Here is a 569,824-nt window from a genome sequence, read left to right on the forward strand (position 1 = left end):
GCTCTGAGACCCAGGGCAGAACAGTAATTTGAAAGGAACCTGGGTCAGACCCACCTGCTGATCTTGGAGAGCCTCCCGGAGAGGCAGGAGGAAACTGGAGCTCAACCTGAGGACAAAGACACAGGCAGTAGCCATTTTGGGGAGTTTGTTCTACCATGAGGACCCTGGCGCTGGTAAGTGCCACTTTGGAGTCCTCCCTCTAGCCTATTAGGGCTGGGACCCAAACCTGCCCACCAGCCCGTGGGACCCAGTACCGGGATGCCTTAGGCCATGTAACTAGCTGGGCAGAGTCTCAGCCCCACCCACCAGCAGGCCTGCTGCCTTAAGACTCCTTGAGCCCATAGCGGCCCTGGAACCTGGGCCTGTGCAACAGAGGGCCCAGGACCCAGCACCACACACCAGTTCACTGGCACTAGCCCCGGAGCCTGTAGGGTCCTGCAGCCAGGACACAGCTCTGCCCACCAGTGGGCCAGCACCAGCCCCAGGACCTGGCCTCACTCATCAATGGGCAGGCACCAGCCCTGGGATCCCACGGACCCTGACCCCACCTGCCAACAGCAGAAACCAGCCCTAGGACTACCATAGCCTTGCAACCTCCCAAACCAGGACACAGCCCACCCACGAGCAAGCTAGCACCAACTCCAGGACCCCCTGGGCCCCAGCCCCACCCACCAGTAGGCCCATACCAGCTCCAAGACACCTTGGACCCCTCATCCAGCTGTCCCAGGATCCAGCCCCACTCACCAGCAGGCCAACACCCCAGACCCTGCAGCCAGCCACGTCAGGAACTGGCCCTTCCCACCAGCAGGTTGACACTAGATCTGGGACCCTCAAACTCACAACCAGCCACTGCAGAACCCAGCTCTACCCACCACTGGGCCAGCACTAGCCCCAGGATCCTTCAGGGCCCTGTAGCCAGCACCCCTGTGACTCAGCCCTGGCAACCAACCAGACCAGGGGCCAGCCATGCCTACCAGACTGCCCACAGTAGTTAGCCTGCCACCAGAGGAGGCAGCCCAAATATAGGGCACCCCTATGCAGCCCAAATATAGGGCACCCCTAGAACATATAGCTCTGATGATCACAAGGGAGAGCACTGCTGGAACGTATAGGATCTTCAAAAGGCCATTTCTCCAAGGTTGGGAAATGTAACCAACCCACCAGTTACATAGAAATAAAAATAGCAAATTAGGCAAAATGAGGTGACAGGAATATCTTCCAAATGAAAGAACAAGGTAAAATCCCAGAAGAAGAACTAAGTGAAGTGGAAATAGGCAATCTACTCAATAGAGAGTTTGAGGTAATGACTGCAAAGATGTTCAAAGAACTTGGGAGAAGAATGGATGAACAGAGTGAGAAGTTAGAAGTTTTTAACTGAGTTAGAAAATATAAAGAAGAACCAAACAGAGATGAAGAATACAATAAATGAAATTTAAAATACACTAAAAGGAATCAACAGTAGATTAAATGATACAGAGGAACAGATCAGCAAGCTGGAAGACACAGTAAGTGGAAATCACTGAAGCTGAACAGGAAAATGAAAGAAAGGAATAAAAAGAAATGAGGACAGTTTAGGAGGCCTCTGGGACAATATCATGCACACTAATATTCACATTACAGAGGTCCCAGAAGGAGAAGAGAGGAAGAAAGGGACAGAGAGCATATCTGAAGACATAATAGCTGAAAACTTCCCTAATCTGGGAAATGAAACATCCAGGTCCAGGAAGCACAGAGTGTCCCAAATAGGATCAGCCCAAAGAGGACCACACCAAGACACATTGTAATTAAAAATGAAAAAAAAAAAAATTAAAGATAAAGAGAGGATATTGAAAGTGGCAAGAGAAAAGCAACAAGTTACATACAAGGGGGGCTATCAGATGACTTTTCAGCAGAATCCCTGCAGGTCAGAAGGGGGTGGCAGGATACAGGTCAGAAGTGGGTGGTAGGGTACAGGTCAGAAGGGGGTGGTAGGATGCATTTAAAGTGATGAAAGGGAAAACCTACAACCAAGAATGGTCTACTGGGCAGGACTTTCATTCAGATTTGATGGAGAGATCAAAAGTTTTACAGACAAGCAAAAGCTAAAAGAGTTCAGCACCACCAAATCAGCTTCACAAGAAATGTTAAAGGGACCTCTCTAACCAAAAAAGAAAAGGCCATGAGAAACATGAAAGTTACAAATGGAACAATCTCATTGGTAAAGGCTAACATACCGTAAAGGTAGTATAAATCAGTCATGTATAAAGCTAGTAGGAAGGTTAAAAGACAAAAACAGTAAAATCAGCTATATCCACAATAAGTAGTTAAGGGATATACAAAACAAAAAGATGTAAAATATCATGTCAAAAACATTAAATGTGATGGGGGTGGGAGGAGTAAAAATGGAGGGTTGTTAAAGTGTGTTTGAATTTAAGAGATCAGCAACTTAAAATAATCATATATATATATATTGCTATGTACAGTGTGGGGAATATAGTACATAACTATGTATTACCTTTGTTATAGTGACATATCGTAACTAGACTTATCATGGTGATAATTTTGAAATGTATAGAAATACTAAATCACTATGCTATATTGTGTTACAGGAACTAACATAGTGTTGAAGGTCAATTATACTTCAAAAAAAAAAGGCCAGGGCAGAGGGATAAATTGGGAGATTGGGATTGACATATATACACTACTATATATAAAATAGATAACTAGTAAGAACCTACTATATAGCACAGGCAACACGACTCAATATTCTGCAATGACCTATAAGGGAAAAGAATCTAAAAAAAGAATGGGTATATGTATATGTATAACTGATTCAGTTTGCTGTACACCTGAATCTAACACAACATTGTAAATAAACTATACTCCAATAAAAATTTTTTTAAAAAGCAAACAAATTCATAGAAAAAGAGAACAGATTTGTGGTTACCAGAGGCAGGGGTGGCTGGAGGGGGAATTGGATGAAAGTGGTCAAATGGTGCGAACTTCCACTTATAAGACAAATAAGTACGAGGGATATAATATACAGCATGATAAATACAACCCACACTGCTGTATGTTATATATGAAATTCTTGAGAGTAAATCCTAAGAGTTCTCATCACAAGAAAAAACAATTTTTTGTTTCTTTAATTTTGTATCTATATGAGATGATGGATGTTCAATAAATTTTGTGGTAATCATTTCATGACATATGTAAGTCAAATCATTATGCTGTACACCGTAAACTTATAAGTGCTGTATGTCAATTGTATCTCAATAAAACCGGAAGGAAAAAAAAAGTAATAGGAGTTTTTACTGAGAAACCTATCCAGCCCCGTGCTGGGAGAACTACTTTAGATATTAGGAGGCAACTTCAAGGAATCTTCTGGAAGGATGTAACAATTATCCTTTGATAGTTTAGAATTATACAGGATTATGACTCAATTTATTTATTTTAAGGACTTAAGACAGAAAGGAGTGGCGATGAAGGGTATTATGGACTGAATGTTTGTGTCCCCCCAGAACACACATGTTGAAGCTCTAACCCCCCAGTGTGATTTGGATGTGAGACCTTTGGGAGGTAATTAGGTCTAGATGAGTTCATGAGGGTAGGCCTCCATGATGGGAATTAGTGTTCTTATAAGAAGAGGAAGAGAAGAGAGATGAAAGCTCTCTCTCTTCACCAAGTACAAATACAGGGAGAAGTCAGCAGCTTACAGGCCAGGAAGAGAGTTCTCATCAGGAATTCAATCGGCTGGCACCTAGATCTTGGACTTCTAGCCTCCAGAATTGTGAGGAATGAATTTCTGTTGTTTAGGCCACCCAGTCTACAGCATCTTGTTACAGTAGCCTGAGCAGACAAATACAAGGGTTTACTGTCACTTGATTGGGTAGAAGCAAGACTAAATTCACAGTGTTAGGATTCTACTGAGCTTTCAGCGGTGGAAGAACCTGCAGGCTTTCACAGCAGCCTCTGTTTGCAGAGGCGCCGGGCTGATGGCAGGGAGCTCCAACAGTTTGAGAAGTAACTGGAAGTGTGACTGGGGAGCATGAAAGTAACCATTTTCAGGGCCAGCTTGGAGTTCTAAGTCAACAATAGAAAATTTGGAGAGGAATCACATTGCTGGTGGAGGGGTGGGGTCAGTATGGTCATGGTGTAGATTCCTTTGATGAAAGATAGTTTTTAACAGAATAGGTTCTTCTGTTTGCATAGTTTTTTCATGAAAAGGATTTTTAAAGTGGGAACAAGAGCTAAGACCTAGCTTACTTTTCCAGGACTCAAGAAAACAGGACACAGCGAGGAGGCTTGTACAGTCATGAAATGTGGCAGCTCATCCACCCTCATGCACCCTGGTGACAAGGAAAGGTTCTCTTTCTTGCCTACAGGAGCAACCCAGCAGGGATATATCTAACTCTTCTCTGAAACTTCTCAGAAGGACATGATTCCAGGCTCACCTCAAAAGAAGGGAAAGTTTTGGAGGAGACCTACATGCTAAAGAGAACCGATTCAGCTACTGTAACAAAGGCCAGTGTCATAGTGTCTCGGTTTATTAGTCTCTCCTGTAATTTTCCAAAAATAAGCTGTACAGAGCTTCATGGGGGCTCTGTAGTATCAGAGACCCAGACTCCTTTTTTAATGCCCCATCTCATGGTCTGAGATACCTAGTACAGCTCCTGCCACCATAAGGGAGAAAGAATGGGCAGATTACTTCCTTTCTTGTTAAGGACACGACCAGAGAGTTGCATGTATTACTTTGTGTAGGTCCTATAGGGCAGCACCAGGAAGTTGTATTATCACTTCTGCTTAGGTCCTATAGGGCAGAACCTAGGCACGTGGCCATGTTTAGCTGCAAGGGAGACTAGGAAATGCAGCCTTTTGATTGGCAGTCAGTTTCTCAGCAAAAACTTGTATTATTCTAGAAGAGAAAAACATCTTGTGGGAAAACTAGCAGTCTCTGACACAATAACCTCTTTTAATCTTGCATGGAAGGAGGGCAAATCAGATTAGTCATAGGTAAAGATACTTTTATTAGACTATAAACTTTATGATGGCAAGGAGACTAGCTCTTTTTGCTCTTCACTTTGTCATCATCGCCTAGCACACAGTTCATGCACATAGTAGGTTCTCAATATTTATCAAATACATGAACGAATGAGAGACAGCTAAGATGTAAGGATTTCAGAAGACCCTCCACTGTGCCTCTTCCCAAGGACTTTCGTTGCAAGGATCCAGAGAACTTGGTTTCTTGTCAAAATTAAACCTGAGGAGTTATGCTGGGATTCCTTCCCGAAGCGAAATTCCTACCCACCACAGCCACCCTTACAAATAGTGTGGTTTCTTTACAGCCTTGGTCTAACATCTAGTGATGGTTAAGTGTTAGATGATGCAGTGCACATGGAGCAGTCTGATGGCATATGATGTGAGAAAGCTAGGCTCTTCCAACAGTTCTAATGTGCTATTACTATAAGCAAACGTGATATCTTCCGGGGAGAACTTTATCCCAAGGTGTCTTATATTACACAGATTAATTCCCATAGATGGGAGGAGCCAGCTTTGGAGCAAACTGGGCATCTATTGGGAATTGCTGGGAGGGTCAGCTCAAGGAGGTACAGCCTCCAGCCTCCTCAGCTTGGGGGCTGGGTTAGCATCCCAGCTCTCCCCTGAGGGCTGTGTTTCCAGCCTCGGCATTTAATAAGCTGAGAGAATTGAAAACAGTAAAATATGGAAGATAATACAACAGTCAATAAAAAGATAAACTAAGAAGAAATAAAAAGATGGTAAGACCAGTTCTACAAAAAGGCAGCAGGCAAAGTGATAATATGAACTAAAAACAAACCAAATAAACTAAAAAGAAATTAAAAGATGGAACAAAGACACGGTCAGGCAAAGGTTAGAAATAGTAGATGGAAAATAAAAAGATAATACAATAACAATAAATCTAGAAGATAAGATGAAAGAGTATAAAATATCTAGAAGAAAGAAAAAACAGAGATTAAAAATGACTGAGATAAGTAAAATCATTAAAACCAGAAAAATAAAAGACTAAAGGGATTAAAAACAATAAAATGTATTAAACCGATACCAAAAGAAATAAAACATTTAAAAGACTGGTCTATGAGGGAAGAGAGTAATAGCTCAGTTTTGTTTCAAGTTAAAATAGTGCTGCAATGCAAGTGCAAAAGCCTTCCCCTTCATGCAGACACATTCTCTGAGTCCAGGCAGCCTCAAGGTTGTGCAGACCTCCCAACCCCTAAGCATCCATGGTTACTTGCTAGGGCTGGTCTAACAAAGTACCACAGAGTGGGTGGCTTAAACAGCAGAAGTTTATTTTCTCACAGTTCTGGAGCCTAGAAGTCCACAATCAAGGTGTTGGCAGAGTTGGTTCCTTCTGAGGGCCACAAGGGAAGGATCTGTCTCAGCTCTCTCTCCCTGGCTTGGAGGTGGCCATCTTCTCCTCGTCTTTCCTCTGTGTGTGTCTGCATGCAAATTTCCTCTTCTTATAAAGACAACAGTCCTATTGGCTTAGGGCTCACCCTAATTACTCCATTTTAACTTAATTGCCTCTGTAAAGACCCTGTCTCCAAATATGTCACATTCTGAAGTATTAAGGGCTAGGATATAGGAATCTGGGGAAGGGCCCATAATAGCATCCCTAATAGGAGTTCCTGGGAGGATACCCTCCAGGCAGAGAGATAAAAGCAGAGAGCAGAACCTTTGACTTTTTGCCTAGTTTGGGGCCTCTGACGGGGCTGAATTTTTTTCTCCTTGATTTGGATTTCTGATTAATAGTCTTCATTTCACTTGAACCCACAGGGCAGTAAGGCTGAGCCCAAGAAGGATAAGACTGTGGAGTCCCTGACCCATTTTGTCTCATGACATTAGGGCTGCTGGGAGCAAGAAATGTCCTGGCAGCCAGTCTCCCGTGCCTAACGGAGAGGCCCACCCACAAGGCTGGGCTGGTGTGCCTAGCTTCTCCTGCCAAGACACTTCTGCTCTGGCTACAAACACCTTGTGATATCGAAGGTGCCTTCTAATTCCCTGCAAACCCACAGCAATGATCTCCAGCTGGGTTTTGGCACTTGTACATGATTGTCTTCTGCCTTTTCCAAGCAGGGGAGCCTTGGAGAGCTGGGCACTGGAACACCCCACTCTTAGGAATGAGTGTTCTGTACTTGGTTTCTCTCTGAGGTGGAGCTCAGAACTGTGTGCAGTGGAGAGAAGCCTGGAAAGTCCTTCCCCTGGGGAAGAGGAAGCCCTGACTCACAGATGACCTAGCCCAGATCACCTAGTTCAATCTCCTCCTTAATGGATGAGGAAATAGAAATCCAGGAAGGAAAGACTTGCTCCAGAGTGTTCGCTCCCTCCCCCCTCAACACGCACATTCACTGGGCAGGCAGGCAGAGCCCAGCCCCCAGGCTGCCTTCTGACAGGGCCAGCTTCCAGGGCCTTCAACCTGTGCAGCCATACATGCCCTGCGCTTGATTTAATGCTGCTATCGCCATCTTGAATTCTTAATACTTTGAAACAAAGATGCCACGTGTCATTTTGCAGTGGGCCCTGTAATTTGTGGCGGCCAGTCCTGCCCCTCGCCCCACTTCCCACTGTGTTCTGATGAGGAAGTAAGCACAAGCCACCCAAGCTCTTTTTGGCCACGAGCTGTCGGGAACAGAGACTTTGGGTACAGTTCTTAGCACAAGATAAGCCCTTCAGAGAAGGAGGAGGAAGGAAGGACGCCTTTGCTTCAGGTCCAAGGCTGTCCCTCTGGCCTCGATTCCTCAGTGAGTCCTCAGCTGGGGCACGAGCCTCAGTCACCCACCTCGAACCTGCAGCCTGCAGACTTGGCCTGTCCTAGCCCTGTTCTCTTCAAAATCCCCTCAGTCTCCCCGGCAGAAACCCAAGGGGGCGGGAGAGGGGAGGGATGAAAGGAAAGTGAAAGTATCAGCCTCTCTGGATGGCCCTTCTCCTCCTCCTCCTTCCTCCTCCCCCCCCGTTGCCATGGAGACCAGAACAAAGCCTCTCTTTCCCCTCTTTTCTGGATTGTTAATTGTCTTTACTCCATGGTGCCTTTGTTAATTGTTGCCAGTCCCTCCCAGGATGAGGATCTAGGTCTCCTCAAGACAGGAAAGAGAGTTAAAAAAAAAAGTTAGGGGGTGGGGGTGGGGCAGTATAAGCCCCGGGGTGGGGTGGAAGTGAAGAGGAGGAGGCTGCAGCAGGATTTTCTAAATTGCCCAGGCTTCTGGGAAGCGGACACCCTCTTTACCTCTTTCACTCCGTCCCTCAGTCAGCTGCCTTTTCAGGTGGGGCCCAATGGCCCTCCTCTGAAGGAAGGGATGGGAAAGAATACAGAGAAGAAAAAAACAACCATTGTGTGTACGTGCACGTGTGTGCGCATGCATGCGCGCGCGCGTGTGTGTGTGTGTGTGTGTGTGGCAGGTGCCCTCTCAGAGGGAGGTGGCTGTCCTTGCACTGCACCCATTCCAAGTTGACCATTGAGACATGTGGCCTGCTTTTTATCCCCAGCATTTAGGACTACTAGTAATTAAATTTACAGAGAGAATGCCTGCTAGTTCTGGAGGTGAGAATGACTACTCCAGCCCTCTTCCCCCTGCTCGATTCCCCATAGTAGCTACACATGTGAAGAATAGAGCAAAGATGTTTTAGAAGCATGCACGTGCGTGTGTGTGTGTGTGCATGTGTTTGTATATGTAAAGGACTCAAGTCATCAGCACTAGTGCACTCAAGAGCACATGCACCGAGTGGGGTCCCTGTGTGTGCACACGTGCAATTGTGTTGCGGGGGGTGGTATGGGTTGAGACCTCTGTCCTTCATTGGGAGAAAGTCCTCCACTTGGGGGACGGGAGGCTGACTGTCACGTAAGAAGCAAAGAGCTGTTTCTACTTCTAGGGTCTAAGCTAGAATCTAGGCTGTTAAATAATACTCAAGTGTTAGTTTGTATGGTTCAGAGTCTAAGGACCCCATAAGAAGTGAAGCAGGGTGGTATAGTAGAAAAAGCATGAATTTGAGGGCCAGAAACCTGGATTCAAATGTCAACTCTTGCCCCTTCATTATGTGGTCTTGGAAACTCCCCTTCCTCTCTCTGAGTGTTATTTTCCTCATCTGTAAAGTGGAACTGTTACCATCTTCACAGAGTTGTTGAGAGATTAAAGGAGATCACGCGGGACTTCCCTGGTGGTCCAGTGTCTAAGGCTCCACGCTTCCAACGCAGGGGCCCAGGTTCAAACCCTGGTCAGGAAACTAGATCCCATATGCATGCCACAACTAAGAGTTCTCATGCCACAACTGAAGATACCGCATGCCACAGTGAAGATCCCGCATGCTACAACTAAGACCTGGTGCAGCCAAATAAATAAATAAATAAAAATTAAAAAAAAAAAGGAGATCATACGTATAAAGTACCAGCCTTGGTACCTCTCCCTTCTGTGCACAAAGAGAGGACCGGAGGAGATGGTTCTGGGAGGCTGATTCCTTCCAGATCTTATATTCTCAGATTCCGATAGGCAAATGAAACATTCTATGAATCCACCTGTTATCTTCCTGATCAGCTTCCATACTAATCAATACTGAGGGCGACTCTCTGGAAAAACTTGGGTTAAACTGAGTTAGAGGCCCACCAGCGTCACCTGGAAGGGAGTGCCTTCTCTGAAAGCCGAGGCCCACCTGAGCGAATACTCCTGATTCACTCCTGACTCAAATGTCTGACTATAGGGACCTAGAAAGGCACTTCCTCGGTCAGTAGGAGGAAGAGCTGGTGCCCAGACAAGCTCTGCTAGGCTGGGCCTACCCTGACCTGACCCAAGCTACAAGCTCCCTCCTCTAGGCTGCACAGAGAAAATGGCCCGTGGAAGGTGCCGGTGGTCTTGCGGGGAAACAGGAAGGGCTTCAGGCAAAGCAGCCAGACAGGGATTTCCATGTGCTCTCAGCTCACTTCCTCTCCTGGAGCTTCTCTCCCAGGCCCTGCTCCTGTAACAGTGAGGAAAGCAATTCACAAGATTCTGTGAATTTAATCCTTTTATACTTCTCCAACATGCATTTGCATTTTACACTTTGTCTCTAACCTTGGAGGTTAAAGCAGTGTGGAGAACCTCAGCAACCCCGGACACTGCAGCCCCCACCAGTGTCTCAGGAGCATGTTTGCCACCACATGAAGTGGATTGGAGACCACACTCACTGAAGCCAGTCAAAGGCATTCCTTTAGCAAATTTATTTTGAGCATCTCCTATGGGCTCTGGGAATTAAATGGAAAGTAGAGCAGACAAGTTTCTTCCCTCACAGAGCCTACAGTCTAAAGTGGAAACAGAAAAGCACAAGAAAACAGAAAACCGATAAAATAAGTAAATATCAATTGTTGTAAGTGATATGAAGGAGGCAAATGGGGCCTAGAAGAATAAAGGTGGGAAATGGGGGTAGGGGATGATTGTAGGTGGGGAAGGAGGAAAGATGAAGGAAAGGACATTTGTGTTGAGAGCAGAGAATGAAATGGAGCCACTCTGGGAAGGGCAGGGTTTGGGGAGGCACTTTCCAGGTAAAGAGATATTTATAGGGTTTGAGGTCTGGTTTAAGGCTGATACTTTAATATGGGGATTGGGCAAATTTTGTGAGATAACCATTCAGGATTGAAGGACACAGCAAGGGGAGGGTCTTGAAAAATAAACAATTGTTTGATAAGCTAGTGGTTTGCCAGGTTAAACAAACTATTGTCCTGAGAAGGGGGCTGTTTGAGCAGTCTATTGTTCAGATAAATTGATTTTCAGGAAGTTCCTGAGGCAAATAATGAAGTTACTTACTGGTTTACAGTCTTATCTTCCCCGGGCAAGAAATTTCTGGAACAAATATTAAAGTCACATCAATGTAAGCAGCCTTAGTTAAATTATGTGGCTGCAAGTAGTCTCAGTTCTCAGAAGCAGCAAGGCTGTGGTAGTCTAGCTGAGAGATGACGATGGCCTCGGCTAGGGTGGGGACAGTGAAGACAGAGAAGTAGATGGATTGGAATATATTTTTGGAGACAGATCAGCAGCACTCACTAAGTAGATTAGATCAGAAAGAAGGAATCAAAGATGACTCCTAGGTTTTAGGTTCAAGCCACTGGGTAGGTGGTACGATTTGCTGAGATGGGAAAGATGGTACAGGGTATAAAACAGGCTTAGGGGGGTGGTTATAGGCTCAATTCTGAACATGTTAGGTTTAGGATGTCTGTGAGTCCTTGGGTAGAAATGTCAAGTGTATGGTTGGATACATGGAGTCCTGGAGACTTAAATAAAAAATTGGGAGAAACATCAGTGCCTCATTTGTATTTAAGGTTATGGAAACAGTTAAAATTTCACCCAGGGAGAGAAAGTAGAGAGAAAGGAAAATGGGGTACAGGAGAGCCCACAGGACACACCCACCTGGAGACAACGGTGGAGGAATAAATATAAACAAGGGAGGCTGAGAAAGGACAACCAGCGAGGTCAGAAGAAATTCAGGAGTGTGTGGAATCCTGAAGTGTTTTAAGGAGGGAGTGGTTAAATGTATACGTTTGATTGGTGTTCCCAGGAAATAGTGTTGTAGTATAGAAAGACCTAGAATCTTCAGAGTCAAATCACTTCCTCCCATCACTTACTGGCTATGACTCTGAGCTTCATTTTTCTTACCTAAATGGGGACAATGATACCACCCTCACAGAGTTGGGATAAGGTACAAATAGATGTTATATATGAAAATAGGGTACTGTGCCTAAGACACAGTAGGCAGGTACTATAAAGATCCCAATTCAAGTGGCAGTGATTGGGAAGGGTGGACACCAAGGAAGTAAGATATAGTGGGCGGGGATATTGGAGAGAGGAAAGCCCACTTCCCACCTCTCCTTTCTTCCTGTCTCAATTTGCCACAGCTAAGGATAGCTACAAGGAGGGATCCATAATGAGACTGCCCATTGAAGCTGATCAGGGGCCAGAGAAAACAGCCTGACATATGGAAAACACAGGTATGCTGGCTGGGAGGAGGAAAGGTTTGGTGGCACCTGGCTTCATAGTTTCTGAAAGGGCTTCATCCACAGTCGTCCAAAAGCCGGACTCTGAAGAGTTAATGTTGACTCCCCTCGCCTCCTTACCCTCACCTGTTTCCTCCTTTCCATCTTCCTTACCCCCAGCTCAGGCCCACATTATTTTTACCCTGGTTACCGCCATTGTCTGGTCACTGGCCTCCCTGCCTTCAGTTAGACTGATCTCATCGGAGGCCCTGCTTAGAATTCCTCAGTGACTGATTGATTCCCTTCAATCAACCAATCGATCGACAAATATTTATCAAGGATCTGCTCTTTGCCAGACCTGGCTAAACACAAGGGAGCCGGAGAGACACATCCCTTCCCTTGTGGTGCTTACTGGGGAGTCAGACAAATGAACAGTTACCATATACTATCTATGACTGGGGGGCTTCCCGAGCCCATACATAGGTGGGGTACCTGACGCAGATTTGGCCATCAAGAGAGGCTCTGGAAGAGTATAGATCTGGGCTGAGACCTAAAAGATGAATAAGACAACTTAGCCAAGGAAGGTGGTGGGGAATGATGAAATCCAAAGCCTCAGGAAGTCTTAGAGCCTGGCTGACCATCACCTGCTGAGATGCTGGCCCCCTGCACTGTGGGCACAGTGTTATTTGCAGATCCAGGATTGCCACGCCTTTAATCTGCTCTACTTTCCAAGATGCAGTTCAGATGACACCTCCCCCAAGAAGACTCTGATCTCTGTCCCAGACCCTAGTGCTCTCGATGGTCTCCGCGCCCCACGTGCCTGGCTGATCTCATCAGCACTCTCCCACTTCACTAATCACGTGTTCACTACCCGTCTCCTTCCAGAAAGGGCAGCGCATTTCTCATTCATCCTGGGCCAGGCATAGCCATTTAATAAATACATTGATTTAAAGGAATCCCACCCCCGCACCCCCTGCCATAACGAACAGGTCAGGGAAGAAAATAAAAGACCGGAGAGAGTGCAAAATGACAGGACTAGGGAGTGGTCTGACACATCAGGAAGCAGTCTAGCTGCAGGTGGGATCAGGTTCCTAAGGGAGGTTCTGAAACGGTTTTTAAGAAACCCTAAATCCAGGTTATCTGTCTGGAGGGGTTAGGAGACTGGGAGTTGGATTGACAACTTCTTGGGTCTTGCTCTAAGGAGCGAAGATCCTCTATAACGACCTCATACCTGGGCAGTGAGAGTGGGCAGAATCTACCTCTTTCTTCTATTCCTTCCATCCCCTCACTCCACTTCCACCCATCTCCGCCGCCCAGGAACCTCAGCTCTTTCCTTTCCAACAGAGGATTCCGGCTGTCGATGCCTGGAGGGACCTGGCTGCAGGGAGGAGGAGGGAGCTCTCTGTCCCTCCCTCCTTCTCCATCTCCCCACCCTTCCTCCCTCCTCCTCCCTCCTCCTCCCCCGGCCCGCTCTCTGTCTCCCTCCCTCTTTCTCCTCTGAGGCTGTGGAGTCGCCTCGCAGCAGCGAGCAACGAGCGCCCTGCACCCAGTCCCGGCTTGGAACTTAACTGTATGAGTGCGGGTCCTGGAACCCCGGCCCCGGAGCTGCGAGTCCGGGTCTGAACCTGGGGCGCAGCGGTCAGCCTCCGAGGCCCTGATTTGGGACCGAGCCGAGGCTCTGAGCGCGGAGCGGGAGAGCCGGGCGGGCCGGCGCAGCAACCGGCGAGTCAGGGAGCAGTACCGCGGAAGGCAGGGAGACGGCCGCGAGCTGAGGGCAGAGGGCAAAGTGCAGAGAGCGACCTGGCTCGGCGGAGGGCGCCGCCCGGCCGGAACCGAGCTCTTCGCCCCGGACGGCGGCCAGTAGTGGGGTGCGGACCCGGGGTCGCCACGAGTCCCGAGCGACTCCCCGGCCGACGGCTGGGGGCGTGCCTCCTCCCAGCCCAGCCGCCCCAGCCCAGCGCGCCCGTTCGTAGCGTCGCCGGGGCATGTGAGCGGGAAGCCCAGGCTGCCAGCCGCGAGGACCCGGACGGAGGAGTAGCAGGAGCGCGGAGCCGAGAGCCGCGAGCCCAGCGCCCGGCTGAGTAGTAAGTGCGCCCCCTCCGTGCCCAGAGCGCGCCGCCGCGCCCCCCTCTCCAGCCCTCCGAAGTTTTGACACTCGCGACCTCGCGTTTCTGGGCACACGCCGGCTCTCTTCTCTGCGAGTTTCCATCCTTTGCAAAGTTTTTTAAAAAGGAACGGACCCCCACCTACCCCTCACTACTCCGGCGGTGGCGTCTGTTCGCGGGCAGACCCGGCTCCTTGTGGAGAGAGGTGGCAGCCTGGTAAGGCCGTGGGTGTCTGTTTCTGTGTGCGCACCACAGGAGCCGGGCTTGGGGTGCCCCCACCCCCCCACGGCCGCTTCTCGCCCACCGGCCGGGGGCACTAGGTCTTTCTCACCAGCCCGTCTGTGCGCCCAGTTCAAGGATTTCCCAGCGGGAAGCCGAGGCGACCAGTGCGCGTCCGGCTTGGGGCTCCGGTGCCCGCACCGAGGCGCGGATCTACCCCCGCCCTGGTTGTGTGGGGTGCCGGGGGCCAGCCACGCAGCCCCTCTCACCCTTCCAGGTTCGTTTCCCAGCGGACCAGCCGGGCGCTGCATCCTGTTTGTTTTCTGCTCCGGCTGCTCCAGTTTCACCCCCCTCTCTCCTCCCACCCTAGCCTTCTTCTTACCACTCCTCCACCTCCTGCCTTTGGATGTCGGAGGTGAATCTTTTCATCCCTGTCTCTGTGCAAAAGCAAATGTGCCTGGGGGTAGGGAGGTACGGAGGTGGGAAGGGGGGCTAGTCGCCCTGTTACCAGCGGCTCGCCATTGTTTTCCCACCCCGCGCGTTCTGTGCGTAAACACACACACACGCACACGTACATGTACACACACACACACGTACATGTACACACACACGTGCGCGCCGGCTGCTTCCAGTCCCCAGACGCGCAGGGATCGCCCGCGGGATTCTCCCATCTGCCCGCCTGGTCTTCCAGTCTGGAAGTGCTCCATTACTTAACTGGAGCTGGGGAGGGCAAGAGACGTGGGGGTTCCCGGAGAGTCCCGGGCGGAGCCGCGAGCTGGGCCTGGGCGGGAAGTGAATTTTGAACTTCAGCCCTGGACCTTTCCGGGAGGACCCCGAGCGCACGAGCGGCGGCCTCCAGCCCTGGAGGGCCGACGGCAGCTGCAAGGACTCCAGCGGCGCTCTTGGCAGCCGCCTCCGTGACAAGGGCTAGGAGGAAGCCGAGGAGTTTTCCTGGGAAGTTTGCTTTGACTCTGGGAATTTCCGGGCAGGGCGCCTTGGCGCTGGCGCTTGAAGGGGTCTGGCGAAAGACAGCCAGAGAAGATGCTGCTGCTCTGGGCGGAGTTTCCAGAGACCCTGCTTTCTACTTGGGGAGTGGCGCTCGAGGTGCTGGGGTTCAGCATACTTTGGTCCTAATTTCCCATCTATGGACAGTGTGAGCTTGGGCGAGTCCCTTAACTTTTCCAGATTTTCCCCTATGCAAAATGGTCAGAGTTATGCACACATCTTTGAAACTGGCATCTAATGATCCGTTAAGGGATACTGGTTTGGAAGGTATGAATGCCAGGATGGTAGTTGGACCATTGCAAGCCTAGCTTAGAGGTTAAGAGACAGGGCTCTGGAGTTGGATCCCAGATACTGCCACTGGAGACATGGTCTTGAGAAGTTTAATCTTACTGCTCTGTATCTGCTTGCTCATCTGTAAAATGGGTTTAATATGAACAGTGCTCACTTCATGGGGTTGTCTTAATAAAGTGAAGCTCATACAACAGTACCTGGCACATAGTAAGTGCTGGAGAAATGTGACCTGTTATTGCCATTATTACTTAGCTGACTTTGTACAGACCCCAGAAGAGCATTTTGGGGTTGTGCTCATTTAATCAATTATAATAATTGTCCACTTTTGGGAAGGAAGAAACCTCACACTTCTTCCCACCCTTTCCTGATTTTAGCACCTCCCTACTCCTTGCATAGTTCCACCTTGTGAAGTCGTTTTTTTTTTTCTTTTTCTCCTTCCTCTCTTCTTCCCTCCCTCCCTCCCTTTACAACTTTTGTGAAAGGCATTTTATTCCCTCCTTTTCCTCATTCTTAAAAATAAATCTTGGCCCAACTGTAGTGTTCTCAGTGGAAATCAGGCCCCAGGAAGGAAGCATATCCCCAAGAGTGTCCTGACCTGGGCTGCTGGCTCAGGATTGGATGCGCATTTGTGTCTCTGGGGCTGAGAGGAGCCCCAGTGTCTGCAGCCCTGGGGAAGAATCGGGTGGGATGGGCTGAGGATGTTCCAGGGGGAGCTCTGCTCCCGAGGTGGCATCTGTGTTGCCTGCTGCCGGGGCTCACTTGGGAACCTGGAATATCGCAGCTGCCTGGGCAGACTGGATGTGGGATTTGGGGTAAGTAAGGGGCAAAAGTTTCACCTTCAACTTTCAACTTGCAGTTGGAGTGTTTACTAGGAATTTGGGTTTGCCATAAGCTTCTTGTCTGATTCTGGACCCTGCAAATGCACAACACAAGTAAGGGGTAAGCTGTGTGACAGTGAGGAAGAGCAGTTAGCTGCTGCCCACCCACACTGCCTTGGACAATGGACTCCTCTCTCTCTCTTCTCTGACCCTCTAACCCCATCACCAGTCATGGGAGAGGATGGCCAGGAGATTGGTTCTTGGAGCTTGGAGATCCTGCAAGTAGGCTCTCAGTGATGAGAACCAGCATTGCAGTCACCCTCATTCATCCCTTTAACAGAAATTTGTTGAGCTCCTATTATGTGCCAGGCCCTGTGCTAGGCCAGCAGGGCTTCAAGGGTGACCAAGACAGGTAGTGTGCCTGCCTTCAGAGAGCCTTCTTTCTAGAGGGAGGAGACCGGCAATAAATAACTTGAAATAAGTAACCAAGACAATATTAGATCCTATGTGATTTTCAGAAATATGACACGGTGATGTGATAGACAGTGTATGTGTGGGGACAGGCAGGGGAGGTCCTAGATGGTGAGGCCAGTGAAACCTGACCTGGAGAGAGACTAGCTCAGTCCAGGCCTGAAGGGTGAGAAGGAGACAGCTGCACAAAGACCTGAAGGAAGGGGATTCCAGACAGAGGGAACAGCAAAAGAAAAATCCCCGCAGCCAGAACAGGGTTGGCAGTAACAGTGGGGCTGGAGAGGGAGACTGGAGAAGCCAGGAGGGCCAGAGCCTGGTCACACGGGACCTAGTTAGGAGCCTGGATTTTACGGCCAGGGCCATGGGAAGCCATTGGAGAGTTTTAAGGAGGGGAGTGACATGATCTGCTTTATGATTTTAAAAGATTATTTGGTACACAAGAAAAAAACCCAGCTTATTTGGTAATCAGAGTTGCCCCAGGGGAGGGAAATGGTGGCTGAGGGATGGGATGAAGATGGTGTTTTCAGTGTAGATTCTTTTGTCCTTTCCAAATGTAGTACCATGTGCATGTATCAACTATGCAAAAAAAAAAAAAACCCCAAACCAGAAACCATAGTTAAAAAAGAATAGCTTAAGCCTGGAAAATGTATATAATAAAAAGTTTTTTAAAAAATCTAAAACTGTTATCATAGTACCAATTTTGTAAAGATAATGGTATGTACATGCACGTCCATCACGCACCTACATAGATGGAAGACTAGATGGCTGCCTCAGTGTTTACAGAGGTTAATTCTGGACACTGGACGTATGGGTGATTTTTATTTTCTCCTTTATCTTCTGTTGATTTTTCCAATCTTCTTCAATTGTCATGAATTACTTTTATAAGTGGGGAAAGATGTGAAAAAGAGACATTGCTCCGGCTACTACATAAAGCATAGTTTGAAGGGGAGCAGGAATGGAAGAAGAGAGGCTGGGCAGGAGGCTCATTTGAGTTGAGATGATGACTTGGATAAGGCGGGCCAATGGGAGATCATTCTGGAGGTAGAGCCAATGGGTCTCACTAGCACACCGTTGCCTAACACGATGCACTGCTCTTGCCTAGAGAGGGCATTCCACCCCCAGCTCAGATTTTGTAGTCAGGAATGCTGGGATCAGTAATGGTGACAGACAATTTCTAGTGCTGCCTTGGCTTTGGAAATGTCTTGAGTTTTATTCACATCCTTATTTCCATCTTTCCTCCTAATAGGGAGAGCCCCATCCTGAACATTTTGCTACTATGATAATTGGCAGATTCAGGGCAACATGATATATACAATACGAAGGATTTAGAGCCAGGAGAGATGTTCATCACATAACATCTCTGAGCCTCCATTTCCCCATCTATGAAATGGGGCAACAGCAATACTTACCTCTTAGAATTTGGGAGGCTCACGTCTGATTAAGTCTGCAGCAGTGCTCCATGAATGATAAGGGTCTGGGTTTGCTGTTGCCAGACAAGTGTTTGCTTGAGCGAGGCCTGCTCCTCCAGAGGATCTAGGTGTTCCTGTCCTTGAGGGCCTGACACCTGATTCTACACAGGTTTTCTCTTCTCTGGGGGTGCCTTTTGAGATTGGCCCTTATTGGGCAGCTCCCTGAGTAGGTCACCAGGAAGCTGATGCCACTGGAAAAAGTGGAATTCAAATGCAGCTGTGCCCGCACGCCCCCTTCCCCAGCCTTATTCAGGGGTGAAGCTGAGTGTTTGAAAAGGGCTCTGTGCTGGGAAGGCCTGGCCAGGCCCACAGTAAATCGTGCTTTGAATGGCAATTATTTTTGTGCTCTGTGTTTGCTTAAGAGGGCTCACTCCTGCCTGAACTCGCTGCAGTCCTCACCCTTTGCTAGTCCTCTTCCTGGAACCTGGATATGTTAGCCAGGAAGGCTGTAACAGTGCCTGTCACCACGCGGGGGACCAGGACCCATGGAGGGTTGCTTTCATATCTCCTGTCATCTCCCTATCTCCCCACTCCCAAGCAGGAAGGCATGCCCTGGATGGGGTTCTTTGGCTGGGTGACGAAGAACCCCTTATTTGGGTGACTGCCCCTTCCTTGGTCCTCCTTCCAGCTCCTTGGGAAGACTCAGTTAGGAGATTTGTTACAGGCCATCTCAGCAGGGCCACCTTCAGCCTCTGCCAGCTTCTCTGATCAGGAGTGACTCTGTTCTTTTTAAAAATTCAAATACTTTCTCTAAGAAGCAGTGATATGGTAATTCCCTCCTAAGAGAGGGGTGGAGTAGGGTGGATGGGGCATTCACTTCCGCTTGAGTGCCTGTTACATCCATGGGCCTAGCCAGAGACCCCTGAGACTGGACCTGCTCAAGCCTTATGATGGTGAAGGCCCTTGTGGCTCTCCTAGGAGCAGGTTTCTGTCCAGAGTGACAGTGGTCAGAACTCTGAGAGGCTGTGAGGTGAGGAGGAAGTGGCTGGGGTTTCCCCTGCCTGCTCCCAAGGTCATCAGTGGGTGAATCCAAGGCCTGGGCATGGCTCAGGATGTGGTATATGTGGCCCAGCATCTCAGAGTGTGCACATGAGGGCAAGACAGGAGAGCAGCAGGGACTGAGATTTGTACCCAAAGGTTGAAGATCCCAGCCAGGAGTGTTTTTATGGGGGAGGGGTGTGTTGGGGGGTAGAGGAGAGACAGGAAGAAGTGGGGACAGTATCTCTAGCTGCCACCGTTTTTCTTAAATAGCATGATTACCCAGGCTCATTTGGTCACTCAGGGAAGCCTGACACATGCCATCAAATCTCAATTCAGTTCTCTTGATACACACAACAGACTCCCCTCCCCTCATCAGTGGCCTTAGCATTTAAATGGCCTTGGCACAAAGCCCCATAAGCAGCCCTAGGGATTGTGGCCAGGTTGGGGGGGAGGGTTTAGTGTTACTCCCCATCTTGTCCCTCTGTGTCTTCTGGGGACATGTCCGAGGTACAGTGTCAGTGTTTTGGCTTGAAGGGAAGGGGCCACAGATGGGGCAGAAACACTCAGGCTCCCTTCTCCCCTGGTGGTTTGGGTCTGTAATCCCTGCCAGGCCTGGAGCTCCCTGGGGGATTCGCCCCAGAGGAGGCCAGACTGTTCTCCTCCCCTCAGCCTTACCTCCCCCAGTCCCCACCCCCTGCTTGACTCAGAATGGAATGTGCAGCCTGTGGAACAGGATGGGGTGGGAACTAGTTCCCAGAGGGCCTTGGTCCCCATCCCCTCCCCTCCCCCCACAAAGCGGGTAGGAGCCTCAGGGCTGGGTCCTGCTCCTTGGCAGGGCTGGAGGTGCCCCGCTCCAATCGCAGGCCCTGTGCTGAGTGAGGGCAGAGGCGGGTACCATGGGGACCCAGGTCCAGGCATTTGAAGGAGCAGCCAGGGTGGGGGGATTTCTTTACAAGTCCAAGACGTTGGTGGGTGGCCAGTTAGAGTCCAGGGGTATAGCAAGCCAAGCAGACCCATCCACAGCTCTAGTGGCTGGGGGTGGCCTACCCCAGACCTCCACCCTCTGTTGACTTCTGTTTTAATTGCGGCTTCTATTTTCTAATTCCTATTTTCTGTAGTTTCCAAAAGTAGTACAACAATGTGTATTACTTTTGTAATCAGGATGGAAGGGATTTAAAATATATGTAGAATTGCCAGACAGGGAAACAGACAAAGTAGTCAGTGTTTCTTCTCTGGAAGACTGGGAGTCAAGGCTTCACCAAACAGTAGAATATTCTGCAGAAAGAGGGGTCCCTGGCAGGAGGGGCAATAGTTGGAATATGATAAGAAGGCCTGTGACACTGGACCGATACCTTTTCAGGATGACCATTGAGTAAGGCCTGTGGATCCCCCCGGTGGGCTCTGGGAGTGGGGCTCTGGGCTGAGGTGGGCTGTCCAGGGACTGGGCCCAGAGGCCTCCTACATTGGCTCTGGCACCTGGGGGGAGGCAGGAAGGGGAGTGAGCTTTGGTTTAAGCTGCCCTCACGCTGACTCAAAACAATTAACTCCTGCCTGGCCACACAAGACAGGTCCGGTGCAGCCCAGAGTGGAGGGTGAGGAGTTTCCTGTCTCAGTGTGAGGTGTGAAGCTCTGGAAACCTTGCTCCTACTGAAACACAGCCCTACTGAAGGAGCCTAAAGTCATTCACCCATTCCTTTGAGGCTTTGGTTCCTGGCTTGTCCCTCGAAGGGTGGGGTGGGGTGGGGTGAGGAGGGATGGACGAATAAAAGGTTATTGGAGAGGGACTGGAAGGAAGCCTGTGTGCAGGTACAACCAGGCTGTCCGAGGCCAGTGGGGAGAGGAGAGTGGGGAGTGAATAGGGAGCTGTTGAAAGCAGAGGGGAGGGGCCCCTCCAGCCCCTGACATTTCTCTGGCTGCCTGGCTCCCCTCTCCGTGGCCGGTGGAGAGGGAGGGTATATGCGTGTAAGTGTGTGTAAGTGGCCAGGCGGGTCCTACACCCTGAAGACCTTGATCAACCCCTGCTGGACCCCAGGGGACAAGGCTGTGCCTCTAAGAGCCCCCAGGGGACAGTGGGGACATTAGACCAATGTCAGGAAGGCAAGGGGAGAGCGGACTGGGAGGCAGAGAGAGAGCCTGGCCGGGGCGCTGCTGGGGAGGCCCGCAGAGCAGAGCGAGGCCTCCTTTCATCCCTCCTCCCTGAGCTTCAGTTCTCCAGAGCCTCTGGTGCCTCACACAGATTGGGGGTTCAATTCCATTCCACCTGGTGAGGGCGGGGCAGTGGGTGATCACCCTCCACCCTCCTTTCCCTCTCTACAGAGATACAGTCTCCTCCCACTGTGTCATTGTGAGCATGGGACTGCAGTCACCCCGCCCCGCACCGAGCCGGGGTGAGGGTGGAGTGGGTCTGGGAAGAGCTCTGGAGACTCAGTGGGGTTCTCTAGCTGGGGCTGGTGGGGCAGGGAGAGGGAGGCCTCTCCTCTTAGTCCGGGTGAAGGGCTCAGCTGTCACAGGTACCAGAGCCAGGAAACAGGGCAGAGAACAGAGAAAGGGGATCTGTCACATCTTGCCTGAGGTAGAGGTAGGTAGCAGAAGAGCTTTCTCTTTGGCATTTGAGGAAGTCAAGGGATGGACGTGACTGTCAAGTTGAAATAAGTATACAAGTCTGGGTGAATGGGGTTCTTGGAGTTGTGCAGTGCACAGTCTGCACAGCTGTACATGCTGGCCCTTTTGGAACTGGTTCAGAGCATCAGGTCCCTGTGGTTTCCACAAAGTGAGTTCCTTTCTCTTCTACCAGCTCTGCCTGGCCTTAGGTCCATATTCCTCAGCATGAGACCCCCAATTTGGAGGTGATTTTTGGCTATTTGTTACCCCTTTCTAGGTGTTGATTGACCTGGATTTTGGGGAATCAGAACTGAGGAGCGGGCTTGTGTGTGAGCGAGGGTATGGGTGCATTGGGCAGTTTAGAGAGGGTCTGGAGAGTTTGACCACCCTCCTTGTGGAGTCAGAGCCCTGTTTGGATAACTGGCCACAGGCGCAGCGAACCTCCTGACTCCTGAGTGAAGGCTGGCTGGGTTTAGAAGTTCTCAGATGGGGCAGGCAGGTGCGGAGGAGGGCAGGGTCCTGCCTCCCCCGACGGTGACCCCTCCCCCAGGCACCTTTGCTGGCCTGCGACCCACTGGGTCTTCTTTATGTCCCTGCCTTCCTCTCTCCCCTTCCCATCATCACACTCACTCATCCCTTGTCCTTCAAGATCCTGCTCTTTGATCTCTGAAGAGGTGACCGGCTAATCGGATTTACCAATCTAAATTCATGTGCTGGTGGCAAGTTAACAGGTAACTCTTGAAGCTCTTTTAACTGGCCACCAGGCCTTATCAATCCAAGGGGGGACTGTCAAAGTGGGAACCTGGGGTGGAGGTGGGGTAGGTGTTTGGGCCTGAGGGGGCTGTTCCATTGCCCATCCACTCAGCAGGTAGGAGGGGAGCGCCTGCCTCCAAGCTGTGCCCTGTCCCCTGGGGCTGAGAGACCAGTGCAGCCCTTACACAGTTTTGAGGAAGATAAGGATTAGATATTCACTGACAAAAGTGAAGGTAGGGAGGTGTGGGGGAGGGCTGTGGAGCATCAAAGCATCAGGGAGGGGCACCACAACCGGATTTGGGCCATCAGGAGAGGCTCCCTGTAAGAGGAAACAAAATGACCTGGAGGGTGAGGAGGAGATAGCTTGTCAAGAGCGTGTCAGAGAGAAGAGAATGTTGTAAGGACAGATGCCCCCCATGTTTTCCAGGGCCCCCACCTGGGTCTCCAAGGGCATATCCAATGGTCCTGTCCCTCACCAAGGACCCTGGGGCATCATGACTTTGCGGGGGAGGGTGATTGGTGGGCACTCAAAGACAGGGTGGCTAGGGGCTCCTGACAGCCTTGTTCAACTATGAATTGTGTATGGCAGCATGGGGGAGCATGGGTTTTGGGGTGCACGAATAAACATGGGCTGTGCGGGGGCTGCCTGTGGTGTGTGGCCCAAGTGACCCAGGGATTGGAAGCCCAAACCTCTCCCAGGCAGCTGCGGTGGGAGTCGGGGGGCGGGGATGAGGTGCAGGATTGCTAGGGCCAACTGCAAATTAGCCAGGCTGGCGTTAAATGCCTTTGCTGCTTCTCTCCTCCCCTCCTGTCCCTCCCTGCCCTCCCGAAAATCAACAACTGTGTCAACAGCGGGGTAATTGTGCTTGGCTGGCAGCCTCTGGGGCTTCCAGGACCAGGCAGGTGCTGGCAGGGGCTGCCGAGCCCCACGCTGGGAGCAGTCTGGGTCTGGCTGCCAGGGCTGCAGGATAAACAAGGCCTCACACAGGCTGGCTCGGAGGGAGGGAGGCCGCAGGCAGGCAGGAGGGAGAACAGGTGTCTCAGGAGCATTGCAGAAACAAAGGGCCTCTTGTCTCCTCCTCCCCGGCCCCAGGGAGCAGCCCCCTCCCCCCTCTCTCAGGCCCTGCCTCGAGACCAGTGGCCAGGTCAGCCAGGGGGTGCTGGGAATGAGGGAAGGGCAGGTGCTGACCTCCAGACGCCCCTGCATCTCGGTGCTTATTTTTTCTTGCTTGAGGCAGAGGTAAAACCAGTCCTTACAAGGCACTAGCCCTGGAGGCAGGGTACCTGCCTCTGAACAGATCCACTGGCCATGAGGCCTTTGGGGGTCTCAGTTTCCCACCGGAAAGACAGAAAGACCCTCACCGCTGCTGGGGCACCCAAGGAAGAAATGGATGGGAGACAGGAAAAGGACCTGGAGCTTTTTAGAAGAAAGAAGTAGCAAATGTCAGGAGTGATGGAAGGTGGGGCAAGAAGTAGGGAGACCTGGGCCAAGGGATTCCAGGTGGGATTTGGGGTGGAGTTGGCTGGGGTGCAGCAACACCCTCTTCCCTCCATAGCCCTTAACGAAACAGACCTTTACTGAACACCTGCCATGTGCCAGGCACTGTACTAGGGATGGAGAGGCAAGGAAGAATAGCGTAGTACCCGCACAGACAGATGGACTGGAGCCAGACTGCCTGTATGGTCTTGGGCAGGTAACTTAACCCCCCGTGTCTCAGTTTCCTCGTCTGTAACATAGGGGTGATATTAGCCGCTGCCTCATGGGACTGTTATGTAGGTTAAATGTGTGAAGAGATGCCTCTTGTATATAGTAAGGGATACATAAGAGAAGGCCGTTATTGTTCCGTGATTGTCCTTGTCCCTGAGAGAGTATCAGGGACTCAAATCTTGCCAGAGTGCAGGAAGCAGACAGGTAAACAAATAATTGCAGTCCAGTCAAGTGCTAGAGACTAGGGATGTCAAGGGCTCTGCAATGCCCTGGAGGAACAATCAACTCTTCTAGGATTATTAGGGAGTGATTCATAAAGGAGGGGCAACATTTGAACTGGGCTTTGAGTGAGGTATAGGAGTTTTCTGATCAGGAATGTAGGAAGGGCCTTCCAGGCAGGGGCACCATGTGAGCTGCAGCCCTGAGGTGTGAAGGCGCCTGTTTGCACCTGCATTAGGGTCTGTGAGCCCGACAGCTGGAGGGTGACTGGGCTGGGCTGCAAAGGGCCTGAGCGGCAGGGGGTTTGGGCTCATCCCTAGTCTGTTCCAGGGTCAGGTGCCAACTTTGGTCGTCACTCGGTATCTTTCTTCCTCCTCCCCACACCAATACATTATGAATCACTCAGTCTAACGCTGGAATATTCTTCAGCTTATAGAGAAGCAGGATGGTTTGGTGAAAACACCATGGGGTCTTAGAGTCAGAAATTTCTGGATTCGAAGCTTTTGTATTTTGAATCTTGATGTTGGGCCATTTACCTAATTTCTTTGAGCTGCATAAATTGGGGTCATGGCTTCTCCCCTCTGGCAGAGTTATGGTTGGGATTGGAGGAAAGTTTCTAGATACATAGCATTTGCCCAGTAAACGGGAGCTGTTAGGATTACTCTCTGTGTTGTCTTGCCGATGCCATAAACCTTTCTGGGCCTTGGTCTCTATCTGTAAGGGGGAAACAGTGGTCTGTCTACTTCCTTCCATGATTTTCAAACTGGTAATGGGCCAGGCTGCCCATTTCCTGGGTAGATCAGTCAGGCCCAAGACCCAGGACCAAAAGGATCAGCTGGCAGCCTTCCCAGGGCACCAGCTGGTCCTGCTGGACTGAGTGGAGGGAGCTGACCTCCGGTGGTCCAGCCCAGGTGCTGCTCCCTCTGCAGCAGGCAGTGGGGCTCCACATCCTGCCTTTCCCACAGGGGTGAAGCCCTCCAGGGTTCCTCTAACAATTGCTGTGCTGGTATTTGAAGGGCCGATGGGCAGTAGAGGCCAGTGGGCACCAGAGGAGACCAAGGCCCTGGTCTGGACTGTGTGTGCTCAGGCCTGTCACTTCACCTCTTAGAACCTTGCTTTTCCCATCCGCAACTTGGGGAGGACCATTTGGACCCCTCCTGGGATAAAACAAGAATGCTGTGTTGCTGTGGCAGTAGAGTCAGATGAGGACGATGACAGCTACCCTAGTAATTTTTGTTGCAGTTTCAAAATCCAGATGTGGAGTCAGACACTTAGTCACACTCCCTCGTGTGTACCTGGTGGTGCCGTCCACAGTGCGCTTCCCTCCACGTAGCTCATCTCAGGGGTGCCTCGTGAAACCTTGTCAGAGGACAGAGAGTATCTAGCCCCCCCCTTTTTTTTTTTTTTTTTGCGGTACATGGGCCTCACTGTTGTGGCCTCTCCCGCTGCAGAGCACAGGCTCCGGACGCACAGACTCAGCGGCCATGGCTCACGGGCCCAGCCGCTCCGCGGCACGTGGGATCTTCCCGGACCAGGGAACGAACCCGTGTCCCCTGCATCGGCAGGCAGACTCTCAACCACTGCGCCACCAGGGAAGCCCCTAGCCCCCCATTTTGTGGATGAGGAAATTGAGATTTAGAGACAGGGTGGTGGGGCCTCGTAGCTCCACACTGACTGTGCGTCTGAAGGGATGAGGCTGATCCACATGACATGTCTGACCACGCAGCAGCACAGGAGGGAACCCACTCCAGGATCCTGCTGTAGGGTCCCCTGGTCTCCTGCCCTGGCATGCTGCCATTGGTTTTGAGGAACTGGTGATGGGACGGGCTAGGGGCATCGAGGAATGCCTGGAGTCCGTTGGGTCTCCTGACAGTTGCAGGGAGCCCATCCCGGGTCCAGACCTGGAAGGGTGTTTGCCTTGGCGGGGCCACCATCCTCCTCTCCTCCCTCATTTGCTACCTTGGCTGTGCCCATCGTGGGCATGACCCCATTTTCTCTTCTTCCTCTGTACTCACGTTTCTCCAGTGGCTTCAGGGTGAGGTGAGGTCAGGGAGAGAAGCTGATTCAGGAAGATGGGGCTGGGACAGTACTCTGGGGTCTCCTGGCCAGGTGGTCAGATAGCTTCCTAGGTAGCCCTGGAAACTACCTGAGTAAGACAGAGGCAGAAAGAGCAGCAGTGACACTTGGAATTTTCCAAGGGCCATGCACATGTTTACATATAATTTGCATATAACGAATACACTGAACACAATTTTGTAATCTATCCCTAAGCGGATTTGCCTTCTACTGTTGTTCTTTTCAAAGATGGCTGCTCCTGGCTTTTTATTCTTGTCTGGCCTCACCTCTATTCTGTTCTCCCCATCCCCCTCACAGAGGGCAGGTGATAGGGGCGGGGGGGGGGGGCGAGATGACACAGAGGGTCAGCTTTAGGTCAGCCCTGCTATTGATCACCCTCCCTGGGGTGAGCACAGAGGGTGGCCCCTGCCACTGAACACACAGGCCTGGCCTCCCTGCCGCTCCCCAGCGGCCCTCTCACCTATGAATGTGGCTCAGGGCACCTTCAAAGGCAGGTGCACAGAGCTTGGCACTTAGCAGGTGCTCAATAAATCTCAGGATAAATCGAGATTAGAGACAGGCAGGAACCTTGGAAAACAAAGACATAACCCTGTTCAGGCTCCTTGGTGCCCAGCTTTTGTGCCCGTGAAGGACGAGGTTGATGGGGAGAAGTGAGCCTCTGAGGAGTAGATTTCTCTCCTGACTGTGGCCAAAGGAGGCATTTCTTTCTCTTCTTGGCCTTGCAGGAAATAGTGGTGGGGATGAGAGGAGCAGAAAGAAAGGGCCAGGCCTTCTATTATTTTGTTTTTCAGATCGAGAGCCTGTTAATAGCAATTTATGTTGACCAGGTCTGCAGCCAAGCACATTCTGTTCTCCACTGTTGGGGGGAGACTCGCAGGGCCATGGCAAGAGGCTGGACAGGAAAGACAACCAGGTCAACACTTTTATGATCGACCGTTCGGTGCCTCGGCCTGTACCAGGGGCAGCTTTAGCACGGGGCCAGCTTGAGCCCAGTCCTGTGTGGGGATGGCGTGGCCTCCCCGTGTGAACCCAAATGGCTTCAGTAAGTGGGGTGAGCTCCCCTCCCACATCATGCTCACTGAGGCTTGGGCTGCAGATTGCTTTCTGTGAAATGGGGTCAGGGCAGTGACTCTCAGAGCAGAGTCACTGTAGAGTTTCTCAAGACGGCAGGGCTTGGGAAGAACCCTACAGAGAAAAGGAGAGCAGCTGTGTGGGAGAAGACCCCAGAAGAGGGGGAGTGGGCAAGATGACCACCCTTGTGGAAAGAATGGTGCACAAGCAAAACAACCCCCTCTCTGCAAAAGAGCTGAGCTGGTGGAATGTAGCTCGGCGGCTGTGGGATCGGGGCAGTAGATAGAGCTCTGCGGGCACCTGGGCTCTGTGTGTGCAGGTTGTTGTGTGGGGTCCCGGAAGACAATGGAGAGGACAGGAGCAGCACCCGTGGCGCCCCCTCCACCAGGCTGGCCTCCACGCTTCCCTGGACTCATCACCAGTCCCCATTCCTGGAAGCAAGCCCCCTTCCTCCATCCACTCCTCCTGTAAGTTGGTTTCATTCTTCCCTTGATTTCCCCTCATTCCCCTCCCAACTGTTTGGCTTTGACTGGAAGTAGCTACATTAGCCATTCTTCAAGGGGTCAGCGTCCCCCAGGGGGCCAAGGTGCCAAAGGGCAGAGAACTTTGGTCGGTGGAGGGCTTCTCAGGGTTAGGGGCGGTGGTGCCTGATCCCCGGGCCTCTGCTTCATGGCTGGGGGGAGCCCATGCTGCTTCGGGGAGAGCGAACCACTCAAGTGGCTGTTTCTCGCATCCCAGCTATGTCCCCAAGCTTGGTGCCGTTGGATGGTTGTTGAAGGGCAGACTCGCTGGAAGGATAAGAAGCTTTTGTGGGACTCTGGAAAGAGCCAGGGCAGAGAATGTAATGGGTTGGGTAGTGGGGGAGAGGGATGTTGGGCAGTGAGAGAATGGGCCTGGTTTCCAGCTGTGAGGATTGGACTATTATCTTATTATTATCCTCACACAGCTGACAGCCACTCAGTCCTGAGACGGGTTCCTTGTCCTCTGTTCTATGGGTTGACATCCTCTTGCCCGGCCAGCTCAAGGCTCTTGCCAGGAGTTCATGAAAGGATGAACTCTGAGATTTGATCTGGCATGGATAAGTTCATTAGGTGTGTATGGAGCATGTACTCTGGGCCCAGCACCAGACTCGGGGCCCCATTAGCAACCCCTGTGTCTTGCTAAGACAAATATTAGTAGGGCTTCTCTGTGCCAGGTGCTGTAAGGAACAACGGGGACTAAGCTACCAGCCGAGAGGCTAAGGAGCCCTGCTGCGGTAGAAAGGGGGGCGGGGGGCGTTAGCTTATAGTTCAGTTAGGAAGAGACCTCCAAAGTCAGAGGGAGCCTTGAATGCAGGCCAAGGAGCTAGGACTTTGTTGACAGCGAGGAACCAGAGAGTGTCTCAGAGAACTTTCAGAATGGGTGGCTCACTCATTCAGGCTGAAACTTCTGTCTCATTATTCTGCAACAAACTTCCAACAGAGCCCTGTGCTTTTTCTTTCCATTCAAAGACATTTTTGCTGCCGTCAGGTCGTGCTGAACCATCTGGTAATCAGACAACTTCCCTTCCCCTGCAGGGCTGCGGCTTCCCAGGGTGTGAGGCCAAGCCTGGCAGCCTGCGGAGGGGAGGTCCCTTTTCCTGGTCTGCCCTGACCCACACTCACCCCGGCTTTGGTCCCACAGGGGCTCAAGTGAGTGAGTGTGGCCAACTTTCCTGGGATGTGCCATTCCTCGATGAATGAGCAAACTTACTTTGTTCAGGATTGATCAATATTAATCTCTGGATGTCTTTTTTAAAGGCAGTGGTTTGATATATAGTTTTAAGAAATAAGGTATTCAGGGATGAATAAGCTCTACCAATTCCTTATTATGTGAAGGCACTGGGTGGTGGTGGTGGCGGGGAGGAGACCAGACCCTGCCCACAGGGAAGCTGTAATCTGTCTGGGGAGGTGAGACAGGATCACGGGAAATAGCTGCATTGTGGGAACAAGCCCTTTCAGCTGAGTTGGCCCGGGCACCAGGACTGCTGGAGTCGTTTCTGTCTCCATGGGCTTGGTTTCGGAGGCTAGGTACAAGGTGGAGTCAGACAGATCCCAGTTTGAGTCCTGGCTCTGCTGCTTCTGAGCTGTGAGATTTCTGGCAAATACTAGAACTTTCTTAGAGCCTAGTTTTTTCACCTACAAAGTGGGAAAAGGTTAATACCTACTTCCCAAGGTTAAAAGGATTCAGTGAAGTGATGCATATATTACAGTGCTTAGTTCGGGGCCTGCAGTATAGGAGACTCCAGTGAGTGGGAGCTGGTATTAGTATCGTGGCCACTGTGGTGGTGGCTGTTGGCCCTTGTGCTGGGGTGGGACAGTGCGGCTCTCCTGGGGCCTGTGTGGATGTGGGGCAGCTCCTCCCTTGGGTCATGAGCACGACCTCTGTGGATTTGGGAAAGGGGGAGGAGCACCTCTCCAGAGTGTGGTGGGTGCAGACTTTGTCGGCTATGACACCTCTCTCAGCCTCCCACTGTATTCTTCCTTCAGATGTGGCACACAAATGTGCTGTGTGACCCTGGCCAAGTTACTTAACTAATCTGTGCTTCAGCGTCCAGAACTGTAAAATGCTGCTGACAGTCATACCTGGTACTGAGAGGATTAAATAAAAAGGGTTATATGGAAAGTGTTCAGACAGTGTCTGGCACAGGGGGTGTGTCTTATCCAGGCATTGGCTGCTGTAATTATTGCTGTGGTTATTCTGTTACGGGAGTGACCCATGCACTCAAGGAAACAAGGGAATGAGCTGCTGCCCCAAGTGTTCCAGGAGCTTGGAGCAGGGGTGGGGGTGTGGGATGGAGGTGGGCCGGGGCGTGGACCCCAGTGTGTGGACGCCGCTCTGCTGGCGCTGGGGAGCGGCCCAGAAAAGGGGGTGAACTCTGTCACACACTAGCTGCAGGCAGGGTGTTGCCGGGTACAGAAGAAATGATATGGCTCAGAGTGCACTGCCTTTTGTCCTTTGCCCAGTGTTGTCCCTTAAACCGGTCACTAAGGGGACAGTTCTACATCAAGTAGAATGGATTTTTGCAAAACTGGTGAAATTCACGTATAAGTTGGGATCGCTTGGAAGCATGAAACCACCACATTCACCAAACCCAGCTGCTGGTGAATTTTAATAATTCATAGTAATAGACAGCCTTTAACTAACCTTTGGACTCTGGGCCCTTGGGAGCTGCCTGCAGGAACCCAGCAGGAAGTGGAGGCTGTCCCCCGGCACCCAGCTCCAAAGCCGAGAGGGCTAATTGGGTTGGAAGTGCCTGCGGGGAAGCAGCCTTTTCTCCAAGGTCCTTGTGCTGTGGTTTTGGACTTGGAGTCAGGTGGACCTTCAGTGGGATTTTGCTTCCACCCCTTAGCTTCAGATGCTTCAACTATAAAATGGGTTTTATTGCTGCCAAAAATACCTGTGAGGCGCTTAGCTTGTTGTGCTCGCTCGAAAAATGGCAGGTGCTGTCACGATCCTTCTGCTGATTTGGGCTGCAGCCTGAGGGTAGAAACCAGGGGCTTAGCAGCACTTATATTTTTGCAACATCAAAGACCTTGGAACCCCCCCCCCAGCTTAAAATTTTATCTCCGAGAGAAGAAGTAATAATTCATCCCATGTGCAAATGGAAAAACTGGGACCTTGCAAGGTTGGGTGGTGTGTCTCAGGCCCCACAGCGAGTTACAGGCGTCCAAATCCCTTATACTTATATGGGGCTTTCTAAACCATCAAGTGTATTAAGTGCTTTGACATTTAGAAAATCACTATGCTGAGGCTCCAAGCAATCTGGTGGGGTGTATTTTGACTCCCAATTTACAGATAGGAAAACTGAGGCTCAGAGAATTAAGACTTTCCCAGGATTGCACCTTGATTTTGTGGCAGAGGTAGGGCTCAAACTCAGACCTTCTGCCTCCAAATCCAGGGCTCACTTCCACTGTGCACTCAGAATTATCACGTGGGTCTGTGTGATCCTCTCTGCAATAACTTTTTCCCTCCATACCCGTAGATCTGCTAGGTGGATAGTCATGAGCCAGGAGGGAGAGGGTTAAATTCCTTCCTAAGCGAAGGAGCTGGTTTTGAGCTGGGCGCCTCCAGTGACCCCATCATTGACCCTCACCCCCTGGGTCAGGGCGACAGGCTGTGGGGGAAGGGAAGCAGAGCAGCTTTAATGGCCCTGTGCGGGCAGAGGGAGGGCCTAGGGAGGCAAGAGCAGGGGAGGGGACGCTCATCTCTCTTCTTCTTTGGACAAAGATGGACAGAGATGCCAGTGGCTTTTTTCAGTTTCCATAGAAAATCCCTAAGGTTCTCTTGCAGTAGAAGGCCATCAGCGTGGCCTGAACTCTTAATCAGGCCATGGAGCACAGACAGCTCTTAGATACTGGAAACGCTGGGATGTGTTCTTGGGTAAGTGGGAACTGGGATAGTTTTTACCGGTAAAGGTACCAGTAATAGAAAACGGAAATATCAAATGAACCTTAGGGCAGGATGGGACTTTGGTCCCAGCCTGTCATTCATTGAAGAGGAAAAGGATGATTCGAGTGGCCCACAGAAACCAGCACCTGTGCAATAAGTGGATGACTCTGGAAACTGGGAAGGCTTCTCCTTTCCCTCCTTCTCTCCCCAGGTGGCCCCACCCCAGTCACCCCCTCTGTTAGCTCAGACCTTATTCTTTTTTTTTTTTTTTTTTTTTTTTTTGCGGTACGCGGGCCTCTCACTGCTGTGGCCTCTCCCGTTGCGGAGCACAGGCTCCGGACGCGCAGGCTCAGCGGCCATGGCTCATGGACCCAGCCGCTCCGTGGCATGTGGGATCCTCCCGGACCGGGGCACGAAACCGCGTCCCCTGCATCGGCAGGCGGACTCTCAACCACTGCGCCACCAGGGAAGCCCCAGACCTTCTTCTTTAGACTATTTGTTTGGATTATCGTCCCTCTGTCCTCCCCAAATGGACCTCAAGGAGGTACAGAGCTGTAGAGGAACTGCCCAGTGTTGTTCAGCAAGTCGGGGGTGGGGAGGTGGGGAGAGAGCTGTTCTGGAAACCAGGCGTCAGCCCAGTGCTTTCCTTGAAACTGCCACCCTAAGAAGGACAATTGAGGCAAAGATTTCCGGGAAAGCCAAGGAACTGACTTAGAGGAAGTGAGCAAAATCTCTTCCTCTATCCGCATCTTCCTCCCCCCAGATCCCTTTCTCTCCCTGCTGAGGAATCCTGAATACACCTGTCTCTGCATGGCAGGTAAAAGCCTTTCATTGTTCCTAGAGGTGAGGGAGGCACTGAAAGGAAGGCCTAGCTGGTGGGGCGGGTCTGGCACTGTCTGGCTCTGGCCTTTTTAGACACTTCAATTAGTTACGTTAATTATGGCTTGGTGAGCAAGGGGTTCTCTAAAGGCAGCTAGCCTCCAGCCTGCGCGCTCCCTGACCCCTGGCCGGACATGAGTCCCCAGCCTGTGAGTCTGTGTTATGCTCTCACCTCTGCCTGTCTGCAAGATTAAAGGTGCCATGAAGGTGTAAATTATTAGCACTTTCATGTTCTCCATCTTCTTTTTTGTGGTAGCCTATACAATAATGAAATTTACCATTTTAATCATTTTTAATTGTACAGTTTGGAGGCATTAAGTACATTTACACTGTGCAACTGTCACCACTGTCCATCTCCAGAAGTTTGTGTCATCCCAAACTAAAACTCTGTATCCATTAAACAATAACTCCCCCTTTGCGCCTCTCCCCAGCCCCTAGTAACCTCTATTTTACTTTCTGTCTCTATAAATTGAACTGTTAAGTACCTCATATAAGCAGAATCAAGAAATATTAGTCTTTTGATTATTTCACTTAGGCTTACTTCACTTAGCGTAATGTTTTCAAGGTTCATCCATATTGTAGCGTGTGCCAGAATTTGCTTCCTCCTTAAGGCTGATAATATCCTGTTGTATATGTTTACCACATTTTATTTTATCCATTCATTCCTCCACAGGCACTGGGGTTGTTTCCACCTTTTGGCTATTGTGAATAATGCTGTATGAGCACGGGTGTGCAACATCCCTTCAAGGTCCTGCTTTCCCTCCTTTGGGTAACACCCAGAAGGGGAATTGCTGGATCATATGGTTATTCTATGTTTCAGTTTTTGAGAAACCACCATATTGTTTTCCACAGCAGCTATATCGTTTCACATTCCCACCAGCAATTGTCTGCATCCTTGCCAACACTTCTTTTTGCTTTTTCTTTTCTTAAAAGCAATAGCCATCATAATGGGTGTGAAGTGGCATCTTATTGTGGTTCTCCAACTTTTTATGGGGAAGTCAGGCCCCGAGAAACTCTGAGACGTGTCCTCCCCATTGCAGAAGCAGTCAGGCCCTGGGCCCACGCTTCCGGGCCTCTGTCACAGCCTCCATATTCCATCCTGTACTCCTTTTGCTACATACTTGTCCCATCAAGAGGAGGCAGGTGAGGGGAGGGGGTATAAATTAGGAGTTCGGATTAACATATACACACTACTAAATATAAAATAGATAACCAACAAGGACCTACTGTATAGCACAGAGAACTATACTCAATATTTTGTAATAACCTATAAGGGAAAAGAATCTAAAAAAGAATATATATATGTATAACTGAATCACTTTGCTGTACACCCGAAACTAACACAACATTGTAAATCAACTATACTTCGATTAAAAATTTAAAAAAAAAAAAAAAAGAGGCAGGTGAGGTCCTTCTGCTACCTTGCTCTGTCTGCTGTTTGTCAGGGCCCTTTCCTTCCCATCTGTCATAGGAGCAGAATGGCTCTGGCCCACCAGAAGTATCTGGAGGGTAGATGACCTTGTGGGTGAAGAGGAGGTTTCAGTAATATGAGATTTAAAGAGTTGGATTGTTTTAACCATGGGCATTGGATAAAGTAAATTATGGTACAGCCACTGAAGAGATGGGCAACCATTACAAATGACTTCATGAAGAATTTTCTTTTCTTTCTTTTTTTCTTTTTCTTTTTTTTGGCTGTGCGGCTTGTGGGATTTTAGTTCCCTGACCAGGGATCCAACCTGGGCCCTCGGCAGTGAGAGCGAGGAGCCCTGACCACTGGACCGCCAGGGAATTCCCTAAAGAATTTTAAATAATTTCCATTTTTTAGTAACATGAAAACTTCCCCTGATACACTATTAAGTGTGTGTGTGGGGGGGGAATAGTGCAAAAGCTTGCTTATGAGCTGAATGATGAAGAAGAAAACGACACACAGGAAAAATAATTGATGGAAAGAGGCCAAATTGTTATCAGTTACCACCTCTGGATTAATGGGAAGTGACTTTAATTTCTTTTTGTCTTCTTTATGTTATTCTAAATTTGCAGCTTTTCTACAATGAGTACACATTCCTTTCAGAGTCAGAAAAAAACTGATAAGAAAATAAGATGACTGCAATAATAGTTAGGCACATATGTTGGGGGTGTCTGTGAAGTGCACAGCTCTGCTCGCTGCTGTTGGTGAGAAGCTAAGGGAGAGGGAGTGGAGGTGTCGGGGTAGAGGCCAAGGAAGGATGGCCAGGAAACAAAGAAGAGGTGATAGCTTAGGGAGCTCAGGGACTGGGGCAGCCCTGCGCCCTCCAGTGCTGCCCTGAACTCACTTGGAGGATGCTATGTTAGGACCCTGGCGTTGAGTCATTTGATGTCTGCACGTGGCGTTTGCCTTTGACTTTTCTAACATCAACTGAGCTAGGACCTGCTTGGGTCCCTTGACCCCGCATCATGAGAGCAGCAGACGGCCAGCAGAGATTGGGGTTGAGGGGCAGGTGATTCAGGCTCCAGGTGATGATTTTCCATGGCTCTTGGGACCTCAAACAAGTGCAAGAGAAGCCAGTGTAATCCAGTGCTTGAAAGAAGGGACTCGACACCCAGTCTCTGGGTCAGTGTCCTGCTCACCACTCACTGGCAGTAGCTTAGCCTCCTTAAGCCTTTGTGTCCTCATCGGTAAAACAGGTAACAGTAACTATTTCACAGGGCCGGGGAAAGTATTACAAAGAGCTAATGCCTATCCGTACCCTTAGCTTATTGTGTGCCCGAGTCCTGATGTCTGGTTGAGAGGTGGATTCTGATGCTAGACGGCCCGGGCTCAGATCACCTCTGCGCCTCAGTTTCTCCATCTGTAAAATGGAGATCATAATATTGTCTACCTCAGATGGTTATGGTGAAGATCGATTAAAGTGACTCAAACAGTGCTCAGAAAATGTCAGCTATGATCAGAGGGGTGCACACCAGAGTGGCAACCAGTAGTGTGTGTCTGGCATCTGCCAGCTCATCTGATTGTCCCAAGAGTCCTATCTCACTGGTTAGTGCCCATCATTCAGTTGTTAAATACTTTGAATGTCACCATTGTTATTTTATTATTATTACCATTGGGGGCTCCAGATGTCAAGATTCCTCCCAGAATCATATCATATGCCACCCCTTCGTCAGATCTAGCTCTTTTCTGCCTCAGTTTCCAAAGGGTGCTGGTGCTGGAAGTTGGAGTCCCAGGCAGACTGGGGTGCAGGCTGGCTGCTTTGGGGATTGTTTGATGAGCATTTTAGATGAAATCAAAGACTATGAAACTGTTCTCCTCCCCTTGCTCTCCTGCCCTTTCGAAAAGGAGCCAAAGCCAAGAAAAAACAACCACTCATAAATAAAGGGGACCGTGAAAATAACAAAAAGAAAGAAGAAATCTTTTGTGGCAGGCTTGTGTGCCGATGTGGTAGATAATGGGAAAGGAAACATGGCCTTTGCAGAGAAACAGAACGGAACACTTTGTTCACTGGAAGAATGAATGCTGCTTGAGTAAGAGCTGCTCAACTGGGCTTTCCCATGAGTGAGCTTGTCTTGGGGGAGATGGTGGTGATTAGGTTTTCATAAGGCACAGGTGGCATCCCGCGCAGAAACCCTGGGTTGGGGGAAGGGGAGGCTATGGGGGAAGCAGCAGACCTGAGCAGGGTGCCCTAAGGTGAGGCTAATGCGTCCCAGTTCAGCCCACGGGCCCCGCCCGGTTCAACCCATGGGCCTCGGCCATGATGACTGCGGTGCTGCCAGCCACCTTGTTCCTCCATTGTCTGCCCAAGGTGGGGAACTGGATGCTCAAACCCCTCTGGAAGCCCCCAGACCTCTCCTCAAGGTGTATCTTTTATGGAGCCTTAGGGAGGCACATCCCAGGGAGGAGAAGGTGAGGCCAAGTGTATTTGCTGATTAATTGCGTGCTGAACTTCTGGGTCAGGACCGTGTCCTGTCAGCACTTGCCTGGTGGCCTTTCTTGGTGACTGGCATCTGTTGACTCCTCTTTCTTGTACCACTTACCCATCTTGATCGCTGCCCCATTTCCCCTGCCCCTGCAGTGGCTGGCTGAGGCAGGAAGAGGGAGAAGAAGTAGGGAAGGAACCAGATACTTTTCCTGAGCCCTCAGGGACCTGAGGATGTGGTGTGAAGGTGCCCACTTTGAGAGGGGGCTGTGGGCTTGCGGATGTGTGGAGGCTGGTATTTGAAATACCTTTAAGAAGGGCCTTCACAACGCTCACTGGCTTGGGGCAGAGTGCTCTGGCCGGCAGAAGTTCCCTGGAAGCACAATCATTCATTCATTCGATCATGATAACAACACTCTAAGTGCCAGTCTGCTTTGTGCCAGGCATTGCACTAGTATTGTATATTCAATACTTATTAACTCTCCAACGACCACGAGAAGTAGCTATTGTTGGTCCCCTTTGCAGATAAAGAATCTGAGGTGTTGTAGAGGTTAAGTCTCAAGTATTCACTGGGCTCCCTCTTGGAGGAGCGAGGAACTGGCTGACTCTCCACCTCTCAGCCGTCACCCCCAGCTCCAGATTACAATGGTTATGCCGGTTACAGCTGTTTAGCACGGCTGTGTTCAGGCACTGGCCTTTGCCTGTTATATTGTTTACTCCTCACAACCACACTAGTGGGTATATATTACTGATCACATTTATAAAGAAAGTAGTAGGTTTGGAGAGTTGAATAAGTCGGCCTGTCCATGCCACTAGTTAGAGGGCTGCTGGGGTTTGAACTGACTGTGCATGTCTCCAGAGCCTCCATGTCACCATAGACCCTGAGAGCCTACCTAGTCCACGTGGCTTGGACTTGTCACCAAGCAGAAGCCAAATGCTGCTCGGCCCACACAAGCCCCAACAAAAGGGATGTCTGCAAAGATGAGACTTTGTTCAGCCTGGTGTTTACAGGCCATTCCCACTTGTCCTTTCCCCCCTCTGCAGTCATTCTTCTAGTCTCCACCTTCCTGTCCCCTCCTGGGGTTGGCAGGGGTTAATGGAACAACACTTTACCCTCTAGCTCCGGCTCTGGAGGAGATGAGGGAGCTTGTGAAGGTCTGCAGAACTTCAGTGCTATCGGGAAGGGAAGGCACGGGAGGGTTGGTCAGGTAGGCCGTGGCACTGAGGATGTGAGTTTCCTGGGCAAATTCAGGTCCTTTCAGCCTGTCTGCGCTAAGCGTGGCCTGGGTGTCTGGCTCAGTGTAGGCACCGGCCAGGGGAGATTTCAGGGTGGTTGGGGACACCGACAGAACACGCAGACAACCTAAGCAGGGTAGTGAAACAGCGCCAAAGAGAGGGGGACCTACAGGGGACAGGTGGAGATGGAAGAAGATGACACTCCCAGTTGTCCTTTGGGTGTGGGTCTTCTGCGTGTTTGGCATGCAGGGGTGGGGGAGGCTTCCCCAAAAGGTGAATGAGAGGGTTCAGTGAGCAAACATTTTTTTTTGTTTTTTACAAACATCACATTCAGTCTTCTCAATAATTCTACGAGATATTATTTGTTCCATCTTAGTGATGGAGAAACTGAAACTTCCCCATAGTCACACAGTAGTATATGGTGGAGCCAGGCTTCAAACACAGGTCTGGGTGACAATAAAACCCAGTTCTTTTAGCCGTATCGGGATGACTCCCAGAGGGTCACACATGCCTGCCAGCCTCTGGAAAGCCAGGGACATTCAGGGATAGGTGTCTCACTCTGGGTGCTCTGGGGGTAGGGAGGGAAAGACGGCCTCCTTGCTTTAGGTCTCTCTTCGTCTCTCCTTCCCTGAACATATATTCTGTACCAGATTCTCCAAGCTTGTGATTACCTTCTAATCACAAAGTAGGTATTGGAATTTCCATTTTACAATGAAGAAGCTAAGGTTTTCAGAGGTTGAATCTTTCCCCCAAGTTTCCAAAGTGGCCTTGGTTTCTTTCGATTAATTCTTCCTTGGCCATGACTCAAGTCAAAAACAACTAGAATCCTGTAAGCAGCAAAGACAGTGGCAGATCAATCTTTGCTAGACCGGATCCTGTTATCTGGGGTAGAGGAAGAGCAGCCAGGGCACCAGCCGACAGATGAAAAGACATGGGTTTGGGCATCAGTGAGGCCTGAGTTCAGATGGCTCCACTGGGCCTTGGTTGGGTCGGAAAAATGAGTGGCGAGCTCCTCACCCAGTGCTCTCAGCCAAGTGGGTGTTCTGTCATTGCATGCTCTTTTTCGTCCTTTGCCTTTGGTTAATGTTCAGGGCTATCCCAGAAGGGAGGCCTTTGACAAGGCCAGTCGGCCTCGGCTGCACCACTTCTGCTGTGTGCCTGCTCTGGGCTGGGCGCTGCTCGTGTAAAAGGCCAGACACTCCCGAATCCAGGACATAGGCTTGGACCTGGCCACTGGGAGGTAAGGCCAGGACTTCGGCTGCTGATGGGGCTTGGGAGGGGCTGGAGACGGCATCAGGTGAAGGCAGGGGGGCCCCCAGAGAAGGGAATCCTGGAGACACAGTTTATCTCCTAAACTTTACCCAGGCCCGCGGGGCAGGCACTCATCCTGTTGGGAGCCTCAGCAGTCCTTCCACGCTGCCCTCTCTGTCTCTTCCTGGACTCTCCAGGAAGAGAAGACTCAGATGGGGCTGTGAATGGGAACAGCACGGCTAGTTTCTCCTCGGCTTCTTCAGTCCTTCGTGCCCTTGGGCTGGGGTCAGCTCAATCTTGGCAGCTGCCAAGGCTCTGTCTGGAGCTGGGCTTCTGGGCCAGAGGTGCGGGGGAGGCTGCCTCCTCTTGCTGACTGGGAGGACAGGAGCTCTTGGGGGTTCAGCAAGCCTCAGTCTGGCTGGTCTTAGCCACTTGATCAGCCCAGAAACAGCCCAGGAACGGGGGGTGTTGGCTGTGGCCTCGGCCTGAGCAGGGCTAGACCAGGCTGGGCCACGCCATGGATCTGATACCCCAAGGGCCCACAGAGGCCGGAGAGGGTGAGGGGGCCTCTCAGGAAAGCTTTGTTCCAAGCCTGCAGCCAGCCCAGCTCTCAGCTCTGAGTAAACAGCAGAGATAGGATCGGGCGGAGCCAGGAAGGGTGGCAGGGTGCGGCCTGGGAGAAGAATGGCAGGATGTGGCACCGGGGCACTGTTCTGGGCACCCACGCCTCAGGCTATTGTTTAGGGCTGCCTGAGGCTCTCAACTCTCTGGGGCTTTGAAAGGAAGTGACATTCCCCTGGGACTCAGGCCCTGCCCTTCTCTGCCACATGGTTCTCTCCCTGGCAGTGCCCCTCGGCACCACCTGCTCAGGGTCAGCTTGGGAGTGGGAGTCTCAGTAGAGAGGTTAGGTCTGTGCCCGGTGGAGAAGTGTTGTCATTGGCTCTCCTGGGAGGGTCTGCCTGTCTGTTCAGACTGTCTTCCTGTACCCCTCGGTCTGAGTCACCTGTCATGCTCCGATGACTAGAATTTATCTCTATCTTTATCTGTATCTAGATATTTATGGGGGGGGAAGGGCTGTCGTTGTGGAGGGAGAAAGGTCTGAGAGTAAGAAGTCCTTTGATTCCAGTCCAGCTGGGTTGTTGTTGGCTGATTGGAAGAGGAAGTGGCTGGTGATTTGTCTGGGGGAGAAAGGGGCTTGGTGTGTGTGCGCCTGGGGTGGGTGGGGGTCAGAGGAGCTGGGAGAGGGTTGGTTGTGGGGAGGAGAAAAAGGAGATCAGCACCTGTAGTCTGCTTTGTCGCATAAGAACCGTGCTTTGAGCCATTGGCCCTCTGTGGAGGGCAGGCATCTCTCTATGCCTTGTCCTAGGCACTGGATTTGGGGGCCCAGGGCCTCACAGACATCAGCTCAGAGACTCAAGACGCTGCGGCATGCAGGTTGAGGCTGGCCAGAGCCCTCTCTCCCTAGGGGCCTTCACCTCCTACAGATGCTCAGGTGAGGTAAGGCCAAGGAAAAGAAGACAGCAGAGGGTCTATGGGTTAGGTTCCCTGGATGGAAGGGAAGGCAGAGCAGGAATACTGTTCCATGTCCCAGCTGGTTGAAGGTCTTCTGACTCTGTATTCCTGAAACAGTACTGCCCAAACAAGCCACATGAACTTGACCTCTCTGGGCCTCAGTTTCCCCATTTATAACATATGAGTAAGGCTGGGTGAGAGGAAGGAGATTGGGTACATAGGAGCACTTCCACCCAAGTGAGAGTCCCACTGGAGAGTCCTGTGGGCTTGTGGCCTCTGACCAGGACCTGGGTGGGAACTGGTGGAGCCCAGTAATTCACATCTCCTGTGTACTAAAAGAGTCTTTGACTTCTGGGCGTCTGGGGAGAGGGGAGGATGTGGCTGCTGACCTTAAAACCTCCTGAAAAACCATGTGTATGATTGAAGCATGGAGCATGCTTTGTAGGGAAAGGGTAATAAGGGAATTTTTTTTTTAAGTCTCTGGAAGAGACTTAAGGGAAGACTCCAACAGGGTCTTTAAATTCAAAAGGTGGTGTGGAAAATGTTTCTTACCTGTCCCAAGGTAGGAACAAAGGGAAATGGACTTGCTTTGCTACTGGGAGATTTGGGTCACTCATGGGAAGAACTTAGACGCAAGGAAGATGCAGCTGAGGGTAAGTGGGTGTGGGAGGTGGAGATGTGAGAAATAAACCGCAGAGAGCAACATCTATCTAATAACGATGGTAGTAATAGCTGTCACTCACTATGCATTCAGGTCTGCCTTGTGCTGAGCTGCTGAACTGTATTAAATTCTCTGAGTGTTGTACAAGGATTTATTGAGCACCTGTATGTTCCAGGCACTGTGCTAGACTCTGGGGCTACAATGAAGAGCAAAGACAAGGACCTTTCCACAGTGTGAGGTTGGATGGGTTCTCAGGCTACAGGGCGAGTCAGAAATAAAACATGTGAAGGTATCATTACCAACTGTGAAAAGTACTTTGAAGGCCAAGTTTCAGGGTGCCAAGAGAATGTAAAACAGTCACATCTCATAGGGTCTGGAGTGTTAAATGGAAGGCTCATTCCTATATACAGGTTTTTTTTTTTTTTCCTCTGGCACGTGGGCCTCTCACTGTTGTGGCCTCTCCCGTTACGGAGCACAGGCTCCGGACGCGCAGGCTCAGCGGCCATGGCACACGGGCCCAGCCGCTCCGAGGCATGTGGGATCTTCCCGGACCGGGGCACGAACCCGCGTCCCCTGCATCGGCAGGCGGACTCTCAACGACTGCACCACCAGGGAAGCCCCATACAGGGGTTTTTTATTCCCATTTCACTGAGGAGGAAACTGGGGTTTAGAGAGGTTATGTCACGTGGCCACCGTTGCACAGCAATTAATTAATCAGAGTTGGGATTCAAGTGGACTCAGGTCTATCTGACCCCAGAGACTTTTCTCTCAACCGCCTGGCTCTAGAAGCATCCTGGGCTATATGACAACTTAATGGATGCTCACCCTGTATTATTAAATTTTCATGGACACCTGTGACATGGATTATTACACCCATTATATGGATTAGGAGATGGAGGCTCAGAGTTAACTTCCCAAGGTCACACAAGTCAGCTGGTGGCAAAGCATGGATTTGAATCCAGACTATTGAACCCAAAAGCCTGCACTCTGCATCAAGCCTGGGCTGTTGCTTCTCCATAAACCAATGGGTTCAGAGAGGGGACCAACGGAGAGCCAGTGCCAGTGCCTGAAGTAGAGCCAGGCACCTGTGGGAATGAAGGGCCCTTGTCTGGGCTGCTAGCAGGGTCTGGCAGGGTTATCTGGTGGGTACCATGCCCTGGTGAACAGACTGACACCTCCACGCTACCTTGGCTGGTCACCAGGAGCCATTTTCTTTGTTACCAGGTGCTGTGCCAGAAGCCAGGGTGAGCTGTTGGGAGCTCCAGGAGGTAGGCTTCCCAAATAAAGATAATCCCAGTACCCAGGTGGAAGTACTCTTGGGGGTTAAGTGTGGGTAGAAAAAGCCATCAAGCTCAAAGGGAGGAGATGTCTTAGTGCAGCACTGCTCCAACAGAAATATAATGTGAGCCACTTATATAATCTTTTTAAAGACTTTCTTTTAATGTGGACCAGTTTTAAAGCCTTTATTGAATTAGTTGCAATATTGCTTCCGTTTTATGTTTTGGTTTTTTTGGTCACAAGGCATGTGGGATCTTAGCTCCCCAACCAGGGATTGAACCCACACCCCCTGCACTGGAAGGCAGTCTTTAACCACTGGACCGCCAGGGAAGTCCTCACATATATACTTTTAATGTTTTCTCGTAGCTACAATAAGAAGTGCAAAAAGAAACAGGTGAAACGAATTTTAACAATGTATTCTATTTAACCCAACAGTATCCAAAGTGTAATTTCAACGTGTAATCAACAACCAGTTATTAATGAGCTGTTTTACATTCTGTTTTTGTACTAACCCTTCCAAAGTAGGGATGTAGTTTGTACTTAGCACGTTTGCATTGGGACCGGCCGTGGTACAGGTTGCTCAGCAGCCGCGTGGCAAGTGGCCACGGTCCTGAGCATTGCGGTCCTGGAGTTCATTAGGGCAGATCATCGTCTCCTCTGCCTCCGCCTTCAGCTGGGGGTTATGCACAGCGGGTCCGCAGCTCTGGGTGGGCGGCTGGCACTGGGGGCCCAGCCCGGTGTCCGACGCTCCCTTAACTGTGCGCCCTGCGGCTGCCTCCGGGGTCTCTGGGCTGCAGTGGGAAGAAAGGCTTTGAGGTAGGCGCTGGAAGGCCATGAAGTGGGGACCGCCGGGAGGAGAAAGCCCTCAGGACCCCAGTCCCGAGCTGAGGAGGCCACCCGGCGGCTTGGCGGGCGCAGTGGCGCGGTGGGTGTGGGCCCGCGGCGCGGAGGCGGCCGGGGATCAGAAGCCCACAGGCCCGCATTGTTCGCCTGTCACACTTCCTTTGGCTTTATTGCCTTTGTCCAACACCCTATTGTCTGGTTTCCTTTTGTCCCCATTTCAGCGCTGCTGTCTTTTATTTTCCAGCCAGCCTGGTTGTTTTCATTTCTTTTGTCTGAAGTTCCTGAGAGGAAGGTTTTATTTTCAGCGGTTTGATTAATTCACAGCTTGAGCCCCGGGTTTGTTTGTTATGTAATTGCTGCCCTCAGCTTCAGGATAATACCACTCCCCGACTTCCCCTCCCCCACGCCCAGCCCCCTGCTCGGGGCCTGGCTCTGCGCCCCTCCCTGTGCCCGGATGGGCCGAGCGCCTGCTTCCGGGCCGCTCTCCGGGTCCCTGGGTGGTGGGAGGGGACCCAGAGCTGCACCCTAAAGCCTCAGGGTGAGCTGGGCTGGGGTGTCTTCTCCTGGGCTGATGTATGTCTCTTCTGCTCATCCTGCAGTGCCCTGTCCTGAGTCCCACGTCAGCCCCCAGGGCACCCTGCCCTTTGAAAGTGGAGGGAGAGTTTAGTCTCGTCTGATCTGTAGGATGGCATCAAATCAGACACATTAAGTTATTTCATGTAAAATACTGTACATGTATTGTACACAGTGTATACATCTATTGTACATGGCACATTGCATCATTCGTTATACATTACAAGAAACATTTTATTATACAGTTGATGTAATATACAAATGTTATACTGCACCTGCAGTTTAATTTAAGGGATGTTTTACTATATATAATTTTTGCCTTACACTCCCCTCCTAAAAATTTAATGCCCATGTAAGCAAAGTTTTAAAACATTTTTATTTAACAGTGCTTTTCAAACTAGTATGTATCAGAATCACCTGGAGGGCTTGTGAAAACAGATCCATGCCCTCCTCACCCACAGAATTTCTGATTTTGGGTGACCCATGACTTTGTCTTTCAAACAAGCCTCCCACGCCCACCCCCCCAGCTATGTTGAGGCTGTTGTCCTTGTGCTGCATTCCACCCAGCAGTGCTTTAACAAAGGCTACTTCGGTGCTTACTAGTACAAAGCATTATTCTAAACACCTTGTAAATATCAATTCATAGCCCTCACACCACCCATTTTACAGATGAGGAAACAGGTGTGGAAAGGTCAAGTAACTTGCCCAAGGTCACTCAGCAGCTAGTGAAGTAGCTGAGGCAAGACCCATGCCTACTTGGGACCTGCTGTGTGTCCCCACCTGTCTTTTCTTGGTCACTTTGGAGGGTGAGCAAGTGAGCTCTGGGCAACTGCTACTCTGGCCTTGAGCTTGACATAACCACTGAAAACTACTCCCAGGATCCTGCTCATCTACGTAGTGATCCCACGCAGTGGGATGTCAGCAACAGGAGGCAGGGGATGCAGTCTCTGCGTATATTACACCAGGGACTGCAGAGGCCCACAGGGGCCAGACTCTAATTGAGAGACTCTCACATAAGAAAATATTTTTCTGAAAGCTACTCATCTCTCAGCTTACTTCATTCCTCACTTTTGGTAGATAGATACACGGATATAAGAAATTGTTCCAAATAGTTCACTTTTATCTTGTCTCTACTCTAAGGAAAACAAAGAGTAAGTGTATAGGGTAGTTGATGCTTGGTTTCCCTTTTGGGGAGTAGGAGGGAGTGGTGGAGAGTAGGGCAAACTGGCCTGTTCATAGAGAGTAACTGCTGCTCAATTCCAGCCACAGACCAACTTCAAGAGAAGTTCAAATCCAGATTTTTATGGGATATCTCTTGATTTTTAAATTTTGGTAACTAATTACAAGTACGTACATACACAGACACGTACTGTATGATCTTGGCTTTATTGGGCTCAGAAGGAGCCAGTTGACAATCTCTAGCCTTCTCAGGGAGACCCATCAGCCCACTAGTTCCAACACTGCAACAGGCAGGGCAGGCCAAATGTTGGCCCAGTCTTCTCTAGACCTTTCTGTTAAAAAAAAAAAAAAAAAAAAAAGGTGGGTGGGTGGGTAGACAAGAATCTTTTCCGGTTTGTCACAGTGAGTTCCAAATGGAAGCTTGCCTTTTGCATGAATGTACCTGTTTGGGGCTGGGGGAACAGTCACTGCCTCGGGGTTCAGGACTCGCCTCCCTCCCTCTGCCCCTCCTCCCTCAGGATGTCCATGAGAAGCCCCGGCTCTGCCCAGCTGGCCCTGGATGACGGTGGCACCATGGTGAACTGTACTGTCAAGTCAGAGGGGAAGAAGGAGCCCTGCCACGAGGCCCCCCAGGGCTTGGCCACCGCAGCTGAACCCCAGCCCGGAGATCCAGCCCGGGCCCCCCAGGATGGTGCTGACCCTCCAGCTCCAGCCCAGGTGCCCAGCACTCTCCTAGGGGCTCCTGGGTCAGTGTCCCCACCCTGCCTCTGTAGCTCCTATGCCTGTGCCCTTCCCCCTAGTGGGTGGAGCAGGCACCCACCAGCCTAGCTGGGCAGAGGGGCAGGCAGAAGCATTCTCCTCTGGGGCAAGACTTAGGTGGGTGGGTGGGTCGGGCTACCTGTCAGAGCGGGACATGAACTCACTTCTGCCCTCACTCACCTGATATGAACTGCTCACCTATGTGTGACCAGTCCTTACCCTTGAAGACTAGTTGAGAAATAGGACACACATGCTCACAGGCTGGCTTAAAGATAATCTACTAGCTTTTTCATATGAGTCGAGAAAAGCAGCCTTATTAACCGAACCAGAGTTAAATTGCTATTAAAGACAGTACAGTTCCTCATTCTCAGAATGAAGGGGCTGAACTACATGAGTGGTGAAGATTCTTGCAGCTCCTAAAAACTCCGTGATTCCATGCAAGAGATGTAAAAAGGGACTACCTAATCAAAAGCCAAATGAGTGAAAATGAGGAGAGTTTTAGGGCTCTGAGGAGGGATCCAGCCAGGAGGAGTATGTGAAAGGGGGCTAAGGGGTAGGGGTGGTGATCGAGGAAGACTTCCTGGATAAGTAGGGCTTTAAGCTGGGTCTTAAAGAATGGAGAGGACTCAGATGAGAAGAGGAGAGAGGGGACAATGTCTTAAAGAGGGTGGGGTGGGGGCCTTGAGAGTAACCTGCGGGGCTGGAGTGGTAGGTGCATACAAGGGAGGCTTTTGGCCTCTTTAGTCTGCAGTGGCAAACCTCATTCACATGCATTATCTCCCTTGATCCCAGCAACAATCGTCTATGGCAGGGGACGTATTAGTATTTCCATTTTCGGAAGACCGAGGTCAGGTTCAGAGAAGTTCAGGGACTCATGTGGGCTCAAGCACCTTGTGAATCACCGAGCCCAGGTCTCTTGTCTTTAAACCTTTTGTTCTTTTCACCAAATCTATCAAGCCAAGTCAGAGCAAAGGTTGGGAAGGTGGGAAGGGAGGGCCCTACTGGAGGGTGGGGCTGGGTAGATTCTGGAGTTCCCCTAGGATACACATCCCTGGGGCGCTCAGCCCCCCACACTGCAGTCTGCCCCCATTCCCTTGGGGGTGACAGTGATATTCAGTGTGTCTTACAGGACAGCAGCTCCCTGGAAAGCAACGGGTCCCCAGAACCCAAGAGACCAGGAGGCTCTGAGGCTGCTTCTGGAAGCCAGGAGAAGCTGGACTTCAACCGAAATTTAAAAGAAGGTAAGACGTCGTCTGCCCTAGTCAGGGACGGGGGCCTGGGTGGGGAGGTGTTAGGACAGTTACTCCTTAGCCCTTTGGTATCTTCCAGTCGTGCCGGCCATCGAGAAGCTGCTGTCCAGTGACTGGAAGGAGAGGTTTCTGGGAAGGAGCTGTGTGGAAACCAAAGATGTCAAAGGTGAAGGCCCATATGGGTGGGCAGAGGACAGATGTCTGAACCCCTTTCCCTTCTCCAGGCCTGGCCCTGCAGTCTAGGCCTGTAGGGCAATTTCTGGGGCTCTTGGTGCCCTCACACCTGGCCTGTGCCACTCTGGCTCCTGCCTGGTCCTAGGGGTGTGCACCATCCCTCACCCGGGGGGGGGGGGTCCAAGCACTAGGCTTATTCCCATGCAGCAGAGGGCCTGGTGGGAATCAAATCCCCTGGGACCCTTGAGACCTTGGGGATGTCTTAGCCACTTCTCAGATCTCACTATAAAATGAGCCGAACGTTCCCTTTCACTGCTGGAAATTAATTCTAGGCCACCAGGACCTCATTAAGTGAATTAAAGTGTTGCCTAGGTTCATCAGGGTGATAAGTTTCCCAGTGTGGTTAATCACACTCCCAGAGGAATCTTTAAAACCATGCAGGTCCCCAGGTTCCACCCCTGCCTACTGAATGAGAACCCCAGAGGATGGGGGCCTGGGCATCTGTATTTTTCAAAGGCTCCCCGAGTAATTCTGATGCACATGGTCTGCATCCTGGCACTTAGGAGTAACTGCTGCATCTGACATGAACTGGATTAGAGACAAGGAAGCACTGACATTGCTAGTTGAGGACCATGTGCCAGATTCGGGACTCAGCTTTACATTCAATACCTTCAACCCTCCCAGCAACCCTGTGAAGTGTCGATTGTTGTGCTCATTTATATATTCAAAAAACGAAAGTGCAGAGAAGTTGGTAGCTTGCCCAGCAGCTCCCAGGAGGGATGAGTTAAAAGGGGAATTTGAACCCAGATCTGTCTTGCTCCAAAGCCTAAGCGTGTCATTCTGGGCCCTCCAGTGGGTTAGTTATCCACCCTGACCCAGTGGCACTGGGCACTTGAGGACATCCCAGAGGTGGGCCAGGGCTGAGATGCCCCACCGTCAGCATTTCCAGGGCCTGGAATCGGTGAGTGATGGTGGGGACCTTCTAGAGCAGCTAGTTGTCAGGTGACAAGATGAGGAGGCCCCTCCAGGGCAAGGACTGTATCTCAGTCATCTCTGTGGTCCAGCCCCTGACGGGGCCCTGGGGCAGAGCGATTGCTCAGTGTCATATGGATGGACCTGTAACAGATGAACAAACAAAAGTTCTCAACGGTGGTTGCTTCACTGTGGAGCAGGGACCCAGGAGAGCCTGGCAGAGAAGGAGCTCCAGCTGCTGGTCATGATCCATCAGCTGTCCACCCTGCGGGACCAGCTCCTGACGGCCCACTCCGAGCAGAAGAACATGGCCGCTATGCTCTTTGAGAAGCAGCAGCAGCAGGTGGAGCTGGCCCGGCAGCAGCAGGAGCAGGTAGGCCCTGCTTGGTGTCTGGCTTTCTTTCCAGGGATGGGGGTCTGGTCCAGGGCCTAGAGCGGAGCATGGTGGGGGCAGGTGGGGAGGGGGGCCGTGGGCAGGGGCTGGGCATTCCCACCTCTGGCGGTTCATCAGCCCTTGTGAGGAGACAGGGCGTGGAGCGGCGCTGCGGGGCTCTGAGTAAAAGCAGCTGGCTGCTTCCTGCCTAACCTCCATCTTTGGTCTCCGAGGAAGGAAAATAAATCCTGAGGGTTGGCTGTTCGGCTTCTTGCCCTGTCCAGCTGTCCTCCATGTCCTTGCGCTAGGCACGGGAGGCAGGGTGTGGGTGGGGCCGCAAAGGCTTGTGGGAGGTGGGATCCTGGGGCCTAAGGTGCATGTTCCCATCACCTACTCTTTCCTTCTGCCAGATCGCCAAGCAGCAGCAACAGCTGATTCAGCAGCAGCATAAGATCAACCTCCTTCAGCAGCAGATCCAGGTGAAGGGGGGAGGGCTGGGTGCTGGGATCCAGGTGAAGGGGGGAGGGCTGGGTGCTGGGATCCAGGTGAAGGGGGGAGGGCTGGGTGCTGGGATCCAGGTGAAGGGGGGAGGGCTGGGTGCTGGGATCCAGGTGAAGGGGGGAGGGCTGGGTGCTGGGATCCAGGTGAAGGGGGGGAGGGCTGGGTGCTGGGATCCAGGTGAAGGGGGGGAGGGCTGGGTGCTGGGATCCAGGTGAAGGGGGGAGGGCTGGGTGCTGGGATCCAGGTGAAGGGGGGAGGGCTGGGTGCTGGGATCCAGGTGAAGGGGGGAGGGCTGGGTGCTGGGATCCAGGTGAAGGGGGGAGGGCTGGGTGCTGGGATCCAGGTGAAGGGGGGGAGGGCTGGGTGCTGGGATCCAGGTGAAGGGGGGGAGGGCTGGGTGCTGGGATCCAGGTGAAGGGGGGAGGGCTGGGTGCTGGGATCCAGGTGAAGGGGGGGAGGGCTGGGTGCTGGGATCCAGGTGAAGGCGGGGGGAGGGCTGGGCTCTGGGGGAGCAGGGGCTTGAGGGGTTGACACCAGTGTGGAGAGGTACTGGAGACAGGGAAAGGCAGGGAGTGTGGACTAAGCGGAACCACTCAGGCATGACCCTAAGGAGGGCGGTTCATTTCTGTTCGAGCCCCTCCCCTGTTTTTGTCGCCTATTTCAAGGGCAGGGCCCAGAGTATCTTCCTCCCAGCTGGGACCTGAGGGCAGGAAGACAGAGGCCCACAAAGGGGGCATAGGGTCAGATGGATCCTTTTGAAAACTGTCCCTGCCCCAGGCCTGCGTCTCTCATCCCTGGGTCCACCCTCTGTGTCCAGGGATGACCACAGCTGGGTAGCTGGTTGGGCCCCCCAGGGACTCACACAGGGTTTCTTTGCCCTCAGCAGATCAACATGCCTTACGTCATGATTCCAGCCTTCCCCCCAAGCCATCAGCCTCTGCCTGTCACCTCCGACTCCCAGCTGGCTTTGCCCATTCAGCCCATTCCCTGCAAGCCAGGTGAGTGTGGGAGGGGAGGGTTGACCTGAGGTCAGGGAAGGAGCCCAGGAACCACTCTCATCCATTAATGTGCAGTGTGGCCTTTCTGGGCCTCACTTTGGGATCTGTCTAGTCAAAGAATAATCCCTTCTTTCTGAATTTCACTGGGAGAATGAAAAGAAATAGCACACTGAAAACCATAAAGTGCTTTCCAGACATAAGAGGATGTTGCCTATCTAGGTCTAGCCCCCCAGTTCTGTGGGACATTTCCTGTACCAGAATATTAATGTTTTGAACGTTGACTGAGATTTATCCATCTCCCAAATTCATGCTGTTGCTCTGCCCTGACAGTGGCACTGCTGCCTTCTGCCCTGTCACTGAGGCTCAGTGACCACAGATAGAGCAGCAACAAGCGTCAGGTGCTGACTGGTTGTTGGGCAGCCACGAGGGTGATAAAATGTGGACTTTGAGCTCAAGGAATTTACGGTCTGGGGAGGGAGACAGAAGGATACCAACAGCCGGGGAATCTGGGAAGGCTTCTTAAGGAGGTGGTGCTCGCTTGGGTGCTGGGGGAGTAGACTTTTGTGAGGGTGAAGCTGGGAGCTGAGGGTGGAGGGAAGGGGCCTGGATCCTGAGGCAGAAAGCCCAAGGGGGTGTTGGAGTTGAGGGGAGCACATGGCAGCTAGTGGGATGTGCCTGGGGAGGGCAGTCGGGGCTGAGCACGGACTTTGGGATTTATTTTGTAGAATGTGGGATGCACGGGAACATTTCAGCAGAGGATGTGTTGTCACACTGGCTGTGGGTGGTGGGGAACAGAGGGGTACCAACTGGAGGTAAGACGGGGTAGGGGCTGCTGAGGGGATTCTAGAGATGGGGGATGACAGCCTGGACTAGGGCAGTGACCGTGGGATGGAGGCAGAGATGGAATTATTAGGCTACGATCATTGATTCCTTATGAGAGGTCCTGGGGACAGGGCAGAGATGCTGCCCATAATTGATCCAGGAGGGGAAAGGGTTTTAAGTGAACTCCTTTTGGTCAATGCTCCCTGTTCCATGTGAGAGAGAAGGCAGGGGAAATCTAGCTGGGTGAGTTCCTACGGGTCCACCAGCAAGGGCTTTGGGCCGTGGGCACAGTTCATGGGCCAGCACCACTGACTCCTGCGTGGAGGAAGGGAAAACACAAAGGACTGAGAAAGTCCGGCCCTACTTTGAAGGCAGTTTCTAATTTGGGGTGGAGGAGTGGGGACTGGGAATGGGGAGGGGTGAAGTGGGGGTACAGGTTGCACAAAACCATTGCACCTACAGGTGTCCATAGAGCCGAGCTGCAGGGGTGAGGAGGGCAGCGGCCTAGTTGCGGGGAGGGGGCCACACCCTTGCTGGACAAGGGGGGCAGGGGGCAGGAAATAAGTTGTGGAAGACCTGGACTGGCTAGGCTGCCCCCTGCTTTGTTTGCTTCTGAATCCTAGTAAGCAGGAAGCCTGTGGCTGCCAGATGCGCCACCACCTCCTCCCCCGCTAACACCCCCCCTCCCCCCGCCTGAGTATGAGTAACACCTCTCCCAGGTCACAAGCCTTAGGTGGTGCCCGGGTGCCTATAGCATAGGGTCCAAACTCCCAGGCTCAGCCTTCACAGGCCCCGAGCCCTGCTTGCCCATCGAGTGCCAGCCTCATTTCCCACCTCCTGCTTTCCCACCTGCCCGCCTGCCACGCCCGCTCACGCCTCCCCTCCCCCCAGTCACCCCAGCTGAACAGAGTTCTCTGGCATGCCACCCATGCAGCCCATATCACCACCAGCCATGTGGTCAGTGGTTTGTCTACATGGCTTATCTCTCCACCTCAATTGTCAAGTCAGGGATGCTGGTCCTCCTTGAGGGAGAATGAAGCCAGCTAGGTAGCAGAGAGAGAGTGCATGTAGAGGGGAAAGGTCTAGAGGATGCAGCTGGGTTCAGAGTTCAGATCTCAGATCTCAGTGCTCCCATTCATTAACTCTATGGGCACCCATGTAACTTCTCCCAGTTTTCATTATCCATACAATGGGATGATGTACTGAGTACCTATTGTATGCCACATACTAGGGATTACGTTGAGGTGATGCGCATGAGGCCGGCTACAAACCAGGCAGCTGCTTTTGTACCCTGCACGTAGTAGGTACAAAACACAAGTACCCGTAGAAAGAGTGGATGGTGTACCTGATGTCGCTTCACCGTCGGGTGGGAACTCCGCGGCCAGTGGGTTGGGAAGGGCAGGAACAGGATGAAGATGTTGATCAGCGTGCCGGGCAGTGGGGGACGAGGGCACAGGAGGTCCTCAGCAGTGCTTTGGGGCTGGGAGGGCAGTGGTTGGAAGCCAGCCGGGCCAGCTCCGAGCCTCTGCCCGCTCTGTGCTTCCGGGACCTCGTCAAGCAGGGCGTCTGCTGTTCTGTGCTCATCCAGGACTTTTCTCCTTGCCGCCTTTTCCGTAGTGGAGTATCCGCTGCAGCTGCTGCACAGCCCCGCCGCCCCCGTGGTGAAGAGGCCTGGGGCCTTGTCTGCCCACCACGCCCTACAGGTACTGCCCCGCCCACTGGCCGGGGGCTCCCGCCCTCACCTGTGGTGGCTGCCCGCCCGCCTAGGGGACCATGGGGTCCTTTGTTCTTGTTCTCCTGCTTCTGTCTTCCTTTCCTGTCTGCTTGTCTCCTCTGTCCCTCTGTCACCCTGTGTCCCCCCGGTCACTCCGTGGAGGTGTCCTTTGGTGTCTCAAACCCTCTGGGTTTCCCTCAGGAGCCCTCCCAACCCCTAAACCTCACGGCCAAGCCCAAGGCCCCCGAGCTGCCTAATGCCTCCAGCTCCCCGAGCCTGAAGATGAGCAACTGTGGACCCCGTCCTCCCAGCCATGGGGCCCCCACACGGGACCTGCAGGCCAGCCCCCCCAGCCTGCCTTTGGGTAAGCCGCCCCTACACCTTTCCCTTCAGCCCTCTTCTAGGAGAGAGCTAAGAGGGCAGGATATGACCCTGAGCGTGTCCCTTCCCCTCTGTGGGTTACAGTTTTTATAAAACAAGGGGTTAGACTTGCTCTCTTTGGCCCCTTTTAGTTCCAGCACTCAGTGTCCCGGAAGAAGATCCCCTTCCTGCTCTCCCCACTGTATCTGATTGGGCACCTGGATCAGGGATTCAGGCCATTCTCATTTCCAGTCTACTGTCACCAGGACTCCAGTGTAAATGGCGCCCCCTTGGGGATGTGCAGTGCAACAGAGGGGAAGAGGGAGCACCACCCCAGGGTGGCAAGACATGAACTGGGTGTACCTCCCTCAACAGCCCCTCCTTTCCCTTCCTTTCCTTCCCCTGTCCCATAGGCTTCCTTGGTGAAGGGGATGCTGTCACCAAAGCCATCCAGGATGCCAGACAGCTGCTGCACGGTCACAGTGGAGCCTTAGAAAGTCCCCCCAACACCTCCTTCCGTAAGGTATGGGCTCCCACTACCCTGCACCTGGGTGGGCAGGGGCGGAAGACACAGTGTCTGAGGCTCTACCAAAGGGAAGAGCAGGGGAGGGGAGCGGGGTGCTGCAGAGGGCGCTGATGTACAAGTTGCCCTCTCTACCTAGGACCTCATTAGCCTGGACACATCCCCAGCCAAGGAGCGGCTGGAGGAGAGCTGTGTGCACCCACTGGAAGAAGCCATGCTGGGCTGTGACGTGGACGGTGAGGGCTCTGGGTACTGGGCTGATGGGCAGGAGGGCCCACCTCTGCTTCCCACCAGGGCCAGGGTGGGTCAGGTTGTGTCTGTCTCCAATCCCTTCTCTCCCTTAGTCTGTCTGTGGAGTCCCCTTACGAATCTGTCCCTTGTCTGTCTCTGGGCCCCTGCTGCTCTCACTCCTGGCCATCCCTGGCCCTGTGGGAGCCTCCCGGCGCCCTCTGGTGGTCAAGTAGGGGATGTTTTTTTCTGCCAGCCCTGGAGGACTCTTTCTTACCCCACACTGGCTGCCCTGCCTGGCTGACTCCTCCCCTGCTTCCCAGGCTCCCGCCACTTCCCTGAGTCCCGGAACAGCAGCCACATCAAGAGGCCCATGAATGCCTTCATGGTGTGGGCCAAGGATGAGAGGAGGAAGATCCTCCAGGCCTTCCCAGACATGCACAATTCCAGCATCAGCAAGATCCTTGGTAAGGGCCAGTGGGCGGGGGGGGGGGGTGTCTCGGGGGGCTCTAGGAGCTCCAGGAGCCATAGTCTAGAAGGATCTAGTTGCAGGAGTCAGCTGGGTCTAACTGGGGCTTTCTGGGTGATGGTCCACGCCGTGGTGAACTCCAGTGGAATCTGATGGCGCGTGGGAGGCAGGCAGGATGTGGGACAGCTGGGTCCTGGAGTCCGGTACCATTGTAGGGCTCTTCTGATAGCACCTGCACCGAAGAACTCGGGTGGAAGAGAGTGTGTGTGTACGTTCTTTAGCTCCCCGACCCCATCTCTCCCTAACTTGTTCCCCTGTTTGCCCAGACCCTTGGAGCTGGCTCTGGCAGGAGACAGGAGAGACTGGTATTCTTGGGCTCTCAGTAGAAAGGTCTTTGAAATTATATGTCCTCTTTGGAGGCCAAGGAGAAATGTGGGGCAGGGCAGCTGGAGCTAGAAGAGGGCAATTGTTTTCAAACCTCAGCTCCTCCAGTTCAGGTCTCTTGTCAACTGAGACACCAGGTATTTTGTCCTCAGCAGGGAGCCTCTGGGGATTGTTGGGGGCCTGGGTGGCTACTCTTTTGTTTATGCAAAACATGCAGACCAGAGGCCTCCCAGAGTCGCTGTGTAGTTTGGTATGTGGGTGGGTGCTGTGTCTTAAGCTAGCAATTGGATATCCTTATACATGCCAACCTCATTCATTCGCTCAATATCTATGGAGCACCCACACTGGGCCAGGCCCTTGCTGTGTATAGGTGCTTGCACATATATCTGGGGACCAAAACCTTCTCGGGGCCTCCAGGATCTGCAGGGGGCTGGGGGTGTCAGCAGAGCCCAGCTGACTGCCTGCCCCTGGGGGCTGGGCCAGGCTCCCGCTGGAAGTCCATGACCAACCAGGAGAAGCAGCCTTACTACGAGGAGCAGGCAAGGCTGAGCCGGCAGCACCTGGAGAAGTACCCTGACTACAAGTACAAGCCACGGCCCAAGCGCACCTGCATCGTGGAGGGCAAGCGGCTGCGGGTGGGCGAGTACAAGGCTCTGATGAGGACCCGGCGCCAGGATGCCCGCCAGAGCTACACGACCCCGTGAGCAGGCCTCCCCAGCGCCTGAGACTGTGTGTGTGTGTGTGTGTGTGTGTGTGTGTGTGCGCGCACACACAGCTCTTGTGAGTGGCAGGGGTTAGCGTGTGGCCTTAGTGGGATTCCAGGGGAGCTGTGTGTGTGCACGCATGTGTGTGCATACGTTTGTGTGGGCATTATGTGTGTGTGACTGTAGTGGTGACTGTGACTATGGTGAGTCCCTGGTGGATCAGGATATAGATTTGTGACTGACAGGGGACTAGTGGGTATCTGGAGAAATGTATCCGTGGGTCCCCTTGACAAACTCAATAAAAATTCAGGGGTACTAAAAATCAAGGTACTAATAATCATACAGAGGATTCCGGAGTTGACCAAAACAAGCATCCTAGTGGATTTCTTTAAATAGGAAGCTCTCTGGGGCATATGAAATATACAGTTTCCCCAAACTGGATTTACACAGGATCCTCTGCGAATGTCTGGACCCGTGGCCCTGGGTTTGTAGCTGACAGTGAATTTGCCATCAGAAAGCAGCCAGGGAGCCGGGTGTATGTGTCTTGGAGCCAAAAGGGTGGGAGGTCGGAGGGCACGCCCTGCGGAGGACCGGAGGAGAGCAGGGTCGGGGTTGAAGTGCGGGTGCACCTGTAACCATGCCTTTCTTCTGGCCCGCAGCCCGCAGGCCAGCCAGGTGCAGATGAGCCCCTCAGATGTCCTGTACCCTCGGGTGGCAGGCGTGCCCCTGGCACAGCCCCTGGTGGAGCACTATGTGCCCCGCAGCCTGGACCCAAACATGCCTGTCATCGTCAACACCTGCAGCCTCAGGGAGGAGGGCGAGGGCACAGAGGACAGGCACTCGGTGGCTGATGGCGAGATGTACCGGTACAGCGAGGATGAGGACTCAGAGGCCGAGGAGAAGAGCGACGGGGAGCTGGTGGTACTCACAGACTGATCCCGGCTACGTGGGCCTGGCCCTCCTCCATGGGGAAGACCAGGCCCCACGCCAGCAGGCACAGCAACCCCACCCGGACTGCGTTGGTACTTGGACTTGCGCATGCCTGGGAGATGGGCACAGCTGTGCATTTGTAGATACATTCATGATGGGAGATGCCCCCTCCCCACCACACCTGTGGGCACACCTGAGGATCTGATGGCCCGAGTGGGTCCTGCATGGCGGTGATGGGCTGGGCTGGCTGAGCTCCGTGGTGGCCCTTGGGGCTCGTGGCCAGGGGACACTGTATGACCCTCCCCTCCTGCAGGTCTGCCCATCCCAGGGGTATGGCAGCTACAGACCTGTTCCCCTGGGGCCACATGCTTTGTTTGCATTCTTGTCCTGGCTGGACCAGCCACCACGGACCAGCACGCACCGCCCCACCACAGTACCCCAGATCGCTCCTCTACCACGAGGATCGCTTTGTACTTTGTGCAGAGAGGTCTGGCTCTCCTCCATGTCTCTATCTTCTGCCAAGCCTTTCGTGCCTCTGGCTGGTGTGTGTGTGTGTGTGTGTGTGTGTCTGTGTGTGTCTGTGTGTACCCATGTGCGCAAGTGCACATGTTTTCATCTGTTCTTTCATTGCACAAGGTATTTATTGAGTGCCAGGCACTGTCGCTGAGTTCCTGTGGGTGTGTCCCTTGATGCCATTCTTGCTTTTCCGGGGGGCTCTTTCTGTGCTTCTCTTTGTCCCCAAATTGCTACCTCTTTGTCAGTCTGGGTGTCTCAGGTTCTGTGTGTCCTTGGTGCATTTCTCTGTCCTTGTTTCTCTGCAGGGCCTTTTTTTGTGTCTCTCCCTTCTTCCGTGTCTGCCCTTGCCCCTTTAATGCCTGCTGGGTGTCTGTAAGCCCCTGGTCTGCCCTGGGCTCCCCAGCCATCCTAACCTCCCCTGCCTGCCCCTTCACTCCCTCCCTGACTCTGCATGTCAGTTCCCATGGAGCCATTTTTAGCTCCCAGCAGCATGGGAATGTGCTCAGCTTCCAAGGGGCTCTGTCATGATGCCCCAGCCCCTGGTCCCAACCTGAGTGCCAGGAGTGGGGGCAGGAGGACTGATGGTGCCCCCTTCTGTAAGTGACAGAAGCCCTGGAGAGGGGGCTCTTGTGCAGCTGGTCTCCACTCCTCTGTCCTGAGCAGGGGATGGGAGTTCCCCACCCCGACCCTGTCCTTGGAAGGCTTCATCCTCTCCCACCCAGCTCTGCCCCTACACCTGCCCGCTCCTCTCCCCTCCCCCACTCTACACCCGTAACTTGCCTCAGCTCCTGATCCCTTTCCCTAGGAAAATCAAATCCCGTTGGCACCTGACTCCAAAGATCCAGAACAGCCCTGGGGCAAGGTGGGAAGGGAACCCCAAATCCTAAAGGGACAGATGTGGAGTCTGTGTCCGCTCCCCCATCTTCTCCCCTTCTACTTCCCCAAGGCAGCTTCTCTCCAGGCTGTTTCTTTTTTATGACTGTAAACATAGTGCTTTATTTTGTTAATAATAAGATAATGATTAGTAACTTAACCAGCACATTTCTCCTGTTTACACTTGGGGGAATTTTTTTGTTTTCTGTTGACATAATAAAGACAGACCATTTCAGAATCTGGCCTTTGCTGGGACGGGATGGGGTGGTGAGGCTGGCCCAAGTCCAGAATTCCTAAATGTGCCACCAGCCCGGGCACCACTGCCCCCGGTGGCAGCTCCGTGGAACTTCAGGCATGGAGCCAGGGAGGAAACATCCTAGGCAAGGGAGGCCCAGGCCAGATGCCACCCCCAGAGCCAACACTTGAGTAAGACCCTGCCCCTGCTTCAAGGAGGTGAGCAGACCTCACCGCAAAGTGCCCCACCCAGGTCCTAAGAAAGAAGGCAGTGGTTAAGAGCACTGTAGTAAGAGTCAGGAAGCTCAGGTTCTCCCCAGAACTAGCCACGTGGCCGTGTGTGTGTGTGTGTGTGTGTGTGTGTCAAGTCTCCCCTTTGGGCCTCATTTTCCTCATCTGAAGACAAGGAGGTTATGCCTTAGCCATGGCTCTTATCTTCTTTTGGAGAAGGAGCCCTTTGAAAATCTAATGAAAGCTGTGGACCCTCATTCCAGAAAAGGGCTCACATGGACACCACGAGCCCATTTATAAGCCCCCCAGGATACTGATTAATGAAGCAGGGTCTCTATTTATGTACTTCAGGGCTCTGTGACCCTACGCTTTGAAATGAGATTTCAAAGACCTACGTGTCACACTAAGAGAAATAACCGTCCCATAGACCTAAAAGAGCTGGGTGACTGAAACTCAAAATGCAACAAGAGTTGATAAAAAGACCAACTCTTGTAGCTGAAAAATTAACCCCATTAATATGGAGTGGGGGCAACAAAGCTGAACAGTACCGTGTCAAAGAGTTGGACTTGGGTTGGATTAACAGAAGCGTGTGTTAACAACAAGCAAGGTGATGGGCCAGTGTACACCACACAGTCCTGGTCTCAGGTGCATCATGCCACTCCCAGGCCCCTCAATAGAAAAGGCCATTCTCACAATGGAGGGGCCCAGAGGCAGGCATCCTGTACAGAGGACTGGAGGGAGCCTAGTGGATGGACACGTCCTTCAAGGAATGGTTGAGAGGGCCAGGGATGTTTAGTCCAGAAAAAAGGAGACTAGGGTAGGGCAGAAAGGACAAGATTGCTTTCTTCAAAGCTGTCAAATGGGCAACACATAGATATTTGATGTAGCTCATGAGGTAGCACTAGGACTTGGCCTTTTGATGAAAGTCGCAAGGGTCAACATTTTTGGCTTAACATAAAAAACTTTTTGACAAAGATGGTCAAAAGTGGTAGTGAGCTTCCCAACACAGAAGTATTCAAGCAGAGGCTCTTGAATGCTGGAAAATGGATTTCTAAATTGGAGAGGATAGTGGTGAGAGAAGGTAGGTATGGTTGATTCCCGGGCCACAAACTTGGGAGTAAAGACACCCCAAGAATTAGGGTCCCGATCTTTTGATCTAGGGAGGATCCTGGCTGCTAGCCTTTGCTGGTTTCTCCTAGCCCAGCCTCCCAGAGCTTTGAGTTTCCTTTTCTTTGCCCTCCCCACCCCAGGTCACCGGCAGGGCAGTGGCAAGCCGCAGAGCCCAGCCTCTTGGGCCCCTTGCGGAAAAGATGAAGGTGCTCTTTGGGAAGAGGAGCTTGGCTGACTGTGGCGCCTGCCCCCTAGTGGTCACAGGGGAGAGTTGCTCATTTCAACTTCCCTGTCCATCTCCGCAACCCTCCAGTCCCCACCACCACCTCTCACTATGTTCCAGACCAAATCTGGGCAGTCTGGTCAGGACACTCCTGGCCAGGCTCACCCTCACCCCCTGCCAGTCCTGAGTTCCTCTCACTTCCCTATTCCCAGGTCCTCTGTGGCCTCAGGAGAGCCTGAGGCCACTACTGCCCACCTCCTACTCCCTCCAGCAACCCTTGTCCTGTCCTCATTCCAGCTGCTGAGAGAGAGTCACGTGCCCTGCATCCTTCTGGGGTGGGAAAAGCTCTGCCCGGAAACCTGTGGTTGGTGCCCTGGAGCCCCACCCCCCTGGACCCCGGAGAGGCGGGCGGAGTCAGATGGGTTGAAAGGCCAGGAACAGAGCGTCCTGGACATTACCATTATCGGGAAGGGTGGGGCACGAGCTTGTTCTCTGCCCTCTCTGTGCCTCTCCGGAGGTTAGGGGTGAGAGCCCAGCAGAGATGAAGAGTCCAGGAGTGCTTTGCCCGGAGAGCCTGCTAAGTGTCAAGAAGTGGCCTCAGGGAGTGGAGTCAAGGCCACCCTCGAGTTTCCAAGGCCTGGTGCTGAGCCCGGTGGGCAGGGGGGCTGGTTAGTGCGGGGTGGCAGTGAAAAGCGAGACGGTGGGCCTCCAGGCTTTGTGCGGGAGGGGTGTGCCTAAACTCCCCTGCCCCCACCTGCCCACTCCCCTGGAGAATTGGAGGAAAGGCGGTAGTGGGATGGTGCCTGCAGGTTAATTCCTTTGGTGCTGGTGGTGGCCGGGCCATAGGGGCACAAGATGATACCTGGGGGGCCCTGCTCACCGCTGTACCACCATCTCAGTGCTGTGACATCAAGGCCCCAGGAGGCTGGAAACCAAGCTGCCTTCACAGTGGTTTTCTGCCCTCAGCTCCAGAGGTGGATCTGAGAGGAACAAGGAGCGTGGGCACTGCCATACAGTCCTCAGGAAGGTGGTGCTCATGACCACCTGACCCCACAGATGACCTCCAGAGGCCCTACCTGCCCAGCCCTGGCACCCTCCCTATGCCGGGGCAGATCTCTCAGCCGTATCCTCCACTAGCACCCTTCCTAGATGTGATACTGCTACCCGTCAGGGGCCTGGCCACCCTGGATCACCATGACCTTGAGCAAGGCCCCAGCTGCCAGCTCCGGCTCAGCTCCAGTGGTTGCCATGGCACCCTGGTACTTCTGCAAAAGCCAAACAGGCAGAGTCCACCTGGAAGGCACCTGCTGCTGCTGCGGTTGCTACCACCAAGGGTACCAGGCGCCTTCTGGGGGCCCTGGGAGCGCAGCCTGGGAAGCTGGGAGGGTGCCCCACTCACCTTTGAGCTTCCGTTCTTCCTCCCTCTGGCTTTCTGAGAAAGTGACATATTGGGTCCAGAAATCACCCTTGCCTGCTCTCAGGCACAGCACAGCAACCTCCCGCTCAACTCAACCGCTTGGGGCCAGTGAGGACCAAGGAAGAAGTCCTGAGCACTTGCATTTGGAGTCTTACCGGTCCATCACCTGGATAGGCCAAGTTCTTGGAATCCACGGTTTAGTTCCCTCGAAGCTGTGCCCTCTCAGGGTCAACTTATTCTAGCAAGATGGTCAAAAGCAGAGGAGCTGTGAGACCACCAGCTCTGCCCAGGTCTACCCCAAATCAGGACCCCAGGCCTTGTGAGCCAGGTAAAGGCAGAGCATGGTGCAAAGTGTGCAGCCCAAAGGGACCCCAGAGAGGAGGGACTGGAGCGCCCTGCCACCCCGCCCCCCCCACCGCAGGAGAACTAGTCAAATCCTACCAGTGGCACTCAGACACAGAGTGGTCCATAAATGGCCGTTTTAATGCAGAAAACCATGATAATTTACAAATGAAAAATTTTATAGGCCAGAGCCAGAAAGGCCTGAGAGGCTGTGAGGGCAGAAAGGAGGTGGAGGCCATTGAGAGTCGGGGCAACAGCTCCTTCAGCACCTTCACGACCGACCCCACCCAGGCTCCTGCAGGCTGGGCAAGCCCCGGTGGTCCCTGGCCCCTGCCCTTAGACTCCCACTAGTCATTCCCCAGTGTGGAGACCGTGGGTCAACTTCAGGACAGAAGGTGGACATGGAGAGACTGTTCCTTGGAAGTGAGGGCCTGGAGGGCAAGGGAGGGAACAAGGCAGGAGCCTGCTGGCTATTGTCCGGCCACCCCACTCCTGGCTCTGTCCCCTCTGGCCAAGCCACAGCATGAAGCAGAGCCAGGCTTTGGTGGCCCATTCCCTTGCCTTCCCTCCCAGCAGGCGGCAGAGGTACAGAACACAAGCCTGGAGCAGAAAGGGCACTGGAGGAGAGCACACGTCCTCAGGCTGAGGTTCGGGGCGGGGTTGTTTGGTTGGATGTGGTTTGGAGAAAGGGAGTAATCTCAGATGAGGCGGCTGCTGGGGGAGCCATCAAACCCAATTCTAGACCCCCCCCCCAAGATATGTACATCCATCCGTCAGAGTCGGCAGGATGCTGGTCTGGGCTCAGCACCTCCCACATGGGGCATGCAGGGGTAAACAGGCTGGAGGCTCAGGGCCCTGGAGGTAGAAAGGAGCCCTCCCACCTTCCCCCTTCCCCAAGCCAGGAAGGTCAAAGACACATCTAAGGCAGCCCAGATGCCAGGATGGCCCAGGGCTGGGAATGCCAGCCTTTCCAGGGTGGCTGTGGTCTGAGCCCTGGCAGGCTGCAGGCACTCCCCACCACCCAGTCTGGCAAGGTGAAGAGGACCCCCAGAGCTGGGGCCTATCAGCCCCTCCAACCAAGAATGGTCACCAGAAGCATCACTGGGGGCTGGCGACAGGGGCAGAGCCTTCTGGGACACCCACCTGTCCCCTCGCCCACCTTGTCCAAAGGTGAAGACCCCAGAGCAGAATGGAGCCCTGGAGAACAGGTCTGGCCGGCAGATGGGAGGGGACGGATGGGAACGCTGGTCACTTTGGCATCTCCAAGGCCAACACTTGAGGCTTCACCTTGAAATACTGGTTGAATCGGATCACTGCATACCTGCCAGAAGACAGGAAAGGGAACTGGGGGTGAGAAGCGTAGCCAGGTGAGCCCTGCTGGGGGCACTCACACCATGAGGAAGGTTTCTCACCAGCTCAGCCCATCTAGGTCTGGGCAAATGGACCCTAGCCCAGGCTGGAGTTTTTTGTTTTGTTTTGTTTTCACTTCAACTATAATTTTATTTTTCTTCTTAGATTAGACTGGAGCAACCCCTCCCCAAACATATTGGTTTGTTTGTTGAGTCTTTACAGCTCAGTGTGGTCAGTACGTTCACCTTGTTGAGCAACAGATCTCCAGGACTTTTTCATTCTGTAAAACTGGACTCTTATCTCCCCCACACAGCAAGTGCCCAGCCCCCATCACCCATTATTCTACTTTCTGTTTCTATAGATTTGACTACTTTAGTTACCTTATCTAGGTGGGATCATATAGTATTTGTCTTTTTGTGACTGGCTTATTTCACTTAGTACAATGTCCTTAAGGTTCATCCGTGTTGTAGCATGTGACATAATTTCCTTCCTTTTCAAAGGAATAACATTCCCTTGTGTGTATAGACCACATTTTGTTTATCCATTCACCCATCAACGAACACTTGGGTTGCTTCCACCTCTTGGCTACTGTGAATAATGCTACTATGAATATGGTTGTGCAGATATCTGCTTGAGACCCTGCTTTCAATTCTCTGGGGTATATACCCAGCAGTGAGATTGCTGGATCGTACAGTAATTCTATGTTAACTCTTTGAGGAAACACCGTATCGTCTCCCACAGAAGTTACACCATTTCCCGTTCCCAACAGCAGTGCGCAAGGGTTCCCATTCCTCCACCTCCTCACCAACACTTGTTATTTTCTGTTTATTCAAAAGTAGCCATCCTAATGGGGGTGAGGCAGATGCGATTGTGGGTTTGACTTGCATTTCTCTAATTTTTGTGAACACTTTAAAGCCAGCATAGTGATTCCTTTCCAGCTGAGGGTGGGTGGGCAGGACAAAGACAAAGAGACTGGACCAGAATGGAAGACAAAATGATTCCTGGTTTTAGGGACATGTGTATCTCGCACGACAGGGCCGCCTAAGTAGTCAATACTCAAGTACAGTCTCGGTACAGCCCCTAGTATATCACTAGGGGCCACTAAAGGAGCAGTTGGGTCTGATACCCCATGCAGGGAGGCAGCATAGTCAGCTAAACCACCAAGGGACCTCAGCCGGTCATCCACCCCTCTGGAACTCTGGCCCCTCTGCTATAAAATGAGGTTTGGACTCATGATCTTTCAGACTAATTTCCAGCAATTCCCTTCAGCACCGGGCTCTGTGGGGAAGAGCCCTGGCAGAAGAGCCGGGCAGTGAAGCAGATAGCAGGCTATAATAGGGAAAGAGGAATCAGGAGGCAGGGTGCAAGGGTTTCTGACCACTTCCAGAGAGGGATTCTGGGCACACGTGCTTCCCCAGGCATCCCTGGAGCAGTGACCCGCCTCGCATGGGCTGGCTGGAATGGGGATGGTGAGCAGGGCAGAGGAATGGACCTGGACATTCTCTTTGGGGTGTCCTTTACCCCCACGTACTGGGTTCAAGGCTCTTCCTTTCCTCCACGCACCCCCCCCCCAACTGACTTTCAACTTGCTCCCTGCACTCACCTGAGGAAATTAAAGTCGATGGTGGAGAACTGGCTCTGGATGAGGGCCCAGAGTGCCCAGAAGAAGTGAGACGCCTGAAAACACATCAGAGAAGATCAGTGTAGTGAGCCCCCCAAACCTGTCATGGACCCCCATAGCTGGAGGGACACAGGCACTGTGGAAGACACAGAGCTAAGACGCTGGCAGAGACAAAGTGGGGTCTCCCCAGCACAGGTGGGGGATATTCTAGAGGTCAAGTCACTGGATGGTATCTGGGGACTCCACTCCTAGAAAAAGGCAAGCAGAGTAGGTTCTACTGCCCTCAGGCTTAAGCAGACTTTCAGCTTGTTCCCCAGCCTAAGCCGAACCTGAACTCCAGCCCTGGCCGCTCCCTACCCAGGAGAATCTTCAAGCCCAAGGTATCCAGGACAAGAGAAATCCCTAAGGCAGAGCTCAGGCCTGGTTGCCAGTGGAGGGGGTGGCACCCCATCTGCAGTTCCCTGGCCACGTGGGCATCAGAGGTCCAGTCGCTGGAAGACCTCTAAAGTGGCTTCTTTCACCCCTTCCCCCCCTCTTCTATCGCAAGGTGGGCGAGGTCAGACAATGAGTGCAGACATGAGCCGGGCTGCTGACCAAGGGTTCAGCTGCCTCCCCAGAGCCAGAACTCCCCCGGGGCCCAGACCACCCTACGTTCAAGAAGCTAGAGCGCCGTGGTTCCTGCTGCTCCAGCGACCCCAGGCCAGGGCCCCCACTCCTGTGGCTCTCCTGCCCCACCCCAAGTCCTGCTCACTCTAGGGTTGGCTCTGTAGCACCTCCCGCCATTTTATTCCCTTTTCACGACTTAAAAGGGGCAGAGATCAATTAGCAAGTGGGAATGGGTACTAAAAATTTAGCAAGATGAAGGCATAGGTGGAACAGTTAAGAGGAAGAACCTGAAAAAGAATCACTTGGTTGTACAGCAGAAATTAACATAACATTGTAAATCATCTACTTCAATAAATTTTTTTAAAAAAGGAAGAACCTGATAAGAATCAGTTTTATACCAATGAGGAAAATAGAATAGGCAATTTAAAATTACAGGTAATTAAAGATTTTATTTAAGTTCTCTGATATATTGTGAAATTCAGGGCAGCTGACTTGTCTTCTCGCTTATGCATGGCTGACATTAGTAAGACTAGTTAGCAATCCCCTTGGTGCATTCCAGTGGAGACCTGGCATGAACCATGTACCTTGGATAATTAGCACTCAAAATCAAGAACTGACAGCACAGTAATTTGAGAAGAAAGAGCCTGATGGGAAAGGCTTACATAGAGTTTTGAGTGAGTCAGTGGAGACAGTTAACAAGGAGGATTAGAACTGACATTCTTTATCTTCTCCAAAGACGAAAAAAAAAAACCCAACACAAAACTCAAGGGATGTATTTAACTGTGGCATGAAAGGCTAAGGTTAGACACTAGAAAGAACTTGTCCAAATGAGAGAATTGCTAAAATAGGAAGCTGGGCTCTTTCCTGGAAGTAGTTCTCTAGGAAGGAGAGGACCTGGACTTGATGGAAGGGGAGGAAAGCAGGGAATAGGGTGTCAGTATTAAGAGGATGCCCAAGATGGCTCTTCCCAGAGTCCCCCTCTAGGTTGGGGTTCAGGAGCATATGATGGGACTCCCCCAGGACCTCACCCCTGACCCTGGGCTCTGCTTCCTCCTCCACCACAAGGCTGTGAGAAGGTAGGAGCTGGGGGTGGGCCCTGAGTCCCTCCTCCCAGCTCTCCTTCCCCGACCCCTTCCAGTCACAAGCACTCACCAGGGCAAACTTGTTGACTTGCACATAGAGCCTCTCCACCTCCCTGGGGGTCACAGCCATCCCCTTCTGTGCCTGCAGGTAGTAGCGCAGCCACTGCAGCTGGGTCTCCCGCGCTGGGTACCAGCAGTAATCGACCTCATTCACACCTGATGGGGAGGCAGCCGCACAGAAGTTGCTGGGAGACGGGCCCACCTGGGGGTCTCCTCCAGCTCAGTAGGTGTTCCCTGATCCCCTCAAAACCTCCATCTCCTGTGTCCTGTGGGGCTGTGCAAAGAATGCAGCTTCTTTGACCACCAAACTCTAATGTGTGGAGGGTCGACCCCCATCCCAGCTGGGGGCACTGCTTTCAGTGGGCTGAGCTGGAGGAAAGCACACAGAGAGGCAGACTCGTTGAGGGGCAAGGCACAGTCCTGGAAGTGATGGGGACCCCCTAAGACAGCACCACTGTATCCCTGAGCCCTACACAGAACCACGGCACACTGGAGGCGCTGGGTCAAAGCCCCGAATCGGGAGGCTAGTTGTCTTAGATCTGACGCTAACCTCCAGTTAACTTCGGGCAAGCCCTTTCCTTTCACTGGCCAAAATCTCATTTGTAAAGCAAGGGCTGGACGTAATGCACCTCAAATACTGCTTCCTGAACCAGTGTTGAGCTGGTTAACCTAAAAGCATCGCCTGGAGTGCTTGGCGAAAATACAGATTGCCAGGCACCCACCCATGTCCAACTCTCCAGGTGATTCGGAAACACAGCCAGGCTTGGAACCCCTAAGCTAAATGGCCTGGACTCCTTCTAGTCCCACCCTTCCTTGAGTCCTCAGACTGCCAGCCCAGTACGCACCAGCCACATCTTGGGCATGATGGCAGAGAGCCTAGATTCAGAGCTGGTACAGAAAGAAACAGTTTATTAAAGACAGGACCAGGACTGGGCCACCTTGTCTGGTCTGTTCCTCCCTCTTCTTTTCTTCCTATCTTTCCCAAGCTTCCCTTATATCCCTGGAGAAACACACTCAGTCTTCTGGGCCCCCAAGAGTATGGCTGGAGAAGAAGGTCCTGGCACAGATGTAGACACTAAGGCCCAGGTGGAAGAAAGCTGTTCAATGTCACACAGCCAGTTACTAGAGGCTGGTTCTTAGCTCCCAGCACTGGGTCTCCCTGCTCCTGAGAACACAGGAGATGCCTCTCTCCTCTACTGCCCTCCTCCTCCCCCCATCCTAGGTTCCTCCTCCTTCATTCTCAACTTGGAAGCAGGATGCAGTCTGCCCCCTTGGAGAAATTCCAGCTGGACTTTGCTCCAAGCGCTGGGCGAGAAGGACTTAAAATGCTTAAAAATTATCCCTTTTGGAAAGGCCAGTGGGTCTGTCAGTTGAGCAATCACAGGCCCAGTGCCGTGCGGGTGCCAGCCTCTGCTCCAGGCCACACCCCACAGCTCAGCTGCTCTGCCCAGCTGAGGCCCCATCTGTCCCTTGGGTGCCTAGATGCAGCTGGTGGCCCCCCTGGGGAGTCATACCTTCAGGTACAAGCAGTGCTTGACAGCCCTGGTCACCTGGGGTTCCAGAAGGGGCAGGATTGGCCTGTATTGGCCTGGGGAGTGCCTCAGGCTGGCCCAGGTGCCGGCTCTACAGTTGGCCTGGGCGTGCCTCACCTATCCTAAGCCATACGGACTGGCCACATCACGCTGAGCACCCCGCACTGCTAGCCTGGGGATGTCCCTCCAGCCCCAGTGTCCACCTCCATCCACCAGTTGCCTCTTTAGCCCCATCGAATTGTTTAACAATTAAGCCCTCGAGCTGGAAAAACTTGCCCTGCTTCCTTTACACAAATGATTCTATTGTACACACCTACCTTTACGGAAGGACGGCCTATGCCAGGACACACCCCAAATCCAACCTCTTCCAGGACACACCCCAAATCCTACCTGTTCCATGGCTGCTCCAGCCTCCCTCGGAGGCAGAAAAGCTCCCCTGCCTGACATCAGCAGCAAATACCAACGTGGAGCTTAGTATGTGCCACACCGGTGTGTGTATCGCATATCAATACTATGAAGTAGGCACTATTATCATCTCCATTTTCCAGAGGCACAGAGAAGGTAAGTAACCTGCCCCAAGCGTCATGCAGCTAGTAAGCAATGAAGCCAGGATGTGAAGCAGGGGAGTCAAGTTGCAAAGTGCACACTGTTAACTAGTTGCACCATGATTAATCTCATCAGGTCACCAGGCAAATAGCTACTTGCAGCTCGTTCTGCCCCTTATCTGCCTGCAGGGCCCCTATGTACGACTGCACGGGTTGACTGGGCATAAAGGAGCTTGGACAGGGGGTGAGTGGAGGCTGACATCAAGCTGAGCTGGGCCAGCTGGCATGGGCTGTGTCTGCCCAGAGGAAGGACGGGGTCTCTTTAGAATTCACATGCCAAGCCGAATGTCCTCAGGGATCCCACAGAGGGCACATTTCCCTAATTTGTACCAAAGTGCCATATGGGCTAGCAGGGGCTTGCTCTGTGTATGTGGGTCTGCCTCGGCCCCCCACCCCACCCCCCTGCCCATGAGACCCGGTGCTTTCTCAAGGCAGGCTGTGCCTGGCCCCTCCCTCAAGCTGTGATATCTTGAGGACAGGGGTGTCCAGCCTCCATTCCCCATGCACAGAACCCCCTCCAACCCTTCCCCTGGACCTGGCCCTCCATCACCAGGAGGATATAGGCCAAAGAGTAATGCCCTTCTCACCTGCAAACTCATTGAAATGGTTGCCAATGTCAAAAGCTTGGTAGTTATAGCCGGCATATTCATAGTCAATGAACCGTACGTGACCTGTGAGGTAGAGGAAAGGCAGTGAGGGTTGGCCCCAGATCTGGACATAGGGCTTGGTCAAGCTTTCACAGACCTCAGGAATGCACCCACTGACTCTCACCGGCCTCTGCAGCCTCACCCAACTTCTCAGTGGCAACTTTCTTCTAAGTTGCTTCCTTCCATCTTTCCATCTGTCTGTCTGCCCTTTCCCCAGCTCCGGCTGTCCCTCTCACACAGCTGGGTCCTCAGACCCTCCCCAACTAAAGACATTTGTCCTCAGCATGGCTGAGGACCAGAAAATAAAGCCAAGTACTCCATGGGGGTGAAGCTATCATCAGGAACACAGGGAAGGCTCAGGGCAGCCAAGACGTCCTCGTTGTCAGGGGAATGGCTCCACAAACCATGATTTTGAGTTCTTTCTTGGCAAAGATTTTTCTAAGTGGGAATTTGTTTCTTTTTCATTTCTCTCCTACAAATTAACTTGAGACCTACACCAGAAGGTCTCACTTTGCTTGTCCAAGTACCAGGCTGAGGAGCAGAACCCCAACGCCAGCTGACCAAGCAGCCCGAGCCCTGCTGCTGCCTGGCCAGGGCCAGGGAAGCTGTACCTTTGGTGCTGTCGTAGATGATGTTCTTGCAGAGCAGGTCATTGTGGCAAAACACCACAGGGGAGTCCAACTGAGGCAGGTGCTCCTTCAGCCAGGCCAGCTCCCGTTCCAACACCTCGACCTTAGGGACATCTGCAGAAAGGCTGGACAGTGGCAAGAAAGGTGGTCGGTGGAGGGAGGGCTGATAGCAGACAGGCACATGCTTGGCCTCAAAAGCCCTGGGCTCTGGCCCCATCACTACCTCTTATTGCAGAGGGACCTTGGACAAACGGCTGACCTTTCAGACCCTCACTTTTGTCACTTGTAAAATGGCACTCACCTTTCCTGTCCTTCTGACTTCCTGTGGTTATTCTAAGAAGCTGATTAAAACATGGGCATAAAAGCATTTTGCAAAGTGTAAAAGTCCCTGACCGAACAGTGTCCTGATACTTCGTGAAAGGGAGAGGGAAATAAGGATGGAGGCACAAGGAGGTGTCAGGGGAGGGAGAGTGAATGTCCAAACTCAATTATTCCAGAAAGAACAAGGGCAGCAGGGGAGGGATGCAAACAGACCTGCTCTTGGGATGCTCGAAACAATTCCTAGGGGGAGGTGAAGCTCTCTAAAATAAGACCCCAGAGTTCCTCCAGTGGAAGAGTGACAGTGCCCTGGGAGTGGCGGCAGCAATGGCACCCTCTTGAGTAGACAGAGGGACGTTGCTGTGAGTCTCCCTCCTGCTCTGGTGGCTGGCGTCATGGTTGGAAAGGACTAGAGATCATCTAGACTGGCTTCCCATCGCACAGCGAGACCACTCAGGTCTACAGAAGAAAGCAAAAAAAAATTGCTTCTTGGGCCCACTCCTACAAGGCCAAGGGGATACGAGGGCTTTTCAATTGAAAAGCACTTGCTCTGCTGTGGCTCAATAACTCACCTCTTCCCCCTTGAACTATGGGTGTGTTTCCCTGCCCCGGCCCCCTGCTTGTGTAGGAACAAAGATGCATGAAGGCCACCTGTCCCTCAGCCCGCCCCATCCTGTGGCCCATGGCAGGCATTTTTGCTAAAAGTACATGTTGAGGAATGAATGAACAGGTCAGTCAATGATGTTCTCAGAGGTCACGGGGAAGTTGGTGAGGGTGCACTGCGCTCCCATGCTCTGAACTTTGCTCCCAGGAAGCACAGTTCTGTGTATACTGAAAAACCAAAGAGTTAGCAGAACCCTTAAAACCCTAGCCTCCTCCCCTCCACCCATTGGTGGTTCCGGGGTTTTATCTCCATTCACATGACTCCTGTTTGCTTTCTTGTCCAGGGCAGTGAGGGTACACGCGGGAGGATGTAAATGAGACACGTCCTCTCTGACCCTCCTCCAGGATGCCCCATTGCCCCTCACGCAGCCCAGAAGCCAGAATACAGGGAAGAGTAGTCAGCGACTAAGGCATCCCCATGTTCCCCTGGACACGGATGAGCTGCAGGCTCCCTCCAGGCTCTGAGAAGGTCAACGCTAAAGGGGATCTCAGGTCTCCTGTCTAACCCTACGGGGCATCTGAGGCTCAGGGGAGGGCAGAGACTTCCTCCCGCCTCCAGATGCGTCTTACACAGCTGGATACTCTACTCCCTCACCTGAGGAAAGCAGTCCTCAGCCTATCCAAGGATCCAAAATCAAGCTGAGCCTCTGAACTGAGGGGGCCTCAGTGCCCCTCAGGGGCTCTGCACAGGCCACTCTGAGTCTAGGGGTCTATTAGGGGTGGGATGGTGGAGGCCTCCCCTCACCCTCACTGGAATTTATCTGTGTTGACAGGTCTGCATAAGATACATTTTAATCTGGGCTCTTCTTAAGAAGCTACCTTTTCCTTTAAGATTCTTTTTTTCCCCCTTGGACCGAGACCATCCAAAGATAAGAATTAGGAGGCTTCCTTTGGTTTGCCCAGGTCTTAGCCTGAAAAACATGTCTTTGACATCCAAGATGCCTGCTGCCCAGGCCCTGACCTCTGTCTGATCCCTACCCTACCCACCCCAAGGCCACACAGCTGCTTACTGGCCTTCTACCTCCCTGTGCAGCCCTGCTTCCCTCCCCCGAGCGCTTGAAACGTCACCAGCTTTGCTACCTTCAGCCCTGACATCACTCGACTAGCTCAAGGCTGTGGGGATGGCAGACTAGTGCCCACCACTGCATCACAGAAACTTCCACACCCCAGGCAGAACAGCTCTGTCCCTCAGAGGAGTAGGAGGGGGTGAAGGGGCTGGGGGCCCTCCTCAGGGAAGCCTGGGGGTTCCCCTGAAGGGACTGCTGCCTGGCAAGTGTCCACTCAGCATTCAGGATCCGGGCGGGGAAGGGGGAGGAAGTATCTTCTCCCCACAGGGAAAGGACTTTCTAAGTGTTCAAACTTACTGACTCATCACGTTTTTTTTTTTTTGTGGTACGCGGGCCTCTCACTGTTGTGGCCTCTCCCTTTGTGGAGCACAGGCTCCGGACGCGCAGGCTCAGCGGCCATGGCTCACGGGCCCAGCCGCTCCGCGGCATGTGGGATCTTCCCGGACCGGGGCACGAACCCGTGTCCCCTGCATCGGCAGGCGGACTCTCAACCACTGCGCCACCAGGGAAGCCCCTGACTCATCACCTTTGCCCTCATACCAATCAACCCATCCAAAGCTCCTCTTGATGCCCCTTAAGCAGTTATCAACCCCACCTTCCCCAGCCACGCTGGGTTCCCCCATGTCCCACCCAACACCAAGACTATCAAATCTGTTTCCACAAGACCTGACTCATCCCCCTATTCTCCATCCCTCCATGAAGCTTCCCTAGGGCAACGTTCCTCAGAGCCTGGTTCCTTGATCACCTGCCTCAGAATCACCTGGAGAGCCGGTCAAAAGGCAGATTCCTAGGGTCTAATGCAAGACCTCCCAATCAATCTCCAGGGTTAGGCTCGAAATCTGTACTTAGCAAGCACCCAGGGGAATCTCATGCTCCAATTTGGGAACCCTAGTCCTAGATGTTGCCCACTGAATTACAAGACTCCCCCAGCTGGCCTCCCTGCCTCGAAGCCCCCAACTCCCACCCAAATCTGTCCTTTACAATGAACCCCTGGCTCCAACACCTTCACACTGACTCTCCACTGCCTGATAAATTAATCTGGGCTCCTTAACCTGGCACTGAAGGCCCCTCACAGTCTAGCTCCAACTCACCTCTGCAGCCCCATCTCCCACGACCCATCCCCAATCCCTCCTGAAGATCTGCTCCAGGGCTTCCCTGGTGGCGCAGTGGTTGAGAATTTGCCTGCTGATGCAGGGGACACGGGTTTGAGCCCTTGGTCTGGGAGGATCCCACATGCCGCAGAGCAACTGGGCCCGTGAGCCACAACTACTGAGCCTGCGCGTCTGGAGCCTGCGCTCTGCAACGAGAGGCCGCGATAGTGAGAGGCCCGCACACCGCGATGAAAAGTGGCCTCCGCTTGCCACAACTAGAGAAAGCCCTCGCACAGAAACGAAGACCCAACACAGCAAAAAGATAAAATAAATTAATTAATGAACTCCTACCCCCAACATCTTAAAAAAAAAATTAAAAAAAAAAAAAAAAAAAGATCTGCTCCAGCCAGGCCCTCATCTACTCAGCATCCACAAGCAAGCTGTGCTCATGCTGTCTCCTCCAGCCGGAGGCCTCCCTTTTCATCTCTGCCATACTACCTCTGCCAAGAAGACTTTCCCTGGCGCTCCCACCCCTGCATACATCACACACACTGCATAGCCAGGTCCTATTTACACGGAAGGTTTCTAAGCTCCTTGAGGGCAGGGCCCCTGTCACCTTCAAGTTTTTTGTTGTTTTAAATCCCAATCAATCAGTGTTTGTGAAATGAAGGACTGACTAAATCAGGGTTATTAGGCAACGACTGGAGCTCAAGTGCTTCACCCCATCCGAGTGATTGCTCATTGCTGCCCTGCTTGCGGCAGGTTAGACAGTTTAGGGCAGGCATCATCCCCTCAAGAGGCTCAATTTAAGCAAATTGATTTGCCTAAGGTCAAAGGTGAGACAAGAGAAAAGGAAGTTGGCCAGCTCTTCCTCAGGGCACACTCCCCTCCTAACAAGGTCACCCCCCGAGGCTACACAGTGACAGTACAGTCAGAAGAAGCTGCAGTAACAAGGGTCCTGCCCGAGCATTAGGCCTGGACTCTAGTCCTTGAATTGCCACGTATCAGTATAACCTTGGGCAAGTCCCATCCTTCCTCTGGGCCTCAGTTTTTCCATCTGTCAAACGAAAGTGGTGGGCTGGATGATCAGAGGGTCTTGCTCTCCATGTGCTGTTCTAGTCCTAAGGGGGAAAGCAGTCCTTGTCCCAGAGCCATCTGACATAGAAGGTCTGAACATAGGCTGTCCTAGACAAGTAGTCCCAAAGCGGTGCTTAATAATCTCTGACAGGGAGGATCTAGATAAAGTCATGTGTGCATGCATGTGACAGAGACACACGATCGGGATGGTTAATTATTACCATCTTAGAGGGAGAAGGAGATACCCTTCCTCCAAACCTCTTCTGTGCCCTGCTCCCACGAACATTTGGAGAAGAGTGATGTTCAGCCCCAGTGGCGAACATGGAGGGATCAGAGACCCACTATGGCCTTTTTTGCGGGGCGCAGGGATGACCTCAATCTTTTCTCCATGCCACCATCCTTTTCTCAGCACTCAAGGGTATGCTGGGGAGTCAGGCATCTGAAGGCCAGAAGGACTCTCAGGTTGCCGGTGAGAGCATAAGGATAGGTCCAGGGAACTGCGTCTTACCTGGGGAAAGGCAATGTCAGGATGGGTAGGGTGCGCCCCTCCCCGGGAAGAGCGGTGAGAAAGCAGCGAGCTGTCAGTTTGAACAAGGTGAGGAACCGGGGCCCCAGAGCCATGTGGGGACAAGAGGTGCCCAGGCAAGTAGCAGGAATCTTGAAGTCCAAGGGCTTGTCAGCTGACGAGCTGAGTTCTTCTGACTGCCTCTGAACTCAGCCCCACCCCATTCTCAAGAAGGTCGGTCCCTCCCTTCTCATTGCTCAGAAGCCAGCTCAGGTCGAAAGGGCCCTGTGTGGAAACAGAAGCCCTGCCTCTGACTAGCCCTGTGACACTGGGCAAAGCTTAGTCTCTGAGCTCAGTATCCTTCAAGTGAAATGGGGAGATGCTGACCCTATTCCCCGCCACAACCAGAAAACTGAAGGAGAAATAAGCACATAGATAGGGAGGGTGGGAGGGAGGGAGACACAAGAGGGAAGAGATATGGGAACATATGTATATGTATAACTGATTCACTTTGTTATAAAGCAGAAACTAACACACCATTGTAAAGCATTTATACTCCAATAAAGATGTAAAATAAATAAATAAATTTTAAAAATTCTAAAAAAAAAAAAAAGAAATAAGCACACAGGTATAAAACTGCGGAAACAAGTTCCTGAGGTTTCGTCAATCAGCCCAACTCTGCTTGGAGACAGGGGCTCAGGAATCAGCACTGAAGCCACTAAACCTTCTGTCGGGGCGGGCTGGGGAAGGGAGGTCATATTAAGGCAGCAGAGACAGTGATAGCCTTGAACCCTCTCAGATCTTTGTACCTGGGGTTGATCTCGTTCTTCACAAGGGTGAAGTAATTGTGCATCTTGTGCCAGAGGATGGGCTTGGGCAGGCTGCCGTTGGCGTGGATGGTGTGAATCTTTGCCATTTCTAAGGCAATCAGCCTACAGCAGAAAACAGGAGGAGTAGAGTATGAGTGTGGGGCAGGCCCTCCCCAGCTCAGCCACTCATGAGCATAAAGAAATGGCCCTGCAAGGTCCACTGGGGCCAAGTGTAGGCTATTACAAATCTGTTAGGAGCTCTTGGTCCTGCAGAAGGAAGGTCTCAGCAGAAGGCGTGAAAACGAGATTAGGCCTTCAGCTCAGCAGCTCCCCTTCCAGAACCAGAGCCGGGGGAGCTTCAGGGAGTGAAAGGGCAAAGCAGTGGGCCGTTGGCCACAGGTCAGTGACCCTGCCCCACCTCAAGGTTGAGTGCCTACAGCAACCCCTGAGGACAGAGGGGTCACCTGGGGAGGGGGGCGGAACCCCTCCCACCCCCCACCCCAGCCCAGCCCCCTTGGACTCAGACCCACGCCCTCAGGGGGAGGTAAATGCAGGGCACCAAGCAATCAGGGGGTGGTAATGCCAGGCAGGGAAGAAACGCTTGTCTCTTATCAGTCTGGCCAAGGTGGGGAGGGAAGCAGGCTGGCCCAGGGCAGCCCCTTCCTCTGCGGCAGGGAGTTGATGCTGGCGGCTGGGTGCCAAGGACGCAAAACAAACCAGCGTTCTATTTTCAAGTTCTCCTGTGGACATTATCCAAGGTCCCGGGAGAGAAGGAGGGGGCGGTGGGGAGAGGAGAAAGCAGAGCTGGGGAAGGTTGCTGGGAGAGGGCGGGGGTGGATAGAGGACTGACTGGGCAGAGAGGGAAGGCCTTGATAAGGACCCCAGCGTCTGAGGCCCTGTGTCCCAGCTGGGCTCCCCCAGTCCTCTGCCTGCTCTCCCTTCTGGAGCCCCACCCCCCACTCAGCTGCCAAGCCTCCAGCATTCAAGCTTCCTTCGCCTCTGCCTGTTGCTCGAATAATAATCACTGGGAAAGACAACAAAGGCATTGGCTGTCTGAAACCTTGTTGCCGAGCTGTTCCAGGGACACCTCCTCCCCTGGCCAGGTCCTTGGAAGGGACAGCCATCGCCCAACAGAATAGCAGGGCAGACTAGGGGCTCCTCCAGAAGCCCCCAAGGCTCCCACCTCCTAGAGGGTGGAGGGGGCAGGGGGCGTGGCAGCGACCGTGTGGGTGAGAGATGAAGGCTGTGCTTTCAGAGGCGAGAGGCCCTGGGGCAGGAGGGAGCCCGCCAGGGCTTGGGCAAGGCAGGGGAGCAGCCCCTGAGACCCGGGGTTCCCCTACCCAAAGGAAGATTCCGAAAAGAGCCTAAACAGAGTGTTTCCTTGAATATCAATAGGGCTGTTGTCTGGAATAGCAATGAAAGTAACCTCAACAGTCAGCGTTTTTATGCTGCAAAGCCTCGCAGGAGGCGGAGGTTGGGAGGTGAGGGTCCTCTTCCTCCCTGCCTTTCCCTCAGAGATCCACCTTCATCCCAGAAGGATAATGGTCTATCCTGGGAAACTCATCAAGGAAGGGTCTACCTCCCATACTTATCCCACTTTCTGGCTCTCCCCCAAATGTAAAGTTCTTCTTCTTATCAAACCTAAATCCATCTTCAATCTTCCTGACAATGGTAATTGTTTCCATGAAAGAATGAGTGACAGCATCAGATTCCCAGAGGTGGCGGGAGACTGGGAGTGGTGAGGACCTGACAATATCTGAGCTTTTTTTGCACAAGACTGAGGGAGAGCTGGGAGGGGTACTGTGGGAGAAGTCAGGACAGAGTTCCCCCGGCCCCGCTCTGACCTCACATCTCTAGCTGGGTGCATTTTGAACTACCACCTGGAGCCTGAGAAGACCCTCGCACAGGGCTGCATGTCCCCCACCCCCACCCCAGATACACACACGCACACACACGGCTACAACATACAACTCCACATGAATACCCTGAGGCTCAACCAGCCCGAGAGGCAGTGCTCTCAGGTTTCCTTCTTCTAAGTCCCTAGAGGGCCTGCTAGGGGTTCCCTGCAAATAGGGCCAGGCGCACTAGCTTGAGGTCAGCTGGGTAGCAGGTGACGGCTAAGAAGCTTCTGGGCCTACTCCCTGCCTGGGCTTTCCTGTTTCCCTTCAAGATTTGAAAGGCTCCTTCCCCTTAGGTGGGACAGGACAGATCCCAAGGGTCTCAAGCAGACCCCCACGCTGTTGTTCCCGGTGTCAGGGGTAAATTTTGGTCTGCCTCAAGCGTCACTACAGTCTGAGGGCCCTGCACATGGGCGTGGCATTGTGGGGAGGAAGAAGGATCCTGCCGGACATCCTTGCTCAGCATGGTCAGAGGAGAGCATAATATGGGCTCTTCTTTGGTTCTCCCCCTTCCAGACCCCCAACAGTGGCATCCACAGGGCTTAAAGGTTAAGTCCAGTTCCTGGGTCCTACACATCCAGGCATTTAATAGGAGCAGCTCCCTGGGGGCCATGGGTCCTTGTGAGCCTCTGGAAGGAAGCCTCAGCGGTTTCCTAAACCTGGGCTCCTACCTTGTCAGGAAGCCCAGAAGGAGCTCAGACTGGGGTGGGGAGGCATCTCTCTGGGTTGGTACAACCACACTCACCCTGGATAAGGCCCATTTTCCAGGAATGCCTGAGCCCTCGGCAGGAGGGGAGGCACAGGAAACCCTGAGCACTCTGGGGATTTCACTTCCAAGGCTCCGAGATGTTTCCAGGTCAGACTTGGGATGGGTGGAGGGCTGAGGCATGGGCCAGGAAGCAGATCCCCCTTTGGTCCCATGTTCACCAAAATTCTCACTTGCCTCCCCAAGAACACATCCTTTTAGCAGACCCCACTGAAAAGCTACACAGAACTATAGCTCCTCTCCGCAGAGCAAGGCACGTAAACACACACACATTTTTCATGCAATTTCAAGGAGTTCACAGATCTTAAGAGTCTCTTTCATGGATGCCACTCCACCAGGGAAGCTAGCCAACGATTTCAAAGCCCAAGGCCTGTGGAACCATGGAGATGAATGATACACTGGGCACCCTCCTCACCTGAAGAGCCGGGGCTCACGGATGTGCTCTGGCCCCAGGGCCATGCCCCTCATGTACTCGTAGCACAGCCCATTCTGGAAGGTGCAGTAGAGTTTGGGGGCGCAGCCATGTGCTCGCAGCAGCTGGAAGTTCCTGACCTCATTCTCCCGGTCCACCAGCAGCTCTGTCCGCTCCCCGTACACCCGGACCAGCACACAGTCCTGCATGTCCTCCTCCACGTAGCAGGCCACCAGCTTGTTGGTAATGCCATCAGTGAAGCGCTGGCATGGGGGAGAGGGATGTGTGGGGCAGGGACTCTGCTCTTGCCTCGTGGTGACCCAGCTCCAGCACAGGGTGCTCGTTTGAATGCTGAGCACAATTGCACAGAACCCCCGTCCTTTAGCCCTCTCACTTAGTAAAGAGCTCAGCACTGCTCCTAACCCTCCACCCTCTCCCAATGCTTGAGGTAGACCAGAGAGTTCAAGAAAAAAATGGCAGCTTGGGCTCAGCCCAGGCATGCTTCTCCTGGGTCTGCCTCTAGTGGATGGGATTTGGCGGTGGAGGAATTTTCACACCACTTACCTCCCCCCTCCACTTTTCACTCTCCCATCGGGCCCTGAAAGAAACCTCCATGGACCAGGATGCGGCAGACGGAGGGGAGTCACCTAGGACGCGTACAGCCTGACCCAACTTGCCTCTCACCACCTGCCAGGCAGAGGGCTCCTTGCGGTCCCTCTCGCCCCACGCAGCGGCAGGGGTAAAGGAGGGCACTGAGGTTGGCACCCACCCCAGGGCCAGGGGGTCAGAGCTCCTTAGGGCCAGAAGAGACAGAGACAGTAGATCCTGGGAAGGTTCTCTGGGTAGGGTGACAAGGAGGAATGAACCATGGAATTTATGGGGAACGGTGTGAGAGAGCTGGAAGGGGCCTTAGGGACATTCGAAGTAATAAAAGGTGGGGAAACTGAGGACCAGAGAGGGGAGGGACTGGAAGACATCATGTTAGGCCAGCGCTGGAATTAACCTCAGGCCTGCTTGATGCCCTGATGGTTTTACACTAAAGTTGTCTTTTATTCTGAAAATGTTACCCACTCACCCCTCCCCCAAAAGGGGTCTGTCAACCTTCACACATGGTCCTGAACCACGCCTTTCCCCACCCAGAAGGCCCACCAGCATGGAGTCCCTACCACTCCAGCATAAGCTGCAGGTGCCCACTCAGGGCAGCATCCTCCCAGAGGGAATGGGACAGCTGAAGACTCTTTACAGAGGAGGCAGGTCTGCTGGGAAGTCAGCCTGAGGCTCCTCAGGGGGAGCCTCTGCCCACGTCTGTGTCCCTGCCAGTGTGCCCAGCAGAGCGAGGAGGTGCCCTGTGTAGGGGGAGCTGAGGCAGAGCTAGGGGCGATGGTGAGGCTTTCCACGCAGCTCAGGGCTCGGGGCTAGCTGGAATTCCTCAGGGTGGCTCCTGGGACCAGCAGGAACAGCTCGGAGCCCGGAGGCTTTGCTCCCACTATGGGGTGTGTGAGTGTGGGGGGGTGCCCTTAAAAGTTCCTGCCTCCGCAGGTTTCAGAGCCGGATGGCTACTTGCTTCTGGGCAGCAAGGGGCACCGGCGCACACCGACAGGGGGTAGGGCCCGCACGCACAACGTGCTGACAGTGGGCAGGTGGATCTCCCGCGTGCCCGAGAGCCCCAGGAGGAGGGGTGTGTGTGGAGGGCCGAGGGAGGCGGGAGCCTAGCTTTGCTTAGGGACCAAAATAGATGGAGAAAGAAATACATACGCAAACCACCATTTCAGCCCTCTTCTGGGCAGCAGCCGCGCACCCCTGGGACCGACACCCGGAAGGATGCACGAACACACGTCCACGCATCCCCGTTCCAGCCCCGGCGGGGCCCCATCCCCTGCCCCGCGCCCGCTCTGCTACCTTGGTCCGAACTTGCTGGGGCTTCCAATGTGGCCGCAGCTCCCGGATGAGGCGCAGGGCGCCGGGGAGGATGTCGTCCTGGTCCACGGATATGCCGAAGCACGGGACGGCGGCGGCCCTCGGGGGGCCCGGCGGTTCCCGGCAGCCCGCGCCGGCCGCAGCCTTCTCCTCCATGCCCCATGAGCACTGCGGGCAAGGCGCCTGCCTCCTCAGGTAAAAGGGCGAGCACGGCAGGGGAGCCGAAGGGGGCACAGCCATTCCCTGCAGCCCCACCCCCTCGGAGCCGCCGCGCGGACGCTAGCCCCCGCGGGGGGGCCCGGCGCGGGAGTGGGAGTGGTAGAGGAGGGGCCTGGGGAAGTCCATGACTCAGGAGCCAGCGGCCCGCTTCAATCGCCGCCTCGCAGCCGGGCGCCCGAAGCCGAAGCCGACCCGGGAACGCCGGGGCCCGCCGCGATTGTGACATCACGGGCCGCGGGGCGGGGGCCGCGGGAACGCTCCCACCCCACCCCGCCCCGCCCCGCCCCGGCCCACTGGCCGGTGGGGGTGCGCTGCCTGACACCGCGGGCTGCTGCGGCCACAGTTACCTGGAGAGCCTGGCGGGGTGACGCCCCCGCAGAGGCCGTGACGCAGGGGGCGGGGCCCGGGTGGGGCCGGGGTGGGTGGGCCCGCCCCCACCCGGGTCTCAGGCCCGGTAGCCCCCGGTTCACTCCCCCCCACCCCACCCCCCGCCCCCCGCTTCCGTGGCAGCGAAGTGGCCTCCTCCTTCCCACCTCGGCTGGGGCCGCTCTCCCTGTGTAACCCGGGGCAGGGCCGGGGGAAGCCTCTTCCCGCCCCCCACTGCAACCTGGAGTGTGGAGATTCCGCTGCTCCCAAGAGGTCAGCTTAGGCTGGACCACCTGTCCGCCAGCTTCCTGCCCCCAATCCCTGGACTCCTGGAAGAGACTCCGTGGGAAGAGGCCTTTTCCGATGGCGAGGGGACTTTGGGGGACGCTTTTTGGGGGTGGGTGTGCCCATGGGGACCTCACTAGTCACCTGGCGGCGTGGGAGAGCTCTCACTGCACCACCCAGAAAAGTGCCTATTTCCCCACGTTGACCCTTTCACCTATTCAGGAACCTCTCAACCACAAGCTTCCTGTCCTGATTGCTGTGCAGAATCCAGCTCTGCCCAGTGGAACTTCTGCGATGATGGACATGTCCTATATCTGTTCTGTCCAGTGCAGTGGCCACCAGCCACATGTGACTATCCAGCAATTGAAATGCGGCTGGTGTGACATTTAATTTAATTTTATGTTTAATGTAAATAGCCATATATGGCTGTCTTATTGAACAGGGTAGGAGATGATTGGGGGGCCTGCCTACTTAAGGTCATGGAGCCCCAGTCTGTTGAGCTGGAAACGACACTGACTCCAACCCTTCCTGCAAACAGTGAGGAAATAAAGCTAAGCAGGCAAGAAAGTTCAGAGAATTGTGCTCTTGGCTCTGCACTGGGATGCTGGCAGGTGTGGGAGTGCTGCCCTAGAGAGGCCCTGGTGTTCTATACAATTCCAAGAGCCTGTAATTCTAGAGGTACGAGCTTTGCTGGGCCCTGGGTGGGCCACTCAGTGCCTCACCTTTTTCAGTCAAAAGAAGGGTGAGCAGCTGTCATGAAGAGGGACAGTGTCAGTGGCTTCATTCAGGTAGATGCTGCCTCTCATTCCCCAAGCTACACATCTCCTGCAGATCGTCCAAGGGGTCAGAGTGGGAGAAGACATCAGCCTGAGTCCCAAGTCTTGTGAGATGGAAGACAGCAGTGCATACATCTGTGTGCTTGTGCACCTGGCCCCATACCAGGGTGGGTGAAGCTCTGAACCTGTGAAGGTACAACTGTATGTGGCAAGGTGGGAAGCCCCCAGACCTGAGTCAGACGGGCAGCCTTCTAGTTTTGATTTTTCACACTTCACTGAGCACTCTTGGCCAAATGCTTTCATTCTCTGTGCCTCAGTTTCTCCACATGTAAAAAGGGAGCATCGGTCGGATCTCTGGTGTTCTACGTTTTTAGGTGTTGGTGCCTTAGACTGCATGGGTAAATGGCTATGTGGGGTGGGGGGTTGCAGTGCCCGAGCGCAGAGCCTGAGCTTGAGGCTGGCTTCCATGAGCTGGGACCATCTTTCTGGCCCACAGTCCACTGCCACAGTGTTAGCCCTGGTCCTCAAGGGGCTGGCTCTCTGCAAACTTCCCACCCAAGGTTGTGTAAACCTTCAACTCCACTCGAACCCTGCTGATGTCAGATGGATGGCATCAGCCCTGCACGCAGGAACCTGTGCTTGTGAGTGAACGTATAGTTTGTCATTCTGTCACGTTCCTGTCTGCACATGATCTCTTGGTTGTGCTTCCCTCTGTTTCAAACCCTAGTGAACCCAGGTACAGTGGGGTTGTGAACATGAAGTCTTTATTCTGTTTGTCCTCAAAGTAGGGAAGAGCTGGTGCTGGGGGCAGGGCGCACATCCAGGGGGTGGTCCATGCCCCTGAGTGAGGGCACAAGCACAGGCAGGGGTTGGAGAGTCCCAGAGAGTGCTCTAGCTCTGGGCTGGAGCTGAGGGCAGGACCTGCAGGGCAGCAGAGGGCCTCAGCGGGCCAGGGCAAAGCCAATGCGATTGTTACGCCGATCAAACTCCGTGTAGAACTTGCGGATGAAACAGGCACCCAGGACCCAGACTGGCCCCGTGGGCGGTGGGACGTCCAGACCATGGAGGGCCAGTGTACACAGATCATCACTATTGTAGGGGTCCTGGCAGGAAGCAAGAGGGTTTCCACACTGCCCAGCTGATAACCACGTTGCCTGACTCTAGCAGCCATCCTCAGCAACATCTCCCCACCAGTCCCCCATCCACACCGGGCCTCCATCACATCCTGGCCCTTTGAACCATCATGGATTGCACCCCTCCGAGATGCAGGCACTAAGCTGGATGCTGCTAACAATGCATCAGGCACAGCAGTGCCTTCAGGAGCTTACAGTCTGGCAGAGCTTCTGGTCCTAGACAAGGTATTTAACACCTCTAAACCCACTGAGCATAAAAAGCAGGTAAGAGTATAGGAGCATAACATTACTGGGGGCGTTGGATGAGAATGGAGATCAGGAGATGAGCACAGTGATCCTCAAATTTGGCTGCAAGTTGGAATCACCTGGGGAGTTTTGAAAACATTGATGCCCAGGTACCACCCCCAGAGGTATCAATAGGTATGGGATGTGGCTTATTACTGGGATTTTTAAAAGCTCCCAGGTGACCCTAATGTGCAGCCAAGTTTGAGAACAACTGGTCTAGCAGGTAATCTGTGCATAATGACTTGTCTCTTTTTGAGGGCCCCTGCCCACCCTTCCTCCCTGTTGCCGAGGGGCAGACTAGAGTCTCACCTGTAATACATAGTCCGCGCTGGTGAGCGTGTAGGCTCTGCCTCCGAGGTGGAAGGAGATGTCAGGGAGTGTGGGCACTTGGTTACAGTTCACGACATACTGGCGGTGGGGAGGGTCAAGGGAGCCCCTTTGAGTGTGGGAGGTCCCCCAGCAGACACAGCCCTGTGCTTGTGGCCTGGCCCTTCTCCTGGAGAGGGCTGGGCACAGTCCCCAAGTCCCCAGTCCCCTCTCCCAGGCACCAAGGATCAAGCCACACATGGGAAGAATGTGAGAGACAGGAGAGGAAGGCCTGAAATGGTCTCATTTGGGACCGAATGTTTCCTAGGGTCATTTGGGGGCCTGGACCAGGTGGTGCTCCCCCCACCCCTAGCGCCCTCCCCGCCAGCTCCTTACTTCATCTGTGCTCAGCTCCTTGGCCCCCAGGGTCTCCATGAGCAGCCTTAAGGAGCTGGTGGGACCCGAAATGTAAGATGCACCGGTATCCACCACTGCCATGCAGCCCTCCTCACAGAGCAAAGTGGTCGACCTCACAGACACCCTGGGGAAGGCCACACAGTCAGACAGACAGATGGACAGCAGGCCGGTGGGGCACCACCAGGCTGCATGGCTTTCCCGAGTGAGGGCAGGTGATGGGAGGGAGTGCTGGTGGCCCAGTGATTCAGTGAGGGAGGGGTAATGCACGAGCTGGAAGAAGAGAGGTGCTGCCCCCTCTCTCGGCGTGTGGCTTAGTGACCCTCCGCTTCCTCCCAGTAGGCCCCCTCCCCTCTGAACCATATGTCTCAGTGTTCCCCATCCCCGGACAAAGCAGGCAGAGAGCAAGTGTTGGCCAGACCTTAAGAAGCGGCTGCATTAGGAGAGAGGGCAGGATGGTAACCCTGCCCCTTCCAGACCCCACCCACGGCAGCAGCAGCATTTTTAGAGAGTGAGGAGGCTTGAGGATTCCTGACCCTTTCATTCTGATCTGCCAGGAGCCAGTCTTGCTGACGCTCACGTAGTGGAAATTCTCTTGGTAATACTGGGGGTCGCTGCCTCCCAGCACGATCTCTCCCCCCAGCAAGTGGGAATTCCTAAAGGGAAGATCAGAGGCTCTTGGAGACCCACAACCTGGAGACTCAGTAACCCCAGCAACAAGGCGAGTTGGGCACAGGTGCAGGGTGGGGCAGAGGAAGGCGGGGCGGATGGCAAGGCTAGGGAGCTGCAGACCATGCCGCTTCTCCGCCTTTCTTGCCCCTTCCCAAGCCCAGTCAGAGGTGGTTCCAGGAGAGTCCGGCTGCGCCCAGTAAAGCACCCCCAGAGAGGTCACAGAGAAGGAGCAGGCACGTGGACAGTGAGTAGAATGCAAACAAGACACAAATCAGCCCCGCCCTCACTTGGGTTCGGGTGGCTGTGTGCTGCGCAGGTGCACGGGACATGGGATGGGCCTCTGGGAGCTGTCGGGTGGGGGTGGGCAGGGACATGAGGAGAGCGGGAAGGTGGAGCAGAGAGCTTGGGCCCCCAGTGGAGCCTGGGTCTGCTGAGGTGAGTTTTGGGCAGGTGGCATGTGTGATTCTGGGCCAGGTGCTCTGGAGGGTCAGGGCCAAGTGGGGGGGTTTCCGTCTCCTTACTTGGAATTTCTGCAGAGAAGGAGACACAGCAGAAAGGAAGGCTTTGTTTCAGGTGAGCCCCGCCAGCCTGTTGTTTGGCAGGGTGGGTATTACGCACTCTTTTTACCCTACAGGCAATGGAGTCACCAGGAGGTGAAGTCACTTGCCTGAGTGGGGGACTGGAGCCAGGGCTCCTGGTGCCCAATCCGAAGCTGATGCCCCTTGCTTTCCTCTCCTCCAGGTGGCATGATGCCTCCCAAAGCTCAGGGCCTACCTTAGGGCTGGTTTCCTCTATGTGTGTGTGTGTGAGAGAGAGACAGAGACAGAGACAGAGAGACAGAGAGAGAGAGAGATGCGATTTTCCAGCATTCATAGTAGAAGGCAAGTGTGCATGCACATGGGTGCACAGCGTGTAGGTTGCACGTTATTGGTGCAAGTGCAATTAATTGCATTTTTATAAATCCAGTACATACGCATATGTGCTAGCACAATTTCCCTCTGCCTCTCTCCCCAAACTTCAAGATCTCTCTGGATGTTGCCTCCTTCTCATCCCAGTGTAAAGGAAGAGGCAGGCCCTCTCCGCAACAAGGCCCGCCTTCCTCCTGTTTGCTGGGATCCTACTCCCTTCCATGGCCTCCAGGCTCCTATACCCTCAGTTACCTCCTCCTTTTTCCCACATTTTCAACCTGTCACTTTCCACTGGCTTCTTCCTCCACCTGCAAGCGCACTCAGGCATCCTCCAGCATTTTAAAACACCCACCCTTCTTTTCCCTGCTTCTCTGTGCAGCTCCATCTGCACCCCACCTGGCGTTCCCTCCCCTGATGAATTTCTCAGGGCAGCCTACATCTGCCTTTGCCTTCCTGACACACATCCACCTCTTCACTGCTTGCCATCTGCCCTTGCCTGGCCTCTAAAACACCTCTTCCCAAGACTGCCCCTCACAGCCTGTTGGTGGCCTTTTCTCAATCCCTCCCTTTCTCTCATCAAACCAGACACTCCTTTTCATTTCATCTCTGTGATTTCTCTGGATACTGACCCTCCCCTCTGTCCTCGCTGCTACTGGCCTCCTGTTCGCACCCTCATGATCTCTTGTCTCCAGCTCATACCGAACAGCTGAGAGCAGATCACATTTCTGCTCAACAGCTGATAGCAGCTTCCCCAAGATTGGCTAAACTGCACATAAGCTCAGCCTAGTGTTGAAAGCATGGGGTTTCAGCCTCATGTCCCCTGTTGTTGCCCATCACGTTTTAATGTTTCTTGGCTTCCCTGCCGGACTGTAAGCTCTGTGAGGGCAGGGACTCTGTCTTGTACGCTGTGTTCATGGCTGTAACCCCAGAGCCTCGCACAACGCTTGTCATATCAGCGCCCAATGTTTGTTGAATCAGTGAATGAGCAGATAAATGAAGGGATTAATGAATGAATGAAGTCAGCTGTCTATGTGAGAGAAGCCAGGGCCCTTACAGGGAGGTCCGCCAGCCACGGCAATGCCTTACTTTCCATCACCCCCACGCTGCATTCTCCTCTTGTTCTAGAGCAGTGCTGAACTGCACAGAAAGTAAAAGAAGTTTCCACAAAGATGGAAATGTGCTACACCTGTACTATCCAAAGTGGTAGCCACTAGTCACTGTGGCTGCTGCGTACTTGAAATATGTAGCGTGACTAAGGATTTGAATGCCTAATTAATTTTAATTTAAGCATTGGCTTCCATACTGGATAGTATAGCTCTAGATATGGATTGAATACCACCTGATCCTGAATACATCAAAATCCTGGCCTAGAACTCTCTTCCTACCCTCCCAGCTTTCCTGCCTCCTTCCCTCTCCCCGCCTCTGCCCCTGGAGTCCAGGCCTACCTGCTGTAGTAGACAGAGAAGACGTCCTCCTTCAGCACCCTTTGGGAGAGGATGTGGTCAAAGACGGGGGTGACCCCCCCAATGGCCTGTGCAGGGAAGCCCATGCCCAGAACACCATCAAACTTGGCCAGCATGAAAGGTATCAGGGGCAGCTCGGTGACCTCTCCAAACGTCTGTGTGACTGTGATTCCACCCACCTGTTGGAGGAAGGACCAGAGGAGACCAAGCCCACAGCCTGTACCCTGGCCAGGGTCTGGTCTAGGCTTCCACACTGGGGTCTCGGGGCACACACAGGCCCCAGGGTGTGACAATCTGGAGTAAGACCATTTCATCAACACTACATGCATATCACCTCTCCTAATAAACACGTAGGCGGCAGAGTCCAGAGGGACTGGAAGGGGCAGAGGCTGAGAAGGTGGTATTGCCAAGCAATAGTAGTAGAAGAAAAGATGCCAGGAGCTCCCCAGTGGCCCAGCTTTCACATCGGCAGGACTGGGTTTTGGTCCCCTACCCCCATGATGGGCCGAGGATTTCTCCAGCACAGCCAGGCCTGCCCTTCATGATCCTTTTTCCCTAATTTCACAGACAAGGGGGAGTAAGGGCTCATACTGATTTCCTCTCAGTTCCATATGTACCCTTCCCGTAACTCTGTCAGAGCAGTAGCTGGAGAAACCCAGAAATGGAGGAGGGTCAGACACAGGCCAAGTGACAGTGAAAACCAGGACTGACCCTAATCCCAAACTCTGAACTCAACTATGACCTTAAAACCTAAGCCTGACTCCAAAAGTGATGCTGACCCTAAGGATGACAATACCCCTGACCCCTGACCCCGACTCTGACTCTGGATTTCAGTCTAGGGTCTAGTTAAGAGCCCAGTCAGAGCTGGGTGACCTCAGGCAGGTTACTTGACTGCAGGCTGTGGGGCTCAGGACAAACCCTATGAGTGCATTAGATGGAAAGGCCTCCACAGATCACCCAGGTTGAGCCAGGAGCTCAGGTCTGCTCTGCCCCAGGTGCTTTGCAGCTCTGGAGAGAAGTAGCAAAGGAGGGTGCTCTTCAGCTCTCTGGGCTCCAAGGTGGACGGGCCTGCACCTTCCCCAACCACAGGCCCTAGGGTGGCAGGAGACGTCTAGGGACAAGATGGACAGGAGGTCAGATGACCTGGGATGGCCTCACTTACAGTCACCAGGTCCTGGCTCAGGAAGCCTTTGACCTTCCCAGATCCATAGTGGATGGTGAATTCCGTCCCATTCTCCACATAGCTGGAGGATTCCGAGGAGTCGTAGAGGCTGTGAATCTCTGGCAGGGAGACATAGGCTCAGGGCCAAGGGAGGCCCAGGCAGGGGGCTCGGGGGCAGGCGCTGGCTATGGCCCATGTGTTGAGGCCTGAGTGCAGAGACAGGGTGGCCCTGAGCTTGGAGGCTTGGAAAATGTGTTTCATCAATCAAGGATTGTGTACCTCGGGCCCCTGTAATGTGCTCATGTCTCTGAGAATTTTGTCTCAAGTGAAGTATTTTAAAGTAATTGCTAACACTAGGGTGGGGAGAAGATTCTGGTCACAGTAAGCATTCAGTAAGTTCATGGAGGGTAAGGACGGCAGAGCCCAGGAGCCTGGGATGGGTCTGAGAATTCAGTCCTCTCCCAATCTCAGGAGGAGTGAGAAATGGCTTTCTGGGTGGGCTGGGGGCTCCTGGAGCCTGCCTTTTTTTTTTTTTTTTTTTTTTTTTTTACCTTGGTGGCCATATAAGAAAAATGGGGGACATTTTCTTCTTCTCTCTTCTCAGGGGCAGTGGGAGCAGAGGCGGAGAGGTAGCAGCTCAAGTGGTAGCAGGAGGGATTTAACTGGGTGTGAGGTGGGACTGCCCAAGCATGACAGGGCAGGGGCTTTGAGGAGGCACCCCGGGTCTCACCACAGGCCGTGTAGAGAGGGCTGCACTTGGTGGAGGGCACCCAGAGGTTGGCTGAGCCCGTGTCAAAGATGACTTTGAAGGTCTGTGGTGGGGTGCCAATGCCGATCTCGCCATAGTACTGGGTCTGCAGGGATGAAACGAAAGAGGTGGCTTGAGGGGCTCGGGGAGCCTTGGGGTCTTGCCTGATACCCCCTTGGCACTTGGGGCCAGATGAGGCAGATCATGCAGGCTCTCTGGGCTTCCATTTTCCAGCAGGGATGGGGTGGGAGGCTTAGCACTGTCTTATGAATTCCCAGGAAGTGGGAGGCTCGATGAGACAAGAGGGCAAAATAAAAGTGCTGCAAATGAAGCAGGAAGGTGCCCCAGGCCTTAAGGAACCACTGATGCAGTATGTAGTCAAGCTGCACTGAGCCTGGTCACAGAAACCTGCATCTGAGGTCATACACCCCTCCTGCCCACCCCTGGCACCTGGGCTTGGGGCCCAGAGCCTGGATTCCTAAGTTCCAAACCTGACCCTGCCTCTGGGCTCCTTCCTGCCCTCTGTGCCTCAGGCTTTCCAGCTGTGAAATGGGAATTTCGTGAGGTGCTCAAAAAGGGCAAAGAAAGCCTTAGGCCCAAGAGAAAAAGGAGAGGGCGGGTGGTGGGGGCCAAGGGACCGAGCTGGGCACTCACATCCAGGTAGTTGGTGAGCACCACGGGGGAGGTGCGGTTGCCAAAGGAGAGTGTCTTGGTGAGCTGGCTCCACTCAGCACCCAGCCTGGCCACGTCCACGCCTCGCTCCTTCAGGCTTTCCCAGACGGAGGGCATTTTCTTGAGGAAGATCCTGGCCCGTGACGCAGTAAGAAAAAGTAGAAGGGCTCTGTCCTGCCCCATAATAATTGTAGAGTTCCGGAAGCCTCTGATACAACTACCCCTAACCTTAGCCCAGGCACCTAAGAATCACTCTTGAGCCCTTAGGCCTCTAAGGGAGAATTTACAAACCTCCATGGTCACCTACACTGGTATTAAATAACCCTCAACTAACTCCTCCTGTTGTCTAATTTTGATCCTTATCACTGCAAGGCCATTTGTTCATTCATTCATTCCGTAATCACAGGTTGAACACCTACCTTGTGCCTGCACCGTGCTGGATACTAGGATATAAAGATCATCACTGCCTTCAAGGAGCTCCAGCAGGCCAGGAGACAGAGGAGGAAACAGCACTGACTTCCCCTCTAAGGAGATGAAGACTGGGAGTGCCCCTCTCAAGGCTGGGCAGGAGGGGGCAGTGCCACATGGGGCCTGCAGGTGGCAGCAGACACCCTCAGTGGCCTGTGGGGGCTGTGGGATGCTGCGGGCAGGCGCCCAGCCAGGACCGTGGGGTGGAGTGGACCGATTGAACTGGGTGCGGTGGGGGAGAGGTGGGCGTCTCCAGAGTGCCTGTGCAGCCTGTCCTTGGAAAGATGTGCCTTCTGAAGCCTAAGTCCCAGTCCCTCCGTTTCTTGTCCTGACACTTTCCTATCAGCTTTGGGAGGCAGAAGTAGACCTGGGAAACTCACTGAGCTGCCACCACATGAGTGCCAAACACTGTGCACGCCACCCCACCCATGTAAGCCTCATGACAACTCTGCAAGCTGGCTGTCGTTATCCTCACTTTATGATAAGGAGTGAGGTGCCTCAGAAGCGATGGAGCAGACATTTAAAGCGGCGTGATCGGCCCTGTTTCCCATACAGGGTCCCCTGGGCTCTGACATGAAGGCTGTGTGCCAGAGGCTGGGGGATGTCCTGAGCTGTTGGTGGGGGGTCCCAGGGTTGCAGCCCAGTGTCTGGAGTATCCCTCTTTCTTTTTCTGTACTTGGCACTATCCTTTCCTGCTCACACCCCGTGTATTCTGTGTACCCCATTATGCCCACAAACATGAAGGCAACTTTCACGCCTGTCGATATAATATTTTAACGGAAATGACTTGTCAAATTCATAACACAGTCTGCTCGTCAACAAAGTATTTTAACAATTATGATCTTCTTTGATTCTCAGCCATCTCATGAGCTGGGTAATTTTACTATTCTCATTTTACAGATGGGAAAATGGAGGGGCAGAGAAGGCTTGACCCCAAGGAGGGCTCATTTTCCACTATTTACTATGAACAACCTCAGCTCTGGACCTTTACTTTTACCTTTCTCCTTTTAGAAAGTCCCTTCCTTCTCCCCTTCCCCTTCCCTCCCCACACCCCAGCACGTTCATCCTTGGAAGCCTAGCATGCACCCCCGTCCCCGTCCTGGGAAGCTTGCTCCATGAACTCCCTCCACAATGGCCTCACCTTTGCTTGGGCTCCTGTTCTGTTTTCGCGGGGTGCTCACAGCCAGCACTGCACAGCCTGGTGCTGAGGGCATAGTGGTTGTGGGGACATGCTTGAATCTCTTCCTACCAGCGTGATTCTGAGCAATTTACCTAACCTCTCTGGGCCTTTTCTGAGCTCCCATTAACTCCTCTGTAACAATGGACTGAATGGTAGTACCTACCACGGAGAAGCACTTTGCAGATTAAGCAAGCTGCCCACTGCTCGGTAAGTAAAAGGCATTTGTGTATGTAAAAGGCAAGGACGCACCTTGAGAATGGGGTCTGCTGTTTGGATCTCTCAAAGAGCCTTGCATCATGCCCTGCACATGGCAGGTAGCAAAATTCCTGTAAGTATGTTTTAAAAGCCTGACTCCCTCTTCACCTTGGCCCAATTCCATTCTTCTTCTCTTGCTGAAGAGAACAAGGGAGAATGTTTCCACCTTTCCCTGCCTTTATCCTGGGGGTGGGGCCGCGCTCAGGCACACGCTGCCGCTGGGAAGCCCCCCGCTCTCTCACACCGTGCCCCCAACCCAGCGGCTACTCTCCATGAGCCTTGGAGCAGGGGAAACCAGCTTTGGAAACAAAAGGCCCAGTGCGTGCCCAGGCTCAGCCTCTTACTTGTGACCTCCGGGAGCCTCAGTGTCCCCAGCTGCAAAATGGGACTGCTGAGTTGTTTGGAGGATGATTTGAGATGAGATACGGGAAACGATCCTGTGAATTCCTCAGCATTTTACAGACTTAGCAACTATTACTGTTATTAAAACCTGCCCTCTTACCTTCAGGTCTTCTGGTCCCATCTGCACTCCCCAACCTGAAACCCTTTCTCCACAGGCCCCCCCACCCCCCCTGCCTCTCCCCTTCTGCAGCCTTGAAGAATTGCTTGTTCCCACAGGGCCTGGCACCAAACATGGATGTTAGGTCTCTCTCCTCCCACCTTTGGGCTGCCTTAAGCCTTTCTTTTACCAGTTGTGATAATCCACCCTGGAGTATGGTAACAGCTGGGTTTTTACAGCGTGCCTGCACCAGGCCGAGGGATCTACATGCAATATCTCATTCAACCTTCAAAGCAGCTCTGTAAAATAGGTGTTTAAAAATGGTAAACTGAGACCTGGAGAGGTTCACTGTCTTGCCCATGGTTCCAGAGCTAGTTGGCTCTGCTAGTGGAGCAGAATTTAAACCAAGACTACCCAATTCTGGAAGCCTTGCATTTAATCAGTGTTGTGCTGCTTCCCTGGTAGACTTAACTGTACTGCACCCCTCTTAGTAATTAGGCTGTGAGCTCCTGAGGGGCAGGGAGTATGTCTCAGTCATCCCTGGGTGCCCCCACTGCCTAGCGTGGTGATCTATGCAGGAAGTGAAAGCTCTGGTCAGGGATCAAAAGACACTGCTTCCAGGCTTAACTAGTGCCACTGCTGGCTGTGTGATATTGGGCGAGTCACCTGACCTCTCTGAATGGAACCATAAACCTTGCTGCCCTGCTGGTCGTGAGGACTGGGTGACATCACATATCTGAAAGCCTAGGTGTTAGGAAAATGAGGATCCCTTCTCCCCTGCCACCCTCTCTCCCAGTTACCGTCTGAAGGCGCCAGTGTCTGCCGGGAGACCGAAGGTGCAGGAGCCCCAGAGCACCAGCAGGAGTCCCCAGCGAGGCATTCTGCTCCACTGGTCCACGCTTCCCGTGGATCCACGCTTTGCCTGTGTCCCAGCTCTCTCTGGGATCCACTGAAGGACCCTTCTCCTTTTGTACGCTCCACACTTGGGATGCCTGCGATTCTGCTCTGCCCTAATTTATTACCGTGGGGGCAGATGACAGGGCAGCCAGTAATAAATCCCTCCGTGGGACTGAGCTAAGTGGGTGAAGGGTGATCAGGCTTCTGACGCGGAGCAGGGGGCCCAGAGGAAGGAAGGTTGTGGGAAAGCAAGGCTGTGCCCAGTGACGCCAGTAGCCCTGTCTCGGCCTGGCTCTGTGACCCCTCAGGGAAGACAGAGGCTGATGAGAAACAACACTGCTAGGGGACAAGGGCAGGGCTGGGACAAGCATGGAACCCAGGTTTCCCGTCCCTCAGCCAGTCTCCCTCACCCCTTGCCTTTGTAGCTCTGTCTTCTGGGTTAACCTTGGCTGTGCCCCTGCCTAGCTTCTCCTAGGCTGCATCTCAGTGTTCCCATCTGGAACATGGGTGACCCCTCCTGGCTCGTTCCCTGACAGCGAGAGCCAGGGGCCTCGATGCTGCTTCCCTCCAAGTCTCTGTTGGCAGTGGCTGTTTATGGGAAAGTGCAGCACAGCCCTTCCTCTGGAAGTGGGCACCTGGGGGCAGGGAGTGTGTGTCCATCCTCAGTTGACCTAGTATTGGTGGAAGGGAAGGCAGCCCTGGGGATGTGGGGAGGCTTCTGCCAAAGAGCGAGGTGGGGCAGCTGTTCTTCCAACCCCTCCTCCTCTTTCTGCTTGGCCTTAACTCCTTTCTGGGCTCTGTCTCTGCCCCCTTCCCTTTTTCTTGTAGCTTACAAGCAGCCAGGGGCAGCTCACCACACACTCGCCTGGCCCCTGAATCCCAGGGTGGGTGCTATTTATTCCACTTAGGATGTCCTCTCCTGGCGTCTCCCTGCTCACTCTTAGGGCCCACTTCCAGTATCACTATCTCCTCCGCGAAGCAGGCGCGGATTCAGCCTGGAATTGACTGTCTCTGCTGGGGGCTCCCACAGTGCAGACACGAGCCTTCTGTGAGAGCACAGACCTCAACTGTCCTGTCTCGGAATTATTTCTGTGTACATCTGCCTCTCGCCCAGAGTGGTGCTTAATACTCATCAAATGAGTGCCCAGTGAACCGTGATGAGCAGTGCGAGAAGCCCTGGCGTCGCTGTCAGGGACCCGGCTTCTAGTTCTGACTCTACCACCAACTTGCTGTGTGACGTGGGAACCCCTTCCCCTCTCTGGGCTTCAGTTCTCCGATCGGGAAGATGAAGCGGCTGCTGGGTGGCCCCAGGGCACCCTCCTGGGTAGACACTCTAGTATCCCAGTCCTGTGTGTTCAGGGCACTGCTCTCTGCACCGACTGTGGGCAGTAAGAACTTAACCAGAGGCGCTAATCTCTGTTACCAACGTGTTGTCTAATTAATGCATTTGGATCTCTGAAATTACAACACCCTTACCAAGTGATGGGAGAATTTGGTGTTTCTTGGTATAAACTCTCACTGGAGAATTCTCAGGCCCTGTGGTTGGCATTGGGGGAAGCATTTGAGGGCAGGGGAGAACTTTTAAGAACACCTCAAAGTGGGAACATCTCTCTTGTCAGATTGAATAAATATTTATTAAGCATCCCTGTAGGTCTCGGTGCTCTTTCATTTATTAGCAAGTACCCACTGAGCATTTCTTATATAGTAGACACTTTTCTAGATGCTGGAGTTACAAAGGTGACAGAAACGAACACCATTGCTTCTGCACAGCTCTGTGAAGTGGGGACCCTCTGCTCAGACAGGAAGCTGAGGCTTCAGAGAACTTAGGGAAGGACAAGCTGAGCGCTTTGCCTTGTGACTCCGGGCTCCTCTCTGGGGCCGTGTGTGTCACAGATGACCGGCAGAGCCAATGGGATGCGAAGGAGAGGGGTGCTGGGCTGTGGCTGAGTCTGCCAAGCCCACAGAGCTTTCTATGGGGGAGAGGGAGCCCTTTAAAGCCCCGTCCTCACTGCAGTTTAGATGCCCGGCACAGGGCAGCAGGACCCTCACCTGTATTTCAGGTCAGTACTCAGGACTCTTCTATGGCAAAGGCAGGGCTGGGGGTCCCAACAGCCGGCCAAGCCCTCTGTGGCCCCAGGCACTCTCCAACCAAAAATGCCCTTCCTGCCCACATCCCTGTCTCCTGCCAGTGGGTGCAGCACATGTGAGCACTGACCCTGGGACCAGCAGTGGGTACAAGTGTGAATAAGAAGAGTGAATAACTTCCCCAGGAAAGACACAACTGTCAAACTATAGACCAGAGTTGCAGGGACCAGAGGATGGTCTTCTCACGTGCTGCTCTCAGCCCACCCCCTCAACTCCTGTGGGGCTCAGATCCTGAGACCAGACACTGGGTATCACATCCCATCAAGACTGTGGCCTGGACTCACAGTGAGCAGGGATCCTGAAATCAAGCCGTGAAGGTTCATGGAGGGCAGCTCTGCAGAAGCTTAGCTGGGAGAGAGAAGCCCCAGGGATCATAAAGCCCTTGAAGGTTCTTCCACAGAAATTGGAGTCAGACCCGTTTGTACAGCCTCATTGTACAGAGCTGAGGCCCTTAAAGGGTGGCAGGGAGAAAGAATCCGGTTTTAGTTCCGTTCTAAGGAAGAACTGTCGAGCAGTCAGCACCCAGTGAGGGCGAATGCCCTGTGTGCGGTCACCTCCGACCCTGGGACAGTCCGCTCCAGTATTTTTTAGGATTCTGTGTGTCCTGACTCCCTGCCAGGTGGCCCAGCCTGTTACTACCCATTTTCCCTGTCGGGTGAGGACGATTGGAAGGCGGGTGGAACTCCATGAGAATCTCCCTCTGAACCTGGGCCTGCCGGTGCCCTGGGCTGTGGGAGGGAAGGCGCGTGGGTAGGGACCTTTCCCGGGTTATCTCGCAGGCCCCATCAGCCCAGGGGTCCAGTGGTCCTCACAGAAGCCCCCCAGGATCCCACGTCGAGGCCCCAGGCTACGTCACCTGAGGTCGGGGAAGCAGAGCTGGAGGCAAAGGGAAGGGCTGGGCCACACCTGCCCTTTCCCCTGGGGCAGACCCATGACGTGAGAACCAGTCCCGAGAAGCATAAATCCCGCCTGGGTCCCGTCCTCTCCTCTCTCTTCAGATCCCACGCTGGGTGTGCAGAGTGGGGGGCAGGGTCATTCAGAGGGGTGGTGGGGCTCTGGGAATCTCTCAGGAGACAAGTGGTGCTCAGGGTTTCTCTAAAAATGCCCCCAAATCCCACTTTGCTCCAGGATAATGATCCCAAGGAGATTTGGGATTGTGACCAGGACTGGGAGGGACCAACGGAGGTGAAGTGTGGAGGGAGAGAAGGCTGTGTGGTACCAAGAGGCTGATTTTTGCTACTTTGAAAGGAGCATGGAATTTTTTCCACCAGCATTAGTTTAGTGGAAAGTTCTTGCCATGGCCACTGCCCTGGGGAAGGTGGCAAAGAGATCAGACTCACTGAGGCTTGGAATTGGGGAGCTAAATATCTCTGGGCTGATACTGCTTCTGTTCATAGAAAGCAAACGGGAAAGCAGGAAAAAAGATAAAAATGGACACGTCTTTTCTTCACCTGTATTCCTCCCTGTGTCACGCTTAACTCCCCAACCCCGGAGGGCCCAGCTGCTTCCTGGGAGGAATTTTTCAATCAGATGGGAGCACTGAGCTTGCAGAGATGAGCAGCTGGGGCCTTGAGAGGAAAAAACAGACCCGGAACGGAGTTTAATAACCAGCCGGGGCTGCCTTGTGTGGGTGGACCCTCCAGAGGGAATAATTACTTGGAAGGCATTGGGGCTGGGACCGGGAGCGTCTTGGAGCTGCGGGGTGGAGCTGCAGGGAACCAAGTGTCCTTAGCTGGTTGTTCCGGGGGCCTTGGAGGAACAGGAATTCAGCCACAGGGTTGGGGTGATCCCAACCTGAGTCCTGCTCAAGTGGTGGCCCAGGAAAATTGAAGGCAGGTCACCCGGGTCTTGGGAGCTACAAGCACCTGGGGGGAGGACAGGATTGGCAAGGGGGTGGGGGGCTGGTGGGAGAGCTTGGTCAAAGGAGTACTCCTGAAATGAGATGCACCCGATGTAGTGGGACCAGACAGCATAGCCTGAGGCATGAAAGCTAGAAACATAATAAACTGCTTTTCCCCAAATGGCACTGGTGGTCTGTTTCATTATCGAACAAAGCTTAAACTGGAAGGTCCCTTTTCCAGAGGAGGGGTCACGGTGGGGCAGCTCAGTGGAGGATGTGTGTGTCTGTGCTGTGTGGGAGGTGGTGATGCAGGGGCAGTGGTTCTGATGGGAGAGTGCTAGGGGTTTGTGCGCTAGAGTGTCACCAGCAGAAGTATAGGGAAGTGGTTGTATCCCGAGAACATTTCCTAGAAAATGGACCCCTTTCTTCTCGCTTTCCTTTTTTATCAGAAAAAAATAAATACTCTCGGGTTTTTTTAAAATTAAAAAAAATTTTTTTTTTTTATACAGCAGGTTCTTATTAGTTATCCATTTTATACATATTAGTGTATGTATGTGGTGGTGGTGTGATGAATTGGGAGATTGGGATTGACATATATAAATACTCTAGTTTTAAAATCCAATAGAACTCAGAGACTTTTAAGGATAACCAGCATCTCCAATCCTGCTCTACAGAGGTGATGCCTTTCAGCTCTCTCAGCTATTTTGCTATTGATGGCTGTCCATATTCCTAAAGGTTATGGTTAAACTGTCATTTCTTAATTTTTCAGTTTTATTCATTATTTCTTCTTCTTTTATGGTAATTAAGGATTTCTCTCTCTTATGCTCCGTCCCTCCAACTTTGGCAAAATCAAAAGCCAGTACTTAGATTATTATAATTAAATTTACATTCATGGTGTATTACACTGACATTTCTTTGTGTAATTTTTTGCTTTTCATTAAGTTCATCATTGGTCCTGCCCCTTTCCCACTCCTTGTTTTTCTGTGCCCAGCTGTTCCACACCCCCTTCCGCCTGGTGTGATGCCCAGGTAATGCACCAGTGGGATTTTCTCCTGGGGGCTCGGTGCTCCTGGGGGATCTCTTTGCTGCTCTCCTCTGTGGCTTCCTATGTCCAGGTTCTGGGGTTTTCCTCTTTCTCAGGTGACACTTGTATTTAGGTGGAAGATGTGTTCCGAAGCTTGCTGAGAAAGGGTGCAGGAGAAGTAAACACTTGGAGTCCTGGCAGGTCTAGAAATGTTTCCATTCAACCCTTACCCTTTAGAGTTTGGATGTGAATAGAATGCTAGGTTGACACTTATTTCCCCTCTGAAATTAGAAGTTGTTTTTCCAATATCTTCTGATTTTAACAAGTCTGGTGCAACTCTGATTCCAGGCTCTTCTGTGGTTTGATCTCTAGTGGGTTTCACCACCTTTCCTTACCCCTGGCATGGGTCTTCTTCCATTCATGTGCTTCATCCACTTAATGGATGCCCTCAACCTGGAAATTCGTGTCCTTCCGTTCTGGGAAATCGTCCCGCATTAATTCTTTGGTCATTTCTTCCCTTCCATTTTCTCTTTTTCTCCCTTCAGGAGCTCATACTAGTAGGATATTACAACTTCTGTTTGTTTTCTAAGTTTCTTATATTTTATCTCCTGATTTTTTTGTTGTTGTTGTTCTACCTTCTATGAGATTTCTTTAACTTGACGTTCCGACTCTTTTATTTCTTAAAAAAAAATTCTCCTGTAATTTTAACCTCTGAAGGCCCTTTCTTATTCTTTGATTATTCCTATGTTTATTGCAACCACTACTTGGTTTTTTGTTTGTTTGTTTTTTAATTTATTTATTTTTATTTTTGGCGTGTGGGTCTTCGTTTCTGTGCGAGGGCTTTCTCTAGTTGCGGCGAGCGGGAGCCACTCTCCATCGCGGTGCGCGGGCCTCTCACTATAGCGGCCTCTCTTGTTGCGGAGCACAGGCTCCTGACGCGCAGGCTCAGTAGTTGTGGCTCACGGGCCTAGCTGCTCCGCGGCATGTGGGATCTTCCCAGACCAGGGCACGAACCCGTGTCCCCTGCATTGGCAGGCAGATTCTCAACCACTGCGCCACCAGGGAAGCCCCCACTACTTGTTTTATGAGTGCAAAATGTTCTCTTATGCCCTCTGAGGATTTTTTTTTTTAATTTTTTTTTCCCTCTGAGGATATTAATTACAGACTAATTTTTTTCTTGGTGTCTCTGGTTTCTCTGTGTTGTTTGCTTTGGTCTTCTCTTCCAAACTAGAGGTTTTATTCAAGCTCCTGGGACAACTTGGCTCTCCATTCAGGGCTAAGACAGACAGGTGGAGGGGCCTAGAAACTCGGTATGCAGGGGCAAGGCTCACAGCTGGTGTACCCCACTCTAGATGGGGGCTTTGAGCAGATTTTCCCTGGAGCACTGCCATAAAATGAATGTTTGTGCCCCCCAAAATCATATGTTGAAATCCTAACCTTCCATGTGATGATATTAGGAAGTGGGGGGCCTTCATGGGTGATTAGGTCATGAGGGTGGAGCCCTCATGAATAGGATTAGTAGCCCTTATAAAAGAGACCCCTGAGAGCTCCCTGCTCCTTTCTGCCATGTGAGGATACAACAAAAGCATAGTCATCTATGAACCAGAAAGCGGGCCCTCACCAGGCACTGAATCCGGGGTCCCTTGATTTTGGAACTCCCAGCCTCCAGAACTGTGAGAAATAAATTTCTGTTGTTTATAAGCCACCCAGTATGTGGTACTTAGTTAAAGCAGCCCAAACGGACAAATGTAGGTACCCTTCAATGTCAGTATCTGTCGGTCTTTTCTTTGGGGCGTTCTCTCTCCCATTTGGGGAGGTGGTCCTTGTGCCCTGCATTCTGGGAAGAAACTGGGAAAGGGCTCACCCAGGCAGACTTTCACACAGTTTACTCTCTTTTTCCCCTCTTTTCAGACGCTCTCTTTATCCCCATCCTTATTGTGCTTGTGACCCCCTCTGACTAGAGGTCTCTACTGAATCCTCGAGAAAGCCTCTAGCTTCTTCCTCATGGGGGAGCAGGGTAGCCAGGCTGTGTTAACTGGAGATAGGGGACTCAGGAAGTCTAACTTCTCCATGTAGAGATTTCCAGCCAGTCCCCTGTTTCAGTCTAGAATTCGTCCCAGGTAGCTCCAAGTACCGAGACTTGGTCCTTGGGGTGAATCAGTTATGGCCCTTCAGTAGACCTTTTTGCTGGCTTTGAGGTTGTAGCTTCCTTCATTCTGCCAAGCCCTCCATCTAATTTCCATCTTCAATATCTGGTTGTCATTTCTCATCTGCTGTGGTTTCCTTTCCCTTCTCTTTGTCCGTGGGAGTTTATTCCTTTCTTGTTCTTTTGCTATCTTTTAAGGAGCTTAGGGTGTGAGCAGACATGACTGTGTCAGAAGTGGTACCTTTAAACATTTTGTGAAGGTAACATGCGGATGAGACTGTTGTTAAGACTCTATTGGACAGATAATAGAGAAAATATAGGTAAGCAAAACCCGAGAAGAGGATGAAACTGGGGGCTCTTTGTTTTGCTCTGGCTTTCCCAGCAAACAAAACCAGTCCTGCTGGCCTCCAGGCTCCCTGCTCTGAGCTGAGTACGGAAGCCTGTTGGGCTCTGATGTTTTAAAATGGAAGAAGGGCGAGGAAGGGCATACTAACTCCCCTGGGACTTGACATCTTTTGCCTCCCTATGACCAAGTCTGGACCTGGGGAAGCTGCTTCCAGAGAAAGGAGACAGACAGGGGCAAAAGTCAGATGCCTGACCCCAAACAGGAGGTTTGAGGGGAGGAGACCTGCTCTGGGGATTGGTAACCTCACCTGTGTTGTCATTAAAGAAGTTGGAGAGGCATCGGGATAGAGTTACATTGGCTGCCAGAGACCTGCTACCCAAGACAAATCATTCAGGAAGAGGGCTGGCTCTGCCACACAGCAGGGACAGAGAAAAAGGAAAGACTGTAGCGTGTAGGAAGATTATGATACGTGGAATTAGAATGTGAGAGTCTCACTCTGGGCTCTCTAACTTGCCAGCCGGCCTTGGGCGCACCACTTGACTTCTCCAAGAATACTGCCCACCTCTTGCAGTTGTTGTGAGGTTGGAATGGAGTAGCCCTGTGCTTGGCACACTACAGGACTAAAAAATTGCTTGTTAATATGTTACTAGTGATACTAGAGGCAGAAATCCCCCTGCATCCCTCCCACCCCCGCCCTCCATATTCCTTTGCTTAGGGGCATGAGGCCACTTCCCTACTAGTGCAACAGACTTACCAAAATGGAAGGAATATGGAAAGAGATGCTCCTACCTCCCATTCCCCAGGGAAGGATGCCCAGGTCCTCCTGGTTTCTTGCCCCTTGGGGACTGTCTAGAGTTCCCAGGAAGGACTGGGTTTGAGAGACCCTAGGCAGCCCTACCTCCAAGTCTTTGGGCTCTGGTGCCCTAGCTCTCTGAGCCCACCCAGAAGTCTTGGGAGGTAGATGGGAGTCCCTGGGGCCCCTCACAGCCTGTACCTTCCCTCCAATCAATTCAGAGTCAGGCTGGGAGCCTCATGAAACCAAAAACCCCTTCACCCCATGGAGATCCCCATCCCTTCACAGCACATGGGATCAAGAACTGCAAAGCCTGGAGTCTCACAGGCACAGTCCTGGGCAGGAAGACCAGGACAGGTGGATCCAGCTCTTCTGCTACCCACTGAAGCAGCTAGAACAGAGATCCTGGAGAGCACTTGGGTTGCAGTGGGAGCTAGTAAGGCCTGAAATGTAGTTAGAGGGGCCACACCACACGCAGCGTCACACAGACACATGTATGTTTCTCACATTTACCCCTCTTACACATACCTTCTCACACACAGGCCTGCTTCTTATACCAGAGAACACATTTCACTCTCCTGTCCCTGAAGCAACATACACACACACACACACACACCCCTGCCTCCTATCTGCCTAAACTTGAGGTCACGAGGAGAAGTTAGGGGAGATCACAGGAAATTTTGTAAAATTAGGTTGGCTAAGAGCAGATTTTAGAGATCCATTAGCTTCTTCCTACGCATAGACTTCATCAGAGAAAGGATTGGTCCAGGGAATAGGAGAATAACTCACTTAACAAAATAGCTGTTGAGTTTATGATTCCTCTCCCAGAGGTACAGGGACACACCCCCCAGGCCATTTGGGGGATGAAATATCAACAACATCACCCTGTCGTGCATGCTAGGACATGAGCTCACAGCAGTACCAATAATTTGAGAGATCCTGGAGGACGGTTTCAGAGTAGAGATGGGGGTAGGGCAGGTTGTCGTGTTCCCATAGCAGCCTATCTCATTGCCATAGCAACAAGATTCTGCCTCCATTCTATGGAGTCCTGGTTTCTGTAATGGGTGGAACACTGGTGTTTCATGGAGTGGTGGTGGACCACACAATCCTTCTAGGAAAGAACATTTCCATTCTCAACCAAGCAAGGTAGGGACTTCCCTGGTGGTCCAGGGGCTAAGAATCTGCCTTCCAATGCAGGGGACATGGGTCCGATCCCTGGCTGGGGAACTAAGTTCCCAATGCCCCAGGGCAACTAAGCATGTGCACTGCAACTAGAGAGAAGCCCGTGCTGCAACAAAGAGCCTGCGCACCGCAATGAAGACCCAGCTCAGCCAAAACCAAGCAGGGTACGCGTAGCGTGAGGCTGTCAAATAGGGCTGGGTTTTCTTGTGGGCTTAGAAGCCTAGAATTCCTGGAGTTTCCCAACTGACAAGCTCTACTCCTTCCTACAGCAGTTTAAACTCCCCAGCTATTGGGGGCCCCCAGGAATGTCCCCACAAGGCAGGTTGACCATTCCTGATGTTCACCACAGCTGACTCAGATGGAAACCCTGCCACGTCAGAGAGGTGTGACAGTGCAATGGGGAAGCCAGGAGCCTGAAATGGCTTGCCACTCATTGGCTGTGTGCCTTGAGTGAGATGTTTATCTTTCTGAACCTCAGGATTCTCACTTGTGAAAATGGGGTTAACACATGCTCAGCCCCCCGGGTGGTTCAAATGACGTAGAGAAGTGATGAACATAAAGCACTGGACCCATCCAGGGTTTCCGGGGTGGGGGGGTGGGCGGGGAGGGGGTGATTGGCAGATAGATGGCCCAGTGCACTGCTGACACTCCTTGCGCATGGAGTGGGGCTTCAGTGTGGTTGTGGCCAAGCACCCCAGTGGAGGTCTGACTGTGGAGCTAAGGTGTTATTTAAACCTCAGTGGATGGGGCAGTGGTTGGTATCATCTTCCAGATCAGGCTGTCCGACTGGCTAAAAACTTCCCTGGGAAAGGGGAAGGTACTTAAGCCATCTGCCTTCCCCTGGCCTAGATCAGTGCTACTCAAAGTGTGGGTGTCGGCTCATGGCCCTCTGAAAAATGTTGGTTACCCATCTGCAGTGACATAGGTCTAGGAATTAAGCGAACATCTTCAGAAATTTTTATAGCTATTTGATATTGCAGTAACACCACCCAAGCAGCATCCAATTTGAGCTTCTTTTTAGTTATTTTTAAAAGTCTTATAGAGATTCAGCGTGTGTGTGTGTGTGTGTGTGTGTTGTGTGTGTGTGTGTGTGTGTGTGTGTGTGTTTAAAAGTACCGATCGGCCCCGAATTGGGGGAAAAAACAACTTGGTCCTTTACCTCTAGTTTTAAAATCACTGACCTTGATAACACTAAAGCCTTCTTAAAACCAGCTGAAGATCCAACTGAGAGAGAAGGGGAACAATCTCATCCGCGCCGCTTGCAAAAATTAGCCACGGATCACAAGCAGGTGAGACGGCAGCATTTCCTTTATTGCTTCAGGAAAAAAGCTGCAGGCCCCTCCCACTGCCCCGCCCCCAGCCCCGGCCCCGATTTGGAAGGTCTAAGGCCGCACCTCCGCGCTCAGCCCCGCCCGGCGCCTTGGCCGCGGCTGCCGGGCGGCGCAGCCTGCCGCTTTCCGTAACGTAGGCCGAAGGAGTTCCAGTTGTAGGCGGACAGGTCCTTCTCCCGCTGCACCAGCACCGCGCCGCGCGGGGCGGGGATCAGGCGACTGCGGGGGGCGCACAGGCCCGGCAGCTGGGGCCCAGCGGAGCTCTCGGGTGGAGGGCACGGCGAGGCCCCCCGAGGGCTCGGCCCGGCAGCGGCGGGCTTCCTCTCCGCGCACCGCGGGCTCTGCGCCCCGGAGGCCAGGAGCGCCGGGGGTCTGAGCCGCGGGCCTAGGACAGAGCCACAGGGAGAGGCTGACGTGAGGCCGGGGCCCGGGAAAGACGGCTTTGGAACACCTACTCACATCCCCAACCTCTGCTTCCCTTTTGTTCCTTGACCCCTAGGAAGCTCAGAGCTCCAAGCTCAGCAGCATCTTAGCTTGGGTGGTTAGGCCATTTGCTCCTCCTTCCTTCAGTATAGCTTTGATTTCACATGTTTTACAGAATTGTCTTGAATGTCTTTTATATTGATTACTTTTTTTTTTTTTTAGGAAGCAAGCAGGGTAGAGCTTGGAAATAAAGAAAACTCAAGTATTTGCTGGACACCCAGCTTTGCTCCTCTTCGTGGCCCTCTGGCTGGCCCGCCTGTGCATCAGGCTCCCACTAGACCGAGCTCCTAGGGCGGTTGGGGCCATGTTCATTCATCTCTGAGTCTCTCAGAGTCTTGAAAACAGTGCCTTGCACATACTAGGGCCTCAAAAATGCTTGTTAAATATATAAAAGCTAATGAAAGGCTTGTAGTTACAGAAATGAAGCAAGTGAAGCTAAGACCATTGTGCCTCCACACCCCCAACAAGTGTGACCCCTAAAAGGCTATATAAGGACTTCAACAAAGAAGGGAAATTATCTGGGTCACCTCAACCAGCTCACCTCCCCCACTCCAGGTATAATCTTTCCCCTTCATACTGAGGGTTAAGGAGGCTAATTTGGAAGGCACTTCACATGCAAGGCTCATTAAGTGCACTATACCTTTTAGCAGTAAAGTAGCGCAACTAGCTCTCAGGAGACAATGACCCCAGCAAATTGTGGCAGGAGATCAGTGGAAATGAGGTCTGGGGTGTGAGTGGGTGTGTGTTGGGTGGAGGGTAGTTGGCTTTGAGCCCTGCTCTTCAGTGCCCTGGCGTACTCTGGAGAAGAGCGGGCATGGTCCAGAGTTAGTTATAATCTTCCTAGGAGGGTCCTGGGCCTGGCTGAGATGGGAGAGACAATGACTTCCTTTCTAGCTACAGCCACCATCCCAGCAGGAGGATCACCGCTTAGGCTATTGTTTTTAGCATCACCTAAGCTTTTGCCAGAAAGAGCTAAGAGCTCAATGTCCCCAGGGCAGTGATGATGTTATACTCTGGGGGATCCTCCCTCACCCAGAAAGAACACCCGATCCCAGGAGACAAGACACACTTGGCAAGGGACACCCAGGGCCATGTTCTCTTTGCTTTGGGATAGCTTATGGGCACAGTGATATCTTGTGTATAGAGAGAATGCTGCAAGTTCTACAGCTAGAGGAACTGAGGTCCCCAGAGGCCAAGCTGACCACCCAGCAGTGTTAAACCCCGCTCCTGACTTGGGGATGAGCACCGTCCTGGCTCATGCCCTGTAGAGGGCACTCTTGGGGAGCTCAGTGCCTGCTGGGTTTCTGCAGCATTGGATTGAGTGACTTCGGGAACGTTTCTTTACCTCTCTGGGCCTCAGTTTCTCCAGCTCATCAGTTTCACAATGAACTCATAATGTTGACAGATATTAAGGATCTGTCCTTTTGTGTAGGCTATTTTTTTTTTTTTTCAAATTTCCCATAAAGGAACTGAGGTCACTGGTAAGACAAACTTGCATACTAAATTCCTTCCTAGCAGATCTGCACAGAGAGGTGGTTGGCGGAGAGCAGAGAAGACCATGCAGGAGCTCTGTGGTTAACAAAGCACCTGAACCTGGGTGAGCCTCCTGATGTCCGTAACAGTGGCAAGACACTCCTGCTTGCAAGGTTAGCGAGGCCCCTAAATGTGTTGCATGTATCAGTCTTAGGTTTCCATTAAATGCAGTTTTAAATTCACGTCACGGGACTTGCCATATCTGAAGAATGTGGTAACTCTCATTTTGCAACAACTCACTTGCTCCCTCCCACCCTTCTTCCCAGACAACACATACCTGTGGCTCTAGGATTCTCCATGGGCGTCGCCTTTTCTAATGTCTCCCTGAAGGAGATGGCACAAAGGAAAACCATCAGCTGCCAAGAAAGCAGGGAGCTCATCGTGGTCCTGGAAGTGTCCGGAGACCAAGACAGAGAGAGGGAGGAGGCACTAGGTTAGGCACGCCCTCTGGGCTGGGTGATGGGGCAGATCCCAGCAGGGAGTGGGACCCTTGGAAGGGAGGAGACAGCCCCTGCCCTTGGAGGCCCTCAGTGGAGGGATGAGGCTGAACAGACACAGCACGGAAACGGGACTGAGACCACTTGCACCGTATCGTCCAAGCTGAAATCATGCTAGGTGAGAATCATAGGGAGGGCTTCCTGCAGGGGAGGCCAGTAAGGTTAGGAAGGAAGGAGAGAAGGAAAGAAGGGAGGGAGGGAGGGAGGGAGGAAGGATCCATATCAGTGGAAGGGGCAGGACTGCTTGGGTTGGAAAATGGCCAGGATTCTGAATCTCAGGTTTGCTTGAGAGGAATGTTGGAGAAACAAGGAATGAGATGCAGTGTGGCAGTGAGCAGGGAAAGGTGAAGTGAAGTGGGGCAAGGAGTTCCACTGAATGGAGGACGCTGAGGTCCCAACCTGCTCTCTGGAGCCTGGGAGCTGGCACTTCTTCCCTCCATGCTGGGCTCTGCATAAATGACAACTTTCTGTGCTCCACTCTCCCCGCTAGAATGTGCCTTCCCGAACCTGGCCCAGTTCCCTCCTGCTGTAATGGGAACTTAATTCCTTTCCTTTTTCAAGAAAAATGAAGAAAGAGGCAATCATCTTGCTTGCTCTCATAACCCTTCATAGCCTTGAAAACCGTCATTAAATTGTCTTATTGCCTGTAATTCAGGAAAGAGAAAAAAACTTTCCCTGATTTATCAGGTCAACTGTCTCCATATTCTATTCCCCGTGGTCTCTGAGAGGATATGAATATAATTGACTTCATGATTTTGGCTGTTGAGGTGGGAGCTGTGTGCTCTGACCCCCTCTTCATCCCCTTTCCCCTCTCATCCCCACCCCCACCCCCCAGCTCTTCCAGCTCCCAAGTCTGATTTCTCTTTGAAAAAGTCACCAGGCATTTTGAGACTGTCCGAACATGATTAAAGACAAATTGGTGGAGAGCCAGGCAGCACTGCAGGCTGAGCAGAAGGGAGTGGGTGCCAGATCTAAAGGCTCGAGCCTCCCTCTGTGGTCGAGCGGTAAAGTGGGCAGCGTGGGGGGGACTATCATTTGTGCCCGTCAGCTCCTAACGGTGGCTCAGCCCCATCCATCCCTCTGTTGTTGCCCCCACTCCCCTTTCCTCTCCCTGCTCCAACCGGGACGCAGGCATGGGGTAGAGTAAGAGTGGGATTAGGAGGGCTCAGATCTATAGCCACAGCTCCACCCTCCCTCCCTGTGAGACAAGAGCAAGTCACCTCCCATCTCTAGACGTTACTGCTCCGTGTATAAAATAAGAGCATTGAGTCAGACTGGCCACCGACTGTCCCCTCAGATGGTCACTTATCCTTGCAGACTTTGACTCTGTGACACCCTGAAACCCAGACCATGGCTTTCTGCACCTGCCTTAAGGCCTGGGGCAGGGCATGGAGTAGAGAGAGGATCAGTCCACTAGAGAGAACAGTGTAAAACCATTTCTTTTATGGCTTCAGACCATGGATGCACAGGGTCCCGGTTAGTTCAGAAATCATTCCTGATCGCAGCACCTGGTTGGTGCTATGGGTGCACAGGTATGCTAAGACACAGGGTTGCTTCCCCAAGGCCCTCCCCTGAGATCTAGCACAAGAAATTGAGTCGTAATCAGAATCATCTCAAAATAACATGGTAAATGATAGGCTGGAGGCACATGAGTACATGAGTACAGGGTGGGTGGGGAGGCCTGGGGGTGTGTCAGAGCCCATGGGAGCCTGATGTGGAGGGTCCAGGCAGGCTTTCTGCAGGGGCTGGCACCTGAGCTGAGTTTCTGAGCACTGAAGGCAGTCCCAGCAAGGGAGCTGGAGCTGGGTGTGGAGGGAAGCGCAGGCCCTCCGGCCTGCCAGGAGGGTGAAACTTTGCTGGAGAGAGAGTGAGTGATGAGGCTGGGGAAGGGGCCACCAGGGGCTTTATCCCCAGGCGGTGTGAGCCAGAGGGGAATGTGTGTAGATTAGCGCGTTTCACATGGAGCATTCCGGCTGCTCTTCAGAAGCAGGGCGGTGAGTGGGGAAGGAGGCAGAGGGCAGGCTGTGTGGTTAGAAGGTAGTGTTCCTTCTTCATGCTCCTCTCACCTGTATTGCACCCTCCCCATCCCATCATAGGTAGCACTTACCATGAGAACTTTGGGTTTCCCCCACTACCTGTCCCCAATGCACACCTACACCCCTCCCCCAACTCTTGGTTCACTGCCCAGCACAGGGGCTTTTAACACATGTGGTAGAATTGAGTTGTTTGGAAAAGAACCATCAGCTTCCAGGGGGCCACGAGTGGCTGTCCTGCTGTGGGCATTTTTGTGGTCTCCCTGTCCCAGGGGTTTTGTGCCTAGAGAGTAACAGGAATTCCAGGCTTGGTTGGAAAGCTTTTGGGGTGGGGCAGCTCCCTTCTGCGGTGATCCCACCTCTTAGTGCCAGGGCTGGCAGGGTACACGGGGGCTCTTTGTTTAGGTCTGTGTTTGCCATCCACACATCAGGGAACTGCCCAGAGGAGTCCTATTGAGCCTGTGAGCCCCAGGAGTTCCCCAGCTCCCTCCAAAAGCTTCTGTGGCCTCTCATCCCAGCCAGAGAGTTCATTCACTGTATTCATTCTTTCTACAGAAAAGAATCCCCAAGGTCCTGGTTTCATAAAGTGCAAGTTAACATCATTTACCCAGACATCCCAGAATAAATCTGGCCAGCCGAGTAATCAGGGAAGATCGGCACCCCCTTGGCCTGCCTGGGACACCTCTGTCAGTCTTGGAACTGAATTCCTGCTCCCAGCTTGGGAGCCTCCCTGAGTCCGGCCAGAGCCTTCCCCTGTGTGGGTGCTGCAGCGCACCTACCTTGCCTTGGCTCCGTCCTGAGGGGTCTCCGAGGTGATGACACTGCTTGGCTGAGTGAACACCTGGAGGGAGGGGAGATGGGCTCCTGGGCTCGCTGTCACCGGCTCCCTGGTCACGTCCCTTTTATAAAGCCCATGGTGACGTCTCCAGGCATAGGCCCACCTCTGCCTCCCCCTCCCTCCTCCTCAGACCCCCTCAGAGAGCACGGCGCTCCGAGCCGATGACGGCTGACTCCCGCCTCCTGGTTCTCATGACTGAAATCAGCCTTGTTCTGCCCCTCCAGAAGCCTTCCAAGACTGGCTTTCTGATTGCCGCTAGTTCTTTCCAGCCTTCTCACCGCTTCTCCCCGACCCACTCCAAGACCCATTCTGCCCCAAACAACATGGAAATGGACTGTTTGGCGGGGGGGCGGAGCGTCAGCGGGCAATGTTCCCCCTCCAGACAAGTGAGTAGGATGCAGGGGGGGAAGGGGGAGGAGGTGGCACAGTCTGCCCCGGGGGCTCCTTGCTCCCCGTGTGCTCCCGGCTCTGGCAGCTCAGTTGGGGTCTCAGACCAGAAGGCGGCTCCTGGGCTGGGATCTGGGATCTGAGACTGGGTGGGGGGATTGTCTCTTCCTTCCTTCCTCCCTTCTTTCCCCAAGCAATTCCTGAGCACGGGCTCAGCACAGGGTTTGGAGATGAACATGCCGAGGTCCGATGGGCGAGACAGGTATGTGAGCAGCTGGCTAAGAAAGCAGCACCTTTGCAGCTCTAGAAGGTGGGCGTACCTGAGAAGCACTAAGGGAACTCGGAGGAGTGCCTTCCAGCTGCAGTGTGTCCGGAGGTGCTGCTCCTGGAGCCCCACAGTCACGTCCTGTGGCACCTCGGTCACACCGTTTTGGAATTGCTGTGAGCCTCGCTTTGAAGTGGGGCAGGTCTCCTTCCCTTTGCACCCTCAGCACCCGCCCCTTTGCTCTGTACAGACACAGGGGCCCTCACAGAGACTTATTAAATGTACGCATTGCGGGGGACTCCTGTCTCTTTCTTGGGCCTGCAAGGATGCGCTTTACCCTTGAATAAAGTGCTTCCCAGGACAGAGACTGGGGCCCTTGGAAGGTAGGGGCTATGTCTCTACCTCAGCACAGAGGCTACCTGGTGGGTGAGCTGTGCAGACATCCACCTAATTAATGGTTGAGAAGCACTTCCCACCATGATGGGGATTAATACCCAACACTTGTTTAATACCTCCTGCTAACAGGGGCTTGCAAACATATTATCTCACTCATTAGGACTAGTAGACACGAGGGTAAGAATGATAGGTCATGAGAGCAGGCCTGCTTCTCGCCGTGTGTGTGGGCCTGCCCTGAGTCAGAGAATGGACTTAATGGGCTACAGACACTGACTTTGAGTCTCAGGCACATTTACAGCTTGGGGATTTAATCTTTGCTTTTCCTCTGATAAATACAGGGTGGGGTGTGATCCCCGTTCAATCTCCACGGGACCTGGATCTCTGCTCCCAACAGTCCTGACAGCTTCTTGCATTGACTTGGGGATTTGAGGTCAGTCACTCGGCTCCATCCTTCCTTCTGGACTTGGAGAGGTCCGGGTATGATGGGGAGATGAGTCAGTGTGGGGTGGGGGCCTGAGGGGGTGGCCCCCATTTCCTTTCCAGCCCCCTCAACCAATGATCCAAGTTCAAGCAGCTTATCTCTGCTGTTCAGACCATTGAGCTGGTGCCTTGAAGCCTCCGGAACAGCTGTGGGAGCCAAGAATCATTACTCCAGACAAAGAGCGCGGAGCAGACTCAATATCTAGGTTATTACGAAGCTGGCCTTGAGAGCTGGGAGCAGTGCCAGGCGCAGATATGGAGAGGGGACAGCGGGGGTGTGTTCATGGGGCGGGCATGTCAAGGTGCTGGCTTAGAGCCTCTCTGAGCTTCTCAGAGAGCTTGTATTCTGTCCGGTGCTTCAGAGAAAGGGAGGGGCAGGGGCTAGGGACCACTGCCCCATGCCTGCCCCAGGGAGAGGACAGAATCTGCCACCTGATTTTCCTGTTGTCACTGGCTGTCACACATCCTCTCTCTGCCTGGGGCCCAGACTCAGCCCTCTCTCCGGAAGTCTGGCCCTTTCTGGCTGGGTCACCTAGACTCCCTAAGGCTCCGTTTCTTTGGCGGTAATAGGGAGCTACTGACAAACACCGTTCTCTACACCCACACCTTTGGCACAACAGCTCACACCCGTCATCTCTTCTGCTGTTGTCAAATGGAGAAGGTACAGGGAGGGGAAGAGGAGCTGAGGCTGGCCCGCCTGGGGAAGGGGCTTCGGGGGGAGATGGGGAAGTGTCCACTGCGCCTGGGGCTGTTGCTCTACTAAGTCCGCGTGCTTCGCCCACCCCAAGCACCGCCGCCAAGCCACACGCATAATGCACTTACCGTGCTCGGGAAGGGGACGTTGGAGGTGCTGCCCAAGAAGTCAAAGGCGACAGAGAAAAAGCCCCTAGGAGCAGAGAGGCGGAGGGAGTGGTCAGTGATGGCCCCAGAGGGGAGGATGAGGGCAGCGAGGCTAAGGTCCCCCCTAAGGCTCCAGCTTTGGCTCCCAAGAGAATGGGCCCCTGGGCACTGGGGACGGGCATGCTTCTGCACCCCTGTTTTTTTGAGAGGCAGCCAAGTGGAGTAGTTAAGAATGAAGGCCCTGAGGTCAGACTCCCTGGGTTCAAATCTTGGCTCTACCACTCACTGGCGCTGTATAAACTTAGGCAAATTTCTTCACTTCTCTGAATCTATTTCCAGCTGTAAAATGGGGTTAATAATAATCGTATCTACATCATAGGGCCTTACACAGAGAAATGCTTGGGAAATGTTAATTTTTATTATTGTTACTGTCTTCTCCTCCCTAGACTGGGTGTGTACCGCCTGCCGCATGTTTCCTGGGCTCCAGGCATGGATCGCTATTGGAGGCTGCGCTCACTATTCTCCCCCACGCCTCGGCGCCCCATTCTTACCACACACCCCCTGGCATGGATGGGTGATCCCTCAAAGGGCTTGGAGGCACGGGGGTTGGTGTGGGAAGGGGAGCAGAAATCTGAGTTCTGGCTGAGCTACTTCCTTTCCCTGGGCCTCAGGTCCCTGAGGTTCGCTTGGGTCTCCTATAGCTCTGAGTTGTTTTTTTGTTTGCTTTTTGTTTTTTTGGCCCCTTCCATGCTGCTGCAAGGTGTCTTTCTCGAGGTTTAATTTTGGTTAGAACTGCTGAGTCTGCAGTGGCCCTACTCACACTTCCACGCCCTCAATAAATGGTAACTATTGTCAGAGTTAGTCTTCTTCACTAAATTGCAAGTTCCGCAGGAAGTTTCTCCTCGTTTAGCGCCATATCCCCACACCTAGCCCTGTATTTGGCACGTAGTAGGTACTTTTTATATATCTGACTATTTGAATGAATGACTGTTTGAATAATGACATCGTTGAAAAATAATGGATGGCAGAACACATGTGGGAGAATTTCATTTCCTGCAACCACACTACATGACGTCTCTGAAGCCAGGGCATCGGGCCGATCAGGTGTTCTCAAGGCTACACTGAGTAAGCTGATGGTTCCGGTTCCTGGTCCACAGCTCCTTCCCATGAGTCCACAAGCCATGATTCTTCTAGCCCACATCATCCCCATCCCACCCCTGTTCTCTCCACAGTGCCCCAGAGATGGTCTTCCTCAGTATCCTTTTCTTTCTTCTCCTTAAGGACCCTTCAGTCTTCTCTGAGACCCAACCCACCCCTCAAGGCCTGTCTCAGGTTCTGCTTCCTCTGGGACACCTCCCTGGCCCTGATGGAGGCCACACACCTTCGCTGAGTTCCACCATGTCTTTCACCAGGCCCGGGCTGACACTGGACGGGCCGAAGCCACAGACAACTGGGTCAAGTTCAGATCCTTTGCATACTACTTGTGAGAGCTCGGGCAGGGCTCTGAGCATTGGTTTCCTTATTTGCAAGTAGAGGACAATCCTACAATGGGTTGTGGAGATGACAAAATGAGAGGTTGCTTGTGAGCATGCTTGGTGCATGTGAGGGGCTTAGTAGATTTTAGTTCACTGCTCTTCCTCCCTATCTGGATTGCCAGACTTGAGGGCAGGTCCTGTGTCTCCTCCCTGGTGACAGGCACAGTGATGGGGACACAGCAGGTACTCCATGTTTACTGATGGATGGGCTGATTCCTCCAACTTGTCCTTCAGCCTATGGTTGGTGCCCACCTGATGCTCCTCCCCATTTTCAACCCTTCCGAGGCTCCCGTCTCTTGCAGGATAAAGTCCAGCTTCTGTATGCACTGCTGGTCATGCTGCCCAAACCTGACCTCAGCCGTTCAGAGGCCCTGGTGGGCCCATCCAGGGGAAGGGGACCTGCACTCACTTGAAGAGGTTAAAGAAGCCATAGGTTTCCAGGAACATGCCCAGGAGGGGCCAGCGCAGGAGCACGATGACCACGCCCCCCAGGAAGAAGCTGGTCCCCTTGAGCTTGTGCCTCTGGAAGAAGAAGGAAAACGTCTTCCTCAGGCCAATGATGAGGGAGAGGCCAGTCAGGAACAGCAGCTGTGGGAGAGGGAGGGGGTGGGTGTGAGAACAAACACCCTGGCTCCCTCTGCTCCCCCGGGAGTCAGGGGCCAGGCCTGGAGCTGCGCATCAGGCCTGCGGCAGGACTTGCTCACTCTTCAAGGAGGGATAACGTTGGAGAGGGTGAGTAATGTGAACTGCTTAGGAACAGAGGTGCGCAGAGGCAGGGTGCACCAGGAGACCTTTGAAGGTCTCTAGCTTGTCACCCAGTTCGACCCAATTTCTTGGATCCCAAGCACTTCTTCTTCTATGATATCATTTCTCATCACACCTCCTAAGTAAGATGGGAAAGATAGTGAGATTCTCTCCATTTTACAAAGGTGAAGGCTGAAGCCTAAATAGGTTGGGCAGCCACACCCAGAGTCACAGGGCAGTGTCAGGGCTCCAGCCTGTGGCCCTCCAGGCCCTCCACTCTATGGCCCTGTCACCACCTTCAGCTTGCCTCCCAACGATCCCTTAAGAGTGCCTGGCCTCCTGTCAAACCTAACTCTCTGGCTTTCTTCCAGCACGTTCCATGCTTTCCCTCCCCTTCTCCATACCTCTTCTCTTGTTGTTCCATCCACCTGGAAGTGCTTTATCCTCCCCACACTCACTTATTTTTCTAAATTGTTTTTCATCCTTCTCCCACAGGGCGCGCTCTCTTTTCTCCAAGCACCTTGTTTCATATTAGATGTGTTTATCTTACAGTGACTTTACCACTGCCCCTGTCTTCCTCCCCAGTCGTGTATGTTGATGTGACATTCCTGTCCCCAGGTGGTGGGATTCTGACGGGGCGTCTGATTCATCTTGGTACCCTCAGGACCTTGCCCAGAGCTTGGCATGAGAATCCAGGTCCTTAGATTCTCTGTGCCCCATAGGCCTCAGCATCCATCCCCAGCCACCCCTTGCCTGCCTGCGCTTGGTGGTGCCCAGCGCCTGGATGGGCTCGATCTGAATAAACTCAGGGCTGACCCTCCCGGCAACGGAGACCTCAGGTAGGTTCACAGGGCTTGGGGACTCACGTTTCCGAAGGCCAGGAGCACCGAATCAAAGTACAGGAGCATTCCAAAGAGGATAAAGAAGATGCCGAAGCCGGTGGTGCCCACACCAATCTCTGCAATGGGCAAGGAGGTTGTGGTGGGGTGGGCTTTGGGGAGCAGCTTGGGATGCTGGAACTTCCCCCCATTGCCGCTGGCCAGGTGCCCTCTGGGGGGCAGGGGATGGCGTGGCTCCATTGCCATCCAGGAATCTTGGCCTCTGTGCTCTCAGGGAATGACAGGAGGGGAAGGGAAGGATGGGCACGAATCTATGTTTAGCACCTGGAAACTGCTGGTCAGTTCTATATACTCTGGCGTCCTGTCCTCACAACATCTCTATGAGGTAGCTAGGGATACTCTCACCACTTTCTATTTTCAGTTTCCTCATGTCTTCAAATGCCACGTCACCTAGATCATTATCAGGGTTGGGTCTCTGGCTGAACACAGCCCTCTGCCTACTCTGTTCCTGGCCTCTTGCTTTTGGGAGCCACTTTATGCCCAACTCACACCAGGGCCGAAGGGTACCACTGAAAACTCACAGTCATATCCCCAGAGTGTCTCACAACTGCCCAGCTGGCCTGCCCTATTTCAGGAGGCTTGCCCTCCTGAACAGTTCTTTACAGTGTCTCCTTCCTTCTCTAAACCGCCCCGCTTCCCAGCCTTCTGATGACGACCTCTCACACTTGACTGGGAAAGAGAAGTCATTGACCAGAAATGTGCTCATCACCTCGGAGTCTACGCCACAGCCAGCACCGTGGCTGCCCTGCTACACACTCCTCGGAACCCTAACTTCAGCCACAGGTGGGCCCCAGCAGCAGCATGTCTTTTGCTTTGTGTCTCCTCGTTCTTGGAACTACAGGAGTTGCCTCAGAGCCAGGGAGCCCAGCACAGATAGGCTAGTTACGATATGAAGTCCCCTTTCTCTTAAACCCCCTCCATCACACAGAATTGTTAATTTTACTTTATCTGTGCTGCTGTGGTAGTCAACAAATGACAGTTCATTGTGTTGCTTCGTTTTTAAATTGAATCAAGTTGAAAATTTTATCTTAAATTACAATAAAATACAAGTAAAATTGATCATCTTAACCATTTTTAGGTATACAGTTCAGTGGTACTACGTACATTCACCTTGTTGTGCTATCACCGCCACCCACATCCAGAACTCTTTTCATCTTGCAAAACTGAAACTCTGTACCCTCTAAACAACTCCCCGTTCCCCGCTCTCTCTGGCAACCACCATTCTACTTCCTATGGTTCTAACTAGTCTAGGTACCTCATATGATTGGAATCGTACAGTACGTGTCTCTGTGTGACTGCCTTATTTCACCCAGCATAATGTCTTCAAGGTTTATCCGTGTTGTAGCATGTGTCAGCATTTCCTTCCTTTTTAAGGCTGAATAATATTCCATTGTATGCATATACTACATTTTGTTTATCTAGTCATCTGTGGATGGACGTGGGTTGCTTCCACCTTTTGGCTATTGTAAATAATGCTACTGTGAGCACGGGTGAGCAAATATCTCTCCGAGACTCTACTTTCACTTCTTTTGGGTATATACCCGGAAGTGGAATTGCTGGGCCATATGGTAGTTCTATTTTGAAGTTTTTGAGAAACCACCATACTGCTTCCCACAGAAGTTACACCATTTTACATTCCCGGTAGTGGTGTACAAGGGGTTCTAACTTCTCTATATCCTCACCAACACTTGTTACTTTCTGTTTTTTCGCTTTGTTTTGTTTTTGATAGCATCTATCCTAAGGGGTGTGAGGTGGTATCTCACTGAGGTTTTGATTTGCATTTCCTTGATGATTAGTGGTGTTGAGTATCTTTCATGTGCTTGTTGGTCATTTGTATATCTTCTTTGGAGAAGTGTCTATTCAAGTCCTTTGCCCATTTTTAAAACAGGTTGTTTGGGGTTTTCTGTTGTTCAGTTATAGGAGTTCTTTGTATATTCTGCATAGTAACCCCTTATCAGATACAAGATTTGCCAATATTTTCTCCTATTCTGTAGGTTGCCTTTTCACTCTGTTGATTGTGTCCTTTGATGCACAGAAGTTTTAAATTTTCATATAGTCCAGTGTATCTATTTTTTTCTTTAGTTTCCTGTGCTTTTGGTATCACACCCAAGAAATAATGGTCAAATTCAGCATCATGAAGCTTTTCTCCTATGTTTTCTTCTAAGAGTTTGTTTTAGATCTTACTTAGAGCTAAAATGAACTTTGAGTTAATTTTTACATATGGTGTAAGGTATGGGTCCGATTTCATTCTTTTGCCTGTGAATATCCAGTTTTCCCAACATCATTTGTTGAAAAGACTGTCCTTTCTCCATTGAACGGTCTTGGCACCCATGTTGAAAACCATGGGGCCATATGTGCCAGGGTTTATTTCTGGGCTCTCTTTTATATTCCATTGGTCTCTATGTCTGTCTTTATGCCAGTCCCACACTGTTTTGATTACTGTAGGTTTGTAATAAGTTTTGAAATCAGGAAGTTTGAAACCTCCAACTTTGTTCTTCTTTTTCAAGATTGCTTTGGCTATTCAAGATCCCTTGAGATTCCATGTGAATTTTAGGATGGATTTTTCTATTTCTGCAAAAAATGCCATTGGGATTTTGATAGATTATTGCATTGAATCTGTAGACTGCCTTCTGTAGTATTGACATCTGAACAATATTAAGTCTTCCAATCCATGAATATGGGCCTTTCTACCTATTTGTGTCTTTTAAAATTTCTTTCAGCAACATTTTGTAGTTTCCAGGGTACAAGCCTTTTGCCTCCTTAGTTAGGTTTATTCTTAAGATTAGGTTTACTGGCTAAGTTATATTTACAACTGAAAGAAAATGAAACACAATCGTCTTTCAGGTAGGTAGTTAATCTTTCCTAATCTGTTACCATACAGACCTTAAGAGGATTAGGATCAGTTCCAGTATAGAAATAAGGCCAAAGGACTTTAAAAGATCTTTAAAAATACAGAGATGAGATTTATTGTTCAAATTATGGATTGAAACCTCGTTCAACTCATATTCTAGAAAAATGCCAGTCTAATTGGGTCTCCATTTTGGCAGAGCTGGATCTGCTAGGAACGAGTACAACATCACTTCTCTCAGCATATCCCCCCCCCGCCCAGAATCCAACTGCTACTAATGGCAATTCCTCCTGTTTCTGACAAATCTCCGTAATCTATTTAAGTTTGTTTCCTGTTTCCATGTCCTAGAATGCCTGCCTGAATTAAATCTCTTAGAGCCCAAGACACTGGGTAGAGTACAACCCCCTTGGTCATTATGAAGTTTGTGTTCTGTCTTTCCATGTTGCATGATTTTTCTACCCTCAGAGACAGTGAGTTGAGGATCTAGAAGTACATCTATCTTGTCATGATAATTTTACACGGGCCAGGGTACTGTGGAGGAAGACCACAACCATATTTCTTTAATCTGAATGACAAAGGTATTTTAAGTTTTTATGCCCGTTATAAAAATCTCTTATTAGCTTACACTCACCATAGAAGTAGGTCAGTTCTGACAATACACCCTTCCGGTCTATCTCCCTTAGTAGATATTTTTGTGTGGAAACATAACATGGGCATTTTATTGCGTTTTCATTTTGTTTTGTTAGAATATCCACATGCCCATGCTGTAAACACTTAAGTACAGCCTCTTACTCATTTTGTAGAAATCATACATTTCTCAAATTCATATTTCATGTCTTCTATATTATACTTCTTTCTGCAACAGTGATTTGCTGGCTTGTATGGTTATTACTTTTCCGACTTGTTCCACACTGGCCTTCAAGGGCTGGTGCATTTCCACAATTTTTCTGCAATGGAGGCAGCCTTCTTTATGGGCCACAATTAGTGCTTCCAGCGTTCAGCGGAGAAACTGCACCGTGAACACAAAACCCCACAGAAAAGGGTCAGAAACTGTTTTTCTCACACACAAGCCTCAGACCTTGCTCTGCCTCTCACCTGTGGAGTAGCTGAGGGATTTCAGTCAAATTACCAGCCAGGGGCTGCTCCTGAAGTTCTTCTTGGGGCAGAAAGCATGGCAGAGAGGGTGCGGGATGGGACACATCACCAGGAGTGACAGCAGTGCCTGCAGCCCTCCGTCCTCAGGATGCAGACAGTTGGGGCAGCGCACCCCTTGCTGGAGGTCACCCAGTCTCCAGGCTCTGGGGGCAGAGAACAGCTGGGAGACTGACGGAACTCTCCAGAGAGGCCTGGCTCTCCAGGGCGCCACCTGGTGAGAAGTGGGGCCCTCCCCAGACCCGCAGAGAACCACCGGGCTGATGGCTGCTCCAAAGTCCTGTTTAGACCCCGCCCTGCAGCACTAACTGAAGCCAGGTTCAATGTTTTTCTTGCTTCCAGAAAGCAGCTACAGCTCCAAGGAAAACAATATCCCCTGGAGCAGGCGGATGGGTCCCTCTGATCTGAGGCTGTGCAAGGGAGCCTCAGACACCATTCACTTTCTCTCTCCCTCTCTCTCTCTTTTCCTTTTTTTTTTTTTTTAAATTTATGTATTTATTTATTTGGCTGTGTTGGGTCTTCATTGCTGCTCACGGGCTTTCTCTAGTTGTGGCAAGCAGGGGCTACTCTTCGTTGCGGTGTGCGGGCTTCTCATTGTGGTGGCTTCTCTTGTTGCAGAGCAGGGCTCTAGGCGTACGGGCTTCAGTAGTTGTGGCACACAGGTTCAGTAGTTGTGGCTTTCAGACTCTAGAGTGCAGGCTCAGTAGTTGTGGCGCACGGGCTTAGTTGCTCCGCAGCATGTAGGATCTTCTCCGAACATGGCTCAAACCCGCATCTCCTGCATTGGCAGGTGGATTCTTAACCACTGCGCCACCAGGGAAGCCCAGCAGGCGGAGTCTTAACCACCGCTAGGGAAGTCCCTCTCCCTCTTTCTTTAAAATCAATATCAAATGGACATAAAAGTTGCGAGTACAGTACAAAGAATTTTTGTCCTGAACCATTTGAAAGCAGTTGCCACCGGCTATCTCATCGCCCCTGAATACTTGGCTGTGGTTTCCTTTATTCTCCTATACAGCCAGGACACAACGTCAAAGTCAGGAGATTAACACTGATACATTACTACCATCCAACCCTCAGACCCCATTCAGGTTTCATCAGTTGTCCCAGTCATATCATTCACGGCAAGAAGATCCAGTTCAGAATCACATGTGGCATGTGGTTGCCATGTCTCTTCAGGCTGTTTTGTCTGAAACAGTTCCTCAGTCTCTCCTTGACATGACCTTGACACTTATGAAGATTTGGGCCAGTTATCCTGCAGCTGTCCCTCTGTTTGGGTTTGTCTGATGTTTCCTCATGACTAGATTCAGGTTATGCAGAGATATCAACAAGAGGTGATGCTGTGTTCTTCTCACTACATCTATTAGGTGATGCACAGTTCCAATTTGACCTGTTACTGAATGATGTTTCTTTAAGCACTTCATCAAGGCGGAGTCTGCAGGCCCCTCCACCATAAAGTTACTCTCCAGTTTCCACCCCAACCGTTCCAGGATGCCCCCCTCCCCCTGGCCTGGCACCAGTGTGAACCCGCCAGCCCGGCGAGGACCCTGACACCCGCCCTGGGCACCGCCCCCCTGCTACCTCATGGCTTTAAGACTGAATTGTTCAGGAAGAGGAAGGAGGCAAAGGGGAAGAGAAAGAAGCTTGTTTCTCTTTTCAAAATTAACAACAGTGATTAATAGTAATAATTGTTAACACTAATGAACATATGGTACCAGGCAGTCTAAGCACTTTATGTGTATTAAGTCGTTGAATTTTCATAACTGCCTATGAGGTAGGTGTGCTTTAGCCCCATTTCACAAACAGAACGGAAACACTGAGCGGTCTTAACCTGTGCCCAGGGGGTGCACAGCCAGCAGCTGGCAGAACCAGGGTGTGAACCCAGCAGACTGGCTCTAGAAAAAGTGCCTTTCACCAACCCTGTCCGGTCCACTTCTGCCCCCACCCCCTCTACAGAGAGGCTCTTGCTTGGGCCTTCCATGACGTCCATGTTCCCAAATCCAAAGGAGAGGGGTCGGTCCTCATCTGTCAGCAGTTGGCCACTCCCTTCTTGAAATGTCCTGTGGTGGGTTCCGTGACACCATATTCTTGATTTCTTTCCTGCTGTCTGGCCACTCTTTCCCAGGCTTCTTCACCAGCTCCCACTTCTTTCTCTTCTCTTGGGGTTTGAATTGCTCAGGGCTTCAGCTCCAGCTCATTTCTCTTCTCATTCTAGTTTCACACGAATTTACACATCTTTAAGTATCTCTTGTGTGCTGACAATGTTGATATTTATCTTTCTAGTCCATGCCTCCTTTGAGCTTCCAAACTCCTATCCAGCTGCTTACTTGGCATATCTGCATGTTTTTCTCTCTCCAAGGCATCTTGAACTCAACAGGTCCAAACTGAGCTATTGATTTTCCTTCCTTCAAGCTGCACCTGGCAGTTTTCCCCAAATGAATGAAATGTCATCACCACCCACTCAGCAGCTCGAGGCAGAAGCCCAAGATCCATCACTGAGTCTCCCTCACTGTTCCTACCACCCCTCCTCCATTCAATCCACAGCTAAGTTTTATTGCTTCTTCCTCCTAAATGTATCTTGAAAGCTGTCCATTTCTCTCCACTCTTACCACTTAATTCTAAGCCACCATTATCTCTTTCCTGGACTCCTGCGACATCCCCCAGTTAGTCTCCTGCTTCATTCCTGCCACCCTTTTATCCCTTCTCCACACAGCAGTCAGGGGCCTTGGAAAACATATTAGCACAGCGTACAATCCGTCATGGCTTCCCACTGGCTTAGAATGCAACAGAGTCCTCCCACCCATGCCTTGGCTTACAGGCCCTGCATGATGGGGCCTAGGCTTGCTTGTCCAACTTCATCTTCTGCCCTTGCCTGCCACACTCCAAACACATCATTGTTTCCATGACGAGCCTTCCTGCGTCGGGGCCTTGGTACATGCGGTTTCTCCCCACTCGCTATCTGCCCAACACGTACTCCTTCAGGTCTCAACGCACATGGCGGTTTCTCAGGGAAACCTGGTCCACTATTTGTTCCTGACTTAGTCTGGTTCCCTCATATTTTTTCTCTTCGTAGGACTCACTTAGCACATTCTTCATAGAACTTAGCCCATTTTGATTTAATGTTGGCTTGCCCCTGGGCTCAGGCCTCAGCCCTCTTCTATTTTTTCCCCTAAGTCAGTGTTTCTCAACTTGGGGTGGAAGGTGGGGCTGATGGGTAGGTTGGCAATTTTGTTCCCCTGGGGACATTTGGTAACATAAGAAGACATTTTGATGGTCACAAGTGGGAGTGAGAGTGTGCTACTGCCATCTAGTGGGTAGAGGCCAGGGATGCTGCTAAAATCCTACAATGGACAGGACAGATCCCCCTCCCCCCACAACAAAGAACTACTCTGCCCCCAAATGTCAGTAGTGGGGAGGCTGAGAAACTGTGCCCAGGCGACCTCATGGTTTTACACACCATCCCTACGCTGGCAACTCCCAAATTTCTCTCCGTTGCAGACTAATATACCTGACTACCTACTTGACATGGAACTCGACATGTCTAAAACCCAAATCCTGCCTTCCCCCGCTACTCAACCCTTCTAATTGCTCAGGCTGAAAATATCGGAGGCATTCTTGAATTCTTTCTCTCACAACCCACATCCAGGCCATCAGCAAATCCTTTCAGAAATTTCCTCAGCGCAGATCCAGCACTGACTACTCCCCACCAGTTTGCTGCTACCACCCTGGTCTCCTCCACTGTCTCTCACCTCAGAACCAGTCTCCGCCATCTCTCACCTCAGAACTGGTCTCCTCCATCACCTCTCACCTCGGAACTGGTCCCCTTCACCATCTCTTGCCTCAAAACTGGTCTCTCTGTTGCTGACCCCACCCCTCCACAGTCTGTCTATTCTCAATCCAGCACCCAGAGTGATCTTTTAAAAATATAAGCAGATTATGTCACTCCTCTGCACAAAACCTTCTAATTGTTTCCCATCTTATGGAGATAAAACCAAAATTCTTACACAGCCTGGCCTCTGAGTGACCTCCCTGACTATCCTCCTATTGCTCTCCCCTCTCCTCACTTTGTTCCACCCACACCAGCCTCCTTGTTTTTCAAACACACCAAAATATGCTAATGCCTCAGGGCCTTTGCACTGGCGGTCCCCTCTTCCTAGAACATTCCCCCCCCCCCCGACAGCTGCGTGGCTTTGCTCCCTCACTTCCTATGGGTCTCTGTATAAAAGTACCTTCCCAGGTAAGCTTAGTGACCACTCTATACAAAACAGTCACCCCTCCTACCCCGCACTCCGAAGCTTCTTTACCCTGTTTTATTTTTGTCCAGAGGGAGGTATCACCATTTGACATACTACATACTGACTTCATCTGCTAATTACCTGTTTCCTCATTCTGGAACATAAGCAGGGAATATGTCTGTTCCATTCACTGTTGCATACCCTGTGCCCAAAACAGTGCTTGGTACATAAAGGAGACAAATTTGTTCAGTGAATGAATGAATATTATCTCCAGTTCACAGATAAGACACTGGCTTTAAGTAACTCACCCAAATGAAACTTATAGAGCCACAGTTTTCACCACTTCTCCTGGACCTTGGGACTACCTCCCTGAATAAAGGGGAAAGATATTTAGGAGTGAGGACAGAGTGATTTGGGGAGGGGATTTGAGTTTAGTTTCTGATAAGAAGGAGCCAGGGCCACAGGATACCCTAAGAGTTTGTGGGGGAAAGATGTCTCAATAGGCAGAGGCCTTCTAGGTCCACCCTTGTAGTATCCCATGTTTAAGAATCCTGAATGGGGAAGGGACCAGCCTGAGTGGTGAACTTGCCAGTTCCTCCAGGCACCAGCCTCTGGCTACCTGGGGGCCCTGGGCAACCCCCCAACCCCTGGAAGGCAGGGAGCCACACCCGGCCCTGGCCGTGCTGCCTGAAGGATGCCAACAGGGCAGCTCCCAGCCACTAGCTCCAGAGGTCGCCTTGCAGGTTCCCCAGAGAAAGATCCCGGCTGGGAAGGGCTGCATCTTGACCCACCCTAGCCGGTCCAGCCAGCCCCCTCGACAGCACCGGCCCCTCGCACTCACTCTGCCATTCGGTGATGGAGATCATGCTGCGGGCTGCCTGGGGGACCTTCCGGGTGGAAGCTGGCAAGGGGTGAGGAGCCCAGAGGACCGAACTTGTACATGCCCAAGGGAAGCTGACCCTTGGTAAGTTGTGAAATGAGCCTCTGGTAAATCATTAACTCCCCCTAGACAGACGCACGCGCGCCCCCCCCCCCCCCCCACACGCACGCGCGCGGCTGCTTAAAGTCAGGAGTCTCCCTCCGGGTTCTTCCCAGAGGGCACTGCTCCCACCCACGCGCTCCGCCCACTCGGAGAAGGCCACTCCCATCGGACCCCTGTATTCCCCACCACCCCATGCCCTGAGGCTGAGTTCAGCTGTTTCCATCTCTTTTGCAAAATTTGGACTCTTTATGGAAGAATTGGGATTTAGGAAGTACCTGGATTCCTTACTGGCTTGGTGGAAGGTGTGGGAAGAGTTGGGATCTGTTTCTCTCTGGAAAAGTACTAAATTCATCTTGTAAGTAGTTTGCTCGCTTTGTGCCAGTACCCACGCTAGACACTAGGGGCGACAAACAACCGAGTAAAACCTGTTGCTGGCAGCCTTAGGAGAGCGCCAGATTCGGTTGAATCTAGGGCAAAAATGTCCCAAGGGAGTTAGACACGGAGGGCTTCGACCTCCTTTCCTCCAGCAGTGCCCAACTTTGGACTGTGAAGTTGAGCTATGGAAAATGAAAGATGAATTTAGGCTTAGGGTAGGGCTGGACAACGATTCAGGAAGCCTGGTTCTAATCCACCCACCAGTTGTGTAGATGTGGCTGTATCCTTTCCACCCTCTGTGGGCCTGAAAAAAAGAGAGGCTGGACAGTTCCTAACATCCTTTCTCTCGTTGTAGAGCAGTGGTTCTCAATCCCATTAGAGCCAGCATTCCCTCTGTAATGTCCCCTCTATCCTGCTGTGCAATTCATAGATGATATGACCAGTCTACACACATCATTAAAAAAACCCTCAAAGCTAATTATAATAAAGAAGAAAAAATTATAATAAAACACAATGTCTCTCAGTATATGTGTTCAGGCAAGACTTAACAGAAGACGTAAGTAGGCAGATTGCTTGCACCTACTTGTAATAAGTTTGAACTTAAGAGAAATAGACCACCATTATATACCACCACCTCTCCAAAAAACCCAAATAACCCCTCTCTCCATAAAAGAAAATGAAAGAACAGTAGGGAGTGAATACTAGAATAAAAACTAATGTTAGCTAAGTAAAAACAGACCAGAGGTCCTTGCATATAAAAAAAGAGGGAAATAAACTTCACTGAAGTAGAGATAACATAGCAAAGCAAGTTATAGATGGCAAGGTGGAGACATTGAGGAAACGCCATGTGACTGCAAACAAACTGAGTTTGAGGGAGTTCAGGGCTTTCACTGCCATGGCCCGGATTCAATCCCTGGTCAGGGAACTGAGATCCCGCCAGCCGTGCTGCGCAGCCAAAAAACAAACCAACCAACCAAAAACTGCGTTTGTTGTGCGTGTCGTTTAAATAGCTCCCCATGTTACCACATGGGGTGGGGTAGTGGCGACATGTCACAGACACATAGATCTGTGTTTTGAAACGCCATCATGTGTTGAGGCAAAATTCAGTCTGTGCGACCTTAAAAGGCCTTGGAGATCATATATTTCCAATAGGCAATGGGGAAGAGTGGATGGATTGGAAAGAGAAGTGGTGATATAAGCCGTTTAGCATAATTGAATGTGGACCCCTGGGACAGTGTCAGAGAAAAATAGAAAAACAACAGGCAATTCCCCAAAACATTTCCACATATAATTGTTACAATGTAGGTGTTCGTCTTTGGGCTGTAAAAAAACTTTAAAAATATAAAGGAGGCAATAATATGAAATAATTTCTAAAAACATTTCTTGAGGAGATCCAAGGAGACCCCTTGCATTTCAAGTATCTTTGCTCTAATGAGGTTCTCTCAGAGATCCTCTGTCAACTGTTTTCAGTCAGCCTCTTTGCTTATTCAGTAAGACCCTGCTGCATTGGAACCAAATATACAGTAGTTGCAATGTTAGAATACATTGTGTAGACAACGCGTGGAGTAGATTATTCAACAATTTTGAGGCAATGTCTTTATTCAACTTAAGAGCCTTCTCCATAATAACCATCTCTTAACTTACTGAGTTATTCATAGAACTTATTTTTTAAAAAAAACTTAGCTTATAAAAACTTGTTAGGACTATCATGAATTCCAGTATGACTGACATACTGGTAGTGGGTTTAGTCCGTTTGTACATTTTAAAGTTGTGCAGGACAGAAAGCAATTATATATTTTGGAAACCTGCCCTGTGCATTGCAGGCCACCAAATGCCAGTAAGAGTTTTGCCCCCTTAGCCCTGAGACAACTTAAGCTCCCCTGAAAATTTCCAAAATCACCCCTAGGGGGCGGTATCATCCCCATTGAAACTGGTAGGTTAAGAGCTCAGGCTATAAAATCAGAGCGCCCTGGGCTTCATCCTAGCTCCATGAGACAGGTATTTTATTCACCCTTTCTGTGCCTCAGTTCCTTTGATGATAATAGTACCTATCACGTAAAGATATAATGAGAATTAGTGAGTAAACGCATGTGAACTGCATAGAACCAGGTGCCTGGCTCATAGTAAATAACGAGCCATTGTTCTTATTATTCTAGTATAGTTATAATAATTACTGTTATTAATATTACTATTATTCTTACACTGTTAAATGCTGTTATGTGAAAGACTTCTGATCTCCTCTTAATTGTGGTTTTAAACTGCTCCCACAGGAGTATAAAATAGCAACTAACAATACCTCCCCTAACAATGGAGCCCACCTGTAAGCTCAGAACTGAACCCTCCTGAATCTGGGCCCTCTTCATCTGACTCTCAGATTACAGCACTGGGCACCAGAGTTGGGCCCCAAGGGGTTTGTCTATAGCCCATCGTCCTGGAGAGGGGCCCCCTTCATGGGGGGCAACCCCAGGGAGGAGGACGTAGGCCCTGGAAAGCCTGTCCTGATCAACGTGGGGAAGGGCTGGGATGGTGCAGCTACTCCCTGGGGCTGGAGGAATAGAAGTGGGCAGGGGGAGGACACCTCAGATGGCTGAACAACAGGGCCCCTGCTGACGTCCTCCAGCGAAGGCTACGGAGCCAGCAAAGGGGAGACCTTGGGAAACATTTTCCCTCCTCCCTCATCATGTCCCTAAAGGCAGCCAAGGGGCCAACACAGTGTCACCACCATCTCCTCTCATTTGTAAATGAATTTGAGTTTTCAAAGGGTTTTTCATCCATTTTTTCATTTGACTTTCTTGAGAGCTCCATAAGATGGCAGTTAATATCCCCATTTCACAGATGAGGAAACTGAGACTCAAGAATTTTTAGTGACTTGTCCAAATCTTCATGCAGCTAGCAAGGAGCGGGGCCAGGAGTTGAGCACGGCATCTCCTTTCCTCCATCAATCTCAGCAATGGGGCGAGCCAGTTCTGCACTGGAGGCTTAGAGATAAGGGGGCATGTGGCATGGCCCCCGTTCCCTGTCAGCAGCAGGGTCTGAAGCCTGGCTGCCGCCTGACCCTAGCATGCTTCTCTTCAAGAATAAATATACGACCACACGGTTACAGAGCACTACTCCTTAAAGGGCATTCTGCTAGTTGCTTTTTCATTTATAGTTCCTGACTACTGCCCCCTTTTGCAACCCCAGCCTGGCTTGATAGGGGGGCTGATCTGGGCCAGAGGGTGGAGCGGCCAGGGACCTGTGAGCATCATGCTTGGAAAGAGGAGCGCAGCGGTGCCCTGTGCTCTCACATTCCGCCTCCTCTCCAAGTCAATGGCTTTGGCCTAGAGGGGGAACTGCAGACAGAGAGCCAGGTCCTGGAAATTGACAATTTCTGCAGTATACCTCCTCCGGCGCTAAAGGTCTGTCTTGAGCCTGTATCTGGTCCCAATTCTCCCTGCTTCACAAAGGACATCAAGGTTTATAGCTCTCCCAGGGATGTTACAAAATCCAAAATCCAGTCATTTAACTTATTTTTAAAAGTATAGATAGATAGATGATAGATACAAAATACATACTCCACTAGCCTTTTAGGGATGAGGAGAGGTGTCCAGAATTGAAAATCAGCCATTAGAACCAGACTGAGGCTAATCAAGAATTACAAGAAGCTTGCCTTCCTATATCCTCTTTCTTGAACCATTAATGCCTCCTCCTCTCCCCAGACATCCTGCAGAAGCCCAGGGAAGCCTGCCGCTGTCCTGGGCTCACGTCCTCTCTCCACAGCCCGGCCCATAGAATTCACAGGGCTTCTTGACTCTCACTCCTCACAAACATTTCAAATTGAGCAGCTCTGGTAAAGTCCTTCACACTGAGTGTCAGTAAGGGATAACCACTGAGCACCTGCCAAGAGAAATGATCCAAAAACACTGAGGCTAGATGAAAAGAATTTGGGCAACCTTTCTGATACCACCTCCCTGCCCCCACCTTCAGTGGAAGCTTCCAGGGCCTGAAGAATCTGATATTTCCATTGTACAGGACCTTGGGACAAACCTTGATCTGGGGTCACCCGGATCAAAAAGATGACAGTGGTGTCGACAACAAACCATCATTCCCTAGTTCATGGGGAGGTGGCACGCTTCTGAGAACTCCAGGATCCCTGCCTGGGGAGGCTGAGATGTACAGCCCAAGGCATGGGGGGAACGGGTGGTGCATATGCTCTGAACGCAGTTCTCTTAGTCAGGGAAGGATGGCCCCAGATACCCCTCCCCTTTTCTGCCAAGCACGTAAACACTCAGGGACCCCAAGGCCAGCCACAGGCAGACACGGACACAGAGTGCCAGAGACACACCACTTGTACAAACCATTTATTCCCTGCATTGGGTTTATACAGACTTGCAAGATACAAATGCAGAACTCACTGGGTGCTTCAGTACCTATATCTAAAAAGAATGCTGCTGAGAGGGAAGCAAGCTCTCACCTGTCAGTCAGGATGGCCCCTCCCTGGGGAGGGGCTCATTGGCTAGAAAGATGCTAAGGGGCTGGTACGGCTGTTTGGTCCCCTGACAGAGATGCCCTCTGTTTATCTAATCTTAACTCTTCTTCTAAGGTCACTTTTATACTAAATAAAGACACTGAGTCATAAATTTCCTTGTATGGTTTATTGTCTAATACTAGCAAATCAAATTGGCCCCAATATGTGCATAAATAGATATATGTGTATATATATATGTATATTTCATATTTTCCTTAGTTTTAAGAGCTGCCAGGTTGTTAGGGGGTACCTAAAGGGAAAGGAATTAATTCTGTCTTGCTATAGTCAGCCCTGCTCCAAGAGGATCCCTCTCACCAAGGAAGGCGAGCAAGTGCGCACAGCTTGCAACCTCAGAAAAACTCTAAAGTGACAGTATTAGTATTTGATTACAGCTTCTTGGTTATCGATGAGGGAGGTAATGTGCTAATTGGGAAGGCCCTAGTTTAGTAACCAGGGCTGTCACCAGGTCGGTTACTTCCCCCTGGGCCTCCATCTAGGCCCCCTTCATTCACAGCAAGCTGCTTTAGGCTGGGAATAGGGTGCCAGCAAATGTCAAAGTGGGAAGCCAGGCTTCACATGCTGGCCAGGAGCTCTGTGCTAGATTCCAAAACCCTTGATTCCAGATCTGGACAAAAGACATCCATTCTGCCCAAATTCTTGCAAGGCGAGAGCCCCTTGCCCACTTCAATAGTCGATAAGCAGTCTGGAAGGCTGAGCTGGCTTAGCTCAGGGCCCCAGCAGCAAGAAAGTCCTTGGCAAGTCTGAGATGTACCTTGTCCGTGGGACCCTCCGGGCTGACTTCGCAGTCTGGATGCCAGACTGGGGTACCATCCCCTTAACAATGGCCCCCAGAAGAAAGGTCACAGAGGGAGACAGATGCCATAGGTGTCACCCAGACCAGTGAGGGATCAAGTGAAAAGGAGTGTGAGAAGTCCAAGGAACTTGAATGTATCTGCCCCGAAGGACCCGTGATGCCAACCCGTTTCCTTTGGCTGTTGCACCACATTCTAGGTCCATCAAAGAATAGACTGACATTCTCAGTGCTGTTTGGTGTAGGCTGCCCTTTCCAGCAGGGTGATAAAGGAGGTGGTCCAGGAGCACATCTGGGGTGTGTGTGCCTGCAAGGCTGTACTTTTGTGCACACAACTGTAAACATTTCCTCGAAGAGGGTTCACACCCAATAACCCTAGAGGGTCATCAAAAGTTGACAGTGTAATCAAATCCTTAGACCAGGACTTGCAAGAGAATGTCCTGCCCTGGCAAGATCCTCTCCGGGTGAGCTCTGGGGACCAGCCCTTTGCAGACTGGGGAATGGGAGGAAGGAAGCTGCCGAGGAGGAGGGAAGGGTGGAGGGTTGGACCTAGAGGCAGCCGTCCCAGTCTCCTCGTATCATTTGCCAATTCCATTCAGACATTGCACATTTTGAAAATAGATTTGCTTTTATAACAAAAGCGTAAAATAGATCTGTCTTAAAATAAGTCTTTCCTCTCCCCTTCTTTGGATCAAAAGGCATGGGGTATGGCCGCAGTATGCTAGGAATGATGTGGAAAGTAAAGGAGAGAAAATGGGCCTGGGCAGGAGTTCTAGTAAAGGATCAGACATCCAAACAAATATATATATATATATATTACATATACATCTATAATATGTATAATCTTCATAAAACATATATTAAGGCATGTAAAGCAACATAAAGAGCCAGCTTTATGAAATAAGAGGTGAGAGAGAGGTGGCAGAGGGGCAGACATTAACCCTTGGTATTTTACATGTATTTCTAAAAATATCACTTAAAAAAAAAGGAGACACAGACAAAGAAAGGGGAAGGCATGGAAGGCCCCGAAAAATCTGTTTCTTATGGATGGATAAGGTGTGGGAGAAGATGGAGAAGGGAGAGACGGTTACCTGGGAGCCAATCCCACCTGCCAGTCTGTGGCGGGGGAGGACAGGTTTGGGGTGCTTGAGCTGTGCTGAAGATGGGAACTGCAGCCAAGGGTCATGTTCAGAAAACCTGCTAGAAGTGAAGGTGAGTGGAATCCCGTCTGTAAACCCTCAGAAGCATGAGAATATCCTAAGCACCTGGAACAGTGCCTGGTACATAAAAGGTGCTCAATAAATATTTGTTGAGTGAATTGTCAACTTTACTTGCATATGAGCCATAACTGTCCCAGCCATGAAGGAGTGGAGAGGAATTGTTGGAAGATGAAGTAATCATTCCTGGGGCCGCTGGAGGTCAGAATGAAGTCTCTGGGCAGCAACTCTGGCAAAGAGAAGGCCTAGGGGCCAAGGTTTTTCAGCTTCACTCTCTCTCCTCCATCCTCTCTGGCTACATTCATCTGAAGGTGGGTGGAGCATAGGGAGAATGGGCTTTGCTTCTGTCTCTCCACTACTGGCTCCCTGGGTAGGTGGGTTGTGAGTGAGCCAAGTTAGAAGGGAGACCTTCCATACAACCTCAGCTTGTCCTCATCTGGGATGCCTGGAATGCCTGGGATGCAGCGTAGGGCCCCAGAATCTGGCCTACCAGATTAAGGCCACATTCCCTCTTTCCAGGGCACACGCTCAGCTGGCCCACAGCACATTTCAGGGGGAAGGGAGACAAGATAATGTCACAGAAATGTTTAGGAAAGGCCCCAAGGCTGACCACACCCTCCGTAAGACAGGTCCTTCTCTCTGCTCCTGACCCCAGAACCAGGCCCAGACCTAGAAGGAGCCATCTCCCAGGCTGCTGCTGCCCGGGCCCTCAGCTCACACCTCCATGCCCACAGCAGTGTGCTCCACGGCAGGTCCTCGGTCTGGCAGCCCCGCTGATCCTGGGGACGAGGTGGGAGAAGCAGAGCCAACAGCTGGCACTGTACTTGGCACTAACCTAAGGTTCCACCCTGGGGAAACCAATCCCTTACCCCTTCTCATCTCCGTCCTCCTCCTCCTACTTGCGCATGAGTCCTGCTGCTTCCCTTTCCTCCCACTGTCCTGAGACCTCTCCCTCTCTCTCTGCTACCCTTCTCAACCTGCCCTCAGACACTGCACAGACCTGCTTCTCTCTATCCACAGCCAGCACTGTCTTCTGGGAGCCGAGGAGCCTCTCCCCATCTCTCATCATCTTGCCTTTGGCTCAGGCAGGGTGGTCAGTCTCCACTGGACCCCAAAGGAGTACCCATAAGCAGAGGTGTGCCAAGACCCTGGGCACAGCTGGGGCAGGACGGCGGGGTTGATGGGGGAAGGGGGTGATGGTGGGTGCTGTTCTCGGTGTCAAGAGAGGAGTCCTAACCTAAGATAGCCCAGGGCGCATTCCCCACCAGGGCATCTTCTCCATCAGGGAGTGTTCCAGTAGGGCCATCACAACCCCAGTTAGAGCCAGACCTAGGCTCCCTGTGCCGTGGGCATCAGATAGGATGGCGCTCCTCGCCCCACCATCTCACGCCCTGGCCTAGGACCACCGTCTGAGCAGCAAGGACTTCAGGGCCGGGCGCCGTGGGTATGTGGACACCGAGGCATCTGTGCTCCTCTCGGCAGAAGCCTGGCCCCCAGCCTGGCTCTCTGTGGCATTCCCATGGGAGCACAGGGGCGGGGGGCCAGGGGGCCAGGATGGGCAGAGGCAGGCTTCAGAACGTGGTTCTGTGGAGCTTCACGGCATTGGCCTCAGCCAGGGCTTGCACTGGAGGAGAGAGACACGGGTGAGAAAAGCGCTGCACAGAGGGGCAGACCCTCCAGCCCACCCTTCCCAGAGAGAAGTCTTGCCTTGCAAAAACCTGTGGAAACCCGCCCACCCCCTCAACCCTGAGAGAGGGAAACAAACGAGTAGAAGTCAATTCTTGCGCACTTGCCTGATCCTGAGCAGCTGCGTGCTAGGGGGAAAGAAGGGACACAGCCTTTGCCTAGAATCGTCCAGGGCTATTTTAATTTACAGTAAGATCTGGGAGTGATCTGGGAGAAATAAGATCTGGGACAAGCAGCTTCTGAGGCAGGACTGCTGTGTATCTCAAAAGATGACCAGCTTCTTGGCCGACAGGAAGTGCAGGGGTGGGAGTCAGGGCAGTCCCTCAGACAGCGGACAGGAGAGGCCTCAGCTCTGTTCCCGTCTGCTTCTGGAGAAGCAAAGCCACTGGCACTGCAGCATCCAAGAAGCGGCCCTGCCAGCCGGCTCTAGCCCGGCACTGCGCTGGGGACGCTTGCGGGCTCAAGCAGATGGATGGAAGGGAAAGAGCGACAAGGGGCACTGGGGTGAGGGGAGAAGCAGTGCCGGATGGAACAAGACGGTGCAGATGGCTCAGTGGGGGTGAGGGGAGGGGTCCCCGTTCCCTGGGCTGGATGAAATACAGTAGAAAAGTGCTTACGTCAGAGCTCAGACCCGCATGGCATGGCTGCTTTCGGCGCCCCGTGGGGATTCAGACGATAGGGGGTTGGCTGGTGGAGCCGGGGAGGCAGGGGAGGTGGGAGGGCTTGGGGTGGCACATTGCACTGGAAACAGAAATGAACAGGGAAGTGAATAGGGGCGGCCGGGGGTGGGAGGAGGGAGGTTGGGCGCCCAGAGCAAGCGAGGCCCCCCTCCATGCGGTGCGGGGAGCAAAAGGCAGGAGGCAAGCAGGACAGCTGAGTTTGGGAACTTGTTCAAGCTGAGGCAGAGCTGGCCTGGTTCCAGGGGCGCCATGGAGGAGAGCATGGGGCCCCAGAGGAGCCCTGGCCCAGTCCAGGCTCTGCTGAGAGCCAGTGTGACTGTGGGCGAGGCCCAGCCCCTCTGAGCCCAGGGCTCCGCTTCCGTCCCTGCAACCGGGAGAGACACACGTACCTTTCCACGACTGTGGAACAGAACGGGGGATGGCACCTCACAGGCAGTGACATCGCTAGTGACCATGATTCATAGTGCAGTAAAATCACACTAGTACAGATCATCAGACCCTCATCCAGTGACTCAGTCCAAGTGATCACCGTGTTTACCAACTCCATGCAAACAGGTTTCCGACAGGCTTCAAGCCAGTCGGTTAACTTAGGCTGGAGGGTTCAGAAACGATTCCCCACAGTCACTTAATAGCTCTTTTCATCAATCCAGGAAAGGCAAATTCCAATCCACCCCTAAACAGATCATTAAAGGCCTTAAAGTGCTGACATTAGAATTAATGAGATTTTACTGTATTATCATTATTATTTCACGTTGAGAACAGCAAAATGAAGGACAAGGAAAGGGGAGTCGTATTGTTAGGAACAAGCTCTGCACCGTCTCCGGACCCTTGTGCACCCTTGGTGCAGCTGTGAGAGAACATCCTCACTCAGGCTCAGAGAAGAACCAGACCTCAGCCAGGGTCACACTGTGTTTCCCCCAAGAGAGGGATCCTGGCATTGAACTTCCCAGTCTCTTGCTCCCACCCTACCCTGGACCTCATCACCTTCCCTGGCCTCTGCACAAGAGAAAGGGCCAATGCAGCCCCACACATATCTACACACGCCCACATACATACATAAGACACGCAGGGCTCTCCCCAACAGGAAGTGATCCACAGTCCGTGCATGGGATCCAGCAATACGAAACCTTTCTACTCAGCACACGTAACTCAGATGTGTGTGTATGGGCACTTCTGAACCTGTGCCTTGCACATGACCCAACACACTTGTAACTTGCCATACAAATACATACACAAATGCTTTCAAAACACACATTCGTGTGCATGTCCGTATCACAGATAATGGTTAGTTGCCTGGCAACTTCAACTTTTAAAAGAGTCAAAAAATCAAAACCTAAGCAAGGAAGATCTCAAGGAAGCCAAATAGATGTTACAATGTACATGCAGTGAAGCTCTTACAATTTATTCATTGAAGAGCTCCTTGGAGTCCAGTTACTCTTATTTATACACCATTCTGATATATGTTGACTTGCTGAGATTCTAGCCCATGAGAGATTAGAAACAGGAAAATCAGGAGAGAGAGAGAGGAATTGAGAGGCCCACTGACATCTATATAAGGCACAACTGAAGAGAGAAAATCTTCTGTAAAAAGTAGACAAAATAACTTTAAAACATTTCTCCAAAGAAGACATACAGATGGCCAAGAGGCACATGAAAAGATGCTCAACATCACTAATTATTAGACAAATGCAAATCAAAACTACAATGAGGGGGCTTCCCTGGTGGCGCAGTGGTTAAGAATCCACCTGCCAATCCAGGGGACACGGGTTCAAGCCCTGGTCCGGGAAGATCCCACATGCCGCGGAGCAACTAAGTCCGTGCACCACAACTACTGAAGCCCACGCGCCTAGAGCCCATGCTCTGCAACAAGAGAAGCCACAGCAACGAGAAGCCCACGCACCGCAACAAAGAGCAGCCGCTGCTCACAGTAACTGGAGAAAGCCCATGCGCAGCAACGGAGACCCAACGCAGCCAAAAATAAATAAATAAAATAAATAAATTTATTAAAAAAAAACAAACTACAATGAGGTATCACCTCACACTGGTCAGGATGGCCATCATCAAAAAATCTAGAAACAATAAATGCTGGAAAGGGTGTGGTGAAAAGGGAACCCTCCTGCACTGTTGGTGGGAATGTAAATCGATACAGCCACTATGGAGAACAGTATGGAGGTTCCTTAAAAAACTAAAAATAGAATTACCATATGATCCAGCAATCCCTCTACTGGGCATATACCCTGAGTAAAACATAATTCAAAAAGAGTCATGTACCACAATGTTCACTGCAGCTCTATTTACAATAGCCAGGACATGGAAGCAACCTAAGTGTCCATCAACAGACAAATGGATAAAGAAGATGTGGCACATATATACAGTGGAATATTAGCCATAAAAAGAAATTAAATTGAGTCATTTGTAATGAGGTGGATGGACCTAGAGTCTGTCATACAGAGTGAAGACAGAAAGAGAAAACCAAATACCGTACGCTAACGCATATAAATGAAATCTAAAAAACAAAAACTGGTACTGACGAAACTAGTGGCAGGGCAGGAATAAAGACATAGACATAGAGAACGGACTTGAGGACACGGGGTGGGAGGGGGAAGCTGGGGCGAAGTGAGAGAGTGGCATGGACATATATACACTACCAAACGTAAGGTAGATAGCTAGTGGGAAGCAGCCGCATAGCACAGGGAGATCAGCTCGGTGCTTTGTGACCGCCTGGAGGGGTGGGATAGGGAGGGTGGGAGGGAGGCTCAAGAGGGAGGGGATATGGGGACATGTGTATGCGTATGGCTGATTCCCTTTGTTGTGCAACACAAATTAACACAGTACTGTGAAGCAATTATACTCCAATAAAGATCTATTACCAAAAAAATGTGTAACAGTTTGGTAGCATTTAGCAGGGCTACAAACAGATCTGTATGGATTACGGCCCCCAAGTGCATCCCTTCCACAGAGGTCAGCAAAATAAGGACGTTTATAATGATACTAAATGAGTGACAGCAAGAAAGATTGATTGCTAAATACAACCTCTTTAAGAAGTCAGAAAAATACTAAACACATTAGGAATATATCCCTCAAAATAAATTCACATATGCAGTGGATAGGCATTGGACAGATGTGCTATTACAGTTGTGTGTTCACAAGTGCTACCACATCTGCAGGCATAATCGGTCATATGTACTCACACTCATGAGGCTGTGCTCTCTCCATCCTGCACACACAGGTGTGTGTTCACAAATGTGCAGTACATACACTGTGCGCGACATATACACAAATACTCTTTATCATTCCTCATACTGCACAGAAAGTCTATCACACGTACATGTGTGCGTTCATAAGCACTACCTCCACCCGTGTATTGTACACTCACGTCAACAGCTTCCCAAACGTCATCTGTACTCATAAATAATGGGTCTCCGCTCAACACCCATAGACATTTTGCACACACAGACACACTCCTATATTTGTCCTCAAACTTTCCCTCCACCCACACATAACACACGTGTATATGCACCCATACGTATGTATCTACAACCATTACCCAATACAGACACTGCAATGACATCACGCCACACATACAAACTTAAAATTGCCGCATCTTCCCAGATACTGCACACCAGGTATACCGACAACTGCTACAAGCTCGCCACCGACCACAGCATCCAGGCCCCACACCCCCACTCAGGCACTAACTACATCCCTTGCCCGCTGCACTGTCCTCATGCCCCCTGTGCCCAGCACTCCCCCCCTACAGCGCCTGCTGTGCTTGGCAGAGCTGCAGCTCTGGGAATCTGGGCCATAGGCCAGGGGTGGTGGGGACAGTGGGCTAAGTCTGAGGTCTGGCCCTGCCACAGCCATTTTTTAAATAGTTGGGGTCTCGGCAAAAGCAAGGTGACCATTTGTTTTCAGCACACTGACCCTGAAATATAAGCCCATGGGTATCAAGGGGGAATCTGAAGAGCCAGGGTGGGTTTTGTTTTCGTGGCACCTTTGGCGCGGGAGCTATAGAAGAGAGAGCCAGGGGCTGGGACAGGGCAAGGGGCAGAGGGAAGTTTTAACAGTGCTGTATGCTCTAACCCTTGAAATAGGAAGTTGCCTTTTGCCCAGAGCATGTGGAATTTGATCTTTGGAAGCTTCGAGTTCATTTTGCAGGTAAACTACAGGGCGGTTGACAGAAGACTCCTTGTAGCCAAACTGGTTCTGCTGCCTTCGGTTCTGGCTGCAAGATGCGGCTCTCTGAAGCCCATCCCTTCTCTTGCCCTCAACTCCTGCCCACCTGAAAGCCTGTTTCTGAAGTATCTCCAAGGGCTTTCCCTGGCCACCCGTTCTAATGTCCATTTATATGCCAACTGCTAGTAGGTTCTTCCTTAAAGCTTACTTAAATCTCCTTTGCTGTAGCCTAAAACCCTCTGGTTTCTGAAAATATCCATATTTAAAATAGCTAGAAACCCCACAAAACATTCCTATTTCTACTTTAGCTATTGCTATTTCAACTAATACCAGCACAGCACCAGCACTACTGCTACTACAGCCGGCTAGCATTTATTGAGCAGTAACTGGGTGACAGACATGGTGCTAGATGCTTAGCTCACCTTGTTTTCATCCTCACACAGATTGAATTTTACAGATGAGGAAATCGAGCCTCAAAGAGCAAAAACTGAAACGCTCCAAGTCACCAACATGAAACGCCATTCCCTCCTCTGTGCGTCCAGCCACGATTCTAATCTGACACTTGCCCAGGCTACCATAACTCTGGCTGGCACAACCTGTCTCTGCCCACTCAACCAAAGTCATCACAAGCCTGGCATCCGTCCAGGGCATTCGTCTGGACTGGCCTTCAGAACCCCCCCCTCTTCCCTCTCCCTCCTAAGCACCTTTCGTGTTCAGGAGTGGGGAATATCGTCTCCCATGCTAATGACTTAACCACTGTCCTTCCTCCACCTCAAAGCCTCCCATTCATAGGGTCTCTTCTATTCTTCCCAATTACATTCTCCTCTATTCCGGGGTGCTTCTCCTCAAGCTGAGGGGAAGTGAGTCCTATTGGCTGCAACCCCATAGTGTCCACTAAGACCCACTAGCCTTTGTATCAGTGTGAAGTCAGTTCCCTGTACTCATCTTTTCTTAGCAGAAAAGTGGGTTTGGGTCAGTAGCCAAGGTGGTGACTGTATTGGCTGCTTGTACCATCTTCCCTTTCCATTCCTGCTATTTGCATGCAGCACGAATGGGAAGTCAGAGAATACCCTGGAATAGCTGGCCCTCGCTCCACCACTGGTACATACTTGCATCTTTTCCAATCAGGCTCAGTTATCGCCTCTTCTCTGGGCCTTTCCTGGACCTGCCCAGGTAGAATGGCTCCCTGTGCTCCCCGCATGGCCTCTGGCCATTTCTCTGTCCAGCAGCTAGGCGGGTCATCCTGGCTCTGAGCTCCCAGATGTCAGCAACTCTGGCCCCTTTGCACCCCCTGAGACTAGCACAGCCCCTGGCGCTCAATAAGCGCTCATTCTGACCTCAAGGAACATCGCCCTGTTCTGTCCCTGGCCCCCTGCCGCACTGCACTACCTCCCCTACGCCTGGTCAGCCGGTCTCCCTGGCGGAGCGAGGCCCAGCCCGTCTCACCAGACAGCATGCGGCCCCTGCGGGAGGCCTCGGTCGCCAGGGCACAGGAGATTTCAATCCGCTTCTCCTGCTCCTGCAGCTGGCTCTCTGAGTCCTGGGGCACGTCCACAAGGTCCCCCTCGCCGATGGGCACCACGTTCTGCATACTAAAGAGGCACAGACACACAGAGATGGAGGGGGGGACAGGATGGTCCGACTGGCTTGGGGGGCCTGGAGACTGAGGTTGGCAGGGATCCAGGGGCCTGTGAACGTGCAGGCTCCGGTTCCCAGCAAGCCTGTCCCCTGGGGTGAGTGGGACCCTAGCAAAACGCGTGTTGGGACCTGCACCATTTAGAAATGAACTAGAAGGGTCAAGTGAATATTTAGGGCAGGCCTGACAGGGAAAAGAAGTCACCGGAGGGCAACCCATCAGTTTGTCTTGATGACAGCGCGTGCACGAGCCCAGTAGGTCTTTCTGGCACCGGTGGCAGCGTCACCAGCCCTGCCACGTGCCTGGGACCGGTCCGCTGCCTGGAACCACTGCTTCCATTTGCTCTCTGCTGGGGAGGCTCAGGAACCCCAACCGCATGAGTCCGGGCACTGGATGCAGTGGCACTAGTGCCCCAGGTGCCCTAGGAGCCAGGGTGGGTAGAGGAAGTGGAGGTTCACCCCAAGGTCTGTTACCTGGACTTGGCAATGAGCGTCTTGATCCTCTCCACCTTCTTCTGTTTCTCCTTCAACTCCTCTGGGCTCAGGGGAGTGTCAGGCTCCAGGTCAATGTACCGCTCAGGGATGAGGACTTTGTCTGGGGTGGAGAGCTGTGGAGGGACCGAGGTCACCGCCTCTATTCCTTCCTGGGGTTCCCCCCGCCCGGCCCCTCCTGGACTCTGCTCACCTCCTTACTGATATCCACATCATAGTGCTGGGGCTCCAGCTCCATTTTGCGGAGCCGGGCAATCTCCTCCCGTGGTGTCTCGTAGGCCTGCCCACCAGGCTCCTCTGCTCGCAGAGCTGCCTCCAGGTTGGAGATGTCCACCTCATGGATGCTGCGGTGACGGCGCACCTAGGCGGCAGCACCGTCGTGACCACGCGGGGCCTCTGTCCCACTGCCAGCGGCACCTCCACTGCTACCCACGCCTCCAGGCAGCCCTAACCATGCCCGTGTCCTCACTGTCCCTGCCTAGCATGCCTGACCTGGCCACCCCCCACTGCTGAGCTATCCTTCTTCCATGCTGCTTGTCCAAAGCCTGCTCACCTACAAGGGCCCCAAGGCGAAGTCTCATTCCTGTCTTCTGTCCCCATCCTGCTGTACCTGTGCTCACATCCTGTACCATATATAATATCTTGGGCAACTGAATCGGTGTGTCTTATATCGATCTCTAATTTTTTCATATGCTAGAAGTTCTAGTCCACCAATTAGAATGTAAACTGTTTGAGGGCAGGACTCATGGGCCATAATTTTTCTTGTATTTCTGAAATTTAATGGAAAGAAAAATTAGGCCAATAGTTTGGGCTACTCCCAGCTCTGCACTTAATAGCTGTGTGGCCCAGAGATCCCTTAATTTCTCATGACTTTTTTTCCCTATCTCTAAAACGGGGGTAATACTTCCTAATCCAGCATCCTTGAAATGACTAAATGAAATAACATGAAAGGGATCGTGACTTGTACTGTGCCATGTGATGTTGAGCTATGATTACCTTCAGTAACCCCCAGCCCAATGTTAAGCACATAGGAAATGCTCTAGAAACAAGTGACGCCTACTTCTAGGTTGCAGGTTTTGTACTAACCTCTCTTAACTGAATTTTGTATAATTCATTTCAGCCAAAATAGTCAAGGCATTCCTTTCTCGTGAATTATTTTTCTTTAAACACACAAAAAAGGAAACCCTTGTTGTAGTATCTCCTCTGCCCAGTGGGGGACAAGCGTCCCCCAGGTCTCCCAGGCGCCCAGCTTGGGTCCTTCCTGGTCTCTCCCTGACTAAAACCTCCTCCCTCCCTGCAACCCCTCCAGGCCAGGCTGGTGGGGACCTGGGCGTGGGCAGTGTTGGCAGATGCCAGGCCATGCCTGTGGGGGCTGGGAGGACGTTACCACTTTGTAGGCGGGCCGGGCACTGGGGTCGGGGGCCGGGCTGGCCGGGAGTTGCAGGCTCCTCCGCTTATCCTTCATAGAGCCGCTCTGGTGCCGCCGCATACGGTCAATCTGCTCCTCCACGCTCATCTTGACCTTGCCCTCGCCAGGGAACACAGCACTCTTGGGGCGCTCCTGCTGTAGTGGGAGAATGGGGCTCTGACTGGTGCCTCACCCTCCCACCCAGATTTTTCATCTGCCCTAATCCCTTAAAATTTCCCTTCTCTGGGAAGCCTGCCTGTAATGGGTTGAAGAGTGGACCCCAAAAGATATATCCAAGTCCTAACCACAGTACCTGTGAATGTGACCTTATTTGGAAATAGGGTCTTTGCAGGTGTAGTCAAGTTAAGGAGCTCAAGATGAGATCATCTTCAATTAGGGTGAGCCCTAAACCGAATAATGGGTGTCCTTATAAGAAACAGAAAAAAAGAAGACACGTAGAGTAGAAGGTGATGTGAAGGTGGAGACAGCAGTTGGGGGGGGTGGTGCGGGTGCGTCTACAAGCCAAAGATTGCCAGCAACAGCCAGAGCCAGGAGAGAGGCATGGAATGAGGCTCCCTCAAGCCTCCAGAAGGAACCAACCCTGCGGATACCTTGATTCTGGACTGCTGGCCTCTGCAACGGTGAGGGAATAAGCTTCTATTGTCTTAAGTCACCAAGTTTGTGGTGTTTTGTTAACTTCCTAGCAACCCCAGGAAACTAACACGGTGCCTCTGGTCAGCACATTTGACTCTGACCACTGACTTTTGCGTTTGTATTTCATCACTGGCACATTACAATAATTTTGTTAAATATTCTTGTATCTTTATTATGTATAGCTTCCTTGTCCCGTGACGTCTCCCTGAAGGAGAACTCCTCCGCTTGCCTTCTTTCTTCTTGTTCTACCTTCCTCCTCTAGTCCTGGGTTTCTTGAACAGTGACAGATAGGTGGACACACGGAGGCCCCTGGGCTCCCAGCCCAGCTCAGGCCTGCACGAGCTCTCGGGGCCTGCGGGCGTGCACTCACCCGGGAGGAGAGTCCATTGGTGAGCCCGCTGGCACTCCTCTTCACCACCCTTGATGGGGTCACTTCTTCATCAGTGGGTGACTTTGTCCGAGGGGGCACAATGCCAACTGCAGGGAGACACAGTAGCCAGTGGGTCCCATAAAAAGGGACACAGGGCAGCCTGCTTCTCAGAGAGGCTCAGTCCCGCCCTCCATGGAGGCGAGAGGCCCAGGTGGGGAAGCACCTCCTTGGATGTGAGCGAGCACCAGTCTGGGCTCTTCTCTGACCCTTAGCCTCACTTCCAGGGGAGGATGGAACAGGAAGTACCTTTGTTGAGAGCTGCCTGCTTCTCTGCTTCCACCTCTTGCCTGGTGGGCACAAGGCTGACGTCTCTAGTGGTGTCCAGGGGTGAGGTCTGGTGGGGGTCTTTCTTGCTTTGCTCATAGCTTGCCATAGGCTAGGGAGAAGGGATGAGAAGATGGATGGATGGTGCTAGAGTGACCACCGAGAATTGGGTCCCTGGTGGTGTTTCTTTGTTTTGCAGTGGTGGGAGTGCAAACCTTTGAAAAAACATGGGGCAGGGAAACTGTGTGTGCCAGCTGGGAAGTGGGCAAGGATACACTGGAGGGCTCAGGGCCTCCAAGAGGGCCTCCGTTGAGGCCCATCAGAGAGATCCCTCAGCCCAACCAGTCCTCCTGGCAAACATGAAAAGCACAGACTTGCTGTGAGCCAGAGGACGAATGGTTGGAGGAGGGGGCTACAAGGCCAAGGCTATCTGTGGATTCTGTTGGGATCCCACCCAAGACTTGAGCACAAGAATAAGATGAGCTTTGTGGGAAGGAAAAGGGCATTTGGGTTGTGGTCTCACAGAATCATGTGACTAGAAAGGGACCTCAGACATCATCTGAGCCATCCCCTCCCACGGGGATGAAGAATTAAGTCTCAGTGAGGAGAGTGCAGAGAGACTAGACCAGAGGTCACAAACTCCAGCTCTGGCCCAACTACAGAGCATGGGTAAGTCCTATCACCTTTCTTTGTCCGTAAAACCGAGGCAATGATACCTGCTATGCCCACCTCACTAGGCAGACCCTCAAGTGTTGTGCATATTTCCAGTAAGCAGCTGAGCCTATTTGAGGAGTCTTTCTACTCACCATGCAACCTCTTCCAAGCCTAACTGCATATTTCTCCTGGATCTTGGCTAGGGATCCAGGTGAGAGAAGGAGCCAGAACAGGGGAGAAAAGGGTCTGTATCCTTACACTTCAGGGGCTGACGAGAGTCAGAGGACATAGACAAGGCAGAGACACAGGCAAGGGGAGAGGGAGAGCATGGGAGGATTGGGGTCTGAGGTGTACAATGGCAGGAAGGGGCTGGAATGGCACCAGTGGGGGCTGGGGGGTGTCACTGGATTTCCATCGTCTGGTCATGCTGGTAGGGAGGGGGGCAGAACCCACCACCTACAGCCACGGGCTGCCACGGGGTAGGGCGGAAACTCATGTTTTCATCGTCCACAGGAAGCAAAAAGGGGAAAGAGGACCAGTATGAGGGTCTCAGCCATCCCTTTGCTTATCCCAGAGTCTGACAGAGGGCCAGTAGAAACTGAGCTGTGGGAAAATTAATACTGGGATGGGAACAATGACTTGGCCTCCTGCCGGGCCCCGCTCCCTCCGTCCCTGCCCTCCAGGACCCAAGGGTGTTGGGTACCTGACCCCTGGCTGTCTCGCCACTGCGGTGCCAGGAAGGGGAGTTGGGGTATGGCCAGAGGCGGCTCTCACTAGGGAGTGGAGGCACGGTGGGAGGAGACTCCAGGGGGACGTAGGCTTTGGGGAGGGGAGGCCGCGGGGGGCCAGGCTCCTGAGGCAGAGAGAAGCCAGAGCATTAGGAGGAGCAAGAGCAGCCACTGTGAGAGCAGAAGAAAAGAGCATTAGCAGAGGCGGACGACAACATTGCTGGAGCCTGGGGCGGGGCCCTGGACCACCAAACTCCCACCCATCGCCTGGATGGAGTTCCACCTCCAGAGCTAACCCTGCCTGGCCTACAAGGCCCTCCTCTACTGAGCCCCCGCCTGTGCACTGGTCCCCCATTTTCTCTGAAGCTCTCTCCTTATTGTCTCCCCATCACATTGGGCACACCCCTCCCCTGTACCTTTGCTTCCGCCAGCTCTCCAGCCTGTAATGCCTTTCCCTTGTTCCTCTACCTGTCCCAATGCTTCATGGCCCAGTTTAAGTTCCACCCTCTCTTTGGAACATCAGAACATTTACAGTCTGAGCCACGTGGCTCAGTATTGAGACATATGCCACCACGTTACAGAGGAGGGCTGTTCACTGTGAATGGGTCTTGGTCCCCATTGGACGCTGGGTGGGTGAAGGCCCTCAGGCATCTTTCTGAGAGGGTCTCATACCGTCCCTTGCACAGAGTAGAGCCTCCGAAAACACCTGCTGATTGGCTGACTGGGCAAATGCCCCCCACACCAACCCTCAGCCCTCTCACCCGCAGAACAATCCTAGAGTTAAATTCTTATTAAGTGTCTGGTGTCTCTGCTAACCATCCTGGTGCTCAGGAAGACTTCCCTGAAAGGCAACTAAAGATGACAGTTGGAGATGAGAACAAGTAAAGGAGAAGTCTGGAGGGAGGGTCACCAAACTGGGTGTGAGAATGACTACCTTAGACAGAGATGAAGCTCTACGACTGGAGGCCTCTGGGGAAGAGATGGGCACAGAACTTGTACAATTTCAGGCAAATGGGGACCTAGTCCTCCCTCCCCCACCCACCTTCTTCTCCGTGATCTCAGCTTACCTCATTGGACCCGGGCTTAGTGGGGGACCCCTGAGAGCCAGACACCAATGAAAAAGGGCTCAGGGGGCTGGTGAGGCTCGTGGAGCTGAGAGGGCTGGCGGGGCTGTTGGAGCTGTAGGTGCCTGAGGGGCCAAGTCCTCCTTTGGGGAAACAGAAGAGGAGAGAGATGAGGGAAGGGGTAGGGGTGTGGCCTGGAGTGTGGCTGGGCTCTGTAGGTGGAGAAGGCAGGGGAGGATTTAGGGTCTCAGGGCCACCTGGGCCTGCTGAAGGGACTTATAACGGGCCGCCTCACAGGTTGGCTGTTGAGAGGCGAGCTGGGCAGGAAAAGATAATGGATGGAAATGACACCACTACCTCAAAGGTGTCACAGAAAGCCAGCCCAAGGTCCCTGGGCTGAAGGAAGACACTAAGGTAATGGTCTCAGATCACCAGTGGGCCCATGGGCTTAGGGGCTGGGAAGGCGCAGGTGCTCTTTGACCTGTTCTGGGGAGGAATCGAGATGCAACAGCATCTCTGATTGGTATATCTGGTCTATTCTGGGCAGAGGGAAATTTCTGGAGCCCTGAGAAGGCCCTGACTGGCTCTGAGCACAGTGTGAAGGCCTGGAGAGGTATGAGTTGGCAGGTGTGGGATGGAGACCGGAGACACTGGAGGTTTTTCTGGTGAGGCCAGGAGCCAGGAGGCTGGTGGAGAGAGCGCCTACCTCTGTGCTTGGCTGTGTCTGTGCCCCGGGATGGGTTATTCTTCCTCAGCCCCTCCATCACATCCTGGATCCTCCAGATCTCCTTCTGGATTTGTCGGTTGAGCACCTCATTCTGAAACAGCCAGAGAGCAGGTCAAAGGAGGTGGCTACCAAGGAGTGTCCCGGCGGGAGCTTTCACGTGCTCATGTGCACACGCACATCCCTCTAGCGCACTCATCTTTCTCATGGGCAGGCTTTGCCTCTTCGGCTTCCGGAATTGCGGGAGGAGAGGGCTCTGTCATCACAGCAAAGAGCACTTTTAGGTGAACATGTGGCCTCAGAACGAAGAGAGTGAGCACCTGTCCCTCTGATTCCGCCCCCCACCCAGGGGAGCTCAGGGTGGTCTTGGAGTGAGCGCCCCTGTAGGTGGACACCTGATGGTGGCCTGTTTTCCAGGGGCAAGAGCTTCTGGTTTACTGTCTTGTTTCACATACTGTGGGACTGTTTGATAGGCATGAATTCTACTCAATTACAGTGTCCACTCTTTGAAAAATAATAGCTACCTTTTATTTAACATTCCCCACCCCCCTGCCCGCCTATACCAGGCACTGTGCTGAGTGCTTTGCACACATGAACTCACTGCGGCTGCACAACACCTCTACGAAGCAAGGACAGCGGTTGTCTCCACTTCAGAGGCGAAGAGGCTCACGCCCAACACCATCTGTTAGTAAGCGGTGTGGCCACCATCTGAATCTGGTCTCAAGAGCTGGTGCCCTTGACCATGACGCTATCCTACCTCCCAAAATGTTTGCGTTGAAAGTGAGGCTTGCCCACAGAACATGGTGGCATTTGGGGCCTCTGGTCCAGGGGCTAACCTAACCTAACAAGCTGCAAGGTTGGGTGGTAAGTTTTGTTACCAGGAGGGAAACAGGAGGAAAATGGGGGAAACCAGGGTGTTAACTGCGTCAGAGAGACAGGGCCTGCAAAGCGAGCTAGAGAAGGGGCAGAGCCTGGGAAGAGAAAAGACAGAGGAAGGAAAAGAAGAAGAATGCCCCAGGAATGTCCATCCTCCTGCCTCCAAGCAGAGTGTTTTTGACCCATCCCAGAAAGAAAGGCCTCTTTCCCACCTAAAAATTCCCCGGTGGATGGCTCCCACACTGCGTACTCTTCTGATGTCATGAGAGAGATTTGTATTTATCACGATCTTGTTTACATTCATATATCTGTTAAAGTCTCCCATGCTTCAACTTTTGTTCTTCCCCCATGATCTGATGGAACTAAAGAACGATCCCACATTATCTTCACCCTGAAACTCAGAGTCTGTTTTAAGAGGCCCTGAACCTTGTCTTTCATCTCAGGACCAACTCCTGGTCATAAGTCTCTGAAATTTCTAAAGCAAGAAAGGAAGCCACCGTGGTCTCTTTCGGCCAAAATGACAAAGGAGGGCCTGAAGCACACAGCAGCCCCGCCTGCCTGTGGGCCTCTTCACCTGGAAGTCCAAGCTGAGCTGCTCCCAGAGCTCTTCGTGCAGGGCAGAGACCTCTGCCTCCAGGCCCTCGTACTCCATGGTGCTGTTCGACAGGGCCTGCAAGGGGAGGGCTTACTGAGAAGCTGCAATTGCCAATCCGCCCCTCCTCGTCCTGCCTCAGGGCCTGGGGCCCGGGTACCAGAGGGACGGGAGAGGGCCCTGGGCTGAGACATTCTGATGACAGCCAAACACTGGCCTTTTAGGAGGTGCAACAGCCCAGCCTACTGCATGCCCAAACAGAGAGAAAATGGAATCCTCTCTGGACGGCAGGCAGGCCAAAAGGGGCGAATCTCACTCTCACACCCCTCCTGCTCTCCCCAGATTGGGTGATAGAGAGTAGAGGGCAAAAAAGGAAAGAGCTGGGGGTGCCTGTTCTCTGGAGGTTAGAGACCTTCCTCCCCCTGGGCCACAACTTCCTGGGGCTTTTGCTGCTGCTCTCTGTGTCAGAGGGTCTGCCCTGTGCCTACTGGGAAGTAACCAGGGTGGCATGTTGCCGGTATCCTGGTTCTCCAGGGGAGTGGAAAAGGTGGGCAGCAAAGCTGTTAGAGCAGCCAAGGAAATAAGTGGCCCTCAACTTCACTTTGTCCTGAATGAATCCTGCTGCAGATACGGCTTGTGGGAAACAAGCCAGTCTCCCTGGTGGAGACTCAATGGGATGAGCAGGCTGGCACATTTGCTGCCTCTTTGCAAGGCAGTGTTAAGGTCTTTGTTTATGCCCCTCGCAGACAGCACCCTGCTCTCGCCGTCAGAGGAGAACAGGAATTAGACGAGCACAGCTGGGAGGGTGGCTCCCCCCTGCAGGTGCTGGCCAGGGTGGGAGCACACACCCAGCTCCCAGGTTACCGTGGTTGCCTGAGACAGCTCCACCCGGATGTGGATGAGCTGGTTCTGCAGCGACTCCTTCTTGTGTAGCAGCTTCTCTGGGTAGGCAGGCTGGTTTCCAAACATCTCCAGTTCCTGATGGGTCCCCATCAAGGCACTTTCCAGGCTCTCCTGAAGAAAGGCAGGGGAATGGCTATGAGCGGCCTTGATATCTCCTCTCCTGGGCTTTCAGCAGCAGAGGCCTGAGCCCTAGGGGTTCAACCAGGCAGCTTAGTGGAGGTTTCCCTCACACTGGCTAAGGTCCCCAGAAGAGCTTCAGCAGGTCTGATTAAGGGCAGGACAGAAGTTTAAGGAGGGGCAAATCTTCATCAGCTTAGTCAGGATGGAGATAGCAACCCACACCTTCTCTGGGCCAGCCCCCCGTCTGCCCCATTCAGGGCCACCCCATGGCTCTCACCTTCTCAGCTCGGAGCTGCTGCACCAGCCGTTCCTGCTCCCTCACCACCTTGTTCTGCTCACACAACTTGCCCAGCAGCTTCTGGGGGCCCCAAGGGGGGAAGGGAGGGAGAAAGAAGGGAGTGAAGAACACGGTTTGATAGGGACCTGGGAATTGGGTTGGCAGGGCCTGGCCTCTGGATACCACCTCCTCTTCCCTGCCAAGGAACCCTGGGCCTTCACCTTGACCTTGGAGGCTCCTGGGAACAGGAAGATGGTCTTCACCTTGGGGGACTCTCCAAAGACCCATTGGGAGGGGAGACAAATTTATTCTCTGAGGAAATGAGTCAGCTTGAGAGGGGAGAAGGCTGAGAGCCAAACGTTAAGCTTCTGCACTCCCACCCTCTTGGGGTTCCAATTCACAAGAGGTTCAGGAGGTAACACGGCCTCGCCTCCTAGGCCTCCAGGTGTGTATGAATTAGAGGCATAGGCCGGTTTCTGAGCAACAGTCTTAGCAAAACCGCTGGACAATGTAAACTGGTTCCCTAGTCCCACAGGACCCTGATCTCCCCTCCTCCTTCCAGAGTCTCAGGATGGCTGACGGTGGCTCCCTCTGAGGTCTGGTCCTTGCCTGTACAGAGCGTCTCCCCTGCCTGCTGGGCAGATCTGCTACCTAGGCAGGGCAGGTTAGGCCAAACTTGTCTTCTGGGAAGACCTGTGCTTTCCTGCGTCCACACCTTTATCCATGCCACTCCTCAAATACCCGCTTGGCTACTTTCTAGTGGGCCAAATCTTGTCCTCTGGGCCCTTTATTTCAAGGCCCAGCTCACGTGCCGCCTGTTTTGTCCCCGGCCTCCCCCAGCCCACGCGGTCCCCCTGCCCCGCACTCCTGCAGACCCTGTTACAGTCCGCTCAGCACATGGATCCTGTGCCTGCTGCTCCCTGGGCCTCCCACGGCCCATAAGCTCCCCGAGGGTGGAGCCAGGCCTCATTCTTCTTTCCAGGCACCTGGGGGCTACACGCTCTACCTCCTAACGAAGTCTGTGCTCCTGAAATAAGCAGAAGCCAGCGCTGCAGATACGAGGGCCTCGAACTCAGCGGAGAAACGCACACAGCCATGGTGGGAGGTAGGGGTGAGTGGTGAGAACGAGAGGAGGCCCAGGAAGAATGCTGTCTTTGCGGTGAGAGAGGACAGGAATGAAATGTATGAAGGGCCACAGGAGATGAGAGATGGACGGAGGAGAAGCCCCCACGGAGGACAGTGAGGATGAGAAGGGCAGCGGGAGAGCTGTTCTTACATCTGTGTCTTGCTCGTTTAGCTTGTAGGTGTGGAGGCTGTCCCGGAACACTTCTGGGTATGGAGGGACCTGCAGGAACAGGAGGCCGGTTACCACAGCAGAGGGCAGCCCGGGCAGGGCACGCAGGGACGGGAGCGCTGACAGTCTCGCTCCGTTCCTGCCACCAACCACAGTCCCATCGCCTCAGGCAGCATCTGTTCTGGGGACCTGGGCTGAGCTATAGTGCTCTGGCCCCCTGGCCGGAAAGCGTGGGACAGCCTGGCCTAAGCTCCGCCCCAACCGTCCTGGGCTGATTCTGGAGGTAGAGATGCTGCTCACTCGTGCTCTGTATCTCCTCTCCGCTAAGGTCGAAAATCTACTGCCAAGAGGGCCTCCAGGGCTGTGTAGCTCCCAAATGGCTTACTGGTAACAGCCATGAGAACAACAGTTAAGTCCTGGCTGTTTCTGATAAGGATAAGACCTGGGAGAACAGAACGAGCACTGGAAGAATTTGAGAACGACCACCCTACTAGATGGAACGCCAGCCCCAGGGCTTGTGCCTCAACCAGAAGTGTCTCTGAGTCCAGCAAAGGCGCCTGCCCTTGGTGACACATGCAGCAACAAGAGCACATTCTACACAACTCTGTCACTGGATGGTTCCATATCACACCCCTCATGTCCTTCACCCCAACAACTGTTAAGAAGATACCAAACATGAAAGAGAAGTCCTGAACGTTAAAAAGCAGCTTGCGATCCCTGGCATGGCATGAGATGTCAGTGCTGGCTATTTTGATGGCCTGGGAAGTGGGCCTGTGTTCACCCATGAACGTGAAGAATGGAGGCGACACAGTGAAAATAAAGGAGGGAGGCCAGGCTGAGCCTGGGAGATGAGGCCTGGCAGGTGGGCAGGCGGAGTGGACTCATCCCTGATGGGTGGACGCGACCATGCACAAGCAGCCGAAAAATGGTGTTGACAGGGACCGCGCTGCCAGGCAGAGGTCTTACTTGCAGGAAGAGCTGGGCCCTGGGGGAGGAGTTCTCCACCACGCGCTTCACCATACTGAGGAGAGCCTCACTCTCACTCGTCTGCGGCAGAGGAAGAACAGGCGATTCAAGCTCAGACCCACAGAGAGATGTCTCCCCACGCCCGCCTGCGCTTGCTTTCCAGGAAACAGGAAAGGACAGCTCCTCCTGAGGCCTCCAGCACCTTCTGCCTGGCCTTGCCCATCACTCAGCCCTCGTGAACTCCATCTCAGGACCCGCACGGAAGTTGCCCTTGAGGAAAGCCCACAGAAGGGACCTGGGAGGCCACTGTGCCCTCGCTTGTGGCTCTGAAGAGGCCCCAGCCCAGTGACACCTCCCCAGGGCGCCTGAGTGTGGTGGGTCTCATCCCATTGGGCCGGCTCTCATTTCTCACACTGGTTTGGTCAAAGACCACACAGGCAGTTAGAAAGTCCGATCTCCCAAAATCTGAACTGAATGAAACAACGTTAAAGAAAATGTGACCGGCTCTTTGGATGGGCCGTCACATTGGGAAGGCACAGGTCTCTCTTCCCAAACCCTGCCCACCTCTGCTCTAGAGTAGAAAGGATTGCTAAACACGGTTTCCAGAGCTGGGCTGGTAGCATCCATGCCAATCTGGGATGGCGCCAGGGAGCAAACAAGGAGGCCAAAGCAAGTAAGCCACGTTAAAGGGACACCAGAGACTGGAACACTGCTCTCCCAACACGTTATCCTTATGCTTCAAGGATCATCAGGAACATGGAGGGGGAAAGACTATTTGCCAGATGAAAACGAAAGAGAGAGAGGAAGGGTGAGGGAGAGGGACAGGGAGGGACGGAGGACGGACGAGCCAACCAAATCAACCCGGAATGCCATCATTTCCCCCACTGATTCCAGTGTGACAGCGTCAAATGTAAACATATTAGGGAGTGTCCTTGGCTATGTCCCTTTAACTCAATGGATCTCCAGGAGAAGGCAGCAGAAGACAGAGGGGAGTTGTGCAGGAAAAGCTTCTTGGGGAGGGGCAGTGAGTAAGGGACGGGACGGAGCCACCTTAGGGCAGATCTTCTCAGGTCACAGTTCAGGGAACCCCCACGTTTTTTGCCCTTGTCTTCCCAATCTTTGTTGGACCCACACATAGTTCCCTCTTGCCCTGTTTAGGCGGCAGCCCCAAAGCAGCCTTGCTTCTGCACGCTGTACAAGACAGGGTGAGGGGCACCCCTCCACCCCCATTCACAGGCTCTAGAGCATTTAAAAAGGCTTTCCTAGGATCTGATTTTGCTACTTCTTTAGCCCAGTTGGGAATTTTTTCTATGATATAACGTGTGATTTAAAAGGCTTTTAAAAGAGCAATTATAATATGAGGTTGAGTCTTTGCAAAATGGTTAAAAGTCAACAGTATATCAACCACATTTTCTGTAAGGATCTGAACTCAAGTCAGTGCTTATCTTCTTAGAGCCTGTGCACGCGCATGTGCGCAAGTGCGTGTGTGTGTGTGTGTGTGCGTGAATGAGATTGTGTTTGTTGTGTATGGGGTGTGCCGGTGTGGTGTATGTGTGATTGTATGTGGTATGTGTATGTTTATGTTGGCTGCCTGTGTGTCATACCTGTGTGTCCTGTGTGTGGTGTTTATGTGTGTAGGACAAGGCAGACCTACCAACACATCAGGCTTTGAGAGGGCAAGGGAGGCCCAGGCTCTTCTTGGTCACCCACAGATCTCATTCCTTCCCCAACCAGTAGATCTAAAACAATAGAGGAAGCAGGGGTCTTCTCACCCTGGCCTGCCCCCACACATGCTATGGCTTTCAGGATCATTCAGCCCACGTGGGCCTTGCCTCTAGGAGGATTCCTGTGTGCCACCTTCTGTCTCTCCGAAACGTTAGAGAAATTTCGTGAGAAAGCACCTAACCCAGTACCTTATACACAGCACTGGGGTCAAGGGTGGTCAATTAATATTTTTGAGTTTTGGAAGAAAAAGAACAATAAAATAATCATAGTAGCAATCACTAGCCCTCATCAATGCCTGCCAAAGTGCTCTCATATACGTTCTCACTCGACTCTCCCAATAACCTGTGAGGTAGAAAGGGCAGGTCCTACAATGTCCGTCTCATGATTGAGAAAACAAAGACCCAGAGAGACCAAGGTTTAAAAAAAAAAAAATCCCTGTAAATGGCACAGCTGGAACTAGAGTGCAGTGTCTGACTATGTTCTGGACTCTTCTTATCATACAAGACTGCCTTTTAAGAGTATTATCGTTTATCTAGGAAAGAGGTCCTCTGAAAGGTTATTTCTGAAGCCCCCAGCCCCTCTGTGAGGGAAGAAGCCCCCAGGAAGGGGCCCTGCCATCTGCACTGAATGCTTGGAAAGCCAGCAGTGTGGATGGGCTGCGGGGAGGAAGGCCTGCCGGGAGTCATCCCCACAGGGACAAGAATGCTTACGGTGTCAACACCACATGCTCCTTCTGGGACTAAAATCATCCTGATGAGGTTCAACCCCAGCTTCTTCACATGTCAGAGGCTTCCTCAGCTGTAAACCGAGTCAAAAGCTCAGAGTCATATCCAAGCTCTGCTGTTCACTGGTTGTGTGTCCTTGGCGTGTTATTTGATCTCCTGGGCTTTAGTTTCATCACATCCCCTACGAAACGGGGATAATAATACCTACCTTGCAGAGTTGTTATAAAGGTTAGGATCTGTGAAATGCTTAGAATGGTGCAGGGCATGGAGGAAGCATCCAATTACGGTAAGTGCTACCACTATTATTATTATTATTACTAACATTATTATTTCCACCACCCCAGGCCGCCTCCACCTGGATCTGGTACACATCCAGGTCCCCCATGATTTGTAGCACAGATCTGAATATGAGCATGCGCTCATATAAATTGCCCAGCATATTGACCCCTGGCCTGTCTAAACCCAGTATCACAGCCTCCTTAGTCTCAAAAGGCAAGGAAGCCAAAGGTGAGAGCCCAGGCAGCCGATTGCTTTCATCACATGGGGACACTCATTGCCTCTTCAGGGTGCTCATCTGTAACACTGGATTGAGGACACTCCCTCTGCCTACAGCACTGAGTTCTCAGGAAAACATGAGCCGTGCATACAAAAGAACTTTGCAGAGGAACTAACATATATACCGAATTACCATCATTTAAAAAATCAGTGGAGGGCAGGTCTGTGGTCCTTCGCTTACAAAATGTGGAGTTTAACCACAACCTGTGGAATAGGGTAGGCTAATTTCCCAGATTCAGGCTGAACTAAATCCTTAGCCTCTGAGGCCCCAGCACAGAGCTCCTCCCTGTCTCTGCAACTCTATCCAGCAAAAATGCAAATTCCCGCCTGCCCCCTGGGGGCAGTTCCATCTGGGTCGAACAAATAGGCGGTGACATTAATTATTCATGTGGTAATTTACAATTCTCCTTTCCCCAGGAAACTCCCGGCTGCCCTAAAGGGCTTTGCAGAGAAGGGGTGTGAAGGCGCAAACCAAAATATAAGCCACTTTGTTGTGTCCCGGTTTTTGCCAACAAAGGTTGTCAAATGGATGGGGGATGAGAAGGCGGGGAGGAGCAGGGAGACGTGAAGGGAGGGCAGGGGGATGGTAAGGGGCACCAGCTCTGCCTACCTGCTGATCCAAATACTCTAGGTTTCTTTGCAATTGAAGGTCTAAAAGTTCATCCTACCCGGAGCCCGAGGCCCAACGGCAACACAAACAAACAGGAACAGGACAAAAGAAAACAATAAAAAGGAAGCAAAGCAGTTAAGAGTTAGCTGGGCAGCGACAAACAGAGGCCTCTCTGGCCTTGGGGAGTCTAGGGAAGGGAGGGGGGAAGGGTGCGGGCAGCCACAGAGGTTGTCTGCTGGACAAGCCCGGCGAGAGAAGGGACACACTCCGAGGCTCCTGGGTCGGCCTGGCCCTGCCCTGGGAGAGGGGAGCACCACTGAAGCCATCTAGTCAGCACTTCCTGGAGCTTTTTCTGAGTTTTCTGGAAAATCCACTGTTTACGGATGGGTGCATTTGCTGTGTGTCTTGGCTATAGAGTTTGGACACCGGCAGAGAAGACTCAGAGAGAGGGGTCAGTGACAGGCCGCCGGAGACAAGGATTCTGCCTGTTGGTTCCAGTGGTTTTCCCCAGCTCCCCAGGCGGAGCATCGGCATCGAGTTCTCCAGGTGGAGACAAAAATCCTCAGGAGAACAAATTCCCGGAAGAGACACAAGTAGAAAGGGGAGAGAAAGTAGGAGGAGACACAGTATGGAAAATCTTTTCTTCCTCAATCTGACTTCTAGTCTCTTTCCCCCAAAGTGACATTCCAGGCAAGGACAAGCTTGAAGCAAGTACGCTTAGGGGTAAGAAGACTAGAAGATCATGCCTGTTTTGGGAGCTCTAGCTTAACTTTTCTTCCCAGCCCATAGCCTAAGCCCCCTGTCCAGGCCCCTCTGCATGCTGGAGAGGAGTTGTTCTGAGACTGAGAGAATGGGGACATTTCATGCTTCCAGATCTTGTCCCTGCTCCTCTGCCCTGTGTCACAGAGGAGGAGGGGTAACTGACACCACTCTCTATAGTGGTGTTAGAGTCCAGGCCGGAGGGAGGAGGTATCCAGAGGCTGCTAAAGACCAGACGGGCCAGGCACTGGGCACAGAGCATCCCTGCGTCTGCCCTAGTTTGGCCCCGCCCTGGGAGGAGAGGTCCTGAGGGGAAGTGGAGTGGGAGGAGAGGACGTACCATCTTATCGTGGACCGTGGGGGATGGTGGGTAGTTGTAGGGGAACAGTCCTGCAGGGACTGGCCGCCTGTCTCCCAGGTAATCATACTGGAAGAGAAAGGGGATTGGAGAGGTGAGGGGGTCCGGCTGGGATATGGACTTCCCCACCAACTGAAGTTCAAGGTTAGGGATGTCTGTAACCTGTCCCAGAGCAGATTTCAAACTAAAATGGACAGCCTTTAACCATTGCAATATCCTTGCAGTGAATCTGTCTAGGTCCTCAAGATTTGAAAAGATAGAACCCTCTCTGTCCTCTTATATAGAATTAGGGCTCCTGGTACAGCCTGGGGATGGGCACAGAGAGCAGTGTTTCTACTCAGGGGCAAGGCAAATCCCCCAAGGCAGCTCTCCTATGGACAGAACCGCAGGGCCAGTGGCTTCCCCTGGGCAGCATCCCTGGTCCTGCTGACACAGCCCGGTGACCCCATGTCCCCAGATGCCCTTGCATCCCCACCTCTTCTCAGCAGATCGTCTTAGGCTTCCGGGGGATCTCAGGGGCTGAGGAAGGAGGGGAAGGCTGGTGGCTCACCTTGGGGGAGCTGACGGATCGCCTCATCACATAGGCAGCAGGGTCAGCATAGATGTCCTCACTGCGAGGTGGCAGCCGCTCGAAACGGGCACTGGGTGAGCGGATGGGGGAGAAAATGCGGGCGCGGCTGTAGGACCCCTGGCTTGGCGAGCGGGGCACAGAGTGGGAACGGGGCTGCAAGGACAGGCGTCGCAGGGAGCCGGAGGCGGCATCCAGTTCATCATAATAGACAGGCTGCCGGGAGGGGCTGGGGATCCAGGTGGTGCCATCCTGCCGCCCATAGCCGGCAGGCTCCTTCCACTCACGCAGCTGGAAGGCGGGGCCGCCTCCATTCCGGAAGGAGTGCCGCTTGTCCTCCAGGGCCCAGGGTGGGCTGATCCGATCGTAGGCCGGCATGGAGCAGATGCTATCCGGCCGCACCCCTGGCGGGTAGTACTGGTAATCATCAGGGTACTGGGAGGAGTAGGGGCTGTAATACTCAGGGACCCTACGGGACACAGGGTAGAACCTAGAGGGACTGAGACAGAGAGGACTTTGTAAGGAAGCCAGACAAAATGGGCACGCCCCCAGCCACCTGCCCGTGCCCCAGCCCCTCCTCTTTGTCCTCCAGCCTAGAGTGGGGTCTGATGAGGTGAATGGTGCCCTAGGCTGACCTTGCGAGCATACGGGGGCGCCCACTGCCCAGGCACGGAGGCTTGTTTCCAGAAGTGCAAGGAAAGACCTGTCCTCAAAGCTCTCCCCCTCAACCAGTTCCCTGAGGCCAGAAATTTCACCATTCAGAGCTTCCATCTTTGTCTCTTTGTCTCCCTGGGGAGAAACTTTAAGCCTTATTAGCCATCTCTATCTCAGCATGAACCAATTTATCAGATTCTTTCCAGAGAGGCTGAGAGCAGAGAGAACACTAGAGTGTACCAGGCACCTGGAGGGGGACAACAGAGGAGGGACAAAGGGATGCCTTCGCTGATTTTATGACCCTGTCAAGGAGCCAACCAAGTCCGTTCCTGGGACTGAACCCTAGTGAGGCGCTCTCCCCAGGGCAGGGCAGTGAGCTGCCCTCCCAGACCCCCAGGGAAGGAGCGGCAGCCCCCCTTGCCCTGATGAACACAATCAGGTCCAATAAATGTCTTCAAATATTTGAGAGCCAGTCACTGGATAAAGAAGTAAATTGGTCTATTGGGAAGAACTAGGGCCAATGAGTGGCAACGGTTTTCTTTTTAAAAAACTGCTTGTAAATAATGGCTTGCAAACAGTTAGAGCTTCAAAGACGCAGTGAGTTGCCTTGGCAGTTCGTAAGTCTCACATTGGTAGAAACACTGGATGCTGTACAAGGGTGGGAAGCACGGACGGATGTCTGGCTGGAACAGCTTTAAAGGCCCCTCGCTGTGACTGCCTGCATGCTTCAGGCCGCCCAACGTCCTGTGAGAGGCACTGGGTGCTCTGTCCCTTCCTCTGAAGTAGGCAGAGACAGCAAGAATCAGGGGCAGGGGGCAAACGCTACAGAGGGAACCATGGGGTTAGTAAGCATCTGGGCAAGCAGGGAATCCTGGGGTTTTCTTGGTTTCCCAATTCAGCCTGGCTTCCAGAAGGTTTCCAACAGAGGGTGCCTCCATGTCACTCCCCCAGCCCCAGCCCCCAGCTGGAACGCCATCCCCACTCCACCCCACCCCACCAGGCCTCACCTCCGAAGATCTTCAGGAGGGGGCACCCCTCGGCGCAGGTTCACCCACTGCTGAAGCTGGTTCATGGAGCTCTTGCGCTGGGCGATTTTGTCGGGGTTGGCACGTGGGGGGAAGCTCCGCCGGTGCCCCCCACTTTCTGAGTCCTGAGGTGGGAAAGCTGTGCTCCCCGGCCGGCTTGGGGAGCTATACTGCCAGCCATTGGGCTGGGTGGGCCGCTCCCCACCTCCTGGGACCCTTGGGCCCTCAGGGTAAGGGCTGCCCGGGTCTGAGGCTGGTTCTGGTCCAGCGTGGACACCATTGGCTTTCACCAGAGGCTCGCTCTTGACGTCAGCCCTCTCAGGCCTCCTCTCCACCTTCTCGCAGCCTCGGCCATCACCCTCCCCTCGAGTCTTGGCCTCTGGTTCAGGCTTGGGAAGGCTGTTTTGGGGGGGTTGGTGGTGGTGTTTGCCGGGTGGGATGTTCTCAGAGTCTGGCTTCTCGTGGCTGTGGGATGCCAAGGGAGATGTTGTAAGGGACTCCAGCCCAGCGTGGAGTTCAGGTGGGGGGAAACTGGGAAGGAGAAAAGGAGTGGAGAAGGATGGACAGGAAGGCAGTGATGGAAACAGGGTTCAATGAATTCCAATTCTGTTTCCTAAATCCTACCATTTTATATACTTGCTCCAGCCTGGGCAATTATAAAGCGTAATCCAAGCTTGCCTGTGCATATGTGCTCATCTTGCCCTGCTGGTCCTCCTCATGTGTCACCCTCCACTCCCTTCTGCTGAAACTCCTTGAGTCCAGCCTCCTAGCTATGGCCGAGACTAACCTCACCCAGACTAGGTGTCTCCTGTAGTCTGTTCCTGATCCAGCCCCCGTCACTTGGTGTGCACTACACACTACACATAATCGGAACCATCCTTGATGTCTCAGCTACAGAGGTTTGTGACAGGTCAGCCCTCTCTCCTTTAGAAAGTTACTTAACTTCCACGAGTCTTGGGCTCCTCGTTGGCAGGGTGGGTAGGACTGTGTGAGATCAAACGTGGCAGGCGCACCAGGGGCTGAAGCTGTTGCCTCAAACTTCACAGGCATAGAGAGAAGCTAGTTCCCCTCTCCCAAACAAGCATCTTCTAGGACTTTCTATGAGAGTATAAGCTCCATGAGGTAGGAGCTTGTCAGACTTTTCCTACCTTGTTTTCCTAGCACCCTATACACATTTCTATTTACAGTAAATATTTATGAAAAGAATGAGTGAAGATCTGGAATTCCACCCCTTGGTGAAAGCAAAGATGGAATCTCATGACAATGTTTTCGCTACATCTTCCCCAATTCAACATAGTCAAGCATCCTTGTTGAGACACTGCTTGGTAAACGTTTTCAAGACAGGTACACGGACTTGGAGTCTATACTGTAAAACTTCCTTCTGCTGGATCCCTGCTAACATCTAACTTAAGACTTAATGCCCAGTTCAAGTAGAGACAGGGGCCGAGACTGCGGGTGGTGACGGGGTGAGGTGACAGGAGCAGTCACGTGCTGAGTGCTTGCTGCGTGTCAAGCATTTTACCCATCCTACTGAGTCCTCACAGCAACCCTATGAGGTAGGATTATAATTATTGTCTCTGAGGGTCAGGGGTTAAGTAACTTACACTTAGGTCACACAGTGGGCAAGCGTTCAAGTTGGGATTCAAACCTGAGTCCCACAAAGTCTGTATGCATAACAAAACGAGTGAATGACCCTGGTCTTTGGTTCCTGGCCAGGCCCGCATGGAACCTGGCTTCTCTCTTGGCCTCCACCAGCTCAGAGAGAAGAGGAGGAGCTGCCCAGGGGAAAAGAGACTACAGGCTCCGAATTCACTTAGCCAGCCTCCCTGCTGGGAGGCAAGGAGTTGGTTCACATGTTCTCAGAGGTTCAAGTCCACGTGCTGGGCTCAGCAAGGGCACGGAGATGGGCACCTCTTCACTCCTCCTCTCTCTCTCTAATAGCAGTCCTCATGCCTATGCCCGGTCCCCGGCACTCACTTGTGACATGCAGCTTGGGGCGCTGACTTCTGGGCTGGGGGGATCTGGACTCGGGCAGCCTCCCCCATGGCCTGGATCCAGGCCTCCTGCTCCTCGGGGCTCTCGGCACTGAAGAAGTAGGTGCGGACCCCGGCGTGCTCAGCCTGTGGGGAGAGGCAGTGCGTGGAACTGTCCCCAGCCTCGTCCACCCAGCACACAGTCACCTGTGGGGAGAAGACACCCACGCCCACAGGACAGGTGGTCAGGCAGGTCGTTCCCCTGACCTGCAGCTCTTTGCCCCATACGGAGCTCAGGGCAATGTGAGGAGGCCCCCAGCTGTCCCAAGTGCCCCAGCTGGCACCCACGTATCTGCCTCGACTAGCTCTCTGGACACCACTAGGCAGCCCAACAGGCAGGTAAGCTGACCTGCCCCACCTGAGGGACAATTACCTCGCCCGCTCTCCCATCAAATTCCATGCTTGCTTTGAAGGGCAGTTACCCCGTGCCCGGGAGAGATGCCCCCCTACCCCAACCACATGCCAGTCTCGGCCCCAGCTCAGCCTCTGAGAAGCTGGCACTCTCTTCCACGCAGCGGGACAGCGCGGGCACACGGGGGGCATGCACAGACGGTCAGAGCACGCTACCTAGTTGGCGGCTGCAAGCAGGCGCAGCAGGCGGTAACCCAGAAGCGAGCTCCTGTCCAGAGGAGGGGTCCTCACGCGGCCAGAAGGAGGAGAAGCAGAGAACAGGTCAACCGAACTCCAGAAGGAGAGACAGGAGACGTGACAGGAATGTTGAGGAACAGAGGGAAGTGGGGAGCTATTCAGACTAGCCCCCTCTACTCAGTGTCACCACTGGGACCACGGCACCCAGCAAGGCTCAGGTCAGCCCACCAGGAGTGGGGGTGGACAGCTTGCACCCGGCAAACCTGGGTTGCTCGAGGAGAGAAGGCAGGGCAGCCCAGTGCTGATCCTAGCTGTGTTCCCGACCAGCCCTGCAACTGCAAACAACTCGAGATTTTGCTCTGGCCTTAACTGATGCATCTGTTTGATGGGGAGGGTCCAAGAGGAAAAGACGCTCCAGTGCTAGATTCTTTCTGGGGTCTCAGAACACTTCCTAGGTGAGACCAATCTCCCAGAAAAAGCAGCTAGCCTTGTTCATGCCATTCAACATGAGAGATCCAAAAGTGTTTAAGAGTCTCAGACGTGAACTTCACTTTGGCCTATGACCCCTTGGGTGCTAAATCCTGGGTCTCTGGGGGTTGGAAGGAGAGAAGACAGGGCTCCTCTGACCAAGCCCCAGGGTTCTCCTAAGCAACAGTGTCAAATCCACACCCTTCAAGTGCTTTCCCAGCCGGACCTTCACTTTTCCTCAGCACCTTCCCCACATGATGTCTTTCCACAGGAGCCATTACCCAGTGAGGGGGCATCCTACTTCTCTAAGGACAGAGATGGGCCTCCTCCCTCTGGATCCGGCCAGTCCCCACCCTCCAGCAGGGCTGCCCAGCAGGTAGGCAGAGACAGGGAGGTGCTGACGAAAAGCCAGTGAAGTTGTAAAGAGGGATCTGGGGGCCGAAACTGCACAGGGAAATGGGGAGCAGGGGCCCAGGCAAGCCCTCTGGGGTGGAGAACACAGGGTTATTGTAGAGGAGAGAGACACACAGGTGGGATGAGTGGGTGTGTCCTGGGCTGGTAGGAGTGGCAGCAAATAATTACTTTGCTAAGCATCCAGCGAGCGTCCTGTGTGTGTGCAGAGCTCTGCTCCGGGCACCAGTCACAGGGAAAGCAAAGACATGCTCTTAGCACTTGAAGAGCTCACGGTCAAGCTGGAGGACAAAACATACCCATGGGGAAACAAGGAGAGAGCAAAGGCACGGGAACAACAGCTTGTGACAGGAGAAGGCAGAGGGCCTGGGAAAAGACAGGGTGATTGATGGGGAGCCAGGAGGGGGCACCAGCCTGGAAGCATGAAAGGGGACCAGAGAATTGAGGGAGGTGCCCCCATGGATGAGCCCACAGAGCCCCCACGGGGCTGTGCAGGGACAGAGGAAGGCCATTCAGCAGCAGGCTGGGTGGGAACAGTGCTGGCTCATTACTGGCCATCTGAGGGTTTCGCTTGGTGGCCGCAGCAGGACAAGCCTCCCATCTGTCTCATCTCCCCTCCCTTCCCTGGGGAAAGGCCACTGAATAGCCACAATCCCAACCTTTTGTGGGCCACTGAGCACAGCCCTCCGAGTTGGGTTTTAAAGAGGCAGTGCAATCCTCAGGGGAAAGGGAAGGAGGAGAGGGGCTGATGGGCACAGAGATCTGGGGTTTATGGAGGGGTGTGTCAGTCACCGGGACGCTGTTCTAACGGGGCTGCCGGCAGAGCTCCCGAGCTGGAGTGTGTGTGTGTGTGTGTGCGCGCGCGCGCGCACGCACGCAGGTCTGGAGGGGAAGGGTAAGACAGGCTGTCTGACTGTGTGGGGGTGTGTGCGTGTCTGTGTAGAGCAGGCCTGTTTGTTGTTGGTTAAACAGCCTGTTCCTATTTCCCCAGCTAAAATCCAGCTCCCTGGGGCCAGTGTTTTATTGATTATTCATTCTGCAGACAGGACCCTTGGAGGCTGGAAACTAATTATGTGCCTAAGAAGTCCCTCTTTGTTCCCCGGAGCAGCATCTATGTGTCTGCCCACCTCTCTGTGGCCAGGTGACCAGAGCTGAAGGACAGAAAGGGCAGAGTCTCTGGGGCCCCAGGAACTCAGATGCTGCCCTCGAGTAACCTGTGGGTTTTCAGGGTCTTGGACAGCAATTCTCAACTCGGGGAGAGAGGGCTTTGTACTAAGAAGATGCATGGTTGATATCATAATTTTATATTTGGAAAATGAAAAAGATCCTATGATCTTTGCATCACAAAATACAAAAAGGGCATGGAATTTTCATTGTTTTTAATGGGCCGTGAATTTTTAAATGTGGAAAAACACTGGCCTAGGATGAGACAGCTGCAGTCCCGTCTTTGATGGGTAGATCCCCCAGGGGTTCTGAGCAGTGGCGCTGAGCAAGCAGGTGAGGTCCATGTCCCTGGGCCCTTATTCCCTCAAACTGTGTCTCTGTGAGGTTTGTAGCTTTCAATTATAATGAAACTCAATTGCTAACTTTCTGCAAAGATTTTTTTTTTTTTTTAAATTAGAGCACGTCGTTTATGGAAACTAAAAAACACAGGCCTACAAAACCCATTTTACAAGGTGGCAAAAAGACTAGGGTGCTGGCCCATGACAAGGGCTGGAGAGGGGACAGGGTGCAGGCAGCAGGGCTGAAGGGCAAAGGGATAAAAAGGAAAGTGAGGACAAATGACAAATGGAGGGCCCTTACATGGGCCAGTGGGAACGTGCCGTACACTGAATAGTAGTGAACAACTTACATCTGAGACCCTTTGAGTAAGTTTGACTGGGGGTCTAGTTCCTTGGGCCCAAAGTGGGGAGGAAGACTTTCCAGAATGGATCTTAGAAACCCACCCGGCCACAGTTCCTGCCTCTGCTGTGAGGGATTTCCTAGGTGCCAGGCCACCGGGCAGAGGGTCCATGGCCTCAGCACATAACTAATTCTCCCCCAGGAAAGACTGTGGTACCACTGAAGCTCATCTCTATAGGCCCACCCTGGGGAGAGAAGAGGAAGGGGTCCCGGCACAGCCTCACAACAGCCTGCACTGAGCCCAGGGACCGCTGCCTGCTCCCCCCAGTACTACCACTTGGGGTTCCTGAGGAGGTGGCTCTTGATCCTGTTTCATTCTTATATGCTCTAGAAGAGCCGGCCTCCCGCCCCTACCTGACCTGGGAGAGGAAGGCCAACTGACCTTAAAGGTATGTTTTCGGCTGATGTTGTCTGAGGGCTGCACCGCAGCCACCCGGAAGCTCAGGAGGGGGATGCTGCCCAGGACGCTCTCCTCCTTCTCATCTGTCAAAGGAAATAGAGGCACAAGTGAGATGTATGTGTGCGGGGGGGAGGGGAGGGGAGTGTATCAGCCCTATTAGGATAAATACCAGCAAATGTCTGTTACTCGTCTACTATTTGTCAGGCGCTCGGGGCCACCACACAACCACACAGGGCGTGCTCTGCACAGCGAGAGGCACACTCCCTGGAGCTGGGGAGCGTGGCGGCCCTACAGGCACTGTTCTAGACTTGGGGACTGTAGAGATGAATGCGAGAGTAGTAGTGCCCACCCTTGGGGAGCTCACATTCCCGTATGGAAGCAAACAAGCACAGAAGAGCCAACATTTTGGAGCGCTTGCTATATGTCAGGCACTGTTCTAAGTTAAAGGCTTAATGGATTTAACCTGCCCAACAATCCTATGAACGGGCACTCATGATCTCCATTTTATAGGCAAGGAGGTTGAGACACAGAACGATTAAATAAGTTGTCCAAGGTTACTTAAGTAGAAAGTGGTGGATTAGTCTTTAACCCAAGAAGTCTGACTTTCGAGCTCTAGAATTCTTAACCTCCCTCCCATCCACAGCGCCTCTCCAAACAAGGTGATCCCAACAGTGACACACGGAACAGGATATAATGGGATGGGGCGCGGTAGAGGGGATGCTCGCATCTTCGGCTCGGGCTCTTCCGGGCAATTGTCTCTAAGGTTCTCCTAGGCACCTGGCAGCTTGCTTTGTCTTCTCCTGACTAGACCCCTCCCCTTTACAGTCCCCATGTCTGCACAGAAGACACGCCCCCCCCCCCCCCCCCCGCCCTCTGATCCCCAGAAGCAGGCGAGCAATCAGGCTGCTGTATAATTCATCCTGAATCTCCAAAGGAGCCTGGAGGATTAGCTAGTCAGGCCCCCAGCTATCAGCAGGAGACCGGAAGGGTAGGGGTGCTGTGTGGGAACCATGAGGCTGGGGCTAACGATGAGGCCATGCCAAGACCCTCCCCACTTCCCTGGGATAGCTCTTTATTCCTGGGTCTAGAGACCCTGTAAAACCCTCAGCTAGGGTTCAGAAGAAAGCTCACAGGGGTTACAGACTCCACGAGCTCCCCTTCTCCCCTTACTCGTCACTTGTACAAGGTCCAGTTTCCTGGACAGACCTTGGCATGGTACCCAGAGGATGGACTAAGCTAAAGGGACAGGAGGGCTGGGAGCCCAGAGCTTCTTCAGGAAGGCAGAGGCCATCATCCCCAGGAGGAGGTGGGCCCCCTGCCTGGCTGAGCCCAGGCCAGTGTCTAAGGGTCTCCTGAGAGCACCTCTCAGTGCATAGTGACCCTCCATCTCCATGCCCCTTGAGTTCAGAGCTTCTTAATGTTCTCCCCTTACACCAGGCCCAGAGTGTCTTCCCTGCAGAGACCCTGGCTTTCCCTCCAGCTTTTGTTATACTCTGGCTCCGGTGCGGCCCTACATCCAGGGGCCCAGCCTGAGCAGATTCTTCTCCCTCAATCTTGGGGTTTCCTCTGTGACTAGACCCTGGACGTGCATCCCCTTCCTGATCTCTCTCCTTGGGATTCAGGTGCCTCAGGGCACAGGGACAGCAGTGTTCTAAGGGCGGGGGCGGAGGGGGGGGCGGGTGGTCACTAGGTACAACCTTTGCCAAAGTTAATGATTCAGTGAATTGCTCCCAGGAGACCTGGAGGAATCAGAGCTCTGCCATTCCCAGGGCATGGAGGAAAAGGAAACAGCCACTCTTGCTGCTAGATCATTTTATCCTCTCCTCAGCGCCCAGGCCTCGTCGCACAGCATCAGTGTGACAGAACCGTCACTGTCATCAACCCTCACTAGTTCCTCCCTGCCCTCCTTGACATATCGTTGCTGTACATACTTTAAAAATAACTTCCTAGAGGCTGCTGCACCAAAGTTATAAGAGTTTTGCCCTCCTTTCTGTGGGGGAGGAAAGGGAGTGAGTGTTGGGGTAGGCAAAGAGGGCAGAAGCTGGGGGATAATCATTTACTCCACATTCACTGAGCACCTACTATGTGCCAGGTGCTGTCTTCAGTGCTGTGGATACAGCAGTGAACAAAACTGACCCAAAACTCCTGCCTACACAGATCGGATCATACATTCCAGTGGGATGGGGGAAGCTCAACATACAAGGTCCAATTAGCAGGTGACCTCTAGTGATGACCAGGGACCCTCGTCTTCTTCCTCCTTTTCTTTTCCCACCCACGCCCTCCCCCGGACTTCACCCTCTGTCATCTGACTGTCTTGTTCATCCATCACACCACCCACCAGGGCCTAGAACTCTGCCTGAAATCTAGTAGGCACTCAGTAAATATTGCCGAGTGTGAAATGAGTGAGTGAATGCGAGCTCTGTCTTTATCCCCTGTCACGTGCCACTGGTGCCGGAGACCACAGGGGGGATATGTGCCCCCCCACCCCCAACATCCATCAGAAACCGAGCCCTGTGACAGGGCAGAATGAGAAAGAGGGGGCCCTGGCTTCCCACAGCCCCTGCCAGTGCCAGGCGCAAGCTCACCTTTATAGTAGAAGAGGCAGCGATCCACCAGGACGAACCAGCGCTTATTCCACTGCTTAACCCCGGAGCTGGCCTGCAGGAGAAGTGGGGAATAGACAGGATAGTCTGTGACCTGGGCCTGGGGAGGTGGGTGTGTGCAGTGGAAAGAGTGCTGCACTCATTATAAGGACATCCTGCCTCTGTTTGCAGCTCTGCGACTAACAAGTGGCAGCAACCCCCAAGAGCCCTCAGAGGCAGGGAATGACATTACATTATTGCCTGTGACCTTCCACTTCCGTCATTCTGGGCCTCAGTGTCTCCCCCAGGGAAGAAAAACGGTGCAGCGATGAGCCAGAAAGGGTGAGCAGAAGGTCCGGCAGGGATAATGGCCAGGTCAACGAGGAGAGCTGGACCCCTAGACTTAGAGGAGACATCCCCCTCCCTTCATAGCAAGAGGGCCCTGCTGACTGAGCCACTGGGTTGCTCTGATAGGGTTGATGACAGCATATTTCAAAGTCATTGCATCTGCCCATCAGGAGACCTGGCTGAATTCCCAAATATAACACTAATTTCTCTGTGAGATTTTGGGAAGATACTCAACCTCTCTGAGCCTTTATTAAATTAGGAGATTTCGCAGAGATATACCAAAATAGAACCTGGAGGGATATAGCAAAATATACATGGGCTGTTATAACTACAGAGGAATTACAGCGCTATGAGGAGAAAGCAGGGATGCGGTGGGCAGAATGGAATAGGAGGCCTCACCTGCTTGAAAAGCCAGCCTGCCTTGGTGACAGGAGCACTGGGGTTCCGCTTCATGGAGTGCGAGCGCTTGCCGAAAGCGATGGCCTTGCGGGGCGTCCGGGTGGCCTAGGGATGCAGAGAGCAGCCAGCTTAACTCTTCCTCTCCTCCTTTCTGCTCCACCCGCCAAGAGGAGCTGCCCTTGGTGGGAGCTATCCCTCTCCAGGGCCCTGGCGGCCCTCATGTTAAGAGGCCCAGGTGAGAAGCTTGGATCTCTTACTAACTCAAGGGCACGGCCTTTCAATTCTTTGCTCTTTTTCTTATCTCTAAAATGGGGTTCAAAATTATAGTCCTACCTGTCTCACAGCGATGTGTGTTTTTTGCTTTTTCTTAAGGAGAAAATAAGACTTTTTATTTCACTCCTGGCCTATCCTTCTCTACTGGCCTTACTCCTTACCTCTTTCATAATGCTTTCTCAGACCCATTCAACTTCAAGTAAATTCCCTATGTCATCATATTCTCCAAGCCCAATTCATTCTTTTCTTTTTTCTTTTTTATAAATGTATTTATTTTATTTATTTATTTTTGGTTGTGTTGGGTCTTCGTTGCGGTGTGCGGGCTTCTCAGTGCAGTGGCTTCTCCTGTTGTGGAGCACAGGCTCTAGGCGTGCGTCAGTAGTTGTGGCACGTGGGCTCAGTAGTTGTGGCTCACGGGCTCTAGAGCGCAGGCTCAGGAGTTGTGGCGCAGGGACTTAGGTGCTCCGCAGCACATGGGATCTTCCCGGACCAGGGCTCGAATCCGTGTCCCCTGCATTTGGCAGGAGGATTCTTAATCACTGTGCCACCAGGGAAGCCCCCTATTCATTCTTGAATGTCCAACACACCACAGAGCAGGGAGGATGTATGGGTGTTCTCCTAGCTCCTTATTGCCACTGGGACTTCCCCACATTCTGGCAACAATCTCTCTTTCTCGAAGTATCAGTGATCTTTCACTGTTTAGCCCTTCTCACCACTATTAGCTTCTAGCTTCTTTTCTCAGAGTCTAAGGATTTTTTTTTTTTTTTTTTTGCGGTACGCGGGCCTCTCACTGTTGTGGCCTCTCCCGTTGCGGAGCACAGGCTCCGGACGTGCAGGCTTAGTGGCCATGGCTCACGGGCCAAGCCACCCCGCGGCATGTGGGATCTTCCCGGCCCGGGGCACGAACCCGTGTCCTTTGCATTGGCAGGAGGACTCTCTACCACTGCGCCACCAGGGAAGCCCGAGTCTAAGGATTTTGATATCAGTCATCCTCTCCATTCTAAATCTTGCCATCACTGTGGACAATTTCGTTGCTCCACAGTGAGAGGGAGGATGACCCATCCAGTGGCCTAACTTTAAACTACCTTGATGTCCTCAAGTCCAAAATCCTCCACTTCCAGCCCAGCCACTCACTCCCATGGCTGGCAACACCTTAGACTTGGCCAGCTCCCAAGCCCCTGTCAATTCTCATATCCCTATCTTCTGAGCACAGCATCCCATCCTCTGGGCTGTCTCACTCCATCCCTCAACGACACCAGCTTTTCTACTCCATTGAGATCCCCAGCTCCTCAATACTTGCCTTTTTTTCCTGGATCCATGAGCTACCTCCTGGTGTTAGTTGTTTCCCTACAAATACGCCCCCTGGTGGAATAGATCAACCACACTCTCCAACACCAACACCCTATCCAGTGCCTTTCCGCTTGATCTTCTCTGAAACTCTAAACCCCTGATTAATCAAATTATCCACCCTCCCTGCACTCAGCCAGACTGTAGTGCTGCTGGAGAACAATCACACCACAGTACAGATGAGGCCACCGTGACCCCTCAGTCCCCGGTGCTCCGCTGCACACCCTCACCTCTCTCCCGAGCCCAGCGACCTGCCCGCCACTGCCTTCCCCGCAGTGGCTTGGATCCGCCCCCACAGAGAAAATTGAGGTTGTCAGACACGCGCTTCCTCAATTTCACACCCTTTTATCCAGAAAATTACTGCCCTTACCACTCTCCTTGTCTCTCTTTCCCTTCAATGTCAGAAGAAGAGGTGTTTTCCTCCTTTCCAAGGCTATCGGGCCCAGCCTGCTGTCTCCTCTGAAACTTGCTTCATTGATAACCTCTCAAATCTGTCTTCATTTTTTCCTCCTCCACTGGCTGCTTCTCCTAAGCAAACATGCTCAGCTCTCTTCATCTTAAAGCATCCCTCTGTCTGTCTGTCTCTCTCTCACTGTCTGTCTCTGTCTCTCTCAGTCTTTCTCTCTCCTCCTTCTCACTGTCCCTCACGCACCCACACACACCTGACAGCCCCGTCCACCCTCCACCAGCTGTCCCCGTCAGGTAACACCTTCCCTCCCTTCCCTCTCTTTCTCCTCAGAGATAGGCTGCTGGGAAGAGTCCTGACTTCCTCTCCTCCCTTTACTCCTAAACCTCCTCCACTCCTTTCAGAAATGGTCCCTGCGATGTCAACTCAGGCCACTCAGTCCCTGACATTCTTAAGCACTGATAATGCGAACCTTTCTGTCCTTCCCGGAACTCTTCTTTTGGTTTCTGGGGCACTATTCCTTACTCTTCAATATTTACATCTGTGGCCAGTCCTTCTCAATCTCCACCTCCACTCTAAGTGTTGACAGACCTCAAACTTACGCTTTTAGTCTCATCATATATTGTGCCTGTGTAATGTCATCCATACCCATTGCCTCAGCTGCCAGCAATATGCCGAAAACTCCCTAATCTATATCTAGATTCATTTGCTAGAATGAATCTAGATATAGATTCATTTGTCCCAGTCCATTTGCTCACTAGTTGTCCAACTAGGATTAAATAAGCGCAGAACCAAACTCATCCTCTTTCTAACCAACTGGTTCTTCCGTAGTTCTCATCTCAGTGACTGGGCCACAATCTACCCAGTGGCCCAAACCAGAACTCTGAACAAGCTCACACCGTCCCCTCCTCCCTCCATTCCTCCACACCATCATTTACGCAGGGCTGACAAGTCTGTCTTCTTAATGGATCTCAAGCCTGTCCTTTCTTCTCCAATGCCGCTGTTGGTGCCTCACGGGTTGTCATCTCTTCTGCTTAGAATTTCTCACTACCTCTCGTCACTCAGGAGAGAATTCCAGTCCTCAGCACAGCATACAAGGACAGGCCTACGAGATCTGGCTGGGCCACCACCCACTTTCTGCCACTCCACCGGAAAGGCACCACCGCTGGTCATGCCAAACTCCGAGTGGTTCTCTCCCATCTCCCTAGGGCTTTGCTCACCATGGGAGGCGGGGGAACCCCACTCCCCTTGTCCACTACCACATCCCAACTCATCCTTCACAGCCTAGTGCAGGCCCCCCTAGTCCCCGAAACGCCCCTGTTCTCCCAGAGTAGCTGTTGTTCCCTCTTCTCAGAAACTTCCCATAGTCTAGAATCTGTCGCGCTGCAGCAGAGCTGTGGACTTTCTGTCTCCCGTACGAGACTGAGAGCTCTTTGTAGGGAGAAATTTTGTTTTGTTCATCTCTTTATTACCAGAGCCTAGCAAGGTGTCCAGCTATCAATAAGCACTTAGTAAATACTTGTAGAAGGAAGGAAAGAAGAAACTGGGGTTTATCATAAAGTACCTCCCGAAATGGAAAATGAAATTATTTTCTGTACTTTACTTGTAAAAACCCACATATAATGGCGGAGATCAGCCATCTGAAGAAGTCATCCACCACCCTCAGAATATGTAAATCTTTCCCTTTTCTCTCAGTCCGTCATCTGTCATAGTTTCACCTGCTCTCTGCAGCCTAAAAGCTGCTCCCTGCCACTTCAGCCATTCCCCTGCCAACCCCTCAGTAATACTCTAGCCTCCTTATCTTTCTGCCACAGCTTCCCAGCAACCCTCAACCTTAGGTCAATGCAACCATCTGCCAGGCCATAGCATTGCTGGAGAAAAACCACACACACCTGTGGATCAGAGCCACACAGATTCAGTCTATGACCTCAGGTGACCCTTCAGTATTATTGGGCAATATTCCAAATGTTCCTTGTTGACCACTGACCCTTGGGCTTATTCTGAAGCCCCCCACCCCCCAATGCCTCTCTATCAACCCCACTCTTCTCAGCAGAAAACCCTACCTCCTACTTCCCTGCAAAAGTTGAAAACAACAGGTGGGAGCGTCTTGAACTTCCTAGCCCCACCGCCACGTTTCATGTACCTATCTTACACAGCCTCAGGAAGAGGGCCCCTCCCCTATCCAGGCTGACAGCACCTTTGCACCTGGCTCCTGCCTCTACACAAACATGACTCATTGGCGATGCCCTTTCTCCTGAAACTACCTACTGGGTCATTCCCCTCCTGCCCTTAACACCTTGAAACAAAACAAAATGAACAAAGAAAAAACCTCCCTGCATCTTGCATATCTCCTAGCTGCTACCCTCCACCCCTCATTTCCCTTCACGGTCAAGTTTCTTTAAAAAATTTTTTTGGAAATATTTCAAACATTTCAGAAAAGTAGGGACTAAATCACCACTGCATGTTGTTTTCTTCCCCTAAAAAAACATGGCAAATAGAGCTGAAACTCCCTTTGAACCCCCTCCCCAATCTCATTACCTTTTCTTCCTTCCTAGAGGTGACCACTGACCACAAATTAGTATGCCTGTCCATGGTTATATGCTTGTACTGCAAGCTTATCTATAAAAACGCTGAATTACTTTTCATGTTTGTACATTTTACATAAATGATACCATGTTTTTCATATCCTACAACTTGCTTTTTCCTCAGCATTATGTTGTTAAGGTTCATCCTTGTTATACAGCTCGCTCCAGTCCATTTTTAATTTTTGGAGAGTCCTCCATTGTATGACTACACTCCCATTTACTATCTAGTTTCTTTCTTTCTTTCTTTTTTTTTTTTACGCGCAGGCTCAGCGGTCATGGCTCTCGGGCCCAGCCGCTCCGCGGCATGTGGGATCCTCCCAGACCGGGGCACGAACCCGTGTCCCCTGCATCGGCAGGCGGACTCTCAACCACTGCGCCACCAGGGAAGCCCTATCTAGTTTCATAGAAGAGCAGTTTTCTACTCTTCAGTGTCCTGTATCCGCCCTCCCATCTCCTCTTAAGCCCTCTCCAGCTTGTCTTTGTCTTCTGCGCTCCTCACACCACTGAACTGCTCTTATCAGGGTCTCCAATTACCACGATGTTGCTAAACGCCATGGATACTTTTAGCCCTTATCTTACTGGACCTCTTTGCAACATTCTTCTCTGATTACTTCCTCCTGATGGTCTCTTCCTTCCTCCTCCTTTCTGAGCACACAATTGTCATTCTTCATGAGTTATTCTTCTTTCGCTGTCCCCCTAGATCAGTGGTTCTCAGTGAGGGTGGGGCAATTTTGTCCCACAGGGGGCATTTGACAATGTCTGGAGACATTTTTGGTTGTCACAGGGCGGGGGCTACTGGCATCTAGTGGGTAGAGGCCAGGGCTGCTGCTCAACATGCTACAGAGAAAGAATGGTCCCACACTACAAAGAATTATCCAGCCCCCAATGCTAATAGTGCTAAGGCTGAGGACCCCTGGTCTAGATGTTGGTCTTCTGTATGGTTCTGGTCTGAGCCCTCTTTCCTCCCCACTCTCCACTTCCTGCATCACGTCACCTGCTCTTTGGAACCTGCAGAAAAAAGTAAGCAGCCTAATACGTTTCCTAGGATTCCTCCGCAGCAGCTTGCGTGGGGGACCAGACTTACCCGGACACTGGGCCGCTCTGGAGGGACCTCGGACACCATGTTGTGGTTGGATAGGTCACTGTTGGCGGTAGTTGGGCGTTTCCCACCTGTTTTATTGGACATGTCCAAGGTCGATCTGATTTCAAGTTGACCAAAAAAGAAGTGGCTAGTGAGACCAAGAGACAATGGGTGCCACCCATCCCTTTTCCCAACCCCGCCATTCACTGTTCCAGCCTTCAGCACAAATTAGGTCCCCTCAGTGGTCCCAAGGGGTCCTCTCAGCGGCTCCCGCTGCTTTTCCGAGATTATATGCCAGTAACCCTGGACAGTCTCCTCTTTTTCTCCTGCAAATTTATCTTAAAAACCTAGACCCTAGGACTCTGGAACTCGGACTATGAGAGTCATTTAATTATCTTTTTTTCCTTTCGTTTACCGAGCCAACATCAGAGGAATTAGCATTTGGCTCTCGTGGTCATAGCAGGTTCCCTCACCGCTCTCCTCAGAGGCCCCTGGTGATTGATATGCCAGCCTCAGACACGCCTCACTCCTTTAGCTCAGCCCGTGGGATGCACTAACCTGGGACCTGCAAGATTCCAGAAAAAGTGGTTGAGGGTATCAAGCCAGATGGGTCTCAGGAGTTTCCAGTCCTCAGAACCGAGGTGAGCGACCCTAAACCTCTCCTCCTCTCCTTTCTGACCCCCACACCCTTCCTCTTCCTAGCTACACAGAGGCAGCGGGATGATGGTGGTTAAGGACGGAAAGGCCAAACAGCAAGTAAGGGGTAAACGTACATTTTCAAGTCAAACTTTTTGTTTTCCTCTGGGACCTGGCCGGTCAGTGGGTGTAGAAATGTGTTCCGTCTTTCATTATGGCTGTGGAGGCAAAAGAGAGAGAGAAGCTGTGGTCAAGACGAAGAAGGCAGAGACACAGGCTAAAGGGTGGACAGGCCCTAGGCAGTGACAGGGATGGCGACCACACAGGAGCTCGTTGCTCTGTCCTCCAGTGGGACCGTAAGCCGCAAGACAGAGGGCTGGGCTGTAGAAGGTCATTTGGGGAGGGGAAGGGAGGGGAGGGGACGGGAGGGGGCGGAAGATGTCTTTCTGACAGTGTTAATTACTGACTAGAGATCCCCAGGCTGGAAAGAAACCCCACTTAACCCTTTCAGTGGCCATCCTGGGCATGTATGTGGGGGGCGGGGAGGGGCTCCAATAGTCAAGACTTGGTGTTTGGCTGGTTCCCTCCCAGGGACAACTCCTGCCAGGGCTCCACATAAAAACCGCTCACTCATTATTTGCTAAAAGAATTCTCTTGCAACCTTGGACTCCTTCCTCTCCTGCTCTATCTCTTTCTTCAAATGAAATGAGACATCCAGAAATTCCATCCTTGAGCTTGGGCTGGGCTCCACTCACACCCCAAGTCCAGGGCCTCCCCGTCTAGGGGCTACCTGACTAGCCGACACCTCAGGAGCTGTCCAGCATTGAGGTGAGTGCTGGCTCTCAGTCCGATCTAATTAAGGGATGCTGTGGCCGGGGAGGGTAGTGCGGACAGCCTGCCAGGAAGCAGGGGCGAACATGGGCCAGGGCCGGGGTCTGTGCAGAGGCAGATGGGAGGCTCCCTTGGGAGCTGTGGCCCTTCTGGCTGGCTGGCTTCCACGCTAGCTCCCGGTGGCTCTGCAGGGAGGTAAGGGAGGAAGGGCAGCGGACAGAGCTTAGGGAGGGGCTGGTGCAGAGGGTCTAAGCCATAAATGGCTTGAGACGGATTCTGAAAGCAGAGGGCCACCTGGCAAGAAAGCTGTGGGAGATTCAAGCGTGCAGCCAGCGGGGGGCTGGAACAATTTTAAGGTCCTCTTCACCTACCCCTCTTGGGAGATACTGTGAGAGCCCAGAGCATGCTCAGTCCACCCCCAGAAGCTGGTGCCCGCACAGAGCCTACCAAGGCTGCACGGCGGCTTGTGGGTCTTAATACCAGGCCACCACGCACTCCCACAGCAAAGGGCCAGCGCTCTGCTTGGCAAGTGGCAGGTTAGCTAGCACCAGGGGAAAACAGTGTGGTCCCTTCAGCTGCATGAGAGAAGTAAAACAACCTTTTGGAGAGCACCCTTCCATTGCCGAGGATGCTTCCCAGCCCTTAAGACGTCTGCTGAAGCTAAAGATCATATCGGAGGGTATTTTTTCAGCTTCCAAACCAGTCATGTTCAGATCGAATCCAAAGACATGTGGGAGACAGAAGCCCAGTGGGCAGTGGCCACAGCCTCTGTGGAAATCTGGTTTTGCAGCCAGGACCCTAAATCTGGCCAGTGTCTATTCGGCCTGGGTTCTAACTCTAGCACATTGATAACCCGCTCCCTGCTTCTCAAACTCTACTCCTCCCTTCTTCCCAGGTCCAATAAGGATGCTCTCCTCAACTTAACCACAGGGGATCTTTGCAAGGGACAGGAGCCGTTTCCAGTCACCCTCATCCCTGGCTCTGCCTCATCTAGGGGTGGGGGCAGGCAGTCTGTGACAGCTAAGATCCTTGAGGCACAAAGGTCTCTGCTGTTTCCCAGTGGCACAGATCACAGGGGGCACCCTGACACCCCTCCACCCATTCCGTCCCCTTTGGCCCATTCTGCTGTACACATTCCCTGTGCTAACTCTGCTGGAACCTTTCCTGCAGGCACTGGTACAGATGGACAGATGGACGGAGAGACAGACACACACAGAGGCACACACACAGTCTGCTGTCAGCTGGTACAAGTCTTTCAGAGGACACCAAATTCCTTCCTGCCCCAGACTCTCCTACCCAGTTACCCCTACAAATGACGTCCTCGCTCCATCCCGGCGCTACCAATTTCAAAACAGCTTCCCCTTCACAAACACTGCAATGCAGCAACCATTGACCTAACTGCTCTCCCTTCTCCAGGTCACACGGGGCAGGCCTCTCACTCTGACGCCCCCGGATCCAGTGACCTGCCCGCTCAGCTCTCACTTCACTTGACTCACAGCCCACTGAAGAAATCCCTACCTGACCCGTCGATCAGCTCGAAACTTCAACATCTTTTAGGCAGCTTTGTCCCCTGTTTGGCAGCCTCAGAGGACCCACCAGCCACCCTGCTCGTACCATCCCTCTGAGAAGTAAGTCCTCCGGTCCGGCTCGCCGTGCCGTGGCTGAGCTCCAGGTGCACGTGGCAGCGGCAGGCGCTGCTCTTTCCCCTCCTCCTGGCTCCAGCACCAGGAAGGGGGAGGGCCTCTCCCTGGGTGGTGGTAGGGGTGCCCAGGTGCCCTAGGGGGTCTGCAGCTTCCCAGCATTCAGACAGAACGCTGCCCGGCAGAGTGCCAGAGGCAGAATAAGTGAGCAGGAGATGACATCTTCTCAGGTCAGGTGCCCAAGGAGAAAATGCAAAAACGGAGAGACGGAGTACACGGAGCAGGTGTACAACTTCCAGGTAGTCTGACCTCACCGAGCTAAGGACGCAGAGTAGCTGGGCGGACGGAGGAGTCTGGGGCTGCATTCCCATCTGCACGGCAGAAACCCATGCCAGCCCAACCTGCAGGAAGACAGCCCTCCCTGCCTCCCCTCGCCCAGAACACAGGCCCTTGGGCTGAAATCCACTTGCTTCACAGAGACCCTTTTGACCCAGTGGGCACAAGGGTTAAGTGAGGCTCCAGGTTCACGTGCTGCTGTTATCGTTGCTGCCGATGCCGGGAAGCTCTCTCTCCTCCCAGCCTGCCCAGCCTTCCGTACGGACAGGAGCATAATGAACACGAAGCTTGTCTGCAGCATCCCCCTACACACTCCCTTCAGACACAGCCCCAGGTTGCTTGCCCTCCTCTTGGGGTGGCCCAGCAGATGAAGGGCAAGTGAGGCACATGGGCGTGGGTGTCATGGAGCCAGAGCTGGTGGCGAGGACTGGCTTCTCTGCTTGGGTGAAATGGAAGAAAAGCTTCTTCCCAAATCTTATGAGGAAGAGGGTAGCAAATGTGGCTCAGACGGGGTCACCATGTGTTTATTTTTGTAAATCTGCCCAGCTGCAATATAATACATTCCAGCTGGAAACTGTCAGATCTGCTCGGGGCAGGGAGGTTTGCATCGTCGTTAGCTACTCTGAACTCTCCAGAGATCGAAGATGGTCGCATCTCCCCTTTTCCTAATGTCCTCTGTGTCTTAGGGCCCTCCACGCAAGGGGCTTCTGAAGGTCATCTCTTCCAAGCCCCTGCCTCCAGGCAAGCCTGCTCTCCAATCAGTCTCAATAAGTGCTTTGTTTGTTTGTGAAGGATTCCAGGAAAGGAAGCTCCAGACCCACTGTTATCTTATACTGCCTAGATGTTCTTTTTTGATATCAAATTTCAGTTCCTCTGGCTTTTGATATCATTCCATTTTTATCTTTGGATGACAGAATCCTTTCTGACCAATGTGTGGTTCCTTTCAGCAGCACCAGGCATTCTGGTGACATCATAGTCTGTTGTTATGGCAATTTTGTGATGTCAACAGACACTGAAAGGGAGGAGCTAATCTAATTTTTTGGATTGAGGACAGAACTCAGTCAGAGAACAAAGCAATCAGTGAATGGAAAAGGACAACATAATTATTTAACCCGTGATGAGTCAAGCTGGGTGGATATAGCTGGGGTCAACAGCTGCTGGTACTCAAGCAACTAATCCTAAATCCAAAGGTCAATATATTCAGCCATCTGGTGGTACTTCTGCGAATGCTTTATCCTGATGACAAGTGGCTTCACTTTCCAGATCCCACCTCTCCCTGTCCCTAATCCAGTTACTGGAGCCCTGCTGTGGTTATGGAGAGCTGGGCCCTCTCCTGATGCCTGCTTGGGGTCTCTGCCTGTGCACAGTAGGTACCCAATAAATATTCGTTGAATGAATAAGTGAATGAATGAATGAACAAAAGAAACTCCATATGCTCTGATTTAATTTTTAGCCACCTGCATTTGGAATTTAACGTTCTATTACCAAGGGCTTCCCTATCTTTGCTCTCTCTTAAAATTAATTACTTCCTCTCCATGAGAGCAGCTCTGTTTTTGTCCCCTCACCCCTTCACTTAGCTCCCCTGCCTGGCTCCCCCTTGAATATATAGCTTGGCTTTGATCCATCTTCATTAGGAGGGGAAGAAAATTAAGCTCATCTGCACAGAAGGAGGGGTGGAGGTGCCTTGGGAAATGAGTTTTCTTCCTCTAGAAGGCAAAAATATCCCTTTCCCTTCAATTTGAGCTCAGGGGCCTCCCACAGCCTTCGCTTAACTTGCAAGTTAAATTACTTCTCCCATGCCCACTGAAGATAGCACAGGAGGAGGAAGGAAGGCTCAAGGGTTTCCCCTGCTTGTCGAGAGCTCTGAAATCCTCAGAATTAAGTGAGCACACAGAATGCCTGGCTGGAGTTTCTTTCCTTTGCCACTAAACTGCACAGATGACAGGTTTTCATTAGGTTAGACACCAGGAAGAACTTACCAGGTATGGAACATTAAAAAAGGGAAACAGGGACAGGTAATCAGTTTTTTTTTTCCCTCTCCTCTTCCCTTTCTTTTGGGATGTCAAAGGCCTCCATTTCTCAAGAACAAATGGTTATGAATCCATCTCCAAATGGACTCCTTGAATTCCACCCAAGGGAAGGGGGAATCTCAAGCAATGAAGGAGATTTTGCTATGAAGACAGGAGCAACCCTAAACTCCCGAGTTGCCCACTAGGTGTTCCCCTATCCACGGTACCTATGAAGGTGGCCCCAATGGCAGTGCCGTCAGTGAGAAGAGAATTGGCAACACCGGGCTTTCAGTCCAAGGTCCAACATGAGGGTGACTTGACTTCTTTGGCCCTTAGTTTTCTCACATGCAAATGAGGTACTTTCTAATTCTATGAAATAATAACTGGAAACTTTCAAAATGTGAAATATTTTATGCACAAGAGATAATGCCTATGATTATTCTGCTTAAAAACAAATCAAGAGGGACTTCCCTGGCGGCGCAGTCGATAAGACTCCACACTCCCAATGCAGGGAGGCTGGGTTAGGGAACTAGATCCCACATGCATGCTGCAACTAAGAGTTCACATGCCACAACTAAGGAGCCCATGTGCCGTAACTAAGGAGCCCACCTGCCACAACTGAGGCCTGCCACAACTAAGACCCAGCTCAACCAGATAAATAAATATATAGATAAATAAATAAATAAGTAAATATTTAAATATTAAAAAAAACAAATCAAGAAATATGCTAGGTACTGGAGCTAGAAAATGAAAAACACACAGTCTCAGGCTTAAGATGGCAGTGGATGGAGCAGGAGCTGGGAATGCGGGGACTGGCATTCCAGAAGTGCCAAAACCAATCAATTGCAAAGAAAAGAGGTAGATCCTCTCCATTTTCCAAGCGTTTGTCCTCCATCTAGTTTGGGCTTTTCTACAGTTCTACAGGCACCTGCAGCCTCTAATTGCAGGCGCTAGTGACAGCCTCACTACGAAGGTAACTGTGTACTGATTCATCTCCAAACATTCTCCCCAAGAATCGGTATCTATCTGGAGTAATACCTGGCACCATGCAGTCAAAAGCAGCAAAATCAACCCGGGTCTTCGTGACTCTTTGCAGACATGCATGTCTGCACATGTGTGCACACACACGCACCACACACTCAGGATGGACACCCAGAGGTCCCACCGTGATAAATACTGAATGACTAGAGAGATACATTCAACTCCTTCCACCCTGGGCCCCTCTTGGTTATCTGCAGGACACCAAGCTGCGGCATCCCCAGAGCTCCTGAGAATTAGCCCCGCCAGGCTTTCCCATCCAGACAAGGCTTTGGCTTCTGGCATTATCGCTCATTAGATAGAGGACTGTGAGGCGAGTGGGAAGGAGGGCTGCTATGGCCCGTTCCTCCCACTTCCTTCTCCCCCAGCTAGCAAATTCCAAGCTCAGACTGTCCACACACCAGGGAGGATTTCTGCAGCCGACAAAGGAGGCGAAGGTGGGGAGACTTTTGACTCCTGCTCTCCACGTCCCCTCTGGATCTCATCATCATTTTCAAGGAGCTTTATGTGTTCTACCTTTCTCTCCCAATGAAAAAACAACTTGGTTTACATTCTCAACCATCCTGATGTGCCTGATTCCTGAGACTCCCACCAACCCCCGTCATTCCTGGGAAAAAGTACACTTCCTAGCCAAGTTCTCCCCACCCAAATCCCTCTGCAGCCACACAAAGGGGACATCGAAAGGGGTCGGCCCTGGTGGCACCTCTAGGTATTTGCAAGTGGGAAAGGCCCCTCTACCTGACACTGTCTTTTTTCCAGATGCTGCCAACAGATCAAAATACCAGTCCTGCAGGCTCTAGGGACACAGCTGTCAGCCCTGTACTTGCATTTACTCTCTTCTCTCCTCCCTGCCCTCGCTCCAGCCCTCCTCCTGCGCCACAGTCATTTCCAAACTGGCAAGATTAGAGTGTCTTCTCCAAGTAAGCTTGGAACATCCAAAAATGCTGGCTACTGGGCTGAGTGCCTAGGAGATAAGGCCCAGGCTGCTCTCTTTCCTGCTAAACTCTGCCTGTCCTCACAGCCCCTTCCCTGCCCCAAAGGGTCAAAACACCTTTTCCTTCCCTGCTATGACCAATCATGGAACACTGGGGGAATTTCACCTGAGTTTGGCCCCTACCTCAGGTAGAAAGCAGAAAAGCTGGCTCAGTAGCCGAGGGATGGAAATTACAAATCAGGGATCCAGATCCAGGCTTCCTCCCTTCCATCCTAGGTGGACGTCCTTCTCTAGTCTCTCACTATATAATCGCCTGAGCCTGGACATTCAAGCTTACAACTGCAGGTAAGGGTATGGGGGCCTTGGGTACTCTTTAGTCAGGGCAATGCTTCGCTGTGTGTATGTGAGCGCGTGCGTGTGTGTTTATGCGTATGTGTGTGTGTCTGGTGAGGGGGAGAGTACAAATATCACTCAGGGGAAGTTCATGGGGAATCTTCATGCTGATCTACCCCAACTTGGATGATCTTATCTTCAAACTGAGTATTTTACTTTATGGAACTCCACTTGTCTTCTGAAAAATAAAGATAAACAGAGTGGGTATTCGGCATAACCATGCCAGTTACTAAAATGCTGAAGTTCTTCCATATTGGTTGGTAAAGGGCTACTCTTCCAATAAGGAAGAATTTCAATATTTTAATAACTGGCCCTCCCCTCCTCTATGTGATCCAGAGACACCTTGGGGCCCTCCAGGACTCCAGGCCAGTGTCCTTTCTGGTTGATAAATTACTGAGTGTCATTGCTGGGATGACCATTCCTTAACTATCTGAACACCGACGGCCCTTCCACGTGTTGAGAACTGTGATTCTGAGCACAGAAGTCATCTCAGGCAGCTCGAGAGGCATTTCCCCCCTCACACGCTGGCCCAACTTGGAAAACTGGGGCAACCCAGCTCCCTGGGGTTCCTCAGGCTCCTTGCCCTTGTGCCTCTGTGCTGTCCCTGCTCAGGGGAAAAGGAAATGAAAGGAGAAACAGGAGCTCTCTACGGCTCCAGCTCCACATTTTCCTTCTCTCATCCTTCCCCTGAGTGGCCCCCAGCTAAGCCAGATAGAAGTAGAGGGAAAAGGGCTCCAGTCCCCTCCCCTCAGCCTCCAAGCTGCTTTCTCCGACAGTCAGCAACTGGAAAGAGGCCCAAGAGGTAACGGGCAGAGCAATAATTAATTACCACCCCCCCCAACACACACACCCGCCAAGCTCTGAGCCAAATCCCAAACCCCTACCCTTCAGAGACTGAGGAAGCCCAGCTGTCTGCTTCTAGGCCTGTGGAAGGTCACTCGAGCCATCCTTCCTCATTCCTAGCTCAGCAGATTTGGTCCTGGTGTCCCACAGACAGCAGTCACCCCACCCACCCCCAGGGAACGAATTGTACAAAGTGAGTGTTTGGAGGGTAATGCAGCTGGGCTGGTGCCCCTCCTTCCACACCCTCAAAAGCTACAAATGCCTTCTTGGTTCCCAATCCAGCAATCTGTGGGCGTCAAGCTCTTCCATGGCTCAGTTTCCTCGTTTTAGGAATGAAACAGTAGTAATAAGTGGTGACCTGTTTAGAAGACAACACAAATTTCCTACCAGACTAGACAGCAGAGGAAGAAAGGTGATGATGCTCTGAAGGGGTAAACACAGGGAAACCATTAAACTCATGTGGTCTCTGGTCCTTGCACTGGGAAGAAGGCAAGGCCCATTCCAGAGTCAGGGGAGCCAAGAGTCACTGCCCCAGCTATAGTGACAAGAGAGACAAGACAAAGTTCCCGTCTCCTTGGTTGTCCCCAGGCCCTGCTACTTCTCCAACCTAAGCTCCTCATCTCTGGGAGAGAAGAGAGCCTTATGATTCAGGGGGGAGACTAGAGCTCCACAAGGCCCGCTGCAAGAACACAGGGGTGAAAGTCACAAACCCTCTTGCTGCTAACCCCCACGGGCTACAGGTCTGGGCACTGTGTGTGATGTAGGGTGGGAGGTACCCAAAAATGTTAGTCTGACCACACCTGCCTGGGTGCAGAGGTGTGGAGGGGCAGCCACACACAAACTGCTTACAACCTGGACCTTCTTTGTCACTGTGCCTGGCCGGCACCTCACACCCAGACACTGAATGGCTGTCTGGTGGAGTGGCTTAGAGGCAGGCCAGTGGTCTGACCACAGTGGGAGGAGGGAACATGTGCTGTACTGCTCTGGGATGTTGAATTGCTAGTGCGAGGCAGGAGAGCTCAGCCTTGAATCCTCTCACAAGGGAATCCAATGGGTGGGTTCCATCTGCTCCATGGCCCCTCCTCTCCCCTCTCACTTCCTACTGGCCAGCCAGACTCTGATAAGAGCCTACTGAACAGAGGCTTTGTCTGGGGAAGAAGAGAGCAATAAATCAACAGGAGCAGGAAGGCAGGAGCCTCGGCGACTGCTTTGGGAGGAGGAGGCCCCCACCTCGGAGGGCTGCATGGGGTGTGGATGCAAAGGCAGGTGGGATGGCAGCAAAGCTCTAGTGTGAGCACTGCTTCTCACCTGCCCCCTGGGAGGGCTCAGCTTCTTGTCTCTCCTAGATTGGGAGTAACGGGTGAGCAGGGATGCAGATGGATTGTGGGAAATTTTGAACGCCTCCTTCTGTAGGGAGTGAGGAATCTGGAACTTCCCATGTACTCAGGGAGCTTGCTAAGGGCTCAAAGGGCAGAGGAATCTCCCCGGATTGCTGTCTGCTGTAGAAAAGATCCAAAAGGAGCTGGGGGACAAGGGCCACCAGTGGAACCAGCCAGGAAATGACTGTGTCTGGAGAGAGACGTTGTTGTCTCCACCTCTGTGTGCTGAGAAAAGTCATTGTGAGCTCCCCTGACATCCCAGAGAGGGAAAGTGAGACCTGGAAGGGAAAGGACTTGGAGAACTTTTGAAGAGAGCTGTAACATGAAAACAAAGAATGGCTGGCACATGGCTGTGGCTGAGCAGTACTGACCTCTTTACTTTTCTGGGCCTCAGTTTCCCCATCTGTAACATGGAATGATACCACATTGCTGGGAGGATTAAGCAAGATCACATATTTAAAGCACCTAGGAGAATGCTTGGCACATAACAGTTGCTCAGTCAGTGGCTGATGTTATAATCATTTATAAGATAAAGGAGTGAAATGAAACAAGGAGCACTATTCCATCCAATTTAGTAGCTGCTAGTCATATGTGGCTATTTACATTTTCATTAATTAAAACTAAGTAAAATTAAAATTTCAGTTTCTCCGTCACGCTAGCCACAGCTCAAGAGCCACCATGCCTAGAGGCCACCTAACTGGCCAGGACAGTTGTAGCATGTTCCACCATTGTGGAGTATTCTATCGGATAGCACTGGGCTAGATGTTCCCTAAGCCACCTTCCAGTTCTAATCTTTTTGGACTCTATAAAACACGTAACTCCAAACCAGTCTGTCCTTCCTCCAGCTGATATGTGTTCAGTGTCCTCAGGAAATGCAAGTTCTCTTACAGTCCTCAGCTAAACCAAAAAAAAAAAAAAAAAAAAAGGAAATCTGCTACCAACAACAATAAAAAAGTTAAAAATCTAAAATCAAATGATACACTCCAAAGACCAATCAAAATTAATTTGGATAATACATCATTTTAAAATATATGCATTGGGCTTCCCTGGTGGCGCAGTGGTTGGGAGTCTGCCTGCTGATGCAGGGGACGCAGGTTCGTGCCCCGGTCCGGGAAGATCCCACATGCCGCGGAGCAGCTGGGCCCGTGAGCCATGGCCGCTGAGCCTGCGCGTCTGGAGCCCGTGCTCCACAACGGGAGAGGCCACAGCAGTGAGAGGCCTGCGTACCGCAAAAAAAAAAATAAATAAATAAAAAATAAATAAAATATATGCATTAAGACTCCCCTCCAGGGCTTGAAAATATTGTTACTACTAACAGCCCTACTGGGGGCAGGCCCTGGGGGAGGCAACTGGGAAAGGTTACAGAGAGGATCACGGAGGTTGGAAAAGGTGAAAGAACAAGGAATTGTCCCTCCTTCCTGCCTCATTTTCCTTCTTGGATTGGCCAACTTCTGGTGAGGCTGGAGGGAGGAAGAGCAGACAGGTCGGCTGCATGGTCTGCGGGGTCCTGTGGTCCACAGTGGGAGGAGCCAGCACAGAGGGGAAGAGAGGGAAGAGGACTGCCACCGAGGACAGCAGGCTCAGGAGTCTTCCTTCCCTTGCACTTCCCCTGTCCCCACCCCGGCCCCCACCCAGCCTGGAGCCTGTGGTAATCATAGGGATACAATCTGTTCCTAAACAAATAGCACATGAGGCTGGTGCCAGAGTGTGTCCATTGATAACCGTGGCTTAGAGAGGGGAGGGGAGACGATCTCAGAGGAATGGAAGAGGCACTCCCAGACCTAGACCCTGCCTGGAGCCCAGGTAATGGAAAGAAGAACTTGGGAAGAAAAGGAAAGTGGGGGGGGGGGGACCAGGTAAGGGACACTGCTGGCCCCTCCCCTGTCCCCATGCCATGCAGTAGCCTTGAAGGAAGACTAGGCAGGGTTGCTAAGACAAGAAGAAACAGACGCTTTGGGAGGAGGGTAGAGGGGAAGAAAGGAAAAGGGATGCTGTACTGGTCCCGGTCAGGACAGAAGCCAGTCTTGGTAAGTGACACCTGAGTAACAGGTGAGTCTGCCTATGCCTGTTGGAGCATATGAACACCATCCTGCTGCTGCCCCTTGTGGCTGGCCTGGGAATAGCTCTGGCTATATACTTGGCAGGGCCCAGAGCAAAATAAAAACTCAGGGCTCCTTGCTCACAACTTAAGAAGTTCAGGATGGTGACAGAAGGACATTAAACCAAACCCTTCTGAGGACACAGGGCAACTGCGTAGGTTGTATGCCCACGAAGCCCTGCCTGCCTGGGAATACCAATTCCTCTGGGCTGCTTCTCCTGGGAGTGTGAGGACAGAGGGTGGCTAGTCTTACGTGTGGCTAACTCTTAGTACGAGGCAGAACACAGAAAGTGGCCGGCTCCTCTCCCAGTCCCGACTTCCCCCTCTTTGTTGGCTCACATGCCCAGAAGCTTGGCATCTTTTGCTCCTGTCCCACTGGGTCTGGTGGCTGGCACCTCCCCCTTATTGTGCCTGGTTTCTGTCTGCCTGTGGGCAGCTTAGCCGGAGGAAGCACCACAGCTGAAAGCCACGGGGGTTGGGTTTGCCTTATCTCTCAAGACTGGCACAGGGAGCACGCTGTTCCTACCCAACAGACCCCTCCAGGGCTGCCTACCATTACCATTACCATTATGTCATGGAACCTTTTTCCTCCCAAGAAAGAGGCAAGGGGGACAAAAGGGTTCCTGGCTAAGAGGGGGTAAAGTCAACAGTTCTGCTTTGCAGACAAATCAGTCTTTCATTTTTTTGTGCACGCATGAGTACACACACACACACACACACACACACACACACACACAGAATCAGCTGAGAAAATTCCATCTTAGCACCTCCTCCAACGAAGCCAAGAAACTCTTGTCCACATTCCCTGCACAAGTCTGACTTGTCATGAGAAGGTGCCTGGGTCAAAGAGGCCTAATATTTGGAGGGAATGAGGGTCCTGAATGGGCAGTTGGGGGCAAGGGGACAAGAGACATCTAAACCCAAAAGACTGGTTCTCTCTCTTCCTGGATTTGTTTTGCTCCCAAATGACAAACTTTGTCTTCTAACACGTTGAGTCCCCGCCAACTCTCTGCTCCACCCCCACCCCTTGCATCCTGCCTCCCACCTCTCCACACCTGACTTGAAGTAAAAAGAATAAAAGGCAAAAGGCACAGCTATGCCCGTCTCCTTTGGCTGTGCCCTCCCTGCCTTCCTTCTGGGCTGGTCCCAGCAAACGGCTGTGAAGGGGCGGATGGTGCTTCTGCCCAGAGCTCCTGAGCCCCTCTCCGGAGACAATGGCTCAGGGAGAGGGGGAGAGCAGGGCTCCAGCTTTGTGTGCAAGGTGGCCACACCAAACCATTGTCTCTGCATCAGGACAGACAATGATGTGTATTTCTGGCTTCTGTACCAAGTAGTTCACACCCCTTAGACTAAGACAACCCTAAAGATTTCCTTCTAATAAATAGGAATGAAACCGAAATCTGGCCCCAAGCTGAGAATTTGTATCCAGTTGTAACAAAAGCCCACTCTAGCTGATGGAATGGGAATATTGGTGCTCTCTTACCTGCTCCAGAGCCACCCAGACGAATATACAGCAGACAGATAACCACTCACTCACCGGCTCTTCTCTGGGGTCCCCTCTGCTCTCGCCCTGACTCCTTTCACACTCAGGAACAGGGAAAAGGTTCTCCTTTAACACTCACCAGGTCCCTGGTGGGTAGCAATCATTAACAGCCACACATGCTGACTGGCCTTAACCCCTTCAGTGCCGGTCGCCTCCAGTTGGCTGATGGACAGCCCTGTCCCCTCTTCCCAGCTCTGAGAAAGTGGCAAGTCCCACCTTGATGCCATCCACCTGAGTAATGCTGCTGCCTCCCATGTGGAAAGCAGGAGCCCTCTAGTCCCACCCAGGCTGCCCCGCCTGATTGGCGCACGCTGGCAACCTGAGGTGCTGGGCTCTGGCATGATGCCCAATTGGATGAGCCCACATTATGAAATATTTGCCTAGCAGGCCAATAGAGGAGCCAGAATCGGGGGAGGGGATGATATTTTCATTTGTTCCTGGAGGAGGGAGAACAGACAAAGGTAGTCAGAGCATCCCGAGCCCTGGGCCAGGAAACAGTGGGAAGGTGGTCTTCAGGTCAATGTATGTGCCTCTAGCCTCTCTGTCTAGGTACAGGGCACAATCCTGGAAGGCTCCTAAGCAATTTTAGCTCCTGGCTGTTTAGCTACAGCGTTTCTTTGCCTTAATAATTCCCTGACTCACCCAGGAGTTTGGAGCTAGGAACTGTAATAGAAACGAAGATGGAAAATAACTTGACAGGCAAAGGATTGCTCGTAACTGCACAAACTGTGTGTCACAGGTGGTCTTTTTTATATTTCAAAGCTGCAGGAATAATTTTGCATCTTTGGAGGATGCAGAAGAAAGGTGAGCAGGAATGAGTAGAGTCAAATCACCTCTTTATCCCTTTAAAAATAGGCAAGTGATTTGGGGAAATCTAAATCCAGCATAGACGTATGTAGCTACATGTAGGACACATGCAAATCTATGCAGATATGTGCAAATGAGCAGCTCCAGACTTTTCAGAGTAATTCCTTGCCAGGATTCTTCTAGTTTGAGCAAGAAGTCAGGTAGTCTCCAAATCCAATAACAAAGCATCTCACGACAGCATAAGGATATCAGTAGAGGGAGCATATAGAGGTTTATAAACATATTTATGGAAAATTTACTGCATAGAAAGCCTTGAAGTGCAGTCTAGTAGTGTTTTTAAACCATGATCATAAACATGATAGGCTATACAGGAGAATGCAAGCGCCCTCTTTCTCCACAACCACAGTTAATACCCCCTTCTCCTTTCAGGCCCCAGTGGGTGGTCAGGCTGCTCCACTTCGTGCCAGTCTGAGTCTAGTAGCTGCACCTCCTCTCATCACCCCTGGTTCCTGTTTGTCAGTAGTCCAGTCACTGTGGCTCAAGACCCTGGCTTAAACCTGCCAGGGGGCCTTATCTTATCTCCTGGGCTGCCTTCCCAGCGGCCTGATAGCTGGTTGGCCCTGGTCTCTTAAAGGGGCTGCATGCATTCCCACCTGCTCCATTCACCCTCGAGAATACCCCAGAAATCTAGGACTGCACTGCCTGTGGAGGGTCAGGTTCACCATACCACTCCCTCCTCTCACATCTGGCTGCAGGGCTGCTACATATGATTTATTAACTTAAAATGGGAAAAGATGCTGATGTTTTTACATGCTTTTAAATGCTTATCATATCATGTAAAAGCCCTGCATCTCAGTATGTACAGGTTCCTGCTCTGTAAAATTGAGTTTTAAAGGGGGAGAGGGGCTCAGGATAAAAAGCCAATATAGAAAAATCAGTTGTATCTCTATATAGTGGCAGCAAACAATGAAAAATTGAACTTTTAAAAAGACTACTTATAATAGGGTAAAAAATATGAAATATTTAGGAATAAATTTGACAACAGATGTGCAAGACCTATATACTGAAAACTGTAAAACACTAGCAAGAGAAATTAAGTAAAATCTAAATAAAAGGAGAAATATACTGTTTGTATGGAAAAGGAGATTGTTAAAATATCAATTCTCCACTTATTTTCCTATAGAGTCAATACACTCTCAATAGGTTCTTTGTAAAAATTGACCAAGTGATTCTGAAATTCATATAGAAATGAAAAGGACCTATAGTACCCCCAAAAACTTTCAAAAAAGAGAATAAGGTTAGAAGAATAAAGAATAAAGTTAGAAGTCTTAGATTACCTGACTTCAAGATTATAAATCTACAGTAGTCAAGACAATGTGGTATCAGCATAAAGATACATGTACAGATAAATGTAACAGAATAGAGAGTCCAGGAATTGATCAATTGACCATGCATATATGGTCAGCTGGTTTTCCACAGAGGTATAAAGGCAATTCAATGTGGGAATGAGAGCCTTTTCAGTACATGGTGCTGGAAAACTAGAGGTCCATATACCAAAACAAAAAACAAAACCCCTTGACCCTACCATTAAAAATGAACTCAAAATGGACTAAGGCCTAAAATGTAAGCACTTAAACTATAAGATTTCTAGAAGAAAACACAGGAGAAAATCTTAGTGATTCTTGGTTTGGCAAACTTCTTAAATACGACACAAAACGCACCAGCTTTAAACAAAATATCAAGAAATCAAACTTCAGGGACTTCCCTGGTGGTGCAGTGGTTGGGAATCTTCCTGCCAATGCAGGGGACACAGGTTCAAGCCCTGGTCTGGGAAGCTCCCACATGCCGTGGAGCAACTAAGACAGTGCGCCACAACTACTGAGCTGGCTCTCTAGAGCCCATGAGCCACAACTACTGAAGCCCATGCACCTAGAGCCCATGCTCCGCAACAAGAGAAGCCACCACAATGAGAAGCCTGTGCACCGCAACGAAGAGTAACCCCTGCTCACCGCAACTAGAGAAAGCCCACGCACAGCAATGAAGACCCAACACAGCCAAAAAGAAAAAGAAATCGAACTTCATTGAAATAAAAAACTTTACTTTTCAAAGGATGCTGTTACAAAAATAAAAAGGTAAGCCATAAACTGGAGAAAATATTTGCAAAACGTGACATAAAACTTTCATCTAGAATATATAAAAAACTCTTACAACTAAATATTAAGACAGCAAACACAATAATAGAAAAAAGGTGGGCAAAAGATTTAAACCGACACTCCACCAAAGAGGATATACTATGTCAAATAAAGCACATGAAAACATGTTCAACATCACTAGTCATTAGGGAAATGCAAATTGAATCCATAATAACACTACACACAGCCACCAGAACTGCTAAAATTAGGACTAATCATACCAAATGTTGACAAAAATGTAAATGACCGGGAAGTCATACCCCGCTGATGAGACATTTTAAATGGTACGTCCACTTTGCTTAACTTTTTAACTGCCAAACTTTTCCATACAGTTGAACATACAACCCATTGATTCCTAGGGATTTACCTAAAAGAAACGTAAGCATATGTCCACACAAAGACTTGAGCAAAAATATTCATAGCAGCTCATTTGTAAGAGCCCCAAACTGCAAAAAACTCAAATGTCCATGAATAGGTGAACACAATATGTGTTACATCCATATGACTCAGCAATAAAAAGAAATGAATTATTGATATACATAACAACATGGATGCATCTCAAAATAATTGTGCTGAATGAAAGAAGCCAGACCCCTTCCCCCCAAATAAGAAGTGTATACCGTATGATTCCATTATACAAAACCCTTACAAACGTAAAACGAATTTATAGTGGCAGAAAGCAGATCGGAAGTTGCGTGGACATAGGGTAGAGGGAGGGATTTCAAAAAGGCGGGAAGAAACTTTGGGGAGTGATGGATATATGTGCATTATCTTAATTGTAGTTATGGTTTCAAAAACTGCATCAAATGTTACCCTTTAAATAGTTTATCATAAATCAATTATACCTCTATAAAGCTATAAAAAATAAAAAGTCTTCAGTTGAGACATCAAAAAAAAAAAAACCCAGCACCTACTCCTGGACCTCACCCATTATGGTTTTTTTTTTTTTTGCGGTACGTGGGCCTCTCACTGCTGTGGCCTCTCCCATTGCGGAGCACAGGCTCCGGACGCGCAGGCTCAGCGGCCATGGCTCACGGGCCCAGCCGCTCCGCGGCATGTGGGATCCTCCCGGACCGGGGCACGAAACCCTGTCCCCTGCATCGGCAGGCGGACTCTCAACCACTGCGCCACCAGGGAAGCCCCCATTATGTTTTATACTGTGATAAATGTGGGCAAGTGAAGGCGGGGTGGGCAGGGATTCCAGCTTTTCCTAGTGACCCACTTTAGTCTGCTGGTTAAAGACAGGGATGGACATGGCTTTGAATCAGCCTGGACTCCTCTCCTGGATTTAGGTCAAATAATGTGGCAGACCTGAATGTGGCCTTTATAAAAATAAAGAATTATTTGTTTTATGACAGAAGGGAAAATATCAGGTAAAACCCTGTACAGTTCACAAAGCCCTCTCATCACTATCTCACTTGATTCTTTTATGGTCTTGTAAGCAGAAAAATATTAACACTCTCATTTTACAAACAAACAAACAAACAAAACTGAGGCTCAAAGAGGTAAAGGGTCTTGACTAAGATAACCCACCTCCTACATGGGAGGCAAGGCTGAGCCCAGAGTCTCTTAATCTCAGTCTGGAGCTCTTTCCTGTTAACACGCGGTCTGCCCGCAGCCTGGCTGACACCCCCGCCTGTCCCTCAGCTCTGGCTCCGCTCCCAGAGCTGTGGAACATGAACCAGCATCGTGGTGCTCACCCCACACTGGGTGGATGCTTTTCTACAGCACGAGTGACAGACCCAGAAGGGGTCCCAGGATGGATGAAAACAGGGGCAGATCTAGGGTCAGAACAGGCTCAACTAAGGAGAACCATGCAGTGTTAAGACAGGGGAGACTGGGAGGGATGAGGCTATCTAAGGATCTAATCAGATCACAGATCTAATGAGAAAAGAGGGGGGAAAAGCCAACCAAACACCACTCCCAAGGCAGGAAGTCTGGTGGGTGTGGAAGCAGCTGGAAGCTGTTAGAGGGCTCCAGGCCTCTGCACCCCTCCTCTCCCTCCTCTTCTGTCCCCCACCCTCCCTCCTCCTCCACTCTGGCCAGGGCCAGGGCTGGCTGGGAGCCCCACTCCTCTCTCTCCCTAGTTCTGAGGACAGGATGACAGGAGGGAGGAAACCCACTCTGCAGGGCACGGGGGCACAAAATGTAAGAGGCATCTAAAAATTCAACGATCGAGATTGATAATATTTTAATGTAATATTTTTTGGAATAAAAATTAGTGTAAAAAATCCATGATGAATGAAATATCATTTTAAATAAAGACCAGATCAGTATTACTCAATTTCCCTTTCGCCTGAGACGCCAACATTGCTTGGAATGACACTGTTACTTATCCTGTTGTTATTGAAAATGTTGATATTTTTGTTCTTCATGAAATTTTTGCACTGATTTTGATTTTTGAAAATATTGCATTAAATGTTATTTATCTTGATTACTGAGGTTTTTGGCATCCTCTTAAATTGTGTGCCTAAGGAGAGTGCCTCAGTCACCTCACCCTAGTCAGCCCTGCTCAGGGATGAGACTGGGGGGACTGGGAGGGAAATGGGGAGACTGGACAAGGCCCAGAAAGGGCCAGAGAGAGGGCCTGCACCCTTCAAAAACCTCAGTGCGTGAGAAACAAAGAAAGGCTGAGGAATTATTCCAGATTAAAGAGGAGTAGAGACATACTCCTGGATTAGATTCCAATGACATTACTAGGGCAACTGGTGATTGTCTATTAGATAATAGTATTGTTTCAATGTTAAGTTTCCTGAATTTGTTGATTGTACTGTGTTTATGCAAGAGAATATCCTTGTTTTTAAAAGGAAGAAAAGATAATGAAGCAATAAGGGTCAGAGGGTGACAGCTGCCTGAGAGCTACATGAAGCCAAATGCCCCTCTCTCTCCAGCCTGTCTTTCCTCCAATTCCAGGCAGTCCCAAGAGGGACCAATGGTGATGGCAGGAAGTCTTGTCCAGAAGACCAGTTATTGGAGGGCTGGTTGGACATTTTCTTCCCGAAACAAGAATTAACCTTGACAACTGGCACAGAAAAGAAAGGAAATTAACACCTACCCAAGGCATGACACTAGCACATTCTCTGCTGAACCTCCCGAGATAGGTACTGCTGTCCTGTACCTATGGAGGAGGAACCTGAGAGGTCAGGTAAGCAGCCCAAGGCTACACGGTTCGGAAGTGGGAAAGCTGGGATTAGAGCCCAGGACACAGCCCAAAGCCAGGTCTTTTCCCACTTCAAGTTTGTTGTGCAACTTGAAATTCCCTTCTCGTGCATCATCCTACAAACTAATCCTTTAGTTTAGTTTTGCTGAGTTGAATCTGCATCGGCTCTGGAGTCAGACTGTCCCGGTTCCAATTCTGACTCCACCGGTTACTACCTAAGGGGCTTTGAGTGAGTGACTTAACCCCTCTGTGCTTTCATTCCCCCATCTGTAAACAGGGATAATATAAACTCCTACCTCAAGGGTCTGTCATGGGATTAAATGAGATTATACAAGCAGAGGATTCAAGAGAGATCCTGGCACCTAGTGATGTTCAGTAAATGCCAGTGATTATTATTAACTGTCGGCCTCTGTCTCGAATCATTCATTCACTCATGGGAACCAATGGCCTAATTTTCGACTACAAAACCCCTTAGCACTTTGGCGTGTGAAGATGAATGCTTAGGGCTTCCCTGGTGGCGCAGTGGTTGAGAGTCCGCCTGCCGATGCAGGGGACACGGGTTCGTGCCCCGGTCCGGGAGGATCCCGCATGCCGCGGAGCGGCTGGGCCCGTGGGCCATGGCGGCTGGGCCTGCGCGTCCGGAACCTGTGCTCCGCAGCGGGAGAGGCCACAGCGGTGAGAGGCCCGCGTACCGCAAAAAAAAAAAAAAAAGATGAATGCTTAATAATCGCTCCTAAAGAAGTTATTCGCCAGGATGGCACCTTAGATATCCCTCAATCTAGTTTGCAATGCCTTTAAGCCACCACCCACCCCAGATCACTTGTGATCATCTGAGGCCGACCCCTTACCCTTAGGAGCCAGAATAATCAACACCTAAGAATCTCAAAGAGGAGGGAGGTCTGCCCTATGATACTCTGAACTAGGAGGGAGATTTTGTTTTTCTGTGTCATGTCACACTCGGAAGTTAAAATGCAAGTCAGTTCTAGGGACTACATCACCGGGCTGAAGGAGTTGTCTGGGAAGACCCAAGTTCTAGTGCGTGTACTGTACCCATCCAGCTGTATAATGTGGGCAAGTGCTTGCCCCTTGGGGCCCACTGGGCCTGAGCAGGGAATTACCTTGCCCATAGAGTGAATGAGAGGACGAAAGAGGCTACCAAGTCCTGAGCACTTCAGGTTCCTTGAGAAAGCTCCTCTGGAGCTCTCTCCCTATTTTACAGTGTGGGACCAGCTGAGGAGGACCCACAGCATGAGAAGGAAAACAAACCAACAGATTATGCATCTAGGGAGCTGAAGAGGGGCAGACCAAGGGCAAGGTGCCCAAAGGTCAAGCAGCGGTCAGATTTAGCCAAGATGGTCCTTCTGTGACAAAGGCAGAGCTGGAGCAGGGCAATTTTCTAACTATAAACAGAAACTCAAGAAGCCCCAGGCCACACACAGGCATGTGTGAGGATGAGGGTAAAGCACGGAGGACACCGGGTACTGTATGTAGAGGAAAGGGCTTGTGAAGTGGCAGCAAGGGAAGGAAGGAGGGTGAGTGAATGTGGGTGCGTGAGGATGCAGGGGCAGAGCCAGGTCTGTGGGGCCTGAAGCTTACACAATTTGGGCAGTTCTTGGGAAGAAAAAGACTACAAGCACAAGTTAGAGGGAGCCTTGGAAGGGGCTGGTGCGAGCGGGAGGCTGAAGCTAAGCTGCATCGCTTCCCAGTAAACTCGCCCCCATGTCTGTCCGTCCGTACCTCTGAACGCAGGCACAGCTCACACACCTGTGTTTGTCTGAGCTTCCCAGCCCCTGCCTTGGCACTGTTTCTCCTTCCCATCTCACAGTGCTTTGCCTGACCTGATTTTTTTTCATGGCAGAGAGCACGAAATAGAGCCCCCATACCCTGGAATTAAATTTCTCCCCACCTCAGTGCAATGGGTATTTGGATTTTGTGCCACTCCCCAAACCCCCTTCCAATGCACTGCACCATCAGCATCGCCACCGGGGCCACATCTCTCCCCACCCCGCATACTTTGCTATGGGTAGCCCCACCTTCCCCACAGGGCCCCTCCAAGCTGCCAAGAGGGGTAAAACCGCAGCTCCCCCGGCCGCCTGGCCCCTGCATTCCAGCCCTGTGCCCAGAGTTTGACCTTCTCTGCGGCTGCTGCAGATGTGTTCTGTGTTCCAGAAATAGCTCAGCTCCTGGATCCCTGCAGGCCCTCCCTTTCCTCTGCCCAGAGACACTCCCACCTCACAGGCTCCAGGGGAGTCAGGCAAGAGCAGAGGGAAGGGCTCAGTTCTCCACTGCCCTCCCACGCCTCCCGGAGCAGAGCCAAGTGGGGCCTGCCCTTCTGGCCGTGTCTGCATTACAGTGGATGGAGGTGAGAGTTTGGGCAGAGGAAGGCATGAAGGAGGGACAGCTCCATGAAAGGCTTACACAACTTGACCCCTCGATGTGTTTCTCTTCTCTGGAGTTCATTTGGATGAAGGGCAGCAGCCAGCCAGAAATGGTTCGAAATCCCATATACCCTGGCCCAAATCCCTGTCTTCTCATGCAAGGGGATGATTTCATAGTCACTGATTCGATCCTAACCTAAACAAGATGGCGGGCATTGGTCCTCCTCACAAGTCCAAGATGGAATTGGGGACCGTGGACTCAGTAACATTATGAAAGACTGAATTTAGAAACAGTGGCGAGCTTTTAGGCCTGAGGCTTTTAGATCGTGACTCCCTAGTGTCTGACGGAACGATAAAATCTTTCCTGAAGGACTTTACTAAAAGGCTAGAGTGTTAACTCTGGGTGGGCTGGGGGCCTGAATGGCCTTCAAGATTCGGGTTCCATGCCTTTTCCACCCATGGGGAGCGGCAAGGACTCCGCAAGCATGCCCTGGCTCCTTCAGTCACACTGCCGTGCTACCTACTAGGCCTTGCTGGCCCCCATAGCCAGGCGGGAAAAGAGCTGAACAAAAGAGGCCAGGGGTGTGTAAACTCTCCAAGCCAAACTCCTCTAGGCTTGGAGGTCCAGGAAAGGCTAATGGTGATAGAAAGTACCCACCCCTTTCTAGAAACTGCCCCTCCGCCTTGATACCCACGTAGTTACGGTGGTAACAGCCATGCTGCTAAAACCTGACACTACTCTCTTGGTTATAGGTAGCCACCTGACCCCAGCTCAGCCAAAACACCTTTCCAGGGATGGGCATTGGGATTGAGAGACAAAAAAAGAGATCATTCCTTCTCCAGGTAACAGGTACATGAGGGAGCTGCTGGAAGCCATCTTTTCCACCCTGTAGGCTGACCACGGAGCCGGAACGGCTCTGCAGGGAGAAGAAACCGAAGCCAGCACACGGAGAGGAGCAAAGGGCAAGACCATACTTGCGGCATTTAGCTTCTTGGTCTAGTTTGTTCCTGGGGTCCAGCCATTTCTCTGGCCCTTACAATAAAATCCCCTTTGGGGCTTTGAGCAGTGCCAGTAACGTACTCAAAAGTCCTAACTAATACCAGGAAGAAGAACAAGATGACTTCTGGAGGACCCAACGTCTCAACTCTGCAGATGTGGCTGCCATGAGGAAGAAAAGGAAGGTGAAAGGAAGAGGAAGGAAAAGGACCAGGGAGTTTGCGCAAGGGCAGCAGAAAACGGTGCTGGAAGACCTTGACTGGCCTAGAAGTCAGGCTGTCTGAGAGGACACGGTGGAGGTAAGAGTCAGAGAAAGCAGATAAGTTCGCTACTACCCGGTTTAGAAACGCTCCCAGGATGTCTAGGGGGAGTGGGCAACAGAAGTGGGCACGGCCATATGGGTGAACTAAGATCCCTAACGAAGGTGGCAGACCAGCCCTGCTGATGGATGGGCCAGGGCGCTCGGAGCCCACAGGCTAACACAGCTTTGAGACACGTTCCTGGAGGACATCCGTTATTTGGGGGAGAAGAAAATCTTGTATCCTCTCTCCAGCACTTTCCAAAGCAAATGGGGGTCCTTTGCCACCTCAGAGGCTCACAGTTCTCTCAGGCCAAGGGTTCTGATCTGCCCCTCAGGTCTTCTTTAGAAAAACCTACTTTCCAGGCAGCAACTCCATGAGCTAATGGTCCCTTTAAGAAAATCTTCCCCCACTCTGTTCTCTAGCTGTCTGGAGCAGATGTTCCTTGTTCCTATGGCAACGAACCTACCACCCTTCCCAATGGGTAGAAGGACACACACAGCACAGGCCACTCCCCAACCAGAGCGGCTGGCCGAGTGCTGCTTTGACTTCCCTGACGGCAGGACAGCACAGGGCACTGTGGACTCCTGTGTGCCTGCATAGTAAGAGTTCAAACCTTAGCTGACCTACAGATGACCCAGAAATGGCAGCCACCATCTGACGGCACTTAGAAGGTAGGGGGAGGGGGTTACCTACGTCACTGCCCAGGCAACAGACCAACGTCCGTCTTTCCAATAAAGTGTTAAAAAGCATGTGGTGTATCTTCAACAAATTGAATTAGCTCTTCCTTTGACCTTTTTTTACATCACTAATGAAGACCAGTGAGACACCCCACCCCACCCCCCAGCTGAATTCTCCTTATTTCGAGCTGCACACCACCCTCACCCTCATCTGGAGTTTGTGACCCTCCCAGACAGTCCTTCTCTCAAGATGGGTCCCTACTCAAGGCGAGCCTTCTACAGCAGGTGGTGGGTGGGGAAGCAGGGAGCACTGTGCGTTCCATCGGTTCTGCACGGGGTTGTTTCCACTGCAGGTGATGCTTCTCTCACTAAATCCAACTTGACCCCATTTGTTCTTGGCTCTCACAGCCCCCACGGAGCCAGCTGGATTCTTCTTGTAAGCCACAAAGTTGACTGAACTTTAGCTTCCTCTCTTCTGAGATTTTAAGCTTACTGGGATCCCAGAAGTCAAGGTATGAACAAGAACAAGCCAGTAAATGATCCCTCTCAGATGTGCAGGAAGTGCCTTCCTAGTCAGGGAAGATGCCAGAGTCAGAGCTCCCCAGCCCCACCCTCAACTCTCCTTCAGTCACTCCTAAAGGTAAAGTGCATCATACCTCAGAGGAAAAAGCCTGGCTCCGAAGATGGACAGACCTGGATTGGAATCACAGCTCATCTCTGTGACTGGAATCCACTTACCAACCGAATGGCATTAGACAAGTTACTGATGCTCTCTGAGCCCTAGCTTCCCCACCTGTAAAATGGGAATGCTAATTCCACCTGGTAGGATTATGTGAGGCAGTATAGAACTGCGATGCCTTAACAGCAGTCCCAAATCCACAAATATCTGAAACTCAAAAGTTTTTTCCTAACTCAACAGAACCCAACCTGACCTGAACCTAGTTAGTAGCAAAGCATGACCTGAACTGGCATGAGACTCTTTTTCGCCTTTATTTATCCCACTTGTATGGCTTTTTAGATATATCTCGCTGCAGAAATATTAGTGTGTGTGATTTTCGAGCTGCTCCAGACCCTGCTGGAGGTTTTTATGTAACACACAGTGTGTGCGACATGTTACCGTTCTGAAATCCACAGGCCCCAAGGCATTCCAGACGATGAGTTGTAGAGCTGCCTGAGCTCTTCCTCCAGCCCCTGAAGTCAGGGGTTTCAGGAAGCCACTAGAGTTATTTAAACTAAAGATGTTGACAAACATTTAAAGCGTGTGCTTCATCACAACCTGAATCTCTCCTAGGCCCCTGGGTTCCTGAAGCCTGGAGCCAGCAACCTGAAACACAAGTTGGCATGGGGTAGGGGAGAGGATCCAAAGACCAGCCCATCAGCCTGTACAAATCTGCTGCTTTTCCACCCGAACAGAGCTAGCAGAGGCAGTGTGTTGTTATTTGATTGGACTTCAGGTATAGACATGCCTGAATATTCCAAACATGCCTCCAACTCACCACCTCACTGGGCTTCCAGCGCTCTCTCCACTCTACCGCCGTCCCACAGCTTCATCTCTGCTACCTACTGCCTAGAGGCATTCCCAGGGGAAGAAATGACAGCGCCTCGGGGAATGCTAAGGGGCAGAGGGGGCCAAAGTGTGTGGGGAATCGGGCTAAAGGAAGGAGAAGATGCTGAGTGAGGGACATGATGAAGATGGACACTCTGGATGAGAAACAAATATCTGACACACAGTGGAACAGGTTTGGCATGTTTCTCCTGATGCTGTTTCACGGCCCCAGGAGGCTTTGAAAATAGGAAGGCAGCCCTGGCCCATAGCTGTGAGCAATGTTGGGCAACTGTTATTCTCAGCTCCCTTGGCTCTAGCCGTCCATCACAGGACTTACTGATGACTGTGAAGGACTTGGCCTGTCCCAATGCACTGTCGTCCAAGTGGGCATCTCAGTTCTGACCCTGGATCTGCTGTCTTGAAAATACCCGTCTCATCCTGCTACCTCAAGCCACTTTTCCAACAGACATGCAATTGCTGGACAGCAGACCTGCAGCTCTGAGAAAGGCAGGAGACTCTCCTCTTGGAGTGATAAGGTCTACCTATTGGTCAAATGGAGAGTTGAGGCATGTAGAGTTGAATAGGATGGTGGCAATCAGATTCAACGCCCTCGCTTCACAGATGGGAAATCTGAGGCCCAGAGAGGGACTGAATTGCCCAAGATCATGCAGCCGATTGAAGACAAAGGTGGCCCTGGAGTCCGGATATTGCTTTCCATTGCCTCGCCGTGACAAGGATGGGAACATCTTTGAGGTCCCAATCATGCTCTCGTTGACCTTTACAGTCAGAAAAAGGTATGCTGAATGGTTCTCACCCTCTGCCCTTTCGTCTTGAACATCTCAGAAGAGATCCTAATTTCTAAGAATTTCACTGTACTCCTTGACTCTGTGTCCCAATCTACCCAAAGTTAGGACAAAATCCTTAGGAGAGCCCCCTTGGGGAAAGCCACTGTCGCTGGTGACCAGAGATGAGCTAAGAGAATCACTGCCTTGACACATGATTCACTTGTCCCAAACCTAGGGGGAGCCATCAGAGGGTCTGTGGAGGGAGCACCTGTGCCGGAGCACCTCGGGTGGTGGAGATCTTTCATCTGCACTTCTTGGATTCTTTTTCACTTTGTCTTTCCCCCTCCACTGGTTTGAATAAGTCTGTGGTATCTGCCATCATTCACGGGTTTAGGCTTTTCTGTAGCACTGTTCTTAGGGGTTGTGCTGCTCTACTGCCCCATCACCATCCAGAAACCTTTGGGAGAGGAGAATTTAATGCACCTAGGCTTGGTCTTCCAGCTCAGAGGCTAAGGCTCCCCTGTTGCCTTTAGTAGTTTGTCCTACTTCTCCCTCTGTCCCAGGAAAGCTTGAGGTAAGAGTCTGCTACTCACTCCCACAAACTCAACAGCCCAAGTAGGATCTCCACTGCTTTCCCAGACTAGGAGGGCTCTTGTTTCAGAACATAAAATTGGGGTGGAAAATCAGAAAATTCTCTCCTACTGAGAGGCTTCTAGACTTTCAGGAAAAAAGGGTCCTAGAACAAATCTCGAAAAGAGCATCTAGTTCAATTTCCAGGGTGATTTCAAACCGACTTTCCTCTAAACGCTTTCTCTCCTACAAGTCTGCACACATGTGCACACCCAACCACATGTCTCAGTCTGGCAGCTGGGGCTGCCTGGGGATTCCCACATATTTGTTGCTATTCCAGGCCTGACTCTCCAGAAGGTAGAAGACCCAGACACTCTAAGGCCTCCAGGAGCCTCCAGATTTAGAAAAGCTCCAGTCGATATTCTTGAGAGCTCAGGAAGGTCCACCATTTCAAAAACTGATGGCAAGAGCTTTTTAATACCTGTGTTTCCAAATGATTAACACTGGACGCCAAGACCTCAAATGTAAAATATACCTCATGCTTGTCCCATATTTCAAACTACAAATCCTCTCTGTCTTTTCCAAGCATAAGCGATGACCTCCATCATTTCCAAAAAATGACTATAGGAATAGGAAACAGCAAGGCCTGATCCCAGAGCCCCTCAGAGAAGGGAGAGTCTCAGACTTCCTGACAAAGAGGACGAGGAAGTGAGAACACATTCCTCTACCAGTGACCTTATCCTGGAGGCAGAAACCTCCCACAGTGTAAAAACGAGGAAATTGAGACTCGTGTGAGTTTATCATGGTCCAAGGACCCACAGGGAAAGAACAGTGGTGACAAGACCAGAATCCGGGTTTTCAGAAATCTGCCCCAAAGAGCCCTTATCAGGGAGATAGAGTCTCATCTGTTTGAAGAAGATCCTGCCTGGAGGCAAGAGTTTTTGATTTCATAGACCAGTTAAATTTCAAAAAACGAAATGTAAGGAACCACTGTAAAGTTGCCAACTCTTTATTTTGCCAAATAAGGACATTTAAAAAGCCTGGCTACCATCTACTCTCATCACCAGCTCATGAAAAGAATAAGCAAGCCACAGCCTCAGAATGAATATCTGAGTACATCTCCTGCCTCCAAAAGTGATCCTTTAAACTGAATACATTACGCTTCCCGGAAAAAAATTCAGTATGCTTTCCCTTTTTTTCTCATTTCATTTCGGACTGGTGAAAACTCTGTCACAGACCAAAATTTGATCATCACTGGGACAGATGACCTCTCTATGTCCCTTTTAGCTTAAGCCTAAAAATGAAGAGAACAATCCTAAACTCTGGTGATTCAGACCTTTCCAGGAATCCTGAGCTGGTAAACGTGGAAGGGAGAGGGAATTGACAAGCGTACTGTCCTTTGCTCACGTGAACACACTCCGTCCACTACAAAGAACTAAGCAATGCTCATTAGTTTATAAATCTAGTGTTCAGCGAGCATCCACCACCATGTGGAGCCTCCCAGGTTTCCGTGAGCCCCTGGATTTTACAGTCCCCTTATCTGTTCAGATAATCCAGGGAGAAGCAGGAGGAAGACAATCTGCCCCAAGTCAAGAATTATCTAAGAGATAAAGGCGGCCACTGCTGATTGGTAGAGAGCATCAGATCAGCAACTAACATAGATGCAGACCCACTGATGCCGTTTCAGTTGCACAAGTAGGAGCCCAGAGAGGACTGACTCCATTCCAGGGAGCAGTTTTTCCAGGCTGCCTTCCACAGATGATTGCTTCTTGCTCAACACTCTGATGGAGACAGTGTGGGGGGTGAAGAGGCGGAGGGAAGTCGAGACAGTACTGTGGTATAGGGGAGACACAAAAGAGCACTAGATTAGGAGTTGTATCTTGATCCCAATCCCTGTCCTTCTGCCGACCAACCATGAGTCCTTTAGCACCTTTTGGCTCCAGTTTCCTCATCTATATTGTGGGAATGATATTCTGTCTTCCTGACAGGACTGCAGTTAGACTGTGAGATCCTTGAGGGCAGAAACAGGTCTCATCTGTGTCTATATACCCAATCTCTAACACAGCACCTAGGAGAGAAGAGGGCTTGGTAAACATGTGCTGAATTGAGCCGATGTTTCAACATATTGAATCTGCAGAATAAGAGAGTGTCTCTGAAAGCACACTCCAAGCTGGAAAACCCTACACAACTGAATAAAGTGAAAGGTTATTATTATCCGTTGGCCAAACTGATGCATTGCACCATCTACCAAGTATACGAAGACACTGGAATGCTATTTGGAAGTAGCAGGTGATGCAAATAAAAATAATTTTTTTAAATGCCCATAGTTTCATAAGTGACCAGACTATACAACCTACTAATTATATTGCCTAATAAATAACTGTGTGATTGCCTCCCAGACTCTACTGCACTCTATAATTTCTCGGGCTGAAAATGTGTTTCTACTGTGCTTGCCCGGGCCACATCACCTCTCATCCATCTCTCTCATTATACTCAGAAGTCGGTAGGCAAGCCCTGGTTCTCTCACCTACTTCAGGTTGCACCTATGTTGACAGCTGAGGTCCCTGCTGCCTGCAGCCTGGGACTGTATCAGAACCTAAGACTCCCTGGTCCCCTCTCCTGGGTCCTTTCCATCCACTCCGTGTTCTGCCTCCAGCAGACTCCACCACACCCCTCTTCCAATGCTTACCGCACTGCCCCAAATCTGCTTCTCAAAAGCCGCCTCCAGGCCCTTGCCAAGTCACATTCAGCCTGGCCCATCCGCCATTCCTGCCGTATCCTGCCTCACCGCATGTGCTGCCCACTGGGCACGACTGCACAGACAGGTCTTGGCAGCGAGGCCGGGCTGCCCGCCCACCAGCCCTCGTACGAGGTAGGTCTCTGAACTTTGCTCCTGTCACTGAGAAACACCACACAAGCCCTGGGAAGACAGAACCATATTCAGCCAGCCTGACTCACCAATCACCACCCTACCCAAATTTGTGCTTTCAGGAAGGGCGCCAAGCCCCGACCCCGCGCCCACCCCAGGCATTGGCCTCCATCCTGCCCAATTCCGAGCCTCTGAGACGAAAGTGCTCCTGGCACTTGTCTCTCGTAGCTTTGATCTTGTTCAGCTGGTTCAAGCTAATTCCACATGGAGACCATGCTGGAATCTATACTGGTTACACCTTCCCACCACGCCGCAGACTTACAGTTAGCTTTACCGGGAGTGTTTCCAAATGCCTGCAAAAACCAGGGCTGGTTCTAGGGACATTAGTCCTCTGGACACATACCTCCATGTCACTAGGTTCCCTCTGCAGCCCCCTAACCCCAAATGAGGAAATATTCACATTCTAGAAGTCAGAAATTTTCTCTAATTTTATGATTGGAGACCCTCAAGGAAGATGGACGTTCTTGGGACATTCTTATTTGTGAGGAGATAAAGAGGGGATAAATAAAGAGAAAGTGTTAAAAGAAGATTTGCTTTCCAAATACAATAGCAAATGCTCCCAACACACACACACACACACACACACACACACTCTCTCTCTCTCTCTCTCTCTCTCTCTCTCTCTCTCCCTCCCTCCCCCCCCACAGACACACCTCCCTCCCTCCCTCCCTCCCTCCCTTTCTTTCTCCCTCTCTCTCTCTCATCCCTCTGATTGTGAATTATTCCTCTTTGCCCAGCATGTGCATCCTTCCCCCCGGTCCTCCCCACTGAAGTCTGGGTAGCCCCAGTTCTTCCTAGCCCAGGACCCCAGATATTACCTTCCATGCTGGAAGTCAGGTCCCAACTGGAAGACGCAGAATGATGATTGGGAAGGAATCCTAACAATACTTCAGACCCAAGAAAATTGCCAAGAGTGGCTGCTGCAGCTCCCGTGAGAAGGAAGGAGACAAGGAGAGGGCCCGGGAATCCAACGTTTCCCCAGCCTTCCAGGAAGGCTCTGGTGTCAGCTCGCTCCCTGCTCTAGCACTGACTGAAAACCAGGGGAAATTCTCCTGATAAAGCGGAGTCTGAAATCTGAAACTGCAGGTTGGCTGAGTCCTATATAAATACATTCACACCCCCGGCTCCTTGGGTCTGATGGCTTACCCGCCCTCGCACTCCCCTCCCTCCCCACCCAGGCTGCAACTTGGTAACATCAGACAGCCCTCTAGCTGCAGCTCCTCCAGAAAGCCCGAGAGGAGAGCAGAGTGGAGCCATGCAGGCCCAGAGAGAGACCTGTCAGGTGCTGTCCACGGTCTCTCCCAGCCCCAACCCCCTGCAGCTTTTCAAGTCCAGGTGCTTAAGTGACGCTCAGGGTCATGGCACTGAGGGTGATGGGTAAGTTCGGTTTAGGAGCAAAGATTTCTAGAGTCTTCCTCCATATCAAGGAATAATATTCTCCTAAGGATTAGTTTCCAGATAACTGGTCTGGCATATACTCATTGCTAACCACACCTTCCTCTCCTCTTCCAAGTTTCTGCATCCGGCTTTTGTAGCGCCACCCCTTCCTTTATGTTTCACCTGTAACAGAATCAGGCCAGGTGAGAGTGGGAAGGGAAATCTGATGACAGCTGGCTCATTTTGCAGATGAGGGAGCTGAGGCCAGGAAGATGAAACAGCTTGTCAAAGCTAGGCCGTGACTCCCAGCCAGATTTGGCATCTTGGGTAGTAGCGTGGAAAGAGAAGGCTTTAAAAGTCAGATGGAATATGCTTTAACACAACTAGGTTCTCACTTGAACCACTGATTGTGAGAAAAATCACTTAACCTCTCTGAGCCTCAATTTCCTCATTTGTAAAATGAGGCAAATGATTCTACAGGAGAGAGTGACAATTATCAATACATAGGTAACAGGCATAAAGCAGTAGGCACATAATAGGCATTCAGTAAAGATCCACTGTGCACCCCTCTGTCCACGACTGCAAACTAGCTTTTGTTGGCTGGCTTCTGACTCAAGAAGGTAACTCTAAATTGCCTTTAGTACTTACTGTTCCTCCAGGTGTTGGTTTAATGTTTCCAGTTCATTGTCTTTATGTCAACCTATTAGCATTCAGAGCTTAGTTTGAACAGTGCTCAGAATGCAACGCTTCATTTCTGTAAAGGAAAATCCTTGATCTACAGGCCAAGGTCATAGATTCGCATCGAAGCCCTCCTTGTAGATGTCCCTCACAACTCCGCCTCCAGGCTCCAAGCTTCAGTCCCCCGAGCCCAACCACACACTGAGCATTTCCCCAAGGGTTACTGTTCTTGGCCTTAAACTCACATATCTAAAATCAAATTAAGATTCACCACCCACTGACTAGCTCTACTATAGTATTGATATGGCACAGTCTCCAAGACATAGTAAATGCAGACAGTGAGGGGCAGAGCAATTCACTGCATAAGCTACCATTTGGGTTAAGAAAGGATTTGTAACTATCTCTCTATATTTGCCTAGAGCAGAGGTCAGCAAATTTTTATGTAAAGGGTTAGATGGTAAATATCAATATTTTCTGCTTCGTGGGCCTTATTGTCTCTGTTGCAGCTACTCAATTCCGCCTTTGTAGCACAAAAGCAGCCACAGAGAATATGCAAAGAAATGAGCATAAACAAATGACCATAGCTGTATCACAAGAAAACTGTACTTGTGGACACACTTAAATTTCATACAACTTTAATGCATCACATACCACTTTCTTCTTCTTCTTTTTTTAGCCCTTTAAACATAAACACAATTGCTGGCTCATACACTCAAATTAGGTGGGGGGCCAGATTTGACTCGTGGGTCATAGCCTAGACTGCCTTAGAGCATCTCAGGAAGGACAAACCAGACAATGGTAACAGTGATCACCTTCAAGGAGGGCGCTGAGGCTAAATCTGAGAGGGGGCAGGCGGGAAACTTTTCACTGAATACTATTCTGTACCATTTGAATACTGTAACCTATGCATGTTAAAAACCAGTCAATTATTAATGGGCTCCCCATCTAAGTTCCCTTACTTCTGTCAACGTCAACATTAACTGTCCCAGGCAACAAGGCTTATAACTACAAGATCAGCTTTGACTCTCTCCCACCCCTGTCTCTCACTCCAATCAGTGTCCAAAATCCATTGGCCCAGTTCACCAAGTGCCTCAGCCCAGAACTAGCTATCTACTTCTCTCACACACACCCCTACTATTGTCTTTACCACTCAGCTGTTGTTTCATACAGCCTTGTACCCTTAACCGACTTTTTACTTGTGTAAAGCTTATTTCCAAAAGAGAGACTGAAGCTTTTTAAGGACTGGGACAATTCCTTGCCGTCCCCCTTAGCTCCTACACCAGTGCCTTGCACCTAGTAGGAATGCCATAAATGGTTGCTTGATTGTTAATCTCCCATCCTGCTAGAGATGGTTTGGAATACAGGGAAAAGCCCCACCCAGAATAGAAGCTGGTTCTGGGACATGTGGCAAGGCAAGAGTGCACGCAAGCCTTTGATGGTAGTAAAGAACATATAGGGAGAGGAAAGATGTTAGAGTCAAGGCTTGATCCAAATGAGAGGGGCTGTGCTTTGGAGAAGGCAGTCAGGAAGCTCCAGGGAAAATTCTCCCTAATTCTGATCTCTCATGCATTTGCCTTGTAGTGTAGGGAAACCCCCTGTCCTCAACTGGGGAATTTTGGTGATCCCAGAATCAGAACCTCCCACATTTAGGAGAAGCAATCTCAGCACAAAGCAGTCTTCTCTCCCACCCAATGCAGGAAAAGCTCTCTCCAACACTTGGGAAGATGAAGGTGCCACGTGAACTCCCGCAAGGGCAAGACGCTCACTACTTTGAAGGTGGCCTATCCCACTATTGAAGGGTGCCATCATCACACTTTCTGCCTCCACCCATTGTTTCCAGTTCTGAACTAAACAGTTAAAGACTTCCTGAGTGGGTTACAAAAAGAAAACTAATGATAATTGCCAAATATAATAGAGTTTTCGAATATTTCTTCCTTCCAAGATGTTCAAAGGGTTTTTAAAGACATAAAATCATTGACTCTTTGGAACTGGAAATACCATTTGCTCAAAAATGTTTATGGGGGCTATCCCACTACTGGGCATATACCCTGAGAAAACCATAATTCAAAAAGAGTCACGTACCAAAATGTTCATTGCAGCTCTAGTTACAATACCCTGGAGATGGAAACAACCTAAGTGTCCATCATCGGATGAATGGATAAAGAAGCTGTGGCACATATATACAATGGAATATTACTCAGCCATAAAAAGAAACGAAATTGAGCTATTTGTAATGAGGTGGATAGACCTAGAGTCTGTCATACAGACTGAAGTAAGTCAGAAAGAGAGAGACAAATACCATATGCTAACACATATATATGGAATTTAAGAAAAAAAAATGTCATGAAGAACCTAGGGGTAAGACAGGAATAAAGACACAGACCTACTAGAGAATGGACTTGAGGATATGGGGAGGCGGAAGGGTAAGGTGTGACAAAGCGAGAGAGAGGCATGGACATATATACACTAACAAACGTAAGGTAGATAGCTAGTGGGAAGCAGCCCACAGGGAGATCAGCTCGGTGCTTTGTGACAGCCTGGAGGGGTGGGATAGGGAGGGTGGGAGGGAGGGAGACGCAAGAGGGAAGAGATATGGGAACATATGTATATATATAACTGATTCATTTTGTTGTAAAGCAGAAACTAACACACCATTGTAAAGCAATTATACTCAAATAAAGATGTTAAAAAAAATTAAAAGAAAAATGTTTATGGGGGCTTCCCTGGTGGCGCAGTGGTTGAGAGCCCGCCTGCCGATGCAGGGGACACGGGTTCGTGCCCCAGTCCGGGAAGATCCCACATGCCGCGGAGCGGCTGGGCCCGTGAGCCATGGCCGCTGAGCCTGCGCGTCGGAGCCTGTGCTCCGCAACGGGAGAGGCCACAGCAGTGAGAGGCCCGCGTACCGCAAAAAAAAAAAACACAGAAACTGTTTATGGGGCTTCCCTGGTGGTGCAGTGGTTAAGAATCCGCCTGCCAATGCAGGGGGCACGGGTTCGAGCCCTGGTCCGGGAAGATCCCACATGCCGTGGAACAACTAAGCCCGTGTGCCACAACTACTGAGCCTGCACTCTAGAGCCTGTGAGCCACAACTGCTGAAGCCTGCACACCTAGAGCCCACACTGCACAAGAGAAGCCACAGCAATGAGAAGCCCGCGCACCGCAACAAAGAGTAGCCCCCGCTCGCCGCAACTAGAGAAAGCCCGCGCCTAGCAACGAAGGCCCAACACAGCCAAAAATAAATACATAAAATAAAATAAATTTAAAAAATGTTTATGGAATGAAATTGAATATAATCCCTGCTTCCCAACAGGAAAGCATTCAGGGTTATGCTGTAGAATAGATTGCTTTATTTCATTATGGGAGGAATGATCACAATCACCCATGGCAATGTGGGTCCTGAAATCCCATTTTAGGCCACAGCAAACTCTGATTAGAGGAGTTAGTTAACTGGCCCCAAGACGCACAGCTAGTAAGCAGTAAGGCCAAAATTCAAAGCTAGGTCTGCCCAGCTTCAAAATTCAGTCTACCCTACAGTCCAAAGTTTCCATGACACTAGATCATCTCTGCTAACCCCACCCTGTCTTTGAAATGGGCAGAAATGATTACTTCCATCATGACCATCAGAAACATCCATCCATCCTGCAGTCCCTCAACGGATTCCATCCTCCTGAGACACTCGGGCCTTCCTGGGATGGAGGAAAGGAGACCAAAGACAATCCAATGCCAGGATGCCAACATCCCCGAGATACCCAGGAGCAGAATGGGAATGGCATCTCTCTATCTCACACATAGTGCACAGTCCCATGGTTCCCTACAGCCAGTCTTCACAGGGGCCTGGCTCAGGGAGCTGTGGCATTCGGGAGCCCATGAAGCATGGCATTGTTTGGGCAGTACAAACACAACATTTACCTGGATCCTGGCACCTTTCCTCTGCAGCCCTGCTTTTGGTAAATATTTGGCTGGCTCACCCAGGAGACGGCTGGGGCCTCTTTGTCCCACATCCCAACAACCACAGTTCTAGGAAGATGAGCTGGAGAGGGCTGAGGATAGGTAAGAAGAATCACACTTACATCCAGCCAGTCCCCCAGTCATCAGCAGATAATTACCAGCATCAGTTTGCCTCTAGCACACCCTCTGAGCAGCTCTGAAATATTTGCGGCTAAGCTCTTAGCCCATTATCAAAGCTCAGCTTCAGATCCCAGAATGGTTCCTAATTGTCCATTTGGAGTTCACAGCGCTGAGTGATGCCCTCCTCCAGGCAATCGTCAGAGCTCCCTACCCAGCTCTTTCCAACCTAACGTGCAGGTGCCTGGAAAAACACCGGTTTGTTCTGCACCTCAGAGCACCTACTTCCAGAAACATGCACCTTGGGCTCATCTGGCATCAGTGACTACCTGGACACTGGGGATGACCCTCCCCATTTCACAAGAGGGCAAACCACAGCCAGGAGTTTGGAGCCCGCACAGGATGTTAAGACTGGAGACAGAAACAGGCCCCGAGCCCTGCATCTCTCCTCAGTCCTTGGAGAGAAAGCACCCACTCTCTCTGATGCTCTATAGTCCATACTGGCCCAAGGAAATGCCAGGAGGTTCTACCTCCGTCGCCCCCATTCTCAGGTGGCTGTCCTCGGGACCTCCACCTGGCCTCTGAAGCCACCCACCCCTTTATCTATCATCTCCCTGGGAGACATGGTCATTAGCAGAGAGTACTATGTAGGTGTCTAATTAAGCAATCAGTGGCAAATGCAAAAACCTGTTTAAGTCACCCCACAGAACATCCAGCGGGGATCCTCTTACAGGCAACTCCCTCCCCCGAGCTTCCTGGAAGGTCCCTATTGTTTGCCTGAAGCAGAAAAGTGTCTGATCCTGCCCTCCTCCTTATCTGCTGGCACTGACTTCCCGGCCTTGGCACAGCTCGGGGGTGCCATTCACATGGAGCACAGTGTGAATGGTGCCCCCAGAACTGTGGGACACAGCAGCCCCAGGTGGGTGGGAAAGTACAGGTCCCCAGGTGCGAAGGACAGGGCCTTCTGAGAGGGTGTCTGCCTACCTGGCCTCTTTAGGTGTCCCAGAGCCATATCCTATTTTGGGGTCTGGGCTCAGGAAGCAAGGGGCCCTCCAGCAGTTGGGTAGGAAGGTGGCAGAGGTGGAGGTGGGCAGCGTGAGTGGCTCAGCTGCACCCCTCTCACCTGCCTCTGAGTCCTCTCTCTTTTCTGCACTGTATGCTCACCTGTTCCTGTTTCACCCTTTAAATGGAATGTTCCACTTGCCCTGGAAGCCCGGGGGGAGGGGGAAGGGTTGGAGTCCCTGTTCAGGAAAAGCTTTCTTTTTTAGAGATTGGCATCTCTGGGATTCCACCAGATACTGCTGCAGATGGCAGGTGGAGGAAGGGGGCGAGGGCAACAGCCGAGGAGGACCCTCGGAGGACAAGACAGGCTCAAACTCGAGCCCGCTCCCCTGAGCCTGGGGTTGGTTTAAGCTGGAGACTGGAGGGGGGCAGACACCGCAGCTTCCTCCCTCCTAGCAGAGCCTCTTCTCAGGTGTCCGATGGGCACCCCGACAAGCAGGGGTGAGACACCCCCCAACCTCTTCTCCTGTGCCCATCGCTGAATCATACCTTGTTCTTCTTCTATGCCTTTCTCTCCCGGCTGAGAGACCTTTATCAGCCTCATCTCTCTTACCTTCACAACGGAGCAGGAGGGTAGAGGGGCCTGTCTTGATGCCCGCAAGCTTTTCCAAGGGGCAGTGCGTATGCCGGTACTGGGGGTGGGGAGGCACAACAGCACCAAAGAGACAAATCCAGGGCTTCTAATCCCATGGGGGCTCTGATGACTCTAACCCACACCCCTGGAGGTGGGCACCTATATTAATGCTGGCCACAGTGCCCTCCCGTGCGCCGGGGCTCTGCCGGCTTGGCCCAGAACCCCGGCGCACATACTTGTTCCACCAAGATATGCGGGTTCTCTTCTGACAGAAATGGGAGAAGGACTTTTCTTTCTGTCCAGGTTTTTTCCAACTCCTAGGAGACAAACTGTACTTTGCATCAAGGAAGATTTAGGTTAGACACCAAGAAGCACTTGGAGTGAGTGACAAGAGGGCGTTTAGGACTCTGCCTTTGCGCTTTAAAAATACAGCCAATTTCCTCCCTGTAGGGTATGGTTTAATGCCTGTTTTCATCATGTTGCTCTCTGGCTCAGAAATTTCCAGTGGCTGCCCCCTCCCCTGCCTGCTACCTAAAGGCCTAACACCTTGTCTTGGCATCTAAGGCTCACCACAGTTCATCCCCGTTCACCTTTCAAACGTCCTATTCCACTGCTCCACGTAAAAAATTTCTAATCCAGCCAGAACGTCCCAATATTTCCCCCCAAAAGCCTTAGGGATCTCTGCTTTGGGCCACGCCCCACCTCCCACCAGGATGCCCCAGTCCTCTCCAGTCACCAGAGCAAGCCAACCTTTAAGGTAACGGATCTCAACCAAACTGATTGTTTGAGAACCTGAGGAATTTCTCTAAAAAACTGATTCCCAGGTTGCCTGTTGAATCCAAATCTCCCAGGGGAGGCAGGTGGACACTGCTTTAAGGCTGAGCCCCAACGCCACCGTTTCCAGAAAGCCTCTGCCAAGCACCCCCAGCCCACAGGAAGCCCCCTCCCCCGTGCAGATATGGCCATTCATGACATGGACATCCTGTGCACCCACAGTGCTAAAGACTAAGATGAGAGGGGGTCCCTGTGCTCAAGGAACGCCCAATCTAGTACTGGACACAGACAAACCAAACCCACCAAACGGCCCTCCCCTCAAAGACAGCCCGTGATGAGGGCAGTATGAAGGCAGAGTCGGGAGACGGTCAGGGAGGCATCCGCATGGAGACAACAGCTCCTGAGAGAGCCAGGGCGGGCATCCCAGAAAGAGAGCCACAGAAAAGAGGTGGGGGCAGACCGGCCCCTTGACTAGGTCAGGCGTCACCCTGGGAGGAAAGAATAACGATAGGAACTAACATGTATCGTCTTCACCATTGTGTCTACTGCTCCATATTCATGACCTCGTTTACCCCTCATAACTAACTGGAGCTGGGGGGAGTGTTGGCAGCCAGGCTGTGGATCCCACCAGGCACCAAGTGTCTCCTGATCAATAAATGTGTTCTTACTGATCGATAGATAAAATGAGCTTTGAAGGCTCACTCCCAGCAACAGGAAGCTGGGCTCCTTCAGGAGCAACCACAGCTCTGAAAAACATTTTCCTAACTTTTTAAACTACTGAAAGCACCACCGGGACAGATGAGGGGAGGCGAGGCGCTGGCTGGGTGAGAGCCTGGCTTTCCTGACACAGGGTGTGGGAGTGGGTGTGAGAGTGCAGTCCCCGCCAGAAACCCAAGCAAGGAGACAGCTGCCCCGAAAGACAGCTGTAGGGCGCTCAGAATAGGGACCTGGGAGAAAAGTTCCTGGCGGGCCCGCCTAGTGGTCCCAACCTCCCCAGCAGTCCCTTGTCCCTCATGCCAGTACCGGACCTGTGAGGCAGGGCTCCCCAGAGCGGGCAGGGCCTCCTGAGCTGATCTCGTCCTTCCTCCTGCTCCAGAGGGCAGTGGCTCTGCTGACCTGCTCCAGAGTGACGGAGGTCCCTTCTAAAAGGTCACAGCTTCCCCTGGCTTCCACCTTCTCTAGCCTCCCAGTCTTTGGGTTAACCTTTATCTGGCTGGCTGCGATTTAAGCCATCCCCCACTGGGGAAGTCAGTACAGACATCAAACTCACCCTGATAAGAATGACACCACGGGCAGACGCAAGCTGAGCATGGCCTATTCCTCGTGCCTCTGGCCTCCGCACTAGGGTACCCAAGGGCGGGGGCGCTCTGCTATATTTCACGGGGGGCAACTGGGGCTGAAGCACAGAGGAGCCAGGTGATGAACCCCAGATGGGTGAAACAGCCTCTGTGTATCCACTTCCTTAAACATCTCCATGATTGACACTCAATCACACCATCGACCGTATAACCTGCAGCTGAAATCACTGGAACCGGAAGCCCGAAGCCTGCATTCTAGGCTTCCCTGAGCCCTGGCGGAACCATTGAACAAACCTGAGGCCAAGAGAGAGGCTGAACCTGACTCTCTTCCTTCACCTGTGGAATGGAATGGAACCTACACTCAATTTAGCTCTTGTGAGCATAAAGTAACTTGATAAATATAAGAGTGTTTCAAAAGTTAAACCTAAAAGTAAAACACAGGGTACTGTTGGTAGAACACCAGTCGGCTCATGATGAGGCCCGGGCACCTCAAGCCCTCAGCAATCAGGCCCGCATCCTGGGCTCCAGGGCAAGGGCTCCAGGTTGGGATGCCTTTCCCTGATCTGCGTCTGGGAAGGGATAAGATAACAAGAGCAACATCCTGAGCCCTGCTCCAGCCACCTCCAAGGGTCGGAGCACATTCTCTTGAGAGCCCCCATCTGGGAGCCACAAGGTCCCTTCCCAGTCTCAGAGCCCCAGTGCTCCCAGCAAGAGCTCCACCACTTCTAGGAAAAGGCCACGCGAAGCTGCCGCGTCTTTGTCCTCCTTCCCCTCAGAAGTTTCCCCTCGTTACCCTCCTCTCTTTCTGAGTAGACTCTGTAGGACAGTGGCTTTCATGATGTAATTTTCAACTCATCGGCAGGTTGTGGAGTCAACTGAGTAAATCAAGGTCAGCACTTTTAAAATTCAATGGAACAGAATAGAAAATATCAGTGTGCACTTGGTAAGAGCATTATTTTGTGATACTTTTCAAACCCATAACACACACACACAGTGTTAGAGTATTGACTCAGTCACTTGTCCTTCTATGCTTCAGGGTCTTCATCTTTAAAATGAGGACCCTGACAGTGCCCACCTCATAAGGCTGCTGTGAGGATTACATTAGTTAATATACATAAAGCGTTTGGAAAGGTGTTTGACACAAGTGCTATATAAAAGTGTAATTTCTGTATTTGTACATACGTGTGCGTGTGTGTGTGTGTGTGCGTGCTTACATGGTAAATATCTTTCTGTAGTGTGGAGGGAAAGACTGAAATCCATTGCTGTGGGAAAAGCTAAGAAGTGTCTCTCCGAAGACAATACATGCTAAGAGTCAGATTCCCAAGTCTCATAGGTTTCATGAGTGTTTGTACACATAGCTTTAGGGAAAGAGGCTTAGGTAATTTGAGGAACGCGAGCCTGAGCAGGGTGAGTACAAGCGTCTGAGAGCACTACGCTAAGTGCTTTCCAGATTAACTCATTTAATTCAATACAATCTATGGGGTCGGTATTACCGCTCCCGTCTCACAAGTGAGGAAACAGCACAGAGAGGTTAACTTGCCCCACAGCTCATCAGTAGTGGAGCCAGGATTTGAGCTCTATCTCCCAAGTGTGGACTTTTACCCACTACACTACACTGTCTGCTTCACTCTGACGCCACCTTCTCACATGTGAAAGGGAAGCCAGACCTAAAAAGTTTCTGCCACCGAGGAGGTTGCCCTGTTCGTGAGAGGGGTGCTTCAGCTGCACTCACCTCAAGGCCAAGCAATTTAATTTTCTAATGGCTTGAGGTCAGGAAACAGTACCCCCAGGGTCCCATCGTAGAGTCCAGAGAGTTCTACTACAATAGTTGGGGGAAATGAAGTTGGTTAACAGGGCTCGTAACCATATGTGTTAAGTACTCAATCTGAGCAGTTTCTCTCTGGAACCAACCATGGGCTTCATCAAACCCAGCTGATACTTCCGGTGGGAAGAAAGAGGAGAGACAAAAGAAGACAACACGACTATAATTTTGAATGAAGCCTCTTCTTTCCCGGGGCCTGCCCACGGTCCTCCACAGAGCAAGAGGAGGAGCAGCCGCTTCTCTCCCACCAGCTTCACGGACCATTTCCTCTGAAATTCCCAGCATCCTTGTTCACCGTCCTCTCCAATGAGAATTGGCTAACATTGCCTCCTACTAGGCCAAACCCATGATTCTGTTTGTGTCTTTTCATTCTGTAGTAAGCCTCAAACACTCTAAAAAAAAAAAAAATATATATATATATATATATATATATATATATATATATGAAAACTGAGATCCAGAGATGTTAAGGGAATTGCTCCTGGTCACAGACTTTGTGAATATAAGTGAGGGCAGGTCCCAGCAAGGCCAGGCTCCTTTTGGAACTGGTAGGAACTGCTCTTCCTCCAGCAATCCCCCACTCCCACCCCAACAGGAGTGATTGCTCCCTCTCCTGCACAGGTGTTTCTGAGCCACGACATCGTCCCATATTGCGATGATCTGTTTATGTATCTGTCTCCCACAGTTCCTCGAGGGCAATGACCATGCCTTATTCATCTTCATATTCCTGGTATCTGGCATGTAGTGATTTCTCAGTAAACGTCTGGGGAAGAAAGGGCGGGAAGGCAGGGACAGTGGAATGGATAAAGAGGGAGGGGGGAGAAGAGAGAAACGGAAGGGGGAGGGAGGGCTGAGGAGGGAGAAAGGAAAGATGGGGGAGCAAGCAGGAAGGCAGGCGTGAGTGAGGGGGGAAGGATGGGTGAGCAGGTACCAGGAGATGATGTCTCCTCAAGCCAGTGGGACTGGACCATGGCACATGGCCCTCGGCTGATCTAAGTCTCACGGGGATGCACAGACACAGGCTGCACCCCCCAGAGCCTGTCCAGGACAGAATTAAGGAGCACTTATAAGGGGGTGGCCTTCAGCTGCCAGGGAGGCCCGGCAGTTTCCCAGGACGCCACTGTCCTTCCTTCTCTCCTTTCCCACCTCCAGAAAGTGAGAAGAGCCCGTTGCCGCTTCTTCTCGGAGGCTCCCACGCTGCACTGCCTCCCCTGCCTTGTCGTTCCCACCTGTTAAATGGAGGCTCATTCCTGTCCTGGTTGATGGGGATGGATTCAGAGGAATGGGGGCCTGCAACACAGGCTGGGGAGGCCCCTCCACAGGATGCCCAGCCCCAGAAGTGGGGTGAGCTTTTGGGGGTGCTCCCCAGGTGAGGAGCTGGTGCCACAGGAACCTGAGGAAGAAGCCACATTCCTCCGTCTGGATTCCCCACAAACACCCACCCCACCTCCCTGAGGCAGGAGGGAGGGGCGGCTGCTGTGGGAAGGGGGCTCCTGAAAAGGCTTGGCTTCTGCATATGACTCAGGAAAACAACTGGAAACCATAACTTAACAAGCTGGCTTATCTCTGGAATTTCCCTGGGGTGAGGAGATAAGGAGACTTTTTGCTCAGCCTGAGTCCCTGTGAGGCCCCCACTGCTCCTCCTCGTTTTCTGGAAAGTACCAGGTCCCCAACCCCTTCCCATGTGGTCCATTGCTCACTCCATATGTGTTTGTGCAGACCTCCTAGCTGCAAGGCACACTGGCCCTGAAGGCAAACTCTGGGGACTAGATCTCTAGAAGAGGTAGGGGCAGGTGAGGGCAGAAGGGGTTCTTGGCTTCCTCAAAAAAATCCTGAATAATGCCATCACGCTCTGCAAATCCTGCCCAATCTCTTTTGAAAAACAAGTCCTCAAGCCAAATCTGGCACATGCCAGGCAGCCAGGCACCTGGAAATGAAGCAGGAAGGTATTCCAGCGGATCTTGTGGCTTCTCCTTTGTGCCAGAGAGCTGGGCGGGGGAGGGAGGGCCAGGCTCAATCGCACAGGGCTCTCTGAATGGACAAGGCAGAATGTGGGGTAGTGTGAGCTGGAGGCCACGGCTGCCCTGATGGTCCTGGGGAGCATCCACAAGGACAGTCCACTCTATAAAGCAACAGTTAGTGGAAGCCAAGGCACTGAGCTCTCATTCTGACCCTACAGCTAATGTGCTGTGTGCTCTCAGGCAGGCCACAAGCCTCTCTGATCCTCAGGTAACTCATCTGTGCAGGGCCATAAGGACAGGGGCAAGGAGAAAAGAGGAAGCAAACTGTGATCCACGACTGCTCAAACCCTTAAAGGATTAAACCCACTGTCCTGGGTAGAGCTGTCAAAGCTCTTCACAAGCCACGTCACCTTCTGGCCTCCTACCCTGAGACTCCTGAAACGTTCTCTGTGCTTCAGCCCCGACCCTGCTGATATATTTCCAGTTCCCATGCTGCCTCGTGAATCTCAACCTCCAGGCGTGCTGTTCCTTCTGCCTGAGCTGCACCCCTTCCACCCACACACCCATACTTTAAGGTGGAGCCCAAACCTGCCCCCTTACAGCCACTCCTGACTTCCATTCAGGCAGTCTTCATTCCTCTGTGTTTGCAAAGCCCTCTGTGCATCGAGTCTTATTTTTCTCAATTCTTTGTTTATAAGTCTGTCTCCCCTGCTAGACTTTGAACTTTAAAGGACCATGTCAAATTCACCTTCCATCCAACAAACATTTAGTAAATGTCTGCCCTGTGCGAGGCACTGTGAGGTACCAGGATACAGAGGAGAGAAAGGCAGTCTCACGTCTGGGGTCCCCAGTGCATAGGACTGTGTGGGCACAGAGCCCAGCCTACAGCAGAGTCAGGAAAAGCAGGTGCCAGGAGCTGCCCCTGGGGCTCTGCAGTACCTGCTCTGCCTCCTCTCCCTTAGCAGGAGACGAAAGGATATTGGGAAGAAGACACTAAGAACGTAAACCATGACCACTTCCTGAGAACTTTACTACATACTACTATGTAGTAAAGCTCTCAGTACTTTAGACACACAATTTTTTATAATCTTCAAATTAACTCTCCGACAAAGGCCTTTGTAGATGAGAAAAGGGGTGCCCAGGGAGGCTGAGAAACCTGCTTGAGGTCACACAGCAGGCAGCAGAGCTTAGACAGGACCTCAGGTCGGTCTGACCATCCCTTGCTCTTAGTCTCATGCTGCCCAGTTTAAACATGCAAATAAATGAGCACCTGTGTGTGCCCAGACTTCGTTTTTGAAAGGAGGAAATAATGATGTATTAACTCCTAGCTCTAAACTGTATGACTTTAGTCCTAGCTGCCCAGGCAGCCTCCAAAATTCTCTATTCCCTTCCTTGCCCATTGCAACAGAAGTTCCCAAAACTAAAAAGCCAGGCCAGCTCCCCACTCTGCCTGGGAGAAGCCGGTGAAATTGCACGGCAGAGGGCTGCCCTCCAGCTTTTGCCATCTTCAGAGTGTCATTAGCAGCTGCTTGGCAGGTGGCCCCAGGCCCCTGCAGCCCCAACCACTGTCCCTGTTATCCAGAGCTATCGACCACTGGGATTCTGTCCTTAATGGGCAAACAGCAGATAACGGGCCTCCTGTGGTCTGCTCCCCCACCAGCCACAATCAACTTCTCAAACGTGCTCTTCCACATTCCCCTACCAAGCATTTTTCTCTCTCAAAACCTAGCTGTGGCTACTGCCTATGCAAACTCCTCTGCCTAGGCTTCAAGGGCTCTTCCCCAACACCCTTTTACAACACTCCTTTTACTCCTTTCTTCTGTGACCGACATCCCCCACCCCCACCCCCACCCCCCCGCCGCAACTCAAACCAAGCCAACTGGCCCTGGGGACTTTGCACATGCCCTTCCTGTCTCACGGAGTGTCATTTTACTGATGCAAGTTCTTCTCCTTCTTCCCATCCTAAATCTAAATCATCTCTTCCAGGATGGTCCCAATAGGTTGAAAAACCTGCTCAAGTCACACAGCAGGCAGCAGAGCTCAGACAGGACCTCAGGTCGGTCTGACCATCCCTTGCCCTTAGTCTCATGCTGCCCAGTTTAAACATGCAAATAAATGAGCACCTGTGTGTGCCCAGACTTCTTTTTTCTTTTAAGCAGTTAATAATGATGTATTAACTCAAGGCTCTAAATTGTGTGACTTTAGTCCTAGCATTGTCCTGACAGACCACGCCCAACGCGGACCTTGACCTCGCTTTGCATTTCCGCAGAACTTAATATCCTCCCTGCAGCTACGTTGGACAGAGCAATTCGTTATAGTCATTCATTTGACAAACATTTACTGAAGGCCTACAGCTATGTGCCAGGCATTTATTGTGTGTCTACTATGGGCCAAGCACTCTGCTAGGCACTGGACATTCAGTGCCCTCAAGGAGCTTCTGGCACTCATGTTAATTACCTTCAGGTCCTTTCCTGGGGGAGGCCCACCTCTGCACTTAGATTGGGAGTTCTCTGGAAACTGCTCCCTCTTCGTCATCCTCGCACCTGTCATTTACAAAGAACTTTACTTCTGCAAGGTGCTTTTGCATCCATTATCTCATTTTATCGGCACAGCACCCATACAAGGTAAGGCTGGAAGACATTATTATTCCATTTGAAAGATGGGGACACTGAGGCCCAGGAAGATGAAGTGACCTGTTCAAGGTCACTTGGATGATATGACCTGGTTACCAGCCAGGTCTTTAACAGAATTCAGGTCCTTTGACTCCCAAGGAGAGTGACCTATACACAAAACCCTGCCCCACATCATGCAGACTAGGGTCATCAGAGCTAGATGGGACCTGAGTGATGACCCATTTCTCAACCTCAGTTGCTGCCAATAGATCCTGAGGAAGAAAGAGGCTAAAGCAAAAATAGAGGGGCTTAGAAAATGCTTGTGTAACCGGAAACTTTGAAAAAGTTTATCCTTGTATTCCTGGTACATAATAGGCACTCAGTACATATTTGTCAAATGAATGAACAACTTGCTAGAGAGGCAAATGGCAGAGGGTATGAGCTAGCTAATAATAATAGCTATTTGAGGGCATACTTTGTGTCAGGCATAATCCTAAATGCAACTCGCTTCATCCTCACAGCAATCTTTTGAGATGGGCTATTATCATCTCCATTTTACAGATGAGACAAAATGAGGTTAAATACCCCGAGTGGCAGGACTTGGATGGAACCTGGGCAGACTAACTCCAGAGCTGTGCTCTTGATCACGTTAGCCAAGTGCAGGTCATATGCTCCTGCCGTCCATGATAATCACTCAGTTCCCATTACAAGCACACTGAATGAGCGTTCTGATGAGTGCTGAGTGAAGACTGAAGTCACACTTCTGCCCTGGGCCCCAAGGTTCTGCATGAGTCACCCCTGGCTGTAATGAAGTGTAATGAAAATCCAGCCCGGGGCAGGGGCGGGTGCGGGGAGGGGGGGTGTTTCAGCTGCACAAGGACTTCATGAGTCCTCTCCAGTGTCTACATTCCAGAGTCCTGCCGTGACCCGGGGGCCTGTCCCCAAAAAGCAGCTCTTCTCTCTGATTTGATTGTCAAACAGGCCTGGTAAGAGTCAGGGCTATGAATTGTGAAGAACAGAGGATAGAAAGAAATTTCTAGCATCTCAACCGAGGCTGAAGGAGAGGGCAGGGTTAAGGAGGGTAGAGTAGTGTCTGTCACTGGGACAAAGACATGCTGGAAAGATTTATAAATAGGATAAAGAGAGGGGCCTCAGTGAATAACCCCTTTATGGGAGGGGATGGGAAGGACGGGGCTAGGCAACTCCAGCTCTGCCTATTTTTGGCCCCCGTCAGAAAGGAGGCTGACACTTAGACAGGAAAAGTCTCACCACCAACAAGACAGGGACAGGGGCCAAAGAAAGAGAATGTAGAAATAATCTTCTCTGAGGCCGACTTTCTTTGACGAAATCTTAACTGGGAGGGATACGATTCAGAAGAACTGATCTGAAGCAGGAGAGACTACTCCAGAAATCACAAAAGCTGAAGATTTGTGCCTAAAGGTGCTGAATTATACGTTGATTCTGATCTTAGTGCTTCTGTGTGATCTTGGGCCAAAAGCTTATTAAACCTTCCATAGACTTCAGCATCTCCAGTTATTAAGAGGGTATTGTGTCACCTGTACATGTCTTCTTCACCCTTTGGCCTAGGGACCATGTTAGGGTACAGAAGACCAGGGACCAGAGGATGCTTGAAGTTATTTAGAGGAGAAGAGATGCAGAAACGTGAGATCTGGTCAGAGCTCTTGGCGACAGACAGGCAGGAGCCACCTCCAGGCCGTGCTTCAGTTGCTCCAATTGCAGAGAGAGGAGCAACTATTCTGATTGTCTTAAAGCTCCTGAGAAACGGGGATGAAGTGCCTCATGCACCTTGGGTAGGTGACATCTCTGCCCAGTTATCTGTGCCTTCAGATCTCTAGGATCAGCCCACAGAAGCTGAATGGCGGGAAGAAATGTGCCCCGTGATTGAAGCAATGCAGAGAAATGCAAACCGGGGTTAGGGGGCTGGCACAGAGAATCCCCAGGGATTGGTGGCCAACTGTTCCAGTTTGCCCAACAAAGAAGGGTTCCCAGAATGCAGGACTTTTGGTGCTAAAACATAGACATATTGGGACAACTGGTCACCCTAAAGAAGGGCTCACATGTTAAAAAAGCCTCTGGTTTGGCACCCCATGGAATCCTGATGCTCAGAAATATTGAGAGCTCGGGTCCCAGGGTTGCGAGGCCAAGTGCCCAGATGCCTCCCAGGGAGCCTCTGGGCACACGCTGGCCTCGCTGGGCCTTAGTTCCTGTAGAAGATCTGGGTAAGTTTGCCTTCTAAGCTTGAGGACAAAATCTGCTAGAAGATGACTAAGGTTGCTCAGGACCCTGAGCCCTGAAAAAGTTCCTTCTTGGTGATTTCTTAGGGTAGCCTGCAGGCAAACCCAGGAGGACGCCATAGAGCAGGACTGTGCTTCCTGGCTTTCCCCAGAGGTCACTTCATCCTACAAAGATCTCAGTGGCCAGGGCAAGCAAGGGATTCAAGAATGGGCACGGGGAGAGGCAGTAACAGCCATTTCCAGGCTGCCAATGCCAGGTACAGCTGAGCTGTCATTAACTTACAGGCTGGACAGAGCACAGAAAAGGGCAGTGCCCCCCGTTCCTCACCCTGCCCAGCGCCCTACCTAGTGAGTCCAGGGCTGTGAGCTGAGCTTCCCCTGGCTTGAATCCATCTAATTTTCTCCTGAGCCGCTTTGTAGGACAGGCTGCTGGGCACTCGACGTGTCCAGTCCTGCTGTAGCCGACTTTCTCTAGGGCCGAGGGCAGGCTCCAGTTCCATGCCCCTTCTGCCAGCTGAAACAGAGCCCAGGCTCAAACTGGACCCCTGAGTTCATGGAGACCAGAGGGCATGATTGGATACTCACCCCCCCTGTCCCTTAAAGGCAGTCTGCCCCATTATAAGGCCGGGAAGAAGGAACAGGGCCTAAGAAGTTAGGATGGAGAAGGCTTCTCCCTCCTGCCTCTGCCAACTTAGTATTTCTTTATTCAGCAAATGTCCTGTCAGTACCCACTAGGTGCAAAGCACTGGGAAAGAAACAGGCAATTGAGACCCAGACTCAGAACCCAAGGAGGGATGGAGGACTCAGGGAGCTGAAAGCTACAGATTTTTCCCAGCTCTCAATCTAAGGTTCTAAGTATGGCTGCCCCACTTTGTGTCCCCACGGACCCACCCAAGTCAGCACATGCGGAGACGTGGAGGTAAAAGGGAAAGAAGAAAGCCCAAATCCTGGTTAATTCACAAAGCAGTGCTCTGTGGGATAGATAATCAAGCTTTGCCCCGATTTACAACACATTTCCAACAACAACCGTTTTGAGACCTAAGTCCAAACCCTAAGGATCAAGCTAGAGAATTTTTAAAGGGTCTAAGGAGGAGTGTAGTCAAACCCCTTTTCCTTCTCTTTAACTGGTCCATTCATTCATTTATTCATCCATTCATTCACTCAATTCATACTTCATGAGTGCCTTCCGTGTGCCAGCACAGAGTTAGGCATTAGGACTCTGGAGGAAAGTTTAATCCGACCTCACTCAGTGTCCACTGGCTCCCAGCATCCTCATTCCAGCTGTATGATCCAAATGTTCATGGCTCTGTGCCCCTGAACTCTGCTTACTGCCCAGACCCTGGGGCCCTTAGAATTGGTCCAGGCAGAAGGCAGCTCCAAACAGCAGCCTCTGTAGTCTGAAGTTATGGACAAAGCAGCTACTTGGGTTTCTGCCTCGCCCCAGTCTCTCCCATCCCCCTTTCCCTTCTGCCTGGGATGGAAACTCTGCCACTCTCTGCTCACATGCTTGAGTCACAAGACTGAGCTCCCAGCGAAAGAACTAGCTCAAGGATATAATAGGCAGGAGGCAGTGAAACAGAAATGTAATAACTAATTTTGTTCATTAAGTTCCAGTCTTCCTTTTTTTGATGCCTAAGAAGGCAGTGCAATGCTCACTGTTTGCCCAGCCTTCCTACCTGTCCTTCCCATTGAGGCCTCACTTCCTATTCATCTCGGCTCCATTCCTTTCTCTGTCTCTCTCAAGGCCCACGAATGGTGTCCTATTGTCTACACTGCCCAGCACTTGAAGAGTTATAGGAACCAGCCAGTGATAAAGAGCTCATACAGAGCAAAGGAGCTTGGTGCCTGCCAGTCTCCTCTCTTTCCATGAGCCGCAGTGCCAGAGCCCTTCTGGGCCTGGAGTCTCTGGCCCACTTAGGCCAAGGAGAGCACTGGAAGTCCCGCACTTGATTGGCACCTCGTAAGTAGGCTTCCTCCTCTGCCCAGGCAGGTTGTTGTGTCTAATTGTCTAACTGCAGATTTCCATCTCTGATCTGCATGGGCAGATGGGCAAGCAGCTGTGCCAGGCCCCAGGGGACTGCAAGCTCCCGGGGAGGAGGAGCGTCTACCTGGCTCTCTAGGCCCAAGGCCTCAGGGGGCCTCCTCAAGGGCAAGAAACAGCCAGGCCTCCAAAAGGGAAAAATACAAGAGCAAGTCTAAGCCAAACCCCACGGCCTCCCACTCCCTCCCCGCTTGCTCCCATTCCTAAGGAAGGGACAGAGCAGGTATCAGGGAGCCAGGGTGGCCGGATTGCTTTCCCCATTCGAGGTACGTGTTTCTGAGAGCAAGGTCACTGATTTCTCTGGATACAACCTCATCATCCTTCAAATTTTGGCTGAAGCCCTGGGCCACTTTCTGATGACTCTGGCTAAGCTGAAAAGAAACGAAACTGCTATCAAATGCTGCTTGGACCTCCTTATCGGTGGCTCCTGGAACAGCTAGCATACAATCCTACGTCTGTGATATACGGCCAGCTTTCAGTTACCTGCTGCTGCTCTGTTCTCTACAGTGTCTGCAGATCTCACAGCTAGATGCTGGATTGCTCTGAGCAGATAATTCAAAATAACAATGGCTAACACTTACTGAGCACCTACTGTGTGTCGGGCACTGTGCTAAGCTCTTTGTTTACATTATCTCATTTAATATCCATAACTACCCTGTAAGGTAGGTGGAGACACTGATGCAGAGAGAAGTCAGCTAACTTGCCCAAGGCCAAGAAGTTAGAAAGTTGGATCAAAATCCACACTCAAGCAAGCTGACCTCAACGCCTCCATCTTGTGTGTGTGTGTGTGTGTGTGTGTGTGTGTGTGTGTGTGTGCTTTGCAAACTATCAACTATTATACAAATATAAAGAGTTATCAGGTCGGTGATAGTAGTAAGAGCCAGGGGGTGGGTATAGGAGATAGGGAAGGTTTGTGTCTGAGAATTAATCTGATTCAATATGGCTAAACTGTATATCAAAGCTAATTGGAAAAATTATTCGGAGTATTCCAGGCTTTCACTCCCTCCATCAACACAAAAACCTGAACTCTGACTGAACACTGTAGAGATGCAAAGGGCTCTTTCCAAGACTCCCAACCTGGCATTTATAAGACACCTGCCTTAACAATCCACAGAGACACCAGAACGAGTGGGAGTGGGCCAGCCTGTTGCCATGTGGCCTCAGCCTCCACAGCAACACCTCCCAAAGTAGGAGGCTTCTTTCCAAAGTAAGAGATCACTTACTGTGGGATGAAAGAAGCAACGTCTAATTAGAGAGGGTCATTAATAGGCAATTAGCCTGTAATGAATGAATGGATCTAGGCAATGATCATCAAGGCTGCTAATATCAAAAGAGGGGAGAGAACCAGACATTGTGTGTCTCCTGACAGACGTACACACCACAACCAAGGGATCCTTGCCCCTCCAATAAATAAATTAAAGGAACCTGAGTTTGACCAAGCCCTAACATGTTCCAAGTTTGGAACATGTTAAATGACATGACGAGGATGCAGACAGCCAAACTGAGAATGTGAGAAACTCTACAAGACCAATGAATGACCCAGTTTCTTCAGCAAAACATTGCAAGAGAAAGAAAAAGAATACCTATAGATTAAGAGTGACGTAAGAGCTGTAGCAATCAATCACAATACATGGACTTATTCGGAGCCAAATTAAAAAGAAAACTAGAGACTAAATTTTTACGATAATCAGAGAAATATGAATACTAACTGGATATTTCATTATATTAAGGAAGTGTTCATTTTGTTTAGGTAGTGATAATGATTTTTTTTAAAGAATCCCTATCTTTAGAGATGAAATGATAAGCTGTCTAGAATTCACTTCAAAATAATCAAAGGGTAGAAAGGATTGGGAGTGTACCTAAGACAAGATGGGCCATGAGATGACTTCAAAACTACTGAAGCTTGAGTGCATGAGGGCTACTACACTATTCTCTCTACTTTTGTCTATGTCTGCAGTTTTCTATGATAAAAAAGTTTTTTTTAAGTAAAAATCAGACTCTCCATGATCATCACTGCGGTGATATAAGCACAGTGCAATAAACTCCTCCAAACTGGCCAGGCCACTGGCTCTGGCCTCTGTTCTCCCACCCTTGACAACATGATGGGAGAGGACCCCCCAGACTGCCTTTCCGTTTCCAGTACTAGCACTGCAACAACTCATACCTCACTTTCTACAGCTGGATCCTCTCAGGCCTTTGACAGAGGTAGAGCTAGTGCCACGGAAGAGAAAGCAACCCTCCCAAGGTCCCACCACGAGGCAGCAGTGGAGCCATATTAAATCTTTGGAGGTGGAATGCCACACTCCGGCTTTTCCTCAGACCATCCTGACTCAGAGCTGAAAACGAAGAGCTTTCCCTGCTTTCCCAGTCCCATACTGAATTTAGCCTCTCACTACCCTGGCGGTTGAAAAAGAACTGGCATCCCGCAGAGGAGCATCTGCAGCGGCCGGATCAAATGCTGAGCTGCCTTTCTGCTTCCATTATGGGGAAGCAGAGGAGGGAGAAGGCAGAGGAGTGGGGAGGACAGGCCGCAGCAGAGCCTAGCGCCCAAGCCCACACTGTGGCCCAGCCCAGGGACCCAGGCTGTGGCCAACCCCACCCTGGGCAAACAGCTGGCACTGCCCAGGCTGGTCCTCCCCTACCACTTCCTGGTGCTGCAGCTCGCAGAGCTCCTGGGAGAGGAGACAAGACTGAGGGAGAGGGGACGCGGAATTCAGAAGGGAAAGGAACTGGACAGGTACGACAGGGTGTCTGCAGAAGCCTTTAGAAGGGAGGAAGTAGAGGGGTGAGCTCAGAACTGGCACATTCCAGAGCTCAGATCTGCCAAGGAAATAATTGAGTAAAAGGGAGAGAAGAGAATAAGAGAGCAAGGGAGAAATAAAGCACCGGTAAAGAGTGAGGCGAGAGAGATGGGGTGGGGAAGGTATCAGAGGCCCCCAGGACCACATAACCAGAGCCATGGGTCAGCCAATGGCCCACCCCACTCCCGCAGCCCTGGCCTCCAGGGTCCCAGCGGCCATTCCCAGCCCAGTTTGCTCAGAGAGAGCTCCCTGCCTCCCTGGCCCAGGACGGGCGTGCAGGAGCCAGCTGTCGGACACACCTCGTGGCCCCATGGTCCTCTCCTACCTCCCGGCAGCCTGCTCCTGCAGAGAGACAGCGGACTGACCCACCTGCCTCCTGAGGGGAGGAGTGCCAGGGGCCGGCTCCACCTCAGGCCAAGTGGCCAATCAAGGGAGTATGCCAGAGCCCGCCCTTTTGGGACACACTGCTGAAGGGGACACGGGATTAATTTAGTGTTCATCCAAGGTGCCTGTTCCATATTCATGCCCACGCTGGGCGGTCACAAGATGACTGCCTCCTACCTCCTCACTGACCTTCAGGGACCACAAGACCCAAGGTTACCTTGGAGTCAACCTGCACCAAAGCCAGGAGAGCAGGCATCCATCCTCACCCTTTAGGCCCTGAGCAACTGGACCACAAATCCCCCAACTGAGAGTCGAGGGACCTTGCAACTAACCCCAGAGGCAGTGCCGACTCTGAAATCCAAATCCTGGCTCTGCCACTTGCTGGCTAACCTAGGGCAAGTCACTGAACAGCTCCAAGGTTTCGTCATAAAGTTACCGTGATCCTTTTGCTCAGCCCGTGCCTGCAGAGCGATGGGAGCGTGCGCTGAAGGACAAGAGCTCTGGACTTCTAGAGGAAGCCACGCCCCATAAATGCGCCGTACCATTACCATAAACAAAGTTCTTGCCACACCTAGGAAGGAGGAAGTGGGTTTCTGTCAGGCCCTGCAACTCCATCCCAAAGAAGGATAAGGCAAATGGCAAACCAAGCCAGAGAACACTGAGGCCCCCAGGCCTCAGCACCTTACGCAGGAGAGCAGAGGTCCCCCAGCCCCATCAGAGGGAAAATGCAGACACAGGAGAGTCAGGAAGGATGGCAAGTAAGGGATGGGGGAGGGTAGCACGATCTGGCCCTGGGACTGGTATTTGTGGGTTGACCGGGGTTTCTCTAACCATCAGGCTTGAGCTAAAGCACAGTGGCTTGGAGGAGCAGGCAATTCACACCCCAAGGGTTGCTTCTCCTTTACTCCTCCAGGGAGAAATCTGTGGGCTGCAGAAACTTCCACGGGGAACGGGGGCTCAAACCCAGGACTCCAAGAGTTCTCTGCTTCTCCTAAGAATAATGCTATAAATAATAATCTCTGACGTTTGCACACTGCTCTTTATACACACAGACTGTTTCCCACTGCAGCTTCAGAGAACCCGAAGGAGGGAAGCCTTACGCTGTGATCCCTATTCCTCAGCTGATCAAACAGCTGGGGCTCAGAGGGGACAGTGAGTAATCCGAAGCTACACATCTTAGGGAAATGCCAAAGGCAGGACAGGAACCCCGCCTCCGTCTCTCAGAGCCTGTTTCTCTCCCCTCAGGCAGCCCAGGGCCTGGCCCTCAGGGGGCAGGATGAACACTAAATGTGGAGGACAGGTCCTGCTCTCTGGGTGGGGTCCCCCCTGGTGCCACTCTTCAGCCGCTCTGGGAAGAGCTCCCTTGAAGGGCTACCTCAACCAAGAGTTCAGGGGCCTCAGGGGTTAAACGCAGGCTGTTCTATGGCAAGTTCAGGGTTTCACTGGCAATAAATTCCCTTAAAAATTTAAGAAATGTCCACTCATCTTGCTCCTGATCGACAACAAATTCTTACTCAGCCAATTCAAATTACAAAGTCCTTCTGAGGTTTTGAGCTCTGAGAGGTCCAGCCTTGAGCCATTTCTCCCCAGGATTCGATCGTAAATGGGCAAGAGTAATACGATGCTGATCGTGGCAGGGGCGGAGGAAGACGAGAATCCCCTGTCTCTAGAGCCTCCCCTGGGAGCAGGCCTGGGATGGAGTGGAGCAGGCTCTATGGACTAGACATGCTTCAGCCCAGAAAAAGCTCTCAGGAGGCAATCAAGCATCTGGGCAGGGGAATAAGACAAACAGCATAGCTCCCCCCATCTCAGAGGGGGAAGCCAAGTGGGGGAGGCAGTAAGGTGAGCTGTAAGCAAAGTCCCCTTTGCATCCTGTTCAATGAAATCTTAAATCTTTGAGCGAAAAGAAAGAGTCAATAAAAGCTCCCGATCATCCAAACAACTTTTCTAATTACCCCTGAAATATATTTGCACTCCCCGTAAGGTCACCGTTGGAGGAAGGTTCTGGGCCTGCCATTCTAGACTTGGTTTGATGAGACCACACGTCTAGGAAACAGAGAGACACTTTCCTCCTGGACGCTTTCATTCCCCTTGGCCCCCAAAGGGTTAACCAACAGACAACCCCCACAACCCCCACCCCCTTCCCAGCCAGGCAGGGAAAGCAGGAAGGCTATGGAAGGCTGGGGCAGCTGGTGGGGCTGGGGGCGTGTTGAGCTTGGCCTCAGCCCAGCACTGCAGACAGCTCTACTCAACGTATCCACACCCAGGCTGGGCCCCTTGGACCAAGCTCCTCCCTTCCTTCCCCACCAAAGAAAGGCTCTAGAGAAGGCCCCTCTTGGGGGAGGAAGTGGGGAGAGGGAGGCTGTTTCTCAGGATTAGAGTCTGAAGGAGGATTCCATCTCTCAAATGCATCTTTGAGGCTGCAGTGGGCAGCTACACCCTTCTCTGCTCTCTGCCAGAGAAACCGGATTAAGGCAAGAAGACACTCAGGAAACACGGGGCAGCCCCAGTTCGAGGGATGGCAGTGCCAGAAAGATGGTGCCAGTTTTGATGAGCAGAGACAAAAGTGACCTTGGAAGAAAGCCGACAGACAAGGAATCATGTCACTTCCCCATTTCCCCTCTTCTGTGTGGGCAGGAAGGGGGGACGGAAGGGCCAGCTGTTCTTAGCCATGCAAGGGGAATGATGGTACATATGTGACGTGGGCATATCTGCACCTTCTTTTCAATCTCCCACACCCCCAAGCCACTGCTCTGCCACAGTCCCCTGTCACCTCACCTCAATTACTTTGATGGCCAGCAAACAATTCTGCTGGGTCACTTTAAGAGGTGCTTCTAAGGTGTTCCAGGGGGACACCTGATCCCTCCCCTGTGAGCTCACCTTTCCTGAGTCCTACTGTTCTAACAAAGGACTAGCACCCAGAGCACAGGGCAAAATCTCCTACACGTGGGGATGCAAACCTCTCTAGTGTCAGAGGAGCTTTCCAAGGGGTCCTGTACCTAATCTCCCATCTGGTCCCATATGCCCTAACCCTAACCTTAACCCTAACCCTCCTGCCTCCACTTACCAATTCAAATTTATCCTAAGACTTGGATTTCCAACCTCACCCCCTAAGCCCCTGAAATAGCTCTCGGTTTGTCATCAGAAACTTCCATCACCAACCAATCTTTCCTGTCCACGATGTGGTCTTTAAACTACAGACTTAAACATGACCCAGGAACCCACCTGAACTATGTAATCCCCAGTTCCATTGCCCTGGAGATGAAAGAGTGCTTCTGAATCTGGTCTCCCCCACTTCCATTCCCCACTCCCCCCCTTCCCCTCTTCAAATGATAATTCAGTCATGCCCTGGCTCATAAAACTTCAATGTATCTCTACTGACTACAGGATAGAAGCTAAACTTCTTAGCTTGAGATGCAAGGCCTTATATAATCCAGCCCCAATTTGTCCAATATGATCTTCTACTTCCACCCTACAACCAAAAGCATAAATTTCCTGTAAGTGTTACAAGTCACTGTGCCAGAGGAATTCAGTGGAAGAAGAGATCACTTCTGGCTAAGGCCATCAGGCCAGACTTCATGGAAAGTGTGTGTGTGTGTGTGTGTGTGTGTGTGTGTGTGTGTGTGGTGGGAAGTAGTATTCAGAATCATGCACTGGACCAGCTTGTAACTGGTCTGCCCTCCCCCTCCTTACTTCACCCTCCCATCATGAGTTTGTAAGCATAAAGGACATCCATGTGGATGCAGGAAATGCTTTTTTTGCACTTGAAGATCTGTCAAACTCCAGGCATCCAGGAACAGAATCAGACTGCAACAGAATCACAAAAGCTAGCAACTCCTGTGACAAGCTTCCTGCTACTGCTGGCCCAGGGTGATAAAAACAGCAGGGTCTAGAGAGGCCTCCTCCACGGCTCCTGCAGGGTGGTTTGCTAACAGGGCTTCCATTTCCCCTCTCCTGAGCCCTGCGGCCCTACCAAATACCTAGCATCCTGAGGAAAGAAGAACCTGAGGCACGGAGGAAAGAATTTTAAGTAACTCCCGTCTCTCTGTACTCCCAGCCTTTTCAGTCTGGATCTTTGGAGGGAAGGGTATGAGAAGAGTTAGGAAAAAAAAAAAAATCCAACCTTCTCTGCCACCTGCGATTCTGGCAACTCAATGCTGGGGAGTGGGAGATGAAACTGAGCTTGGAATGAAGGGACAGAAGACCAGAGCAGACTAGTGGACGCATAGACTAGCCAGCTCCTCCCTTCCCAGGCAGCATCGCCAGCCAGAGAATCCTTTCAAGTTTATATAATAATTCACCCAGTGAAACATCACCACTGTATAATCATCCTGAATGGGGTACTTGTATGTGATGAGACAGAGAGAGACCAAAAACTGGAAACAGGGCAGAGAGGTGAAGAGGACACCTGAGTATGGGGATAAGGAAAAAGAAAGAGAACTAATGAGCTCTTGTTGGAATTAATTTTCAAAGACCAAGCAAAAGCAATTAATGTGGAAGAGTGGAATCCCCAGGCTCAGCCGCTCTAGGGGAAGCCACCTGGGTGACTGGAGCCCCAGCTGTCGGCACTATGTTTACAAAGAAGGTGGGAGGGTGCACACCAGAGGAAAATCCAGGGGAAATGACTCCCAAGTGCTCCAGGGGGAGGGGAGGAGTAACTGGGAAGCATGTTCCAGAGCAGTCATGTGTGTGCTGGCGAACAATGCACACACACAAAGATGTTAACAGGGCAGCTGCATCAACTACACCGCTAGCCATAAAGGCATCCCAGATGTACAGAGCGCTTGTCAAACCCTCCCAAACAAGAAGTCATGTATGGCAGGCAACATGGAGTGAATGCCTACTCTACACCAAGCACTGGACATTTGGCACGTCTTATCTCCTTTCATCCAAACAACCCTATGAGGTAAGTGTTATCCTCCCTGTTTTATAGATAAGTTAAGGTTCCAAGAGGTTAAGTGTACAGGAGAGAACATTTGCCCCAAGTTCCCAAAGACCTAGGCTCTATAATTTTCTACCTCCGTGACCCAGTGATTGTCACCTTGGACGTATTATTTAACATATCTGAACCTCAGCTTTACCATCTGTAAAATAGGGATATCACTACATACTTCCCAGGTTGTTGTAAAAATTAAATAAGATAATTCATATAAAGCTCCGCATACTAAGTTCAGTAAATGTTTGTCCTCTTCCCCTACCCCTGCTTTCATTAAGATAAATCACTCATTCATTCAACAGACAATGGAGTGCCCAACGTACGAAAAGGGGGAAGGGAATGGGATTTTGGAAGCCCTTTTTCCGTGCCAGGCACTTTACTAGGTCTTTAGGGTAGGGTGTGGAGGTTAATAAGAAGAATGGAACAGGAGTTTACAACCTAACAAGCCAAGCCCATAAATAACTGAACGCTCTGATGTGTGATAAGAGCTGTGTAAGACAAGGGCAGACACAGATACAGAGCCTTGGGAGTTTGCAAAGGGAAGAGAGGAGGGACCAGGAAGACAGATCTGACGCCTTCGCCTTGGGGGCCACCAGGGAAGGCTCTGAGGAGAGATCACACGACTTCTAAGCCTGAGAAGGGGCCAGGTCTCTCGTACGGCCTTTCTGAAGGCAGAAGCTAACAGGATTCATAGGAACTAATCAGTACACGCTTTCCGTGTGTAAGCACAGAGATCAAAGATGGCTGCAAATTGAAGGCTAGAGTCGGCTCCACCTCCCCTTGCCTCTGGGTGCGCCCAGGACTCAGTCTGACCAATGGAAGGTAATAGAAGTGACGTTGTGTGACTTCTGAGGTTAGGGCATAAGAAGCCTTAAAGTTTCCACTTGGGTCTCTTGGAATACTCTGTCTTGAGACACTCCTTCTGGGAACCAACTACCACACTGAGGGAAGCCCAGGTCACGTGGAGAGGCCACACATAGGTACTCAGGTTGACAGCCCCAGCTGAGCTCCCAGAGGACAGCCATGTGAGGACGAGTCACCTTGGCTGTCTGGCCCAGCGCAGCCCTCAGATGACTGCAGGGACAGGAGACAACCCAAGCAAGCACCTAGCCGAGCCTGGGGCACCCAGAGAGCCCCGAGGGAGCAATCACTGTTGTGCTAAACCGCTACCCTTTGGGATGGTCTACCCTGCGGCGCTTCTTGCCAGAGCACTAAGTCCCCACGCCGCTAACCTGCGCTGTTGCTAGGGAAGCTGGAGCAAGAATCCTACTAGAGAGGGAGGGGAGGGATGTGCTCTCCCAGTAGCCTCCAGCTGCCCACTCCCCTCAACTCTTCCCAACATGATGCCAGATCAATGTAACTCGTGATTCAGTTTACCCCCTGGGAAATAACCAGGAGAAAAAATCAGTAACATATAAAGATGTTTATAGCAGAGCTATTCATAACAGCAACCAACTGGAAACAGCTCAGATTCCCAGTGATAAGAGAAAAGCAATACAGTAATGGAATAACATGACAGAATTATTTACAGCAATTTAAAATGAAAAATTTACAGACCGTCATCATACCTGGACGTGTTTGGATAAAATAACATTAAAAAAAATAACATTAAACAAAAACGTGCATGGCACAGCTACACACTAATTATAACTATGTAAAAATATTAACAAAGATCAGAAGGGCCCATGGAATAAAGCACATAGTTTAGTATTTACTTACCCTTGTTTTAGGCAAAGTTGATTAAGGTACTACTTTCTAAAAAGCACCAATTCAACCTTACAAATCCTAAAAATAGGGTCATGACTGCATGGGAATTAGGAAATGATATCTTGGAAGATGTTACCCAGGGGATGTGGGTAAAACCCTGGGGAAAGGGGTGGGGGCTAGATGACAGGAATGGAGCGAGTGGGATGGAGCTGTGGCATCTCTCCAGTAGGGGAGCTGAATGTTAGGAAACAAACCCTCCGTGTTTGCTGACACAGTGCAAGGAGAAGGACTCCCACAAAAGACACCCATTATCCCATAATTATTGTCTCTCTTGTGCCTGCAATTAACGGCTGTCTGAGAGGCGCTGCCGCTGCCGGGGTAAATAAATGTTCACCCGCATTAGAGTCAATCAGCCAGCTGAAGCGCCAATTAACAAGCCCACTGCAGAGACACTCCCTGTATCCAGCGGTGGTACACATCAGTGACCGTGGGGAGGAAGGGGATGGGACAAGATGACACAGACCTTGGGCACACTCCTACCCCAAAAGCAGTGAAGGGATGCTCAGAGCAACATTTTGAGCCCCAGGGTAGAGGCCAGTCTTGCCCCAAGCTAGGCAAGCCAGTGCTTTGACACCCAGTGCCAAGTCAGAGGAGTCTGCATGCATCCATGTGTTGCCAGCAAGATTCCCGGGAGCTGCCACAGCTCCAACGTGGGGCGGTTTTTGACCTGTGGGAACCCATCAAGGGAAAGACCTGTAAGAGAAGGCCTCAGAGGTGCTGTCACCTCCTGAGTTCCAGGGGGACATAAAGAGAGGACAAAGAGAGGAGTCAGACAGGGAGCCATCTTGTCCAGCTGATGCTGAAACTGACTTACACCGGCCTTTGGCTATTTTTCTTAAGCAGCAAAGCTCCGAAACACAGGAAAGTAGCTAACGTCAGAGAAGTCAGAGATAATTCTTTCGTCCAGAGGAGAAGGGCAGGGGAGCGAGTGGCTGATACGAGGCATCTCAAGTCCTCTCCCAGGGATTTGGGGAAGGCAAGGATACCCTACAGTTCTGCATGGCCTGCCCAGCACCTGACCACTGTGCTACACCAGCACACCAAGCCGTCTCTCCTATCACAGACCCAGCCAGTACTGCTCAGGCTGTGGGACCAGAGGCCCCAGAAGATGCCTATCAGGCTGCCAGGGAGCCTCTGAGATCGGAGCGGCAGATCGCACAGTCAGAGATATCTGGTCCAGGGGTTCTCAATACTGGCTTCACACGAGAATTACCTAGAGAGCTTTTTAAAAATACTAATACCTGGTACCACCACAGACCAACTGAATTAGGATCTCTGGGGGAGAGGGAAGGAGGCCCAGGCACATGCATTTCTTTAAGGCACCTCAGGGATCCTGATGACTACTCGAATTTCCTCAATTACAGATGAAGAAACGGGAGTCTGGGACGGTCATACCCCGCCAAAGGTGACAAAAGCAGCGGGGAGCAGAGCCAGAGCTCAAGCCAACCCATCGGAATGCAGGATGCAGCTCTTGCACTCAGTAAGGCTGGCTGAATGAATGAACCAGCGCTACAGGGGTCTGTTCAAGATCCTGCTGTGTTCCGCGGTTTCATCCACAATTTGCATAGAGACTCAGAAGGCAAGGCTACCAGATTTGCTCCTGACAAGGTCAGGAGGGATGGCTAACAAATTTATGGCAGAATCAAGATTCCACATACTGAAATACTGGCCTAACACTGACAAAAATGAAATATTGGGTTGGTCAAAAAGTGCCTTTGGTTTTTTTTTGTGCCTTTGGTTTTTAAGTCAAAATACAAGACACATTTTTCATTGTCACCAAGAACTTTATCGAACAACGTATTCACCCTCTTGTTCTACTACCTTCTGCCATTTTTCAGGCAACTTCATAATTCCATCTTCCCAAAACTTTTCATCTTTTTGAGCAAAGAACTCTTCCAGGTGCCTTTTACAGTCTTCCGGAGAATTGAAATTGTTTCCATTAAGAGAATTTTGTAAAGACAGAAATAAGTGGAAATCTGAAGGTGCAATGTCTGGCGAATACGGCAGACGAATCCGAACTTCCCAGCCAAGCTGTAACAGTTTTTGCCTGGTCATCAAAGAAACACGTGGTCTTGCGTTATCCTGATGGATGATTATGTGTTTTCTGTTGACTCATTCTGGATGCTTTTCGTCGAGTGCTGCTTTCAGTTGGTCTAACTGGAAGCAGTACTTGTTGGAATTAATCATTTGTTGTCCAGAAGGAGCTCATAACAGAGGACTCCCTTCCAATCCCACCATATACACAACATCACCTTCTTTGGATGAAGAACGGCCTTTGTTGTGGTTGGTGGTGGTTCATTTCGCTTGCCCCACGATCTCTTCCATTCCATATTATTGTACAGTATCCACTTTTCATTGCCTGTCACAATTTGTTTTAAAAAAAGGAACGTTTTCGTTACGTTTAAGTAGAGAGTCGCGTGTGGAACTACAGTCAAGAAGGTTTTTTTCACTTAACTTATGTGGAACCCAAACACCAAAGAGATGGACATAACCAAGCTGGTGCAAACGATTTTCAGTGCTTGATCTGGATATTCTGAGTATGTTGCTATATCTCCCATATGGCATAACGTTGATTGTTCTCAATTAATGTCTTGATTTGATCTCTATCAACTTCAACTGGTCTACCTGACCGTGGAACACCATCCCGCGAGAAATCTCCAGCACGAAACTTCGCAAACCACTTTTGACACGTTCCATCAGTCACAGCACCTTCTCCATACACCGCACAAATCTTTTTTTGCGTTTCAGTTGCGTTTTTACCTTTCTTGAAATAATAAAGCATAACATGCCAAAAATGTTGCTTTTTTCCTTCCATCTTCAATATTAAAATGGCTACACAAAAATTCACCAATTTTGGTAAGTCTTTTTTTACATGCACGCTGACATGACAGCTGTCACATACAACCTAACACATTGAAGTTAAAGACAACTAAGTGCTACTAGAGCCATCTTACGGAAATAACTGAATAAACCTTTTGGCCAACCCAATATATCATAAATGTAAAACACTTATCATTTAAAAGATTCCAATTGTACATATAATTCAAAGCTTTGAAATATGCTCAACAGCTTGTTACTAATAAAATGGGGAAACACAAATACGATCTATATATTTTTAAAAATGCATGAGTGTTTTATAAAAACCCTATTATTGGCAGTCCAAGAAGCAAACAGGGCATGTAGACAGTTAGTGATCAAATATCCTGGAAATAGTTTTATGCCTGTCCCTAGAAGCCTCGTCAGTAAGACTGATTTCAAGATCTTGGAAGACAGAATTCTCCCCACCTCACCCTCATTTCCACCCCAAGTTGAATAATGTAGAGCAGTACCTCTCAAATTTTAACGTGCATATGAAACTCCTAGGGGATCTTGTTAAATTCAGATTCTGACTGTGTAGGTCAGGAGTGAGGCCTGAGATTCTGTATTTCTAACAAGCTCCCAGATGATGTAGAGGCAGCCGGCCTATAAAGAGTAAGGATTTACAGGGCCTCAAAGGTTTACCTGTGAAACCAGGCACTCTGAATATGTTTGGGGCATCTGTGTCCCTTCCCCTATATCCCGGGAACCCTGAGAAGTGGCGGAGCTGAATTTGGAGGTTAGGAAGTTCCAACAGTACTTGCTCAGCTCAGCTCCCTTGATAAGCAAGTGTGCATCAGGTGAGCAGAGAAGAGTGAAAGAGACCCACTGAGAGAGAAAAGACCCACGGTGGGGGTGGGGGGGATTTTATTTCAGACCAGTGTGGGTCAAGGTATTTTCCAAATAGAACACCAGATATAGAGTAGCATTATAAAAACAACCAGACTGCATCAATGAGGGTTCATGTGTGTTTGGAACAAATGTGAAGGGACGCTCTGGGCTCCCCTTGACACTGGCCTTCCCTCTAAAGCAGATCACATCTTTTATGTAGAAGAGGGGAGATCTAAACCTAACAGCTGTCCACGGGAACATAACCTGAGGATTTCGGCACAATGAGCCCGATTTAAACACCGGTGATTTGCAAACTGAGTCTGATATAATAGAGAGAGATGGTCAAGCAGACGGCATCAGAGTCCCGCTGAACAGACCGCATCTGGAATACTCTGTTCCATTCTAAACAATTTATTTTAAGAGAAGATAAAAAGCTACCATGCACAGAGTGGCTTGTAGTTGCCAGGCCCTGTTCTAAGCCTTTTACGTGTGTTCATTCATTTAGCCCTCTCAACAGCTCTATGAGGTAAGTACCATCATTATCCACGTTTTACAGATGGATGAACTGAGGCTTGGAGAGGTTAGGATCATAACCAGGGTCACAGAGGTGATGAGTGTAAAGCCAGGCGCAAACTCAGGCAGATCAATCCTGGAGCCTATGTTTTCCCACTGTTTCATATTGTCTCTTAACACTGGTCTGACTCTTGAAATGATGACAGAAGTGAGCTCAGAAGAGAATGATCAGGATGGCCAGGATGCTGAACTAGAACCAAAGGGTGGATGGTAGGAAGAAAAGTTTGAGTTCAGCATCAAGGAAGGATGTGAGTTGAAGCTGTCCAACAATAGAAAAAGCTGCTTCACAGAGCAGCGCTCCTAGTTACCGGGGGTTCAAGCGGTGCTGGCTGACCACAAGTCTGGGGCGCCGCTATCTGGAGGAAGTTTGGACCAAATGAAAGGTTGCTTCCAAACCTGAGACTCTAGGTCCCTCTCCTGTCTTGGTCTCTCCACCTGGAAAAACAGGCTCTGACATCCGAGCACAGGGTTTATAATGAGGTACATTTAGCCCAGACTTGCCCACAGATTCCGGTGTATGTGATGGAGAGAAAGTGACAGCTATGCCCAGACTACAACTTGCCTAGGATGCCTGTAAACTGAGCCACAGGAAGGATTATGGCAAATATGCAAAGGAGCTCCTGCTGACACCTCCTTCCCCTGACCTGTTATCATCTCAGGAGGTTCTTTTGGGAGTGATAAACTCCTCTAAACTGGCTGAAAATAGCTCACTCCTTCTCAAAGAGATAATTAAGAATATAGAAAGTCATCATAAAAAGGATGAAAGAGGTCAGTGTTTCCTAACCCAAATTATACTCTGGGGCAGCACCTTATCTACGTTATCCAAGTACCCCAGAAGTGAGTGAAGAAGCCACGTCTCCAAGAGGAAAGGCAAAGAAGGACGGATGAAATACGACCAAACTCCACCCTGCAAATCCTTCAGCCAATGGCTGGCTCTAAACCAGAAGGAAGAGAAATCATGTGAAGTCTCAGCCCACACAAGGACCTGGGCTGACAGCATCTTCTTATCTTACCGTCTTGCATGTTGCCCCATCCCGAGGATAATGCCCAGGGAAGGTGGGGAGAGGTATGTATCAAGCACCTACTATTTCAAGACACTATGCTAATTACTGTGGGGAGATACAAATTTATCAGAAAGACATATGTGAAAGAAAATATTTCAGAGCAACTTCTATTTCCAACTGGCTGTTTCAGCCAATGAAAGGACACTTTTGAAAATATAACTTAATAAGTACACAAGTGTTGATGGCTTGCCCTTGGTTCTGACAACACCAGATTTGGAAGAGGCTGGGCCCAATCGGGATGTTTTCCGTTTCGATTCTAGGAAGTCCTTTCTGGGGTCTAGACACTCTCTGAGTCGCCACACTCTGCCACTCTGCCTCCAGAACAGCTGACCAGAGGCAGCCCATCAACACGTAACTGAGCCTGGCCCTGTCCATGCCGATCCAGGCTTCCTTTCTCAGGCCTCGGCCCCACTCCCGTCAAGGCTTCCCTCCACTGGCAACCTTCTCCACACTCCCCATCGCCACTGTGCCGGAGGTCTCAGTTTCTCCCTCTTCTGCCTGCTTTCTTCACATCTGGGATCTGCTGCCATGAGGCAGGTCTGTGGGATCTACATCTTGGTCCCCCTCAGAACCCATGTGCATGCTGCCCTGGGTATAGCCTCACCCACAGCACAAGTCCTAGAGAGCTGACGGACGTGGCTGGTGTGACAAGCATCACCCCGAACAGGACAGCAGCATCGACCATGATCCCTCCTGTCCCCTCTTCTCCCGTCCCATGCCCTGCTCCCTGCCCCTGCGGCAGGTTCCCTACACAAACCCTCCTTTCTGGGCTGAATCACTTGACCTTAATAGTGGGATCAGAGGCATTAGGAAAAGTAAGCTCACCCAACTTCCCCCATCTCTCTCCACACTCACATTTACACACACACACACACACACACACACACACACACACGGAAAGTAACTACAATGATGGGGATGTTGGGGAAGGGCAGAAACACCTGGGAGTGGAGTACAGGGGAAAGAAGAGAATGAGCTAAGCCCGCCCTGCCGGCTGCCACCAGAGGGTTAAGTTGGTTTAAATGAGGACATTGGTTTCTGGATTCAGAGAAGGCCCGCACTGCGAAAGGAGGCTAAGGCTCCTGGAGGAGCTGCTGCCTGGTTAGATAATGCCCTCCTCCAGCACTACGCGGGCCAAGGGAGCTGTAAGGACCGGCACCGCATATGGTCCCTGATTCCCCCTGCAGCTCAGCTCTGCCTTCAAGCCTTCTCCTCAGCATCTCTGTGACTTTCTTTCTACATGGTCTGAAGGGCTGCCGGCAACTGACAGCCCCTTTCTACATGCACATGAACCTGTAAGTAACACATGCACACACCCTCACTCCTCCAGAGGAAGCAGCATCTACCTCCTGCCCCTCCCAGGACACAGGGTCTGGGCACCTGGGGAAGGCCAGCGGGGCAGCCCTGAGAGGCCGAAAATGAGCCATGACTGTTGGGGGTGTCATAACAAAGTAGAGGAAAATAATCACATCTTCCCCCCTTCTCACTCCCATCTCCATTATCTCACTATCTCTGGCTAATATGCATGCATTCAAACTTGGGTCACATGAGGGGCAGAAAACCGTAAATCCCTATTCTGATTCCTCCCCCACTTCTCAACGTGGTCTTGGATGAGTAGCCCATCATCTCAGAAATAATATTAGATTCTTCATAAGTAAAAAGGGTTAATCAAGTCGCCCTGGACAAGCTAGTATAGAGCATACTGGGCATACACAGAATACACGGATGCAGAGATAAGGGGTCCCTACAAGACACATGTTCATCCAACTCCCACGTGAATCAGTTCATCTTCAAGCACTGAACACAGTCTCCTTATATGATCCCAAGGCATCAATTCTCCTGACTGGAAACCCAACATCTCTCAACCTCTATTCACCCAGCCTCACGCCCCCACTTGAGCCCCAGCAGAATTCCTAGTCACATACCCACTGCCCTGGCCCAAGGCCCTGAATCCAGCAGCCTGGCCATGAGGGGTTGGGGTCATGGATGCTCATCACTTTGGCCACCCAGGGCAGAGGCTTGAAGCCGGCCCTCTCCTCCCACAGCTGCAGCCCCACCGCTGCTCCCCAGGCCTCCATTCAACACCAGGCAGCCTGTGCAGGAGGGGCTGCATAGACACTGCAAAGGGAACACACCCAAACGGAAACGAAGCGCCTCAGCTGTGGGCACCTTGCTCTGCTGTTTGCAAAGGGCAAAGTCCACGCCGGAAGAGGAGGACTGGCCCACCTCCAGGATGGGAGACACAGGTCCTGGGACACGGAGAAACAGCCATGTTCTCAGCATAGCTGAAAACGGAACCGAGCCCTGTGAACTCCACACACTCTGATTCTTACTCTGGGCCTGATCGTGAATCTGTCACAAGTATTCACAGGGGCAGCCTTCTGCCCGGGGCGGTGCTCCTGGGGTTCAGCACTCCTCACCTCTGGGTACTAAGCGCTCCCCGACCTGAGCCCACTCTGTGGTCGAGGCTGTACCTGACCGGACTTCTGCTGTTACTTCCTTCGTCACGCTGGAGACGGACAATTAAAAACTGGCTTTTCCTGGGCCTCGCTTAAGGCTTTCCTATCAGAAAATCTCCCAGGAGCCTGGGCCTGTAGGCAGCCCCAGGACCCTGACACAGGCTCAACGCCCAGGAAAGCTCGTGGGGGGCGGCTTCAGTGCAGCCAGGCCCACACCCCTCCTCGCCCCTTCTCCCTCACAGACACAGAGGGAGCACCCAGGCCGCTTCAGGCTCAGCCTCATCTTTCACAGCACCCTCGGCATCCAGCAGACAAGAGGGACGGAGGCCTAGGCTCAGCTCTAGGCCCTGATTTGGGATCTTCAGAGCCTGGTTTCTCTGTTTGTAAGAATAATCCTCCAATTCCTCTTGCAGCAAGAATGAAAATGGGCAACAGATTCAGCACAAAGACCCCCTTTCAAGCCTTGCCTCTGCGACCCTGGGCCAATCAATCGTATGACCTCTGATCTGCGACCCTGGGTAGGTCATATGATCTCTGAGCCTCAGTTACCTCACAGATTGCAATTGTAAGGATCCAACCAGACAACCTCACACATGGAAGGTGGGAGAAGCCCGAGGTCCTATACATGCCTGAGGAGCTTTAATTAGGATTCTCTCACAGTGTTTCTCAAACTGAAGGTAGTGACCCAAAAGTGGGTATGAAATCCAGCCGAAGGGTCAAGGTATCTTTTTTTAAAACAAATAGACCAGACTAGACTCAAATATGACACGAAGCATGCACCACACACAGTAAAGGGTATCGCACACGTGTTTGCTGGGCTGTGATGAAAAATGTATTTCTGCTGGTGGCAGTCAAAATTTCGATTAGGTCCTACTTTGAAAACTTTCTTGCAAATGTTCCCACCTGTACAAACTTGCTTCCTGCCCTCAGAAGATTGGGATGGTAAACTCCTTGAGGCTGACAGCCATGTCTCTGGGTTCTCAAGAATTCCAACCCTCCCACCCCCTGCCCCCATTGTGCTGGGCTAGGACTAGGGTTGGCCTCCAATACAAGCTGTTCACAGGCTGGAAAGCATCCAATGAATAGAAAATCAGCGAGGAAGGTGAGGGGGGAACCATCATTGACAGTGCCAGGCACTGTCCCAAACAATGTCCCTGAAGGTCTGTGTTAACATTTTACAGATGGGGAAACTGGAGTTCAAAGAAGTTAAGTTGTTCGGGGGTGGGGTGACCAGGATGGAGACCTAGGTTTGGACAGTCCATGGCTCCCTCTCTGGGACTCGCTGCCTTTGTCACGGCCTGAGAGCTCCTGCACTGCCCTATCAAATCTTCCAAACGTCCTGCATTGCCCAAGATGACTCATACCACAAAATACACATACACACATGGCAGGAAACAACACAACATCCTTTCCTACCTGCCTTTCTCTGGCTTTCCCAGTCCCACGAGGGAGAGAGAAGAGGGCTATGCTGGGGGCATCTGGGATTTGTCTTCCTCTTGGTCCCACCCTTGTCCTTCTCTGCCTCTTTTGAGCCTGATTCCCCATAGCTCACCATCCCCCTCCCCCCGTACCAGCTAACTGGTTACCAGGGCAACCCAGCTGGGAGGCTGCCAGTTACCATGGCAACGCAGCATGGCCGCCAGGCTGCCTTGCTTAGGAAGGTCGGGGACCGGCCGGGCGACAGAGCCATTAGGATGTTGCCTGCGGGAATGGCCCAGACTGAGGGGCCTACGTGCCTGAGGGAATTAAGTTCCTGCTGTTAGGGGGCTACTTCTTAGTTTCCCATGAGACAGCCTCCCCCAGCTGGGGGCAAGAGCTATAACCAACCTACCCAATTCTCTCACTCAAGCCTGGTAGCCTCCAAACTTTTCAGCAGAATTCTGGTCACCTCACCTTGAGGAAGGTTTCTCAGAACGAGCAGCAACTGGCTATCACCCAGCCTAACCCTGGGCCCCCTCACCCTCCTCCCTTTCTGAGCATATCTGGGAATCAGCATGCATACAACATGTGTGTGTCAGCGTGCAGACGTAGTCTCTCCATGATATATGCTGGTAATAATAACAAGGAAGAGCTACTATTTTCTAGGACTTACTATGTGCCAAGCACGTTCCAGGTACCTTGCCTGAAGTCTCTCCATTGATCCAGATAACAAACTTGTTATCCCCACTTGGTAGACACAGCAACTGAGACTTGGAGAAGTTAAGGAACCTGTTCAAGGTCACACAGGTACTAACTTGCAGAGCTTCTGAAATGTCTTGAGCCCCTGGCTAGTGCCCCTCCTCCAAGTACCCAGCCCGGCTTCAAGAAAGCATTTTTAACATTTATTAAAAGATTATTTGGTGCCAGATGTCTTATTCATATTATTTTATTTCAATTCATCCTTACCTCCATAAACGAGGTTTTAGTCTCCTCACACAATAGCTTAGGAAACTGAGACTCAAGGATGTTAAGCAACTTTCCCAAAATGATGAGACCCAGCTTCAGGCCCTTCCTCAGGAATCCTTTCCTGACTCTCCAGGGAGAGTCTATCTGCTCTCTTCCTTGGCCACCAACAAATGCAACATATGTCTCTATCGTATACAGGACAATCATTTGCACACACGTCTGCTCCCTTACTGTGAATTTAAAAATTCATTTTCACAACCTAGTACCTGGTCCATAATGAGCATACAGTAAATGTTTGCCAGAAGAAAGTAATGGGGCTGGTATTCCAAGTCCTGTTCATCTGCCTTAATTCCATGCTCTCTCTACCACGTTACCCTGTCTCATTCATTCATTCAGTCAGTCAAAAAGCAGTTATCAAACAACTGCTATGTGCCTGGCTCTGTGTGGAACATCACAAAGGCAAAAACAAATAAGACTATCTCTTGCCTTGAAGCAGCCCAGTGGAGTGGAGTGGGGAGTGCCTGAGGAGGACAGGAAATAAATGCCCCCCACCACTGCCATCACAGGCTTTCTCATGACTGTTTCCCCACTGCCTATTCCTTGGACAAAACTCCTTCCCCTCCAAATCTTTACATAACCAACCAACATTTATCGAGCACCTGATATGTGCCAATGCCTTCAAATCACCCATGGTTTGGGGGACAGTGAACAAGATAAGAAGACAATGGAATCAGGAATTATGGAACATCATGAGAAGTGACCAGGAACTAGTGTCCAGGGACACTGGGACCATTTGTCTAATTCTAGAGAACTTCCACATTTGATGTGATAAAGCAATTTCATGTTGCTTTACATTCACACCCATTTCCTACATTAACTCATTTGAACCTCAGTGATGCAGGCAGGGCAGGAATTATTACTCCCATTTTAGAGATGGGGAAACTGAGGCTCAGAAGCAGAAGAACATTGGATTAGAATGAAGGAACCTGGGCTCTGGACCTCACTTGTGATTCCAACAAGGCTAACTATACTTCCATCAGGACACTCCCACCCCACCATCCCTCCTCACCAAAAGCAGATTTTTCCTTCCCTGCTGTGACCTCTTCAATTCCCCAGCTAGGCAGCTGCACTTTAGGAGAGGCAAGCGGGCTGGCCTGCAGTCTGTGGATAGCCCATTGATGCTAATGAGGACCCAGGAACCAAGCAAAATCAGAAGAATGACCTCACCGCCAGAGGCCAGGTTGAATTTAACAAGCTAATTGCAAGCATTAGGCTAATTAAAAGCAAATTGGCACCTGCAATTATAGACTTGGGTTCTCAGGTAATGATGAGCCAGACTGAGTGGACTTGGTGATGTCAGAGCTAGGGAGGGACCTCACCTCCCACAAAGAGGGGGTTCCCAAGCCCTGCAGGAGGAAAGCCTCAGCATCCATCCATGTTTGTCAGATCACTGTTGACTTGCCCAGCCCTATATCCTGGGTTCACACAATAAGGACCAGTCCTTTACAGAGACTAAATGACCTGGGAGGATTTGACAGTCACCCTGGATACCATCTGCCCTAAACATATTTCCTACTGACCCACCTCGGCATCTGTCTGACCTTTGAGTTAAAGCATTGCCTTCTGATATACATTGTTCAAATACCATGTCTAATAATAACTGACATTTGTGTAATTATTTGCAGCTTACAAATCACTTTCATATATATTACTTATCTAGCTAATAACTAGGTAAGCAGATAGCAATACTAACCCCATTCTTCAGACCAAGAAACAAAAGCTCAGAGAGATTAAGCAATTTGCTACAAATCATACAGTTGCTAATATGGACCAGGATTTGAATCCATGTCTTCAAATTCCAGCTGGGCATTCTCTCTACACCCCAGCGGGCAGTGCACTGACTCTCTCTTATTAACACATGGACCAGAATTGGTTTATCAGATCAGCTAGTGCTACTTTGGAAAGTGCAAAGAAGGCTCAAAGGAATGGGGAACAGTCTGGGTAGGTTTGCGGGGATCAAGAGAGGATGTGCACCTGGCAGCGTGTGAGGGGTTGGGCAGGGGGACTGGGCGGCTGGAGGAGGGGAGCCAGAAGACACCAGAGGAGCCAGACTCCCTTGTTCAGGCACCTGCTAGAAGAAGCTACAGAGTGTGACATTCCAGGTGATTATCCTGGGAATGGGGAGTGGCTGTCTCACTATGCTCTGTGCTGGTGAGACCAAACCTGGGGTGAAGCACCAGGAGGGTTTGAGGAAGGGGGTGGTGGTCACTGGAGGCATCTAGCCTCAAACACGGAGACTTGGGGGATTTGGGGGGAGGGGAATCATGATACTGGCTTCAGATATATATGTTTCTCATGCAAATCAACAATAGTAAGATAATAACAAACACATTTATCACTTACTCTGCTCAGCATGATTCTACGTGGTTTACATATGTGACCTCATTTACCTTCACAAGAAGTCTATGAGATAAGGTACATCATTATCTTCATTTTACAGATGTAGAAACTGAGGCACAGAGAGATTAAATGACGGTCAAGCCCATATCCCTGGTAAGTGGCAGAGCCCAGATTCAACCTGAGTTTGGCCCCATAACTGTGATCCAGACAACTGCACTAAATTGTTTTTTAAGAAAAGGCAAAGACTTGAACAAACAAATGACAACAGATGGACCCTTCATACTTTAAAACCTCTTTTAAAAATTTTAAAACTCACTACTAATCAAACAAATGGATTAAAACAATGAATTAAAACAGTGAAAAAGTTATAACTGTCAATGCTGATGCTCATGCAAAAAAAGGCATTCTTATACGCAGCTGCTGGGAATGGAAATTAGTACTTTCGAACAAGGAAGTGGCAAAATATGTCAAAATATTTTAAAACGTAGGAATTCCATTTCTGGAAATGTAACCTAAGGAAAAAAATCATTGATATGTGTAAAGATTCAGATATTTATATGTTCACTGTAGCATTGTTTATAAAAATGACAAACTGGAAACACATAGTTTAACATAGGGGCCAATTAAACAAACAAATAAATAGAATAGGTACATAATGAAATACCAGACAGTCACTTAAAATGATGTTGTAAGAGAATACTTAATGACGTGGAAAAATGCTTTTTATTTAAGTGAAAAAAATATATGCTTGGTCCAAAATTTTAACAGTATTTTGATAATAAATATAGTCACATGTCTGTGCATGAATTCATGAAAACATATATACACCAAAATGTTAAAATTATACACTAAATCTCTGAGAGAATTACACATAATTTTAATCTTTTCTTTATGTGTTTTTCTACATTTTTAATAACTATGTACTACTTTTATACTCACAGAATAGTAATTTTTTAAATGTATACCCTCCATCACATTAATTCTATGTCTTGGGATTTATTCTAAGGAAATAATCCAAAATACAGGAAAAGCCTCGTGCACAAAAATGACCATGTTGTGTTATTTGTAAAAGGAAAATAAGGGTAACCACCTAAATGTCCGATACGAATATGATTACATAAAATACATTACATCCAAAGGCTATTATACACTATTTTAAATATGAAGAAAACCATCTTTATCGCTGTGGGAAAGAGAGCTGACTTGCTCTGCGCTGCTTCAAAGAATCAAAACCAAAGGGTAGAACACAGAAGCGGGCAGATTTGAGTCCATATAGAATGTTCTAACCCTGGAGCAGGCAGCCTGGTGAGGTAATGAACTCCCCGTCACTGGAATTATCCAGGGGGGGATGGTGCTCCCCTCAGGGAGGCCACAGAGGGCTGGTCTGGGCTTGGAGGGTGTCTGGAGCTGTGGGCGCAGAGCAGGAGCCCATCTGGACCGAGTGATTGCCAAGGAAAGGGTCCCACTCGGCCTATCCTCAACACGCTTCCTCTCTGCTCACTGTTTATTTTAAATGTTTCCCAAAGTGTGTTCTTTCCTCACTAAATATGTGGGCTTTTTTTAAACTGGTTGGAGACTGGCCTGCCAAAGTCATCTCACTAATGCACTGATGTCCAAGCACCTCGGCCCAGAGCTCAGCACACCGTGGGAAACCTCTCAAAGCCAGGACCCACTGCTACGGCCGCAGCCCCCACTGCTCAGCAAGCTCTCCCCGACGCCCCGCTGCAAGCTCCCTCCTCCTGACCCTCCTCTGGGGGGCCCACAGGCTCAGTGCCAAGGCCTCAGGGGACCCACAGCAGGCCAGGGAGGAAGACAGAGGAAACGGGCTCAGGCCCATCAGGCCGTGTGTCAGCCCAGGCCACGCGGCTGCCTGCTCACTGACTTCCTCGGTAATTACTTCATTTCCACCGAGCAGGAAGAATCCAACTCAATAATCCAGGCAGACACGTTAAAAGTAATTATCTGTGTAATGCGTCCTGCACCATCACCTTTCTGTGAAGAAGGAAAAAAAGCCAAACCCGGCAAAAGAAAAAAAAAAGGCCCCCATTGTCTCGAGCCTGTGCAGCCGCAGCCAGGATTAATTACACAGCCGCGCTAACACATTTAGCACCTCGCCGCTGATTGGAAAGCCAAGGACTTTTAATAATTCATATCTGCAGCCTAGCACTCTGTGCCCTGGTGAGGACACAGAGAGAGCTTGTTTTCTGTCAGGCAGTGCCAGGCTCGCCCCTCGGCCGCCCCACCTGGAGATGGCTCCAGCCTCGGGCCACTGTCTGGCTCCTCCAGGGAGGCCTCGTCTGTGCGCGGGGAGGTGGGGGGAGGCTGGGCCTCTGTGGGGCCTCCCTCCCACCTGCGCTCTGCCAGCGGAATCTGCTCATCTCCTGCCCGAGCTGAGATGCAGCGCTCTGAGGTGGGAGCCCACAGGATCCCCCAAACTCCGTGCTCCTGCAGAGGTGCCTGGAAGCCAGAATTTAGGGGATTCGTAGGGCAGCTGCCGGCGATGTCCCTGTGGCCGTCTGGACAGCAGGCTCAGGCAGAGACAGTCCAACCAGGGCTCCCACCCCCACGTGCAGGAGACCCTCAGGGGAGCCAGACTGTGGGCGAGGGGACTATAGGGATTGGGAAGGAGCTGCCAAGCCTTGAAGGCCGTGACCCCCTTTGACTCTGAGTCCATCCTCGTCCCACCACCTTCCCCTCAGTCGCTCAGACCGCCCCAGCCCTGCGCCCTAGGGCTGGCTCCCTCGTTCCTGGCTCTCGCATCCCTGGCCCTCCCAGGTTCCAGCCCCCTCTCTTCCCTTCTGCCGCTTGCCTGTGGTTGCAAGAAGCATCTCCCCTATGGAGGTGCTTATAGCCTCTCCTCCCTTCTTCTCCCTCCATCGTTCCCGTCTAACTCTCACCCTCGGCGCCCCCACTCTACCTTTCAACACCCAACCCTGCCACTTCCTCAACCTTTGCCCAGAGCCTCACACAATAAGCCCGAGGCTCTGCTAGCTGCAGCCTGGCCCTACCGTTATAAAACCCATCCCCCCATGCTCACATATCCGGCTCCAGCTCCTTCAGGGCTAAACCCAAGACCCCAGAGGTCAGACGCCTCCTAGGAATTCAAGAGCCTCAGCAGTCCCAAGCCCCAACCTCTGACCCATAAAAGACACACCCTGACCCCTCCCACACTGAGGAGGTGGGTCCCTGGGGCTGACCTGAGCCTGACCCCCCAGGCCACACCCCCATCTCTCCTTCCTGCTGGCCTTAAACTCACTGTTCCGGCAAGATTAGAAGCAGGGTGGGGCTGGCCTCTTTGCTCTAGCCAGGCTGGGGGCCCCAGCTGAACCCTAGGAAGCTGGCAGCCCCAAAGCTGGCCTCACTCAGGAGATGCGGTTCAAATGTGATAAATTCAGACAACATTAGCCCTTACTGGGGGTTCTGGAGGTGGGGGTGGGGGCACAGAGAGGGCTATAATTAACATTCTCAGCATCCATGATCCCTAAGTATCACTGCCAAGAATGAGGGATGCGGAAGGCAGTGGCTCCGCAGTGCCAGCAACCCAGACTCACACGGCGGCGGGCGGGCTGCCAGCCCTGACCAGAGCCCAACCTTCCTCCTCCCACCTCATCTATATGATGCATCAAAACAGACTCACCGGCTTCTGAGGTGTGAGCCCGGCGCTGAGAAGCTGTAACTCTCCGAGCCCTCAGGCGCCCCTCCCCCCAGCTGAGGCCGGCTGGGGTCCTCCTCCCCCCCCCCGGGGCCCCCTTCTGAGGAGCGGGGCTCAGACCGGATGTGCTCTAATCAGTCACCTCTCCAGCTGGCGGGTCCCTGGCGCAGGGAGAGGACGCTGCTGTGGTGACCGCAGAGTCCAGCATCCTTCCCAGGCAGAGGCAGCTGGGCATGCTCCATCGTCTCCCGAGGGGATTTCAGGGCCACGTGACTCTCCCTCCCCGCGCTGTCACTTAGGATCAGGAGTAAATAGTCCCCAGAAAGCTTTAACTCCATCCACACCAGCGACAATCTGTTAACCACCCATGCTGCCTGCCTGGGTGAGAACAGAGTACCTCAGCACAGCCTTCCTGGCCTTCCACCACTGCGACGAGACTGCCCCCCAAAGGGCATCTGGGCCACCGTCTGTGTAAGCTGCATTTTGCAGTCCTCCCACCAGAGCACAGGGAGCCAGAAGTTGCCCAGGGGGCTGGCATCTGGGGCCTCACCAGGCCTGCCTGTGGTTGTCTTTTGTCTCCATGGCTGTCTACCCAAGAGATGGGTGTGTCTCTGGGTGTCAGGAGGCCTTGGCCAGAGCCCTAGTGCCCTCACATTCCCCCACCCCACACAGCGAATTTAAGGAAATCATGTTTGGAGCTGACTGGAGTCCGTTACAAGATGTCAGGACCTTCTAGGTCCTCAGCCCAAATTGGTCTCCAATGACCTTGGGCAAGGATGCTGGGGGTACCTGTGTTTTGCATTACTGAGGGTCAGAGGAAGAAAGGAGGGCTTCAGCTAATAGGATTTCAGCCCTGTTTCTGCTGTAGAAAAGCCCATGCCATTCAGAGATCTCTCTCTCTCCCTTCTTCTCTCCCTTCCCCCTGCCCCCTCTCTCTCTGCCTCAGTTTCCTTCTCTTCACATTTCTGTGGATGCTGGAAAGATTCTCTGTGGCAATAACTAAGTGCAGGAGAAACACTGAGTTTCATAGCCAGGATCAGAAAGATGGAAAGAAAATGGAGTATTCCCACGGGAACTTCCAGGCAGGCTCACCGGGTCTCAGTCCTACCTGCCCCTGAGACCCAGAAGCTGGAGACCCCAGTGAGTTCCTGGGGTCACTTCTGAACAAAGAAATATTTCAGTAAGCAGGGGCTGGATAAGGGCAGCTGCCAGCACCCACCCACACGATTATTAGATCTTTCCTGAATGTTTATTTGAATGAACTTGATTTTTAAAAAATAAGCCTCTCTTCACTTAAATACAACTATTCCCCTTCTCCATGGGTCTCTTTTAATGTGATCTGAGTGTAAGCTTCATTTTCACCAACTGAAGCCTTTATCTTTAAAAAGAATCTACTATGGAAGGTGCAGGAGCACAGAGTTCCTCCCAGGGTCCAGGAGGAGAGAGGGAAGGGGAGTGTTAAGGGGATCTGATCTACACCCCTCTCCCACACACCCCAGAGGGAGCTACTGGAATGACCATCCTTCCCACCCTAGAGCAGGCCAGGCTGGAGCTGGGGATTCCAGGTTAGAATAGCATGCACTTGCCTGCAGCTGTAGTGGGGAGGGGGATCCCTAGGTCACACCCCACCACGGCTGAGATGCTGAGTTCAACCCAGCTGAAGGGGCAGAGAAGTCCTGGATGCAGGCCCAGTGCAGGCAGCACCGATTAAGCCTAACCCACCTGCCCCGGCTCTCCAGGACTTGGCAAGGCTGCCCAGTACAGGCCGGGGGGAGAGCTGGCTCCCAGCCAGACAAAGATAAGGAGCTCTGGGGGAATCTCTGGCCTCGAAGACCCAATGGAGTGAAGTAAGGCTGGGGCAAGAGAGTACAGCATCCAGGAGGGGACAGAGAAGGCGGGAAAGGGGACAAGGACCCCAGCCTCCATCCCACAAAATCTTCAGACAGCTGGAGAGGGCAGGAGACGGGCCTACGGGGAGGGTTCTCTCTGGCAGACAGAGGCCACGGGCTGCAGAGGAGTCCCTTGGGTCCTTAAAGAGGCCAGAGCCAGAGGTGTTGATGCTTCTCAGAGATCTGGTGGCTGTGGGGGCATGAGAGGCCGAGGGAGGATGGCTGTGGGAGCAGAGCCTTCGCTTTGGGGAGCGAGGCGGGGGAGATGCTGCAGCAGGAGAGTCTTAGAGGTCCAACAAGGATGGGTGAGGTGAAGCTGAGAAAATAGTTGACCTTCGCCAAATCTAAATTCTCTTTCTGTTAACCCAGCAGAGGAGAAGTGAGACTTATCTGAAAGACTCAGGTGGGGAGGGTGTGAGGAGGGGGTGTGAGGGAGAATATTCCAAAGAAAGTGCCTCTGTGACTCTGTCCATTCTCTGCTCTGGAATCCATGGCCTCCAGCGCTTGGAAGAGAAAGTGCAAAACTCTCAGTCAGGGATTCACAGTCTCTAAACACTCGGGTCCTCCCTGCCTTTCAAGTGTCATCGCCACCCCTCACCACACAGTCTTGGTGGCCACTAAATTGATTGATTCGTTACCCCTCAAATATGCCCTGTCCTTTCCTCACTGGCCACGTCCAGATGGCTCTCTTCCTGCAAGAAGGTACCAATTGGGGAGCAGAAAAAGGAGCCCCATATGATGAGTTATCTTTCAGGACCTACCTGAGTTTGAGCCCTAGCTCCATCCTCAACCAGCTGAGGGAGTTTGAACAAGCTACCTGACTGCTGAGCCTCAGTTTTCCTCATCTGCAAATGGGGCTTCTCTACCCTGAGCCACATACCATGCACCACCTTTCTCTTCATCTGTCGCATACTTTACTGTTCTGGGATATTATTTGCCTTCCTGAAAGCAGAGCCAGTCGGGTCACTAATTAGCAGATTTACTGCCCTGGGACCTTTCTCCTTTGTCTTGTCTGCCCTTTGGAGACAACAGAACAGCTCTTGAAGCTCCACTGTACTTCCTGGGGACACTGCCTCCTTTCGGGTCCCATGGGTTGGGGTCTATATTGATGACTCACGGTGGCCCAGCCCTCGAGTCCTGGGGGCAGAGCCCTGGGCTCCTGCACGCCTGTCCCCCCACAGACCCTGGCAAAGCGCTGAGCCACTCCCGACTGAGTGGAGGCACAGGTGCAGAGAACCCATTCTGGCCCCTTCTTGGAGGAAGTATTCAGACGAGAACAAGGAAGTGACAGCGGCTGGGTGGGACTCCCTGAGATGGAGGAGGTGCCAGGCCAGGCTGGCATGGCCCATGGGGGCACCATACCAGTGGGGAGGAGCAGTGGGGCCCAGATTGGGAACAAGGGTTATCAGGGGTGTGCCTCTGCAGAAAGCGTCCCTGCCTTATCGCTCTCTTTGCCAACTGAAGAGAGACGCACTCTTGGAGACAGAATTGGCAAGCTCCATAGCTGGCTGCTTTAGCAGGAAGCAGGGGAAGGAGTCAGGGGCCAGAGAAAATCAGGGATGGGAGTTACATAGCCAGATCTTTAAGCGTCAGAAAGAAGTCTACCAGCCCCATAGTGGTTGAGATGTGGCCGAGAATGGTCAAGATGGCCCTATCAGCTCTGGAAGGACCCACCCAATCAGCCTGAGGAGTCACCACTGAGCCAACCCTTTAGAGGCCTTAGCAGGGCCGGTCATGTGTGCTTTGGTGTCCTCCAGTGGACATATGTGGTACATGCATACAGGCTTGCAATGGGTTTTACCCACATTTTAACCCCTTGCTTTTTCTCTTCTCCCTGCACCACCCTTTCTGGTAAATGACCCCTTTAAAACTGCAGGCAGGCTTGAGCAATGACATCAGCTGTGGAAACATGAGAATCACCTCCCAAGCACTATGAAGGAAAGAGTTTATTGACACACAATTATCATACTTGTCTGATCCCAGGCAAATATCAGTATTTGCTCATTGAAATTTGACTCAACCACACAAGAAGGAGAAGAAGAAGGAGAAAACCAGCTTCCCAAGTTATATATCTGACTTTTATTATTACCTCTTGGGATCCATGTCTGAGGTCCTCAGTTTCTAACTCACCCACCAACCGAATGTCATAAACCTTTGTAAGGAATTGATTGTGCAGGGAACTGTGAAAATAAGGAGAGTGGGCCAGAATCATTCATTCATTCACTCACTCACTCATTCAGTCAGGGGTTATTGATGCCTCCCTTGTCCAAGCAAGGCACCGAGGATGCTGGATGCAGCTGTGGCATTATGCTAAAGAGCCCAGCCTATGAAATCAGGCAGACGTGAGGCTGAATCCCAGCTTTGCTTTCTATAAGCTTCATGACATTGAACAAGCATTTACTCAGTTTTGGTTTTTTCCTTACTTTCTCAAACAGTTAGAGATGACAGTACCTCCTTCATAAAGCCGTTCGAGGATTGAATGAGTTGTAAATGTAGTAAAGCTCTCAGCTCTGGGAGTGGCCACAGCTGCTCCTGGTGTGCAGAGTGGCCACCAAATCTGGGAATGATGCGAATGCATGATAGGACAGCTGACATTTCATCACAATACAAAATGAAATCATATTGTCTATGTTTCCGGACCTTACAGCCACCTTACGTCCCCTCTGCCCTTGATGAGTTTTCATTCTAGACCAGTAGTTCTCAAAGTGTGGTCCCCAGGGCAGCAGCAGCAGCATAACCTGGGAACCTGTTAGAGGTGCAGAGTCTCAGACCCTCTGAATCAGAAACTCTACGGCTGGGGCCAAGCAATCTGTTTTGACAAGCCCTCTGGATGATTTGGATGCACACTCAAGTTTGTGAACCACTGATCTAGGGAAAATGACACGTGTAAACAAAGAATTACAATACAGGTGGGCTCTCCTGAACAAGTGACGCAATGAGCAGAGTCTTGAAGGAAGAGCAAGTGTTCACAGGTGGACACAAGCCATGTTGGAGGAGGGATTCCACTAAGAAAGGCTGGGGGCGTGGAACGAAGGTGTGTGCTAAGGGAACCACAAGCGATTTAGTCTATCAAAATGGGGTGTGGGGGGAGGCTGGAGAAGGTGGGCCGGAGCCAGATTACAAAACCCTTTCAAGTGCCTGAGAAAGGAATTTAGATTTTATCTTATAACTGATGGGAAGCATGAAAGGTGTCTAAAGGAGAATGATATGACCACATTTGCATTGTAGAAAAAAGCACTCTTGGGATTTCCCTGGTGGTCCAGTGGGTAAGACTTTGTGTTCTCGATGCAGGGTGCCTGGGTTTCATCCCTGGTCAGGGAACTAGATCCCTCATGCATGCCGAAACTAAGACCTGGTGCAGCCAAAATGAAAGAGAGAGAGAGAGACAGAGAGAGAGAGAGAGGGAGAGAGAGAGAGGGAGAGAGGGAGGGAGACAGAGTGGGGGGGGAGAGAGAGGAGAGAGAGAGAAAAAGAAAGAAAAAGAAAGAAGAAAAAAAGAAAAAAGCACTCTCGCAAGCAGTATGGCCTGGAGGCAGGAAGATGAGTTGGAAAGCTGCAGAATGATCCAGGTGAGAGCCCACGTGGGCATGAACTTGGGTGGTGGCCATGGGGATGATGAGAAGTGGGTGGGTTGAGAGATATTTAGGAGGAAAATTGACAGGACCTATGGGGGAGGGGCCTGAAGGTTCTACTTTGGTGGCACTTCTGACAAAGATGGAACCGGTGTTGGTGATGGGAAGGCAATGAGTTCAGGACTGCAAAGGCTGAATTGGGGGTGCTGAGGAGAATGCTCTGGGCTGGTAGAGAGGAATTAATTATGCCTCTATTGTTTCTCTCCCAACATTTTTCATTCATTCATTCATTGCACCAAATATTGGGTTCCTTTCTTGTGCCAGAAAGGTTCCAGGACAGAGTGGAACACAAGATAGCCAGAATCTGCTCTCAGGGTTGACACAGCAGTGGGGGACACCAACAATAAAATAAGTAACGGAATACATAAACAAGACCTTTCAGGTAGCGGTAGGTGCTATGAAGAAAAATAAGGGGGACTAAGGAGGAGCAGGAGGGAACTTCAGAGGGGTCATCAGGAAAGGTCCGCTGAGAACATGACACTTGAGCTCAATGTTAAGTAGGAGCCAGACGTACAAAATAGGAGGAAAGTGGGCTTCCCTGGTGGCGCAGTGGTTGAGAGTCCGCCTGCTGATGCAGGGGACACGGGTTCGTGCCCCGGTCCGGGAAGATCCCACATGCCGCGGAGCGGCTGGGCCCGTGAGCCACGGCCGCTGAGCCTGCGCGTCCGGAGCCTGTGCTCCGCAACGGGAGAGGCTGTAACAGTGAGAGGCCCGCGTACCGCAAAAAAAAAAAAAAAAAAAAAAAAAAAAAAAGGAGGAAAGTGCACCCAGGCAGAGGGAACAGCAAATGCAAAGGTCCTGAGGTAAAAGTGAGTTTGGCCTGATGGAGAAGATGAAAATCACCACAGCTGCCCAGTTGCGGGAGATGAGGGCAGTGAGGGGAACAAGGCCAGACCATAGTAGTTTTTAAAGACTGATGAGATGAGGTAATACACGTGAAAGTTCAGGACTTCCTGGCAGTCCAGTGGTTAAGACTCCATGCTTCCACTGCAGGGGGCATGGGTTCCATCCCTGGTCCGGGAATTAAGATCCTGCATGACATGCAGCCAAAAAAAATACATGTGAGAGTGCTTCATAAGGGACTTCCCTGTGGCGCAGTGGTTAAGAATCCGCCTGCCAATGCAGGGGACACGGGTTTGAGCCCTGGTCCAGGAAGATGCCACATGCCACAGAGCAACTAAGCCCATGCGCCACAACTACTGACCCTGTGCTCTAGAGCCTGCGAGCCACAACTACTGAAGCCCACGTGCAACAACTACTGAACTGCAATTACTGAAGCCCACGCGCCTAGAGCCCATGCTCTGCAACAAGAGAAGCCACCACAATGAGAAGCCCATGCACCGCAACGAAGTGTAGCCCCTGCTCACCACAGCTAGAGAAAGCCCACACGCAGCAACAAAGACCTAACACAGCCATAAATAAATAAATAAATAAATAAATAAATAAATAAGAAAGTGCTTCATAGATGATCTCAAGAACCAGGCACACATAAAGGAATACTAAGGTGGTATCTTCAAGGAGAAAAGAAGTAAGTCTTAACTGAAGCAAGGAGTTTGGCTCAATTTCAGGAAAAGCTCAGGCTATGAGAGCCATGTCATATCAAAACAACTTCCAAAATGGATCATTTGTCCATTTTTGTTGTTGTTTTTGTTTAAGAATATGGTTAACAGCCAAGTTGATGTAAGTGCTGGCTGGTCTTGAGGTGGGAGATGGAAAGAGGACCTCTCATAGCACAGACAAGGAAGGCGAGGAGGAAGGGAGGGCGGGAAGGAGGTTCTCCCTCGCCGGCTGGGTGAGGGCTCCCTCTGCGGGCGCCGGTGTTCGTGCAGCTGCTCTCCACCAGCCCTGCAGGCCTGAGCACGCCTGCCTCACCCGTTGGAACAAAGCCAAGACCCAGCACGGTTGGAGGGTGGAGAGACCCAGGCCAAGGCAGAGGGAAATGAGTCTAGCTGGGTAGATGTGGAGCTGTCTTCTGCTTCCACGGTTACATCCAGGCAGCTTTCCCAGGTGCACCTTAGGTTGCTGAGAACACGAGCTACCCCAGCCAACAGAGGGCTCTGACCAACCCCCGAGGGGAACACAGAGCCCAGACACACACCCGCCACCCCCAGGATGGCAAATGCCCCCATCCAGGAGGGCAAGAGTGACGTCGTCCACCTTGCCGCCACCTGACCTGCCGGGCTCACACCTTCCCTCCAACCAGCTCCACTTCCCACCTCTCATGACACACCGTGCTTCATCTCCTTCTAGAACAGCCTCTTTCTTCTACTCTGTCCCTCCCACCCACATAGCCCAGCCCAGAGCTCCACTCACCCCTCCCCACCCCATCTCAGAAAAATTCCCATGACTGACACTGGCTCTCTTGGACGAACATACACACAGACACACACACAGACACACACAGACGCACACACACACACACCCTGGGCTTTATCTGCAGTGCTCACTTGGAAGCTTTGACATCTCTTGGCCATTCACAGACCCAAGCAAGGCCTCCAGCAAGACCCTTTAACTATCTCCCTGCCCAAGGAGGCATCAGGTACAAAGACAAAGGTAGAACCAACAGCAAGACCAGAAAGAAACTCCATTTTACTCACTTGATGAAATACACAGCTCCTTCCTGGGTGGAATCCATCTCCCAGCCCTTGGGCAAACCTGTGAGGAAGCAAGATCACAAAATCACCCTCTCTTCCACAAGCCCAATCTGCACTCTGGAAGGATGGGGGCCAGGAGAACTAGGAAAATTCACAGATAAGCCAGTAGCGTTCAAACCAACAATTTCACCCTTTTCCGTCCACTATTTTTATCAGTCTGTGTTTCCAGCAAATAAGAGAGATGGCAGTGCAGGGGACATCCCCCATCAATGAGCAGTAAAGTGACCAAAGAGATCACTGCTTTGCAGGCTTTGCTCATTCATTCAACAAACTTTTTTTTTTTGCAGTACGCGGGCCTCTCATTGTTGTGGCCTCTCCCGTTGCGGAGCGCAGGCTCAGCGGCCATGGCTCACGGGCCCAGCTGCTCCGCGGCATGTGGGATCTTCCCGGACCGGGGCATGAACCCGTGTCCCCTGCATTGGCAGGCGGACTCTCAACCACTGCGCCACCAGGGAAGCCCCCCATTCAACAAACTTTTATTGAGCCTCTACTCTGTGCCAGGCCCTGTGCTGGCCCCCAGGGATATAGCAGTGAATGCATAGATGATTGCCCTGGAAGGGTCCTCAGGATCACCCCTGCTTATATCACAGAAACAGAAGCTGGTGCCAAGGGTGGGTCACTTGCCCCAGACCTTATGGATAATTAGCACCCAAGATTAGACCAGGACTCGAGTCTTCAAATCCCAGACCAGTGTTATTACCTCCAGATTCTGCTGCTTCTGGACAAGACACCAAGGACCAGAAAATCAGTCCCAGAAAAAATGAAGAGACTTAAAAAGTTTTTTTCTTAATACTACCTCCGAAAAAATTTATCCATGAAAATGCTCAGAATGGAGAATCACTGACTTGCAAAACAAGAGAGGACTGAATAGCCAAAGAAGCTGACCTTGGCTCGGAAGCGTCTAGGCAGTCCTCCAGGTGGGCGCAGCCCCTGCTGGACAGCTCCAGAGAGACACAGCCCCTCCTTCTCCAAAGAGCACTCTGTTAGCCTCCACCTCTGCCCACCCTCCCGAAACAGCCACCCTGGCAGAGTCCTGCCTCCCTGGCAAACCCAAGGCAGAGGAGGAGGGGTCTTCTGAGAAACCCGAGAGAATCCAGTGTCAGAGGTGGGGACAGGCAGGGTACTGGTAGAGATCGTTCCTTTGGGGGTGCAAAAGCCCTGTGGCGGACACATTACAAAACAGGTGCGGATTCTCTCAACAATCACTGCCACTTTTCTGATCAGTTCAAACGTTTACCTTGTGTACGAGGTTTCATAAAATACAGCGATCCACTGCTGGTCTGAATCTCTCCTGCCATGTTATCAGCTGCCCTAGGGTCCAAGCTGCTGGAATGCAGGGCTTGGGTTCCACAGAGTGGTGGGCCCAGTTTCCGTTCACTCATTTCACTCACCCCTATGTATCAAGGGTATGTATTTCCATACTTGCTGCTGCTGCTTCAGTGCAGCAGGGCAGCCAGCGGGCCCACCTCCCTCTCAGGACTCGGTCCAGAGAAATCATAACACCAGCTGCCACTTAGTGAGAGCTTCCTTCCTCTAAGGTACACATTTCACCACTACTAGCATATTTAATCTGCACAGCAACATTATACAATAGGCATCAGCCCAAACATTTTTACAGATGAGGAAACTGAGACCCAGAGAGGTCAATCAACTTGCTTAAGGTCACACAGGAAGTGTCTGGGCCAGGATGTGAGTCTGGTTTGCTGCCTCCAAAGCTCACATTCTCTCCTCTGTGCTGCCCCATAAATGCTACTTGTTCCCCTCTGTCCCTGTGCGAGGATGTTCCCATTCAGAAGGGCGTGGGTTGGCAGTCTCCCCAAATAGAGGGATCCCCACTGGGTCAGAACCATAAATAATCCTGCCAGTGTGATGTGCCTGGGAAAGAGGCCAGCGTGGATTATGTCCCCTGCCTTTTCCAGCAACTTCCCTCCACACTGCCCTCTCTGCCCGGGCAACACCAAGGGTGCTTATATTCCTGTCCAGGCGGAGTGCCCGCTAAGGCAGCTGCCCTCCCAGCAAGCTTCAGGGGCATCTTAACCCCTTCCCAGCCTTGGACAACCAGTTAGCTGCAGCCAAAAAAGAAAGAATTGGCTCACAGACTTGCATGCATCCTCTAGCCTTACCTAGGGTCACGGTGAGCTGGATGGACTCAAACTGCAAACAGCCAACACCAACCCAGAAGAAGAAAACAGCCCCAGCCCTGGGGTCAGGAAGCTTCACTTCAAGTCAAAAATACAATAGTGACAATAACAATAGCAGTCACCACTGTTGACAGTGACTCTGTTGCCTAATTTGTGCTACAACCTTTTGAGATTCATAACCGTGCCCCCATTTTATGGATGAAGAAGGTGAGTCCAGAATTAAACCACTTGCTCAAGACCACACTAATAGAAAGTTGAGCCAAGATTTGAGCTCAGGTCTCTCTGTCTCTAGAACTTAAGCATTTAACCCCAACGCTGCTTTGCTTATTAACAGAGTGGCCTTGAGCCAGGCACTTCCTCTCTGCTCTTCCATTTCCCTACCTTTAAAATGAAGCAGTCAGACTCCATGATCCCTGAAGTCCCTTCTGGCTCTAGAACCACAGTGAGTCTAGTCCTGAATCTAAAAGAAAGTAGGCTCTGGGCAAGTCAACACCTTGACCCAGCATGTCCATGAGTGACCGGGACTCTGTGTAGTTGGGCGAAGGGCTGGAAGGCCAGAGGGGTAGGGGGTTTCCAACGCTGTCGCTCCCACCCCTCCCCTTATTGGTCTACAGTGGCATCCCGAAGAGGAGGATGGATTGTTCACTTGAAGTACCCCAGGCCTTCTGACTCTTGGTGTCTCCACATCTTCAATTTAGAATGAAATCATCTTTGCCCGGAGGGGTCCTATCTTCCCCACTAGGCTGGGAGGTCCCTGAAGGCTTAGTAATGGAGTCTTCTCCATAGTAAGCAATCAGTGTTGGCCCTGTCCCCTTTTCTTTCATGTTCCCTTCAATGTGAAGCAGTTCCTGCTAGTCATGTGGGGTTATTTAAATTTAATTTAATTTAAATTAAAAATTCAGTTCCTAGGTCACACTAATCACATTTCAATTGCTCAGTAACCCCATGTGGCTCATGGTGGCTGTGCTGGGCAGCACAGAAAGAGAACATTTCCATCATGGCGTAAAGTTCTATGGTACCGCACTCGGGGCTAGGGTTCTGCCCAGTTCGGGAGCTCTCAGGATGGAAGGGATTTTCTGACTGGGCAGGGGGATGAGAGAGGAGTAAGCTCTTTCTCCTCAAAGGTCAGTCCCAGATACTAGTCACGGGGCTGGAAGTTTGAAAAGACCTCAAGGTGAGCGTCAACCCTCCTGCAAAATCCCCCACATGGTGGGTCAAATGCTCAGCTGAGTCTGTCCATGGAGAAAGGAAAAGTCGGAAGCAAAGTCAGGGTAGGGGGTTCCCACAGCCACCTCAAGCCATTGCCTCCTCATGGATTGCAAAGGCAGGGACAGATGAGATCCTTACCTGGGCTGGAGGAGTGTCCACTCTGGATGGGCGATTCCGTACCAGGGTGCACCCAGCTGGTTGACTTTTCTTCATCACTAGAGAAGACCAGAAAGAACATGTGAGATACAAAAGAGGCTTCTGTGAGGAGGACACCCATCTCCACATTCACATCAGTACTGACTGTCTGATCCCAGACACCTGACATGGGGGCACCCAGGCTGCCTTCATTCACTCACATTCACAGAGCATTTACTGAGCAGACTCTGGGGATTCAGAGATTTATAATCCTGGATCCCTGACCTCAAAGAACATCTAACTCACTGGGGAAGCAGACATGTAAAAAGATATTTGGAATATGATGTGATAGGAGCTATATAATCCCTACTATAGCTATGCTCTCTCTGCTGAGAGAGCATTTCACCATCAGAGAAGGGAGTACTCCCTGGATGGAGTTAAGGAAGGGGAACAGCATGGAGGCTTCAAGAAGGAGGTGACATTAAAGGTGAAAGGTGAAGCCATGTGGGACGTACACGGAAGGTCCTTAACTGGCAGCTTCTCAATGGATAAGAGAAGAGGAGGCTGGGTGAATTGACAGTCCCTGAGTGTCTGCAGGGCTGTATACCATCATTCACGATGGTCCCTCACATTAGGAATATTACAGATTATGAATCTGAGGTTCAGAGACGTTAAGTAATTTGCCCAAGTTCATACAATAAATAATTGATGAGGCCAGGATTCAGACCTAGATGCGCCCCCCCTTAAAACCCAAGCTCTTTTTAACATCTCACTCCCAGCAAGGTGGGCTCCCCAGCAGTGCAGATCCTCTGGGCTCTAGATGCCATGGTAGATAAGTCCATTGACCTTTCCCACCAACCAAGGACACCAATATTTCCTGAGCCCGATGTATGTGGAGGACAGGACTCCCAGATCACCTGTATCACCCAGGCTTTAGGCTGGGGCCTTGGGGTCCAGGACAGGACTCCACTCAATAATTAATACCTTAGCTAGTATAATAAACTCCACTAAGAAGGGTGCCACTAAATTTCTACTAAAGTAAGATATACAATAAACTGCACATATTAAAGTGTACAATTTAATAAGTTTTGAAGTAGTTGTACACCTGTGAAACTATCACCAAAATCAAGATGTGAACCCTCCAGATTTTCTTGGCGCTCCTTTGTAATTCCTGTCTCCTACCCTGCCGGCTCCTATCCTCCCCCACCCCCCCGCAGCAACAGGTCTGTTTCCTGTTACTATAAATTCGTTTGCATTTTCTGGAGTTCTTAGAGTTTCATATACGTGGAATCATACAAACTAGGCTTCTTTGTCTGACTTCTTTCCTTCTTGTCTTTCTTCCATGTGCTAGCGTGTGTTAGTAGTTCATTCCCTTGCAGGATATACCTCATGTGCTCATCCCCTCACCTGCTGATGGACATTTGGGTTGTTTCCAGTTTGGGCCACTACAAATAAAGCTGCTTTGAACACTCGGGTCCAAGTCTTTGCGTGGATTTATGCTTTCTTTTCCCTTGACTCCACTAATTTTCCTCTGAGTTTGAACACCTGCTGCAGGAAAAACGTTCCCAGATGACCCACCCCTCTGATGAAGAGAGAATAAACAAAGTTTATTAAACAAAGCTCTGGAGCCATGTGCACCATTGGAGATGACCTGTAGTCTGGGCTTTGGTCCTGGGAGGCAGGGGAAGAGGAAGCCAAGGAAGGGGGCACCTCCTTACACCTCCTCTTCAGCTGCCCTGAGATTTCTGGCCCTGACCCCTCCTTCCTCTCACACTATGGGCTCCTTCAGACGTCACATCTATCTCCACCCCACCTGGACATCACCGACAATCGCAGGGTCACAGAGGTGCGCACAACCCACCATTCCCTCAACTTCCTCTCCCCCGACCTTCCCCCACCCTCCAGTCGTCAGCCCCTGGTGAAAAACAATGCAGCCACAGACCGTCTCCACTCTAGCTTTGAGCCCAAAGCTGGTGGGGAAATTGTGGAACCAGGAGGACTGGGGTCATTGCAAATCCACCAGCTATAATCTTCTTCAGGGGCCCCAATCAGTTGCCATTTGCCAAGTGTTCTAAGGCTTTCCCACCAACCTCAGATCCCAAGCCTGCCTCTCCTCCCCTCCCTCTCACCCATTCTCAATGGATAATCTCATCTCTTAACTCAAGAGAAATAGAAACCATGAGGCAGGTTTCTACCCAGTACACTCAACCTCCCCCTCAAACGTATCCATATTTCCACCCATCCTTTAATGCTTGTCTCTACATTGGAGAAAAGGTGGCCTTCTCCCACTGAAGGCTAGTCCCTTTGCGTGGGTCACAGTCTCCATCATCTCCTGTCTTTTCTAGACCCTTTTCCTATTAAGCATCGCAGATTTGTATCTTCAACTTCTCTCTCCCTCTCGGGTCCATCACTTTAGCCCCCACTCCTGTTTGTGTGTTCCAGTCTGAACCCTCTCTCTCTCTCTCTTAATGCCGTCTCCCCTTCTAGCTTTCTTCTCGTGTTCCTCTTCTTACTGACCAAACATCCCTGTTAGAAACTAGTTCCTTCTAACTGTCCCCACTTCCTGGCCTCCCATTCGCCAATTCTCTGCAATCTGGTTTCTGTTCCCAGCCTTCCCCTGAAACCACTTTCCTAGAGGTCATTAAACACCCCCAGTTCCTAAATCCAGTAAACACTTTCCAGTCTTAAGCTCATTTGGCTTTTCCACGGTTGACCATCCCTTCCTTCTTAACATCTCTCTTCCTTCCCATCTGGGGGGCACGCTACCCTGGCCGTGGTGCTGCCCACCTCTGCATCCTGGGTCTCCTCCAGCCTGGCCTCTCTTCCTCTATCCTTTCCTTTAATGCAGTGCTGCCTGGGGACCCTCCTGTCTTCTCCCTCACACACTCCGGGGTGGTCCCAGCTCTACATGAAGACTCTCCAGCCCAGGCCTCTCTCTTCAACCTCTATCCTGTACACCCAGCCACCTGTGGGACATCACTTCCTGAATGTCCCATGGGGACCTCAAAATCAATATTTCCCGGCTGGACCTGTACTTTCCCTAAAGTCTGTTCCTCTTCCCATACTCCTGATTTCTATCAAACTCAAGTTAAAAATTTTAAGATTTATCTTCAGCTCTTCCCCCTCTCACCCCTCGTTCCTCAACATTCAGGGAGTAAATGGAAGCTCTCAATTCTACGCCTAAAGATTTCTCCCACCTCTCCCCGCCCTTCCCCTCTATTCTCATTGCTTTAATTCAAGTCTTTTGGACTTGGTGATTGCCTCCTAACTGCTTTCCATACCTCAAGTTTTTCCCCTTGCCTCCCTACTCAGCCCTCAAATCACCGTCCATGCAGCTGCCAGAGAGCTCCTTCTAAAACACAGGTCTAACTATGTCACTCCTCTGTTTAAAATCTCCTTTGGTTTCCCATCACCTACGGGATCAAGTTCAAACACCTTAGCCTAACACACAAGGCCTCTCCGAAGCTGCCCGCTTCCTACCTGTCTTGCCTCACCTTCTGCAGCACCCCAGCCACCTCCACTCCACCTCTGCTGAACCTCTCAGAGTGTTCTAGATAACCTGGGCTCCAGCAACCACTGGTGCCCTCCATCCCACAGGCCTCTGCCTCAAGGCCCCTTTCACTCTAGTCTCTCTCCTCCAGAAGCAGCTCAAATGTTTCCTCCTCTGGGAGGCCCCCCCCCCAACTCCTCAGAGCATTAGCTCTTTCTTCCTTATGTTCCTATAGCATCATGCAAATACCTCTGGAATGTATCTTATTATTTCATAAGTATTTATTTGCATTTTCTCTCTACCACCTTCAAGGAAAAACCTGTATCTTATTGTTTTTTATCCCAATACCTAACACTGCAGCAGACAAATAGCGGATACTCAATAAATGTCTGTGGAACGAACGACAAAAAGAAGCTGGAAGGCAAGCAAGAGCTTGAGAAGAAAGATGAGAAAAGCCAAATTAACCACTTCGTCAGAATGCCCGAGGAGCTTGTGGAAATCGAGATTCCAAGGCCCACCCAAGATCTTCTAACTCGGACAGAATCTTTGGAGGCAGGGCTAGGGAATCAGCCTTTTTAACTAAGTTCCTTGGGTGATTCTTAGGGATTCTAAAGTCTCAAACCACTGACCAAAGGGACTCCAGTTTAAATCCTGGAGACGTCCTGTTATTTAAGAATCTGACGTAGGGTCAAGAACTTTGGTGGACTTAATTTCTAAGATAGTATAATTACAACATCAATTTTGATCACAGTAATGATAACTACAGAAGAAAAGCCTACAGCAAATGTGGAAACAGTAACACCAACAAGAAACCACTGGCTGCCTGCACTCCTGCAAGGGCACTTTGGTACAGGGGGGAAAGCAATGCACTCAATTCAGCGGGGCCTGGGCTTGGTCGGAGCTCTGATTAACAAGTGGTTTTATCTCAGAAAAGTACTCTGAATCTCTGCAGACCTCGCTTCCCGTCTGAAACGTGAGGGGGTTGCATCCAAGCCTCCTTTCAGCTCTAATGTTCTGTGAGTGGCTATCTTGAGAAAGGGAAAACCCATTATGTGTGGGTAACAGTTCAAATGCTGTGCTTCTAGACTTGCTATATTATCGGGAAATTTCTATCGTGGCAAAAGAAGCCTATAGAAGTAGGCCAAACTAGCACCAGCGGAGCCACTCTGTTATAAAGAGATTATGCCAGAGCCATTTTGGTTTATGTAATTAATATAACAGTGCTAATATATTACTGAGAGTAGCAAAGCCTCCCTCGCTCTAAAGAATACCAAATGTACCGTGGGCATCTTCTTTCCCTTGACCACAGCCCCATAAAGATGCAGGAGGGAGAGGGGTTGCCATCTAGGGAACCCTGAGTCCTGGGGTGAGGGAATGCAGGGAAGCGGGCGGTAGAGGCAGAGTCTCCTGGTATGTTGTCCCTCAGCCCAAGTCTTCCCATAGGAAATGGTCGGGGAGTGGACACAAGAAAGAAAGGACTCACCCCTGTCCCTGTCAATGGCCAAAGCTGAAAGGAAGGAACTGCAGGCTGGGCAGCAGCTCTAGTCATCTTCCTCAGGGTTCCCATCCTGCCTGTGACCAGGGGAAAGGGGAAGGTCTGCACCTGCCCTGCCCTGCCTTTCCAGGTGCAGGGAATGCTGAGCCTCAGCTGGACTTTGACCCACTGGGGAAAAGACGGGAGACACATTCAAACAGGCATCGTGATAAACTTATTAGTTATGCCTGCTGTTCCAGCCATCGCTTACCCTGACCCTCTCCTGCCGGCCCCCAGCCCTGCTGCCTTTCAAGTCAGACAACTTTAAAGAAAAGAGAGAGAGGGAGAGAAGATGAAACAGAGACCCACATACTTGATGAAGAAGACTCTCCCCCCGCGGTCAACTCCGTAGGTCCACCGGCCGGGCAAGTCCAGCCAGTCGATCTCATCGGCCATCTCGGTGTCCCGCAGCCCCTCTCGCTCTCTGCCCACCCGGACGCCGGGCTGCGGGGCGGGGGCCTACCGCGCACCCCCCACTTTCTGCTCCTCCTCCAGGCGGTGATGGGGGAGGGGTCCGATGCGGTCCAGCCCGGCCCGCGGCGTACCTCCCGGGTGCCTGGCAGGGACTCTGGCCTCTCGCTGAAGGCAGCTGGCCGCCAGCCGGCCAGCAGCGAGCGGAAGACTTAACCCTGGCCGGGCTGAACGAGCTCGGCGTGCGCGGCGGAGCCGGCCCCAGACACCTCCTGCCTCTGGAGTCTGCGCTCCCCTTCGTCTCCTTAACTTAATGAGGGGCAATTAGCGCATGAGTAATTCTGCCGCTCCTCTCGCCGGGACTGCTAACGAGCAGCGCCGAGGGTTCAGTCCCCTCTGCTCCCCGCGGCCGGGCGGCTGGCGGGGCCGAGCGAGCGGGAGCGCGAGCCGGAGGATCCCTCCCCGAAGGGAGCAGGTTGCCGTGTGCGAGCGAGGGTGTTGCCTCCCGCTCCCAGCTCCGAGCCCGCTCCCAACCTCCGGCCGGGCGAGCGGAAGGCGGAGCCCAGCGGCCGCTCCGAGGGGACTTCACAGCCGCGGCCCGGGCGGGTCCCCGAGTCCTGACACCGGGCGCAGGGGAACCAGTTTGGCTGAAAGAGCTTTGAATCACGAACCTAAGGCACATGTCCAGCCACTGACCGAAAAAGGGGAAATGATCAAACCTGGTTCTACTTGGCGGGAGGTTAGTAGAGGTACACAGGTCAAATGCAGGGAAGAGTGCACGGGTGTGAGTAGCAAGGGGCCCCTTTTTGCTAAGATGTCAAACTAATTAGTCAAGCCAGTCCTTACCTTTCTTTCTGAGCACTTCCTCCAAGAAGCCTACCATGACTAAGTAGAATCAGAGTGAGATCTTAGAAACACACTCAGAAACCAACAGCTTTTATATCCCTTCCCCCTAATTTGCACCAGAAAAGGAAAGGAAAAGGGAAAAGAGAGACACAGAGAGAGAGGAGGGGATGTGTTCTGTGGTACAGGTTGCAAGCATTCAATACTAGCAGATCAAAAGTGGTATTCCTGAAGCCCACAGTTCTGCTGTCTCTGGTCTGAATCAAAGTTGGACTCCAGTCAGCTTTCCCAGCTTACTCAGGACCTGCCCCCTGGGGCTCCAATTAGATGCACACTGTCTTAATCCATGTGTCAGACCCAAGGGGATAATTAGACAATGGGAGAGACACCTGTCTTTAGAGGCCACAATGTGTCACATGGCAGCTGGCAAGTCTCTGTGGAGTGAGCATACTTACTGTGAGCATTCTAGGGATTGGACGCCTGTTGCACCTAGGTAATTCCTACTCATCCCTTTGGTGTCCACCCATGTGTCACCTCCTCCAGAAAGCCATTCTTGATTCCACCCCAGGCAGATTTATATGTCCATCCTCCATGTGTCATGGAGCCTTATTAATAACCCTGTAGTGGAGCTTATCATACTATAAGGCAATCCTCGGTACTTCCCTGTCTCCTTCATTAGGCTGTGTGCCCCTCGGGGCAGGGGCTCCATTTGATTCATCTTTATAGCCCCAGCACCTACCCGGGGCACCGGATTTATATCTGATGAACAACTGACACTGTCCTAACTAGAAATGGCTCTTAACTCTAACCACAATCCTGTACTTTTGGACCCTTTTTAGGAGCAGCACATCAGGCTGTGTGCGGGGAGAGCTTTCTGGAAAAAGGAACAACCAGTGAGCCTTCCCAGGAAACTCAAATGCTCAACCTAGGTGTAATGTGTATACATCTGACAGATACTGAAGGCAGCAGATGCCTCAGAGAACATCTCATCCAAGGCTCTTGTTTTAAATATGGGAAACAGAAGAGCGAAGAAGGGAAGGGAAGCTTCAGGTCACTGAGCAAGGATCTGCCCCCCAATGTCCAGGCCAAAGCTCTTCCCATTACATCATTCTATCTCCAACACTGGAAATTCACTCTGCCAACATATACAGGCTGATTCATGGTGCCAGGTTTAAGTTGAGTCCATTCTCCAGATGCAAAAAGGAGCGAAACCCCATAATACCCCACTCTTTTCTCCCTTCTCAGATCCTACATGTTTCCAGTAAAGAAAGCTGCATTGGACAGTAAGGCAGAGCTGCACCTGAGAAGCATAGATGAGGATCCGTGTCCCTTTGTAGCTCCTGAATTGGGGAGGGTGGGAGGGTCAAAGGGTCAGGTTCCTTACCAGTCCCCCCGTCCCCAGCCTTGTGAAACACCTGTAAGCCTCACCCCGCTGATAAAGCACAGAGCCACCTGCGCACCCCTGTGATATCAGAGGATCTGAACCACCGGAATTGCTGCCAAGATGCCTCCAGGGAAAATACCAGCAACCAGTGCATTCCCAGTCCAACCTGAGCAACCAGTAAGGGTGGCTTCTTGGGCTGAAGGTGGGTGGATATAGGGGACAAAATGACATATTTTTGAAAACATGTATTACACCGCTGTCTTCTTTGAGGAGTAAGGGCTCCTGCTGATTTCTTCACAAGATTTTTGTCTTGTTTATCTCTAATCTAGCCTGGGGCTCCTTGGAACATTTACCTAGACCAAAAAAAAACCAAAAAACAAAAAAGCGAGTGGTTGAGATTTTTTACGCATTTGAAATAAGAAAAGAAATCAAGTTTGAAAATACTTTTCTGACTGTGGTTTATTCTCGCCAGTGACTCTTTACATTCTAGTTCTTGTTTATCAATTATGATCAGGATTGATACTGCTAATAAAGACATTTTAGCAAAGAAACTAAAGACAATGCAGAAAGGGAGTAGAAAACTCAAATAAAAATAGCTATTGGTTCAACAGTTACCTGGAAGAGGGCAGGAGGGTGATATGTTGAAATGAAAACCTTACATGCTTTGCAATCAAGTCAGAAATTTAATTGTTTGTTCTTCCCTTACAGCAAATTTTATTTTATCTCTTTAAAAGGCAACAAAGCATGTGGATAAAATATATCAGCAAAAATTTAGAAATGATTCTGATTCTCTCATACGTTTTGAAAGTTTAAATCAGTCACTTGAATGTTATTATGCTTCTGGCTTGGTTCCAGTGGTAGGCTGAAAAACAGCCCCCCAAAAGCTGTCCATGTAAAATCCCTGGAGCCCATGAATGTGACCTAACTTGGATGTAATTAAGACAAGGATCTGGAGAGGAGGAGATTATCCTGGATTATTTGGGTGGGCCCTAAATTCAATGACACATGTATGTCCTTATAAGAGAAAGCAGGGGGAGACTTGAGACAGACAGAAAAGGAGGAAGCAATGTGACCCCAGAGGCAGAGGTTGAAGTGATGCCATCACAAATCAAGGAACGTCAACAGTCACCAGAAGGTAGAAGACGCGGAGAAGGAATTCTCCCCCAGAGCCTCCAGAGGGAGTGTGGCCCTGTCAACACCTCAGTTTCAGTCTTCTGGACTCCATAACTGTGAGAAAATAAATTTTTGTTGTTTCAAGCCAGCCAGTTTGAGGAAATTTGTTATAGCAACATGGGAAATTAACACAGTACCTATAAGAAAATCATAAGTTAATGAGGACTGAAACATATGTCCATTATTTTTACTTGTCCAATATTCAATCTCCATTCTTCTGTTAATAGCCCCCTGAGTTTCCTTTTGGCATCTACCCTTCTGCCACTGTCCGTCCACGTGGGTTGATGGGCTGCCTCCACCCCCACCCCAGCTCCATTGGTTCAGGAAAGGACACATGACTCAGCCCAGACCAATGAGATTCAGTTTTAAAAAGATCCCAGAATTCTTGGGAAGAAGCCCATTATCTCTTGGATTTGAAGCTGGCAGGTATCATTTTGGTGCTGCTGGGGTCTTTATGCAGGGAAAGCTTGCTGAAAGTGAAGCCAAAACAGGAGAAAGTGGAGTCAGAAGATGAAGACAGACTGGGTCCTCATATCCTATAAGCCCTAGGACCCAGCTTGCCAGAAGAGGCTCTACCCCTGGAATTTCAACTTGTAGGTGCCAATAAACACCTTTATTTGCTTCAGCCAGTTGGAGTTGGGTTTCTGACCCTAACAACTGAAAAAATCCTAACCAGTACAAAGGTCACAGTGTCTTGTGTCCCTGTTTCTTTGTTGTAACCAATGTTTCTTTGGGAAAGCCAGTGAGATAACCACCTGCATTTCTAGTGACTTGAGAATGCAGACTCTTCTCTGTCAATAGATGGTCTTAGGACCATCCAGCCAAAGCCCACACTTTCTCCCTAGAGGGTACTGGAGAACTCAGGAGAAGTACCCAGAGTTGTGGTGATTCCGCAGGAGAGTTAGGACCACAACTCAGGTCTCCTGAAAACCTGATCAGTAGAAAGCTGTATTTCAACGCATTTGCTTTATCATTTAAACATATTTGGCCAAGAGACTCACAATTACGAGAAGATTATAACCGATACCTCTACTCTACTAAAGAATAACCACAACAGTAATTTTTACTGAGTGCTGGTGTTTAATAGCTATGCTAACCAACAGGCTCGGTCACCAGCCACTGTTGATTATTTTACAGGAACTAGGAAGCAAAGGAAAAGAAGGCAAGGCCCTCTCTGTTGGGATTAGATATACGATTATGTAAACATGCAAGAGCCCAGACAAACTAGTTGCTTGATTAAAGTCATGATTTGATAAGGGTTTGAGAGAGGCGGCTTTTGTTATAAGAAACAAAACTGGCTCTGGTAACCAGAGGATTGTGGACTCCTGAAGTTTCCCTACAGCCAGTTGAACTGAATTACATTTGTTTCACAGATATTTATCAAGTACCTTCTGTGACCCCAGTATTCTTCTAGGTACAGGGGATCCAGGAGTGAGTAAAACAGAATGTCCTTGCTCCCGCAGAATTTACATTTAATAAATACATAGTCTCGGAGGACGATGAGTTTATGGAGAAAAATGGAAAGAGTAAAAGGATAGGAGAGCAGTGGATGCTGCTATCTTATATTCCATAGATTTCACATAGGGTTGGCAGGAAAGGCCTCATTAAGAAGAAGGACAGTTGAACAGAGGCTTGAAGGAAGTGAGGGAGCAAACCATGTGACATTGGGGAAACATGTTCTAGGCGAAGGAAGTAATAAGTGCAAAGGCCCTGAGGCAGGAATATCCTTGCAGTGTTTGTGAACTAAGGAGGCCAGCGCTGCTGAAGCGCAGTGAATGAGGGAAAGAGTAGTAGAAGAGGACTAGTGGGGGGTGGGGTGGGGGGGAGTGAGGAAAGCCAGATCATTCCAGGTCACTGTAAGAAGATCAGCTGTTATCTAAATGAGATGGGAAACTACTGGAGGTTTGAGTGTAGGAGCAATATGATCATTGTGACTTAAGGACTTTTTTAGAGGATCCTTCTGGCTGCTATTTGGACTAGGGTAGAAACAGATTCCAGTTAGGAAGCTACTGCAATAATCCAAGCAAGGCATGATGATGGCTTGGTTCATGGTGTTGGGGGGGTAGAAGTAGTGAGAAATTGTCAGATTCTGGGTATCTTTTAAAGGTAGAACTAATAGGATTTGCCTACAGATTGTAATTGGGCTATGAGAGAAAGAGGATGAAGCATGATTTGCACATTCCTTCTCCTCCTGAGTGATGAGAATATACTCAAGGCTGACTTCCAAGTCTCCCTAGTACCTGATTACAAGGTATTTGGCCTGAGCACCTGGAAAGACAGCGTTGCCACTGACTGAGATGGGAATAGGCTGCAGGAAGAGCAGGCGTGGCAGGGGAGAGTGGGGGAACCAGTTTAACCCTGAGCATGTTACGCTGGAGTTGCCTAAGAGATTCCCAAGCAGAGATGCCAAGGAGGTGACTGGGTATATGAGATTAGAGTCTGTCTCAGGAGTTAGAGATATTTGGTATTTTTTCAGCGATTAGATGGTATTAATGCCATGAAGCAGGTTGAGATAACAAAGGAAATGAGTGTAGGGAGGGAGGAGGCAGAGACCAAGGGCTGAGAACCAGGACCCTCTACCTTTTAGAGGTCGTGTTAATGAAAAGGAACCTGCACAGAAGACTGAATAACAAGTGACTAGTGAAGCAGGAGGAGAACAAGAGAGAATACTATCCTGGAAGTGAGCCTTGAGTGCATTCACATCACTCACAAGGAGGAGGAATGAGCAGATGGTACCTGTGTTCTAGAAGGGTTGAGGTTAGGGTGGGTTCTGTCTGAGCAGGAAAAGACTTGTACTCCTGTGTGCGAGGGTGGAGAGACGGCTCGGGCTACTTTTAAGTTGGTCTGAGAAGGGCCCTGGGAAGATGATCATTTCAGCTAACGAGCCCTTGCTTACCCTAGAGAGGAGCGCCTGAAATGTGCTTCCTTCAGCTGCATCTCTCATAGTCTCTGCGCTGGCTTCTCCTGGGAGTGAGGCCAGCCCAAGATGGCAGTCTGACTTCTCCTGCCAGGACTGTGTCATGGAGCAAAGAACTGGCACTGGCAGCTTCCCTGAGGGGGAGGGGTGGAATGAAATAGTCAATCAACAGCTCAAGGCAAGATATGCGGGCTGGGCGGAGCCTGGAGAGATGGTCCAGTAGTCATTGCTGATATTTCTTCTCTGGGTCTCTTCTTGAATCTACAGCTTAGGCAATGCTCTTTCTGTGCTGACTTTAATGTCTGATCTGGGGTTTTTCTAAAAAATGGCAGCTGTGCTGACTTTGGCATTTCCTGGAATTAACACAGCACTTTGGTTCAGTTTAGTCCAATAAACTTGTAAAGCACCATTATGCCTCTATCGCTGAATAGAGATACTGAAACTGTTCCAGCCGTTAGCCAACCAGTTTCTTCTCCTCCTGTCTCTGCCACCCACCAACCTGCTGGTCAGTCCCCTACATTGTTTTTGGTTCAGCATCATCCTCTCCATCCCTTATCTCCCTCTCACTTTGGGTAACTTCAGTGCTGATGTGAATAAACTATCCAATATCCTAACCTCACAGTACCTTAATCTCTGCAACTCCAGGGACATTCACCTCCTCTCCAGTAAGTTACTCACACCCAAGGCCGTTCCTTAGACTTTCTCACAACCCAGATTCACTCCAATTTGGAAAACATAAACTCTAATATCCTACTTTCTGACCACAGTTTTGGTCCTTTTAATACCCTCATTCCTTTCTTCCCTGTACACCTATTCTTTGCCTTCCTACTGTACCTTTATCCTCATGAGCTTCCTCTCAATCTACCAGTGAAAGCCTTTTTTTCACTTCCTGCACTGTTCAGCCCAAACTCATGGCCTGTCACTTCATCCCTTCACTAACCAGTATTCTAGTCCACGTGTCCTCAGCTGTACCCACACTGGAAACTCCACTCTGGATTAATCTGCCTACATTTTCTGCTCCAATGCCCAGAAAAATATCATATCAAGCTATTGTAGGAATTAAATAAATGGATGCCCCTATCATTCACACTCTCCAGCCTTCCACAGGTGTCTTGCTGTGTCTATAGTCACTCTCAGCCACAGACCATCACTATTCCAAGGGAAAATAAAGGCCATAAGAAAGGCACAGCCTTAACCTAGAACACCTTCACTGCAGTCTCCCTATGCCCACTGTTACAACCTTATCTATATTTCTACCCATCTGTCTCTCTTTCCTCCTATCCAAAGCTAAACTTCCATGTTCTCATTCTTACAAGTGTCCATCCCTTACCAGATCCTCAGAAATCTTACTCAACATCAGTTATCTCCTCTCTCCTACATTTTCAAGCTTCCCCCTCTTCCAATTCTTTCCAGAAAACCTATAACGAAGTTCAAGATTTCTACCATTAAAAAAAAAAACACAGGGGGCTTCCCTGGTGGTGCAGTGGTTAGGAATCTGCCTGCCGATGCAGGGGACACAGGTTTAATCCCTAGTCTGGGAGGATCCCACATGCCATGGAGCAACTAAGCCCGTGCACCACAACTACGGAGTCTGCACTCTAGAGCCCACAAGCCACAACTACTGAGCCCATGCACCACAACTGTTGAAGCCTGTGCACCTACAGCCTGTGCTCTGCAACAAAAGAAGCCACTGCAATGAGAAGCCCACACACTGCAACGAAGAGTAGCTCCTGCTTGCTGCAACTAGAGAAAGCCCACGCGCAGCAACAAAGACCCAACACAGCCAAAAAAAAAGAAAAAAACAAGAATAATGTTGCTGTTCCAAAGTGGGCAGCCTTTTAACCCATTAGATAAAGAGCAACCTTAAAAAAAAAAACAAAACATTGGTTCAAGATGGCAGAGTAGAAGGACATGCACTCACTCTCTCTTGCGAGAGCACCAGAATCACAACTACCTGCTGAACAATCATCAACGGGAAGACACTGGAACTCATCAAAAAAGATACCCCACATCCAAAGACAAAGGAGAAGCCTCAGTTAGATGGTAGGAGGGGAGCAATCACAATAAAATCAAATCCCATAGTGGCTGGGTGGGTGACTCACAAACTGGAGAACACTTATACCAGAGAAGTTCACCCACTGCAATGAAGGTTCTGAGCTCCAAGTCAGGCTTCCTAACCTGGGAGTCCAGCAACAGGAGGAAGAATTCCAAAAGAATCAGACTTTGAAGGCTATCAGGATTTGATTGCAGGACTTCGACAGGACTGGGGGAAACAGAGACTCCACTCCTGGAGGGCACACACAAAGTAGTGTGCACATCGGGACCCAGGGGAAGAAGCAGTGACCCCATAGGAGACTGAAACAGACCTACCTGCTAGTGTTGGAAGGTCCCCTGCAGAGACGGGGGGTGGCTGTGGCTCGCCTTGTGGACAAGGACACTGGCAGCAGAAGTTCTGGGAAGTACCACTTGGTGTGAGCCCTCCCAGAGTCTGCCATTAGCCCCACCAAAGAGCTGGGTAGGCTCCAGTGCTGGGTCGCCTCAGGCCAAACAACCAACAGGGAGGAAACCCAGCCCCACCCATCAGCAGACAAGTGGATTAAAGTTTTACTGAGCTCTGCCCACCAGGGCAACACCCAGATCTACCCACTACCAGTCCCTCCTATCAGGAAGCTTGCACAAGCCTCTTAGATAGCCTCATCCACCAGAGGGCAGACAGCAGAAGCAAGAAGAACTACAATTCTGCAGCCTGTGGAAAGAAAATCACATTCACAGAAAGACAGACAAAATGAAAAGGCAGAGGACGTTTTACCAGGTGAAAGAGCAAGATAAAACCTCAGAAAAACAAGTAAATGAAGTGGAGATAGGCAACCTTCCAGAAAATGAATTCAGAATAATGATAGTGAAGATGATCCAGGACCTCAGAAAAAGAATGGAGGCAAGGATCAAGGAGATGCAAGAAATGTTTAACAAAGACCTAGAAGGATTAAAGAAAAAACACTTGGGGGCTTCCCTGGTGGCGCAGTGGTTGAGAGTCCACCTGCCGATGCAGGGGATGTGGGTTCTTGCCCCGGTCCGGGAGGATCCCACATGCTGCGGAGCGGCTGGGCCCGTGAGCCATGGCTGCTGAGCCTGCGCGTCCAGAGCCTGTGCTCCACAACGGGAGAGGCCACAACAGTGAGAGGCCCGCGTACCGCAAAAAAAAAAAAAAACACTTAGAGGAATTAAAGAACAAACAAACAGAGTTGAACAATACAATAACTGAAATGAAAAATACACTAGAAGGAATCAATAGCAGAATAACTGAGGCAGAAGAACAGGTAAGTGACCTGGAAGACAGAATGGTGGAATTCACTGCCGCAGAACAGAATAAAGAAAAAAGAATGAAAAGAAATGAAGACAACCTAAGAGACCTCTGGGACAACATTAAACGCATCAACATTCGCATCATAGGGGTCCCAGAAGGGGAAGAGAGAGAGAAAGGACCTGAGAAAATATATGAAGATATTATAGTCGAAAACTTCCCTAATACGGGGAAGGAGATAGCCACCCAAGTCCAGGAAGCACAGAGAGTTGCAGGCAGGATAAACCCAAGGAGAAACATGCTGAGACACATAGGAATCAAACTGACAAAAATTAAAGACAAAGAAAAATTATTGAAAGCAGCTATGGAAAAATGACAAATAATATACAAGGGAACTCCCATAAGGCTAACAGCTGATTTCTCAGCAGAAACTCTACAAGCCAGAAGGGACTGGCATGATATACTTAAAGTGATGAAAGGGAAGAACATACAACCAAGATTACTCTACCTGGAAAGGATCTCATTGAGATTCAATGGAGAAATCAAAAGCTTTGCAGACAAGCAAAAGCCAACAGAATTCAGCACCGCCAAACCAGCCCTGCAAGAAATGCTAAAGGAACTTCTCTAAGTGGGAAACACAAGAGAAGAAAAGGACCTACAAAAACAAACCCATAACAATTAAGAAAATGGTAATAGGAACATACATATTGATAATTACCTTAAACATGAAAAGATTAAATGCTCCAACCAAAAGACACAGGCTCGCTGAATGGATACAAAAACAAGACGCATATATATGCTGTCTACAACAGACCCACTTCAGACCTAGGGACACATACAGACAGAAAGTGAGGGGATGGAAAAAGATATTCCATGCAAATGGAAATCAAAAGAAAGCTGGAGTAGCAATACTCATTTCAGATAAAATAGACTTCAGAATAAAGAATGTTACAAGAGACAAGGAAGGATACTATATAATGATCAAGGGGTTGATCCAAGAAGATATAACAATTATAAATGTATATGCACCCAACATCGGAGCACCTCAATACATAAGGCAACTGCTAACAACTATAAAAGAGGAAATCAACAGTGACACAATAACAGTGGGGGACTTTAACACCTCACTTACACCAATGGACAGATCACCCAAACAGAAAATTAATAAGGAAACACAAGCTTTAAATGACACAATAGACCAGATAGATTTAATTGATATTTATAGGACATTCCATCCAAAAACAGCAGATTACACTTTTTTCTCAAGTGCACACAGAACATTCTCCAAGATAGATCACATCTTGAGTCACAAATCAAGCCTTGGTAAATTTAAGAAAATTGAAATCATATCAAGCATCTTTTCCGAACACAGCGCTATGAGATTAGAAATCAATTACAGGGAAAAAAACAAACACATGGAGGCTAAATAATATGTTACTAAATAACCAAGAGATCACTGAAGAAATCAAAGAGGAAATCAAAAAATACCTAGAGACAACGAAAACATGATGATCCAAAACCTATGGGATACAGCAAAAGCAGTTCTAAGAGGGAAGTTTATAGCAATATGATCCTACCCCAAGAAACAAGCAAAATCTCAAATAAACACCTTATACCTAAAGGAACTAGAGAAAGAAGAACAAACAAAACCTAAAGTTAGTAGAAGGAAAGAAATCATAAAGATCAGAGCAGAAATAAATGAAATAGAAACAAAGAAAACAATAGCAAAGATCCATAAAAACCAAAAGCTCGTTCTTTGAGAAGATAAACAAAATTGATAAACCTTTAACCAGACTCATCAAGAAAGAGAGGGGGAGGACTCAAATCAATAAAATTAGAAATGAAGAAGTTACAATGGACACCGCAGAAATACAAAGCATCACGAGAGACTACTACAAGTAACTCTATGCCAATAAAATGGACAACCTGGAAGAAATGGACAAATTCTTAGAAAGGTATAACCTTCCAAGACTGAACCAGGAAGAAATAGAAAATATGAACAGACCAATCACAAGTAATAAAATTGAAACTGTGATTAAAATTCTTCCAAAAGGCTGAGGTCGAGATGACGGAGAAGTAAGACGTGGAGATCACTTTCCTCCACACAAATACATCTACGTGTGGAACAACTCCTGCAGAACACCTACCAAGCGGTGGCAGAAGACCTCAAACTTCCCAAAAGGCAAGAAACTCCCCATGTCCCTGGGTAGGGCAAAAGAAAAAAGAAAAAACAGAGACAAAAGAATAGGGAGGGGACCTGCACCTCTGGGAGGGAGCTGTGAAGGAGGAAAAGTTTCCACACACTAGGAAGTCCCTTCACTGGCAGAGATGGTGGGGGGAGGGGGGGAAGGGGGGAAGCTTCAGAGCCACGGAGAAGAGCGCAGCAACAGGGGTGCAGAGGGCAAAGTGGAAAGATTCTTGCACAGAGGATCGGTGCCAAGCAGCACTCATCAGCCCGAGAGGCTTATCTGCTCACCCGCTGGGGCTGGTGGGGGCTGGGAGCTGAGGCTCGGGCTTCAGAGGTCAGATCCCAGGGAGAGGACTGGGGTTGGCTGCGTGAGCACAGCCAGAAGGGGGATAGTGCACCACAGCTAGCCGGGATGGAGTCCGGGAAAAAGTCTGGAACTGCCGAAGAGGCAAGAGACAGCTGTTTCGGGTTGAGCGAAGAGAGGGGATTCAGAGCACCGCCTAAACAAGCTCCAGAGACGGGCGTGAGCCGAGGCTATCAGCGCGGACCCCAGAGACGGGCCTGAGACGCTAAGGCTGCTGCTGCAGCCACCAAGAAGCCTGTGTGCGAGCACAGGTCACTCTCCACACCTCCCTTCCGGGGAGCCTGTGCAGCCCGCCACTGCCAGGGTCCCGGGATCCAGGGACAACTCCCCCGGGAGAACGCACGGTGCACCTCAGGCTGGTGCAACGTCACGCCGGCCTCTGCCGCCGCAGGCTCGCCCCGCACTCCGTGCCCCTCCCTCCCCCCGGCCTGAGTGAGCCAGAGCCCCCGAAGCAGCTGCTCCTTTAACTCCGTCCTGTCTGAGCGAAGAACAGACGCGCTCAGGTAACCTACACGCTGAGGCGGGACCACATCCAAAGCTGAACCCCAAGAGCTGTGCGAACAAAGAAGAGAAAGGGAAATCTCTCCCAGCAGCCTCAGGAGCACCGGATTAAATCTCCACAGTCAACTTGATGTACCCAGAATCTGTGGAATACCTGAATAGACAACGAATCATCCCAAAACTGAGGTGGTGGACTTTGTGTGATTTTGTCGGTATAGCTTTGCTTTTACCATTTGTCCTAGGGTTCTGTCTGTCCGTTCTTTTTGGTTTTTTTGGTTGTTTTAGTATACTTTTTTAGCACTTGTTATCATTGGCAGATTTGTTTTTTGTTTGGTTTCTCTCTTCCTTCTTTCTTTTTTTATTACTTTTTAATTTTAATAATTAAAAAATAATTTTGTAATAACTTTTTTTTCTTTCTTTCTTTTTTTAATTCTCCATTTTCTTCTGAGCTGTGTGGCTGACAGGGTCTTGGTGCTCTGGCTGGGTGTCAGGCCTGTGCCTCTGAGGTGGTAGAGCCAAGTTCAGGACATTGGTCTGCCAGAGACCTCTCAGCTCCATGTAATATCAAATGGCGAAAGCTCTCCCAGAGGTCTTCATCTCAACACTAAGACCCAGCTCCACTCGACGACCAGCAAGCTACAGTGCTGGACACCCTATGCCAAACAACTAGCAAGACAGGAACACAACCCCACCCATTAGCAGAGAGGTTGCCTAAAATCATAAGAAGTTCACAGACACCCCAAAACACACCACCGGACACGGTTCTGCCCACCAGAAAGACAATATCCAGCCTCATCCACCAGAACACAGGCACCAGTCCTCTCCACGAGGAGGCCTACACAACCCACTGAAAAACCTTACCCACTGGGGCAGACACCAAAAACAATGGGAACTATGAACCAGTAGCCTGCAAAAAGGAGACACAAAACATAGTAAGTTAAGCAAAATGAGAAGACAGAGAAACATACAGCAGATGAAGGAGCAAGGTAAAAACCCACCAGACCAACAAACGAAGAGGAAATAGGCAGTCTATCTGAAAAAGAAATCAGAGTAATGTTAGTAAAGATGATCCAAAATCTTGGAAACAGAATGGAGAAAATACAAGAAACGTTTAACAAGGATCTAGAAGAACTAAAGAGCAAACAAACAATGATGAACGACACAATAAATGAAATTTAAAATTCTCTAGAAGGAATCAATAGCAGAGTAACTGAGGCAGAAGAACGGATAAGTGACCTGGAAGATAAAATAGTGGAAATAACTACCACAAAGCAGAATAAAGAAAAAAGAATGAAAAGAATTGAGAACAGTCTCAGAGACTTCTGGGGCAACATTAAACACACCAACATTCGAATTACAGGGGTCCCAGAAGAAGAAGAGAAAAAGAAAGGGACTGAGAAAATATTTGAAGGGATTATAGTTGAAAACTTCCCTAATATGGGAAATGAAATAGTCAAGTCCAGGAAGCACAGAGAGTCCCATACAGGATAAATCAAAGGAGAAACACGCCAAGACACATATTAATCAAACTATCAAAAGTTAAATAGAAAGAAAAAATATTAAAAGCAGCAAGGAAAGACAACAAATAACATACAAGGGAATCCCCATAAGGTTAAAAGCTGATCTTTCAGCAGAAACTGTGCAAGCCAGAAGGGAGTGGCAGGACATATTTAAAGTGATGAAAGGGAAAAACCTACAACCAAGATTACTCTACCCAGCAAGGATCTCATTCAGATTCGACGGAGAAATTAAAACCTTTACAGACAAGCAAAAGCTAAGAGAATGCAGCACCACCAAACCAGCTTTACAACAAATGCTAAAGGAACTTCTCTAGGCAGGAAACACAAGAGAAGGAAAAGACCTACAATAACAAACCCAAAACAGTTAAGAAAATGGTAATAGGAACATACATATCGATAACTACCTTAAATGTGAATGGATTAAATGCCCCAACCAAAAGACATAGACTGGCTGAATGGATACAAAAACAAGACCCATATATATGTTGTCTACAAGAGACCCACTTCAGACCTAGGGACACATACAGACTGAAAGTGAGGGGATGGAAAAAGATATTCCTTGCAAATGGAAATCAAAAGAAAGCTGGAGTAGCAACTCTCATATCAGACAAGTAGACTTTAAAATAAAGACTATTACAAGAGACAAAAAGGACACTACATAGTGATCAAGGGATCAATCCAAGAAGAAAATATAACAATTGTAAATCTTTATGCAGCCAACATAGGAGCACCTCAATACATAAGGCAAATACTAACAGCCATAAAAGGAGAAATCGACAGTAACACAATCATAGTAGGGGCCTTTAACACCTCACTTACACCAATGGACAGATCATCCAAAATGAAATTAAATAAGGAAACACAAGCTTTAAATGACACATTAAACAAGATGGACTTAATTGATATTTATAGGACATTCTATCCAAAAACAACAGAATACAGTTTCTTCTCAAGTGCTCATGGAACATTCTCCAGGATAGGTCATATCTTGGATCACAAATCAAGCCTTGGTAAATTTAAGAAAATTGAAATCGTATCAAGTATCTTTTCTGACCACAATGCTATGAGACTAGATATCAATTACAGGAAAAAATCTGTAAAAAATACAAACACATGGAGGCTAAACAGTACACTACTAAATAACCAAGAGATCACTGAAGAAATCAAAGGGGAAATCAAAAAATACCTAGAAACAAATGACAATGAAAACAAGATGACCCAGAACCTATGGGATGCAGCAAAAGCAGTTCTAAGAGGGAAGTTTATAGCAATACAATCCTACCTCAAGAAACAACAAACATCTCAAATAAACAACCTAACCTTACACCTAAAGCAATTAGAGAAAGAAGAACAAAAAAACCCCAAAGTTAGCAGAAGGAAAGAAATCATAAAGATCAGATCAGAAATAAATGAAAAAGAAATGAAGGAAACAATAGCAAAGATCAATAAAACTAAAAGCTGGTTCTTTGAGAAGATAAATAAAATTGATAAACCATTAGCCAGACTCATCAAGAAAAAAAAGAAGATGCAAATCAATAGAATTAGAAATGAAAAAGGAGAAGTAACAACTGACACTGCAGAAATACAAAGGATCATGAGAGATTACTACAAGCAACTATATGCCAATAACATGGACAACCTTGGAAAAATGGACAAATTCTTAGAAAAGCACAACCTTCCAAGATTGAGCCAGGAAGAAATGGAAAATATAAACAGACCAATCAAAAGCACTGAAATTGAGACTGTGATTAAAAGTCTTCCAACAAGTCTTCCCTGGTGGCACAGTGGTTGAGAGCCCGCCTGCCAATGCAGGGGACACGGGTTCGTGCCCCAGTCCGGGAGGATCCCACATGCCGCAGAGTGGCTGGCCTGTGAGCCATGGCCACTGAGCCTGCACGTCCGGAGCCTGTGCTCCTCAGTGGGAGAGGCCACAACACTGAGAGGCCCGCGTACCGCAAAAAAAAAAAAAAAAAAAAAGTCTTCCAACAAACAAAAGTCCAAGGCCAGATGGCATCCCAGGCAAATTCTATCAAACACTTAGAGAAGAGCTAACACCTATCCTTCTCAAACTCTTCCAAAATATAACAGAGGAAGGAACACTCCCCAACTCATTCTACGAGGCCACCATCACCCTGATACCAAAACCAGACAAAGAAGTCACAAAGAAAGAAAACTACAGGTCAATATCACTGATGAACTTAGAGGCAAAAAACCTCAACAAAATACTAGCAAACAGAATCCAACAGCACATTAAAAGGATCATACACCATGGTCAAGTGGGGTTTATCCCAGGAATGCAAGGATTCTTCAATATACGCAAATCAATCAACGTGATAAAACATATTAACAGACTGAAGGAGAAAAACAATATGATCATCTCAATAGATGCAGAAAAAGCTTTTGACAAAATTCAACACCCATTTATGATAAAAAACCTTCCAGAAAGTAGGCATAGAAGAAACTTACCTCAACATAATAAAGGCCATATATGACAAACCCACAGCTAACATTATTCTCAGTGGTGAAAAACTGAAAACATTTTCTCTAAGATCAGGAATAAGACAACGTTGTCCCTCTCACCACTATTATTCAACATAGTTTTGGAAGTTTTAGCCACAGCAATCAGAGAAGAAAAAGCAATAAAAGGAATACAAATTGGAAAAGAAGAAGTAAAACTGTCACCTTTTGCAGATGACATGATACTATACATAGAGAATCCTAAAGATGCTACCAGAAAACTACTATAGCTAATACAGGATAACAGCAGGATACAAAATTAATGCACAGAAATCTCTTACATTCCTATACACTAATGATGAAAACTCTGAAAGAGAAATTAAGGAAACAATCCCATTTACCATTGCAACAAAAAGAATAAAATGGGCTTCCCTGGTGGCACATTGGTTGAGAATCTGCCTGCCAATCCAGGGGACACGGGTTCAAGCCCTGGTCTGGGAAGATCCTACATGCCGCGGAGCAACTAGGCCCCTGAGCCACAACTACTGAGCCTGCGCGTCTGGAGCCTGTGCTCTGCAACAAGAGAGGCCGCGATAGTGAGAGGCCCATGCACCGCGATGAAGAGTGGCCCCCACTTGCCGCAACTAGCAAAAGCCCTCACACAGAAATGAAGACCCAACACAGCCAAAAATAAATAAATAAATAAATATGTTAAAAACAAGAATAAAATATCTGGGAATAAACCTACCTAAGGAGACAAAAGATTTGTATGCAGAAAACTATAAGACACTGATGAAAGAAATTAAAGATGATACAAACATATAGAGAGATATACCATGTTCTTGGATTGGAAGAATCAACATTGTGAAAATGACTATGCTACCCAAAGCAATCTACAGATTCAATTCAATCCCTATCAAACTATCAATGGCATTTTTCACAGAACTAGAACAAAAAAATTCACAATTTGTATGGGAACACAAAAGACCCCTAATAGCCAAAGCAATCTTGAGAAAGAAAAACGGAGCTGGAGGAATCAATCAGTCTCCCAGACTTCAGACTATATTACAAAACAACAGTAATCAAGACAGTATGGTACTGGCACAAAAACAAATATAGATCAATGGAACAGGATAGAAAGCCCAGAGATAAACCCACACACATATGATCAGCTTATTTTTAATAAAGGAGGCAAGAATATACAATGGAGAAAAGACAGTCTCTTCAATAAGTGGTGCTGGGAAAACTAGACAGCTACATATAAAATAATGAAATTAGAACACTCCCTAACACCATACACAAAAATAAACTCAAAATGGATTAGAGACCTAAATGTAAGACTGGACACTATAAAACTCTTAGAGGAAAACATAGGAAGAACACTCTTTTTTATTTTATTTTATTTTATTTTTGCGGTATGCAGGCCTCTCACTGTTGTGGCTTCTCCCGTTGCAGAGCACAGGCTCCAGACGCGCAGGCTCAGCGGCCATGGCTCATGGGCCCAGCTGTTCCGCGGCATGTGGGACCTTTCCGGACCGGGTCACGAACCCGTGTCCCCTGCATCAGCAGGCAGACTCTCAACCACTGTGCCACCAGGGAAGCCCAAAGAACACTCTTTGACATAAATCACAGCAAGTTCTTTTTAGATCCACCTCCCAGAGTAATGGAAATAAAAACAAAAAATAAACAAATGGGACCTAATGAAACTTAAAAGCTTTTGCAAAGCAAAGGAAACTACAAACAAGACAAAAAGACGACACTCAGAATGGGAGAAAATATTTGCAAATGAATCAAAGGACAAAGGATTATTCTCCAAAATATATAAACAGCTCATGCAGCTCAACATTAAAAAAAACAAACAACACAATCCAAAAATGGGCAGAAGACCTAAATAGACATTTCTCCAAAGAACACATACAGATGGCCAAGAAGCACATGAAAAGCTGCTCAACATCACTAATTATTAGAGAAATGCAAATCAAAACTACAATGAGGTATCACCTCACACCAGTTAGAATGGGCATCATCAGAAAATCTATAAACAACAAATGCTGGAGAGGGTGTGGAGAAAAGGGAACCCTCTTGCACTGTTGTTGGGAATGTACATTGATACAGCCACTATGGAGAACAGTATAAAGGTTCCTTAGAAAACCAAAAATAGAATTACCATATGACCCAGCAATCCCACTACTGGGCATATACACAGAGAAACCATGATTCAAAAAGACACATGTGCCCCAATGTTCATTGCAGCACTATTTACAATAAACAGGTCATGGAAGCAACCTAAATGCCCATTGACAGACGAATGGATAAAGAAGATGTGATACATATACACAATGGAATATTACTCAGCCATAAAAAGGAACGAAATTTGGTCATTTGTAGAGACGTGGATGGATCTACAGACTGTCATACAGAGTGAAGTAAGTCAGAAAGAGAAAAATATCGTATATTAATGCATACATGTGGAACCTAGAAAAATGGTACAGATCAGGCTTCCCTAGTGGCGCAGTGGTTGAGAGTTTGCCTGCCCATGCAGGGGACACGGGTTTGTGCCCCGGTCCAGGAAGATCCCACATGCCATGGAGCAGCTGGGCCCGTGAGCCATGGCCGCTGAGCCTGCGCGTCCGGAGCCTGTGCTCCGCAACAGGAGGGTCCACAACAGTGAGAGGCCCGCGTACCGCAAAAAAAAAAAAAAAAAAAAATGGTACAGATGAACCAGTTTGCAGGGCAGAAATAGAGACACAGATGTAGAGAACAAACATATGGACACCAAGGGGGGAAAGTTGTGGGGGTGTGGGTAGTGGTGGTGGGATGAATTGGGAGATTGGGATTGACATATATACACTAATACGTATAAAATAGGTAACTAATAAGAACCTGCTGTATAAAAAATAAATAAAATAAAATCCAAAACAAAAAGAGAAAACATACAGATGGCAAATAAGCACGTAAAAAGATGCTCCACATCATATGTCATCAGGGAAATGCAAGGTAAAACAACAATGAGACACCACTCCACACCTATTAGCATGGCCAAAACCCAGAGCACTGACAACATGAAAGGCTGGTGAGGATGTGGAGCAACAGGAACTCTCATCATTGCTGGCGGGAACGCAAAAATGGTGCAGCCACTTCGGAAGACATTTTGGTGCTTTCTTAAAAAACTAAACAGTTTTACCAGACGATCCAGCAATCACACTCCTTGGTATTTATCCAAAGGAAATGAAAACTTATGTTCACACAAAAACCTGCACAGAGATGTGTATAGCAGCTTTATTCATAATTGCCAAACAGAAGCAACCAAAAGATGTCTTTCAGTCCTTCAGTGATGAATAAATAAAATATGGTACATTCAGACAATGGAATATTATTCAAGGCCAAAAAGAAATGAGCTATCAAGCCATGAAAAAGATATGGAGAAACCTCAAATGCATATTACTAAGTCAAAGAAGCCAATCTGAAGAGGATTTCAACTGTAGGACATTCTGCAAAGGTAAAACTATGGAGAAAGTAAAAAGATCAGTGGTGCCAGAGCCTGGGGAAGGGGAGGGAGGGATGAATATGGGAGGTGGGTGCACAGAGGAGTTTTTAGGGCAGTGGAACTATTCTGTGTGATACTATTATGGTGGATTCATGTCATTTTACATTTGTCCAAACCCACAGAACGTACAATACTCAGAATGACACTGATGTAAACTGTGGGCTTTAAGTGATTATGACATGCCAGCGTAGGTTCATCATTTGTAACAAATGTCCACACTCTGGGGATGCTGATGCTGGGGGAGGCTGTGCATCTGGGGGGGGCAGGGGCAGGGGGCATATGGGAAATCTCTGTACCTTCCTCTCAATTTTGCTGTGAACTTTAAACTGTTCTAAAAAATTGTCTTAAAAAAATAATGACAGTAGTGAAGGCAGAAATAAAACAGTCAATTCAACAATTATAGTTGGTGATTTTGATACACCTCTCTCAATAATTGTTAAAACAACTAGATAGAAAATCAGTGAGTATATAGAGAACTTGAACAGCACTATCAACCAGCTTGACCTAACTGACACATAGAAAACATGTCACCCTGCAACATCAGAACACACACTGTAACACACTGGTGGTGCAGTGGTTAAGAATCCACCTGCCAGTGCAGGGAACATGAGTTCAAGCCCTGGTCCAGGAAGTTCCCACATGCCACAGAGCAAGTAAGCCCGTGCGCCACAACTACTGAGCCTGCACTCTAGAGCCCGTGAGCTACAGCTGCTGAAGCCGGCGCACCTAGAGCTCATGCTCTGCAACAAGAAAAGCCACTGTAATGAGAAGCCCACGCATCGCAATGAAGAGTAACCCCCACTCACCGCAACTAGAGAAAGCCTGTGTTCAGCAACAAAGACCCAACACAGGGACTGCTGTAGTGGCACAGTGGTTAGGAATCTGCCTGCCAGTGCAGGGGACATGGGTTCAAGCCCTGGTCCAGGAAGATCCCACATGCTGTGGAGCACCTAGGCCTGTGCACAACAACTACTGAGCCCGTGCTATAGAGCCCGCGAGCCACAACTACTGAGCCTGCATGCCACAACTACTGAAGCCCGCACACCTAGAGCCCATGCTCCTCAACAAGATAAGCCACCTCTTTGAGAGGCCAGCGCACCACAACAAAGAGTAGCCCCCACTCACCACAACTAGAGAAGGCCCGTGCTCAGCAGCGAGGACCCAATGCAGCCAAAAATAAATAAATTTATATAAAAAAAAAGACCCAACACAGCCAAAAATAAATTAATTTTTTTAAAAAGCTGGTTTATATATTTTTTTAAAATACCCTTTTTTGGTCAAATATATATGGAACATTCTATAGGATAGACACATGAATGGGCATAAAATGAGTGTTAATAAATGTAAAAGGATTAATATCAGATAAAGTATGTTCTCTATCCACAGTGCAATTAAATTAGAAATCAACAAGAAATTTTGGAAATTCCCAAATACTTGAAAGTTAACACACTTCAAACATGGTTCATAGAAGAAAGCACAAGGGAAATTTTAGAAAATATCTGGAACTGTATGAAAATAAAAACACAACGTGTAAACACATTTGAGAAGCAGCTAAAGCAGTGTTTATAGGGAAATTTATAGCATTGGGTACTTACATTAGAAGAAAAGAAAGATTTTGCATCAGTGGTTTAAGTTCCATCTTAAGAAATTAGAAAAAGACAATTAAATCAAACCCAAAGACTGTGAAAGAAGGAAAAAGACTACAAGTCAGAAATCAGTGGACCTGAACACAAAATAGAGCAAAGTAAAAAAAAAAAAAAAAAATAGAGAAAAAACATCAATGAAACCAAAAGCTGTTTGGTTTTTTTTGTGTGGTACGCGGGCCTCTCACTGTTGTGGCCTCTCCCGTTGCGGAGCACAGGCTCCGGACGCGCAGGCTCAGTGGCCATGGCTCACGGGCCCAGCCGCTCCATGGCATGTTGGATCTTCCCAGACCGGGGCACGAACCCATGTCCCTGCATCAGCAGGCAGACTCTCAACCACTGCGCCACCAGGGAAGCCCCAAAAGCTGTTTTTTTTAAGATCAGTAAGACTGATAAACCTCTTGACAGACTGATAAGAAAGAAAAAAGACATAAATTACCAACATTGAGAATGAAAGAGAAGACATCATCAGTCCTAATGATCAGGCAAGGATGTTTGCTCTCGCTGCTTCTATTCAAAAACGTACTAAAGGGACTTCCCTGGTGGCACCAGTGGTTAAGACTCCACGCTCCCAATTCAGGGGGCCCAGGTTAGATCCCTGGTCAAGGAACTAGATCCCACATGCATGCCGCAACTAAGAGTTCGCATGCCGCAAATAAAGAGACAGTGAGCCACAACTAAAGGAGCCCGCCTGCTGCAACTAAGACCCAATGCAGCCAAATAAATAAATAAATAAATATTAAAAAAATAGAAAACCTGAGGGAATTTTTTAAAATGTACTAAATATCCTAGCCAGTACAATAAGACAAGAAAAAAAGAAATAAAAGACATATACTGTTAATATTCTAAAATGTGATCATCTATGTAAAAAATTTGAAGATCACAGGATACAAGATCAATATACAAAAATAAATACATGTATTTCATATATTTCATAAGTGTATATGAAAATCTATGAAACATTGCTGATAGAAATATTTTAAAACCCAAATAAATGGAGAGATGTAGTGTGCTTATGGATCAGAAGACTCAATATTGCTAAGATGTCAACACTGTAAAGTCAGTCTATAAAGTCAGTGCAATCCCATTCAATAGCCTAGTAAGTTCGGGGTTTTTTTTGGTAGAATTAATAAGCTGCTTCTAAAATTCAAAGAGAAATGCAAAGGAGCAACAACAGCCAAAACTATTTTGAAAAAGAACAAAGTGATTTCAAGACTTATTATAATGTTAACAGTAATCAAGACAGTGTAGCATTTATGTAAGGACAGAGATACAGATCATTGAAATAGAATAGAGGGTCCAGAAATAGACTCAAGTATATTTTCAATTGATTTTTAACAACGGTGCCAAGGTTACCTTTCAACAATTTAATATCTGTGTGCAAAAACATGAGTCTCAACCCTTACTTCATACCATATACAAAAGTTAACTCAAAATGGATCATTGACTTAAATGTCAGAATTAAAAGCATAAAACTTCCAGAAAAAAAAACAAGCAAAAATATTTGTGACCTTGGGTTAGGGAAAGATTTATGAGATAGGGCAAAAATTCATGGACCATAGAGGAAAAAAATAGATAAATTGGACTTCGGCAAAATTAAAAATATTGCTCTTCAAATGACATTAAGAAAAGGCAAGCTACAGACTAAGAAAAAATATTTTACAGACACACACACAACTTGGTTTAAAAAATGGACGAAAGATTTGAACACATATTTTACCATATCATTAAACGTCAAGGAAATGAAAAGTTACACTAAAATGAGATGTCACTACAAACCCACTAGAATAACTAAACTTAAAAAGATTTACAACATCAAGTATTGGCAAGGGCATGGAACAACTGGATTCTCATACTGTGCTGACAAGTGGTACAGCCAGTTTGGAGAACTGGGAGTTTTCTTATGAAGTTAAACACATATATACTTACCATTTGATGCAGCAATATCATTCTTGAATTTATCCAAAAGGAATGAAAATGTATATCCACAGAAACACTTATATGCAAAGGTTCATAGCAGCCTTAATCACCACAGCCACAAACTGAAACAAATCAACTGTCCATCTACTAGTTATTGAATAAATAAATCGTGGCATAATCATACAATGGAATACTGCTCAGCAACAAAAAAGAATGGACTGCTGATATATTCAACAGCACAGATGAATATCAAAGCATTACATTGGATAAGAGAAGCCAGACACAAAAAGGTACGTGCTGTATGTATGACACCATTTTTACAAAATTCCAGAAAAGGTGAAACAGTGATAAAAAGCAGATCAATGGCTGCAAAAAGCTGGAGGTTGGGGAGGTGGTTGAATAGAAATGATCATGAGGGAACTTTCTGGAGTGATGGAAATGCTTTATATTTTTGCTGTGGTAGTGTTTACATGACTGTACACACTTCTCAAAACTCATTGAATTTTACACTTAAAATTGGTGAATTTTATTATATGTAAATTATACCTCAATAAGCTGATTGGAAAAAAAAGAAGTCCTTAACCAGCAAAATTGGATACGAATGATACCCTGCCTAATGAAGAAGTGCCTTTCATAACACTGATCTAATTTCAATAAGCCTCATGCTATCACTTGAAAGATCAGTAATGAAGACATAACATCAACTGATTTAAAACCTTAGGTGTAAAGTCATCACTAGCCATATTAGCTTCTCAAAAATATCTCAAGTACTAAAGATAAAAATGTTTACATTAGATTATATTACTTTTCACACATTTATTTGCTTCTTTGAAACAAAAGCAATTAAATTAATTTGAATTAATAAATTTCAACCGTTGTGTGGGGTAGGGAAACCTATTCATTGGGAGAAGGAGGCTCTGGAAATTGTCACTTGAGTTAAAGAAAAGCATACTGTGCACCTAAGACATTCTGGTCCCTGTGCTGAGGACCCCTCCACCAAAGAGGTGACAATCTACAGGAAGAAATGGAATTGCAAACACAATTACAATTCAATGTGATGAACAGTGATAAGAACATGTACAGGGCGCTGTAATACTGAAAAACACAATAATGAGCTCTGAGGATGTAGAGGTGGAGTCAGCAAGGAAGCCTTTAGAGGGTAGATGAAACCTGATGACAGAAGGTAAATATTCCCAAGGGACCCTGAGACGGTTCTATGCCAAATGAAAGGGGTAATAAGGGACACTGGAAAAAATGAAATCTTGCTATTTGTGACAACCTGGATGGACCTCTCGGGCACTGAGCTAAATGAAATAAGTCAGTATACTCTCTCTTATATGTGGAATCTAAAACAACAACAACAACTGGACAAAAAAAACAAGCTCAAAGATACAGATATAACTGATTGGTTTTTGCCAGAGACTAAGTGGGGGTGGGGGTGGGAGAAAAGGGTGAACCGTTGTTGTTGTTTTTGTTTAGTTTAAATAAATTTAATTTTTTAATGACTGAATGAGAGAAAGGGAAAAAGAAGGGACATTAGCTAATGTAACTGTCATCCCATCTGGAACAACCTGGGAAATTAATTGCAAGAATATGCACCTGCTTCAACCCTATGACTTCCCAGCAGGACTTTTCTTCTGTAATTCAATATTATTCTAAAAGTATTGCCATCTCTCAGGCAGTACTGGGTTACACCCCCCCAGGCCAACCAAGCTGTGACTTTCAGTAGGTTGTCCTGGGGAAGGGAATCTGTTCAGAGGTGAATATCTAGAAAAATATGGCAAACAGAAATAAAAACAAACAAAAAACTCCCATGCAAATTCCTGAAAGTACAAAAACACGCCTACCCTCCCTACTCAGAAACGAAAGGAAAAGCACCACAATAATACAGTTGAAAGGTGCCTCAGTCACTGCAGGCACAGGAAAATTGTATGCAAACATGTAATGGCCTCCATTCTGCACACCTGGAAGCGGATCGGAGCAGCCCCTTGGAGCTAATACCAAACCTACCAAAGAGCAGTCCTGGATATCCACCTGGCCTTGGCTACTAGCTCTAAGAGGGAAACAGGTAACACCAACACAAACCCCAGACCAATAGTTCTTGAGGCTCTTTTCCTCTTTCCACGCCAGTTGCATGTATAATTCTGTAATCAGGCACAGTGAGACCCCATGCTCCGAGCAATGTGGCACCCTCTCTCCTCTCGTTGAGAATGACTGCCCTGATGCACAGGAATGCAATAGAAAACTGAATGCTGAGCAAATAGTTAAGTGAGAGAAAACCCTAACTAGAAAAACCCTAATACAAAACCCCAGCAAATATCCATACATCAGCCTCCTATATCTCACCTCCAATCTCCTAAATCGTCATATTCATTTTATTATTCCTCCATGTGGATCAGGAAGAATCAATTCATTTATTTGTGTTCAAATACACTTCTTGGTTCTCCCATAAGGAACAGCCCCCATTGATGGGTAGTTACCACTAAAAGGTGGAGTCACAATGGGCCAGGCAGGCCTAGAATGGGCACAGCAGGGCAGTTGCCATCTTGTTTATACACCAAGGGAATGACCTCTAAGCAAGCAACAGCCATCAGATTAGTAATAAAAGGAATCTGTCAGGCACTCCGAGATGGCAAGTCACGCCATCTGGTGGAATCAACAGTGCATCTCTAGAAACTCAAAGCCAACCTGCCGAAAAAGGAGTAGAACTGAAATTTCTGGTGTGGTGGGAAAAATACTTTGGTACTCTAGTACAATACTTCGGTACTCTTTAATTCTGGAAAAGAAAGGTCTCAGCTGATTTGCTCACATAGTAACTTCATAAATTAACATGCACCTTGTTAATGACACTCAAATTAATTGATGCGGTATCCCTAAGCACAAAGTTCAATTACAATTGAAATTTGTAATTACATTCTACAAATTTAGAGCTTACTACAGCTTCTCCCTAAGGACCCTTCAGTTCTGTGATTCCGTATCATCTACGGCTGAGGCACATTGGATTCTAATCAGACATGGCTGTGCTGATGAACTCTCAGTAAAGGCTGTACGGGAACTCACTTTAGGAAAAGTTATTAACTCATTCAGCAAACATCTGTTGACTATCTATAATGTGCCAGCAACAGTCCTAGGCTGTGTGTATAACTTTAAAAGGTAAAGATAGTGGGAAAAAGGGGTTGGAGGGTAGGGTGGTCAGAGGTCTCTTGGAGATGATATTTGAGATCCAAACAGTCTTCTCATGATGAAATTTGTTTTTAAAAACAACCATTCCAGAACATATATCTAGATGAGCCTTTTTCAAAATCCTTTTGGGACTTCTCTCTGGTTTTTGCCTTCAAAGCCAGTGTGTGAAGCCCATTAGGAAAAACAGGCTTACCTCAAAGCAGCATCATCCAGCTTTAGTACCACCTCTTTCTTTGACCCTAAATATCTTTGGGATATTTCTTAAAGTTAATCCAGTCTCAGTGTATATAACCTAGCATTTTGGTGGGGAAATGTGCAATAAGTGTCTTCTTGATGGATAGTATCGCTAATGAACACACCTCTGGCAACTGTGCTGTTCTTTTGCTGTGAAAGTCCTCATCCCTCTTCTTCTAGGTAAGGATCTATGAAACAGTAGCAAAGGCAGGAGGAAAGTGGAAGAAAAGGATAGTACTGAGACAAAGGGAGGGGTAATGGATTAAAGAACAAAACCTGAAAAATCGCTCCAAAGCATCTTCATAGTTCAGCTTTCTAGACCTATGTTCCCATTAGATCTCCAGGGTATCCTCTCCGTGGGTCAAGCAACCCACTTTCCATAAATCTAGTTTCCCCTATCTTTCCCTGGTGAAATTAAGGAGTCGGCCAATGGTAAAACAATGATGTGACTCAAATTGTTACACAGTACTACCACCTCCAGTGTGTTCTCCATTCCACATGTAAAAATTATTTCTAACTTCCCTGATGTCAAAACTGTCACTAATATGTATTAATCCAAAGCATTATAGGTCTTGTATGAATCCTCAAAGTGAGCAGGGTTAGATCTATTTATCCTATTTATTACACCTATTTTTGCAGAGCTTGATATCATGCTTCCTTTGTATTTTAAAGTCATAATTAACCAATAAAAACTTAGTCTCAATGGAGCAAATCCAGGCAGAAAAAGACTTTTTTTGTATTGACCAAAGCATTCAACTAAGTCCATAAGAATCCTGAGAAACAATGTAGGTATATTCCAAATAGCCAACATTCGTGTCATAATCAGTTGAATGAAGAAATATCAAAACCTCTTCACGCACGTAAAAAGAAATGAAGTCTCTTAGCTCAAAGAGGCATGCTGAGCAACATACTTACTCTTTAGAATGTACCAGATGTCTTTATATCTCTGTATTACTTTTATAAATAACATGAGATAAAAATGAAGATATTTCCATTTTTATTTTTAAAAGGTACATAAAGGAGGGTCCAAAGGAAGTCTCCAAATGAGACCAACAAGCTCCCAAATCTGTGTGTAACTATCAAAATTTCTGAGGTCAGCAATTAAATATTTGCTTTAAACTTTCTATTAAAGTAGAACAAAAAAGAAACACAGCACAACTTCTATAGGGATATCGGGATAGTCATTAACAATAAATCTGGCTTGGTGTAAACATGACTATTATTATATTTCCTCCCCTTCCTGGGGAGACATAGCCAAAAATGCTTAAATTAGCCCCAAGATGGTAATAGAAGTATAACCCGGGCCATCAAGTCAATCTGTACTAAACATTGATTTATCTGCAACTAAATGTTAATTTCTTTCTAGTTCAGAAATACACCTTTAATAATTTTTCAATAGCTTGGAAGATCCAAATGCCTAAATTAAGAATGCTATTATGCCTTAGTCCATGAACAGGCTTGCTATAGCCCAAATGTCCTTTTTTTCAGGATAAGAAGTTTGTTTTTTCTGATGTTACCATCACATTTATTCAATATCATGAGGTAACATCATGACTTACAAATACCATGGTTATCATTAATAATAATGCACAAAACAAAGAAACCGAATTCCCTGATACTTAGTAGAAACACTATGCCATTCCCAGAATATGAATTTACTGCTTCTGTGAATACTGTTTATTTTACTGTTGTTTTTTTTAAAATAAATTTGTTTGTATTTTTGGCTGTATTGGGTCTTCATTGCGGTGCATGGGCTTCTCATTGCGGTGGCTTCTCTCATTGTGGAGCACGGGCTCTAGGTGGGAGGGCCTCAGTAGTTGTGGCGCACAGGCTCAGTTGCTCTGTGGCATGTGGGATCTTCCCGGCCCAGGGCTTGAACTCGTGTCCCCTGCATTCTTAACCACTGCACCACTAGGGAAGCCCACAATTTTACTGTTTTCTTTGCAGAAGAAATACATAGCTGGGGCCAATTTTAGAATCAAACCCCCATTCTCTAAGAAGGGCATTTCATACGCTAAGAACTAAATTCTTTTTTCTAATACCAAAATGTGGTTTACAATTATTTTTATCCCCTTACCATTCCTTCCGCTTCAGTTAGTTGTGGTGTAATTTCCATGTCACATAACCTTTTTTTTTTTTTTTGCGGTACGCGGGCCTCTCACTCCTGTGGCCTCTCCCGTTGCGGAGCGCAGGCTCAGCGGCCATGGCTCATGGGCCCAGCCGCTCCACGGCACCTGGGATCCTCCTGGACGGGGGCACGAACCCGCGCCCCCTGCATCGACAGGCGGACTCTCAACCACTGCGCCACCAGAGAAGCCCCACGTAACCTTTTTAAACCACATAAATTTGTGCAGCACCTTTAAAGTTTAAGTGCTTCTACAAAAACACCTGATTTAATTCTGGAAATCCTGCTCAGTAATACTGAAAATAATGTAAAATACAATATAAAATTGAACCAAAATATCTTGTAACATTTAAAAATTGCAAATATATTTATTACAATTTACAGATTAGCTAAGTTATATACACAAATATAATTTTAGCTATAAAGTCCCAACAAACTGGTTACATTTACATCATTCGATCTGTAGAAGCCAATTTAGATGTCTTCTAGTCCCCTAACTTCACCTTCCTTAAATTATAAAAAAATAAAATCTGATAGTTTTGATTTCAAGTTAAAGATGACGAGATGGTGTTATCACATTTGAACACTCAGAAAGGGAAATTTTACTTGTCTGTACAAAGCCTTTCATATGCTACATTGATACTTAAAGCACCATCGCAAGACTTTTAGGTGTGTAAAATGTTCAGTTAAAACTTCCAAGGATTTTAAGACTGAAGGTTTAACTTTGTTCTAACAACTAGAATCGGAATGAAACTGGTAAGAATTCTGTTTCTTCCCTTGTCCAACTTTAAAATGGTCCCTTTTGTCCTTATCACCGCCTGATCACTTCTTTTAAAGAAGGGTAGTAAATGGGAGAAATCTTCACCAAGCTTTTACGTATTTGGTAGTGAGGTTGGAATCTCAAGGGAATAATTCTCCAAAATCCAGTAAATGTAAAGATATCCCATTATTTTCATACATGCAGAGGTGCAAGATTTCAGAAACACAAAACACAACCTAAGTCTCTGAAAACAGTATACTTCAGTCTGGTTTTAAAAGAATGCCTACACATTTTCAAAGTTTTCTTTTCAAGGCAAGTGACACCTTCTTTCCAACCGACACAGCTGGTGTTTGAAACTTAGCTTATTTCCGTGTTGTTACACCAGACTCTATAAATGCATTCCCTGTGATTACCTAAAATGCAGGGGCACAAACCACATTGAAGAAGGGCTCTGCAAAAATCTGACTTTTACTTGTACTCTCAGTGTGTTTAAGTATGAATATATATATACACATATATATACATATTAACACTAGAGGCAGTTCTTAGAGCAACCCAAACAAATAAAATAATGACCAGGTAGATTATAAACTGAGGTAGTAACCCTGCAAGCACTTCTGATGAAAAATTTGTCCCCACTCTGAAACAAGTTCAAAATTAAGAGGTCATCTATTCTATTCATGTTTTCCATTACCTGTGACAGGAGGCACATGAAACAAAAATAGACCATTAAGGAGTTGGTTAACATTCCCTCAACCTAACAAATGCACACCATGTAGAACTAGCTAAATAAACCAAACACAATCAGTCACTGCAAAAACAGTTTGCTTTGGAAAATGAACATTGTCACTTTTGTTTATTAAGGATATCAGCTTTTTTCAAGTGGGAAAAAAAACAAAAGTAAACTTTGGGCTGAAGATATTAAGACTTTCTATTTGTTAAATCTATAGTTCTTTCCTGAAACTATAGGCCTTGCCATTACTTCTCTCACTATTAAAAAAGGAGAACACAATAAACTTGGATATTGACCGAAGTCTACATTTTACATTTCAAACTGGAAAATTAAGAACTGCCCATTTCCAAGTTCACAGTGCCATCCTGACAGGTTTTAAAAGTGACGGTGCTGAGGCATATTAATAACACTGGTTTTCTTTTGAGAGCACATACAACAAGACCAAATTGCTCTGAGATGTCTCCTATCTTCTTCCTAGGAAAATTCTAAGCTTTTAAATTTAAAAGCAACTATGATGCAATTATTGCTTCTGGAGTCTTTTACAACAATTTCTACCTATTGAAGACACAAAGAACCACCCAAGTGGGAACTATAATAACATATACAGAACCTTCTTCAAAAAAGAGTTTGCACAGAAATTAAGTATATCAGATGTTAAAATTTGGCAGAAATATGCAGCTTTCCCAAAGTAACAGAAAGTACTGCACATATAGGTTTTGTGGCAGTCCTTGGAAATATCCTAGGTAGAGCTTAATCTAGAAATAAAAACCCACCACCTATTTTCAACCAGTCATTTTTAGAAAGAAAGAAAAAAAACCACAATGACACAAGATAATGTACTTTAAGTTGGTAGTATATACAAGATTATTTTCTTAGCCTTGAAGTAGAAGGACCAAATTACTGAAACAAAAAGATATAGAGAAAACATAACAGCCCATTAATTTCAGAATGTTCAGAGGGAAAAAAGAGCCCAAAGTTTTTAGACAGGTACACGTAATTTAAATTAGAATGAAAAATGGGCTTCAAACCCTATAAATATTGTTTCCCAAGAAAATAAGTTTTCAAAGTGCAAAATTACACCTTAAGAGGTCCCCTTTTCACTTCAGCAAGCAAACAACATTCAAAAACAAATCCAACTAAACAAAAAAGGAGAATTGGAAATCACACCATCTCATCCTTCATTTTCAGGGCTTGGCTTCAAACCTGTACATTTCTGAGTGGGATATGTTGCAAAAAAAATATATTAAACTAGGTCACTGGATCCAAGTTGCATATACTCTAAGAAAAATGTCAAAGGACAGCTGCCAATTTTTGTTTTTAAAAGAAACCTCTCAAGTAAGAGGTAGTGTTTGCTAAGGCCAGAGGCTGTCACATCATCTTAACATTGCTCGAAAACATTAAGTCCTTTGAAGCACATTTCCTGGAGTCTATTAAACATTTTTTCTCTGTGCTCAAATGTCAAGCAGTATCCAATAGCGTCTTCTGTTTCTTGAATTCGTTTCTGGAACCTGCATCCATCCCGTGCAAATTCTTCCCATGGTCCTTTTCGATCCTCATCACCACTTATATAATACTCAGTAACTTCTTCAAGGAAGGTTACCTATAAAGATATAGACTAATTTTAATCTCAAATATAACAGAAGCACAAGGAAGGAATGAAGGGAGGAAGGAAGGGAGGGAGGGAGGAAAGAAGGAAGGGTTCTAACTGACTAGATGGCACCTGAATAAAACAGTGGGCACACACACACACACACACACACACACACACACAGTCCCATCCCGCATCCATTATCCGGTCAACCCCAGACTACCCCCTCCGGGTTTTGGTGTTAAAAATGAATCCAGATGGGTAAGTGAAATTCTCCTGATGTTATTAATCTTTATTTTTTTTTAATCTTTAGGGAAATCAATTCTGTGATACTCTTCCAAATGACAAATGTTTCCAAACAAAGTATTTCAGAAATATATTCCTGGAGTCAACGCTTTTATTACAACACAAAAGCTTTAACAAGATCATCACTTACTTCTATTCTTCCTTTTTCCAAAAAAATTTCACTTTTCAGTGCTTTCCAATTCTTGAATCATAAATATGTAGTATTATTCTTATATTATTACTTTTGTAATAAGAATACGGAAGAGAGTTACTTAATAAACAAACTGCAGCAAAATTAACGTATCTTTAAAGTTATGTTACTATAAGAGAGACTGTAAAGATAAAAACCCTCTTTGTATTCCTCCTCAATATGCTATCACTACATATACATGAAATTGAGAACATTACAATATACATGATCACATGGAGTGACAGTCCCTTTTAATCCCTACTTAATTTCTAATATAGAAGTTTTTCTTTTTTATCAAACACCAAAAGTAAAAACTTGTTTTAAAATACGTTCAATAGTTACATCAGCTAATCCCACTGTGACCTACTACTTTCATTCCCTTTACATCAGGCCAAGGAATGCCCCCGAGGACAACTAGTAGGTATGTAATACCTTAAAAGTTATTGCATTCTAGTGTTACTCATTGTGTCACCAAGATAAATAACAACAACAAACATTTATATAGTGGTTATCATATGCCAGGCTCTTTTCGAAGTACTTAGCAATTTTTATCTCACTTCATCATCATATCATCTCCATTGTACAGATAAGGAAATCAAGGTAGGTAGGTTAACTGACCTGTTCAAATCACACAGCTTCTATGGGTGCAATAAGGATTCAAACCCTGAGTCTGGCTCCACAATCTGCACGTTATGCCACGACACAAAGCATTTTAAACTCCCAGATCTGAAAGCCTCATTCTAAGAAGCAGGCACTATCCGTTATTCCCGTATCCCTAAAGAATGGCATCTAGTCAAAGGCTATAAATAATTTTACCATATCGCAGACATAATCCTTTGTAAATGTTGCTTCTAGTTCATAGTAACAGCTGAGACACATCTACTTGACTCATCTCAGTCTTATTCAATGAGCAAGCTAAAATGAGGCATGAGATTGGCCTGAGGTCCCGAACAAGAAAGAGCTACCATTTTAAAGTCAAGGCAACTAACTGTGAGTTTTAGCTACTCACCTCATTTAAACCGTGCAATAATTCATACAATAGTTATTATTATTATTATTACTTCCATAAGATAAATAAGTGAATCAAAGCCATGAGAGGTCAAGTTACTTCCTAGCTCTGGCTGTCTTCCCAAATCTCTTGGCCCTAACTACTCAGGAGTGGGGAACAAAGGTCTCCACGTGCCAAGTGCTCGTTCCATTGCCCCATTTCGCTTCTTATCTATTCACTAAATAGGTCATTTTGTCAGGGACCCTTTAAAAATATAGAGGAAAACTCTTTGATGACAGCATTTACAAAAGTGTAAACTGAAATTTAATTTTTAATATGCCTTATTCTGCTTCTACGGCTAAGACATAAGATTACCACCATTTAGGGACATTTTCTACCCCTGGAAGAGTTTCAAAGTATTAAGCTGGTCACTTGGAGCCAGTGGATGGTTCTTTCCACTTGAAACTTTGATGCTGCTGAATCTGAGGTCAATAATAATTTACCTACACCTTTCTCTTTCCAAATATAAGAAGAAACTTTCCCTTCACAATAAAAGGTACCCTGTTTGTCTGGGGGGATCACTCTCCAATTAATAACTTCAGTTGGATAAACAATAGAGAAAAAAAAAAAAAGCAATTCAAAAGACTCCCAAAATAAGGTTAACTTGACAACGTGTTGAAAGAGTAAAATAAAATGCTCCATGAAGTTTTAAGACTAGCCTGGGAATAGGAAGCAACTACTCAAGAAAACCAAATAAATGACCATCATTGTTACAAATGATTATTAACCTGTAGCTGGCCAATGATAACTAGTAATGCTTTCTCAAGAAAAGGCAACACTATTTCCTGTATTGTCTTTGACTGTCAATCAAAATCCCAAATGTCCAAAAGTTTTTAATACTGAAATTAGTATTTTCTTTCATGGCAAACAACCAGACAAATATGACTTGCTACTTGGTACCATCATCCCTTTGGGTTCTAACGGACAGGAATGAAGACACTGTTATCATGTACCTACAACACTAAGTGTCTGCAAACACCACATTTATTACCATTTAAAACTCTACGGCTATAATAAGACCGTCTCAATCTCTAGAATTAAATCGTGTACACACAAGGTTTAATTTTTCTGTTTCTTAAAAAAAAAGTGCAAAGTTTAAGCTTGGAGGAAAACAGCCCAGAGCTGCCAATCCAAAAGAAAACAGCACCTTCGAGCTAACATCTATACAATGGCACCTTCAATTCAGACAGGAACAACACTCTAATGAGGGAAGTGGGGGGGGGGGGTGGAGGAGGCTCATTTCTGAATCCAAGTATATGAGCTTGCAGTCCTTCCTCAAAAATATGCACTATTATGCCTCCAGGAAAGACATGCTGATATCCTTAATCACATCAGAACAGGCAATACAAATTATCAGGCATGTTAAAAGAAAGAAACAAACCTTTTTTCTCTGGATATGTGTGTGTCTTGCTCCAGAAAGAAGCCCACCCTGTACCAAGTCCGGACATTCACTTTTTCGGCTCCCTGACAGTTGCACCTTACAGGAAAGTAAGGTGTGACACTCAGAAATGGCCACAATAGACTCAGACGGCCTCTCTGAGTCTCGACAGCCTTTCCAATTTTTCCCTGATGTTTGAAAAGGAGCCTTAAAATTTAGAAGGTTGTAGGGGTCATCGGAATTACAGAAAGAGTTCCACAGTTTGAGACTCTCTGCTTCATCTGCACTAGACTCCCAGTCATCTTCTTCTCCAGAATTACGGTCAGGAGACTCAGGAAGGCTTGCAGTCCAGGGAGGATTTTCTAGATTAGACTTGTCAGACAAATCCGTCTCTGAGTCAGAAGGGTCTCTGGGAAGAATTCTGGCAGCAGTCTGAATTGTTGCTGTGAAGTTTTGGGGATTATAAGGATCGACACTATAGAAAGAGTTCCAAAGGTGGAGCCCTTCTGAGTCTTGTTCAAGGTCTGATTCTGAGAGTGAGCTATCGCTATCAAAACCATCATCCCCAGCGTCGCCATCCCACTCCTCACCTTCTGAATCAGAACCTGTTTCCAGGTCACTGGCTGCACCTCCCAAAATGTAATCTATCAATCTGTTGCTACAGGCTGGTCTGGCAGAAATGGGAAGGTCATAGTCTATGTCTGAGGAGTCAATTACACTTATTTGGTCCTCTCCAGGCTCCTGCTCCGTAGGAACCTCACAAGATAGACAGCCTTCCGAGGTGCCCTGTCTCTCCAAAGCAAGGGTAACCTCTTTAATCAACAATTCTACTTTCTCCTCAGTGGGTTCCTGAGCGGTGCCGGGAACGGCTCCAGCAGCGGGAACACACTGTGTTGCGCTATCTCTGCGGTGCTTCAGATCCATCCGGAGCAGGCTGTGCTCTTCCTCCAGGCTGTGGTAGCCATGATCTTGGTCAGGGGTGGGTAACGCTTGGCCCTTGCTGGCCTGCTGAAGGAATTCCAGCCGCTTCATGCGAAGATGGTGGATTTCGGGCAGCCCTTCTCTAGAGAGAGGCGCACATCCCTGCAAAGAGACGCAAGCCATCTCCGCGTTGAGTGGCTGGGGATGAGACGGGACCTCATCCAGGCAGCCGCTTTCTGGGCTCAGCGCCTGGAAATCGACCAGCTCGCCACTTCCAACGCTGCTCTGATAGCTCAGCTCTACCCGGGGCAGGCAGTCCAGATAGGAGGGGTTCAGCAAATAGGAGACGACGTCGACATTGCTTAAGCGCTGAACGTTGAGAGGCCCGGAGGGCAAAGGGCCAAGTTCCCGGCCGGAGAACAGATTGGCTTGGAGCTCCACTCCCCACAGCTGCTGCTCTAGGAGAAAAGCGTGGGCTGCGGAGTCCAAAGTTCCTCCCTTGGCTTTAAGTTCCAATTTTAGATCTGGGGACGAGCAGTGCCAGTGGATGCCCTCCTCTAGCCAATGGAGGGGAACGGCGGCCGCGTCAGCCGAGGGGTCTAGCCGCAGCGAGCTCAGAGATTTCGGCGCTGTGGGGGCGTCGGGTTCCTCCCGGGCCCTCAGGGCTCTCAGCACGCTGTAGCCTCCAGCAAAATCTAGCCATCTGGTCGGAATCATCCCACCGAAAAGCTGGCTCCAGATCAGCAGCTTCTGAAGCAAGCCGGGGAGCGGCGCAAAGAGTTGGGAAAGCAGCTGCATCCACGAGCTGCGCCGAGCCTCAGGCGGGGGACAAGAAGCCAGTTTGAGATCCCCGGAGTGTTCCGGGGCAGGAGGTGCGGGGAACTTGGAAGTGCCTGGTCGCGAGCGCCGAGGGAAGAAGAAGGGCAGCCGGAACCGGGAGTCCGCCCGCGGGGCGGCCCGTTCCCGCGATGCGTCTGCTGCCGGCTCCATCTCCGCGTTCTCGGCAAGTCTCTGAGGGAGGAACGTAAAGCTCAGCGGCGGGCGGCCGGGAGGGACTCCAAAAGGCCTACAGAGTCTCAGCCTTGCCCAGCGGCGGAGTTGATGCCCCAGGCCGATCCCCGGGCCAACAGAAGAGCCACAGAGGAGAGCGGCTTCGGCCGCGGGCGGCAGACCACAGTCCGGAACGGCGGGCACAGGACGCGGCGGCCGAGGCGACATCCATCCTTGCGGAAACGAGGTGTCCTAGTCCTCTCCAGCCCTCTCCACCATAGATAGAAACCCTTCCGCGGCGGCGGCGACTTGCCAGGAGAGACTGACCGTGGAAAAGCCCCTCAGCTAAGCGACCCCGGAAGGGCTGGGCCGGCTGGCTGGTGGAAGCGAAGCTCAAAATGGCCGCAGGGCCAGCGCCGAAGCAGGACGCCTCCAAGCAGCGGACGAGACGAAGGAGGGCGGACGGCTACGCCACCAGCTCAGGGCCGCCGAACGTCACTCGCAGGATCAGGTGGGCGGGCCTTTCCGCACTCTTCCTTGTGGCCGCTGATTGGCCTCGCTCAGGTCCCTGTCGGCTTCCTTACTCTCGGTAGACGCAGCTCGCGCGAGGGAGATTGCATCAGCCAGGCCCAGCACTACGCGTGCGCACTTGCGCACTTGCGCCACCAGGAAAGTCTATTTTCCTTTTTAACTCTCATCTTCTCATGAGTACATAGTGGACGTGTACCTTCTAGAGGACACATGATATGGGATCTGGTAACAGACTGAATGCAAAAGCAGATATGAGATCCTAGATGTCTTTTATAAAGGCAGATATTAAAGACATTTGTAAAAAAAAGTAAAACAATGCCACTCTTCTTGCTAGAGTTTTTTGTTTTGAAAAAAAATTTTTTCATTAAGAGTGTCATTTATGTTGGGGCTTCCCTGGTGGCGCAGTGGTTGAGAGTCCGCTTGCCGATGCAGGGGACACGGATTCGTGCCCCGGTCTGAGAAGATCCCACATGCCGCGGAGCGGCTGGGCCCGTGAGCCATGGCCGCTGAGCCTGCGTGTCCGGAGCCTGTGCTCCACAACGGGAGAGGCCACAACAGTGAGATGTACGCGTACCGCAAAAAAAAAAAAAAAAAAAAAAAAGTGTTATTTATGTTAACATGTAACGGGTTTGTTATTTTTAAATTAATAAATATTTTTTTAATTCTTCAGGTTTGAGTTCTAAAACAATAATTATCATAGATATAATTTACATATGCAAAAGTTCTTTGGGGTCCTCAACAATTCTTAAGAGTGTATAAAGGAAGGGGTCCTGAGACCAAAAAGTTTAGGAACCACTGACGTAGCATGTTGACTGGCACATAACAGGTGCCAGTTTGTTGAATGAATGGAAGGGTAATAATACTTTAAAATAACAGCATCTTCCTTATGGCCAAGACTTTTACATTCCACTCTCAAATTTATCACTAACACCATGAGCCTCCCCCCAAATATTCCTTAAAACATCTTGAATGGGTCTTTCCTTCCCCATCTAGTCATTGGATACATACTTTTTATCTTCCTTACCTTGGAAGTTGCTCTAAAGGGAAAAAACGCAATCATAAAGTACTGGAAAACTCTAAGAATATGTGACTTTGCCTTGTCAGTCTCTGCAGGAAACTAAAGTGGGAACCATCTCCTGCAGCCCGCTATCAACCAGGTGGCAGAGGGAGGGCAGCTCTGTTCGCAGAGATAGCGCTGTGTCGCCAGGGCTGTGTGCGTGCTGGTGAAGACAAGAAGTCTTTAGACAGTCCAGCTGACTGGCGCTTTGGCAGAAGATAATTTAAACCTCAGCTAATTATGTTTATTTTTAAAGATTTTGCAGGGCCTGAGGTAAAGGGTGTATACCTTTTCACTTCATTTTTCAGTCAGTACCACCTCCAAAATCTTTTTCCGAGTATCCCACACTCCGGAAACCACCTCCTATCTTTCCAGCTCGCTGCCTTGGAATCCCTATTCAGGTACTTATCACCGCCCCCCACCCCCCCCAACCTCCAAACCATTGCCATTACCACTTTTTTGTGATTCATCACCCTCCTTCACTTCCCTCCTTACCCAAGCATGAATTCCATGGTCCAGTATGAAAACTACCCCCTTGCAAAGACCCTTCATTCTTGTGCTCTACACCAATATTCTTCTCTGGCAAAACCCCAACCCTAGTGAAACCCAACTGTCCACTTATTCTGAGCCTACCCCCTTGCAGCTAGCCATTGCTGGAGAAAAGCACTCAGACATGCTGACTGACTCACTTCCTATTTGTAATGACAAATTTCATCCATGCCGGGCATTCCTGGATAGTTCCTTTTTTTTTTTGGCAGCACGGCATGTGGGATCTTAGTTCCCAGACCAGGCACCGAACCTGCACCTCCCTGCAGTGCAAGCGCAGAATCTTAACCACTGGATCACCAGGGAAGTCCCCCTAGATAGTTCCTTAGCAGCTTTGCATCTCCTACACTGAGACTGTTTCACAATGTTTATTCATTAAGCTGGTGGAACACTCACATTAACATGGGTTAATATCACCTATCTTAAAACAAACAAGCAAACAAACAAAAAACAAAAAAAAAGAAAACCTCTCCTGCACCTTTGAGTTTCTACACGACTACAGCAAAAATTTCTCAAGAGTTGTCTATTCTCACAGTCTCCACTTTCTCCACACCTATTCTGTCGTCAGCCTACTCCAATGTGGCTTTCATCCCCAACACTCATTAAAACAGCTCTTATCAAGATCACTAAGAACATTTTGCCAAATCCAGTTCTCTGACTTGTGGGTTGATGTGCACTCCCCTAAGATATTGAAGTCTTAATCCCCCAGTACCTACGAATGTGACCTTATTTAGAAATACGGTCTTTGTAAATTAAGATGAGGTCATTACGGTGGGCCCTAATCCAGCATGACTGTCTTAACACAAAGGGGAAATTTGGACACATGTGCACACATGGGGAGAACTCCGTGTGAACATGAAGGCAGAGACTGGGATGATGTACTTACAAGCCAAGGAATGCAAAAGATTGCCAGCAAACCACCAGAAGCTAGGAGAAGGCATGGAACAGATTCTCCTTCTCAACTCTCAGAAGGAACCAACCCTGCCGACACCTTGATCTTGGACTTCTGGCCTCCAGAACTGTGCGACTGTTGTTTAAGCCACCCAGTCTGTGGTCCTTTGTTACAGCAGCCCTAGGATATTGACAATATTTTGTTTCCATGTCTGCTTCCCTAGCTGGACTCTGAGTTCCTTGAGGATGCGATCCACACCTTTGTCATCTTAGTAGGCACAGTGCCTGGTACTCACTGGACCCAGAGAAGGCCATTAGTGTTGTGGACAGACACCTCAGACAAGTCCCCAGGCACCAGAATTACCTCCCAACTCAAAATGTTGCCTCGCTTTTGACCTTTCAAGTCCAGTCTAACCCTTAGCTCCCAAATCCTAACAAGTCCAGTTACTTCATTTTTACCACCTCTGTTTGAACGCAGAAAATCCAGTCTCCTGGGCTTGTTTCTCTTCTCCCTGGGCATCCCCTCTCCCCCAACTCCCCAGCTCTCTCATTCCCACTCCCTCTGGGTGGTTCAGATTTCTACCCCATTTGGCCAAGAAATTTCCTTAACTAAGACTCTTGCCGGTTTCAAGTTCTAACTTTTAAAAGGTCCGTTGGGACTTGCCCAGAACTGCAGTGACACCTCAAAACCACTTAGAAACACAGCAGGTAGGTTATCACTTACTACTGTTATTACTAAAAGTCCCTTGGAAGCCCCACAAAACTTCCCAGCATGAAATATGACTCCACACCGGAGAGCTTTGAAAACTTCTGGGTAAACTGCTTGAACAAGGGTCATGTCACCTCCAGCTTCCACTTGGGGTTCAGTTCTGGGCTACAGCTCTGCTCTAACAACGTAATCGTTGCATGGCATCTCAGGGGTTGTTCCTTCTCTTATGAAATGGGGTTAGTTAAATATCACTAGGCAGTAAACTTCTTAAATGCAGAGAACTATCTTAATTTATCTTTGTAACCCACAGCCGGTTACCTGGTACAGGGCCCAGGGCCCAGCTCCAAGGTCTGTATTCTTTATGAATGGAGGCACGCCACCAGGTAGCACTGGTAACACTGGTAAGCACAGTAAAAGTTTGTTGATAGAATTAACAAATGAGCCATGTCTACTTTCCAGGGTAGTTGCAATGAAAAATGACATCATGTATATTAAAACACTCAAGAGTCAAATAAACCTGGGTTCAAATTCTAGAGCCAAGGCCGACTGGCTATGTCCTTAAGCAAATTACTTAACCTCTCTGGGCTTCAGTTTCTTCATCTGTAAACTGGGGATGATAATACTCATCTGATCAAGTTGTTTTAAGGAAAGATTTAGCTGACACGTGTGAAATGCCTGGTGCACCACACCAGTGCATATAAAAGTTACCATGTGTAGAAACACTACTATCATTATTATCTTCATCTTGTACATCAGATGTTTTAATCTAGACATTTAAACATCAACAAATCTTGAGAATGATAGTTTTGTTTTTCTAAACATCATTTATTAGAAAATACAATTCCAGAGAAAGTAGGAGATAAAGGATGTCTGGGATGTGGGTACAGTACACAGACCTCTCTCTTTAACAGGGGCATAGAGGGTCAAAGTAAAATGAGCTACAGGCAAAAAGCCAGTAACACATCTCTGGTCCATTCATCTAGAGAAGTTCCACCTCTGTTCTCCACTCCCCTAACCCCTGCCCACAGCAGCCAGCTTTATCCTTGACATTTTAAATTTAAAAGTTTCAACTTCCTTGCTGCTCTGTGGCTTCAATGAATGGAGCTTCTTTCTCTAGTTATGGAATGAGTCAGCGAAAGGGGGAATTTCTGATCCTTGGAGCTGGGGAGGGACAGTCCACATCGTATCCCCACTGAACTCCATTCCCCAGTCACCGGGCACAACCAGCCAATTTAGAAAGTTAATATCAAATTCAAAGTCTCTCCTTTTTTCTAGGAAGACAACCTTTCGGAGTAAAGCGCACGAGTGAATTTCAAATCCATTTGGTAGGGAATGAAGAGTATTAAGAGATCAGAGACCCAGTCTCTCCCTTCCAGCTCAGCTCAATCCAGCCTCCTCACAACCAAAGAAAATCACTGGCAAAAACAACAGTTTTGATGGGATCCCCCACCCGCACCCCTTTTCTTCAGCTGGGGCATCCCTTTGGCTCCAGACAAAATAGGTTTATGGCCCCATAGAATGAGAGAAATTCTTATTAAAAAAATGTGACAGAAAAGGAGTTTGGGAGAGAAGCAGCAAAACAAAAGGAGTGGTGGATGACGAGGAAAGCTTCCCAGAAACCACCCAACAGCCAGCCACGTTGACGTCTGCAGCTTAGAGGCCCATTCCTAGGGCCAAGACACCCTGGGGTGAAACCAAACCTAAGGGCCGAGGCAGCAGCTTACCCCACCAGAGAAAAATGAAGGGAGAGACCTATGGGGGAGCACCCAGGCGTATTCACAGGGACCAGATGACCCCCGGAAGAGCTGAATGGAGGGGTAGAAGACAGTATTCAGGGCAAGTCCTAGCAAAATAGGGGAAGACGAGAGGAAAAACTCCCCCCAAAAGAGCCCAGGTCCCTGAACACAGGTCCTCTACAGACCTCCATACGGAAGGCCCTTCCTTACACATGTAGGTATTCACATCGCTCTCCTTTGGAGGCAAAATCAGAAAGGCCCAGTGGCGCAGGCCTCAGTCCAGCACACGCAGCCCTCCTTGTCCCTCCCGACCTGCCTCAGAGACGGAGGGCACTAACTGAGGGCCCACTGGGCCCCTCCCCAAATAATTCCTATAGATAGAAATGCAAAAACAACAAACAAACAAAATCCTAGGGAAAAGTCCAATAAGAACCTCAATCATACAAAAAGTCCAATTCCTCTTTTGCCTTCTGAGGCACATGTAAGTCCCTTCTCACAAGGCTTCCTGTCCAGTTAGGACAACGTTACTATTTCATTTTTTAAAAATAAAAATAAAGATATCCACCCACCCTCCCCCCAAATGCTACTTCTACAGCCCACCCCACACACCTCAAACCAGGCATTGCTCCCTTGACACAAGGTAAACTTAAAATTTTGCTGCACCCTCACAGCCTCCAAGGGGCTGCTCATCACAACCAACCCAAATGCAGTCTGCAGAGGAGCGGATAGCAGAGAGCATCTTTACTCTCCTTGCCTCCTACCACAGAGGCCCGATCCACCGGGACAGAGGGAAGCCCCACCAAGGGCCCTGCCCCTACACAAGGAAGAGACAAGTCAAGCAGGGAGAGTCCTCTCCCCCGGCTCTGCCATGAGCCTGGGGTCCTGGGCCACGGATCCGCTGGGCTCATAACGTCTCATGACTTCGAGACCCCAGTGCGAACCAGCCGGTCTTCTCCTGGGCCAGGTCCAGCTCTCGCAGGCGGATGTGCACCTCCCCCAGCAGAACGTTCTCCCAGAATCCTTGCTCACTCAGCACACTGAGCTGTAGCTCCCGCTGCTGCAGGTCTCCCTTGGGGATTCCATCATATACCAGCTGCAAATGCAAAATTGGGAAGAAAGGGAAGCAGTGAGAGAGGGAACATGGAAGGGGGAGATGCTTAAGTCTGTGGTGGCGTGATCTGATCTGGCTGAGACCACTTTACCTCCCCAACCAGACAGAGCCCGAGGGAATAGAGAAAGCATACAGAACCCAAGGGAAGCTTAAAGAACCCTGCTCTTGGGGGGACTTCCCTGGTGGCGCAGTGGATAAGACTCCACACTCCCAATGCAGGGGGCCCAGGTGTGACCCCTGGTCAGGGAACTAGATCCCACATGCAGGCTGCAACTGCAACTAAGACCTGGCACAGCCAAATAAATAAATAAAAAATAAATATAAATAAAGACCCCTGCTCTTAGCTCAGAGTTCAAGCAAATGAAGGCTTGTCATTGGGGCCACAGCTCATTATCAGCAGAGGACCAGCAGGCTCTTCCTCCCCACAGACCATGCCGCAGCTGTGGAATCCCTACCTTAAGTGTCAGCAAACTTTTTTACATAAAGGGCCAAATAGGAAGTATTTTAGGCTTTATAGGCCATACATTCTGATCTATGTCACGATGACTCAACCCAGCTGCTACAACATGAAAGCAGCCACAGACAAGACTTAAATGAATAGTAATGGCCACGTCCCAATACAACTTTATTTACAAACCGGCACAGTCGGCCAACCCCAGCCCCACCCAGCACCTTCCCCACATACCATCTCATTGTAGGTGGGGTTGCAGGTTTTCCGGGCCACTTTGGTTTTCTTCTTAGTGGTTTTCTGAGGGTCAGGAAGGAGGTAAATCTTGACATAGGGGTCGGGATCATTTCCATCCTGGAGCAGTTGCTACAAAGGGAATGAAAACCAAAAAAAAAAGATAAAGGTTTTTCTATCTGTCTCTCTATCACCATTCCTGTGATCACTCCCTGATCCAGACCCTCTTCTCCCACACCTAGCTTCTTGCAATGCACAATAATTTATGCTTCCCAGCCCACTGCATTCTGCTAGAAACACCTACCACGGTAACGTTAGGTGTCCTCCTAAAACATCCATCAGACTGCCTATGATATCCAGTCTATACTTTGTATACGAATGCTCAGGGCACGCCATAACTTGGTCTGTTCTGAATGAACCATCATGTCCCCAGATATCTCTGCCCAATATCTTTTGTCTATTTTGATCCAAGTAACCCCTAAGAGGTAGAGAAATGAGTCAGAGAGATTAAGTTGCTTGTTCAAGGTCAGCCAATTAGTGACTCACTCAGCCTGATCCTTTTAAAACTTAAGTCAGATCTTGTCACGCCTCTGCGCAAAACCCTCCAAGGGCTCCCATCTCACTCACGGAGAAGCCACACTCTTGACTGTGGGACCAAGGCTCTGGTCCGCCCTCTCCAACCTCACCATCTGCTATTCTCCCCTCTGCTGCAGGGGCTTCAGCCACACTGGCCTCCTCCTGCGGTTCCTGACATGCCCCAAGCAGGCTCCTGACTAGGGCTTTTGGGTTCAACTGCTCCCTCCGCCTGGAGCAATCCTCCCTCAGATGTATGTGCACGGCTCCCTCCCTCACCTCCTTCCACCTTTGCCCAAATACCTCCTCATCAATGAGGGTTTCCCTGGCCACTCTGCAAAATGGCTGCGAGCTTCATTCCACCCCGGTATTCCTTCTCTGCTTTATTTCTCGCCAGAGCACTTACCACTATCTGACTTGCCATATATTTAACTTAACTATTTGTCTGTCTGCCTCTTCCTACTAGAATGTAAGCTCCCTGAGGGCGGGGATTTTATTTTGTTTACCCTTGTATCCAGAGCTAATGTATCAGTGCCTGGCACACGGTAGACAGTTGATAAAGATTTGTTGAATAAAATGAATGAATGATTCTGTAAGAGTGAAACCCAGACCTCTCTGATTCCAAAGTTCATGTACCTCCTGCTACATACTAATGCCCCAACCTGCAAAAGTCCAGCACATTGTGGTATTCAATAAGAGTTCCCTTCCCCTTCCACTCACAAGGTTCTTAGAATCACACCAAAAATTTAGTGATTAGACTCTGCCTTGATTATGCTTGAAGGAAGTCACATGGCTGCCTTACCTCTATAACCAGGAAATAAGCCCCTTGGGCCTCTCCCTTATAATAATCACCATAATAATAATACAAGGCACTATGTCAAGTGCTCTTACATGCATTATCTCATTTAATCCCTATAACAACCCTATGAGATAGGTGCTAACATTATCCTCATTTTAACGAGGCTAAGAGTAATTGGGCTACTTGCCAAAGACCACAGGTAGTAAGAAGCTGTGTCTAGTATTGCTTGGTCATACCATAGGCCTAGCACGGTAGCAGGCCCATTGGGTATTCATTCAGTAATCCTTGTGGTTACTCTCACAAGAGGGGGGCAGAAAAGGTCTGACCAGTCAGAAAAGTACCAGAAGAAAGATAAAGATCCAAATGAGGACTGTGTATGCACTTACCAAGCCCCGAATATGCATCACCATGATGAAGAGTTTGTTGTTTTTGTAGGAGATGGACAGCTTCACCTCTCCCCCAACCTTCCCGACCGGCCGGGCCCATGTGCCATCTGTAGGGACAAAGGAAACTGAGAAAGGTCATGAGGTCAGCCCTGTCCCCATCTGGTGCCAGCAGACGTTTCTGTTTACTTCTGACCCCCCGCCAGTAACTCCACGTCAGAGTCCTGATACCCCATCGGGGATCTGCCAAGTGGCATCCGCGAACATGACTCAGAGTCGGGTTGGGGGCGTCTATCCAATTCCAGTGTGTAAGCATATCCAGTCCCTGGGGAATTGCTCAAGGAGCTGTGGACCCATAGCCTGAGTGGGAAACCAGATTCTCTAGCCAGTAAGCAAAGGAACAGAGACGAGTCAAGGAAAGAGAACTGGGAAGAGGCAGGGGCAGGAAAAATGACCTTTGGGAATGGTTCAGAGAGGTTGGCAGAAGTGTCACAGAGAAGGCACTGTACCTGAGGACTTGGGAGCCAGGCTGGTGCCCGCAGCCTTCTCATCCCGGGACAGGGGGTGGAAGAAGGTGTACACCAAATCACACTGGAATGGAATCAGAAAACAGGGTCATTCCTCAGTAAGACAATGGCCCAGTGAAAAAAGGAAAAGGACTGTTCCACATTAAAAGAGACCTATGAAATGTGACAATCAAATGTAATATGCAGTTCTTGTTTGGGTCACGGCTCAAACAAACCAACTGTTAAAAGAATTTTGGAGATGACAGGGACATTTTGAATATGGACTATGTTTGGGGTGATATAATGACAGTGTAGTTATGTAAGATTATGTCCTTGTTTTTTAGAGATGCATAGTAAGTACTTAGGGGTAGAAGTCACGATGTCTGTGATTTACTTTAAAATATTTCATAAAAAATAGATGACTCAAACATGTCAAAATAATAACTGTTTAAGTGATGGATATATAGGCATTCATTATACTGTTTCTCTATTTTCCTATATGTTTTGAAAGTTCTCATAATACAAAAGTTTAAAAAAAAGAAAAAAAATCAAATAAAAGTAGGTCACATCAGGTCAAAAGCAGTCTGTTCTTGGAATTCCCAGGCAGTCCAGCGGGTAGGACTTGGCATTTCACTGCTGGCAGGCCAGGGTTCAATCCCTGGTCGGGGAACTAATGCCTGACCCAGCCTTGGACAAAGACCATGAATCCTACTTTTGAGAATGTTTACTAAGCAATTAGGGAAAACAAAACCCAAAACTAAAATGTGTGAAAGTACCCACTCTAGCATTAAGAGTGAAAAAAGGGGGGAGGGGAATGATCTAAATATCTTTCAAGAAGCGAATGGTTAAAGAGATTATGGTATTGCAAGCTGGTGTATTAATTTGGTACACATATTTAAAGTTATGCTCACTATGAACACTTAAGAGAAAAAAGAACAGAATATAGCATCATATTTAAGCTATGACCACTATAAAACTACAAAAGTCACATTTATATATGGATAAATAGGAAGGAAACATGGAAACGGGGTTAGATGCTTTTTTAGGCTGATGGGACTCCGGATGACTGTATTTGTCTTTATGCCCATTATAGTACCATTTGTTGAAAGAAAAATCTAGGCGGATACACACACTCAACCTGCTCAAAACCTTCCATTTCCTCAGGCTCTTGCTCACTACAAGCACCTAACACGGACATGTCTCTCCGCGTGCCCAGCTGCATGTTTGTGTTTCACTGCATTTCTGTGCATAGTCCCGTGGGGCTGGAGCCACGACCCACCCACCTCTTTCTGCACACAGACCCAGAAAAGCCAAGTCCCCTCCATGATTGCCACCCGCTTCCGTCCGCATCCCCCACCCCCCACCAGCGCCAGGGAGAGCCAGGAACAGAGGCAGCCACCCACCTCGGCCACCTCAGGGGCTGCGTGGATCAAGTGCCAGATGTAGCCATTTAACTCCTCTCTCCGCCGCTCCGCCACCGCCTCTCCCCGTGAGCGGCCAATCACAAAGCGACTAGGGAAGCTGGACGGCAGGTGGGCAGTGGCGATGCAGGAGGGGGAAGATGGGGAAAGATAATGAAGAGGCAACAGGATTTAGTCACATTTCACTTGCATTTTCAGTCACCTGATCTGCATTTCTCACCAGCCTCCATTCCCAGGGACCTTTCCCCGACTCCATGCCTCCCCAAGCTCCCCAGGTCTGTGCCAAGGGCACACACGCAGCATCTCACACCAGACAGTTCCTAGGACACCGGATGAGAAAACCAAACTGTTGAGCAGAGTCCTACAGCTCTCCAGAAGTGCCTCAGCGGCTCTGGAGCCCCCAGTTTTCCCTATCAGGGTGAAAATTCATTTGAAAAATCGCTTTTATAAATTGTTGTGAAATACACATAACATAAAATTTACCATCTTAACCATTATTTTAATATACATATTTTTGATATGGACCATTTTTAAAGTCTTTATTGAATTTGTTACAATATTGCTTCTGTTTTATAGTTTTTTTTTTTTTGGTTTTTTGGCCTCGAGCCACGTGGGATCTTGGCTGCCCGACCAGGGATTGAACCCACAGCCCCTGTATTGGAAGGGGAAGTCTTAACCACTAGACGACCAGGGAAGTCCCCCGTCTTAACCATTTTTAAGTGTGCAGTTCAGAATTAAGTACACTTACATTGTTGTGCAACCATCACCGCCATCCATCTCCAGAACCCTTTTCATCTTGCAAAACTGAAACTACATACCCATTAAACAACTCCCCCTCCCTCCTGGCAACCACCATTCTACTTTCTGTTTCTATGAATTTGACTACTCTAAGTGCTTCATGTAAGTGGAATCGTACAGTAGAATAATATTCCATTTTGTATATACACTGCATTCTGTTTATCTATTTGAAACATACTTTTACTCTTTAGAAGATGAGAAACTTCGAAAAATCCTCAGATTCAGTCGATCCCCTGCCTTTAGACCCAGGTTGCTCTCCTGGCAGGTGGACCCAAGCTTATTTTCAAGGCTGGAGGAAGACCTCTTGAGAGCCCCAGAAGAGCATGACCAGCAGGGGGAGCACTTGTCATCAAACTCATTGCCAGGAGGAGAAAACCAAGGACATAGGTCTTTTCTCCAAAGGGCAGTATCTCACTCCTGCAGTCCTGCCCAGCCCCCATCCGCTCTCCCTCCCCAGTATCCCTCAGTGCAGAGAGTAAAGGCAACAGATACCTGGGCAGGAGGGAAGAAGGGAAGAGCAGCCGCAGCTTATTGTGTAACTCCTGGAACTCCTCAAATGTCCTCTGGATGTAAGCGGCCTCGTGAGCATTCTCTCGCATCACCTTTACCACATAAATCTGCAAAATCCAAATCTTAGAGAATACTCCCTGCCAAACCCTCTACACCCAGTGAAGGGGGTAGGTGAGGGGACAGAAGTGTGTGTGTGTGTGTGTGTGTTGGAGGAGTTACGCTTTCCAGAAGGAAGAGGATAAAAATGTCTCTAATGGAGACAAAGATAATATACATATGCAGTAAAATGAAAGCAAAGATTAACAAGAATCCTTGTTTCACAAGACCCTTGACTCAGAGGGAACAGCCATCCAACTCAGCTCCCTGATTGTAGGCAGGCCACTTGGGCAGTGGAGAAGGAAGGGGTGTGTGACTGCTCCCAGCACAGGATGCTCAGTCAACTCCAGCGCCCACAGTGTGGAAGGGAAGAAACAGTCAGAACCCCAACAAGCTGGGGCAGCGGGGAGCAAGGGAGGGTCAGATCGGAGAAAACACTTACGTAGCCTTTGTTGGGGTGGAAGATCTTCTCGTGGCGGCAGAGAAATACATCACTGATGCGGCCAGAGCTCTTGAGAGTGTGTGTTCGGGGAGCAAAGGAAAGGGTCAGCCGGTCGTCTGAGCCTGTGAACTTCATCTGAGCCAGGTTATGAATGAAAAAATTGAGCTTTGTGGCTACGCTGCCAAGGCTGGACTCAATCAACCTGCAGGAGGATGGGAAGAAAAGGATGTGAAAACGGACCCAAGTCCCCACTGTCTGGCAGAGCTATCTCGAGAAATATCCCCTAACACCTGAGACTTAATACTCAGCTCAGATCAGATCATTTTCCCTGTGTGATATCCTCATAGAGTACATGATTGCACACAATGATCCGCATACAGTTTATTTCTGTGAAACTTGGGGTCTTATCTCCCCCCACTGCCCACCTGACCCAAAGACAGTTAAACCAAGGTAGGAAGGAATTAGGGACGCCACCGTGGGCTCACCATGTAAATGTCTAAATACTGTTGTCAAACTGAGTTTCAAGGTTCAATATAATGGAACCTCACCAAACAAAGCTCAATCCAGAGATTTTAGTTCAAACGGAAAGGTACTATATCAGACCCAACAGAGAAAGTTTAGTTCGCTAAGTTCCAAAAAGGGTGCATAATAAAATGGACAAAACAGTAGACATTAGGGGCTTCCCTGGTGGCGCAGAGGTTGGGAGTCCACCTGCCGATGCAGGGGACACGGGTTCGTGCCCCGGTCCGGGAGGATCCCACATGCCATGAAGCGGCTGGGCCCGTGAGCCATGGCCGCTGAGCCTGCGCGTCCGGAGCCTGTGCTCCGCAGCGGGAGAGGCCACAGCAGTGAGAGGCCCACGTACCGCAAAATAAAAAACAAAAAACAGTAAATATTAGTATACAGACACTTTCCTGCTTTCACACAAAGTGTGTCTAAGAACGTCAAATATGGGAAAACAGAACCATGGAATTCCATGTTTTGACAAGGGGGAAGGTTCTGATCCAGAGAGCTAAAAACTAGTACAAATCCCTACTATACATTGCCCCATAGACAAAATCCTTGACCGAGACATGGTGAGAATGCACATAGGGGATCGCAGTACCTCCATATAAAGGTCAGCACCCAAGTGCAGATGGGAGACTGAGTCTGAGAGAAGTAAAATGATTTACCCAAGTCAAAGGCAAAGTTGGGACCACTGACCCATGTTGTCAACTCTAAGCTTTGCCACCGGAGCTAAGCCTCTCCCGTTTCCCTAGCCCTGTTCTTCCCAATCCAGCAGCCTGGAAATTAACTACCCAGAGTGGGCAGCACTGTTTCGTACGGAGAGTTTTACCTGGTGAAGTAGGTAGTGGCATTGGCCTCTGTGTCCTGAGGCCTCAGGGCATCATACACATACTTGAGGTCTTCCAGGTCTGAGAGCTCAGGGATCCCACAGGACAACATCTAGAAGAGCAAAGAAGAAGAGAGGGTGCCTGTAACAACCAGGAATTCTTGCTTCTTCCTTACCATAAGGCAAGATTTTCTACAGCTAGGCTCCCTAACCCTTCTAGAGGGTGGCAGGCAGATGCTGTAGTCAGTGGCTAGCAGTCCACAGGAACTGGGGGGGGCTGGAGCAGGAAGTCAGATACCTGCAGACACCACTGTCCCCAGGTGGTCTGAGCCCTGCCTTTACCTAGGGCTCAGAGAAGTAGATCTCCAGAAATCCTTTGAAGCAAGACAAGGGAGTCTTAAAGATGGTGCCAGATGATAAGAAGGAGGGGTTCAGAAAGGGATGGAGCTCCTCACCAGGCCCAGAAGGTTGAGGAAGAGGTGGGTGTGCTTGCGAATGAGGTTGTAGGCTTGGCAGCAAAGGTCAACAAAATCATGGAAGCGGCTGGAAGGCTTGTCACCCCCGTTGATGACATACGCCATGTCCGAGGTGAAGACAAAGGGGGCACGGTCCCTGGGCCAAGGGGAACATACAGGTAGAAGGTCAACATGAAGGAGGAAGCCCACTTTGTGGGCTGTGCCAGGGGATGGTTTTCCTCATCCCTCAACACCTGTGTGAAATGGATAGATGTGGCTCCTCTAACGTTTTCGTTTTTCTTTTCCTCCCTTACTCTTAAAAAATCCCCAAACACATCCTTCATTGGTTCCTTGCCTGTGAACTAGTGATATTTTCCCTGGATATCTAGTTGCATTCCCTTTTGCTGTGGCTTGGGCTCATTTCCCTTTGCTCAGTCCTCAGCAGGGAGGGCCAATGGCTGGTGCCTGCCCACTTCTGCAAGGCCCTGAAAGGACTTGACCTCCTTCTCAGTCTTCTCTTCTCCAAAGCTGCTCAGCCCAGGGACCACACTCTGCAGTGCGGGCCCTCCCATCACGGGCTCGTGTTCCAGCTCCGAACCATTTCCGCTGACCTCCCTGGACTACACGCGCATCCTGGCTTCAGGAGACCACTTACCGCTTGATGTTCCCGAACATCTGGGCGTGGCCCAGGAAACGGCCAAAATCTATGTGGAACATGTGGCCAGTCGTCTTCAGCATGATGTTGTCATTGTGACGGTCACAGATGCCCAAGACGTACGTGGCCACACAGCAGCCAGCACAAGAATAGATGAAGTTCTCTACGGCCTGGGAGAAGGAAGGCAGAGGCGAGGAGGGGACATGAAGCTGGTGTGGACGGACCCCAGGGGCACAGCCAGACTGAATTCAGCCAGCCCTGCCCCTCTCTCATGAGTCCAACAGCTCTCACATCCACCTGTTCAGCCTTTATCACATACGTACACACTGATGCACACAGAAACTTCTCTCATATCTTATGGGGCAAAAGGAGATGGAAGGCTTATAGGTATATCTCCACCACGTTATCTGCAATTCACCACCTTCTGCACCTTTCTTTCTCCTTGGGAAACTGGTTGGAAAGACAGTGCACTGATCCGGGAGCCCAGACTTGACCAGCCCATAATCAGGGAAGACTCTGACGTTTACAACTTTCCCAGCTGTTTGTGGTGACCTTAACTCAAGCACAGCACTGAGGCAACTGACTTAAGGGCCTCTTCCTGACCCTGCTCAGAATTCTTCTGTCCTTCTCCCTGCCCCCAGTATGACTCCCATTTCCACTGTTCTTGGTAACAGATGAATGCTAATCTAATTAAAGTCACTTCACTCCAAGGAAGAGCTGAGGCAGCTTCACACTTCTAGGGGATGTTTTACACTTGAAAATCAGACATCTCTAGTTGGTAAAATGTGTTAGAGCAATTTCTGAGTTTCAAGCAGGAGGGGAGGGAGTAAGGGGTTGGATCTACCTTATTTTATCTGGTCAACGTTTGCCCCCTTATCTGCCTTTCCAGTAAAAACGTATGGAATTAGTGAACAGACACCTTTCATCCTCTAAATCCTCTTTGTGAGTTTTCTGGAATTCCCAAGAACTCAAGAAAGACTCAACAGCAGAGGCAACAGTTGTCACAGCCAAGTAAGAATGGACAAAGCTGGGAATGAGAGAAATCTTCATAGAACGCATGCCCTTCCCACCTCCCTCTGCAAGCTTCCACCCAGCCTTCAAGGACCTTCCTTGAGTTCCACACCTTTCCCAGATCTTACCAGCCTGCACTGACTCCTCCCCATTGAGCCCCTACAGCCACCATTCACTCAGAACTTAGTATTCTCACTTTCCCAGGATCCAGGGATCTTATCTCCCAGCAGCCTCTTGGCTGTTCCACAGGCCTACTTCAAAACTAGCTACACACAGGGCTTCCCTGGTGGTGCAGTAGTTGAGAGTCCGCCTGCCGATGCAGGGGACGTGGGTTCGTGCCCCGGTCCGGGAAGATCCCACATGCCGCGGGGCAGCTGGGCCCGTGAGCCACGGCCCCTGAGCCTGCGCGTCCGGAGCCTGTGCTCCGCAACGGGAGAGGCCACAACAGTGAGAGGCCCGCGTACCACAAAAAAAAAACAAAACAAAAAAACCCCCAAAAAACTAGCTACACACAGAAATCCCCTGGCTACTTGTTAAATTAAACCAGCTGACTAATCGCTAGGAAGTTAAGAATAGAAAGTTTGTAAAGAAATCACAGAATGTACCTTCTGGAAGAAAGAGATGATTTCTATGATAGGGAAATATATAATTGAAAAGAAACCACTCAATAAGTATAACCCATCCACTCCCAGTCTTGACCATCTCCATCAACCTGTCTTCAAGTCACAGATGTTCCTTCTACCTGAAAGGCATCCTATTTTGACTGACACAGCAGCTATATGCCTGTACTCTGCCACAGAGTAAATAACTAAAGTCTCATCACCTAAGTTACGCAGGGTGTTGGCTGCTTACTGGCAGGAAGGCTCACAGATAAAGAGAGCTCTCCTGATTTAAGGGGTTTCACTTATAGGATGGAGGTACTCTGGTTTGCTGAGTAGGTGGCCAAGAGACAAGTATCTCTAGTTCTTTCCTCCTGGAAGGCACCATAAGAAACTACCAGCATCGTTCTAACAGAAAGACTAGAAGAGCTGAGAGCTATTTTTGAAAGACTGATATTAAACATTGAGACACTGAGTTAGTTTCTCTCTGTGTGTATTCTTTTTTTTTTTTTTTTTTTTGCGGTACGCGGGCCTCTCACTGTTGTGGCCTCTCCCGTTGCGGAGCACAGGCTCCGGACGCGCAGGCTCAGCGGCCGTGGCTCACGGGCCAAGCCTCTCCGCGGCATGTGGGATCTTCCCGGACCGGGGCACGAACCCGTGTCCCCTGCATCGGCAGGCGGACTCTCAACCGCTGCGCCACCAGGGAAGCCCTCTGTGTGTATTCTTGTTGTACAAGCTTTTATAATATTTATTATGACTCTTTATTATACTGGCAAGGAGTAATCATAATTCCAGCACCAAGCACAGTGCTTCCGTATGGTGGCTGCTTAATACCTGAAAAATACATGTTAGTATAAATAGTATATAGGGTTGAGGGAGGGAGGAAACAATATCACTCCTTTCCAAGGGTAGAGGACCTTAACATTTACAACATACAGAGGATGGGTTTTGAGGGATGGGAAAGGGAAGAAAGGGCTTTCCAGGCAAAGGAAATACTATCGTCTAAAGGTATTGAAATGCAAGTAGCTCCCTAAACTACAGCATAAATTATCGTAAGACGGGGAGGTACAGTGGATGAGACCGCAGGGGCAGGCAGGGCTGGATTACAAAAGGCCTTGCGGCAAGGTTGCGGATGACGGACTCATCTTTTAGGACACAGGGAGCCTCTGGAGAACTGAGAGCAAAGGAGTGACATGAGCAGTTTGCACCTTATTTTAAAAGACTCTGAAATCAAGCAGAGGATGGTAATGGAAGGAGGAGAGGCAGTCCAGTAGTTCAGGGGACAGAAAGCAAATGGCTGAAAGAAATGGTAAGAAGAGGACAGATGCAAGAGACATCGGGGGAACAGGGCTTGGTAAAGCAGAGGAGAGGCAGAAGGAAACATCAAGAAGACTCATGGCTCTGTCTTGGGTGACTGCACAGAGAGAGTCATACCCTCCAGGAAACACAAAAAGCAGGTTTCAAGAGGACAAGGAGAGACAGAAAGCTCGGTTTTTGCCTATACTGAGTTTGACGTACAGGTGAAACACAAGCGGAGAGGTCCAGCAATCGGGTGGTGAGAGAGGGGAGAGGGAATGGCTTTGGAAGTCATCAGCAAGTGGGTGGTAAAGTAATAAGAGATGATGAGCTGGCACGAGAAGAGTACAAAGAGCACAGCAGGCCAGGAATTAAACCCTGGGGAATGCAAACATTTAAGGCCTCGGAAGATCATCTAATTACATGTTCACTAAACAACATTCTGATTATAATTTGGCTGCCCACGTAGGTTCTCCTTCAGGGATAAAAGCCATTGATCAATATAAGTTAGTATATGGATCGCTTCTGGTTTATGGTCATTCTCTTATGAGCTTGGTTATTATGATTTATTCTCTCCTCTAAACTTAATTAACCCAGAGGCAAGAGCCATGAAGCTGTGGACCAGCCACAGAACACAGCAGGTCACCAAGGCCTTACCACCCAGTACAGCCCCGCCTGAGGAAGGTCAGCTACCTTTTCTATCATCTCTGTCTCATATCTATCCTCAATCCTGGCTTCCGGTTACATGCTTGTCACAAACCAGCTCCATAACTGGGAACAAATGAGTGGGTCTTAATTCACATCTATGAAAAGAAGAGTTGGATAAAATGATCTCTAAAGTCTCTTCCAACTCTTGTTCTGCAAAGCACCACTGGACTCCTCGCAGGACACAGGAGGACCTGAATAGGATCGTGACTAAGAGGGTCCCCTCCTCCAAACTCAATCTGCCAGAGGAACTCAGCGAAGGCTTCCCAGTTGGATACCAGAGGATGTTCTTGGTCAGCTTACAAAAGTCATTTGATCCACCTCTAGACATCTGGAGGCACCAGTCAACCAAGAGTGTTTCTTTCCTCCCAATAAAGCTGAGCTGTCTTCTCTGTGCATGTGTGGGCCTTGTGGGAACACAGTGTGCCAGAGTCACGCACATCCCACCCCAGCTTCACCCCCACGCTTCAATCCTACCTTCTCGTACTCGTCCTCCCCAGGGTTGTGCTTCTGCAACCAGTCGGCTAGGGGCCGGTCCTTGAAGGAGCCAGTCACCCCGTGCTCCACCTGGATCTTGCGCAGGGTCTCAGAGTTGGGGATCATCTCTACCATCCCTGTGAGGGGAGACATCAAGTCATTCTCCAGAGCAGAGAGAAGGCGTCTGTCAGGAGAGGACTCCAAGAGCTTTGCTGGATGCTTCCCTATAAATTAAGCTCTAGGGCATTTGGACAAAGTCTGATAATAAGGGGAAAGATCCTTCCCCTGGTTTCATACTCCATGCTGTGACTCTTTGGTCCCCCCAGCTCATAGCCATGATCCTTTTTTGTTTTAACTTTTACTATGGGATTTTCAAATACATATAAGAATAAAGAAATGGTATCATGAACTCACACAAAACCAGTTTCAAAAATTATCAACGCTTTGCTAATCTTGTTTCATCTATTTCACTGACCCAGCCCTGCTTCCCCCTCTTCTCTTCCCCCCTCCCCCTACACCATTCGTGGCTGGAGTATTTTTAAGTAAATCCCATACATGTCATTTCACTCATAAGTATTTCAAGTATAACTGGCAAGGACACAACCACCATGCCATTATCACATCCAAAAATTCAACGACCATTCTTTGATCTGATCTAACCCAGTCTACATGCAAGTTTCCCCCAACTGTGTCAAAAAGTATCTGTTTACAGATACTTTACAAAAAGTATCTGTTTGCAGATACAAAGTCTACATGGTATGCTTGGTTATGTCTCCAAGTCTGCTTTATTTTCTAATAGTCTCTCTCCTCTGCCTTCTTTTTTTAATGCCATTCCACAGCTTCTAATGGGATAATCTTGCCCTTTTCATGTTTCTGGAGAAGCACACAGTTCTCGTCAGGGAATGGCAAAAGGGCAGTAAGCAAGGATGCCCCTCACGCCAGCTGCCCAGTCAGCGCCCCGCCCACTCCCTACTGACCTCTCCCACGGCCAGTGGAGAAGCAGCGGAAGAGGACCATGCGCATGTCCAGCCCCTCCTGGACCCAGATCTTGCTCATGATGCGGATCATCTGTAGGGTCAGCATGTCCTGGCGAAGGTCGTCCCCACACTGGATGAAGGAAGACAGTGACCGGAACCACCTCCCCCGCTTCCGACAGCTCCCAGATCTCCCAGGAGGGCAAACTTGGCCCAGACTAGTGACCAGGGACTGGCTCAGTTCTCACACTCAGACCTGCTCACGCCAGGTCAAACACCAAAGAGGGGCCAGGAGCCACACTTTGCCCGTGTGGTGTTCCAGCTCTTCCCCCAACCCCACGTCCCCATTTGCACTGAAGTCAGGGTCCTCTTCTTCCTGACCATCAAAGTCTTAAAACTTGGATTTGGAACTTACACACAACAAACATATGTCACTAAGTCACGCACGCCTTTCATTTCCCCCACTGGATTGTCCGCTCTGAGACTATCCTTTATTCCTCAGAATCATGGATGTACCAATTAGAGGGACTAAGTCACTAAGTCACGCACGCCTTTCATTTCCCCCACTGGATTGTCCGCTCTGAGACTATCCTTTATTCCTCAGAATCATGGATGTACCAATTAGAGGGACCTTAAGATTCATCTAAGTCCAACCTGCACCTGATTTATGAAGTTCCTCTTCAGCACGCCTGCCATAGTCATTCAGCTTGAATACTCCAGGGACAGCCAGGTCAGCACCTTATCCATTCCACTGCTGAGGTAGCTCTGCCTTCTTGAAAGCGCTTCTGACACTGAGCTGTCAGTTACCTCCTTACACATCCCAACACTGTTCCTAGCCCTCTGGGGCCACACACAATTCATCTATTTCCTTTTTCACCCGATAGTCTTTCACGCACTAAAATGGCAGCATGAGTGTGGCCCAGCAGGAAGAGAATGGCCCCGAGGCTGCTTCTGCCACCCTTGGATTCCCACCTCTCCTTCTCTCTACCATCTATATCCCACCAGGCTTGAGAGAAGCGTCCTCACCTTGAAGATGACACGGATGTTCTCGCCCAGCGGATCCACATTTTGGAAGGAGAGCTTGAGGGGGACTGCATTGGAGTTGAAGTAGGAGCAGTCCTGCCACAGTATAGAGGGTAGTGATGAGGGTCGGGGTGGCCCAGGCCCAGGCCCAGGAAGGAAAACGGCCTCTCCAGCTCTCCACCAGCTGCTGCTCACTGTTTCTTCCAGATTTCTGCGGAGCCCACATTCCTCCCCTCCCTCCCTACCGCCATCACCCTGGTTCAGTTTGTTATGACTTCAGCTCCTGCACCTGGTCTCTCTCACCCCTTCAGTTCACTCCACACACAACTTACTAGTTGCGCGACTTCTGGCAAGTCGTGTGTCCCACCTATAACTCAGTTTACTCCTCTGTAAAATGGGGCTCACAACAGTACCGACTTCCTAAGAGTCGTGAGGATGAAATGTGATAACCAAAGGAAAGCACTTAGAACAGTGCCAGGCACAGAGCGCGTGCTCGATGAATGACAGGTGGGAGCATCACCTGCCTGGACTTCAACCCCGACACCATCAGCAGAGGCACTTACCCAGCCCCCAACCCAATTCCTCTACCCCGCAGAGCTGTCAGGTAAAAGTCCATACACGTTAGCGTTGGCAAGAGGCCCCACATATGCCTTTCTTCCTCATCTCTCTCAGTAACCAGGTCAGTGAGGACCTGGCTTCCACTGAGCCCTCCCCACTCCAAGAGCCCCAAACCCACCAGTCACTCACCCTGGGCACGATACCCTTAACCAGCAGACTGGGGCTAAGCGGCAGGCGGCAGGAGCCATTGAGGGCAAAAAACTGCCCCACCTCCTCCAGGCCCGTGCGGAGAATCCCCTGGTGGGGAAAGGAGAGCAGGGGTGAGGTGAGGGGCCCATAAGCTCCACTCAGAGCCAGGCCTCTCCCAGGGGCGGGTGCCAGTAGTGGTTGGCATGGAAACAGTCACCCGAGAGATGTGGACAACCTCCTGGAGACGGTGAAGAAGGAAGACTGCCCCACCCACACCACAGCCGGGGCCACAGCCCAAACACCTATAGAGACTGGGTGGATGACAGAACAGCGTAAAGCAGCCCACGGTGAACTGAGAGGGTGGGCTACAGGTCAAGGAGGAGTTGCCGCTTGGGCCGTTGCCAAAAAAGCCAATCATCTAGACTTCACAATCTCCCAATTTTTAAATGTTAGCAACCAGGATCACTAATACTGGACTAATACAACCCCTTTGTGCAAACAGATAAAGGTGCCCCCTCTGGGTGGTAGCAGCCCTGAGCCGTGGCTCACAGCACAGTGAACAAAGTATGACTGAATTTTAGCCCTCACTTGCCCCCTCTGGCTGGGTGCTCTTGTGCAGTGACCAACTTACACAACTGGGCTTAGCCTTTAAGGTAAACAGTTAAATAAAAATTTTAATACTTCGCAAGCCAAAGAGAACACATTCTGTGGGCTGTATCCAGCTTGCAGACTGTCAGTTTGTAGCCTGTAGGTTAGGGAGTCACCTCTTTCCAGCCCCTCACCAGAGATGGTCAAGTGCCATCCTGCTGGTCAGGATGCCTAAGAAGTTAATGACTGGCTGCAGAGGCCCAGAACCGGAAATGGGTAGAGGCAGCCTCACCCCACTCACCGGCCGTGCGGACGGGGCAGCCTCCCGGACCTGCTGGGCCAGCTTGGCCAGGGTACTGACAAGCCAGCACTGGCGGTTAAACTCCTCTCTCAGCCCCTTGCCACAGCAACACAGCAAGGCTGCCAGCAGATACTGGTAGCGGATACTGAACTGAGAGTCCTTGAGGCCGTCTTTCAGCAACCTGCCAGGCAAAGGGAGGGGGGAAGTCAGAACACTCAAAGGATAACAGGCAAGGGGGGGTGGGGAGCGGTCAGACCCAGCTCCAGCTCCCTGGAGAACCCACCCCAAACTTGGGAAGGAAAACAGGCTCTGGATGCAGAACGTATACAGAGGCGTTCAGCCACATCTCAGTCTGCCCATGCTGTCTTTAAATAGGGCTCAAAGCCCTTCTGCATCTGGTTTCTCCTTGTATTTCTGCCGTGCGTGGGTGCAGGGGAGGGCCAGGGATGATCCCCACTGCGCTTCCATGCGGGTGAGCTGAGAGCCCCCGAGGAAAAGGTGCTGGCCCAAGGCCACCTGGTAAGTCAGACACATACAGCAACCCAGATGGCTCAGCTCCCCACCCTTGCAGGCTTAGAGTAAAACACCCCCAAGTGAAGGAGGTGTGTCCATCTCTCCTCTTTCTGCACACAGTTTTACCAGAAGAAGTAGTGAGTCACTCTCAAGTCAGAGACAGCTCGTTTCAGGAGGAAGCGCACCAAGGGGCTGTCCAGGTAGCACTCATACTTTAAGGCCTGTGTAGGAGAGAGGGAACAGGAGGCTTTGTTGATTGCCTGTAATCTACACCAACTGCTATCCCTGCAGGATGCAGTCTGTCTTGGGGTCCTGGGGGTGGGACCATCAGAACTGGAGGGAAGGCCAGCTCACCCACCTGCACGAGCTGGGGCAAGTAGTCCAACAGCTCAGCATCAGAGAGGGAGCCAATCCACTGAACAGCCATACGACGCACCTCCTGGTCTGGGAACCTGCAAAATAGAGCCCAGGACACTGACAATCCAGCCACAGGGTCTAAGGCACAGGAGTGAGCAAGCACCCTCACACCTGGGCCTCAGAGCCATGGGTGAAGAAATGGCAATGACTCCCAGAATCTGCCAAAGCCACTAGAAGAGTCCTAAGCACCGTTGCTGGATTGCAACCCTTGAGAACGGCCCTGGCCCACGGTCAGAGTCAGGCTTGGGCCGTGGAAGCCACTCTCACTCCCTGTATGAGTTAAAGAAAATGGGACAAATTCCTCAACCCCACTCCCAAAGATCTCTTCCTTGACTCCCACTGTGCCAGAAATCCCATCATCAAAGAGCCCTCGTGAGGGTCAAAGCATTATCGTTTCTTGGTACCATCCTTTTAATGCAAAGCTTGCCAGGCAAATAACAAAGACCATGAAATTATATATAAGCCAGTACACCTAGCCAGAATTAGTTTAGCAGAGATTAGCAAAACCTTTGCCTCAAAGAGTCCTGAAGGCAAAATACATGGATCAGGTACATTTCAATTACTAAGAGTAGAAGAAAATAAACCATTCTAGGGGTTTGAGACTGGGAGCCTGTGTCCCCAGAGGAACGAAGGGAGAGAGGACTGTAAGAGCAGAACTAAGTGATAAGGTTTGGGTTACACAGGCGTGTGCATATGTCAAGTCTCGGCAAATGTACACATAAGGCTTGGGCATTTACTTATATGTAAATTTTGTCTCAAAAGAAAAAATCGTAAACAAACATTGAGCTCTAGTTAATGTTATGCTTGCTAAAGTATTTAGGAAGGAGTTATGATGTCTCAATTTACTTCAAAATGCATTAAAAAATAAGATGTATTGATGGACAGTATATACACAATAAAGCAAATATAACAAATGTGAATGGTTAGAATTTAGGTGGTGGGAATATGGATGTTCACTATTAAATTCTCAGTTTTGTTGTATGTTTGAAAAATGTTCATAATATAACATGGGGGGTGGGGGTGGAATAAAATAAAGAAAGGGAAAAGGAGAAGTGGAAAAGCCCTGAATTTCCACACCCACTTGACCATTCTCCCCAGGGCTGGCCAGGGCAGTGATGGGCAGTGCCAAGCCCTGGCTTCTGGAAGGACACGTGGTCAGGAAAGGTGGGTGTTACAACTCACGTGGCATGCAGGAGCCCCAGGGCATCCTGGTGGTTCATGTGGGTCCACTGCTTCAGGAGAGCGTAGATGTCGGGCAGGCAAGCCCACTCCCAGCTGGGGGCGCTAGCGAGCACCAGGGGGAGTGAGCTCACCTCCGAGTGGCAATAATACCGCTTCTCCCACAGGCTCTTTTTGTCAGCATCAGTGAGCCTGGGGGTGGAAGTGGTAGGGGGAGGTGAGAGAGACAGCAGAGTCAGCCAGAGGGTAAGGTACTCACGCTCCAAGAGAATGCGACACACTCCAGTTCAGTAGTTGCCAAACTTTGCTGCATGTTACAATCACCTGAGGAGCTTTATAAACGCCTCTTGTCCAGGCTACACCCAAAACCAATTAAGTCAGAATGTCTGGGGAAGGCAGCCATCGGTAATTTAAAAAATATCCCTAAGTGATTGCAATGTGTGAAGCAAACTCTGGGAGCCAGGGTCCAAATCGCATCTTTGATCCTTGACTCAGGGACATCTCACACCAAGGCAGCATGCAGGGGACAAGGGCACCGGATTCGCTACCCCTCCTGAGGATGCCCTTCGGACATCACTCCCAAGTAGAGCCACCAGAGGGCAGTGGTCCCCACTGCTCAGGGCCTGGGCAGCTGAGAGGCCTCCTGGGGCTTCCTGGGGCCAGCTGGAGGTTTTATAGGACCTGCAGCTAATTGGGCCTTGCCTGAGATCAGGTGTCTAATGGGAGAAGGGAGCTTAGGGGCTAATGAAGCAAGGGGTCAGCAGAGGAGTGGGGGCAGGGGAGGTCTGCAGTCACTCGGTGTGATTCTGGCTGCCCTGGGTGAGACACGAGGGAGAGAGATGAGCCCCATCTCTCTCATTTCCCCCAACCGCCACATGCAAGGGCCATGCAGGAGCCACAGAGGTATAGGAGAGAGCAGGCCGGGGAGGAGCCCAGATCCCACCAGCTCCTCCAGCCTCTTCAACCCTGGTGAGAGAGGTAGCCCCAAGGATGAGATCAGCTTGGACTCGCTTACCCCTGACAGCTGCCAGCTTGCCTTGACACCTGATCCTTTTTGGAAAGTGACAGGGCCAGAGAAATGCAAAGGCTGTGGGTGTGGAAGGGGCAGGAGGTGGGGGCAGGGTGGTAAGCATAACGGCCAGCTGCCCCAATGGACAGCAAATAGTACACAGCGTATCTGGGGGTGGGGCAAAGCTCTGGTCCTCTTGGCAAGCTGATTCTGGGCCAAGTCCCCATCGTGGGGATGGGTGTTCCCAGATCTAACATCCTGACTGTGAGCTCTCCACTTTGCCTAAGGTCAGCTCATGAAAAACGTCTGGGGGCCGCAGAGCCCTCTCTCCACCACTTCCTGCCTAGGCGGCAGTGCCCACCCTATCCCACCTCGACTCCCAAAGCAGGAGGACGGGGACCTGCTGCGAGGTAAGAGAAGGTCAGTTAGAACTCGAGAGACTTAGTGGAGGCCCGAGTCACACATGGGGGATGCCCTGGGCCTCACCAGTACAGGGACTCCTTCTGCATGATGTTTTTAAGCATGTGTTGGTCTTCCTCCCGGAGGCTGCCAAACTCATAGCGGGGGCTGAACTTGTCTCCAGCGGGGCTGGTGAACTTGATGTCGAAGGCTGAGGTGGGAAAGTCAATCTGGGAGATGACATCAGGGAAGTGAGGAGAGAGAACAGGAAGCTGGATGGGGCTGCCACCTACCTGGGTCTCCAGCTCTTCTTTTACCCACCAGCCTTCCTGCCTCCCTTCCTCCCTCCCTTACCCTCAGATTCTTTGTCTGTAAAATAACCTTGTTGGACTTGGTGATCGCTAAAGTCCCTTCCAGCTATAACTTCCAGCGAAAAATGAGAAGGAAACAAAGAGAGAGAAAGAAAAACGGTCAAGTGAGGAAGAGGTTGGGCTGAGATGCATCTAGGTGAGGGGACTGGCCCCAGGCCAAACTCTGAACAGAAGCGTCATTAGGCTGAGCCACCAGGAGCCTCGCACGCCGAGGTTGGGGAGCCTTCAGTGTGGTCTTGGAGGGCACTACTGCCTGATGGAAAGTGGGACCACATGCCAGGTGAGAGCTCTGTCAACTCTGAAGCCTGCAATGCTGGGTTCCCTTGCTCTCTGCTGCCATGTTCATCCTTCTAAAATGGATGTCAGAGCTCAGGGAGCCAGTCCTCAAAGGGAGTTCCACATCCTTTCATTCAAGAAATGTTTATTGAACCCTAATATGTACCGAGCATTGTTCTGGGCCCTGGGCACAGAGTAGTAAATAAGACAGATAAAAACGCCTGCCTCTTGGAGCTTTCATTCTGTATCCACTTTGATATTCCATATTCCGTACCAAAGCATCTCATGACCACAAGAAAAGGAACCAGAAACGGTAACTAGACCTTGGACCTGACCAGCTCCTCCTCCTGTCCCCAGAGAATGGGTCCACCCCACTAGAGCACTGAGTGGCTGTGGGGAGGGCTTCCCCATGGGCCCCAAGAGGGGATGGCTCAGATTAGTAATATTAGGGTTCAATATAAGGAACTCTGAAGAGCTGAGCCCTGGTTGGCAAGGGTCTCAGACCCTGCCTTCAGGCTCCTTGAAATCAGTTAACCTCAAGGAGATGGGACATAGCTTCCGCAGAACTTGCCCTCCCACTCCGGGTCTAACCATGTTCACCTACTTGCTTCAGTCTCATCGTCCCACGCGCAAAGCTCCGCACCTTCTCCTACTGCCCCAGCCCAAACCTCAAAGGGAAAACATGGAGCCAACTCCGGAGTGGTCCTGATGGGTCGGTGGGAGGGAGAGGCTGGGGTCTCACCTGCAGGATGACACTATCTGGCTGATGGAAATTAGGTGCACTCCAACGGGTACTGGGGCTTTCCTGTGTTGCTGGCCATAAGCCCAGAAGCTTCCGGCCACAGGTCAGGACTCTAAGGAGGATGGAAGGTGGGATAAGCCAACAAACCCAGTCGCTAAGGAGATGGTTCTCCTCCCGCTCTCCCTATCCAAAACTCTGCCTTTTCTGCTTGAAGCCACTGCCCAACTCCTCTCTCTCATTCTCCCCACAGACCACGGCCTTCTCTTTCTTCCAAGTCCTATAAACCGCCCCTCCCCCCAGGAAGCCTTCCTAAACTAACCACACCCTCCCTGGTCTGGGTGACCTGGTGGCAGGGATGCCTTCACGACGTAGAGAGCTGGACTGGATGACCTCTAAGGTCCTTCCAATGACAAGACCAGATGACGCTGCCTGAGCATGCATGTCCATGCCCCTTCCCACCAGTCCTGCCCAGTAGCTCTTGATTACATTAACTGTGCTGGCCATCAGTCCTGTGCCTTGGTTCTCTCCACCAGGGCTGGGACCCTCTGGACTCTGCCGGTGAGCCCCACCTGGCCAACCTGCCCAAGGGGCATTGGCCCATGCAGCGGCCAGGCCTCTCTCTCCCTATCCCCTCCTCCCTGCCAAGGCCAAGCTGTCCTGGGCCCACATACTGCCTGAAGTTGAAGAGCGGAGCAGTGACCCAGCCCAGGGCTTCGGGCACCCGCCGCTGCTTATTGGACTCCGAGGAACTCCCGGGTGGGGGGATGGGCAGAGCATAGAGAGTGGCACACAGCAGGGTCTCCCGAGGCAACCGGTTCACCTGCACAGGGAAGCAGATCCTAGGGAGGACAGGAAACCAAATCAGGAAGTGCCACCCCTGTGGCTTCCAGGGCCAGGTGGCCCAGGAAGTCAAGATGAGGCTGAGAACTTGGCCTCCCGATATGCTCCCTGGGTAATAAGCCTTCCTGCAGAACCAGGACAGATCCCAAACTGCAGGCAAAACCTCCACTCGATGCCTGCAGGAGCATAGTCTATATGTCTTTGCAGCCTCTTGGTAGAGTAAGACAAACACCCTCTGATTTTGAGGCTACCCACAGTGACCAGACAGAACTCACTTGGCCAGAGCCACCTAGGGTTCAGGTGTCTACATGCCCCATACCGTCAGCCACACTCCTTCCCTTGTTTTAGGATTTCTGCAGAGTCACCGAGAAGCTGCTCCTTTTGACAATCCTTCTCCATTGAACAATCCCCAACCCTCCCCCACCTCTTTCGGCTGAGAGCAGCCTGGAAGCAGCAGCATGATCTCCGCCTTCAGCGCACCCTCCCCCACGGCCCTCCCACCTGTCTGTCCTCCCGTGTCCCCTTCTTCTCCTAACCCACTGGACGCAAATAGTTTGTTCTCACCCCAAAACATTTTCAAAGCCAAAGGGATAAAAAGAAGGGGCTCCTCCAAGTCCCTGGGTGGTGAGAAAGCAAACTGGCGGGGCCCAAAGAACTGACACCGAAGCCCTTGCCAGTACCCAAGCCCAGATGGTCTCTCCCGTGCTCCCACGCCTGAATCACACCCGGCTACTCCCTCCAAGTTCAGGATAAGGACCGGGGGGTGGGGTGGGTGGAGAGGGGAGGGGAGCTGTGGGAAGAGGGAGGACCCACATTACCTTTCGGGGAAGCTGTCCCTGGGCTAAAGTCCATACTGTCACACCCTTCTGGCCAGCCCAGGGCCCAGCAGCTTTTATGCCAGAGGGCACAGAGGCGGGGCGGCCACCCCCAAGGTTAGCAGTTTCATGATCAAGCAGCCTCCCTCCACCGCTGCCCCTCACTCCTCCAGGGGAATCTCCACGTAAGTGAGGCACTCTCTCCTTCCCGCCAGGCTGGCAGGGCCCTGCTCTGTCCCGGCTGCCTCTACCATGGGGGCCCACAGCTATAATTAGGACCCCGCCAGCAGCCAGCGTACACGCCAGGCCAGGGCTTGGCTACAGTGGCAGAGCGAGGCTGCTGGGCCTATTTTGAGAGTTAGCTGACCCCATGCTGCTACAGTGAGGGAGACAATCAGCTGACCCGACAGCAAAGAGGAGACGGAGCTGGCCCTGATCCCTTTCTTTTCACCCAAGAAGAGGCTTCCAGCTGGGCATCCAGAGAAAAAGAGAGTGAGGAACCTTTCTAGCTGAAACCATAATGCCTAGAACCAACCAAGGGCCCCTTCTCCTCAGCCCTTGGGTATATCTGGTGTTCTAAAACCTCCCCCATGGACTTTCACCTGGGGTGAGTCAGGACAACCAGTAGGTTAGCTGTAGCCCTGAACTTCCTCCCTTCTGCAACCCATTCCTCAACAGTGCATCACAGGGGCTGACTCCTCCGGGCAGCATTCCTGGGATGTGCCGGTTCCAGTCCTGGTTCTGCCTCTCACAACCTTGGGCAACTACTCACACCTCTGTGCCTCAGCTTCCTCATCAGTGAAAAGGGGAACATGGCTTCACTTGTGTGATGTGTGTATATACTGGGTGCTTTTTGCTATGTGACACTGTGGTTACTGCACTGGAACGGAGCTATATACATTTAGTACTTTCATGCACAAACATCCCCATGTGTTAGTCACTGCGCCAGTCACTTGGAACAGAGAAACCAGAATTGAGAGAGCTCAGAACACAACGAAGATGATAAAGAAGAAAGCATTTATCATGTACTAGGTACTGTGCCAAGTACTTTACTTGCAGTGTCTCAACTGCTCTCAAACAACCCTATAGGGTAGGCCCTATTACCATGTCCATTTTGGGTTGAATGACCTGCCCAAGGTTGCACCTACGGTGAGAAGGAGAGGATGATGGCACCCAAAGCCTACACTGTACTGCCTCCTCCCACATGCCTTGGTCTTGACCATGAAGGTGCCACGGGGCATCTGGAGGGGCAGCGCTGACATGACACCCTCCACAAGGCTCTAGGAAGGACAGCAGCCCTATGGGATTTGAGGCAGAGATTCAGACAGGAAGCAGAATGAGACCACAGAGCAGGCAGCTTGAGGTGGGACATGCTGGGCTGCTTCCACACCTCTGATACTCCGTGGGGAAAGGGTCTAAGGCTCATTGTGAGGTCTGCCTGGGCTGGAGCGCTATAAAGCACGTAGTAATTGAGGCCAGAGAATCCCAAGGGGATGGCGAAATTCGGGAGCCGTTTAATGCAGCCATCCTCAGCCTCCAAGGAGTCTCTCCTGCTCTGGTGATTGTTTAATTAAAGGACTTTATTTATACCTTTATTGCTCTAAGAATCATAAACGTGTGAAGACAGGAGAAAAGGTCTGCCTCTCTCGTTGGCCGTCTGTAAAATGGCCCACCTCTCCCCAGATTTCCACAGACTCTCCATCCACCTATTTTGGAATCCTTGGCCTCCCCAAGGACCCTCCTCAGTCTCTTTAACCTGCACTCCAAATACTGAATTTGCAGCTCTGCTTTGCACATAAGGACTCAGAGATAAGTCAGTCTGGGAAAGTGAAGCTGCGGGGAGCAAACAAGGTGCTTCCTGACTGTCTGGAGGGAGGATGGAGCAGCACAGAAAAGGCACGAGGCACACACACTCCTGCAATGTCACCATCGAGGCACCCTGGCCTCCATTTCCTTCCTGTTCTGCTTGGCTGATGCCTACCTTCCGGACAGCAAATTACTGTTAATAAACGGTGGTTAATACTGTCTTGTGCTTGTGTTTTCATGTTTCTACTTATAACCTGTCTTACCTCATTTCCGTGCCACAACTGCCTCTGAGTTAAACAAATGTCCCCATTTTACAGTTTGAGAAACTGAGGCCCAAAGAGGCCAGAGACAACATATGACTAGAGACAGAGCTAGAAATAGAGCCTTATTCCTACAGCTCTAAGCCCATTAGTCTTCCCTCTAGGCAGTCTGCCCTTCCAGATCTATAAGGGAGAAAGCATGGTGCCGTCTCCCTCTTCCATGGGAATTTTAGGAAGAAGGGAGAAGATGAGACTCCCTCAGACTAGTTAAACCTTTTAAGGGAGACAAGATCAAAACAATGAATTATTATTAAAACTAATGTTTATATGGTCCTTCATGGTTTACAACAAGCCTTTATGGATACTTCTCATTGGAAACTCATAACAACTTGAGAGGTAGAAACTACACTTGTCCCCATTTAAGATAGGGAAGTGGAGTCTCAAGAGTCTGAATGGCTTGTTTGGTTAGGGTTCGTGACAGAGCCTGGTTTAATCTGGGCATTCAGGAGGCTGAGAGGGTGTGCAGTGGGCACTGGAGCCCGGCGGGAGGTCTTACTGCTGGTCCCAGATGATGAGGTGGAAGAGGTACTTGGAGAAGTGAACCCTTCGGGTCCGCAGGGGGCTGCACAGCTCCTTGCCGCCATGGCTGAGGGAGCAGGAGAGGTAGAACTCTTCATAGCTACAAGAGAAAGGGCGTAGGTCAGGACACTCAGCTCCCAGACCTCATCGCAGCCACCCGAACTATGCCAAACTCCATTTCCCCTGTAAAGACTCTTGATCTGTGGGACTGGAACGTGGGGTCAAGGGACAGGACAGCCAAATCGGATTTGCGGAAGTGTGCTCCGGGAAAAGCAACCCGATCTGGATCTCTCTGCCCAGTTTCAGGTTCCATGCTGAGCCCTCGGTTTTTCTCCCTTCTTTATTGGGAAGCAGCCATGCAGCCTCCTCCTTAGAACCAGCTCCAGCCCATGGGGTGTCCGGGGGCACGCCTGCGCACATGCGCATGCGCAGGTGAGAAGCGTGGGGGATGAAAAACGACATATGCTGAAATGAATGCCAACACATGGGAGTCCCTGCAGCTCGTGACAGGTGCCTGACAGAAGAGGTCAGAGAAGGCCCTGGTTTCCCAGGCTGCCTCCTTTGTTCTCCGCCAATCGCCCAGAGGAATACATTAAGTGAGGAACAAAGAGAGAAGGGGAAGGGAGGGGGAGGGGGTCTGGGAAGAGAGGGGCGGGGGGGTCGGGTGGAGCCAAAGGCCTATTCCCCCAGGCCTGGGATGCTGGGGGACCCTGAGAGGAGCTCAGGATTACCAAGTTAACGTCCTCCTCCACCCACCCTTGCAGGCCTAGGGAACTCCAGACAAAGGGTCATCTCCCACCTGCCCGCCCCTCCCATTGTGCATCTACAGGGGAGTGCAGTCATTGGCCGTGAGGCACGCACTCAGAGCTGGGAAGCGGCCATCTGTCGCAGCGTCTCCATCAGCTGGCCTTGGACGGGAGGGGGCAGGGAGGCCTGAGCAGCCATCACTGAGAGGGAGTGACAAGATCTGACCACTGCTGCCTTTCCTCTCTCCTCCGGGATGTCCCAGCCCACGTCAGTCTCCCTCTCAGTGGGCTCATCCCCTCAGCCACAGCGCACCATAATGCCACAGATCCTAAATTTAGGACAGTGGGGTCACATGCGGACAGGAAAAGCCACCTGAAGTCTAACTCAGCTTGCTCCCTATAGGCCATTCAGCCCAGTGCTCACCTGGTGGCCCAGATGATGGGGATGCGGTGGGTGGCATAGACCGTAAAGGCCAGGGGCCCAGAAAAATGGCAGGCCTCCTGGACCAGATCATGCTTGCGGCTCCCGTGCACTGCTGTCTGGAAGTCTGCATTGAACGTGTTGCAGTACAGCTCCACCAGGTCCAAGATGGCAGCTGTCAGGGCTTCCACAACCTTCTCTGTGAAAGGAAGGGGATAGAAGGAAGAATAGTGAGGCTTCAACAAGCCCCATCTTATTGTCATGGCACTGGCTAAGGTGGGATACCCTAGGACAGTAGTCCCCAAATGCCAGTCACCCATCTGTGATGAAGCAGGAGCACGTCACGAGCTTCTCATAAAATGACAGATACTCAGTTTTAAAATTGTCCTTATTTTTACGTATTGCTACTTATTTAGTGTAAAATGTCCTTTCTTTTAGGAAGTAGTGGGAATAATAGTTACCAGTTACTTAAAAGAAGTCATTGCTTAGTAAAATAAAAACTGATAATTCTATGTTGGCCCCCAAAATAATGCCTTTTGGTCCACGAAATCTGAAACATTGGGAATCACTGACCAAGAATCCTAGAGATACGAGCTCTGTAGGGCAACATTCTGCTTGCAAGACTTAAGGGGGAATCCTAGGGAAAAATTCTTTATCACCATCTCCCCAGGCCCCTTCAAAGTTGGAAACACAGGGGTTAGGAGCTCACAACCTACCCAAGTGAAAGTTTTTCCATCTGGAACCCAGGGCTAACTCTGCCCCACCACGCCTACCCTCACACTTACACCGCCTCATCACCATCTCCCAGGGACACCACAGGAATAACTAGTAAAAATAACTAGAAAACATTTTGTGGAAAGAAACGTGCTCTCCAGCTGCGTCCACACCTCATATAGGAAAACACATACACACACAGAGGCAGACCTGGACCCATAAATCAAAGGGGCCAGGGAGAAAAAGGAATCTGGGCAGAGACTGCAGTTTTCAGCTGCCCCTTCTGGATGAAGAAAAGCAGCTCCCTTACCTCGGTTTTCCCTCACAGCCAAGATGGTGGGATCCTATTGGGGAAAAAGGAGAGGGAGGGGAGCTTCAGGGCCGTGCCCTTTTCCGTCACAGCTGGAAGAAGGGCTTTTCACAGCTGTGCTCATCTGGACCAGACTGGACCGAAATTTGAGGAGCAGAGGTTCCCCAGGGAGGATAGAGTAACAGTTTGTACCAGATTCGTGTGATGGGACAGTGAACCAGACCAAGGATAAAATCACCGTGTCCACCCAAATGAAACACGCCAGCCCTCAGGCTACCCCACTACAGATCACGGCACCTATCATGCTGGCTGGCCCCGTCTGCACAGCACACAGCCCCCACTGCGGAGTCCCAAATCCCCGGCTCGGGGCAGATTTTGGTCTTGCACCCTGCTGGGTACGAAAACTGGCAGGCAGCGCCGCAGTGACTGTGAACAAAGCCTCTGATGGCCTGGGATCCCGGCAATCAGTCCCGGGGGGAGATCCTAGCCCACTCTCATCCTCAGGAAGAGGTGACAGACTTGGCATCTATCTCCCCAAAACTCTGTGACTGAATGTTCAAACATAAAAGATGGAGGTTGAGAGAAGAGACTTTTAGTAAGTGGACACCTAGTCACCTGGTTTCCGGGGAATTTTCCTCTCCTCCTTCCCCACGCTAGTGCTCTGGGCCCCGTTACCTTCTGAATTTTAGGCTTCATTCGGGAAGGGCAGGGGGGCAGCTGGTTGAGAGCGTTGGTGATCTCAGGGGTTTCCACAGCGGCTAGGGCGTTGCAGATGGCCTTGACGGACTGGACCACCCTGTCGGCCTTCAGTGGAAAGTCACCCTGTGGGAGGCGGCACAGTGAGGCTGGCAGGCTAGCACTCAGCCTCCAGCACCCACAGTGTTGAAGGAATGAGCCGGGAGGAGTAGCGGCTCATGACCCTCAGGAGTAACCAGTGGGATCCATGCTCTATTTTCAAACATCCAGCGTTAGTGAACCACACACAGCTCCTGCTGAATTAAAGGAGCCAAGCCCACGTTCCCCAGCGCTTTCAGCCATGCTGCCTGAACCTCCTCTTACTCCCAGCCTCCCTCTGTCCACTACGTCTGCTTATACTATACAAACACATGCAGGGTCTCCCCCAGAGACATGCAGTTTCAATAAAATCAATCCACAGGGACTGGCAGGGGGACCAAAGAGATCACACTGAGGGCCCACTTGCCCACGCAGCCTTATTTCTCCTACTACTGTCAAGAATGTCCAGATGGGTCTCATCTCAGACCATGGCCATGCCCTGCCCTCTGCACTTTGGCTCCTGCAGTTTTCTCATTTGGAATCCCCTTACCTGTCCTAACCTGATTACCTAAGTAAATGCAAATCACGGACCAGCTAAACTCCACCCTCCTTCCCCAAGCCTTCCCTGGACAGTCCCCCTCTCTATCACTCTCCAAGAGCCCCTGATTAACTCATTACCAACCTGTTCTGTCTACTAATAGCTTTACGTTACTATTCCATTTTTCTGGCAGGAACACAAGCTCCCTGAAGGCTAAGACAATTCTTAGGCTTCTCCATCCACAGTAGCCATTAAGAGAGGGCCAGACTAGTGCAAAAAAAGGTGTGCAGAGAACTCCCCTCTCATCACAGTAAATTTTCAAGCAGAGGCTGCTAGAGAAGGGATTCTGGTAGTCGGTGGAGGGCTGAGCTAGATACAAAGCTGAACTCTCCCAAAAGGATGTGACCACTATAACAGGATCAGTGAGACAGGGATTGTTTTTGAAGGTCACTGTCTGATTTTCTTCAACTTCACGACATGTGGAGCAAATGTTTATTCTCATGGTTTTGAGGCTTAAAACTCCATGTGAATCCACGTAAGGAGAGTCCTGGCCCTTGCCTACCTTTGGGACCCTCCACCTCCTGACGGTTTTCCACCTGTGACACCAGCACATCAGAACCTCTCAAATCAGAGGTTCCTGGGCCCTGCTCACAGGAGACACACTCCAGTGCACGCTCAAGTTCAGTGGCAGGGCGACAACTCTATGTCCCTTAGCTTTGAAGATGCCCTACTCCAGAGATAGGATCAGGGCACGGTTCCTTCTACAGAGGAGCACAACCCTTCTATACACACTTGCCGGCTGCCCGAGAGCTGGCAGTCGTGGTTTGCCCATGTGCTAGGGGAATGAAAAGAAGTGCTCTGCTAATAGATCTTCAGTATCTACTCCAGATCCCCAGTGTTAGCTGATCCCAGGAGGACTGGAGGAGAGGAAGGGAGGAGCGTTGGGCAGCTGGGCCAGCCCCAGAATTTGTACTCACATCAGCCAACAGGAAGGCATCCACCTCATTGTGGTAAGTGTCAAACAGAAGACTCAGGGCCTGCCTGGGGAGTTGGGGACAGGGAAAGGCATAGAAGATGTCAGAACAGACCCAGTGTACTGGAAGACCCATCCCCGCCCTCCTTCTCCACAGCTCAGGAATCAGACTCTGGCTTAAACGGGTTCCCACTCTTCCCTTAGGTCCCATGAAGACTGAAGGCCGGCAAGTCCTTTCTAGTTGGCTACCTTCTACCTGGAGAATGTGGCAAAGGACTAGAGGGAAGAGATGTAACATACCCTGAAGTGGGGATCTTCTCCTCTAAGACTCTTGGGCCCCAACACCTGCAAGAACCCCTGGCCCTGGCATAAAGGCAAGCAAGGGTATCTGCTAGGGTCCCCTCACGGTTCCTGCTTGGGCCACATCCAAGATGGTACCCACTCTCACCTGCTGATGGTCTGCTTGACTGGCCTCTCTTGCAGATGGATGAGGTAGTTCAAGGTGGAGGGGCTCTGGTCATCATTCACCTGTGTAAGAAGTGCCCTACTCAGAGAAGGGTGGTGCCTGTATCACAGCGCAGTGCTACTACCCCATGTCCGCCCAATGTATTCCATATCACCCTCTCTCTGCCCACTACCTCCCCATCCCTACGCAGCCGTCAGCCTCCCCACCACACACGAACCGTCCGGGCCAGGTCACCGCGTACAGCTTTCTGCTCCATCAGCTGTAGCCGAATGTCGATGTCAAACTTTCGACAGTATTGAATATACTCGTGGCTGCCCAGGGCGTGCTTGCTGGTGGGACAGGGGGACAAGGCCATTAGCATTCTGGGGACTCACTGGGACTTTCAAGGGAAATGCATACCTTAGCCTCAGGGAGAGACAAACAGGAGGAAGGGGGAGGAAAGGTGAAGGGGGAGTATACCTGTCATGTACCCCCACCTTAGCTCTTAGGAGATGTCATGGTAGAGCTTGGGGAAAGAAACAGAGGTCTGTCTAAAGAAATGCCACCTATTACATTTAGCCCTTGGTCTGTACAAACAATGACTTTCCTAGGTATTTATTACCATTATCACTGGTTCACTCTAGGGGTGGGAACTTCTGGAGGGAGGGGAGAACAAAGAGATTTCTCAGGGGCAGTGTTTAAACCCCATCCTCTTGGCTTTGGTACATAGGACGCAACAGAAGCCAGCCTGTGCTCAGGCTTGGGTGTGGAGCTCAATGGGTGACAATATCCCCCCAGCACTGTGATCCTAAGTCTCACATCCCCCACCATTACCAGCTGGGTGCTGAGACCAACCAACCAAACCCACCAAGATTCCAGGTCTATTATCCCTAACCCATCAAAGTTCTGCTCCTCACCTCCCTCTGTGGGTCCTGCGATTGTGAATAACAAGGTAAATCTCTACAGACTACCAGCATGCTATTCCCACTGCTCAGGTGAGACCCCTGCCCCACCCCCAAGTTTCAGAGAAGGGGGCTTAGGGAGTCCCTCGGTGATCCAGCCCCTTCCTCCCTCCAGATCACACCTTAGGCAGAAAGGAAGCTGAGGAGAAGGGGCAGGCTGAGTCCCACTTGCAGGCCAGCACTGCAGGCCTGGGCCATGTCCCAGCAGCTGGGTAACAGAAGCCGGAAAGGGACTTCCTTCCTCAGCAGAGCTGGGAATCTAGGCCAGAAATGGAGAGGAAAGGAGCAAAGCATAGGGCTCTGTGCAGAAGCCGACAGAGGTGCCTGGGCCGGAGGCCAGTCCAGTCCAGCTAGGACGTAAGTGGGTTTTCCACATCCGGAGGCGCCAAGCCTCTGATTTAGACCCCAACCTGCTAAGACTGAGCTGCAGCCAAAACCTGGGGGTGGGAGAGGCTGGACTGTGGGGTGGGGCTGGTGGGAGTGCCCCAGGAGGAAGGAAGAGTACGTCAGGGGTGGGGGAGGTGGCAGGAAACCCAACCCTCCCCGGGGACTGTCTCAAGGTTCTTATCTGAGAGCAGCCTGCATCCTGGACCCGCCACTCCCCCTCAGCGTCAGCCCCTTTTCTGAGCAAGAGTAGGAAACACAGGGCCTCCTTGGGAGCTAGCAGCTTTCTGGAACCCCCAGAGGGTCCTTTCCACCCCCACCCAAGGCAGCTATCTTGTGCTCAGGGGTCTGGGCTTTTCTGTTGCGTGGGAGGGAAGAGAAGAGCCTTGGCGGAGGAGGGGGCTCCTGGACCAAGAGTGATGGACACAGGTCCCCCAGGGACTTGCTTGCCCTTCTCTGTGGAAGGCCTTCCTCTGTGTGCATTCAAGTTAGAGTGGGAGAGGCATGACCCTAGGGCCAACAATCCTTCTCCACCTCGCCTGGAACACTCCACCTGGGTCTTGGCAAGATGTCAGAAGCTGACGGCTTATCTACCTCTGGACTTGGGGGCTCAAGGACTAGGGGGCTGCAAGGGAAATGACAGTATCTATCTAATCCGCATCCTCTCTTTGGACTGGTCCTTCCCTGGGAATATTTACTGATCGCTCATTGCGTGATCCTCGTATTTAACCCTCGCTACATTGTACAGAAGAAGCTGAGGGTCAGAGCTCCACAGCTAGCAAGTGGCAACTGGAACCCAAACCGGCTGTGTTGATGTGACCCATTATGCCCCTTGCTCCCTTACAACAGCGGCAGGTGCTCTTCGCCAGGAGCCCCTGAATCTGGGGCCCCCTCTGTTCCTCTAGGGGAGAGCGATACACATTTGAACTGTGCTCCCTGGAGGTGTGCCACGTAGGGCCCTGCCCCCTTCTTTTCTCTCAGTTTTCCAGTTGAGGGCACAGAGGCCAGGAAGGGCCCACAATATCCCTAAGGTTAAAGAAACCAGCCAAGAACTGCTCTAGCCATAGACCAACCATCCTTGCATCTAGACCTGCATATAAGAGAAAGAGCAAGTGGTGGCCCTCATCGCGCACTCCTCAGACCTGAGATACCGGCCTCTCCTTCCCCACTCCCAAGATCTGCTTCACCAAGTGGCCAGTAGTAGTGGGCAGTAGGCAACTGGAAGCTTAGAGAGGAAAGCAGCTCTCTTTATTTCCTTATCCGCTGGCCTCTGGCTGACTCTACAGCCTGCCACACAGCTGTACCACCTGAGGGGTCCAATCCGCCTTCCCACCACCCCAGCGCCCCAGAGTCCCAGGGCAGTGGAAAGGGGATTGCTGCCACTGGATGTAGAGGCGCTGGAGGCGAGCCTTTGGTAAGGAGCATAACCAGCTGCACATGCCAGTGGGGAAAGGCTTGTCGGCAGGGGAAGGGGGAGGAGAGAGCAACTGGGATTTTTACCGCTAGTTCCACAGGGTGCTTCTGCCCAGTCCTCCTCCAGCCCTTGGCCATAAAGACCCCACACATAATCTAGGGTGGGAGAAGCTACCCCACATAGTTCCCCCACCCCCATACACACATCCCTCCACACGCAGAAGTCTGCAAGCAGATACGACTTAGTCTTTGTCTAATCCCAGTTCCAAGCTCTTTCCACAGCAGATTTGGCCCAGGAAGCCAGCCAACCCCGCTGGAAGACTGAGCTCCTGGGGAAAGTACGACGTGGCTGACAGTATGCCCAGAAAGCAGGAGTCCTGACTGTGGGATTGGCAGGGAGCTGCCAGCCCCAGGCCTCGAGCCCAGCACCACCCCGGTGAAGCCCCCTCAGAAGCCTACTACCTAGAAGGCAGGTGCCACTTCCTGCCCGCTTGTCCCCACCAGTACACTCACTTCTGCAGGAATTCCTCCAGCCCACAGGGCTTTAGCACGAAGTCACCCACATCGACACCCCTCAGTTCATCATGGGTATAGCACAGGGTCTGGTAGATGAGCAAGTCTACAGTGGAGGAACCTGCAAGGGGCGAGGCAGGGGAAGCAATGGGGGGGGGGCACTGGGGCAGGCGGGGTTCATCCCGATCCCGTCCCCCAGAGCCATCAACAACCAGATAAAGCAGGCAAACACACAGTTTGGGGTTGGGAATCGACGGCAAAAGACCCCACACAGTCAAAACACCGTCACCCCTGCCCCACCTTTAGGGATGCTCACACCGACTCCCCACTAACTTACAGTTGCAGGTAAAAGTGAGTGGCTCCTGCAGGCTGTCACACAACACGGTCACCTTCAGGTTAACCTCATCCCCGAGGTGCTCTGGGCTTGGGGTGACAGTGCTCCAGACATACCCAGTGAGGGAGTAGTCTTGGACATCAGAGCCAGATCGGAGGCTGTGCAGGAAGAGAGGGAGAAGGACCGTCGCTGTGCCTTCAGGAGAGAATGGTCAACAAGAGGCCTGCTGGGACCTCCCGTCCTGAGGCCCAAGGACCCCTCCGTCCCCACTCAGCCCGTGGGTCTGTGGGCCAGGACGGGGGCAGTGGGGAAGCAGCTGGGGGAAACCCTGTTCTTGATACATCTGTTACAGTTGCAAAATGTTTCCCAAGCTGAGTTGAACATTAAGGATAGCTTTAAAACCACACAGCTTTCCACGGAAAAATTTTCCACTTCCTTTCTCTTTTAGCCCCAGATAAGATTACACTCTTATCTCCATCTGGGGTGTGTTTGCTCCTAAAGGCAACGGAGCCTGAAGTGATTGGAACAATTTGACTGTTAGATCGAGGTTTCCTGAATTTTGTCCAAAGTGTGGAACTTCTAAGATTCCAAAAAACCTGCAAATACCGGTTGCAGGAAGCATCCCATAGTTGTAAATTGAGATGTATTAAATATGGCTCTTCTTCCTCCCTAGAAAGTTCTGAAAGGGGTGACTCTCCTCCCCAGCGCCCACAACCCTTCCCAACCCCCCAGTCTTTAACTCTTACATATCCAGCATGTGGCAGAATGCAGCAACTTCTTCATCTCTCTCCTCTGAGACCTCAAACAACTCATGGCCATTGGCGATGGTGTGGGGCCGGGAGCCCACCTTTAAGAGAAGAGCAACTTACTCAGTGCCTTTTCCCTCATGCGATCCCCTTCCCGCAGGCTCCTAGGCCTAAACTCTTAAACTCTAGGTGTAAAGACTTTCCAGTGAAAGGGGCATAAAAAACATGTGGGAAATCCAGGAATATATTTATCTGCCGTCCTGGCAGACCAAGAGCCAAGGTGAAAGAGTACTTGATGCCTCAGCTGAGTCTGGAAACCTGGGTGGGATGGACATGAGTGTGGCCGAACCTCCTTCCCGAGAGGCCAGTGTCTAATAAGCTCAACCCTGCAGGTCAGGTGGTTCCCGGCAAGCTGGGCCGTGGGGCTGGCTTTCTGGGGGATGCTCCCAGAGGCGTGGAGGGGAGCTGAGCAGACAGCTGTTGTTCCCTGTCCCACCACTGAGGCCAGAGCAAGTGGGTTGCCCAAACCGTCCCCAGGGAAGCTGAGCCCTGGGCAAAGCTCCAACATCCACAGTAAGCCCCAGGGACCCAACTCAGAGAGAGACCGAGAGACCGTGAATGGAGGCAATGACTCAGACACATGTGCCTTCCCAGTAAGCACTACTTGAGGAAGAGAGCGTCAAAGCAGCTTTCTGGGCAGGAAAGAACCGGGAAGAAGGCTTAGCTCCTACTGGCTCTCAAGTCTTCTGGTCCCCAACAGCTGGAATGTCAGGAAGACTTCCTGGGCCCCACTTCCTGTCCAAGAACATGTGTGTGCTGGTGGGGATTCTCAGAGACAAGACCTCAAACTGTCTCCCACCACAGAGCTGTTTTCAGTCACCCATGAGGAGTTCTAAAGCAGCCCTCGAACAAGGCCTGCAGCACAGCCGCAGGGAGGAGCTGGTGCGTGGCAGGTTTCGGCCTGCCTGCCCAGAGCCACCAGGGAGGCCACTGCAAGGGAATGAGGTGACAGCTCTGACAGAGTGCCGGCCTGCATCCGGTAAAGGCGGATACTTCCGGGGAGCCAGTGTGCACACACGCAACGCCTCACCTCTCAGCCTCCCCCTGGCTATTCTCCTGTCCTCCCCGCCCCCTCGGGGCAGATGGCAGCAACTGAGCTCCTCATTTGAATATCCAGATTGTTTCCTCTGAGTGACCCTCTCTCATTGGCCTTGCTCCCCTGGGTGAGCATGGAGGGGGTGCAGAGAAGGGAGGGTAGCCGTGGGGGCAGTTGGCATGGGAGGCCCTGGCTCTGCCAAGTTCATGCCTGTGTCCCAGTCAAAACAATAGTACCACTGTCAGCAACTAACCCACAAAAGTGAGAGCGATAGAGAGAGCAACAGAGACAGACAGAGACAGAGAGACAGCAAGAGGAGGGGAAGGCAAGGAGGGTGGAGAACAGAGTGGCGACTGAAGGTCATTTTCATGCCTTTCAGTACCACTCACTGGCTCCATAAGAAAACAAAAGCCACTTACGTTTGCCCTGCTGGCAGGCCCTGATGGCATCGCCCGATGCTGGCTGGGGGGATCTGCAGGGCAGAGGCTGGCAGCAGGGGTACCAGGCTGGCATTTGGAGCCAACCATTTCCTTAGCTGGCTCCACAGGCCTGGGATAAGGTGGGTCCCTCCGGCTGGAAGCCCGGCGAAGGCGGGGCGGTGGTATGGGTCGAGAGCCCGAGGGGCCCCCCCTCCCAGTGGGATGAGCCCCTGCACCAAGCTGGGGTGGGGAAGACCAAGGCCGCATTTCCCCCTAAGAACTGGCGAGGGCTTTTTGCTTTGCCCTAGCTTCTTCAAGGAGACTCTGGACCAAGCTCCCTCCCAGAACTCTGATAACACACAGGGGATGGGGGAAGGGTGAGGGAGTGGGGGGGAAGCAGGAGAGCGAGCCACAGAGGTGACCACCTACCAGGGTGGCCTGCCGCTGCGCAAGCAGGCCCAGCTGTGCAGAACAGAATCTCCCTGTCCCTATAAATAGCAGGAACAGCCCCACCTCTCAGAGCAAGTCCTTTAAAAAGCCCTGCACTCTAGAGCTGTGACTTAACCCAGGAGCTGCCTCTGCTCTGGGGGACTCTCTTAGCCGAAGCACAGGAAGGAAGGACCACGTGGCTTTTCCAGAGTTGTGAAGGATCCCAACTGCTGGGACACAAGGTGGGAAAGCCCCAGTGTCCCTCAGACAATGGATAAGGAGGAAACAGGGAGGGAATGAGGTGGAAAGCTGTTAGGACAGAACTCATCAGCCACAGGGGTGCCTCTCGGCTCCCCTGGGGTCAGGGTTTCCAAGTGCAAAACACAAAGCAGGCTTCAGGTCCCGCCCATGGAGATGTTGCTGACACTTTTTAAACCAGAAAAAGATCAAAGCTGCCCTGGAACCTACGCCATGCTTCTGTGCAGACAGTTTTCTATTTTATACTATATACTGCTAAAGTGAAATAATTACCGTCATACTGCATACTTTTTTCTTAACATTTTCACTGTGAAAAGAGATGGATGATGGTGAGGATTGCACAACGGTGTGAATGCATTTAATGCCACTGAACTGTATACTTACAGTTGGTTAAGATAGTAAATTTTATGGTATGTGTATTTTATCACAATGAGAGAGATGTGCGGGGGGGCACACACACGAGCACAGGGAGGAGAGAGGCAGAGGGGGAGAGACAAAGGGAGGGAGGGAGCCAGAGGGAGTAACGCAGAGAGAGCCAGCGAGCTAGCGAGTGAGAACAATGGAGCCTTGGGATGAGACAGAGCACTGCGGATCATTAGGCAGGGTTGCTGAGGGGTCTTGACCGGGGTCTGGGACTTAGTGAGCACTAAAAATCGGTTAGTATCATGACGGAACCTCATCACCACGCAGCATTTTTGGCAGAGCAGAAAGTCAGAAAGCAGAAGGAACCCACCCCAGTGCACAAGGCCATTCGGCCATGCCGTCAACAGTGTATCCCCTCACCTCAGTTCTGTCCTTATATCACGAAGTGGGTATTCCAAAATGCCTGCCCCCAGAAGGACCATTTGGCCAAGATACACAAAACTGGCCCTGAAAAGGAGCCTTCTCTACTAGTGTCCCTCTTCCCTCCCCCACCACGGCCCGGGGGCCCAATGTCAGAAGCAGAGGGCAGGAGAGGACTGAAGGGGTGAGTGTGGAGCAGATTGTGGTTTGGACAGCAAAGAAGAAAGGGGGGACTCTATTTCTGAATGACAAGGGGAAAGGGGACAGAAGAAACATAATCAGGTCCTCACCGGAGCTGCAGAAATCTGGAGGTTCTTGCCAGATGTTCCATTTTTCCGGTTGGCGTAGCGGGAGGTGTAGGTGCGGGGGGGCACCTGAGGGGGCATGGTCTTGCTCCGGGCCACAGGTTTTCCAGGAGTGTCCTTGCCAAAGTTCAGGAGTCCCCGGCCCTCCTTCCAGCCCCTGGTGGCGTCCCGCAGTATCTCTGCATCATAGGTTGACTTCAAGTTGAGCCGTGTAATGGCATCATTGATACCGTCGTAGTCCATGGACCCCAGTAGGCGCCCTGGACCCCCACCTCCCAGCTCCTCTTCCTCTTCTAGGAGCTGATGCCCCAGCAGTTTGCCTGGAGGTTGTTCGACCAAAGAAAAAGTGTTGATGTCATTGGGCTGGGAGATCTTGGAGGATGAGGGGGACCCCTTTCTGGGAGGCAGGGGAGGAGTGTCCCAGATAGAGACTCGGGGAGGCAGAGGAGGTGGGGACAGTTTCTTCAAAGAGTCGTCTGTGTCCCCCAGTCCTGGGGACAAAGAGAGCCCCCCATCTGAACCATCAAAAATGTAGAGATAGTCTCCGGCCAGGGAGGCTTTGGGCCAGGGATCTGCGCCAGGCTGGGAGCCCTGGGAGGTAGAGTGGTTGGGCAGCCCTTCCTGTGGGGAGAGCGAGTTGTAATTGAGGGTAGGGTCAGAGCCAGAGAGACCACGTAAGAGTTTGAGGTCCTTCCGCCTTCCCGCTGGCTTGCTGTAGAAGTCTAGGACAGGCTCATCCCAGCTGATGAGAGAGGGGTCTGTGTTCTGCTTGGCTCTGCTTTCCTCCTTGTCGTGCCGAAGCCGGGACAGAGCATCATACTCCATCTGCAGGGCTTCGGCCATGGCCAGCTCTTTGCGGCTGATGCCCACAGACTCCAGTGACTTCCAATGATCCCCACTGCCCTGAGTCGAAGACATGGTGAGGATGGGGGACAGAGGAAACAAGGAAGTCTTCTACTTCCTGGCAATGTCAGTTCTGCAGGGTTGTGGCATGGTGTCTGGGCACCTGCAAGTGAGGAGGAAAAATATCAATCATTCAGTCACAAAAAGAGACGTGTCAATAATCTGATTGGGTGACATAATCTGGGCCACTGCCTGTTTCTTGAGTGCCTACAACAGATGGAAAGAAACAGAAAGATGGAGAAAAAAAGAGATACCAAGACAACTTTATTTATCTGTTACATCCATCTACCCTTCCATTCATCTATACACGTTTCCATTTCTGGTCCCTAAATCCCATCCTCATCTCGCTCACAGGTACCCCGAAGAAAGAAGGAGGCACCTTGTATCAGCTAAGAGGAAAAGATGGAGACGAGGGCTCTTCAGTCAATTTAAAGAGGACGGCTCTCCAACGTGGATGGACCTAGAGATTATCATACTAAGCGAAGTAAGTCAGACAGAGAAAGACAAATACCACGTGATGTCACTTATATGTGGAATCTAAAATATGACACAGAGGAACCTATCTATGAAACAGAAACAGACTCACAGGCATAGAAAACAGACTTGTGGTTGCCAAGGGGGGCGAGGGTCGGGGGAGGTTTGGGAGTTTGGGATTAGCAGATGCAAACTATTATATGTAGGATGGATAAACCACAAGGTCCTACGGTATAGCACAGGGAACAGTATTCAGTGTCCTGTGATAAACCATAAGGGAAAAGAATATGAGAAGGAATATATATATGTACACCTGAGTCACTTTGCTGTACAGCAGAAATTAACACATTGTAAATCAACTCTACCTCAACAAAAAAACGTTCTTAATAAAATAAATAAAGAGGACAGCTCTCACACACCGCTGGTGGGGAACGTTAACTGGTACAACCACTTTGGAAAATAGGCAGCTTCTTGAAAAGGTAAGCATCCACCTACCATATGACTCAAGTATTCCACTCCTAATTACTTACCCAAGAAAAATGAAAGCATATGTCCACACAAAGACTTGTATACGAATATCCACAGCAGTCTTATTTGTAACATCAAAAAACCGGAGACGCGATTCACTTTGTTATAAAGCAGAAACTAACACACCATTGTAAAGCAATTATACTCCAATAAAGATGTGAAAAAACAAAACAAACAGAACTGGAGACAACCTAATGTCCATCAGCAGGTGAATGGATGAAAAAAAATATGATACATCCACACAACTGAATACTGCTCAGCAACAAAAAGGAATGAATTACTGACATAGGCAATAACATGGACGAATGTCAAAATAACTGTGTTGAGTAAAAGAAGTCAGACAGAGTGTGAGCGCGTAGGATTCCGTTTATATAAAATTCTGGAAAATGAAAACTAATCTACAGTGACAGAAAACAGATGAGTGGCTCTCTGGGAAGGGGTGGAAAGAGGGTTACAAAGGAGCACAAGGACACTTTGGGGACAAGGAAAATGTTCACTGGCTTGATTGTGGTTTCACGGGTATATACATATGTCAAAATTGATCCAGTTGCACACTTTACATATGTACAGTTTATTATATGTCAACTATACCTCAATAAACCAATAAATGAAAAGTACAACAAAGCCCTATGAAACAGCTACTCAGACTGCACTAAGATCCTCCCAAAATGCACCGATATGAGTCAGTAAAACAAAGTCTGCCAACAGGTGAGACCCGGGCACCTGATGGAGTACAGGTGTGCCGAAATACTGATTTCCCTCAGCCCTTAGGAAGCCAGACAGGCAGAGAACACCCGCCACCTGCCAGCCAGCTGCCTCTGGCCACGAGCAGCCCCTTCATTCACTCCAGCGTTGGTACCCTTTTCCTTTAGAAGCCGTGACTGGAGGCACGGTTGCAATGACAAGGCGAGCTGGCCCAGTGGTTCTCAATCCTGGCTGCACATTCGAAACACTGGGGGAATTTTTTAAAAGTACTGAAGCCCAGGTACTCTCAAGAGATTCTGATTTAATTGGTCTGCAGTAGGGCAGTGGTATTTTTTAAAACTCCCCGGGAGATTCTAGTCTGTAGCCGAAGCTGAGAACCATGGACCTGTGTGTGTATGTGTTTCAGATTAGGTTGGGGCAGGCGATTGTTTAGTAAGTGGTTTCTGACCCTTCTCACCAGCAGCTGCGAAGTTCACGATTTCATAAAATTATCAAAAATCCTTCATTTTATTGTACTGTTACCCAGCAGGTAACAAACATGTGAAGCACGTCCTTCCTCATGACTAGAAAATTGAAAGCATCAATAGGAAAAAAGTTCAGACAGATTCGTGGGTGGTAAGTTCCATCAGACCCCAAAGGAGTTAGGACAAGAGTATCCCTCAACCTGAGGTGCCCTTCCAGGATCCTGGTGCATCCATCAGGCACAGGCTGGCTCAGGGAGTCTTAGAAAGTATTTTCCCCAAAATGGAATAGCCCAAGCCCAGCTTCAGGGCATAAAAAAGCTGCTCTCTGCTGATTTCTCTGCCTGTTGAGTTTCTCCGCGCTTCAACAGCTCCTTGTAGATTACTTTTTATCCACAGAGGGTAAGAGGGAGTCTTGCTATTTAAAATTGAAAGGAATTGGATGCACAGATGAAGATACCCAGAACTTGGCTGCCCAGAGTTGGGAAACTGGGCCCAGGGAAAGGAGGGCCTAGTACTTTCGATGGGAGACACAAGATACATGCTCAAAGGTGAACTGAGATTAAGCCTTTTAATCCAGAGAGCAACTGTATTTTCAGCCCCAAGCTGGGACAAGCAGAGTAGTAACGCTGGCCTTAGCCAGGCACCACCGTGAAGAGAAAGACCGAGGCCATTGGAAATAACCTCTCTCGCTTTCCTGCCTCTCTTCCCTACTAACTTAACCACACTTGCATTTGGCCTCCCTTCCCTTTTTCCTTTTTCCTTTATTTTATTTATTTTTTGGCTGCGCTGGGTCTTCATTGCCGTGCGCGCTCTCTCTAGTTGCGGCGAGCGGGGGCTCCTCTTGGTTGCAGTGCGCGGGCTTCTCATTGCAGTGGCTTCTCTTGTTGTGGAGCGCAGGCTCTAGGCGCGCGGGCTTCAGTAGTTGTGACGCATGGGCTCAGTAGTTGTGGCTCGCGGGCTCTAGAGCGCAGGCTCAGTAGTTGTGGCACATGGGCTTAGTTGCTCCGCGGCATGTGGGATCTTCCCGGATCAGGGCTCGAACCCGTGTCCCCTATATTGGTGGGTGGATTCTTAACCACTGTGCCCCCAGGGAAATTCCTGGCCTCCCCTTCTTCCTTTTGGTCTCAGGGAAAGCAGGTCTCCGCTTCCCACTGAGGTAGAAGCCTCCAGAGCCTCCAGGGCGCTTGCCCCACACACTGGATCTCCTCTAGGCTGATGCGCCACCAACTTCCCTTCCCCCTCCTGTACTTTCACCTCTTCTCCTTAACTGGGTCTCTCTCTTCAGCACATAAACATGATCAAGCTTCTTCTAGCCTTAAAAAGAAAAAGAAGAAGGAACAAAAACCAGAACCCTACACCCTAAGCACCCCCTCTTGCCTTTCTGTCCTTCAGCTCATACCCTCCCTGTTCTTCCTTCCCTTCCCAGTCAAGCTTCACAGAAGACACACGATGTTTCTCAATTCTCCCTTATTTACTCTTCAACTCACTGTAATCTGACTTCTGCCCCCAGCATTACACTAAAATGCCCCAACAACAATGCCCAGGCCACCCAGTTCCACAGGCATTTCTATCTGCCCAGACATTGCTGCTGCACTTGGCTCTCAGACCATTCCCTTCTTCCTTACATCCTCCACCCCCTGGCTTCCATGACACTACTTTCTCATGTTCTCCACCTCTGTCATTGTCCTCCTCTTCCTTTGTCCACCCCTGAAATATTGGTGTTGGCTCAGGACTCTATTCTCAGCCTCTGTTAATGTGACAACCCCACTGGGCAGTCTCATCTGTTCTCCCACTCACATCACGTGCGTGTTGATGATTCCAAATGTGTGTCTCCCCCGTCAAGTTGATATGCCCACCCATATCTCAAACCCCAGATGTCCAAAACTGAACTATCACCTTCTTATTTCCTTCCCACAACCTTCTCCTCCTTCCTGGTTCCCCATCTGGGTGAATGGCACCATCCAGTTACCCAAGCTAGGAACCCGGCAGTCATCCTGGATTCCTCCTTCCTTTTCACCCCATATCCAGTCCCAAGGCCTGCCAACTTTTCCTCTTAATGCTTCCCAAATCTAGTCCTTGCTTCTATGCTAACTGCTGCTGCCCTAATTAAAGGCGTATTTTCTCCCACTTGGGCTATTACAATAGCCTTCAAACAGTCCTTCCTCCTCCTAATCTTTCCTTCTCTAAAGCTCGCTCCCCAGGGCAGTCAGAGGGCTCTTTCTGAAGTGTAGATCTGATCGGCTCACTCTCTGCTTAAACCCTTTCAAAGGCTCTCTATTTGATTCCTTTACAAGGCCTTTATCACCAGCCCCCATCTCCCTCTCATCTCCAACCGTTCAGAATCACGCATCTGATACCTCCGTGATTTCGTGCAGTACCTTCCTGCTCCAGGGCACGCCCTTCCCAACTGCCGACGCTCTTTGCCTATGTGATTCTAACTGCTCAGACTTTGCTCTGACATCAAGTTCTTCAAGAAGCCCTCTCTGAGCCTCCAGGTTCAACAACGCGCCCCACCTTCATGCTCCCAATAGCAACCCGTATATACCTCAAATATCATCTCGAAACATTTTATTCAAAATTAAATGTGTATGGGGCTTTCCTGGTGGTGCAGTGGTTGAGAGTCCGCCTGCCGATGCAGGGGACACGGGTTCGTGCCCCGGTCCGGGAAGATCCCACGTGCCGCGGAGCGGCTGGGCCCGTGAGCCATGGCCGCTGAGCCTGCGCGTCCGGAGCCTGTGCTCCACAACGGGAGAGGCCACAGCAGCGAGAGGCCCGCGTACCGAAAAAAAAAAAAAAAATTAAATGTGTATGAATCTGTCATCTCCCACCAAGATCCTCAAGTTCCAAAGTCACCTCATTTCCACTGAGGAAAATGTACTTCAGCTGGGATATAAGGGTAGAGCTTTCTGGTGGTAAGAATTCTCAGACATAGAGATGTGTGATCAGGATGCAGGTGGGGTCCTTTCCTGGGGATCCTTCAAAGGTAGGACTGGGTTTCAACTAACAGGACCAGGTTTGGCATCTGTAAATGCAGGTGGGTAGATAGACAAGACCCCCACAGAAAGTGCCTTCCAGCCCTGGGATTCTTTGATTCTGACCTATTGATTCCCTTCAGTCACATTTCTCAGAGGACACCAAAGTTAGCCCTGGGAGGAAGGAGAAGAAAGGCCTGAGGGGGAATTCCCTGGTGGTCCAGTGGTTAGGACTCCACACTTTCACTGCTGAGGGCCTGGGTTCAATCCCTGATCTAGGAACTAAGATGCCACACGGCGCGGCTGAGGGGAAAAAAAAAAAAGACCCGAGGGAGATCCAGCAGGCCCAGCTCCTAAGGCTCTTCCCAGACTGGAATTCAAACACGGAAAGCTGAGCCACCCCTCTCTAACCACCGGTCCCGGCTCCCAGCCAGGACACCACCAGACTGTCTGTCAGCTGTGCAGAGGAGGCCCAGCCCATCTTGCACCCGGGGCTACACCGGCAGCTGCACCTTCCAAAAAGTGCAGTGCTCTGCTCGCTCTGATGCTGAGGGATCCATGGTGAGGAGGCAGGACAAGCAGCATCCCCCGCAGGACCAGGACACCAGGACCGGGAGAGCCAGCCCTGGTTCTGGGTTCAGGGCAGCAGCCAGGCACAGGGGAAATGCAGAGAGGGAAAGAGGAAAGGCAGGAGCAACCAGTCCCAACCACCGGCAGCTAAAGGGAGCCGGCTTCCGCCCGGAATTTCATCTTCCAGGAGGGGTGGGGATACACAAAGTATTTTAGGAATCAGAGCCTCCTGTTTCTTGCCTCCCCCATTCTCTTCCCCAGTTCAGCTCCCTCCCTGCCAGGCTCTGCTGGGTTGACAAATTCTCTATTCCCTGAGTCCTCAAGGGTTACTAGGGATTCTGTAAGAAAGCAAATATCCATGTAGGTCCCAGGAAAGAGTTGGGGTGGACGAGGGCCTGGGGTCTTTGCTACTCTGCAGCTCATCCAGGAAGAGAAGGCTGGGGCCAGTACCGCTCTGTCTCACAACTCCACGGAGCACCCACACACTGTACTCTACGTGAATGACACCCTCTACCACAACAAAGAGAATGGTGCCTGCTGGAGTTGTGCACCTTGGTGGCCCTAGCTGTGTTCTCTTCTAGTATCCATCTCTCAGAAAGTAGATGGAAACCATCTGAAAGACCATTTTCAGCCAGATTCCCTTCACCACCTGCATGCACTAATTGTTAACATTTCCCCACATTTGAGCACACTTTCTCCTTCTCTGCTTAACATTTTCAAATGTTAAGATGCAAACACTTCACTTCTAAATACTTCAGCCTGAATCTCTACAGAACTAGGACATTCTCTGATGTTAAACACAATGCCAGTTAGCATACCAGCTAAATTTAACGTTGACAGTACGTTAAATTGTAATTGTTATTATTTAACAATAATATTATCTAATATAGGGTCCACATTTGAATGGTTGTAATTATCATCTGGAAAGTTCTTCAAACATACAAATTCCTGGCCCCTCTCCTGGAGGGTTTGATTCAGTGGGGTGAGTCCCTGGACTCTGAACATTTCAAAGCCCCTCAGGCAATTCAGATGTGCAGCAAAGTTTGACACCAAAGACTAGGGTTTCAGAACTACCAGGAAGACAGGACGGAACTGGGGAAAGGAACCCCAAAGAGCACCAGGCAGTCAGCTGGTAAAGGAAGAGGGCATGCTTATGGCCAAGCAGGTCGGTGCCAGGGTCTAGGCGGCACCAAACTCAGCCCACACAGCTGCCAACAGATGGCTGGAGGTCACGGGGGGAGGAAGGGGGTCAGGGCAGAGCCACACAATGGCTCAGAGTCAGAGCATAGAGAGAAAGGAGAGGGCACTCCCTCAAGTGAGCTGGCTCTGTTCCATGCCTGTGCCAGAGAGGGAGGGGCCCCAGGGTCCAGCGATGACACGAGCTGTGGGTGGAGAGGGCTTCCTGTTGTCTTGCTGGACGGCACCGTATGAGAACTACCCTGCTTGGGACAGACTAATGGGTCTCGGTCATCTCCCCAAATCCTGAGCCACAGAGCTGGATTCTAACGGGCGGTGAGTACCGGCTACGTGCCAGGTACCATGCTAGACCCAGAAGTATTCAGATGACCATGGCACAATTCCAGGAAGCTTACAGTCTAACAAAGGTGACAGATGTATCATAAATAATTCAATCTCCCCTTTCGGGCACAAAGCAGGGAACCTTGCACGTCCTGACCCATCTTCACTGAGCAGGGGAAATGGAGAGCTATCGAGAAAGGTGGTGAAAAATATGGAGGGTCTCAAGCCCCCAGCCTGTTAGCAGTTTTTACTAAGGGAAGATGACTCATTTCTAGGACTGCCCTAGGAAGAGACCTTCAGTACCTCCTCTCAGGACAGAATGGTTCAAGGGGTTAAGGACTTAATCCCTTTGGCTCCCAGAGCTTTCTCTTCTGAGAGGACCCTGCCCCTATCTATCCCCAGCACCCACACTTACCCAGACCCCAAATCCCACTGGTTTTGCAGCCAGGTACACGTCCCCCACCCCTCACTCCGCACGCTGTCGCTCAGCTCCACCTCTCCCCTCCCACAGCCCCAGCTCCAACAGGGAAGTGTGCCAGGAATACGACCCCTCCAGCGGGAAGGTATAACAATAAGTCAAGTAGGTCAGCTCCCTGCCTCAAACAGATGTGCAGCTGATCCCTGCTTCCGTATTGAAAACCTACGGGTTTTATACAGCTCTACAAGCTTCTTTGATGTCAGGCCCATCACTGAGTCACACTCACCAACAAAGTCTTTCTCTTGTTTAACTATGTTCTCTCTGTGTGGTTCTCACTTAATCCAAATGTGAGGAGACTGAATATAACTGCTTGCATTTTCTTCCCACTCATACAGCCCCTCTCTAGCATCCTCTCAGCCAAATTAAAGCAGCCCCACGTGGTTCAGTTTTGCTACTGGAACTTACTTTCCGTTTCTCTCTTTCCTGGGCCTACCCTGGACTCTCCACCAATTGAAGCCAAAGTGGACACAAGAGTTAATAAAGGGCTCTCTGGGTCCTAAGAGAGCAGAGGGACAGGAGGCTGTGTGACACAGTTACATCACTTGGGTTTGCATTCAGAGTCCTGAGTCCCCGGTCCCAGGTCAGAAACCATTTGTGCAGCTGTTCTGCTCACACACCACACACACACACGGAATCCCTGGAGATCACAGTTCCTAGCACACACCCTGTAGATTTGGGATCTGGGTACGAAGAGAGTCAGTGATGGAAGAGGTGAGGCAGCTCGTGGCTCCTCACAAAACTTTCCTTCCTAGAGTTGGCGATTAAGATGGCAGGCACCAGGAACTGGCAATCAGCTGAATGGAACGTTTGGCAAAAAGGAAAGAAAGGTCTTGGCCAGGAACCATCCCAGGAGCCAGAACAGCCACATCTCCCCTCTGTCTGGTCCACACTTCCTGCTTTTTCCACCCCCTGTCCTCAGCCACCGCAGCCCCAAGATCCAGGCCTTCTAGTTCAGATCGGCCGGGTTTCCTCCAAGGAGCACGGTGGTTAAGAATTACTCTTCCAGTTTCCTCGACCCTCCAGAGAAAGCCGGTGGACAGGACAGCAGAGGGAAAGAGGAGCTCCCAGGATGACCTTCCCTTAATAATCTTGGCCTCCAGCTGAGAGGGCTCCTGAGGAAACTTCTTTACAGACAAAGTTCACACCAGCCCACCCACATGAGAAAAACAGCCTGCCATTTGCAAAGAGCAACATCTAGGAAGCCTTAGCCTCTCCGAGGGTCCTGTAGACTCCTGAAGCATAAAGGAAGCCCCTCTGGGAGGAGGATGTAAGGAAGTGGGTGGAGGAGGGCATGGGGACACGGCAGCCCTTCTCCGTGCCACTTGCTTGCTGCAAACCAAGGGCTCCTGAAAGGCTCGGACTGTCGCCTCTGTCACCTCCAGCTGAATCTCCAGTCCAGCTTCCCCAGCTCATGCCCTTCGGAATCCAGTTCTCCAGGATTCCTTCGTGGGCTGGGAAAACTCACTAGAGGAGGCCAGCCCATTAAGCAGAATCCAGAAAGCAGGTCACAGCTGTTCCCGTCCCGCCGGGGCACCAAAGCGAGGACCCAAAACGCCAGCAAGGCTCTGCTCTGCCTGGAGGACTCACCGGAGGCGAGAGATGAGAGGCAATGTCCTCCACCTCACGGCTCAGGTCCAGACTCCCCAGGTCCTCACAAGCTAGGTGGGGCTAACCCATCAGAGTCTGCAAGGAGGAAGGAGGCAGCCCTGAGCAGACTACAAATTACAGCCCAACCCCATGGCAAGGGGATGGGGCTGTGTCTCAGGGTAACTACAGAGGCATCAGACTAACCAGAGTCTACCGAAGAATGCCAGTGAGGCCATCCTCCAAAAGAATGACATCTTTGCTGGGAATCAACACTCTGATCTTTAGGGAGTGTCTCCAATTCATTCAATTATAACAATTCTTTGGTTATTTTCTGGTAGCACCTTTCTTAGACATATAAAAGGTAATCTCTCTTCTCCATCACAGGGTCCTACTATCTAGTAGAATGAGGCCCACAAAAGGTCAGCGACTTTGCCCTGGGTCTCACGGCGGAGCCACAGCAGAGTCGGGAAGGGCCCACAGGACCAATGTGGGGGGGCTACTTGGTGCTGGACCTCAGAAACAACCCTGGCCCCAGCCCCGCGCTCCATCCCATGAGGACACACTTGGCACTGAATGTGCCAGAGCCTGGGACGAGAAGGACCGAGGGACTTGGTCCCCAGAACAATTCTACAGAGTAGAGAAGGTGGGGCCAGCAGCCCCAGTGTAGTGGCACTGCCTGTGCCAGGGGGCAAGGACAGGCTGTGTGGGCAGCTGACAGCCACCTGCTTGGCTCGGAAGAGGGTAAAAGGCAGTCGAGCAGAAAAAGACTGAGCCAGTCATCCAAGGGAACCTCGGAGGAGCAAAGACCAGCCGCCACACCATGCCCAGGGCAAGCTCCTTCCTGCCCTCCTGGCAGGGAGGCTCTGCGCCACTGTCCACAAGTCCTGCCCACTGTCCCTCTGCCACCACAGTCCCTAAACTAGCGATCCTGACATGCTGTCTGATAATAGAGAATATCTGCAATCAGTGCTAACTCCCCAAATCGAGAAAATCCCTGATAGACTGCAGTCACTCCCAGGGACCCAGAGCCACAGTAATCACACAAACTGCACACCTTCCCGCACCCTCCGACTCACTCCCTCATTAGCTCCCTAAGGGCAGGAGAAGAAGCTGGCCTAGACACCACGAGGTGACAGCCTTAGTTAGCGCCACTGGCAAAGAAGCCTGAGAAAAGTAGACGGAAAATTGGGTTTTTTTTTTTAAGCAATGAAGTATTTTTTCTTTAAGCTTTTAAGTTCAGACGACAAATCTTATTCTATCTATAAACCTAATAATTTTTTCCCACAACTCACACACACACACTGTATTTTATTTTTACAAGAGATAAATAAACTGACACCAAGCATTGTAAATGGAGGACCGCAACAATGATTGCAATGACCAAACACGAAACACACTCACACTATGTCATGATATTGACCTTCAGTCCAGGAATCCTCCACTGCAACAGCTCCTTTACTTTGCAGTGAAAATTGATTTGTATATGTTTTGCCTCTGAGTAGAGGAAAGTTGAACCAGAAGAAAAAGGAAAACAGGACCTCTAAGCTCCAGGGGCAGCTCTGGGCCTTCCCTGTCCACATTCCAGCATTCGGGGACAGGTTGGGCCAGCGAGGAGAGCACCAGGGAGGGAAATGCCAGGGAAGGAGACTCCAGACACAAGAGCCCAGGAGGGCTTTTGTCCAAAGGTCACCTGGCTTCTGGACAGCCTCAGGGACAGGTGTTATTTCCTAGGTCAGGGCAAAGTGGAGAAGCCCTGGGGTCCTCACAAACCAGGGTGGGAAAAGAAAAGGGTGTCAGCTCTCAAGTAGCCCCCTTCTTTCAGACCAGAAAAACACACACACACACACACACACACACAAAAACAAAACACCACCAAACATCTGATACTAATTTACACAGGGGTGTTAGAGGTCAAAGTGTTAGTCCCTCCCAGGGACGTTTGCATTTAAAAAGCAGAGTCTAAGGAGAGGGGTGCTCAACCTAAGGGAATCTGGAAGTGGTAAAGGAAATTTCTAGTGGCACTGGGAGAAATGACCCTTTAAAAGGTAGGGGAGGGCTTCTCTGGTGGCGCAGTGGTTGAGAGTCCGCCTGCCGAGGCAGGGGACGCGGGTTCGTGTCCCGGTCCGGAAAGATCCCACATGCCGCGGAGCAGCTGGGCCCATGAGCCATGGCCGCTGAGCCTGCGCGTCCGGAGCCTATGCTCCGCTGACAGGAGAGGCCACAACAGTGAGAGGCCCGCCTACTGCAAAAAAAAAAAAAAAAAAAAAAGGTAGGGGAGGTGAATCTCTGGCATAGGCCTTGCCTGTCCATGGCCTCCCCTGGTCCCAGTTCCTGAGCCCCAGGAATCTCTTGCCCCTCTCCAGCACACAAGTCCCCCCAAGCGCTACCCACCAGGCAGCTTGTCCTTTTAAGTCACTGACCCCCCCAATACTTGGCCTTGGCTGCTGTTAGCCTGGCCTCACCCAGTAGCCATGCAGTTCCACTCCACTCTTCCTGGTAGCAGGCCGGAAGGATGTCCTGCTCCGGGTCAGCCAAGGACACTGAACCCTGGGGGAGACCACGGATTCTCTCTTACCAAGGTCAAAGGAGAAACCCCACTCAGGATGCAGGGCCCTAAGAGGGAACTGAGAAATGAGATCCTCTTTGAGATGGCCTCAGTGTCCAGAATCCCCAAACCACAGGGAAAGGGATACTGAGATGGGGGCACTGGGAAGCAGGCAGTGACCCTGACAGTGCTAGATCACTGGGGATCCCAGCCAGGGCTCCCCTCAACCTGGTCACTCCCTAGACCTGTCATAGTGGTAGTTCCAGTGCCCTGGTCTAGACTCCCCAGTCCTATTGCCCGCCCCACCTGACTCTTAGGGCCTGAAAAGCCATGGGTGCAGCTGGGGGCACTTTTCTCTTCCTCCTGCTTTCTCTCTCCTCTTTCCACCCCAACTCAAGATCCTCAAGAAACCTTCCCTGGTCAACCCTTTCAAACTGTCCTTTCTTCTTTTACTCTCTCAGTGTCTCCCAAACACTCTGATGCTGCGTGGGTGACATGACTGATTAAAATGGGGGTGCCGGTGTCTGGGGCACAAGAGCAACACGTTCGCCTTGGATGGTGTTAAAACAACTGTTCTGCATCTCTGCACGTGGAGGGGTTAAGAAGATTTATTTTCTAAATAGGAAGTGACCTAGGGGATGGGGGAGTAGACGAGGGGTCGTGTCAGTTTCTGTGTTGCCCTGTATATGCCCTAATGCCTTTCTCCCATTTCCTATGTCCCACTCGCACGGGAAGGACCCAAGGGAGACAGAGCCCAACTCTATACCCAGCATGGGGACACTCAGCAGAAGAGTGGACTAGCTGCCCACCTGGCTCAGTGTAGCACACTCACATCCCACCAGCCCCACCTTCATGGGGCCCTTGCCCATGTGACCCTCAGTCGGGGTCTACCAGGGTAGCAACAGTCAGAGGCCATTCTCAGCAGGGATTAGCTGCATGCCTGCAGCTGGATGAGAGCAGCCAGAATATGACTGAATGTGCAGGCATAACGGAACTAACCATCCTTAGCTACCTTGCTGAAATACCACTGCTATGTATGGAAACTCCATTACAAAGTCTGTCAAATTAATTCTACACGGATATGTCCACTGTCGTGCCTGGAGTCAGGGTATCACGCTTTGTTTTGGTGAAAAGAAAGAGAAGGTAGGTTGGTGGGGGGGGGGGGATGTTCAGAGAGGGAGGCTAAGTGAATACGAGCATCACAGAAAGAGGAGGAAGGAAACAGACCTCCCCCACCCACCCCAGCACTTTGTGCCAGGTATTGTCTTGTTTAATCCTCATGACAATCCTTAACTGTGCATATTATTATCCTTATTTTATGAAAACAGAAAAGGAATTGAGTAATTTGCCCAAGGTCACACAAGTAGTAAAAGATACTGAGTCAAACTGTTGTAAATCATCTACACTTCAATAAGCAAATAATAAAATAAATAACATTTAAAATTAGAATAAATAAATAAAAGTTAAACTGAATCTTGTTTGAGGCCAAAATTGTTTGAGGTCTTTTTCCTGTCCTGCCACGGAGACCCAGGCATACTGCATTTCATCAAATTTCAAGATATTGGTGACTATTCTGGTATACCCCCAAGCTCTCCCCAAACACCAACACACTGTGTCACTGTCTCAAGCCACTGAAAACAACAAGCAAATAAATAAATAAGCAATCAAGCAAACAAACCCTAAACACCAGACCCACAGTTTTGCAGATAAGAGAACCAAAGACCGCGGGGGGGGGGGGGGGGGGGTGGAATGACTTGCCTGAAGTCACACAGGTAGTCAGTGGCAGAAGTGGAACGGGAAGCAGGTCTCAGACCCCCACTCAAGTGCTCTTTCCAGACTGAACCACAACCAATCTTGTCCGTTCCCAAAATCCTCCAGGGAAGAAAGTCCCTCAGCCTTTCTGTTCTAACCTCTCTCAAATTGGTCCGTTCCTTTCCAAGATTCTGATTACTTTCATTAAGTGAAATAACCTATCGAAAGCACATCTTAAGCACCAAAAAATTATTATTCCTTTCTGTTACCTGACCATTAGAATAGCGTCCTAGCTAGCCTCTCTGCCTCCCCTGCCGACTCCTTGAGGTATCTGCACTCCAGTGCCAGGGAATCCTGCAGCGCAGCTCTGATCATGTCATTCTTCCAATGAAAAACTTTGTCTCTCCCCTTCCTTATCAGGTACTCAAGACCTCCCACACTGAGTCCCAGCCCAGTCCCCTGCATGCCCCCCAAAACGCTGATGGTTATTAACCATTCTCCAGTTTTGTTTTCCCACAAAACTTCACTCATGCTAGTGCCCTCTACAAATACCTGCTCTTACATTAGAGCCTTCTTTCATCTCCTACGACTGAAAGTGACTTTGCTCTCTTTCAGACATCTGTAAAATTTTTAATGCATCCCACTGCATTTATAGTGTTTTGTATTACCCCACTGGTGATTAGAATGAAAACAACCTATCCATGTAGGTACCTTATAGTTACAAAGCACTGTATAGATATAAGTCCACCAATTTTAAGAAAAAAATTACCTCCTATTTATCTTTGTCTTCCTCACGATGCTCAATACAATGTTTTACACATGGCACAGAGCTGTTAAATACTGTGTTCTGAGGGTGGTCTGACCAACCCAGAGGAGAGTTATCACTTCCCCGTTGTAGCATCAGAGATTCTGAAGCTGAATGAGGAAGGCAAAATTGTCATTGGTTTTTCCAGGTCGATACTCCATAGCATTTATTAGATTCTCAGAATTTAGAGACTCCCCAAATATTAAGCACTCCAGTCCTAGCTTCTATACCTTTATGAAATGCTGCCCAAGATTACACCAACTCTTGGGGCAGCCACAGGACAAGTGACTCATACTGAGCTTATAGAATTACCGCACTACGTAAAGAAACTCATCCGTTCACTTGCATCTCTTGGAGTACAATGTGGGTACCTCAAGGTCAGGGGCCATACTGAACTCAAGTTTGTATCCCTAGGGTTTAGCACAAACCTGCTATTGGAAGATGATAAAATAATTGTGGCCACCACCATTTACTGAGTCCTTCCCATGTACCACGCACTGTTCCAGGTAGTTCGTTTTGTCTGTCCTCTTCACTGCGGTGCACTGAGGAGAGCGTCAGGTTCACCATGTACATTCAATGCATAACGGGTGATGGATGGATGAATAAAAGGTAAGATGCAAACTCCTTCAATGCCTCTGGCCAAATTAAACTACTTTCCCTCCAACTCTTTCACCACTCGCTTCATCCCCCACCCCACCCCAATGCCTACTCATTGTTCAGATATCAGCTAACATTTCACTTCTTCCAGGAGGTCTGACCACCCTAAATGCCCCGCTTACAAGTTCTCAAAGCACCCCATACTACCCCACCCCCTACACCCAGCCTACTCACTTGTCTATGTTCCCAACCCAGCAATGTGTTCTGGAAGGCTGTGTGTCCTAGTCACTGAAAGCACCTGAACCCATAAGTAAGCACTCAAAAGACATCTGTTGAATGAACGGATGAGCTCTTTTCAAACATTATCTGACAGACTTTCATTACTCTTGTGATCATTTCTTCCACAGACGACTTTAAGAAGAACACTTGCTGCTGTCACCTGGCTCTTGGGGAAGTCCCATCTCATGCAGAACTTGGGCCTCATTGACATTTTTTCCTCACAGGTCCCTCCAGTGTAGCACAGAAGGGACACAGGTTCTAGAGGTATCCTGACCTACACTCCAACTTTGGCTCTTCTTTCATTAGTTGTATAATCTCAGCCATGTTTCTTAATCTTGGTTTGAATCCAAACCTAAGCTTAACCTCAGTTCTCCCATCTGCAAATGGGGATGAGACAATTTCATTATCATCCATTTCCTCCAAGGATTGGGGGCAGCGGTGTGGAATTAAGATAAAATTTGAAAAGCTATGGGTAGACAGACACTCAGTGCTGGTGGCTATTCTTCTTTATCACATGCTCTTGCCTTTCTCGGTAGTTGAACTTTTCCTCAAGTGGCTCCTTTTTGCCTTCCTTGTTGGGACCATCTACAACAGCATAATCAAAATTGTACTTCAGAGAATTGCCAACCCTTTGGAACCACTCTATCTTTCAAAGTCTCTTGTCAGGGAACTGTATCCATCTTTTCTCTTAATAGAAAGAAAGGAAGGAAGGAAGGAAGGAAGGAAGGAAGGAAGGAAGGAAGGAAGGAAGGAAGGGAGGGAGGGAGGGAGGGAGGGAGGGAGGGAGGGAGGAAGGGAGGAAGGGAGGGAGGAAGAAAAGAAAGAAAGAAAGAAAAAGAAAGAGAGAGGGAGGGAGGGAGGAAGGAAGAAATCTGCCTTCTTGAATTCTAAAGTGAAAATCTGACATCCTGGTTATAATATTTTGGGGAAAATATAGTTGCCTTCTCCTAGGTTCCCATAATATCCAATTTGCAAAAAATCTCTCCATTTTGGGTCAGAATTAAATGCGCTGTAATAGTGCTCCTAGTACTTTAACTTCTTTTACCCTTTGGAAGACACAACAGCATGGCAAGTCAGGAATGTGACAGACACTCTGGTTTCAGAAAAGTGTGGCTCTCAGAGATGTTTCAACAGTGGCAGGGCTCCATCATTACTCCTCTCTGGGTTCTAGGTTAATTTGGACCTGAGACGGGAAGAGCTCATATCTATTTCTTCGCCCTAGCAAAGCAAACTGTACTATTTCCTCAAAATGGAATCTCCTTGGCTCTCTAGTCTTTTCCCCTCACTCTGTGCCTTCTGGTTTGCTATCAAGGGTACCAAGTAGACTAAGATAGAAAGAGAGAAAAAACTTGGCAGGAGAGGTTGCCTCCATGCAAGCTTATTCCTGGTGGGCCTGGGGAACATGTGTGAACAGCTCTCATGCCTGGCACCCACCTCCACTGTGGGGAGGATACAGAAAGAGAAGCTAACCTGTAAGACAGGATCCACGGGCCAGAGACTTAGAAGGAGGCACAAAGCATCATGGGAAGAACTGCCAAGGAGAAAAGAAACCACTGCCCAGGAGATTAGTCTCGCAGTGACTAGGGATGGCTAGGGTTCAGAGAGAAAGGTCCAGGAGGAAGGGAGTTGAACAATGTTTTCGAGAAAGAAGAGTGGCAGGTGTGAAAGTTAAGGAGGAAGGAAAAGAGTTTCCAAAGGGGCAAATGATTTTTGGCTTCTCTCTGAAACACTATGAAGCCTCTGCTAGGTAAGACTACACCTACTACAGGAAGTTCTCAAGAAGAGGAAGGATGAATTGCTAAAGACCCCTTGTCATAGATTCTGTATTCTGCCTTAGGGCTATTGGGAGCCCCTCTCCTCTTCCTTCTCCATACCTCAAGAGCCTCTGCCCCAACACGGGTGTCCTGTGTCCTTAATCTGTTTAACAAAATCAAGATTTGAGGACAGTGAATTCCATCACCATGAGAGAAGAGAATTTCCCAACAATGATAGGGTCAACTGATAGGCCACTGATAGGTACATTCTAAAGTGCCAAAGGATAGATCCTTTCATTAGTAGTAAAGTGATCTGTGGGGCAAGTAATCATGTGACCTTGGGAGAGTCATTTCTTTGCAGGAAAATGACTTTCCAATTCTAAAGCTATATGTGATCATAGGAAATGCAAGAATTAAGGAGGAACTATGCTGGACCTGCTATGCTGGGTGGAGGAAATTTGTCCTCCAGGGCCTCTGTTATCTAAGGTATGTCCCAGTCTGGTGACATTTCACAAGCATTCAAATCAAGGAATCCCGTATGAATGAATTCTGTAACTCTGCTTCCCCTCTTTGTTCTCCCAAGACCCAATATCTCCCTGAGAGTGGCACCCAGGTTGTGAGCACAGGGTCTGGAGTGGGATTGCCTGCTTTGAATCTCTTCTCTGTCATTTACTAGCTGGCTGACATCAGTAAGTGTCAGCTATTATATTATTTGCCAACTCAGTACTACCCTGTCTATAGACAGTAGCCAACCTTTGGGGGTGTATGTCTCCCCCTGATTTCCTACAAATATCATTAAGCAGATTTCCCTTCTCTCCCAGTTCCCATTCTACCAACCCTTTAAAGAGAAATACCCAAAGAATAGTTACCTTGGCCTTGTCACATCACTCTTCCCTTAGTCAGAAAAGAAAGGTTCCGGAACATTCTCTATTTCATATCCCTTTCCTCCCACCCCTCGCCCCATCCCCACCAACTTTCCCTCCCTCATTATTGAGACTAAACTCATGATAAATAACCTACATTTGTATAGTACTCTGCAGTTTTCAGAGTGCTTTTGCATACATGATTTTATTCAGTTCATGGTAAGCAGTGTATTTCATCCTTAAAACAATCCTATGAGCCAAGGGTATATTTTTCACCATTTTACAGATATGCAAACTGAGCCTTAGGTTCACAAGTTGTCCATGCCCACACAGCTAGGAAGCCAGGCCTCCTGACGCTGAACCCATCCACTGTTTTCTCTACTATTTCGCATTATCATGTCCAAGTTCACATCCTGGGAACAGGAGGAGGCTGAAGTTTATGGCCAGTTACAAACCCCTAAAGGGAACAGAGATCCCTCATTTTTATTCCTGCTGGCTAGCAGGGCTGTCCAGGCTGAATGACCATACACATGAGATGCCTGCAAAGGGCCAGGCCTAGGTGGGGTGGGGCCACCACAGAGAGGAGACCAAAGGCCCACAAGGGTGTGGGGTATCTGCTAGAGCACCACTACATCATGTCCATGGAATACATAGGTATTCCAGGACAATCCCAAAGGAGAACCCCAGGGAAAAGCCTGAGGACCCAGATAAACTGAACCTTCCTCACCCCAGCACACCCTGTGGGCCTCCCTCACCAATGCTTCCAGGGAGAGGGAAATGGACAAGCTCCCTTCTGGCCAGGGCTGAGAGTCTGATCAGATTCAGACACACACACCCATGCACACTCAGCAGTAAATTCAGAGCCATGGAAATCAAACCTTGGCTCACCCAAAGGCCAAAGGAGAAGCAGCCACAGCTTCAGTCCAGGGTTCCGGCTCAGAGCCACCATCTCCTCAGATGCTGGCGGCCAGGCAGAGCTATAAACTGTGCCTCGACTTAATTTTTCCATGGACACAACCCCAGATGGGACCGCCAAGCTCTGAAGAAGCTTCAGTTCTGAAGCATCATAACCTCTCTGTTCTGGGATCCAAAGCTAGAACTGGGGAGGGAGGAGTATTTGGAGATCAGGTTTGCCACGCCCTGGACCATTTCTCTTCCAAAATCTTTCCAAGGCCTAGTGCAGCAATACAGTAAGTTTTCATTCAGCGACAGATATAGAGTTGGAATTCAGTGCAAATTACTTACATCTGCTTGGCCACAACCCAGACAGTCAGGTAGTTTAGAGAGAGAAGGAGGGGCATGTTGGCCCACTTCTGGGACCCTGGGTAGTTGTGTGCTAAGGAATCTGGGCCATGCTGGGTCCAGCCTGCACAGGGTACAAAATTCTCCAACAGAATTGAGAAAAAACATCAGGGCAGCCGAGACAATAGAGATTCCACCCCAGGCACGACTGGTGGGACTGGGGCAGGGAAGCCACAAAGACCCCACAAGGGGTTGGAGATGGAGAGAAAGGTTGGCCTGAAGGGGTACGAGCAATGGCAGATTCTTCACACACGCCCCTCAGCCAACTAGGGTGTGTGCACTAACCTCATACATTTGGTAACCTCTTCCCATGAACCAGGAACCTGCCAAGCCCCTGGGCTTCCCACCCTACCCCACCCCATCCCAGCTTGGCAGCCTCCCTTGGGCTTCCTGCTGCTGCGACTGCTCCCCAACATCAAAGCCACCGATGTCGGAGCTGAAAACGAGAGACAAGTACAGGCCAGGAGAGCAGCGCCTCCCCCAAGGCTCCGGAACTCAGGCCTGGGGGCCCCTCTCCCTCTCCCAAGCTTTCTCCTTTTGCTGCAGTATCCTTATAAGGGAGAAGCCAATTCTACTATCCATCTGGCTAAAAAAAATGTATATATTTCCCAGGCTAGATGCTGACTTTCCACCCACTTTAAGAGAAAGCACCCCACCACCACCCTCACTCCAGGGCAGGTTTTGCTTTTTATTTCTCATTTTAAACAAACAAACAAATACCAAAACCACTGGCTGGTTCAGGTCGCCTTGCAGCAGCTGGGAGCCAGGAAGTGTGTTTAGAAGAAAAGGGGTGGGGAAGAGTGTGCCCTGGGTCCGAGACGCCCCGAAACCTCTGGAGCGGGCAGGCAGTGGGGGCTGGCAACCTGCTTGGCGCCAGGGCTGGAGCTCCGTTCCCACCGCGTCTGCGTCCCGCCACCGGGAACCTTCGGTTCCTTCCATTGTTGCCCCTCGGCTGTTGCCATGTTGGAGGGAGAGCCCCTGACCTCCGCTCGCTCCACTCTGCGGGAAATCTGCAGACCCCGGGTCGGTGCTCCCAGATGGGTGCGCGTCTTACCTGTGCTCACTGCGGGTTTCCTGCAAAACCCGACGTGTCGTGTGCTCGGCGACCTGGGCTGCTGGCTCCACGGCTCCGGGCGGCTCCGGCACCCACGCGAGGCGGCCGCGCACCGCCTCCTCCCGGGCCGCTCCCCCTCCGGGCTGCACGCGGCGGGCGCCGGCCCCAGGGTTCCCGGGGCGGCAAAGAGACAGGACAGGTCGCGAGGACCAGCTCGCAGCGGCGGGGGGCGGGGGCGGGGAGTCCTCTAGGCCGAGAGCGTGAGCGAGCCCGCAATCAGGCAACCCCAGGTGAGACAATAGCGGGAGCAGCGGGCGAGAGGCGAGAAGCCATCTCCCGGAGACCTGGCGCACTGCACGGCGACGTGAGGCTCGGCCAGACCCGGCGCGGACAGGCAGCCGCCAGCCGCGGCTCCAGCCCGCAGCGCCCACTGCGCCGCGAGCGGGAGGATGGGGCGGGTCCTGGAACCCTGACCTCCCTCCCCTCCCTCCCCTCCCATCCCCTCCCCTCCCCTCCCGTCCCCTCCCTTCCCCTCCCCTCCCCTCCCCTCCCTCCCCTCTCCTCTCCTCCCCTCTCCTCTCCTCTCCTCTCCTTTCCTCCTCTCCCTCCCTCCCTCCTTCCTCCCTCCTCTTCCAGTACATGGGGGAAGAGAAAAGCGCTGGCGTCAAGTTGTGCTTCGGGAATCCAAGAGCCAAGATTTCCACTTCCCACTTGCGTGAGGGTTTTTGCAGATGGTCGTTACTTTTCCCTGCTGGGACCCCTTTGCTCTGTGTCAGATGAATGCCAAATCATTCTACTGGAAATGACAGAGTTTTGAGGTCCATTTATCGGTTTGCGGAATTTCCCCCCATCATTAAGATAGAGATGCCGGAAAGAACCCCTACCTTGAGGATGGAGGTGGCGGTGGGGGGAAGCTGTCTCGGCGCTTTGCACATTCAAACTCATTCGTTTTTCTATTCGCCCTAGTGGGTCTTCTGACCCGAGCCCCAGAAAATAGCAATCTACAACCTGAGGGGGGAGCAGCGGTAGTAGGTCCTTCAACCCAACTATCGCAGGGGAAAAAAATCTTTCATAGTGTGTTATATTTAAAATTTTGACTCAGTACCTTTGTTTGAGCAGTGGTCTCTAGAAGAATTTTCCTAAGGGCTCCACCCAAAGAAACAAATAATTGGCCAGATCCTCATTTGCATTTGGTTTGCATAAAAACTATGATCTCTGATCTCAAAGTACATTTTCCTCAAAACTTGAATCTTGTTCTCCCCCAGGGCCCTCCTTCTTTCTTTCTTGCCAGACTATGATCAACACCTGGTTCTCAGCCTCCCTCCCCTGCAGTCCCCTTCAGGTATCTAAGGCTCAAGACTCCCAGCCTCTGATCAGATACCCAGGACTCTGCAGCCAGGGTTCCCAGGGAAACATCTGCAAACCTGCCCCTTCTACAGCTTCTCTGCAAAGCTGCCCCTAGTAGCTTTTAAATATTTGTTAAAAGCTATTATTCCAGCCCGTTTTGGGTTCACTGGAGTTTTGTGGGTTTTTTCTTTTTTAAGGGTGTCGGAAAGGCCTTTTTAAAAAGATCAGGGGCCTTTTAAAATGTCCTCACTAATATGAGACTTCAACAAACCCAACACAAGTCTTAGATTCATAGACTTATAGAATTGGAAGAGACTCCAGAGCTCAAAGGAGGATAAATATTTGTAAGGAAGGGAATTTGAATAACCAGAGGAAGTCCTATGTAGGGGAAGAAAGCAATATAAAAAGTGAGTTCATTATTCAGAAGGATCTCTTGGGATAGATATTGTTCTGTTCTCATATAAGGTGAAATCTGGGCAAATGCAAAGGACCCTTAATTGCAGGCAACCTTGAATGAGGCAATGGGAGGAGAAGCTCATGAAAGGAGATGTGACAGAGGCTCCTGTTTCTTTTCTACCCACTGTGCCGTGACCTTGGGTAGTCCAATTCACCCTCTGAGCATCAATAGTTCCATCAGCTTCGCTTACCACTCAGGGCTGTTGTGAAGATCAAAGGAGAGAACGTAATGGACCATCTTGATGACCGCAGGCAGCATGCTCTGCATGTAGCATGATGTCTACATGATGCTATTCCTGATCCTCAAGAGCCACAGGGGATAAAAACATGCATTCATTCACTCACTCATTCACTGCTTGATCACAACACAACTATTTGTGACAGCTTACTGCGTGCCTGTCATCAGGCTAAGCTCAGAAGCCTAAGAGAACAGAGTAGCATAGAGCCACCAATGCTCCAAATTTGCTGGAGTGAAGAGTCTTCAGGGAAGAGCTAACAGGAAACAGGCCTGCCTGGGTCACTGGGGGATCATATTAAAGGCTTTATAAAGCATTTTGGTAGGGAGAAAAGTTTGTGTTGTAAGAGCAACCAAGGCATATCAAAAAGTTTAGGTTTGTCCTGTAGGCCACAGAGAACCCAGGGTGTAGACTGGGAGTGATGTGGTCAGTGACGTGCATATTACACAGGAGGACTTGGAAGACACACTGCATGTCTTTCTTCCTTTTGCCCCTGTAGATCCACTCTTGGCCCTCTGGCTTCCTAAAAGGGGTGGGCCAGTGGGGAGCCACCGCAGGAGAGTGGGAGGAGGGAGGTCAAAGAGGTCTGGATATTTCTTCCTCAGGATCCTTCTCTTTGGGTTCACTGTGGGCTGGCTGCCACCCTCAACCAAAGATCACAGCTTCCCTCCAGGTGCTTCCCCCTCCCTCTCAGCCCCTCTCCCTCCCTCTTCCTTTTCCTCTTCTCTCTTTAATTTACATAATCACTTACTCCCTTCCTTTGACTTTCAATCCAGGGAGTGGAAACTCCTTTTCCTGCTGGTCCCTGGGTACTGCACACTGTTCCTTGTGGTTGTGCCATACCCTGCCAGCCCTTTGTAAATTGTTTCTTCAAATTGGAGTATGCCATTGGCATCCTGCTAGGTTAGGAGTACTGGCTTGGAGCTCGACAGGGAGGCCCTGTCTACATTCAGAGTGCAAGATCAGAGAATCTCAAAGCTGGGGCAGGGGGGGTGAGAAGGAAAGGACAGATACAAGAGAGAGTCAGGAAGTCAAAAATCAATACTATTTGATAATGTATTGAACGTAGGGATCATCAGAGAGGGGGAGGAATGTAGAATTACTCCCCACTTGATGCCTTAGGAGTTGGTGGTAGGTGGTGCCATTTACTACGTGAGGGACTGTAGTAAGACAGGGCCCAGGTGTGGGGTGAGCAACCATGACTTTAATTTTGGACATGTTGGATTTGCAGTGTCTCTAGAATATTTAGGTGGGGATGTCTAGCTGACTTTGGATTTATGAAACTAAATTGAAAGTAAAGGTGTGGACAAGTGATATCAATTTTGGACTCTTCAGTTCACAGATGATCCATAAAGTTATGGGCATATATGAGATCACCCAGGTGGGCATATAGAAGAAGGAAGAGGCCTGCAAAAGAGATCATCAAGAAGAAACAGCCAGGTTGATAGCAGGAAGAAATGAGACCTCAGAGAGTCAGAAAGGAGGATAGAAGAAAGTGTCGGGAAAGAGGGATGGGGAAACAAGTGCAGCAGAGACATCCAGGAGGGCAGGGCTGAAAATGCCCTTTGGAATGACAAGGAAGTCAGTGTCTGAGCTCTCGGTGCTGTGCGAGATTCTTGAGTTGCTACCCTTGCTGTGTTCTCAGAGAGGACGGTAGTGGAAGAGAGCTTGGAAAGCCCACCAGAAACCCAGGCTGCTCTCAGTTTGGAGTTATTAGGCCAAAAACACAAAAGGAGACTTTTCAGAACAACTCCTCTGTACCACGCATCCTCCCAGTACCTTGTAATGGTCTCAAACTTCAAAGACTCTATACAGTGATGGTGAACGACTGGGTCTCTGAATAGGCAGTTACATTAGGCATTGGTTTGGGGACCCCTTTCTTCCTCCCTTTCCCAGCTCTGATACAGAGGTGCTGGCGATTTTCAAAGACCGTTGAGTCTGATGAGTAGGAGAGCAAAGAGCGTCGCTTTAAAAATTAGTGGGAGAAATTTAGCTTGCGGGGGGTGCGGGGTGGGGGGCGTGGTTCCGCAAATATAGAATCTGTGAGTTTAGACTGCCCTCTGGTGGGAGAATTAAGTTCAATAGTCAATGTGAACGAGAAGCTTGATGAAGCCCTCCGGGAAGATTTCATGCTAAAAAGGAACGAGGTAGCGCTACTTGGTGGCGTTTTGTAGTGCAACATAGCAAAAGCAGATTCAGTTCATGCTACCTCAGGTGGGACTTTACAAAGTTAACAAGTCAAATTTCAATTAGACTTTCAAACTTTGCCGTTGCCTATATGATAAAATTATTCTCTTTCGCCTGAAATAAACCCGTCAGCTGTCTCTAACCCCTCACTTCCTCTCTACCTCCCTCCATTCCAGCCAGACTAATTTATTCACCATTCCCTAAACACAATTTTCATTCATTTTCCTTCCAGACTTATTGTTTTCCTTCCCACTGTGTCTAGCTCACTGCTGTGGAAATAGGTACTCAATAAGCAATTCATGAGTTAATCTCAGTGTATTTAAACAAATGCTTTATTATCCTGGAGGAAAGGGAATATGATGTAACAAAGCCATTGGGCAGGAAAAAAACAACAACTTTATTTCTGCCCCTTTAGGACGCTGGACAGACACCATTTCCCTTTCTTAAAAAAAAGTTAGGTATAATACATTTCCACATCTCATTCAAACAAACGGAGCAAAAAGTTTTTCTGTATCTAACACATGAGGGCTCAAGAAATGTCTGAATAAATGTCTGTCTGGCTCATTACAATTTCCTCTGCATACCTCTGACAGTTACTTGTTGAAACTCAACTCCGATCCTGAAAACTTAAGGACCCCTGTCCTCATTTTATACCTACTGCCTTTCTGTCCATTCTCATCTCCTGCCACTTCCTGCACTTGAATTCTTATTACTGCATTTATTACTTTGTTAAAATTAGTTGCTTAAATGTCTGCCTTCTTGCCTAGACTGTGAACAGGATCCGTGTCCTATATATCTCTGACTCTAGAGCCAGCACAGAACCTAAGCCATAATAGATGATCAACAAATGTTTGTTCAATTAAATTGTTCTTTCCTGTTGCATTTTGAGTCTATTCCTTCTAATCTTATTCACAGTGGGAAAAGTAACAGAGTAGTAAAATTTTAGATTTAGAAGGTATCTTACAGGTCATCTAATCAATTTCCCTCATTTTATAGATGTGGAAACCCAGACCTGTTTAGGATCACACAGTTTGATAGTCTTTGTTCTAAAAGAATCAGACAATTGTAGGAAACAAACTCCTACAACTGAGGCTGGGCAATTTTGTTCATTGTGTTCAGAAGCCTCAAGTTCCCAGAAACAAAAATGAATTCCCTTATCAGTCTTGAAATTTCATAGTCCTGTGTTCCACACCCTATGCGTCAGGGTTGATGAAGTTGATTTTAGGAAAAACTAGGCTGATCTGGAGATTTTTATTCTTAATACTCCATGTTGCTGGTACACATGTACATGTTCCACTGGTACACTCTTATACTTCTTTAGAAGGATTCACCTTGTGAGTCTGACCTGAAAACTGCAACTTGTTGGGAAGAGGGAGAAAGGCAAAAATTGAATCAAAATCTAAATTAAAGGTCTAAACTCTCTTTCTCTCAATCTAAATTCACACCCACCTTTCCACAGTCACTTCTGTTTTCCTATATTAGCTCCTCTATTCATGAATCAAATGTATCTTTCCTTCTTTTGTGCTAAGGAATGCTTGTTTAACAGCTACATCACCTAGTGAAGGGAAATATATTGTTCATTAACAATATGGGAAAAATACTGTAATCTGGTTCAGTAGAATATAACTAAAATTAAGAAGTCCTATCAGGGAAGTAATATATGGCAGACAGAAGAATTGTAGTAAAAAGAGGTTGCAGCTGTCTGAATTTTTAATGTTCGTCTTGGTTGCCCATCTCTGTAATTTAGTACCGCTTGGTTTTAGAGAGCTTAGTAAATATTGGAAATTTACAAAACACGAACTATGAAAGAACTTGAAGAAAACATGTATTAAGTAAATGGAGAAAAATATAGAAAAGTGAATGTTTTTCTTCATCTTGCTGAAAAAAATACTAATTAAAACCTAAATTTAATCTATGTGAGAAGAAATTTATTAGAATACTATCAAGTAAAACGAAGAGAGAGAGTTTCAAGAAGGTGCCCGGATAGCTCAGTCGGTAGAGCATCAGACTTTTAATCTGAGGGTCCAGGGTTCAAGTCCCTGTTCGGGCGTTTATTCGTTTTCTTGTCCCTTTCTTAGCTTACTACAAATACGAAAGTCTCAATGCCACAGCGTACTTCTACCTTAAATAGAATTAATTTCATTTTTCACTGATTTCAGAGTATGCTAAATAAACATATTCTCACAGAAGAAAAAGAAGCGACTACCCCAAATCACTCAATTTCTTGGCGAGTATGGAGGTTTTGCATGATAGTTTCCCAGCGGGAAGGAATTTTTTTCCTTCAGGTTTCTAGTACTTGAGAAAAACAAAAAAACAAAAAACGATAAAACCGAAACGCCCGAACAGGGACTTGAACCCTGGACCCTCAGATTAAAAGTCTGATGCTCTACCGACTGAGCTATCCGGGCTCTCGTGAAAAGATATTCGTGCTACAGTATCTTACTTAAGAAGGAAGAACCTTGTGTAATCGATTCCTTCCGCCGGCATTTTGTGAAACTGTTTTAAACCCAATAAAGCTCTGTATTCATACGCCAAGAGAAACAAGAAGGCGTAAGTCATGCACCTTTCAACAGCCTTACCAGTTAACTCAAAATTGCGAGACACTTATGTGCCCAATAACCATTATTAGGTAGACTTCTTTGATTTGTAACCTCTCTAACAGGTCCAGGATTAACAGAACGGCGAGGTATGTCACTTTTGAAGACTTGTAGTGACACCAGATCTGTTATGCTATTGATAATAGGGTGGATATCAGTTCTAAAACCTACCCGACAATAACAACAAAAAATGAATCTCTCTAAGAGAGAATAGAGATGTGCTGTTCTGAAGTTATTGCATTGAACTGTGTAGTATAAAGTGGGAGAAAGGACCCTGCAGAGGGATAGCGGGATTGTCCTGTAGGTCCCTTAATGGAGTCCAAGTAATTTTACATGACGCAAACCCTGGAGTAGGTCACCCGCAATGGCCTTGAGGGCAGAAATCCTACTAAACCAGAGCGGAAAGCTGAACATGCCAGCAGAAAGACGTTTTATTGATCTTGGCATTGGAGGCTCTTCTGTTCCACAGCCACCAGTAATCTGAGCACTGCCCTTTGCTATGGGGTTGGCGCAGAGAATTACCCTCGGTGGGGCTTAGAGTGAGACATTAAAGTGTTTTCGTTAGCTGATGTTGCTTTGCCTTAATTCCATCTGCTTAACTCCAACTGCTTTAGAAGTGATTGCTCTGGTCCAGCAATTCCACTCATAGGAATTTTTCCTAAAGAAATAATCAGGGATGTGCAAAAAGACCTGATTACAAGAGAGAACGTCAAAGCATTTTAACTGGAAAAAATTGTAAATGACATAAATGGCTATATAAATTATGGTACAGCCTTAATAAGGAATGATATGCAGCCATTAATAATCATATATAAAATAACACAACTTGGGAGTAATTGTAAAATATTGTTAAGTTAGGAAATATTTCAAATAAAAAATTTAAGCAACAAGGATATATTGTACAGCACAGGAAATTATAGCCATTTTTTGGTAATAACTTTTAACAGAGTATAATCTCTAAAAACACTGAATCACTATGTCGTTCACCTGAAACTAATATAATATTGTATATCAACTATACTTCAATTTAAAAAATTTTAAAGTGTGCCTATATGTACACTGAAAAACTGAAAGGATAAATGCTCTACGTAAAGGCTGGGTTCTGAAGTTAGGTGCCCCTTTTTGAATCCTTATTGCCACTCTGTGATCTTGAGTAAGAGATTTCTCTGTCTCAGGACAATAAAATGATTGCAAGAATGAAATAAGATAGCTTACATAAATTGTTTAGAATAGTGTCTGACATGTAATAAGCATTCATGAAGTTACATAAAGAGTTAATAGCAAAGCTATAACAAGATCAGACTTCATGGATTCTGTTCTTTCTATCATTCTCTGACACTACCTAACCTTCAACAATTGCTAAACATATTTTTTTTAATTAATTTTTATTGAGGTAAAATTGACAGTTAACATCATGTTTCAGGGGCACAACCTAAAGATTTGATATTTGTATACACTGCAAAATGATCACCATAATACGTCTAGTTAACATCTGTCACCACACAGTTACAAAAATTTTTTTCTTGTAATAGAACTTTCAAGATCTACTCTCTTAGCAATACAAATATGTAGGACAGAATTGTTAACTATAGTCATGCTGTCTATAAGGCTTAACACATATTTGTACTTTTATTGAAGTATACTTGATTTACAATGTTGTGTTCGTTTCTGGTATACAGCAAAGTAATTCAGATATATATATACATACACACACACATACTTTTTCATATTCTTTTCCATTATGGTTTATTACAGGATATTGAATATCCCAGTGCTATACACTAGGATCTTGCTGTTTGTCTATTTTACATATAGTACTTTGTATCTGCTAATCCCGAACTCTTAATTTATCCCTCCAATCTCCTTCCCCTTTGGTAACCATAAGTTTGTTTTCTATGTCTGTGAGTCTCTTTCTGTTTTGTAAATAAGTTCATTCTATCATATTTTAGATTCTGCTTATAAATGATATCATATATTTGTCTTTCTCTTTCTGATTTACTTCACTTAGTATGATAATCTCTAGGTCCATCCATGTTGATGCAAATGGCATTATTTCATTCTTTTTATGGCTGAGTAGTATTCCATTGTATATATTTACCACATCTTCTCTATCCATTCACCTCTCGATCGACATTTAGGTTGCTTCCATGTCTTGGCTACCGTAAATAGTGCTGCTGTGAACATTGGGGTGCATGTATCTTTTCGAATTATAGTTTTCTCTGGATATGTGCCCAGGAGTGGGATTGCTGGGTCATATGGCAACTCTATTTTTAGTTTTTTAAGGAACTGCCATACTGTTTTCCATAGTGGCTGCACCAATTTACATTCCCACTAACAATGTAGGAGGGTTCCCTTTTTTCCACACCCTCTTCAGCATTTATTTGTAGACTTTTTATGATGGCCATCCTGAATGGTGTGAGGTGATACCTCATTGTAGTTTTGATTTGCATTTCTCTAATAATTAGCGAAGCTGAGCATCTTTTCATGTGCCTATTGGCCATCTGTATGTCTTCTTTGGAGAAATGTCTATTTAGTTCTTCGGCCCATTTTTTAAAAAATAAATTTATTTATTTAATTTATTTATTTATGGCCGCACTGGGTCTTCATTGTGGTGTGTGGGCTTTGTGTGTGGGCTTTTCTTGTTGCAGACCACGGGCTCTAGGCACGCAGGCTTCAGTAGTTGTGGCAAACGGGCTCAGTAGTTGTGGCTCGCGGGCTCTAGAGCGCAGGCTCAGTAGTCATGGCGCACTGGTTAGTTGCTCCGCGGCATGTGGGATCTTCCCAGCCCAGGGCTCGAACCCGTGTCCCCTACATTGGCAGGTGGATTCTTAACCACTGTCCCACCAGGGAAGCCCCTTCTGCCTAGTTTTTGATTGGGTTGGGTTTTTTTGTTATTGAGTTGTGTGGGCTGTTTGTATACTTTGGAATTTAATCCCTTGTCAGCCTCATCATTTGCAAATATTTTCTCCTAGTCCGTAGGCTGTCTTCTTGGTTTGTTCATGCTTTCCTTTGCTGTGCAAAAGCTCGTAAGGTCCCATTTGTAAATTTTTGCTTTTATTTCTATCGCCTTGGGAGACTGACCTAAGAAAACGTTGCTACGATTTAAGGCTTAACATATGTTTGACTGGAGTGGAGGGAGATGTAGAGAATTTAGAAAGCTGACAATATTGAGTTATTAATAATTTGGGCAAAAGAATAACTTTATCCCCTAAGCAATGGGGAGCTATTAAAATTTTGGCTCGGGCTTCCCTGGTGGCGCAGTGGTTGAGAGTCCGCCTGCCCATGCAGGGGACGCGGGTTCGTGCCCCGGTCCGCGAGGATCCCACAGTGACCGCGGAGCGGCTGGGCCCGTGAGCCATGGCCGCTGGGCCTGCGCGTCTGGAGCCTGTGCTCCGCAACGGGAGAGGCCGCAGCAGTGAGAGGCCCGCGTACTACAAAAAAAAAAAAAAACAGACAAAAATTTTGACTTATTAATGTCCCAGTTTCTCACTCACAGGAACATACATTAGATTTGTTCCATTCATGTTACAGTAAAAACAATAACAAGGACTACCACATTAAGTATTCTCTGTAAGAATCAAATGACCAGAGCTAATCATCCACATAGGGCTAACGGTAGAATGGTTTCTAAAAGTGGCTGTGTGTAGATGAGATGCTGAGTCATCAAATTAGGAATATTCGATTGACCTTTCTTTGCTCAAAACCCTTTGATTCTGCTACTTATTGAGTAACACATGGAACTTTTTATAGCAGCATTCAAAATCCAAAATCCAGCCTGCAAATCCGTCCCATGCCAGTACCATTTAATAGAAATATAATGCAAACCACATATGCAATTTAAAATTTTCTAGTAGCCACATTAAAAAAGTAAAAAGAAACAGATAAAGTTAATTGTATACTTTATTCAACTCAATATATCAAAATATTATTTTGACATGTAATCAATACAAAATATTATTAAGATATTTTACATTATTTTTTTCCTACTAAGTCTTTGAAATCTGATGTGTATTTTACACTTACAGCACATCTCCATTAGGACTAGCCACATTTCAAACCACATGTGCCTGGTGGCTATTATATTGGACAGTGTAATTCAATACAGTGCCAATCTTCTATACAGTAATCAACATTTCAATCAAAGGAGACTCCTTCTTTCTCTGGTTTTTAGACAGTCTTCTAATTCTTCCTCCCTCTCCTCATCATTTGTGCCATATTTCTTCAAACGACTTCTCCCACCTCTGCCTCTTGAAATCCTATTCATTCTTAAAGGCTCCATTCTTCTACAAAACCTTCAATGATTATGTTAAATAGGAAGGAAAGAGTAATTCAAGAACCTATAGACTCACAGTTTATAGATTCAATAATAGAGCCATACGTTTGTTGTTCAATTTGTAATTGAAAAAGTAAAATCGGATCTCTGCATTACAACATGCACAAAAATTCACCACAAATGAGTTAAAGGCTTAAATGTGAAAAGCAAAGATTTAGAACTTTTAGAAGAAAATATACAAAGTGTCTTTATGATTCATAGACAGGAAAGAACCTCTTAAATAATATACAATAAATAAGCTATCATAAAGAAAATAATTAATAAATTTGACTTCATTAAAAAACTTCTGTTCAAAGGACAACATTCAAAAAGTGAAAACAAGCTATAGATTTGAAGATGTTATTTGTAATACATATAAATTAAGAAGGATTAATATCCAGATTATATAGGGAACTCATAAATCAATAAGACAAACCAATAGAAAAATGGGCAAGAGACATGGACAATTTATAGATGGGTAGTCAATAAATATGAAAAAATACTCAAACTTAATAATAATCATGGACACATAAATCAAACCACCATGAGAAATCATTTCACATCTATTTTTAAAAAACCTTGTTATTATACAAGTGTTGGTGAAAATGTGAAGCAACAGAATCCTTATACACTCCTTTCAGGAGTGTATACTTCTACAATCGCTTGGAAACACTTTATCACGATCTAATTGAGTTGATAATGTGTATATTACCCAATAATTCTACTCCCTAAAGTACACACAGAGAAACATACAAGAATGTTGATAGCAGCATTGTTTGTAGAGCAAACAATAGGAAACACCTAAATATTTGTCAAAGGAAGAGATGGGATAAAAAAAATGGTGGTGCATTCATTTACTGTTATGGGCTGAACTGTGTCCTCTCAAAATTCATATGTTGAAGTTTTAAGCCCCAGTACCTCAGAATGTGACTCTATTTGCAAATAGGCCCTTTATAGAGATGATTAAGGGAAAATGAGGTCATACATGTGGGCCCTAATCCAATATGGCTGATGTCCTTATGAGAAAAGGAGATTAGGACACAGACAATGTGCAGAGGGACAAACATGAAGACAAATTTTAAAAAATTTTAAAGCATAAATATTTTGAATATATACAGGTATATAACCTAAAAGTCTAAAGAAATGCATGGCAGGGGTAAGTACCAAACTCAGGATAATGGTTCCCTCTGCAGTTGAAGGAGGGAGATGCCATCGGAGAAGAGACTGTGGGGAACTTTTTTGTACAGGTAAAGTATTGTTCTATAGGAAGAATGGTGGGGAAAAGGAAATCATATTCTTCATTATACCTTTTTGTATGTCTGAAGTAACTCCTTATAACATTTTTTTTAAAAATTTATTTATTTTTGGCTGCATTGGGTCTTTGTTGCTGCACGCGGGCCTTCTCTAGCTGCGGTGAGAGGGGGCTACTCTTCTTTGCGGTGCGCGGGCTTCTCACTGTGGTGGCCTCTCTCGTTTCGGAGAATGGGCTGTAGGTGCGCAGGCTTCAGTAGTTGGGGTGCACGGGCCCAGTTGCCCCATGGCATGTGGGATCTTCCCGGACCAGGGCTCGAACCCGTCTCCCCTTCATTGGCAGGAAGATTCCCAGCCACTGCACCACCAGGGAAGCCCACTCTTTATAACTTTTAAGAAAGGCTCTAGACCAATAACATTGGCTTCTAATTCCTTCAAAGCTGCAATGGGCCTTAGAAAAGTCATCTGATTCAGCCATTTTATGTTACAGATTGGGAAACTGAAGACCTACGTAACTTTCTCATTTCTAGAATAGCTAGACTAAACCCAGATTTCCTGTTTCTTTATTGAATAAATGGTTTGTGAGCACAGTTTTAGAGAAGGAAGCGGTGATCACTGAGTCAGTTATGAGCTTGTTAAGCCAATTTCATTTTCTTTTTTGGCAAGATTACTTGACCGGTAGAAGAAATGCTATAGTTATGATTTGTTTTCATGATAGCAAGTCATTTAATGAGGTTTTATGAACTCCTTGGGAAAGGTCAGAGAAATGTTTGCAGGTGTTGACCTCTAGTAGGTGGGTTAATTGGTTTAAGAACAACCCTGGAAGAGGAACAATTAATCATGAATCAGAGTCAACCATGAGGGGAAAAGCTCTACTCTTAATCATGTCCTATTCAAAATATTTACCAAGGCTTTAAATGAAAATAAGTTAGATATGTTAATCAACAATTTGCGAAATGCAAAAGTGAAAGAGCTAATCTCTCCTGACTCTCCAGACAAGGCTAACTGCAGCTCATCATTGCGCTTATCACATTCTCTTTACCTGGACAGTCTGAGGCCTCCTCTAGGCAAATTCCAGGTGTCACTTGTTTTAGAATCCTCTACACTGGTGCTTGGCACACAGCAGATATTCAACAAATACTTGTCGACAAACTGAATTGCATGACAGGATCACAATTCCAACAGTCCAGGAGACAGTAGGAAAGGACCTAAAGTAACAAGGTACTATTTAAAAGATACAAAACAAACTCCTGTTTGGGATTTTTTCAAAAATTAAAATTAATTGCAGAAAAAGAGGAGAAATAGTTGACAGTGGTTCATGCTCTCTGGGAGCAACTGTGAAAAAAGAATTAATTCTTCAGCTTATTTACAAAACTCTGGATCTCCACCTAAGTAGGAGGTGATGCCAGAAATAGAGCAAGGTGCAATGTGCAAATTAAGAGAGGTCATTGCCCCATTTTATTTTGCATGTGTGTGTATCTGGTTCTGGGAGCCACATTTTAAATAGGACAAAGAAGGGTGGCAAGGGGGCGTGAAGCCATGGCAAATAAATAGTTGAAGGTTCTGAGGGGATTTTCAGCCTGCAGAAAAACAAAAGAGAGGGTTAGAGATGGGACATGATAACTGTCTGCAAAAAACCCAATAGGGGCTTCCCTAGTGGTGCAGTGGTTGAGAGTCCGCCTGCCGATGCAGGGGACATAGGTTCGTGCCCCGGTCCGGGAGGATCCCACAATGCCGCGGAGCGGCTGGGCCCGTGAGCCATGGCCGCTGAGCCTACGCGTCCGGAGCCTGTGCTCCGCAACGGGAGAGGCCACGGCGGTGGGAGGCCCGCGTACCGCAAAAAAAACAAAAAAACCCCAAACCAATAGTACTTATATTGGAAAGAATAAAGCCTTACTCTTCTCCAAACTGCAGAACTGAAACCAAGAGAAATGGCAAAATAACATATTTCAGCCCAGAAATTCCTCTAACACCTAGAATCACCCTAAAATAAACGAAATGAGGTATTGGGGGGAGGTCATGCCAGTTGGCACTGGCAGAGGTTGAAGACAAACTGCCTGAGAGGTTTGAAGGTACTTTTGTATTGGGAGAAAGCAGGCTAGATGACCTGGTTGTGTGATCCAAACAAGCTCCACCTCATTGTCCTTTGCATCTCTCTTTTAGCATTTCTTGTAGTGATTCGTGTATATACTAGGCTTATTCTCACCCAATTAGCGACAACACTAGGATGCTGTTTCTCCGCTCCAGCCACCTCTGGGGAGTAAGAATGAATAAGTTAACACTGAGAAACAGAGGGAGTGGCTTTTCAGCTTTCTGAAGAGCTGAAAAGGCGGCCTCTGATTATGCTTTTAGCTTTCTCCCCTCCCTGTTTTTTGATCTCCCAGGACATGTTTATGAATATCACAAGACCCTGCAATTTCCTCAAATGTTCTCTCTTGAAACCTCACAACTCTTAGCGGTCCAGGTCCTGCGACTCTCTTTCCCCGGACTGGGTCTACTCTATGGTAGGGACGGCTCAGCCTCCTGGCTCTCTAGCCATCCAGTTGGCCCATCTATGGTTTCTGGAGGCCTCACCGGAAGCTCTTATGGGAGATGGGTTGGCGAGGCCGGAAGTTGCGCCCTCACTACTCGCCGTTTCAAAATGCTGCTGAGGCCTTAGGGCCTGTGACTGACGCCCCCTCCCCCCCGGGCTCTGCGGGGGAGCGACTCATGGAGCGGCCGTAAGGTGTGGCTTTGGGGTTTAGTCGGCGGGGTGCCGGGAGGCCGGGGGTGGGAAGTGGAGAGTGGGGAGCGGGCGCGGCGCGGCCAGTTCTGCAGGCCCCGGAGCCGGGGTAGCCGGCGGGAGGAGCTAGAGGCGTGGGTGGCGGCGTGGGGACGGTCGCACAGGGCGGAAGAAGGGCTGGTGGAGGAAGGGTTATAAGATGAGAATCAGCAGAGGACAAAAATGGAGGTGGAGTGACGTGATGCAGGTCGGCCAACAGGTTACAAACCAAATCGAAATAGATTGACGATGCTTAATTGGGAGCAAAATATGAGGATGACTGAGGCACTTTGGAGGAAAGGTGGGAAAGAGGGAGGCGGAGAGAGTGACATTGAGGTGTCTTCAAGATTTTAAGGCAGTAATTTTCAGGGCTGCGGACCACCTGTCTCAGGGGCACTTGAGTGCTTTTTTGAAGAATGCTCACTTGGGGGCCACACCCAGACTTCCTCTAACAGAATACCAGGAGCTGGGGCTCGGGAATATGTATTTTAATCAGCACATTTCCCAGTTGATTTTTGTACACCCTCAAGTTTGAAAACCAGTGTTTTAAAGCGACACCCGGAGAAAATGCTGCTTCTGTTTTCCTTCATCCGGAAAGATCTATTAGTTACGAAGCTGCTCCGTGCTTTGGGATGTTGGCACGGGGAACAAGTATCAAAGATAACTTGGTACCTTTTGGTATTAAATTTTACTACATCTCAGTTTGGGTTTAGTCCCCTCCCTCCTCATACATTCCTGCTATGAAAAATTAATTTAGTTTAGAAGTATTTATTTCGGAATATTTTGTTTCACAGTACGGTCAGGATCACAATTTTTTATTTTAAAGTTTTTAAAAAAACTAAAATACTACTTGCCTGTTGTTAAAAAGAAAAAAAAAAAGCACACAGTACAGAAGTGTGTAAAGTTAATTGTCCACTAACGTGTCCCTAACCTGTCCCCTCCTCAAGCCAGCTACCCTTAACTGCTTGGTATTATGTCCTTCCTGACTTTTTCCACACATATTCGCATTTTTAAACAACAGTGGGGTCATTTTGTGTCTACTGTTCTGTACCTTAAGTTTTTCAAATAACATCAGGGACAGCTTTCCATAAAGTCTACATATAATATTTTCTTTTAAGGGCTTGGGTAGTATTGAATTATAGGGTTGTACAAGAATTTCTTTAACCAGCTCCCCATTGATGGATTTTTAGGTTGTTTCCTAGCATATTGTTTGTTTTGCAAACTGCTGGAGCACTCTTGCTACACACTTCACCTTTTTAGATGTGTAACAGACCTGGTAAGAACTAAAACAACATCTGAGTGGTAGTTTCTTTTTTAAAAGAAAACAGTTGGTTTTATTACTTTTACATATTTAGTTGAAAGACAATCAGACTGGTGTTTAGTAGAGGTCCTTAGGGCTTTAAAGAATTGATAAGAATGATAAGTTCTGCTGACTTCTGACAAGAAGCTTTTATTTTAATTAGTCTTTAAATCACAGTTATCTTCAAAGGTAGAGATTTGAAGATGAGGTGTAGGAGTCTTTTGGACTAAGTGTAGGGTAAAAACCACTCTTCTGTTATCATTGAGAGATGTAGAAGACTGTTCCTTCTCTCTGATTTCAATCCAGTAGGGGACACACATAAAGACATAAATATAATGTTGTGAGTGTTTTACTAGAGGTGCGGTGGCGTCATCAGCTTCCTTTGGGGAGTCAGAAAAGCCTTGACCAAGGAGGTAACTGGAATAGTATTTCCAAGATTACTAGTTTTTTCAAGATACAATAGATAAACACATGGAATTGTTGTCATTTCTTACACATTTGCTGTGTACCATTCAATAAGGTAATTAAAACCTGTTGTTTTAATTTAATATTGTTTTTTCTATTTTCCCACCTTTTTAAGGAAATGTTTTAAAGTTTCACAGATGTGTCATTTTATTTACCTTTAAATATGTCAGGATGTAGCTCTTATCAGGTTAGGATTTTTAAAAAATTTACCACAGTGCCTTTCTACTACCATTTACAGCTTCTTAATAGTATCTAATACCTAGTACGTAATTCAAAATTTCCTGATTGTTTAGGAAAAAATGACATTTTACAGATGGCTTGTTTGAATTAGGACTTGAACAAGGTCCACACATTGTATTAGGGTAGTGTTTTTTAAGTCTCTATAACACTCTGTCCACTTCAACAATAATGCTGCACCCAAGACCCTGTAGAATTTCCTACATTCTGGATTTGGCTAATTGCCTGCTTTTAGTATTGTTTAGTTATTACTCCATGCTCCATTTTTTCCCCCTACAAACACATATTAGTTAGATCTAGAAGCTTGATTAGATTTGGATTGGGGGTGGGGGGGCCAAGAATACTTCATAGGAGGTACTGGGTGCTTCCTGTACACGATGTGTGAATGCTGCTCTTTCTAGAGATAAATTTGGCCAGTGGGTCAAATGCTGTAAGCCTGCTCAGTGTGTTTTTAAGTCCCCCCTTCCCCCAACCTTTCACTTTTATGGTTTTAACACTTATTAATGATTGTTGAGGAGATGACATTTAACTGGAGACTGGAAGGTTTAGGATGAGTCAGTCTTGTACAGAGAACTGTGTTCAAAATGAAGGAACAATGTGTGCAAAGGCCCGGTTTGAGAAACTAAAAGATCAGTGTGGATGAGGTGCAGGGAGTGCAGGGAAGAGCAGTGTAAGTTGGAAAGACTGGCAAGGTGCTGAGGGCCTAGGCTCTTTATTTTTCGAACAGTAGCAAGCACTGGAGCAGGGCCTGGCAGGGTAGGATTGTTTATTTTATTTTGGTTTTTTAATCCTTTTGGCTGTAGTGTGGAGTTTGGATTGAAGTGGGGTTAGAGAGACAGTTAAAGAGTCTATTGCAGTGACACAGGCAAGAAATAACATTTTTTGATTTGGGGAATTGATGGTGAAGATGAAGAGAGGGCGTGGTTTTGAAAGATTTAGGAGTTAAAATCCATAAAGTTTGATGATGTGATAATGGGGGAAGAGGGAGAGGTCAAGATGACTCTAACTTTCTGGTTTGAGAAACTGAATGTAAAAGGATAAGCTTTAGTCTTGGGCAAGTTATTTGACTTCTTTTTTTTTGCGGTACGCGGGCCTCTCACTGTTGTGGCCTCTCCCGTTGCGGACGCGCAGGCTCAGCGGCCATGGCTCACGGGCCCAGCTGCTCCGCGGCATGTGGGATCTTCCCGGACCGGGGCACGAACCCGTGTCCCCTGCATCGGCAGGTGGACTCTCAACCATTGCGCCACCAGGGAAGCCCTATTTGACTTCTTTAAGCCTCAGTTTTCTGTATTAAGGAGAGGCTAACAGTACCTAACCCTGTTGCACTCAAAACAGATTCCAGGTGAAAAAGGGACAAGATCTTGCTTTGGGTTCAGAGCCCGTCAACTGACTTCATTTCTCACATACATCCGAGAACAATTCCTTTCCTCATGATATTTTTCTCTCCTGTTCTTTCCAGTGTTCTCCCATTTTAAAGTCCTCCCACTGCTATTGCCATTCCCTCGCATTCCTCCTCTGCCTTGCAATCAAAAGTAATTTGTCTTTCTCTGAACTTCTATGGCCCTTAAATCAGTATCTTTTTAATGTACAACACTTTCTACCAGATGTTAAACCCTTATTGAGGTTTAAATTCTTCAGAGCTGCCAAGCGGTCAAGTCTTGTTCCTACTAAGATGCTGAACTGGCATGACTGCTGACTCCTTTCTCTCAAATCATCCCTAGAGGGACTATAAAAGGAAAATACTGTGAGAAACAAATGGGTGATGTGGACTTTTTTGAACTGCTTTGTGGGGTGGAGGTGGGGGTTGGGGGAGGGTGGGTCTTTGGCCTAGGACAGGAGTCAGGCAGGCATAGCTGTAGGAGAATAAAACTGTGGAAGAAGGGAACTATTGGAATACTGCTCTAGTTGCTCTCCTGCCTCATTACTTTGGAATTACCTTTTTCTACACTTGCTGTGACTCAACCCTAGTCCAGCTTTCCTTAAGAGTAAATCAGGGCATTACAGAAGCATATACTTGTGAGGAGGAGTTGAGAAAAAAAACAAGTGATGACTGACTTTAGGCAGTCACTTCTCTGTCCGTTACCTTCTTAATTCTTAGGTCTCCCCAAATCCCTATCATAATGCTGTATCTCCCTGGGGAACAAAAGGTGAATCCTTGGTCTGAGCTGTGATTGTATGGGATGGATAGTGATTGTGGTTATCTGGTGCTTGGGATTTTCTACTTTAGTGTTCATTTCCTACCTTACTCCAGCTTACTGTGGCTGATTTTGGCTGGAATTTGGTCTTCTCCCTTATGCTTTGCCAATCAGAATAGCTGCTGTCCTCTAGGGAAGAATAACAGTGTTGAAGAGCACAGGTATTTCAATAGGAGAACAATATATAGGCTTCATTGGCACATAAGTAATAGAACAGATGGATCAAGAGTTTAAAGTTAGGGCTTCCCTGGTGGCTTAGTGGTTAAGAATCTGCCTGCCAATGCAGGGGACACAGGTGTGAGCCCTGGTCTGGGAAGATCCCACATGCCGTGGAGCAACTAAGCCCATGCGCCATGACTACTGAGCCTGTGTGCCACAACTACTGAGCCTGTGTGCTACAACTACTGAAGCCCGTGCACCTAGAGCCCGTGCTTCGCAACAAGAGAAGCCACTGCGATGAGTAGCCCTCTCTCGCTGCAACTAGAGAAAGCCTGTGCACAGCAATGAAGACCCAATGTAGCCAAAAATAAATAAATAAATAAAATAAAATTTAAAAAAAAGTTTAAAGTTAGACTGATAATCATTCTAGAGGAAGTAGGGATGATATTAACAACTTGAAACAAGAATAAGCAGAGGCTGATAGAACCAAGCAGAAATAGTAGCCTTGAAAAATATAGTGGTTGAAATAAAGAACATCACATCAGATGGGTGTAACAGAATGGATACAATTGAGTGAATTAGAATTCTAGATTGAGGAAATCTCCCAGAACAAAGGAGAAAAGGACAAAGAAAAAAACATATAAATGAAAAGTTAAAAGATAAGGAGAATAGATGTAGAGGTACTCACATCTGAATAACAGGAATCTTAGAGAAATAAAAATGGAAAGGAGGAAGTATTGAAGAAATAATGGAAAAATTGTTCTCTTTTAGAATTAAAAAGGAAAAAGAAAGTCCCCAGATGGAAGGGTTTCTTAGAGTGCTAAAAATAAGAGGTCAGGAAAAACTCACTTCTAGACATATTATAGTGAAATTTAAGTGTATCACAGCAAAAGAAAATTGTAGGAGCCTCAGAGAGAAAGAACAGATCACACACAAAGGAGCAAAAATTGAATTGACATCAGAGTTTTGAACAACATCGCTAAATGCAAGAAGACAAGAGTGTTTTTAGGGTTTTGTAGGGAAACTTAGAGTTTTATACCTAACCACATTTATTTAAATAGGAGGGGATGATACAGATATTTTCAGGCATATGAAGTATTGGAAGCCTTGCCACCTAAAGGCCCACATTGAAGACAGTTCTAGATGAAGTACTGAGAGATTCAAATCCAGAAAATGTTACAAGAGATATATGAAATAAAGGTAATCAGATACCTTGTTATCATTTATTGTTGTAAAGGCTAAGGCCAAAGGGGGAAAAAACAAGAGAGAAAAGGAAAATTCAAGAGAGGGGAAAAGATATCTGCCCCAGAATTTAAAGTCCAAATGATGTCATGCTGAAGTTCATATCTTATTAGCAGGGAGACAGAGATACAATTTTAAGAAAGGTAAAAGGAAGAGTAGGACAAACTGGAATGCTAAATTCAGATGGTAGAGACAGGGAGTTCCCTGGTGGTCCAACGGTTAAGACTTGGAGCTACCAGTGCAGGGGCCGGGGTTCGATCCCTGGTCAGGGAACTAGATCCCGCATGCCACAACTGAAAGATCCCAAGTTCCACAACTAAGACCCGGTGCAGCCAAATAAATAAATAAATATGAAAAAAAAAAAAAGTGGGGGAGACTTCCCTGATGGCACAGTGGTTAAGACTCCATGCTCCCAATGCAGGGGGCCCAGGTCCCATCCCTGGTCAGGGAACTAGGTCCCACATGCGTGCCGCAACTAAGAGTTTGCATGCCGCAACAAAGGAGCCCACGTGCTGCAACTACGGAGCTGGTGAGCCACAACTAAGGAGCCCACCTGGTGCAACCAAATAATAAGTAAATATTTAAAAAAAAAAAAAGAAAGAAACTCTTTGGAAATTCCAAAACTTGTTCTTAAAAAAAAAGAAAAGAAAAAAGATGAAAGAGAAGATTTATAGATATCAATTACATTAAATGGACTAAATTCACCAAAGATAAAAATTGACAAATTGGATTAAAATCAAAATCCAGATATATGCTTTTTACAAGGGCACGCCAAAAGTTTAAGGGCATGCAAAAATTGAAATTAAAAGATTGGGGAAATACGTACCTGGAAGTACTAACTAAAAGAAAGTTGGCATGACCATACTAATACAAGATAAAATATACTTTAAGACAGAATGTCTTAATTGGGATGGAAAGAAACACTACATAATTATAATCACTATATATTAATCACTCACCAAGAAGATATAGCAGTTTAAAGCATGAATGCCTCTGATTAAAAATCCTTACAACAGATGAAGTGAAATTGGTAGAACTACACTGGGATCAATGGAGAAATCCACCATCATGGTGGGAGATTTCATTACATCTCTTAATTAATTGTATGTCAAGCTGACAGATTGGCAGAAATAGAAGAGTAAAAAACCAGCAAGCTTAACCTAATGAACATAGAGTTTTGCACGCATTTAGTATGGAATTGATCATCAACTAGACCATGGTGAAAGCCGTAACAATTTCAAAGATCAAGTTTTATGCAGAGGGTGATCTCTCCCACTGTGTTGCTAAATTAGTGGTTAATCACAAAAACATACATTTGAGAAATACATTATACATAGGCATAGCTATATAATTCATGGATTAAATAAATTATGGAAATTTAAAAATACCTACAGCTGAATGAGAATGAAGACTTTATATATCAAAACCTATGAGCTGAATAAAGAAGTAGTGCTGGGGTAGGAGGGGGAAGGAATTTTTAGCCTTAAATATTCAATTATAAAAGGAGTAAACTAAGTGCCTAATTTATAATAATCAGGAAATGAACAGAATAAATTTTTTAAAGTAGAAGAAGTAATAAGATATGTTAATATCACGAATGGAAAGAAGGATGCAACTGTCCACTAAATAAAGATGAAAAGAATGCTATCAACTATATGCCAGCAATTTTGAAGACTTAGACAAGATGGAAGAAGAGAAAAGCTTGAATAATCTAATATTTATTAAGCTAAAGCAGCAATTAAAAATCTTCCCACAGGACTTCCCTGGTGGCGCAGTGGTTAAGAATCTGCCTGCCAATGCAGGGGACATGGGTTTGAGCCCTGCTTCAGGAAGATCCCACTTGCTACGGGGCAACTAAGCACTTGTGCCACAACTACTGAGCCTGCGCTCTAGAGCCCATGAGCCACAACTGCTGAGCCCGTGTGCCACAACTACTGAAGCCTGTGCTCTGCACCAAAGAGAAGCCACCACAATGAGAAGCCTGTGCACCACAACGAAGAGTAGCCCTTGCTCGCTGCAGCTAGAGAAAGACCGCACACAGCAGCGAAGACCTAACACAGCCATAAATACATACATACATAAATCTTGCCACAAAGAAAGCACTGGGTTTTACAAGTTTTATAAGTTTTATAGGTCAGAAATCTTTCAAAGACTAGAACATCTCAGTTTTGTTATAGAATTTTTTTTCAGGCAGTAGACAAATAGGGACTATTTGCCAGCTAACCCTGACATCCAAATGAGACAAAAACTTGACAGTGGAAAATAACAGACTTATTTCATTCACCCGTAGAGACTTTACAACCTAAACAAAATATTAGCAAATCAAAACCAACAGTATGCAAAAAAGGATAATATCCAAAACCAAGTTGGATTTATCTCAGGTGTGCAAGGATATCTATATTAGAAAATCCATAAATGAAATTCAAAATTTACCACATTAATAGATTAAAAAACCAAAAAAATCATGATCGTTTTAATAGGTGCAGAAAAAGCATTTTCTAAATCACTCTTCCATGATATAATCCTTTTTTTAAAAAAATTTATTTTGTTGAAATATAGTTGATTTACAATGTTGTGTTAGTTTCAGGTGTACAACACAGTGATTCAGTTATATATATATTCTTTTTCAGATTCTTTTCCCTTACTGGTTATTACAAAATGCTGAGTATAGTTCCCTGTGCTATACAGTGGGGCCTTGTTATCTATTTTGTATGTAGTAGTGTGTATGTCCATGATATAGTCTTCTTTTTTTAAATTTTTTTAAACCACATTAAAAAAATTTATTTATTTATTTGGTTGCACTGGGTCTTAGTTGTGGCAGGTGGGCTCCTTAGTTGTGTCATTCGAACTCTTAGTTGCAGCATGTATATGGGATCTGGTTCCCTGATCAGGGATCAAACCCTGACCCCCCTGCATTGGGAACTCGGGATCTTATCCACTGTGCCACTGGGGAGGTCCCCATGATATATTCTTAATGAGGAGCAAAAGGAACCCTTTCAAGATGATAAAGAATAACCATAAGAAAAAAATAGAGAAAACATCTTATGTAGGGAAACATTAGAAGCACTCCCTTTAAAATCAGAGACAAAAATGCCTGATAGCGTGTGTACTCAACATTGTATTGACAGTCCTAAGCAGTAATGTAAGATGAGTAGAAGAAATTAGAGGCACAAGAATTGGAAAGGAAGGAATAAAATTGTATCTGCAGGTGATATGGTCATTTACATAGAAAACAGAAGGATCCGCAGACAAGTTATTAAAAATAATTATGTAAGTTTAGCAGGTGACTGGATATAAGATTATTGAAAGTCACTTGTATTTCTGTACGTATGCAAAAACCACTAAAAAGCAGTGAAGGAGAAGGCATCACAGTAGTATCAATATCAACTTTAGAAATCAGTCTAACACAAATGTGCTAGACCTCTAAAGGGAAAATTGTACAACTTTTCTAAGAGATATTAAATAAGATCTTAACAGAGGAATATGTCATGTTAATGAATTGACAAACAGTTTGATCTATATATTAAATGTAATTTCATTCATAATCCCAACAGGGATTTTCGTGAAACTCGATGATGCTAAATTTTATGTAGAAGAGTTAAGGACCCAAGAATAGCTGGTCACTTCTAAAAAGGAATGGGAGGGGAAGACTTGCCCTGTGGGATGGCAAGACTCCTGATAAGATATAAGAATTAAGATAGTGTCAGGGGCTTCCCTGGTGGAGCAGTGGTTAAGAATCTGCCTGCCAATGCAGGGGACACAGGTTCAAGCCCTGGTCCGGGAAGGTCCCACATGCTGCCGAGCAACTAAGCCCGTGAGTCACAACTACTGAGCCTGTGCTTTAGAGCTGGCGAGCCACAACTACTGAAGCCCACGCACCTAGAGCCTGTGCTCTGCAACAAGAGAAGCCACGGCAATGAGAAGCCCGCGCACCGCAACAAAGAGTAGCCCCCGCTTGCTGCAACTAGAGAAAAGCCCGCGTGCAGCAACGAAGACCCAACGCAGCCAAAAAAACTTTAAAAAGTAAATTTAAAAAAAAAGTGTCAAATTGTATAGACAGGAAGATCAGACCAGTGGACTAGAATAGAAAACTCATAAACACTCATGCATGTTGATACAGAACAAAGGTGGCTGTCAGTCAAGAAGGTCATGTTCAATAAATTGAGCTGGGAAAAAAATGGCCATCCATATAGAAAAAGAATAAAACTGACCTCTAAAAAGAAAAAAGTCAACTCTAGACGGATTAAGGGTTTAAATGTCATAAACAAAAATTTAAAAGTTTTAGTAGACATCCCCCTCCCACACACACACAAATCTTAGTAGACACTCTAGGTGAAAATGAGACCTTGGAGAGTAAAAGATTGTTTAACCCAGGCAGAGATCATTGACTAAAAAAATAGAAGATTGATAAATATAAATTTGACTTAATTAAAATTAAGTTTTTGCTCAAAAAGATTTTTCCACCTTCTAGAAAATGGAAAGGAGATTAAAAATTGGGAGAAGATATTTGCAGGACATGCAATTGACAAAGGGTTAATATTAAAAATATATAAAGAACTATTACAAATCAGTAAGTATAACAAAATCAATTAGAAAAGTGTGTAAAAGACAACACATTTCACAGAAGAGGAGACATATGGCTGATAAGCATGTAAAGAGATAGCATCATTAGTGATCAGGGAACTGTAGACCAAGCGCATACCTATTTGATTGGGAAAAATTAAAAAGTCTTAGGACATTAGATGTTGGAAAGGAGGTAGATTCACAGGGTATCTTATACATTGCTGATAGGATTATAAATTGGTACAAACACTTTGAGGACAGTTTGGTGTCAGATCCTAAAGTTGAATATTCATATATGCTATAACCCAGCCATCTGTCTTGTAGATATGCCCATGAGATACTTTTTGGCACACATAGAAGAACGTTAATAGCACTATTCATGATAGTGAAAGCCTAGAAACAACTCAAATGTCCATCACACACTGGAAATATACAGCAAAGTAAATAAAGAATAAAATATGACATGGATGAACATTGAAAACATTATGCTAAAGGAAATAAGCCAGACACAAGGACAAATATTGTATGATTTCATTTATATGAGGTACCTAGAATGGGCATATTCATAGAGACAGAAAGTAGGGTAGTGGTTACCAGGGTCTCTGGGGAGAGGGGATAGTGAGGAGTTACTGTTTTATGAGTACAGAGTTTCAGTTTGTGGTGATGAAAAAGTTCTGGTGATGGATAGTGGTGATGGTGTACAACATCGTGAATGTACTTCATGTCACTGAATTGTAAATTTAAAAATGGTAATGGGGTAGGGAAGGGAAGGACTGGGAGTTTGGGATTAGCAGATGCAAATTATTATATATAGGACGGATAAACAACAAGGTCCTACTGTAGAGCACAGGGAACTGTATTCAGTATCCTGTGATAAACCATATGGAAAAGAATATGAAAAAGTATATGTGTATAACAATCAGTTTGCTGTACAGCAGGAATTAAACACAACATTGTAAATCAACTATTCTTCAATAAAATTTTAAAAAATGGTAAATTTTATGTTAGATGAAGGAACTCAAGTGACACGGAAGTAGGAATTTATTTTAGTGAAACAAAAATTCCTAAAATTACATACAACATACTTCCTTTTTTGTGAGTTAAAAGCAGCTAAACTGAAAATATGTACTTTTTAGGATTCCATTTTGATGCAGTAAAGTGCATAAAAAGGAAGGGAAGAAAATCAAAACAATTCAGGATGATTGTTGGGAGGAGGCAGGGGAATGGGAGGGGGAATCTTATGGGTAAATATAGACTGTTGCCAGAGTCCTAGTTTGTGGATGTTTATTGCATTATTAAGAAAACTCAAGTAAAAGTGGGCCATGTGTGGATGAACAATGAGAGTATGTATTGAAGGAAAGAATTGTGATTAATTCTGTGTACTTGAAGTCTAATGGGAAAAAAATATTGCTAAGTGGGGACTTCAGAGCTGTTCTGAGTTTAAAATCTTGACTTCAGCAGTTTCCTAATTGTGTGATCTTGGGCAAATAATGTCCCTGTGCTTCTCTTGCTTCATTTATAAAGTAAGGATAATAATAGTGCCTACATCATAGGATTATTTAAGTATTAAACGGATTAATATACGTGCTGGTACAGATTAAGCTCTATATAAGTCTTTGCCATTTATTTCTTATAATGCTATGTGCTGAGTTCTGTGGGATGAACATCCCATTCTATGCGTTGGTTCTGGTGGTCTCGCTTGTAGTCTGTCATGCAGCTGGAGTTAGGTGTCACCTGAGGCTGGAATGTCCCAAGATGTGTGATACTTTGGAGGGTATGGTTGGAAAGCTGAGCTCAGCTGGATGACTGAGCCTCTCCACGTGGCCTTTTTGTGTGGTCACCAGTAGAGTAGCAAGTTGGGAGATGTGGTTTATTGGGGGCCATTTTTGGAAACTGTCCAAACTATTATTAATATTTGTAGCCATCGTGTTGTTCTACTATGTACATAATTGACAGTTTAGGCACTGGGGATATATTAATGAACAAATAAATAGAAATCTCTTCCCACTTACAGCTTATGTTTTACATGATAAAAATTAAAATGTATATGCTGTGTTGGTTGGTAACAAGGACAGTGAAGAAAAGAAGAATAAAGCAGGGAAGGAGATAGGGAATACTGGGGGTTGGGAGTTGCAGTTTTTAAAATGTGTGGTCACATTTAAAATGTGTGGCCTCATTGATAAAATGACATTTTGAGCAAAGACAAAAGGAGGAGGTTAGGAGCCAGAGGGGCAAGGGTGGAAGCAAGAAAACCTTTAGGAGCTAAGGCAGTTCAGAGATGGGCAGTTTGGTTAGTGTAGTAATAACGGAGGTAGTGAGAAATGGTTTGATTTTGGATATATATTGAAGATAGAGCTTCAGAATTTATTCATAGACTGGGTGTGAAGTGTGAGGAAAAAAAAGGAATTGAGGATAACTTCACGGTCATTGACCTGAGCAACTGGAAGGATGGAGCTGCCATTTAATGAGATGGGGGAGACTATAGCACTAGCAGGTTTAGGGAGATGAGGTGTTTTTTGTTTTTGTTTACTTTTTGAATTTTATTTTATTTATGTTTTTATACAGCAGGTTCTTATTAGTCATCAATTTTATACACATCAGTGTATACATGTCAATCCCAATTGCCCACTTCATCACATCACCCCCCCCACCGCTTTCCCCCCTTGGTGTCCATACGTTTGTTCCCAAGATGAGGTTTTTTTTTTAATAAGGTTTGAAATGCCAGTTAAAAGCCAGCTGCTTTAAAATGACAAGTTATGGGACTTCCCTTGTGGCACAGTGGTTAAGAATCCGCCTGCCAGTGCAGGGGACACAGGTTTGAGCCCTGGTCCAGGAAGATCCCACATGCCACGGAGCAACTAAGCCCATGCGCCACAACTACTGAGCCTGTGTGCCACAGCTACTGAAGCCCAAGCACCTAGAGCCTGTGCTCCACAACAAGAGAAGCCACTGCAATGAGAAACCCACGCACCGCAACGAGAGTAGCCCCCGCTCGCCACAACTAGAGAAAGCCCACGAGTAGCAACGAAGACCCAGCGCAGCCAAAAAATAAACAAACTAATAAATAAATTTACAAAAAACCCTACAAGTTATGCTTGTATCCTGTTTGACTTCCCATTTTGTAGCAAGGGAGGCTGATAGAAGTGTTGCAGAAAGAGAGTGGGGCATGAGAGGGTGGTCATGTCCCAGGTCTCAGGCAAGTCCGAGTATGCGTTCTTGGCTTTGCGCAGGAAAGAATTCAAGAGCAAGCCGTAGTAAAATGAAAGATGATTTATTCAGGGAGAAACACACTCCGTAGAGAGAGTGTGGGCCATCTCGGAAGGTGAGAGAGGCACCAGGGTATGGGGTTCTCAGTTTTTATAGGGGTGGGTAATATCATAGGCTAATGAGGGGGAGGAGTATTCCAGCTATTTTGGGGAAGGGGTGGGGATTTTCAGGAATTGGGCCACCAATTTTTGACCTTTATGGTTGGCCTTAGAACTGTCATGGTACCTGTGGGTGTGTCATTTAGCTTGCTGATGTGTTACAATGAGTGTATACTGAGGCTCAAGGTCTAGTGGAAGTCGACTTGTCCTCCATCTTGGACCTAGTTTATTCTTAGGCTGTGCCATTCTTTCAAAGGTTGTGTTGCAGGAAGGGGGACCCCTTCCAGGGCCCGAGAGTGGGCTCTTGTCTAACACTCAGAAATGAATTGTTTGAGTAGACACACGTGCTGACAAAGCAAGAGACTTCATTGGGAAGGGACTCCCGGGCAGAGTAGGAGGGTAAGGGAACCCAGGAGGACTGCTCTGCCACAAGTGGCTTTCAGTCTTGGGTTTTATGGTGATGGGATTAGTTTCCGGGTTGGCCAGTCATTTTGACTCAGGGTCCTTTCTGGTGGTGCGCAACCGCTCAGCCAAGATGGATTCCAGCGAGGAGGATTCTAGGAGGTTAGTAGGACATGTGGACTGGCGTCTCCTCTCTCCTCTTGACCTTTCCCATATTATTCCGGTTGGTGGTGGCTTGGTAGTTCCTTACCAAGGATCTCCTGTCCTAAAATAACTCATGCAAAGTGTTACTGCTTTGCTTGGCCAGGGTGGGCGGTTTCAGTCAGTGTTTTACCTAACAGTTGTGCCCTGCCCCCTTCCTGTCTCAGAAGGGGGGTTGAATTTATACTTTGTTGTCGTTAATAAGTCTTATCAGAAGAGTGAGGAACCTTGTTAGCTGTAAACCAGACTCTGTTGATTTTTTTTTTTTTACAATGTGGACCAGTTTTTAAGTCTTTATTGAATTTGTTACAATATTGCTTCTGTTTTATGTTTTGGATTTTTGATGGGGAGGCATGTGGGATCTTAGCTCCCCGACCAGGGATCGAACCCACACCCCCCTCATTGGAAGGCGAAGTCTTAATCACTGGACTGCCAGAGAAGTCCCCAGGCTCTGTTGATTTTTTTATTTATAAATTTCACTGACTTTTGTCACCTTTTTACTAGAAAAAGTTCTGAAGGTAAACTCAAGTTTATTTAAAATTTTATTTTCCTTCTCTATAGCTTTTTTTTTTTTTAAGGACAAAAGTTAAAAGGTGAAAAACTTTAATTAAACCTTACCCTTTATTTCAGTTCATGCTATATCTTTCCTTTGATGATGTATGTCCACCTTGGTTCAACCCATTTTATAGGTATTTAGGTATTTACTCTTTTTAGGTATTTACTCTTTGGGCTTGGCACATTTTAAAAGCTGCTTTAACTGATACTGAATATTTTGACTCTGACTTTCCTGTGGTCTCTTGCCAAGGCATGTTGCAACATGTTGCAGAGGTTTTCCTTGGTGCTCTTGGAGTCTTTAAATCTATTACTTAATCTTGGTAATTCCCGCAGCCCTGCATCTGTCTCCTAGGGGGTGCTCTTGAGCACTGTCCAAGAGAGGAGGAGATACCAGAGAACTGGGGAGGTAATGATTGCAAATTTCACTTTCAGCTAAAACAGTTTACTCATTATCATCAGTGTAGAGATTGGAGCATGCCTGAACCTGTTTCTCTTGCAGGCTTCACTTGAGGGAAGTATAGATGGTTCTTACTCTTAGTGAAGCTCCAGTTTTTTGCAGGATCTGAACTAGAAAGTGATCAGAAGGGTAACAAGAACCTCAGCATGGGTACATTGCACTTGTGTAGGGTGCTGTGATATATGTGTTTCTTTTACTTCTGCCGGTTGCTTTTTTTGTAAATCCTAAAGAGAATTTTCTACTTTAGAAGAGATTTTTACAATTTTTTTCCTTTTAGATTTATCAGCAGACTTCATTTCACCACTGCCAAAATGACAACATTTTCCACCTCTGCCCATTGTTCAACATCTGACAGTGCTTGCAGGATCTCTCCAGAACAAACCAATCAGGTAACTTATTTTTAGGCATTCCTATTTTTCTTTAAGTTTTTAAAAATTAAATTGGGTCATGTAACTGACTTCACTGACTGTAGGATTTCATTCAGAGCAGAAAAGATTCCTTTTTTAAATGTCATATTAGGGAAACTAGTAAACAGTATCAATGCTTATAAATTTGAATTGATCATTGATTAAATAAATACTTGGAGGTTACAGATTGCTTGAAATGGCACATTTTAAACACCTATCCTGTTTTAGGGTATGGATGGCTAGTGGAGGATTTGGGGCCAAGTTATATATTTGTCTTCCTTCTCACTTTATTGTATATAGTTCGTTTTCTTTAAAAATCAGTTTTAAATTGTAAATATAGTAAGTGTATTCTTATAAAAAATTCAGTCTTTATCATGTATTTATAAAGTATTTATCTGTAGAGACTACTTTGATCATCTCCTCCCTTCTTCTGCCTAAGTCCCTTCCCCCTGAGATAACACTATTATCAATTTGGTGTGTCTTGTTCCAGATCTTTTCCTCTAACATAAAATACATAATTTTGTTTTGTGGTTTCATAAACATTGCACCATATATATATTATGTACCTTAATTTATGATAAAGATGGAATTTGATTTGATGGGGGAAAATGTGGCTTATGTAATAAATGGTTTTGACTTAATTGGCCATCCCTGAAAGGAAGCAAATGAAGACCTCAAACCTTGTACAAAAACAAATTCCAGAGAGATAAAGATTTAAATGTAAAAAGTGAAATGATAAAAAATATTAGAAGAAAATTTAGGAAGTATTTTGAAACTTTAGAATAAGAGAGACCTTAAATAAGACAAAACCAAGGAGGGACTTCCCTGCTGGTGCAGTGGCTAAGGCTCCATGCTCCCAATGCAGGGGGCCCAGGTTTGATCCCTGGTCAGGGAACTAGATCCCACATGCATGCCGCAACTAAGAGTTCGCGTGCCACAACTAAGTAGCCCGCCTACCACAACCAGTGCAACCAAATAAATAAATATTAAAAAAAAAAAAAAAAGACAAAACCAAGCAGGCTGTAAGAGGATGAGAGAGACAAATTTGATCATATAAAATGAAAAAAATTAAATTCTGTGACTAAAGACAGACTGTATAATCAGAGTCAAGAGATGGCAAACAGAGTCACTATTCCTTGTATGTATATACCACATCTCGTTTATCCATTCATCTGTCAATGGTATTTAGGTTGTTTCCATCTTTTGGCTATTATGAATAATGCTGCCATGAACAGCGGTGTACAAATATTTGTTTGAGTCCCTGGTTTTGGTTCTTTTGGATATATACCTAGGAGTGGAACTGCTGGGTCATATGGTAATTCTATGCTTAACTCTTTGAGTAACTGCCAAACCGTTTTTCACAGTAGCTGCACCATTTTACATCCCCCCTAGCAGTGCTCAAGGGTTCCAGTTCCTTTACATCCTCGCCAACACTCGTTATTTTTTTTCTTTTCTTTTTTCCTGTTATTATAGCCATCCTAGTGGGTGTGAATGTGCTGCCTTTTGAAAATGTGATTTTTCAGGAAGTTAACAAGTAATAGACTGATCTTCTGTAGTTATTAGATGCTAAGTATGAACCAGGGTTTGTTAAAAAAAAAGTTTAAGGAGATTTGTTTTTCCCTTGGGGCTCAGAAACCAGTCTAATTGAAATGTAAATAGCAAATTTATTTTATGTTTATATCAGGTACGACCAAAACTGCCACTTCTGAAGATTTTGCAGGCAGCAGGTGCACAAGGTGAAATGTTCACTGTTAAAGAGGTAAGCCATCAAAGAAAATTCTCAGCTTAAAGAAAAGCTGAGAAGTATAATAGAAGCCTATGAATGTATAGTTCTGAAATCAGGCCTAAGAAAGGAAGTTCTATTCCTGTGGTACTGGAGAGGCATCTTTTGTTGTATTTTAAAGACCATCGAGGGACTTTCCTGGCGGTCCAGTAGTTAGGACTCCGTGCTTCCACTGCAGGGGGCATGGGTTCGATTCCTGGTTGGGGAACTAAAATCCAGCAAGCCGCATGGTGTGGCCAAAAAAAAAAAAAAAAAAAAAAAAAGACACTGTCTATGATTTACAAGATATGCTGTGAGGCAGGAATTAAATGCAGTAGTTTTTCATTATAAATCTGTCAGATACTCTTTTGAGCACTATGAGTTATTTTAAACATGCATTTAAATAACTTATTTAGTTTCTAAAGTTTTAACACAGAAACAAATTGAATTCTTTAAGTGGAAAAGACTCAGTATTAAAATGTTAATCTCTTTGAACTGCTTGGATTTAGTAGGGTGAAGATCGAACCCTTCTTAAACAGAGGAAACAAAATTCTCAAGCTTCTTTTTGACTTTTCATAAAAGCTGTTAGCAATGCTATGCTCCTGAGTCATTCTACCTCTCAAGGAAACAAATCTGGAGGCATTTCAGATTTTCTTGAATACTCATATTTCTTTTATCATTTTAAATTAAGTTTGTCATTTTGGACTTTGTATCTAAAATTCTGGTAAGACTTTTTTCCAAACTGTTACTAAAGTGTGGATTTTTATATCAATAAAGTTGTTATAATGCATTATGCTGTCTTCTTCAGTAGCATGGCAGAGTTTGCCTGAGTTAAGACAGAGTTAATTACATATGTTTTATGGGGGAAATGTTGGACGGAGTCAGTTTACACAGTAAGCTCTTTATTATGAATCTTGACACTACTTGGTGCATAAAGAGGAATTTCCTAGTTTTTTATTTCTATATATTGGTTATCAGTATGTGCATTGAGGCAATATGGTATAATGAGAATAGTAGCATATAGAAATTCAGAGTAGTGTTTTTGAAGATCTTGTTTTGTATACTTGTAGTGGATTTATTTTTTTCTGGAAGTTGGACAGACATAAATATAAAACTTCCAGGACATCCCCGGTGGTCCAGTGGTTAAGACTCCACGCTCTCAATGCAGGGGGCACAGGTTCAATCCCGGTTGAGGAACTAAGATCCCGCATGCCGCATGGCATGGCCAAAAACAAACAAACAAACAAACCTTCCTCCTGTTTCTTATAGTAGGTGTTCTTTCTCATCTTATTTTTCTCTAGATATTTGATTAGATATGAGAGCTCCGTTAATATTGGGACATGTTGCCTGGGATGGATGGGAGCCTAAGAGCATCATTGCTTCAATATAATGGAAACAGTATTAGGAAAATTTTTGTGCAAATATCTTATAATTCTTGGGAAGTCAGGGCCTAAAGATAGAGATAGCTACTTTGGTCCATTTGTGATCTGTGATAAAATTATTACTATCATTAAATGAACTTAACTATTAAGCAATTAAAAAAAAATCTATCACCTGGAGGAAAATCTATCACATGAGGAAAATTGGATAACTTAAAAATTTTGAATCAAGAACTTGTGTGTGTTCCCTCCCATTTTGTGAACTCTGTGAAAAAGGTCAGGTAGACTAAATTTTTATTTGATAAACACTTAAATTCTGTTTTATGCACTTATAGTGCTAATGGCTTATTACCATTGTACTTCATTTGCCAAAAAGACTTAAGTGAACATACATCAAAGCCTATAGTAATGTGCCCCTGGACTTGGAAAATATTTTTATGATCCAGGCAAATTTAAAGTTTATTACTTCTAGTAATAGAACAGACCCCTTTACTTGGACTGGTGAGAACATTAAGGGGATACTAAGTAAATTCACCACTTTTTCTCATTATCAGACTGGTACATTTTTATTCTAAAAAGTAAGGGTCTGATAGTGTCCAGAATGATAATAAGTAGATGAACCGAGTAATTGGGGGCAACTGCCCTTTTGTAGGACCCCTTACACAAGCACTGACAGTCATGTTCATTATATGTTACCTCTTTCTCTAGCGAACTAACTTACCTTATCTCCTCATTTAATTTGTGTTTTGGGCAGCAGCTGGACAGATCTCTTCATAGTATGTTATTCCCATGTAGGTCATGCACTATCTAGGCCAGTATATAATGGTGAAGCAGCTTTATGATCAGCAGGAGCAGCATATGGTATATTGTGGTGGAGATCTTTTGGGAGAGCTACTAGGTCGTCAGAGCTTCTCTGTGAAAGATCCAAGGTAAAAAGAGTGAGGGTTTGTTTATCTTTTCGGGGTGCTTATACCTAACCACCTAATCTCCATAGGTTATTAATGGTTATTTAATCTTTTAGTCCACAAAATATTTGTTGGGCCTACATATATCAGGTGATTGCGAGGCACTGAGAACATAGTAGTGAGCAGCACAGTGTCTAATTTTATGGAGCTTAAAGAGTAGACACTCTTCCCCATCTTAATCGAATTATCACATCGATACATGGTAAAATTATATTATGATAAGTGTTACATAAAAGAGGTACATGAGGCTGTGTTGGAGGATGGGATTTAGGGTCTTAGGGGTGGAAGAAAGGTTCCTTGAGGAAGTGATATTTGAGTTGAGAGCTGAAGGATAATTAGTTAGAGGGAGCTGGTTGAAGGAGAGCTTCTGGCAGATTGAACATCGTGTGTAAAGGCCTAGGTAGGAGGGAGATTGATGTGGCGAGATTAGAATTTTGTGAAACAGTTGTTATAGAGAGGAAGAGTGAGCTGATGAGAGAAATGTAGAATTGCTGGGCAGTTTGAGGTTAACGATGGGCTTCATAAGAATCATATTAGAGCTATTCTTACCTGTTGCATGGCATTCTCCAGCTGCACAGGGTATATGGTTATTAACTTACACAGTCAAAAGCTAATTAGTAGTTGAGAAGTCATTGTTCTCATTCTCTCTATAGTTTTGTGATGACTGTTTCTTCTAAGACTCCCACCTCCATTTCCCAATAAAATGTAAAACTTAGTTCTTAGAAGGAAGTAGTCTTGAAGGAAATCTCCCCACTTGGGTTACTGTTAGCTTATGAAATAAAACGTAAATTAGTTTTTTTAAATGGTTGCAGAGTAACACAAGGGCTTGGGTATTAACATGTTGATGCTTAAATAATTTAATAAAATCTATTCTGGGGAAAAAATTCTGCCTCTTCATATGTTATAGAGAATGTTGGGAGATGCCATGTTAATGGAAAACCATGGGATTAATTTTTAATTTTATCTCTTTGACAGCCCTCTCTATGATATGCTAAGAAAGAATCTTGTCACTTTATCTACTGCTACTACAGGTATGTCTCATTATATTTCTTCAGTCTTTATCACAATTTTGAGTTCAGGGGGGCAAATCATGGGAGAACAAGGGGGATCAAGATGGAAATTGAATGCTGTCTTGGCATGACTGGGAGGGATACCTGTCACACAGAATGTTACTACTGTGTTATTTGACTTTTCATTGTGAAAATTTTCAAATATAGTGAAAATAGAGATTAGTATAATTAATGCCCACCTCTTAGATGTAGTAATTGTTAATGTTTTGCCATATTTGCTTCATCTACACAGGCTTTTAAAAAATCTCTAACAGATAAGGACATTTTTCTTTCAAACACAACTACAATGCCATTATTACACCCAACAAAATTAATCATAATAAACAAAATAAACAGTAACTCCATAATACTATCCAATAGCCAGTTCATGCATGGTTAACCCGTTATTTCAGAAATGTCTTTTTACATTTGGCTTATTCAAATCAGGATCCAAACAAAGTCCACACTTTGCCTTTGGCTGATATGTCTGTTAAGTATTTTTAATCTATAAAACTTAACCCTCCTTTTGTTATGTCATTTGTTTGTTGAAGAAATAGATGATTTGTCTTGTAGAATTTCCCACATTCTAGTTTGCAGATTGTATCCTTGTGATGTTGTTTAACATGTTTCTCTGTCTCTTCTATTTTTGGTAAACAAATAGTGCTTGGATAGATTCAAGGTTAAATGTTTTGTTGAGAATGTTTCATAGGTGGTGCTTTATATATCTGTTGCATCACATCAGAGCCCTGTAAGGTCTACCTGTCCCTCTTTCAGTGATGTTAAGATTCTGTGGGCTTATGTGGTGTCACCCTGATCCATCTTATAAAGATCCCCCCAAGAACTTTTCACCTAAAGGTTTTAGCTTTCTGTTATTTGAATGCCAATTTGTCTAACCTTTTGCTTGATTTTATATCTTTCAAATACTGCCCTTTGAGTTTAGTTTATTAGTTATGTGCAGGAAACTGGCTGCTTTGGGGTCTGAAGTATGGTGTGTTAGAGATAAGTGAATAAACTGGATACAACTAAAATGTAACACTCTCATTCATTTCCAAATAGTGAAACTTTCTTCTTTCTCCATTCCTACATGAAGCCATTTTGTGAGTTTCAAATTAGATTTTAGGTAAGGTTGTCCTTTGAAGAAAGCCCAAGTTTGTAATCCCTTTAGATAGGTTATTTTTCAATAGTTTAGTGAAACAAATAGTTTGAAAAAAATCCATTCCTAATAAAGATTTACTCTTTAAAGTGAGAGCAAAGAGACTTTGCTCTCATATTGAAATGTGAGTTTGAACTTACAGTGAATTTTGAAGCCTCTTGGTTTCACTGAGCCATTTGCCCACTTCACTCAGCTGTAAATTTCTGTTTGAGAGGGAAGGCCTTGCAAATGATACAGCATTTTTTTGAAATTCAGTCACTTGTGAAATAGTATGGTTTTCCAGGGATAGTCACTACAGGCTTGAAATACACAGATAATTTTATATTTGCTTATCTATTCTTTCACTAAAATTTGCTTTCTGATTGATGTGTTCTCTGAATATCTAGAGTGGGTATAATTTTCACTTTTTTTCTCTCTCATTTTCTTTCTTGCACTTCCTCAGCAGAATTTAACATGCCATATATTAAAGTGAACATTTCTGTAGCAAACATTTCAATTTATCCTCATAACAACCCTGTGAGGAAGGTCTGGAGATGAAGAAACTGAGGGCTTTTTTTTTTTTTTTTTTTTAATAGAATGAGTAACTTGTCCAAGATGAGATGCCACTGATAAGGGATAGAGGAGATATTTGTGACTGTCCAGTCCTTGCTCTTTCCTTTGTGCCACACATTGATGTCTCTTTAACCCTTGCTAGTAACAGAATTTGCCTCAATTAATTTTTTTAACACATTTAAAAAATCTGAACATTAAATCTTTGAAACATTTTCTTTGTTCTTTATCACTTTGAAATAATTTCACTTACAAAAATGTTATGAAGATATTAAAAAGATTTGCATATACTCTTTACCCAGATTCCCCAAATGGTAACATCTTACATAACCGTAGTGCAGTGATCAAAACCAGGAAATTGTCCCAAAGTAATTTTGAGTGGTTGTCTGTTCTGGACTTGAACTTGCATTAGTACTTGTGGTTGGCCATCTGCTGATCTTTATAAATTGGGTTGCATGTGTTTTATTTGAAAGGCAAATGAGAAAAGCACCTTCCATATCAACTATCTTATACCTTTGCAAATGAGATAAACCTTTTATTTTGACGATTGAAGAAATGAAGGTGGTTCTTTATAAATCATTTCTCCAAATTTCCACATGTATTTTAATAAAATGAAATATATATGACAAATTTTGTATCTATTTTAAAATTTCCTTGAACATTATAGTTTTCTCCGATAATTTCTTTTTGCTTCAAATAGTTTTAACCTAAGGTAGTATATAGAACTAGAAATGACAGTAATCAAATTACTTTATTAAAGAAATGCTTCACTGCATTGTATATTAATTGATCTTGAAAGATTGCTGTGGTCAGAAAATGCTGGCTCTTGAAAGAAACTCTCAGTATCTCCATTTTATCTATAAAAATACTTCTAGAAATAATGCTGTTTATAATTACAGTTTTGAAAGTGTTTGCTTTGTGCCAAACAGCTCAATTGTCAGACCAGTTGTAGGATCTGTATTCTTTCTCTGGCAGTCTTTATTGGATGAGGATGGCATTTTCCATAAGTGTCTTATTTCTGGACCTGATAGTAGCTGATGAACCCAATCCATGATAGACTTAACTTGGGTGCATATAGTTACAAATAGCCTCATATAATGAATGATCCAGGTTATTAAATTTTCTGCATCTTTTTTTTCCTGTAGCTAAGTTTTCCTCTTCTTTTCTGCTTGAAAAATTTTCAAGGCCTTGAAATACATTTTTCTCTATCTAAGAAATTCTCTCAGGTTATTCTTTCCTTTGCTTCTTTTTATTGGCCTTGAGAAAAACTTTATCTACTTCTTCCTTCTTAGGAAATGTTTATAGAAACTGGGAAAAATAAGACTGGTTGATTAAAAAAACTAATCTATATTCAGGGGATGGGAATTTAAACTGTGAAATCATCGTTGACACTTAGAATGCATGAGGATGCTATTGTGTCATAAAGCAAGTGGGAAAAATCCCAGATTTTTAGATTTCATAATACTGTATAGCTTTAACACTTGAAAATAAAAATTAAATTAAAAAGCCAAAATTTTTTTCTTATTGTTAACAAGTTAGGCAAATTTGGAAACACACCTATAGGAATAGATGATAAAATACTCTCCATTATTCCGTGCTTGGAATCACTTTCTGTATTGAATTTGAAAGTGTGCTATGGAAGAACATTTTTTAGTCATTTTTGATTTTTCTTCAGATTATATTTTGGTAATATATTTTGAAAATAGCTTCTCTTGATCTATGCCATTTTTATTAGTTTTCATTTTTCCTTTCCTTTTGGATGAAAGCCTTGGCCGGTCAGAATCATCTTTAGGGACCAAACCTGGCTCCAGGGTTGTTTGCTGAGGTCCTTTTGGTGTGGAAAGAATGGTTATTACCAGGGAAGGTTTTCCTTTTGTTTTACTTGCTATCCAGATGCTGCTCAGACTCTCGCTCTCGCACAGGATCACAGTATGGATATTCCAAGTCAAGACCAACTGAAGGTAAAATCACCACACGGTGACTTCTTTTGTTGTACAGAGTGGCCCCTTCTCTGTACCTATGATCTTGGACTCCCAAGACCTTTCCCTGAATGCGGTAAGAATTTAACAAGAAAGGTTCTTGGGAGTTCACAGACTAGGGACAGAGTGAACCTTCTCTGTTCTGCCCATAACAGAGTTCCAGTCTCTGAATCTTTCCTTGGGATGTAGCACTTCTGATCTTCAGTTCTTCCAGTTGCATTTTCTTAGGGTTTGTATGTGCCTGTGTGTGTGATGATGTAGGTATGTAGGTGTCTGAGGAAATTGCTTTATTAAATTTTAACAGGCTTGTTGCAATTAAGTTCAGGTCAGGCCATTTCTTAAAGCTTCCCCAAACCTGGGAAAACTTTATGATCATCTTGGTATATGTTCTTTTTTTCTGAATTATGCCTAATTTTGTGTAGGCTAGAGGCTTTATATTGATAACCTGTTTTTAACAGTAGATTTTGGCCTTTTGTGCAGATTTTTTTCCCCACAGTGGGTTGAGGAGAGGTTGCCTTTATTTGATGACTGTTGTGAACTCCAGAGTTTTCCTTTCTTGTGCGTAACCCATTGTGTCGCACACTAACTGGTGAGCCAGAATGGAACTGCTACATCCCCTGGTCACAGTCATTTCTACTGCACTGAGAGACACCTTTCCCTTCTTTTCAGCAAAGTGTAGAGGAAAGTTCCAATTCCAGGAAAAGAACTGAAGAAGGCAATATTCCCACACTGCCTACCTCACAGCGTAAATGCAGAAATTCTAGAGAAGGTAAGTTTTGGATTAAGGCTATGTAGACCTTTCTTTTTTTCTCTCTGTTTCTCTCTCTCTCTCTTATTTTTTGGTGGTGACTTTCATTTTTTATTAATGTTTATTTATTTATTTATTGGGTCTTAGTTGCAGCACGCGGGATCTTTCATTGCGGCGTGTGGGCTCTTTGTTGCAGTGCGCAGGCTTCTCTCTAGTTGTGGTGCACAGGCTTATTAGTTGTGGCACGCAGGCTCTAGTTGTGGTGCACGAGCTCCAGAGTGCGCAGGTTCAGTAGTTGTGGCGCGCAGGCTCCAGAGCGCGTGGGCTCTGTAGTTGTGGCACGTGGGCTCAGTAGTTGCGGTGCACGGGCTTGGTTGCCCTGTGGCATTTGGGATCTTAGTTCCCCCACCAGGGGTCGAACTGGCATTCCCTGCATTGCAAGGCAGATGCTTTTTTTTTTCTTTTTTTTTTTTTTGCAGTACACGGGCCTCTCACTGCTGCGGCCTCTCCCGCTGCGGAGCACAGGCTCTGGACGCGCAGGCTCAGTGGCCATGGCTCACGGGCCCAGCCGCTCCGCGGCATGTGGGATCTTCCCGGACCGGGGCACGAACCCGTGTCCCCTGCATCGGCAGGCGGACTCTCAACCACTGCGCCACCAGGGAAGTCCCAGTGGTGACTTAGAAATAGTATCTATCCATATTAAGCACTAGCAGTAATTAAGACCGTTACAGAGAACTCAAAAAATAGTAATGCTGTCTCTTTGTATGTCAAGTAGTGGGGGCATATGTCATACTTATTTTTCATTCTTTTCCGAAAACCTTTTTTTTTTTTTTTTACCCTAGTCACCACTGTTAACTTTGAAGAAGGTGGTAGTTCTTTTTTAGCAACATGTGATGACTGGATGGAGCAAGACCCTTCCTTTAGCTAGCATGCTAACAGAAGATAGCCGCACATTTATCAGTTTGCCACCTGGTAACTCAGCTGCCTTGGCCTTTTAAATCTTGGCATCCCTGTTATACATTTGATCTGGTTAGAATTTTTATTTTTATTTGTCTGCTTGAGGCAAAGGCTAATTTTCATAGATTTTTTTGAAGTTTGCAAAGATGGTAAAATATACTTAATATCTCACAGCCAAGAATGAGACATAAGAAGCCTAGTACCTCCTTTGCCCTTGGATGGTAGTCATTAGATCTTTGCCATTCATATTAGATATAGTATGGTCAGGTTAAGTGAGTTGATCAACATTTTGGAAGTTTTCCCCAAACCCTACTTCATAAAGCATTTCCTAAAAATTTTCCTGCAAAGATAATGTAAAATCATAAATTCCTCAAAGATATTTTATGGCACGATGGTTTCTAGTATAGGTACCTGGCTCACACTTGCAAAATTGGCAGGTTAGACCTCTAGTAACATCCCAGAAAATTATGCTGCTGAAATTATTTTAAATGATTAAATTAAAATTTAATCTGTTTATCATGCTGGATTGTCTTCTTCAAATTGCATTTGAATATAAACTGAATTTTGGACTATCTAGTTATGTTGGAGCTTATTCCAGTCTGCATGGTATTAAATGTGTAATTTTGTTTCTTTAAATACAGGTGCTGGCTTATTTTCTACTCAAAAGGCTGTTCAGAATATAAGAACAGCCAATTCAAGAGACTTTATGAAGTTTGTGATGTAAATTTTGAGAAGAAATAGCTTAGTATTTTCAGGGAGGTGTACATGTAGAAAGGACAGAATTTTTATATGTGGAAAGAATGGCCTCTTTTCATTCCCTTCCCAAGAAGTTATAGAGCTTGAATAGTTGAAGATAACTTTAATGTGGCACCCTCTCAGGAACTAGGTTTCTCATAATTTCAGCAATGAGTAAGTAAAAGATAGTTGAAGTTTCCGTGAGCACAAGTATGCCTTTTAATAGGCAAGAACAACATAATTTGTAAGTAGAGAGGGTACCTTTTGTTTTGTCAGGGATCCATTTATTGCAGACATTTTTTCAACCGTATGTGTCTTAGCACATTTAAATACCTTGGTTGCCATTGGCATGCCTAGGGCATTGGGAAGAGGTAGAGGAGAGTAAGAAAGTAGGAAAAGAGTAAAGCACAACGAAAAAGATTGGACATGGGAAAGAAGGAAAAGAATTTCATGTGGTAGCAACAAACTTATGTTTGTAACTCCCTTGAATATCATCTAGATGTATAACACGAGATCTTTTATTGAGAACATGTGGGCCCTTAATATGTTTTGGATTTGCAATATTTCTAGATTTTAGATATCTTAACTCCAAAAGAGCCTATTGATCCAGAAGGGACATATGTATGTATTTATTTGGACAGCCTAGAGTTCAGTGTTTCATAGTGGTTACCTATTGAAACATATGAATTGTTGAGAAATGTCCGAAAATATGTGGTACCAGTGAGACTGCCTTGGCAACCTTGTGATTGCCCATTATGGTCTGTACCACCTTGTTTCTGTCTCAAGGGTTGGGCCACTATGCCATCATCATTTGCAGTCCACTGAATCAAGCTATTGTCAGGTATCATGTACTGGAGCAAGTCTTCAGTTATTACAGTGGTAGGGATGTTTAAATTGCCAATAAATGACCATTTAGATATCCTTTTATTGATAGAACAGTGTCATTGTTTGGATGCTTTCAGAGTTTATATTCCTTGATGAATGATCTCTAGTGTCATTACTTGCTAATGAAGCCTAAAACGGGGGGAAGGAGATTTGGGCTCTGCCACTGAGACAGGTATTTGACTTCTGATTCTTTCTTACTGGGAAGAGCAATTTCTTTTTACCTCTCTTACACAAGAGATTGTAAGTATTATAAAGAGAGTCTTGATTCTTAAGTGTTGTGTACATAGTTACCATCCTTTTCATTTGACTTTTGTAGATGAAGACTTGGTAGCAAATTTAACCCAAGATGAGACGTCAAGACTGGACCTCGGGTTTGAGGAGTGGGATGTAGCTGGCTTGCCTTGGTGGTTTTTAGGAAACTTGAGAAATAACTATACACCTAGAAGTAATGGCTCAACTGATTTACAGACAAATCAGGTGAATTTCACATCTGAAGAGGAACTTTTTTTTTCTTTTGAAAGAGTAACATTCTTGGTTACTCTTGAACCATACATTACATCCTCTACGAATTCCCATTCAGTGCTATGACTTTTAAGTACCATCTCTATGCACGTGTTGCCCAAATCTGTATCTTCAGTGCTGACCTCTCTCCTCAGTGCCCAGCTTCCATATCCAGCTGCCTACTCAACACTTAGATGATCTGACATTTAACATGTTCAAAACAGAACTCTTGATTTTTTTTTTTTTTAAACTAACACTCCTATTCAGCGTTTCCTTTTTCATAAGTCTGCCTTCCACCCAGCTATTCCAGCCAAGTATCAAGGGATATCATTGATTTCTTTCTTTCTCATATACCACATTCAGGCTATCAACGCTTTTTCTAAAACATACCTGAAATCTAGCTATCCGCTTTTTATTACTTTCACTGTTACAGCCTAATTCAGGCTATCACCATTCTGCTCTTTTATATTCTCCATTGTACTTCTCACTTTGTAAAACTATTATTTTATTTTGTTTATGTGTTTGTTGTCTGTTTGACCCCATTGAAATACAGGTCCAGAGCTTTTGTATTATTGACCACTCTATTCTGTTGCCTAGATAGAAGCAATAGGCAGTATCTGACACATAATAGGCAATTAGTGAGTATTTGTTCAGTAAGTGAGTGGACGTATAATAATGGCAAAATAATAAGTTGTCTCTTATGAATATTGTAGAAAAAACACGTCATAAAATGTCTGTTGATGAATGTAGAAAGTTATATTTAAAGTGAAGAATTAAGAAAGAAGTGTTATGTACCAACTTTACCTCAAAAAAAAAAAAAGTTCAGAAAGAAGACAGAAGGTTTGAATTATCATCAGTATTTCTCATATTTCTTTGGTAAACATCATTGACTATTACAGGAAAGAATATGTCACAATTAATAGAAGTTTTCTAGGTCCTCAGAACGGATTGTAGTGGATAGATTCTATTTAGTTGAGCAACTACGAGTTTTTAGCTTTTAAGCACTTTAGTGCTGTTTCTCTGGTGTTAATGCCTGATTTACTGTTAAAATAGAAAATTCCTTGCCAGGTGCTCTTATGTCCACCCATTAGTTTATACGTAGTAGCTGCCAAGTAGATATTTGTTGAATGAATACATATCTGTAGAAGAAAGGCTAGGTGTTCTTTAGAGATGTGTGAGGACATTGAGTTTTGGCTTCATTTACTTGGGTTCAACATCTCTAATAAACCTCTGACTACAAAAACTCATGTTTGTTTTCTTTATATTAGGATATAGGTACTGCCATTGTTTCAGACACCACAGATGACCTGTGGTTTTTGAATGAGTCAGTATCAGAGCAGTTTGGTGTTGGAATAAAAGTTGAAGCTACTGATACTGAACAAACAAGTGAAGAAGTAGGGAAGGTGAGAGACAAAAAGGTATGTTGTGGGAAAATTTCACACTGATTGGATTTACATGCATATAGTATAATCTTTTCAGATCTGGTGACCTGACCTTGTGCTGCTTTGTAGAACAAATGACTCATGTAATCCCCCCCACTTTTTTTTTTTTGCGGTATGCGGGCCTCTCACTGTTGTGGCCTCTCCCGTTGCGGAGCACAGGCTCCAGACGCTCAGGCCCAGCGGCCATGGCTCACGGGCCCAGCCGCTCCGCGGCATGTGGGATCTTCCCGGACTGGGGCACGAACCCGTGTCCCTTGCATCGGCAAGCGGACTCTCAACCACTGCGCCGCCAGGGAAGCTCTAATCCTCCCCCTTTTTTTTTAAATACTTTTCCTATATCCAGTTTCAAGGTTTACATTAAGTTAACCAAGCCTGTCTTAAAAATAGGATAGGCCTTCATGGGTAAAGCTCCTAGTTTGTTAGAAGCAATAAGGTACCCTTTTCCTGCTTGTCTAATCTCCCATTGTGGAGTTTTTTCTTCTGGAGACCTTGCTTTGCTAACAAGGCAAAGTTCTAAATGGCCACAAAATCCTGTAGGGCAAAAAAAAAATCTTTATTTCTTAGACTTCTCAGTAGTTTCCATACCTGCTTTATACCTAGATGGAACTAAACAGATGAGCTCTTCCTACATATTTTAGAGTTTAAATAAGAGGAAGGAAGAGAGTTAGAATTCATAGTACACATGGTGTAAGCACACCAAGATGAAGAGTCATATAGGCACATGCTCAAGTCTCAAAAAGCATTGGGCAGCAGGTCCAGTGCTGACTTGGATGAGAGTCACAGTAAATATCCATTGAATAAATACTGCAAAAACCAGACCTAAATTGGGTCATTCTTTTAATTTAAAGGCTTTTCATAGTAATTTGGGTCCCTGAAGGGTATTCTGATATGTTTGTGGGAGGCAGGTAGATGCTTGGTCTTTGTTGAGCTAGTTATTTTTTGGTAGCATTAGGAGGGAGTACAAGTTGTTAGAATGAAGACAGAGGTGACATTGGAAACTTCTATAGAGAGAGATGGGACTTAAAATACTTGAACTTCTGTGAGAAAGTTGCTATACAGTGGTTCATAATTGTATCATAATTGATTTCATTCCATTCATTGGATCACAAAACTGGGATTTTAATTTTTAGAATTTTAAATTTCAGAATTTAAAAGATGCTTCCCACATTTCTTGACTTTTTTTCCTGGTCCATGGGCATGTTTTTATAGGACAGTCAAGAGTATCACATAACTAGTTTTACTTTTGAATATGAAAAGTAAAATGTACTTTGTTTTCATTCTTCACATCTAATTTTCTCATTTTATATGGTGCTTTTTACTTCCATTTTCTCATGTAATCCTGTTTTATTCTTGTGAATGCCTACATAGATTCTCAAGATAAAAAATTTCCCCATTTAATAATTTATACTCTGATATTGTTTATTTAAATGCATAAATTTGGGAACTCTCTCTCTTCTGAATGCCAAAGATATTTGGTAACCCCTCTGGGTACTTTATTCTACTGAAATGTCAACTAGGTATGTACGGAATCATGTCTCATATATAAGCAGTTTCCTTTTTAAGTGCTAGTGTTGGGAGAAGAATGTGAGTTTTAAACTGAAGCTCTTCTGTCTTTTTTGCTCTCAGGTAATGGCATCTAAAATAGGTAAACCTTGCTAATAAGATGTCTTTGCTTTCTCAGGTGATTGAAGTGGGAAAAAATGATGACCTTGAGGACTCTAAGTCCATAAGTGATGATACTGATATAGAAGTTACCTCTGAGGTATGAGTTTCTAGTAAAAGAGCTGTTTTACACCACCCACGTCTTCAGATATTAATGTTCCAGCAGTTCGCTTGTGTTGAAGAATGCCATATCCCCCATTTCTATCTACCTTTCCTAGGTAGAGGTATTGGTTTCTTTACATCTTGTTAGATTTTTATTGGAATTTGAGAAGAGAAGGGGATGAGTTGATCTAATCCTCTCCCTGCCTTGAAAAGGGATGACTTAAATGCCTCTCTGTGTGCCTTTCTCCCTGCTTTCAAAACTCTTTGGACGTTATGCAGTGGATACACAGTTATTCAAAATAGTCCTGTACTGCTTTTCCCACTAAACGCCTCTCTGTAATCCCAAAGATAGGCCTATAAGCTATCTAAAATTCTTGGTCAAGTATAATACTTTCAGTGCTTTCTTAAATAGAAACAAATGGAAAATGGCTTAACTTCTACACAGGTTTATATTAATGGGGGGCTGATAAATGAATATTGAGTATTAGGCTGTTAGATAACAGGTGTGGATTTGTCACCAATTGGCAGCTCAGGTTTAGATTCAAATGTATACCTTGCTTTTCTCTTTTCATGCTAGTTCCCCATTTCCCTTTTAGTACTTCCTCAGCTAACTCACTGTGGGAAGAAGGGTGGTGGGGGAAGGATAAGGAGGGGATTTTACATTTTGCTGTGTAAGGATATAAAAATTTTAGGTTGTCTCTAGTGTTGATCCTTCCCCCTAGCTCACACCCCACCACTGCTAACCATTATGGTAATTCATTGCAAATTGTTTGTGCATAGCTAAGTAATAAGGTGAGATATATTGGTCCATTAAGTGTTCTTGACCATAATACAAGTAGCAGAGATAAGTGTTTCCATCTTCATCAGACTTTTGAGGCTACTTGGGCCCAGAAAACCTATTAAGCAAATAGACTGTATTTCATCAATTCAGAGATGCCATGGAATTTAATAAGCCCTATTATTTTATGTACTACTAAAAAAGAAAAGTGATGCCAATTAGACTGTGACAAACCATCAATTATGAATTCCAGATCTTTGAAGTTCCTTTGGGTATTTGTATAGCATTTCAGATGAAATCTGAGGATCTTAAACTGGCAAGAATGTTCTGAGGCTCTCTGGAGAACATCCCAGTTTAACAAATGGTTGTGTCCCTGCCTCTCAGTATAGGCAGTTGAGTTATGACTTCTAAACTTGAAGTGCTTGGCCTTCGTTCTGAAAGTAATCAAGTCAGCATGTGTCGAGTCATGGATCCTGTCAAAGCCAGGCAATTATCCACATTAAATACTCTTGACTTGTTCCAGGTAGCTACCTTTGAATTAAGAAAGGCATTTGAAATTCATTGAGCTCTGGTATCTCCTAATTTGAACATGGAGAAGTAGGAAAAAAATTACTTGGCATTCAAGGACAAGAACATTCATTTTTCAGAGAACGTGATTTAGGCACACAATTAGCTACCTATGATCCTGAGAGCAGTGAGAGAGCATGAGTAAATGTAGTAGTTTTCAAATTTCATTTTAATTTCCTTTTTGACAAATTTTATAACATTTCTTAATTAGTAGGAAAGAGTATTATCTTTTCTTCATTCTTTAGCCTCTTGCTCAATAAAAGGGTAAGTTATACAAAGAAAAATGACCTAAAAAGAAGGCAGTGGGGAAAAGCAAACAATGTAAATTCTACCCAGACTAAATAGAAAGCTAAAACGATTTAACTTTTTTTAAAAGATTAGCTACATCAAATGTTGGCTTGAAATGGCAGTTATGTCACTATCATTGTAAAACTTCTCAAGACTTATTTACACGTAGCCATAGACTTTGTTCAAGTTCTTAGCTAGACCACTGGTGTGGAATGTCTGGATTCTTACTAGCTTAGTGTGAGATGATGAGAATTTGGCCTGCTTTCCCTTTTCCTCAGCATCATGTTCTCCACTGAGTGGGTATTAATTGGCTGCACTTGTCTTTGTAGGATGAGTGGCAGTGTACTGAGTGCAAGAAATTTAACTCTCCAAGCAAGAGGTACTGTTTTCGTTGCTGGGCCTTGAGGAAGGATTGGTATTCAGATTGTTCTAAGTTAACCCATTCTCTCTCCACGTCTGATATCACTGCCATACCTGAAAAGCAAGAAAGTGAAGGAATTGATGTTCCTGACTGCAGAAGAACCATATCAGCTCCAGTTGTTAGACCTAAAGATATATATGTAAAGGAAGAAAACTCCAAACTTTTTGGTCCCTGCAACTCAGTGGAATTCTTGGATTTGGCTCACAGTTCTGAAAGCCAAGAGACCATATCAAGCATGGGAGAAAAATCAGATAACCTTTATGAACAGAGAACAGGTACAGAAAACATGGAGGATTGCCAGAATCTCTTGAAGCCATGTAGTCTATGTGAGAAAAGACCACGAGACGGGAACATAATTCATGGGAGGACAGGCCATCTTGTCACTTGTTTTCATTGTGCCAGAAGATTAAAGAAGGCTGGGGCTTCATGTCCTATTTGCAAGAAGGAGATTCAGTTGGTTATTAAGGTTTTTATAGCATAGTTGAATCAATGAGTTGCAGACAAATATTAACAGGGCCTGGTCATATATCAAAATGTCAGTATTGAGCATCTCTACTCAGTGTGACCCATTTCATACTTTCATTTATTCATGGAAACATTTGTGCTGTAGGACATATTTTTGCTTCTAAACTTATATGGAATTTGATAATAAGTTCTTTCGAACTAGATTATCAATTCGGAGACACCATTAACATTAAAAGAGAAGTTAATCACTTCATTCTGTCTTCAAAGATGAGGATCTGGCACTTCCCTGGTGGTCCAATGGTTAAGACTCTGAGCTCCCAATGCAGGGGGCCTGGTTTGATCCCTGGTGGGAGAACTAGATCCTGCATGCCACAGCGAAGATTCCCACCTGGTGCAGCCAAATAAATAAGTAAATATTTAAAAAAAGGAAAAAAAAAGAAAGTTATTTAAAAAAAAAAAAGAAGATGAAGATCTGGGAGGGAGCAACTACCAGTACAAATAGAAATACATTCATTCTTTCATTTATCAAATTACTTGAAGATTAATCATTTCTTTAGTTAATTTTATTCCTTACTCTTCTTTTCTGTTAGGGAATGTTCTTAGGCCTCAAAATCCAAGATGGCTATTAGAAAAATATTAAAGCTAACAATGAAAAAAACATAAGTAATTTATGTATAAAGTAGATCACTTTATGTTGCATTGTTCAGAGGAACCAATATTTTTGTAAAGTGTCTAGAACAGTGGTAGCAAACATTTTTTGCTCATGTACCTCAAGAAGAATTTTGAAAAAGTATATATGATATTTTGCGTACTTTAAAAATTGAGGTATAATTAGCAAACAAAGTGTTCCCTTCTAATAGGATGTTTCTGTCACATCAGAATGTTCTCTTGTGCCACTTTCCAGGCAGTTCCTCCACCATTTCATGGCTCTCACCTTCGATTAGTTTTCCTTTTGCACATGTTTAATTCGACTTCTAAATTTTTAAAATTTAAGTACTTACAGAGGATGTATCATCCAGTATATTGTAGATGTCCTTTAAAGATATTTTTGCCCAAACCTTGGATCTGTAGATTTAGCTGATTGAATTTATAGAAAAAGTCGGGTCATATAAACTGGCAAAGCCTATTCTCATTATAAAACTAATCAGCCAAATCAGATTTCATTTTCAGTCAAAGTGTTTGACTTTATTTAATTCAGTTAAATGTATTATATACATCTATGGCACAACCTCTTCTCAACGACAGTTCTAAAAAAGATAAGGCACACGGTTTTTAACCAAAGCTCTCTTTGCTTTACTCTTTCCTCCTGTCTCTTGGGAGTCTGCTAGGGGTTTTTTGTCTTTGATGCCTCTGAGGTTTTTTACATTCTGAGGCAGTGCCCCATAGTAAGATTTTAGATGGGTGAGAGGCAGCCTTTCTTCTGAAAATAGTATAGCAGTTGTGAAAAGGAAAGTAATTAAAGAGAAATGATAGCTCTGAAGAGGCCTTATCTGATCACGTAAATCTTAGGAGAATACATATGGAAATTGAAGATCTTTAAGTTGTTTTCTTTACAGATATTCTTGTCTGCTTTCCCTGTGGAAAAAATCTTGGTGTATGCCTGGGTACCAGTATGAATGTAGTCATTTTGAAAACCAAGGCCCTAGAATTACCAATTTTAAGGCTCATAAGAATCACCTGTGTTGCTTGTTATACGCCCATCTCAACCCCCGGCCCCAAACACACACACGTGCATACACTCACAGGAGTGCGTGCACACGCAGACTCTTTGATCCCTGAGGTCTGGGCCGGGGATTTCCATTTGAACAAGTGTTTCTGGAAGCTGACGCAAGTTCACAAACCACACTTTTGGAAGCCCTGCCGTGCCTTAGAAGGAAGGGTGTTTTAAGGTGCAGGAAGTAGAACAAGAGCCCTTTGTTTAGCATTATATTTAATTTCTAGAGAAGTTTTGTTAAACTCATAGAACTTTAAAATTAGAATGCACTCATCTACTCAACCCCTTTTATTTTGCACATGAGGCTGAAAGGATAAATGACTTCTGAAAGTCACAGCTAGTGATAGAGCTATTACTAGAATCTAAGTCTCTTGTAGTAAACCTTTAAACCATACTTGCTTCCTTCTCATTATTTGTTAAATGGTGGTGCTTATTGAATTTGGAACAACTAATAACCTTAAAATATTGTTGGAGAATATGAGTTGCAGCCAAAATACGACTTCAGAGAGAACAGAGACTTTTAACCCTTTCTCCCCAAAGAGAAAAGGCACAGTAAATATCAAGCTCTCTTATGTAATCAGATAAGTTGCTCCTCCCATTGGGAAGACAAGTAAAGATGGCAGAGGAACCTGAACTCTTTTCTCCAGTATTTTTCCTTCTTGGGGAATGAAACTCAGGTCTCTGGCTCCCTCCGGGCATTAGGGACAAGGGTTTTTTCCCCCCAATAAGTAGAACCAGTTCTTCAAGTTCAGTGTTTTGTTAGACTGTTCGGTGTTTTGTTAGACTATGGTAAATGCTCTAAATATTTAGAAAGTTAAATGATTTTCTACCCTAATTCCCCCCCACCATTACTCTCTTCATAATAGTTCGATAGCCCTCGATTTTGTTCTATTTTTGCCAGTTAATTGCTTTTGCAAGTGATAACTCAAAGAAGGAGCAGGGAGAGCTGGAATCTGCACTTGTACCCTCTGATTCCTTATAAAGCTGCAGTTTTTTAGAAAACTTAAATAAGAAAAAATTTAGAATTTTTATTTGTGTGTAGATGTTTGATGCTAATTTGGTGCATCCTTGCCTAGCACAGAATCCTCTTATGTTACTCTACTTACTTTCTTTTCCCCTTGGGTCACCTGGGTTTTTACTGTCCCCATTAGCAGTAAGTACTTTACTTAGAAGATCTTAAGCTGCGCATTTGAGCTGAAAGTATTACAATAAGTGTACACTTGGGTTTACTGTACTTCTATCAAGAGCCTTTTGAATGACTGAAATATTAAAGAGAAAGAAGTGTATCTGTAGAAAGAGGTAGGTAGTGTTTCTTGGTAGCTTATCTGAAATCTAAGATGCTGCATCTGCAGATTGGTTTCCGTCATCCAGGATCTTTATTACATGTCATCTGGGAGCTTAGCACAGCGAGTAGAACTCCTTGTTTCTTGGGGTAGGATGGGTCAGGGATCCTAAAAAGGGCCAAATAGAACTATCAGAGCAATTCTTTACCCGCAAGAATCGTTAAGCCGTTTTCTTGGTCTGTTTTTGATTTTGTTCTTTTTTTCAATGTCACTGCGGTACAGATAAGCAAGACATGGTTTGTATTTGAAGACGTCATAGTTTACTGCTATGTGATGATGAAACGCTTGACTTCCAAGCACTGTCATTTATTTTGTAGTTAGGGTGACTATGTACTCTGGTTTTCTGGAGACAGTGCCAGTTTGCCCCTATTTTTCAGCATCCTATCCAGTTCATCTCTGTTGCTCCCCTTTCACTCTCAAATGTCTTCTTTTGGACATTAAATTATTATGGTCTTCCTAGTTATAGGTAAGCCATGCTTGGATTGAAATCTTAATTGTGAGGAAAGGATCCGTTAAAGTAGGTGTCAGTGGAGTGTATAGTTTCCACTGCATCACGCCATAGACTTGTGATTAATGAAATCATCCCACATTAGCATCAAATTTCTTATTTTAGTTATATAAATTAATATTTATGACCATGTTATCCCAGACAAAATGTTCAGAGCAGAAATGACAAATCCTTAGAAAAGCGGTGAATTTCTAGATTATAGCTAAAAATGTCTTCCGTCTCTTATTGTTAGCTCATTTTACTTGCACCATAATTATAATATTTGGTATGCTTCTGTATTTAATACTTAAATCAGACTTTATAAAAATCGTAGATCAAGGCTTTAAACTTATAAGCATTTCTTCACAGTCCATCTATGGAATATCATAGGTTCCCAATCCTAGGCTTGAACAGTGGTCAGTGTCCAGCCAGGCCAGCTTCCAAACTGCCATGAAGTTGTATAATATAAGATTGAATCACTGCCAAGCATTTGAAATATTCAGTTGTGTTTTAATAATAATTTATGTATATTTAGATGTATGTAATGCTTTGTGGGACGTTATTTTGTTTGTAAGAATTTATTTTTAAAGGTCAGGATCATTTGTAAACTTTTTTAATGTCAGTTCGATGCAATGTTGGCTCCTTTGCAAAGTCGCTGAGAAATTAGTAAATGTTAAGATCTCGCGTTCTACAAAGCTATTGTAGTGTTACCTCTTGGTTTTCTTTAGAAAGGAGGAAACCTGTTAACCAGCTATTTGATTTTTTTCCTACAGAGAGTTATATGAACTTCTGAAAGTATATGATTTTAGATACTGTGAATCTGTTGTTTTCCATTTAGCCAGATAGCTGCTTAAATTATTCAGGCCCATGTCCTAAAGAATTCATTTTGACAGATCTCCCATTCATGGGTGTACATGTGTGCACACACACTATCAAGACTGTTAAAGCTTTTGCTAAAAATGTCTGTGGACTGGCTGTGTTTACAATCTGTACTTCAAAGATAAAGGAACCTGCAAGCCCTCCCCTGTGCCAAAAGTAACATGTACAGTGTTTACAAATGTCTGAAATTTTGCACTGCCATACGCTATGCTGAGATTACTTTGCTGGAATTTCCCAGATTTGTGATTAGCTGAGGAGGAATATAGAGGACCCTAAAGCTAAACTGGAAATGAGGATTATCTGAGGTAGTGGTTCAAGTAGCTCCCCAGACCTAATATGAAGACAGTTTTCCAGATGGCCTTGAGATATCCTTTTCGTTGACAGAGCTTTCCTTGTTTGCCATTGCTATATTCTTTCTTTAAGAGCCACAGATCTCTTCTCTCCTATGGGAGAATGTCCTGTTAGCATTTTGAGATCTTTTAATGCAATGAACGTGCAATCCCAAATAATTCTACTGTTGGTGAATGTGGCATTGTTAAAGAGCATATTATAATAAACCTACACTTGGGTTTACTGTACTTCTTTCAAGAGCCTTTTGAATGACTGAAATGTTAGAGAAAGAAGTGTATCTGCAGAAAGAGGTAGGTAGTATATCTTGGTAGCTTATCTGAAATCCAAGATGCTGCTTCTTCAGATTGTTTTCCTTCATTCAGGATCTTTATTAAATGTCTTCTGGGAACATGGCACAGCAAATAGAACTCCTCATTTCTTGGGGCAGGATGGGTCAAGGATCCTAAAAAGGGCCAAATAGTGCTGTCAGAGCAACTCCTTTCTCGAATAGTTGCTGTAATTTGGCAAATTGACATTATTATAACAGTTTATTAGAGCATCTAATTTCTTATCCTAAGGCTTTTTTTTTTTTTAAACAGTAAGTACTTTGATGTCAGACATTTCCCCTTCCTTCCTTCTATCCTGTTGCTCTTTTTTCTTGGAGTTCAAAGTTATTATCTACTTCTGAATATTGCTTTTATACCAAAGGCCTTCTGTATTACCCCTTGGGTGGTTGTAACTACAGTATCTTTAGATAAGGTTCCTCTTTTCCAGCCAGTCCTGGGGATTGTTTCTCTTGCAGAGTTAGGTGGTAGATTCTAGCAATAAGAAGGAAAGATATGACATCAGAACTACCATCTAGTACAAAACAACGGTAGTTGAGGATTTGTGTGTATGATGGGGCAACAGGGGATTTAGTTCCCCTATTGTCTCAGCATTTAGAAATCGAGGTCAACCTGTCCTCTTCCTACAGGAAGATTATTATTAATTTTTAACTCTATTTTATTTTGGAGTATAAGTGATTAACAATGTGTTTCAGGTGTACAGCAAAGTGATTCAGTTATACATGTATCTGTTCTTTTTCAAAGTCTTTTCCCATTTAGGTTGTTATATAATATTGAGCAGAGTTCCCTGTGCTATACAATAGGTCTTTGTTGGTTATCTGTTTTATTTATTTATTTTTAAACTTTTTATTTTATATTGGAGTATAGCCAATTAACAAAGTTGTAATAGTTTCAGGTGCACAGCAAAGTGACTCAGCCATACATATACATGTACCCATTCTCCCTCAAAGTCCCCTCCCATCCAGGCTGCCACATAACATTGAGCAGAGTTCCCTGTGCTGTACAGTAGGTCCATGTTGGTTATCCATTTTAAATATAGCAATGTATACATTTTGTTCCCTACAGTTTGCCTCATTTTTTCCACTTCCTTTTTCATAAAGAATCAAAATGTCTCCTTTGATTTTTTCTTTCCCCCTTTAGAAAGTTATAGAACATGTTTTAAAGGAGGAATGAAATGTTTCTGGTTTCCTCAGCACTTGGCAAAGCAGCCTCTTGAATAGAACTCTCTCCTAGTCTATAGCTAGGAGCTGTTAAGTGCCTCTTGGGTAGAGATAAGGAGTAAGATTATTTCACCATGGTGAGTCCCAGTCTTGACCTTCTTAAGCCTCAATTTTTCTCATCTGTAAAATGAGTCCACATACTACTCTTTCTACCTCATAGTTTGTTGTGGGGATTAAGTGTGGGAGCGCAATAGAACCTCTAATTGCCTTGAATAAGATATTAGAAGTTGTTACGCTTTTGGTAGACCAAGCTCTGGGGTATATATTCAGAATACCTCATGTCCTGGAAGCTGAGCACAAACTCCCCTTTGTGCCTGCCTAGCAGAGCCTATATTGCTTCCTTTTACCCATGCCTCTAGCTCAGATATCCTTTGCTTGACATGAGCTCTTGTCTAGAAGAGTTCTGCCTCTAGGTTCTGAGAGAAGTGTGTGTGTAGATTTGGCTAGTAGCTACAACTGCCTTGCTATGGTCTTGGTATAAAAAATTCTGTCTTACACGCACTTGAGTAGATGGCATAAAATGCAGTCGGTATACAGAAAGCATGCAATTTTCCAAATAACATATCTGATCAGGTAGTCATAATTAATAGGAGTAGCAAATGTGGTTTCATAAAGTGGGAAGAAAAAGGCAATTTAAAATAACTGAATAGTGACCAGCCCACCAAATGAGAAGAGCAGATGTTTTCATGAGTTCTTGCCTAATCTCTATAAGCACCACTAAGTTACTAGCTCTGTATCTTTTCGGTGTTTGCACTATGTAATGCTTTTAATATCTGTTGATTCTGTTGTGCTTTTTTTGTGTATTAAATATTTTTCATTTTGCCATTTCATGGTGTCATTATTGGGGAAATATGTAATTGGTTTTGTATATAGCAAAATCTTGTTTTCTGTCTTTAGTCTTTGGTCTGACAGGAATGAAGAGAATAAATAGAAGTTATTGTACTCAAAAACAACAACAACAACTTTTAATCCCCCCCCCACCTCCAATCAACATACACACAGTTAACTATTAGAGTAATTGCTGTATTTCATTTTTAGGCTCCCAATCTTGAAGGAAACCTCAAAATTTTGCAGAGTATTTTTAGCATTGAGCTAAGGCAGTGAGTTGTGGAGTTACCCCCACTAGAGGCCTTGAGAATTAGAGCAGATACAGTAGCAACTGCAAGTCTAGAATGATTTAAGGCAAGCCGTCTTCTTGGCCCAAGACTGCCAAACTCTTCTGAACCCATGAATATATCAACCTGTCCACCACCCTCTTTGCTACTGAAGAGATTTCAAATGATGACAATGGATTTGCCTCTATTGAGTTTATGAAGAGGTGCCAAGTGCAGGGTTCTATTTTGTTGTGTTTTTGAATTGGGGCTAGTGTGAAAGGTACTGAGGGCTTGTCACAAAGTACACACATGCTTTTCAAAAGATCATTCCCTGGTAGCTGAGGCCATTAAGGTGGGTAAAGCATCTGGTCAGTTGTCCTGAGCTTACGGCTGTCACATAGTAGGCACAGATTGGTGCTCACTGCACAACTTTTGGGAGGACCTTTCATACGCTGCCATACAAATGATATCCCCCTAGAGTTAGGTAGTATACACCTGTATGAGGAGGCCTGGGGGTGGGGTGGGAGAGAGAGTGGGAATAGTAGGGATGGCATTTTAAAAATGAAAACAAAAAAAGCAAGAGGAGCATTAGAGACAAGGATGAGGCCAGCTTCTGTGTCCACACAACCATTCCCATGTTTTGTGACTTCTTAAAGTTATTATTTTTTTAATTTATTTTTTGGCTGCATTGGGTCTTTGTTGCTGCACACGGGCTTCCTCTAGTTGTGGCGAGCAGCAGCTACTGTTCGTTGCAGTGCGCAGGCTTCTCATTGCGGTGGCTTCTATAGTTGCCGAGCACAGGCTTTAGGCATGTGGGCTCAGTAGTTGCGGCTGACGGCTCTAGAGCGCAGGCTCAGTAGTTGTGGCACGTTGGCTTAGGTGCTCTGCAGCATGTGGGATCTTCCTGGACCGGGGATTGAACCCATGTCCCCTGCATTGGCAGGCGATTCTGAACCACTGCGCCACCAGGGAAGTCCCAAAAGTTACTTTTTAATAATAACAACTGCATACCGTGTTTTGTTTCCTGGGGTTTGTATCCTACTCACCTTAATTCCTGGTACTGCAGGTTTATCCTTATTGAATGTAGTCTTGAGGCTAGAAGAAGGCAAGCTGAAACTAGTAACTGAGCTAATCTGTTATTAGCAGACGAATGCCTAGCCAGTGATTGTTTGCTAGAATTTGCTCAAATCCAACCTCTAAAAGTATAAAAAGCATTAGTGCTATTAGAAAGATTTCAGGTCATCGCAGGTTTGGGGATACAGGGATAATCTTGCTATGTATATCTCCAACCCTAAATTGATTTGATTAATGTTTTCCTTTTGCTTTCTTTTCAAAATAAAGGATAAGAGTTAAACTCGTTCAATAAAGTTATTAAGGGTTAATAGGAGCCAGAGCCTGCTTGGTACTGAGAATACCACAGTGAATAAGGAAGCTCCCTCAAGTTGCCTAACAGTCTACCAGTCAAGTTAGGGACAGAAGACAGTTTCCACATGGGCTGAGGAAGCAGTAATGAAAGTACTGCAGGTAAGAGAGTGGCTTGTTTGGGAACATAAAGTTGTTCCGCATAACTGGAGCAAACGATGTGACTGGAGAAGTGACGAGAGATGGGACTGGAGTGTTGGAGGGGCTGGGTAATGAAGATGTGATAAGCCAAGCTAACAAGTTTGAACCTTATCCTGAAGGCAGTGGATAGCCATCAAAGGATTTTAAGCAGGAGTGTGACATGATCTCATTTACATTTCTGAAAGATCATTCTGGCTGCATTGTTGATAAGAGACTGGAGTGCTGGCTAGATCAGAGGCAGGGAGAACCATTAGGCTGTGGCAGCAATCTGGGCTGGAAATGATGATACTCCGAAGCCAGTGGCAGTGGAACTGGAAAGAGTAATAGGTAACATTTACTGAACACTTAGTATGTGCTGACTTGGCATCTATTATCCCAGGAGGTATTTAAGGCTTAGCAAAATTAATATGTCCAAGGCAACTAAGAAGTGAAGAGTCAGCAGTTAAAACCATTGTGTCTGAGACAAAAACCCAAAAGAAGTGCATGGATTTGAGAGAAATCAAGGTGGAAGTGACAGACTTCATGAATGAATGTGGATGTGAGGGAAAGGGAGGTGTCAAGGGTGGTTTGGACAGTTGGTGGATGGTGGTGCCATTCATTGAGATAAAGAATATGGGTAAAAGTGTAGGTTTGGTGGTAGTGATGAGGTAGGAAAAAAGTCAGGAGTTGGATGTGTTGATTTTGTGCATTGAGGAGATTCAAATGGAAAAGGAGCTCAGGAAAGCCCTGGGCTGTAAATATTGAGTATCTATTACGTATCTTATACTTTCTAGGTACTGGGAATACAGTGGTGAAGATGATGGATGTGGGCCCTGCTCTCATGGCCTAGGGAAACTAACTAGTTAAGCACATACTATTACGTGAAGAATTATGTTGGAAAAATACATGCTGCTATGAGAAATATAGAAGAGGGGCCTCATTTAATCAAGGGCTTAGGAGCAACCTCCTTGAAGAAATGAGAAACAGATCTAAAGGCAGGATAGGAGTTTGAAGAGGTGGGGAGGAATGCCACAGATAAGAGGAGACATGCAAGGGCCTTTAGGTGAGGAAACAATGGCATCTGAGAAGACTGTAGCTGAAAGCATGGAAGGAGAGAGTTGAGTATGATAGAGGATGTAGTTGGGATAAGAGTTTGAAGAGAATGGAGAAGGTCTGAAACCGATACTCTGGAGAACAGGAGAGAGAACAGAGTAGGAAACTTTTGCAAGACAAGTGCCTGAGACTACCCCATCTCTAGACCTGGGTTTCTCAACCTCAGCACTATTGACATTTTGGTTTGGAAAATTCTTTGTTGTGGGGAGGGGTGTCCTGTGCACTGTAGGATGTTGAACAGCATCCTTGGCCCCTACTCACTAGATGCCAGCAGCCAGTAGCACTCCCTGCCCAACCAATTATGATCATCAAAAATGTCTCCAGACGTTGGTAAATGTCACTTAAGGAGCGAATCGCCCCTGGTTGAGAACCAGTAGGTCCAGCAGCTGAGTGCTTCAGGAGGAAAATCACACAACTTGCGGTCTGCTGTTACTACACATTCATGTGCCCCACCTGGGCTTGCAATTCTGCCTGGTCCTTCGGTTTCCCTAATGGTTGAAGTGATGGTTCTAATCTAGAAGACAATCAGAAGAAAGTGAAGACAGGTTATGTAACTTCTCTAAGCCCCAGATACCTCACGGGATAACAGATGTCAAGTCAGCACTGACTAAGTGTTCAGGGTATCTACTCTCACTGTTTCCAGGAGGGGGCTGATAGGAAATGGCAAGCCTTAATGAAGTTGGAAGAATGGCATGGTAGGAGTGGGCCGAGAGCAGAAGAGACAGGTTGCCACATTCTGAGAGAGATTGATGTCCTAGTAAGACTTCAAAGACGTCTGCCTCTTCTCTCCACCAGGCCTTGGAGAGGACTGTGCTTCCTGCCTCTCTCACAGCAGGCTTGTCAATGAAATGTGAGTGGAAATGAAGCATGTTACTTCTGAGGAGAGGTTTGGGGACCATTGAGGGGGCCAGTCTGCTCCTTTCTCTCAGCACAAGGCTAGTGCACCCCAGAATGGGGGCTGCTTCTTCAGCCTGCCTCCAAGATCGGCGAGAACAGGGAGTAGAGCTGCAGCTGTCCTGCAGTGGGCAGAGAAACAAACGTTTTATTGGAAACCACCGAGATGTGGGGATTTGTTACCACGCTGTAACTCAGCCTTAGCCGCCTGGTGCAATCCCAGGTAAGGGCAAGTCCCAGGCGTGGTACAGAGTGAGTGGTTGAAGTGTTATGGGGGTGAAATTCTTTGATGTTGGTGTGTCAGTGACAGTCCTATGAGGCGAGGGTGTCGGATGAATCATTCATTCATATGATGTTGGTATCACCCAGGATGATGGCAGGATTGTAGGAACCCAAAGTCTATAATGAATGAGGGAAGGTATCTGGAAGGTCAGCAGATGACATAATAAAGGAGGAGAGAAGAGAAAAATACGTTTAAGTCTTAAAAGAGCAGAGACTTATGTGCAGAGGGATAATGGTCGGGGTGCAGTACAGGGGAGGCCCATCTCCTGTACTGAAGGTAGATGAGGTGTGGGAAAATGACCACTAAGATTCTTTGGGGGAAAGCCAGGTATCTTTAAAGAAGTGGAGGAAAGAGAAGAGTTTGTGGGCGCAAGCAGGAGGATGTTTACCATGAAACAGAGTTGTAGGGTCGTAAGTAGTCCATAGCTTGTTTGGGGTCAAGAGGTGGCTGCTGTGGATCCTGTCTCCACAGGAAGGGTAAATACATATGTAAAATTTTATATGCAAACCCAAGGAACTTTTAGACCCCCTAACACTCTCTGTGGACCCTGGGTTAAGAACCCTGTTCTCGAGCAGTAGCTCTCAATCCTTAGCAAGCATCATAATCACCTGGAGGGCTTGGCCAGCAGATTGCTAGGTCTCGTTCCAGAGGTTCCGACCAGTATGTGTGGGTGGGCCCAAGCCCCTGCACTTCTGTCAGGTTCCCAAGTGATGCTGGTTTTGCTGGTCTAGGAACCACATTCTGAGAATCACTGCTGTAGTCTATAATTATAATAGAAAGTTTTGGGAGGGAGAGGAGCAGTGGGCAATTGCTGGGGGCAAGGTCATGAGTATAAGAATGGATTTTTGCTTTGTCCTACTAGACTCCTAGATTTCAGTTAGGTACTCAGATGTTTCTGCCACACACACACACACACAGAAAACTTTCAGGGGTGGAGAAAAGAAGGGAGAGAGGAGTAAGCAGTCATTTCAGGTTTAGGGCAAGGTGTGCAAAAAAAAATCTTTTAGGTTAACGTGTCCTTAAAGATCATTTTCTTCAACACCCGAAGAGGGGAAGTGATATGAAGCATTGCTTGGCTAATTAACACATTTGGTCTAGGTAGCCCCATCTTGCTTCCTCTCCCTCTGCGGCTCTTTCCCCTTCATCATTAACCTTTAAAAGAAAAAGTGGGAAATAAGCCATGTATTCAAATCAATTTAAAGAAACATGAAACTTCTGGTGCACTGTGTTGAAAAACGTTAATTCAAACTCCAGCAAAGTACACTGCTTAAAACTGGATAAAGCTGTTACCTAAATATGGGACGCATTCTGGGGATAACTGCATCTGTGTTCTTTTTCTTCTGTGTGTGTGTGTGTGTGTGTGTGTGTGTGTGTGTGTGTTGTCTGTATTTAAAACATTTGTGACCATCAGGATTTCTGGAATCCTTGGCATTGAATTAGGATTTCCAGTTAGCTATTTAGCAGGTGACCTCAGGCAGTTCACTTAGGGTCTTTGAGCCTCAGCTCCCTGATCTAGAAAACAGAGCGTTAAGGAACAAATGAAGTAATGCCTGTGAGATACTTAGCACCTGATATTTACTCTTTCTCTTGCTTACCTCAGAACTGGGGGCTGCAGCTTCCTCAAACGTGAGTGTGGCCTTTAACCAGCGGATGTAACCTTTATCTTCCACCAGAGGGCCCCAGCAATCTGTAAAATCTAAGAGGAAGGGCCCTTTGCCACTAAAACAGCATACTTGAATCTGCCTGAGGATAACCCCCTAGGTTCAAGTCTTATTTGAATATTCTTCTTCCTGGTACTTAGAGGAATCATTTGTAAGATTCCTCAAATATCCAGGAGGGAAATCTGAAGTAAGAAATTTGGAGTACTAACTCCACACCAGGCACAAAGATTATATTTCTGATTTTTATTTTGTTAATTTCTACCATCCATGCTCCATCTCCTCTTACTATATGTAACCTAGGTACGAATTACTCTCTCAATAATAAGCTATTGCAGTTCCTTTCTTCCTGGTTTATTCAAATGAGCTGAACTGCTGTTTTTTCCCTTTGATGTCCTCTTGCCTCCAATCACGGTCAGCCTTCCTTCTAGCAGGCGGGAAGGGAGGGTGGGGGGATCTATTTCTGAGCCTCTGCCTCACTGCTGAGCCTCAGAAGCTGCTTCCCTGAATCCCTTTGTGGTGAGAGTCTAGTGATCAGCACAAAAGGATGTTTTCTGGGGAGAAAGCTCTTTCTCCATTTGAGGAAGGGAGACAACTGGAAAAAGTTGAAGCCACCAACCAACACAGCCTCCCGCAAAATATCACAGACTTCAGGGAAGAAATGATATCCTGTGTGTATCTGTCCTGTACACACTGTTTCTTCTTTACCTGTCTTCTTTGTCCTTTAATCTGATGTAGGAGGAAATATAGCCTCAGGCCAGCTCTCAACATTGTTCCTGGGACTGCTGGCCCAGACTAGGAAAGCCTGAAAGAAAATCAAAAGGGTATGTCATGCATCTTATTAGTAACACAGAACCATAGAATATTTGGGAAGAACAGGTCTCCAGAAATCTAGTACAACCTCTCATTGTTTGGAGACGAGAAATGCCATGGTCAGAATTACATGGTTGTTTAATGGCAGACTAGCTATTCTAGTAGGACTAGACTCCAGATCCATGGGTAGACACACCTGTTCTTGTCTCACCACTCAGTTTTTTAAATCGGCCATCATCACTAACATTTATTATGTTCTCAGATGTGTCAGGCATCTGTTTTGTTTTATCTTGTGTGATCTTCACAACAACCCTATGAAGGAAATGTAGTGTTCTGTGAATGAAATAAGTTATCCCCATTTTAAAGAAGTATAGAGAAAGAAGTTAAATAAAAGATACAGGAAAAAAATTAAGCCCGTTCCATTTAAATCAGTGCTTCTCCGTGAGGGTTAGTGGCTTTTTTTTTTTTTAATGGGACTGTCCCTTGCACAGCAGGATGCTTAGCATCTCTGGCCCCCAAGCATTAATTGCCCCAGTCATTATGATAACACCCCCGGTTTCCCCAGACCCCAGAAGGTAGGGTAGAGGTGATACTGCTGCTGATTGGAACCACTGACTTAAATGCACGTGCACAGGAAAAGGAACAGTAAAATTGCTCTGCTGGTTTGGTTGGTTTTATATTAATAAAGGTCACAAGATGGAGATAAGAGCAGGACAAGAGGAAGGAAATCCCTGGGGTGAGTGTAGCTCTGGAAGGGAAGAGGCTAATTTATAAAGGAAGGGAATGAACACTAGACCAAGGAGGCTCTTCGTATATGGTCACTGCAAAAACCCATAGTGTAACTCTGGAGACCAGCCGGGTCTCACAGACAAGGAAAGTGGCTGGGCCAGGGGACAACGGGGAGTGCTGGGGCTGGAGTAAATATTGGATTTAACAAAAGAGTTTTAAGCACTAGTTAGGCCAGGAAAAAAATGCCTGCAGGTGAGTTTGGGTAGTCTGTGACCTGTGGGTCAGGTCATCTGAGGGGCCATTCCCATTTAAGGGATATACCCACCATGCTGGTTGGTGGAAGGGATGTGGGTTTCAGCACACACAAGAAGGAAATGTACTATCCATCTGAGCTGGCAAACATCGGGGCAGAGGAGTTGTGAGCATTCCCTGGGGCACTGGGCATCTGTGCTAGGGGACCATCTGTCCAGGGAGCTGAAGCGGGCATTCTGTGCAATCTCTGGTCCCCTCTGGATCTGAGATTCTGGAATTCTGGGGCTGTGATTCCTTAAAGGCAGAGCTGGGAACAGGAAAGCTCTAGAGCAGGGCCACTGCCTGTCGTGCTACCAGCCCAGGCCCCTGGCAATGGTTCCTTAGCTCAGTGCTGTCATTCCCCCTGATGTATGGAAATGGGGAAAAGAGGTCACTGAGTCCCCGCTCCCTAGAGGCCCTTTGCCTTGATAGCACTGGCAGTTCACAAACTCAAACAGCTTTTATTCTCTCTCAGCCAGTGGGCCCTGACACCGACTGCAGAGCTAAACAACCAATTTTCCAATCCAGCTGTTCAGCTGCACTATAGTCTTAAGTTTAAACGCACTTTTTAAGAAAACCTTCGGGAACTATCTCCTTCCCTCTGCTCTCTTTCTCTGCTGTGAGTCCAGCAGAAAGCAGGCACTTGACACAGAATGCTTGTGCCTGTGGATCCTCTTTCGGACTCAACCCACCTTCCCCTCTGGATGGTGATGGGAATGAAACCCCAAACTCTGGCGCCTGCCCTCCCTGATCTTTGGGGAGGGGCCACCGGGGCATCTTGCTCTCTGGCGGGCAGCACCGTGCCTTTAAAAGCAGTCCCTCTGCTGTTTCCGACTTGTAGCAGTGGGGCAGGCAAATGTGGGGGAGGCAGCAGGGCTTTGCCAAGGAAACTCCTGATATGGAGGAGTTGAAAACCAGGCTGCAAATGTCAATATCTAACATGCCAGGAAATCTCTGTTCCAGTCCTCCAGGTCTAGTCAGTCGTTGGCTTCAGAAGTCTGTAACGCCTCTCCTTCCTTACTTTGCTTACATCCCTATACCCTAGGCCTTAGGCCCTATACCCTGGGCTCTCAGAAGGGAGGTGGTCCCAAGCCCTGTTGCCTATCCTTCCTGGACCACATCCAGCATAGGCCAGGTTTTATTGAGCCTCAAAAATTTCTCTGCTACGGGCAGGGAGGATGGTGTAGGTAAAGGCTGTTGACAGGCCTGCAGCACAACGCACAGAATGAATTCTGAGGCCAGTGCCAGGGAAGGTGACTTCCTAGCTCTCCTCCATCTTAACCCCCCTCTGGCATCCCTGGGAGTCAGACCATGGGCCATCATTTTCTTCTTCCTTCTCTATTCAGCCTCATATCTGGATGCCCTGTCCAAATCAGCTTCCCATCCTCCACTACAAGGAGAACTCTGATAGGTTAGGGGACCTCGGTAGTATTGCTCAGGAATCATCCTTTAAGGAATTTACCTACAGCACAAAATTTCAGAATTGTGAACAGGATCAGCATTTCCAGAATTTTGGCTATCACAGATGAATGGAATTAAAAATAAAGCACAGCAATAAAAATTGACTTTTTTTTAAGATGGGGACTTACATAGGGTTGCCAGCCTTTATTTCATCAAACACGTACATTAAAAAAAGGACAACTACTCGGAACTTCCCTGGTGGTCCAGTGGTTAAGACTCCGCACTCCCAATGCAGGGGACCAGGGTTCGATCCTTGATCAGGGAACTAGATCCCACATGCATGCCACAACTAAGAGCCTGCATGCCGCAACTAAAAGTTCCTGCATGCTGCAATGAAGCTCCAGTGTGCCGTAACTAAGACCCAGCGCAGCCAAATAAATAAATTAAAAAAAAAAAAAAAAGAACAACTACTGCTACCATATATTACCGCCATCCTTTCATAAAGGAAAGTACATTTTAATGCCACAAATGTGTAAGGAGATAATCTCTAATAAAGGATGGTCCTTTGAATAAAATCTTATAGCTTTATGAGAAAGTTATCTCATTCTTATTTTCCTAATTTCATCCCAGATGTGACATCTTTGTCATGGACTTCCTCAGCACTCCGATGGGGCTGGCACTAGATGGCTTTTCCCTTCCCACTTTCTGTGCCCGTCTCTGTCGTTTCTGCTTTGTCATGAAAGGAGGATAGTCATCATGTTAGGAAACGTTGTGAAAGACTTTGAAATGGGCAAAAAAGGTTATTGGGTGTCCTGTCTAGTTTCTCTTTGGATTATCTTTGCCTTTCATTGTCTTTGAGCTCTTTTACCACTCTGTAAATTGTAGAAAACTGATCATAGTGCAAATGATTTTACCAATAAAAATACAAATTGTATCCAGTGGACATGCAGTGGATTATTGCCCTGTGGATATTGACCAACGTTGTGTCTGTGGAGTAAATTAATTGCAAGCATTCCTGATGGCTTATGTACGTCTGCGCTTTGGATTCTCTTTTGAGCAATTGTAACATCTTGCTAGATCCCTCATTAATTGATGAGTTAAATGATATCATTGACATGTGTTAATTTTATATTTGTACAAAGATCTTGATGTTACCTTTTAGAAAAATCACCGCTTTACAATAACTACCTCTGAGAGTTGTCGTGAGAGTGGAATGAGGTCATGGGTAAGCGAGTGCCTGGCTCAGGTCCTGGCACATAGTGTGCCTTCCACAGCTGGGACAGTCCTTGCTTCTTCTGGACTCTGAGCTGCAGGGCACCCTGTGTTTTCTCCAACGAAATAAACAAAATCATCTGATTAAACTTCTCACGGTACAGTATTAGTGACTTTGACTTCCCAAGGATTTTCACATTTCAGAAGAGGACCCTAGGGGAACAATGATGCTTACCCTGAAAAATGACTATAATGGTGAAAATCCAGAGGGGTGCTGTGCTATAGATATTTGGGGCCAAGTACCTTTAAAATAACCTGCCCTCCTGGCATTCAGCTTCAGAGGACAATTTGATTCACCTCCCCTCACCCCCTCTCCAATGCCAGAAACACCAGCCTTACCATGCAAAGGGGAACAGTTTCAAACTTGTACCAGGTTCTTAAAATATACACTTATTAAATCCTCTTCTTGATCTGTGAGGTGGGTATGTTTATACCTGTTACTGATGAGGAACTAGAAGAGGTTAGATGACTGGCCCAAGGTTGTACAGCTAGGAAGTTGTTGTGCCAGATTGAAATCCAGGGTCTGAATCCAGAGCTGTGGATTTGAGCCATGAATCAGCCCTTATAGTCAAGACTCTTTCCTCCCTCAGACCGTCACCACTGCTGAGATCCACTGCCAAGTGTCACATCTGGGCAAAGACAGTGCTCCCATTCAAATGGAAATGCCCTTTAAGGCTTAACACACTTGCCATGAAAATAATGTCAGAAACAAATTGATCTGAACCTGGGACCCAAGACGTTAGGGCAATGCACTCATGTGCATTGCTGAATTCTGGGAGCCCCTGAGAGTCAGGGGACAAGGCATCTTGGGGACTTCAAGGAAAATTGCCTCATTCCACAAGGAGGAAGGCGGGGGGACCAAGAGAGGGAAAGGGACATGCTCAAGGTCTCAGGGCTTTAAGTTGCAGAGCTAAGAGCTAGATCTATTTGCTGAGGGTTTTAGACATTTCTGATTAGCTCCCAGAAGTATCTCCCCCAAACCTAACCAATCCCTGAGTTAGGTAGGGTGGCTCTAGGTGTGACTTGTATTTGCTGGGGCCTTCAGCCCTGGCATCAAGCCTGTTAGATAGTAACTCTACGTGGTAGAAGCAGGAGTAGATTTGGTTTGGACTCTGCTGCTAGCTCCCTGTGTGACCTTGGCCAAGTCATTTCCCTTCTCCAGATCTGGTTTCCTCATCTGGGGTAATTCCACCTGCCCTCTTGTGCTTCACAGGGTCAGAGGCTCAGATGGGACCATTCTCTCTTTTCAGACATCTACAGTCTAATTACAGGCTAATTCTTGACCAGCTGATGGGAGAGATTATTAAATGTACCTGTAAAATTTAGGAGGTCTGGGCTTTACTAACCTGCATCATTTTCCTGGGATCCCAGGAAAAACCTGAAGACCAGAGGGAGGGGCAGGGCCTGTAAGATGTCTGAGTGACACACCCATTAGGCCCAGAGACCCACCCTGCCTGAGAAGTACTGCAGTTTGATGGATCCTAGAGGTAAAAAGAGGTTACATTTATAGAGGTGTGGTTTTTTTTTTTTTTTTCGTTACGTGGGCCTCTCACCGTTGCGGCTTCTCCCGTTGCGGAACACAGGCTCCGGACGCGCAAGCTCAGCGGCCATGGCTCACGGGCCCAGCCGCTCCGCGGCATGTGGGATCTTCCTGGACCGGGGCATGAACCCACGTACCGTGCATCGGCAGGCGGACTCTCAACCACTGCGCCACCAGGGAAGCCCTATAGAGGTTTTTTTGTTTGTTTGTTTGTTTGCGGTATGCGGGCCTCTCACTGCTGCGGCCTCTCCCGTTGCGGAGCACAGGCTCCGGACGCGCAAGCTCAGCGGCCATGGCTCACGGGCCCAGCCGCTCTGCGGCATGTGGGATCTTCCCGGACCGGGGCACGAACCTGTGTCCCCTGCATCAGCAGGCGGACTCTCAACCACTGCGCCACCAGGGAAGCCCTAGAGTTGTTTTTTTTTTTAATGTTTCAGGTTCTTTATATGTATTGTTTCATTTGTGTCACCATCTCACCAGTTACAATTGTTGCCCTCATTTTATGCATGAGGAGACTGAGCCTTGGGTAAAGTCAACATGTCAGGCCACACAGTGGTGAGTGGCAGGGCCAGGGTTTGGTATCTCCAAAGCCTTATTCCACCAACTTCTGCCTCTGCTGGCCTTGAGGCCCTGGCCAGAGGGGGCGCTTCAGAGGTCTCAGGCAAGGGCTCCCTGTGGTCCCGGGGTGGCTGCCTCAGGGAGCTGAGGTGGGCTGGCCGCCCTCCGGGAGGCAGGGCCGGGCTGTGAGACTGAATGGGCCAGGACTGGGGGAGGGTTGGGTCCTGCCACAGGCTTTGCCGAGGCTCCTTGACAGGCAGCGCTCAAGCCACCTCCTCCTTCAGAAAGCCTTCCCGAAGCCGCCCCCACCACCACCACCGCAGAGCTGTTCCTCACTGTACTTCCACATGTCACCTGGGCCTGTTTCATAGCACATCTTTATGCTAATATATATATGCTATTCATTCAAATACATACACATTTGCTGAGCCTAAAATCATATGCCTAGACTTCATCAGATTCCAGGGACACAAAGACACATTGGACACCTGTCTGTGCACGGGGAGCTCATAGTGGTGGGGGTCGGGAGTGGGGAGGGGAGGGGAGGGGAATTGGTGGGGGCAAGAGACTAAAAAAAAGACAAAACAAAACAAAACGTGAAAACAGAAAATTACAGCATATTCAGCTAGGAGTCAGCACAGGTGCTGGCAAAGCCCAGAGAAAGAGCCCCTGGCCCAGTCTGGGGGTGTCAGGGAAGGCTTCCAGGGCAGAAGAAGCAGAGTGGGGCTCTGTGGGCCAGGCAGGAACAAGTCAGCCAGGGGGAGGGTGTCTGAGTCAGCCAGGGGGAGGGGGTTCAGAGTCAGCCAGGGGGAGGGGGTTCAGGGTCAGCCAGGGGAGGGGGTTCAGGGTCAGCCAGAGGGAGGGGGTTCAGAGTCAGCCAGGGGGAGGGTGTTCAGAGTCAGCTAGGGGGAGGGTGTCTGAGTCAGCCAGGGGGAGGGTGTTCAGAGTCAGCCACGGGGAGGGGGTTCAGAGTCAGCTAGGGGGAGGGGGTCTGAGTCAGCCAGGTGAAGGGGTGGTCAGATTAGGGAGAACATGGAGCAGGAGGGAGCTCAAGGCAGGTTTTGGGGTGATTGTACCGGTGAGTAATGCAGCTGCCTGGTGTGGAGAGGGATGTTTTGAGGACCCAGGTGGGAAGAAGGAAGAATGGAAATAACACCTTTTATTTGAACATGGAGTGCTTTGTGTTTCTCAAAGTACTTCCACATCTATCTCAAATTAGCCTAAAAACAGCAGCGGCAGCAGCAAAGTCCCTCTGCGCCAGGCTTTTTCTCAGGGCGGGTGTTATGTGTTACTTGGGGGGAAGGAGGTGCTGTTATCACCTCCCCTGTACAGAAGGGGACACTAAGGCCCCAAGAGAACTGGCTTCTTCGGGAGGGGCAGGGAGGGCTCTGTGATTCTCTGTCTGCAGTTGAGGACATGGGCGCTCGGGGGGTTATGTGACAAGTTCTGGTCATTTGACATGAGGTCCACCTGGGGTTCCAACTCAGGCCTCTGGGTTCCTAGCCTGGGCCTTTTTCCTGGAAATTCCTCTGCCTCTCAGGACAAGATATCTGAACCAAGGAGCCAGATTGTGATTGGAAATCAGCTCAGGCTGCCTGGTGTTTCTCCACTTCTGCCTCTGCCACTGAAGGCGCCAGGACGCCCCCGCCGACCGCAATGACCTGGGCTTTGAGGGGAGTGTTTTACCCGGTCAGCCAGCTGTTGGAAGTGCAGATACCGTCCCCTCTGTCCTGGGCACAAACCAACCAAGTTGCTCCACTCCAGGCATCCACTCTCGTTACTTAATTCAGTTCACAAAATTAACCCGTTGATCACAAGCCAGCAGCTTCACTGCTGGGGCTTCCCAGTCTCTCCACTCCCACCTGTCCTGGGCTTCTCCATCACCAAGGAAGAGGGAGATTTTCATCCTTCCTTCCCATGGGATGCTTCAAGCACCGCTGTGACAGTGTTGCTGACCCCTGGCTCTGCCGCCTTCCCTGACACTACAAACAACTGACCCTTGGCCCGTTAGCCTGATACCTGGTCTGTGGCCTACTTTGCATGTCCCTTTCTAAAATCTCCTTGAGGACCCCCATTTGCCACCTCACCTGGTTCAGGCTCACAAATGCTCAGTCACTGAGGAAGGGAGCAGAGTGGACAGGTAATTTGTTCACAGCATAAATGGGTCTGGTTTGAATCCTGACCACTGCCAATAGCCACGTGACCTTGACCAAGACTTGACCATATTTCTCTGGGGTGTTGTGCAGAGATCATGAGATCCAAACTGTAAGACATCTAGTACTTCTACAATAATCTCTCAATAAATGGTAGATATTTAACTATTGATAATGAAGTCTTTTTAAAGGATTTCTATGAGGGTGAATTTGAAAGTGGTTGGAAACTCCAGGCTGCTTCCCCTTCTCTACTAGAAACCCAGCGAGGGCAGGGGCCTTGTCTTTTGTTCACGATGTCTGGTACATGGAAGGTTCTTGATGTATATATTTATTTTTGGATAACTGAATAAATCTACACTGTCCTCAATTCTGACTTTAGGATTCATTTTTGGTATTAATTTTTCCTAATTATAAAAGTAATACATGTTTCCTTGTAGAAAAATTGGAAAATATTTCTTAAAATTAAGAAAACAAAACCTAGCTGTGATCCTACTCTCTAGATATAACCATGATTAATGTTTTGATACATTTCCCTACAGCATATATGTATCAAAATTTTTATATTCTTGTTTTTCAGTTAACATAATGAGCATTTTCCTGTTATTAAGTAAACTTTACAAACATAATTTTCAGTGCTACATATATTATTCTGTGACACGAATGTATCATAATTTATGTAACCAATACGCAATGGTTGGATATTTCAGATTTTTCACCATTATAAAGCTGCAATGAACATCCTTCCGTATAAATATTTGTGTATATCTCTGAATTAAGAATTTCTACCACAAATAAATTCTACAAAGTCAATTATTGGATCTAAGAGTGAACATTTTAAGGATCTTGATATACGTATCGTTAAATGATTCTTCTGAGAGGTTGCACTAACCCACACTCCTCTCACTCTCAATGCTTGAGAACTCTCACCACCAGAATATTACCATTTAAACGGAGACACAGAACTTACTTTTTTTTTTTTTTTTTTCAGTACACGGGCCTCTCACTGTTGTGGCCTCTCCCGTTGCGGAGCACAGGCTCCGGATGCGCAGGCTCCGGACATGCAGGCTTAGCGGCCATGGCTCACGGGCCCAGCCGCTCCGCGGCATGTGGGATCCTCCCGGACCGGGGCACGAACCCGTGTCCCCTGCATCGGCAGGCGGACTCTCAACCACTGCGCCACCAGGGAAGCCCAGAGAACTTACTTTTATATGATGATGTTCTTGCCTTAGACATACATGGTACATTCAGTCACACCAGGGTTTCTCCACCTTGCTACCATCGACTTTTGTGCTGGAAAACTCTTTGTTGTGGGAGCTGTCCTGTGCATTGTAGGATGAGTAGTTGCAGTTATGATAACCAAAAATGGCTCCAGATATTGCCAATGTTCCCTGAGGAACAAAATCACCCCTGGTTGAGAACAACTGAGTTGTACTATATTAATTTTTTTATTTTTTGTGGTACGCGGGCCTTACTGTTGTGGCCTCTCCCGTTGCGGAGCACAGGCTCCGGATGCACAGGCTCAGGGGCCATGGCTCACGGGCCCAGCCCCTCCGCGGCATGTGAGATTTTCCTGGACTGGGGCACGAACCCGTGTCCCCTGCGTTGGCAGGCGGACTCTCAACCACTGCGCCACCAGGGAAGCCCTATATTAACTTTTTATTGGTTGCGATTAACAGAAACCAACTCTAAGCAAAAATGGTGCCTTTGTTAGAAGAATCTTAGAGTATCAGAGAACCCAAGGGTATAAATGCTACTGGGCCTTCTCTTTTCATTTTCAGGTCCGACTCATTCTTTTCTCCTGATGCAGACTGCCTTCCTCTGTATCCTTGCCTATATGGAGGAAAATGGCCAGCACCAACATTCTTGAAGTTTATATCCGTCTTGTTTGTGAGAAAACCAGACCTTGCTGGGATCTCTCGGTTCTAAATCCAAATTCTCAGGGAAGAACTCTGATTGGCCCAACTCAGATGGGCTTCCACTGCTGGTCCAATCATGTAGCTGGAAGTGGGGGCTGGGGAGAAAGGCACATGGCCCCTGGGAGTCTCGCTGTAACCATGTGGATGTGCAGTTTCTAGAAAAGAAGCTGCTGGGCAGCCAACCCCCTAGGATTCCCCTACATCTGGTGGGGGTTTCGCAAGCGTGCACACGCACTACTGTACAGACATCCCAACTGCGCATTTTCCTGAGAAGCCAGGGACCGTCTGTCTCATTCTGTGCCCCCTCCCAGCTCAGCCCGGACTTACAGGTGTGGCGGTAAGGCTGCTGTGACACCCAGGCTCTGGTTTCAGCCACATTCTGGGTGGAGGGGCCAGTTTCTCTATGACAGATTGACAGAGTTACTCAGGCAGGTCCCACCGAGCAAGCTCACTTTAGGGTCTGGTGTTTGCAAGTGTTTTAGGTGGGAAATAACTGCTGGTCCTCCTTCATAAAGCTGGCTTTGCAGGGTGCAGCCACTGAGGCAGAGGAGACCTGTGCCAACCTGGCACCATCCTGAGTGCTGGCAATTCAGCCTCTGCCTCCAAGAAGGGGGCAGGCTGGTGCACGGGCAGTGCCGGACCTGATACCTGGGCCCTGAGCACAGAGGCCTCAAGCCAAGGGCAAATGGCAGAAGGAGGGCTTCTTCCCTAAGTAAAGACGGGTGCCATCCTATTCTGAAAGCCTTTCCAGCTCACGGACACCGTTCCTGCCCTCACCATGCTGTGACCTTGGATAAGTCCCCTCTCTCGGGGCTTTGGGTTCTTTACAGAAATAGAAAGGACACCTGCCCTGCCTTCTTCACAGAACATAAAAAGAGATTTGATAGGAAAGTGCTTTCAAAAGTTTATGTAAAAGCAGTGCAAGTCCTATTGTAATAAAGGTATTTATAATCATTACTTCACCTCTGGGGAAATTCTAAATCCTTTGAGGCCATCTATTGCTCAACAGAAGCAGAGCTGGGGGCAGTGTTTCCTCTGAGCCATCCCTTCCAGACCTGGAGCTGGCCCCAGATTTCTGCTGCTATATAAATGTTTCAGGGAAGTTTCACCTAGAAACTCAGGAGCCTGAAAATGAGTTGGGTCTCTCTTTCCCATATAACTGTGGGCACGTTAATTAACCTCTCTGGTCTTCAGTCTCAGCATCAGTAAAATGGGCATACTAGTGGCTTACCTCTTAGGTTATTAATGTGTGTAAGACGCTTGTGCATGGCAGAGAGCAAGTGCTCCCTTCGTGTTTGCTCTGTATATTCATATCACAATGTGCCCGGGACTGAGCTGAGGGCTGTGCAGAGAGATGAGGAGAACATGGCCGGCCCTTAGGGTCCTCGTGGTGACCAGAGGAGGGAGGATCCTGAGGCATCTATAAAGCAATGTGGCAAATCGAGCGATAGTGATCCAAGTGTCCCTGGGACTGGGGCCCTCTCCAAGGCTTCCCCTGGGGCTACAGGGAAATAGGTCAGATAAGGCAGGACACGGGTCAACCCCACTGTCTCGGGCTTTCCACAGTTCTGGGATGTAACTGCCCAAGGATCGGGAGAAGCATGCCCCTCCCCATGTCTCAGGCTCATAGGGAACGCTTTCAAGGGGAAAACCCTCCCTTTTTTTTTTTTTTTTTTTTAGCGGTATGTGGGCCTCTCACTGTTGTGGCCTCTCCCGTTGCGGAGCACAGGCTCTGGACGCGCAGGCCCAGCGGCCATGGCTCACGGGCCCAGCCGCTCCGCAGCATGTGGGATCTTCCCGGACCAGGGCACGAACCCGTGTCCCCTGCATCGGCAGGCGGACTCTCAACCACTGCGCCACCAGGGAAGCCCACCCTCCCTTTTTTAAAAAAAGTAGTTGCCCAACATTTCCAACCCTAGGCAATGGTTAGGTAGAGGACATGCAGTCAGTAAAACTTATACCACACGATTGCACATGACATGGAAAAGCGCTTACATGAGACGTTGTAGAGTCGCTGGCTTTCCCAGCTGCTCAGAGCAGGAAGGAAGAGCAGGGATTGCAAAGGGACCACCAGCTGTGGAAAAACCTGCCTGCTACCTCGGATGGAGGAACCTAGGGCTGGGGGAGGCAATGCAGTGCTGGGGAGGAGTGAGTGACTGGAGCCTGGGGGGAGCAGTGGGCACTCAGAGGAGGAAGGATGGGGAAACTCAAAGCTGAGGCCAAGACAAACGCAGAGCGGGCCCAGCTTGGGGTGGGGTCGGAGCTGGGGTGGGGGTGTTAGGAGGTGGAGGGGACTTGCCAGGAGGAGATGACTCCAGGAGGAGTTTGCTTTCTGGTGTCCAGGACTTTGCTGGGTGAGGCACAGCTTTGCTTCCTTCAGCTGGTAATTGACTCTAATGTTAGAGTCTGAAACATTTGGCCAAAGCAGATGACTGCAGAGGGGCTTGCCTCTCAGGTGTGTGTACACGTGGGGGGGAGCAGAAAGGAGAATTCCGTATTCATTAAGATTGCAGGGAGGTAAAATCTTATGCACACTTGTATATGGACAGGGAAGGCACACAAGGAAATGAAAACAGATTTGTTAGGACGGTAGACCGGCGGTTTGCTTATTTTTAGCCCTTTTCCCCAGTGCTCTTTTCCTCATCAGGATGCGTACTACATCCACGCGTCCCCATCCCCGTTTACATCTGCATCCACATCCATTTCTATGTCCGTTGCTATCCATATTCATACCTGCACTTACACTCATACCTGCATTCATATATTTGCTAAGAAGCTCCCTTTCCCACTACAGGTAAATGCTAGCTTCCAGCAGATTTCTTTTACAAAAGCTATTTATGCTGGGTGGGTTTGGCCTTGTCTTTCCTTCTCACCTTAGCCCATCCTTTCCTTTCCCTCAACCACCTCTTTCCCTTCCTGTTTGTTCTCCTCCCCTCCCTCCCAGCTGGGGCCACATTTCCCTTGTCCCTCAAGCATCTCCCCTCCTCCATCCCCACTCTCAGTTGGCCAAACACACTCCACCTAAACTTTGGGCCCTGAAGTCTGACCAGATTTCTTTTCTAAAGATGGGGGAGCCCCAGCTGCCTGTGCTTTGATGGGGACTGGTAATAAGGCACAATTTGGGGGCTCAGGGTGTGGCTGGGACGCATAAGAAGGGCCATGCGTAACCTCTGCAGAAACCAGGCCTCCTGTTTTTCTGTCTTTTCATGTTGCCCAGGGCAATCTCTCCACTCTCCTGGCTTAAACCATCTTTTATATGTAGATGCCTCCCCCATCTCTGAACTTCAGAGCCATAAATTTTTTAATAAAAAAAATTCTTTTTAATTAAATATAGTTGATTTACAATGTTGTGTTAATTTCTGCTGTACAGCAAAGTGATTCAGTTATACATATATATATATATATATATATACACACATCCTTTTTTAAAAAATATTCTTTTCCATTATGGTTTATCATAGGATACTGAATATAGGTCTCTGTGCTATACAGTAGGACCTTGTTGTTTTGAGCTATTAATTAATTAATTAATTTCCATCTTTATTGGAGTATAATTGCTTTACAATGTTGTGTTAGTTTCTGCCGTACAACACAGAGCCATAAATTTAAATGCCTGCTGGATACCCCTGCCTGGGTGTTTCACACACTTTCCAAACCCAGCATGTCTAAGGCAGAAATGATCACATCACACTCCCAGGCTGGCTCTTCCCCCAACAGACCCTCACCAAACCCCCAGGGCCTGGGGCCACACAAGAGAGTCACCCTCAAGCCTCTTCTCTCCCTTAACCCCAGTTCATCGTTCACATATTCAGTTTGGCTCCCTCTCACTCCCCCTCTCCACTGTTGCTGCCTTGGTTGACTTTTTTCTCCTTTTCCTGTTTTTAAAAAATATTTATTTATTTATTTGGCTGCGTCAGGTCTTAGTTGCGGCACGTGGGATCTTTGTTGCAGCGTGTGCAGTCTTCTCTCTAGTTGTGGTGTGCGGGCTCTAGGGCACGTGGGCTCAGTAGTTGTGACACACGGGCTCTAGAGCACAGGCTCAGTTGCCCCGAGGCATGTGGGATCTTAGTTTCCGGACCAGGGATCGAACATGCGTCCCCTGCATTGGAAGGCAGGTTCTTAACCACTGGACCACCAGGGAAGTCCCCTCCTTTTAATAGACTATTTTTTAGAGCAATTTTAGGTTCACAGCAAAATTGAACAGAAAGTACAGAGATTTTCCCAAATCCCCCCTACCCACACGTATGCAGAGCTTCCCCACTATCAACATCTCTGACCAGAGTAGTGATTTGTTACAACTGAGGAACTTAACTTGATACATCTTAATAACCCAAAGTCCATAGTTTACCTGAGGGTTCCTTCCCTCTTGGAGTTGTACATTCTGTGGGTTTGGACAAATGTATAATGAGATGTATCCACCATTGTGGTGTCACACAGGGTAGTTTCATTGCCCCCCAGATCCTCTGTGCTCCACGAATTCATCCCTCCCTTCCCACTAACTGCTGGCAAGCTCTGATCTTTTTACTGTTTCCATAGTTTTGCCTTTTCTAGAATGCCATATAGTTGGAGTCATACAGCATGTAGCCTTTTCAGATTCACTTCTTTCACTTAGTTATATGGATCTGTTTCCTCCATATCTTTTCATGTCTTGGTAGCTCTTTTTTTTTTTTAAAGCACTGATTTATATTCCAGTGTCTGGATGGACCACAATTTATCCATTCACCTATTGAAGGACATCTTGTTTGCTTCCAAGTTTTGGCAATTATGAATAAAGCTGCTATAAACATCTGTGTGCAAATTTCTGTGTAAATGTAAGTTTTTAACTCCTTTGGGTACCAAGTAGTGCGATTGCTGGGTCACACGGTAAGAATAAATTTAGCTTTGTAAGAAACTGCCGACTGTCTTTTAAAGCAGCTACACCATTTTGCATTCCTACCAGCGATGAATGAGAGCTCCTATTGCTTCACATCCTTGCCAGTATTTGGTGTTGTCAGTATTTTCCATTCTAACGTGTAGTGTGTAGTGGTATTTCGTTGTTTTAATGAGCATTTTCCTGATGACATATGACATAGAGTAACTTTTTAAAAAATTATTTATTTATTTGGCTGTGCAGCGTGGCCTGTGGGATCTTAGCTCCCCGACCAGGGATTGAACCCGTGCCCTCTTCAGTGGAAGCACAGAGTCTTAACCACTGGACCGCCAGGGAATTCCCCAGGGTAATTTTCAATGTGCTTCTTTGCCATCTGTATATCTTCTTTGGTAAGGTGTCTGTTCAGATCTTTTGCCCATCTTTCAATTAGGTTATTTATTTTCTTATTGTTGAGTTTTAAGAGTTCTTTGTATATTTTGGATAACAGTCCATTATCAGATATATCCTTTGCAAATAGTTTCCTCCAGTTTGTGGCTTGTATTCTCATTCTCTTGATTTGCCTTTCACAGGGCAGAAGTTTTTATTTTTAGTGAAGTCCAGCTTATCAATTATTTCTTTTGTGATTCATGTCTTCGGTGTTGACTCTAATTTTATGTGGCCCACACCAAGGTCTCCTGACTCCTGATTCCCTCAGGTTCTTCATCTCCTCCCCGCCCTGCTCTTTGAGAACTCCATTAACATAGGCCTTTCACTTCCTCAGATGCTCCTCCCACCTCAGGCCCCCCAACTGTTTGTCCAGCCAACTCCCACTGTCCTCTGAAGTCAACTCGATGAGGCTTCCTTGGGGAGGGGAGAGCTCAGCTCAGGTGCCACCTTCATTACATCTCTCCCAGCCCGTGTACTTCTACTTCCTTTCACTTGTCACAATCATAAGATGCGGCTCCCTGCTAAGATGTAAGGTCCATGAGGGCAGGTGGAATTTCTTCGTTGGTCACTGTTTATCTCCAGAGCTAGTGCTATGCCTGGAACATAGTAATGATTATTATAATAGCAAATACATCTACAGTGCTATGTGCCAGAAACCCTCCAAAGCAGGTTACATATTTAACTCATCTGCTCTCTGCAATAACCCCATGAGTGGGTAATTGATTCCGAGGTACAGTTTGCCCAAGATCACAGAACTAGTAAGTGGAAGAGCTGGGGTGAAACCCAGAAAATCGGGCTCCAAAGTCATCTTTGTTGAATGAATGACTCAGAGAGAAAGAGAAGGAGACAACTAGGAAATAGTATGAGAGAGAAGGTGGTTAAAGATCAGAGTGAATGAAATAGGCATTTGCCTCAGAAGGGCTCCTTAATGGTTGTTGACTGACTGATGAACGGACTCTGGAAGAGAGATGCTGCTCGGCCCCAGCCCCTCCTTCCTTCTGGGATGAGCAGCACAGGCAGACAATTGGCGGGACAAAGCCTGAGTTCTTTGAGAGGGGCTCTTGGAAGGCTGCCACGGGGCACATTTTTTTTGTGTGGTATGCGTGCCTGTCACCGCTGTGGCCTCTCGCGTTGCGGAGCACAGGCTCCGGATGCGCAGGCTCAGCGGCCATGGCTCACGGGCCCAGCCGCTCCGCGGCATGTGGGATCTTCCCGGACCAGGGCACAAACCCGCGTCCCCTGCATTGGCAGGCGGACTCTCAACACAGGGCACATTAATACTGAGCTGCCTTGGGTAGAGACAGCCTAAGCTGGAGATAATTACTGCTGAGATGTCTAGGACATCAGTTGAAAAGATTCAGTCATCCCCAGCAGCTCTGACTCAGCCACAGCCCTTTTTAGGGGAAGACAGTGGAGCGTGCAAGAGGCCCCAAGGTCATTGCCCCCATTCTTCATCTGACCCAGTCCTGACCACATCTGGGGTCTCTGTAGTTGTAGACACTCGGGGAATCCATCCCCCCCACAACTGCCCCTGCCTTTCCCAGTCACCCTGTATCAGAAAATTTTGCTATCCTGTTGTCACGTATAAAAGTAATTTTTCCAGATGGTGAAAATATAATCGAGCAGCTTTGGGGAATGTTCTGCTTCTCCCTGGGGAACACCTGGATGTCATACCCACAATCAACAGGGTTGGTTCCCTGAGCTAACTTGTTCTTTGCATGAGTCACGCCATTGCTGTGGCCCCTGCTCTTTAAGAGAAGCACTGTTCACATGGCAAACGGGAACCTGGTGAGCCTCCAGAGGAATAAACAGGTAATGACTGAGGATGGGACACTAGTATCAGGGTTCTTTACTGTGAGCAGTAGAAGCTGACTCAGCAAAAGGAAATTTCTGGAAGGATAAGAGGAGTTCACAGGATCAAGGGAAAGAGTAAAAGAGAGAAAGAATAAGGGAAGGCACAGGAACCAGGGTTATTTTGTGGCACCAATAGACAGTCTCTTCAGGGGTAGCCTTTGGGAGAGAGGTCCCCCAACAGTGTTCTCTTGTTGTGAGTCCAGGGACAGAAAGTCCTCAACTCTTTGGCCAGGGGAGACCAAGCCACCTTGATTGATAGCTTCACCAGGACTGGATCCACTGGGGGAGGGATGGTTATCCAAAACAAAATCCCAGTGATGATACTAAAAGATGGAGTTATAGGTAACAGGCACAGAAGGCCCTTCTGAGGATATGAACTGAAACCAAAATGGTGAGAAAGAGCCAGACACAGGAAGAGCGGGGGGAAGAGGGAACAGCAGGTGCAAAAGCCCTGTGGTGGGAAAGAGCTCAGTGGATTTTCAAGGGTCAGCGTGGCTGGCTCTGTCTTCCCTCACAGACTTGGCTTGGGAATGGGCCCATCGCCAGTCCTCAGAGGCTCCCTGGGCCATGTTATGGGGCCAGAATTTTGTTTATTCCAGATGCAACAGAATAGAAGGCTAGGTCCAGAGGCATTCTCCTAGCTCCTGTGATAGGGAGAACAGTGAGGGTGGAATTTTGGTCAAGTCATGTTTCTGGAGGCCTGTGGTGGACCAGGCGCTGTGTTACGGTCGGTAGACTAAGGATGGATACAATACATGATGTAGTCCTCAGAGCACCTACTCTTGTGGGGCAGATACAGGCAGATCATGTGATAGAAGTAAGCTTGGAGCATGGATTTAAAACCTTCTTCTTTTGTTTTTCATTCTGAGTTTTTTATTTTTTACCGCATGGTGCGGCATGTGGGATCTTAGTTCCTTGACCAGGGATCAAACCTGCGCCCCCTGCAGTGGAAGCTTGGAGTCTTAACCAGTGGACTGTGGGGGGAAGTCCCCAACCTTTCTTCTTTTCTGAGCTATGTGTTTAGTTCTGTATATTCCCCCGTAATACTGCTTTAGCAGCACCCCAATGATTATTTTTAGTTTCTCTAAGCCTTTGTTTCTTCATGTATAAAATGGGAATAATAATAGTACCCTAGTAATATGAAATTTTTATAGGGATTAAATGAGATAATATATGTAAAGGTCTTACATATGTCTGGCACATAATGGTAACTGCTCAACAAATTTTAGTTGTTAGGATTAATAATAAAAATCAATGTAAGTCCTACTATCCTGAAACCAATGATTTTGATAAGTTGTTTTTTTATTTTCATTCAACTCAAAATACTTCCTAGTTTTCCTTTTCTTTGGCACAAGGATTATTTAGAGGTGTGCTGTTTCGTTCTCAAATATTTATGGATTTTCTAGGTATTTTTCTCTATTGATTTCTAATTTATTTCTATTGAGGTCAGAGAACATACTTGGTATGACTTAAATCCTTTTAAATGTATTGAGTTTTATTCATGGCCCAGAAGATAATCTCTCTCGATAACAGTTTCCTGCTTACTTGATCCATGCTTGGTTGTGGTTGGGTGGAGTGTTCTGTAATTGTGGATTAGGTCAAGTTGGTTCATAGGGTTGTTCAAATCTTCTATATCCTTGCTAATTATCTGACTTGTTCTATCAGTTATTAAGAGGGGGTACGAAAATCTCTAATTGTGGGCTTGTCAATTTCCCCTTACAGTTCTGTTAGTTTTTGCTTCATGTATTTTGAGGCTCTGTTATAATATATATAATGTTTAGAATTATTGTACAATAAAGCACAATATTGTATATTGCTTTATATACAATAAAGCAATACAGCCCAAAATGTCAACTGAGAAAGCTAAGAAATCATCTCTAGATACTGAGGCAAGATGCTTTTATGTACTCTCTTCAGTGCTCATGAATCATGGGCTTTTCCGGTCTGGCCTGTAGGAACCAGCGCTATTCCCAGCTTGTGTGAGGGCTCAGCACTGTTCCCTTTAATCCTCGGTTTATTCTTCCCCCAGCCTCGAAGAGGTTCCTCACGTGTACGTGCTGATCAGTACTCAGCTGAGTGCCTGAAGGGGATTCGCTTTAGATCTCCAGAGTTCTCCCTTTGCGCAGCTCTTCCCTCTCCAGTTTTCTGTCCTATGAATTCTACCTGCTTTGTACTCTCAGCATCAGCTCCTTAACTCAGGAAGCCCATCAGGATCCATCTGGGTTCCCTCTCCCCACTTGTGGCCTGGAGATCCTCTTAAGGTAGTGAGCTGGGGCAATTAAAGGGATGACCTTATTTATTTCCCATTTCAAAGAGATCATTGCCCTTCATTGCCTGGTATGCCATGTCTTTTTTTTTATTTTTAAAATTTATTATTTATTTATAAATTTTATTTATGGCTGTGTTGGGTCTTCGTTGCTGTGCGCGGGCTTTCTCTAGTTGAGGCGAGCAGGGGCTACTCTTCGTTGCGGTGCACGGGCTTCTCATTGCGGTGGCTTCTCTTGTTGCAGAGCACGGGCTCTAGGCACGCGGGTTTTAGTAGTTGTGGCACGTGGGCTCAGTAGTTGTGGCTCACGGGCTGTAGAGCACAGGCTCAGTAGTTGTGGCGCACGGGCTTAGTTGCTCCGCAGCATGTGGGATCTTCCCGGACCAGGGCTTGATCCCGTGTCCCCTGCATTGGCAGGCGGATTCCACTGCACCACCAGGGAAGCCCTGCCATGTCTTATAAACAGTTGTTTCACATATTTTTTCTGGTTTTTGGTTGTTTAAGGTGGGAGGGTAAATCCTGACTCTGTTACTCCATCTCAACTCGGAGCCGGTCTCTGGATTTTGGGGACCAGTTTTGGGATGCTCTGTGGAACCTGTGGCAAACTCAGTAGCACAATCCCAGTGGAGGTCCTGAGGCTTTGGGAACAAGCACACTCTGTCAGCTCACTATTCTTTTGAGAAATAGTTCCGGCTTGTTGTCAGCCATGATAGACTACATCTCTGACCACTGGGTACCACATGACCTTGCAACCAAAACTACTCATCACCATTGACAAGCCATAAATTCAGCCTTCCCAGAGGCACTCTGCACGTAATCAGGTACAGGTGGTATCGGCGGGACTGAGCCAACACCAGTGGCGCATCTAAGTTCTCATCACAAATCACTCACACTCAGAGGGCGACCGCTGCTGATGCTCTGCTCTGCCACCTCTTCCTCAGTCGACACCTGTGGCCTCAAGAGGAGGTGACTGAGGAGGAGAACAGCCCTGACCGCTCTTCAGAACTCTTCCTGATACAATGACACCCACCCGAAGGGACGTCCCCTGGCACTGGCGCTCTTTCTGGAGTGCCCCCGAAGTGGGGAACAGATGCGGCCCCAGTGGGAGCGCTTTGAGCAGGACAACTTGTTGACTACTTTACTTGGAAAGAGAGATGGCCTGAGGTAAGTCTCTCACTAATTCATGTGCTTTACTAACGGTTTGGCCAGATGGTCACAAACTCGGAAGGGATAAGATTCAAGAATTCGTGACAAGGAAGTTTAGAAAAAAGATGTGTGGACAGGCCTCTTAGAATGGGCACAGAATATGAAATTATTTGTGTTCCGTGTGGATTTGACCAAGCTCCTACTGGTAGCCAGGTGGACGAGGTGGTCCACTTTGTGGATGTTAGTTAGGGTTCTCCGTCAGCACCCCCAGCGTTTGCTCAGTGGACTTGTGAACAGAGTGGCCGTGGTGGCCAGGCTGAAGGCTTGGCATGGCTCAGCCACATCCTCTCACCAAAACCAAGCTGGTTACTGCCATTGTTAAATGCCCAACATTCCTAAAGCAGGAACCAACCCTGAGCTCCTGACTTGTACCATAATCTAGGGGGACCTGTCGGCTGCTTTAGACCACGTTGGTTAATTCAGATAATTGCCTCGGATTTCCTCCTAATTAGGATATAATGTAGCTCCTGATCCATGGAGGGGCTACGGTTTGTTCTCTTGGAATAGGTACTTATTCCTAGTGGAATGAGAGTCCCCGCAAACCAGGGTCACATTTGTAACGGTGGAGGTCTGCAGCCCTTTGTTTGTTTGTTTACCCAAGGAATAGGTATCTGGTGAACCAGTTTGGGGCAGAGGGTTCTTACTGCCATGGCTGGACCATCAGGAGTGTCCAGAGACAGCCTGTGAGGTGGCATATGAGCCAGAGCTAGCTACAGGAATGAAAAGCCAAGTGTAGAAACATCTGTGCAGGACTCAGTGTCTGTCATGTTGGTGAGGGCAAAGCAGCGTGGTGGTGGTGTGTGTGTGTGTGTGTGTGTGTATGTGTGTGTTGCATGCCAACATCTCATCCTTCTGACCAGCTGTGGAGGGCTTTAAGGCAAGAAATGATGAAAGAGCTCTCAGAGGGAAGGAAGAGGGTGAGGCATCCTCTGATCTTTGTCTATTCAGGGTCTAGTATAGTTTCTACCACAGAGCAGTTTCATTTGTTGAATGAGAGAAAGGAAAGAAAAAAAAATGAATGAGTGGATCTGTATATCCTTTGAGTTGGAAGGGATCTCAGAGATTATGTGCTCCCATCCCCAACCATTCTGAGACTCTCTTTGTTGGCATCCCCCAACTGGTAGCCACATAGTTTTTGCTTGTTATTATATATAGGAATAGTTCTAGCTGAAATTTATCAAGTGCTTACTATTGTAAGGTACTCTACTTTACATGTACTAACCTCACATATGCCTCAAAATTTGAGGAGGTAATTATTATGCTTATGTACCAGTGAACAAACAGTTTCAAGTTACATTCTCCAAATCACACAATGAGTAAATGACAGTCAGGAATTGAAGCCAGATATATCTGACTCCATGGCTTAAGCTCCCAAACACTGTGCTGTACTGTTTGAATATGTATTGTGACAGAGCTCTCACCACCTTACAAGATGACTGTGTTATCATTAGCCAGCTTTGACTGTTAGACAATTTTCTCCCTTTGAGTGGAAACCTACCTCCCTATAGCTCGCAGGCCCTTCTGAGAACCATTCTCTTCTGCGCCCAGCCATCTGAAGATGGCTCTCCCAGGCTGCAACTGGGGAAAGCTCTCCTCTAGACCCTCACCCTGATCTCTGGAGCCCTTGCTGAAGGGGGCCCAAGTTACCAATGCCCTTTCCGTGTGGCTCTCAGGCTGGGCAAGGAGAGGCCTGACCAGGGCAGAGAGTTTCCGGACCAGTGCCTCCTGTCTAGACACTCTACTGTTATTAATGCCATTTCACCTCCCATTAGCTTTTTTTTTGGCAAGACAAATTCTTCCACTGCTCTGGCCTGCATGGCTGAATTACTGTGGAGCTTAGCTCAAAGCAGGAATTATTATGAGAGGGCAAGAACTGCAAGCCCCCTTGGGTCTGGCCTGAGTCATCTGCGACTCCGGTCTCTGGATCTATGTATTGGGCAGAGAGGGAGGGAGGAGAGGTCGCACACAAGCTGGCTGTCCTGGTTTGTGAGGTGATGCTAAGCAACACTCTCTGTAGTGGGGCTATGGTGTGTGTGTGTGTGTGTGTGTGTGTGTGTGTGTGTGCGCATGCATGTGCTTGTGTGTGATGTAGCAGAGTAATCTTTTAGAACAGCTGTTGAGCACCTGTCTTAACCTCATCTATCTGGGCCTTTTCTTTCTCATGGGTGTAACTGAATCTCATTTCACTGGAAAAACCCTCTTCCAGGCTGAGCTGAGCTCTGCACATGAGATGGCCTTTGGACTGTCCCCCCATCTCTCCAGCCCCCAGTGCAAATAGATAACCAAGGAGGCTGCGTTTGCGTGGAACCCAGGGGGCCCCAAAGCCTGGCTCTTGTAACCTGGGCCAAGGCTGTAGGCATTGGCCAGCAGCAGCTTCATGCAAGCCCAGGTGGAGTGCTCTGGGGCCCCTGCATGTGTGGGGGTGGTTGTCGCTCTCAGTTAACATGCTCCTTGCAGGGGACCCCATACTAATTGCCTTGGATTTCCTCCTAATTAAGATGTAATGTCGGGGGCTTCCCTGGTGGCGCAGTGGTTAAGAGCCCGCCTGCCAATGCAGGGGACACGGGTTCCAGCCCTGGTCTGGGAAGATCCCACATGCCGTGGAGCAATGAAGCCCATGCACCACAACTACTGGGCCTGTGCTCTAGAGCCCGCAAGCCACAACTACTGAAGCCCACGTGCCTAGAGCCTGTGCTCTGCAACAAGAGGAGCCACCGCAATGAGAAGCCCGCATACCGCAACGAAGAGGAGCCCCCGTTAGCCACGACTAGAGAAAGCCTGCGTGCAACAATGAAGACCCAACGTGGCCATAAATAAATAAATAAATAAATAAATATGTGAAAAGTAATATATGCTTTAAACAAAAAAAAGATGTAGGGCTTCCCTGGTGGTGCAGTGGTTGAGAGTCCGCCTGCTGATGCAGGGGACACGGGTTCGTGCCCCGCTCCGGGAAGATCCCACATGCCGCGGAGCGGCTGGGCCCGTGAGCCATGGCCGCTGAGCCTGCACGTCTGAAGCCTGTGCTCTGCAATGGGAGAGGCCACGACAGTCAGAGGCCAGCGTACCGCAAAAAAAAAAAAAAGATGTAATGCGGCTCCTGATGCACAGAAGAGAAGGAGGGTGAGAGGTCTTGGACACTCTATCTGATCCTCCCAAGTCCCAAAATGGGTAGGGGCTGGGGAGCCAAAGGTGCCCACGGGACGAGGAAGGGCGGTGTGGGCTCTGCTCGCCCTCACCTACCACAGCGCCGTTGGTAAGTGAGGGCGGGCATCTTGGGCGTTTGACCCGACGTTGCCCTTGGCTAGCTGTGTGACAAACGAAGGGCCACATTTCACCCACCTGCCACACAAGAGGGTGGCACTGGAGAGCAGAAATGGCGTGGGCTCTGTGATAATGACAGTGGTATGTAGGCAAACTTCCCTAATGCTAGTGTTCCCAGGGCGGCAGCTCTGGGGGCCCTGGGGAGAGAACGGGCATAGGGGGAGGACCCTGTTCTGTGCTCCTCTTTTCTGAATCACTGCTCTTCTCTTTTGATTGTTCCCAGGTCTGGGACTTGCTGTTTATCAGCTACAGGGGGAAGATTCAGGATGCTGTAGGGGAGAATTTTGTCTTGCTAAATCTCTACACTTCATGGGGAATGGCCAGTTAGAGCCTAGCTCCAAGAGTTGCATCACTTTTTGTACCTGGGGCCTTGGGTCCCTCAGCCAGGCTGGCTCCCTGGGCGAATGGCCATAGATCACAGCCATCTCCTAGCCATGGGGGGAGGACCAGAGAGGGGCAGGAGGTGATGACTGGGCAGAAGCTGGGAAGCCAGGGAGGGTGGAAGAAACCATAAACTCTTCATTACTCAGTGTCACGGAGTAGGGGACAGCCAGATAAATTCACATATCCTGATAACCCAGGGTTTTGGAACAGCCTCCCAAGGAACTCCAGAGTTTGTGCTTCATTTGCGTGGTCCCTGCCCCCTTTTTGGCCTATCCTCATTTCCCCATAACTTTGGGGACACTAAAGGCCATAAGACAAGAAAGAGGTCAAAAGGTGGATGGTGGAAGGTGGAAATTGCCAGCCCCCTGCGCCTCCCAGCTCTCATCAGCCTCAGGAATCAAGCCTTCATGGCTTCATTCACACATTCATTCACTCATGTAATGAGCACCAACACTGAGCCATGCTGTGTTCTAGGTGCTGGGAGGCCAGGTTGCAGGCCGTTGCTCACAGAACCTAGTGTCAGGAACATGGGCGAGTCTCCAGGGAACACACCAGTGGCAGAGTCCTGCCATGACCCCCATGGTAATACTGAGACTCAGAATCCGGGAGGTAGTGGGAGCCTTCCTGGAGGAAGCGACATCTAGGTTGGGACCCAAAGGATGCCTAGAACTACTTAGATGAAGAGAGGAAGGAGGGTGATGTGAGGGAGAATGTTCCAAGCTGAGAGAACATTGTGTACAAAGGCCCAATAGAGGCAGCGAGTGTGGTATGTTCTAGCAGTTGGAATGCATTTGTGTGGCTAAATCTCGGAGTAGGAGGGAGTGACACAGCAGATGTACCGAGAGCTAGGCAGGGCTGGGTTGTGAAGGGCAGTGATTTTGTGTCAAGGAGTTTAGTCTGAGGGCAGTGGGAGCCATGAAACATTTTAAGTAGGGAAGCGAGAGGACCGGATTTGAATTTTTGAAGGAGCCCTTTGGAGGCTACATTGCAGGCCGTTGCGGTGGTTCAGGGGAGAGTTGACGGTGGCCTGGACTTCCACGTTCACTGAGAATAAGGCGCTCCCCAGCCAGCCTCTCCCCCGTTGCCCCGTTGCCCTGTGCTCTGTTTGCCGGTGCAGCGAGCTCAGGGTAGGGGTGGCAGCTCACTCCTGTCCTCACCCAGATCGGTCCCATTGCTGAGTGCTCCAGTTACTTGAGCGCTATTGTTCTTGGGCGTTTGCTCGCTACCTTGGAAGACTTTGTTTTCTTTGTCCTTCCCTGGCCTGCTGGAGAGCAGGGCTCCTCAGGGGCTGAGGGATGACCACGAGACCTCTGAGAAGGCCGGGAAGGGTAGGACCGCAGGCATTCTGAGGTCCTGGATTCTCATTTCAAGTCCAGAGATTCTGGGGAGCCCCTCATTCTCAGCAACTCCTTAAGAGCAAAGCAGGGTGGAGAAATTGGAACCCTTGTGTGCTCCTGGTGGGAATGTAAAATGGCGCAGCTGCTGTGGAAAACAGCACAGCAATTCCTCAAAAAAATTAAAAATAGAATTGCCATATGATCCAGTAATCCCACTTCTGGGTATATATAGAAAAGAATTGAAAGCAGGATCTCAAAGAGATGTTTGCACACCCATGTTCACAGTGGCATCATTCACAATAACCAAGAGGCAGAAGCAACACAAGTATCCATCAACAGATGAATGGATAAACAAAATGTGGCGTATACATACAGTGGAATATTATTCAGCCTTCAAAAGGAGGGAAGTTCTGACATGTGCTACACATGGATGAACTCTGAGGACATTATGCTAAATGAAGTGAGCCAGTCACAAAAGACTGTATTGTTGTGGTATCTAGAATAGTCAAATTCATAGAAGCAAAAAGTAGAATGGTGGCTCCCAGGGCCTGCGGGGAGGGGGAAATGGGGAGTCGTTGCTGAAAGGGGATAGAGTTTCCATTTTGCAAGATGAGGAAGCTGTGGAGGCGGTTGTACAACAGTGTGAGCACCTTGGGCACCTCTGAGCTGTACGCTTAGAAATGTGCACGACGCTACACTTTGCGTTGTGTGTTTTAAACCACAATTTCAAATGAAAATTTTAAAAATCAGGTGATTTAAGTTTAACAAAAGGCAAAGCAGGGACAAGCGGGTGGGGGTGGTATAAACAGCTCCCCCTTTCTGAGGGCGGTAGGAAGCGAGGGGTCAACCCAGATTCTGACTCTCCTCCCCCGAGCAGCCCCAGGTACACACACACACACACACACACACACAGAGTCTCTCCTCTGAGCACATATTTTCAACTTACTCTCTCCTCGATATTAGTAAAAATAGTGGGGAGGCTGAGAGGTGGGACACATGAAGTTGCCTTGGTTCCACACTCATCTAGGGGTGTCTCCGCCTCCCTGTTTCTCCTACTTTCCAGAAAACTGTAGCTGAGGTCCAGCTGGAGGCCAGGGATGGATGGGATGATGACTAGGAAGCCCTTTTCACCCATATGGGGAAAAAGCAGCACGGAGGGGAAGGCTGCGACTGATTTCCTCTTTGCTCAGATGCGCCATTGGCCTTCCTCACATCCCCCTCGGGCTAAAGCAGCCAGACCCACTGGGGTCCTGGGCATGGGCCTGATGGCAGCACACCCAGGTGGGCTGGGCTGAGGTCACCCAGGGGCTCGAGTGTTTTCTCCGCCACCTCAGGGGTTCCTCAGCCTTCCTCTGCCATTTGGTGTGGTCCATTGCATGTTTATGTTCCCGGGCTCTTGACCATAAACACTGCAGTGCGCTGGGTAGGTTAGATGTACTCGTCTTTCCTAAGCTGTTGGGCCTCTTGACTAGGACATGGTGAGTAACCAGAGGACTCAGGAGGGAAGAGGGGTTGTGTGTGTGTGTGTCTTTCTTAAAACAAGCTTTTTCTTGGCAAAGGTTTCCCTGGCCTTTCCAGTCTCCACTGGGTTGTCCTCCCCTAATCTCAGAAGCTGTGTGCCCCTCAATTCAGCTCTTGATCATTGCTGTCTTGTGTTATTGGCACAATATAGAAACTCTTTTATTAGCTAAAACTTGATTCCTTAACCAAATGATAGGTTGCTGGACGGAAACACTCTTCATTTCTTGTCTGACTTTTGAAGCAGGGTCTTAAAGAAGGTCTTCGTTTTATAAAAACATTACAGCGCTGCATCTGTTTCCCATGGGCCTCTCTTAATTTTGGGTCTCCAAATCATTTACTTTTGAGGTGACTGCTGTGTATGATCCTTGTTGATTTTCTCTTCTTCAGTTGTTAATTGGTCTCCCCACCCCGGTCTTATTGTTTCAATAGCTTTGTGGGTGATTTAAATACTTCTCTAACATTGATTTGGTCAACATCATTAAAACCTGCATTTCGGGAGGCAAGATATGCAATTTCACTTTGCAATTGGTTTGTCTCTTATTTGTTTTGTGTGGTAGTAACTGCCCACAGCCAGCAGAGGCTAACAAAGACCTTTGCCACAGGTGTTGGGTCAGGCTGAGACTGCAGTTAAACGGGAAAGAACAAAATTGAGTGAGGGGTTAAGGTTAGAGGGTGGTAGGTTCATTAGTAACTATTTTTGTGTTATGTTGACTTTTGTGTCCCAGCACCACCTGTGAGAACTGGCGAGCTAATACTCGGTTAACAAGAACCTCTGTATTGCCCTTCTGACACTTTGATAGTAATTAGGAACATACTCTCAGTTTGCAGTTGTAATTTCCCGTGACCATGGAAGGCACCTCTACACAGCTGAGCCTGCATGTGGAAGGGATAGCTTGGGGTGAGTTTCTTCCAGAGTTTAGAGCTAATGAGTGGGGGTCACAGGGCTGTGGTTTCAGTTCAGTCTAAGGAAAAACTTTTTAAAATGTAGAATCGTTAAACTTGATGGGCCGCCTTGCGAGGTAACGAGCTCTCTGTCACTTAAAGTATTAAATCTGGGATGAGATGATGGGGCCGTTGTGGAGAGAACTCCTGTGGTGGGTGGGAGCTGAGGCCAGAGAACAGTTCCAAACCTGAGAGGAGATTATTCTACATCCATCTTTTGTACTAGGGTACAAACTCCTGTGGACAGGACTGGATTCTTTTCATCTCCATGTCCCCAAGCACCTCATAAATACAGTCATAGCAGCTTGGTTGATTGTTAGTGAATGAATGACTGACCGGGTGGATTGAATGAATGAACCAGTTCTCATCTTCCAAATGGTCCTCAGCACCTGGCCACTCCAGCAGCCAAAGCCAAGGTTAAGTTTCCCCCAGTCCTTCCCAGGGGAACCGGAGTGGGCAATGGGGCTCTGAGGAAAGATTAGAGGTCCTGGAAAGAGGGGCAGCTGGGCAGCTCATACAGTGTGTTTCAAATGCATTGAGCTCCTGCTACAGTGGCTCTCAACCTTGACTGTACATTTAGGACACTGGGAGGCTTTTTAAAAAAGTAGTAATGTCTGTATCTCACCTCTAGAGACTGATTTAATTGGTCTGCAGTTGCTGGGCACCTAGTTTTCAAAGGTCCCCAGGTGATTCTAATGCACAGCCAAGGTTCAGAACTGCTACCTGACTAAGTGCCAGGTGATTTACATCTATTTTCTCATTTAATCCTCACAGGAACTCAAGAGTTAGGTCATTGCTTCTCATAGAGTGGTCCTGGAGCAGCGGCACCCTCTTGGGAGCTTGTGTTAGAAATGCAGATTTTCAAGCCTCACTCACAAGATTCGAGGTTGAGCCCAGCAATTTGCGTTTTGACCGCCCTCCAGGTGATTCTACAGCAATCTTTTTTTGGTACGCGGGCCTCTCACTGCCGTGGCCTCTCCCGTTGCAGAGCACAGGCTCCGGACGCGCAGGCTCAGCGGCCATGGCTCACGGGCCCAGCCGCTCCGCGGCATGTGGGATCTTCCCAGACCGGGGCACGAACCCGTGTCCCCTGCATCGGCAAGTGGACTCTCAACCACTGCGCCACTCCAGGTGATTCTGATGTGTGCTCCAGGCTGAGAACCATAGAGGTACTAGCAGCTCTCATTCACAGATGAGGCAGACAGGTGTAGTCAGCACCCCAAGGTCTCAGGGATAGTAAAGATCACAGCAGGGATTTAAATCCAGGTGTATGTCTCTGTGTAGACACACCACACTGCTTATGGGCAGGAGACTGAGATCTCTTGCTGATCCTGGGTCGATTCTTTCTCCTTCTCTTCACTTGGTGCCAACACATAGCTCCATCTGGAGTCCAAATGCTTTTGCCCTGGGGAAGCAAAGGGCAGAACATCCCAGGATTCACTCTAAAACAGTTTTATTAGGTGCTTAAAATAGCTTCTGGCAAATGCCGTGTAGAATGGGGACTGGAACAGAGCTGCAAATGACATTTACAAAGTTGTGTGTGTTTGTGCAAACACATGGACACGCACGTGTGCACACAGCTCATGTGTGTGCGTGGGGGGGGTGTCAGAGAAGTTGAGGAATTGGGGAAGGGGAGTAAAGGAGAAATAGAACAGGATGGATGATTCTAATCTACTCAAGGTTAAAGAGAAGGGCTTGAGCCTGGGTTTCCCAAGGCACTTGGGTGAACCCTGTGCCCTCCCTGGGCACATGCTTGTCAGATGGATGTTGTTACGTGGCTGAGTGAGCTCTCATGTGGCTCTCGGGGCTGGGGGACCCATGGGGCTGATGTGGGAGGTGCAGCGGAGCTCTAGGGAGCTTGTAGGTTTTGATGGGCTAAAAGCTTGAAGCTTTGATTGAACGTTAGGAGCAGACATAGGAGCCCCTGCTTTGCAAATGAAAACACTGAGACTTACTTCATCTTTCTTATTTTAAAGGAAATGTCTATGTAAGCAAATCTGAATCCATTTAGGTGCAGAGATGGCGAATGTTCATCAACCTAATCCTCCCTGACAGACCTGCAAATTGTTGTGGGTGGCTCTGTTTCCCTTGGCAACTCCCAACTAGAGTCTCGAGTTCTACAGCTGTGAGTGGGACTGTAGTACCCTCTAATGCAGTAATTCTTGATCTTTCTGGGGTTTTTGACCCATTTCAGAGTCTTATTAAATCCAAGGTGCCCTCTCTCCAGAAAATGTTACGTATGCATGTGCACAGAAAAATTTGCTAGCCTTCACAGCAGCCCGTGGACTCTCCATCTTTGTTTTTTGTTTGTTTGTTTGTTTTTGCGGGTATGCAGGCCTCTCACTGTTGTGGCCTCTCCCGTTGCGGAGCACAGGCTCCGGACGCATAGGCTCAGCTGCCATGGCTCTCGGGCCTAGCCGCTCCGCGGCATGTGGGATCTTCCTGGACTGGGGCACGAACCCGTGTCCCCTGCATTGGCAGGCGGACTCTCAACCACTGCGCCACCAGGGAAGCCCTGACTCTCTATCTTTGAATGACTGGCTCTAATGGAGGGCCCTAGTCCAGCCCTGCCCTGAGCCAAAAGGTTGACATTCTGGTTCTCCTCCTCTTCTCACTGTGAAGTCAACAGAGATAATGATATCCAGGCCATTAGAAGGCAGGGGCCTAAACCAGATGACTCTGTGAGGCTGGCTTCAGCTGTGAGAGGTGGGACTTCACCAAGCGGTGGCCTCTGAGCCCCAGAGCCAGGCACTGCCACCGCTTACCCTTCTCAGCTGTGGCTCCTCTGCCTGGGCCAGCGCCGCCTCCACGGTCCTGGAGTCCATCTGTGGGCTCTGGCTCCTGCCCACCCAGCTTCTGTGATCCTTGTCAGTACAAGTGATTCCATCTCCTCTCTATTCTCTGTCGTCAGTACCTGGTTATTTCCATCCAGCTTCATACCGCGTCCCCCCGCCCTGAGAGGAGTGCACGCCACTCACTCCTAGTTTTTGATGGAGAACCTGGTGTGGGTAGGTGAGCAGAGCATGGGAATTCAGAATTAGAAGACTTGGGTTCAAATTCCAGTTCTACCTTTATTGGTTGTGTGACCTTGGTTATTTAAATTTTCCAAACCTCGATCTCCTTACCTGTAAAATGGGAATAATAATCATATCTGTACAGCATAACTCACTGAGTTATTACTAACAGCAAGAGAGAGTAGGTATCAATGAGCTTAGTAATGTGCCACCACGTACTGCCCCTTATTCTTATCATGTAGGTTGAGCCTAGGTTCTTTCTTCCCTCCTCACAGGCTGATAGCCTGATCCTTTTTGATTTCTGAGGGTAGCAATGAAGGAATGAGGAATAGTGCCTTAGCATTTCCTCAACCTACTTTTGTTCTCTTGTTGCTAAGGGAGCTGTCGTTTCCAACACTGGCCCTTCGTGCTCTAAGACATCCACAAGCAAGACAACCAGGTCTCTTTTTGTGCACAGTAGGGATGGGGACTATGGCAATTGGAAATTTCTACAAACGAGGCAGAGGGGAGCTCTGGGTTCCCTGGCTGGGGACTATAGGAAAGGGAACCTGGAAGGGCACAAAGATTTGGAGTGTGTGGTGGAGGTGGAGGGTGGGGATACTGATTCACAGCTGTAGCTAGGCAATGGACGTTCACAAGAAGCACAGCCAGATTTTGCATGCAGATGAAAGGAGAATGGTTCAGGAGGGCCCTGTGGTATGAGAATGATACGGGCCACTGGGTCAGAAGGAGGCCATGGGGACCGTGTTTTCTAATTGATGCTATAAAATGGGCACAGAGGCCAGAGGAAGCAGTGACAGGACTCCTGCCACCTAGATTCTTGCTTGGTGCATTTCTCGGCTCAATGTTGAGCCTCCGATGAGCTCCTGACTTGGCCAGCCGACGTCTGAGCTCAGAAAAAAAAGGAAGCCCGTGGGCAAGGGCTGCTCTGGATGCAGCTCTGATCCACAAAGAAGAACCAGTTGGTGAGGAGAGAGATCAGAACCTCCAGAGGAAGCCGCTGTGGAAGTTTAGAGCTCACAGTATCTAAGGAAGGAAAGGATGAGGGGGCAAAATCAGACACCCAGGCTTCTAAAATACATGTTCCAAAAATTCAGAGAAAAGAATTATAAGCTATGATTCTCAAGAGAATATAGTTCAAGAGGTTTTAAAATTGAAGTCCTGACAATAAAGCCACAAATTATCCTGAGTTTAAAAAAAGAGGGCAGCATCTAAAAATATACGTGGCTGCACAGAGAGTGCTCTAAAATCTGCACACAGATTTTAGAAGTTCTCATGTTCTCGAAAACTACTGGCATACTTTTAAAGCGTATAAATTTGAATATAGCAGAGCAGTAGTTAGAAAAGAGCTTTTGGAATCAGACAGCATTTGAATCCTGGCTCTGCCACCTACTAGCTGTGTGACCTTGGATAAGTCCTTTAGCCTTTCTGGGCTCTGATATCTAAATTTGTAAAATGGGGGTAACTGTAACCACTTTATAAGGTAGCTGTGATTGAAATGAAGTGGTGCGTGTGAAATCCCTACTAGGGTGGCTAGCACATAGTAAATGCTTGACTTTAGGCATTATTACCATTCTATAAAAATTACAAGGAGATACTCTTAATCAAAGGGCATCTGTAAAAGGATAGCCCAAATGGGTAACAATCGTACTGGGAAGGCTAAGGACAGGTTGATCTGACATGTGCGAAACTTATGAGGAACACACAAGTGTTCTTTTGGTAAAATCATCAAGAAGGAAGGTAGACGTCAGGCCTGGAACAGCCAATGCGTTGTCAGCACATTGCATTTGCAGTGTCTTTGCAACACTCCACGGTGATGCGCTGTCAGGGCAGAGGCAGGATAAGGACTCCTGCCACTGCTGTTTCTCCCTTGGAATGACTGACTGCTTGAACAACAAACACAATTAAGATGGAAATTAAAGCAGTGAGGATCATCCCTCACTACCTTACATAAGTTCTGGTCTCTGTTATGAGGCACTGACAGAACTAGCAGATGTGATGGAGGATCCTTGGTCTGCATGAGCTGCCTTGAAGAACCATGGGGAGAGAGAGAGCGGTCAGGATCTTGCGAAAGAGTAAATGTGGCTTTGATTTTCAAAAATAGGGGAAAAGATAGTTTCAGGAAAGAGAGGTACACTTCGTGTCCACCCCCAGCGAAGTTCTAGAAGCGATGGTTAAATGGAGATGACTATTGCAGTGGCCTCCTAAGTGACCTCTCCGCTTCTGCCCTCGGCCACCCCACACGTCCATGCTCTGTTCTCAGTCTAGCAACCAGAGGGATCTGCTTGAGCCAAATCATGCCACGTCTGCTCAGGAGCCTCCAGTGTCTCCCCTCTTACTAGAAGGAAAAGTCCAAGTCCTTCCAGTGGCCTATGAGGCCCAGCATGATCGCCCGGCTACTTCTCTGCCCTCAGGTCTCCCAGGTCCTCTCCCTGCCCCCCTCCCCCTTGCTCCGGACACAGCGTCCTTGCTCTTGGCGTTCTCCCTTACTTTCCTCTCTTTCTGGACCACTCTTCCCCCAGATAACTGGTTGGTTCCCTCCCCCACAGCATTGCTCAAATGTCAGCTTCTCAACAAGGTCTTTCCTGAACCCCCCTATGTAAACCCCCCTATCCCGACTCATCCTCTTCCCTGACTTATGTTTTTCTCTATAGTACTCACTACCACCCAATATGCTATATATTCTTATTTGTCCTGTTCATCAACTTCCTTCCCTCACTAAAATGCAAGGTTCATGGGCTCAGAGATTTTTATCTGCATCCCTAGTTCTTAGAACTGTGCCAACCGCATAGTCACGTTCATTAAACATTTGTTGATTGGGAGGCAGAAGGGAAAATGGGAAGAAGGGAGGTGACTGGAACACTTAGAAAGAGGTCACTAGACCAGGGTGACCAGCCATCCTGGTTTTCCCAGCACTGAAAGAGGTCCTGAAACAAGGGACTTTCAGTGCTGAGACCAGGAAAGTCCCAGTTGTTCACCCTACAGTAGATCAGCCAACCTCATTGACTTCTGCGATACGGACACTGGTATGAGAGCTGCCAGGACTGCCTCACACTCTCTCCTGCTATTGGCACAGCCCTCCAGGAAGTCCGCCTCCTGCCTCACACTCTCTCCTCCTATTGGCACAGCCCTCCAGGAAGTCCGCCTCCTGCCTCACACTCTCTCCTCCTATTGGCACAGCCCTCCAGGAAGTCCGCCTCCTGGGAGAGTGGAGGAATGTGGGCCGCAAGAGAGTGTATTTAAGTGGTTTGTACTGCCAGTTGGCTGAGCGGCCACCTCAGATGCGTTGATTGATGGGCCCGTGTCGGGCTGGTAGGAAGGCTGCTGTGGTAGTGAGCCGCAGAACTGTGTCCTGGCCCGGGTCTGCTCCACCATCTGTCTGGGCTGCGGCTGAGGACAGAAAGGCAGGATAGGATCCTGCAGTGGCGTGCTCCCGCCAGCGACATATACAGTCAACAATTGAGCTGGGTTTTGAAATCACCTCAATAGATGGAAGTGACAGGCTCTCTGTAACAACTTAAAATTCAAACAGTGGTAAATATTGCTTTCTATTTAGGGTTTAAAAAAAGCTACCTTGAATGTCCAGAAGAGACCAGGCTAAATAGCCGTTTTGTTTGTTTTAAACCCAGCACGTTTTGTTGCCCACGCACTCAGACTAGTTTGAAAGCTAACTGCAGCTCAGCTCTCTTTCCAGGAGAAAAGAGGCCACTCACTCACGTCCTTTCCCCGGCTCACCTCACTGCTCTGGGGCAGCCACACGCTCAGGACCAGGGAATCCAGCTGAGAGAAAGGCTAAATCACCATAACTGCCTCCCCCCCACCAAGAAGGGATTCGTTTTCAAGGGCTCAGTGCCAGGAGCCCCTGAGGACATGGAAACTGGGAGCCAGAGCTGCATCCCTCTTCCTCAGGGCTCACAGCTTCCACGGTTCCCTCAGGGCTTCCTGCCTATAACCGAGGAGTCTTTGGGAAAGGAGGGTAGCAAAGATGTCTTTCAACTTCCAGCCTTTCCATCCTCCGACCGCAGGTACCTTTACAAGTATTTCGTGCTTGCAGGACCTAATGTGCGCTGGGGTCACTTTTTGGGTTGCTGTGACCGAGCCCTGAGGTCTTAGAGGAGTTCTGGGGTGGTAGGGGAGGAGTTGATGGGAGAGGGTTGCAGGGCTCACAGGCTTTACAGGGCTCTGGGTGCTTAAGGGACCAGCACCAGGATTCTCATTGCCATGTGGGCCCATCAAAAGAGGCAGCACCTGCCCTTCATCCTAGACAGGAGAGGCGCTGATTTCTAACTTCAGTTTTCCATGATCAGCACAGGCCCTGGCCTGCCTCTTCCCCACAGAGCCTCTGGATCACAGAGGATGAACCCTCACCAATGGCAAATAGGCGGGATCCCACAGGCCAGCCCCAGTTAGTTGGCGTGGCTGCCCAGAACTTGGCTATGATGGTCCCAAAGCTTTCCCAGCTCCCTCCCCTAAAGAACACGTAAATTGCCCATGGGAAAGAGCACACGTGGATGGAACCTGGTGACTCAGGGCAGTGGGCTGTCATTTTGAAATGGGGTCGAGCAGCCCAGCAGTAGAGGGGGCAGGAGCTGAGGGACCATCCTCCAGCCCCGCCCCAACTCTCTCACGGGACCATAACCTGTACTGCTGTGTAGAGAAAAGCTGGGACCCTGAGCAGAGGAAGTGAAACATTCTAGCCACCGCAGGCTGGAGCTCCATGGTTCTCCAAGTGTGGTCCCCAGACCAGCAGCAAACTTGTTAGAAATGCAATTCTCAGATCCCACCCAAATCTAGATCAGAACCTCTGGGGGTAGGACCAGCCGTCTGTGTTCAGTCAGCCCTCAGGTGATTCTGATGCAGGCTGATGTGTGAGAACCCTTCTGCCTAAGAGGAAAAGGCTTCTAAAGTGGCTGTTTGCTGAAGGTCTTCAGAGAACCCTGCTCTCTTTGTGCTTACCGAAAGAGAAGCATCATCGTCTGGCTTGGGGTGAGTGTTCTCTTTCTAGGTTCCATGGGGTCTGATGCTCTATTGGGCTGGCTTCCACCTGTGTCTACATTTGCAACCTTAGGGTGACTTAGACCCCGCTTCCTATGAGTCTGCTAAACGTGTCTGTAGCGCAGGAGACGTCAGGTTCACGTGGTGCTTCTTTTCGGTCTCAAGAGACCCATCTCAGAAACAAGAGCTGTGGCCCAGCAGCCTTCTGCTCTGGAACCACCCTTCGGCTGCCGCAGCAGCCCCTCCCCTTGGCTCTTCTGCGTTTCCAAAGATGTTTCTCTTCACATTCGGTCCTAAGAAGTCAATCCATGAAAAAAAAATACTGCAAAAGCGAACCAGGCTCACTGCAGCTTATACTGAAATGGACCAGAAAGATAAATGCAGCAATTTTCTTGTCCCACAGCCCTCCCCTCCCCAAATCCTCCGTCACCCCACAACCCCCTCCTGCCCCAGTGAGCCCAAGTTCTTGCTGGCTTGATGATCTGCAATTCTCTGCATGACTCTGCCTCTTGGGTTTGTTTAATTAGAAATAGGATGGGAAGTGCTTCCCATGCACTGGCATGTTAATTGCTTATCACAGAAAGAGAAGGGGTGACAACATTTGGTGATGGAAATTTCCACTCTCTCCATCTCCAGGTTTTCCTCCATTTTCCTCTCCCGCCCTCTCCTTGTCTCTTCTTTCCTCTCGTGCCAGCCTCTCCTGCTCTTTGTCTCTCTTCTCCAGATCTCCAGGCCCTTTGGGGAGCAGGCCCAGAGGCGCCTGGCAGGTCAGAATTCAAACCTAAAGGGAAAAACTGTGCTCTTTCGCACCACGTTCCTCTCTCTCTCCTCCCTCCTCTCCCATTCCAGCCCCTTTCTGTCACCCTCAGGCTTTTAAGAGATTCAGAGCAGAGAGCTCTTCAGTCATACTCAGTATTCAAAGGATTATTTTTCTTTTGTTTCCTTCCCCTCCCCTTATTATTGTTATTCTTATTTATTTTTATTTTTTACAAAACAGGAGAAAAGAATGAACTGGGTTGGGGGAGGTGACACATTTCTCCACAAAGGTACAAAATTGCCTATAGAAAGTCAACCTCAGAGTGCAGGCCAGAAGGGTGCCGAGAAGAGGCGTTCCTGGGCATCCCTCTCCCACGTGTCCTCCTGATCCAACTGGGGCCCCACTTTGGGAGCAGTCCCCCGAGGTGGGGAGGAGAGGCCTCCTTCAGCTCTTGCCCAGAAGGGGAAAGAGCAAGCAACTGAGACTGTACAGAGACAGAGAAGAGGAGGGGGTGCATCCTGTGGGCCAAGGGCCTGAGGACACAGGCAGGGGACATCCAGGCCCAGGAGCCTCTGGGCACACAGACAACTGGGGAGGTGGGCAGCTTTAGCCAGAGTCCTTCCTGTTTCTTGGAGATGCTCCTCAGAATGGTAGCGGAGGAGCCCTCAGAAGGTAAGGGCAGTTTCTGGAGGCCGCAGGAGCACCCCCTAGGGCCACAAAGCTGGCTGTCTTGGTCCAGCTGCCAGGCCTCAAGCACGTGGATCCATGTTACTTTCCTGGCAGGGTACCTGGCCCAGATTGCTTCCCTTTTGGTAAAAAGTAGTCCTAGTTATTTCTCTACTGCTGAGAACAGGCTGAGCTTCAGGAATTTTGTGACAATGGTGGTGACAGTGTCTCCCCTTCTGAGGACCTGGGCAGCTTCCTCCCCGGATTCCAGTGCAGAACAAGGGGTGCAGATACCACCCGGGCTGAGGGGGTGCTCCAGCCCCAGAAAGCCCAGGCTGGAAGGAGAGGCCGCCCACCCACTCCCTGCCTGGGCTGGCCAGTGCCAAGGTGGGCTGCCAGCCCGGCTGCCAGCAGGAGGATGGTGAGAGCCAGGATGGCTATGAGCCCAGGTTGGTCCCCTAAGGCTCTGTGACAAGGAGTGGCCTCTTTAGTCCTGGCCCATACACATGCCAACTGGGTGTGGGCATCAGCAAAGGCCACTTGCAGGCAGGCCCAGTACTCCGTGGCCTGAAGGAGGCGGGTGATGTTGTAGCTGTGGGTACCCCGTGGCAGGCGGGCCACAGCAGTGGCCCTGTGGCCCTGGAGGGCAGAGGCACTGGACCAGGTGAGGTTGGTGGAGACTGTGTTGGGTGGGGAGACCCAAGATAGCAGGATGTGATAGGGGTGAGTCTCCTGCACCTGGAGTTCCAGACCCCATCCCTTGCCTCTGCCTGGCTGCAGGGGAGCCCGGCCAACAACCACACTAACCGTCTTAGTGTCAGCCCCTACCAGGTTCTGGGCCACACAGGTGTACAGCCCTGCCTCTTCCGCTGTCACCCTCCGCAGCTCCAGGGTCCCCTCAGGGTACACCCGGTACTTCCTGCCTGCCCGGGCAGCCGTCAGTCGAACCCCAGCTGGAGTGACCCAGTAGATCTCGGGTTCTGGTTCAGCCAGCGCCCGGCAGTGCAGCACCAGGCTCTCTCCACTGGCCACCTGGAGGCTGGGGGGGAAGCTGCGGGGGGAGATGAGGGGCAGGCAGTGGTCCGTCATCTCCCGGAAGGGCACCTCCCGCACTGGGCGGCGCTGGAGGTCTGGTGGCTCGGCACACAGGGTGGACTGAGGCTCGATGAAGCGGACATGGGTGCCCGTGGCATTGGCCCAGCGGATGACACAGTCACAGCGGATGGGGTTGCCATGGAGACCCACCTCCTGCAGGTTGGGCAGGGACTCCACTGTCTGCTGGTGCAAGGCACTGAGAGCATTGTTGTTGAGCATGAGGGTCTCCATCTGGGGCAGGTGATGGAAGGCGTGGGGGTGGATGAAAGACAGCCGGGGGTTGTTGGTGATGTCCAGCTTGGTCAGCTCAGGGAGGTTGACCAGGGCAAACTTGTCAATGGAAACCAGCTCCTCCATGTTGTTCAGCCCCAGCTCCTTGAGGTGCAACATGTTGGCAAAGTCCCCGGGCCCCACCCGCTGGAGCGGGTTCTTGTTCAGGTCTAGGAACTTGAGCCCAGGCACCTGCTCCAGCGCCCGCCGCGGTACCCGGGCCAGAAGGTTGTCATAGAAGGAGAGGCTCTCCAGGCTTTGAAGCCCCTCCAGGGCGTAGTCAGAGATCTCCCGCAGGTTCATGCCTGCGAGCACCAGGCTGCGCAGGTTGGCCAGGGGCCGGAAGTTCATGTCCAAGATAGCGTCCACTTTGTTGCCGCCGATCATGAGGATCTCCAGGCTGGGCAGCATCTCGAACCAGCGGCCGTCCACGGCCCTCAGCAGGTTGGAGTTGAGGTGTAGCCGCAGCAGGTTGCTGAGGCCGGCGAAGGCCCTTGGGGCGATGCGGTAGAGCTGGTTGTGGTTGAGATAGAGTTCCTGAAGGCTGGTCAGCCCTGCAAAGCTGTGGTCCTCCAGCCGCGTCAGCTGGTTCTCCTCCAGGTGCAGGCTCAGCAGCTGGGGCAGGGCACGGAAATCACAGTCTCGGGTGTCTGAAAAGCTGTTCTGGGACAGGTCCAGCTCTGTGAGATTGGCCAGGTAGCCGAGCTCACTCTGGTCCACGCGGACGATGCCGTTGCTCTGTAGCAGCAGGGTCTGCGTGCCTGCGGGCAGCGCCGGGGGCACAGCTGTCAGGAATAGGTCATTGCAGTCCACGGTGGTGGCCTCGCGGTAGGACGATAGGGGTGTATACCAGGGCCGGATCTGGCAGGCACACCGAGGGGGGCAGGGCACGTGCCAAGGTACCACGGGCACAGTGGCAATGGCACCAGCCACCCAAGCTAGCAAGAGGGGGGCCACAAGCAGCCTCATGGTGGAGCTGCAGGGCAGGGGACCATCCACAAGAAGAGTCTGGAGTCCCTGTGCTCTTAGCGGTTTGCAGGCTGAGGGTCAGCAGCCCTGCCAGGGCCCGGGGAACCACTCTCCCTGGGCAGTCATTCTATGCAGGGATGGGTGGGCATCATTTCCTGCCCTCCTGGGTGCGGATCTCCATCCTTGTCCACTGGCGCTCCGTCTGCTCACTCATTGCCATGCCCCATCAGGGCAGCCCTGGAAGAAGAGGATGCAGAGTTAAGGAGGTTGCAGAGAAGCTGAATCTACTCCCTCCTCCTGTGTCTCCCCTGTTTGACTCAAGAGGTCAAAGGAGCTGAGAGGGGTGGACAAGATCAGAGCCAGGGCTCCTGGATTCTGTCCTACAGTCCTTAGGCTTTGTTGTCCTTTTCTTTGATCTGCTGGGGGAGTGACTGGGAGTCTTCAAGGAAGGGGCAAGAGATTGAGCCTTGGAAGCTTCCAGTATAACTCACAGAAGGTGTGTGTGTGTGTGTGTGTGTGTGTGTGTGTGTGTGTGTGTGTGTGTAGGAGAGGGGATGGCTGAAATTGTCATCTTCAGAGTCCTTCTGAGCCCAGAGAGATGTGGAGTAGATTCTCCAACCTTCCTCACATCTCTCCTCACTGAGTAAATGGGAAATAAAGCGACAGTTTTCAGACATCCCTCTGAGCAGTGTGGGTAGAGGGTGGTAGAAACAAATGCGGCTTCTAAATTCCAGGGTGCGCTCCCAGGACTTTGAAAGTTGAAAGGCAGTGGATCCTGACCCCACACCCAGACAGGCTGGGGAAGTGGGGTGGTCACCTGGGGTCTGCTTAGGCTCTCCTGGGATAGGGGACAGCTTTGGCTTTTGCCAACTTCCCTACCTGGAGGCAGGGGCTTTCCCTTCCCCTGTAGCCTAGCCAAACTGCCAGGAGGAGGTGGTGGGTTTAAGAAGCCTGGGTCTGAGCACCTCAGTCCTGACCATACGTGATCTGGTCTCAGCAAATTCTCCTGGCTTTTGCCATCCTATTGACTCACTGTGACCAACCTTTCAGGTCATATTTACCCAACACTCCCCTCTCCTGTCTCCCAGACAACTCTCAGTTGTTCTTCAAGACTCAACCTAAGGTCAGTCACCTCCTACAGAAAGCTGCTTCTAACCCTCCCCACCCCTGGATGGCTAAGGGGCCTGCCTTGTGCTCTCACAGTACCCCATGCTTTCTTCTGTCACAGCCCTGATCACATCATGTGGAAATGTCTCCCCAGTTGGGGACCTGTCTCGCTCATCATCATGCTGGTAGCCCAGGACAGGTGCCCAGTGAGGGTTGATCGTATAAATCAATCTCTATGGTCCCAGGGCCCCTTCCTCCAGGAGGTTGGGTCCCTACCCCCACTCCAATCTAGAATCCAAGCCCCCGCTGTTCCTTCCTCCTGGGTATGGACAATCAATCCGGGTTCTCTAGAAGAACCCATGGCCAGGATGCTTCGCCCTAGACGAAAGTCCAGCCTTGGCCTAGAACCGAGATGGGCGAACCAAAGGGGGCCCCTGGGCCTGGTCTGACTCCTGAGTGGAGGTCTGACTGGGTAGTTTTCCAGCTGCAGACATCAGTGGAGCGCACAGTTATTGAATGCCTGCTATTTGCCAGGGCCTTTCAAAGACTGCGTCTTATTTCATTTAACCCTCATGAAGAGTCTACAAGATAAGCATTAATGCCTCCAGTCTGCAGATGCAGAAACCGAGGCTTGGAAGAGGTTAAAGCATTTGGCTCAAGCCATACAGCTGGTAAATGTCAGGAGACACGAATTCAGAGGTTGTGCCATTTACACTGTACTTCTCTACCCCCAGATCTGGCCCGACCCTACCCTGGACACCCTGAGCTGCACTGGCTGCCGAAGCAGCAGGCTGGGTGCCCATTCTTGTCCCCTGAGGAGATGACTCCTTATCAGGGAGCTGCAGGAAGCTGGAGCTGTGTCTTCCACCACCCTCCAGGCAAGTGCCTCTCAGCTGGCCAGCGGGGCTCTTTGCCCACCTCATCCCACTTCCAGGATGCGGGGGCCGGGGAGGGGAGCAGTTGGAGGCCTCCCTTGAGCAAGGGAGCGGCACGCCTCTTTACATTTGACTACTTCCCACCTTCCTCTGCAGCTATTTCTGAAGGTGGGAAAAACAACATGACTTAAAATGCACAGAGGTTTTGAGTGGGGGTGTTGTGTACACTGACACATAAAACTCAGGGCAAACACACGTGCACACCCGCATCCACGTGCAGAGGGGAGCCTGGAGTACTCAGCCACCGAGGCCGGTGAGCGGTGGTCAGGAAGCGTGGTGGGGATTCTGCCGTGTGCTATGTGAGTGGAGAGGCAGCAGGGACAGGCTGAGTCCTGGGATGACTCCGTCACGGAACTAGGGCTGTGGTCCTGCCACACGTACACACCAGAGGCTCCTGCCTCCTGCCCAGGCCTCACCCAAGAAAGTAGAACCCACCAGCAAAGAGATCTCACTATTACTTACCACTTCCAACCAGAGCACCCTGGGAAAAGTTCACTGCTCTGAGCACCTGTTCCTTATGTGTAAAATGAGCTTGTCATTAGGATTAAAGGAACTGGGTGTGGTGCACACAGAGAGCCCAGCACGGCTTAGTTCTCTTTCATCTCCCAGGGTTGGGAAGCTCCCCAGCTGTAGGACTTCTTAGTGGGGGATAGAAGTTGGATCCCAGGACTCAACAAGCCCCTATTAAGCTTGCCCACTGTGGGCCCAGTGTCGCCCCCAGGTGGGATGGGAGCTGTGAGCGGGACTAGATAAAATGTCACGCCTTTAAGAGTGCCACCCTGGTAGGACCCAAAATGTAAAATGATTAGGAGAGCCCAAGACAGTTCGTTAAGGGGAGAGGAGGCTGCAGTGGGTGGAGAGGGCCTTCAGACCTCGCCCGAGCCCCAGGTTCCTCCTCCAACATCTCTGTCCTGGCACCTTTGTCCTACCGATGCTCAACTGTATGGATGGGATAGAGAAGCCATTTAAAAGTTCATTAAAAACGTCCAGAGATTTGCCTTTCCCTCCACTCCAGGCTCACCCTCCTCCTCACCCCTGTGGCTGGGCTGGGGGGCGGGTGGTGAGCCAGAGCTCCAGCCCCTCAGCCAGGAGCCACGGGCTGGGGCTCCGCAACCAGAGGCCCAGAGACGGGCAGCGGCTGGATGACTCAATGTTCATACACACCTCTGGTCCCAAGGCTTGGCAAAGGCCCAGACAAGTCCTCCCCGTCACTGCTGAGCACGCAGCCCCTTCCAAGATAGAACTCAGAGCTGCCCACTCACCTGCCATCACCACTTAAGGCTGTCTTGCACATGGCCCACTCATGCAGGCTTGATTAGCAATTTCTGCTGGGAGCCGGAGCTGCAGAGAAAGCTAATTGTCTTTTATCTATAATCTCCCGGGGTGAGCAGGAGTTCAGACTATCACGCGTGCGTTTTCCCCAACTGGATTTCAAGCTCTTTGCCGTAGGGGCTATGTCTTGCATGCTTTTTGTGTTCCCGGTGAGCCAAGTGTAGGATTGAGCATGCAGAGGGTACTGGTGAGTGGATACAAATTGTGAAGTGTGTAACTCTCCCATCAACCCTGTGTGCAGACAGAGAAGGGATTGTTTAGTCTCATTTTACAGGGGAAGCAACTGAAGCAAGGACAGGTTAATTGACACATCAGAGCTTGCACAGCTTCTGACATGGTGGGGTCAGAATTCAAAGCCAGGTCTTTGACTCTGTAACCTGCCCCACCAGCCCAGCCAAGGTTCACTGCCTGGCAGCTCAACGCCCACCTTAACAGGAGCAGAGTGCAGGGCTGGTGGCCCAGAATGCCTGCTTCAGGTGCCAGTCCTTTCAGAGATGAATGGGTCCCCTGCTCCTCCCCAACGCTACCTGAGGGGGCCCCTCAGACACCATTCCTTCATTTCTGGCTAGAGTGACTTCCTTGGGGGACACATGGGGAAGACCCTGTTCCTCTGAGTGTGTGGCTGGGCCTGGAAGCACAGGGACAGACAGAGCCAGCAGGCTGCACAGAGACCTCAGCCTGCCTTCGGATTGGGGGCTGGGTGCTCCTCTTTGTTCAGGGACAGCTGGAGACATGACCGTCAGTGACAGGGGAAGCAGGGTTGCCCGCTCCAGGAGCAAAGTTTCTCTTGGAAGGGCTGGCTCTGCAAGCCCCGACGGACCGACCTCCTCCCGGCAGCGGCTCTGGAGAGAAAGTATGGAATTGATCCCGTACACTCCCCATTAAACTCCAACCCTTGGCAAAGCCCTAAATGAAGAATTTTGGAGAAGCTGACGTCAGCAGCCCGAGCTGCTCTTCTCCCTTTCCTCCATCTCTGGCCCTGCCCCCAGTACAGTCCCGGGCTCCTGCCAGCACTGACAGCGTTGCTCCTCCAGGGGGCTGCTGGATGCCAAGCCTCTCCCTCCCCCAACTCCTCTCCCCTCCCCACAGCCTCTGCCCAGCCCCCCTGAGCTGGGAGCCCTCCGGAGGGAGGAACAGCCAGTGGCAGTGATCAATTGCCTGGCCTTCGCTGCTGCTTCAGTGCCAGGTCTCCCTGAGCTGCGGAGACAGAAGGGCAGCATAATTGAGTGTAGCACTGATAAACTCCGGCCTCCTCACCAGCAGATAAGCGCTGGGTTGGGGGATGCAGAGGTGGGGGAGGCCATCCCTCCATCTGTACACCTGGCCTCCGCTCCTCCCGAGAGGTGAGCATGGCCCCTCACTCCCACCTCTCATTTAATCACAGACAGCCAGGACCTCAGAGCTGGAGGAGACCTCAGCATTTATCTAGTCTTCCAGAGTCTGAATTCCATAAATAACTTATGCAAAGCGGGAGTGGTGGAGCGGAAGGAGCCTGGGCTCTGTGATCAGAGTTTGAGTCTGGCTCTGCCGCTCACTGTGTGACCTTGGACAAAGTTAGACGACCCGACCCGAGCTGGGAAATGAGGATGAGACCCTCTCACAGAACTGCTGTGAGGAGCCAGGATGCAAGGCCTATGACGTGCCTCTTAGTTGCCTTCGTTGCCCCCTTCACCATTGCCTCTCCTCCCACCTTAGCCCCTACTTCTCGTCTCTCACCTTTCGTCCTAAACTTTTTCTTTCTATTATGGTATAACGTACGTACAGGAGAGTACATAAATGGCATGAATCCCAAGTGCACAGCCTGATGAATTTCTACCTTAGTAGATACCAGTACAACCACCACCCCAGCAAGATATAAGCATTTCCAGCCCTCCCAAGGTTCCTATGCGGCCCTTCCCAGTCAATGTCCAGCCCCCACCTGGAGTTAACCATTGTCCTGACTTCTATCATCATCCATCAGTTTCATCTTTTAAGCCCAGAATTCCCCTTCCTTCTCCATCGCAACTTGGAACCAGGGTCTTTGGAAACAGCTGACTCTGGCTTTAGGGAACGCCAGAACCTCAGACCTGAAATTCACTTAATTCATCCTCCTGCTTCATAGCGGCTATAGCTTCTCAGGGTCTCACACTTAATCAGAGATCTCCAGGAAGGGAGACTGATTCCTCTTTCTTGTTTTACAACTCCCATATCTAGAAATTGCTCTATGCCCTAGGGTCCCCTCTCCGGTTGGAATCCTATGACTTGGGCCTGTGAGCGTCATGCTGCCTTGAGGCAAGAAGATGGCAGGATAACCTCCTGGCAGCCCTTCCCCAAAGCCCTGCTGGGTCTTGGCCACCTCCTGGGGCAGCATTGCTGGGCCCTTTTTGTTGCCAGACCCCTAGGTATTCTGATTACAGAATCTGGGGCACCAGGCAGAGGACAAATTGGGGAGTGACCAGGAAGGAGAGACCCAGACTCACTTGTAACTGCCCCAGACCTCTCCATTCGCCCATTTCAGAGGCTCCTTGCACTCAACTTGTCCCAAGCCCAACATCTCCCACCAAACCTGCTCAGGAGGCACTGCCATCCACCAGTCTCCAAGACTGGAAATCTCCACCATGGTGACGCGTCCCTCCCACCTCACACACACCCACCACAGTGCTCACGCTAACGTTCCCTTTTCATTTCTTGTCTTGACTCTCACAGCAGCCTCCTCACCCTTGAGTGACCCTCTCATTCCCAGGCGCCTCCGGCTCCTCCTAGACTAGACTTGCTACTTCCTTCTCCTCTGCGGGCCTCTCACTCAACCAGCAAAACGTCTCCCCAACTTCAACTATCAAACTCCTCTTCAGCCGTAAAAACCCATCCCAAATGCCACGTCCTCTGTGACATGTTCCCAGAGGCCCTCCTAGAAGGGTGGTTACACCCACCACAGTCCCGGAGACTCTGAACAGACCTCCGTGGTAACAGCACCTTCCTTATCGTCATTCTGAGAGCCTGTGTTCTCAACCAGGCTGTCAGCTCCTGGAGGAAAGGATGGTTTGTTATTTATTTTTGTCTTCTCAGAGCCTAGCGCAGTGCAGAATTTCCTGGTAAGGGTGGGAGGTGTTCTACAGCCATGAATTATGAATCGCAACCCATTAGTGGGTCATGAAAACAGTTTAAAGTGGATAACAATGTACATTAAAAAAATGAAATAGAAAATAGAGTGCACTGTATGTAGCTAGACTAAGAGTTGTTTTGAGAAATTTTTCCCGTTTTACACACACACACACACACACACACACCTGTGTACAGACGGATGTGATGCAAAATCATGCATTTTTGCCCTTGAGTCGCAGCTATTGAAGCTTGAAAATGATGAGTCTGCAGAGCCTCTCTGAGTGAGGTGAGTCCCTTCAACTCTAGTTGATGCCGCTGGAAGGATGACATAAATCAAAGTGTCAGAGGGAAGATACGACGCCCCCGAGTGCCTTCTGTGTGCAGGATTTCTATTTGCTGGCCACTTTAGACATACCTCATCCTATCCTCCCAACAACCCTGTAAGTAGGTACTTTTTAGGAGAGAAACCTCAAGCTCAGTGGAGACAAGGGATCACGCCCAGGTCCCACAGCTAGAATGTGGAAGAGCCTGAGTGTGAACCCAGCTGTGTCTCACACACCAGCCCTTTCTGTTTCCATGATTCTGGTGCCAGAAGCTGAATTCCAAGAGTGGAGGATACTGGGGAGACCGGAGGAGAGAAGGGAGGAAAATGAGAGGGCATCTCCTGGTGAAAGGATGAGGTTTCTCTTGTCTACCCTTGCCCTCCCCTCCCCTCTGGAGTGAGAAGAGTCAGTTCCAGTAAAAACCCTTTCCTGGCCCAGGAGGGAAGGGACTTGTTCCCAGGAAGAAATATCTACATTCCCAGGTCTCTGGACTGGCCCTGGACAGAGGACGTTGCAATTCTACTGCCTGGAAGGGAGCCTGCCTCGTTATTTCTTAAGTAGGAGTGGAAGGCGCCAGTAGGTAGCCCACAGTCATTTTTTGTCTGGTTGCACTGCACCAAAGAGGCTTCAGGGGAGTGGAGCCAGCTTTGCAGGGACCTGGAGAGCAGCGCCAGGCTGAGCTCCACCGCCGCGCGCCGCCAGCCTTCTGCTGACTTATCTGCCCATCCTCAGGAAACCTTCTCTGACCCCTCCATGCCTCTCCTGGGCTCCTCTGGGGCCTCAGCGTGCCTCCATCATACACTGGCTGTTTACTTGTCTGTCTGTCTCTCCCTCCAGACTGTGAGGCCCTCAGGGGAAGAGCTGTGCTCCAAGTGGCCAGTTCCTCCAACAGTCTGGCACACAGTAGGAGCTCAGAAGATACCTGGGGAAGGAGAGAGAGAAAGGCAAGGTAGGGCAGGGCACGAGAACAGAAGGGGGCTGTTTGCTTCAGAGCTCCTGAAGAGCAGGCGGACCTGAGTCTGGCCTCGTGAAGGAGATCCAGAGCGCACCTCCTGGAAGCACACGCCCGGGCTCCCCTGCCCTGGCTCTGGCCACTACACGGCCACTGTGGCCCTTCCCTTGATGGAGAAGGCACTTCTGACTTAACTTTCTGCCTCTGGATTCCACCCTAAGATGATCCTCCCCTTCTGGACTCCCTCAGGCGCCCCCTCTGGAAATCCTGCGGACACTCTGAGATCTTAGGTTAGCGGTTCAAAGGAGGGCTTTGGAGTCGAATCCTGGTGCTGGCTGTATGACCTTGAGCATCCTTACTCAGATTCCTCCTCTCTAATGCAGGGAGAGAGCCTACCTCATGGGGGGAAGTCTGCAAGAATGATGCCTGCTAAGTGCCTGGCGCTCACTGGAGCGCTCTTCCCTTTTCATCTACCTCGGTTTGTCTCAGGCACAGTCTCTGGCTTCCAGGCCACCTGCGTACCAGGCCCGCACCAGATGGCCTGTCCATGGTCGTGTGGCCTGCAACGCAGGCGGCCTCTCCTAGGAACCCTTCCATCTCAGTCTGACACTCCTTCCTGACGGAGCTGCCCTCTCCTGGGTCAACATTAAGCACTCCCCGGGGCCTCCAACCAGGGTCCAGTTCTAGTCTTTAGGACTCGAGAAGGCTCTAGAACTCAGTTCATTTACAGATCACCAATGTCTGACACACTCTCACCCAACAGCTCACTCTTCCTGCCTTAGGTGAGCAGCTCCTCTGTTTGCCCAGGTGCTCCTTGGAAGGGTCGAGAGGGCCCCTCCTAGCAGAGCTCTAAATGTCCCAGCTTGACCGCAGCCTGCGGACATTCCACACTGGCCACAGGCGCAAGCCAGGGGGGCAGCCAAGCCCAGCTACTGACCTCGAGCTTCTCCCACCTCTCTCCCTATAATTTTCCCTGCCCTTCCTAGAATTAGCCAGGGGTGCTGGGCAGACCCTGCAGCATTCTTGAAAGGCTGCCCTCCTGCAGCCCTTCAGACACAGTGGATCCCTGGGAGTTAGGTGCAGCGGAAGGAGAGGGAAGGCTTCAGATAGATGCAAGCAATGCTCTTTCCTGCCCCCGTGCCTTTGCACATGCAGGGGCCTCGCCCACAAGTCCGTGTCACCGCTTGTGTATTCCCATCTCTGAAGTCTCAGTTCACACTGTCCCCCTCTGAAGTCTTCCCTAACCACTGCCCACGCTCCATTAATCAATCCCTTTCTCCTTCTCCCATCCTTGAAGAACCCATATCCACTGTGATGCTCAATTCTTCTCTCAGATTGTGAGCCCCTCGAGGGCAACTCTGTGACTCATGAGCCCAGAACTAATAATGAGAGAAGCACCAAGGCATGGCGAGGGTGGGAGGAATGCCTGGGGAGAGGGTTTGGGGCCTGGGTGGCTGAGGAGAAAGAGGCAGAGCAAATGGGGAACAGACCAGTTAAACAAGGAGAAAGGCCAAAGCTCTTCTAACGGAAAAAGAAAATGAAATCAGAATGAAAATTGATGAGGCGGAGAGAAAAGGAGGCTCGTTTCATCAGCAGCTTTGCCAGATGAAGCTCCGAGATAAATCACGAGGCGGAAGGAGCCTTGGTCTCGGTGTGGCTCACTGCCTTCTCCTTCTGTCAGCTGTCTCGGGCAGGCCTGAGAGATAAATGGCTACAGCTGAGGCCCCGCAGTGGGGTTTTTTCCATCCGCAACCGCAGTAAGAATGGTCCGTCCGTCCTCATCGCCTCCTCCAGGCCTGCGCTGCCCACGCCTTCACGTGCTCCCCTCCCGTGGCCCTCCTCTTCCCCAGCTCCCCTCCTCAGTCCCGCTGGCCTCTCCCACAGCAGCCCCCCCATCACCCCTCCCCAGCTCGGGGTCAGGCCTGTGGAGAGCATTTGTCAGAAGCCCTGTCCAACCTTCTGTGCCCCTATCCAGCTTCTCTGAAGTCAGGGTGGGAAGGAGAGGTCAGGGCATGAGAACTGGTGGTGGAGGACATGGGACAGGACAGGGCTGGGTTCTAGTTCTGGCCTGAGACAGACCTTGGAGTGTGTCCTCTTACTTCTCTTGCCCTTGGGCTCCCCATCTGTGAAATGAGGAGGTGGGGCTAGAGCAGTGGTTCTAAAGTTGAGGTCCCTGGACCAGCAGTATCAGCTCACTTGGAAACTTGTTAGACATGCAGATTCTCAAGCCCACCCCAGACCTCCAGAATCAGAAACTCAGAGGGTGGGGCCTAGTTACCTGTGTTTGAGGAAACCATCCAGGTGAATCTGATGTATGCGCATGGAGAATCACTGGGCTAGGTTACCTCCAAGGACCCTCCAGATGAGATTAGAATTCTGTAAACGAGAACAGTGCCCGCTAGGAACGCTCAATTAAAACTATGTGGGGACTTCCCTGGTGGCGCAGTGGTTAAGAATCCACCTGCCAATGCAGGGGACACGGGTTCGAGCCCTGGTCTGGGAAGATCCCACATGCCGCAGAGCAACAAAGCCTGTGCGCCACAACTACTGAGCCTGCACTCTAGAGCCCACGAGCCACAACTACTGAGCCCGCATGCCACAACTACTGAGCCTGTGCACTAGAGCCCGGGAGCCACAACTACTGAAGCCCGTGTGCCACAACTACTGAGCCCATGAGCCTAGAGCCCGTGCTCTGCAACAAGGGAAGCCACTGCAATGAGAAGCCCGCCCACCGCAACTAGAGAAAGCCTGCATGCAGCGACGAAGACCCAATGTAGCCAAAAATAAATAAATAAAAAGCTATTAAAAAAAACACAAAACCTATGTGTATGATGAACTCCTTATCATCATCCTGATAGATAAGAGTTGAGTTTTCCAGACCCCTCTCACCTTCTCTGTCCCGGCCACAAGGAAGCTCTCTACCCAATGAGCATTAATAGAGCCCTGACTGTGTGCTGGCGCTGTGAGGGGATAGGGATACAAGGTCATGGGGAGGGCAGGCGGGAGTCACAAATTTAAAAACAAAACAAAACACTCTATTAAAGTATGATAAGAGTTGTCACAGAAGTACTTACCAAGAGCAACAGGGGCATAGTCTGGAGGAGAGAACACAATTCTGTGAGGAAATTTCTAGAAGTCATTGAATTATACACTAAAAATGGGTAGATTTGTTGGTATGCAATGTACTTCAATAACGTTGTCTTTAACAAAACCTCCCAGGGAAGTGTTGCCTAGGTCAGCAGATGCACAGACGGTAGAAGACCATTCTATACATACTGGGGACACCAGGAGCAAAGGTGCTGGGATAAAAATGATGAAGTGAACTCTAAGAACTGAGTGGTCCCCCTTCGTTTCCAAGAGTGTAGGTGAGGTGGAGAGGCTGGAGCAGCAGGCTGGAGCCAGAACAGTCTGGACATGATACTGGAGGTAGAGGGCAGCCCAGAGGGCATCTAAGGCAGTGACTACTATAGCCATCAATACTATCTATTATGACTGGATGCACCACCTTGCAATTTAAATTCTTCCATCTCCACAATCCTGAGTGATATTCACAATAGCCTTGCAAGGTCATAGATGCCATTATCCCCATTTTAATGGAAAAGATATTAAGTGACCTGCCCAAGATCATACAGCAAACAAGTAATGGAGCCAGGGCTAAAAGACAGTATGCTTCCAAGTCCAGACTTACTTTCTCAGTGGGATGGCAATGTTAATAATGGTAGCCATTGACCAAGGACTGCCTATGAGCCAGGCCTTGGGCTGGGCTCTGAAATGAGTGGTTGCCCTCAATGCTCAAAACCACAGTAAGATGTGGGGCTTACTAGCCCCATTTCACAGATGTGGAGGATAGGTAGGTACCTTGCACAAGGACACCCAGCTGGTAGAGCCGGGACGCAGACAAGGTCTGGCGGGCTGCCAAAGCCCGTGCCCTATGCTCCGACCCCACATCACCCTCCTCCGGCTCCCACTGCCCAGCTCTCTTCAGGCCCAGAATGGAATGGGAGATTTCCAGCTGACTTCTTATTCAAATTCCCTTGAGCCTGGGCCAGCCCAAGAGAAAGAAACTGGCCCCCGGCCTAAGCTGAACAGCCCTTCTTTAAGGGAAGGCCCTTTCCAATCTGGCAGGGGCTTCTTTCCTCCAAGCCCATCAATGCCTTCTGAGCCCCACACACCCGCTGGGGGACCAGTGCCTTCCAGGGCCCGGGGCCCGGTGGATAGAAGCACTTCCATCTCCTGATCAATAAAAGGCATAATTCAGTGACTGCAGCAAGTACAAAGGAGTGTAGGTTAAATCAATATTTAGAAGCTTCGAAATGAAACTAATTAAGAGCAAGCCTTAATGACTTTTACTGCCTGGGAATAAAAAGGACAAAAAGCCTGCCCATATTTCATGGGTCCACCTTAGTAGCTTGTAATCATTTGGCAGGAGCAGAAGATGAAAAGTGCTCCCAGCCAGCCCCACTTTCTGCATTGCAGGAGAGGGGAGTACCTCGTCCTTGGTAGCAGAAGACGATGAATGGGATGGAGCACAGGACGCAAACTGCATTGTGGAAGGCCACTGGCTTAGGTCAGGGATCGTTACGGACTGAATTGTGCCCCCCCCCCACAAAAGATACAGTGAAGTCCCACTCCCAGAACCTGTGAATGTGACCTTAATTTGGAAACAGGGTCTTTGCAGATGTAATCAAGTAAAGGTGAGGTTATACTGGGTTAGGGTGGGCCCTAATCCAATGACTGGTGTTCTTATAAGAAGAGGGAAATTTGGACACAGACACAGAGACACAGGAAGAATTCAGCGTGGTGATGGAGATCGTGATTGGAGTGCTGCAGCTGCGAGCCAGGGAAGCCAGGACCAGAGCCTGGGAGAGGCAAAGAAGGAGTCTCCCCTACGGGTTTCAGAAACACCACGGCCTGGTCCTGCTGCCCTTCTGACACACTGATTTCAGACTTCTAGACGCCAGAACCTGAGACAATTAAGTTTCTGTTATTTAAGCCATCCAGTCCAGTTTGTAGTACTTTGATACGGCAGCCCCAGTAAATTCATGCTGGGATCCTGGATCCTGGTTCCCACTCTACCACTTACTAACGGTGCAAGGTTGGCAAAATACTTAACCTCCATGAACCTCAGTTTTCACCTCTGAAAAATGGGGATAAGACTAGTTCCTTCCATCTTTTCTGTCCAGAGATCTGGTTCAGATCTAATGAAAACATGAGTGTGAAATATGCTGTGAGCTGTGAGTGCTACACAAATACCACCTAGGCTCACTGCTAGTGGAAACAATCTGGGAACGACTCAGGAGCTGTCAGATGGGCAGGAAGTTCCTTGCCAGCTCACAGGGCTGTGATCCAATCAGATCACAGGTGTGAGGTGTCTTTGCCTCATTAGAGATATTATATACATGAAGAGTATTTTTATTGTCGTTCTCAACAGAGATTTTATTTGTTGTCCACTTGGCCCTAGCTTTCTCATCTGTAAAATGAAAGGGTTGGACAACATTATTAAGGTATCTTTCAGCATCAATTCCTGGGCTTATTCATATATACATATTAATATATATTTGATATATATACTTAAAGTAGCATATCTTAGCATCCCAACCTCATTCTCATCCCAGTAGCCCAGGACAATGCAGAGGGGTGCCAGCTAAGTACTGTGGTGAGAGATAGGAGTGCTGGGGTTTTGCATCCCTTTGCCCTCTACTGCCTGGGTTAAGAGAGGAACCACAGCACTTTCCTCTCTCCTCCCTCAAGCTTACCGGGCATGAAAGGAACAGGAAACCAAGCAGGCAGCAAATAAAATCTCCATCGATCACGGGATGGCTGGCATCCCAAGTCCGGCTGGCTCAGAGCTGCTCATCTTAAATAAACGTTCCTAATGATCCACTCATACTTAATGCTGGAGCTGTCTTGTTAAAGTGCAACGGAACAGGGTGGCTAAATGTGGGGCTGCTGCCTCTCTGTCGGGGCCTCTTCCAGGGCTCCAGGGCGGATAAGGTTCTCAGGTGGCCTCTCAAAATTTTGGAAGGAGCTGCACCTTGCAGCAGTGGGGTTCTCAAATGTGGGGACCAAGCTAGCTTCCTGCCATATGACAACCAACATTCTTCCCAGATGTGTATCAGTGTGGCGAATGAGCGTCTGTTTGCACGATGACCTCACAGGAAGGGAAACATCAACATGATAACCACCACGATGCTGTCACCTGAGATTCACCAGCACGGTGGTCGCCCCACCTACAGCACACCATCTCTACCAATATCACCACCCCACTGTCATCGTTGTCCTCAGCTGTGATCACTGGGGGCCCCTCGCTCACTGTCACCACCGCACATCACTCTGAACACCCTCCACTAGCATCATTATCCCTCCATCCACTACTGCCGCAATCCTGGTCATCGTAGTACCCTGATCGTCATAAGAGAACTTGTTTGGCTTCAACTCTGTGACTCATTCAATATCTGAAACAGATATGGATTTTGCCATTGGGACATATGAGACCTTATAAGGCTAACGTGAGAATGAGTGGATTCACATGTACACAGAGATCCATCCTAACAGAAGCATAAACATGGACATGTGATGTACACACGGAGAGCACCGCGCGGGAAAGGGGAGTGGGGTTGGAAGGATAGGCAGGGGACAGGTCAACCAGAGCTCCACGTTCTCCTTAGGAGAAAAAAATTACAATCCTTTGTCTCCTGTTATCTCTGTTTTCCAACTCTGGCTGCACCATAGATTCATATGGGGATCTTTTAAAATATACTGATGCCTACATCCCACTCCAGACCAGTTAAAGTCAATCGCTGGGGGTACAATGCAGGCATGGAATTAAAACTCCCCAGGATTTCTTTGTATGTAAATTTTACATCAAAAGAAAAACAAAACTGTAAAATAAAGTTGAACTCCATAGTTGTTAAAGTATTTAGGGAAAAGTGTACTCATGTCTGCAATTTACTTTAAAATGCACCAAAAATAAGATGGATTGATGGATAGATGGAAAGCGATGTGATAAAGCAAGTCTCGTAAAAGGTTAATGGTAGAATCTAGGTAGTGGGTATATTATTGCTCTCAGTAAAATTCCTTCAACTTTGCTGTATATTTGAAATTTTTCATAATAAAATACTGGGAAAATATCCAACTGGTGTTACTGTGAAGCTAGGGCTGAGAAACACTGCATCTAAAGGAAAAATCCATAAGCAAGTGATTTTCTCTTTCCTCCACCCTCCATGTGTGAAAAAACATACCCTTTCTCATCAAACCAATCAGACTCTCATCCAGTGTTCTTCCTGGGTCTCATCGCACGTAGACAAGTGGGTTTGGATGGTGCATCAGGGGAAATGGAGGCAGCTGCTCGCTGTAGGAGCGGGCGGCTAGGGGGACGCCTGGCTGCCCAGGCCTCACAGGGCTGGGCCTGGGACCCACTGCCATACCAGTTGGCCAGCTGTGCTCTGGTCAAATGGCCCCGAGTCTCCTCTTTCTTAGCAAGGATTAAATCCTTTCCCAGGAAAACCAGAGTCCATTGCAGAGTGTGTGTGTGTGTGGGGTGTGTGTGTGTGTGTGTGTGTGTGTGTGTGTGTGTGTGTGATACTGCGGGCAGGGGCCAGGCCCCACGTCTCATCTGTATGCTCCTCCACAGCTGGCTCGTCCTGTCGGGGGAGTGCCATGGCAACACCGTGCTCTTTAAACACAGGAGTTGGTGCTGCCATCGCAAAGCAGCATTAGGCAATTTAATTAAGGAGCTGGCAGCAGACAAACTTTGTGAGTTAAAGGCATTTTATTAAATCCCATTGTATTATGCAGCTCAGTTCCCCCAGGAGCTGCAGAGCTGGGGGAGGACAGAGGAGAATTTGCTGGGGTTTCTTTTCTCTTCTTTGCTTTTTTCTGGCCTCCTTTCTGCTTCATGAATGCATTCACTGAACGTAGGGGGACCCCAACTGTGACTGCCTGCTCCCCCCAGCCCAAGCATCAGGCCCTGGCATAAGGTCTGCTGGCTGCAGTCTGGGCGGTATGATCACCAGCACTGACCCCGTGTGTGTATCACCATTCACAGGGCACTCTCAGCGCGTTATCTCAGGGCCAGGCCTCCAACCCGAGCTTCAGTATCCACTCGGCACCAAACTCAGTGTTTCCCATGCAGGGTCTCACTGAATCCCCCCACACCCTCGGAGTAGGAACTTCTGGCAGCCCCATTCTACAGATAAGGAAAGTGAGGCTTACAGATATTATGAAGCCTGCCCAGGATCTTGTAAGTAGTATGTAGCAGAGAAGCAAGCCCAGACAGGCTGACTGCAGAGGCCAAGGTTCACAACACTGCTCCCTGTTACCTCTTAAGGCTGGTGATTTTTTCCTGTTTCAACCTTCGGAATGGGTTCCACTCCAGGTGCCCAGCTAGGAAAATAATTCCAGGGTGAAGCTGCGGTGGGACTAGGCATTCTCCAGGACCCTGACCTCCTAACCCACCACACCTAGAATGTGTGAATGTGCCTCGCGAAAGGTCACACCCAAGCGCATGTGCTGAGAACATGCTGGCACGTTCAGGGGGTCCAACCTGTCCCCCTGGCCGCCTCAGGGAGAGTGTCTGGCTGGGACCTGAAGTCAAGTCCATCTCCTCTAAGGACCAGAGGTCAGGAAACCAGATGAAAGACCATAGGCTGCTGTGGCTGGATGTGGGGAAGAACTTCCTGGGTGACAGGCAGGTTGAAATAAAAAAGGCATGTCTTGCCAAGAAACTGCATTTTAGCTCATCTGCCCCAAGAGGGAGCCCACCCAGGCTCCTGCCTCCCGGCTGCGGAAGTGTGTCTGGGGCTCGCACGCCTGCCAAGGATCCCACCCTGAGGCCTCCCTTCCCTGGCAGCCCTCTCAGCTCCTGGCTTTTGAGAGTCCCTCCTGTGCGAGCAAGCCTAGGGGAGTCCAGCCCAGCCCCAGCAGTTCTGGGGAGGCCCACTGTCCCCCTGGGATCCAGCTGGCCCCTGGGCCATAGGACCTCCCTCCTCAGCCTCTTCAGGTGCCCGGAGCTGTGCCAGCAAGGGGCGAAACACCTTTCACTCTGCAAACGTTCACCGAGCTCCACCCAGTGCCTGCCCTCCAGACCTGTAGACAGTTCTCTTGGGCTCAGTTTCCTTAATCCTAAACTAGGGGCAGTGGCATACACCTTGTCCCGCTAAAACAGATGCAAAACAATTAGCTAATTTCATTAAGGGCTTTTTCTCTGCCAGGGACTTGCCACTCATCGCCTCTTTTAATCCTTAGATGAGGGAACTGAGACTAAAAAGAAGTTAAGCCTCGGGCCCAAGCTCATACAACTAGGAAGGGGTAAGAACCAGTGTTCTTAACAACCCCATTTTATATATATATAAACTTATACATATGCATGTATATGCTTATGTAGGTATATATATGTATATACATGTATATATAATTATTACATAATTATATATAAATAACAGCATTGAGATATAATTCATGTACCATAAATTCAATCACATTATATTTGAAAAATAAATTTAATGGCTGGATTTGCCACCAAGCTTAAGGATGCTTTACTGTTACCCAACAGGAAGCTCCTCTTGGAAGGTGCATTCAGTAGTCTCAGCAAACGGAGCCAGACGAGTCCAGCCATGGGGCTCCCCAGGAGCCACCTGTGGGGCCTGTGTCTTCTCCCAGCCTCCACCTCTTTTCTTAACGCTCCCCGCTCTTCTCACCCCTCCCCCACTTTGCTCTTCATCCATCACCATCGTCTCCCTGCCCCCACCAGGCCCTGATGCTTCCTTCTGGCTCCCGGGTCTCCTCTACCCGTCCCCACTCCCTCACCCCCACCTGGCAGAGACTGAGCCACAGTTGCAGGTGCTGTCCAGGTGACCCCTTTGAGAAGTCCCCAGAGGGGTGGCCATGTGTGCAGGCAGGCCAGGGAGGACGAGCTGGCAGCAGCGGGAGGATGCCCAAGTCCATACTGCCACCATGCAAACTCGACGGATGCCCAAGTCCATACTGCCACCATGTAAATCTCCCAGGGAAACAGCAGCACTCTAACCCCAGCTCCACCACTTACCAACTATGGGACTATCTCACCGATCCCGTTTCTTCTCACTTGTAAAACGGGGATAAGAATATCTGCTCTGAATTTTAGTAGGTAAAATTCATTGAATACTTACTCTGTACTGGGCCTTTCACGAAGCTTCTTATCTAACCCACATAACAACCCCCTGAGAGGGGTAGTTATATTTACTGAAGAGGAAATGGAGGCTCAGAGAAGTTAAGCAACTTGCCCAGGTCCCACAGCTAGTACATGTAGGAGCCATGATCCAGGTCCAGCGCTGCGTGATGCTGAGCCCTCACTCTTCAGCACACCAACTGCTAGGCTGTGAGGGAGCCTATGGGATGCGTGTGTGCAAAAGTGCTTATCAACAGAAATCTCCAGAACAACTAAAGCGGAGGGTCTTTCCCCCAACTCTCAGGGCTCTGCTATATAGCCTGGCCAGTTTCCTTCCACCGAGATAAGAACAAGCGCTCCAGGGGCTACGTACCCTCCCTTCTGCTGGAGCAGCTTGGGCTGCACGTGTCTGTGTGCATGTGTCTGTGTGTGCGCGTGTGTGCACTTGTGTGTTGGGGAGAGGCGCGGTGCCCGGCCAGGTGACCCAGCTAAGAGGGGAGCAGATTTGGAGGCTGTATTTTGCCATTGCTTGCTCTCCTGGGCTCAAAGCCTGGGTGGTGCCAGCTCGTTTTCAGTCATTTTCCCAGGGAATTAACAGGGGAACATTCTCGTCTGTAATAATGATAAAAATAATAATAATTAACTCAGCTGTAGCTTATATTTCTCCAGTATCTCTCTCCCCAGATCTCAAAACTCTGGGCAAATAGCAAATCTGCTGGCTTTCTAGCCATACCCAAGAGCCTGGGAAGCCTTAGGTACTGGCAGATTTTCTGTCTCCTCCAGCTGGGTGGCAAGTCAGGTGCACAGGAGACTGGTCCCAGAAGCTGCCCTTTGAGTGCCCCTAGCAGAGCTGGGAAACAACCCCAGGTGCTCTGCCTCTCCACCTTCTCACTCTATCGGGATCACCCTGTGTCCCGGAGCAGGAGAACTGGTAAGGAAGGGAGCAAGGTGTCAGCTGTCTTTGCCCAACCTTAAGAAGTTCCCCCATCTCTGGGCTCCCACACAGTGGGCACTGCCTTAGGGAGAACGACCCCCTGCTCCTCCAGCCAATGGAACCACATCTGGCAGGTCTGGCCCCTGCAGAGGATGGCTGATGGCTTTTTCTGATCCCAGCCAGGAGTCATTACGCACCGAATGTCTAGTTTAAACAAGTGATTAGGCAGCTCTATTAAGAGCGCACGTGCTTCCCGCCAGGGAGGGACAGGAACTTCCAGAGGAGGCGGAGGACCTCAGGGCCTTGCAGCAATGGGCTTTCTCCTCCAAAGCATTCTCCAGTGAGCCCAGTGCAAGGAGGAGCTCCCAGGGTTCCGGGAGCCAGCATCCTGGCAGATTTTTAGACACAGAGCCCACTCCTCAGTGCCCGGGCAGCCCACCTATGCCCTGATAGACATGAAGGACTCTGAGCAATTTAAATACAGAGAAGCCAAAGCTCTCCTGTGGCCTGTGGCTTCAACCTCTCCAAAGACATTCTTGAAAAGCAATTACTGGATCTGAGTTATTGATACATTGCCTTTGCTTCCTCCAGGAGCTGCAGGACAAGGAAAAGGTCAGAAGGGTAAACACAGTCAGCAACTGTGCTTATCGTAAACATATTCCCCCAGCATCTCCAGAGAGAAAAAGCCTACTTAATCTCGAGTCCACAGATGGACTGAAGAGCCTGGAAAATACCTGAAATTGTGTTTGTGTGCACATGTGTGAGCGTGAGCGTATGGGTGCGTTATTCTGGAGAGAAGGTCCATAGCTTGTATCAGATCCTCAGTGGGGTCTATGACCCCCAAATGCTAAGAAGCACTGCTCTACTGGTCCCTTGGTCAGTTCTAAAGATGATGGGTTGGCCCCTTTCCATAAAGGTCTCTTTATCCTTCAGAAACAGCAGTAGATTTTGAGGCCTGGATTCTACCTGCTTGAAGAGGGGGGCTAGGACGAGTCTGGGGACACAGCTGAAGCGGAACTGTGACAGGGAGTCTCTTGCCAGGCGGAGCTGTGGCCGCCTCTCATCTAGCTGCAGTGATGAAGTGACTTCCTCGTCACCTCATATTTCCCGTTGTGACAGCTCCATATCTGCTGTTCTCTGTCACCCCAGTGACAGCCTTCTAATAATGAAGGCAGCATCAATGTCATAAAAATCCCTCCGGAACCTCAGGGGCTAGAAGGAGATCAGGTTCAGGAAGCTGGGAACCAAATGCTCTACACAGCAGAGTGGAGAGAACAAAGTCTTCAGAATAGGAAAGACTTGAGTTCAAATCCTACTTCTGCTTCTAACTAGCTGTGTGACCTTGAACAAATTACTTAACCTGAGAGTCAGTTCCTGCATCTGTAAAATGGGAATAACACCTCAAGGGTTATCTTGAGGATTCAATGAGGTAATACCGACAAAGAATCTGGCACAGTGCTGGCACACAGCAGGAGCTCAATAAATGAGTTCTTTTTCACAGCAGGCATGGATAGGGACGTGCACACCTACACCCTCCTGCTGCACTATAGCAATATCAGAGAAAAGGGGCCCCGGGGGAGAAGGGCTTCTTGGTAACACGTGAATGGCAGTCAGAAGCCACGTCTGCCCACACTGACCCGAATCTCCCAATCCTTCATGGGTCGCCAGAAGGCCCCTTCTCCTCTGTACAGTGCTCTTTCCTGACATCCCATAATTGCCATCTAGGTTTTCCATCTGTGTATCGTGCAGCCTCTCCTCTCCATCTCTCTCCTTGTGATGAGGGAGGCCACTGGCTCTACTTGACCAAAGGGCACACCCCTTGGCTGCGTTAGTAGCAGCCACCCCATCCATCCCCGCCCACCTCTCCAGGGCCTTCCCTCCTCTTCTCTTTCCCTGAACTGTATAGCAACTGGCTGTTCTCTTTTGCGCTTGCAAGGCCTTTGAACTTGTTGCTCTGGAATGCCCTTCCACTCTCTGCTTGGGGAGCTCTTAATTATCCTCCTGTGCCAGCTCAACTGTCACCTCGTGGTGACAATCCCTGCCCTCCCCCCTCTTGCTCCTCCAGAACCTACCCTAGTTTAGCAGGAGCCGTGGAGTGTCTGCCTCCCTAGCCTGAGTTTCTCCAGAGCAGGGGCTGGGCCTGCTCTAGCCTGGCTTCCCCTTTGCCTCACACAGGGGTTGGCACATGGTTGGTGCTCAACAAATGCCAGTTGGGGTAAAAGAACAAATGGTGTGATGGCCCATGGCTGGCAGTGGGGTTGTCCTTAACGGGAGGCTTCCTGTAAAGGGGGCAGACCCACCCCATCTGTAAAAGGTGGCTAGCTTGGGTCCTGCTGGAGAAGGCCTAACCCTGTGTCTAGACTAGATGAGTAGCAGGTGACAATGAGAAGGCTGATGTGCTCATCCCATTTGGATTCTGCACTTGTCTATTTCAAGCCACGGGGTCAGGGCAGAGGGCTTCTGCCAATCACTCCAGAACCTTCTCTACCTTGCACCTGCAGGTGCACCTGCTACTCAAGGGGAGGAGGAGGGGAATTAACCATCGTGAGCACTGGCAGTGTTAGGCCGAGCTCTGTGAGGCTGGCGTCCTCGACTCGTTTCACAGATGAGGACACTGAGGCTCAGAGGTGACTCAACTGGCCCAGAGCCAGGCAAGAAGCTGCACAGAGCTGAAACGGGAGCCAGGTTGGTCCAGCTCTAGAACGAGATCTCTTTTCTTCACAAGATACTGTCTTCTGTAGAAATCATAACACAGCAACCAGAGGGAACAGGAATGGAGAAAGGCTCACACTGAAAGATTGTGTGTGCATGTGCGCGTGCGTGATACTTCTTCCCCAACAACAAAGACAGAGGGAATGGATGGAGGAAGGTCTGGACAGCCTTTCCTCCCACGTGTCTGGATGCGGGTCAGAGGATTCCACACTGGGGTTCAGGTTCACAAGGCAAGCCCCTGAGCAGGCGTCACAGTCTCCAGGTACCGGTGGGGAACGGCTCTCTTAGCACAGCAATAAACAACTCAGGGGGCTTCAGCCCACCCCTGTTTCTATGCCACCATGTTTGGTTACTTGCACTACTTGGCCAAAGTCTCAACCCCAAAAGCATGAGAAGGAAATGTGGGGAGGGGAGGAAGCCCTCCACCGTGAGAAAAGAGGCGAGTCCAGACACAAGGGTTGAAATGAGGGGAAGGAGCCGGGGACAAGCTGCTTGGACGGAACCAGCCCATCTCAGATTTAAGTACCTTTATTTTTGATCAGAAATATGTGATCTGGAAAATCTTGGGACCGCTATGCTTTTTGGGTTTTTGTTTTTTGCATGCGTTACTGTTTCTCTTAAATTTTTAGTGCACCTTTTCAAAAATCTACTCTTGTTTCCCTTGAAACTGAGAGAAAATCGGGATCGTAAGCACCTGGGTGAGCGTGTAGCCGGGGAGCAGTACAGTCTGCTGGGGACTCTGGAGGAGCTGGGGGAGGGCAGGAAGGAGAGAGGGGTAAAGGGAGGGAGGACCAGCAATCACACCCAGGAATGAACAGTGGCTGTGAGGAAGGCTGGCGTTCCTTGCACACGGGAACTGTTTCAGGTCCAGGTGAGCTTCACGGGCAACCCCCGCACCTGGATTCAGAGCCAGGGCCCTGCAGCAGCTGAGCAGCTTTTCCGGCTCCTGTGCGGGTGCCTGGAGGGCAGCTGGCTTGCCTCCTGTTGGAGTGGGAGAAGGTTCCAGGAAACCTGTGGTGACGGCAAGATTCTTGACTCCAGGTAGCCAAGGAGCAAGAAGGCAAAAAAAGAGGCTGGAAAGTTAAGGGGGAAGGAAGGCCTTGAGGAGCCTGGCGTGGCAGGTTAATAGTTTCCTTCAAGAGAGATTTCATGCCCTATTGGATAAACGAACTACTACGCAATTGCAAAAGAGCCGTCCCGCAGCATATTAGACACCACCACACTGTTCCGTCACCGCCATCACGGTGACTGATGACTAACCAAAAGCCACACTGACATTTCCAAATGAGATGCTTTGATAGAGGTGCCATTCAACAGGGCCCAAAAAGCCAGAGAGAACCTGAATGTAAATGAGGAACATTTGTCACCTTTGTCTCAACTATTGAAAGGTTTCTTGTCTGACAACAAGTCCTCCAGGAGAGAGCTATGGAGTGAGAGAGGTGGCCTGGAAGATGGGCAGGTGAGAGGGAAGGGAACAGCACGATCCTGAAGGAGCCCAGAGGAAGAGGAGGACGGCCCCCTGGGAACAGTAGGAAGTCAGGGGCAGCAGAGGCCAGGGAGACAGCCACCCTGTGACTCAGCAGAAAGGAACGGCAGCAAGAACACAGGCCTGCACCGTCCAACATGGCAGCCCCACACGTGGCCGCTGAACATCTGAACTGTGGCTAGTCCAAACTGAGAAGTGCTGTACATGTAAACGCACACCGGCTTGTACAGATTTAATGTGCAAAAAGAATGCAAAACATCTCATTAATAACTCTGTTACGCTGTTGGGTTAAATAATGTTATTAACTTCACCTGTTTCTTTTTACTTTTTTAATGTGGCTACTCCATGTGTTCAAGTGTGGTTTACACTATATTTCTATTGAACAGCAAGCACTAGCACAGACTGTGGATCAGAAAGATGTAGGTTCAATCCCACCTCCACCACTTACTCAAGGCTCCCCCGTCCCATTCCTGGGAGCCAGGACTGAACACTCTCCTGGCCTCATCAATTATTAGCTGCATGCTCAGCTTTTCCACTGGCCCTCCATGAGAATCTGGGAAACTATTACCCCTTGGCACCTTGGTTTTCCCACGTGTAAAATGAAGGGATTAGGGCAGATGACTTCTGAGTGCTCCCCAAAGCTCTATGACCCACGGTATGGATCACCCAACCTCGGCGTGCCTGTTTCCTCACGTGAGTCTTCGTGAGGGGCAAGCAGCAGCAGGGGGCGAAGGGAAGTGCGGTAGTGATGCTCCTGACCTCCTAGGGCGACTCGACGTGCTTGTGCCTTATGGCAGACACCACCGCCCTCCGGGCTGGGATGTGGGCCAGGGGGTGCTGCGCCGAAGCCCCCGCGCCACCAGGGTGTGGAGCCTGGGGCTGTGACCAGCCGAGCGGGCCCAAGTGAGGAATTCAAAGTGCTCTGCTCACGAAGTGTGTCTAAAGAAGGTGGGCGAGGCCTTAAAATCTTTACCCAGGAGCATCACAGCATTGCCTAATCCCCGGGGAAGTAAATATCCTTCCTACAGAGCCGGCCCGGGCTCCCAGCTGCTGCCCACAACCAGCCCCTCTCCTCTCCTGAGGCTCCCACCTCCCCAGGCCAGGGCAGGGGTAGGGACGAAGATCAGGATTACCAGAGGGACCAAGGTAGGAAGAGGGTGCTGACAGCAACCTGAAGACCTAGTTAGCCAGTGCTCCAGGCCTCTGACCAAGTCCGGCTGGGGGCTGATAGCTTCTCTCTCGGACCCTGAACTTCAAGGCCTTAAAGAGCAGGGGACAGACCTCTTCTTGTCACATCCAGATCAAACAACCTTTCACAGAGGGTGGTCCATGGTCCCCTTAAACCAGAATTAGGTTCAGAAGAACCGTACAGGGTGCTTGTTAATCCTGCAGGTTCCTGGAATCCACCCAGACTTCTGGAATTGGATTCTCTGGAGCCGAGACCCAGGAACCTGCCTGCTCAACACACTCTGGAGGTGGTCTTTGGTGAGCGCTGATGGAGATCCCGGTGAGGGTTAGTGTAACGACTTCGGGAGGGGGAGAACCCTCCCTACCCCCAGCCCGGAGCGGGCTGCATTTCTGTCAACCCCATCAGCAGGCGAGCGGGAGATGTTCGAGCAGAAAGTGAAGGACCAGGTATGCATTGCAAGGGGAAGGGGAGGCTGGGCTCAGTGCACCCCTCTTCTTGCATCTGTGCAGCCCTATACGTCAAAGACGGTTCCCAGGCGCCTGAGGAAAATGGGTCAAGCTGCAGCAGCAGGGGCTGCGGTAGGAATGTCCTGCCATGAGGAGCCAGCCACACTGGAGCATCTGGCTTCTTTTCTTTAGTGACAAGAGACAGGCCTGTGGGGATGAGCTCTAAGCGCCCTCCAAGGGGAAGGGGTCCTGAGGCTGTGGACCCAACCTTCCCATGCCTTTCCCTCAGGTCAGGCCGAGGAGGGAGATCTGGCAGCAGGTGGAGGCAGACACGGATGGGGGAGGAAGAGGAGGAACTCAGGCAGGTGGCCCAGCTAAAGCCAAGAGGAGCAGTGGGGAAACAACACAGGGCTGGAGCTGGTTGGGCTGGGGGTAGGGGGCTGGGGGGAGGGGAGGAGGGGAGGGGGCAGGCAATGGGGAAGATGCAGAGAGAATGCTGGAGAGGGCTGCCGTCTGTGTCTCCCTCAGGAGGCGGTGACGGAGGGGCCTGGGTGGAACCCAGATGAAGCTGTGGCCTCTCCCAAGGTTGCCCTCACTGGGGGATAAATCTCAGCTGCTGACCTGCCTGCTAACAGTGGAAGCCTGGGAGAGGATGTGACCCAATGGGCTGGAAGCTGAGGCCCTGAGAGGAAATCCCTTCCCCTCCCGATTCCCACTTCAATGCACTTTCCACCTCCCCACGAGCCTCCAGTCAGTGCTCCCACCAAACTAAAGGATGGCACTCAGATGTGGTGGCACCCACCAGGGCACACCAAAGACGCCCTCTCGTGCAGCACCACAGGCTTTGTTCCAGGGGTCATGCAAGGTGCTCCATGCCTGCCTGCTGACGTGCAAACCTTCACCTGCCGGCCTCATACCATCTGCCCTGCTTTACCTACGAGGAACGGAAGGCTCACAGACTCAGGTTACCGGGCGGTGGTGGCAGCCCTAACCCAGGATGCCCTTGACCAGACGGGAGGCTTCCACCAGCGTGGAGCCGGGTGAGCTCCTGCCAGAGTCACCAAAGGCGGCGGTGGAGGCACCAGAGCCAAGGCCCTGGCTTCAGGAAGGAGGAGGGGATTTGTGGAAGGTCACAGAGAGAGCCAGTGGCAAAGCCAGGATGAGGACCCTGAATTCCTGGTTCCAAACCTAGCTCCTCAAGCAGCAGCAACTCGACGACATGGTTGAGCTCAGGGTCGCTCCACAGCCAGAGGCAGGGGCCGGGAGCCAGCAGCTATTCCCTCACCTGCTCCTGCTCAGGATTAGTCAGTTCTCACTGAAGAACGACCTACTGGAGGCTGGGACCCAGGGCTGAACAGCTCCACACAGGACAACTACGAGGCTGTGAAGTCCTGGAGGGCAGGGATGGGTCTTGTCTTTGGGTCCCAGCACGTAGCATGGTTCCCAGCACACAGTGGCTGTGATGGATGAATGAAGGAATGTGTGAATGAATGAATCAAACCAGCCTGATGTGTGAGGCTAAGTCGGGGGAGGGGCTTGGTAGACTCAGGACTCTGCCTGCGCCTCATTTCCTGCCTCTGGGAGGATGCCAGGCATTGTGCTGGGGGTAAGCCATGGGCAAGAGAGCAAAGGAGCACCCAAGGAGAGGAGAGACAAGTAAGCAATAAGAAGCATGATGGGCTGCGTGTTCCTCCTGAGGCCGGACCCCTGTGTGACCTTGAGCAAGTCCCTTCCTCCTCCAGGCCTTAGTTTGTTTAGTAGGAGTGGGGCTGAACTAAATGATGCAAAGTCACTCACACCGACCCCACGAATAGCAGGTGGTGGGCACTGGATCCTCTCCCAGCTGCAGAGAATCACAGCTTCACCACAGCGGGGGCACTGAGGGAGTGGAGAAGAGCAAGGCCACGCAGAGATGCCCTGGCCGAAGGGAGGCAGACGCTCCTGGAAGCTGGGTCCCCAGAGACTGCGCAGCCAGAGGTAACTGGCTGTGACAGAGGAGCGATTCAGTAGTCAATTCCATCAATAAAACTGTGATCGCCTAGGAGCCTTGTAAACAGGCAGCTCCCCTGTGGGCCCGTTCAAAGCCTTTCTCTTTCCTTCTCCCTCCTGCCAGCACCGGCTCAGCCCAACCCCGGCCTGCACCAGCCACCAAACGTCCCTCAGTCTCTGGTGCAAGGTGGGCAGCCGAGGGTTAAATGCCCACTGGCAGGTGAGGGCCCAGGGCCATGGGACAGTGGGAGGGGGAGGGAGCCAGAATCACTTAGCCCTCCATTAGTCCAAATTAAAATCAGGAGTAAGGTGACAATTACAATTTGCAGTGGGCTAACTGTTTTCCCTCAGAAGATGGTCGTTTTGCAGACTGGGGAAATTAATTGTTTAAAGTCCCAGGTGGATTGGCTTTGAACCCAGCTGAGGCAAGCCGTCCCTGCCTCCTCCTGGACTGGTCCTCTGCCTCTTCACCACCCCTCAGGGCAGCCATCTAGCCTCAGGCTTCTGCCCTTTGGGATCCTCAGGCAGGGACAGACTGAGGGTCTGGGGGTTCTGGGTAGGCGGAGGGGGGAACACTGGCAGAGAGGCCGAGCTGGGGAAGCAGCTGCGCAGAAGGTGCAGCTGGTCAGAAGCCAGCAGTGCTAGGGGCTTCCAGCCCAGCTGCCAGGAGGGCCCACTGTAGCTGCAGGTGTCTCCCTGCCTGACCTCCTGCCATCTGCCCAGCTGAGGGGTGGGCTCTAAGAAGCCTCTTTGGATTTGCCAGAAGTTGCCATATCCAATAGTCATTATAACATTCATTCAACAAACACCAATGTGCCAAGCACTAAAAAAGGACGAGGGACACTGCACTGAACAGTACAGATACCTCCCCCTCTCTCGTGGAGCTTACATGGGGAGGAGAGGGATAGACAATAAATGGAGAATAAATACATAGGTAAATAAAACACCCGATAGTGACAGGGTTCTGAAGGGACATGGTAAGCAGAATGGCCCTCCAATGACCTTCACACACTAATCCCTGGAATCTGTTGAATCTGTTATCTTACATAGCAAAAGGGACAGTGCAGATGTAACTAAGGTTGTGGACTTTAAGAGGGAGTGTCCCGGATTACCTGGGTGGGGCACATCTAATCACATGAGTCCTTAAACACAGAAGGACTGTGTCCAGCTGGAAGCAGAAAGAGAATCCAAGCATGCAGGGATCTGGCGTCCTGTTGCTGGTTCTGAGATATAGGGGCTAGGCACAAGGACTGAAGAGAGGCCTCTGGGAGCTGACAGCCAGCGAGGAAGCAGGGCCTCAGTCCTGCAACCACAAGGAACTGGGTTCCACCCTGCCACCTGCATGAGCTTGGAAGTGGATTCTCCCTAGAGCCTCCAGATGAAGCGTCCAGGCTGGCTGACACCTTGATTTTGGCCTTTTGGAACCTGGGGCCGAGAGACCAGGAGAGCCATGGACTTCTGACCGACAGAGCTGAGACAACAAATACGTGTTGTTTTAAGCCGTCAAATTTCTGGTGATTTGTTAGAGCAGCAATAAAAAACGAATTCAGGAACTAAACGTATAGGATAGTGACTTGGTGCTGCTGTGCCCTGGGTGGCCGGGAAGGCCTCTCTGAGGAGGGACCTGTCCTAAGACCTGAATGAGGAGGAGGAGGCAGAATACGATGATCAATTTGTCCCCATTTCTCAGCTTTAACTCTGAAGTCCTGAATCTCAAAAAGCCCTCAGTCCCAAGCAAACCAAATGGTCGGTCACTGTAAGGCAGAGGGGACAGCAGGGCAAAGGCTCTGAGGTGGGGGGCTTTCAGGTGAGTCACCACTAAAAGCATCCTGGGGGAAGTGCTGTCAAATACAGGAGCAGGTGATGGAGCTGTGGGGACTCTCGCTCAGAATGGGGACTGAGCAGTTCTAGCTAACGTGTGGGCCTGCCCAGAGGTGGGGCACTGGCTCCTTCTAGAACCCTCTCCTTCCAGCTGTGGGGCTTAATTACCGCTGCCTTTCCAGTCCTGTCCCTGGGCTACTTCCTCTCTCCCCTGCTCTGCCTCCTTCTCCAGCTGGCCTCTGCCAGTGCCCAGGTGTCTCCTCAGTGCCAGGGTACCAGGTGCTTACTGCTGCTTTCCCTAGTGGGATGCTGGCGCACCACCAGTGGCTCACAGCAGGGGGAATTATCTGAGATGTCTTTAGTTAGTGAGACAATAGGAGGCTGGAAAGAAGGGAAGACAGAGGTCATGGATGGCTTCACTCCCCATCAAAACATGCCTGGGAGCCTGAGGAAGAAGTAGAGGGAAAGGGAAAAGCAGAGATGGCCAGGGGGCTCCTCTACACCCTCTGTCCTGCTGTCCCACAGCAGCCCCGCCTTTACACGAACCCATCCCCCTCTCAGTGCAGGTCACCTCCAACACCGCAGGCACGCAAGCAGCAGCTGTTGGCCTAAGCGAGGAGCGAGAGTTAGTCTGAGAGTAAAGAGGGACCCCAGGTAAAATTCTGGCTCTTTGTCTCGTGGGCTGTGCGTTGTCTGGCAAGTTAATTGTTCTGGGTCTCACTTTTCTCTTCTGTACAATTAGAGTAATAATACCTACTTTGCAGGGTGGTTGTTGTGAAGATTAGAGATGTCGAAGAAAAGTGCCCCACATGGAGTAGGTACTGGATAAATGGTAGCTATTTCGATTATGAGCACTGAACCTCCCATCCCGAATCCCAGTCCCCTGAATCCAACATATCTCAAATCAGAGTGTGCCCAAGAATCAGCTGGAGTGCTTGTTAACGTGCAAATATCCATCCCACTCCTCTGGTCCCTGATTCTGCAGGCCTGGGGGTGGAGCCCAGAAACCTGAGGATTGACTCACTTCCAAGCAGGTGAATCTGATGTAGGTACCTGGGTCTGCACTTGCTGTCCCAGGCCAGTGTCTGCCTCCTGGGGGGAAAGAGCTGGCCCCAAACTGTCCGGCACCATATCCATTTCAGAAGCTGCCTCCACAGATGAAAAGAGCTGGCTGGGAGGTAGAGCCTTTCCCCCAACCCTCTACCCTCACGTGGAGGTGTGTGCCTTAGGCAGCCTCCACACCTAAGCAAGGTGAGTTGGTCCTCTGCCTCCTGGGATGTATGTTCTAAGAGCCTCAGGTGGTCAGAGCACACCTCAGCCACTTCATTTTGCCTCCTTGCTTTTCAACGGAAGAAACTGAGGCCCAGAGCAGCAAGGGACTTATGCAAGGGTACCCACCAGGACTCAGCTTCTGAGTCTGATCTGCAAGATAAAAGTCCTTGGCTGTGGGACCACCGGTCCCTTTCAACTCGAATGTTTAGGGCATTATTTACTCCAGGAGTTGGCTCCACTCGCCCCAGGTTGAGGACGCCCAGGGCTGTCTTCTTTGATCTCGAATCAACCTCTCTGATTTCCAGGTCAGGAGGTCTGTAAAACTTTGATTGCATTCCAGCTCCCAGGTCTCCTTCACTTTATGGTCTATGTTTGGTGGGAATTCTCTCTTTCCTATTTTTCTGTTTTCCTCCTCCCTTTCTCTTCCTACATATTCATTCAAGCTTTGATTCCGTGCCTGCTCTCTGTTAGCACTGGGGATACACGAGACGAACAAGACTCAGCTCTGCCCTGGGGAAGCTCTCAGCCTAGCAGGGCAGACAGACAGACACAGGTCTCATGTAGGCCCAGGGGCTGTGAGATGTGTTAGACAGGGGCACCCACAGTGGGGGGTAACAGAGGTGAGAGCCAAAAGGGCCCTCGGAGAGCCATATCCTTCCTCTCTGTCCTTTGTACCTCTTCTCCTGCCTTTGGCTCTCTGCATTTGCCAACAAAATGCCAAAAAATATAGTCATTTAGGTACAATGCAGCACTGTTATTGAAAAATGAGAAAAACACATGGAAAAAATTTAAATAATCCCCCCTCCCACCTCCCAATGCTAACTAACTGCTATTAACATTTTGGTGCATGTCCTGTCAAGTTTTTTCTTACAGTAGTAAATATTCTTACTGTTACGTCCCTCTGCCTGGGTTTCACGTCATCTTACTCGTTTAGGTGGAGCACACTGTCAAGTTACTTTTAAAAAAGAGTTGAGTTTCTTGAAAATGTGCATGTTTGAAAACGTCCTCATTTAACCTCCGTAATTAATTGATAGACTGACTGAAAATATAATTTCAGATTAAAAAAACCTTCCCTCATATGTTCGGAGGAATTTTTCCACTATCTACTTGCTGCCAGAGTTCTATCGAGAAGTCTGCTGTTACCCTAAAGCCTGTCTTTTTCTTTCAGATACTTGGAGAATCTTCACTTTATCCCCAACATTTTGAAATTTTAACATGTGTCTTTGTGAGGCTCTTTTGTCATTAACTGTGCTGGGCACCTAATGGATCCTTGCGATCTGGAAAGTATGGAATCATTTTTGTTTAAGGAAATGGAATATATTTTAAATATCTAAGAGTGCATTCTTGTTCTCTGCATTTTCACTGTCTGCAAATCACCCAAATGTCCATCAAGTGATAAATGGATGAATGTGAGATATCCGTACATGCAATACTATCCAACCACAGAAAGGAATGAGGTACTGATAACGCTGCAACACGGATGAATCTTGAAAACATTATGCTAAATAATAGAAGCTAGACACAAAGGCCACATATTACACGATTCCACTTAGGAAATGTCCAGAATAGGTAAATGCATAGTGACAGAGGGTAGATTAGTCGTTGCCAGGGTCTGGGGAGAAAGAATGAAGAGTGACTGCTTATGGGTATGGGGTTTCTTTTTGAACGCGGTAGACTGAACAGACGATGTAACTAGAATTACACAGGGATGATGGTTGCGCAACCTTGTGAATATACTAAAAACCACTAAAGGGCTTCCCTGGTGGCGCAGCAGTAAAGAATCCGCCTGCCAATGCAGGGGACAGGGGTTTGAACCCTGGTCCGGGAAGATCCCACATGCCGCGGAGCAACCAAGCCCGTGCGCCGCAACTCCTGAGCCTGCGCTCTAGAGCCCGTGAGCCTCAACTACTGAAGCCGGCGTGCCTAGAGCTCGTGCTCCGCAACAAGAGAAGCCACTGCAATGAGAAGCCCGTGCACCGCAACGAAGAGTAGCCCCTGCTCGCCCCAACTAGAGAAAGCCCGCGCACGGCAACAAAGACCCAACTCAGCCAAAAATAAATAAATAAAATAATTTTATTAATTATATTAATATAAATAATTAATTAAAATAAAATAAATAATTAAAAAAATAAAATAAATAATTTTTAAAAACCCACTAAATTGTTCATTTTGAAAGGGCGAATTTTATGGTATGTGAGTTATACCATATACAAAATTTTTTCCTCTTTTGGCCATGCCATGTGGCTTGCGGGATCTTAGTTCCCTGACCAGGGGTTGAACCTGCGCCCTCAGCAGTGAAAGCACCGAGTCCTAACCACTAGACCTCCAGGGAATTCCTGATATCTCAATTTTTTTTAAAAGGCCCCTTGCTCTGTGAGTATAAAATCCTCCCTTATTTCTCTGAGGATATCAATGGTGATGGTGGTGGCGTTTACATTTTCTTTTGCTCCCTGCATACATTTATCTCCTTCAATTTGTTTTATTTTGGCTAATGCTTTTTTTTTTTAACACGTTTATTGGAGTATAATTGCTTTACAATGTTGTGTTAGTTTCTGCTGTATAACAAAGTGAATCAGCTATATGTATACATATATCCCCATATCCCCTCCCTCTTGTGTCTTCCTCCCACCCTCCCTTGGCTAATGCTTTTTTATATTGGATGCCTTCCTTAAAAATCTTGTAGTGCTTGGCTGATGGCTCGTATTTACGAGTGAGGCATTTAGAAGCTGACTGGAAGCTCTGTGTGCATGTGTGGGTCTCGCCATGGGAGGTTTCAGTGGAGTCCCCCAAATGTCACTATTTGCCCAGCTATCAACATTCCTAGAGCCAACAGGAGGAATAGGTCAAGGGGCTCCCCCATCTGGCTTGCAAACATTCAGAAAATCCCCATTTTTCAATATATTGCCTCATCTCCACCCATACTTTGTACCCATGTTCCCAAGCCAGCTTTTCTTGGGTTCAGTCTCTCTGGAGAATAAAGTTCTCTCCAAGGTGCTGCTAGGGTAAAGCAGGGACAGTTCTGTGGTGAAAAGGGGTGAGGAATCACTCTCCTGTTTGGGGCCCTAATCCACATTCTATCCTCAGATGTCACTGATTTCTGAGCCTATGTGTCGTTCAGTGGCAGGAGTCTGTCCGCTTCTCACTGGCTTCTCCACTGCGGAGCTTTAGGCTTTACTTTCTCTATCAAGCCAAGTCAGTTGGCTTCTCAACTTCCAAAGCTGCACAGACATCACTGGTTCGCTCTGGTCTCCTTTGCCCTTACGGGCTGGCACCTCTTCTCCTTGACTCCTGTTTGCGTGTGGTAGTGGAGAGAGAGTGTTGAGGCTACCACGTTCAATCGCAGTCCCTCTCTGCCTCCTGTCACTCGAAAAGCAGCAGACACTTGGCATTCTCAAGTTTACCAGAAGGTGGTTTCCACTGCAACAACCAACCCCGATCTGACATGAAATAGTGCACAGTGCTGACCTGCAGGCTGTGAGTCTGATTCAGGAGAACCTCCTGGCAAGCTGAGAGTAAGGTGACTTTGCCCTCACTAGCCATCCTCATTATATTTCTCAGCCATACTTTACTACATTGTATGGGGGAAATTATAGGGTAGTCTCTAATCCATGGATTCATGACAGGCTATGATGTCTCTCTTGAGAATGTCAAGGGTCTAGTGTATTTCTGTCGCTATGGAAACGAGCTCCCTGGTGACAATCAGGCTTAGAGACATCACAGTGGTGGGATGCACATGGATTCTGGCTCTGGTAACAGGCAGACAGCAGTCCCTGGAGAGTTGGCTACACTCACCCTAATGACCAGCTACATCCTTCAAGATGGCTCCTCTCGTCCTGAGCACCTAGCATGGGGCCTGGCTCGAAACACTTCGGCTCAGAGAATGAGGAGGCAGAGGGTGAGCCTGTCTGACCCACCAAGATCTGGAATCGTTCAAGTACTCCTGGAACTGCTCCCAAATCCAGCCCCCCGGGGCTTCTGCTTCATGCTCACCCAAGTGAGGGAGAGTTGGCTCAGAGTTCTTTCAGGGGCCAACAGTTCTTTTTTTTTTTAAACGTTTTTTATTTCTTTAATGTTGTATCTATTTTATTTATTTATTTATTTTTGGCTGCATTGGGTTTTCGTTGCTGTGCGCGGGCTTTTCTCTAGTTGTGGCGAGTGGAGGCTACTCTTTGTTGCGTTGTGCGGGCTTCTCATCGTGGTGGCTTCTCCTGTTGCGGAGCACGGGCTTTAGCCGCGTGGGCTTCAGTAGTTGTGGCACGCGGGCTCAGTAGTTGTGGCTCACGGGCTTAGTTGCTCCGCGGCATGTGCGATCTTCCCAGACCAGGGCTCGAACCCGTGTCCCCTGCATTGGCAGGCGGATTCTTAACTACTGCACCACCAGGGAAGCCCCTGGCCGACAGTTCTTAACTTTCAGAGTGGGGAGGAAGGAAGGAGATGGATAATTTTAAAAAGTCACTAGTGGGCTTCCCTGGTGGCGCAGTGGTTGAGAGTCCGCCTGCCGATGCCGGGGACACGGGTTCGTGCCCCGGTCCGGGAAGATCCCGCATGCCGCAGAGCGGCTGGGCCCGTGAGCCATGGCCGCTGAGCCTGCGCGTCCGGAGCCTGTGCTCCGCCACGGGAGAGGCCACAACAGTGAGAGGCCCACGTACCGCAAAAAAAAAAAAAAAAGTCACTAGTGTTTGGCTTTGAACTACTCCCCCGCCCCAGCACATTTACTATGCAAATGAATTAATACAGTTAAGTGCTTAGAACAGCCTGGCTCCTGGTAACTGCTTTGTAAGTGTTTGCTATTATTATTACAAAAATTGTATTTAGCTTGAGTCCATATGAAAACAAATTTGCACTGCCTGCCTCTCTGCAACTCCCTCAACTCAGAAAATGCATAAGATAGAGACCCAGGGATGGAGACTCCTCTTCACACAAGAGCAAGTAAACCATCATCCAAATATTCTGCTTATTAGTTCTCCCCATTCACCAGATTGGTGAGCTCATTCCGTCAGCCCTACTCCTTGCCGCTTTACCAAGAACCAATTAGTTGATGTCTGTAAAGCCGTTTGTGAGCGCTCCCTCTCCAGGCTGTCCTCATGGCTGCCCCTTCCCGGTCCAGGCGGGACAGGCAGGCCCAGCTCCTCCTCCTCCCAGTTCCCTCCTCCCTGCTTTTTTGTTTTGTTTTGTTTTTGCGGTACGCAGGCCTCTCACTGTTGTGGCCTCTCCCGTGGCGGAGCACAGACTCTGGACGCGCAGGCTCAGTGGCCATGGCTCACGGGCCCAGCCGCCCCGCGGCATGTGGGATCTTCCTGGACCGGGGCACGAACCCGTGTCCCCTGCATCGGCAGGCAGACTCTCAACCACTGCACCACCAGGGAAGCCCCCTCCTCCCTGCTTTGTACCTATGGCTCCAGTACATCCCTGGTCTTGAACCGGCCTTGGCTGGCCATAGGGCTCTGGCTCCTCTGTTCGGCTCTCCTGCCCATCCCTACTTCTCCCTTCCAGTGTCTCCCCCCCTTTTCCAGATGTGTCTTCTTGCTTTTTCTGTCACTGTCCCCATCATCTCACTTTCTCTCTTTTCATCCCCTGGGCTGGGAGCCCCTTAAGGGCAGATCTTCTCTACCTCTACAGTCTGAACACCTAGCATGGGGCCGGGCACATAGTAGATGTTCAAAATATTTTTTTTCTTTTTGGAATGATGAAATCTTCTTTCTGTGTTGCCCTGTTTCTGTATCTGCTTTGTGTCCTCTATCTGTAAACCCTCACCCCATCCCACCCCACTCCACCCTGGCTGGCTTCCTCTCAAAGCCTCTCGGGCCGCCCCTCTGCCGGGCTGGGTGCAAAGGAGCTAGTGTTCCCAGCGCCAAGAGAGCCCTGCTGACCTCAGCTGCAGAGAAAGGCCTGAACAGGTTGCACAGCTCAGTGCGTCAGAAGTGATCCCTACTGATGAGGGGTAGGCTTGTGCTGTGCAATTTCCATCTCATTTGTCTTTTCATTTGTAGCTTAAGTTGGCGAATTTCGTCTGGAATGTGCCTGGTCTCTGGCAATCCACACACAACAAATGCACGTCCCCTGTAGCTGTGACAGAGTCTGGCAGGGGAAGAGGCTCAGGTCCTCCACGGTGGCACAGCCCTGGGTCCTGAGCCTCCAGAAATGCTAATGCTTAAAGGATGGTGACCAAAAGTGATTTCTCCAAGGCCTGGGGTGGGGCAGGGACAGGGAGGAAACTGCAGTGAGGGGGGTTAGGGTTAGGCCCTGGAAAAATTTGTTTTCTTTTTTTCCTTTTTTTCTTCGTTCCTATCTACCTACCTATCTTGAGGGAGAGAGTAAAGTGCAGGGAATGGAAGATACGTTGTTTGGGCCTTTAAAAGTGGGCAGCATAGGCACAATGTGGAGCGAAAGAAGCCAAGAAATCCGATCACATAAATTCAAAAACTGGCAAAACTAAAGTATGTTGCTAGAACTGTGAACAGTGTCAGAGTGTCAAGGGCACGAGGAAGGCTTCTGGGGGGCTGGAAGTGTTCTACATCTTGATCTGGGCTATGGGTAACATGGGGGGTATGGTACACCCTGTGGACAAATTCATCAATTTGCCCACTTATGATCTGTGTGCTTCACTGTGTGAGTTCTACGTCAATAAAAGTGAGGGAAAAAAAAGTCACACCAAGGGTTTTCCAACTTTACGATGCATAAGAATTACATGGGAGCTCATTTAAAATGCAGATCCCACTACTGGGCATATACCCAGAGAAAACCCTAATTCAAAAAGACACATGCACCCCAATGTTCACTGCAGCACTATTTACAATAGCCAGGACATGGAAGCAACCTAAATGTCCATCGACAGGAATGGATAAAGAAGATGTGGTATATATATATACAATGGAATATTACTCAGTTATAAAAAGGAAGGAAGTTGGGTCACTTGTAGAGACGTGGATGGACCTAGAGACTGTCATACAGAATGAAGTCAGAAAGAGAAAAACAAATATCGTGTATTAATGCATATATGTGGAATCTAGAAAAATGGTAGAGATGATCTTATTTGCAAAGCAGAAAAACAGACACAGACGTAGAGAACGAACGAATGGATACCAAGGGGAAAGGGGTGGTGGTGGGATGAACTGGTTGATTGGGATTGACATATATACACTATTGATACTATGTATAAGATACATAAATAATGAGAACCTATGGTATAGCACAGGGAACTCTACTCAATGCTCTGTGGTGACCTAAATGGGAAGGAAGTCCAAAAAAAGAGGGGATGTAGGTATACGTATAGCTGATTCACTTTGCTGTACAGCAGGAACTAACAACATTGTAAAGCAACTATACTCCAATAAAAATTAATATAAAAATGCAGATTTCTGGACACTGGAGTGCTGTCTGGGAATCTGCATTGTTAACATCCCTCTCCCCACCAAGAGTGATTCTGAGACAATGGTCCACAGACAAGACCACATGGGGCTTGGACGTCTGTCCAGTCATGACCTAAGTGCCATCCTGCTGGGAGCCATGAGGGGCAGCTGCGTGGTTAAGGGCTCCCAGACACCCTTGGCCGGAAGGGTTAGGGGCTGCCGTGCTGCGGCACAGAGGAAGCACTGTCAGAGAGAAGTGGTAGTGGGAAATGAAGGGCAGGTCTATGAGCTAACTCAAATCAGGACAGGGAGTAGGCCCCCTCAGCAGGGGAGGGAATTACTCTGAGCAAGGAGCCCTCTCCAGCACTCCTGTCCCCTGGGCACCCTGCCCCAGGACGGCCAGGCAAATGTCATGGAGATGCAGTGGTGGGGAAAGCTGGTCCCCAGCAGAGAGGGAGTTCCACAGAATGGCCTAATGACTCCATAGGGACCAGAGACTGTGTTCGATGAGTCATGCATTCCTCAGCAAGCACCTGCTGTTGGACAGGAAGAAGAAACCCAAGACTGAGACATGCAGCTCAAGAGGAGACCCTGGAGAGGGTGCAGACAACGTGGCATTTCCACAGACAGACGCAGGGCAGGAGTGTCTGGAAATGTGTGTAAGTTATGTCTTCTGAGCCGTCCTTGATTTGAAGGCCTGGGAGGGGAGCTACTGATAGACAGGGGTGTGGGGAGAGTGAAGGGCGCAATGTTTGGGGAGCATCTACCACGTTTCCAAACACCACGTTGTTTGATTGTCACGATATTCTGACTGGCTTACTCACATCCACTTTACGATGATGAAACCAAGACTGAGATGTTCACCAGCTTGTTCAAGGCCACAGGCTTACAAACAGTTGGAATCTGAACTCGGGTCCGTATGACTCAAGCCCCACGACCTTTCCATATTCCCTGCTACCTCTCCCTCTCAACCTCCAACAGCGGTCAGACATTTAAGAAGTTGCAAAACGCTTTCTCACACGTTATCTCGTTTGATTTTTCACAAACACCTTGCGTCAGGCAAGTATAAGTCCCACTTTATGGATGAAAAATTGACCTTCAGGTAAAGAATAACCTGCCCAAGATCAAACAGTTGGTAAGCAGCTGGGAACTTGGGCCTTAAGCACAAGTCATATGGCTCTAAATTTGCCACAATCCCTTGTCTGGACACTGAGAAACACAGTCCAGCCCTGTCATAAGTCTCAGAGAATCTGGGGACACCACTGCTTAGAGCACAGCTTGGTTTCATGACGACTGGTTTTACTAAAGCCCTTTAGGAACTGAGATAGATAGGCACAGGGATGTGTCATCTTGGACATCTGTGCTGACTCCACCCACAGGGGTTTTCCCAGGCATTCTCCCTGGTACACCTGGTCATCACAGGTCAACACACAACACATGTGAGTACAGTGCTCTGGGGTGCCCTGCAGTACCCGGACTGCTCTGACGTGCCGAGTGTTCACATAGGGGCAGCCATCATGGACCCTCCATTCTGCTTGTGTGTGCACTTGGGGATTATTCACTGGGTGGCTTCTCCCCACGATACCAGCAATCATTCTTTGCCCATCCTGGTTTCTCCTTGCTGCTGCCTCTCCTCTAGGAGATGCAACCAGTGCTCTGCAAATCAGACCTAATTAGACCAGCAAATCGGTGTACTCAAGCCATCACAGCACACTCCAAGCACAAGTGGAAATGCTGTTTGGATTATCCTGCAACGTGCTTGTTGTGTCTGTTGTGTTTCCTTGGACTACCCATTCTCTGTTTACCGCCTTCCATCACGTCCCTAATGGAGAGGCAGGACGCAGTCCCCCACAGGCCAGCATTCATCTTCCCAGTCTGACCCTCTTGCAGGCTATTAAGCTGCTGTTGCAAGATCGAGGAGGGGAGAAAAATGAAAGCAGCGCACAGAGAGCAGCGAGGGCAAATGGGACTCTTTTAGAACCGGATCCATTGATAAGTCAGGACAAGAAGAAACAGCCTTAAGCTTTGAGAAGGGGAGAGCTCCCCAGATGGCAAGGCCAGGTGAGTGGACCTCCTGGCTGGGCTGTTCACAGGAGGAGGCCAGGCTGGGAGGGTCTCTGTAGAAGGCTGGGCCTCCTAGGAGCCCAGGCCCAAGGAAGTGAGGCAAAGGTTACTGACGTCAATGCTGCCCCTGCCTCAATTAAAAGATTCGCTATTCTCCCTATCCCACTCCGGTCCTCTCCTTCCAAAGCACTGTAGGAAGAAAACAGAGAAGCCTACAGACCAGCCATACAATAGACCCACGATACCAGCCCCACCAGGCCCTCTCTGCTGCAATCCTTTTATTCTTCTCTTGCTGCTGCCCCGGTACACTCTGCAGAGCCCTTTCCTAGACCTGCTTCTCACTGTGACCCCGTCTGCACCCTGTCCTCTGGACAGGTGGCCTTGCCGACTCGTGGGGCTGATGGGATGGGCAGGCATGACCTCCTGTGCCCTCCGGCACTGTGCCTCCCTGCCCACACACACCTCTGCCCAGCTGCTAGTCTTCTCTTCCCTCTGTCTTAAGGAAAGAGGTTTTCTCCTTTTAAAAAACCAACCTCATCCCTTCCCACTTCCTCAGGAAACTCAGTCCCTCACTTACCCTCTCTCTGCCTTTAAAACCAACAATAAAAATGCCACTTTTGTCTGGTCCTCCTCCTAAGCAGAGCCTTCTTGCTTAGCCACCTGTGAGCTGCTTTTCAGTCTCACAGCTCTTCTCAATCCAGCAGCATTTTCTCTGCTTTCAGCCTCCGGGAGCTCTTGATGGACTCATCCAGCACCGCTAGAAGCCCTTCCTTCTCGGAACTCTCTCCCTGTCTTCTGTGCTCTCCGGTGCTCACCCTCCCTCCGGGATCAGCCTCTCCTGCAGGCTCATCCCCCCTCTTCCTTGGCCACCTCCCCGGTACTCTCTTGTCCCGTTGGCAGCACCATCACAGTGACCATCAAGTCCTTTCTCTCCATTCAGTCCCTAAGCTACCAAACTTCAACTTGAGTCCTTAGAACAGTGGCCCTAAATCAGACACGCCACACCCTCTACCCCAGTACTGGCTGCACCTCCTAACAAGCCCATCCTCTCAACAGGCCATTCTGCCTCCCCACCCATGACTCTGCTCTCTTTAGGGAGAGGAGTCAACTCTTCCTTTGAAGTGGCCCTGATGACAGAGAGTGGCCATACATTCCCAGGGGTCTGAGGACATAGTCCCAAATGGCCTGCAGAAAGGTCAAAATGACACTGGAGTCTTGGTTAAACCTCTGTGACCTTCCTGCCAGACTGTATTTGCTTTCCTCTAGTGTTTCCTCCCTGAGCCTGGGAGTCAAGGAGGTACTGCTCCCGAGAGGCAGGTCCCAGGCCTGTTCTTCCGTGTCCAGCCGAGTCGCACCTCCTCTAGGACACCTTCTCCAGGAAACACCGTCTCTCTTTCCACCAACTACCACTGGCTTTAGGGCCTATACCATTTAGTTTGGTGTTTAATTAATCGCTTTGAGGCTGGGTCAACACCGTTAGCAGTTCCTTGAGGGCAGGGCCCACGGTCTCACCCTTTTCATCTGTCCCTCTGACACAGGGCCCTTGCTAAGGCCTTGACTGCACTAAAATCACAGGTTCCCTCTGAGGTCATGGGACACGTTTCCAAACTCCCTCCGTGGAAGTCCCGCCCTGGAGACCCCACTTGTCCCCACTGTGTCCCTGGAGGCTGAGGCTAGCTCTCTTGCCACCTCACCTCTACAGACAGAGGGATGGCACAGGGGCTCGAGCAAGCCGTCCCCGGGGTGCGGTGCCCGGGATGGAGACCAGTTATAGCTCGTGGGGCCTTTCCAGTCACTTAATCGCATTTGGCTCCACACCTGAGGTTGAGGATTCCAACTGCTCCACAAATCCTCCTTAATTAAACCTCCTGAGGCCCCTGCCGAGTGGCAAGAACTCAGCTCCTCTTCTACAGGCAAAAACGCCCTGGTGGCCTTCTTGGCTTAGGGCGGGCACTTTCTGGACCCAACCCATGGTCTGTGCAGCCTGCACCAGCACAGCCTGCCTGGAGCAGCTGAGAGGGTGGTGGTGACAAGAAGCAGGAGCTGGAAGGGCTTCTCTGCATTGTGCTAAAATGAGCAACCTGCAAATTAGATGCAAAACACCATGCAAACATGGCATATAGTAATTTGGAACCAATCGCTTTGGGCATTTTAGGCAATAAAATGCCAGCCTCTGTATGTGATCGTATTTACTGCCCCGATTTTCCTTTTCTGATATTCCAAGTAAAACTGAAAGTGCAGTTATGTAAGATATCAAGAGGGATGTGTTTCTCTCTTGTGAATGTCTAGGCACAGGGACAAGTTAGACATTACTGCTACCTATGTAAAAAAAAAAAAATGTACTGCTACAAATGCTATTTCATCCACATCCTCTCTGGCAAACATTCCTGAGCACCTACTGTGTGTCAAACACTAGGCTGGGCACTAAGAGCATGAAGTGCCATCAGCTGAGCTCAGTACAACAAACAAATCTATTAGATGCCTATTACTAAACACTTATTAAATGCCACCTACTAGTTGTGTGACCTTGGGCAAGTTAGTTTCCTCACTTGAAAATGAAATAATGCAAACGTGCTTCAGTGGGTAAGTGGTTAAACTGCAGCACATCCCTGTCAGGGAACACTACTCATTAACAAAGGGGTGCAGAGTGCTGAGGCAGGGGACAACTTGAATGAATCTCAAGGAAACTATGCTGACAGACAAGAAGCCAATAGCAAAAGACATAGATTGTATGATCCCATTTATATAACATCTGTGAAATAACATGATCATGGAGATGGAGGGCAGATTAGAGGTTGCCAGGAGTTAGGGATGGGGGTGTGTAGCTATGAAGGTTAGCACCAGGGAGCCTTGTGATGGTGCAGTTAAGTATCTTGATTGTGGTGGTGGTTACACAAAGCTACACACACACAAACAAATGAAATCTGGATAAGCTCTATGAATTTATCAACAACCGTTTCCTGGTTTTGATATTGAACCATAGCTTCATAAGACGTGCATGTTGGGGGAGGCTGGATGAAGGGTACTCGGGACTTCCCTTTACATTTCTTTGCACTTCCAGTGAATCTATACTTATTTCGAAACAAAAAGGCTTTCTAAAAATAGGGTATATAGTACCTACAAGATGAGCTTATTCTTAAGGCTCAGTGAATTAATATAAAGCACTTAACATATCTAGCACACAGCAAGCCTTCATTACATGCTGTTGGTGTTGTTACTACTACCTGCCAGGCACTGGGAGCAGCGATGTGAGTAAGTCACGGTCTGTGCTCTCAAGGAGCTTCCAATCCAGCATGATAGGAAGATGCAGCAAAGACATGTTTAATACGGCATGCTGAGTGTGCTCAGTACATGGGAGGAGGTCTCTGGGCTTTGGGGAAGGTTTCCTGGGAAAGATGTCAGGAAAGAAGTACAGGGAGAGTCAACCAGGTGAGGAGTGTATGAAGGGCACCCAGGCAGAAGGAACAGTCGAGCAAAGCTTACCGGTGTGGAGCAGCATGGGAAGGCCAAGAGGCAGTTGCTTTTACTTGGGTATTTAGAAGGCAGAGAGTGGTAGGGTGAGAGGCTGCAAAATAGGCAGAAGCCACTCCAGGGAGGCTGTGTATGCCCCAAGAGCCCAGGCATCCTCTGTCCGGAGGTGAGGGTGAGGGGCCACTGTCCGACACCCTCCTCAACCACCCTCGTTCTTTCCTCTGGATTCTCCAGGCCCTCCTGCTCCTGGGACCCAGAGAGCCTGATCTGTCACTCTGTCCTGGCACAGAATGAGGGACTCTAAGTATCTGAGAAAAGCGAGAGGCCCAGTGCAGGCTCTGCAGAGCCCACGTAGACCGGCCTTAACCGCACAGGAGGTATATCTACACAAACCAAACTGCACATCACGTTCCACCCACCTCCTCCTTCCCACCCCATGTAGGGTTTTTTGCTTTTTTTTTTTTTTCTTTTGTACCACTCCTCCTTCCACTACTGTGGATAATCCAGAACTTGGGGCAGCCTCTTTTCTACAAGCATGTATATGCAATGGTGCAGAGAAGCACAGAAGTGGGGCCACAAGCACCAGGTTTGAGCTTAACTCTTTGTTGACCAGTCCCGTGGCTGCAAGCAAGCCATTAAACCTTTCTGAGCAGTAGTTTCCCCCACTGTGAAACAAGCGATCATAACACATACCCCAGCTTCCTCATAAGGGTGGCTCAAAGGACATTAAAAAAAATCAAAACACCATGGTATATGTGAAAGAGCTTTGTAGGCTGCGAAAAATTATTGCTATTGTTCCTGAAAGAACTATTGGTAAAGAGGAGTCTACACCTCTGATTGGAAAATCAGAGTAAATCTCCTTTGAAGCTGGGCAAAGTCTTTAGCTGGGGAAGGACAGTGAAGGGAAAGGAAAGGGGAGAGGAGAAGCAGCCCTGCTTCCTTCTACTGCAGAACACAGGCAAGGCAGCAGTCACCTGGTCATACTCTCAGCTTTTTCCATGAGATCTTTTTCTTGTTTTTTGCGGTACGCGGGCCTCTCACTGTTGTGGCCTCTCCCGTGTGGAGCACAGGCTCCGGACGCGCAGGCTCAGCGGCCATGGCTCACGGGCCCAGCCGCTCCACGGCATGTGGGATCTTCCCAGCCCGGGGCACAAACCGGTGTCCCCTGCATCGGCAGGCGGACTCTCAACCATGGCGCCACCAGGGAAGCCGAGACGAGATCCTTTTTGTATTTAAAGACCTTTCACTAATTAATTCACTCCCCAAATAAGTTTTGAATGCCTAATCTGTGCCAGTGTTACAACAGTGAACTAAACAGACAGTGTCTCTGCCCTCATGGGGTCACAGTCTAGTGGCAGAGATGGACATTTATCTAATAAGCACACCCAATTATATAATTAGATATCATGATGTGTGTTATGAAGGAAGCATATAGGGCATTATGAGAGTGTTTAACAGGGGGCTGATAAAATTCTGGAGGTACCCTGGGGAAGCTTTTTTAAAGAAGGGTTATTTGAGTTGAGATCTGAAAGCTAACTAGAATTGAGGGAGAAATATGGAATACGAAGAGTGATTAAGGGACAGGGGACAGCATGTGTGAAAACCATGAGGCAAAGAGCTTAGCAAAGAATGGTAAGAAGCCAATGTGTAGAGTGTAGAGCATGACAGTGGTGGGCGCACTGGGAATCACTGAAGAGTTTTGAGAGTATGGGAGACTGTGACCAGATCAGATTTGTGTCCTTAAAAGATCATTCTAGGGACTTCCCTGGTGGTGCAGTGGTTAAGAATACGCCTGCCAACGCAGGGGACATGGGTTCCATCCTTGGTCTGGGAAGATCCCACATGCCACGGACCAACTAAGCCCATGTGCCACAACTACTGAGCCAGCGTGCTGCAACTACTGAAGGCCGCGTGCCCATGCTCCAACAACGAGAGAAGCCACCACAAGAAGCAGCCCGCGCACCACAACGAAGAGTAGCCCCTGCTCGCCACAACTAGAGAAAGCCCGCGTGCAGCAACGAAGACCCAAGGCAGCCAAAAAAATAAATAATAAAAACACTTAGAAAAAAAAAAAGAGCATTCTAGCAGCTATCTGGAGGCTGAATTGGCAAGGGCAGATGTAGACACCCAAACTAGAAAGGGATTCCAGGGCGCAGGCGAGAGGTAAGGGCGGCCTGAAGTGGAGGCTGCGAGGATGGGAAGGAGTGGATGGACATGGATGCTGCTCCAGAGATCAGACAGGACCTGGGCAGGGACTGGTTATAAGGGGGTAAGGGGAAGAGTTGACGACTCCTGTACACAGAACTGGCTTGAGGTGGTACCATTCAAAAACCAGGCAATGCTGAAGGGGGATCAGGCAGCGGGTAGAGAGGCAGTGGAAGATTAGGAGAATCATGACTGTGTCTTTAGATATGCCAAGTCTGAAGTTTCTTGAGACTCCCAACTTAGCCAACTAGGCAGGTGGACATAAGGATATGGAACTCAGAGGGAAAGACGCAGGCTAGAGATGTACTTCTGGGTGTCACCTGCACGTGGCTGATAACAGAAGCCTTTCATGAGATGGCTTAGGGACAGCTATGCAGTCAGAAGAGAACTCCTTGAACCAGACCATAAGCAATGCCAATGTTTAAAGATAGAGAAGGGAAGGATGAGTCAGCCAAGAAGACTTGGAATAACCAGAAGAGCCAGGAATATGGGGTCAGAGAAGCCAAGGGAAAAGAAGTGTCAGAAAGGAGTAAAAAAATGCTTCTGAGAACTAAAAAGTGTTTCCTGCACTTAGTGATATGGAAAGCTGTTTCAGTAGAGCGATGGGGGAGGAGGCCAGACTGAAGTGGGGCAGAGGAAGGAGTGGGAGGTGCAGAAACGAAGACAGCTAGTAGAGCCAGCTCTTTCAAGAAATCTGGCCCCTAAGAAGAAAGGAGATAAGGCGGCAGGCGGTGGAGTTGGACTTGAGGAAGGTCTCTGTTGTTGTTGAAGATGGGAGAAGCTTGAGCGTGGCGGGAAGGATGTTCCTGAGGAGACCAGAGGACAGGATCTGGAACACAAGTGGAGGAAGAACTGGGCTGCAATGGAAGTGCTGCCTCCTCTGCTCAGACAGGAGGGAAGGGGGAGACGACTGGTGCACAGGCAGCTGGGTCTGAGGCTTTGGCGAAACGAGCTGAGGGTGTTTTCCCGATGGCTTCGATTTCTCTGTGAAGTAGGAGGTGAGGTCCTCGGCTGAGAGTGAAGGCGTAGGTAGAGTTTTGGGGAGGGAGGTGTGAAACAGTCATTGTGGAGAGTCGGGAGGGAGATAACCACGGGAATGTGCTAGGAACACCAGGCACTTCTGAAGGATAAGCTGGGTTGGTGATGGTGAATTTTTAGAGGTCCCAACCTGCCTCATTTTGTCTTTTTCTAGCAGGCTTGTGGTCTGGATGCAGGCAGAAAGCAGCAGACAGAGTGATTAATCTGGAACTGGGATTTTGCCAGACCGGGCAATAAAGACGGAGGGTCAGGAGAGTTTAGGATATTGGCAGGAGAGTTCTTAAAGTGATGGAACATGGAATTCATCTGGACTCAGAGAAGTCAGAGGAAGGTCACGGATGGCAAGAAAGTAGAGGTGCCAATGGACCAAAGGATCTAGAACATAGGTCCCAATGGACCTACGTCCATATGGACCAAAGGTCTCAAAGAGGTTAAAAAACAGCTGTGTGGGAGTCTGAGATAACAAGCTGGGGAACCAGGAGGTGGTGAGCAGAAAGCAGGGTGCTTTATTAGGTGATTTCCAGGTGATGGCAAGATCTAGGGTGTGACCTTGGGAGTGAGTGGCTGAGGCCGGGAAGCTGGTGAAGGGGCTGATGGGTCTGGGGGTAGAGTGAGTTGCCCATCTAGTCATTGATCTCCCCCAAAACAATGGACAGACTTGGAAAGGGAAGGATGTCTATGGGCAGATGCCAAAGGCTTCACTGAACAAGAGGGTGGTTGGTGATGATAAGGGGGAAGCAGAAATGCAGCCTGACTTTTATGAGATTAGGGGAATAATGGTCTCTTAGAGAAATTACATTCCCTTGTACCTTAAGTATGTTCTCCAGAGTGAAAGGTCAGAAAAGAAAGTGGAAGGAGTCTTGAGAAGAGGTAATAGATATAGCGCATGGTCAGAAGTTCGGAAATGTATACCTAGTCCTGATGACACTTACATGCTGTGTGACCTTGGGCAAGTCCTTTCCCCTCCCTGGGCCTCAGATTTTGCATCAGTAAAGATAGGTTGGGGGAACTGGCTAACCTAAAGCTCCCCAATCGATGTTAGGGTGCCACAGATGGGTTACAGGTGTGCTGAGACATTGACCCCCCCCCCTTAGCCCTCGGGTCAGTCAGAGTCCCAGAGCCGCTATCATTGTGTCTGTGTGCCATATTGTGAACAAGAGGGCGGGGTAGCGTGGGCCAGATACTCTCCAGGGCCCCAGCCGTCTCTGACGTTCTGTTTGCGCATCTCTGGCACTCGGTCTTGGAAGAGGCTGCGGGGAGGCTGATAGAAGAACAGACAGACTCCTGCTGCAGGCAGAAGTCCATCTGCTGGCAGAGATGGAAGCCAAGTTCCCAGCTCCCTCTTGCTCTCCTCGCCTCCCTCCCAGCACCAGCTGAGCGAGCTGTGATCCGCTCAGCTGCCCAGGTGAGGGGCAGGTGCATTTGTTCCTCTTCCGTCTGGTGGCTGGGTGGTCGCTGGCAGCCCCCTCAAGCCTCAGCAGCACTTCACCCACTTTCCAGTTCTAAAAACAGACTCACCATTTCTGAGGAGTCAGGCAGAATGTCTCACTGCACATGACCCAGACAGAGCCTTCACAATGCTGACCTTTCTCTTGGGGCCAGCCACTTCTCAGACATCCATGGAAGATCCACTATGTGGCTGACCTTGGGCCACCCTCTCTCTGCCACTAGCCCTCCCTAGCCTCCCCCTCCACCTCCTGTCAGATGCTATATGCTTAGAGAATGCACAGGCAGCCTAACTGCACCCTAATCATAAAATATTAGGAAAGGCCGGCACCTGGCCCAGTACTCTGTACACAGTAGATACTCAGCAAATATTTACTGAATAAATGAAGACTATTCTCGAATACTTAGAAAAAGAAAACCCTACGAAGCCCACCAGAATTTTTAAAATTATTGATCACTTTGCTCCTATTTATTGGAGTAGATAAAAGATTATTTTTTAAAATTCTTTAATATTTATTGGTGCCTACTATATGCCAAGTATTGAAGTGTGAGCTGGTTTCACTTCCACAACCCTGTGAAATGGGTATGTAAATCCCATTTTACAGATAAGCAAACTGAGGCTCAAAGAGAGGTTAAGAGACATGTCCAAGGTCAAAGAAGTGGTAGACAGCGGCGCCAGGACTCTAACCGAGATGTATCTAGCTTTAAAGATGGGGCTCTTTTTCAGCACACCAGGCTGCCTCTCTGCCTAAACAGAGACCAGGATGGAGACGGAAGCGAAGGAGGAGGCAGTGAAGTGTGGAAGACTGCGTGGCACACAGGCGAGGCTCCCCGCTGCCTTGCCCTGGGAAAGTGGTTTTGAGGTTGGGTAAGCTTTGCTGAAGAGAAGTGGAGAGGGTCAGGGCCTCGCTCATCTCTCCGCCTTTGATTGCTTGGCTGGCTCACCCACTGCCTATGCAATCTGGCATCCCGCTCAGCCACTGCCTAGCTTGGTTCTCTGAGCGTGTGAGAGGCCAAGACGTGGCAAAGACCTGTCCTGTGGATATACCACCCCTGTCCGCTCCCCACAAGGTGGGGAGACTACTGGGCCCAGCAGAGACCCTCGTTCTCAGGGCCAGGGGAGCAAGCAGGAGACGTCAGAAAACACGAGTGGTCTGACCTGCACGGATGAACACGGCTGTCAGCCCCCCACGCCTGCCCGCTGCTGCCTGACAGGTGAGCAGCTGTGCTCGACATCTGTCTGTCCATCTGTCTCCAACTCAGGGGCCTGGAGAGAGCTGATGCTCCTCAGAGAGGGGAGGCCCTGGACCTAAAGCAGCTTCTACACTGCAGATATTCATCAGCAGGGAACAGGAAGGGTGGGGAGGGAAGAAAAGGGTGCCTCTATCACCATCCCAAACTTGAACGTCCTCCCCACTGCCAAGCCCCCCTCACTTCCCCCGCCCTCCCCCCACTAGCTCCCCTAGCTCTGCCTGCCAAGCTCTGCAAATTACCACACATGCCAATAAGTCATTAGAAACCAGAGCGGCAAATGTGGGGTTGCCATGGAGACCAACACCCGGAGATGGCAGCCCTGGGGGCTGGCCAGTGGCTCAGGTGTGCTGTGCGGGAGAGCTGGGTAGGCCAAAACGCCTGGCAGAGGGGAGATAAGGCACTAGCGGAGTGCTGACTTCAGGTGGGGCACCGGGCTCTGCCACCTCCGCTTCCCCCTCCCCCAAGGCCCTGTGTGCTGCAAGAGGGCAGGTGCAGCAGGGCCAGCGGGCCAAGCCCCCTCCCTTCATAGAACTGCATCTCTGCCCAGAGGAGGTGGCTATGACCAAGCCCACCTGGGGACCAGCCCCAGGGTGAGGGAGGCTGACAGCCTTGAGCAACCCGAGCTGCTGGCCTATGTCTAGAGGAAGAAGCCCCTCAGTGAGGGGCTGAGGGCAGGCCCAGCACTCAACCACTTTCTCCCATATTCCTGAACGTCGAACTCACTTGTGCTCCTGGCCAGTGCTGGGCGCAGCACCCAGCTCTTCACAGGTGAAAGCACCCACACATCTGCTGCACACGGGTAAGCGGGTGAGAGAACGAACGCGGGTGAGCACCCGAGATCTCTGACGGGACGGGAGCAGGCCCTGGACTGAGTCTTCCAGTTCAGTGTGACCTCTGACAAAGCCCCTTCTCTCTGGGCCTCGGTTTCATCGTGGCGAAAATAACCAGATTGTGTTTCAGACACAGTGCATTTCAAACTGGCTCTTCAGAGCCTCGGAGTTCTGAAAGCGATTCCTCCAGGGTCACGGGTCAGAAGGAGGCCGAGTAGTGGGGTTCTGGTCCACTGGCTTTGCCTCATCTACAGCACCCTGTATTAATTTCCTGTTGTTGAGGTAACATACTACCACAAATTTACTGGCTTAAAGCAACATAAATTTATTATCTACAGTTTGAAAGGTCAGAAGTCCAAAATGGGTCTCACTGGGCTAAAATCAAGGTGTTAGCGGGTGCGTGTTCCTCCGTGGAGACGCCAAGGGAGAATCTGTTTCCCTGCCTCTTGCAGCTTCTAGAGGCTGCCGCACTCCTTGGCTCACAGCCCCTTCCATCTTCAAAGCCAGCAACGGCCAGTCGGGTCTTTCCCATCACTCTGACGCTGACTTCTGCCCCCCTCTTCTACATTTACAGGACTCCTGTGACTACACTGGGCCCAGCTGGATAATCCAGGATAATCTCTTTATTTTAAGGTCAGCTGATTCGCAACCTTAATTCCCTTTGCCCTGTAACATAACAAATTTACAAGTTCTGGGGATTAGGAGGTGAGCATCTTTGGGAGGCCGTTATTCTGCCTACCACACATATAGCTTTGCCTTGAAATATGGATCAATTTCTAGAAATGTTTGAAAGCCACATGACCAGAGGACTCAGTTGCCATCAGTTTTAAATGCTCTGGCCTGGACTCCTCCTTTCCTCCCTGGAGGATCCTCACAAGGAAATTCAGAGGAACTCTGGGGTCTGCCCATTGAGTGTGAATGCCGGCAGGCTTAGGCTGTCCTGGTGCGGTGTGCAGAGAGGTGGGTCTCTGTGTCCACCAGAAAAGAGGTCTCCAGGGAGGAAAGCATGAGGGCTGTTGTGGAGAACCCGCCAGTCTCAATTTTCTCCTCTCCCCTCCCTCTGTACCCATATATTCAGATTACCCTGCAGTCATCTGTTCTTGTTTTTGCTTCCAGGTAAGGTCAGATGGAGCTAGCTGTGTGCATGTGCGTCCATGCATGCATGTGAATGATCTTCCCCCATCAGACTGGGGATCCCTGAGGCCATGTCCTTGTTTTCCTTGGCTCCCCATTACCCGTCCCCATCCATTGGCACTGCACCTGGTGCAAAAGGTGTACTGATTTGACAGTAAAAGAAAATTGAGACAGTGGCCCTTCTTCCCACATCGTGACCTTCAACACTGTCCCTTCCTAAATCCATCCAGAGGAGCCCCCAGATTATTTGTAATAAACTCCAGAAACAGTACCCAAGTTCAGAAGGCACAGGTTTTAGAATCCTCCTGCTAGCACATTTCTAGGCCCACAGTGATCAACACTTGCCCCTGGGGGAGATGGTGGCCTCACGTTCTCCTCCCACATAACATAACCTCTGTTCTCACCCCTGCAAGATACTCTCTGCTGACTGCCTGGAACCCAGTGGGGTTGAATAACCAGATTCTTATGAGAAAGGTGCCCTAGGTATTAATCACAGCCCTAGTGTTTTATGATTTTATGCAAATTACTCACCCTCTCTCAGCCCTTTTTTCCCCCTTGGTATAAACCATTCCCATTCCTACTTCTATCATATGTCCCAAGGGATCCTGGAGAAGAAATGTGATGCAGGAGGGGAGAGCTATTCTTTGGAGGTACGGCCCTGGGGAGACTGAAGAGAAAGGGAACTAACATTTACTGAGCTTCTACTTTGTAGCAGGCACTGTACACAGATTAGCTCGTTTAACGGGGTGGTTGAGAACCAGGGCTCTGGAGTCAGAAAGACGTGGGGCTGAATTCTGACTCTGCCACTTGCTGGCCTCGGGCAAGTTACTTAATGTTTCTCAGCTTTGGTTTCCTCAATGGTAAAATGCGGGAAAATAACATCTACTGCACAGCGCTCTGTGGATTAAGTGAGATAAATGCAGTAACGCTTTTGGCACATCATAAGCACTCAACAACTTAGCTCTTATCATTAGCAACCCTATGAAGTGAGTGCTATTAACCCAGATGTATAGGTGAGGAAACTGAGGCTCAGAGAACCTAAGAAACCGCCCAAGGGCCTATGGTTACAGGAGGGACTCTAACCAGCTCTGATTCTACCTCCTCTGGATTGCAGGCAAGCCCCAGGCTCAGGCCTGCATCGTGGAGGTGGCTGTGCAGGGGAGCCTTGGGGATAGAGCTTGGTGGGCCCTCCTTCCTCCAGCTGCTGAGGGCCCAGCGGAGGGAGAGCAGACCGTGGAGAACACTTAGCCCTTGCGACTCTTGGCTCCGGCTCTCTGGCTGGGGGCCGGGACGGCGCCACCAATGCTCCCACTCTACCTCAGGGCAGTCTCTCTCCACACTCCAGAAGGAAGCCCAACCCCCAGGACCCAGGCGGCCTCTCCAGGGGAAAGAGAGAATCACCCCTCATGGGGGGATGGATGCTCTTTTGGGCAGAATTTCATTTCCATTTTGCCATACATGAAACTAATTGGAATGTTCTAGGAGTAACCTACCAAAGAGGAGCTCAGGCAGTGAGAGGAAGGGAGAAGAGAAGCTGGCTGCAGACAGGGTAGAAAAATGGAGCTCAAGGGAATTCCAGAGAACTGAGCCCCGGACAACAGGGGGCTGAGTGGGGGCTGGTGGATGGCATCAGATTAGAAGAGAGCACATCTGTGAAAACAACTCGAGAGCTGGAAATGGGACCTGAGAAGAGCAAGAGGGCTTCAAGGGACAGAGATCAGCTAGCTCTGCAAACGAGAGGCCCAGAGTACTGGCCTACGGTTTCCATTCTCTACAGGGCTGCTCTCCTGTTTCCTGAGAGGATAAAGGGGACACGAGAAACCTGGGTGATGGGGAAGGGGCTGCTCCAGAGACAGAGTGTCTGCCCTCGGCAGCTTACGCTCCTGCGGCCTTACTCCCACCCACGTGCCCTCCCCTGGCCTGGCCACCCTTCCCCACACCCACAAGATCGCCTCCTGGGAATCCTCCCCTCTGCAGATCCAAACCCCACCCGGTTTTCAAGGCCCAAGTCAGCTGCACCTCCTCGGGGAAACGTTCCCTATATACCCCCCGCAGAGCTCACAGTTCTGATAACATTTATAGTCTACATCACACAATTTAGCACTTGGTTTTAAATACTGTCTGGTATTATTCCCTCCTTATTTCTTGTGAGTATAAGTTTTGCCTTTCCAGCTGATTGGTAGGTTTCCTTACCAGTAACGAGTGTGTCTTATGCTTCTTTTTATTCCCCCCATCCACCCCCACACCCCCCCACTGCCTAGGAGGCAGTGCCCATCATGTGAGGACTTGGTGGGTCAATACTGATTGACTAAATTAGCTTCAATGCCTGGAAAACTTCTTGACCAGCCACCTAAGTAAAACGCAGAAATGGATGGCCCAAACCTTGGGGTTTTAAAAGGTCAGATCATATCACCCCTGCCCTAAACCCTGCAAAGCCTCATCTTACTCTGAGGAAACAAACTCCTCACCCCAGCTCCAGGCTCTCCAAGATCTGGCCTCCTCAAACCCACCAGGCACAGCCCTGCCTCTGACCCCTTGCACCTGCAGTTTCCTCTGCCAGGCGTGCCCTTACCATCTGCCTCCACTTCATCTTTACTCACGTCGTCTTCTCAGCGAGGTTGCCCTGTACAAAGCTACAAAGTCTCCTCTTCCTAACAATGCACTCTTATCCCCCTTCCTGGCTTTATTTTTCTTTTTAGCACTTGCCACTTTCTAATACACAGTTGACACTTGAACGATGTTGGGGAACGGGGCACTGACCCTCTCTCTGCACAGCTGAAAATCTGCATATAATTTACAGTCGGCCCGCTATATTTGCGGTTCCTCCGTATCCACAGATCAAACCAAATGTCATGTAGTGCTGTAGTATTTACTATTGGAAAAAAACCCCACGCAGTTGAAACCCGTGTTGTTCAAGGGTCAACTGCACTATTTACTCTATCCTCAGACAATAAAGTATAAGCTCTAGAGATCTCTGGTTGCTCATTGTTATCTATACGCCCAGTGCCTGGCACAGATGCTTCATAAATACTTGTTGAATGAAGAGACCCCAGCCCCACCCTGGGTCTGAGATGGCCAAGGCACAGTTGTGTTCAGAGATGGGCAACGGACAGGAAATTCTGTAGGTTCCCCCTAGATGTGGGATTCCACCATTTCACCCCTGGGCCAGCTCTGGGGAAATACTTTGAGGTTCGGAGGCCTGGAGCTGTGTGAGCCCCAGTGACCTTCATCCCATTGGGAGTTCTGTCCAAGAAGTAGAAGGTGAGGGGGCGGGGGTGACCGCCAGGCAAGGTAACATGTCAAGTCCCTCCCCTCCGTGTGCACAGCTTTTAGGTTCCTAGCGTGCCCGACAGCCAGCCCTCTGTGGTCTCTCCATCTCCTGGGCATTACAACCCCTGCCCTCCCAGGCCAAAGACAGACACTTTCGTCACCTGCCTCTGATGCTCATTCTGAGAACGCCTTGTAAAGGAACACGACCTTCCCTGACTTTCTTCTCTCCTCACCCCGTTCCTCCCCCTACCTCCCCCCCCCCGGGAGAATGAGGGAAGACAGACCCACCTTTCCTGGGGGACCTGTGCTGGAAGGATCTGCCCCGTGAGATGTTTGTAAATAGGAACAATTGTACTTGCTCTTCCCAAGACACAGGATTCTCCCTTGTTAGAGACACCCCACTGACAGTGCTAATCTCAAGCTTTCCCCACCTCCCTCCGCCTCATCTGGGGTCTGCAGCCCACCCACCCAGAAGTCACTGGGACATCAGTCACTGGGAGAAGACATCTCCCAGAAGTCACTTGTGCATTGGTTCCCACTACTGCGGCCCTGGGGACCGACTCTTAGGGTCCAGCTTCTCTGAGACCACTAGCTCCATGAGGCCTCCAAGGCATTTAGCTGAGGCAGAGAAAACAATGTTGGTTCTCCAGGAGCTGTGACCTCTGGGAGGAAAAAGAAGGGAAACCCTCTCTGAAGGTCCCAAAAGTGGGACAGGCAGCCCCTGGCTTGGACAGGACTTGGGGAGCTTCTTACTGTAGAGGGCGGGGAGAATGGGCAGGATGCCCCCAGAGCACCCTCCAGGCCCAAGGGACACTGGATTCTGGGGGCGTTAAGGAGAGGAGCCCACCGGTCAGAAAGGCTAAGTCCTCCCTTGGTTTTTTTCTAGCTACATGTCCTTGAGCAAGTTACTGAACCTCTCTGAGTCTCAGTTTCCTCATGTTTAAATTAGAGCTAATAAGAGGACCTACCTAATGGGGTATTTTTTGAGGACTTAATGGGAAAATGTAGGTAAAGCACATAGACAGTGCCTGGCACATGGTAAGTGCTCAGTAAATGCCAGCTGCTATAATTAGTGCCATTACACTGTGCAAGGTGGAGGCTGAAGAACAGTTAGTGCCCCAGGAACCCTCTGCCTGCTCTTCGTCTTGTAATTCACTTCAAGACCATCGCATGCTGAGCAGCAGGGAAGGTGTGGGTGGAAGAAATGTACAGAGAGAAACTGAATTCTAAACCAAGCCTGGGTCAACTCACCTCCTAAAAGGTAGGTCCCTCAGGCCAAGGTTTCTCCTGGGTCCCCAGGAAGCGCAAGAAGCCAGAGGACAAGGGCCATGGCAGCTCTGGGTTTGGAGCAGAGACTGCTCAATGCTGGCTTAGAACATTTAGGAGGCCAAGGTCATGAGACCAAATCCCAGCAGGGATGTACCAGGTCCCCTGCCCAAAGGCCAAATGTTTTAGGCTGGAGAGTGTGGGGATGTTCTGGGCGACCTGCCAGCCGCACTGGAAGCTCAGCTCTGAGCACCGAGAACAAAGAGGCTGAGGTAGGATGTGTCCGAGATGCTCCTACTATCTATGGAAGGCAACACACACACGACACAGCCCCTTTCCACAGACGATTCCTGGGCCCCAGGGTTTCCAGGCCCACCACCTCTGCCTGGTTGACTCCTTTTCAAGGCTTGCCCCAATATCATGTCCTTTGATGACCGTTTCCTCATCTGCCGACAGAGTCAGTCACCTCTTTATCTGCTTGTCCCTATATTATAGCACTTGTTTCATTATGGTAAGACTGACTCCCCCATTTAAGAATAGTTATCTGGCACTTACTAAACTCAGTGCATGTATGAACTCATTTAATCGTCACACTCCTCTATGAAGTAGGTACTAGTATTATCCCATTCATAGATGCGGAAACCGAGGCACACAGACGTTACATAACCTGCCCAACGTCGCCCGGCTAGAAGGGGTGGATCTGAGCCGCAGCCGTGTGGCTCTAGAATCTGTACTCTTACTGTCGACTCCTAGAAGGCAAGGGCAACACTGATTTGTCTCTGTCCCTAGCACCTAGCACAGGGTTGAACGCACAGTAGGTACTTAGAAAAGATAGGCTGACTGAGTAAGCACACGCCTGCATGAGGCTAACATGGTTGAATGTTCCAGCCTCTATGCTGCGGGACAGAGAGACCAAGGCCCTCCGGAAAGTATCACATAAAGGCATCCTTCTTATTCACCCTCTCTTAGCCATCCCACCGCACACTGCTGTCTGTCCTGCCCGTTGTGCCTTTTTGTGCAGGTCTCCTGCCTTCTAGTTTTTGTTTCTGTTTATCTCCTGCCTTTGTCTGTTCCTAGGTCACTCTCCCCCTTTCCTGTCCCACCCAGCCTCCATCCATTATCCCTGTCCTTCTCCATAGTTCTTGCAGGCTTGAAAGCCTCCCACCCCCATTCTTTGCCTTGGAGCTTTTCTAGAATCCAGGCTTGCCCAAGGAGGCTGAGGACACCAATGACGTTGACTCATTAGACTGGCCATGGACCAAGCTCCTACACACTGACCCTGAATGGAAACGGCAATTTCTCATCAACTCTACTTAGATGCTGTGTGTGTGTGTGTGTGTGTGAGAGAGAGAGAGAGAGAGAGAGAGAGACTGCCTGCCTAGTTTGTCACACACCTGTGTGGGATCAAGAAGATCCACTGCCCTCCCTGCCTCCTCTCCCAGGGTCCCAACTCCTCCAGGAAGCCTTCCCGGATCCCATGAGAAAGCTTATTCATGCAACCATTCATCAAATCCTTATATATTTTAATATTCTGAGGAGACAAGGCATGCTCCTGAAAAATTTGGTTAAAATGTAATCTTCAGATAACTGTATAAGTTACCAGATGTCACAGACGTAGGGGCCAGGTGAACTGCAGATAATCAGTGATTTCAATAGGGAGACCTCTGTGACCTGGGACAAGTGGTCCAGCCTCTCTGGTCCTCAATTTCCTCGGCTATAAAGCAGATGATAATCCAGAAGTTAGAAGGTTATTAGGAGGATTGAATGAGATAATTTCTGTAAAGCTCCTGACAGACTGGTGCTTATAGGTACTCAGTAACAAATATGTTTCTTTCTCCCTTCTCCATCTGAAGCACTGGCCTTCTACTCAGCCCTCCCAGATAAATGGTAAGATATGAACTGGTCCATCCTTTGAGGTCAGAAATGTCTTAAGGACAGGATGACCCTGGGTCTGTAAGCTTTGCAGTACCTGGTTTACTGTAAGAAGATGGGCCTGTCATGTTAGAGGTCGCTCAGTATAATAAAGATGACAATTTACTAGGATTGTTCACACGCATCCCCCACTGACCCCACAAGTAGTGGGTCTTTGAAACAGCCTGGTGAGCACAGACCTAATCAGCTGGGAAGTCCCGATACAACTTTGGTTCTGCCCTGAGATATAAAGGTTTGTTTAATTGCTGTATCCTCAGCTCCTAAAATAGTGCTAAGCACAGAGTAGGTGCTCAATAAATTGTTGAATGAATGAATTTTTTTTTAAAAGCAATGGATTTCCTTTCCCCTTTCTAATAATAATAATAAAAAAAAGAGGGTAGGTAGGGGGGGCAAGTGGTAAGGTACAGGAGTCATGCAGGGGGAATGCAGCTGCCAGGCCCTCCACCCAGGCTCCTCCTCTGCAAAGGGGGTACAGCAAAGCTAACAGTGCATGTGTGCCCACCATCAGGATGCTCGGGAGCCAGGAGCCAAGTGCACACTCCTGGCTTGAGGTTGAAGCAGCAGTTTATAGAAGAGATGGGGCAAAGGTGGAGACAGACCTGGAAAGGAGGGAGGGAGAAGCCTGGGGAGAGGACGAGAGTGAGAGAGGAGTGAGAGCAGTCTGAGGGAAAAGGGAGAGGAAGAGATGCTTGAGGGGGAAGTGAAGAGTGAAGGAGAAAGAGAGGAGGAGGAAGGAGTGAGGGAGACACGGGAAATAAAGAATGGGGAGTGGAGAGGAATGGTGGAGAGTTACAGAGGAAACCTGCTGTCTCAGCCTGGGTGGAATTCGTCCTAGCAGACCTCTGAGTTCCCCCTGCCATTCAGTGTCTTTGGGTTGGGCTGTGCAGGGGGAGGCTGTAGATTTGGGGGTGCTCCTAGATGCCAGGTGTCTGCCAGACCCTGGGCAGGTCTCAATCCCTGAAGCCTGAGGCCTTTAGTTCCATCCTTTCCAAATAATGAGGTCCCTTCCCACCCCGCATGGGAAGGAGGAGACTCAGTGTGAGCCAAGCCCAGGGGAAGGAAACTGGTCTAGAAGGCTCAGACCCCTAGCTGTGTTCTCTTTCCGTCTTCTCCCCATAAGGACACCTGGCCAGCCAGGAAAGTGGGTCAGGCCACCCACATGTGACTTTTTTCCTAATAACAGCAGGGCCCACAGGCAAGGGGGCCTCAGTGCCCTGTACACAGCCCTGCCCATCCCATGCCCAGTGCTCTTGTTGGAGGGACCTTTAAGGAGCAGTGGGCAGTGGGAGGGGATCTCTGCCTTCTCATTCAGGAAGAGGACATGGGCCAGAGCCCACACCAAGCTGGCGGGGAAGGGGGAGCCTGCCGTCTGCCAGGGTGCATGATAAGACCCAGATCTCCCCATGATGATGACCAAGCTGGCAGGGAGCCGCCTCTACTCCCCTCACCTGGGGTGTCTGTTTTCTCTACCACCGCACCTTCTGGGGTCTTCAAGTAGAGGGCCCGACGGGTCCATTTCTGGCAACTGAGCGCTGCGCCCAGCCCACCCCCTCCAGACCCTGCAAGGTGCCCTATTAGAAGCTGCATTGGTTCCAGCAGACCGGAGCTGCGGCAGCTTGAAAAACAGAGCACAAAGCCCAGCTGACATCCTCCTTCCTGTTCCTTTGATGGGGAAGGAAGGACAAGGACAGAGGGGGAGCACAGCAACAACCCTAGGGCCCACCCTCAGGGTCCAGGTCTCCCGCACCTCTTTAGCTTCTCAGCTCAGCCCTAATGGGGCTCAGGTTCCCCTCACCCGGCGGCTCCCCGTTGGCTGGGCCGCCGAAGCCTACGCCGCCCTTCGCCTGCAGGACAGACGCACCACCTGTGGCTGGCCAGCCCCTCCCGTCGGCTGGGTGCCGCGGTGGGCCCCGAGCTGGCCTTCCACTCCCGGGGCCCGCAGGCTGAGCCCGGGGCCCGCAGGCTGAACCCTAGGCCGGCCCATCCCCCACCCCGAATGTCCCAGCCCAGGCTGCGCGCAGACCCCTGCCGCCCGGGAAGAGGCAGGCTCCGGGTTCCAGATACTTCGGACAGACGCCAAGGCCACCTTGGACACCCAAGCTCCAAGGAAGGGAAAGTCCCCGGGCTCTGGAGCGCTTCCCCTGGCGAGCCCGCCCCTGTCACGCCCTCCCTAACCTCTGCCACCTCGCGGCTCCGCGACATCTCAGGGCCCCGCTCTGCCCAGCAACAGTTTGGGGCGGTTCGGGCCTCTCCGGTGGATTCAGGCCCGGGCGCCCCCTCCTCGGGTCCAGGCTGCGCAGTCGGCAACCGTCTTTCCAGTCTCCAGCCCTCCTTCCCTCTCCCCTCGCGGCCGCCTCCCCGCCCGAGTCCCCGGCTCCCTTACGGGCGTCGCGGCAGAAGCCCGCCCCTCCCCTAGCGCCCGCCCGGCCCAGCGGCCCCCAGCCCGCGCGCCCCGGGTCGCGAGCCGCACACTCACCCCCGGCCGCCAGCCGCCGCCTGCGCCGCCGCGCACCGCTCCGCTCCGCTCCGGCCCGGGCTGGGCTGAGGAAGACCAGTCCGCCCTCCCTCCGCGCGCCGCCCGCGCAGGCCGGGGTGGGGTCGCGGGCGCCTGCCTGCCGCGGAGTTTTCCTGGGAGTGGTCCCGGGGCAGAGCCGGGTTAGGGCGCCGGCAGATCAACCACCTTCCCACCCGCGCCGCGCCCGCGCGTCCGGCGGGAGGCTGGCGACCGATATCGTGCGCTCCTTCCGCTCTCCGCCCGTTCGCAAGTGCAGCGAGCAGGCCTCCGCTGCGCCTCGCGCCCCTCCGCGCGCCCCTCCCCCCGGCTTCTCGCTCGCTGCTCCGCCGCTCTCCCAACCTCCCCAGCCCACTCCGGTCGCCTTCTCCCAGTCTGCCTGCCACGCCATCCTCCACCCCCTCCAGTCCTGCTGCCATTTTAACTCCAGAGTGGCCAGAGGCCCCTTTCTCTCACACACAAACACACACAAACACACACACACACACACACACACACAGAGGGAGGAGTTGGGTGGGGCCAGATGCTGAGGCTTGAGCGTCTGGGGCCGTGGTGTTCTCGTGCTTTTACACGCAAGGCTTGTCTGAAAGAGGAAGGGAGCACAGCGCGTGGATCTGAGAGGGGAAAGGGAACGGCTCTTCTGATATTGCTTCTTACTCCCTTGTAAAGGCCAGGAGGACGGAGGAGAAATTCAGCAGCTTTTAGAGCACAGGTGCAACTCATAAGCATAGCATTTTTGCTTTGCGTGGTGTTATCCTCCCCCAAGTTAACAGCGGACTAAGGGATGCAGAGTGGGTTAGAATTTGTCCATGGCTACGGGTACCGCTCATCCTAAAGAATGGTATGGAATATCCACCCCAACCCCACCAGTTCTCATGCCCTTCCAGCATTGCCCCCTGAAATGGGCAGCTCTGGCTTTCTGGAAGATTCCATCCTGGCCCTTAGCAAAGATATCAATCTCCATAGGTGTTAGGCAGGAACTGGCAAGCCCACTCAGGGGCTTGGCTTTGGGGGATGCCCCTCTTGCAGGCTGGACGTTGTGAACGCTGGGAAAGGAGAGCAGGATGCTGAAGGCGGGTGCTGGGCTGCTACCTGGTGGCTTAGAAAGGCTAGGACACCGCCACTGGTCGGTGCTAAGGAGAGTGTGTCTCCTGCTGGAGCCAACTGCCTGAGGCCCATGCCTTAGTGGAGCCTTGAACCTGGACCACTCAAAATGGACGTGACAAGCTCAGGTCCATGACAGGCCACACCCTACTGGTTCTGGTTCTGACCAGAGCCTGCAGAAGCAACCATAGGGGAGTAGGTGGGGTGGAGCCCAAGGGATGGGGAGTCCTGCCAGGAGTGGCATCTGGTCTGCCTTCCTTCATCCAGGGCTTTAGCTCAATGCCTCCTGTGAGCTGAGCTTCAGAGAGAACAGGGACAGAGCTTTCTGGCTCTGTCTTCTCCAAGGGCACAGCTGGTGGTAACTCCATGCCTGGAGGCTTTTATCAAATCAGCTTGAAGGTCTGTGTGTTCTGTATGCACAGAGGGGGTTCTCACCTTCATGTATTCAATAAGCACATATTAAGTTCTCATTGTACCTCCTAAACCACTCCCATGCCCGCACCCTCCACCCCTACTGTGGGGTATAATGGCCTCAAGGAGCTTAGAGGGACAAGTTGGAACTATATGAAACACATTTTAACATTTCAAGGCAAAGGAAGTGCCGTAGAAATACAGAAAGAAAAGGCTGTTATAGGTTAGGGTTATTCATAAAAGCTTTTACGGAGGAGTTGAGCTTCAAGCTGAGCCCAGATGGAGGGACAGGTGAAACTGGCAGAGCAAACAGGGACTAGCAAATGCAGAATGCAGGAAAGTGGAGACCAGCAGAGCAGAATGGATTGCCTGGTAGGTAGGGGGCAAGGGAGGGAATTTATAGAGCTGCGATTGGATGCCAGGCCTTTTCACACATCTCCCTCATTTTATCCTCTGAGTTGACTCTTACCCCATTTAACAGACTGGAGAATGGAGACTCAGAGAGTTTAAGATCTACAGGCATAATTTGAACCCTGCTGGTTCCTAAGTGGCAGACCCTGTAAGACACATAAGGGATAAGGGAATTGTATCATCTGTGGGCAGAGAACTAGGTAGAGAGTGTGGCCCCAGAGCAGTGGTCCTCAGGCTTAAGCATCATCTAGAGCGTGTGAACAAATGCAGACTCACAGGTCCTACCCCAAAGTCAGATTCTGCAGGAATCTACAGTTTGACAAACTCTCTAGGGAATTCTGATTCAATTGGCTAGATGAACCCCGCTTTGAGACACACTGGCCTGGTGTGTCCATCACTCCCTGGTCTCTCCTGCCTGGGCTCAGCAAGCACAGAGCCCTGTATTCTGGATACTGGGGAACCACAGTGAAAGGAGAACACAGGGTCCCTGCCAGAGGCAGGTTCACGGTGAAGCTGATGAAGCTTAAGTTTTATGGTTGTTCACTTGCGGGGAGGAGGGGAGGAGGGGAGGCCGGTTTGCAAACAGGAAGCATTTTTATGCAAGCATTTCTGGTGAACTGAAAGAAGAGGTGTCCTAAGGAAGGGATCTGAATTTCCAAGGCTTATATAAATTATTGTGATCTTTCTAGTTCTAAAGAAATATCACCATTGGGCCTAATTTTGTATTTGTTCTTGTTCTTAAGAGGGCCCCACAAAACCTGGCTCTTCCCCTGGCCTCTGCCTTCAGGGAGCTCCCAGGATCCACAGACACCCTTGGAGCACAGAGAACCAGAAAGGCAGGAGGACACTGCAGATGGCAGAGCTGTGTGGAACTGCAGGGAGTCCTCAAATTTATCTTGGGTTATATTCCTGGAAAAGGTACTGCAGGTAAAATGATGTAGGTTGAGTCTGGTTTTGCCCAGGAACAATGTGATAATGGAAATTACAATCCTCACCAAGGTCCTGGTGCCCAACTTTTTATAGGAATAAGTATAAATACCATATTTAATCAACTGTAAATGATACACCTGCACTATGTATTTGTTAAATTGAATTTGAATATATAAAACAGCTAAACTGGGCAATATGGTAACCAAATCCCATTCTTTTTGACGTAACGTATTCAAAAGATTCCTGGGAGAAATGCTCTTGTGGCGGGAAGGAGGGAGCCATGGAGAAGACTGGAGAGACTCCCCTTCCCTTCATACGCAATCTGTTTAGGCAAGAGGGAGAGTCTCAGAGGTCTGAAGCTGGGGGACAAGGGTTTTGTGCCCCATGGCAATCTGAAAACAGCCCAACCAGGCAGCATCATTTGTGGGTACACCTGGCCAACTCTGAAGTGCATATGTCTCTTAAGACAAATTAAGGGCTGCCTACATGCACAGCCCAAATGGGGGACATTTGAGAGGGATTTGAGTACATGAAGTTGGATGAGGGTGATCTGGGATGGCTTTCTGGAGGAGGAAATTTTTGAGAAGATACTTGAAGGCAGGAGGGAGAATGGTTAGGCCTCCTGAGAGGTCAGTGCCAGGGACCCTCAAAGACCTTTTCATTTGACTCTTAACCCACCTCATTGTGTAACCCGTAGGCTGCCAAGAAGACTTTGTCCCAAGGTGCCCGTCTCTCACCTCCCATCTACTTCAGTGTTTCTCAAACTGCAGGTGGAGACCCATTAGTGAGTTACAATAAGAACTTTTAAAAAAAATGAAATAGAATAGGATAGAACATATTTCATTAACACTTTTGTTCCAGTTTCATGAAATCTTATGTGTGTACTATGTCATGGTGTTCAATGTATTTCTTACCATGGGTCTCCATAAAACCTTGGTTATTTATTCCCAAAGTCTGCAAATACGATACTTATGAGGTATCTCACATGTTAAGAGTAAAGTATTTCTCAAATTCAGCCTTTTCACATGGCATTACTTCTGTGATTTTCTTCTTTTCCAATCAGACTCTGTTCATTTCTGAACACTTTATTTCAGAAGTGGTTGACAGGGCAAAGAAACCGGGACTCCGTGTACCCTAATCTTGTACTTTTATCTTTGCATTGTCTCTGACCCCTATATTTTCTTTCTTATTTTCTCTCAGAGAAGGAAGTCTTTATGGTCTTACTGCCAATATTTGAATTAGTTCCAACATAGGTCTTAGAGCTCACAGGGCTCTCCAGAGATCATTCCTAAGGTCTGTCCCAGCAGCCAGCGCCTGGGTCTATTTTTGCTCTGTAAACTGAAGCTTCTGAAACTGTGTGAGCAAAAGAATTACCTGGGGAACTGATTAAAATGCACTTTCCTGGATCCCATCCATAGATCTGAAGTGGGGCTCCTGAACTGCAATTTTTTCTTATTTTTATTTTTTGCGGTACGCGGGCCTCTCTCACTGTTGTGGCCTCTCCCGTTGCGGAGCACAGGCTCCGGATGCGCAGGCTTAGCGGCCGTGGCTCACGGGCCTAGCCGCTCTGCGGCATGTGGGATCTTCCCAGACCGGGGCACGAACCCGTGTCCTCTGCATCGGCAGGTGGACTCTCAACCACTGCGCCACCAGGGAAGCCCCTGAACTGCAATTTTGACCAGTTCTTTAAGTGATCCTGAGGACCACACTTTGAGAAACACAATTTATAAGCCATGGAGAAAATTCAGCTCCTTCCAGGAAGCTTTCTCCCATTCACCCCTGGTTCTGATCACTCGACTGTTTCCCTTCTGCAGGAACAGTCTTGTTTATGCCACTTTATGTTTATTTGCAATCATTTGCACTTTGTCTGAAAAGTTATTTTATCTGGGCATCCCGCCTTCCTACTTAAATTATTAGCCCCCCCAAGGAACTTTATCATTCATTACTATTTCCCCAGAGTACCCAGCAGAGGACTTGCTCATGGCAGATTTCTCATATGCTCTCTGTGCATAGGACAAAATCCTCCCATATATCCCCCTGCCCCTCTCAGCCCCTAGCACCCTGGGTGGTAATCTCTACCCTGGAGTGCTCAGGGCAGGGGTTAGTGTCTGAGTTGTTCCCTGGATCAAACAGTGTTATTGATTGGGTGATTTCAGCTCTGTCTGACTTTGTCCTTTCCATCTGACCTCCATAGGTTTAGAGAGAAGTGAATCGGTAAAAACTAATGAGTCCAGATGACCCCCCTGGGATAGTAGCTTCATCAAAGGCTATTACATGCTCCCCACCCAGAAACACATTGAACAGCAAAGGCAGAGGGCCGAGCAGCAAGACTAGAACCAGAATGAGGCAAGCTAGCTGCCTAGGGAGCAAGATTTAAGGCAGCACTTACTCTCAGGTGCTGACCCTGCACATGCAGGACCCTAAGAGTGGACACCTCCTTAAATTTCAGCTCTAGGCGCCTTTCCTCACCCTAGTGCCAGCCCTGCTAAGCAGCCTGAAGCAAGCATCCTGGGCCCCCAAGTCTTAACACTTAAGCCTTAAAATGGACGGAAGGAAAGGGGGCTGAGCAAGGCGTGGCCTGGACACTGTCCTATTCCTAGATTAAATGGTTCTTCAGGCAGAGGTCAGCTTGGTCCATTCTCCTGTCCCAAGGCATTGTCGTGCATGATAAGCAACTTGGATAAAATTGACTCTAAGCTCCTGATTCTGCGCAGGGAGCGGTCAGCGTGTGGTCTCACTTGGTCCTTATGAGCTCCACAGCAGCTAGTCTCCAGCTAGGAAGAAGCTCAAACCCGACTCAGTCCCATGTCCTCTGGTCGAAATCCATTGGGTTTTTTTGTTGTTGTTCTTTCCTTTTCTTCCCCCTCTACAACTCCTCTGCCTCTCGTGGAAGACATCCCACAGTCCCCGAGAGCCACTTGTCAAAGGGATTAAAATCTTCACTGTCAGAAAAGTCATCCTTATGTTTTATCCTTATTGCTCCTCCTACCACAAACCACATTTCTTCCTGTTTCAACCTCAGGGGAGATGAAGAACAGCCTGTCACTGGTCACCAACCTCTGTATGTGGGAATCCCGGGTCCTTTGGCTTTGTGAAGTCTTTTCTGTCTTCTTTTCCTCAGGCACTGTAAACTCATCTTTGCTGGGGGGTTTCTTTTCTTTTCTGGGAGAAGCAAAATTATAAGGAGAGGAAGGAGGAGAAAAGTAGGAGAAAGAAGAGAGTTGAGGATGTAAATTAGTGCCACCTCTTCCTGAGCTGAGGGAGACTGATCTGCCTGAAGGCAGGACCCGAGGAGGTGACCAAAATGCTGGGCTCCTTGCAGGCCAGGACCCTGGCAGAGAGCCTAGAGCCTTGGGTCACATCTGTGTACTTCCGCACGAATGGCTAATGGTCCACATCCCTTCACAGACCCCAGGCCCTTGCCTCTGCTGGATGGGTCCTACCCTGGAAGGGAAGATGGATGAAACGGCTACTGGAAGAAGTTGCACCTGGCTCACCTGGATGCCCCCGTCACAGATGAGTGGGACTTTCGGACTCCAGGTGGGAGAACAGAAAGCTGAGGCCCCGGGTCGGGCACCCAGCCCTTCTCCTCCCCTGTCCCCCTGCAGTGTCAGAGATGATCTCCCCACACACTGAGTAGGGAGGCTGGAGTGACTAATGACTAATGCATGTCATTTTCAAGATGCTCTCTCTGCACAGGAAAGTACATTCAGATCCAGGTTTTAATCGTGTGTGATTTTAGCTGAGATGGTGTTCATTTATTTCCTTTGCTACTTCAGCGGTTCTTCCTCTTTCATCACGGTGAAAATATCTGGAATGTATCTTTTTTTCTTAAGGACAAAGAAAAGAAGCTGATCTTGCTCCTTTTCCACTGACTGAGGTTTAGAACATTCTAGGGGCTGCCAGATGCTGTTTAGTGGGTACTTCAGGATGGAGGCCCTGCGGTCTCCCACTACCCAGCCTTCCTGTCCTTCTGCTACCAGATTTGCCAAAGGGAATGCTTGATGCGGCAGGACCCTTACCACCCAGACAGACCCTCTGACAGGTTCACCAAAAGAGGGGATTTTTCAGCCAGGGCCGGCTCCAGTTAGTTTCCAAAATGTGAGGTGCTTTTTTCTTTGTAGAACCTTCAGAGAAAAGGGGAACAACTTGACATTGCAAAGGGCTTCGTGGAGGAAGGGCACAGTGTCAGTGAAAGAAAGATGGGACAGGAGGCGTCGAAGGTCCCCTGATTGGTGGTCCAAAGCTCGTGCTTTCTGACTTTGGTTGGAAGAGGGTCTATCTGAGAAAGTAGGCAGGGTCAAGGTGAATATGATAACCCACTAATACATTTTTTTCTTTTCACTCAAATTCTCTTTGTGATGAGCATAAAAATAGCACACACACCTTCAGAGATTCTCTAGCATCTCGGCCCAGAACTTTGCCCTCTTTGAGAATTATTATTTTTCTGTGTATCTGTACTAGCTAAGATCATTTTATCAAGCCTTACTCTAATTTTTATTATAAAAATAAAATAATTTTAATTTTCCAAACGTAGAATTGTAGTAGCATTTTAAATATGTTCTTTCAATCTGTATGTAAGTCCCAAATTGGAGATCAAATTTCCCCACCCCTCTGCATTGGAGAGTGACGGAATCACTGCCCTAGTATCCAGCACAGGATAAGCAGAAAAGCGTCAGCCATGCCAGGCTGGGGATATTCAGGGACACTTTTGCCTCTTGTCCAAGTCACTCCCCCTCATCTCGTGAAATCAATGTCTTCTTCGGTCATTTGGGCACATAGTAGGAAATTCATTAAGTATATATTGCATGAATCTTACACTATTAAAGTCCAGATCTTCCTTGACTTACAGTGGGGTTACATCCCAATAAACCCATCACAGGTCGAAAATATCTAAAGTCAAAAATGCATTTAACATAACCTACCGAACAGCATAGCTTAGCCTAGCCTATCTTAAATGTGCTCAGAACACTTAACATTAGCCTACAGTTGGGAAAAATCCTCTAACACAAAGGCTGTTTTATAATAAAGTGTTGAATGGCTCATGTAATTGATTGTAACTGTACTGAAAGTGAAATACGGAATGCTTGCAGGGTAAGGAATGGTTGTAAGTGGATGGGTTGTTTACCCTCGTGATCCTGCGGCTGACTGGGAGCTGCCGCTCACTGCCGCTGCCCAGCATCATGAGAGAGTATAATACTGCAGGTCACTAGCCCGGAAGAAGATCAAAATTCAAAAGTTGAAGAATGGCTTCTACTGAATGTGTATTGCTTTTGCACTGCTGTAAAGTCGAAAAATCGTTAAGTCAAACCATCATAAGGCAGGGACCATTTGTATTATCAAGTGCTTGGCACAGTGCTGGCGCCTGGTGGTGACAAAGTACTCAATAAGAGTTAACCACTGTCCCTAAGGTCCCCAACACCCTGCCTTCTCCACATGTCCTGTAGCCTGCCCTCTGTTAAGAAGTTCTAGCTCGTTGAGATGCTAATTTTCTTAGGGCACCTTGGGACAGCCCTCAACATTCTCTCCAAATTGCGACCACCCACTGGTTTCTTTTGGTTGAATCAGAAGCCTATCACAGTGCTGTACACATAGTAGGGCCTCAACAAATGCCTATTGAGGGAGTGACTGTATGGTCTGGTGCCTTCCGCTTGGCAGCCCCTCTGGTCAAGGGAGGCAGAGCCAGGGGAATGGCTGGGGCTGGACCACGACGCAGTTGCTTAGTGAACAAGTATGCTCTTCTTTTTTTTTTTTTTTCTGCGGTACGCGGGCCTCTCACTGCTGTGGCCTCTCCCGCTGCAGAGCACAGGCTCCGGACGCACAGGCTCAGCGGCCATGGCTCACGGGCCCAGCCGCTCCGCGGTATGTGGGATCTTCCCGGACCGGGGCACGAACCCGTGTCTCCTGCATCGGCAGGCGGACTCTCAACCACTGCGCCACCAGGGAAGCCCACAAGTATGCTCTTCTGATTGTGCTCTTCATGTGCAGGGCCCTGACTTACCAGGACACAGCTATGGCTTGAAAATCATTCTGGGCAGCCCATCTTTCTAGCATGTTTAGGGGCTTGTTGGAGGCCAGAATTACTTTGCTGTTTAAAATTTGTTTCTGAGGTCTCTCTAGATTGCTTGGGATAGCTTTGGAGTCCAGATAGCTCTTCCTTCCAATTGCTTTTGGCCATTTCCCGCTGTGTCAGCTGCAGTCTCAGTCTCTGAAGGGTGATAAGTATCGGTTCCTTTCCCACCTGGGCCCGGCCTGGACTTAGTGGACACCTCTGACCACGAGCTGAAGGCGCTTGCACTTCCCAGACGTGCCTGTTTATTTGCCCCAGTTGCCATTTCTTAAAAATTAAACATATACTTACCATATGATCCTGCAGTCATCTTCCCAGACGTGTGTCCCGAAGAAATGAGAACTTAGGTTCACATAAAGTCTTGTACACGAATGTTCATAGCGGTTTTATTTGTAATAGCCCCAGAGTGGAAACAGCCAAAATGTCATTCAGTGGGTGAATGGTTAGACAGTCTGGTACATCTGCACCGTGGAATACGATTCAGCAACAAAAGGGAATGAACCAGTGATACATACAACAACTTGGATGGCTCTCAGGGCATTGTGTTGAGTGAAAAAAGCCAATTTCAAAAGGTCACATGCTGCATGGTTTCATTTACATGACATTCTCAAAATGACAAAACTGTACAGATGGAGGACTGATTAGTGGCTGCCAGGGTATGAGGAGGAGGGGTGGTTTAAGAGGAGAGGAGGGGTATGATGTGATCATAAAGGGGCAGCATGAGGGATCTGTGCGAATAGAACAATTCTGCGTCCTGACTGTGGTGCTAGTTACTTGAATCTACACATGCGAGAGATAAAATTCCATAGAATTACACACATACACACACACACACACACACACACAGGAGTGCGTGTAAAATTGGTGAAATCTGAATAAGGTCTGAGGATTGTACCAGTGTTCAATTCCTGTTGTTTGGTTTTTGTTTTTTAAAAAAAACCTCTACCCTTTGTTACCACTGTTTGTCAGCCCCTGGGCTGCCTTTGATCTCTAGCACGATGTTCAGGATAGGTTTGGAAGTACCAGATTCTCCTGGCATTCTTAAATATTAGGAATATAGCTAAAATACTTCAGCTCTCCTTCAACCTATAATGAATCCATTTTCCCCAGAATCATTATAATCTGGTTTGGGAGCTCTACCTATTTCCAGCCTATGCCTCCTTTTGGGGTATTGTATTCTAAGTGGATTATCTACCCTGTGAAGTAGGAGTATAAACAGATTTTGTTTATTTGATTATTCTAAGCCTAGTCAGCTTCACTTTCAAGTTTAAGGAGGATCCCGAATTCAATTGCCGGAGGACTTGCTTCTTCTGCCACTTTATTTTGGGGCCAAGTCTGCATTTTCTGAACCCATGGTGTGCTCCTGGTGAGCCGAGGCTCCACCCTGCCGTTGGCATGGGATACAAAATGTGGCTTGCCCTGGGGCGTGGGGAGGGGGTGTCCAGAGTAGGGGGGGCTGAAAGAGCCATCCTAAGACTTGATTCATTTAACCACCCTCACCCCACCCCACATGAGCAGCCCCAGGAGCTCTGTTCTTTCTCCCCACCCTAAGTCTCTCGGAGGGAAAGACACAGGCTTGTCCTGCCTTGGTCGCACACCATCTCCTTACTGCTCATCTAGGCCCACCCTCATCTTTTGCATCCTGATCTTGTGGGGCTCCCAGGAAGGTAGACAATCATCCAGGAGTGCATGTCCCCCCTTTTCTGTCTCCTGTCTAGGCGTGCCTGGACAAAACCCCTCATTTTGTGGGTGAAGACCCTGAGACCTTGTAGCAGTTAATGGCAGAGCTGGTCTACAGCCCACTGTGGGACTCCATGCTACCCCTTTTGGAGAATGAGTTTCATAAATTTATTTCTGACTGACAGTTCTGGTTTGTTAATTGGAGGAGTTTGATGACAACAGATGTGGGACTTCACCTGAGCTGCTCTGGCAACAACTCAGAGCCACCTCTGTGGCTCTGTGCCCCCGCCCCCTACTTTTCCTGGGGCCAGTTCTTCAAAAGGGAATGAAGGGATGGGGAAAGCTCAGGAAAAAGGAGGAGGTGCCTCTGTCTCTTCTGGAGGCTCCTTTGCTTTTTGGTGCTCTGGCCTTTTGGAACACCAGGTTTACACTGAAGGATCAGCCCAGGCCAGGGGCAGGAAGTCTGAGCTTAAGGGTGTGGGCAGCTGGAGTGATGCTGGGGAGTACTGTGGGCAGACTGGAAAACATCCTCCAATGGGCTAAACAAACACCCTTCCCAACCAATACCCATGCACACACGTACCTGCACACATGTATGCAAACATGCATGCCATGGGATTTAAGCATACTTCTTCTTGACCTCTAGTATGGTACATGGTTAGGGACATAAATGTTAAGACCCACCTGCCCTAGTTTGAATCCTGACTCTGCCACTTCCTGGCCATGTCACTTTGGGCAAGCCTTGTAAAAACTCTTACCCTGCACTTCTGTATCTCTAAACAGGGGTAATGAGTAGCATCTAGGGATGTCACAAGTATTGGAAGAGAATATACGTAAAGTACTCAACCTAGCCCCTGGTACTTAGTGAGGGCTCAATAAATGTAAGTTATTTTGACAATGCCAATTATGATAATGGTGAATTTGAATGTTTTTTAAATCATTCTATATTTGTGTCCCTTATGTTTCAGCTTAGACACCACTTCCTCTAGAAATCTTGCCTGACTCCACGGGCATGGATGGAAGACCACTCCTCTGGGTCCCCTAGCACTCAAACTTGTCTACCTTACTATTTTCACATTGTATTGTTGGTCTTGCCAACTAGACTGAGTTATTTGAGAATAGCATCCACGCCCTGTTCATTTCTCTATCCCCAAGGTTTAGCACAATGCCTGACAAAGAGTAGGTGCTCAAGAAATATTTGTTGTGCTGGAGAGGGTGTGGAGAAAAGGGAACCCTCCTACACTGTTGATGGGAATGTAAGCTGGTGCAGCTACAATGGGAAACAGTATGGAGGTTCCTCAAAAAACTAAAAATAGAGTTGCCATATGATCCAGCAAACCCACTCCTGGGCATATATCCAGACAAAACTATAACTCAAAAAGATACATGGGGGGCTTCCCTGGTGGCGCAGTGGTTGAGAGTCCGCCTGCCGATGCAGGGGATGCGGGTTCGTGCCCCGGTCCGGGAAGATCCCACATGCTGTGGAGCGGCTGGGCCCGTGAGCCATGGCTGCTGAGCCTGCGCGTCCGGAGCCTGTGCTCCGCAGCGGGAGAGGCCACAGCAGTGAGAGGCCCGCGTACCGCAAAAAAAAAAAAACAAAAAAAAGATACATGGGGACTTCCCTGGTGGTGCAGTGGTTAAGAATCCGCCTGCCAGTGCAGTGGGCACGGGTTCGATCCCTGGTCCGGGAAGATCCCACATGCTGCGGAGCAACTAAGCCCGTCCACCACAACTACTGAGCCTGCATGCCACAACTACTGAAGCCCGCGCACCTAGAGCCCGTCGGCCACAACTACTCAGCCCACATGCCACAACTGCTGAAGCCCATGCGCCTAGAGCCCTTGCTCCGCAACAAGAGAAGCCACCACAATGAGAAGCCCGCGCACTGCAACGAAGACTAGCCACCCCCCCACTCGCCACAGCTAGAGAAAGCCCGCGTGCAGCAACTAAGACCCAACACAGCCAAAAATAAAAAATAAATAAATTTATTTAAAAAAAGATACATGGACCCCAACGTTCATAGCAGCACTATTTACAATAACCAAGAAATGGAAGCAGCATAAATGTCCATTGACAGATGAATGGATGAAGAAGATGTGGTCCATATATACAATGGAATATTACTCAGCCATTAAAAAGTATGAAATAATGCCATTTGCAGCAACATGGATGGACCTAGAGATTATCATACTAAGTGAAGTAAGTCAGACAGAGAAAGACAACTACCATATGATATCACTTATTTGAGAAATCTAAAATATGACACAAATGAACATATTATGAAACAGAAACAGACTCACAGACTTAGAGAACAGACTTGTGGTTGCCAAGGGGGAGGGGGGGAGGGGAGGGGAGGACTGGGAGTTTGGGGTTAGCAGACGCAAACTAGTATATATAGGATGCATAAACAACAAGGTCCCACTGTGTAGCACAGGGAGCTATGTTCGATATCCTGTGGAAAAGAATATGAAAAAGAATATATATATGTCTAACTGAGTCACTTTGCTGTACAGCAGAAATTAACACAACACTGTAAATCAACTGTACTTCAATGAAAAGAAATATTTGTTGAACAAGTGGGTGAGTAAAGGGATGAATGAGTGAATGAACAGATGGTATGTAAACTCAGGACTCAGTATGCCCTCTCCATACTGAGACACAGCCTGCCTCCAGGTATTGGCTCATCCCATTTCCAACTTTTGGAATGTCTGTTCCTACCTTTCTGTTTTTCTTGAACATTTCCCTCCTTCAGGGCCCATCTGGAGTGCCTACTTCCTATGTGAAGCCTTCCATGATTACCCCAACCTGCTGTGATCCCTCCTGGGTTAGAATTCACATGGGGACTATTTGGATTGACTTGGACTATCAGTTGTCTTTTTATATTTATGTCCTTCCTCCCCAAACTTTAAGTTCCTAGAGGGCAAAGATGCCACCTTATTCTGCTCTGCATCCCCAGGGTGTTTTGTAAACCTCCGGGGCTCAATAAATGTTCATAGGTTGAGAGTCAGAGGAATTGTATATGAGGGACCAGGAGAGCCACAGGCAGGCCTGCAGGGTGGACCCCACAGCGGTGCTTCTCCCACCTGCTAGCTGGCTCATCTTGGGCAGTTTACTTTCTCTCTCGGAGTCTCATTTTCTTCAACTGTCCTGAAAAGTAAAGGTGTTTACTCTGGAGGATTGATGGGAGAAAGTACACAAGGAGTCCCTGACATACAATCACCTTCGCTGCCGTTACTGTTCTGCCTTCTTCCACTGTTTGCCTCCCGTGTGCTACCATCTGCTGAGTTCATTCCACTGCCTTGCACTTTGCTTCATCGTACCCCGATAGTTATGAGAACCCTGTCAGCAAGGCATTTGTCCCCTCATTTTAAACAGGAAGAACCTAAGATTCAGGCACGTTGGGTAACTTTTCAAAGGTCACACAACTAGAAAATGGCAGAACGGGGAGTCAGGTCCAGGTCTGTCTGACACCAAATCCATACATAACACAATATAATTCTGGAAAGAGCACAGAGGTCTAGCCCTTGCTCTGCCACCAGCTTGCTCTGTGACGCGATATTGAACAAGTCACTAAATTTTCTCAGTTGCCTCACAATGAGGTGGTCAAGCTAGATGGTCTGTGACATCACTCCTGCTATCGTGCCAGGATTTTCTACTCCCCTGTGAGCCCCTCAAGGGCAGGGATAAGGTATCCCTCAGGGTTCCTTCCCTAGCACCTCTCATCCTCCTTACTCAGAGAAGGCCCGCACAGGTTGCTGAACGGAAGCTAGACTAACTGGGGCTGTGGCAGGTGGGTAGGAAGGTAGAGGGTGGTGCTGGTTAAGAGTGAAGGACCGTGGTGAGGGCAGCTGGTGGAACACGGTGCAGTTGCCATCAGCAGAGAGAGCCTGGCCTGGGCAGGAGGGGCTCTGATCTGACCTCTGTCTGGGTCTGGGTCAAAGGATGGGAACAGGGGAGTTGCTTAGGCCGGCAGTTCTAGGGAGAGGGATTTCTGAATGGTTTAGGTGAGCTTGTGGTTTGGGTTTGGGTGGCTGTAGAGAGAGGGTGGTCCTGACTCAGAGCCATGGCTGCACCTGGTCATCTGTGCTGAGCCACGGCAAACAGGATTCAGCAACGGAGTAACCACGACCTACCCAGCTTTCCGTGGCTTGAATAGCTGTCTCCCCTTCTCTAGCTGTGAACCTCAGTTTTCAATACTCAGCTGGGTGACACACTCCTGGATGCCCTGGGAGACACCATCCTTCTCTGCTCGTCCAGCGTGATTAAGGAGAAGAGGCCAGGCCTTAACCCTTCTCTCTGCAGGGGAGACTGGCTGGGGCCTTAACATCTAACCAAACGCATCCTGTGTTTGACCCACCACAGAAGAGCGGCTGTCAGACATGGCCAGCTCCCCGGCCTTCCTCCCCAGGGTCCAACAGGAGTGCTCCCAGCTCCTCCCTGGGTGCTCCTTCACCCTTCACACTCAGCACCCTCCTGGCTGCCTGCCGCCTCCTTCACATGCTCTCGCTCCTTCCCTCCCAGAATCACACCGCTTAATCCCTGTGTGTACCAGTCACCTGCCCACTATGGGCCCAGCACAGGCGTGATAAGAAGGGGGCCCCAGAGCAGTCTAAGGTATCATTTTGTAGAAGACATCGTTCCCCATGAGGGCACAATGCCCATAATCAAGTGCTGTCACTATGGGCCCTGAGGGCTGGGGGGTGGGCAGAGCAATGGCCGGGCTGTCCCCAGGCAGCATGGAGCCCCGGGTGACAATGTCATCACGGCCTTCCTTCTGCCACACATCATGCTTGGCACTTCTGTGCCCAGCAGCACCGGGGAGAAAGGGCGGCAGGGCAGTCCAGGTATGCTCAGCCAGGAGGCAGCAAGGTTTGGGCACACCCTCATTTGTCTGGAGAAGCTGAGGTGTCCAGTGCAGGGAGCCAGCTTTCAATGCGTTTCCCACCAGCCCCCTTGAATGTGTCTCCCTCCTCACAGGGGCTTGGCGGGGTCATTTTGGAGGGTCTGTCACAGAGCACCTCAGCTCCCCAGCCCTTCAGACAGAGGCCCTGACCCTGCAGAGAGACTGGGAGGGCCCAGGCAGAGGGGAGACAGTGTTCCTCCGGCTACTTATTTCTTTGGTTTGTGGCTGTTCGACAACAGCAGTAAAAACAGCTTATAAATTAGGTGCCCTGCTATAAAATGCAGAAACAGCTGTGGTGCAGGGGGCAGGGAGCTTTCCTCCCCCCGGTCTCCTGGCGCTCCCCAAGCAGGACAGGACCCCATCTCTCCCAGCTCCCCTGGCCCCGGGCAAGGCAGCGGGGAAGGCTGGTGCCTGACACCCCCAGTGTTTTCCCCAATCACAGAAGGGCCAGGGAGCGGCTGTGGCTCCTCAGAGGTTCTTCAAACACAGAGATGTTTATATCTTTTCACTGTGGTCCAAATTACAAGCAGGAAATGAGCCTAGGGAACGTAAACCAAGGGATGCAAGGTAGGAATTTTTCTGTGAAGCTTGATTTAAATCAACCTCCAGAAGATCTCAAATGAGGCCTGTGGGGAGGAAGAGCTGCAAGAAGACGGCAGGGAGGCCCGGCCTCCAGGAGTTCAGTGACCTGCTGCGTCCTTTAAGTGTCCTCCTTTGCAAAGTGGCCTCTCTCCCAGCCTGTTCAGAAGGCCAGTTACTCTAGCCGAGAGGGAGCCCCCAACGGAACTGAGGATGGGCTCTCAGTGCAGGTTTCCGCACGACCAGGACAGGTAGCCATGCTTCTCTGGCCACAGGAGGTTGCTGGCCCAGCCCTCTAGGGAAGTGCCTCCTCTCTACCCCTTGGCAGGGACAGTATCTGGTCTCTGGTGGCTTTTCCTTCCTGCCCTAGACCCAGTGAGAGCCTAAGGACCTGGGTCAGAGCCTGGGGGTGTCTAAGCAACCACCCAATTGTGCTCAATGCAGACTGTCTGTAGAGGGGCCTCAGAACTTATGTACTGACTAGAGCTCACCCTTAAAGTTAGTTCCTGAACCCCAAACACAGCTGCCTGGACTCAGCACCCCCAGTCCTATGCTCTGCTTCTGCTATCCGTGCACTGGCATGGCTGTGTAAAGCCCCTGCAGCTGGGTTATTCCTCTGCATGTGTTTTCTTTGCCGGTGTCGAGTCACTGTGTGTGTACAGCCACCCCCCATGAGGAGAGCCTGGAGAGCAGGGACAGGGCTGCTCCCTCATTCAGATCGAGGATTCTGCTCTCAAGCAGGCCTGGCCACAGGACGCCAGTAGGCAGGGAGAGGACACCCAGGGAGAGGGCGCCCAGGTGACATGCGTGTGTGTGTGTGTGTGCACTCACATAAGCAAATAAACTGACATTGAGGTGCAGTACACAAGTCTTATAGGCGCTGCTTTTTCCTAGGCATATTAGTTTTTTACTTACTCTCTTGTCCTGCAAGGCAGCTGCCCACACATTCCACCCTGGCCCAAGCCCAGGAGGTCTGAGGGGCAAATTCCTGGGCTGTATTACACCAACGTTAGACCTGATGTGTTTTAGGCCAGTGAGCTACCAAGCAATTCGTCATCTCTTTTCGAGAAATAAGACATTTCTGACCCACTGGAAACAACCGGGAAGTACTTTATCGAACCTAATAAGCTGTGTGACCTTAGGCAAGACAGTTAACCTCTCTGAGTTCAGCTCTTATCTTGGAAGTTAGGAAAGTGATCCCGGTGAAATTGCTTTGAGGATCAAATGAGATAATAGATGAGAAAGAGCTCTGGAAAGTCAAAGTTCTCTAGAAGGTCTAGAATTCTAGAACAACCACAACCACTGTTACGATCAGCAGGTATAGACGGTGGTGAATGCCAGAAAGAAGCTAAGTGCTCCATGAGGCCTTATCGAGAGTATGCTCTCACCACTTGTGCTTGCTATCCTGATCTTCTCTTTTTCTCTTTCTACGTGGTATATATGATCCAGTCATTTTACACACACACACACACACACACACACACACACATGCATGCACACACAAGCCTCAGATGCTGTTGACTGATGCTTGACCACCTCTGCTGCCCAGCGTACCCAGGATCCCATATTTCCCCACAGTGTGGGGCCCTGGACCAGGAGTGAAGGCTCTCTGCATGACGGTCCCTCTCCTCACTACCCTTCGTCCATACTCTAGGACCCTGGAGACTTAAAGATGACTCTGGATACAAGTCTGCATGCATCTGGAGGGGTCTCTTGGGCCAACAGTTTCTATGAGGGGCAGGGTGACACCCTGGGACACGCTTTGGCTATCCTATATCTAGTGTAGCTCGCCAGTGTCGGGGGGCTCCTTGGTGGGTAGTTGCCCCTCAAAGATAAGGATCTGTAAGCTTCAGGAAATGTGTTTACGGGCCATTAGGAATAGCCCCCGTCTCACTGGGTGGGTTTACAACTTAAGGAGTATTTCTATTTTAGCAAAATGGGAATCAAAGGACCTTCCTCATTACTGGCCTTTAGTTTCAATTCCAGAAAAAGTCTTCCCAACCAAGCTGTCCACATCAGACGTTCAGACCGACCCGCATCCTCCCTGCCAGGGCCAGCTGGAGGGCCTTCCAGCACAGAGGCCTGGCATGGGGGTTCCTTCAACTCTGGGAGCACCCGCAGCAGAGACCTGGGCCTCCTGCCCCTCCCATGTTCATCAGTACACGACGCTGTCCACGAGGCTTTCGGTCCACTTTGGCCAAACTCTGAATGCAGAATACCTAGGATTTCTGCGGGGCTAGTCCCAAGGTGAACCACGTTTAGGAAAGTTCCAGTTTTCCCATGGGTCTGGGATCACAGTTAGCTGCAGGGTGACAACACAGAAGAGGGGGCTGGGTGCGGCCCCTCTCTCCTCCGCTGAGTCTTGGTCTCCTGCCGCCCAGGCCACGATGCTGGTTTTGGGGTGGGGTGCGTAGGTGACCTGCATCCTCGGGATAATGCCTCCCGGGATCTCTGCTCTGTTTCTACTGCGGCAGGAAGATGACACTAAAGCATTCCTCCCTGCTGTCCCCAGCGTGGTGTCTTTCCACCTACTCTTCTGGCTTCCTATCGATTTAAATAGAGAGAAGGCAGGTGGGGAGAGGGAAGAGTGCGACCCAGGGAACAAGGTTAGGTCACTCCCTAACACCATACACAAAAATAAGCTCAAAATGGATTAAAGACCTAAATGTAAGGCCAGAAACTATCAAACGTAGAGAAAAACATAGGCAGAACACTCTATGACATAAATCACAGCAAGATCCTTTCTGACCCACCTCCTAGAGAAATGGAAATAAAACCAAAAATAAACAAATGGGACCTAATGAAACTTCAAAGCTTTTGCACAGCAAAGGAAACCATAAACAAGACCAAAAGACAACCCTCAGAATGGGAGAAAATATTTGCAAATGAAGCAACTGACAAAGGATTAATCTCCAAAATTTACAAGCCACTCATGCAGCTCAATAACAAAAAAACAAACAACCCAATCCAAAAATGGGCAGAAGACCTAAATAGATATTTCTCCAAAGAAGATATACAGACTGCCAACAAACACATGAAAGAATGCTCAACATCATTAATCATTAGAGAAATGCAAATCAAAACTACAATGAGATATCATCTCACACCAGTCAGCATGGCCATCATCAAAAAATCTAGAAACAATAAATGCTGGAGAGGGTGTGGAGAAAAGGGAACACTCTTGCACTGCTGGTGGGAATGTGAATTGGTTCAGCCACTATGGAGAACAGTATGGAGGTTCCTTAAAAAGCTACAAATAGAACTACCATATAACCCAGCAATCCCACTACTGGGCATATACCCTGAGGAAACCAAAATTCAAAAAGAGTCATGTACCAAAATGTTCATTGCAGCTCTATTTACAATAGCCTGGAGATGGAAACAACCTAAGTGCCCATCATCGGATGAATGGATAAAGAAGATGTGGCACATATATGCAATGGAATATTACTCAGCCTTAAAAAGAAACGAAGTTGAGCTATTTGTAATGAGGTGGATAGACCTAGAGTCTGTCATACAGAGTGAAGTAAGTCAGAAAGAAAAAGACAAATACTGTATGCTAACACATATATATGGAATATAAGAAAAAAAATGTCATGAAGAACCTAGGGGTAAGACAGGAATAAAGACACAGACCTACTGGAGAACGGACTTGAGGATATGGGGAGGGGGAAGGGTGAGCTGTGACAGGGCGAGAGAGAGGCATGGGCACATATACACTACCAAACGTAAGGTAGATAGCTAGTGGGAAGCAGCCACATGGCACAGGGATATCTCGGTGCTTTGTGCCCGCCTGGAGGGGTGGGATAGGGAGCGTGGGAGGGAGGGAGACGCAAGAGGGAAGAGATATGGGAACATATGTATATGTATAACTGATTCACTTTGTTATAAAGCAGAAACTAACACACCATTGTAAAGCAATTATACCCCAATAAAGATGTTAAAAAAAAAAAAGAAAAAAAAGAGGCAGACTAAAGCGGAGGGAGAGGGGAAGAGGAAGAGGGAGAGCAGCATGGTGGGCGGCGAGGGAGCAGGAAAGAAAATGAGAGCTGCAAGAAGATAAGCAGAGGACCGGGAACAAGAAAATACAAGGCGGGGGGAGAATAGGGGAGCGAGGGGAAACTCAGCTTCCCCGGCTCCGGCCAGAGCTTCCTCCAAGGCCACTCCTCCTCCGGCCAGGTGAAGGGATCCACCTCCAGGAGCCGCAGGCCCCAACCCAGGGAGGACAGAGCAGGGCCACGCCTCACCAGATCCCTCGTCCTGGTGATGAGCCCTGGGCTTCAGGGGATATGCGTGGGTAGAGCTGTGCCACCATCTGTGCCCACCTGATGGGACACCCCTCTTCTGCTCCCTACAGCCCCACAATTCCGGGTGCACAAACTACACCATTTGATGGCTTTCTGTAGATGAAGGCACTTTGCATGAGGGGCTTCCCTCTGTTCCAAGGGGAGAGTTGACCTCTGAAAGGAGGGCAGATGATCCTGCCCACTCCACACCCCTGGCCCAGGGTAGTGTCCAGACGTGATGGGCGCAGGCTCTCTGGGGGTGATCCTCATACCCCGGGCTCTGCTGTCCCGGTCCTTTGTGTCCTGGGGCTTTGGCTTAGGAAAAGACTGGAACACAGTGGTGTTTACAGCACAGTTGGATTTGCCTGTGTTGCCATGACAACAGTGAGGCTTGCCCCTGTTCTTGTTCCCACCCCGTACTCTGCTCCTTTCACAAGCTAAACACCTCTCTGTCTCTGTTTCTCTCTCTCAATTCCCCCTCCCCCGCCATTATTCCTAATTTCCATGGGACTTAAATCCCTGCCTGCCCCATCTCTCCCTTTGGAAGGATTAAAGCTGTGCATTTTTCTCTCCAGTCCTTCCAAGATTGTGGATTTCCAAGAGCTGGTTCCAAGCTCTGAAGGGAAATTGTCCTATGCTGTAACTGGGAGGATGGGGCAAAGGACCTGGGCGCAGTTTGTGGGAATGCTAGGGCCTCACATCTCCAGCATCCTCTGAGAGATTGTCTTCTCCTTCCTCAGAGTACACCCCCAACACACCCCATCCCAGATCCCAGGCATCTGAAAGGACCCCCCTGCCACCCCTGACCCAGGGACCTCTTGCCCTCTTTCTTCAGATTCCCAGTCAAGATTCACCTCTCCCTACAAGCATTCCCTGTTTAACGCCACCTGACCTCAAATGCCAGGCTCCCCCTCAGCATTTAAGTGCACTCTGGAGTATTGATCTGCCCTTGCTTCTGCTGTACATGCCCACACCTATGATCTGGGCTGGGTGTGGGTGTGTGTCTAGCTTCCTCAGCAGCCGGGGACAGTGTTTTTACCTGTCCATCCTCCCACCCCCGTACCAGAGCCCTCTCCTATGGCAAACCTGTTCTGTCCACCCCCCTCACCCTGTCCCACCCACCAAGGGATGGACACCTGGCCAGGCCACACAGTGCCTTCTCTGAGACTTGATATTAGGACATGGGACTCTCCCACTGGACTGTGAACTGTAGGACAATTTAGCCTTGGACTTCTAGGGGCCACATTTCCCACCACAGGAAAAGGAACCCATAAATGGCAGGCAACAGTGTCATGACTAATATAGTTACCCACTATACTGGGAACTTCCTGAAGGCAAGAGATGTGTTACTCCTACCAGATTGGTGTTCCCTGGGGCAGCAGCTGGGTTCCCCCATCTAACAGGGAGCTCCCTAGGTAGGGGTGTTTCTTAGTCAGATTAGGTGCTAAAGTCTTGGTAGTTTAATTGGTAAAATATCAAGCATCTAAGACTCATCATTCAGGGTTTTTAATTCCTTATTTGGATAACTTTATAAAAATCGTACCTGATTATAAACTCCACCTGGGTAGTAATGGTCTTGTTCTCCCTGCAAGGGGCTGAACCTAAAGACAAAGGCAAGGTAAGCTTTGCCTTTTAGGATTTAAAGTATGGCAAACAGGATTGTCTGTGCTCTGACAGAAGTACAGATAGTGTCCAGTGGGGGCCTGGGAAGCAATGGCCATACCATCACAGGGCAGGTCTGGAAAATCTGAGAAAAGGTCCCCAAACCAAGTCCTCAAAGAGGCATAGGCACTTGTCATCTGGGTAGGGTGGAAGACGGAAGCAGAGACGGGAGGGGGGAAGTAGCCTGGGGGCTTGGAATGTGTAAGCGGGTGTGGGTGCCGAAGGCAGGATGAGGCTGGGGGCACCCCTCGTACTGAGGGGCATCTTTACTTCTCCTGGCCTGGACCCTCCCTTGCAGCAAACCTTCATGGAATCGTCTTCAGGTGCATGGACTCTGCAGTCTTTCAGGGCAGGGTGAAGAAGCTGGGTTGCACACCACACAAGAAGACCTCCTTCCTTACCTCGCCCTTGGGTTACCATTAGTCAGAACTCTCAGGTGCAAGTACCAGGAACCAGTCTCTGTTAGAGACATAAATAAAATATGAAGTTTATCAAAAGATAACCAGTGTGATGTGCTTCCTCAGCTTAGGGTACAAATCAGGTCACAGATTTTTTAGTATTTAAGTTAATCCTCTAAGCATCCATCTGCCCAATTTAGCAGGAAGTCTGGAATCTCTTTCTCGATGACCCTTTCTTCCTCCACAACTCCTGCCCCTTGTAATTGTTAGAAAAGTCCTAGGGCTTGTGAAGTGGGAAGGGATGGGTGAGTAGATAACTGAAGGGCCTGACCAGTCCACGCTCCTGTCACTGCCTCATGACATGATGCTCTGACAGTGGTCTCCCACTGTCCAGCGGTGCTTTTCCACTGCTGCTTTGATGTCCTTGCTGATCAGGTTCCTACGCAGACCAGCACAGGGATGTTCCACTCTTGGGCCCCTGATATACCGCAAATGAGTGTATACTCGTGTGCTCAGCCACTCTCCCCAAAGGTCACCAGCTAAGTAGCTGGACTGGGAAGAGTTGCTAGACACAGTACCACTCTGTGTCAGAATCAGCCACTCTGCCACCAAGATAACCTGAGCTCCAGCATTAAGGCCGGATGACCAGTCTAGACTAGAGCTTCCCAGATTTTATTGGGTACAGTATTAGAATTCTGCAGAGCCTATTCAAGCACAGACTTTGGGCCACACCCTCAAAGATTCTGATGAGCGGGTCTTCGATGGGACCTAAGAATTTGCACCTCATCCCACAGGATACTGATGCCAGTACGGGGACCATACTGTGTAGCCCGGTCTAGACTCTTCTTTCCTCAGGATTTCTCCCTTGGAGACCTTGGTGTCCATCCTCACCAGTGATGTCTAAGTTTATTACATCTCAGTCCATCACAACTTACTGAACTTGAGATCAGCGGCTTGATCCTGTTCCTTTCAAGAAGTTTCATGGGCCCTATGCAAATTTGTCTTTTCCTTCCCCAGTTACCTTTGAACCCACCTTCTCAAAGTGGGCCAGCAGCGTCAGCATCACCTGCGAACTTGTTGGAAATTCAAATTCTCAGGGCTCACCCCAGACCTATTGAACTATGTTCTTTTATGTGATGGTGAGTCAGGTGCAGCCACAAGAAGAGACACAGGAGAGGTTCAGGAAAACATGTTTATTATACTCACATCTTCTAGAAACAGGAAGCATGCCGCATAGGGTCACGTGAGGAAGCATTGTCAGGAAGCAGAAGGGGCAGGAGGGAGGCGAAAGCATAGGCCCCGGCCTTCATCCGGGCTTCCGTGGGAAAAGCAAGGCAGGGCAGGGTAAACAGTTTAGGACTGGCTAGTTTGAATAATTCTGGTGGGCTCTAAGCGATAGGGTGTCCCTAGTTGCCTGGTACCTGGCCTTGGATGATTGAGGCAGAAGCATTGTCTCTTGGGGTGTTCCAGCCAAACAGAAGAGGTTTGGCTCTGGGATAGTTAGTTTGCATATCAAAGGAAGATGTGTTCCCAGCTGGGCCCTTTGCTACCTCTAAGAATTGATTAGCCCGGGACACGCTCTCTCCCCAGCCAGAAGGGTTTTTAAGATTTCAAAACATCTTAAGATACAGAAAATAAAACGTATAAACATACACTAGCTGATCTAGAAACTCCGGGGTGGGGGTGGGGGGCTCAGCATTCCATTTCAACCTCCTGCAGGTGAGTCTGATGTACACTGAAGTGTGAGACGGTCCCTACACCAAGAGATATCAGAGGGCAGCCTTTGTCAAGCCATAAAATAGGTCTGTTAAATGTCCCCTTTCGGGGAACCCCTTCCTGAGCTTTATCTAAGCTCCCCCCTGACTCCGTATCTGCCACGTGCAGCCCGGGGAGGAGGGCGCAGGGTGCCGTGACTGCTGGGCTGCCAAGCTCTCTCCAGTCAGCCCTGCCCCTGCCTGGCTGTGTGGCTTTGGGCTTGTCCCTAACTTCCTTGTGCCTCCTCAGCAGCAAGTGAGGACTGCACCCGATGATCTGCCAGCCCCGTGTTTCCTTGCTTCTCCTTCTCACTCCCCACTGTCCTTATCTAGAGAGAATGCCCACCCCTGGGATTACAGAGACAATGAAATGGGGTGATCTGTGCGGAAGCACCCAACGTGTGGTAGAGGCTTGATAAATGTTAGTTGAATTTTTAATTCTTTTCTTGTCCTCCCAATTTTGCCAAGATCTCCCTTTTACTTCTTATTTCTGTCCTTACTCTGGGCTTTAATCAGGCCTCAGGAGCCCTGTCCTCTCCAGAACTGTCTTCTCTTTATTAGCTTCCTTACACCTGACAAATCCTGTGGGCAGAGGAGTTCCCCTTATATTTCCTCAAGAATCAGGTGAAAGAGGGAAGAACTGGGGTCATGCAGGTTGTACCAGGCACCCGGGGGATGTATGACAGAGCTGGCCTGCTCCATGCCTCTGCTTAGCTGCTTCCTGCTAAACCCCAATTCCCATTCTTGTATCAGGCCTCAACCAGCCCCTCTGATGAGCGGCTCAGATCCCAAAGGAGACCCCCGAGTCTCTTCACTGCCTGCCCACCCCCACTCCATCTTCTCCCCACCCCCCCACCCCCACCCCTCTCTGCCAGGGTTGCCTCTGCCAACGGCTATTTATATCCCCGAGCAGCTGACAGACAGCTGGGAACCAGGAGGCATCTGACAGGGAGGAGCGAGGCAGAGATGGCAGGGTGGTGGGTGGTGCTGCCACTCTCCAAGGACTGCAGGGCAGAGCCTCCTCCCCTTCACCCAGGTAGGGCTGACAGGGACATCTGGCAAGGGACACTTCAAAGGCAAGGGAGCAAGGGGTATGAACCTTGGGACAGGAGGCAGCAGGGGTGGGGCTGGGTGAGATCTTTGCCCCAGATCTTTTTCAGAAGGGGAGGGACCAGCTGTAGCTTAATTATCTGAGCACTTGCCCTTGGCATCTGCTGCTCAGGAGCTGTATGACCTTGGGTAATTCACTTCCTTACTCCAGGTAAAGTGAGATGGTTAAACACGATGTTCTCTAAGTTCTTTTCTAGCCACATTAGTAGAGAGGTTATAAACACAGACCCTGGAGTCTGAATCCTGGCTCTGCCACTTGTTTTCCGTGTAACCTTGGGCAATTTACTTAACCTCTCTGTGCCTCTCTTTCCCTCTCTGTAAAATGAAGGCTCTTAGAGCATCTGTATCACAGGCTTTTTGTAGGGATGAAATAAACTAATTAACACATGTGATGGCGTGAGAGTGGTGCCTGGCACATGGTCATTTAGCCTAAATAGAACTTAAAGTTTATGATTCTTAGGATGTGCCTCCTTGCTCTAAGAAGTTAACTGTATTAGAAAATATTAAGAAAAAAGGATGGTGCCCTCTTTATATATACATTGCAGGAGGAAGGGGAAGGTTTAATGGGTTCATACACCTTGTATTATAAAATAGGTAACCTGCAAATTGGGAAATGTTTGGGCTAAGGCTACATTTGTTCTGAGTCTGAGACCTTGTCTTTTGACTATTCCTTCACTAGTAATCTCTGGGGACTGTTGTTTGTTCAAAATATCAAAGGGTCAAAGGTTATTGTGCTGTTTTACCGACCCTGTCTGTCTGTCATTCTCCCTCTCTTTGCCTCTCTCAGCTCCTGTCTTCCGCTGAATCCTTTGCTGTCCTTCTGTTTTAAAAACCAATACCTGCTCTGCGAAAGAGCAGAATCACAAGCGTGTAATTAAGTCCCTGGGCACAGTTGTGCCTACAGCACCAGCCTAGCTATCAGGGTGGGGCTGGGCCTGAACAGGAATCTGGGGGCTGGTGACCTTGGAACAGGGAGCCCATCAGTCCCTCCACCAGCTCTGAGCCCCACAGGCAGACACCTCAGGTTTCCAGCAACACCTCCTCAGCTACAGTGTCTGTGAGCAGTTGAGGCCGGGGTGGATGAGGGTCCCTTCTCTCTTTTACTAATCTTGGCCCTCCTGTTTAGAAAAGGAGTATACCCATAACAGAGGAGGGGGAGAGAGGAAAGCAAGGGAAGCTGATGGGTTACCATGGAAACCAGCTGAACACAAACTCTTAGCTTCAGCTAATACTTGACTTGCAGAAATACTTCCATAACCACAGCTTAAATGCACACACACACACACATACACCCCTGTAAAAGAAGAATAATTTTTGACTCATTCTTCTCTAATCACAGCAATTAGGCTTCTCATGTTCAAGTCCAGATAAGAGGTAAGGATGGGATGAATCTGTTCTCTTTTAGAGAGGCCCCTTGCAGTTCACTCTCTTCTTGAAAACTTGGGACATTGGTTCCAACATTGCCCAGAAGTCACATATGGAGGATTACATCCCCAAAGTCCCTTAATCCTTTTCTGAGTCATGCCAGTTATAGACCTAAATTGTCTGGTTTCAGGGAGTCCCCTGCCTTTGGTGGATGCCACAGCAGTGGGGAGGAAGGGAGTGTCAAAACTGGTTAGTCATTCATTAAAGATTTCCTGATCACCCATAATGCACCAAAGTGCCAGAAATTAAAAGTGATAATAAAAATAATAAAAATCTGGTCTCTGTCATCAAAGGGCATGATAGTCCAGGCAGCGGGTGGTATGACACAAATTATCTGCTACTACTAATAAAGGATCCACATTTGCAAATGATTTTTATATATGCACAAATATTGCATTCAAGGTGACCCCTCTGACGTTATGCTTTCTTCAGGGGAGAAAGTGAGAACTGGGGCTCAGGGAGAGAAAGGGCGAGACCACGTTCTCTAACACCCTCAGCCCTTCCAGCTCCTCTGTCACTCTGCCTCTGCAGTCACCTGCCCCAGCTGCACGGCTGCCAGCCCCTTCGCCCCCCTGGGTTAACGTGCCTTCTCAACTCAAAAGTTACCTCCTCCTGAAGGGGGTCAACCTTATGCCCTACAGGAAGCAACACAAGTTTCTGTAAGACCTGCACTGAGAAGGTGCTTTTAAGTTAGCACACTGTCCACGGATTTAAACTCCACAGACACTTACACAGTATCTCATTTAATCACCAAGTAGCGCTTTAGGTCCCATTTAACAGCTGAATTACTGGGAGTCCGTCGTGCACGAGGTCGCGCAGCTATCTGGGGTAGAGCCCGAGCTCCCCCCAGGCAGGTCTGTGGATCTTCAACACTTTCACCCCCGGATCCGGACAAGTAGAAGATCTGGGTGGCCAGGGGGAGTCAGGCCTGGACCTCCAGCCTCACTTTTTGCAAAGTGCTCTGCTCAAATGTCCCTTGATCAGAGTTCTTCCCTGACTACCTTTTCCAAATTGAGTCGTCCCCCTCACTCTCTATCCTCTCCATCCTGGATTTTCTTCTTCATACTCCTTGCCACCTGCTGTAATATATCCACCCATTCGTGTATTGTCTATCTCCCTTCATTAGATTGGAAGCTCATGTCTAATTTGTTCATTGCTATATTCCCTGCACCTGGAATATTGCCTGGCACATAGTAGGCACTCTGTGTGTTAGTTAATGAGTGAATGAATGAACAAATGGAACCTCAGACAGGGTCACCAGGAGATGGCAGCTGAGGAAGTGGTCCTGGACCATCCCAAGGGCAATGAACTCGCCCCCTCCTAGGGACCTGGGAAGCACACGTTCCACAGCCAAGTCTGCCAATAGATAATTTCAAGGCTGAAATGAGCCAGAGTGTCCCAAGAGTCTCTGCTCAGAGAGGGCCCAGGAACTTTCAATAAGACAAAATAGCAAATGTAACAGTTTGGGGTTTGGTGCTGCTTCCCTCCCCGCACCCCCACTCCGCCCCGCTCTGCTTAGAATCAGTGCGGCCCCTGAGGCTGCAGAGGGGCCTGTTTTCCCCCACCCCCGCAGTCTCTGCTCCTGTTCCCACAGCCAACTTCCTCCCGCCCCACACTGAGGCTCCCAGAGCTCATTTGGAACCTTCTGATTTGCATCTCGAAAGAAAGAAAATAAATTCCACTAAACGCTGTTTATTTTTCCTTCTGTTTTTCCTGAGGCAGACCTTTTGTGGCTCCTGGGATCCAGAGTGGGTAATCAAGGCGATTTCAGTGGTTGGGGAGCTGGGGACCTCAGGGGCCTTCACAGTAAAAAATAAAGGTAACTGCAACTCCAGTTTGAAAGGGGTTGGGGGTACGGGTGGGGAGACACGGCAGAGGAAAGATAAAAAATGGCAACAAAACCTGCCTGACACAATTACAGCCACATCTGCATAACAGAGACAGAGAACTCACTTAGGAGTGGTAATTAGATTCTCCAGTGATTAGGGACACTTTCCAAACATGGAGAGAGGAGATGCAAATCCAACCTTGAAGTGGAAAAAGCGTGTAAAGAATTGAGTATCGCTAGTGAGTGGCGGGACAGGAGGGTGGCCGACCGGAGAGCTAATGGATTCCAGGCCTGACCCTGCCAGCCAGCAAAGGTTTTCAACCCAGATCTGCTTGTCGGGATCAAGGAGGATAGTGTTGAAGACCTGCAAACCTGCTGTCTAAGTAAAGGGAACGGTAAGAGCACAGGCCCCGCTGAAGCATGCCTGGGTGTTCAGGAACAGCAGGGAGCCTAGTGGCTGGAGCTGGGGCATGAGGGGAGAGTGGGCAGAGAGGAGATCGTAGCTCACACAGGCGTTGGGCATCTTCTATGGGTCCTGGATTTTACTCTGAATGAGAGAGAGGCCATTGGAGGATTTTGGGAAGAGCAATGATGTGACAAGATTTTCCATAAGGGCAATTCCACTTGCCGTTTGCCAGACTGTACACGGGAAGGCTAGAAGCAGGGAACCCAGTTCCGGATGCAAATGCAGCAGTTAGAGGGCCTAGGTGGTAGCCATGGACATGGTAGGAAGTGCTTGGAGCCAACAGAACTGGTTGCTGGATGGGATGTAGAAAATGGGAGAAAGGATTCAAGGATGATGGCTCAAGATTTTAGCCTGAGCAACTAACTGGGGCTACCGTTTTGGGATGGGAAAGAATGGGGAGGGAATAAACGTTCTGTTTTGTAGATATTAGGTTTGAGATTCCTGTTAAATATCCAGGTGGAGATGTGGCGAAAGCAGTTGGAAATTGGAGTCTGGAGTTCAGGGGAAGAGGTCTGGGCCGGAGGTATAGATTTGCATATAGATGGTACTTAGAGTAATGGGAATGGAGGAGATCACCTAAGGAGTGAGCACTGATAGAAAGGAAGGGAGGGAGGTCTGAGACTGAGCCCGAGGCTCTAGCTATTTAAGTTCTTTCTGGCAGATTGGTGGTATAAGAGCATGATCAGTCTGGCTAAACTGAGGCCTATATTTCAAGCATTCTATTCCCGTCCACGTCAACTCCTACAAACCTCTCAGGGCCTCAGATCCCAGAGATGGGTACTGAGGCATCCGAGTATCATTACGGGAAATGGAGACAGAACAGAGCTAACTGTGACCTGGACAAGTCCCTTCCCTTCCCCAGGCCTCAGCTTTCGCTTCTGTAGAAGGCGTGGTGGATACTTGGTCTCTGAGGGCCCTTCCAGCCTGAGCTCTCTGAATTTCACTCCAGAAAGTCCAGTGCACTCTGGGGACATAACTGACCTCAGGGAGACTGTTGGGTTGATACCCTCTTCCCCTCCTCTGGCTCTCATTATCTACAATATACAGTTGATCCCTGTTACTGTGGATTCTGTATTTGCAAATTCTCTTACTCACTAAAATTAATTCTTCACCCCCAAATCAAAACTCAGGGCGCTTTGTCGGTCGTTAACAGACCTGTGCAGAGTGGTGAAAAATTTGAGTTGCCAGAGGCATGTGCTCTCAGCTGAGGTCAAATGAGGCGGCCCTCTGCCTACTTGCTTCAGCTCTCCTACTGTAAACAAGTGCCCTTTTCATGGACTATTTAGTGCCACATTTTCCTCATCTTTGTGCTTTTTGTTGGTGATTTTGCTGTTTAAAATGGCCCCCGAGCACAGTGCAGAAGGGCCGTGTTGTGTTGCTGAGCAGAGGAAGCTGTGATGCGCCTTATGGGGAAATCACGGGTGTTAGCTGAACTCCCTTCAGGAGTGAGTTTTAGTGCTGTTGACCACGAGCTCATTGTTAGTGAATCAACGATATATATTAACAAGATGTCTTTAATAAAAAACACACATAAAACAAAGTTATGTGTTGATTGATTGACGAAGATGTTGTGGCCAGGGGCTCACAGGAAGCTAACCTTGTATTTCCCCAGGAGCAATAGTTCAGGATTTGCTAATCCAGTGTCCACAGTGACTCGCAGACCCTAACTACTGTGGATAACCAGCAGTGGCTGAATTTAGTTTGTTAAACCCCAGTACGCGCACACGTGAGGTAACTGCACAAATGCTAATGCATAGCCCTGTGAGAAGCAGATTTCCTGACTAGCGTACAATACCTGTATACAGTCCTTTTGGTCTGTTCTCTTATCGTATCCAGTCAAAACTATGTTCTAAAGTTACTTAGTTTAGTTCTTTTCTTTCCCATCCCCTTCAGTGTGGGTATATGGTTCATTTGTACACAATCTGGTTTATTTCTTAGTGTATTCCATCTTGAGTTCCCCCAACATTCTGGTTATTTCTTTACAATCTACATACAGTGACATTCACTTTTTGTGCTCTTCAGTGCAGTAGGTCTCGACAAATGCACAGAGCTGTGGATCTACCACCCCAGACATGATATAGAACAACTCCATCACTCCCAAAATTCCCTTGTCCTGCCCCTTCATGGTCAGTCCCTCTCCCCAGCACTAACCCCTGGCAACCACTGATCTGTTTTTTGTCCCTAAAGTTATTCCTTTTCCAGAATGTCATATAAATGGAATCATATAATATGTAGCCTTTTGGATCCGACATCTTGCACTTAGCAAAATGCATTTAAGACTGATCCACGCTGTATGTCAACCAGTAGCCAAGTCATATTCCACTCCATGAGTTTGTTTATTCATTTGCTGGTTAAGGAACACTTGGGTCGTTCCAGTTTTTGGTGATTTTGAAGAAAGCTGCTGTAAACATTCATGCACAGATTTTTGTGTGAACATGTTTCCATTTCTCTTAAGCCAAGAAAAGTGGGATTGTAGGGTCATATGGTAGGTGTATGTTTAACTTTATATGAAACTGTCAAGCTGTTTTCCAAAGTGGCTGTATCCCTGGCAATGTATGAGAGTTCCTGTTGCTCTACAAACTCATCAGCACTGGGTAATATTGTCAGGTATAAAAAATTTTTTCTAGCCATTCTAACAGATTTGTAGTGGTATCTCATTGTGGTTTTAATTTAACATTTCCCTAATGACTAATGATATTGAACATCTTTTCATGTGCTTATTTGCCATCCCTGTACCTTCTTTGGAGAAATGCCTGTTATAATCTTATGTCCATTTTTTAGTTGGTGTTTGCTTCTTTATTGTTGAGTTTTGAGGGTTCTCTATATATTCTGAATACAAGTCCTTTGTCAAAAATGTGATTTGCGCACTTCCCTGGTGGCGCAGTGGTTAAGAACCCGCCTGCCAATGCAAGGGACGTGGGTTCGAGCCCTGGCCCGGGAAGATCCCACATGCCATGGAGCAACTAAGCCCGTGTGCCACAACTACTGAACCTGAGCTCTAGAGCCCGCAAGCCACAACTACTGAGCCCACGTGCCACAACTACTGAGGTCTGTGCACCTAGAGCCTGTGCTCCACAAGAGAAGCCACGACAATGAGAAGCCTGCGCACTGCAACGAAGAGTAGCCCCCGCTCACCGCAACTAGAGAAAGCCCACGCACAGCAGCGAAGACCCAACACAGCAAAAATCAATAAATAAATTTATTTTAAAAACCCAGGGCTTCCCTGGTGGCGCAGTGGTTGAGAGTCCGCCTGCCGATGCAAGGGACGCGGGTTCGTGCCCCAGTCCGGGAAGATCCCACATGCCGCGGAGCGGCTGGGCCCGTGAGCCATGGCTGCTGAGCCTGAGCGTCTGGAGCCTGTGCTCCGCAACGGGAGAGGCCACAACAGTGAGAGGCCCGCATACCGCAAAAAAAAAAAAAAAAAGAAAGAAAACCCCCAAAAAACCGCAAAAATGCGATTTGTAAATATTTTCTTCCCATCTGTGGCTTGTATTCTACTAACAGTGTAATTTGCAGAACAAAAGTTTTTAGTTTTGAATAATATCTAATTTATCTTTTTTTTTTCGCAACAAACAAGTTTCTGCCATTTTTAATTGTATTTTGAGCAACGAAAGATTCCAAAGTTACAAAAAGAGAATAGAACTCTAGCCCTTGGGCCTGGTCCTACTGCCCTGTGGAGGCCAAGTGCCGCTGTGAGAACTGAAGCCCCAACAAAAGAAGTTTAAAGCAAAATTAATGTTTCTTTAAAAAAAAAATCTTTATATGATGCTTTCTTTCTTTTTAAATTTTCTCCCTCAACATAAAAATTAATTCTTACATCTGGTTACGTAGTCTGCTCCCTCCTGCTGCCAAATTAATCTCAAGGACAGCGCAAGAAAGTCATGTCGAGGCGGTCCCTAATCAATATTCCGGTCCAGGGGAAAGAAGAAAGGTGTCACTGAGTGGTGGGGGACTCTTTTTTCAGCTTGTGTCATCCCAGTGGTGGTTACTCTCAGCACCTGAGTGGCTTATGGGATAGGACAACCCCACAGGCACTTCACTGCAGGACAGTTAGCACCAAGGGCTAAGGTTGCGAGAGACTGCAGCCCTGATCTATCTACTGTGCAGGGAACAGAGTTCCAAAATGTGAAGCATCAGGCAGGGAGGGCACCACCAGAGAAGCAGCAGCATTCCAGGAATTCCTTTCCTTTGGGACATATGTGTGGGTTCCAGTCTTTGGTGGCCAATGGAATCTGTAGCTATGTGACAGCCCTTTCAAGTAGTACATATGCAAACTGTTTTAGACCACAAGGGTCACTCAGACCACAGTTTCTCATCTAATTCCATAAAAAGATAAGAGACAAGTGGGATAAGGAAAGGAATCAGCACTCCCGCTCTACTGAATTGGGCTTGGAAACCAATCAATGCACATTATCTATTTTCTGGCCAAACCTAATGGGGAGAAATCAAAGATGAGCCAAATGCTGCTTTCCCCTTTAAGACTCTATCTGCTAAATTACAATATTTACCACTTATTTTTGGAGTGGGAACATTCCAAATGGCTTATTACCTCAGCTGAAGTGTCTTTAGAGGAGTGACTAATTGTGGATTTTTCTGCCTTCACCTAGAAATGGTTAAGGGTTGGGAGGCTCTGGGCAACAGACTCCAGTGTCAATCTGTTAAATGAAGAAAAACACCCCTACCTGTGGGCAGAGATGGACCTGTACCTACAGATATACTACTTCTAGTACACTGATAAATTTTTTTAACAAAGAAAATCACATTTTCATTGTCAAAATCTTTACAGAACGTATCCAAAACCAGAATTAGAGCACATGGACACCCAGTAGCAAGAGTACCTCAATCGCAGGTGAGTGAATTATTTGAAATGGAGCACTTGCTCCAGGTTCCCAAGTGCAGGAAACTGCCCTTTTCTTACAGGGACGGTGAAGAACAAAGAATACCCTTCCTTCTTCCAAATGCACAGGTCCCATTAGAGGGTCACTGGCTAATCCCTTGGGTGGGCCTTTGGCCCCAAGTCTTGGCCTTCCCTGTGGTAAATCCCAGTCGGTTCCAATGAGACTTCACCACCCTTTACACATTCTTCTGTCTTGGGTTAATAAAGTGCAACACGTCATGTACCCTACACTTTTCCGCCCCTCTGCTCATTTGCAAGCCTGTGGGTCAGGCTTCAACAGAAGCAAAGATCTCTTGGTTATCTGATCAACCCAGGTGTCTCTTCCATGGCCTCTCTCACAAGTACATGGTATCAGTTATGACCTGGAACCAAATATAAAGGTGCAGAGAAAGGTAAAGCTATCAGAACACATTATATCTATATATATAAAATTCAATTTTGAACATGGATACATTTTTTTCTTTTATGAATCATGCTTTTGGTATTATATATCTAAAAACTCCTTGCCTAATCAAAGTCACAAAGACTTTCTCCTATGCTTTCTTCTAGAAGTTTTATAGTTTTTTGGTTTACATATGATCCATATGTAAAATGGTCCTTATGATCCATTTTAAACTAATTTTTTAAAAATTTATTTACTTATTTTATTTTTGGCTGCATTGGGTCTTCGTTGATGCGTGCAGGCTTTCTCTAGTTGCGGTGAGTGGGGGCTACTCTTCTTTGTGGTGCGTGGGCTTCTCATTGTGGTGGCTCCTCTTTGTTGCGGAGCACGGGCTCTAGGCGCATGGGCTTCAGTAGCTGTGGCACGTGGGCTCAGTAGTTGTGGTTTGAAGGCCCCAGAGCACCTGCTCAGTGGTTGTGTCTCACAGGCTTAGTGGCTCCGCGACATGTGAGATCTTCGTGGACCAGGGCTTGAACCCGTGTCCCCTGCATTGGCAGGCGGATCCTCAACCATTGTGCCACCAGGTAAGTCCCCATTTTAAACTAATTTTGAGTTAATTTTTTGTGTAAGGTGTGAGGTATAGGTTGAGACTCATTTTTGTGCATATGTGTGTCCACTTGTTCCAGCACCATTGTTGAAAAGACTAACCTTTGAGAAGTCTTTTTAAGTCAATTTAAGAGAATCTTTTCATGTGCCTCTTGGCCATCTGTATGTCTTCTTTGGTGAAATGTCTGTTTAGGTCTTCCACCCATTTTTAAATTGGGTTGTTTGTTTTTTTGCTATTGAGCTCCATGAGCTGTTAGTATATTTTGGAGATTAATCCTTTGTCCATGGCTTCATTTGCAAATATTTTCTCCCATTAAAAAAATTTTTTTTATAAGTTTATTTTCATCTTGTTTAAGGTTTCCTTTGCTGTGCAAAAGCTTTTAAGTTTAATTAGATCCCATTTGTTTATTTTTGTTTTTATTTTCATTACTCTAGGAGGTGGGTCAAAAAAGATCTTGCTGTGGTTTATGTCAGAGTGTTTTTCCTATGTTTTCCTCTAAGAGTTTTATAGTGTCTGGTCTTACATTTAGGCCTTTAATCCATTCGGAGTTTATGTTTGTGAATGGTGTTAGGTAGTGTTCTAACTTCATTCATTTATATGTAGTTGTCCAGTTTTCCCAGCACTACTTATTGAAGAGGCTGTCTTTTCTCCGCTCTATGTTCTTGCCTCCTTTGTCATAAATTAGGTGACCATATGTGCATGGGTTTATCTCTGGGCTTTCTATTCTGTACCATTGATCTATATTTCTATTTTTGTGCCAGTACCATACTGTCTTGATTACTAGCTTTGTAGCTAATAATAGCTACGAAGTAGCTTCGTAGTATGGTTTGAAGTCGGGGAGCCTGATTCCTTCAGCTCCGTTTTTTTCTCAGGATTGCTTTGGCTATTAGGGGTCTCTTGTGTTTCCATACAAATGGTAACATTTTTTGTTCTAATTCTGTGAAGAATGCCATTGGTAGTTTGATTGATAGGGACTGCATTGAATCTGTAGATTGCTTTGGGTAGTAGAGTCATTTTCACAATGTTGATTCTTCCAATCCAAGAACATGGTATACCTCTCCATCTGTTTCTGTCGTCTTTGATTTCTTTCATCAGCGTCTTCTAGTTTTCTGAGTACAGTTGTTTTGCCTCCTTAGGTAGGTTTATTCCTGGGTATTTTATTCTTTTTTTGCAATGGTAAATGGGATTTTTTCCTTAATTTCTCTTTCTGATTTTTCGTTGTTATTGTATAGGAATGTCAGAGATTTCTGTGCATTAATTTTCTATCCTGCAACCTTACCAAATTCATTGATTAGCTCTAGTAGTTTTCTGGTGGCATCTTTAGGATTCTCTATGTATAGTATCATGTCATCTGCAAACAGTGACAGTTTTACTTCTTCTTTTCCAATTTGTATTCCTTTTATTTCTTTTTCTTCTCCGACTGCCACAGCGAGGACTTCCAAAACTGTATTGAATAAGAGTGGCAAGAGTGGACATCCTTGAAAAGATGCTCAACATCACTAATAGTTAGAGAAATGCAAATCAAAACTACAATGAGGTATCACCTCACACCAGTCAGAATGGCCGTCATCAAAAAATCTACAAACAATAAATGCTAGAGAGGGTGTGGAGAAAAGAGAACCCTTTTGCACTGTTGGTGGGAATGTACGTTGATACAGCCACTATGGAGAACAGTATGGAGGTTCCTTAAAAAACTAAAAATAGGGCTTCCCTGGTGGCGCAGTGGTTGAGAGTCCGCCTGCTGATGCAGGGGACACGGGTTCGTGCCCTGGTCTGGGAAGATCCCACATGCCGCGGAGCGGCTGGACCCGTGAGCCATGGCCTCTGGGCCTGCACGTCTGGAGCCTGTGCTCCGCAACGGGAAAGGCCACAACAGTGAGAGGCCTGCGCACCGCAAAAAAAAACAACAACAAAAAAAACTAAAAATAGAACTACCATACGACCCAGCAATCCCACTACTGGGCATATACCCAGAGAAAAACATAATTCAAAAGGACACATGTACCCCGGTGTTCACTGCAACACTCTTTACAATAGCCAGGACATGGAAACAACCTAAATGTCCAATGACAAATGAATGGATAAAGAAGATGTGGTACATATATACAATGGAATATTACTCAGCCATAAAAAGGAACCAAATTGGGTCATTTGTAGAGATGTGGATGGACCTAGAATCTGTCATACAGAGGTGAAGTAAGCCAGAAAGAGAAAAACAAATATCATATATTAGCTCATACATGTGGAATCTAGAAAAATGGTACAGATGAACCCATTTATAGGGCAGGAATAGAGACGTAGACGTAAAGAATGGACATGTGGACACAGGGAGGGACGGGGAGGGCGGGATGAATGGAGAGATTAGGTGTGACATAAATACACTACCACGTGTAAAATAGATAGCTAGTGGGAACCTGCTGTAGAGCACAGGGAGCTCAGCTTGGTGCTCTGTGACGACCTAGATGGGTGGGATGGGGGGGGAGGGAGGTCCAAGAGGGAGGGGATATAGGTATACATATAGCTAATTCACTTCATTTGTATAGCAGAAACTAACACAACATTGTAAAGCAATTTTACTCCAATAAAAAAAACAAATAAATTGAAAAAAATGTCAGTTGAGGAAAAAGACTGAGTTTCACAGTGGGTTGAGATGGTGGTCCGATTCTGACACTGATTCCAATGTGTGTTTTTTTCAATGCTACCAAGAAATTAACTCAATTCTGACACTATCTACCTGGAGCCAGCATCATATCCCACAGCTTAAGGGCTCAGTCCCATAAGATTGCCCTCCCCACCAGATGCCAATCAATAGTCCAGTTACCTGTGCTTCTGACTGACTGGCTATAAATCAGAGGTTCCCACCACCCCCTCCTTAATTCAAGTAATTTGCTAGAGCAGCTCACAGAACTCAGAGAAATAGTTTACATATTGCTTATCAGTTTATTATGAAAAGATATGATAAAGGATAGAGATGAATATCTGGATGGAAGATGTGAGTAGGGCAAGGTGTGGGGGAAGGGACATGGAGCATCTGTGTCCTGCCCGGGCACACACTGCCCTAGCACCTCCATGTGTTTACCAACCTGAAAGTTCTCTGAACCCCATTCTTTTGGGTTTTTATTGAGGCTTTATTACATAGGCATGACTGATTAAATTATTGGCCATTGGCAGCTGATTCAGTCTCCAGCCCCACTCCCCTCTCGAGGTTAGGAGCATGGGACTGAAAGTTCCAGCCCTCCAATCACATGGTTAGTTCCCCCTGCAACCAGCCCCCATCCTTAGGTGCTTTCCAAAACTTACCTTATTAACATTAACTCAGGTGTGACTGAAAGGGATTTGTTGTGAATATCAAGACAGCTTTATCGCTCTTATCGCTTAGAAGATTCCAAGGGTTTTAGGAGCTCTGTGCCAGAAATAAAGACCAAATATATATTTCTCATTATAAATCACAGTATCACACATGGGAACTGGGAAAGGATGGAGGAGGAATCAGAGAGATGGTCCATGTATCAAATAATCCATCAGCAGCTCGAAACCAGAGGTGTTTACGAGAAGATAAGTCACCCAGGAAACTCTAGAAAGGCTTTGGATTTTCCATTAAGTCATTAAAGTGGGGAAAGGCTGTTGAGTCAACCTCAGGCAGATCTGAGGTCTGAGATCTAGCTGATGTCTGAGTACCCCCAGCAGTGAGGTGCGTTCTCTCCCAGGTCCTGGCTCCTTGGCACGGCTGGCGAGGTGGGTGCTGCAGCCTGGGCTGGGAGCCAGGTTGGCTTATCATCAGCCCAGGGTGTGCGTCTAGGGGAAACGTTGTTTTGTTTGCTCTCACGGCGAGCCCCGTTACAATAACAGGACCAAGGTGTC

At 49.1% G+C, this 569,824-nt stretch overlaps 10 protein-coding genes and 2 non-coding genes across 45 annotated transcripts; 3 read left to right on the forward strand and 9 right to left on the reverse strand.

Annotated features, from left to right (window-relative positions):
• Positions 1-13,405: 13,405 nt before the first annotated feature.
• SOX13 (SRY-box transcription factor 13) lies at positions 13,406-58,234 on the forward strand. 6 transcript variants are annotated; one of them, XM_089908312.1, is made up of 14 exons: positions 13,406-14,031; positions 45,965-46,163; positions 47,335-47,446; positions 47,535-47,621; positions 48,802-48,974; positions 49,385-49,453; positions 50,359-50,473; positions 52,913-52,998; positions 53,211-53,373; positions 53,783-53,892; positions 54,032-54,128; positions 54,444-54,587; positions 55,391-55,673; positions 56,337-58,234. In XM_089908312.1, exons 2-14 carry the CDS (start codon positions 45,966-45,968, stop codon positions 56,611-56,613), a joined length of 1,914 nt encoding a protein of 637 aa, XP_089764438.1. In that variant the 5' UTR covers positions 13,406-14,031; position 45,965; the 3' UTR covers positions 56,614-58,234. The 6 variants fall into 6 exon arrangements, with proteins under 6 accessions (XP_089764438.1, XP_022449427.2, XP_089764442.1 ...); XM_022593719.3 differs by having other exon boundaries at positions 13,407-14,031; positions 55,457-55,673; XM_089908316.1 differs by having other exon boundaries at positions 13,409-14,031; positions 50,362-50,473; positions 55,457-55,673.
• Positions 58,235-61,984: 3,750 nt separating this feature from the next.
• Positions 61,985-80,554, reverse strand: ETNK2 (ethanolamine kinase 2). Of its 3 annotated transcripts, XM_022593720.3 has the most exons (8): positions 80,191-80,554; positions 78,295-78,554; positions 75,216-75,338; positions 69,668-69,810; positions 68,997-69,080; positions 66,283-66,428; positions 64,507-64,580; positions 61,985-62,874 (listed from the first exon to the last, which is right to left on the reverse strand). In XM_022593720.3, the coding sequence occupies exons 1-8, from the start codon at positions 80,446-80,448 to the stop codon at positions 62,802-62,804; spliced, it is 1,161 nt and encodes a 386-aa protein (XP_022449428.1). In that variant the 5' UTR covers positions 80,449-80,554; the 3' UTR covers positions 61,985-62,801. The 3 variants fall into 3 exon arrangements, with proteins under 3 accessions (XP_022449428.1, XP_089764446.1, XP_089764447.1); XM_089908320.1 differs by lacking the exon at positions 75,216-75,338; XM_089908321.1 differs by lacking the exon at positions 66,283-66,428.
• A 2,218-nt stretch (positions 80,555-82,772) lies between these two features.
• Positions 82,773-92,911, reverse strand: REN (renin). The gene is made up of 10 exons (XM_022593292.2): positions 92,820-92,911; positions 89,600-89,750; positions 88,928-89,051; positions 88,198-88,316; positions 87,018-87,214; positions 85,186-85,194; positions 84,529-84,648; positions 83,975-84,119; positions 83,582-83,680; positions 82,773-82,957 (listed from the first exon to the last, which is right to left on the reverse strand). Exons 1-10 carry the CDS (start codon positions 92,897-92,899, stop codon positions 82,796-82,798), a joined length of 1,206 nt encoding a protein of 401 aa, XP_022449000.1. The 5' UTR covers positions 92,900-92,911; the 3' UTR covers positions 82,773-82,795.
• Positions 92,912-103,752: 10,841 nt separating this feature from the next.
• On the reverse strand, positions 103,753-106,134 carry KISS1 (KiSS-1 metastasis suppressor). Its single transcript, XM_022593287.3, has 2 exons — positions 106,017-106,134; positions 103,753-104,108 (listed from the first exon to the last, which is right to left on the reverse strand). The coding sequence occupies exons 1-2, from the start codon at positions 106,117-106,119 to the stop codon at positions 103,795-103,797; spliced, it is 417 nt and encodes a 138-aa protein (XP_022448995.1). The 5' UTR covers positions 106,120-106,134; the 3' UTR covers positions 103,753-103,794.
• Positions 106,135-111,652: 5,518 nt separating this feature from the next.
• GOLT1A (golgi transport 1A) lies at positions 111,653-123,766 on the reverse strand. Its single transcript, XM_022593718.2, has 3 exons — positions 123,727-123,766; positions 114,621-114,712; positions 111,653-113,598 (listed from the first exon to the last, which is right to left on the reverse strand). The coding sequence occupies exons 1-3, from the start codon at positions 123,749-123,751 to the stop codon at positions 113,416-113,418; spliced, it is 300 nt and encodes a 99-aa protein (XP_022449426.2). The 5' UTR covers positions 123,752-123,766; the 3' UTR covers positions 111,653-113,415.
• A 1,168-nt stretch (positions 123,767-124,934) lies between these two features.
• On the reverse strand, positions 124,935-266,905 carry PLEKHA6 (pleckstrin homology domain containing A6). Of its 3 annotated transcripts, XM_089908331.1 has the most exons (29): positions 265,850-266,905; positions 260,516-260,592; positions 256,971-257,028; positions 172,976-173,056; positions 172,206-172,320; positions 166,511-166,615; positions 165,767-165,839; positions 163,164-163,264; positions 159,357-159,559; positions 157,362-157,910; positions 155,683-156,199; positions 155,115-155,201; positions 154,016-154,069; positions 150,401-150,481; positions 149,417-149,485; positions 148,141-148,221; positions 147,705-147,854; positions 146,823-146,918; positions 145,355-145,466; positions 144,652-144,791; positions 143,560-143,709; positions 142,185-142,314; positions 141,879-141,985; positions 140,834-141,010; positions 139,640-139,807; positions 139,429-139,562; positions 138,766-138,911; positions 133,081-133,204; positions 124,935-132,401 (listed from the first exon to the last, which is right to left on the reverse strand). In XM_089908331.1, the coding sequence occupies exons 1-28, from the start codon at positions 265,930-265,932 to the stop codon at positions 133,089-133,091; spliced, it is 3,960 nt and encodes a 1,319-aa protein (XP_089764457.1). In that variant the 5' UTR covers positions 265,933-266,905; the 3' UTR covers positions 124,935-132,401; positions 133,081-133,088. The 3 variants fall into 3 exon arrangements, with proteins under 3 accessions (XP_089764457.1, XP_089764455.1, XP_089764456.1); XM_089908329.1 differs by lacking the exons at positions 143,560-143,709; positions 149,417-149,485; positions 150,401-150,481; positions 154,016-154,069; positions 265,850-266,905 and having other exon boundaries at positions 124,938-132,401; positions 260,516-265,808; XM_089908330.1 differs by lacking the exons at positions 143,560-143,709; positions 150,401-150,481; positions 154,016-154,069; ... (1 more) ...; positions 260,516-260,592; positions 265,850-266,905 and adding an exon at positions 248,995-254,108 and having other exon boundaries at positions 124,938-132,401.
• Positions 266,906-272,267: 5,362 nt separating this feature from the next.
• Positions 272,268-303,662, reverse strand: PPP1R15B (protein phosphatase 1 regulatory subunit 15B). Of its 2 annotated transcripts, none has more exons than XM_089908332.1 (2): positions 301,233-303,662; positions 272,268-272,398 (listed from the first exon to the last, which is right to left on the reverse strand). In XM_089908332.1, exons 1-2 carry the CDS (start codon positions 303,366-303,368, stop codon positions 272,366-272,368), a joined length of 2,169 nt encoding a protein of 722 aa, XP_089764458.1. In that variant the 5' UTR covers positions 303,369-303,662; the 3' UTR covers positions 272,268-272,365. The 2 variants fall into 2 exon arrangements, with proteins under 2 accessions (XP_089764458.1, XP_022449402.1); XM_022593694.3 differs by lacking the exon at positions 272,268-272,398 and adding an exon at positions 294,103-298,340 and having other exon boundaries at positions 301,233-303,661.
• Positions 303,663-307,678: 4,016 nt separating this feature from the next.
• PIK3C2B (phosphatidylinositol-4-phosphate 3-kinase catalytic subunit type 2 beta) lies at positions 307,679-369,488 on the reverse strand. 9 transcript variants are annotated; one of them, XM_089908323.1, is made up of 35 exons: positions 369,015-369,486; positions 347,850-348,870; positions 344,575-344,675; positions 343,832-343,986; positions 343,495-343,615; positions 340,461-340,572; positions 340,226-340,305; positions 339,782-339,845; positions 338,168-338,314; positions 337,493-337,526; positions 336,472-336,667; positions 335,279-335,401; positions 331,673-331,840; positions 331,002-331,113; positions 329,994-330,029; positions 329,700-329,842; positions 329,220-329,291; positions 328,208-328,396; positions 326,967-327,060; positions 326,735-326,829; positions 326,096-326,276; positions 325,207-325,314; positions 324,463-324,555; positions 323,440-323,569; positions 322,463-322,599; positions 318,375-318,544; positions 317,720-317,876; positions 317,268-317,377; positions 315,932-316,133; positions 315,376-315,500; positions 314,068-314,185; positions 312,668-312,749; positions 312,162-312,268; positions 310,407-310,535; positions 307,679-309,703 (listed from the first exon to the last, which is right to left on the reverse strand). In XM_089908323.1, the coding sequence occupies exons 2-35, from the start codon at positions 348,780-348,782 to the stop codon at positions 309,515-309,517; spliced, it is 5,013 nt and encodes a 1,670-aa protein (XP_089764449.1). In that variant the 5' UTR covers positions 348,783-348,870; positions 369,015-369,486; the 3' UTR covers positions 307,679-309,514. The 9 variants fall into 9 exon arrangements, with proteins under 9 accessions (XP_089764449.1, XP_089764448.1, XP_089764450.1 ...); XM_089908322.1 differs by having other exon boundaries at positions 329,967-330,029; XM_089908324.1 differs by lacking the exon at positions 329,994-330,029.
• Positions 369,489-375,217: 5,729 nt separating this feature from the next.
• TRNAK-UUU (transfer RNA lysine (anticodon UUU)) lies at positions 375,218-375,290 on the forward strand. Its single transcript has one exon. It is a non-coding gene; the product is annotated as a tRNA-Lys (tRNA).
• Positions 375,291-375,575: 285 nt separating this feature from the next.
• Positions 375,576-375,648, reverse strand: TRNAK-UUU (transfer RNA lysine (anticodon UUU)). Its single transcript has one exon. It is a non-coding gene; the product is annotated as a tRNA-Lys (tRNA).
• Positions 375,649-383,969: 8,321 nt separating this feature from the next.
• Positions 383,970-426,861, forward strand: MDM4 (MDM4 regulator of p53). 14 transcript variants are annotated; one of them, XM_089908334.1, is made up of 11 exons: positions 383,973-384,125; positions 399,580-399,691; positions 401,394-401,468; positions 403,646-403,779; positions 404,791-404,846; positions 408,460-408,527; positions 409,215-409,314; positions 412,187-412,347; positions 413,640-413,789; positions 415,495-415,575; positions 417,540-426,861. In XM_089908334.1, the coding sequence occupies exons 2-11, from the start codon at positions 399,614-399,616 to the stop codon at positions 418,110-418,112; spliced, it is 1,476 nt and encodes a 491-aa protein (XP_089764460.1). In that variant the 5' UTR covers positions 383,973-384,125; positions 399,580-399,613; the 3' UTR covers positions 418,113-426,861. The 14 variants fall into 14 exon arrangements, 10 of the variants coding, with proteins under 10 accessions (XP_089764467.1, XP_089764468.1, XP_089764460.1 ...); XM_089908335.1 differs by lacking the exon at positions 383,973-384,125 and adding an exon at positions 384,211-384,369; XM_089908341.1 differs by lacking the exon at positions 417,540-426,861 and having other exon boundaries at positions 383,970-384,125; positions 415,495-417,532.
• Positions 426,862-468,258: 41,397 nt separating this feature from the next.
• Positions 468,259-531,533, reverse strand: LRRN2 (leucine rich repeat neuronal 2). 3 transcript variants are annotated; one of them, XM_030762263.2, is made up of 3 exons: positions 481,572-481,760; positions 478,204-478,333; positions 468,259-471,800 (listed from the first exon to the last, which is right to left on the reverse strand). In XM_030762263.2, the coding sequence occupies exon 3, from the start codon at positions 471,561-471,563 to the stop codon at positions 469,425-469,427; it is 2,139 nt and encodes a 712-aa protein (XP_030618123.2). In that variant the 5' UTR covers positions 471,564-471,800; positions 478,204-478,333; positions 481,572-481,760; the 3' UTR covers positions 468,259-469,424. The 3 variants fall into 3 exon arrangements, with proteins under 3 accessions (XP_030618123.2, XP_030618127.2, XP_030618122.2); XM_030762267.2 differs by lacking the exons at positions 478,204-478,333; positions 481,572-481,760 and adding an exon at positions 531,025-531,533; XM_030762262.2 differs by lacking the exon at positions 481,572-481,760 and having other exon boundaries at positions 478,204-480,594.
• Positions 531,534-569,824: the final 38,291 nt, after the last annotated feature.

This window comes from Delphinapterus leucas, chromosome 1 (assembly GCF_059928025.1).
Source record: "Delphinapterus leucas isolate spDelLeu-1000000601 "Yukka" chromosome 1, BTC_Dleu_Yukka2, whole genome shotgun sequence".
In the NCBI taxonomy this organism is placed as follows: domain Eukaryota; kingdom Metazoa; phylum Chordata; class Mammalia; order Artiodactyla; family Monodontidae; genus Delphinapterus; species Delphinapterus leucas.

What these genes read in the sequence shown, in the direction of transcription:
- SOX13 (XM_089908318.1), top strand. Translation starts at nt 28,080, where the DNA reads ATGGAGAGGACAGGAGCAGCACCCGTGGCGCCCCCTCCACCAGGCTGG. An exon ending in TTCCTCCATCCACTCCTCCT is followed by an intron (nt 28,202 to 45,964) that starts GTAAGTTGGTTT and finishes CTCCTCCCTCAG; the next exon opens with GATGTCCATGAGAAGCCCCG. An exon ending in GACCCTCCAGCTCCAGCCCA is followed by an intron (nt 46,163 to 47,303) that starts GGTGCCCAGCAC and finishes CCATTCCCTTGG; the next exon opens with GGGTGACAGTGATATTCAGT.
- ETNK2 (XM_022593720.3), bottom strand. Translation starts at nt 80,448, where the DNA reads ATGGCTGTGCCCCCTTCGGCTCCCCTGCCGTGCTCGCCCTTTTACCTG. An exon ending in AAGAACGAGATCAACCCCAG is followed by an intron (nt 69,811 to 75,215) that starts GTACAAAGATCT and finishes GCCACTGTCCAG; the next exon opens with CCTTTCTGCAGATGTCCCTA. An exon ending in CCATTTCAATGAGTTTGCAG is followed by an intron (nt 66,429 to 68,996) that starts GTGAGAAGGGCA and finishes CCTCCCCATCAG; the next exon opens with GTGTGAATGAGGTCGATTAC.
- REN (XM_022593292.2), bottom strand. Translation starts at nt 92,899, where the DNA reads ATGCCTCGCTGGGGACTCCTGCTGGTGCTCTGGGGCTCCTGCACCTTC. An exon ending in TGCTCACCAACTACCTGGAT is followed by an intron (nt 89,052 to 89,599) that starts GTGAGTGCCCAG and finishes TCATCCCTGCAG; the next exon opens with ACCCAGTACTATGGCGAGAT. An exon ending in TGAGCCAGGACCTGGTGACT is followed by an intron (nt 87,215 to 88,197) that starts GTAAGTGAGGCC and finishes TTCCTCCAACAG; the next exon opens with GTGGGTGGAATCACAGTCAC.
- KISS1 (XM_022593287.3), bottom strand. Translation starts at nt 106,119, where the DNA reads ATGAGCTCCCTGCTTTCTTGGCAGCTGATGGTTTTCCTTTGTGCCATC. An exon ending in GGAGAATCCTAGAGCCACAG is followed by an intron (nt 104,109 to 106,016) that starts GTATGTGTTGTC and finishes GCTCTGTCCTAG; the next exon opens with GCCCGCGGCTCAGACCCCCG.
- GOLT1A (XM_022593718.2), bottom strand. Translation starts at nt 123,751, where the DNA reads ATGATCTCCATCACCGAATGGCAGA. An exon ending in CTCCATCACCGAATGGCAGA is followed by an intron (nt 114,713 to 123,726) that starts GTGAGTGCGAGG and finishes TGCCCATTGCAG; the next exon opens with AGATTGGTGTGGGCACCACC. An exon ending in TGCTCCTGGCCTTCGGAAAC is followed by an intron (nt 113,599 to 114,620) that starts GTGAGTCCCCAA and finishes CCTCTCCCACAG; the next exon opens with CTGCTGTTCCTGACTGGCCT.
- PLEKHA6 (XM_089908331.1), bottom strand. Translation starts at nt 265,932, where the DNA reads ATGGCCGATGAGATCGACTGGCTGGACTTGCCCGGCCGGTGGACCTAC. An exon ending in AGCAGCTCCGAGCTGAGAAG is followed by an intron (nt 147,855 to 148,140) that starts GTGAGAGCCATG and finishes GCCTTTCTTCAG; the next exon opens with GAGAGCCTGGAAAGTGCCTT. An exon ending in CCAATGGACTCTCCTCCCGG is followed by an intron (nt 141,011 to 141,878) that starts GTGAGTGCACGC and finishes CTCCCACTACAG; the next exon opens with CAGGAGCGCCCCAAGAGTGC.
- PPP1R15B (XM_022593694.3), bottom strand. Translation starts at nt 303,368, where the DNA reads ATGTCGCCTCGGCCGCCGCGTCCTGTGCCCGCCGTTCCGGACTGTGGT. An exon ending in CACATATCCAGAGAAAAAAG is followed by an intron (nt 298,341 to 301,232) that starts GTTTGTTTCTTT and finishes ATATCTTTATAG; the next exon opens with GTAACCTTCCTTGAAGAAGT.
- PIK3C2B (XM_089908322.1), bottom strand. Translation starts at nt 348,782, where the DNA reads ATGTCTTCGACTCAGGGCAGTGGGGATCATTGGAAGTCACTGGAGTCT. An exon ending in GGCTGTGAGGGAAAACCGAG is followed by an intron (nt 336,668 to 337,492) that starts GTAAGGGAGCTG and finishes TTCCTTTCACAG; the next exon opens with AGAAGGTTGTGGAAGCCCTG. An exon ending in TACAGACAAAGAATCTGAGG is followed by an intron (nt 329,843 to 329,966) that starts GTAAGGGAGGGA and finishes GTCATCTCCCAG; the next exon opens with ATTGACTTTCCCACCTCAGC.
- MDM4 (XM_089908334.1), top strand. Translation starts at nt 399,614, where the DNA reads ATGACAACATTTTCCACCTCTGCCCATTGTTCAACATCTGACAGTGCT. An exon ending in CTGATTTACAGACAAATCAG is followed by an intron (nt 412,348 to 413,639) that starts GTGAATTTCACA and finishes TCTTTATATTAG; the next exon opens with GATATAGGTACTGCCATTGT. An exon ending in ATATAGAAGTTACCTCTGAG is followed by an intron (nt 415,576 to 417,539) that starts GTATGAGTTTCT and finishes TTGTCTTTGTAG; the next exon opens with GATGAGTGGCAGTGTACTGA.
- LRRN2 (XM_030762267.2), bottom strand. Translation starts at nt 471,563, where the DNA reads ATGAGGCTGCTTGTGGCCCCCCTCTTGCTAGCTTGGGTGGCTGGTGCC.